Source organism: Mastacembelus armatus, chromosome 21 (genome assembly GCF_900324485.2).
Source record: "Mastacembelus armatus chromosome 21, fMasArm1.2, whole genome shotgun sequence".
Classification (NCBI taxonomy): Eukaryota; Metazoa; Chordata; class Actinopteri; order Synbranchiformes; family Mastacembelidae; genus Mastacembelus; species Mastacembelus armatus.
The window spans coordinates 28,323,530-28,732,325 of record NC_046653.1 but is presented as its reverse complement, the minus strand read 5'-3'; the positions used below and the strand labels follow the sequence as shown (position 1 = coordinate 28,732,325).

At 44.0% G+C, this 408,796-nt stretch overlaps 5 protein-coding genes and 1 pseudogene across 27 annotated transcripts; all 6 read right to left on the bottom strand.

Annotated features, from left to right (window-relative positions):
* Nucleotides 1-8,000: 8,000 nt before the first annotated feature.
* On the bottom strand, nt 8,001-226,002 carry LOC113123841 (titin-like). Of its 9 annotated transcripts, none has more exons than XM_026296157.2 (220): nt 225,784-226,002; nt 221,736-221,839; nt 220,896-221,099; nt 219,450-219,737; nt 219,194-219,276; nt 218,527-218,741; nt 218,112-218,187; nt 217,775-217,930; nt 215,448-215,507; nt 214,916-215,174; nt 213,405-213,471; nt 213,104-213,310; nt 212,113-212,255; nt 211,846-211,994; nt 211,503-211,730; nt 211,105-211,346; nt 210,541-210,773; nt 210,289-210,453; nt 210,022-210,190; nt 208,218-209,914; nt 207,843-208,124; nt 207,481-207,747; nt 206,894-207,166; nt 206,521-206,784; nt 206,178-206,438; nt 205,534-205,794; nt 205,061-205,324; nt 204,649-204,909; nt 203,999-204,259; nt 203,188-203,448; nt 202,770-202,914; nt 202,461-202,629; nt 201,943-202,174; nt 200,548-200,832; nt 200,331-200,456; nt 199,752-199,940; nt 196,867-196,917; nt 179,658-183,485; nt 178,638-178,916; nt 166,861-167,139; nt 166,158-166,445; nt 165,792-166,070; nt 165,303-165,584; nt 164,069-164,347; nt 163,509-163,796; nt 162,816-163,103; nt 162,405-162,695; nt 160,101-160,388; nt 159,309-159,419; nt 158,520-158,805; nt 158,170-158,353; nt 157,998-158,081; nt 157,449-157,716; nt 156,764-157,024; nt 156,167-156,376; nt 155,980-156,057; nt 155,851-155,877; nt 155,601-155,657; nt 155,381-155,425; nt 155,085-155,138; nt 154,412-154,456; nt 153,794-153,865; nt 153,484-153,552; nt 153,232-153,309; nt 152,998-153,060; nt 151,808-152,764; nt 151,312-151,614; nt 150,949-151,062; nt 150,621-150,710; nt 149,833-150,315; nt 148,468-148,539; nt 140,009-140,080; nt 139,619-139,729; nt 139,414-139,515; nt 138,943-138,987; nt 136,840-138,486; nt 136,301-136,351; nt 135,773-136,171; nt 135,415-135,693; nt 132,428-132,697; nt 132,171-132,310; nt 131,958-132,084; nt 125,680-125,819; nt 125,339-125,465; nt 124,257-124,399; nt 122,595-122,718; nt 121,982-122,248; nt 121,725-121,822; nt 121,438-121,606; nt 121,064-121,333; nt 120,306-120,572; nt 119,827-120,105; nt 118,878-119,286; nt 118,363-118,487; nt 118,000-118,266; nt 117,120-117,389; nt 116,619-116,918; nt 115,689-115,991; nt 115,235-115,422; nt 115,005-115,119; nt 114,375-114,662; nt 114,112-114,263; nt 113,636-113,783; nt 112,896-113,195; nt 112,144-112,431; nt 111,742-112,038; nt 111,269-111,455; nt 111,070-111,185; nt 110,265-110,564; nt 109,702-110,001; nt 109,480-109,585; nt 108,841-109,037; nt 108,348-108,653; nt 108,101-108,254; nt 107,405-107,529; nt 107,198-107,316; nt 106,886-107,066; nt 106,362-106,664; nt 105,585-106,037; nt 104,762-105,064; nt 104,061-104,217; nt 103,789-103,931; nt 101,844-101,962; nt 101,506-101,683; nt 101,099-101,383; nt 100,656-100,949; nt 100,277-100,576; nt 99,598-99,906; nt 99,283-99,476; nt 98,855-99,169; nt 98,135-98,249; nt 97,674-97,982; nt 97,399-97,580; nt 97,060-97,189; nt 96,715-96,866; nt 94,933-95,080; nt 94,625-94,845; nt 94,278-94,374; nt 93,723-94,019; nt 93,022-93,321; nt 89,011-89,325; nt 88,158-88,381; nt 87,439-87,589; nt 87,053-87,334; nt 86,252-86,554; nt 85,655-85,960; nt 85,171-85,452; nt 80,025-80,212; nt 79,077-79,188; nt 78,847-78,985; nt 78,087-78,250; nt 77,851-78,002; nt 77,516-77,672; nt 77,035-77,316; nt 75,955-76,254; nt 74,916-75,209; nt 72,631-74,635; nt 71,828-72,515; nt 71,463-71,727; nt 71,013-71,339; nt 70,606-70,890; nt 70,190-70,489; nt 69,791-70,093; nt 69,383-69,658; nt 68,959-69,258; nt 68,559-68,861; nt 67,836-68,135; nt 67,466-67,753; nt 67,051-67,353; nt 66,255-66,557; nt 65,828-66,133; nt 65,296-65,583; nt 64,671-64,961; nt 63,888-64,175; nt 63,218-63,805; nt 62,480-62,584; nt 62,197-62,394; nt 61,753-62,049; nt 61,034-61,621; nt 60,504-60,806; nt 43,288-60,381; nt 42,900-43,196; nt 42,150-42,737; nt 41,750-42,052; nt 41,362-41,658; nt 40,179-40,466; nt 39,770-40,069; nt 39,515-39,666; nt 39,126-39,276; nt 38,733-39,032; nt 36,772-38,538; nt 36,103-36,396; nt 35,724-36,011; nt 35,284-35,583; nt 34,819-35,153; nt 32,446-34,177; nt 32,049-32,351; nt 31,592-31,903; nt 31,193-31,483; nt 30,785-31,084; nt 30,122-30,263; nt 29,862-30,025; nt 29,379-29,681; nt 25,230-25,511; nt 24,456-25,049; nt 24,052-24,342; nt 23,645-23,944; nt 22,713-23,015; nt 22,263-22,565; nt 21,889-22,157; nt 21,405-21,720; nt 20,904-21,209; nt 20,479-20,778; nt 18,203-18,778; nt 17,759-18,064; nt 17,254-17,636; nt 16,713-16,923; nt 10,899-16,577; nt 10,495-10,773; nt 8,001-9,326 (listed from the first exon to the last, which is right to left on the bottom strand). In XM_026296157.2, exons 2-220 carry the CDS (start codon nt 221,824-221,826, stop codon nt 9,034-9,036), a joined length of 85,677 nt encoding a protein of 28,558 aa, XP_026151942.1. In that variant the 5' UTR covers nt 221,827-221,839; nt 225,784-226,002; the 3' UTR covers nt 8,001-9,033. The 9 variants fall into 9 exon arrangements, with proteins under 9 accessions (XP_026151942.1, XP_026151944.1, XP_026151949.1 ...); XM_026296159.2 differs by having other exon boundaries at nt 156,989-157,024; XM_026296164.2 differs by lacking the exon at nt 136,840-138,486.
* Nucleotides 226,003-228,113: 2,111 nt separating this feature from the next.
* Nucleotides 228,114-255,247, bottom strand: ccdc141 (coiled-coil domain containing 141). Of its 11 annotated transcripts, none has more exons than XR_003294973.1 (27): nt 255,163-255,247; nt 254,899-255,055; nt 253,161-253,377; nt 251,476-251,598; nt 250,870-251,097; nt 248,149-248,245; nt 247,176-247,300; nt 246,643-246,807; nt 246,092-246,571; nt 245,708-245,787; nt 244,969-245,098; nt 244,299-244,415; nt 242,913-243,248; nt 242,038-242,244; nt 241,005-241,181; nt 240,663-240,785; nt 239,591-239,794; nt 237,853-238,026; nt 237,548-237,697; nt 234,737-234,877; nt 234,140-234,328; nt 233,836-234,019; nt 232,154-232,266; nt 231,278-231,445; nt 230,867-231,165; nt 229,287-230,268; nt 228,114-228,773 (listed from the first exon to the last, which is right to left on the bottom strand). XR_003294973.1 is itself a non-coding variant. In XM_026295874.1 (27 exons), exons 4-27 carry the CDS (start codon nt 253,275-253,277, stop codon nt 229,362-229,364), a joined length of 5,034 nt encoding a protein of 1,677 aa, XP_026151659.1. In that variant the 5' UTR covers nt 253,278-253,342; nt 253,418-253,568; nt 254,899-255,055; nt 255,163-255,247; the 3' UTR covers nt 228,114-229,361. The 11 variants fall into 11 exon arrangements, 10 of the variants coding, with proteins under 10 accessions (XP_026151659.1, XP_026151656.1, XP_026151655.1 ...); XM_026295874.1 differs by adding an exon at nt 253,418-253,568 and having other exon boundaries at nt 228,114-230,268; nt 253,161-253,342; XM_026295871.1 differs by having other exon boundaries at nt 228,114-230,268; nt 253,161-253,568.
* A 10,199-nt stretch (nt 255,248-265,446) lies between these two features.
* Nucleotides 265,447-267,270, bottom strand: LOC113123239 (trace amine-associated receptor 7e-like). Its single transcript, XM_026295056.1, has 2 exons — nt 267,107-267,270; nt 265,447-266,254 (listed from the first exon to the last, which is right to left on the bottom strand). Exons 1-2 carry the CDS (start codon nt 267,268-267,270, stop codon nt 265,447-265,449), a joined length of 972 nt encoding a protein of 323 aa, XP_026150841.1.
* A 71,717-nt stretch (nt 267,271-338,987) lies between these two features.
* On the bottom strand, nt 338,988-340,534 carry LOC113123238 (uncharacterized; annotated as a pseudogene).
* A 41,294-nt stretch (nt 340,535-381,828) lies between these two features.
* Nucleotides 381,829-386,140, bottom strand: LOC113123264 (trace amine-associated receptor 4-like). 2 transcript variants are annotated; one of them, XM_026295118.1, is made up of 2 exons: nt 384,067-384,234; nt 381,829-383,177 (listed from the first exon to the last, which is right to left on the bottom strand). In XM_026295118.1, the coding sequence occupies exons 1-2, from the start codon at nt 384,231-384,233 to the stop codon at nt 382,370-382,372; spliced, it is 975 nt and encodes a 324-aa protein (XP_026150903.1). In that variant the 5' UTR covers nt 384,234; the 3' UTR covers nt 381,829-382,369. The 2 variants fall into 2 exon arrangements, 1 of the variants encoding a protein (XP_026150903.1); XR_003294945.1 differs by lacking the exon at nt 384,067-384,234 and adding an exon at nt 385,185-386,140 and having other exon boundaries at nt 383,086-383,177.
* A 3,246-nt stretch (nt 386,141-389,386) lies between these two features.
* On the bottom strand, nt 389,387-407,328 carry LOC113123262 (trichohyalin). Of its 4 annotated transcripts, none has more exons than XM_026295114.1 (28): nt 407,176-407,328; nt 404,587-404,756; nt 404,377-404,505; nt 403,660-403,737; nt 403,488-403,558; nt 403,051-403,216; nt 402,656-402,762; nt 401,839-402,177; nt 401,600-401,726; nt 400,727-400,864; nt 400,496-400,644; nt 399,170-399,319; nt 398,842-398,920; nt 398,502-398,579; nt 398,132-398,278; nt 397,918-398,027; nt 396,810-396,951; nt 396,530-396,723; nt 396,332-396,459; nt 393,161-395,919; nt 392,943-393,008; nt 392,239-392,796; nt 392,049-392,153; nt 391,658-391,810; nt 391,396-391,545; nt 391,251-391,304; nt 391,097-391,156; nt 389,387-391,014 (listed from the first exon to the last, which is right to left on the bottom strand). In XM_026295114.1, exons 2-28 carry the CDS (start codon nt 404,725-404,727, stop codon nt 390,787-390,789), a joined length of 6,606 nt encoding a protein of 2,201 aa, XP_026150899.1. In that variant the 5' UTR covers nt 404,728-404,756; nt 407,176-407,328; the 3' UTR covers nt 389,387-390,786. The 4 variants fall into 4 exon arrangements, with proteins under 4 accessions (XP_026150899.1, XP_026150901.1, XP_026150902.1 ...); XM_026295116.1 differs by having other exon boundaries at nt 391,097-391,153; XM_026295117.1 differs by having other exon boundaries at nt 392,049-392,147.
* Nucleotides 407,329-408,796: the final 1,468 nt, after the last annotated feature.

Here is a 408,796-nt window from a genome sequence, read left to right as displayed (position 1 = left end):
CAGCACCTAAACAGGACACACCTTTTTATATAACATCCTGGCACCACCCCTTGCTCTTCCACCTTACCAAAACTCTCAGGATTGGCGTCTCAACCGACCGTTGGACCTGTCTGTGGGAGAGGAATGAGAGCGGAGCAAAGAGAAAAATGTGGGCAGAGAAGAGAGCGGAGAACAGAAAAGAAAGAGAACGAAAGAACTTGGAGAAGAAAATGCTGGAGGATGGATTGGATTGGATACGGAAAACGGGGCCCCATAACGGCAAAAGGGTCTAATTTGAGGGTCCAGACCCTAAAATATTAACAAACAACCTCTCCCTCCTGGGCTGGACCTCCTCATTATCCTTGCTCCATTAAATTTCCCAACCCCTCCCCTCTCTTCGCTTTTTCTTGTCTTTTGTCTTTTATTTTGTAACTAACAGCGGCCCGATGATCAGGTTGCTCCTAAAAAATCCCTTATCTTTTTAGCGTGTTGATGGGGAGGGGAGAGGTGGTACCCCCGAGTAAGTGAAAAGGAAAGGAGGGGGGACGAAGAGATGAGGTGAAGGTTGTTTTTTATTTTTCTCGTTTTAACTGGAGGGACGCAGGGGAGTGGGGAGAAGAGAGTGTGAAGGAACTGGACAGCACCAGGACCATATAAAAGGCAAAGGAAAAAACATAAATCGACACAGAAAGGCCACCAAAAACAAAAAAAAAAACAAAATAAAACACAAACCCAACAAAAAACCAAAACAATGTTTTTTGTGTTTGTTGGTGTGGTGTGTGCCCCCACCCAAATCCATAATTTACCTGGAGTAACTTTAATTTAAACCCCACCTTGGACTTATTCCCCTATCTCCTCCCCCCCCTTTTTTACTTTTCTACCCCAATCTTCCCCATCCTTTTAATATTGACCCATCCCTTTTTCTAACCCTAACCTACCCCCACCTTTCCCAATTCTATCCGACCTTGGGTTTCCAATATTCCCTAAATCCTTTTAACACCAACCCCCCTCTTTTTCCTAATCCTAACCTATCCTTTACTGTTCTAATCCTAACCGATCCCGGATTGGCTCTAACCCTAACCACCCTGGTACTCTCCCCATCCTTTTATTATTGACCCATCAATTTTCGAACCCTAACCCTAACCCTAACCTTTCCTAATCCTAACCGATCCTGGGTCTCCAATATTCTCTAAATCCTTTTAATACCAATTCCTCTCTTTCCTAACCCCAAATTATTCTTTACTTTTCTAATCCTAACCGATCCCAGATCTGCTCTAACCCTAACCACCCTGGTACTTCCCCCATTTTTTAATATTGACCCATCCCTTTTTCTAACCCTAACCTACCCCCACCTTTCCTAATCCTAACCGATTCTGGGGCTCCAATGTCCCCTAAAACTTTTTAACACCAACTCCTCCTTTTCCTAACCCTAACCTATCCCTAACCCTGGCACTTTCATATGTTCTATTAGATCTTTCCAACTCCCCCTAGCCTCTTAACTTTACCCACCCCATTTTTCCTAACCCTAATTTAACCTTTGTATCTACTTAAAAACCTCTACTCCATGTATTCTCTCATTTTTACCTATCCCCCCTCGTTTTTTTTTCTCTACATGATCCCATCATTTCCTCAGGGCAGGTCCCCCTGCATAGACTTCCCAGATTCCAGGACAGGTGCTTCCAGTGGTTCAGTTCCCTTATCATCTAGGAACAGATTTCTACCCCCATTTTGATTTGGCCCATTAGAAGTCTATGTACTTTCATTTTTATTTTAATCTTCTTATGTTGTAAATAATCTCATTTCTTTTATTGGATATATTTCATAGGAATGAATAAAAGATTTTTACTAACCCTGTCTTTTTTATAACTTTACATGACGTTTTTTTACATGTATGTATTTTTGTGTTTGTATGCATGTATGTATGTATGTATGTATGTATGTGTATGTATACATATATATATCCCTATTGACAGTTGTCTTCTAGCATGCGATTGAATTATGCACTTAATTAGAAGGGACCTCCTCTCGGGGGGCTCTCCCTATACAAGATTTTAAAACAGCACTTATGTTGATGGATTTTTCCATTTTTCTAAGCACTTACTCTTTAACCTTTATACTTTTAGCACTTTTTTACTTTTATTCATTCCTTCATGGATCTTAAATTAAATTCTATATAGTATCCCACTTTTAATAATTTTCAAAAATAATTTGTTGTTTAAATATCCCTCTCCTGGAATGGACCCAGATTTCAAAATTATAAATGTTCCCACTGGACAACAAAAATGGGACTGTCTCTCTGTAGCCTAAGGGATACAAAGCCTACCCTGTATGTAAAAGGTCCAGGTTCATATCCCGCTCTTTACACATATAAGTTTTCACACACCATGGTAAAGGAATACAAATAAAAAGAAACTTTAATTTTCATTTTTTCAACTTTAATCAGATTACAACATTGCTTTAAACAGATTCAGAAAGAACAAAATATCATCGGTCACCATATCTTCCTCATGACACTTCATTTTTTTCAAGAGCCTCGATGTAGCTCACCAGCTATCACACATACCCAGCAAATAAAAGCACCGGGTTCACCTCCCACCTGAATCAATTATTGTCCCCGGACAAAATTTGTTCTCGTAAAAATCTCTTAACCTCACTTCAACGGAATATATGGTCTGGAAATATTTATTTCCCAATTTTCCTTAACCCTTTTTTTTTTTTTTTTTTTTTTTTTTTTTCATATTGGTGACCTCTTTCATGGGACTTATGGTGGACTCCTACACACACATAAGTATATGCCTATGCATATATTGTGGGGGGGGCATACATGTGATTGTGAGAATATCTATGTACAAATGTATACATAATTATTTCTCCAGCAGCTCTCCATAGGCCTGTGCATCCAATATCTAATCAGATATTTTTTAACTCTAACCCAAACCCTAACCTAACCCTAACCCTAACCCTAACCCTAACCCTATTCCTAACCCTAAACCCTAACCCTAACCCTAACCCTAAACCCTAACCCTAAACCCTAACCCTAACCCCCCTCTTCCCCAAGAAAATCCCCCTTCTGCCCCTTTTAGCTTTTACCAGGCCCTAACCTTAACCTTGGGAGTAGCCGAAGAAATTCTAACCAGAATTTACTTTGGATTGAAATCTCCCCACCCCTCGTACTTCACTTCCTGTCCTTTTTAGTTTTCATCAGGCCCCAACCTTAATTTGGGTTTGGATCCAAAGAAATTCTAACCTGAATCTACTGTGGATCAAAATTTCCCCATTTTCCCACACCCCCTTCCCTTTCCCCTTTTTCTTCTCTCTCACTTCATCCCCTATCCCCTGTGTTTTTTTATTAGGTCTTAATTCTAACCTTAAATCTGGAGCCAAAGAAATTCGAACCTGAATGTACTTTGGATAGATGGACCTTTTATCTTACGTTTTATTTCCTATTCAGTGAACTTCTCATTTTTGCACTATTTAGTTTTGTTTAAAAGAATTTCCTTTCATTAATTGGGATTGCAGGGACAATCATACAGTGAATAACCCTGGGGTTTAGTCCATTAGAGACACAAAAAAAACTTCTTTTACTTTGGGCTTATATATTTAAGTAAATGTTTGTTAGTTTAGATGGATTTCTATGATTTGCATTAGGGGCTCCCTGACTACCTGTTTATTATTTTACACACTAATGGTTTTTCTGATTATATTAAAAATCATTTTGCATGGACTATGTTTGGATTTTTTTCAGTTTTTGTTTTTTTTTTTTTTTTTTTTCTGTGGCACTTACTAACATATAGCACTTAAGTACTCAAGGGGCCTCCTAGAATTGTAAGTTTAATCAGAATAAATAATAAATAAAGCAATAAATATTAAAAGGATATAATCTATATTATTATTTAATTTAGCCCTTAGTAGGATTTTGCTCTGGACTTACCCCTGACAAGTTACACATTGGTATTGTTCCTCCATATTGTTTTGCTTTTGGGGCTAGTATTTGATCTCTCCCCTTTTCTTCCCCCCCCACCTCCCTCTCTCCCTTCCCCCTTCCCAAGAACCCCCCCCTTTCTTCCTCCCCCCCCTTTTCAGTATAATTATAATGGGATTGCAATGGCTCTTCCCTTCCATAGTTAAGACCCCAAAAGAAACCTACACAAAATAATTACACAATCATCTTTAATTGAAGATTTTTATTTATAAACAATAAATCTGGTTTGTTCTTCTTTCCTCTGCTCGGGTCCATGTTCCTGGGAGGAGGCTGGTGCCGGGTTCTGGGTTCGAACCCGGTTCTCTTGGTTGGAGGACGCAGCTCTTTTCCCCTCAACTATCCTGCTTTCTTGGCAGTAGGCCCGTGCACTTAAGCTTTAACAAAAGCAAATTGAACCCCAACCCTAATCTTAAACCTAACCCTAACCCTGACCGTGACCCTGACCCTGACCCTGACCCTAACCCTAACCCTAACCCTAACCCTTCTCACACATTCTTTCCATTATTCCTTCCCCTCCCCCCCCCCCCCTCCCCCCCCTCTTTAATAAGGATGTTTCTTTATCTCCCTACCTAAATATTATCCTAACCCTAACCTTTTCCTTCTCCGGCCCTAACCCTAACCTCCCTCTCTTTTCCAAACCCCCCCCCCCTTCCCCCTCCCCCTTATTAGTTTTCACCTGGCCCTAACCCTAACCTTGGGAATGGACCCGAAGAAATTCTAACCAGAATTTGCTTTGGACTTGAATTTCTCCATTCCCTTGTATTTCACCACTCGTCCCCCTCAGTTTTCATCAGGCCTTAACCCTAATTTTGGGATGGGTGCCAAAGAAACTCTAATCTGAGTTTACTTTGGACCTTGGGCCTTTGAAATCCCTTTTGTTGCCTCCTGGTCTTCCTTACTCATTTATCAGGTTTCAACATTAGTACTGGTACCAAGGAAACTTTAATCGGAAGTTACCTTGGACCAACATCCCCTACTCCTTTGAAAAAATTTTTTCCTTTCCTTATCTTCACCCCCCCCCCCCCCCCCCCCCCCCTCCCTCCACTCCACCCCTTGGTAGTTTTAGTTTTTGTTTAGTTTTAATTTTGGAATTGGAGAAATTCTAACCAGAATCTACTTTGAACCAAAAATTTCCCCATTTCTCGGACCCCCCCTTCCCCTCCCCTTTCTCCCTTTTACTCCACTTCCTATTCTCCGTTTTTTATTTTGTAATTAACCAAAGAAATTCTATTTTGAATCTACCTTGGACACATTGACCCTTGTCCTAAGATTTATTTTCTATTGCAGAGATTGCAGAGAACATTATATAGTGAATGACTTCTGGGTTTAGTCCATTAATCATAATCTTGCTTACTTTGGGCTTATATAATTAACTGTTTGTCATTATGGATGGATTTATATGAACTTTATTAGGGGCTCCCTGACTACTTGGTTATTTCATAGATTGTAGGTTTCTTTTGATTATATTAAAAACATTTTGCATGATTTTGTTTGTACTTCATGATTTTGAGAGTTTTTCTTGTGGCACTTACTAACACTCAGCACTTAGGTACTCAAGGGGCATCCTATAATAGTAAATTTAATAAGAATAAATAATAAATAAATAAATAAATTAAAAATTATAAATCTTAGAATATTATTGAATTTAGCCCCTAGCAAGATCTTGCTTGGGATTTCTCCCTGGTTAGTCATACACTGGTTTTGTTTGGTCATATCATTTTGCTCTTTGTTGATAGTATTAGACCCCCTCTCCTTCCCTTTCACCAACCCCCCCCCCCCCCCCCTTATTTTTCCTTCCTTTTTCATGATTCCCCGTTCCCCCTGTTTCCCCTTCCCCTTCTCCCCCTTCCTTTTTGTTTGATTATAGCGGGATTGCAATGGCTCCCCTCTTTTACAGCCAAGTCAAATAAAACTTATACAAAATAAACAACCATACATTTTGATTATTTTGATTTGGAAGTTTTTATTTATAATTTATTTAAGTTTATCCATAGCCTCTGCTCGGTTCCATGTTCCTTGGAGGTGGCTGGCGCTGGGCCCTGGGTTCGAACCCGGTTCTTCTGGGTGGAGGATGCAGTTCTCTTTCCCCTGTACTATCCGGTTCTTGACAGTAGGCCCGTGCACATGAGTTTTAACAAAAACCAATTGAACCCCAACCCTAACTCTAAACCTAACCCTAACCCTAACCCTAACCCTGCTCTAACCCTGACCTGATTGTCTTCTCTTGCTCTAAACCTAACCTGATTGCTCTCTCCTTTCCTTTACCCTAACCGAATCATTTTATTCTTGCCCTAACCCTAATTTCCGTTTTAATTTATTTTTTCTATTTTTATACCTTATTCATACATAAAATTCAGCCTGAAAATTTCATTCTGGATCATCCTGTCACTTATCCTCTATTCTGTTCTCTCTTTCCCTTCTTGACCCTTTTCTTGACCCCTCCTCCGAACCCCCTCCCCCCTCCCTCCAAAAAAAACAACACACGTAGGATGCAATATCATTTTTTATTGTTATTTTCAGCTCTAAATGTGGACCCGGATCTCCCATGGCCGGGAATGCAATCACTTTTTCGATGATTAAAATGGTCTTTATTTCCATTGTTGTATATATGTAAATAAATAAAAATTAAAAAATGGTTTGTTATCTTATGAATTTTCCTTACAAAATACTAATGCATGCTGGACTCACACTTTTTAAAAAAGTTTTAATAATTTAACTTATTTTCTTGTGTTTTTTTGTGTGATTGGTTTATGCACTAAGGCATGGGAACCTGTCAGCTTGTACTCCAGCTTCCCTGTCAAATTCTCTATAGCACTTAATTACTATTTATTCGCATATAATATTTAATTTGATTATATATTTAAATAATAATGGTCTAATTGTTTGTCTATTATTGATACCGAATTGGAGTGGTGGTTGCATCCGGATTCTATGTTCTTCCACTCAACATATATATCAATACTGAGTGGGAAATGCCATGCTTTGGAAGTGGGAGCTCTGGGTCCACCTTCTCTTCCCAACCCCCCCCGATCCACTTAACACTTACCCTTACCTTTGGGTGGGATGTAGCCTGAAGAAATTTTCTTTCATATACATCTCATATTAGATCCAGGGACAGGCTCAAGTTATATCGGGTATGGTACGGTGGCAACGGCACTTACCTGTAATCTGGGAGGACAAGGTTCGATCCCTGTTGAGGCAGGATCTGGTTTAGGGACATATTGGTTTATATACATGGAACCTAACTTCCACTATTTTTAATTCATATTCTTAACAATTCATTTTCATTATATTTTATATATTTTTTTTATTTATCTTATAGACTCATTATTTTAACTGTTGGACATTTGGGAGTAAAAACAAATATACAGCTTGGTCCAGCGATCTTTTATAGGCCTGTGCAACTAGACCTAAATGAGGTATCAGGAACCCCAACCCCAACCCCAAACCTAACCCTAACCTTAACCCTGAGGGGTTGCTGAAGGGGTTCTCCAAACTGCATTTGGGACTCAAACGTCGTATCAAAGTGGTACCAGTCGATTCGCAGCCTATACTTCCGGGGCAGTAGACACCAAAATCATCACTCTATGACCTTCCTATCAAAAGCTATACGCAAATGACATTTTCCTGAATAAGCCACATCCACTTTTTCAAATTTTTGCACTTAAAACGCTATAATTTTTGATCTAAACGAGTAAAACCATTAAAATTATATGTCACTTGATCATTAACGACCTCTACGATCCATTGGCATCATAAAGAAATTTTTTTTAAAATCTGCACCATGACTGACATTTCTCTTTCCCCACAGGGGTATAAATACCATATAGCAACTAAGACTGTGTGTAATGTCCTTTCCAAAGGATTATCATGGATATGTTCCTATAAGTCTAACCCCAGCCCAGTGTTAAATACATCACTAAACCATGGGCATGGGACCCTGAATATCACCAACAAAAATAAAACCTAGATTTAAACTTGATTTAATTAGAACAGAAGCTCAGGAAATACATGGACAAGAAACCACAACAGAGATGTCTTGTAGTGCTGATAATCATGCTTTATTAAATCAATAACTGGAGAAAAACTCATGGAGGTTGCAAAAACAGTAAATACTACACCTCTAACTTCAACCAAACCAAAGAGCAGGGCGACACACGTGACCACGTTTCATCCTTGGTGATATCGGCTGCAAACGTGTTTAGCAGCGCCCAGCATGACTGACAGGTGAACTACACACTAACACACAAACACACTGCAGACCTCCAGGAGACAGCTCTGCCTCTGCAAACAAGCACAGGGTGGACTCCGATGGGACTGGCCAGGTTGATGGTATGACTGAGGAGCCTGAGCCAGTGGTCATCTGCCAGAAGCAGAGCACAAAACAGAAACACCTGTGCTCAGGGAGTGCAGGCCGCTCGCACTGTGAGCACGTCTTCAATGGCATCATGACATCATCAGTCCGAGTGTGAGGTCCGGTTGTCCTGCTTACATGAGGGTAGATGCAAACAGCACTCAGGACCTCACGCTCTTGTTCCAATGCAACCGCACTGCTCTTATTCTCAGCAGTGCTTTCCTAGTTTTGTCTCTGACAGAGTGAACGTCAGCAGGGAGCCTCTCCACCTGCTGAGGCAATCTTAAGACTTCAACGTAGCGTTGAGGCACAGAGTTTCGTTTCTCACTTTAACAGGGTATTCGTTTCAGGTGAAACTTTCTCCTGTTAATCCACATTTTGTTTCATTTTGTTTCAGTTAATATTATTGTCATAAATAACAATGCATACATTTCCCATAACCGTTAAATTCGGCTATATACATTATGTACATGTCACAGAACAGTGGTTTAAAAATGCTAAGTCATAGTTATCCAATATGGCACATTTTATAACAACTTTAGACTTTAGTCTAGTTTGGCAAAAATTGTCAATATTGTCAATGTCAATATTGGTACAAAAACAGTTCATATTTACAAGAACAGAAACCCAGATCTTTATCAAGTAGGTTATTTTGCTCAATTAAAAAAAAAGGCATTGAGTAGGGAAAGGGGAGCCTGAAAAATTCTTTTTTTTCTTTTTACAGTGATCGAATGCTAATGTGAACAGTTGCTGTGTCGGACCCAAGCTCACTGGACAGTTTAAGGGTGTAGGTTCCAGCATCTTCCTCCTTCACACCAGTGATGATGAGGGTGGTCAGGTCTTCTGTGGTCTCTATGTGGAAGCGCCCACCAGCAGTCACCTTGATGGGTCTTCCTCCACGGGACCACTCAATAACTCTGGCATTGCCAGAGAAGGCACAGGCAACTGTCAGGACTTTGCCGGACTCAATGCTAATGTCTTCTGGCAGAGCCTCGATCCTGGGAGCAGAACCTGGAAACCACAGCAAATAAACATCAGTTTTTGTGAAAGATTAGTGGACACTTTTGACAAAAGAACAGAGTTCAGCTTTTGAAATTCAGATATAACAGTATAATAATATATATATAATAATGTTAATTTTGCTGCATGAACTTTCCCCAGGAAGTTGTTCATCTGGCTCCCTGTAAAATATAGAATAGAATTTAAAATCCTTCTTCTCACATACAAATCCCTTCATAATCAAGCTCCTTCATACCTTAAAGACCTCATAGTACCATATTATCCCAATAGACCACTTCGCTCTCAGAGTGCAGGCCTACTTGTGGTTCCCAGAGTTCTCAAAAGCAGAATGGGAGGCAGAGCCTTTAGCTATCAAGCTCCTCTCCTGTGGAACCAGCTCTCAGCCTGGGTTCAGGAGGCAGACACTCTCTGTACTTTTAAGGCTAGACTTAAAACCTTCCTCTTTGACAAAGCATATAGTTAGGGCTGGCTTCAGGCAACCCTGAACCATCCCTTAGTTAGTTATGCTGCTATAGGCCTAGACTGCCCGAGGACCATCGGTGCACTGAGCTCCCCTACCCTAACCCCCCCCCCCCCTCCCACCTCATGTATATTCCACCATTGAATGTTACTAACCTTGTGCTCTCTCTCTCCCCTAGTTTGTGCTCTCTCCCTCCCTCTCTCTCTCTCTCTCTCTCTCTGTACCTTCTGCAGGTGTCCCTGGTCCTGGAGCTGTTTATCGCTGATGTGCAGTTACTGGCCCCACCAACTTGCAGTGTCTATTTGTTGTTTATTGTTGCTGTTCTTTTCTCTCTGCTCTATCCACTCACCCCAACCGGTCGAGGCAGATGGCCGCCCAAACTGAGCCCGGTTCTGCTGGAGGTTTTTTTCTTCCGTTAAAGGGAGTTTTTTCCTCTCCACTGTCGCCAAGTGCTTGCTCATAAGGGAATTGTTGGGTTTTTAGTTTTAGTTTTTGTAAAGTGCCTTGAGATGATTTGTATTGTGATTTGGCGCTATACAAATAAAATTGAATTGAATTGAATTGAATTGAACTATTCTTTTTAAGTGAACATCCTTGGAACTGAAGCCTTTGAAAGTGTGAGGAAGATAAAACAGAGCTTCCTTTGAACTCACACAGAATACAAAACCCATGAACATTTTATTACAAACAGCATATTACCGACAGCTCGGAATGAGGAGCCTCCCATGTGAGAGGCCACCTCAGTGAGGCTGCTGGAACTGGAATATGCCTCAGACGTCATAGAAGACGCGGACATGGTCTCAAACTTCATCTCAGCTGCCATACTGCTGAAGGAGCTGGACTCCATCACGGATGACATCACTGCCTGCTGGGTGGAGGAAGAGAAGGAAGATGACTCTGCCATTGTGTGGATTTCTTTCTTTGTCATCATGGATGAGCTCATGGATGATGAAGACTCCTTGTGACTCATCATTGAACCTATTGAGGACATAGAAACACAAAAGAATGCAAATCTTCAGTTAGGTCAGAAAAGCTATTTCAGAGGTTCTTATAATAGGTCTAAAACTAACTGAATCTCCTTTTTTACTGCGACAGGTGCTCACCTTTAAGTGCCAGTTGCTTCTCACGGTAGGCTGTGATCTTCATGCGAATGGACTGGAACACCTGTCCGCTGAATGAGAAAGTGGATTTGGACACCCCTCCCTCCGATGTCATCTCACAGGTGTACTCTCCCTGATCACTATCTGTTAAGTCATGGATTAAGAGGCTGCAAGAGCCGTCAGAGTATTGCATCTCAAAATGGCTGCTCTGAGAAATCCTCCTCCCACTGACATACCACACCACCTCCCTGACGCTGCTTTCGCAGACACAGGACATCTTCACTAACCCCTCACAGGCTTCGGCTCTTAGCTGGCTCAGGATACTGGGAGGTTTCAGAGTTGGAGACTTGACAGTGGGTGGAGACGCAACCCTCTTCGGGGACAGAATGGGCGGAGGAGATTTCATCCTAGGGGGTGATTTAATTCCCTCAGGCTCAGGGGACTTCATGGCTCTTGGTGATTTGATGCCTGAAGGTTCTGGGGACCTGATGCCTTTTGGTGATTTGACTCCTGCAGGTTCAGGTGACTTCACTCTCTCTGGAGACTTGACTGGTGGTGGTGACTTTAGTCTGGGTTCAGGAGATTTTATACTCTGTGGTGACTTAAATCCCTCAGGTTCAGGAGATCTGACACTTGGAGTTTGTGATTTTAAGCTTTGTGCTGGAGAGGATGCAGATGGTTCAGGAGACTTGACACTTCTAGGCGATTTGATTCCCACTGGTTCTGGGGACTTGACACTTGGAGCAGGTGATTTACCTGCGGGCTCAGGGGACTTGGGTTCTGGTGACTTTACACTGGGAACAGGGGAAGTTATGGAAGGAGCAGGTGACTTTACACTGGGAGTGGATGATTTCACAGATGGCACAGGAGATTTGATGGCCTTGATCTCCTTTTTGGGGACTGGCCTGCATATAGTCAGAGTGAAGTGAGCCTCCTGTCGGCCTGCTGAGTTCTCTACTATGACTGTGTACCTGCCTTCATCAGATCCCGTCACAGAGGTGATGCCCAAGCTGGACTTGTACTGGGTGGTGGTGACCTGGATGCGGTGAGATGAGGTGATGGTTCTGCTCTCATGCATCCATGTTACAGTGGGCGCAGGCTCCCCATCAATATCACAGGAGAATCTGGCTGTCTCTCCCTCTGCCACGGTCAGAGACTCTGGCTTGGTGAGGATTCTGGCAGGAACAGAAGGCTTTATCTTGTGGACAGCCACATCCTCAGCAACAGCAAAAGATGACTTCACTTTAGCATCAGATGTAGTGTGTTTCTCCATTAGCAAAAACTTGTCTGATGAGTAGGAAGAATCAGATGATAGGTATTCAGCAGAGGCATACTTGATGGATGAGTCATACCCCTCAGCAGAGGAGTACCTCTCAGAAGAGGCAGCATATTTTTCACGTGTGACAACCTCGTGTGTCTCAGTCAGCTTTGACTTGCTCTCTTCCACCTCAAAGTGTGTTTCGGAAGCATAGCCAGTTTTGAAGTGGGTAGTATGGTAATGGTCAATTCGATTAACTTCAGGGACAAAGGCTTTAGGAACTTCCTCATCCCTGCGGCGAGAGGACAAAGTGGTGTAGCCACCACCTGACACCTCCAGGGTGGCATAATCTGAAGCCTCTCCCCTGGCATTGGAACACACACAGCGGTATGTGCCACTGTCCTCTTCCTGGCAGTTCAGAATAGTGATGGACAAAACACCACTCATGTTGGTGAAGACATATTTCTCACTGCTTTCAGAGATTGCGGATCCATTGTGGAACCACCTGATCTCAGCCTCTGGCTTGGCTTGGATGTTGAGGGTGAATTTGGTGTCTTGCCCAATTGGAATGCGATGAGAGCGCATCCTGACAGTCACCCGGGGAGCATGGTCAAGGCTGAAAGGTGTCTGGGTAACCACCTGATACTTCCGTTCAGACTTCAGAGCAGCCTTTCTGGCTTCATAGCGGGACATGATGTCAAAACGGGCGGAACGCTCAAACCTGGATGATGAGCGTGACACCCTCTCAATTGACCTGATGGGGCTTGGAGAACGGGGACGGGTCCTTTCTGGAGTAGGGGATCTTCTCTCCACAGTATCTCCCTCTACTTCCACAGCAGGCCTGGCACGTGGTGGTCTGATCAGCTCTGAGACTGGACGCATCAGCTCTATGTATGTTGGAGACAGTGACCTTCTCCTTCTCATAAACTGAGAAATAGTGCGTATCTTCTTTGTTTCAGGAACCTCAACAGCGTCATGCTTCACCTCGTGCCTCCGCTCTTGGCACACCAAACAATGGGCACAGGGCACAGGGCTTCCTGGAGGAGAGGCAGAAAAGCCAAGCTCCAGTTCATCATCTAGCATCATTTTCTCCTCCTCTCTCCTCCTCATGGAAAGGTAGTCATCCACAGGCATAAGTAGCTCCTCATCACTAAGGTCTCCCAGAGATCTCCTCCTGGATCTGAAGGAGACCTCTGATTCAGGACAGGGTGAACGGCATACACAGGGTGAACGACATACACAGGGTGAACGGCATACACAGGGTGAACGGCATGCAGGTCTGACAGTCTCCAGATCATCCAGAGTAAGTTTTGGAATACGCCATCTTGGCCTGTACTGGTCGGTTATTCTAGGGAGGGGGACAACATAGAACTGCTCCCACCGAGATAGGCGAATACGTCTTTGCCTCTTCTGCACAATCCTCTCCATCCTTTCTGAAATCTCATACTGGTCTCTCAGCTTTCTGTACCACTTCATTTCAGAAAGAGGCACAAACTGTTTGATAGCTTTGTCCTCAGCCAGAACTTTGGGATCATGAACCATAGGCTCAGGTATCTCATATGGCATGAAAATCCTCCTTTCCTCCTCCAGCTTTTTGGTCTCTGACTTCTCCACTGTGATGTCAAACTCACCCTCAACATTCTTGGTGCTCACTGCAGGCTTATACATTTCTGCAGCAAATTTGAGAGCCTCCTGGGCTGTAGGGTTGAGCGGGACAAGCTCCTCAGTGGCAACAATTTGCTGAGCCATTTTGTTGGTCTTTTCAATTTGTTTTTGTATGTGACTGTATTTCTCCTCCTCACTCTTATACTCTCTTCTCGTGTAGGTAAGGCGATCCACCTTTAGTGTAGCCTGGCAGCTTGCAGAGCCAGCAGAGTTGCTTGCAGTAACCTTGTATACGCCAGAGTCCTCGAGCAGAGTCTCTCTGATGTGCAGGACATGGTGGTCAATGTTCTCCTGTATGACAACAATCTTAGGACCAAACTGTAGTGGATGGCCATCCTTCTCCCATGTCAGGGTAGGAGTTGGGATTCCTGAGACTTTGAGCTCAAAGTGGGCACTATGTCCCTCAAGGCACTCAACATTAGCCAGGAGACGTTTGAACATGGGCCTCATAGTGTCCTCCATCACAGGATGAGGTGTCACAGTGAGACGGGCATTGCAGCTGTCTTCTCCAAACTTGTTGTGTGCCATGACACTGTATTCAGCATCATCATTCATGTCCAGGTTGTGGATTATGAGCTGGTACAAACCCTTATCACTGGTGAATGTGTACTTGCTGTCATCATCACCTGGCTTGATTCTTTCGCCATTTTTAAACCATGTTACATGGGGCTCTGGGTGCACAGTAATAGTTACACCAAATCGCACATTTTCTCCAATGTAGGCAGTGCAGTTATAGAGAGGCAAAGTGAACTCTGGTGGTCTCTGCAGGAGTTTAGTCTTGTCAACTCTCTTCCTGAGTTTCTTGATGGTGCGGCTCATGTAGTATTCTCTGATGCTCCTCACAGTCTCAACAAAGAGTTCTCCGTAAGCGCTGTCTTCTCCATCTTCACTCACCACCTTGCATCTATACGTGCCATCATCACTGTCTTCAATGTCCTTCACATAGATACTGGCAAAACCATTACTGTAAGTAATCTCATACTTAGGGCTTGGGTGTAGCTGACGCTTACCAAAGTACCACAACACCTGTGTGCTCTTGTCGTAGTGGGCAATGCTACAAGTGAATCTGACATGGCCACCTTCCTCCGCCGAGCCATGCATGACTGGACCAGCTCGGAGCCCATGGTACTCCATTCCAATCTTCACTCTACCCACCTCCAGTCCTCTCTGATTCTTGAAGGCACCCCCATACGCCATACGAGCTGCAGATACAACAGTATCTATCCTCTTTACCAGAGTCTGGTAGTACCTTCTATGTCTCAGTGTCCTAATGATCTTGTTGCTAACATGTTCAAACTTCATCTTGAGCCATGGATGCTCCAGAGCCTCATGTGCTGTCATACGGAGCTTGCTGTCCTTGACTAGAAGTCTGTCCACAAAGTCCATAGCCTCTGAACTGATTTCTTTAAATGCTTCACTGTCAAAGACGTACTCACAGTTAGAGATATTCTCAATCATCTTTGTGGTGGACTCTGCTGCAAATGGATTGAGGCCACTGAGCAGAACATAGGCCATAACACCAACAGACCACATATCAGTGGCTGTTGTGACTAGGTCGTGGCGGTGAACCTCAGGGGCACAATACTCTGGAGCTGAGAACAGGATTCGAATGTTTTCTCCTGGTGCCAGAAGCCTAGCCTGTCCCATCTCAATAATCTTAATGTCAGTGCTTCTCCTCGTGGTGTAGATAATATTGTCTGGACGGATATCAAAGTGACCAAAGTTGTGGCTGTGCATGAATTTGAGGGCAGAACAAACCTGTCTCAGGTAGCGGACAATCTCCTGCTCTGTAAGCTCAAAGTTACTGGTTCCAAGGCGCTCAAAGATGTCAACTCCAGAAATGAATTCATAGATCAGGATGATTTCTTCCATGCTCTCAAAGTATTCGTGCAGGTATATGATGTTCTTGTGCCTTGATACATTGAGTGCCTCAATTTCCCTGAGAACCAGTTCACGGTCAGTTCCTTTGACCTTGATAAACTTGGCCATGAAAGTCTTCTTCGTGGCAATCTCCACACAGCGGTGGACTGCTCCAAACTGGCAGCGAGCCAGCTCCTCAGAGATGATGTACTTAGAGGATAGCTCCTTCACCTTGTAAAAGAGAGCCTCCCCCTTGGTGATCTCTCTGGATTCATCCACTTCTTCATCATAGTTCCTAATCACAGACTTGTCTTCCTTTGTGGTGATGGGCTCAGTTGGCTGAGAAGGAGGGCTCAGGCCAAACTGGTTCTCAGCAGTGACACGGAACTGGTATTTGGTCTTTCCAAAAATGTTGATAATGGTCATGCTGCACTCAGTCGTCTGTCCAGCATGGATCCACCTGTCAGATGTGGTGGGGCACTTCTCCACAATGTAGCTAAGGATGTTGCTTCCACCATCACTGGCAGGGGGCTCCCAGGTCAGAGTGATTGAGTCCCGTGCAATGTCAGTGACCATAAGTCCTTTTGGAGCTTCAGGTATATCAGCTACATTCACCTCAATGGTTTGCTTGTCCATTCCAAACCTGTTCTTTGCAGTAATGCTGTAATATCCAGTATCCCTCCTCTGCACTCCCTTCTGGAAGACCAGAGATGTGAAAGACCTGGTGGTGATGACTTGGTAATAAGGCGAGTTTGTGAGGATCTCCAGGCCCTTCTGCCATGTGACTGCTGGCTCAGGTTTGCCAGAAATGGGAATCTTGATGGTAATGTGATCACCACAGACAGCCTGCACTGCTCCCATTCCCTGGAGGTCTTTGGGAAGGTGGATTTTGGCAGGAACTGAAATTAAAATGAAAAACATGACGACATTCATTAAGATTTCTTTTTGACAAGTTGCAGCTACAGAGGATATAATTTAATGTATTGTAGGAAAAATGAACAATAACTGTAACTTAGCCAAAACTGAAGCATTACCTTCCACCTCCAGGGTGGCTGTTGTTGAGATTGATCCTGAGGAGTTGGTTGCTCTGACTTGGTAAACCATGGCATCATTCCCATCAGCGGCAGTGATGACTAACTGGTAGTAGCCTCCCTTGAACTCCAGGGCTTTTATCTTGGTTCCATCTGCCAAAATCTCCTTTCCACTGCGGTACCATTTCACCACAGGCTTGGGATGTCCCATCACCTTGTATTGGAAAAATTAATCAAACAATTTGTTAACTTAAAAAAAATGCCATACTTACAAATTATTTTCTGAAAGTAATATGTTTAATATGCAATAACGTTTATATATGTTTAAGATAGTTTTATATTATTATTTTATTTTTTTTTTTTCCAAGTGTGAGAATTAGAGAGAAACTCCTATTCTTGATCGAATGAAACTGATGTCAATCTGTGACGCAGGGTGCTCCTTTAACATTTACACTAAATTGCTTGATGCTTTTATGTGTTTTGGAAATGTATACAAAGCATCTGTATTCTTCAAAGGAAGTGCAATGTAGTTTGAATGAAGTACCTTTGTGACAAAGGTGGCATTGGCATGGTATTTCACAGTCATGTCCCTGATCTCCTCTCTGAATGTGGGAGCACGAGGAGTTTGGTCAGACTTGGGGATGACAGGCTCAGAGATTTCACTCCAGTCACTCTCACCACCCATGTTCTCACACTTGACACGGAACTCATACTCAAAGCCCTCGATCAAGCCTGTGACCTCGTAGCTGGTCTCTACAATCTTCTTAGTAGTTACTGACATCCACTTGTTTTGCTTTTTCTCACGTTTCTCCAGATAATAGTTTGTGATTTTAGCGCCTCCATCTGTGCTGGGTGGCTTCCAGCAGACAACACAAGACTCCTTGGTGGAGCTGATGATGAAGGGCTGCTGTGGGATGCCAGGTTTTTCTGAGAAACAAACAGGGCAAATTACTGAGATGTTCTATATTTATGTAGACCTGTCCCTCCGCAATTTACTGTAGCTGTACACCCCAAACGTAACAAAAAAAATAATATATTAACAGATTTACCAAATGGACTCTTGATGATGACGACTGATGGGATCTCAAGAGGCTCACTGACTCCATACTGGTTCTGAGCTGAGACTCTGAAGTAGTACCCAGCATTCTCTATCAAGTTGGGGACACGGCAGGTGGTACCAGGGATGGAGGAGGACACCAGGTGCCACTGTTCGCCTTCTTTTGCCTCACGCTTCTCCACAATATAGTTGGTAATCATGGAGCCTCCGTCATCCTTTGGAGCCTTCCAGCTGATGACAACCAAGTTCTTCAGCAAGGCCTCAACAACCACAGGCCCCTCAGGGATGCATGGTTTATCTGAAAAAAAAAAAATAGAATGAATAGCTCTTTCATTATGTGTATTTACATACCTCTTAATATTAGAACCAGCATGTCTAAGATGTCTTTACAGGAAGGCAAAATTATTTGATAATCTTCTCAGTAGTCTGGAGTTACCTTGGATTTCAACACGTAACACAGTGTCGATGGTTCCGAACACATTGCTGAGCTGCACCTTGTAGCGACCAGCATTGGTCTTTCTTTGGACGTTCCTCACTACCAGGTGGGTGTAGCTTTCAGTGTTTTCAATAATCACGTTCTCAGATGCTTTCAGAGGCTTCTTTCCATAGAACCACATGATCTGTGGGATGGGACGCCCGATGTAGACAACATGAAGACGAAGGCTGGTGCCAGCCCCAGCGAAGTACTTTTCCTTCAGAGGGAAGCCAGGGTGGAACTGGGGAGGTGCCTGCAGGCGCAGTTTGCCACTGGTCTCAATCTCCCCAGCCTCATTGATAGCCCTGCAGATGTAGAGACCCTCGTCTTCCTGCTCGTCCGTGAAGATACTGAGGGAATGGTTACGCCCGTCTGAGCTCATCTTGTACTTGCGGCTCTGGATCAGTTCTTTGCCATAGCGGTACCACTTGATGTCAGGCAAAGGTCTGCCAATGATGCCACAAGTCAGGGTGCCAGACTGGCCAAGTTTGGTGGTTACATCTTGGATTTCTTCTTTCAAAGCTGGGGCCTCACCAACTGAAGAAACATCAGCAACATTGGATTAAAATCAAACATTTGTACTAGTTTTCTTTTTTTTTTCCTTTGAAACATGTGTAACATTTTTTGCAAATACTGCCTGGCCCTCTGAATATATCCTCTGTATGTACAGTGCATTCAGACCCCCTTCACTTTTTCAATTTTGTTGTGTTAAGAGCCTGATACTACAGCTGTTTAAATTCATTTTTTTTCAATAATCTACATTCAGTGCCACAGAATGACATAGTGAAAACAGTTTTAGAAATGTCTGTAAATGTATTAAAAAGTAAAAACTGAAATGTCACATTTACATAAGTATTCAGACCTTTTGCAACAACATAAAAAGCAGCTCAGGTGCCTCCCACTTCCCTTGATCATTGCTGAGATGATTCTACACCTTGGCTGGAGTCCACCTGTGGTAAATTAAATTGACTGGACATGATTTGGAAAGGCACACACCTCTTTATAGAAGGCCTCATAGCTGGCAATGCATATCGGAGCAAAACCCAAGCCAAGAGGTCAAAGGAACTGCCTGCAGAGCGCAAAAATCGGACTGTTGATTGGCACAGAGCTGGGGAAGGCTGCAAAAAAAATGCTGCTGCACTGAAGGTTCCCAGGAGCATAGTGGCCTCAATAATACTCAATATGAAGAGGTTTGGCACCTTACTAAGAGGTGACCAAGAACCAATGGTCACCCTGACTGAGCTCCAGAGATCCTGTGTGGAAATGGGACAAAGTTCCATAAGGACAACCATCACTGAAGCCCTCCACCGATCTAGGATTTACAGCAGAGTGGCTAGACAGAAGCCTCTTAGTGCAAAAGCTGCTTGTACTTTGCAAAAAAGCACCTGAGGGACTCTCAGACTGTGAGGAACAAGATTTTCTGGTTTTCTGGTCTGATGAAATCAAGACTGAACTGTTTGGCCTCAATTCTAAATATTATGTCTGGAAGAAACCAGTCACCTCTCATCAGCTGACCAATACCTTCCCAACAGTGAAGCATAGTGGTGGCAGCAACGTGCTGTGGGGGTGTTTTTCAGCAGCAGGGACTGGGAGAATGGTCAGGGTTGAGGAAAAGCTGGATAGGGCAAAGTACATGATATCCTCAATGAAAACCTGTTCCCCATTACTCAGGACTTACACTGGGCCGAAGGCTCACCTTCCAACATGATGACTACCCTAAGCCCACAGCCAAGAAAACACAGAAGTGTCTCAGGGACAACTCTGTGAATGTCCTAGAGTGGCCCAGCCAGAGCCCTGTCCAACATCTCTGCAGCGACCTGAAAATGGTTGTCCACCAACGGTACCCATCCAATCTCCAATCCAGGTGTGCAAAGGTCATTGCGTCATACTCAAATATATTTGAGGCTGTAATTGCTGCCAAAGGTGCTTCAACTAAGTACTGAGTAAAGGGTCTGAAAACTTATGTAAATGTCATATTTCAGTTTTTCTTTTTAATAAATTTATCAACATTCCTAAAATTCTGTTTTAACTTTGTCATTATGGGGTGCTGAGTGTAGGTTAATGAGAAAAAATTTGTTTAAAGAATTGTAGGGCTGCAACATAAAATTAAAAAAGGTAAAGGGAGTCTGAGTACTTTCTGAATGCACTGTATATGTACTGTTATAGCCAGGTAAATGCCACCATGATGATACCCATCATCATCTCTGTTTGCAGGAATATACTCTCCAGCAGCTCACCGCTCAGTTTGGTCTTGATGCCCATGGGCGTACGGCGAGGTCGGCTCATTCCAGTCTCATTCTCAGCAAAGACTCTGAATTCATACTCAGTCGCCTCCATCAAGCCACCCATAGTGAACTGACGATCCTTGGAGCGCTCCTTGTTACATTTCTTCCAGGCACTCTCTCCAGCTTGCCTGAACTCAATCCAGTAGCCCAGAATCTCTTTGCCTCCATCGTGTTCAGGCCTGAGCCAGTGGATTGTTATGGAGTCTTTGGTGATGGAGACGATGTCAATCTCTCCTGGTTGGCTGGGTTTGTCTATAAGGACACAAACAGGAGGAAATTAATATCGATATTCTTTCAAATTCAACTTAAAAAGTCTCCAGCATCATGTCTACAGAATTTATGTCTGCTGAAATAGGCATCAGGTAACATTAACTTACCAAATGGATCTTTGCACACCACAGACTCTGATACAGGTCCAGGCTCACTCTGCCCAACATCATTTTGAGCCAGAACCCTAAACATGTACTCTGCATCAGGGATGAGACCAGTGACATTGTACATGGTGGTGGTGATTTGAGTCTTGTTGTGGCGGACCCACTTCTCTGTAGACACTTCCCTCCTTTCCACATAGTATCCGGTGACACGGGAGCCTCCATCATCACGGGGACGGGCCCAGGACAGAGACACTGTGGACTTAGTGACATCCATAATCTCTGGTGGGTTACTGGGAGGTTCTGGTGGGCCTGAAAGTAAGCATGTTGATAATGGAATTAGTATTTAATCAAAACCTTCTGAGAGCAGAAGTACACATGTAGAGTCTATAATATCTATTTTTAATCAGAACAAAGGAATTTGTCTATTACATAAATTATTTTGGCCACAGTGCAACTTTGGACAAACAGGTCAGGTCTGACAACTATTAAAAAAGTATAACTCACACAGTGGTGTCTTCGGTGTGACAGACTCATCAGACTTGAGGGATCTGCTGATACCGAACTGATTCTCGGCAGAAACTTTAAAATGATACTGCACATTCTCTTTCAGGCCTTTAACTACCAGAGAGTTCTCAGTTACATGGGCATCCACTGTATACCAGGCGGCTTTAGGCACCTCCCGCCTTTCCACGATGTACCCGAAGATGTCGGAGCCGCCGTCATCTGATGGTGACCTCCAGCTGACCCTCACTGATCTGGCCTGTATATCATCAAACTCCAGAGGACCTTCAGGAATATCTGGCCGACCAATTACCTTCACCTGGACAAGGAGGGCAACCATAAAGTTATGTTTCAAACGTTCTAATCAATGATTTTTTTTAACTTACTGCCAATATTTAATGTTTTTTGGTTTTAATGAAGTCATGTTTTAACATGACACAAGACTTGGTGGAGCTGATGATGAATATGTGTGAGATGTGCCACTCACCTTTATGTACACGGCCTTTCTGCCACATTTGTTCTCCAGCACCAGGTCATATGTACCAGTGTCATCTCTGTGTGCTTCTTTGATGACTAGCTCGGTGATATCATCATGGACAGCGATCATGGCGCGGTGGGAGATGTCACGACCGTCTTTGGTCCATTTACATGTTGGGATGGGTTTACCCTTGATGGGCACAGACAGACGAATGACTCCACCCTGCCGCACCACGTAGCCCTCCTCATATTTAGGATCAAGCTCATAGTCAGGATAATCTGAAAACAAAGATCAGATTTTTGTCAGTTAAGTTACAGATTCAGGTCAAAGACTAAAAATTAGTAATGTTACGTTTGGCTGTAAATGATGGAGCTTTAGCCTACCGAGCATTTCCTGGACTTTAACCACTTGAGGTATCTCAGCAGGGTCTCCAGAGCCTCCAGCATTGCAGGCAATGATCCTGAACCTGTACTCAGCGCCCTGGGGCATGTGGGTGAGGGTGTACTCGCACATCTTGGTTGGCGTGGTGTTGCACAGTGTCCATTCTACCTGGTCAACCTTCTGCATCTCGATGAAGTAACCAGTAATGACAGAGCCACCTTCCTCTTCAGGTGGAAGCCATGCCAAAGAGACTGAAGTCCTGGTGGTGTCAGTGATTCTGGGCTGGACTGGAGGACCTGGAGGTGCTGTACACCAACACAGACAGACGCCTAGTAAATATACTGAGTCCACACTACTAAGATTAATCTAAAATAGATGTTAGGAAATTCATGAATTAAGCTTAAGTGTAATTGTAGTAGTAGAGGAGTTACATTAAGTTTTGAGTCACATACCAATGGGATCCATGGCGATGGTGATGGCAGAGCTCTCACTGGGTTTTCCCTCTCCTCTAGAGTTGACAGCAGTGATACGGTATTCATACTCCAGGCCCTCAATCAGGCCGGAAGAGCGATACCTGGTCATTGTGACAAGGTTTTTGTTGATCCTTAGCCACCTGTCAGAACGAGCCTCCTTACGTTCAATAATGTAGCCGGCAATTGTGGAGCCACCGTTGTCCTCAGGTGGTTGCCAGGTCAGTGTCATGCCCTCATGGGTGACGTCAAGCACCTCGGGTCTTCTTGGAGGTCCAGGGATGGCTACACAGGTAGGATGCAGATTAAAAGATGAATTACAGACAAGTAGAAGAATTATGCAGAGAAGTAGAAGATAACTGTCCACAAATTACAGAAAGGACAGTTTGAATGGTTAGTGCTTATACATTAAATGTGAACCTTTTCTGTACAAGCCCACTATATTTCTGCATCATAATCAGCCTACACCGTTTCTGGGCATGTTTTTCAATGTAATATTTCAGTGATAACTTTTTTTGTATTTACTGAAAGATGTAAAACTAAACATATGAAGGAAGCAGAGAATTTCGGTTCAACAAATTCGTTAATGAATTTCAGAAAATTTAATCTGCTGACTAAGTAAGAATGGTTGCTGTAATGTCACTCTTGATGCTACTGCTCTTTGGTTGCAGAACAGCTAAGAAGGTATTAGCAGCAGTACACTTCGTAAATGGTACTGTGGTGTTCTGGCTAGGTATCTTTGTGTTATGGGGCTCCTAGCATATGTAGGGAATATTTCAGAGCAGATGTCTACAAAAGTGACACCAACAGATTCTGAGTTAGTTGGACAAAAAGGAAAAAGAAGAATATAATGTCCCCAAAATAAAACATAGAAAGAACATAATTTTTACCCCTTGGCCAAAAAGAGAACTTACTCTTGGCACTCTTACACTCCACCACCTCAGACTGCAGGAAGCCCCCAATGCCAAATCGGTTCATGGCAGCAACACGGAACACATACTCGGTTCCCTCAGAGAGTCGGGTGAACTTGAAGCACGTTCGGGTCACTGATTCTGAGATGGTGGCCCAGCCAGGCCGATGAGCATCACGCTGTTCCACCACATAGCCGCTGACATTAGCACCACCATCCTTCTCTGGAGGTTCCCAGCGGACTGTCACAGACATACCGTCAACCTCATCGATCTTCATTGGACCAACTGGGATGCCAGGTTTGTCTGGACAGACACAAGATGGCAGCTGGTTATTTTCTGAACACATTATTGGATACAACAAAAATGCTGTGTGTGGTCAGAGAACCTTCATTTACACAAAATCTACTTACCAAGGATGATGACCTTGACGACCTCAGTTGCCATGCCGATGGCGTTCTTCACCTCCAGTGAGTAATCCCCTGTGTCATTGATGGTTGTCTCACGGATGACCAGATAGCTGTATTTGCCATTGCTATCAATCTTGATACGTTCTAGGGTGTCTTTCAGCTTGATACCACCAAAGAACCAAGAGCAGACTGGTGGTGGTTTGGCTTGTATTGGGATCTTTAGGTCAATGGGTTTGCCACGGGGCACATACACAGTCTTCTGAGGGATGCTGGTCATGTCAATCTTGGGCATCACTGGAGTACATAAAAGAGTTGGTATGAGTTCATTCCATTTCTGCGAAACCTTTGACTTTTAGGGACAGCAAAAATTAATGGAATGATTAGTGCATATATTTGTGTCACCTTACCCTTGACCTCCTCAATTGTGACAGGAGCGACGATGTCCATGGGCTCACTGGATCCCCTGCTGTTGGCAGCTCGGATCCTGAACAGGTACTGGTCGTTCTCCATCAGAGACTGGATGGTGTGCTGAGACACTGAGGCCTTGACTGTTGCCACAGCGCTCCACCTGTCTGAGCCAACTTTGCACGCCTCAATAATGTAGCCAGTTAACCTGCTGCCACCATCATGCAATGGCTTCTCCCAGTGCAGCGTGACAGAAGACTTGGTGACATCGACTATGCAGAGGTTCAGAGGCACAGATGGAACTTCACACACTAGCACAGGCTCAGCTGTCTCACAGGGCTCACCAACACCATATATGTTCTCAGGTAGGACTCTAAAGAAGTAGTGCACGCCCTCATCCAGGCCAGTAATCCTGAACAGGGTCTTCCTACACTCTGTGGTGACAGTCTTGTACGACTTCATGTTGGCTTCACGCTTCTCTATAATGTAATTGCTAACATGAGCTCCACCATCAATGCCTGGGACATCCCAGGTGATTACAACAGACTCCTTGGTGTAGTCCTTCACCTTCACAGAACCTGGAGGACCAGGAGTGTCTGTGGAAGAAGGGGAGATGACAGTGTGTTTACAGCTGATTTTAAAAATAATCACACTGAAATGGCAAAACAAATTAATCTTAAAGAAACGTGACAATATTTAACTTTTATGGTGTGCACCTTTTCATACAAATTTTCCCAAAATATGGCACAAGGTATTTGGTATTTTTGGAAACATACCATAGACTTTAACCAAGATGGTGGCAGTCTTCTTGCCAGATGGGTTCTCTGCCTCCACAACATATTTTCCAGAGTCATAGCGACCAACCTTCTCGACCAGTAAGAAGGTGTAACTATCAGTGGTTTCAATGTATCCACGGCTCTGGAGCTCCACACCCGCCTTCCTCCAAGCCACCACTGGTGTCGGCCGGCCGGTGAAAGATACAAACAGACGCAAGGTTCCTCCAGCACGCAGGCAGACTGTTTTCTTCAAGTCATCAGCTAGCTCCAGGTCGGGCATTTCTGAGCAGGTGGAGCATAATGAGAGATGTGTGCAATGCTGCTCTGACTGACATGTAAGCAGATACAGGTCTATCACTGGGAAGGGCTTTGTGTGGAAAGCAATGTTGATAAAACACGTGCTCATGAAGCCTTTTTTACAGCAGTCCAAATCAAATGAACTGCAATCTTTACATTTCATGACTAAAAAATACCTCTGAAACCTGAAAGCAGATATTTTTAAATGACACAGTAAAGAGAAAAAACACAATGTCAGTAATAAATTTGAGATTGACTTTCTCACTTAAGATAATTTCAGAAATTAGATTAGATAGATTGCCTGGGTTCAGGAGGCAGACACTCTCTGTACTTTTAAGGCTAGACTTAAAACCTTCCTCTTTGACAAAGCATATAGTTAGGGCTGGCTTCAGGCAACCCTGAACCATCCCTTAGTTAGTTATGCTGCTATAGGCCTAGACTGCCCGAGGACCATCGGTGCACTGAGCTTCCCCTACCCTAACCCCCCCCCCCCCCCCCCTCTGCTCTATCCACTCACCCCAACCGGTCGAGGCAGATGGCCGCCCAAACTGAGCCCGGTTCTGCTGGAGGTTTTTTTCTTCCGTTAAAGGGAGTTTTTTCCTCTCCACTGTCGCCAAGTGCTTGCTCATAAGGGAATTGTTGGGTTTTTAGTTTTAGTTTTTGTAAAGTGCCTTGAGATGATTTGTATTGTGATTTGGCGCTATACAAATAAAATTGAATTGAATTGAATTGAGATTAAAAAAATCTTACAACAATTTTTCATTATCTACTTTAAAGACCTAACTTGTCCTATACTTTATACTTTTTCACTTGTAGAAAAGTATTTTTACCTAAAATGACCTAGAAATTATTACTTTGATAGGGTGAGCTATTCTGCAAGGTCCTCTTATTTTTCTCACCTTATTGACAATAATCTTCATACCACTAGGTAGCTCTTTCACATCATTAGTCTATTGAAAGTAGACAGTGCAAATACTCAAAATACATCAGTTCAGTTATGGAATGATTTTAAAGTTTTTTTCAGTTCAAAAACTGACAACATTCACATATCTTCTTAGTTCTTAGTCTTCATGCTTCTGCAGCTAACCCACCACGCTTTTCCAGTACATCTTTCTCTAATTTTTCTTTAGTCACCTCTGAGTAGCTTTGTGCACAGGTATCTCGTATGAAAGAAATATCTGTACCTGAGGTACCTAGACTTCAAGCCTAATTAAATCATGTTTTGGCTACTTGTGCCCTGCTGTTCCTACAATAATAAATGATGCCCTGTCCACTGGTGCTGTGCTAACAGCACTTAAAGCTGCTGCTCCCATTTAAAAAAAAAAACAAAATAGTGTTTTCAATCATTTTTGGAACTTTCATCCAATTTCACATCTTCTGTTTATTGCTAAATGATGTTGTTTCATCTCAATTACATTATCATTTAATGGTCAATAATCTGTTTGAGCCCTTTCATTCTGGGTTCTGGAAGTTGCATAGTACTGAAACAGCTTTGGTTAAAGCTGTCAATCACTTACTGTTAGCTTCTCATTCTGGCTCTCACTCGATTCTCATCTTACTTGATCTTAGTTCAGCCTTCGACACTGTTGACCACATGCTTTTACTTAATCGTTTGGAAATTGTTGAGGTTTCTGGGACTGTCCTAAATTGGTTTAGGTCATATTTTATGGGTTGCAGTCAATTTGTTTTCATGGATGGTTTCAGATCAGATGTGAATCCTGTTTCAACTGGCATTCCACAGGGCTCAGTTCCTGGTCCCCTGCTTTTCAGTATCTATATCCTTCCTCTTGGTCAGCTATTAAGAACCCTTAACCTTAATTATCTCTTTTATGCTGATAATACTCAGATTTATACACACTCTCAACCTGGTCAACTCATGGATGTTTCTTATCTTTCCAAATGTATTACTGAGATTAAGCTGTGGATGTCTGACAATTTTCTGTCTGTATAGCTCTAAAACTGAAGTTATGCTTCTTGGCTTTCCCCACCAACTGCAAAATGCTGCTTCTATAGACCTGTCAGTTGATGGTATTACCCCAGAAGTACAAAGTAAATACTGTACCTCTAGGATAATACCCTAGAAGTACAGTATAGAAGTTCTGTTGCTGAAAGACTAATTAACTCCTTTGTTTTCTCATGAATAGATTATTGCAATGCTCTCCTTATTGGAGCATCTAAATCCTCCCTTAACAAAGTGCAATATTTGCAGAATTCAGCAGCTAGAATTCTAACCAGGGCCAGGGATGGTGATCATATAATTTCTGTTTTGGAGACGTTACACTGGCTCCCTGTCAAATACCATGTAGACTTTAAAGTTTTAATGCTTGCATATAAGGTTCTACACGATCTTGCTCCACAGTACTTGGCAGATCTTCTAACATCTTACACGTCTACTTGCAAGTTACGATCGTCTCACCATGGTCACTTAGTTCTTCCCAAAACATGGCTGCCATCTAGGGGTGACAGGGCATTCTCAATCTATGTTCCAAAACTGTGGAATTCTTTCCCAGCTGCCATTAAGGATGCTAGTTTGTAGAACTGTTTTTAAAATTTAAAATATTCTTTTTTAGAAACGCTTTTTGTGATTAGTTTGTATTGTTTTTATTGTATTGTATCATATTTTCTTTGTGATATATTTTTGTTGACTTTTTTAATTTTCAGTTTTATATTGTTGTGCTGTTTATTATGTATCCCTTTATGTACAGCGCTTTGAGAACTTCTTTTAAAGGAACTATACAAATAAATTGTATTATTATTAGGTCTGAGCCCATTGGAAGGGGCTCTTACAATCACTCAGTGGCCCAGGAATGAGAGTGGGGAGAGGGGGTCTGCCAGGTAGCATGGAAAATTTGACGTGGGGCTGTGCGAGAGCTTTCCAAAAATGTATATATTGTGATTGACAGGTGGACGTTAGTTAGGATTATTAGGCCCAAGCCCACTGAAAGTGAAGGCAAGGGCCTATTATAATCGCTCAATGAGCCAGGAGTGCAAAACTGCCAGAGGTCCCCCCAGATAGCATAGGGCACTGACCCACACCCCATCATGACATGGGGCTGTGTGAGACCTTTCCAAAAATGTATATATTATGATTGACAAGTGGTTGTGGGCCTGGAAATCGTTAGGAATATTCTTATTTTACTTTTTTTGCAAAAAAAAACTTTAATTTCCCTACACATTCCATACATATTCAAAAACTCACAAAAATTTACACACAAGTGAGAATTGTGTGAAAATTTAGTTTTTTAAAGGTTTCATCCGACTTCAAAACAATGGCTCTATAGTGCCCCAGACAATAGTCAAAATACATTGGGCCTATGGGAGGCCAACCAACATTTTTTTTCATCGCACAGTCACCAAACTCGGGCACGCCTCTTCTTCCTTTCGAAGCAAGATAAAAAGTTATCATGTTGACGTAGTACGACCAACAAGAAGTCTACCAATGTGGATTTTTATTGGAGGTCATTGAGTTTGCCGTTTTGCTCACCTCGTACCCTTTTGAACTCATCCTAGGACTTTTGACCAAATGAGGCAAGGGCTGTTCATTGCCGCTTGCGGTTATATTTATTATTATTATTATTATTATTATTATTATTATAAATACTTGTTTAATGAGACGAAAAAATTCTGGACAACTAACTTTGACTCTATTTTTTTTTTTATCTGTATGTTCCAGACCAGTGTTTAGCCTTTGCTTCCAGTCTGTTTTGATAAATGTGTTTTCCAGCATGTTGTTGGGTCCAATTCTCAGTGCATGATGTAAAGTGAACTGATCCTGCTGTTTCTTCTCAAGTAGTATGATAGTAACATATCAAAAAAATATCATTTTCATCATAGATATATGCACTAACTTACCGACTCTGTCCAGTGGTTCAACTTCTGCGCTCGGTTCACTGAATTCCCCGGTCCCATTGTTGTTGATGGCAGCTACCCTAAATCTGTACTTCTTATTGGCTGTGAGGCCAGCAGCCACATACTCGTTGGTCTTAAGTGCTTTGGTGGTGGCACGATACCACTGCTCAGTGCCCTCTTCTAGAATCTCCACCACATAGCCAGTGATGTCTGAGCCACCGTCGTACATGGGCCTAGTCCAGGTCATGCTGATGCTGTGCTTGGTTGTGTCAGTGATGCGAGGCATTGATGGAGGAGCCGGAGTATCTGAGAGCAAATAAAGAAAAATATTGTATATCTGCTTCGAATGTCATTCTATCAAAAAGAAAATAATCCGGATATTTTTAATGGATCACTTTGAAATTTAGGAAAACCAACAAGAATTTTAATAACAGCTTTAAGTGTAGAGTATTAAGTGTATTTTTTAACTGAAGTTCAGTTTCTTACATGTGGGCTCTTTGCAAAGTATGTATTGGGAGGCATCGCTTGGCTGGCTGTATCCTGCAGCATTGACAGCAGTCACTCTGAACTGATACTCGCTGCCCTCCAGCAGGGCTGTGATCTTCAGACGAGTGTCATAGATGGTATAAGTCTTATTGACTCGAGTCCACCTGTTTCCAAGAAGAAATAAAGGGATGAGAGGCATCAATACTTTAGCAAGAGAAAACTAAAATCCATCTATTATGTTCTTTAGAAGTCATTCCCACCTGGTGCTGTTCTTCTCTCGTTTATCTACTATGTAATTTCGGAGCTCACTTCCTCCATCGCTCTCAGGCTTCAGCCACTCAATGATGACATGCTCCTTACCCACCGCAGTCGCTTCTGGTGTGCCTGGCTGGGAGGGGATGGCTGGAACAGAGGAGGAGGACACGTTATACTCAAGGAGGCAAATCTATATCCTGTTTATCTGATACAGTAATGTAAAAACAAATCACTCCCATTTTTAAATGAAAAATATAGATAATTAAATCAAAACTTTTAAATGTTTTCTGAAAATTCATGAAATTTTTTTTTTATAGTTTTCTTCTGTAGTGGCGTTTAACAAAATTCCAGCCATTCCAGCCATTTTTATGAGAACATCTAAAACAACTCTGGTAAATTTCATGCTAAAGGGATGTAATTTAACAACCCTTCAACCAAACATCCTGTGTCTGCAACACATTTAACAAAAAGGTTTGAAAGTTTTGCTTCAAATATAAAATGACAAACTTTCCACCATGCTGCAAATAAATGTCCTTATATTCCCACATTTTAATCATAACTGTAAAGCTGTGTGACTAATTAAGTCGAAGAATTTCCTTTGACTTTGTGTGGTTGCTACTCCACCACCATCAGCAAATGGACAAGTTCAGGGAAATGCTGCAGCTTACTGTAGGCGTTCCTGGCGATGATGGGCTCAGACTCCAGAGGAACCCCAGGCCCAAACTTGTTTACCCCTCTGACTCTAAATATGTACTCATTGTTCTTGATTAGTCTTGTGCTGACACATGACAGAGCCTTGCATTCAGTCTCCATGACAACCCAGTTGAGGCGGCTGGTCTCGCGACGCTCGACTATATAATGGGTGATCCTGTCGCCACCATCCTCCAGGGGAATCTTCCAAGACACTGTACACTTCTCCTCGGTCACTCTGCTGATTAGGATCTTATCAGCTGGAGGTCCAGGAGTATCTGAAAGAGGGAAACAAAAAGTTGGATTAGATGGTTCATACAGTCTACTGACAGTGTCTCAGTGTCTGAAATTATGTGATTACAGCTGAAGTTTTTTTGCCTGCTCACCTAGAACTTTAACATTGACAGCAGCAGTCTTGACACCGCTGGCATTCTTCACAGTTAAGACGTATCTGCCTGTGTCGTATCTGTCACAGTTCTTGATGACAGCCATAGCTCTGCGAGCAGTGTAGGTTAATGAGTATTTCTCTCCGAGATCTAAAATTTTGTCTCCCTTTGACCAGTACACCATAGGCTCTGGTTTACCACCTACAGTGCCGTCCAGGACAAGATCAGAGCCAGCAGAGACGATGACAGTCTCACCCACCAGTTTGCTATCAAGCTCTGCTTTTGGAGGAGCTGCAGCATGAAAGAAATTTTTTTTTTACTACAACAAATAAAGGTTGAACTCTTTGTAAGACTGCTACAATAAATAATCCTCTTTGTACTGACTTTACTCCAACTTACAGTATTCGTCCTTGCACGTGACTGGTCCGGTGGACTCTGAAGGGCAGCTTTGGACACCAGCAGCATTCTTAGCAATGACACGGTACTCATAGGTCTCTCCCTCTCCCAGGTTGGTTACAGTGAAGTAGTTCTCTGTGATGGTGGTGTAATTGCACTTGAGCCAACGGTTGTCATCCCACTCATCTGTGGTGTAGATTTTCCTTTCCACCACATAACCAACGATCTTGCTGCCACCATCATTGGACGGCACAGTCCAGCACAATGACACAGAGGAGCGACTGATGTCCGTCACTTCTAACTTACCAGGAGAATCTGAACAGTAAGGGAGAGAATGTTAACGTTTGGGTTGAGCTGAGTGAACAGTAAATAACTGTTTTGTAATTAGATGAAGGCACTAATTAGAAAAAAGTCATTACATTCCAACTGTCTGCAGTAACGATATGAATGTTTCCCTTACCAACAGGGTTGAGTGCCATCACAGGCCTTGAGGCCTCACTGGCTTTGCTGAGTCCTGCAATGTTCATGGCGTACACCCTGAACTGGTACTCCAAGCCCTCTATCAGGTTGGACACCTTGTAATGACACTCCAGGCAGGGTAACTTGTTCTCTCTCACCCACAGAATCGTGTTCCTCTCCTTCTTCTCGATCCAGTAGCCTGTCACCTCGCTGCCACCATCTGCATATGGCACATCCCATTTGATGCTGATGGCATTGGCAGACACAGACGCCACATCTGGACGAGTTGGAGGACTTGGTGGTACTGAGAAAGTGAAGTAGATGGGAGAATATGGATTCCTTATTTGACCTGTGCCTCAATACATTCACAAAATACATTCAAGTTGTTTTTCACTTACCAAATGGATGCTCAATGACGACAGCAGCAGACTCAGTGGACTTGCTGACTCCGAACTTATTCTCAGCACACACTCTGAACGTGTACTCCATGTACTTGGTAAGATGAGTCACTTTTATTGTAGTTCTCTTCACACTGGAGTTTACCACTTGCCAAGAGGCAGATCCAGACTCTCGTTTTTCCACAATGTAGTTGGTGATGTCTGAGCCACCATCATCAGCTGGCTCAGACCAAGACAGGGTGCAGGACTCTGAAGAGACTCCACTAATTTCCACAGGGCCTGTGGGTGGACTGGGTCTGCCAATGACAATCACAGTCACTGTGAAAGTCTTCACTCCAGCAGTGTTCTCTAGGATCAGGTAGTACTTGCCGCTGTCACTTCTCTTGCTGTCTTTCACTACCAGAGTGGTTCTGTCCTTGGTGGTCTTGATGGAGACTCTATCAGTCTCCTTCAGCTTCATCTCCTCCAGCATCCAGGCGACCTTCGGTGCAGGCCTGCCACTGATAGGGATGTCAATAGTAAAAGTGTTGGAGGTCTTGCAGGTGATGAGCTGGTTGGTGATGCTGCTGAGGTCAGCAGTTGGTTCGATGCGAGGTTCCTTAATAACTACAGAGCTGAGTGTGCCCTGAGGCTCGCTAAGTCCAGTATCATTCTTGGCCTTGACTCTGAAGTCATACTCTGTGTTCTCAATCAGACCCTCTACCACCATCTTCTGGGACTTGGTCTCTCCACCAATAAACCATCGGTCAGTTCCTTTAGCTTTGAATTCAACAAAATAGCCTGTGATGCGGCTGCCTCCATCATGTTCAGGCTTCAGCCACACCAGGGAGGCTGTGGAATTGGTGGTGTCAACAACATCTAATCTCTTGGGTGGTGCCGGTTCTTCTGTGGCAGTGATGGGCTCCATCATCTCATGAGGTTCCCCCTGGCCATACTGGTTAACAGCAATCACCCTGAACACATATGGCACACCCATATCCAGACCAGTTACCCTAATCATCTGGCGAGAACACTTGGTGCTGACCTCCTGCCAGGCCAAGCGACTCGCCTCACGCTTGTCCACAATGTAATGGTGGATTCGAGATCCACCATCATTTGTGGGGGCATCCCACATCAGTGTCAAGGCTCCACGTGTCACGTCTTTAAAAGTGATGGCTCCTGGAGGTCCGGGTGTATCCAGCACTTTGACAGTGAATGTAATGGACTTTCGCCCACTGTTGTTCTCCAGGGACAATGTGTATTTACCAGCCTCATACCTAGTGCAACCCTCAATGGTCAGAGTAGAGAATGAATCTGTGGTGTTGACATCAGCCATGATAGGCAGCTCACCATCTACCTTAGACCAGGTGGCAAGAGGAGCTGGTTTGCCACGGAAAGCAATGTGGAGAGTCACAGTGCCACCATTTTTCACAGTGTGCATCTGCTTGAAGTTGGCATCAATGTCGATCTCAGGAGATGTAAGTCTGTCCAAAGCCTGAACAGGGTTGGGCATCACTGAGGCTTCGCCTTCTCCCGATCCATTTACAGCACTTACCCTGAATTTGTAGAGCTCTCCAGGAACCAGGCCATTAGCAGTGTACCTGGTGTGGATACAAATCTGTTTGTTGACCCTGTGCCACTCCCCCAGACTGGCCTTACACATGTCGATATTGTAACCAATGATTTCCATGCCACCATCAAAGACTGGCTTGGTCCATTCCAGCGTGACAGAAGACTTGGTGGAGTCAATGGCCTGACCAACGACAAAAGACCATAGTTGATACAGTAATATCAAATTAATATTTTTCTTTGTTCCCTTTTCTATATATTGTTTTTTACATTTATTTTAATTTTTTCCTGTAATAAAACATCAATTACTGTGTGAAGTATCCCAACATCAAACGATAAAATAAGAGAAAAACCTAAACACTTGTCCCCTGGGGCAGTTTGCTGGCATGGATTGGATCCAATTGTACCTTACAGTATGATCATTGCAAATCAACACAACTTTGTTCTGAGTGATCGTTGATACTCTGTGATGAAACACTTATGTTATAATTGGAATGGTCTCCTCCAAGATGACAATGCCCTAATCCATGGGGCACATGGGGTGACTATAGGGTTTGATGAATTAGAACTGGAAAGGTGTTTTATTGGTCCTGCGGTGTCCCACGGACTTGTAGAATCCGTGCCTAGATACAATGAAGTTGTTCTAGTGGCACATGGTGACCCAACACTTTATTAAGACACTTTGTAACTTATTAGTTCTTCCTTTAATTTGTTACCGATCTGTGTATCTCCCTGTCAATTTGTGTTGTGTATTGGGACTGAAACTAAAGAAAATCACCTGCCTTGTGATTGTTACAATGTTATATAGTGCTGCTACAGGCATACCTTAATCACTGTTGGGGCACTTGGGGCACTCGTTGGTTCTCTGCACTTGAAGAGTCTGGAGGTACTGCTGGCTGGTCCAACACCAGCACCATTTTCAGCCATGACGCGGAACTCGTATTCATAGCCTTCAGTGAGGTTGGTGACGCGGTGCCTTAGCTCTGTGATGGGCCTCTTCGAGGAGACTTTCACCCAGTGCAGACTCTTCTTCTCTCTCCTCTCCAAGATGTACTGTTTGATCTCATTGCCTCCATCTGACCTAGGCCTTGTCCAGCACAGGGTGATGCTGTCTCCAGTCACATGGGTAGCATCAGGGGTACCGGGGGCATCAGGAACAGCTGAGGATAACATTTTGAATACGATGGCAGTTTTATGTAATTTTTATGTATGTGCAAGAGGCGAGGTGGCAAGGTGCAAGGTGCAAGGCATTTCAGCTAACGTAAACAATACTTGAGGTACTTTACTTACTGTATTGCATCTGTGCAATGATTGCGTCAGAGTCCAGTGGTTTGCCAACACCAAATTTGTTGACAGCAGAGATTCTGAACTGGTATTCATTGCCCTTGATGAGTTTGGTGGCATTGTAAGAACAGGCTTCACACTTGGAAGTGACTAAGGCCCAGGAGATCCTGGATGTCGCCCTCTTCTCTACAACATAGTGAGTAATGGCGGCACATCCATCATTTTCTGGTGGGTTCCACCACACGGTGCACTTTTCAGCTGTGATGCCAGTGAAACGGATAGGACCCTCAACAGGTCCAGGCGTATCTGGAGGGGAAAAGGGTGTAGAGGAATAACTTACAAAATGATCAGAAACTGCAATATTATCTAGTACACTTTTTCATCCAGTGTCAGTAGAAAAAGATTTGAAAATGTTTTACATACATACATAATCAGTTTTTACCAACCTTGCACTCTGACATTGACTTCAGCCCTCTTGGTACCAGAGCTGTTCTTGGCCTCTACAGTGTAGATTCCACGGTGGTTCCTGTCAGCATCACGGATAAACACACTGCTGGTGCCAATGCCAGTTGTAATCTCAATGTCAGTCATGGTCCTCTTGTCAATCTCTTTGCCATCCTTGTACCAGACAACCTGGGGGATGGGACGTCCGGTGATGCTGCAGCTGAGCTTAACGTTTTCTCCAGCTCTCAGGGTGAGCACCTGGTCTGGAGACCATGTAATCTCAGGAGCAACTGGAGAATGAACAAGTGATTAATTTAGATAATCAAAAGATGTGACAAAGATATTTTATGAAAAGATTTTTTTCAAGCTGAAAATACTTACTGCTCTCATCCTTGGTCATGAAATATCCAGAGGAATTAGATGGTGGACTGACTGTGCCCACAGCATTCCTGGCAATCACTCTGAACTCAAATCTGTCTCCAGGGGACAGACCGGTCACAGTGAACTGGGTTTCACTGATATCAGTGAAGTTGCAGCGTAGCCATTTGCCTCTACCTTGGCGCCTCTCCACACTGTAAGCCACAATTTTGCTGCCACCATCTCTCTTGGGGATGTCCCACTGCAGAGTGACTGAGTCTCTGGTTACATCGATGCAGACGGGGGTGCCAGGTGGGTCTAATTGACAACAGAAATAAGCAATTTATCTGTACTCCTGCCTAAACACATTGAAGCATGCTTACATTACAGTGTGTCTTTAAAGATAAAATCAAATGTTATAAGTGTTGTTACAAGTGACAATGATGCCTGGCTGCTATCTGACAGATTTGATGGCGTTAGAAGGCATTCTTCCTATTTCATGATGCTGGACTAGGCTTTTTCTTTGTCACAAACACATCCTATTTTTTAGTGGATAAACAAAAATGAAACAAATATTTACATTATTGTCTGAATCTGAATAACACAGCAAAGAAAGACTATTTCCCAAAAGGTTATAGTGATTCTGTATGTTTTCCTCAACACAGACAGATGTAGGAATCAGTGTGCACTTACCAACAGGGGAGATAGCTAGTGCATGTTTGCTCTGTTCACTAACAGGGCTAAGTCCAGCATTGTTCTCAGCGTAGACTCTAAAAGAGTATTCCAGACCCTCCATGAGACCAATGATTCTGTACTCTCTGTTGGAGATGATGGTAGAATTCACCTTCTGCCACAATAAACTATTTCTGTCCTTTTTCTCAACATGATAGCCCAAAATGGGGGATCCTCCATCAAAGTCTGGGGCCTCCCACCTGATGGTCATACCATCACTAGTGATGTTGTAGGCCACAGGCTTTCCTGGGGGGGCTGGAGGTTTGTACTGGTGCTGGGCAACAATGGCCGAGGAATTGAGTGGTTCACTGACACCATACTTGTTCTCTGCACGGACTCTGAACTGGTACTCAGTTCCCTTGACCAGGTTGGGAATCTTGAAGGTGGTCCTGACAACACTTGAGCAGACCATCTTCCAGTTAGCCTGGGAGGTCTCACGCTTCTCCACACTGTAGCAGGTGATTTCACTTCCTCCGTCATCCTTCGGCTCATCCCAAGAAATGATAATACTCTGGGCTTTAATCTCATCAAAGCGAATGGGACCAACGGGCACTGAAGGGGGCCCCAGAGTGATCACATTTATATCAAAATAGTTCTTGACAATTCTGTTGTCCAGAACTAAGGTGTACTGGCCTGCATGCTCCTTCTTGACTCCTCTGACTGTGACTGAGGTCTTCTTGTCAGTGGTCCTGAAGCGTATCTTCTCACTTTCCTTTAGAGGCAAATTATCCTTAAGCCAACTGATTGCAGGTCTTGGTTTACCCTTGAAGGGCAGCTCAATGTGAATTTTCTGACCAATACGTACAGCAAGCTCTCCATTGGGGTAGTCACTGAGGCTGGCCTCAGGTGGAATGATAAAGTCCATTACAATGATCGGACCAATCTGGGAGAAGTCACTCATGCCCTTTTCATTCTTGGCAAATACTCTGAAGTCCATGATAGTATTATCCTTCAGTCCTGTCACCTCACAGCTGCAGCGCTTGCATGTAGCACCCAAAATCCAGGGAGCATCTTCATCAGTTCTCTTCTCAACAATGTATTCAGTGATGTGGCTTCCTCCATCGTGGTCAGGTCTGGTCCACTGCAGTGTAACAGAATTCTTTGTGGAGTCCACCATCACCAGGTCTTTAACTGGTCCTGGAGTTTCTGTGGCTCTGACAGGCTCAGCGGTTTCACAGGGGTCACCCACACCATACTCGTTTTCAGCGGACACACAGAAGAAGTAAGCTACATCTTCCTCCAGGCCTGACACCTTGTAAGTTGTGTTAGCACACTCAGCAGTGATCACCTGGTAAGCCTTCATTGTGGAGGCCTTCTTCTCAACAATGTAATTAGTGACAGGAGAACTGCCATCAATGAGAGGAGCCTCCCAGCTGAGGGTCAACTTTCCTCTTGTCACATTCTTGACCATCAGTTTCTGGCAGGCAGATGGACTGTCCAAAACCTTAAGGGAAATTGTGATTATCTTGGGTTCTCCAACACCATTCTCGATCTCCAGCAGGTACTTGCCACAGTCATCACGGGTGACCTTGGGAATAAGGAGTGTTGTGGCTCTCTCAGTGCTGGTGATGGTGTAGCGGCTGTCACCAGCCATGTTGCGATCGCTACGGCGCCAGGTGACATTGGGGATGGGACGTCCCTTCAGGGGGATAAACACTTGCACATCATGGCCAGATCTAGCCGTGTACTGAGTTGTCATGGGAACATCCAAATCCAAATCAGCCTCCTCTGTTGGAGAGAGGGGAAAGAGTAAGTATAAATGCCAGTAATAATAATATCATTATAAGCAAGCAGAAAATAACAGGTTTACTTATTATAGCAATTAGTGGCATGGCATTGATTTGAAGCACTTAATTTCATAAAAAAAATGACAAAAGACTTATGTCCTCAATAACATGGTGGAGGGGGGTTATGATACAAACCCAAGATATCTTTGGCCTGCACAGGCTGGTACATTTTGATGGCATCTCCTTTGCCTTTGCAGTTGACAGCAGAGACTCTGAAGTAGTAGTAGGTTCCAGGTTTGAGGTGGGGCACCACATACTCGCAGGTCTTAACCTGGGGATTGATGGTCACCCATTCTTTGTCCTCTGCATTCATTTGGTCCAAAATGTAGTGTGTAATTTCACTGCCACCATCATACACAGGTTTCTCCCAGCCAATGGTGATTGAGGTCTTCGTGGAGTCAACCACACGCAACTTGGATGGCTCCCCGGGCAGATCTGGAGAGGACAAAAATTCCATGTAAAGACAATAAAGAAATATTGAGAACAAATTCCTGACATGTTGATGCTAAACAGTAATTAAAAGCATACCAATGGGGTCATGGGCCTTGTAGAGGTCAGAAGGCTCAGAATAATTTCCTGCTCCAGCCTTGTTAACAGCGCAAACTCTGTACTGGTACTCGTTGTTCTCTACTAGGTTAGTGACTTTCTGTCTGGTGTCCCTGATAGTGCCCTTCACCACCTGGACACAGAGTGGATGTTTTAATGCATTGTAATATAAACATTTAACAACAAATCTTTAAATAAAGATCAAGGCCAAGATCAAAGATTTTTTATTGTCAATTCCTCTATATGTACGGGACAACCAGGGGCATTGAAATGCTGTTTCTGCTCTCTCACATTGGTGTTGAACGTGTAATAAAGTTGAGACTAAAAATAGATATAAAATAAGTAGTATAAAAAAAGCTGACAAAACAAACCTTAAACCACTGCAGGCTCTTCTTCTCCCTCTTCTCCAGGTAATAGCCATCAATGTCACTGCCTCCATCCAATGCTGGCCTTTCCCATATCACTGTCATGGTAGACTTGGTAATCATGGCCACTTTAGGTTTGGATGGCTCACTAGGAGGGACTGTTTGAAATAAAAAGATCAGGTTAGATGTAATAATCCAGCCAATAATCCACTCTAGATTGAAAAGTAGCTGTGGGGAATGACGAGTTAATTGTTCATTTACCAAAAGCGTTCTTGGCAATTACTGGCTGAGACTCCAGCGGGTCTCCGATGCCGTATTTGTTGACTCCACGAACTCTGAAGATGTACTCATTTCCATGAATGAGCCTGGGTACATTAACAATGCAGTCGACCAGTTTTTCTGAGACAACAGACCACATGACCCTGCTGGTCTCTCTCTTCTCCACAATGTAATGAGTTACCATGGCACCACCCTCATCAGCAGGTGGGGACCACATGATGGTGATGTTGTCAGCTGTCACTTTCTTAAACTGAATCTCTCCAGCAGGGGGCCCTGGCTTGTCTGGATAGAGAAGGGATATGTTCATGTAGGGTTTATGCTGTATTTAACATTATTTTCATGCAAGGCAAAAATGATTGTTAATAATACATTTTAAGCAAAAACTGAATACCTTGAATGAGCAGCCTGACAACACCACATGCAGATCCCAGAGAGTTTTTCACCTTCACCTCATAGGTTCCAGAATTTAAACGAGTGGTATCCCTCAAGAATATACTGGTGGACTCAAATGTATGTTTGAAAGAGATCTGGGCGTTGGGTGTAAGCTCCTTGTTATCCTTAAACCATTCGATTGTTGGCGCAGGTTTAGCTGTGATATTGAATTTGAGTTCCACATCAGACCCTGCCATGTGTTTGACCTCACTGAGGTACTCCTGGGGTATTTCAACTTCTGGAGCACCTGGGAAATAAATGAGAGAAGAATAACCAGGTGAGTTCATATTGTAATGGAAATATGCATCATACATGATAAAACATAATGTGAGGAGCCAGCTGCCTGAGAAATTGAAAAAGGGAACAGCAAATATCGTATGAAAATTTCGTTCCATCCATCCATCCTGGATTGCAGGGACAGTGGTTTAAGCAGAGATGCCCAGACTTTCTTCTCCCTAGACACTTCTTCCAGCTCTTCTGGGGGGGGGATACCAAGGCATTCACAGGCCAGCCGAGAGACATAGTCCCTCCAGTGTGTTCTGGGTCTTCCCCGGGGCCTTCTCCTGGTTGGGCATGCCCAGAACACCTCCCCAGCAAGGCGTCCAAGGGGCATCCAGAACAGATGCCCGAGCCACCTCAGCTGGCTCCGCTCAATGTGGATGAGCAGCAGCTCTACTCCAAGGTCCTCCTGGGTGAACTCATTTCCTGTGGAGGAAATTCATTTCGGCTGCTGGTACCTGTGATCTTGTCCTTTCGGTCATGACCTAAAGCTCATGACCATAGGTGAGGGTAGGAACGTAGATTGACTGGTAAATAGAAAACTTTGCCTTTTGACTCAGCTCCTTCATCACCATAACAGGCGGGTACATCAAGTGCATTGCTGCTGCCACTGCACGGACCCATCTGTCAATTTTACATTCCATTCTTGCCTCACTCCGGAACAAGACCCCAAGATACTTAAACTCCTCCACTTGAGGCAGGATCATTCCTGCCTCACACATAATTTTCAAAATGTGATGTCCAGTTTTATTAAAAAATACACACAAGAGTGTCCAAATGATATGAGTTCATTCTCTGATGGGAATGATTGTACTCAATTTTATGGCATTTCACAATTTAGAACAAATACATAAGTGACCTACCATAGGTGTCCACACATGTGGCTGGTCCAGCAGTCATGGATGGGTTGCTCACTGAGCCAACAGCATTTTTGGCCATAACTCTGAACTCATACGTCTCGTCCTGGGTGAGGCCAGTCACAGTGAAGTGGGTGTCTCTGACATTGGTGAGGTTGGCTTTGGACCACCTAGTATTAACACCCTCTCTCTTTTCAATGATATAGCCTGTGATTGGAGATCCACCCTCATAGTTGGGTTTCTGCCAGACTAGGCTAATGGAGTTCTTGGTAATGTCACTGATACGCAAGTTGATGGGTGGCTCTGCAGGGCAGTGGGAACTTGTTATAAGATGACTGCAGCACCAAATCTGATTTCCTTTAAAGTTATAGAAGGTTTTTAACATTCTACTCACCACATGCATCAATAGCCAGCACTGCATCAGAAACCTTGCTGAAGTCACCAATTCCAGCAGCATTCTCTGCTGCCACCTTGAACTCATAAATTAGTCCAGCATTTATGTTGGTCACCTTGAAGTGATTAGCACGGATCACCATTTTGTTAACTCTCTGCCAAAGGATGCTGTTCCTGTCTTTCATCTGGAGATGGTAGCCAAATACATGGCTGCCGCCATCTGACATGGGTGCTTTCCAGGCCACTGTGATGCTCTCCCTGCTTACAGCAGTGACCTCAGGAGCCAATGGAGCACCAGGAATAGCTAGCAGATAAGGATCAAAGATGAAGGGATTACATGTTCACCATGAACACAGAGTAGAAAAATATGTGAACAAAAAAGCAAAACAAAAACCACTTACTGTAAGGTAGGCTGACAGTGACAGTTGGTGAGTCAAGGTGCTCACTGATTCCATAACGGTTCTCAGCCCTGATTCTGAATTGGTATTCAAGACCAGTGGTTAACTTCATGACCTTCATAGTGCACCGAGCCACAGCAGAAGAGACATCCACCCAGTTGGCTGTAGTTGTCTCTCTCTTCTGAATAATGTAGTTTGTGATAGGACTACCACCTTCATAGGCTGGTGGGAGCCACTTCAGGCTCACACTGTCTTCTGTGATGTCAAATAGCTCCACAGGTCCAAGTGGGGCACTGGGGCGATCCAGAACCACAACGTTTATGAAAGACTTGGTGGTTCCACTGGAGTTGGAGGCAGTGATGTCATAGCGACCTGTGTCTCCAGCAGTGCTTTCGCGTAAAGTGATCTTGATGCTATCAGGGGTGACTTCAGAATTGAACCTCATAGTTGACTTAAGCAGCACGTTATCTTTTGACAGGGTGACTTTAGGCAAAGGCCGACCTGTCAGTGGGATCTCACACTTGAGGGTGGACCCAGCTCTAACATACACTGTGTGGTGAGGGAAGTCCTTCATGATGATCTCAGGAGATTCTGGATAACAGTAACAAAAAGAATTTAAACACTGTGAATTTGCTGTAATGTGAACTTTCATTTGGCTGTTTCCTGGTGATACAATTCTAGGTAATAATTATTGTATTTTTATAGCCATTTTTCACCAACTAAATTGTTAAATCTGATCAGTCAGTAACTTACCAAGCTGGTCTTTGACCACTACAGGAATGACCATTTCCTTAGCATCACTAAGTCCAGCATGGTTCTCTGCTCTGACCCTGAAGAAGTACTCCGTATTCTCCCTCAGACCAGACACTGTGAAGTGAATAAACTTTGTTACACCACACTTAACCCACTTCTCCTGGCCTTTCTCCAAAGCTTCCACCATGTAGCCAGTAATTCTGCTGCCTCCATCTTGTTCTGGTTTGGCCCAGGCCAGGGATACACTTTCCTTGGTCACATCTGTCACACCCAGCTTTGGTGGTGGGCTTGGTTTTTCTGGAGAAAGAATAAATATTGTGATTTACTGGAATAATTGAGTATTATGTTTTGTTTATAAATTCACTATAATGCTATGAATTTAAAATACCTGAGATCTTTGTTCCCTCTTTTGTCTCAGCAGGAACACCAACACCATACTCATTCTCGCCTGTCACTCTAAAATAGTAGACACTTCCCTCCTGCAGGTCTGTCACTTTGTATGTCAGTCGGGGGCATGTGTCAGTCAACCTAGTCCAGCCTTTCTTGCTGGCCTCACGTATATCAACAAGGTAATTCTTGACTGGTCCCCCTCCCTCATTCTCAGGAGTATCCCAGGTTACAGTAGCAGAGGTCTTGGTCACTTCTTTGATCTCTATTTGTGCAGGAGGTCCAGGTGAGTCTAGGACTCGGACATTGAGAGTCAAGGAGGAGGTTCCAGCTATGTTGGACAAGGTGAGAGTGTATTTGCCAGAGTCATTGCGTGTTGCTTTCTCTAAAGTGATGGATGTAAAAGTGTCTGTGGTATCAATCACAGCACGGACTCTAAGGTCAACATCAGTTTTAGTCCACGTAACACTGGGGATGGGTTTGCCTCTGAAGGGTACTGTTATGGTGAATGAACTCCCATCCTTCACAATAAGAGTCTTCCTCATCTCATTGCTGATGTCAAAGGTAGGCTCTTCCTCTCTTTCTTTGGCAACCTGTTTGTCTGACTCAGGACTGGGATCACTGACACCAATCTTGTTAATGGACTTGACCACAAAAACATATTCAACCCCAGGTGTCAATCCTACCACTGTAAACTCTGTGTTCTTGGTCTTCTGGACTCCAACAATCCATTCATCATCTAAGGTGTTTCTGTATTCTACTTTGTAACCAATCACTGGTGCGCCACCATCAAATAGAGGCTTATTCCATGACAGCGTGACTGTGGTCTTTGTAGAGTCAACAATTTTAGGCTTAGCAGGAGGTGAAGGCAGGAACTGTGGGTCTTCAGCCTTAGTGAGTGGACAAGGGATGCTAGGAGCACTAAGGCCAGCAGCATTCTCTGCAAACACTCTGTATTCATACTCAAAGCCCTCACGAAGGTGTGAAGCTTTGACTCTGAGATCATAAACCGGTTTCTTATTAACACGACACCAGCGAAGGCCAGTCTTCTCACGCTTTTCAATCACATAGCCAGAGATACTGCTGCCACCATCAGAAACTGGCCTTTCCCAACAGATGGTCATTGCCTCACTAGTAACTGAGGTCACCTGGACATTAGTGGGAGCTGCAGGCACAGTGAATGGATCCATGGCCTTTGTTGGCTCACTCTCCAGGGCCTCACCTTCACCATATTTGTTGACTCCCCTGACTCTGAAGATGTACTCATTTCCTTTGAGCAACTTGGTTACTTTACAGGTGGTTGCTTTCATGTCTCCGTAGACAAGAGTCCAGGCAAGGCGACTTGTCTCACGTTTTTCCACAATGTAGTGCATGATTTCAGCACCACCATTCTCTTGAGGGGGTCCCCATGTTATGGTGCATTTCTCTGCTGTAAGACCCGACACTGCCAAAGGCCCTGAAGCAGGCCCAGGTCTATCTAGAACCTTGCAGTTAATAGCAATAGACCTTGTTCCTGCAACATTGTGAAGGGTCAGGACATACTGCCCAGAGTCCCTCCTAATAGCATCTCTGACAATCAGGGTTGTTGTGAAATTGGTGGACACGATTTCACATCTAGCCTTGGCCTCAATCTCCTTTCCATCCTTGGACCATGTGACAACTGGGAGTGGACGGCCAGTTATTTCAGCATCAATTCTTATGATCTCCCCAGCCTTAATAACAACTAGCTGTCTAAATCTATCTTCCAGGATTATGGTGGGAGGGTCTACATCATCCTTGACTATGACAGGACCAGTGGTCTCTGATGGAACACTGAGCATTTCTGCAGAATTTTTAGCGATAACACGGAAATCATATTGGACATCTTCTGTGAGGCCGGTAACATCAAAGTAGGTGTCCTGTAGGTTGGTGAAGTTGCATTTCAGCCAACGACCATTGGGAAGTTCTTTACGCTCAACAATGTAACCAATAATCTTCACTCCACCATCATACTCTGGCCTCTCCCAGAAGAGGGAGACTGAGGTCCTAGTAATGTTGGTGACTCTAAGGTTACGTGGAGGTTCACATGGATCTCTGGCTGCCACAGGCTCACTTGGCTTAGTGCATGGGCCAATGCCAGCAATATTTTCAGCATAGACCCTAAACTGATAGAGCAGACCTTCTTCGATGCCTGTCATCTTAAATTGGTTTTCTGTAAGCAGACCTCTGTTGACCTTGGTCCACAGAATGCTGCTGTGTTCTTTGCATTCAATGTGATAACCAATAACAGTACTCCCACCATCACTGGCAGGTCTGCCCCACACCACAAGCATGCCAATCTTGGTGGCATGGGAAACATGAAGGTTGGTTGGAGGACCAGGACGCTCAAAGGGATACTGAGCAACAATAGGAGCAGAGTCAATGGCATGACTCTTGCCATAACGGTTTTCAGCTGCAATACGGAACTGGTACTCTGTTCCCTGAGTAAGATGACACACCTTTATTGATGTCCTGGCTACTGTGGCTGAAACAATCTGCCATGTTGTGGTGGTAGTGTCCCTTTTCTCTACCACATAGTTGTTTATCTGGCACCCACCATCGTACGCTGGGGGATCCCAAGACAGAGAGATGAAGTCAGCACTCACCTCATCTACCTTAATGTTGCTGGGTGGGCCAGGTTTGTCCAGAATTATAACAAAGATTTCAGCTGTCTTGGTGCCAACTGAATTAGTAAGAGCTATCTCATACTTTCCTACATCTTCCCTGGTTGCATCTTTGATGATAATTTTAGATGATGTCTGACATGTTAGAACATTGACTCTGGTTGTCTGCTTAAGCACCTGGCCATCTTTCTTCCAGGACACCTCAGGCTGAGGTCTGCCTTTGAAGGGGACATCAATCTTCAGGTCATCTCCTGCTTTGACACTGTACGTATTGAACAACAGATTGATGATGGGCTCCATTGTTATGTCCTTCACCATCACAGGTGTTACCAGAGGCTTGGCATCACTCTTGCCCTTATCATTTACAGCAATCACCCTGAAGGAATATTCCTCTTCAGTTGTGAGTCCTTCAATAGTAGCTTCAAGTGCTTTGACTTCACTGCACACACTCCATTTGTCATCTCCCTTGGGCTGCATCTCTACAATATAATTTATAATCTTGCTGCCTCCATCATGATCAGGTTTCTCCCAAGAAAGGGTGACACTATGACGAGTCACATCCACCAGTACAACCTTACCAGGAGGCAGAGGAGCCTCAGACACCTTAACTTGATCTGTGGAGGCAGGCAGACCTACCCCCATCTCATTCACAGCCATCACACGGAAATAATATCGGCCTCCTTCTTGCAAATCAGAAATAATGTATGAGTTTCTTACACAGTTGTTGCAAACATTGGTGAAAGCCATTCTCTTCTGCTCTCTCTTTTCTACTATATAATGAGATATTTTAGCTCCGCCATCAATTAGAGGAGGCTCCCAGGAGAGGGAAACTGAATTTCTCTTCACATCCTTCACCTCTAGGTTGGTGGGAGCACTGGGGGAATCCAGAACTCTGACACTGATGAAGGCTGATTTAGAACCACTAAGGTTCTCAAGGGTCAGTACATATTTACCAGTATCGAATCTGTCCACATTCTCAATCACCAGCATTGTGTAGGAGCTTGTAACTTCAATCAGGGCACGCTCATTCAGAGTGCCATCAGCCTTTGACCATCTGACCTCAGGCTCCGGCCTTCCCCTTATTGTCACAAACAGACGTAGGGTAGCTGTTGCACGAACAGTGACCATCTTTCTCAGGTCAGCATCCAGTTCAATTTCAGGAGCTTCCAGCTTCTCTGCAGCAATCACAGACACAGGTAAGTCTACAGGCTCTCCGACTCCTTCACTGTTAACGGCACAGATGCGGAAGTTGTACTCTGCATTCTCCTTCAGTTTTTTTACAGTGTAGTGTGTACTCTGCACGCCAGTGGGTGGTGTGCAAACAACCCATTCATCATCTGCTGCCTCTTTCATTTCAACAACATATCCACTGATTTGTGCTCCACCATCATAGATAGGCCTGGACCAGGAAAGGGAGACTGTGGTGCTCGAATGATCTGTGACTTTGGGGTTATTTGGTGGTCCTGGTGGGTAAGTGGCATCACAGGCCTTGATGTATTGAGTGGGTGCACTAGGTTTTCCAACACCAGCAGCATTTTCAGCTGAGACTCTGAATTCATAGGAGTGACCCTCGGTGAGTCCAGTGCATCTGAATCTCAGGTCAGTCAGCCTCTTCTTGTTGCATTTGGTCCATCTGATACCATCCTTATCACGTTTTTCAAGGATATATCCTTCAATCTCTGCTCCCCCATTATCTTCTGGCCTCTCCCAGGTAAGCACTATGGTGTCCCTAGTTACAGCACTGGCCTCTGGGGTCGAGGGGGCACTGGGAGTGGTGAAAGGGTTACGAGCAGTAACAGGTTCCGATTCCAAAGGCTCGCCAACACCATATTTATTTACAGCAGTGACTCTGAAGATGTATTCATTGCCAGGCAGCAATTTTGTAACTTTGTAGCTGATGGCTTGGATCTTGGGTTCAACCATAGTCCATGACAATCGACTAGTCTCTCTCTTCTCAATAATGTAGTGAGAAATTCCAGCTCCACCATCATGTAAAGGATGGCTCCAGTGCAGATAACATTTCTCAGCTGTAACCCCTTTGACTTCGAGTGGGCCATCTGGAGGACCAGGTCGATCCAGAACTTTAACATTAACTGGGATCATCTTGACTCCTCCCACATTGACAAGTTTGAGAACAAAGTGGCCACCATCCACTCTGATACAATCCTTGACTGTCAGGATTGTATGTGTGAGTGTGGTTTTGACCTCCATTCTTGGTGTGGCTTTATCAATCTCTTTTCCATCCTTTAACCAAATTACCTCGGGCAGAGGTTTGCCAGTGTAGTCAGCATCAATAACAAATGTTTCACCGGCATGAACAACAGTCAGATCCTTGAACCTAGAATCCATGGTGGCTCCTGGAGCCTCAATTTCATCTTTGGCAGTAATTTCTCCCGTGCTCTGAGAAGGACGGCTGGAAATGCTAGCAGCATTCCTGGCTATGACTCTGAACTCATAAACACAACCCTCAGTCAGGCCAGTCAGTGTGAACTGGGTATCAATGATGTTGGTGAAACTGGCCTTCATCCAGCGCTTATCTGGATGCTTTCTCCTCTCAATCATATATCCAGTTATAGCACTGCCTCCATCATACTGAGGCCTGGTCCACTGAAGTGTTACATGGTTTCTGGTAATTTCAATAGCCTCAGGAGTGCCTGGTGGGTCACAGGGGTCCCTGGCAACTGTGCTTTCAGAGACCTTGCTAGCTGGGCTGACACCAGCAATGTTTTCAGCATAAACTCTGAATTCATACTCAATACCTTCTTCTAGCTCTGTAGTCTTGAAATGTGTGTCTGTGATTAAAAGCTTGTTGAGTTTAGTCCACAAAAGGCTGTTCTTCTCCTTTCTCTCAAGGTGATAACCCAGGATGGGGCTGCCTCCGTTGTTAGTGGGAGGTTTCCATTCAACAACCATGTTATCCCTGGTTGCAGCAAAAACAATTGGTGCTCCTGGGGCAGCAGGTTCACTGAATGGATACTGAGCAATGACAGCTGGAGAGATAATGGCAGAACTTTTTCCATATCTATTTTCAGCAGACACTCTGAATTGATATTCAACTCCAGTCTTCAGCTTGGTGACTTTGATGGTTGTCCTCGCAATAGTAGCAGACACAATATGCCATGCTGTTGTGGTAGTGTCTCTCTTCTCCACAATGTAGTTGTTGATCTGACAGCCTCCAGTATACTCAGGTGGCTCCCAGGAGATAGTGACATAATTAGAGCTCACCTCCTCAATCTTCACAGGGCCTGTGGGTGGGCCAGGCTTATCAAGAATAACAACAGTAATCTCTTCAGTAGCAGTTCCAGCACTGCTAGTGGCTGTGACAATATATTTACCAGAATCTTCCTTATTTGCATCTTTGATAAATAATTTAGTAGATGATGCTGTGCTGGATACATTTAGTCTGGTTGTTTCCTTTAGAGCTTGTCCATCTTTCTTCCATTCAACCTTGGGAACAGGGCGACCTATCACTGGAATTTCAATTTTCACATCCTCACCATGCTGTAAACTGTAAGTGTTGAATGTCAGCTTGAAACTGGGCACAATGGTTACATCTTTAGCAGTCACTGTTGCAGCTAGAGGCCTAGGGTCACTCTTGCCCTTCTCATTGAAAGCTATCACTCTAAATAGGTACTCATGTCCTGCGCTGAGGCCTGTGACAGTGCCCTCACAAGTTTTGGTTGTGGCAGCCACCACCCATTCCTCTGAACCTACAGGCTGCATCTCAATGTAGTAACCCATGATCCTGCTACCTCCATCATGGTCTGGCTTTTCCCAGGAGAGTGAGGCAGTGGTTTTGGTCACTTCACTCAAGATGACCTTTCCCACAGACAGAGGAGGCTCAGAGGTCTTAACTGATTCTTCAGTCTCAGCTGGCTGTCCCACACCAAACTCGTTCTCAGCCAAGACTCTGAAATAATAGATAGTTCCCTCTGTGAGGCCAGTGATCCGATAGCTTGTCTTTGTGCACTTGTTGTCCACATTAGAGTAAACCTTCCTGGTGGACTCACGTTTTTCAACAAGGTAATTCTTGATTCTTGCACCACCATCAATAAGAGGAGGTTCCCAGGTCAGAGTGATACTTTCCCTCTTAACGTCTTTTACTGTTAGATTTAGAGGAGCTCCTGGAGTGTCCAAAACTTTAACAGAGACAAATGCTGACTTGGTGCCAGCACTATTTTCCAAGTTCAGGATGTATTTTCCAGCATCATATTTGTCACAGATGTCAATGGAAAGCTGTGTGTAATCTTCCCCAGTTTCTATTTGAACTTTACTGGGTAGTTCTCCATCCTCCTTGGCCCAAGAGACCTCAGGAGTAGGACGACCCTTGAATGGAATGCCGATTCTCATTGAGCCTCCTGCACGTACCACTACTCCTTTCCTAAGCTCTGAATGCAGAATCATCTCTGGAGGATCAATCTTATCTATAGGTATCACAACTCCCTGAATCTCAATAGGCTCACCAACTCCCAGTTTATTGATGGCACAGATGCGAACCTTGTATTCCTGGTGCTCTGTCAACTTTGTTATGGTAAACTTGGTAGCATTAACTCCAGAGGGTGGGGTGCATGTGGTCCACTCTTCCTCATCTGCCTTAGTAATTTCTATAGCATATCCTTGAATCTCACAACCACCATCATAAATAGGCCTGTGCCATGCCAGGCTGATAGAGTCTTTAGTTGTGTCAACCACATGGGCATTAGTGGGACGACCTGGTTCAAAGGTGGGATCGCAGGCTTTTAGGTAGGGTGTGGGTTGGCTTGGCAGACCCACTCCAGCTGCATTCTCTGCAGAAACCCTGAATTCATATTCATGGTCCTCAGTTAGTCCTGTTACTCTGAAACGTAAGTCTGTTACTCTGCGTTTGTTGCATTTGGTCCACCTCACTCCTGCTCTGTCTCTTTTTTCAACAATGTAACTAACAATCTCACTGCCTCCTGTACTTTCAGGGCGGTTCCAGCAAACAGTCATGGAGTCTCTGGTAATGTTGGTGATCTCAAGCTCCTGAGGTGAGCCAGGAGGAACAAATGGATTTCTCATAACTACTGGGGCTGATTCAAGAGTCTCTCCCACACCATATTTGTTGATGGCCATTACTCTAAAGATGTACTCATTACCTTTCAAAAGTTTGGTAACCTTGAACATAGTAGCTACACAGTCACTGGAGACCACAGTCCATGCCAGGCGGCTGGTTTCTCGCTTCTGAATGATGTAGTGAGAAATGCTAGCTCCTCCATCATGCCTGGGGGGCAGCCATGATAGGGAGCACTTCTCTTCAGTGACATTGCTGACAGTAAGAGGACCCTCTGAGGGGCCTGGCCTGTCCAGTACCTTAACACTGAATGGGACAGTCTTAGTTCCAGCCACATTAGTCAGAACCAGAGTATACTGCCCACCATCCACTCTGATGGCATCCTTCACAGCAAGCAAAGCTTTAAAATCTGAGTTTTTGATCTCAGCTCTTGCTGAGTTTTCAACTTCGACATCTCCCTTGAACCACTGAGCTGCTGGGACAGGCTTTCCTCCGACACTAGCCTCCAGACTGAAAGTTTCTCCAGCACTGATAATAAGGGTCTGGTTGTACATAGGATCTGTCTCACACTTAGGTGGGTCAACTTCATCCTTAGCCGTGATGGCTCCTGTGCTATCAGAGGGTTTGCTGATAGCACCACCAGCGTTCCTTGCAATTACCCTGAAGTCATATTTACAGTCTTCTGTCAGGCCAGTGACTGTGAATTCATGTTCAATTATGTTTGCAAAACTAGCCTTCATCCATTTTCCTTCAGGAAGGTCACGTTTCTCCACTACATAGCCAGTAACTAAACTTCCACCATCATACGCTGGAGGAGTCCACCTCAGCTTCACTGAGTGCCTGGTTACAATCACAGCCTCAGGATGGCCAGGAGGATCACATGGGTCACGGGCTACATAAACCTCAGACACTTTGCTACATTTTCCAATGCCAACAATATTCTCAGCATAGACTCTGTACTCATACTCAATTCCTTCCTCAAGAGGAGTAGATTTGAACTTGCAGTCCTGGATAAGCATTTTGTTGATCTTGGTCCATAGGATACTGTTCTTCTCTTTTCTCTCCAGATGGTAACCCAAGATGGCACTGCCTCCATCTGATGGGGGTTTGTGCCACTCAACCATCATGTAGTCTTTAGTGTATGAAGAGACAAATGGTGTTCCTGGTGGACCAGGCTCCTGGAATGGATACTGTGCCATAATGGGCTCTGAATCAATTGCATAACTCTTTCCATATCTGTTCTCAGCATAGACTCTGAATTGGTATTCAGCACCTGTCTTCAAATTAGTCACTTTTAGTGTGGTTCTGGCCACAGTGGCAGATACCACCACCCAGTTGGTTGTGGTTGTGTCTCTCTTCTCTACCACATAGTTAGAGATTGGGCAGCCTCCTGTGTATGTAGGAGGTTCCCAGATAAGAGTGATACTCTCAGCACTGATGTCCTCTAACTTGATAGGGCCTGTTGGTGGGCCTGGTTTGTCCAGGGTGATCACCTCAATAGTAGCATCCTTGGAACCCAGGGCATTGGAAACATTAATGGTGTACATACCCCCATCCTCTCTGGTGGCATCCTTTATAGTTAGGGTGGTGTGAAGAGCGGAATCAGTAACATTGACTCTGGTGGTCTGCTTAAGGGCAGCTCCATCCTTGGTCCAAGTTATTGTTGGTTTAGGGTGACCAGCAATTGGGACCTCGATCTTGAGGTCATACCCCACCTGCACATTGTACGTTTTCAGTTTGGGTCTAACAGCAGGCTCAATCACAAGGTCTTTTGCTACCACTGACTGAGCTAATTGCCTGGGGTCACTTCTGCCCTTGTCATTTACAGCAACAACTCTAAACTGATACTCCTCTCCCTTGAGCAGGTTTGCCACTACAGTCTCCAGTGCTTTCACACTAGCACACACAGACCAGGCTTCACTATTCTTAGGTGCCAGTTCTACCTCATAGTGACTGATCCTACTTCCACCATCATGTTCAGGCTTCTCCCAGGTGAGAGTTGCAGTGCTATGAGTAACGTCAACAACACTGACTTTGCCAGGTGGCTGAGGTTTCTCTGATATCTTTATTGGTTCTGTAGTCTTAGCTGGGAGCCCTACACCATATTCATTCTCAGCCAGAACTCTGAAGAAGAAAATTCCACCCTCTGGAAGATGCTCAACCTTACATGACATCTTATTGCAAGTGATGACAGGAGAGTAGACTTTCCTGGTGCTCTCACGTTTCTCAACAATATAATTCTTAATTTTAGACCCACCATCCAGAAGTGGAGGCTCCCATGTGAGAGTGATAGAATTCTTGGTAATCTCCTTCACCATGAGGTTAGTTGGTGGACTAGGTGAGTCCAGGACTCTGACACTGATGAAGACTGACTTCACTCCACTTGGATTCTCTGCAGTCAGGGTGTATTTGCCACTGTCATATCTGTCCACATTCTCAATAACAAGCGAAGCATAGTTGCCTGTATTGTCAATCTGGGCAGTCTCCTTAATTTCCCCCTCAGCCTTGCCCCATTTTAACTCAGGAGCTGGACGACCTCTCACAGGAACAAATAGCCTAAGAGTGTTTGCTGCTCTAATGTTGATCATCTTTCTCATATCTGCATCCAAGTCAAGATCAGGAGCCTCAAGCTTCTCCTCCAGAAGAATTTTTCCTGGGACATTAGCATGCTCACCAACACCAACTTTGTTGATGGCACACACTCTAAACAGGTACTCATGCTTCTCCAGAAGTTTTATCACTGTAAACCTAGTGTCTGCGATTCCAGTGGGAGGAGTGCACATAAACCACTCATCAGATGCTCCATTGCAGGCCTCAACAATGTACACCTGAATCTCACAGCCACCATCATAGATGGGTTTGCCCCATGCCAGAGAAACAGTAGACCTAGATGTGTCAATCACCTTGGGGTTGTTTGGTGGGCCTGGTTTGAAGACAGGATCCAATGCTTTGTAGTACACTGTTGGCGCACTAGGTGTGCCAACACCTGCAGCATTCTCAGCAGCAACTCTGAATTCATAGCTATGGTTTTCCAGGAGCCCAGTCACTCTGAAGCGTAGCTCACTAACTGTGCGCTTGTTGCATTTGGTCCATCTCACTCCATCTTTGTCACGTTTCTCAACAATGTATCCCTGGATGGGGCTGCCACCATCATTTGTTGGCCTATCCCAGGTCACCACCATGGAGTCTTTGGTGATGGTGGATACTTCTACCTCTGTTGGTGGGCTGGGAGTAACAAATGGGTTTCTGGCAATCATTGGGTCAGATTCCAGAGGCTCACCAACTCCATATTTGTTGACTGGAATCACTCTGAAGATGTACTCATTACCAGGAAGAAGTTTGGTGATTTTCAGGTTCAGTGTCTGAACTTTTGGTTCAACTACAGTCCAAACCAGTCTGCTGGTTTCCCTCCTCTCAACAACATAATGGGAAACATCACTACCTCCATCTTGCAAGGGAGGTTTCCAGGCAATAGAGCATTTCTCATTGGTGACCCCATAAATGGAGATAGGACCCTCAGGTGGACCTGGTCGATCCAGGACTTTTACATTAATGTTGACAGATTTCTGTCCTCCCACATTCTTTACTAGCAATGTGTACTGACCTCCATCAACACGAATGGCTTCTTTAACAACTAGACAAGCTGTAAAGTCTGTGTTCTTAAGCTCTATACGAGCTGCTTCAGTAATCTCTTGGCCTTCCTTCAGCCAGTGTATTGTGGGTACAGGCTTACCAATGATAGCAGCCTCAAGCCTGAATGTCTCTCCAGCATTTACCACCACACCCTGGGAGTACTTAGCGTCCAAGTCAATCTTGGGTGGATCCACCTCATCCTTGGCAGTGATTGCTCCAGTAGAATCGGAGGGCTGACTAAAGACACCTGCTGCATTTTTGGCAATGACCCGGAACTCATAAATCTGATCTTCAGTAAGTCCTGTGACAACAAATTCAGTCTCAATGATGTTGGTGAAACTGGCCTTCATCCAGCGGCCAGCTCCCTCCTTCTTTTCCACCACATAGCCTGTGATCTTCATACCACCATCATACTCGGGCTTGGTCCATCTGAGGGTCACCTGGTTTCTTGTCACAATAATAGCCTCTGGTTTACCTGGCCTGTCACAAGGATCTCTGGCCACATGGAGTTCACTTACTTTGCTGGCTTTGCTAAGGCCAACAATGTTCTCAGCATAGACTCTGAATTCATACTCAATACCCTCTTCAAGGCCAACAACCTTGAATCTGGTCTCTGGGATCAGTTGTTTGTTCTGTTTCACCCACAGTATACTATTTCTCTCTTTGAGATCCAAGTGATAACCCAGAATTTTGCTTCCACCATCATTGCTGGGTTTCTCCCATACAACCACCATGCTCTCTTTTGTGGCTGACTGGACAACAACGGAATGTGGCTGGCTTGGCACTTCAAATGGATATTGAGCAACAATTGTATCTGAGACTATGGCTGAGGACTTGCCATATCTATTTTCTGCAGCAATCCTAAACTGATACTCTGATCCAGTCTTCAGACGGGCTGCCTTGATAGTGGTTCTGGCCACTGTAGCTGACACAATTTGCCAGTTAGTAGTAGATGTGTCTCTTTTCTCAACAATATAATTGTTGATGGTGCAACCACCATCATACTCTGGTGCATTCCAGGACAGGACCACACTGTCAGCAGTGACCTCATCCAGCCTAACAGGCCCAGTCGGAGGACCAGGCTTATCTAGAACAACAACACTGATATCTGTAGATGCCTCTCCAGCAGTGTTGGTCAGTTTGATGGTGTATGTCCCCACATCTTCTCTGCAAGCGTCCTTAATGACCAGGAGAAGGTTTTTGTCTGTGGCTTCAACATTAACCCTTGTTGTTTCTTTAAGAAGAACACCATCTTTAAACCAAACTGCAGTAGCCTTGGGACAGGCAACATATGGCACATCTATCTTCAGATCATCTCCTGCTAGAACACTGAAAGTGCTAAAAAGCAGTTTGAACGTTGGTGAGATGACAAGGTCTTTTGCCACCACGGGCACACTGAGAGAACGTGGGTCGCTAACTCCCTTTTCATTGGCGGCTGAGATACGGAACATGTACTCTTCTCCCTGTGTAAGGCCAGTTACAAATGCCTCATTGGTTTTTACCACCATGACCTGGCTCCACTTGTCACTGCCTTTACTCTGCATCTCAACAATATATCCTGTGATTCTACTGCCACCATCATGGTCAGGCTTTTCCCAAGTGAGTGTCACACTGGTTCCAGTAACTTCACAGACGGACACTTTGCCTGGTGGTAGAGGTCTCTCTGACACTTTGATTGGTTCAATACTCTCTAATGGGAGGCCAATGCCATATTCATTTTCAGCCAGAATTCTAAAGAAGTACATCTTTCCTTCCTCCAGGTCTCCAACTTTCCAGCTTGATTTATGGCAGCTGGCACAGACAGTTGAATAGGCCTTTCTGGTTGACTCACGCTTCTCCACGATGTAGTTGCGGACTCTGGAACCACCATCAATGAGAGGTGCATCCCAAACAAGGGAAACTGAATCTCTAGTGACCTCTTTGATTATCAGATTCTGAGGTGCTCCAGGAGTATCTAGCACCCTGACATTAACAAACGCTGTCTTGCTTGCTGAGGAATTCTCTACCGTCACCATGTATTTACCTGCATCAAACCTGTTCACATTGTCTACCTGAAGAGTGGTGAATGATGGGGTGATTTCAATGTTAGCTTTGTCCAGTGATTCACCATGCTCTCTTGACCATTTAACTTCAGGTGCTGGTCTGCCCTTTATAGGGACAAAGAGTCTAAGTGTGCTGCATGCTCTGATGCAGACGACTTTACGGAGTTCAGCTCCAAGTTCAATTTCTGGAGGAAGCAGTCTTTCTTCAGCCTTAGGGGTTCCAGGGACAGCAGCAGGCTCTCCCACTCCTTCACAGTTTGTGGCACAGATGTTGATTTTATACTCTTGATTTTCCTTCAGGTTGGTGATAGTGAAGGACGTGGCTGTCCACCCTTTCTTGGGAGTGTGAATTGTCCACTCATCCTCTTCAGGCAGACAGGTCTCCACGATATAACCAGTGATTTCAGAGCCACCATCGTAGACAGGCTTGTTCCAAGCAAGTGTGATAGAGGACTTGGTGGTATCTAGCACCCTGGGGTTGCCTGGGGGCCCAGGCTTGAAGATAGTATCTATGGCTTTGTAGAAAGGACTGGCAGGACTAGGCTGGCTTAGACCAGCATTGTTTTCTGCAGAAATTCTGAATTCATACTCATGTCCTGGTGTGAGGCCAGAGACCTTGAATCGCAAGTCAGTTACAGTCCTTTTGTTGCACTTCACCCAGCGCAAGCCAGTCTTATCCCTTCTCTCAATTATATAGGTGTTTATTGCACTGCCTCCATCATGTTCAGGACGCTCCCAGCAAACAACCATTGAGTCCTTGGTAATGGTGGTGACTTCAGGCTGATGTGGTGGATCACTGGGTACATAGGGGTTGGCACATATGACAGGTTCAGACTCTAGGGGCTCACCTACACCGTACTTGTTAACAGCCATGACTCTGAATATGTACTCATTGCCTTTCAAGAGCTTGGTGACCTTAAACCTGTTCGCCTGAAGGTCTGTGGCCACATTTGTCCATGCCAACCTGCTAGTTTCACGTCTCTGAATGATAAAGTACTCAATCTTGGCACCACCATCATGTGTTGGATGCAGCCAGTTCAGGACACATTTCTCAGCAGTGACATCGGTAACAGTGAGGGAGTCTGGTGGTCCAGGTCTGTCAAGCACCTTGACATTGAATGTGAACTTAGCAAAGCCACCTGGATTGCTGGCAGTCAGGGTATAAGCACCACCATCCCTCCTCAGAGAATCTTTATTTATTAGAATTGTGTGGAAGTCAGATGTCTTTATCTCTAGCTTGCCTGTATCCTCAAGCTCCTTTCCTTCTTTGGTCCACTTGACAGATGGGAGTGGCCTGCCAGTCACATTGGCCTCCAGCTTGAAGACATCTCCTGCCATGACAACAACATTACTACTATATAATGTGTCTACATCAAGCCTGGGCTCTTCAATGTCATCTCTGCATGTGATTGCCTCTGATGGGTGGGATGGAGCGCTAACAGCACCAGCTGAGTTTCTAGCAAGCACACGGAATTCGTAAGTCGCATCTTCTGTGAGACCACTGACTGTGTAGATGGTTTCTAGAATGTTGTTGAAGTTGGCCTTGAGCCAGCGTCCATTGGGCATCTCTCTCCTCTCAACTGTGTATCCTGTGATGGAAAATCCACCATCTCCTTCGGGTTTGGTCCATGACAGTGTCACTTCATGTCTGGTTACATTCAATGCCACAGGTTTGCCTGGTGGATCAACTGGATCCAAAGCATATGTAGGCTCAGAGGGTTTGCTTGGTTTGCTGAGACCGGCCATGTTTTCAGCAGTAACACGGTATTCATAAGCAATTCCATCAACAAGTCCTGTTGATTTGAAGATATTTCCAACAACAAGAGCTTTGCTAATCCTCTGCCATAGAATACTGTTTTTCTCTTTTCTGTCCACATGATAGCCCAGAATGGCACTACCTCCATCAGAGGATGGTTCATTCCAACTCAGAGTCATAGCATCCCTGCTAAAAGATGTAACCACAGGAATGCCTGGCTGGCCTGGCACATCAAATGGATAGGCAGCCACCACTGGATCAGAAATAATGCATGGTCCAATACCATATCTATTTTGGGCCTTAACACGGAACTGATACTGGGTTCCAGTGTTGAGTCGGGCAGCTTTGAATGTGGTGCGGATGACTGTAGCTGCCAACTCTAACCACGAAGTGCCAGTAGTCTCCCGCATCTCAACAATATAGTTATTGATAGGAACACCGCCGTCATTCTCTGGTGCCTCCCATGACATAAGAATATAATCACATGAGACCTCTTCCATCTTGATGGGACCAGTAGGAGGACCTGGAATATCATGGACCAGGACTGTGATTGTCTCAGTTACTGTACCCAGCATGTTCTTTCCAGTCATGGAATACTGGCCCCCATCAGTCCTCCTGATTTCATTTATGTTGAGGATTGTTGATGTTGGTGTGGTTTCAGTGTTGATTCTTTGTGTCTCCTTGAGCACTGTGTCATCTTTCTTCCAAGAAACCACCGGCCATGGTTTGCCAAGCACTGGAATCTCTACCCTGACACGGTCTCCGGCCTTGGCGATAACCGTCTTCTGGTAGACTCCTCGCAGGTCAAAGGAAGGAGCAGAAGTCTGTTCTTTAATAATAACAGGCCTGCTGTCACGGGGGTCACTCCTGCCTGATGCATTGACAGCCATTATGCGGAAGGTATATTCTGCTCCCTCAACTAGATCTGTGACAGTGTAATCTAGAGCCTTGATGGTGACCACATGGACCCATTGGTCAGTGTCCTTCTTCTGGGCCTCAATGACATATCCAGTAATTAAGCTGCCACCATCATGCAGGGGTTTTGGCCATGCAAGGTTAGCACTATCAGCTGTCACATCTGTGACATACAAATTCTCAGGTGCAGACGGGGCCTGGGACACTCTGATAGGCTCAGGGGTTTCAGCAGGTTCACCTATGCCCAGGTCATTCTCAGCAGAGACACGAAAGTAGTAATAGGCTCCCTCCTCAAGGTCTGGAATTTTGAAAGTACACTTCTGCCATGTTGTGCTAAGCACAGTGTAGGCCTTCTTGGTGGCCTCTCTCTTTTCAATAATGTAGTTGTGAATCTTAGAACCACCATCAATTATTGGGATTTCCCACTGGAGAGTAATGCTGTTTTTAGTGATTTCCCTAGGTTTGAGGTTGGCCGGTGGTCCTGGTGTGTCCAGAACTTTCACATTTACAAAGCCGGTCTTTTTTCCAGCAACGTTCTCCAGACAGAGGTGGTACTTTCCTGCATCATATCTGGTGCAGTCAGGAATAACCAGCAGAGTGTAGGATTCTGTGGTGTCTATGTGTGCACGTGCTTTTAGGTTGGTATCATCTTTGCTCCAATTTACTTCAGGATTAGGACGACCCCTGATGGGAACAAACAAACGGATTGAAGCACGGGACCTGACCACCAGGGTTCTCCTGAGCTCAGCATCCAGCTCAAAGTCTGGCATCATCTCCTGGTCAACGAGTTCAGTCACTTTTTCAACTTCTGCAGGTTCACCAACTCCCTCGGTGTTTACAGCACTGACTCTAAAGTTGTATCTGCCTCCTTTTTGAAGTTTACCAATAACATATTCATTAGCTTTCACTGGATAGTGCGTCTCTGTCTCCCAGTCATCATGCCCCTCTTTTTTGTATTCAATAATATACCCGACTACTTCAAGACCACCATCATAGTGGGGTCGGCCCCAGGTGAAAGTTGCAGTGGTTTTTGTGGTGTCTGTAATCCTGGGGTTGGATGGAGGACCAGGTGGATCTATAAAGAAAACAGCAAATTAATTTAATCTGGGCCTTTTTACAAAAAAGCTGATACATATTCTAACTTTACTATTTTTAAAACATAATTTACAATCAAGGGTGAAGTCCAGTTTTACTTACATGCAATGTCCTTGGTGAGCACAGGGCGTGATGGCTCACTTGGTTCCCCGAATCCAGCCTTGTTTTCAGCAGTGACTCTAAACTCATACTCTACTCCCTCACTCAGGCCTTGCACCTTAAAGCGCAGGTCAGGGATCGTCCTCTTAGAGGCTCTGACCCATCGCATGCCTTTTCTCTCTTTTCTCTCTACACAGTATCCTCTGATGTCACTTCCTCCATCCTGTACTGGTCTCTTCCATGAAATAGTGACAGCATTTCTGGTGACGTTATCAATCTCTGGGATTGATGGTGGACCTGGTGGGCCTGGAAAAACAAAATATGCAAGAAAATTTTCATCAGCCGTAGTTTGAAAATCACAGCTTCAGTTTTTTGTTTTTTTTTAAGTAAATAAATTGTTTACAGTTGACAGTTACAATGATTTTTATAATGCCACAATTATCTGAAAGTTTGCATTCATATTCTTAGAATTTAATTTGTTTTCAAATAATACAAATTATAATCATATATAAACTATGTATGATTCAACTTACCAAAGCCGTCAGCCATTTTGACTGGACCAGACTGGCTTGAATCGCCAGTGCCATACTGGTTTACAGCAAAGACCCTGAAAATATATTCATTGCCTTTGATCAATTTGCCGGCTACATGTCTGCAGTCCATGATATTTTCAGCTAGCTTCGTCCACTGCAGGCGGCTGGTTTCTCTCTTCTCGATGGTGTAGGACTTGATAGAGCAACCTCCATCCTCCTCTGGCGGAAGCCAGGTCAAAGTACACTTCTCAGCTGAAATATTACTGACTTCAACGGGGCCTGGAGGACCAGGCACATCCAGGACCTTCACCTTTACATGTTCTTCCTTAATGCCAAAGAGATTGCTGGCAGTGATGGTGTACTCTCCTGTATTCTTTCGGCTAGCATACTTAATAGCCAGAGTGGAGGAGGTGGGGGCACTTGTTATGGTGATGACTTCAGAATTCTTGAGCTCACGGCCTCCCTTGGACCAGACAGCAGTAGGGAGAGGTTTACCCACAATCTTGGAAGCTGAGATAACAATGGTGTCTCCTGCCCTGACTGATATACCATCCTTCATGTCTGGGTCAATAGTGATGGTTGGGGGCTCTGCCAAGAGCATGAGACAAAGTTGTATGATAATTGTCTATGAACGTGATAAATTCAACTTCATGTCAACATAGTTAATTCAAGGATGTACAGTCTGCCAAACTGCCCAAATCAGTTTACTTTGAGCTTACCATACTCGTCCTTGCAGGTCAGAAGCTCAGTGGCCTCTGAAGGAACACTGATAGCACCAGCAGAATTCTTGGCCCTGATTCTGAACTGATACTGAGATCCCTCTATCAGGTCAGTGACAGTGAAAGCGCAGCCCTGAATGTTAACATGATTAGCCTTCATCCAGGTCTTGCCTCCAGCCTCCAGCTTCTCTACCACATAGCCAGTCAGCTTGTAACCGCCATCATATTTGGGAGCGGACCAAATCAGCGTGACCATGCTCCTGGTCACATTAATAACTTCAGGCTTTCCAGGAGGATCTAACAGAAAACAAAGTAAAACATACAACACAGGATATACTTTTAAAAGCAGCATTTCCAATTTCCCTTTTAGTATTGTAATCAGACCTGGAAGTTACAAAAGAAGAATTTGTGTCTTTAGATTAGGGAAAAAAGCAGTAGACTCACCAATAGGATCCAGCGCGACCACAGCCTCAGTGGCCTTGCTTGCCTTTCCTAAGCCAGCCATGTTCATGGCCAGTACCCTGAACTCGTACTCTAGTCCCTCTATCAGGCCAGTGACTCTGCACTCCTTCACTCTCAGAGGAGTTTTACTCGCCCGTTTCCACATCAGACTGTTCTTCTCCTTAAACTCTACATGATATCCTACAGAAAACAGGTGGTCAGGATAATTGCTGTTTGCCATTTGCTCATGCTTAAATAGACACTGATATTTATCACAGCCTGTTACCAGTAATTGGGGAGCCACCAGTATCCTTTGGATCAGCCCAAGTCAAAATGGCTGCCTCATGACGGATGCTCACGATTTGTGGAGGATCAGGTGCCTGGGGCACATCTAGAAGGAGCAAAGAATGGCAGAAGGATGAAGGGATTTGGAAAAAAGATAAATGAAAATACATTCAACAAACTACAGTGAGTCCTAAGAGCCTTCACACTGCCACAAATGCTTTGTCATAATGAATGACATTCCATAACATGTTAGTATACACTGAAAATAAATCTTGTCCCATAACATAAAAGTGAATTTCTCAAATGTTCTTCTAACTTGTGCACTGCAATATGTTTATAGGAAAAAAAAACATCTACTGCCAGTTTGGTCACTATTTTAAAATGGCCGTTAAGTGATTATACTGAATAAAGGTTCAGACATTCAGACATCTTCTATGCAGGACCATCTTCACATGGCTGCGGTTTATAATATGAATTCCAATCTGCAATAAAAAATGACCTGGTTTCATATTCAGGACTTAAGCAGGTGACAAAATGTTTAATCAAAAATATTTCATGAAATGATTTAGTACCCTCGAACACAACAAAACAGGGAAGATCACTATGGTAAAATATAACAATTACATTTTATCAGCAGCTGGTTATTTAAGGCTGAAGGTTTTACTTCAGTGAAAAGGGACTGAGATTCTATTTTACTAGAATGTAATTAACTAATTAGGATTATGAATGTGATACTCACTGAATGGATGCTGGGCAATGACTGGGTCAGACCTCAGATACTCTCCAATTCCATACTTGTTCTCAGCGAACACTCTGAAGATGTACTCTGTTCCCTCATGGAGCCTGATCACCCTCAGCGTAGTCTTCTGGATGGCTGAAGCCACGGTGGCCCACTTGTTGTCTGTCGTTGTCCTTCTCTCCACAATGTAGTTAGACACCTCTGCGCCGCCATCATCTTTGGGTGGTCCCCACTCCAGGGTGATGCCATCGGCTGTGATTTCATCAAACCTAATTGGTCCAGTACAGAGTCCAGGCTTGCCAACCACCTTCAGCTGGAACTTGCACTCCTTGGAGCCAGCACTATTCCTGACAATGATGGTGTAGGTGTCAGCATCTCCTCTTTGGCAATCTCTGATCAGCAGGGTGGTGACGCCCTGAGAGGCCTCAACACACATCCGGCCAGTGTCACCAAGTACCACATCACCTTTCTTCCAGATGGCAGTGGGGTTGGGAACTCCAATGACAGGGATGTTGATACGTGTGGTACTACCCTCCTTCACAACGTAGCAACCATCATGCAGACAGCTCAAGTTGCAGTCAGGCAGCACTGAAATGCAAAGAAAATATTTTATCAGAAAATAGATGTACACAACATCTGGCATGACAGCTGAGTCAAGCTAATTTCATACCAAACTGGTCCTTGGCGACAACAGCGAGCTCAGTGGGCAGCCCCTCTCCAGACTCGTTGAGTGCTTTGACTCTGAACAGGTACTCCTTGCCCTCACTCAGGTTGCCAACAGTGTGTGATGTGTTCTTGCCCTTCATTATCTGCTTCCATTTGTCCTCGCCTTCACTCTGCTCTAGGACGTATGCAGTAATGTGGCTTCCACCATCGCTGATTGGCTTCTTCCAGCCCAGGGTGACTGATTCTTTGGTGGTTTTCTGGGCTTTGAAGTCTGTCACAGGACCAGGTTGTTCTGAAAGAGGAGAGGCAGGTTAAGAATGAGCACATCCCTTATGTGTAATGTAGATGGGGTTGTAGGACTCAAGTTCTTCCATTTCATATTAGATGAGCTCGACTAGTAGTCCACAAATATACACAAATAAGTATTTCAGCATTTCTCCATCATACTGTGTTTTTTTTCCTGCTGGTGTGAAGAAGACTTTAAAACACCATTTAGACTGATGTTAGGAATTAAAATGTAAAATATATAAAGACTTCAAATGACCTATTACAGGTGTTTCATTTTGACTTTATGTTGAATTGGTAATTCAAGTTTTCCAATGACATGTAGCACAGTGTTAAATGCATAAGTAACTGCAATAATCTGGTTGAGGTGTAAATGATCTGAACAAAGTTTTGGTATATGCTGGCTCTACTACTTTACACTACTTTACTAACACTTAACGGGTCTCTGTTGTATGAGAAAGTTATTGTGTTTATGAAAACAGCAAGAATGAATTGTAGCTACCTGATGCTCGGACACTGCCGGCAGTCTCACAACCTTCTCCAATGCCATAGGCATTTTCAGCCAGCACTCTAAAGCAGTAGGCCTGTCCACCCTCCAAGTTGGTGATCCGGAAGGAGGTCTTAGGACACTCTGCTGACACACAGGTCCAAGCCTTTCTCTCAGCCAGGTGTTTCTCTACTATGTAGCTCTTGACAGGGCTACCTCCATCAATCAGGGGGGCGTCCCAGGTAATCCAGGCATGGCTTCTGGAGGTTTCCTTCACAATCAGGTTCACAGGCGGTCCAGGAGAATCTGAAGGGTAGGAGAAGCAGCGGAGTTGTGGAAAATTTTAAGATTCCTAAAGTTCAGCAGATTTTTTTCTAGCTTTGTGGTAGAGATTATTTCTCACATTCCTGCTAATGTAACTCATACTTTTATACAATTTTTTTGCATAACCTTATATGGCCTTTCACAATTGTGTTCACTACAGCTGGTGTGAAAAGAGCACTGTTAAAAATGGACTGCATTGTCTTAAAAACATTTACACACCTCTATAATACTCATAAACTGTTCAACCAAATTCAGCCAGGTTTTGCTCTACATGTCTGGATTTCTATTCACCTTGAAATACATCAAACCCACTTACCAAGAACCTTAACCACAATGGTGTAGCTCTTTGAGCCACTGCTGTTCTCTAGCGTCAGGATGTATTTGCCAGCATCATATCTGTTGATGTCCTCAATCATTAGGAAGGTGTCCCAGTCTGATGTGTTAATCAGCAGGCCCTGTCTCTCCTTCAGGTTGGCATCCACCTTGATCCATGTCACCTTTGGTGCTGGACGTCCTCTCAGTGGAACATACAGCCTCATGGTGACGCCGGCTCGAAGAACTAATGCCTTTCTCAGATCGGCATCCAGCTCACCTTCAGGAGGGACTGTAGGAAAGAAAAAAAACTTGCTCACTAGTCATACATTTACATTGTTACACATTGTCTTACATTAATTAGATTACTTAATGATGCCATGGGGATTCCCAGCAAAACCAATTATGTATGCATCAAATATTTCATTGGGTACTACATTGGTTATTATTCAGTGATGTGAACCGTAAAATGGTTGATCAGAACAACTTAAAGCTTATAAAATTGATGTGATACAATAAAAAGCAGGGAAATGTACTTAGGATTTCCTTGGGCATGTGGTTTCCAGGGACCTCACTGGGCTCACTGTAGCCAATCTTGTTAACAGCAGTGACCCTGAACTGGTACTCAGTGTTGTCCATCAAGCTTGTCACCAAGAATTTGGTGGCTTGGAGTTTTTTCGGGACATTACACTTGGTCCAGTCCTCTGCAGTAGCCTGTTTACACTCCACTAAGTACCCAATGATCTCACAGCCACCATCGTATGCCGGCTTGGTCCAGCTAAGGCTGATGGAGCGCTTGGTGGAGTCGACTACCTTAGGGAAGGCAGGTGGGCCAGGAGGGTCTGGAGAATTATTAACACATTTATTGCTTTTACATTTGATGGATACTTTAATATCAAGAGATAATGTCAAAAATACAATTTATTTTGTTTTTTGAAAGTGCATTTTATAGCAGATACTCACAGACAGGGTCGATGGCCAGTGCAGCACTGGATGCGTCGCTGGGTTTGCCCAGACCGGCCTTGTTCATAGCAATGACTCTGAACTCATACTCAGAGCCCTCAGTCAGCTGAGCAGCCTTGATGGTTCTGTCGATCACTGGCCGGCGGTTGACCTTAGCCCATGTGAGTTCAGTGGCATCACGTTTTTCCACCATGTAGCCCAGGATGGGAGCCCTGCCATCATTGGCTGGGGCCTTCCAGCTGACTGTCATGGAGTCCTTCGTAATGTTGGTGATGACTGGTGGTTCACAAGGACCAGGAACATCTAAAGGAAAAGATAAGATCTAGATTATCTCCCATCAATGTTTCAATTTATCTCATCAGGCCAAAGATAAATAAATCAAACAGATGAATGTAGTCAGTCAGGAGGGAACAAACTCAGACACGTCATTATTAAAATCAGATGCATTGACCAGGCCATGAAATTTAAAGGCCCACGCAAAAATGGTGGATGACAAAAGAAAAGACTGACGGTGATGTTAATTAAATATATTTTTACATATTTAAGCCATTTTAATAATGTTTGACTCAATGTTTTGAGTCAGACCAGCTGAAATTATGCAACTGAATGTGTATTTACAAAAACATGTTAATGTTTTGTCAGTAATACCATTAAAGTAAGAATTTTTTCTATTTTTACTATATTTGGTTCTTTTGCTGTTAGAAGGTCCACTGAAAATTTTCTAAAGAGGTCGCATCAAGTGGCTGCTAAATAAACTGCAGCTTAGGGTACTCCAAATAAAGTGGTCAGAACCTACCATATGGGTTCTTGACCACGACAGCATCTGTCACAGTGGGGTCTCCCACACCATACTGGTTCTCAGCACTGACTCTGAACTGGTACTCATGTCCTTCAATGAGTTTCTCCACTGAGCAGTCCGTGATGTGTCCATGGATGTTGGAGGTGACGAGTGCCCAGTTGGCTCTGCTGGTCTCACGCTTCTCAATGATATAATTGGTAATATCAGAGCCGCCATCTGAGAGTGGGGGTTCCCATCGCAGCTTAATGCGGTCTGCAAAAACCTTGGTAATTTTCACGGAAGCTGGAGGGCCTGGTTTGTCTGCAGGGGAAAACATTTTAAGGTTATCTTTGTTTATTTGTGTGAGCAACAACAAGCAAAGATATTTGCCAGAACAAAATATGACAATAAAACAATATTAACTCTAACTTACCAAGTACCTTGACCTTGATGGTGGCATACTTAGTGCCGTTGACGTTCTCAGCGGTGATAGTGTAGTCTCCAGACTCCTTTCTAGTTACAGAGTACAGCTCCAGCAGATGGAGGTGTTTCCTCTGGGTCATCTTCATTCCCTCAGCAAGAATCAGAGGCACACCATCTTTTTTCCAGCTCACCTTGGGCAGAGGTTTGCCATACACCTCAGCGTCCAGGAAGATGTTCTCTCCAGCCTTCACCACAATCAGGTTCTTCATGTCAACACCTAGCTCCACTCGAGGGGCAACTACACAACGAGTAGACAAAAAAATTATTATTTGCCAGTAAATTAATTTATCCATCACAGTTTGCCTCAAAATGATACGTACCATTTTCTGCAATGACAGCGATTGGATCAGACAGCTCCGATGGCAGGCTGATGTTGATGGCAGTCTTGGCAATGACTCTAAACTGGTACTGTGCAGCCTCCTCCAGGCCAGTCACCACATAGTTCTCCAGCTGAATGTCCATGCAGTTGGCATTGCATCTTGTCCACTTCTCCTCTGGAAGCTTTGTGTACTCCATGTAATAGCCAATCAGCTTGCTGCCACCATCATGTTTGGGACGGCTCCACACCAGTGAGACAGAATTCTTGGTTACATCCATGGGCTCGGGTTTGCCTGGAGGGTCTGGATGGAACGAACAAAAGGGTTGTAGACTTAGTTATGTTTGAACTAGGAAGTGGGTTAAGGGTTGAACTTGAATAAAAAATGGTGTGAACCTGGTTTGTACCTCTTGCCTCAGAACTAGATTTCCCTTGCAGTAATATGGTTTCAAGCAACCAACTAAAGACTTTGTCTAGTTGTGTAAAGATTGTGCCTTAGTTGTTTCAACAACAAATTCTGCTCATATGTTTTTGTCTTGAAAAGAATTTAGAATAAAAAATTGTGAAATTTTTTGTGTAACTTTTAACAAACTAACAGGGAAAATGAGAAAGTTCGGAATTATATTTTTTCTAAAATAAAAACATATTCTCTTGATCTTGCCAAAGTTAATAATTAATTTTTAACTTCCTTTAACAAAACATGATCAACTGAGGGACACTGTCATACCAACAGCAGTCCTGGCAGTAATGAAGTCCGTCTGTTTGCAAGGTTTGCCTTGTCCAGCCTGGTTGACTGCCGACACCCTAAATGTGTACTCCAGGCCCTCGATCAAGCCAGTGCAGGTGCAGTGAGTGGCTTTGACCACAGACTCACTGGCCTTCACCCATAGAAGGCTGTTCCGCTCCTTCTTTTCAATACAATATCCATTGATGGGGCTGCCGCCGTCGCTGCTGGGACGCTCCCATGACAAGATGACAAAATCTTTGTTGACCTTGTTTACCTGCAAGTTTCTAGGCTCACTGGGAGGATCTTTGGGGAAAACAGAACAGTTAGTACTTAGTGTCAAAGGTGTAATATTGGTTATCACTAATAACACCAAAAATATAAAGTTTGGGCTCAGACTCACCAAATGGATATCTGGCAATCATCTTGTCAGAGTAGATGGGCTCAGAGATGCCGAACCTGTTCTCTGCACGCACTCTAAAGCCATACTCTTTGCCAGGTGTCAGTTTGGTCATTCTGAAGCTAGTTTTAGTGCAGGATGCAGATACAGTGACCCAGTCGCCCTGGCTGACATCACACCTCTCCACAATGTAGTTAGTGATGTTACTTCCACCGTCCTCCTGTGGGGAGTTCCAGAGCAGCGTGCAGGCATCGATGTCAAGTTCAGTGATCTCTAGAGGACCTTCAGGGGGTCCAGGGATGTCTACACATACACAAAGAATCATTAATAATGGTACTGATTAATAATTATTTGTTTTTGTTTAATTGTATTTATATGTTTTTAGTTTAGATCTAGCAGCTTCAGCAGTGTCTGTTCTCCGACTGACCCATAATGGTGACTCTTAGGATCTGGTTGACCTTGCCAGTGCTGTTCTCAGCAGAAAGACTATAGTAGCCACTGTCCTTTCTCGTCACATTCTTGATGATAAGTGAGCAGGTTGTGAGCGTCTTTACAATGGACAGTCGGTCAGAAGTCAACACATCCTCATTGCCCTGCTTCCACTTGCACACAGGATTGGGTTTACCTGCCACAATAGCCTCAATCACCATCTTGGATCCAGCTCTGAAGGTTACAATATCTGGCAGGATGATCTTGGGAGCCACTATTGAGAAAGGAAACCCCCAAAGTTTAATTAGATGATTTTGACTTCACATTTTATTTTCTGGCTTTTAACTAAACTATTTCAGCCTATCAGTATCAAATGTGTGGGAAAGTTTTAGACACAACTACTCACGCAGCTGCTCTTTGACTTCAAACACCCCCTCTGCCTCTCGAGCCAGACTAACTCCCACTGAGTTCCTGGCTGCCACTCTAAACTTGTACTTCTTTCCTTCCTTCAGACCAACCACCACAATGGTCAGATCTTTAACCACAGAATAAGGTGTCCATTTGTCCACAGGCATGCCCTCCTCCTGATAGTCTACCACATAACCATTAATCTTGGCTCCTCCGTCTCTGAGGGGCTTCAGCCAGCCAAGTGTGGCGCTGTTCTTGGTGATCTCTAACACGTCCATCTTCTTTGGAGGATCCGGTTCACCTGGATGCAACACACAGCAAATGTTATGAAAAACAAACAAAAAAATAAACCAATTCACATGCAAGAACTTATTCACACATCCACGGTGACACTCACTGATCGGATCAACGGCCAGATAGGACTTGGGTGAGTCCTGAGGAACTCCAATGCCATATTTATTGCAGGCTGTGACTCTGAAGTAGTACTCAATGCCAGGTGTCATGTTGGTCACCTTGAAGCTGGTTTTCTTCAGGTCCTCTGTGCACTTGGTCCATGTCTTCCTATCTACTTCTCGTTTCTCCACAATGTAATTGAGGATTGGGCTGCCACCATCATTCTCAGGTGGTAACCAGGACAGCTGAGCCGTGGTCTTGGTGACATTGGTTGCCTCCAGGCCACCAACAGGACCAGGAGTGTCTGCAGAATCAATTCCAGAATCAGTTTGATTGTACTGTTGCTTCATCCATGAATGTTTTTGTAAGTGAAATAAAAGGTATGTGCTATAATAATGTATTTTTTTTACTGTTTCTCACCTAGGACTTTGACACGGACAAACACAGCCTTCTCTCCAGCTGAGTTGGACAGAGTTAGCGAGTATCTTCCTGAATCCTCTCTGGTGCTCTCAGGGATGACCAGGAAGGACATAGTGTCAACCTGGTCCACATGACCCCGACGGACTACATTGTCCACACCCACGCGTCTCCAAGTAACCTTGGGAGCAGGTCTTCCTCTGATCACAGCAAAAAGCCTGATTGGACAGCCAGCCCTGACTGCAAGGCCTTTCCTTAGACTGGCATCCAGTTCTATCTCTGGAGCCTCTGTTGCCATGAAAACACATTAATGTTGAAATCATTAGTGTTAACATTTATCATGCCAAAATACAACAGATTTATTAAGGCACAGTCAGTGTTAGTCAGCTCTGTTAATAGTTCATTCTTACCCACAATATCCTTGGGGGAAACAGCCTCCTTCAAATAGGCGTGGCGTCCCCAGCCCACCTGGTTTTGAGCAGACACCTTGAACTCGTACTCCTGTTTCTCATCAAGCTGCTGGATGGTGAATTCTGTGAGCACCAATGGGCCACGAGTATCAATTCTCTTCCAGCCTTCTGTGGGTTTCTCAGGGTCTGCCTCACTTTTAAGCCTCATGTCCAGGCTGTAGCCAATGATGGGAGCACCACCATCATATACGGGTTTAGACCAGGAGAGGGTGATAGAGGTCTTGGTGCTGTCAGCCACCTTCAGGCCTGCAGGGGGACCAGGGGGCTCTGCAAGTGCAGATAGCAATCAACAGTCAATAAAATTACAGGATAATTGTAAGTAGCATCACAAATCTGAGTACATTTTTGAAAATGTAAAGCTGTGAGCTGTGACAAAAACTGTAAACTCACCAATGGGATCTTTGGCTTCAACGGGCCTGCAGGGTTTGCTGGGCTCTCCCAGGCCAACCTCATTCTCAGCCTTCACCCTAAACTGGTACTCGTGGTTGGGAATTAAATTGGTGACTTTCAGGCGTCTCTCAGAGATGGGGCTCTTGGTGCAAGGCACCCAGCGCACTGCCCTCTTCTCCTTCCTCTCCAGGATGTAGCCAGTGATTGACTTTCCTCCATCATTCTCCGGAGGAGCCCAGACCACTGTCATCTCATCTTTACTCACCTGCATCATGATAACATTAACCATGTGCACATCAAACTAGTTTTTGTAACTCATTTCTACACTGATAGAAAAACAAAAAAATGGCAGGTCTTCTACTTACCTTGGTGACTTCTGGGGCATCAGGAGGCCCAGGTCTGTTGAACTGAGTCTGAACAGTGACAGGCTTGCTCTCTGTGGCAGGGCCAGTTCCCATCTTGTTCTCAGCTCTCACTCTGAATATGTATTCATTGCCCTCCACCAGACGAGTGACATTGCAGTATGGTGTGACAACAGAGTCTGAGTATGTGGACCATACCATCCTCCTGGTCTCACATTTCTCCAGGATGTAGCTGTCTACCTCACAGCCTCCATCGTCCTCTGGAGCATCCCACACCACTCTGCATCTATCAGCTCCGATGCCAGTAACTCTGAGGTTTCTCACTGGCCCAGGGACGTCTAGGACATTAACGTTGGCATATGCTGTGAAGGTGCCAACTGAATTGGTGGCAGTGATGATGTACTTTCCAGTGTCACTGCGTTTCGACTTGGTCATAAGAAATTTGGAATAGTCAGGACCAGTCTCACAACTGATTCTAGGGTTGTCTCCAACAGCCTTGTCTTTTGTCCATTTAACCTCAGGCTGGGGCTTTCCCCTTAGGGAAGCCTCCATCCTTACTGACTCTCCAGCCTTCACTGTCAGAGTTCCAGCCAGCTTCAGATCAATGACAGGTTTCTGAATCTCATCCTTCACCAGAATATCAGGAAGTCTCACCCAGGCACTCTCACCTCCTTCATTAACTGTTTGCACCCTGTACAGCAAATGATAAGGATTATTTTAAAGTTATATTAGACTGGAATACATCTGAGTGTCGAAACAACCTGCAAAAGCAGCAGTGTTTTAAAAGAAAGGATATAGTGACTTACCTGAATGTGTATATCTGGTTCTCCACACACTTGTCAGCCAGGAAGAAGGTGTTTGTGAGAGTTCCAGTGTTGAGCTTCTGCCACTCCTCAGCATCTTTGGCTTTGCATTCCAGGTTGTAGGAAAGGTTAGGGCTGCCACCATCATAGTCAGGCTTCCTCCATCTTAGATAGACATGGTTCTTACCAATGTCAGTGGCTCTGAAGTTCTCAGGCTCACCAGGTTTCTCAATGCGGTCAATGGCCAACACAGGGGTCTTGGTCTCCACAGAAGGCCCAGGTCCTATCTTATTCTCAGCACAGACACGGAACAGATACTCATGGCCCTCCATCAGCTTGGCCTTGATCTTGCGATTGGTACAGTTGGACGTGATCATAGACCACATGGGAATACTGGGCTCACGACACTCTACAATGTAGTTGGTGATCTCAGACCCACCGTTGTCTTTAGGGGCCTCCCAGTTGATCATGCATGAGTCCTTGGTGACATAGTTCACATGCAGGTTCTGGCACTGGCTTGGTCTGTCTAAGACATTAACTGTGATTGTGCAGGAAGCTTCACCACCCTCATTTGAAGCTTTCAGGACATATTTGCCATGGTCTTCTCTTGTGGCCTCCTTGATCCTCAGGTGGACCACAGGGACGTTCTGAATGATGGAGACACGTTTGTTGTTCTCCAGAACTGTCTCCTCCTTTAACCAAAGCACCTCAGGGTCAGGACGGGCTTTGATGTAGCCAATGATGTTGATGTTGTGTCCAACACGCACAGTGACACGCTCACGACAGGTGGCATCCATCTCAATCTCTGGGGGGATGAGGATGTCCCGGGCAGTGATGGACTCTGGGATTTCTCTTGGCTCTCCATCTCCAATTATGTTTGAGGCACGGACTCTGAATCTGTAGGTCACACCCTCATCTAGCCCCTTCACCCTGTAGGCGCACTGTTTGATGAAGTCATCCATGTTCACCTTTTTCCAATCTTCTGTATCAGCCTTCTTCATTTCCACAGTGTAGCCTAGGATGGGGCTGCCTCCATCTTTAGTTGGTTTGGTCCAGACAAGGTCAGCTGTGGCCTTGCTGTAATCTTTAACTTTGGGGTTGACAGGGGAGCTGGGGACAGTGATAGGCCTGCAGGGTTTGCAAGGGTCAGAGATGGGAGAGGGGCCACTATAGCCAGCGATATTCTCAGCAAACACTCTGAACTCGTACTCATTGCCTTCAAACAGACCCAGGACTCTGTACCTCAGGTCTCTGCAGGGTATCTTATTGACACGGATCCACTTTCCTCCCCTGTGTCTTCGCTCAATAATGTAGCCTGTAATCTGACTTCCACCATCAGACAGGGGCATGGTCCAGCCGACTGTAACAGCATCGTCTGAGATATCTGAGATTTGTGGTTTACCAGGCGGGCTGGGTGGCATGAAGGAGTGCTGAGCAATGGTAGGCTTGCTCTCTAGAGGAGCACCAATACCCATCTTGTTTTCAGCACGAATGCGAACTACATATTCTGCTCCCTTCTGCAGGCGTGTAATCCGGAGCTGGGTGGCAAGGCTACCAGAGCTTACACCTCCCCAGGTCTCCTTGTTGGATTCTCTCTTCTCCACAATGTAGTTGGTAACAGGGCTGCCACCATCATCCTTGGGAGGACGCCATTCAATCACCATGGAGTCAGGAGTAACCTCCAGGATATTTACAGGCCCAATGGGGGCAGCAGGAACATCCAGGACAGTGACATTCAAGGCCGCTGTTTTGGTTCCAGCAGGATTGGACACAGTAAGCAGGTAGGTGCCAGTGTGGTTCCTAGTGCACTCATTAATGCTGAGTACAGTAGAGAAACTGTCAGTGTCAATCTTGACATTTCCCTTGCTAGTGATCTCCTCTCCTTCGATAGACCACTTGGCAGTGGGTACAGGGATCCCCCTCATGATAGCTGGTAACCTGATGGTAGTGCCGGCCTTCACTATGATGCCCTCGGTGAGCTTAACATCCACCTCAATGATTGGAGGCACTGTGGACATGCAGACAAGGGAGGTTACTCATGCAACTGAAAAAAACAGTTAACCAGCCAGCAGTTTACCACATAGCAGTGCCCCACATTTCTTTTTACAATTAACATTAAGTGGATCTGCTGATGCTCAGTACCATTTCAAAGCCCATTAGATTGCTGACTATAATAACAGCTACATCATTTGAAAACAAAAACTTTCTCCATTCTTAAATAAAGGATTATGATATTGTGTGAAATTCCTCTGATAAAAGAGATCTTGAGATTTCATCCTGAATCTCACCTAGTTTTTCCTGGCAGAGAATGGGCACTGTGGTGTCAGGTCTGCTGAGGCCAATGGCATTTTCAGCTCTCACTCTGAAGCGGTAGGTCTTTCCTTCCTCCAGGCCAGTCACATGACTCTCGGGGATGCTGACAGTTTTCCATTCATCCCACTCCTTACCCCCCTCTTCCTGATACTCTACCAGGAAACCTGTGATCTCACTTCCTCCATTGCGGTCTGGCCAGTTCCAGACCAGCCACACCTCAGTCTTGTCCACATCAACATGGTGCAGGTCTTTGGGAGGACCAGGAGGGACTTGAGGGATGGAAGAAAAGATATTTAGGTTTGAACTAGCAAGTCTGAGCATTCACAACATAGACTCAGTTCTCACTTGGTTTGTTTTCTTAAAAAGTATGTTTGAGAGTGATAGTACACAAACAATACTAACACAAAATCTGAAAGCACGACACAGTGTCACAATCAATCATTCATTCATCCAGCCATCATCTACAACCATTTATTCCTTTTTAGAGTTACAGGGATCTGCTGGAGCATATCCCAGCTCTCTTTGGGTGAAAGGCAAGGGTACACCCTGGACAGGTCACCAGTCCATCACAGGGCCACACCTAGAGACAAACAACCTCACACACTCACACTCACTCCTATGGGCCATTTAGAGTCACCAATCAACCTGACATACATGTTTTTGGACTGTGGGAGGAAACCAGAGTACCTGGAGAAAACCCACGCAAGCACAAGGAGAACATGCAAACTCCACACAGAAAGGCCCCTGATGGGTTTCAAACCAGGAACCTTCTTGCTGTGAGACAACAGTGCTAACCACTTATCCACCGTGCTGCCCATAATCAATCATATCTACTTAAATATCCATTTGGTTCTGTTGTGGTACTCGAAAAACAATCAAAAGCAAGCAGCATTTTCCTGGTAGTAGCACTTTCTGTGTTCTAAGACCTATTGTGCATATAACCCAGGACACAATATTCCTCTGATTATTTGTTGGCTGTGCTGTTACTCACACAGTGGGTTCATTGCTACTCACACAGTGGGTTCATTGCTTTGATGGCCTTTGGCGTCTCGACAAACTCGCTGCGGCCGCACCGGTTCTCAGCAGCAACTCTGAACGTATAGGATCTCCCCTCCATCAGATGTTTCAGCGTCATGCTGCGCTTTTTGGATGTGGAACTGACAGGGACCCACTGAGTGGATGCTGTGTCTTTTTTCTCCACAACAAAGTTAGTGATGCGAGTACCACCGCTGTCCTCTGGGTCCTTCCAGGAGAGGTACGCAGAGTCACTCCTGACATCAGACACCCGGAGTTGCTGAATGGGACCAGGTTTATCTGAAGAAAACACAAGGAATGGCACATAATTGTTGAGCTTGAATTTTCAGAAGTAGCAGTATTTCATCACTAGGTCTGTCCCGAGTCAGGGGCTGCATCCTTTTAAGGTTGCATTTGTAGGCTGATTGTGTCACAGTGTCATGACAAGGCTGTCCCATTTTGAAGGCTCCTTCAAATGCGGTCTTCTTTCCTCGGGAAATGAAGGCTGCATCTGATGTATCCTTCACAGCCAAACATATCCCAAGATTCTTTGCGAAAGTTGACAAAAACCGAACATATCGCATACAAGTGGCGAGACAGTGACCGTGAAAATACAATTACCCAAGTTAAAAGTGCAATTACTGTAGTAAACTAACATACTAACATTAGCTAAAGTTTACATTGTTGGTCAAAAGTAACTTCACACAATGAGATACATCGCTCGCCGACGCTCAAGGCGAAGCATCTCATTTTCTACCAAAATTATATAAATCAAGAAAAAAAAACATTTCTATTGATTTAGGACAGCTGTGAAAGTTGCTAGGCAAGAGAAGCGGAGCTTTGCAACTCAGTGGTAGGGGCAGGAACAGTTGGTGATGCAATTAGAAAGCCCTCCATAGAGAAGCCTGAGCCCTCAGTGTCATCTCGGCTCAGCCCTTTGGCTCAGCCTTTGTAGACCGCGTCCTTTGAAGGATGCAGCCCCTGAATTGTTAGTCAGCGAGACGACTGATCATCCTCACCAAACATATACAAAAGTGCCATTCATGTATTTAGTGTGTAAACTATTTATGCAGTTTTTACCGAGGACCAGCACAGTGCAGGTGACAGTCTTTGATCCTACTGGGTTCTCCACAGTTAGGGTGTAGTCTCCACAGTCGCCACGGTTACAGAACCTCATCTCCAGCTTGGTGCCTGCCTGGTTGGTCTCAATATCGGCCCTGGTGGGCACCTCAGTGTCATTCTTCTTCCAGGTGACCGTGGGAAACGGGACACCTTTGATGGCAGCCATTAGTGTGATGTGAGTGCCAGCCATGGCTTTCACTTCTCGGGTCATTCCAGCATCCAGAATCAGTTCTGGGGGTTCTGAGGGGGTGACAATGTTTTAAAAGTGCATAAGAGACATAAGCGGGAAATACATGGGAAATAGGGAAATTTCTCATCATTAATACCCTGTTTCATACACAGCACTTCTTTCTTGACAATTGGTAATCATCTTGGTGACAAGATGGTAACTTTACTTATCTGGAGGTCATAATGCTGTACACCTGGCAGGATGACTCACCAAATCTGTCTTGCACTCTGATAGGTTCCATCACGTTAGCTGGGTCAGACTCTCCGGCAGCATTGACAGCCATCACTCTGAAGCGGTATAAAGCACCTTCATCCAGGTTTATCACCTTAAATTTGGTCTCCTGGCAGGAGTCAGGAGTGTGGTTCACCTGAGAACACCATAAGGACAAGAGTTCAGCAACACTAAACTTTAAGTTTAATCAGATGCAGTGCAAATGTCATGAGGTTCTTAAAATCAAATGCCTTGGGGAGCAAATTTCACAGTACTTCACAGTAGTAGTAGATTCCACAGTAGTAGATTTCATGGCAATTGGATACCAGCCTCACCTTGTGCCACTCTGCCTCTCCAGCCTTCTGGAACTCCAGCAGATATCCAAAGATCTTTCCTCTGCCAGTATCAGTAGGTGGCTCCCATGACAAGGTCACTGAATCCTTCGTGAAGTCAACAGCCTGCAGATTCACTGGTGGACTGGGTTTCACTGTGGCAAGGCACAGAGAGGAATTCCTGTTAGTGGTCAATCCAGTAATAGTAATAAAATAAGTTGTTCATGAGCTGAACCTACCAATGGGATCTTTAGCAAAGACGGGTTTGGATGGTGGGCTTGGGTCTCCAGCTCCCACTTCATTCTCAGCACTGACTCTGAACTCGTACTCACAGCCTTTCAGCAGCTCGGTAACCCAGTACTCCACCTTCGGATGGATTCTCTCTGTGTTGCAGCGAACCCACCTGGAGGCACGAAGGTTACAGCTAATCTATTGACCACCGACAAACATCCTGTATTGAACATTTTAGCCACATTATGTCAATGTATTGACTGCATGTGGACAAAAAAAATAAAGCTCAGTATTTAAAGAAACAACCTTGTTTTCATATGATACTTACTTATACTGTTCTATGCAGACCAACCAAAGAATTAGTCAGTTAAGTCATAAATCAACAATATTGATCATTTGTTTAGGTAATTAATAAAAAAAATTGTCATTAAGGTGTCCTGATTTTCTATTTTGTATTACTGAATATCTTTGGGTCAGGCATCTCAGGAAATCACTTTGGGATTATTTTTCCACAATTCTGGACAATTGCCGAATGATTTATGTAATTAAATTTGAATGTCCTAACTTTGTAGTTTCAGAGGCAACATTTTTAAGCAGAGGCCTTTTTCTCAAAATAAGGCAAACCTTCAGAATTTAAATTTCTCTGAAACTCGCTTATTTTTTTTTTACATATTGTACATTTGCTGTAGAAGGAGATAAACTAAAACTGCAGGCATACTTTCACCCTGCAAACCATAGACATTTCAAGAGCTGTGTGTATTTTTGCACCTGTTTGCCATGGTCTCCTTCCTCTCCACAATGTAGCCTGTGATTGGTTTCCCTCCATCAGCAGGTGGCTCCCAGCTGATCAGGGCAGAGTCGTGGTAAACCTCCTTCACAATGGGCTGTTTAGGAGCATCAGGCGCCTCTGCAATGGACACAGCGTAACATGGTCACACTCATCAGACAGCAGGCATACACCTAGGTACAGACTATAGTCAGTGTTTGCCAGGACTTACTGAAGATGTCTCTAGCCTTGGTCTCTTTAGACAGGAGAGGGTCGCTGATGCCATAGATGTTCTGAGCCATGATCCTAATGATGTAGTCACGACCCTCAATCAACTTCGGTACCTGAAGCAACAGATAGTGGGAGGATGACATCAGTCCTCAAGTCCTAATTTTACTGACTGATTCTTTGATCACATAGTTCCTAATGCAAATCAAACGTTCAGCTGCTTGTGCTGAGCATCCCGTATTGGATCAGCACTGGCATGACTACAGTTTTTGACACCCAGTTCTAATCACATTCATCATCCACGACCTGTGTGTATTACAGTTCATTTGGTCTTATTGTATGTTCATTACATACAAAAAACAAAAACGGTCCAGTGGATTTGTCCATCCAGCCATCCATCATCTGTATCCTTCTTATTACTATTTAGGGTCATAGAAATCTGCTGGAGCCTATCCCAGCTCTTCTTGGGCTAAAGGCAGGGGTACACCCTAAACAGATCACCAGTAGTCTTTTTCCATTTTCAATATTATTGTAATACAATTTCTTTTCTGAGAGGTGACAGAGAGAGATGAGGGGTACGAACAATCTAGGCTCAGAATCACTTTGCTCGTATCATTTGGCTACCAGTGCACTACTGATTTTTATACCTTAAATCAGTTTCTGGACGTTCTGTGTATATTTTTATGGTTAAATATTCGACAAATAGAAAAATAAATTATTGTTACACCCTTCAGCTCTCTGTGTGTCTGTTTGTATATATGCATGTAAAAGTAACTGTAAAGCCAGAAAATAAAACATCTTTATTATCTTTATCTTTCTGTGTTTTATATGAAAATGAATACAATAAAGAATTATGAAAATTCAATCATCTTAAAATTCCACTTTTTACGTATAGGTTTTAGTTGTGGATAAACTCTGTCCACCAGCAGAGTATCCATAGTTTTGTCCTCACCCTGCAGGTGGTCCTGGTGCAGGATGAAGTGACAGGCATCCACAGGTCTCTGTTGGTGTCTCTCTTCTCAACAATGTAGTTGGAGACAGCGCAGCCTCCATCATCCAGAGGAGGTTTCCAGGAAATCACCATGTAGTTCCTGTAGATCTCGTCAAACACCACAGGACCCTCTGGAGGCTGAGGACGGTCTGACAGGAGGAAGCATTCACATAAGTGACTCCCTGGTTTATTTGATACCAAGAATAAAATGGCTTTATTTTCTTTCACATACTTTCTTTTTTATTGGATTAAAAAAGTGTGGAAAAAAAATTGTGAAAGGGAGGAAAAATGTTTTTTCCTGGGTCTGTTCTCTTTTGTCTATAATCTTTGCCTTGAGGGAAAAAAAATACATTATTGCTGCAGCAGATGGAATCTCTATTGTCCAGCCATGTTTACTGTGTGCAGGACAGAAAACCAGAGTCTGGGTTCTTATTTCACACACCCCTTCATTCCTTACACAGGAATGAACTATTTGAAGATTTTCAATCAGGATTTAGAGCACATCATAGTACAGAAACAGCACTGTTGAAAGTTACCAATGATCTTCTCTTAGCCTCAGATAATGGACTTGTTTCTATACTTGTCCTCCTAGACCTTAGTGCTGCATTTGACACCATTGACCACAACATCTTATTACAGAGACTGGAGCATGTGATTGGTATCAGAGGAACAGCGTTAAAGTGGTTCCAATCCTATTTATCGGACAGATTCCAGTTTGTTCATGTCCATGATGAACCTTCCACACGAACAAAAGTTAGTTATGGAGTTCCACAAAGCTCCGTGCTAGGACCAATTCTGTTCACCCTGTACATGCTTCCTTTAGGATATGTCATTAGGAAGCACTCTATTAATTACCACTGCTATGCAGATGACACTCAGTTATATCTATCTATTAAACCTGTTAACACAAACTAGTTAACCAGACTTCAAGCCTGTCTAACTGACATCAAGGCCTGGATGACCAGTAACCTTTTACTTTTAAACTCAGAGAAAACAGAAGTCATTATATTTGGGCCAAAAAATCTCAGAAATAACTTTTCTAAAATTATAGCTACTCTAGATGGCATAGCCCTGGTCTCCAGCACTACTGTAAAAAACCTTGGAGTTATTTTTGACCAGGAAATGTCCTTTAACTCACACATAAAACAAATCTCTAGAACTGCATTCTTTCACCTGCGCAACATTTCCAAAATTAGGAACATCCTGTCTCAAAATGATGCAGAAAAACTAGTCCATGCATTTGTTACCTCAAGGCTAGATTACTGTAACTCATTACTATCTGGATGTCCCAATATCTCCATAAAAAGCCTCCAATTAATCCAGAATGCCGCAGACAGAGTCCTCACAAGAACTAGCAAGAGAGATCATATTTCTCCTATATTGGCTTATCTTCATTGGCTCCCTGTAAAATATAGAATAGAATTTAAAATCCTTCTTCTCACATACAAATCCCTTCATAATCAAGCTCCTTCATACCTTAAAGACCTCATAGTACCATATTATCCCAATAGACCACTTCGCTCTCAGAGTGCAGGTCTACTTGTGGTTCCCAGAGTTTCCAAAAGCAGACTGGGAGGTAGAGCGTTTAGTTATCAAGCTCCTCTCCTGTGGAACCAGCTCCCAGCCTGGGTTCAAGAGGCAGACACTCTCTGTACTTTTAAGGCTAGACTTAAAACCTTCCTCTTTGACAAAGCATATAGTTAGGGCTGGCTTCAGGCAACCCTGAACCATCCCTTAGTTATGCTGCTATAGGCCTAGACTGCCCGAGGACCATCGGTGCACTGAGCTCCCCTACCCTAACCCCCCCCCCTCCTCACACCTCATGTATATTCCACCATTGAATGTCACTAACCTTGTGCTCTCTCTCTCCCCTAGTTTGTGCTCTCTCCCTCTCTCTGTTCTCTCTCTGTACCTTCTGCAGGTGTCCCTCGTCCTGGGGCTGTATATCGCTGATGTGCAGTTACTGGCCCCACCAACCTGCAGTGTCTATTTGTTGTTTATTGTTGCTGTTCTTTTCTCTCTGCTCTATCCACTCACCCCAACCGGTCGAGGCAGATGGCCGCCCAAACTGAGCCTGGTTCTGCTGGAAGTTTTTTCTTCCGTTAAAGGGAGTTTTTCCTCTCCACTGTCGCCAAGGGAATTGTTGGGTTTTTAGTTCTAGTTTTTGTAAAGTGCCTTGAGATGATTTGTATTGTGATTTGGCGCTATACAAATAAAATTGAATTGAAATTGAATTGAATTGAAGTGTTGTTTCACCCTCATTATATATGTTCTGAATATGCAGCGTCTCCTCCTCCTCTCTCAGTCTGAATGTCAACACTCACTGCAAACAGTGTTTTAGCTGCAGACTTCATTACCTGCACTTTGGATTATTCATTCATCCATCCATCATCTATATCTGTTGATTCCTAATTGGGACAGGTCACCAGTCCATCACAGAGAGGATTAATATTTTAGGTGATTTTAATTTGGACATAGATAATCCATTTGACACCTGTGCCCTGGAGTTTTTCAGTGTTTCAAACTGTATAAACTTTATCCAACATGTCACTATGCCTAATCACAACAGAGGCCACACCTAGAGACAAACAACCTCACACCCTCATACTCACTCCTATGGGCAATTTAGAGTCACCAATCAACCTAACATGCATGTTTTTGGATTGTGGGAGGAAACCGGAGTACCTGGAGAAAACCCACGCAAGCACAAGGAGAACATGCAAACTCCACACAGAAAGGCCCCTGATGGGTTTCAAACCAGGAACCTTCTTGTTGTAAGGCACCAGTGCTAACCCCTAAGCCACCATGCTGCCCTGTTTTAAATCAGTTGGTTAATTTTTTTAATTCTCTTAGTATATTTGAAGCACTTCAATCAGGATTTAGGACAAATCACAGCACTGAGACGGCACTGGTTAAGGTCGTCAGGTCTATTACTGGCATGAAGAATCTTTCAGTCTTAGTATTACTTGATTTAAGTGCCTTTGATACAGTAGATCACTCAACTCTTTTAAACAGACTCCACGACATGGTTGCTCTCACTGGCACTGTTCTAAATTAGCTCTGATACTAGCTTAAAGAATTCTCTATTAGTCTGGGAGAATGTTCCTCCAAAAGCTATAGAATGATTTGTGGTGTACCACAAGGTTCTATTTTAGGCCCCACTCTCTTTAATCTTTATATGTTACCTTTCGGAAACATCATCAGAAAGCATGGCATATATTTCCATAGATATGCAGATGACACACAGTTTTATGTCACTGTGTCTCCAGAGGACTCGGGGCCCATTGCTGCACTCTTTAAATGCATCTCAGATATCAAGATTTGGATGGCAGAAAACTTTTTGCAGCTAAACCAGGACAAAACTGAAAAAGAACTTGCATCCATTACAACTCCTCCAGAGCTTAGCTGCACATCTTCTGACCAAGATCAGAAGGAGAGATCACATCAGTCTTATTTTAAGGTCTCTGCACTATCTTACCAATAAGCGTTAGAATAGATTTTAAGGTTCTTTTATTGGTTTTTAAAGCTCTGAAAGGTCTTGGTCCTTCTTATTTACTAGAATTGCTTTCACCTTATGATCCCTCCCGGTCTCTCAGGTCTACTCTGGCCTCTTAACTGTCCTCACTGTTAGGACAAAAACCCATGGTGAGGCATCATTTTATCACTGTGCCCCTTGTCTGTGGAACAGCCTCCCTGAAGACCTGAGGACGGCTGCAACTGTGGACATTTTTGAGAACAGATTCAAGAACTACCTTTTGCACTGGCTTGTAATTAACTAGTATTTATATTACTATTTGACAATTTAATCACCAACATATTTACACTTATACAATTTCATTCTGTTCTACTCATTTATACAGCATAGTCATGTATGTGTATTTAGAAATATATAAATGTATGTATTTGTTTCTGTACAAAGCAGTTAATTTAAAGCCGGAGATTAAAAGGTAGGTCTTGAATCTGTTCTTAAAAATGTCCACAGTTGCAGCCATCCTCGGTCCTCAGATATATCAGTCTCTGAGTAATGAATCTATATATGAGTTTCACTTTTTGAATTCAATTACTGAAGTAAATCAACTTTTGATATGTTAATTTACTAAGATGCACCTGTATGTATGTTGATAATTGTATCTGTTTATGTATATATAAAATATGTGTATGTACATTTTTGTAAAGCACTTTGTGTTACAGACTTATGTTGTATGAAAAGTGCTATACAAAGTTTTGATTGACTGATCAAATCAACTGAGAACTGTGTTGCAGCATTTTTACATCAAACTACACAACCAATGTTTTTAATGACAATGAACTGCAATCAAACAAAAAGGCATATGGTAACATTACATGCATGTTACTTCCTGAATTTCACATCATGTTTGATTGGTTTGGTGGTTTCCTTAGGGGAACCAATGTCATCAAAAAACCATGAATCAGTTATGAAACATGTAGGGAATTACACTGCGGTGACAGACCAAGTGTAGTACGCAGACTGGCAATGGTGTTGTCTGTACATTCTAGGAACTTTGCATTTTGAGCCAGGTTAGCTTCCTTCTCTCTTGAGTTGGTGTTTCTTAACTTTCATATCTCATGTATGTTAGAGAAATTAAAATGTTTAACCTCCTGTGACCTAATCCACCTTACTTTAGTATAACTGAAACACTTCTGAATAGGGCCTATTGTGTATTGTGGAAATATAATTGTTGCTCTCAGTGAGCACAGTTTGCTCTGACCTTGACTATTTGATAAGGGCCCAGACGTCTTTCTGTGAGAAATCCCCTCCCTTTTGTATTTCCATGAAAACTGATGTGTTGGGCTGCAAGCAGCCAGTGATCCTCATGCTGTACCAAGGTGCTGTGTGACTGTTACTCCTTGCAAGTAAAACTTCTATATAATCTTACCGAAGTTCGTCCTCTGAGTCTATTTGTTAAAAGAATTTACCTAACAATGTATTTCTAATCAGTGGATCCAGTATAAGCCCTTTTTTCAGCCCTTCATAATTGCTGATATTAGGTAAACGCTATAAAAATCAACTCTCTCATTGTACTTTTTAAACCTGCACAAGTCCAAGTAGCTGAGAATTTTCAGTTGTAGCTGAGCAGTGACTCACCGACCACAGTGATGGTGCAGATTCCTTTGCGAGTCCCAGCGGCGTTCTCCACACCGACGCAGTAGCGGCCACTGTTTTCTCTCTTGGCCTTGCTGATGTTGAGGCTGAGGTGGCGGGCGGTGCTGTGGAGGACGATCCCCTCATCTGCCTTCAGCTCCTCATCATTCTTTATCCAGGTGATCACTGGCGGTGGTTTTCCACTGTATCGTCCTGACAGCATGCAGCTATCTCCCACCTTCACCATTATTTTGTCCCTGAAGTCCAGGTCCAGAGTGGGTGGTTCTGAGAGTGGCAAACAATTCAAAAGTTTGAAGATTTTGTTTTACTTTACTGGGATTGATTTGTATGTGCTGTTGTATTACTGACTGATAAAGCAGACAATAAAATTACTGAAATAACAGTTTGTACAGCCAGCAGAATTATTGCCAATAACTATAACTTGGCATGAACAGAACAGTGATCATGCTGTTGTGCTGTCACTCACCAAGCTCATCCTTGCACTGCACAGGTTTGGTGGCAAAAGATGGTTTGCCCTGTCCCACCTGGTTGACGGCAGAGGCTCTGAACTCGTGGCTTGAGCCTTCTTTCAGTCCTGTCAGTGTGAACGTTCTGTCCATCAGTTTGTCCTGTCCACCTACTCGAGTGAAGTTGTCCTTCCCGATCACCCGAGACTCGAGGATGTACTGGGTGACTTCTGCTCCGCCGTCGTATTTTGGTGGTCTCCAGGCAACAGAAATGGAGTCCTTGGTAATGGCAGTGACGATGAGGTCCTCTGGACGTCCAGGCACAGCTGGTGATGACATGGACACAAACGTGACGAGATACATTCCTGCTTAACTCGCTTTTTAGGGCTTTATGTGCTTGACTGTTACTCAGTGAATATTCTGAATGATGTATTGATGTAATGAATTTAAGTGAGAGGACAGACAAAAAAAATTATCAATGACATCTCCTCACTGAAAAATCTTGAATCTCTGAATGTACAAGAAGAAAAAAAAAGTTCTATGCAGACATTTTCACAGCTGATTCTTGTGTTAGTTTTTTTTTTTTTTTAATATTTCAAGTTCTGTGTCTGACTTACAGATGGGGTCCTGGATGAGAACCATCTTATCAGTCTCAATGAAAGGCCCCATGCCGATGATATTCTCAGCCGCAATCCTGAAGAAGTAGCCTTTGCCATCATTGAGCCCCTGCACCACGGCATTGTTCCGTGTCACTGTGTAGGTCACTGCTGTCCAGCCCCTGCGGTCTGACTCCCTCTTTTCAATGATGTAGTTGGTGATGGCTGAACCGCCATCGTCCTCGGGGGTGTACCAGGTCAACTTACAGGAGTCGGTGGTCAGGTTCTCTCCGGCAAAGGGAAGACCAACTGGTCCGGGGACATCTTGGGGAGGAGAAAGAGAAGACTGAAAAACTGGATCTTAAATGCAGTATCTTACAAAAAGACAATGAATCTGGGAGATCTCATTTTAAAGATGTACATTTTGTGTTTTATTTTAGGTCCTTGCTGTAGGCTGCTGTGTAAGAGATCCAACAGGACCTTTTAAATGCTGAAGATATAGTCATCAAGTGGCATTAAATGTAACAATTTAAACCTCTCTATGAAACTGGATCCAGTTTTAACAAAAAGCTGGATGAAAAAAATGGAAAGTTCAGGATGCAACTAATTTATTTAGAACAAGAACTAAACAGAAGACATGGAGTCAAAGCAGAAAATGTTGAAAGTTTGAGAAATGTGAAGTATATTAAAGGTATGTGTGGACATAATGTATGCACAGATATATGTGCATGTGCACAGCAGTCCTGCATGCAGTCTGATCTTTTAACCTAATTTGAGCCACTGATAAGAGGCCAACTTTTCAGAAGAACTTTGTGGACTCACCCAGGACCTCAACAATTACAGCCTTCTTCCTCTCTCCTCCCTCATTCTTGGCGCTCAGTGTGTAGATGCCCTGGTGTTGACGTTTGCAGTTCTTGATGACCAGCGAATTGGAGATACCTGTTGTCTCCACCACGGCTTCTTTGGGCACCTCGCCGTCATCTCTGCACCAAGTGATCTGTGGGGCAGGTTTACCGGACACGTACGCAATGATGCGGATGGTGCCACCAGCATGGACCACAATCCTCTCCTTCACTGAGGCATCCAGGTCCATCTCAGGAGGAACTGGATGACAAGGTGACATTTGTTTTTAATAAAATACACTTAACATCTCATTGCCAGAAAGACTTTCTGCTGAGTTGACAGTTATGGATGGCTCAAAGCCGTACTCGTTCTGTCTTTGACCTCGATCAGCTCAGACACTAGTCCTGGGGCACCCACTCCGGCAGCATTCACAGCTCGGACTCGGAAGCGGTATAGACCACCCTCCTTCAGGCCAGCCACTACAAACTTGTTTCCTCTGATCTCTGTATCTTTGGCCTGGACAGAGATGAAGAAAAATCATTAACAACTCAGGGGCTTGTGGACTTTGAACAACTTTTGGACTATGTTCATTTTTTTAAGGAATACTTAAGACAGCAATGGAAAAACTACAAACCTTATCAAATGAGAAATGTAAGGTGAAAGACAAAGCCTAAAGGCTTTAATGTACTTTTAATGCATTTTTTGTCAGTCAAAGCAGTTCATCTCAGTGTACCTTCAGCCAACACATGTACTAGGAATCTGCTTTGACTAATATCTAACTATTCTTTAATCTACACCAATTTCCAGCTTTTCATCAGATGAGTTGCCTCGGGTGTGCTTATGTTCATGCTCTAAGAATTATATTTCACTCTGCACTTTTTTTTTCACTGTTACCTTTCCACCAACTGAGCACTGCCCAGAAAGACCAGAAACAGCACAACAGACCTGGCTAGAAAAACCTCTACGAAATAGCCATTATTCCATTTTAATGAACGTTGATGTCATATACAAAAATCATGTTGTACGGTTAAGATAAAAGAAAGAAGTCTTATTTCTTCTCATGCCATGACAACATTTTTTTTACCTTCTTCCAGCCCTCCTCGCTCTCGGGCTCCTTCTCCTCCTCAGCACCGCTCAGCAGCAGCCTCCTTTGAGCCTTCTTCTCTTCCTCCTCTTTATTCACCTCTTTGATCTCCACGATGTAGCCGGTGACCTTCGACCCTCCGTCCACCATAGGAGGGATCCACTCCAGATCCACCGTCGACTTGGTCCAGTCTGTGACCTTAGGAGTGGGCGGCCCGGGCGGCTCTGCACACACACAGGTACAGGTAGAATGTTTGGTACCAGTGTTATTACAGAAACATGGAAAAGTAGCAGTAAAATAGTAGTAGCCATTAGTAAATCATTTTAAAAATAAGGCATGTTTTACTACCTGCATTTTCATTAAACATATTCATTGATGACCTTGGAAATTTTTGTACAACAAATCAGACTCCATCCACTGAAAAAGCTCAGGACATGTGGCTGAAAGTTTCAGAAGGATTGTTTTTTGTTGGTTTATCCCAGTTTTAACAACAGCAACAGGAATGATCTAAATCTTCATTCAATCCAAGGTATGATTTATGAATTACTTTTTACTTTATATTTACAATGTTTTTTACTTCATGTCATAATCTGCCATTCATAGTTTTTTTCTTTTATTTTTATTATTTTTCCTTTCTTTTAAAATTTGAAGTCAAATCTTTTAAAATTTGTATTTTAGCTTTTATTCATTCTTCATTTATTGTTAGTATATTTCAATGAGTTGTGTTTTCTTTTACAATCTAACTCAGCCTTATTGAGTCTAGTGCTACTGGTCTGATCTGATGTGAGTGATGTTTGCTCTGCAACAGACAGGCATGTCTAAGCTTAAAGACTCAATGAACTAAAATTCTTACTGATGGGGTCTCTGCAGAGTATGGGGTCAGACGGCATGCTGGGCAGGCCACAGCCAGCGGCATTGACAGCAATGACCCTGAACTGGTACATGGCACTCTCCAGCAGGCCAGTAACATCCCAGTTGTTGCCCAGTGGCAGTGCTCGAATCGGGTCACGGGTGACGCGGGTCCAGCGCTTGCTGGTAGTCTCCTTCTTCTCAACGAAATAGCCAGTGATGGGGGAGCCGCCGTCATACTTGGGTTCCTCCCAGTTCACGGTCATCGACTCCAGACAGACGTTAGTAACAGTCGGTTTGTCACACTGACCAGGGACGGCTGCAACAGCACAGAAATCAATAATCAATACATCAGCTGTAGAGATCAGATATGATGGATTATTGAGCTTGAAAGGTGTTTTACTTTGGCTGTTTAACTGAACTCAGTACAGTACTCAGTAGTATGGTACTATGTGTACCATAATACCATCATAATATCACTAAAAATTTTAACATAATATAACACACATTAGCATAACATACAAGTTACTTAGCTGACGTTCTCGCAACACTGAACACATGCTTCACCTATTTCTGCCAGTGTATTACATATAACATATGAGAGAGAGATATGACAGCAGTAACCCATCCATCCATCCATCTTCTTCTGCTTATCCGGGGCGAGGTCACGGGGGCAGTAGCCGAATCAGGGATACCCAGACTTCCTTCTCCCTGGACACTCGCTCCAGCTCTTCCGGGGAGACACCGAGGCGTTCCCAGGCCAGCCGGGAGACATAGTCCCTCCAGCGTGTCCAGGGTCTTCCCCGGGGCCACCTCCCGGTGGGACATGCCCGGAACACCTCCCCAGGGAGGCGCCCAGGACGCATCCGAAACAGATGCCCGAGCCACCTTAACTGACTCCACTCGATGTGGAGGAGCAGTGGCTCTACTCCGAGCTCCTCCCGGGTGGCCGAGCTCCTCACCCTATCTCTAAAGGGAGCGCCCGGCCACCCTGCAGAGGAAGCTCATTTCAGCCGCTTGTATCTGCGATCTTGTCCTTTCGGTCATGACCCAAAGCTCATGATCGAAAGTAGTAGGCATGTAGATTGACCGGTAAATCGAGAGCTTCGCTTTCCGGCTTAGGTCCTTCTTCACCACAATGGACCGGTACACCGACCGCATTACTGCTGCCGATGCCCCGATCCGTCTGTCAATCTCACGTTCCGTCCTTCCCTCACTCATGAACAAGACCCCGAGATACTTAAACTCCTCCACCTGAGGCAGGATCTCTCCCCTGGCCTGGAGATGGCAAGCCACCTTTTTCCGGTTGAGTACCATGGCCTCGGACTTGGAGGTGCTGATTTTCATCCCAGCCACTTCACACTCGGTTGCAAACTGCCCCAGCACACACTGGAGATCCTGGCTCGATGGAGCTAACAGGACAACATCATCCGCAAAAAGCAGAGATGAAATCCTGTGGTCCCCAAACTGGACTCCCTCCAGCCCCTGGCTGCGCCTAGAAATTCTGTCCATAAAAGTAATGAACAGTACTGTTGACAAAGGGCAGCCCTGCCGGAGTCCAACGCACACTGGGAACAGGTCTGACTTACCACCAGCAATGCGAACCAAGCTCCTGCTCTGTTTGTACTTTCTGACTAAATACTTTCCATCAGGCTCAGCTGCTCAGACCGGATAGCCCTCAGCAAAAGGGCCCCGGACCCCATACTCCTGGAGCACCTACCACAGGATGTCACGAGGGACCCGGTTGAATGCCTTCTACAAGTCCACAAAACACTGGTGTGAACTGGTTGGGCAAACTCCCATGAACCCTCAAGAACCCTCGAGAGGGTGTAGAGCTGGTCCAGTGTTCCACGGCCGGGACGGAAACCGCATTGTTCCTCCTGGATCCGAGGTTTGACCACAGGTCAGATCCTCCTCTCCAGCACCCTGGCATAGACCTTCCCTGGGGGGCTGAGGAGTGTGCTCCCTCTGTAGTTGGAACACACCCTCCGGTCCCCCTTCTTAAACAGAGAAACCACCACCCCAGTTTGCCATTCCAGGGGTACCGTCCCCGAACGCTATGCGATGTTGCGTTTCAGCCATGACAGCCCAACAACATCCAGAGACTTGAGGTACTCGGGGCGGATCTCAATCCACCCCCAGTGCTTTGCCACTGAGGAGCTGCCGAACTACCTCAGTGACTTCGGCTTGGGTGATGGATGGCTCAGCTTCCAAAATCCCCAGCCCCTGCTTCCCTTATGGAAGACATGTTGACAGGATTGAGGAGATCCTCGAAGTATTCCTTTCACCGTCCGACAATATCCCCAGTCGAGGTCAGCAGCTCCCCACTTTCACTGTAAACAGTGTTGGTAGAGCACTGTTTCCCCCTCCTGAGGCACCGGACGGTTTGCCAGAATCTCTTCGGGGCCGACCAGTAGCCGACCAAACTCCTCCCATACCCGGGTTTTTGCCGCCATCACCGCCTAGGCTACAGCACGCTTGGCCCGGCGGCACCCGTCAGCTGCTTCGGGAGTCAGACAAGCCAACCAGGCTCGGTAGGACTCCTTCTTCAGCTTGACGGCATCCCTTACCTCCGGTGTCCACCACCGGGTTCGGGGATTGCCGCCACGACAGGCACCCGAAACCTTACGGCCACAGCTCCTAGCCGCCGCGTCGATAATGGAGGTGGAAAACATGGTCCATTCACACTCAATGTCCCCAGCCTCCCCCGGGATCTGGTAGAAGATCTCTCGGAGGTGTGAATTAAAGACCCCTCTGACAGCGGGTTCGGCCAAACATTCCCAACAGACCCTCACAGTACGTTTGGGCCTGCCAAGTCTGTCCCGCTTCCTCCTCCGCCAGCGGATCCAACTCACCACCAGGTGGTGATCAGTTGACAGCTCTGCCCCTCTCTTCACCCGAGTGTCCAAGACATACGGCCGAAAGTCAGATGACACGACTACAAAGTCGACCATCGACCTCCGGCCTAGGGTGTCCTGGTGCGATGTGCACTGATGGAAACCCTTATGCTTGAACATGGTGTTCGTTATGGACAGACTGTGACTAGCACAGAAGTCCAGCAACAGAACACCACTTGGGTTTGTATCGAGGAGGCCGTTCCTCCCAGTCACGCCCTCCAGGTTTCACTGTCGCTGCCCACATGAGCGTTGCAGTCCCCAACAGAATTATGGAGTCCCCAGTAGGAGCACCTTTCAGCACCCCCCTGAGAGACTCCAAAAAGGCCGGGTACTCTGCACTCAGCCCATAGGCCGAAACAACAGTGAGAGACCTATCCCCGCCCAAAGGTGCAGGGAAACAACCCTTTCACTCTGGGGGGAAAACTCCAACGCGTAGCGGCTGAGCTGGGGAGCTATGAGCAAGCCCACACCAGCTTGCCGCCTCTCACCGCAAGCAACTCCAGAGTAGAAGAGAGTCCAGCCCCTCTCAAGGAGCTGGGTTCCAGAGCCCAGGCTGTGCGTGGATGTGAGCCCGACTATCTGTAGTTGGTACCGCTCGACCTCCTGCACAAGCTCAGGCTCCTTCCCCCCCAGTGAGGTGACATTCCATGTCCCTAGAGCCAATTTCAGCATCCAGGAATTGGGTCGCCGAGGTCCCCATCCTCGACCACTGCCCGATCCACTATGCACCAGCCCCTTATGGATCCTCCTGCGGGTGGTGGGTCCACAGCAGGGCAGCCCCACGTCACTCTTTCGGGCTTTGCCCGGCTGGGCCCCATGGGGGGAGACCCAGCCACCAGGCACTCGCCAACGGGCCCCAACCCCAGGCCTGGCTCCAGGGTGGGGCCCCGGCTTCGCCATGCCGGGCGACGTCACGGTCCTCGATTTTCGCTTCATAAGAGGTCAATGAACAGCAGTAATATATGTATTTAAAGGGAAGCTTTAGGAGAAAGCCTGGGTGTCAGACAATACATTGTCTAACAGTTACAACTCACCGAACTAATCTACGCTAAAATATGAGTTTGTGATGATGTGCAGATGATAAAACTGCTGACAGGACACAGATACTCTGTACTCACTGAAGAGGTTTCTGGCTTTCTCCGGCTCGCTGACCAGTGGAGGCCCGACTCCAAACTTGTTCTGGGCCATAACTCTGAACTCGTACTCGTGGTTCTCTGTCAGCCGGGTCACCACATAAACGCACTCCTTGGGGTCGTTGGACACGTGAACCCATGTCTTCCTGTTGTCCTCGCGCTTCTCAACCACATAGTTGGTGATCTTTGACCCACCATCGTCTGTGGGAGGGTGCCAGGCCAGTCCAATTCTCTCCGCAAACACCTCTGTAAATTTTATTGGTCCGACAGGTGGGCCAGGAGGTCCTGTAGGAGAAAGGACGGAGGGTGAGTCACCTATGTTTTACAACTACGTCAGTAACTGAAATCTCAGTCTGTAAATAATTAAAATGGTAAGTATTCACTAAGAACCTTTCCCTTCTTTATAGCAGTGACGAACTATGACACAAACAGCTCAGGATTTTGGGCATTTACATTTGCTTCCTTCTACCTTTGCTGTTTCTGATTGCAGGACAGAATCTGACAGTCAGTGTGGAGAAATACAGACACTGTCACACCTCCTGTGAATAGTTACTCTTGTTGAACTGTGGCTGGGCAATTACCATTTGGCAACTGCTATTAGTGTTAGCAACAAAACTACAGTTTCCTAACCCCATTATAACCTAATTTGACGACACGCCTTTAAAGTTATGGATTGCGTTTCTCACCCAGCACATATAGTTTGACATCCTTGGTGACGGTGCCCAGGCTGTTTCTGGCTGTTAGGCTGTAGACGGCACTGTCGTGCCGGCTGGCCTGCTGGATCAGCAGCGTGCACCTGTCGTGGTTCACGATTTTGTTGATATGCTGGTCGTAGTGGACGGCAGCTTTCTCGTCAGGTTTGGCCAGACTGGCCTTCTTCCAGGTCAGGGTGGGGAATGGACAGCCGCTCACCTTTGCCACAATGCTGATATCACAGCCCTCCTCTCCCTCCATGATCTCACGCAGCATGATAGTGGGAGCACCTGCAAAAAAAAAAGGAGATGAAAATGGCCTGTAGCAACAAACAAAACAAAACTCACCAACAGGTGATAGTTAGATGCAGTATCCTCCAAGTTGTTGTTGAAAATGTTTCTGGGGCTCTTGTGTGTTGGAAACGTTAATGCCAAATTTTCATCAGTGAAACAATGGAGGTATATGTATAATAAATAATAATACATAATTGCATTAAGTGCACTAGGTCTGTGACCAGCCTGCTGTTGGCTGAAGCACCAATCACTCACATGTCTGGTCCTTGATGACCATGGGTCCAATGGTGGCAGAGGGTCGGCTGGGTCCAGCAACATTTACAGCTTTTACTCGGAACTCGTATTCTCCTCCCTGCAGATCAGCAACAAGGCATTCAACATTAAAGGTCTGCAACAAACTCAACTTCATCGTCTTCCTCATTTATCACAAATTAAAATACATGTATGAATAACCTGAAAAATGCACAGCGATGAAACAGCTGAAAAAGATGTAATTATGATCTATGAGCCTAACTCTTTGCTAGTAATTGTTACTAAGAATGAGTGAAGGTTGGCAGTGGTAAAGAGAGGGAAATGGGATTCTCTTAAGGACTCAGACTGACCTGCTTTAGGTCCTCCACTACAAACGTGAGTTCCTCCACGTCTCTTTTGTTGCACTGTTTCCACGTCTCCTTCTCTTTGCCGCTGGTGTCCCAGCTCAAACGCTCGATGATGTAATGCTTCACTGGAGAACCACCGTTGTTTTTGGGAGGCTCCCAAGTCAGAGTGACGGTGTTCTGTGTCACTAGGTTGATTTTCAGCTTCGTTGGGGGGTCGGGTGGGTCTGAGGAGGAAAATCATTATTTGAACAAGTCCAATAAGGTTCTGTTTGTACTGTATTTGTGTAGTTGGATTGTCTGTGTATCCTCACAGATGGGGTCCTGAGCCCGGACGGGTTCAGTAGTCATGATGAATGGACCAAATCCTATTCTGTTCTCAGCTCGGACTCTGAACAGGTACTCCTGACCCTCAAGCAGACCTGGCACCACATAGGCCTGGAGGGCACAGGCTGCATTCACCTGAAAATATATCAACCATTCATCAGTTAATCAATTGCCAGGGCCAAAATTATGTTTAACTTGACTGACTGGTAATGGGATCTTGTTAACCCTCTGGGGTCGACGAACGCGCCGGCGCGTTTTGACACATTTTCTCCTGATAACGCCGAAACAAACAAATTCCTCCGTCAATTCTGATTGTACAGATAAAAGAAATATATCATTCAAAACTGTAAAGGGTCTAGTTTTAGTTGTATACCATCATAATAATCATAACAAAACGCTGTGATTTTTTTAAAATAAAGAAAACCGACAGGGTGCGCTGTCTGTCTTTTCTGTCTGTTATTTCTCTTCACAGACGCGTAAATAAAACAACCAGAATCTCAGCGAATACTTGGCTCATAAAAATAAGAATAATATGGCTAGAAAGCTTGAAATGTTTTCTTTTAAATGAAACAATTCAAGTCGAAAACAAATCATCACTTTTTATTTAATCCATATGAACGTAAGGAGAAGTCCGTTTTTTCCTCTTACCTCATTACAGGTAATGCGGTCCCGCCTTGTACACTGCCCACTGTTCACATGTAAATAATCTCAGGTGAACCAGGTAAATATGTGCACACCCCCGAGAAATGACTAAAACGTCAAACTTCATCATAGAATTTACTCACTTTTCTGCGCGTTTGGATGATGGCGTGTCACGGACGTGAAGAAGCGCTTCTTATATTCCACATAGAGACAAATAGTTTAGCTTGTCCTCAGAGTAAAAACACTGATTTTAACTCAAACGAGGATCGTTTGCTCCTCATTGTTTTGTATTGTACTGCACTAATCTGTCCCATCTACATTGACTGAAAGGCTCATTATGCGCGTCTTTGTCTGGTCGTTCAGTGCGTCTTTTGTGTTCTCAGGTAAATCACATGACTATTCATCCTCAGGCACACCCTCTTGCATATGGCCTTTCTGGACAAAAAGTGTCTTAGAAAATTTAAATCAGTGTATTGTTTACTGTGAATGTGTGAACAAGATGACATTCACAGCACTCTGAAGTAAACACTTTAGCCTACAACATGCAGGTCTCCAAAGTCTTGTGAACCAATGTTCTGTTTGTGTTTTATGGTCTTATTTCAGTGAGTAAAAAATTGTAGTTTTTCACTAACCATGCATAAACACTTTTTTCTCAAAAACACAATCATAAACTTGCTGCTCAAATATTATTGTAGCCGATTTTGTGCTAATTACAGTGTTATTAGACTTTAGACATTAATATGTTTAAAAGACACTGAAAAAAGCACAAATGTTAGGACATGTCAAAATTTGTCCAGGTCCCCAAAACCCCCTCAGACCCCAGAGGGTTAATGTGGCCCCTCTGACAATGGCTCTGGCTAACTGCTCAGCTAGAGAAGTGCTATATATAAAACACTACGCAGCAAGAGCCTGTCATTACTGCAGATGTTGAAGATGTCTGCTAGCTGCTGAACCAAACAGACTGGTTCACTATATTTTATTCTTTCTACTGGAGTCAGGAAAAAACAAACATATGTACAAAAGAAAGAGTAAAAAAAAATCTAAATGAGAGTTTGATATAGTAGTGGTAGGAACTGACTGAGTTGTCTTAACATGGACAACTGACTAATGGGCTGAACAATGTTTACCTTGGTCCATGCCTTGTCTGTGCCAGATTTCTTCTCAATGAAATAGCTCTTGATTCTCTCTCCTCCATCATTGTCTGGAAGTTTCCAGGTCAGCCTCATGGTTGACCGAGTGATGTCAGTCACCTTCAGCTCCTTTGGAGGTCCAGGAACATCTGTACTCAAGACAAACACGGAGTCACAGAGTCACAGATTCAAGAGCAATGACACCAACATATGGACACTGTTATACTGCAGAACCTTTGACACTCTGGTATTTATTCAGAGAAAAACATGGCCAGGCATGTAAGAAAAACGTTTATGATTGAATGCAGAATCATGATCTATATTCAAACACCACAGACGTACCAAGGACGTTGACTCTGACATTGACGTGTTTCTGTCCAGACTTGTTCTTTGCAGTGATGGTGTAGCGTCCAGAGTGGCTCCTTTGACTCACGGGAATGGTCACTATGGACGTGGTTTCTGTGGATTCAACCTGAATAACAACAATCCAAAATCCATAAAAACTATTAAATAAATATATCTACTTATATATCTACCAATAAGGAACAGCAATAACGTAATTCAATTAGATGTGTATTTTGTTTTTCAGTTTTCAGCCTGAAATGTTAAATTCAAAATGACTTCACAAATAGCTTCATCATCAAGAAAAAGAGAAAATCTAAGTTACTGTGGCAGGCTTACCTCAGAGTCCACAGGCAGTGTGTGCACTTTGTTCTTCAGGTGCGTCTTGGCTTTGCCATCAAAATCCCAGGTTACTTTGGGAACAGGGCGGCCCCTGATGGTGGCAGGGATTCTGATTGGATCTCCAGCATGAATGTACAGCAGGTCATCAGCTAGCACATCAATGGTGATGGAAGGTGGAACTGTAAAGTAAGATAGAGCAACACAAACGGTGAAACAGTGCAGGCTATACAGACAATCTATGATTACTGCAGTGGGACTCAAGTAATACATACGTTGAACATCCTCCACCAGAACCTCGCTGGTGCGGGGACTGGGGTCAGACTCGCCAGTATCATTGACAGCGATGATCCTGAAGCGATAACGTTTCAGCTCGCGGAGGCCGGGAACAGTGAACTCAGTGGTGGGGTGCAGCGTGTTGGGATCATTCACCCTCACCCACTCTGAAGTGCCCTCATCCTGCATCTGGATGATGTAGCCCTTGATGGGGGTTCCTCCATCGCTCTCTGGTGGCTTCCAGGACAGTGTCACACTGTGCTTCGTCTTATCAGCCACCTCAGGAGCAGCAGGCATGCTGGGAGGAGCTGGGGGAAGCATCATTGTATAAAAATAACATCCACTTTAGAAAACTCAAACTCATCAGTTATCATTTCTTAAAAAACAAAGAAACTGGTCTGTTTCAGATGACGTGTAGTCATTTTGTCCACACTAGATCTTGAAAATGTTTTCTACTCACTAAGTCGATCGATAGCGAAGGCAGAGTCAGATGGTTCACTAAATGGTCCAGTTCCTGCAGAATTGAAGGCAGCAACCCTGAATTCGTACTCTGTTCCTTCAAACAGACGATTCGCCTGAGAGACACAAAAAGGAAAATACTGCTGCTTACTGTCTCCTGTGGCTTGCAGCCCTACTACACCTTTCTAAAGAACTGTGACCTTGTGAACTTTGTGTCTATGAAGAATCTGCTAATGATCTGGGATAGATAATCATGAAGGTCTGCCTTCTTAAAGGTCTTTGAAATGCTATTGTTAAGATTTTCCAAAATTTCTTCAAAAAGTCTGCAACAGCCCATCCCAGGAGTCTTTGATGGCTAAAGCTAACGGTTTGTGGCAGCCAATTGGGATTTGAACCCACTCTAAAGTTCTAAGACTGACCATCCTACATGTTGGTGACAAAGCATCCTATAGGTCTGTGGCAGTTAACTCTGTAAAGTGCTTTCCGTACAGACTGACAGAACAGATCTGAAATTTCTGTGACACATCTTCCTTAAGGTCAATGATGAGTTATTTTGGTATGTATGATTTGGATAAAAACTGCATTCAAACACAGATCCTACCTTAATAAGACGGGAAGCTTCTTCCAACAATGTACCCAGAGGTACACACACTGAGGTAGGAATTTACATTCAACGTGTCAGATGTGTTCTGTGTTAACCCAGAAACCCCTGGCCACTCACCTGGTACTCCCAGCCTTTCAAGCCTCTCTTGGTGACTGGCATCTTGTTGGCTTTGGCCCAGTAGTCAGTGCCTTTCTCCCTCTTCTCCAGCCAATAACCAATAATCATAGAACCGCCACTGTCTCTAGGAGGTTCCCAGGTCACAGTCATCAAGCTCTTGGAATACTCTGTGATGGTTGGCTTCTCTGGTGGGCCAGGCAGGCCAAAGGGATCTATAATCTGGACTTCCTCTGTTGTGCAGGGTTCAGATTTACCGTACCTGTTTTCGGCTCGGACCCGGAACATATAAGTCTTGTTTTTCTCCAGGTTCCACACCTGCAGGAGAGGGTGGTGGTATTACGATTTAAGTTAACTTTTAAACTTTAAAGGCCCATGAGAACAGAGTTGTTATTGTTAAGATTATAATTGTTGTTGTTATCAGGACAAACCCCATATCTTCTGTCGATGATGCTGCTGTTAACCTCCTCCCACTGTGGTTCCTGTTCCTCTTCCACAGCTTTCTTCTCGACAATATAATTTGTCAGCTCGCTGCCACCATCATCCAATGGTGCATCCCACTGGAGGTAGCAAGACTGAGCCCTGATGTTGGACACAGTCAGATTCCTAGGTGGAAGTGGTCGGTCTGAGGAGATAGCATGAGCAGAGTTAGGATGCTGTTAAAGATTATTTGCAAAGATGTGGATCATGTATTGAGCAACACATCCTGTCTTTTCTGCCTCTGAGTCAGTCATGTTTCAACTCACCCAGCACCATCACATCAATAGTGTGCTTGGCTGTGCCCATGTTGTTGGAGGCAGTCACAGTGTAGCTACCGCGGTCCCCCCTATTGGCTGATGGGATGGACAACTTGGTCTTGCAGTTCATTCTGCCAGTCACCTGTGTCTCCATCAGCAGTGTCTCAGTAGGCTTCGCTATCAACACATCGTCCTTGGTCCATTCGATCTTAGGGATAGGGAGGCCCAGGACATCGGCAGGAATCTCGATGGGTTCACCCTTTTTCACCGTAAGAGAGTCGCCCTTGAAGTGCTTCAGCATGTGGACCTCAGGAGCCACTGGAAGAAACAGGACAGAATCTTATCAAATCAGCATGCACAGATGAACAATAGAGTAGTATTCAGAGCGTTTGACTCCCATACATTATGAGGTCATCTGTGGTTCAGGAAGTAGAATCATCAGCTAAACCTGGTAAATGCTAACAACATGGCTACTGGTTCACTCTGTTCCTTCCGTTGAAAAGCCCTGGGCAAGATACTGATTACTACAGATGGTTTGCATGGTATCTTGCATAGTCATTCTCTGCTATCAGTGTGTGTGTATATGGGTGTCACCACTTTTAGTAAATTCAATTGAAAACTGCCTTGATCTCTTAAGTGCACCCATTTAATTATGGGTGTTAAAAGGTTTCCAAATAGTCAGACTTACCTTCATCATCTTTGATAATCACACCAAATGGGATGGATGGCTCACTCTCTCCTATTGAGTTGACGCACTTGATCCTGAACTCATACATCCAGTCCTCATCCAGGCCCTCCACAGTCATGGTCAGATCAGGGCAGAGTTCTGTGTTGCAGGGCTCAAAAGCCTGCTTGTCCTGCCTCTTCTTCTCCACAATGTAGCCAAGGATGGGGCTGCCGCCGTCATTACGAGGTGGCTTCCAGGTGAATGTGATGGAGTCTTTAGTGCGCTCAGTGTAGTGGAACTTCTCGGGGTATGATGGTGGGCCTGCAGAACCACCAAAGCAATGATTAATTTTAAGTACAAAATTTGTGAATCAAAATCAAGACCTAATTTTAAGACCTACACTGTGGATCCACAGCTTTAAAGGGTCCTATCTCAACAGGCGGGCCCACGCCATACTTGTTCTTAGCCATAACACGGAAGTAGTACTCCTGTCCTTCTGAGATCCCCACACATTCACACTTGGATGAAATGGTTTCAACTGGTTGCCTCCATATATTCTTGTTAGCGTCTCTCCTCTCCACAAGGAAGCCTGTCAGCTCACTGCCTCCATCATCCTTGGGGTCGTCCCAATTCAGGAAGATCATTTTGCGAGTGATGACAACAGGCTTTAGATCTGTGACTAGTCCAGGGACATCTGAAAGCACAACATTACCCCTCTGTGTTTACTGATAACTAACAGTGATGATTACTTATAAATGAGTGAGTTTTAGTGAAAGTGAAAGTGAAAGTCATGACTTATAGCTTATATCAAGTCATGCCTGGATTTCCCCAATTTCCACTCACCCACAACCTCCACTCTGGACCAGGCATTCTTGACACCACTGGGGTTGCAAGCACTGATCTGGTACTTGCCGCAGTCCTTTCTCTGGACATTATTGATTGAAAGAATGCTTTCTTCACCCTCTGTGAGGATCTCCACGCGGTCTTTGTCGGGTCTGCCATCATCCTTTGTCCAGGTAATGGCTGGGTACGGTTTACCAGTTACCTTAGCCGGAATACGAAGTGTCTCTCCAGCTCTGATAACCATGCCAGCCCTGATGGATAGGTCCATTTCAATTACTGGTATCTCTGTGGAGAGCAATCAGCAAGCATAGAAAGAAGTGAACAATGAAGCACACTATGGAATTAGCATCAGCACCAACATTTGTTTTCATTAAATCCCAATGTCATGTTTGCTCATTCTGGCTGACCTGCAGGATTCCTGACAAAGACAGCTTCTGTGAATCCCGGTGTTCCCTCTCCAGCATCATTGCACGCTATGACTCTAACTTGGTACTTGGCCCCTTCACGTACTCCATAGACAGTGAAGGCCCGGGTCCTCCAGGGACGCTCTGTAGACCTGGACCAGTCTTTGGTACCAGCCATGAGCTGTGGAGCACCACAAGACAAAGAAACATTACTTTGAACTGAAATCAAGACAGTTTGAGTTAAGAACATCTGATTTAACAAATGTGAAACTGCACCAGTGACAAGACAGGATAATGGGAGTAAGGCTGAAAACATATTAAGGGGGACCTGATGATCTGACCTTATCCACGTGGTATCCGAGAATCTCTCCTCCACCAGTGTCAACGGGTGGGTCCCACTCCACTTCGATACAGGAACTGGTGGTTGCCACCACTCGGGCGACTGGAGGTCCAGGAGGTACTACAGTGTCACAAATACACACGGGGGAGAGCTGTTAACTCTGAGACTGACTATACAGTTCTCAGCATAAATGAGTACACCCCAATAGATTTGTCAGAAAACTTTTCCTTTCCTTTTGGAATCAACATTTTCTATGGGACACTATACAACAAAATACTTCCACAAATCCAGGCCGTTGATTGCAAACAAGATTTGTTAATTTGCACAAACAAAAAAATATTTTTCCTAGACCATGTTGCAAAAATGAATAGACCCCGATGAAAGTCTTAGGTGCAAAACTAAGTTTTTAAGACAACAAAATCCTAATTAACACGAATTAAACCACAGGTGAGTCTAATTATTCATTAAACAGGTGTAGAGCGGACAGTTGACTATAAAAGGGCATTACTTAAAGAAAAGCCCTTCCCATTTCACGCTGTCAGCAATGGCACCACATGGAAGAGAAATGTCAGAAGATCTGAGAAAGAAAATAATTTCTTTACAAAACAAAGATGAAGGCTACAAAAAGATCTGCAAAGCTTCACTTATCAGTCAGAATACTGTAGCAGACGGAACTGCAACAATCTTGCAGAGACGTCCACGCCCTCCATGGAAGTTAACACCTCAAATGGAGCTTCTTTGGATGAGAAGGGTTGAAGAAAATCGCAATGCAAGTTCACTGCAGTTGGCTAAAGAAGTAGAAAGCCAAACTGGGGTGTCTGCTTCCTGTGACACAATATGGGGAACACTGCAGAGGAATGGAACGCATGAGTGTTGCCCACATAGGAAGCCTCTCCTAAAGCCCATAAACAAAAGAAAAGCCTGTCTAGAACTTGCCAGGTCCTTTGCTGAAAAAAGATTAAGACTACGGGGACTCTGTACTCTAGAGTGAGGAGACCAAGATAAATGTTTTTGGAACTGATGGCTTTAAAACTGTATGGTGTTGCAAATATGAGGAGTACAACGAAAAATGGATGGTGCCTACAGTGGTAGTGGTGGTGTCCTTCTCTGGGGCTGTATGAGTGCTGCTGGTGTTGGGGTGCTGCATTTCACTGGTGCTATCATGAATTCACATATGCGCTGCCCTATATTGAAAGAGAAGATACTACTATCACTCTGTGCCCTTGGTCATCATGCACTTTTCCAACGTGACAATGATCCAAAACACATCTAAGGCCACTGTCGCCTTTCTGAAGAAGATCAGGGTGAAAGCATGTTTCCTGATCTGGACCCAATCAAGCACCTACGGGGAATTCTGAAGAGACAAGTTGAGCATCACTCTCCATCCAGCATCCAGGCTCTAAAAGAGGTCATTCTTTAAGAATGGAAAAAGATAGATGTTGCAATATGTCGCCAGCTTGTTCATTCCATGCCCACAAAGACTTGGTGCTGTCCTTAAAAATCACAAAGGTCATACAAAATAGTAGATGTAGTAGTTTTTGTTGTGGGGTGTATTCACTTTTGCATCAACTTATTGTAGTAAAACTGAAGATTTTGTAATCTAAGTTATATTATTAACCTTACTTAACCTTATTAAACCTACTTTCATGTAATGAGCTAAAAATGTTCTATAAAACTCAGTTTTGTCATTGATATATTGATTAAAATCTTACTTTTCAAAGGGTTGTACTCATTTATGCTGAGCGCAGTATGTCCAACAACCTAAGTATCCCTTCAGGATGATCCTGTTCACATGTAGCAGCATTTCAACAGTTCTAAATATTTTAAAGCTATTTTAGAGACAACATGAAAATGACTAGTTATGATAACCAAGTATTAGTTGGAATTATATTCCAAAAATATAGAAATATTGAAGACAGAACCAGAGTTTAGAAAGATCTACGTACAGATTGGACACTGGGCTGTCCTGGGCTCAGATGGGACACTAAACTTTCCAAGGCCGGCCTGGTTTTCAGCTGCCACCCTGAAGATGTAAGTCATCCCCTCCAGAAGACCTTCAACATCCAGCTTAGTGTTGGGGACAATGCTCCTGAGGACCAGGCAAGAAAAGGGACATCATACAAACAAAATTATTTCTGCCAAAACAGCTGCAATATGCTTTGATTTCCCCCACACATTATGAGTTTTTCAGATACAAAGTTTTGTTGTGTTTCCTCACCTGTTGACACGTGTCCAGTGTGAGCTGTTGATCTCACGGCGCTCCACCCAGTATCCCACGATAGGGCTGCCATTGTCACTGGGCTCGTTCCAGGTGACCTGCATGCTCTGGGCTGTGAGGTCAGTGGCCTGTGGCTGATCAGGAGCTTCAGGAGGGTCTAGGGTGGATGAAGGGACAGAACAGGATATGAAAAAAACCTGAACGTGACATCAAAGCAATTATATTTGATTACATAGCTTGTTAAAGACAGTGTTTAGCATGTTGGTAATTGATGTCAGTTATTAATTATATAAATTACTATAGACTCATTTAAAACACAGTTTGAACTCCTGCCCTCTGGACGGCAGTAAACCGTACCAAAACCAACAGGATAAGGAGAGTTTCTCAGTTCAGTTCAGATTAACAGTTAATCATGACTGTCATCTTTGTCTGGACAACAGACAGCAGTTACCTACAGAGCCACTGTACTCAAACTCAAACATATTTGGCCACTAAAGCTGATGGTGAGAACGACTAAATGAGCAACTACAATGAACACAGTGTGTGTGTGTGTCCCCACCACCACCTCCCCCGTGTCTTCTTAATGCCATGCAATATTTTATTCCACTTCTGTATCACTGAAAGCAAAAACAAGCAACAACAACAAATACATATAAACCCAGTCCAGTGCACACAGGGAGGAATAATTAAAAATATCCTACCAAAAGGATTCTTGGCAATGAGTGGTTTGGAGACAACTGGAGGACCGGCACCATATTTGTTCTCTGCCATGACCCTGAAAAGGTACTCCTTCTTCTCAACGAGTTTGGGCACCAAGTAGCGGCATCCTCTCAGGGTGGAGGTGACACAGCTCCAGCCGATCTCCAGCTTCGAGTTGTCCTTCTTCTCCAGAATGTAGTTGAGGATCTCACTGCCACCATCATCCAATGGAGGATCCCACATGCAGATCACAGAGTTCTTCCGTACTTCCTCAAATCTGAAGTTCACCGGTGGGCCAGGTGTATCTGCACACACGAAGGGGTTGTCGTTTTAATAATAACCTTATGACAAATATAAATTCCCAGCAACAAAGTTATCATTCAAATATGGCTTTTGTCAATTAACAAATTTTTTTCTTTTTCTTCTGAATCTTTAATTATGGTTTGTGTAAGGAATTCTGCTTCTGCTATATTAATTCTTTAGGATTACAACATTTGTATTATTGTTGTTTAACCTCATTTTATTAATTTATAGTCTTTAAAGATAAAAATGGGTGAAAAATTAAAGATAAACCTGGATGTCGACCCTGACAGTGATCTTGGGACTGTTATACTGTGTAGGGGTTAGAGTCCATTTGTGCCGTTAGACTGAAGAGTCACTGGATATCGGTATGAGGGCTCACTCAATGGTTCCATGAGTATAAAAATAATAGGAATCATACACTCTACACTAATGTCATAGTCACCAGATCTCAACACAGCTGAACCTACTTCAGTCTCTCACCTATCTGTGTACATATACCAGAAAACAGAACATAGTTCTCACCAAGCACGTTGACCTCACAGGTTGCTGAGGAGATACCATGGTCATTCTCCACCTTCACCATGTAGACGCCATGGTCGGCGCGGAAGGAGTCTTTGATGACAACACAGGACATGCCCTTGTGGCTGTTGTCAATGGACAGACGCTCATTTATCGTTGGGTAGTCGACCTCCTCCACCTCCACCTCTGGCACCTCCTCCTTGTCCTCCTCTTTCTTCTCCTCTCCTGCCTTCACCTCCTTCTTCTCTGCCTCTGCCTCTTTCTTCTCCACCTTCTTCCTCAGGGGTCTTTCGGGCCTCTTGCGGAGAGGCTCAGGACGGATCACCTGGTTGTTCCAGTACCAGGTGATCTCAGGGTATGGTGAGCCAGAAATGTTAGCATCCAGGCAGATGTGGTAGCCTCGCTTCACGCTGAGACCGGACTGTAGACTGCCACTTAGGAAGACCTTTGGAGGATCTGAAAGAGTGTGTGAAGAAAGGTAACAGTCAAAAACAGGACGGTTACAGAGTAAAAAGTAAATGAAAGAAAAAATTGAATTTTTATATGTATTTTGTATCAAGTAAAGACTGATTCTGTCTATCTAAGTGCCCTTAGATTCTCTACAAATCATCTGCTTTCTGTAGAGGGAGAACTTTACCAAGAGCCACATAGCCTGTAAACCTTTTTTTTATAGCAGAATTGCTTCCAAATGTTTATAGATTTTTCTACTTTTTCTCAGGAAATTCTAGTATCATCCCTGGCAATCTATTTTATTCTATTGTAAAGAGCTGACATCCTTACCAATGACGTCTGAGGCCTTGACGAATGGTGTGTTGCGTGACGGCTCACTGACTCCTGCAGCGTTTTCGGCTTTGACTCTGAAAGTGTAGCTCTTGCCCTCCGTCAGCCCTTTGACAGTGTAGGACGTGACGGGCACCAAAAAGTCATTGCACCTCTCCCACTTGTCTGTACCCTTCTGTTGCTTCTCCAGGATGTAGCCCATAATCTTGGAGCCGCCATCGTACATTGGAGGCTTCCAGGTCAGAGTAACACTGCCAGATGTTGGGCTGTGGGTTTCCACGTCCACTGGAGGGTCAGGAGCATCTGGGAAGAGAGGTGGATTTCAGTCACAATTATTCTTAAAAATCTCTGTTTTTCATTCATCAGAGAAATGATATTATAAAGGCTTCCAAGACATAACAGATTCAATACTTTCCAAATAAAGACATCCACCTCAGGACAAATTTTCATAATAGATTTTCCATAACCACTAAGTAAACTGATCGGCTGGCATTAAATCAAACAGGAAGTGTGAAGATCCCTACGTTTCTGGTCCTCAGCAATAACTGGGTTGCGGAGCTCAATGAACTCTCCTCCTCCGACTTTGTTGACGGCCTGGACTCTGAAGTAGTACTCTCCATTGGGGATGAGATCTTTTATGGTCCAGCTCACCTTGTTCTCTCCAGACATCACATTTATGTACGTCCTTCTGCCAGCCTCACGCCGCTGCACATGCAAAAACAAATGAACCAGTAAAATATCAGTTTTCTCCAGCACAGTGGAGACTCATAGGCTCTGACGTCAGATTTAAAGGCATAGTTGCAGCTGAGAACTAACAACATGCTGCCATCTCAGACCTGCAGGATGTAGTGAAGAATCGGTGTCCCGCCATCATAGTCAGGAGGATCCCAGGATACTTTACAGGAACTCTTTGTGATCTCAGAGGCCACAATTTCCTTACAGGGTCCAGGAAGACCTGAAGACATAAAAACAGAGATGGGTTAAAAAATAACCGGCTGCTCATTTCTACATGATATAAAACGTGGATGTATGTGACTGAGTACCGATGACTTTGACGTTAATGGTGGCGCTGGCGGCTCCCAGGTTGTTCTCCAGAGTCACCTTATACACTCCAGCATCAGCATGAACGCTGCTCTCAACCTCCAGATGACAGGACGTATACTCCTTCCTGTGGAACACAAACATTCTCACATTTGAAATTTGATGACACCACACCACACTCTGGGACAAGGTGATGGTTAATATTCCAATTTGTCACCAACAGACTGGACAGGCTCTGTGCACAGGTGAAAGTCTTTGATCTATCTAAGTTGGTTAAATGATGTTTACAGACAATAAACAACCAACCTCAGTGGAAGAATTAGTGAAACTGCTGGCTTCCCGTTAGTCAAAGGATAGATTTTAAAATCTTATTGCTAGTTTATAAAGTGGTTGTAGACCAAAATATATTCAAGATGTATTAGTTCCCTATGAGGTTTCAAGACCCCTCAGGTCATCTGGGACAGGTCTACTGTGTGTTCCCAGAACCAGAACATTTCATGCCTTGTAAAGCACTTTGAATTGCGTAGTGTATGAATGATGCTATACAAATAAATTTGCCTTGCCTTGCCTTGCCTTGCCTAAAAGAATAGTTGGTGCATCCAGTTTGATTGTGATCTTCAGTCTGAGTGGAAACACTTTTATTTCTCTTCCTGAATTCAGATCCAGATGGAAAATAAACATTTGGACTAATGACTGACCTGAAGGCAAAGTGTTCGTCAGCCTTCAGCTCCTTGCCATCTTTGTGCCAGGTGACTTTGGGTGAGGGGACAGCTCTGAAGGGAACTGGAATATGCAGCTTCTCTGTTTCCACAACAACCAGGTCCAAAGTATGGAAGTCCAGCGCTGGATTACCTAGGTACAGGCACCATCATGCTCACATAACCGTCCAGTGATTTACAGAAGGCTGAAACAAGACACTTTAAGGACAGGATTAGACATTCTTACAGTCAGGGTCTTTGGCAACAACATTCTCTGAGATGTCAGAGGGCTCGCTGACCCCGACGGTGTTGATGGCCCTCACTCTCAGGATGTATTCCTTCTCAGGGACCAAACCCTCCTGCACACGATACTTCAGCTCCTTCACTGGGCGGGAATTGACCCTCATCCACTTCTCTGTCCCAGCTTCACACATCTCGATGTGGTAGCCGGTGATGGGGCAGCCACCATCCCTCTGTGGAGGTTTCCAGGCGATAGACAGGAAGTCACGGCTGGCTCCAGTCACATGCAATTCCATGGGAGGTGATGGGACACCTTAAGAACAGAGTACAGATGCAATCAAACTCTAAATTCAATTTAATTTCAGTTTGATTCAGTTTTATCTGTATAGCGCCAAATTACAATAACATCATCTCAAGTCAGTTTACATAGCAACCCAACAAATCCCTCACTAAATCCCTAAATGATTTACACTTCACATGATTTCTGATAATAGGCTAACCTGTTGGATCTTCGATGGTGAGGAGCTCTGTGGGTTCACTCGGGTGCCCAATACCAGCCTCGTTCTCAGCACAGACCTGGAACTGAACCTCTGTTCCCTCAATGACATCTGTCACTCTGTACTTACAGTCTGGACCTGAGGTCTTCCCACATTTCACCCAGCGAGTTCCAAGCCTCTCTTTCTTCTCAATGGAATACCTGCAGGGTGAATGTACTGGTAAACACACCTTCATACTTGACCTGCTGCCAATACATTTGAAACTTTCAATACAGAAGAATGCATGCAGTGGAAAATGAATCCTGAACTGCTACAGTGAGGTATATTTTACTTCATTTAGATAATTTTACTAATATTTTGTTGACACACAGTTTGCAGCATTTAGAAAAGTTCTTTTAAGGAAGTAGCGAAAAGTATTGCTACTGCAGGGTTCGGAATTGCTGTGACCACATCGTCCTTATGCAGAAATAGGTAATGGGAGAAATGAGAGACTGAAAAATGGCCACAGAGCTCCAAATGATTCCATCAAGAGGAGGGCACAAACAAATGGAAGAGTTGGTAACAAATGGAAGAGTTGTTTTTTCCTTTTGTTTGATGTTGAACTATCTTGCCAGCAAAGACTTAGCTAAAAAAGAAGACAACCTGAGGATGGGCCTGCCTCCATCATTTTTAGGTGCTTCCCACTGCAGGTCCACGTATCTCTTGGTCACAGCATTGACAGTAAGGGCATACGGCGGTCCAGGAGTAGCTGAAATAACACAAAACGTTTGACATTGACCAAGAGACAATTCAGCAATAAAATCATCTTTAATGTACAAAATTTTCATCTACACTGTAAATAACTAGGACTACCCTCCTACTTACTAAAGGTGTCTTTGGCCAGCACGGAGTCCTCCAGCTCGCAGAACGGACCAACGCCCACGGCATTCTCTGCAGCGACGCGAAACACGTACAGGGATCCTTCGTTGAGTGGCGACACAGTGCACTTGAGCTCCTTCACTGTGGTGTCCACGGCCTGCCAGCCTTTACGCCTAACGTCACGCTTCTCCACCACGTAGTTGGTGATAGGTGAGCCTCCATCACGCTCGGGGACTGTCCACTTCAAGTCGGCACTGTTCCTACAGATGCTGACCACATCCAACCAGCGAGGAGCTGAGGGAGGGTCTGTGGAGATGCAGAGTGTTATTTTAGTTTCAGTATTCAGTTTAGTTTCAGTATTCAGTTTTTATTTTTTAATAAATTTGCAAAAATTTCTACATTTCTGTTTTTTTCTGTCAAGATGGGGTGCTGAGTGTACATTAATGAGAAATAAAATGAACTTTTTTGATTTTGGCAAATGGCTGCAATGACACAAAGAGTGAAAAATTTAAAGGGGTCTGAATACTTTCCGTACCCACTGTATTTGACTAAGTATCAACTTTTCTTACTGAGTCTCTCCTTGCAGAGCACTGGGTCACTGGGCTCACTCGGTTCGCTCTCTCCAGCCACGTTGAAGGCTCGGACCCTGAATGAGTACTCCTGTTTCTCCATCAGGCCCTTCAGGAAGTACTCCAAGAGGCTGACATTCTCTGCCACACGAATCCAATCCATGGTACCACTCTTCAGCATCTCAATGACGTAGCCATCGATCTTTGCGCCACCATCGTGCTCTGGTTTGGTCCACATGAGAAAGCAGGAAGTCTTAGCCACGTCTTTCACAGTCGGTTTACCAGGAGGCCATGGAGGATCTGGAAGAGCAACGACCATTATATTTTACCATGGAAAGGATTTTAGGTGGTCACACTCAACTAAAGTGAGAGGGTGTTGGAGAAATCCTTAACAAATAGACAAACTTCAGAGTTTAGATCAATTTTACTTGCACAAGGAGTAAACTCTCACTAAGCACATTGAGTGCAGAGTGAGAGGTCACTGGCTAGACACACCCAGACTGAACATTTTATAGCTTAGTTGGTATGAAGAAAGGCTTCCTGGGTTGATGGCAGTTTCAACCATCTGTCAAAATAAGTCACCAAATGGGGTTAGACAATGGTCAGCCATCAGCCAAGTCACAGAACAGTTTTAAACAGTGGTTAACCATTTGACAAACACAGATGGGGAAAAGCTGCCTGCAGCAATGTTCTCAGAAGACACACTAATAGGAAAATAAGTATAGGATTATATGTAAACAATTGTATCATAATGAAAAGAAAAAGAATAAAACATTTTTCTAACACAGGGCTAATGATTTTGTACCGATAGGATCTTTGACGAGGATTGGATCTGTCTCCTTGCTGGGTTTTCCAGTTCCAGCCAGATTCTCAGCCAGGACTCTGAATTTGTACTTCTTCCTGGTGGGAAGACCTTTGACTCTGCAAAAGGAAAATCCGTCAAATCAACTCAGTGAAATCTAGACAAGAAGCACTAGTGTATAACAGTGGCATGGTAGACTCACCTGTAGTTGGTGTCTTTGATGGGCACCTTGTTGCACCTGATCCATCTGTCATGGTCAGGTTCATATCTCTCCACCCAATAGCCAGTGATGGGGCTTCCACCATCTTCATCAGGTTCGAACCATGTTAGAGTCAGCGAGTCCTTGGCAATGTCTGAAGGCTCTAGCTTGTATGGAGCTCCAGGAGTGTCTGAGGACAAGATGGGGGGGGGGGTTAGTTACAGCTACCCTGACCGTAGTCTGATCCAAAACACTGTACCTGACAGAGAAAACACTTATTTATCTGAACCTGGGAAGAAGCATGCATGAACAGGAAACTGGCTACTTCCCATCTTTATGCTAAGCTAGCTGGCTCTTTCATTGGTATTTATTTAATCTAACTTTCGAAAAGAAAGTAAAGAAGCATGATTTTCCTTCCAAAATGTCAGGTAGAAAGGTAGAATGGGCATGGGCAGTCCTATGGGCATGTGACCTACCGAAGGGGTATTTAGCAGTGATGGGTGGGTGTTCAGCCGGTGGGCCAACACCAAACTGGTTCTCAGCAAACACTCTGAAGATATAGTCCTTGAACTTCACCAGGCCCACTGCTTTGTACGTGGTCTGTTTGATGGTTGTGGATAGCCGGTGCCAGATCTCGCTGTCGGCAGCACGACGCTCAACAATGTAATTGGTGATTCTGGAGCCTCCGTCATCACGTGGTGGGTTCCAGGCCAGGAAGCAGGATTCATTGGTGATTTCAGAGATGTCAAAGGCAGCCGGAGGACCAGGCTTATCTGTGTGAGGAAAATATTTGTAGGATTAAATGACCAGATATGAAAAGAAAATGACCACAAACCCTATTTTATTCAGCTTTTTTCTCCGTTGTCAACTTGTCTTACCGAGGATGTTGACCTCCACAGTTGCAGTGGCACGGCCACTGCTGTTGGTGGCCTCAATGATGTAGGTGGAGCTGTCATCTCTCTTGGTCTTGGAGATTGTGACAGTTGAGTGTCCTGGCTTGGTGTCTATAGAAACTCTGTCATCTGGTTTGAGGACCAGGTCGGCCTTGGTCCACTTCACCCTGGGCTCAGGCTTACCCGTCACCTCGGCAGGGAGTTCGATCTTGCTTCCAGCCTTGGCGGTCAGGCCAGCCAGCAGCTTGGCATCCAGCCGGATCTCTGGAGGTTCTAAATGGACAGTAAAGATGAGGTTTGGTCAGAAAGTTGAAGTTTAGAAGATAATTAACAGGAGGTTTGGGGACAGTTGACTTTATTAGAGATGCCGTCAACTACTGTTTATTTAATCTTCTTAATTACAGCAAAAACATTAATAGAACACATTACACACATTTCCCAGCCACTATGTGTTGTCCACAGTGTGTTGTTTCTGGCCCTGTTGATTATTTCTGGCGATCAGGTTTGAGTTTTGATTATTTGGACAGGTTAAGATAAACACAAGTTAGGGCTGCAACTAAGACATAGTTAGCTAATATAGTTTGAATATTACGTGAAATAGACGGATTATTTCAGATTATTATTATTTAATTTTTTTATGATAGTCAAAATAATTATGATTAAAGTCCCACTCTATCATACCTGCTGTATGTGACAGAACTAGACCAAAGTGGAAAAGGAATTTCAAGTCTGGGTACCTTTAGGATCAACAGCCTGGATCTCATCAGTGGCCCTGCAGGGCCCGCTGGCTCCCAGACGGTTCAGGGCTCTGACTCTGTAGGAGTACCACTGGCCCTCAGTCAACCCCGTCACCTGGCACTTCAGCTCGGGCACTAAGTCAGCACAGGGCTCCCACTTATCAGTTCCCCTCTGGCAGCGCTCCACGTTGTAGCCCCGGATGCCGCTGCCGCCGTCGTACCTTGGTGGATCCCAAGTCAGGTAGATGCCACTGGCTGACTTGTCTCTCCACCTCAGGTTCTCTGGAGGATCAGGGACAGCTGAAGGGAAATGATACAGAGTGGTCAGAAAGTTCCTCAGGCCTGTTTCAAACTAATAGAAAGTCTGGGTTTGCAAAGGACACCAGCCTACAATCTAGAGCTCTTTGTAAGCCTGTGGAGAAATACAAATTGAGTCAATGTCTTTACATCTCCATTAACCCATACTTCAACATTCAAAACAGATAAATAAAAACAAAAGATGGAAAAACAAAATAAAAACAAAACATTCCATTAATAATTTTAACAAATCTAACAAATAAAAGAAAACAAACAGACATGAAATTTTTTATTCTCCACCCCAACCTTTTTTACTATGTTTAGTCAAAATGTGCAGACACAGTGAAACAACTCACAATTTTTAGCACTTTTTGGACTTGAATGATTTGGTTTTTAAGTTTCATTTGAGTTACTTTAATCATTTCATTCATGGTCTGACTCACTGGCAGGAGAGGAGACATTGACGGGCTCGTCAATGTATGCCGGCTCTCCTGGGCCACACTTGTTGCAGGCAGTGACGCGGAACAGATACTCCTTGCCTTCGATCACGTCAGTGATGGTGAACTCCTGATCCTGGATACCTGCAACCACCTGAGAGTCCAAACACAAAGATAAAGATTAAATGATCAGATATCAAAGAGTTCCTTCCGGTTGATTCACCTACTGTGGCTTCACTCCTGTGTAGTCCAACTGATGTTAACATTACTTTAAATGTAAACAGTCAAAATATGCCAATATTACCACGAAATTTCCAAGAATGTATAACCACAATGCACAGGTGAACAGAAGAAGTTTAAGTTTATTTCAACTGCGTCACTTAATAGAAGAAAAATTGGGTTCCAGCCCAGGTTTAATTCTCACATGAACTGTAATTACCATGTGATAAGCACAACATGGCAAGGAGATATTTGTGTGGTACCTTAACCCAGGTCTTGCGGGACACATCCCGTTTTTCCACCTGGTAGCCAGTCAAAGGACTTCCACCGTCGTGCTCCGGAGCCTCCCAGCTGAGGTGGACATGCTGTCGGGTCACCTCAAGGACCTTGAAGTCCTTTGGTGCACTGGGTGCCGCTGGAGGTGACAAACAGAAATACAATGATACAGAAGATTTAAGAAAAGATAAAATGTTTGTCTCTCTATCGGCTCCTTAACTTGTAGCTAATAACAAACTGTTGGGCATACCGATGACGTTGACGTCAATCTCTCCAGAGACAGATGAGACGTCGTTCTCCAGATGTAGGGTGTAGGTGCCTTTGTCGGGACGGACGCTCGGCGTGACCGTCAGCTCCGTGTATGTAGGCTTCGTCACCATGGAGACCCGCTCATCAGCTGGGTTCAGCTCTTTCTCTCCGAAGAACCACTTGGCAACGGGGGTCGGGTATCCAGTGATGGGGACTCTGATGGTGAGAGGCTGAGGGACGATCACCTCCAGGCCATCTTTGAAAGCGTTTAGGTCAAAGGTCGGACCAACTGGAGAGGAGACAGAGACCGTCATTCACCCCATCATTTTTTTTCTTTCAAACCACCTGCTCTTACTGTAAAGCAGAGGAAACATTTTGCTAAAAAGAAGCTGTAGGTGTTTAACTGTAAATTCATATCCTCATCTACAGTTTCAGTTACTGTTTTCTTCTCCTCAAAAATATCAGTGTAAAACTAACTATCCTCTGTAGAAGATCAAGACCAGTTATTTTGTTTTACATGATTAACTATTTCAAAATGGTGCCACATAATTACCACCACATAAAGTAAGTAGTATAAACATATTTAATATTCAGTTCTAATCCAACACATTTGAGAAATCATCTGTGTCACCATGTGGGTCATCAGCTAGCAGAGGTCCGATGATGTTTGAGGGGTCAGAGAGTCCAGCGGCATTTTCAGCAAACACTCTGTAGTTGTACTTGGTTCCGTACTTCAGTCCAGACACCTGAAATAAAAAGTGTTAAAATAGCTGTGTTAAAATATTTTCTAAACAGCTGCACAACATGCACAAAAGGCTTTGGGGTAATCTAAAATGCAAATTTTCTGCTGAAATTTTGTACCTTGTAGAAAAGGTCAGGGCAGAGGCGGGCATTACAGCGGAGCCACTTGTCTGTGCCCTCCTCACAGCGTTCGATGATGTATCCAGTGATCATGCTGCCGCCATTACTGAGAGGAGTCTCCCAGGTGAGCTGCACCGAGCTCTTGTTCTGGTCCTGCCAGGACAGGTTCTGAGGTGGACTGGGAGGCTCTGCAGGACATAATTACAAAAAATCAATCAAAGAACTACTATCAGGAGGCTCAGACGATGGGGAGATGGTGATATTTTTTAAGTTTCTTATTTTGATAAAGATGGCTGGATTTGCTCCAGATTTTGTGTTAGATTAAGTGACAGCATTAATAACTTCATTACATGTATATCAAAGCTGTTTTCCAGAGCAAGAAAGAACCTCTGACCCTGTTTAAAATTCTCTAAGAACTTTAAGGTTGGACCATCACCACCACTACCCGGCATACCGATAGGATCCATGATCTTGACAGGCTGTGAGGCGGCGCTGGGTTTGCCGACACCGGCTCTGTTTTCTGCTTTGACTCTGAAGATGTACTCTTTGTTTTCAATGACATCGTTGATGACGGCGCTGAGCTCGCTGGCTTTGGTCACCTGGACAGGCGACCACTTTACCGACGTCCTGTCACGCAACTCGATGATGTAAGAGGTGATGGGAGAGCCTCCGTCTGACTCAGGAGGCTCCCAGGAGACGGTGCAGCCGAACTTGGTGACATTTCCCACAATCACATTCAGGGGAGCATCAGGAACATCTGAAATGCAGCAGCTAGGTAAATGTACTCTTCTGCAGTTTGTTTAACCAGTATAATTTATAATACAGTGGTTTAGTCAACAAGAGAGAGAGGCATAGGGATGGCATTATCTTAACTGCTCAAATCAAATTTATTGTAGCTCAGGGATCAAGACTTATTTTTGTTCTCATCAACATCAACTCTCTAAAATCTAAATCTTCTGTCAATGCTCAGTAGTGCTTTTAAAAAGACAAAAAGATATATTCAGAATTAAAGAAGCTGACATTCTATCATTGTCTCATTAGGTTTTCACCAACACAGGATTATAAGCCATTGGAAATACAAATAGACTGACTGAAGTAGTTTACTTCTACAAATTTGAGGGACAGTAAGAAATCCCTTTTTTCACGTTGAATTTTTCAAACATAATCTCATATTTGTGCCTCCCAAATTAGAATTTCTGCCTTTATTTTCAAAGCTAAAAACAAATATCTGAGTTATATCTTGCTTTTTCTGTTGTTTACTATTGTTGGTGAGAGATCAGCTATGATCTCCTGAGAGGTGAGATCTGCTGGCTAGTTGCTGGCTGTCTTTCCAACTCCACCTTTGCTGACAGTCACAAAGAAATGGATGTCAAGTCATTCTTACCAAACTTGTTCTTGGCCTGCACAGGTTTGTCGGTCTCTATGCTGGGTCCGCTGCCAACCCGGTTTCGGGCGCAGACTCTAAATAGGTACATGGAGTCCTTCTGGAGACCGGTCACAGTGTACTCTGGGCTCTCAGCATGGTCGGTGGCCAGCGTCCAGGTCTTACGCTTCACATCGCGTCTCTCCACAACGTAACCAATGATCTTGCTGCCACCGTCGCTCTCAGGCTCCTCCCATGACAGGCTGACCTCACCATCAGCGGTGTCGATCACCTGCAAGTTCTTCACAGGTCCTGGAACATCTGGGACAAAAAAGAAAAATGATCATGAGCAGGTCTGAGCAATAATGAGCATATTTAACATCTTATGGATGTAATTGTCAAAATTTAGCATCCTGCTTTTTTCAGTTAGCTTCAAAGTCAACAGGACTAATCTTTATAACAAAGGTGCTGTGCCTGGACAGAGCTGGTGAACAATTTTAACTTGATGTTCAGAGAACTCACCAATGACGTCCAGGTTGATAAAGGCTTCTCCCTCTCCATGTTTGTTCTTGATGATGATCTTGTAGCGGCCTTCGTCTGACTTTTTGGGGTCCCTTAGCCGGTACTCTGTGCGGTCAGCAGAGGTGTGGATGTTGTCTTTGGGCACACTCTGGTTGTCATACAGCCAGTCAGCCTTGGCTTGTGGGTAGGCACTGTACGGAACGGTCATGACAATGGGCTTCCCGACATCTGTGACGTAGCTCTGGTCTGTGGTCTTTATTACGGGCACAGCTAGGGGAGGAAGGAAAGGCTGTTTTCATGCTGTCACCCTGTTTTTATTCTGGCATATTGTCACAATTGAAGCTAATATGTTGAACTTTGGTCACACAGAAACATAATCATTCATTGGACATGATGCTCTGTGTGGGCAGTAGTTTCTTTAAACTACCAATCTTAACTCCTGATTCTTTGGGGCTTCTAATAATGAACATGGTTCAATTTAAATTCTCCAAATATATTACACAATGCATTATTAACAAAAAAGTATTTTATAACAAAAAACAATCTCAGATAGACATAATTTTCTAGACAATTTGACATGGACCAGAGTGTCCATAGTGGCTTAAACTCATGAGCAAGGCTGCTGCTTCTGAAAGTCATCACCCTTCCCGCAGCCTGTTTCCCTCCTGCCATGTGGGATATCTGCTCCAAATCCAGTACCCCCCCCCCCCTTTTTGTAAGTGCACTGAGTGAATTGAATTGAAATTTGATCATCAAAGCCCAATGCTAAAAAACCTAACCTGGCATCATTTCCTGACATACTGTTGATCACAGATGCAACATATGAGAAAACATGTTTTAGTGGGTTGCTCCTGCCTGTGGGTGCAGCCTGAGCTCCTACCTGCCAGCTCCAGCTTGGCTTTGGCGTCTTTGTCCTTGGCCACGACCCTGTACTCTCCCTGGTCCCGGGGTCTGATCTCACAGACTTGCAGCCTGTGGACTTTACCCTCGCTCATCATCTGGTATTTGTCTCCCTGGACGACTGTCATATTGTTCCTCAACCACTTAACTTCCACTCTGTCTTTGTTCAGCTCCACCTCGAAGACAACGTCTGAGCCTGGAGGTTCAAACACATCCTGAGGTGGTCTGATGATCTCCACCGGGATCTCTGCAGGACACAAAGAGATGAAGGAGCAGGAAAACTATAGAGAACAGATTAGAGACAAAAAAATAGTTTATCAAGGATTAATTCTGAGAACCTCACCTTCAACAAAGAGTCTGGCTCTGGATCTCTTCTCATCCACACCACAGGCATATTCACACTCGTCATCTGGTCTGCACTCCTTGATACGCAAGATGCACATTTTTTCATCTTTTTCAAATGTGTATCTGAGACAACAAACAGGGTGTTATTTAGAACAAAATAATAATCAGGAAACATTAGCATGTTGACCATGGTGGGAAATGATTTGAGTGTAAAGGCAGCAGCAGGACAGATAATAATTAATAGCTCTAATGTCCTCGGAGTAACACTTCATTGTTGGATGGTTTGTTATTTTGTGCTGCATTTTTTTGCAACTAGCATTAATAACTCAGGGAGCATATAATGATTTCAGGTTTGTGGCCTGATGGGGCAATCACACCTGTAGCCAGTCTTTGGGAACATTACCACTGTGCAGCCATTGCCTCTTTCAGTCTGATCACACTGTTTTGAGAGCTATAACCCAATGTGCAGACACGCTGCTTCTGAACAAATGAAATGGGTCTATCCTGACGTACCTCGGACCTTCTCTGATCTCTCGTCCATCTCTATACCACTTGACGTCAGCTTTTTCTTTGGTCAGTTTGCATGTGAACTCTGCGTCATCAAACTCTGTGATGGTCTGGTCCTTCAGGTTCATGCTGAAGTCTGCCGGCGCCTCGCTGATGATCAGCTCTGCCGTGGACTTGTTGGCTTCAGCCACAGCAGTGTACTCCCCCTCGTCAGCCAGCATGCAATCTTTGATGGTCAGAGTGTGCTTGTCTTTATCCACTCTGTAGACAATGCGTTTGCTGAAGGTGATTTCTTCACCTGCTTTCAGCCACTTCAGAGTGGCGTTGGGCCTGTTGACTTTACAGGAAAAGCTGATGGTCTTATTCTCCTGAGTGTCAATGTCCTCCAGAGGAACCACGATTCTCAGACTTTCCTCTGAACAACACGAAACATTGAAACAGACACATTCATTACAAACGTAAACTGGATTCATCCATCCATCATCTATACCCTCTTATTCCTAACCAGGGTCATAGAGATCTGCTGGGGCCTATCCCAGCTCTCTTTGGGTGAAAGGCAGGGGTACACCCTGGACAGGTCACCAATCAAATACAGGGCCACACCATGTGCTAACCACTGTGCTGTCAAAACTGGATTCAGCGTTACTGAAAGTTCAGAAACTGTAACATCTCAAATGAATGAATGAATCTAATGAATAATGTGTTTTTTTCATCTAACAAGATCTCATACAGTGTTCACACTTCACTGAGTCTAACTGATGTAGAAACTATGTGATTGAAAATAGTGTTTGGTAAGTACTTTAGACACAACTCCCTTTAGCTATTAGAGTGAGCCATGCAGAAACCTAGAAAGACATAACTGCAACTGTTCATGTCATCGTTTTCTTTTCTTTAAGCGTGTCAATAAAATGTTAGTAAAATTCATGAAATGAACCAGTCACTATGTAGCACTAACCTTTGACAGTGAGGCTGCAGGAGCTCTTGACCTGTTCTCCTCTCTGATTGGTCAGGTTGATGCTGTAGTTGGCTTTGTCTCCTGTCTGGGCATCTCTGATCCTCAGGGAGAAGACATTGTCTCTCTGGACCATTACATATTTGCTGCTCTCAAATATTGTCTCCTCGTTTTTCAGCCACTTGGCCTTCGCTCCCTCTGTATTCACCTCGCAATTCATGACGACCTCCTGACCTTCTTTGGCCTCTGAGTCCTTCAGAGGTGTGATAATCTTCAACCTCTCTGCAGGAAGTTAGTACCAGAAACACTCATGAGTGACTAGCTCAAAAAAGTGAACAAGTGAGCAAAAATCAAACTGCAAACTCTAAACTAACAAAATAAAACAAAGCAAAATTATGTTTGTTAAAATCAGAATTTTAGTGTTAAATCTTTTATTTTTATTTTTTTAATGCACTGATAAAACAGTGGTGAGGCAGGTTTACCGAGCACAGTGAGGTCAGCGCTGGCACTGGTCGCTCCAATCACCACCACATATCCACCCTCATCTTTGAGCTCACAGTTCTTAATGACCAAAGTTCGTCTCTTGCCATCACAGACCATCTGGTATTTGTCTCCAGCCTCCAGCTCCTCGCTGTCCTTCATCCATTTGACATCATAGGTTTCTTTGGAGATGGAGCAGGTGAACTCGGCCTTCTCGCCCTCCACCACCTCCTGGCTCTGAGGCTTGGTGATGAACTCAGCAGCCAGTTCTGCAAAAACAAGAAGCACCAGGACACACCAGAGGTGAGAGAAAGTTTTGGATTGTACTCAGATTATTTACACATAAGCACAATACAAACAAAACAAAAACAAAGATATATATTTTTACTGGGAAAAGGAGCCGCAGGAGTATCTAAGCTTTATGATTCTGAGCTAAGACATTAAAACCAAATGATAACTGACCAAACCTGTTGATATAACTGATTTTGTGGTTTAGGAATACTTCAAGGATCCATCCTTGGTCCTTTACTATTCTCTAAGTGCACGACTGAAATCCATTACAATGGTCTGCTTCACAGTGGACGATCTAAATCTAAAACCTAAATTAGAGGTTAATATTGTAGCTACAAGTCAAATTATTAGGGTAGATCCTATATTATTTTCTAATCCCGAGACCTGGTCCTTAAAATGGTTGTTTTGATTAACTGTAGTATCAGACTTCCAATATTTCATTTTACAAGCTGACATTTTCCTTTCATACCATTAATCTTAAGGTTTCCAGAGGTTTTGATGCTGGGACTCAACCTGCAGTTGTACTCTCCAGCATCAGCCATCTTGAGGTCCTGGATGAGTAGGATCCTCCTCTTCCCATCCACAATCTGGTCATATCGTCCGCCCTCTGGCAGCTCCTCTTCTCCCTTGTACCAGGTGACGTCCACACCAGGTTTGGAGACCTCGCAGATGAGCTTGACGCTGTCCATCTCTGTTCCCTCCACATTGGACAGGTTTTTGGTAAACCTCGCCTCCTCCTCTACACCAAAAGAAACAAGACACAGTGATGAGAAACCAGTCTTAGACTCGAAGAGGGAAAGGGAAGTTCTGAACTCAATCTTTTTATAACATTTTCCTTCTTACCAATAACAGTGAGCATGCCGGAGGATTTGGAGGTCTTTGCGTCACATTCGTATTCAGCCTCATCATCAAACACAGACTTATGTATGATGAGGATGTGTTGGCGACCTTGAGCGATAATTTCATACTTCTTCCCCTTTCTGATTTCACTTCCATCCTTAAACCAGTGGACCTGTGAGACAATAATGAAGTGCAGGTCTCAGAAAAGTACTCCAAAAGTGACTTTTATTCAGTTTATGTGGTCAAGCAGAAGTCAAGGTGAAGTCAAAGGTCAAGTCAGGTGTGCTCACTTTGACGTTCTCTCTAGAGACTTCACATTCAAACCTGGCAGATTCCTTCTCTCTGACCTCGATATCATGGAGCGGCTTCGTGAACTCGATATGTGGAGCTGTCAATATAAAGCAAGAAATCTCTTAGATCTAATGACAGGTTGACTCTCATGTCTTTCTTTAGTTTTGTAAAGGGTTACTTAGCTTATAGTGGCTATTTTAGCCTAATAACTTCTATAAACTTAGATTTTCATTTTCTCTTTTACAGCTGCACTCACGTTCCACACTGAGGAAGCAGGAGGTTTTGAAGTCTTTAGCATCACAAGTGTACGTCCTTGAGTCGTCCAGAGTGCAGTCATGGATGAGTAGTGTTCTCTTGCGGCCCTCGACAATCATCTCATACTTCTTAGTCTTGTGGATTTCCTGTCCATCCCTGAACCATCGGACCTCCGCATTTTCTCTGGAAACTTCACACTCGAGTGTGGCAGTGGCTTCCTCCTCCACTGTCTGGTCCTCCAGAGGCTTTGTGAACTCCACCGCCGGCTCTGAACACACACACACACACACACACACAGAAACACAGGACACAGCTGTCTGGTTTCTACTCAAGTAAACTGCAGCAGCATCAACACACTGATGGTTTTGTTATTAAAAAGACTTTAGTAGCATCTCCATGCCTACAGATAGTTAATATTAGAGAGTGGTCTCATTCCAACTAATGTCTGTTAGAGAATACGAGGCTATTTTCTTGATGCTGTTGTGACACATAGAGAATATAGTTTGAAAAGGTTAAAGTTATCAACACTGATGCAGAAAACATATTTTGAACCACACAAGCTAACTTCCAGGGAGGATTACTGCTCGAACCAGAACCAGCAGGTGTGGTCTTACCTTTGACAACGAGGTTGGCCTCAGTCTGGAAGTCTTTGGCAGTAAGTTTGACTTGTCCAGCTTCATTCAGCTGGACATCTCGTAGAGTCAGGCTGTGGACATTACCCTCTGCCTTCAACACCACCTGTCAAATTCAGTACAGTCCGTTAGCCAGAAGGGTCTTTACAGAATTTGTTAGTCTGAGTTTTTGTGCTCTAAGCATCATGTGTGCAGAACCATGCCTGTCAGGACTACATCTTTGATTCCTGTCAGGTCCACAGATTATGCTAAGAGTGTTCTGTGAGGCTTTCCGGACTCACACTTGAACTGGAAGTGAAAGTTCCAGCAAGGACAGACTCAGTCAGCTGAGGTTTGACAGCTAAAACGGATCCAGGCAGCTGCTTTCTGTCCCCCATTAAACCGCGTGACCTCTGATCCCTGACGACTGATTTTACCACACATCCACTGACTGTATATCACACGGAGCTGTCACATTCCTCACTGAAGATCCTAAAGCCTTGGTATATCTAATTGTACAGCTGGATCTCCTTGTTTTCTTAAGAATTATAATTCTCACTCTTTTTAGTGCTGTGAGGTTAAAAAACATAGTAATATCACATGTAATACAGTGTTTCAGTGTTTTATAATACTAAAAGATAATTTTTCATTTTTCATTATTCAATCTTAAAATTTCAATCTAACAAGCTCTGTAAGCGGGTGACAAGTAGAGTTGGTATCTGTTCACTCCTCATTTTTTATGTTGCTGCATCTTCCAACCATTACCATTCAGATTAGTATTGGTCATATGTGGATAAATTAACTGCTGTGTTTTGTAGCTTCAATTCCAAACAAGCTTTTAACCTTTGAATTCTGGTTTCAATGCTTCACACTGGCAGGAAATGGGCTTTAATGAGACTCAGCTCAGGCAGGTATTTTCTTAGTAATAATCTATTTAAATTTTAAACTTTTTTGTTCATGTAATTAAATTCAAAATTTAAGACCTAATTTCTGTTAAACATTTATGGGATTTATTACTCACTTTTTCCATAAATGCTATGCTACCACACAGCCAAACAATGACCAAACCAAAAGAGATCTGTAGCATGTGAATCCCTGACCTCTCAGATGTCTTCTCGTAATTGAACTAACCCCGCAGTATATGTGGAAATCACTTCATGGCCTGGCAGTACACTGTACTTGATTCAGCTCTTGCTTTAGCGCAAACATGATCATTTCAACACAATCAAAAATATTTACAGCATTGATTTTAGAGTGGAAGTTGTGGAATTGCTCCTGTTGCCCCCTCCCATACCCCTCCAGCTCCCACCGCTGTTAAAAATAACCCTGCAGAAACGCTGGCAGTGCAGAAAAGCTTCCCTGCCTATGTTACCTCAAAACCTCAGGATCGAATGCTCAGCTGGAATCCTGAACCTCCAGCAACAGGTCCTTATATGAAGCCCAGATGACGCTGGGGCAGATTTCTGCTAAAAAAACTGAACACTGTGTACAAATGGAGATGGAAACAGTAAACCTGATTCTGGACCAGAACCACATGGCCTCAGAGGGCCTGGACTATGCAGTCACTGAAGTGACTTTGTGAAGGAATGTCAGTTGGTCTAGTGTTTCAGGAACTGACTTCCTGTTTGTACAGAAATACTGAGGACTCACTGTGTTGGGACTTACTCTGTCATTTGGTTCCAACTTTGTACCCCCCAGGAACCACTCAACAGCGATGCCTTCGTATGACAGCTCGCACTCGAAGGAGGCAGTCTCCCCAGCAGTCACGGTGACATCCTTCAGAGGCCTCTGCAGGCTGATCACTCGGGCTTTGGATTGGGGAGAAAACATGGTTAGTCCCCCTTAAAACAGGACAACAGATCCAAAAAATCCTCAGAGAGAAACAGCTAATTCTCAGGGCCTAATCCTCATGGTGTGGTTGAGCTGAAGGCAGGCCGCTCAAAGCCCAACTGAAGCCAGTCACTCTGAGACTTGGCACTGGGGGGATGAGCTCATTACCATATGACCTGCTGTGAGATGTATATGGCCGGCAGAAAGCACTGACAGTTGGGGTCACATCCTCCCCCTGCCAACTACTGCAAACGTGCTCTAGATAAGGCATGTGGCTTCTAAAATAACCACGGGGTCTGAGTGGCTGAGAGCCCACGTCCACAAACCCATCAGGGAGAGCCAATCTGCTCCTGTCAATCAGCAGCCTGACATTTTTCCTGGAAAAGGAGAATGTAGAGCTCCTCATAGGAGATACCCAGCGCTGCAGAAATGCTGACATCCTGGTTCAGCACTAGCCTGTTGTAAGGCTCACATGCAACCAGTGTTGTGGAAGCCCCAATATGAATCCAGGATGTCAGTTTGTATTAACAAACTGCATCAACTATTTACAACATGCCTGAGTTAAAGGCCTCTAACGCCCAGCTGAAGGGCATCTGGCAGAGTTGGTGAAAGTGTTCTAAGAGCTGGACTCAGTGAGCAGTTTGTTTGAAGACAACTACTTCCTGAAGTTTCATTAAGACACGTAAAACAGTTTAAGCTTTTTCTCAGTCAAAATCCATATTTTCCTTTTCCAGAAGAGCATTAAGTGTTATCTGCTCAAAGTTGGATTTTTTGTTTCTCACCACAACAGATATGCATGACCAAATCAAGTTATCTGCGATCTAAACAGAAATAAGAGTGTCATCTATGAATAGGAGTAGATTTTTTTTTCACATTTTTTTCATGCCTGTGATTTCTGTCACTGTTATTTCTGTCACCTTTGACCCTGAGCTGAGCTGAAGATTTCGCATTCGCTGCCGCAAAGTCGACGGTTCCAGCCATGTCCATTCTGCAATTGATGAGAATCAGCATGTGTCGTGGTCCCTCCTCCTTGATCTCCACATCCTGAAAACAGTCATTCACGGTTCAAAACAGTCTTTAAGAGAATCTCTTCATTTCACCACTGGGACATACTGACAGGGCAACATGCTTTTACAAAACAAACCAAAGCCTGGGCATTGGTGACTAAAGGTGCACTGAATTTAACTGAGCCAAGAATTTCTGAAACAAAAGAAAATGTGTTTTAGGAGCAGTGGCTTTTTTCAGTGTTCAGTCTTACAGAAGATGGGTGGAGTGTCTCTCCCTTCAGTTTCCAGGTGGCTTGAAGCTCCTCCTCAGAAATCTCTGTCTCAAACTTGGCCGTCTCAGTCTCTGTCACCTCAACGCTATACAGCGGGCGAATAAACTTGATGTCACGCTCTGCAGAGATTTAAAAAGACGTCAGAGACAATCAAGCAGAAGGTGAAGCTGACTGACAACATTCATTTGTACAGTGAAACAGACGGTCTGTGTCTGATGTGACAGCGTCTGACAGTGTGGACGAGCAGCTGTCGCTCTCATTCAGAGCAACTTACAGTTTGTGCAAAAGCAGAACATCTTGACTCAAGAATAACCCAACCCTATAAACCATCTGTACACTGAAGAGAGAGATTTTATACACCTTGGAAATTACTCTAGTTAGTTAATTATTAACAGAGATGAGGACACTTAGGAAACAGTTTAATCAAAACAATGTTGCTGGGAGAGACACTGGTTCCAAATGCTTTTGTGGTCAGGTGTCAACTGGAACACTATAATTAATATTAGGATTGTCCTATTTCTACTATTGTTAGTAGTAGCAGTTGTAATGAACAAATCAACAACTTGTAAATAGATTTGAAATTGTTAGGATGAGGTTATAACCAATGTTAAAAAAAGCTAAAATGGATTAAAAACATTAGTGTTTTAACTTAAAGGTTAAAGGTGTGGTGATCGATGTTCTTATAGTTTGAACATATATGACTGCTAATATGTGCATGTGAGAGAAGAAACATTAACGAGAGCATGATAACTAAGACTTCGTTTCTTCAACAGTCATAAAGGTGATTCTGTGGACAGTGAAATATGTGGTTGGATTATCCCCACGTTCTAACAAAACACCAACATTATAAACATCCAGAATGAACAGACAGGTCATGGTAATGAAGAATGGGGGGGGGGGGGGGGGGGGACGGTGGCCCAGACAGGGGTGGGGTTTTGGTGTTTTGGTGAATGGTGGTAGGCGAGGGCATATTCTGCAGTCCTGACCAGTGTCTGGAGAGCAATCGGATTGCCACGAGCATTACCTTCGATGTTCAGGTCGGCTGTGGTTTTGTCGGTGCCACAGTCACAGGTGTATGTTCCCATGTTGATCTTTGCCGCCCTCCTGATGACCAACATGCGCTTCTGGCCGTCTGATTGGAAAAGAATGTTCTTGGAGGGAAAGATTTCGTTACCGTCTTTGAACCATCTGACCTCGCCGGCAGCCTTGCTCAACTCACAGGACAAAATGACATCGTCCTTCTCTACAGCGGTATAATTCTGGAGCTTCACTGAAAAGTAGAGGTCGCCCTCTGCAAGAAGCCACCAGTAGTCACCAGTTTAAAACAATGACACAATGTGTGGAACCACACTAAACCAGTTAAAGAATAACACAGCGAGAAATTTCGAGAAAATGGCACTGACCAAGCACGGTGAGCATGGCCTCTGACGTCTTGTCCATGGCCTCGACTTTGATCATGGAGGTGTCATCAATGGTGACCTCCTTGAAAGCTAGTATGTGAACTTTTCCATTCTCTGTCATGTGGACCACTTTGCTGGGGTGCAGACGGACGTCGTTTTTGTACCAGACCACCGGAATCTTGTCATGCGAGAGTTCAACGCTAAACTCTGCAGTTTCTCGTTCCTTCACAGTCACATCTTTAATTGGCTTAATAAATTCTAGACGAATACCTGACAAAAAATGGTATATATTTATATAATGTATGGAAAAAATTACGTTTAAAATCGTTTGGAAGAGAGCTGAGATTATTTTGGTGACGTGTTCAAAAGGGCATGCAAAAAAAGTAAGATTTGCACACCCTCTGTTACCAAAATATAACATCGACTGGCTCAGGAGTATTAAATGAGTATTTGCCAAAAGTCTTCTTTCAAGTGACATGACCAGTAAAGCTGAGTTTGACTCATTGAACAGTAACTGGGTTTATCTGTCCTACAGGCTGCAGTGTGAAAGTGTAGGACACAACAAAGCACATGCTGATGACCTGGCTAGTGTAAATTGTGTCCTGAGTGTAGCCCTACAGGACAGAGACATCCTGCATCTTAGCTTCAAAAATTTCTTTCATACTAGTGTTGGTCTGATGGCAGCTGTAGAGAAAGTTGGAGTAATCACAATATAATTAGGAATAAAGGTCAGGTGTTGACTGACTATTCTGCTTCATGCCAAAAGTGTTGCAAGGTCTTGAGGGGAGGGCTCCACTCAGACGCACCGAGTTCTTTTTCAACAACCTGGCTTAAATTATTGTTTAAAAAGCTACAGTAAGGTCCGGACCAAACCATGAAAAACAGACTGAAGTAGAGTAAAGTGTGTCAGCAGGGTATCTGCGTAATCCTGGCCATGTAGTGCTTGTTGTTGACATATTGTGTCAGTTACCGAAAGGCTCCTGGCAAACACTGTTTACAGACCACACACAGTTTGCTCATACTTATATGCCCTGATGTGCACATCACACCATTCCTATCTAACCCCACTGAAGTGCTTTGGCTCTATTTACCTTTAATAATTAACTTTCCAGACGTTCTCTTATCTTCAGTCTCAAACATATATTTGGCCTCATCTTCATATCTGGCAGATTTTACAATAAGAGTGTGTCTCTTTCCAACCACAGAGAGTTCAAACTTGTCATCGTTTGACAACTCATGAGATCCCTTTAGCCAACGGAAGCTTTTAGGCTCTCGAGAAATTTCCAGCTCAAACTTTGCCTCATCTTTTTCGTACACCTGCACATCAGCCAGCGGTGTAATGAACGAGATTGGGAGCTCTGTTGATTCAGACAAATACAATTAATATCAAGGCGCAGGTGGGGTACTTCATAAAAACTTGGGAGCAATTGTACTTGTGTAAGGTAAGGTCAGATGGCAGTGACTTGCCCACCTTACAAAAACAATACAAAAATAATAAATGTATGTAGGCTCAATGGTACAAGAAAATTCAACCTAGTGTAAAAGGTTGATCTTTGTATACACAATGTAATAGCATTTACCCCGTTTTCACGGAATGTAAACTATTACATTTTATTTATTCCCATAATTTTTTGAGTTGCAGTGCCAAAAAGTAAGAAGACAAGAATCAATGGCAAAGTTACGTTAAGAACTTGAAAATGAAGCAGAAAGATACTGGGTGCTGTGTTAAGATTTTATAGAGAAAGCATGTTTGAAAAGTGAAACCTCACCCTTCACTTTCAGGTTAGCAGAACACTTGGCGTTAGCGGCGGTAAACACCACCTCGCCTGTCTGAGGCACTTTGCAATTGTACAAGACCAGAGTATGTTTGGCACCATCTTCCACGATCTCAACCTCCTGCAGATAGCCGACAAACTTTAGTGCTTCAGCAAAAACATGACATGAGGAATCAAAGAAAGTGATCAGAGCAAGGCCCTGGTCAATTCACTTTCATTTGCTAGCTACAGGAGATCAAACTTCATGGCATAACCTTGATAGGTTAGATGTGCGAAGCACAAAGTTTCAATTATTAATTCTTGACTAAATTCACACCTGAAGTCAAAATGAAAGTGAACGGAACTATGGGTAAAAGAATATTTGCTGAGATGTATTTTAATGAGACATACACCAGTTGGACTGAGGACCTCTCCATTCAGTGTCCATTGGCCATGGACATCATCCTCACTGAGCTCGACCTCAAATCGAGCTGTCTCTCCATCAAACACTTCGACGCCATACATTGGTCGAATCACCTTGACGGGGCGAGCTGACGTTCAAGAGAGGGAACAAAATTCTTACTGAAGGCGTTCAGACATTGAAATATACAACCAAATTAACATAAAACACACACACAGCACATATATACAGGTACATACCATACAAACAGCAGACAGACACACATACAGTAGCACTGTAGACAGTTGATGAAAGCAAATAAAAGCATTTAGGTGAAAAAAAAACTGGGTGATGGCACGAGGTGGTTGGAAGGAGAATATGAAGATTTGCATCAAGGAATAAGTTGCTTCAGTGAAGGTGAGCACCATAAATCAAAAGAAATTACCTTCGATGTGAAGTGACGCTGCTGTCTTGTCTGTTCCACAGTCACATACGTACTGTCCTTTGTCTTTGTCCGCAACTCTGTGGATGATGAGGGTTCTGCGTTTGCCCTCGGCCCTAATGGCCACCAGCTTAGAAACTTTGATCTCAGCCTCATTGTGGTACCACATGACATCAACGTCTTTGTTGAGCTCACAATCTAGAATAACTTTGTCTTTCTCCACTGCAGTATAGTCTTGAAGCTTAACGGTGAAATACGCGTCTCCCTCTGGAATGCGGAAAGTTTGGTGTGACTTTACATTGCACATGTATACCACACATATGCAGCATATAGTACAGCACAGGACAAGACACTAAAAATGGCAAGGAACGCATAGCAAGACAGAAAAATAGAACACAGACAATGTCTTACGTATGCAAATGATGGAATTTTGTGGACATGCACAGACATGGACGAACATTCTACGGGAAGAAGAGACATTGGGGGAGGGCAACAGAGAGAGGACAGGCTGCTAGTTTCAGTTTACCTATGACTGTCAGGTTGGCCATGGAAGGAATTCCTTTGGCCTCAGCCTTAATTTGACAAGTATCATCTAGTGTCACTTCCTTTATTTCTAGAATATGCTTCTTTCCATCCACATGGGTGACCACTGTTCTGCTTGGATGAATTTTAATGTCATTCTTGTACCAGGTAACTGGGATGTTCTCATGAGAGAGCTCCAGCTCAAACCGAGCCGTTTGGCCTTCCTTCACAGTTTGGTCCTTTAATGGCGAGATAAATTTGAGCCTGATACCTATAATTGTATTAGTAAAGCATATTCATAAGAGTTTAAAGATGAAGCAACCAAATCACTAAATATATATGTGTATATCAAGAAAACTATTCTGCCAGGTTCATGTCTAGCAATGGGTAGCCTGCACTTACCCTCCACTGTGAGCCTAGCTGTTGATGTTTTGCCCAACACCTCAATGGTATATTCGTCCTCGTCATCAAACTCACAGCAATTTATGACCAGCATATGCTTCTTTCCATCATCAATGATGTCATACTTTTGGTCAGAGGTGATGATGTCAGTCCCTCTGTACCACATGACCTTCGAGACATCCTTCGTGATTGTGCATTCAAACTTAGCCTGTTTCTTTTCAGGCACAGAAACATCCTTCAGAGGGACAACAAAGTCCATTTCGATTTCTGGGATGAAAAGGCAACACAGGTGACGTACATCAACAATACAACAAAACACGTGGACAGCAGTCTACAGCTAGTGACCAGTTTACCATGTACGCTCTTGTTAGCAGTACATGACCATTCTATAACAATAGGAGTTTCTGGTATCACACCGGAGGGATATCAGGGGGTAAACCTCATGCCATTGCTTCCTATCAACGAGACAGCTATACACAGCCTCTTCCACCCTATCCTAGAGAACGCCTATTTAAGACATCGTCAGGCTGTGCAGCTCATCTGTGCAAAATGACATCACTTTTCATTCCTGGGATTGTTTAAATGTCTGGCCTGGCTTTTTTCATGGTGTTGAAGGACCCCATGATAGGCTAAAAGCCTAAAACAATAAAAATCAACAAACAGCGGTCTTGTTGTTAGCAAAGGCTTTTTATGTCTGAAACATCCAGCAGTCCTCCATCTTTTTCAGTTTTATCAGAACTGGAACAGAAATTTTCGTTCTTGAAGCTGTTCTTCTTGGTGTGAACCAGGCTCTTACCACTTTGTGACCACTAAAGAAAATCAATCATCTGCTGCTAAACTGAAGAAATGTGATTTATTGTCTGGTGGTGTGACCCATCCATGAATGTAGTGCTGGTGTAACTGATAAACTGGCCACTGTACATAAAACATTTAACCACAGACAGTACAAATATAGTGTAGACTGACATTACTGCAGACATTTTTGCACAAATCAGACACAGAAGTTAACTTTTTCCACTGAATAGACTGTACAACAAATAGAAAAACAAATAGCAAAGAGCTTTTTCCAGCTACTTCAACCACTTGTGATAGCTGGGATCGCACATTGGAATTCTGTGTTGCCTGCACAGGCTCCATAAAGGTTCAAAGATTGGCACAAAAATGAAACTGACTCATTAAACCTGTTTAATAAAGATCTAAGGTCCGTTCTCACATGCCATAAAAGCTTTATTATATTGCCCATAGACCTTATGCCTTTATTTTTACAGCTAATATCGTATTAATCAATATCATGGTAGATAGTAATTCTGAGTTTGGAGTCCAGGAATACTTCTTACCTTTGACGTTGAGCATTGCGGTGGTTATCGCGTTCAAAGCCTGGTAGGACACTTCTCCGGCTTGATCCAACTGGCAATTTTTAAGTGTGAGCCTACGCACTGCACCCTCCATTTGGATGTCACATGTCTAATAAACACGAGTGAGTTTATATATAAAAAGTATGAAATAACAACAACTATGTAGAATTACGTTTAAAGACTGTCCAGACTTACCGGGGACCTAGTCAAAACCTCTCCTTTGAGCTTCCATTCCCCTGGAACATCCTCCTCAGAGATCTCTGTCTCAAACATGGCATCTTCCTTCTCTGTCACCTCTACGCTGGCCAGGGGCTTCAAGATCTCAGCTTCCCGCTCTGAGAAAGACATTGTATTAGTACTAGTAAATATCACTAGTAAATATCAACAGAAATGCAGGTAAAGTATTTGAGGGGCTGAAGTCAAACGGAAGGAAAGTAAGCAGACTGATAAACCTCCTAGCGTTAGCTTGGCAGTGTATATGCGTCCTTCCACCTCCATGGCATATTCTGCTACATCGTCAGGCTGACAATTCTTGATGGTAAGCGTCAACTCATTTCCGTCCCTCTTGATCTCAATCTTGTCTGAAGGAGTGATCTCATTCTCTCCTTTGAGCCACTTCCAGTTGGGAGTATCCTTAAAGAGCTCACATTTAAATGTAGCAGTGGTCTTTGGTTTCACATGCTGGTCTCTCAGCGGTTTCACAATCCAGTCTTTGATGATTTCTGAAGGAGTTAAACATTTCTGAATCAGTGCACCATTAACACAGTAAATACTTTATATCTGTATTTCTTCTTTTCCTTTCGGCTGCTCCCCTCAGGGGTCGCCACAGCGAATCATCTGCCTCCATTTAACCCTATCCTCTGTGTTCTCCTCTCCCACACCAACTATCCTCATGTCCTAATTCACTACAGAACCTCCTCTGGTCTTCCTCTAGGCCTCCGTCCTGGCAGCTCTAACCTCAGCATCCTTTTACCAATATATTCACTGTCCCTCCTCTGAACATGTCCAAACCATCTCAATCTGGCTTCCCTGGCTTTTTCTCCAAAACATCTAACATGAGCTGTCCCTCTGATGTACTCATTCCTGATCCTATCCATCCTCGTCACTCCCAGAGAGAACCTCTACATCTTTATCTCTGCTACCTTCAGCTCTGCCTCCTGTCTTTTTCTCAGTGCCACTGTCTCTAAACCAGACAACATTGCTGGTCTCACCACTGTCTTGTTCACCTTTCCTTTCATTCTTGCTGACACTCTTTTGTCACACATCACACCTGACACTTTCCTCCACCCGTTCCAACCTGCTTGCACACGTCTCTTCACTTCTTTTCCACACTCTCCGTTGCTCTGGACTGTTGACCCAAGATCCTTAAAATCCTCCACCTTCTTCACCTCTACTCCCTGTAACCTCACTGTTCTACTTGAGTTCCTCTCATTTACACACATGTACTCTGTTCACGGAGATTCCTGTCTAACCTCATGCCAGCCTGTCCATCACCACAGCAAACAAGAAGGGGCTCAAAGCTGATCCTTGGTGCAGTCCCAACTCCACCTTGAACTCCTCTGTCACCCCTACAGAACACCTCACCACTGTCTTACAGCTCTCAGACATGTCCTGCACCACTCGAACATACTTCTCTGCCACTCCAGACTTCCTCATACAAAACCACAGCTCCTCTCTCGGCACCCTGTCATACGCTTTTTCCAAATCTACAAAGACACAATGCAGCTCCTTCTGGCCTTCTCTGTACTTCTCCATCAGCATTCTCAAAGCAAATATTGCATCTGTGGTTCTCTTTCTTGTCATGAAACCATACTGCTGCTCACAAATGCTCACTTCTGACCTCAGCCTAGCCTCCACTACTCTTTCCTATAACTTCATTGAGAGACTCATCAGCTTTATTCCTCTGTAGTTTCCACAGCTCTGCACGTCTCCTTTGTTCTTAAAGATGGGCACCAGTACACTTCTCCTCCATTCCTCAGGCATCCTCTCACTCTCCAAGATCTTGTTAAGTAGCCCAGTCAAAAACTCAACTGCCACCGCTCCGAAACACTTCCATACCGCCACAGGTATGTCATCAGGACCAACTGCCTTTCCACTCTTCATCCTCTTCAACACCTTCCTCACTTCATCCTTACTGATCTTTGCTACTTCCTGCTCCACAACAGTCACCTCTTCTACTCTGTGCTCTCTGACATTTTCCTTTCATCAACTCTTCAAAGTATTCCTTCAATCACATTTGTGGCACCTGTCAACACATTTCCATCCCTGTCCTTAATCACCCTAACCTGCTGCACATCCTTGCCATCTCTGTCTCTCTGCCTCACCAACCTGTACAAATCCACCTCTCCCTCCTTAGAGTCCAACCTATCATACAAATCCTCATATGCCCTTTGTTTGGCCTTTGCCACCTCTACCTTCACCTTACGCTGCATCTCCCTGTGCTCCTGTCTGTTCTCTTCTGTCCTCTCAATGTCCCACTTCTTCTTAGCTAACCTTTTCCTCTTAACACACTCCTGAACTTCCTCATTCCACCACCAAGTCTCCTTATCCGCTTTCCTCTTTCCAGATGACACACCAAGTACCTTCCTACCTGTCTCCCTGATCACTTTAGATGTAGCTGTCCAGTCATCTGGAAGAACCTCCTGACCTCCCAGAGCCTGTTTCAGCTCCTCCCTCAAAGCCACACAACACTCTTCCTTTTTCAACTTCCACCACTTGGTCCTCTGCTCTGCCCTTGTCCTCTTCATCTTCCTCACCACCAGAGTCATCCTACACACCACCATCCTATGCTGTCTGGCTACACTCTCCCCAGCCACTACTTTACTCTTTCAGGTTGGAACGTATGCACAAGATGTAATCAACTTGTGTGCTCCTGCCTCCACGCTTATATGTCACCCTATGCTCCTCCCTTTTCTGGAAAAATGTGTTCACTACAGCCATTTCCATCCTTTTTGAGAAGTCTACCACCAGCTTCCAGCTTCAGACTCATCACCCTATCTGACACTCTCTAAACCTCCAGAACATTCCTATCAAAATCCTCCTTCAGGATAACTCCTACTCCATTCCTCTTTCCATGCACTCCATGATAAAACAGCTTGAACCCTGCTCCTAAACTATAGGCCTTGCTACCTTTATACCTGGTCTCCTGAACACACAAGATATCCACCTTTCTTCTCTCCATCATATCAGCCAACTCTCTAGTTTTCCCTGACAAAGTCCCTACATTCAAAGTCCCTACTCTAAGTCCTACACTCCTGCCCTTCCTCTTCTCTCTTTGCCTACGTACACCATCCTCCTCTCCTTCTTCGACCAAAAGTAGTCCAATTTCCACTGGCACCCTCTAGGTCAACAGCACCAGTGGCGGTCGTTGTTAACCTGGGCCGTGACCGATCCGATACGTGTGTTACTGTGTTTAGGGACAATATCCTCTTCTACTTACCAGTCACTTTGACATTTGTTGTAGTCTTGACCTCCTCCAGGCCATCTACTTCACATGAGTAGGAACCAGCATCCTCCTCTGTGGTGTTCTGGATGGTCACACCATGCTGCATACCAATGATATTGATCTGAATCTTGTTCTCTTTTTGCTTCAGGACCTCACCATTCTTCTTCCATATCACATCTCTCTCTTTGTTCAGCTCACAAGTAACATACAGAGGCTGACCCTTCATGGCTGTAGTCTCAGCCTCCAACTCTTTGATCCATTTCACAGGCAGCTCTGTGAGAAGATAAAATGCAATGGGTAGTTAGAGTAACTATGTAAGATCATGAGAGATTAATGTTTAAGATATATATACCTTCAACAACGAGCTTGGCTGTGCATGATATTTCCCTTCCAGCATTCCTGGCCACACACGTATATTCACCACTGTCTGACAGCTGGACATCAATGATGCTCAACTTGCGATCTTTGCCATCAGCGGTGAACTTGTGCTTGGGACCTTCTCTGAGGTTACTGCCATCTTTCATCCATGAAGCAACTGCAGTGGAAGGCGAGATCTCACACTCAAATACAGCAGACGAACCAATCGACTCAGCTTCCAGCAACACAATGTCCTGAATCTTCTTGATGAACTTCAGAGGGACCGCTTTGAGCTTGAATCCTCCGAATGGCTCCTCTGGTGGTGGCGGAGGACCTCTTCCACCAGGTTTCAGGCCACGACCCCGGCCTTCTCCTGGGGATGGGGTCTGTCTTGCTGAAATACAAAATTAATTCAATTCACAATTGAATTTCAAAAAAGGTTCTGTGGCATCATCACAAAATAACAAACAATATGGTTTTCTTACAGGTACAGTTTATGGGCTTATTGAGACAAAAGACTTACGTTTCAGGCCTCTACCTCGGCCTCTTCCGGCTTCCTCTGCTGGTTGTCCCTCTGTTTAGAAAGAATTCATTCATGCACAGTCATTGTGTCAGTCAAACATGCTATGACCAGGAGATATGTAATGTCCACTCAATTGTATAGAGAGGCATCAAATGAAAGTATATTTATTCAATAGTGGCACTGAAATGAAGTGAAAGCAGACACCAATGAATCATGTATGATTCAGTTTACACTGATCTAGCTAGAGTAACAGAAATGTAATGATGGCACAAACAGGCAGAACATGTTGGACTGATGAGCAGGGCATGATATTGAAATGGAAGACACACAAATGACATGACAAAGGACAAAAAGTAATGAATATGACCAGGATGAACACAAAAAAGTGATGGCAGTAAGTGCATCACATTTAAGATATTATGAGGCAAAGATGACTGTGATGGAGGCATGATGGCAGGAATGGGTAGAGGTTATTCTGGGCATGAACGGAGGGTTTATCTTGGTCATCACCCAACAAGTTGGGGCCACCACCATCTCACCTCTCCTTGTCACCCCTGGAACCTCCAGTGCACCTTCTTCTCCTTCACCCTCCCAGTCCTCTGAGCCATAACTTTCCCGAGGAACTAGTTCCCAGCCCCAGGCCTCTTCTTCCTCCTGCGCTGCCTCTTCCTCAGTTTCAAACTCCTCTTCAAATATCTCCTCCTCTGTCTGGGTGTCAACCTTCTTCATCTGCACAGCTCCAGGAGAAACCTCTTTCAACAGGGGTACCTTCCCTTTACCAGGTTTTGCTGCTTCTGCAGCCTTTTCTGCCTCTGGTGATGGCTTCTTTGGGACTTTTTTAAGAGTCACACCTTCAATAGTGTCTTTTGGTGAAACAGTTTTAGGAACTCTTTTAAGTTTATCAACACTTGGCTTCCTCTCAACAGGTATTGCCTCTACTTCTTTGAGCTTCTCAACTTTAGGAGAAGGTGTCTTTTTTAGCTCAACCTTCTTGAGCTGCTCCACAGGCTTCAGGACCACTTCTCCCTTCTCCTCTTTCACTTTTGGTGTAACTCCCTTCTTCAGATGCAGAGGTTTGGCCTCCTCAGGAGCTTTCTCTGGTTTTTTAACAGAGGTTGGAACAGGAGACACAATTTCCTCCACTAGAACTGTTTCTGCCTCCTTCTGCTTCTCTGGCTTCTCCCCTGGAGCCTCCAGGATCTCAGGTTTCTTCGGGCCAACCTCTCGTTCTCGTACTGTTTTTTTATCTGGACTTGTGTGGTGATAGTGCTGGTCATCAGTTGTCATCTTCTCTTTCCCCTCTGCTGGTTTCTTCTCAGGCTCTGCTGTCTTTTTGGAAGGCCTTAAGAAAGGCTTCAGCTTGACATGTTCTACTTCTTGTTCTTGTGTCGGGATTATCTTCACCTTGGTGGGTGCCTTGACCTCCTCAGGCTCTTTTTCAGGAGTTTTCTTTTTATCTAATGGTTTTGGTACCTTGGCTGCTAGTTCCTTTGCTTCTGGAGGAGCATTTTCAGCTATCTTAGGAGCTTCTTGGGTTTCTACCTCTCTGGGGGTTATTTCATCCTTCTGAAAAGGCACAGTGTTCCTGTCTGGCCTCTCCTTTTTAACCTTCTCTGGCTTTTCTGTATGTTTAACAGGCTTCTCAAATGGTTTTAATTTGACTACTTCTGGTTCCACTTCATCTAAAGGCAATTTTTTCACTTTCTTCAAGGCTGCACTAGATGGGACAGGTTCCTCTTCCTTTGGTTCTTTGGGAGTTTTCTTCAGAGAAATCTTATCTTCCGGTTTCTCATCTTTAGTGATAGGTTTCTGGCGGATCCATGTGCCTTTACGGGTCTCTTTTCGGTCTTCTTCTTTGGGTTTAATAACTTCAGGCTTTTTCAACACATCTGCTTTCTCTTGTGGCTTATTCTCTTCTACAGGTACCTTGGTGGCAACTGACCTCTCAGCAGCCTCTTCTCTATCCACCATCTCCTCAATATGAAAGACCGTGGTCTTGGTGACCTTTAGAAGTTTTTCCTCCTCTTCAGCCTCTTTAGGTAAAACCAAAGGAATCTTCTTCAGTTTGATAATCTCCTTCTCTTCTTCCAATTCTCTCTTAACTCTGGTTGTTTTCCTCAAAGAGGGAATCTCAAAAGTCCCATCCTCTTCCAACTGAATTATACCTTTTTTGTGCAGAACCGTTTCTGAGGCAGCAAAGGTTTGACATTATTTACTGGCACTTAACTAACATCACAATGTGTACAAACATACATATACTCTAAACCCACAAATGAGTAAAATAAATACAGAAACATAAATAAAAAAACAATTTTATTATAAAGCTAATTCAGAACATAGATGCACAAAAGGACAAAGACAAGACAACTTTCACAGAACAGAGCTACTACAGAACAACATATGTGTATAATCATTTAAACTGGTAATTTTTAAACTGTGGTGATGGTAAAAGTTTTGAACCAAAAATGGTGAACACATTGATTTGACGTAGAATACTACAGTGTCCCAGCATGCTGAACTGATTGTTTGGAAAAAGTCTGTGAATTTGGGATTTGAGAACATAGCTATTTTGTTTTGATTTAATGCCGCAAGTTGCTGTGCCATGTATTGACATAATTTCAAGTTGCAGTTGATGTTCCTACCTTTCTTGACTCCTCCTGGTGCTTGAACGGGTCCCTTGGTTTCATCTAATACAGGGGTGTAGTTCAGACAATTGTTAATTAGGTAATGAAATTGTCATGAAAAGCAGCTTCAGTGGTTTAAAAACTAGGAAGACTACAAAACAGTGAGAATTTCCCATCAAACACATTCAAAAATAATAAAGGTTCTAATGCAGAAGACACATGATAAAGTTTTTGATTTGTAAAACAGTGTAGTCCAGTAATACATTATTTTGTTGCCATGTGTTAGGATGTAGACCTAAAATAAAACTGTGGACAAGACAAAACGGGCATACTGTGTTCAACGTTAAGGAAGTAATGACCAAACAAAACATAGGAAGACCAACAATGTAACACGACAGACAGTACTGCTGCTAGTGATCATCCTGAGTGGACCACAAGACAAAACAAATACAGATGATGCTTCCTTCTCAGACTTTAAAATGTCTCTACCTGTCTCAGGAATGACAGTTTCTACCACATCTGGCTTTTCTTCTTCTGTAGTCGTCATTTTGGTTGCTTCTTCAGCGGTCAGAGCAGGCTGTGTCTTGGTCACTTCAAGAATAAAAAAGAGGGAGGTGTATGACCGAAACACACTGCTCTTCTAAAAGCACTCCAAGGTTTGGCTTTAATTGTGTAAGAATTACTGTCTGGATACCTGGCAGAGTTTCGTCTTTTGGAGGAACTTTCTTCTCCAACTTAGTTTTTGCAGTGATTTCAGGCCTCTCTGCAGGTTCTAGGCCCTTCTCAGCAACCTGTGACTTCCGCTCTTAAAAGTACAAGGAAGAAAAGTAAAACCAATTGAAAGAAAAGTTCTCACTTCACTGTAGCTCTGAGAGCTTGACACCAAAAGAACCATAATTGTATGTTCATAACCATTTTGTATGATTTCTTTTTTTCCCAAAATATTTCATTTTGTTTTTTCATTTTGTTTTTTGCATGATACAATGACTTTCTTCAGGATCAAGACTGACATTCATTTATGAATGTCATCCACAGAGCAACAGACAGACATAAACACCAAATATGTTTAATAGACATTAGGTACCTTCTTGAGGAGCACCTGGCTTTACCGGTAGTTCTTTGACTTGTGGTGGTGGCTCCTTCTCCTTCACAGGAACTTGAAAATAAAATGATATGACAGTCATAATCTTGACACAGACAAGACAAGAAACTCTGTAGTGAGAACATGCAAAGCTGGAAGACTGAGTTCAAAGATGGAAGTAGTTATCGAACAACAAAGAGAATTAGCAAAAAAAAAAACAAAAAAAAAAAATCTAGGTTGATGGTTTCTGATAGTAAGCAAGAAGACAGCTTGTGCCCAAACAAAATGGGTGACATGACATGGATATCTTCTTGAAGTGGTCATGACAAAGAGGTATGAGTTTCGGAAATTCTTAAGAGGATACCAAGGGAGTGCACAAGAATGTCTGGTGCTCAGATCAAAAACACGTGCTCTGTGACATAGAAAAATGTCCCTATATACCTCTGGAAGATTCCTGAAGGGAGACAAAAGACAAAAGCCTCATTTCTAAGATGGACTCAAGCCCTGGAGCTTCTCCTTGTTTTCTGATTGTGGTTTCATCTTCCCGAGGAGGCATGTATCGATCATCTGCATCCAGACTGGACTGTTCAGGTCCTGATTCCCATTTCCTGAAGAAACCTTCCCCACATTCTGGGGTTTCTGTTTTGTGCTTTTTCACCATCTTTGGCTTGTTTTTATCTGTTACTGACAGTTCTCTGACTGTGGCCTCATGCCACCCTGCCAAATCTCTATCACTTCCAAAGGTACCCTGCTCAATCAATGACTCTTTCGGTTTTGCCTCAAATAAGAATGGAACAGTGACCTGTCTGTGAACTTCCTGTCTCGCTTTCATTCCTTCTTCAGCATTAACTTTGACAGCTCGATCCTCAACCTGTTTGGTATTTGGCCATTGTTCGTGGCTTTTACTGTCTAATTTACCTGACACAATTTCTAGAATGTCTCTGTTTTCTACCCTTTTCAGATCTATCACCGCATCTGCAAACATTACTGTGGCTTTGCTATCTGTGTCTTCCATATTCAGTTTTGTTTTTTCATGCCTTTGTGGAGTATCTAATATAACTTCTTTCACTGGTTTTTCATATACAACATCTATTGCCTGTGTCTTTGAAGCTCTTTTTTCCTGCTTCATGTCTTCACTTAGAGAAACACACAAAAAATTCTCTTTGACTGTGTCTATTTTGGACCCAGTATACTCATCTGTAACCTGATCATCTTTGAAAGAGACTGGTTTCTTTGGTGCTGTGTTATCATATTTACCTTCCTCGTGCCATACCAATGTTTCTTCAATAATCTGAGGAGTAACAGCTCCGACCTCTGCCTCCTGTTGGGTTTGTTTCTCTTTTATTAGTTTTATGTTTGTGTCTTTTTTTTCAGAATAAATGCCCATGCTTTCCTTGCCAGTCTCTGGGCTTTGTGAATGTCTTATAAGAGGAACTTCACCGGACTCATGTACATCGACTTTCCTTGAGGCAACATTTTTTACAAGTTTGTCAGGAACAATAAATTGTTCCAGCATGTTAGATTTAAAATCTCCAACTTTAACTACGAGATAATTTTCAGATGGCACATCCATTACAGGTGGAACAAAAATTGTTCTCTCAAACTGTTCCTGTTTTGGTTCTGTTACTTCAAATGGAGTAACATGACCATATTCACCTTTTACTACAACTGTTCTGGACTGCACTTCATCAAGAGCCATTTTTGTGCTTTTGCCCAAACTTTGCCGTTTGTCTTTTGGAGACTCTGGTTTCTTTGTCTGGACGTCTTCAGTCTCCTGCTCCTCTGTTCTGTTTTTTTCTTTGTTTTGAGAAACATGTTCTGAATCATCTATCACCTCGAGGGTTTCTTGTTTCATCTGTATTGCTGTTTTTAGTACTTGTTGATGAATTGTGTTTGACTTAACTGCTCCTGAACCTGTTCTTTTGACATCAGTTTTCTCCGCTTCATTTTTAACAATGTCTTCTTTGGAGTTGGCTTTTACAACAGAGTTGTGTTTAGACATGTCTAATACTGACTGTCCAACTTCTGCAATGTGAAATTTTCTAGGTGCAACTTCCATCACAGGTGCCATTGGGCACTTTCTCTGAAGTTGCTGTAGTTTTGTTTCTGTCACTTCAGAAGTAACACTACCATATTCATCTGTTACTGAGATGGTCTTGGATTGGAGCTCTTCAGCAGCCTGTTGTTCAGATAATTTGCCTTGCACACTTCTGACTGAACTCTTTCCTCCAGTTTGTTCTTGCTTCGTTGGTTTTGGTGCTACAGTTGGAGGGATTTTATCAGTTTCATCTTTATTTGCTTCTGCTGTAATCTTTTCAGTTTCAACTAACTGCTGTTGAGAAATGCCATTGAGCTCTTCTTTTATTTTCACATAACCCTGTGTAAGTGCAACTGTTCTGGCCTGGACTGCTTCAACCATAGTCTTTTTAGATTTGACTGAATCTGGCCTTTCACATTTTTGAGCTTCGTCTTTCTTCTGAGAAACAAGTTCAGTGATATCCCCAGGAGCCACTTTTAAAATGTCATCTCTGATAATCTCATGTGAGAATGGTATATCTTCAGCCTCCTGAGTTCTGACTGTCTTTAGGTGTCTCCACTTCAGGGATATTGATGGCTTTTGAGGAATAATGTCTTCTTCATCAACTGCAAATCCAGTTTCTTTACTTTCTGTACATTCTTCTAAAGCAGCTTTCCCCATCCTTGATGAAACTAAAGCATTTGTTTCAGTTTGTTCCTGTGTTGTATTTACCTCCTTAAGAGTACTAATTAGCTGTCCTTGTTCAACTACAATCTGTTTAGGTGTGGTAAGGTTCTGTTTTTCTTCTGGATGCTGGTTAGTTTCCTTGATTTCTACATGTTTTTCAGGGCCAGCAGTTTTCTCCAGTAAAGCTGCAATGGAACTTTGTCTTTCCATTTGTGCCTCTGCTGTTTTCATCTCTGCTTCTGCAAAAGTACCTTCAAATGGCTTATCATTACCTACACAAACCTTGAGCTGGTCTTGCTCAACAATGATCTCTTGAGGTTTAGTAGGTTTCTGTTGTGCTGCCTGTGGAGATATTGCTTTGCTTTTTACATGTTTTTCATTTGTACCAATTTTATTTGTAACTTTTTCAGTTTTATCATTAATGGTGCTGAAGTTTGCCTGGATTTGTTCCCCTGCAGTGTCGTTAATTTTGGCTAACACCTGTTCTCTCTCGTTCACAGACGCCATTTTCTCTGCGATATCTGTTACCTTTGCTGCTGCATTTTCACTTTGTTTGGTCTCTGCAGTTTTTTCAGGAGCTTGTTCATTTTCTTTAGAAGTTTCTTCTACATTTCTTTCCATTTGGTCCTGTTCTGTTTTTGTGTCTTTCAGATGAAGGACTTTCAAAGTTTTGTCTTTAACTAAGCTGACCTTAAGCTGCTCTTGCTCCCCTATAATCATTTGAGGTTTGGTGAGTTTCTGCTGTGGTTCTTGTGTAGATATTAGAACCTTCTCTGGCTCTGTGACAAATTCTTTAGTGATTGTAGTTTGAGGTGTCCCACCTTCAGCAGGAGCCTCTTTTTTAGTTTTAAAAGTTATACATTTTGATGGGATTTGCTTGTCTGCAGTCGCTTTGGTTTTGACAATCGTTTGTTCTTCTGCCATCAGGGATACGGGCTCCTCTGGAGTTACAAGCTCTGCAATTTCAATTACCCTATTACCTGATGCAACATCAGTGTCTTTGGTAACTCCAAGAGTTTCAGAACCTAGCTCCAGTTCTAGACACAGTTCCTCCATTAAGGGTGTAACTGAAACCTTTCTTTCAACTTGTTCCTTTCTTGCTGGCTTCTGCTCTTCAATAAGAGTATATGTGACAGCTTTGTCAGTTGTATGTAACGTCTGGTATCTTACTTTTGTTGTTTCCTTTTTATCAGGAGAAATGGACTCTGGCTCTGTAATCTCTTCCTTACTTGATGCAGATTCCTTTGCTTGTAATTTTTTGGAAATATTTTCTGTTAACAGTGATTCTTCTCGTTCTACCTCACCTGTACCTCCTATGAGTGGCTTTCTTTGGGTTTGTACCAGCCGTAGCTGTGTCTCTTTGTCTAGTGTTGCTTTTGAATATTTGTTTTGAACTGTGGTAATCTTTGGCTGTAGGGGCTCATCAGGAGTGTCCTCAGCTCTGGCTAGCTTTTCTGTTGTTACTGTCCCCGATTTTTTTCCTGATGTCTTTCTTTCTGCTGCTTCCTGCTCTTTTGTTTTGGTTTCTGTGTGTTTCTGGTTTGTGTCACTGGGGACTTTTTTGTCTGTCACTGTCTGCTGCATGCCTTCCAGGGGTATGGATCTGGTTGCTGATTTGCCAGTAGCACATTGTTTTATAAATACACCAGATTCAACTTGTTCCACATTTCTGTTCGGCTCATCAGTGGGAGTAATTTTAGTATATTTGTCATTAGCTGGGGTCATCTCTGATTGAACAGGCTCGTTGATGGTAGCAGTTTTTCCTGGCTTGAGTTCTTCTGGAGCAAAAGTTTTTGAAGTGAACTGTTTAGAAACCTCAGCACCACTTGTCTTTCTTTTAGCTTGATCCAGTTTTGTTGGTTTTTGAACTTTGATGATGTTTTCGCTCATGTCTAACTGGACTTCTGAGGACATCTGTGGTCTTTTTGTTGGCGGTGGCTTTATGTCTGCAGAAGTTAAATCTGTAATGAATTCCTTTGTTTCTACTGTGGTTGTGGGGACAGAGGACGTCCATTCAGTGCTTTCCATTTTTGTTGTTTCCTTTCCAATAGTGGGAGTGGTTTCAGAAGTTTCACCTTTAATGCCGACGCCCTTAGCTACACCTTTTTCCTGAGGAACTGCATCGGGCTTTTGTTTCTCCTCAGTTGAAAATGTTCTAAAAATTTTCATCTTTGTCTTCTGCTTTTCAGTGGGAAAAATTTTGTCTATGTCACCCTCTCTGATCTCTGACTGAACCTTAACTACTTCTTGTCTTTTTTCAGTTTGAAATGATTGATCATTACTCAGGGCTTTTTTAACTGGTGTCTCTTCTGTTTTGACCAACATTTGTCCCTTTTCCATTGTCGGAGGTGCTTTTCTTTCACTGTGTTCCTGCTTTGTTTTTGACCCTTTGGTTGTGGAGGCTTCATGTGGCTTATCTTCAGTCGTAAACATCTTGGATTCATTTAACATTTGTTCTCCATCCTTTGAAGGTATCAGTCTTGTTGGGGGAATGTCTTCCACTGTGAGTAATGTTTGTTTTGGTGCACCCTCTATCTCAGACTTAATGGTGAGGGTAGTCCTTCTTTTCATTCCCTGTTCTGTTTGTTTCATATCGTCATTTTTTCCTGTTACTCTCTTCGACTTAATGCTATCAAATTTAATGTCTCTTTTTCGTCCAGCCTGTTCCTTTGGGTTTTTTTCTGTGTGTATTTTCTTTGCATGAATCTGTTCTGTTTTTTGTAATTCCTCAGTTAGTCCTTCACCTTCTTTGAAGTCCTCCTCAGTTCTAGTGAATTTTTCAAGAGTGTCTTCCTCAAGTAATTCTGTATCTGTGACATCTTTTTCCTGGGGTGGTTCAAGTACATCCAAAGGTTTTTTCTCTTTCTGAGCCAATCCATTTTTTGTGGACTGACAGTTTGCTAATTGTGCCTCTTGTCTGACTAGTTTATTAGCTTCCTCAGATTGAACTATCACAGGTTTGGGAAACATCAATTCTATTGGTACAACAGATTTTGAAAAAACACTTTCTTGTGTCTTCAAGGTCATTTCATTTTCAGCCTCTGAAGGTTTCTGGAGACAGGCTTTATCTAAAGGCTTGTTCTGTGTCATACTGGGTAACTGGGGTTTATAAACTGTAGGTTTATCTTTGAGCACCTGTGTCATAAGGCCTCCTTCCTTTTCAGCCTCAACAGTTTCCTTCTGCAGTTCTATTAATGGTTTCTGATTAGAAAAAAGTTTAACTGACATTTCGGGACTCTCTGCTTTTCTTTCAGTCCATACAATAGTTGTCTTATGTTGTTTTGTATCTTTTTTACTCACCGTTATTAGTTCACTTATCATGTCCATATTTTGTCTGGTAAGTTCATTCTGAATTGCCACAACATTTTGGCTGTTTTTTTGTTCAACTTTTTCTTTATTTTTTGAGATGGGGCCCTCTGTCTTTAAACCATCAGTAACAGATATATCACCACTTCTCATGGACACTTTTTCAGAATCCTGCATTGTATCTAGGATTCCTTCTTCCAGCAAAGATTTAATTCTGACACCAAGAGTATCTTCTTCATCATCCTGATGCTGCTTGGCTTTTTCATCTACAGCTTCTCTTCTCATGACCTTCTCTGAGACATGCGTTTCCTCTGACATGAAATCTTTCAGAATCTTCTGCTCTCCTGTTCCTTTCTCAGCCTTTAAAAGGCTCATGGTGCCTGCTTGAAATGAAGAATTAAGGAAATATGAAGACATAGCACCATGAAGTGGTGCCAAGAGATATTATGGAAAAAACACAGACAGACACACAACATTTGGAGTTAAGGCAGATAAACTGAGATAATAAAAAATAAAATTTTGTAGGAGGTGACAAGTAAGGACAGGACAATGTGCTGTCATTGTACCTGTGTCATGTCTTTTTCTTTTTATCTCAACTTGTTTTTCAGGAGACATAGGGGCAGGAACCGTCTCAGCCTCGATTTCTGTTCCTTTAAAGAAGAATCAGTTTTTGTTGAATCCATGATCATTTGAAAGAGAACAAAAAAAAACAGGAAAAAAGACTTAAAGCCCTTTAAAAACCTACAAAACAAAATGATATAAGAGCAATGTCATTTGAAGAGCACGTGCAACCATGAACACAAGACTTTTGAAAACAGACAAAGAGGCGTGGATGGGAAATGGTGACTCCTGGTGGTTGTGGATAAAAAAGAAAAAACACTGCAACCAGACATGGAGTCTTATGAACGAGTTAAAAATTAAAATGATTGTTCTTATAGATTTTCTCTCTGTACCTCTGGAAGTTGCTTGTGGTGACATCTTTTTCTCCTCTGAAGGAACTCTATCTTTGATTGCGAGACTTCCTTTTTTGGTGTCTTCTGTTTCAGTCCTCTGAACAGGGACATCTTCGGTTTCCTGGTTTTTCTTATATTTTGCTTGAGGTTTTTGTACAACTGACTTAGACTCAGTTTTCTGTTCAATGGCTTTTGACGTCTCAAGGTTGACATCTGTTACTGAGTCTTTAGGTTTTAGCTTCGGGGTCACGTCCACTTTAGGTTTAAGTTTCTCCTTTTTTATCTCATCAGATTTAAATGTCTCTTGATTCTTTTCAGCTAGATTGTGTTTCTTTACTGACACTTGTTCTAATGTACTAGTTTTTTCTTTTTTAGAGTCAGAAATGTCTGTTGGTTTTAGCAGAGTTTGGTCTTTTCTACTTGTTTCCTCGTCCCACTTTTTCACTTCAGGGAGCATAACTTTGGGTGATTTCTGTTCAACTGTCAGTTCTCTCAGCTGCACTGTAATTTCCCCAGTTCTGCTGTATTTTTCTCTTGGAACAGTTGAAATTATCTCACCACCATCAGCTGATTCCTGATGAGTGACCTCAGTCAAAGCCTTTCCTCCAGTTTCCAGTCTTCCAGTTTGTTTGCTTGTGCTGATAAGAACTGGGGAAGGTTTAGTTTTGACTGCTTCTGTCACCAGTGACCATTCACCGTCTCCTAACTCTATTTCTTTGACTGAAGTAGCTTCCTTGCTTTGTTCTTTCTTGCTCTCTGTTTTAATAGTTACCTCTCCTGCCTTTGTGACTGTAACATTAGCTTTCTGGTATGGCAGTTGTCTGACTGATGTGCTGTCTTTCCTCTCAACTGTAATTGCCTCTGTTGGCAACTTGACTGTCCTGACAAAATACTGCTCTTCAGTTTTGCCTTGTGGGGGTTTAACCTGCAGTGCAGTGACCTCTCTGTCTTTGCCAAGTTCAGTTTCGTCCACATCCTGTGTTTTCAGGACGGCCTTGTGTTTGCTTGCCATGGTCTCTTTTGAGTTTGAAGTGTCAGTAACAGATATTGCACCTCTCAATTCAGACATTTGATCTTTTTGGCTCAGTTTTTCTGTAGTTCTTACAACATCTACTTCTACTTCTGATAACAACATTAGTTTCTTGTCCAGAGAAGCAACTTCTTCGCCATACAGCACTTTAGCATGTTCTTCCACCACTTTGTGTTCCCTAACTTCTTCTGCTGGTGACCCTTTCTCTGTCACATAATAAGCATTCCATATTTTGGCGGCTCCCTTCCTTTGCTCTATCTTGACTTGACTCCTAATTGCTGGAGTTTTTAAGAGGTGATGAAGAAGAGGCGTCATTTGGTGGCGCCAAGAAATCATGACAAAACACAAAGACAAGTATTAGTGTTAGAAAGGGACAGCACAGCGATTAAAAGGTTGAGGTGATAATCCACGTAGTGTGCATTATCATCAAGATGTGGTTAAAGAACTCATGTTTTCAGATGATTGGTACCTTGTTCAGGAAGATGGAGTTTTTTGTCCTGTTCGACCTCTGGGGTCTTCTCAATCTTCGGAGTTTCTATTTCTTTTAAAGAATCAATCATTTTTTTAATCCAAGGTGGTTTAAAAAGAAGAGAATTGAGACAGTTAAACAAAAGCAGCACATGCCGAATAACACCAGTCACAGCAGGCAGGAAGACATCAAGTTGATAAATAAGATAATGCTGAAGTAGCAACAGTTCAGTTTGGTGTTTTCCATACACATATGAATATGTGGCAAAGCACTGTCAGAGATAACATCTGCTGTAGGCTCAAAAATAAGTGGCAAAGTAAGATCAGGAATATAGTCATAAAGCACAACTTTAATGAGATTAGAGGCGGGCCCTGCTCTCTGCCAAATGTCTTTTTTAATCTTATTTTCAGTTAAAAAAAAAACCTGGATTGGATTATTTGATCTGTTTTGCTGTATCGCAGAGACCCTGGATGTTCACCAAGTGGAACTTTGTAGGACAATTTAATATCACAGATAATAACCACCTGATGATGATACCAATGAAAACCATCTGAATATAAATTTTTTTTAAATACTACCAAAAAGTAATACTTCTGAATAACATCATTATTGAAACTGACCTTGATAAGCAATAGAAAATGGATGAACAGATTGAGCAATCAACAAAAGGCTAATTAGTCTAAGTTTTGCATGAATTTTGAATAATGCCGACTATCTAAAATAATTAGTAATGGATGCTTTAAGCCATCTTTTGATAAAATCACATGCAACAATTTTATAATTAATGTTCAGACTACAGAAAAAAAAAATACTTATGTCTTTTGAAAATTAAATGCAAGACATTTTAATATGCTTGAAGGTGGATTTCTTTGAGGAAATTGACTTGAGGTGACTAAATATGCAGTAAAAAAAAAAGATATAAAATTTGTTGAGTTAAAGAAAAGTTCAAGGTGCTTTATTATTCTTACATTTGGTACTTTTTTGATATTTGCACAGATTCAAGCCCCAAATTTGTGACTGAATGGCAAGAGAGTACAAAGTTTACAGGTTTTACAAGTTTAATGCTTCTATGAGCATATGAATTGAATTTATACAGTTTTGACATCTTTCTGATTGGTTTTGTGACACTTACACTGACATGACAATGCAAATTCTTTTGTCAGTTCAAGTCTTGGGCTAAATTTAATTATAAATGTTGAACAGTGACTCAATGTGACAACATTTCAAGGTAAAGCCAATATTTCATTTGATGATGCAAACCACATCATGCCATACAGCAGCTGGTCAAACGCAGTAACTGAACTGGTACCACTAACATGAACACAACCCAAAGAAAGAAAGCGGTAATGTCTGTCTCAGCTGTACCTTTACAAAGAGTTTCTTCCACCGTTCTCTCAGGTTTAGCTTCAGGTGTCTCGTCAGGTATGTGATCAGAGGTCTTTGTAGAAACTTTTTCCTCTACAAAGACCTTCTCCATTTCTATCTTGGACACCTTGGCACGTGGCTTCTCCTCAGGACTTCTCTCATCTTCAGTCACTTTCTGAGGAACCTTTATAGGCCTCGTCTCAAGAGGAGCTTGTTCCAGAACTTTATTTTCCGGGGTTTTTTCTGGCACCAGCTTTGGAATCTCCTCCATTTTTCGATCAGGTGCCAGTACTTTCTCTGTGACTCTCTCAGGGAGTTTTTCCTTCACCTCAGCGCTCTGCAAAAGTGGTCTCTCAAGTACTGTTTCTGGGATTTTATCATGCAGCCTCTGATGTTCAGTCTCCTCATCAAACACCTTCTGAGGTACTTTTTCAGGCATGAGTTTAGGTTTGGGCTTTGAAGCTTTAGGAAGGTTTGTTTTGTCTATAGTGGATGTAAAAATGTAAAGAGCATGAATGTTATGGGCATTTTATGATAATCTCCACATTAAATTTTTATCATTTTGTCTACACGTGGAAATTTTGGTCAGATGACGGTGTCAGAGGAAAGGTCATGGAGTAGCCAAATCACTGAAATCACCCTCTGGAACATGTGTTACACTTAAAAAATATATAATTAAATGTGTGATGGTAAATAACCCTACTTCCTTAGACTCAAGACAAAGAAGAAGAAGCTACCAAAGCCTGGGCTCGTTATTGAGGAAAGATCCTAGAGAGACTTTGATGTACCTTTCACTGGTTCTTCTTTTGGAGGAAGGACAGCACGTTCTGGTTTTCTGGCTGCTTTTGGAGGCTTGGAGGTTTTTTCTTCGACACAAACTTGAAAGAATACCATTGACCAACATTAGAAGATTTACAATCAACTCTAGAAGAGTGTTGTTAGAGATGGACAAAACCTGCCACTCTATCGAGTGCCAAAACAAGAGACGTGAAGTAAACCTGACAAATGTTCAGTAACTCTGAGGCAGAGGTTAGACAGACAAACACACTGCAGAAGGGTTTAGGGGTTAATGTGTGGAGGTTTGGAATGACAACTGGCCAACTGAGCTTCAGGTACCTTTAACTTCCACAGGCGGCTTCTGTGCTACTCCTTCCTCTCTATCCACCTTTTGTGGGACTGTAGGTGGCGCTGGAGGTGCAATCACCTCCTTCTTTGGTGGTGTTTCTGGTACTTTAAAAGAACAAGTAAAGAAATGTGTTCCTGCTGTTCTCTGACTCACAGGAGAAATACAATTTCATGTCACAAAGTGAGACATAGACAAATCGACACACAATAAAACCCAGTGAGCTACAGGTTTTCTAAAGATTAAAGAATTAAGAAGTTTGCTTGCACAAACATCTGAAGTAAAAAACAAGTAACGGGTCAATAAGCAGATAAAAAAAACTTTAGTACTGTTTCTCAGCCAGAGATGTTGTATACCTTTCTTTGGAGGTTCCTTTGTGGTGGGCTCTGTTCTGGACTCTGGAGGTTCTTGTTTTCTCACTACAGCTTCAGCTTTTTTCACTACTGGTTCAGGTTTGGGAATCACTGCAGGTTCTGGTTTTGGAACTGGAGGTTCTGGCCTGGCAATGGCAGATTCTGGCTTCTGTACAGGAGGTTCAGGTCTCTGGACGTCTGGTTTTGGTTTTTCTGGTACTGCTTTCGGTTTTTGGGCTTCTGGCTTCACTGCTGCTAGTTTTGGCTTGATCTTTTCTGGCTCTGGTTTTGCAGCCTCTTCAGGCACTTAAAGCAACATTTAGATGGTTTTAGGTATAGGTAAAGAACATGAGGACAGTCAAAGATTCGCTTCAGTTCATGAAGCTAAGCAAATGCAGAAAATATGTATGAATACTGAAGACAGATATGGACACGGTTAGACCAAACATTCTCAACGGGTGTCAAATACAACGCACACATCCAAGCATACAGGAAATACCTTTAGATGGGGGCGTCACTGGTGCTGGCTGAGCTTCGGGCTGTGGCTCGACTACTGCTGCAGGTTTGGCTTCAGGTTCTGCTTTGGAAGCCAGTGTAGGCTTAGGCTTCGGTTCAGGTTCTGCTTTGGGAGCCGGTGCGACCTTAGGCTTCGGTTCAGGTTCTGATTCGGGAGCTGGTGCGACCTTACGTTTCGGTTCAGGTTCTGCTTTGGCAGCCGGTGCGACTTTAGGCTTCGGCTCAGGTTCTGATTTGGGAGCTGGTGCGACCTTACGTTTTGGTTCAGGTTCTGCTTTGGGAGCCGGTGCGACCTTAGGCTTCGGTTCAGGTTCTGATTTGGGAGCAGGTGCGACCTTACGTTTCGGTTCAGGTTCTGCTTTGGGAGCAGGTGCGACCTTAGGCTTCGGTTCAGGTTCTGCTTTGGGAGCAGGTGCGACCTTAGGCTTCGGTTCAGGTTCTGCTTTGAGAGCAGGTGCGATCTTAGGCTTCGGTTCAGGTTCTGCTTTGGGAGCAGGTGCGACCTTAGGCTTCGGTTCAGGTTCTGATTTGGGAGCTGGTGCGACCTTACGTTTCGGTTCGGGTTCTGCTTTCTGAGGCGGTGCGACCTTAGGCTTCGGTTCAGGTTCTGCTTTGGGAGCAGGTGCGACCTTAGGCTTCGGTTCAGGTTCTGCTTTGGGAGCCAGTGCGACCTTAGGCTTCGGTTCAGGTTCTGCTTTTGGACCCGGTGCGACCTTGGGCTTCGGTTCAGGTTCTGCTTTTGGAGCTGGTGTGACCTTAGGCTTCGGTTCAGGTTCTGCTTTTGGAGCCGGTGCGACCTTAGGCTTCGGTTCAGGTTCTGCTTTTGAAGCCAGTGTGACCTTAGGCTTCGGTTCAGGTTCTGCCTTTCGTCTGGGCTCGGGCTCAGTCTTTGGTACAGGCGACACTTTGGGCTCCACTGGCACCTGAGGTTTGGGCTCATCTTCATGTAGGTAACACAGACATTAGCTGAAGTTAGCATGGAAGAGTTCTCTAGAGTTCGAAGGAGTGAGATGACACTCCGCAGCAAGGAGTAGTGAAATTAGAGACAGTGTTATATGTAAAAGCAAGAGAAAATTAAAGTACAAAGACTAGTCATAATAAAATCAAGACAAATGTTAAGAGGTAAGAGGCTATGTAGCTGTGCGAGACAAGCTGTCAAACAGCAGGAGGTACCTGTCTTTGGCTTGTCAGCAGGGGGAGAAGGAGCAGCTGCATGCTTCTTAACCATCTCTGGTTCTTTGAAGAAACATTCAAAGATACCGTAAACCAGACCATCAACGGAAGCAAGACGATGAAAGGAAGAGAAGTGAATGTGAATACACACATCAGTCAAATAACAGAAGACAGTGTCATTAGCAAAGATGGCAGCTGTTCAGTAGAGAGATGTCAGAACACTTTCACCTCTACCTTTGGAAGAAGGAGCCTCCTTCTTCTCTGGGACTGAAACTACAGGAACCTTTTCCTCCACTGGCCTTTTGGCTTCTGCTACTCTCAGTAAAATAAGTGAAATTTCATAGAAACATTAAAGGAGGTTATACATCACACCTACGAAATTATACTAAATGCACAAGAACTAGTTTAACGGTGTGGACAACATGGAAAGCCATGAGTGAAGTTTGACTCAAATGGGACCATTCCAACAGCAATGGTATGTGGTACCTTTGGGTGGGGACGGTTCCTTCGCTGTTGGTGTCCGCTTCTCTTCAGGCTTTATCTCAGTTTTGGGAACTTAAAAGACACCAACTGTGTTAGCATCACAACAGAGATTCTTTGTATTTGCAGGTGAAGCAGAGCAGAAGATGACAGACAGAAGAAAGAAACAGCTAATGCAGTAACAATTCCATCCGTAACAAAACAAGACAGAATACAGGAAGAACAAACAGGAGTGAACAACACAAATCAATCAAAGGTGTTAGCAGTAGAGTACAGACCAAAAGCTGCAGCAGGAGAATGTTCAGCTTTGTACTACCTTCTGATGGGATTTCCTCTCTCAATTCCATTTTCTTGGTCTCCACTGTCTCCTCGATAGGAACTCTGGCAGCTAGTGGGGAAAGATGCTCAATATCATCATCAGTGTCAGCACATTTCCACTTTCTCAAGCCCATGATACTGCAGTAAAACCTTTAAAATAGGAATACCTGTTCACAACAAACATATTCAGATCTACAAAAATGCTGCTTTTGTCCTGTCAAGCTTAAATTACCTTAAATAATATGTAAAGAATCTGTTACTAGAGCAGACTCCAAACGTAATATGCATAGCAGACCAATTAGACATAAAGCTTTATGTTAAGTAAAATAATAACCATGAGTGCTTATCTGCATCCATGCATTTAAGGAAAGAAATGAAAAGTTTTTAGGAGGTCGGCAGAAAACAAAAACAATCTGGTGTGAGACTAATGTAGGAAGCAAAACAGGTCATTGTGATTAAACCCAAAAAAGAAGAAGGGTTATGGGACAAAGATAAAAAGAAGGGTGAGAGACATCAGAAGCAACTGACAGACTAGACATAAAGACAAACTAAGCAAGAGCCAAGGTGAAGAGCAGTTCAAACAAACATTTGATTTGTCACTGTCCGATCCTGATACCTTTGGTTGTGGACACTGTCTCTTCTGTCCAGCTCTGATACTCGACTGAAGGTGGCGACCACAAACGTGACAGAAGACAAACATGAGCAAAACAGTTTGTGCTCAGGGACAGAAACTCATGTCATTTCATAGTTCAACAAAGTGTAGTGGTCTCGGAGAAGCTTTAGTTCACCAATCAGTGAGACAGAACTGAAGAAGCTAAAGCTTTTAGTGAGCCGTCATTCCCTGACAAAGCATCAGTCACTTTACCACATTGGCTAAACACTACTGACAGTGAAATGATGACACAACTAAAAGTTAGTGAGTGTATGATGGGGAGGTTGAGGATGGGATGAAAGAAATGTCACAAACAAATAAATTAACAAGAATAACACGTTGTGTAGCGATGCAAGGATGTGAGAAACACATCTGGGGAAATTCACACTTTCAACTTTACTTCATGTTTTGATAAAGAATAGAAATAAATACATTAATTTTCAAATTTAACAAAATATATTATATTGTAGGTGGATAAATACTTTATGTGGATTTTTAAATGGTTCCCTGTATAGAATTCATCAAAATTAGGCCTGTCTCCTTTTAAAACTGAGAATTATGTCCCATTTTCCCCAGATCTGCTGCAGGTGGTTGTAAAGATGGAAAGAATGAGGTTTGAGTGAAAAAAAAGGAATACCTCTCTGCTCGATCTCCACCTCTTCTTCATATTGATACGAATATTCAGCTGATGCTTGAAAAAGAAGAAAAGGTTTGTTTCCATTGTTGACAACAAAAAGACAAAATGCAACATATGAACTAATATGATGGTCAGGGAGGTGAATGGTTACAGCAGTAAAAATAAGTAAGTTCTTTCTGTTAACTATAAATGATGAATTTAATGTGTAATTGAATTTCTCTGTGGCAAAAGTGACCAGTTCATTCCAGTAAAATCTGGCCAGGGTGTAAACAGATAACACACAAGAAAGTTAATACCTCTCTCTTCAGTCTTTTCTTCATAGTGATAGATTTCAGCAGATTCTTTAAAAAATAAAAACATGTCGGTCATAATGTTGTCAGCCAGAAAACACTGCCTTTAAAAGCATCACTTAGGCAGACTGATAAAAACTGACAGGCACATCTCTGATAGTCTAAATGGTAAAATGTGTTTTTGAATCTAAGTAGAAACCTTCCAAAATGAAGTGCCCCATCTTACCTTGAATTGCCACTGATGATGGCACTTCAGGTCTTTGAACTGAGGAGTCTGGGACATCTACAGAATATGGAAAACTAACTTAGCATAATTTATTCAAAAGTATTCAAAAGAACCAGGGTTGCATATATACAGTCATACTAGGACAAACATTCTATTTGCTATTCACTGACATTTTGGAAAATCCACATGCTTTCCTAAAATGCTCCTAATAGATTAAAGGTGTTGACAGAGATGAAAATTAAATACTTACCCATGGGTACCATCGCTAATTCAATGTCTTTGGAAAAAAAAGAGAGAGAAAATTGAACCATGTGTTAAATAATAAAATGGAAAAAAGCTGAGCAGAAGCTTAATAGGTGCCACCTGACTGGAACTGTACCTTTGCCAGACAAATAAAGCTCAGCTGTGCTCTTAGCCTCTCCTCTGGGCTCCAACCTCACAATCACTGAGTACACGCCTACATGGGATTAGTAATGAATGTTTAACACTCAAGGCATAAAAACAGTGAGAAAAAAATCTGTAGGGCTTTGTGATGGGCCATTGGGGCTGGATGCCACTCTACACACCTTCGTCTTCAATGGTCACGTTTCGGATGACCATAAAATGTCTTCGGCCCTCGCTTTTGAAGTTGTACTTAGGGCTCTCTTTCAGTTCCCAGGTGTCTTTGTACCATGACACGATTGCGTTGTCAAAGGACACCTCACACTCAAAGGTGGCCGACTGGCGCTCGTTGACTTCGACGTTGTGGATGCGTTTGGTGAAATGAATTTGTTCAGCTAAAAGAAATAAAGATGTGAATGTGTAAGTTCGTGTGCCATCACAACTGGGAGCGAATGACAATAGCTGCATAGTAGTTGACACAGCATCCACATGGTTAGAAATGATCACAGGGACGTTTAGGTCATGGTTAAAATGACTAGCTGTGATGATGATGGATTTGAGACGGTGTAAGGAGACAATGAATGAGATGGCGGGATGTTTTTGCAGAATAGTCCAGGAGAGGAGAAGCAGGAAGAATGTTAAGACAGAGGATGGCAAATCCCAGAAGAAAGAGAAAAAAGAGGATTAGTCTCAGAGTATGGTGGGAGAGTCTAAAGAGATTAGTAAATGGGGAGAACATCCACCACATCTACAAGGTTCCAGGAAGGTTTCCAGGTACAAACCTTCCACCCAGAGGTCAGCCGAGGACTCCAAATGCTGATACTTGCAGGTGTATCGGCCCTGGTCTTCTGGCTTCAGGTCTCTGATCAGAAGCTTCTGAACTTTGTGTTTCATTTCAGATGTGTACCTGCCCTTCATCTCTAATTGCTTGCCATTTTTAAACCACTGAGCCTCTACATTAGGGATGGACAACTGACAAGACAGAGTACACGACTGGCCTTCCTTACCCAAAGTGTCCTGCAGATGCTTCTCAACCTCTGCATCTGGAAGACAGAACACACAACAGCAACTGTCAGGAGGATTTACAAGTCACTGAGCATCACAAAAGAAGTTTCATGTAGAGTAATGAAAAGGTTTGGAAGCTGTTTACAAAGTGAAATTAGCCATACTGGTGATTTGCGGTAGGTGTGTTCAAAGTAGAAATCATTCATCTATTTTCTACTTTAAAGATAGGCTGCCTCACTTGTAATAGTAGGTTTCAGTGTTACGTTTCTTCAGAACACACAAGTCTAATATTTAGTATTAGACTTTAGTCTAAGTATTTCAAGCTTTCAACAGCCACATAGTAGAGTACTCGCATGTCGGCAGCAACTGGCATTTGTGGTCCATCTGTACTGATGGCATGTGAATAAAACAATGTGACTAGCAAATGTTGTAGAGCTACAGGCATATAATATGAGCACCAACCCATGACGTTGAGCTTGGCGCTGGAGATGTGTGGCCCACAGACTACCCGGTAGTTGCCCTGGTCGGATAACTCGCACTTCTTGACCTTCAGCAGGTGGCAATCACCACTGATACTGATGTCGTACTTCCTGTTAGTGTCCAGCTTCTGCGTGCCCTTGTACCAGGACAGGGTGATCTCTGGATAGTTGATCTTGATGGCACACTCAAACACTGCCTCCTCTCCAGTGAATACAGACTGATCAGCGATGTCCCTCACCACAGTGACGGGCTGCAGAAGCAACAGGAGAATGAACTCTCGGCAGTCCATTTCACCAACACTGAAGTTAGGCTGCTTTCTCAGTTTTATGGTGAAAAACACTTTATTCCACAGGAAATTAGCAGGAAAATACAGGACATCACCAGCAGAGCTGCTTATAGTCTGTTCTAGCACATAACTATAGTTCCAGTTGCAAATTTACAGGGTTATAGATTAACTGGGAAATGTGGTTTCTGCAGATTGTTCATACCCAGCACCTGCATAAATGTATGGATGTGTATACATGTACTGACCTCTGTCCGCTCCATTCTCTTCTGCAGGTCGGCCACCAGTCGGGCCATGTCCTCATCAGGCTCTCTGTCTCCACGTTCCAGTTCCTGTCAACAACTACCAGTTAGCAACTAATCAATACAACACACACACACACACACACACACACACACACAGACACAGGCCAATTGTTACCGGTCTTCCACTTTCTTCAGCCTTCTCCTTCTTCAGCTGCTCGATGGCCTGCAGCAGACCTCGGTAGTCTGTAATGCCGTACATTCGGGCATATTTCTCGTACTCTTTGGGGTCCACATTCCTCAGCAACTCGATAATGTCAATGTCCTTCTCCTCCTGTGGACTCTTCTGTTTTGATGGTGTCCTGGGAGTATAACAAAGGAGATAAACTCAGAGATTAAAACTATGTTCAAAACTAAGTTACAGAATATTTTTCTTATAAGATATTTCAGTAGATGTCTAAAGAATGGATGGTTCTTTGCTGTCAGATTATTTCATGAAGGTAAATTTTTTTTCTCCAATGAACTCACTTCTTCAGTTTAGCTCGGAGATCTCCCTCGAGCACCACTGCCTCTTTCTTTTCGTCCACATGCATGTCGGCACTACATTCGATCTCCCCGTGCTTGTTAGAGGCGACACATCTATACTGACCCGAGTCTGACTTGGTCACCTCTCTGATCTGCAGCTTGGTCTCCTGGCCCTTCTGCTCGATGGAGATTCGACCACCATGTGTGATCTGCCTCCATTTCCCTTTCATCCACTTCACACTGGGGATGGGGTCACCACCCACCTTGGCAATGAAGGTGGCAGTGCCCTCTGTGGATGGAAAGTTACAACAACGTTACTGACATCAACTTTCACAGCATCATCTGAAATGGGTTTGTTGCTAAATTCAGATGCAGAACATTTCCCCAGTAGTGAGGTAGGTAGGTAGATAGATTTTTTTGGTCCACAAGGGAAATTCCTTGTCCTACCACTGTAGATTACTGCATCAGGCGTGTTCCACCAATCAGAAGTTGGAAGGTACCAATTTAGTTGTCTTTCTCCACTCTACCCTCATCTGAGATGGTATCTTGTGGCTTCTGATTGACTGAACGTGCCTAATCCAGTTAATCAGCAGTGGTAGGGCAGGGATAGCTGAAAATCAAGCAGGGCAGCGGCCCTCTGGGACCATGGATTGCCTCTGTCTGCATAAGAGCTAGGGCACAGCCAGCATGAACAAAAAAGCTGGTCACTAATAAAGACAACACTGATCACATGATAAATTCATTCCAGCTCCACAGCACTAATTCACCAGTTGTTTAGATGCGGTGTCTTACTCTCAGTGACGTGTGCACTTTTGGGCTCCTCAATGAAGAATAGGTTGTCCAGTTTTTTGATCAGACCAGCAGCTGGAGCTTCAGCATGGGGTGGAGCTGATCCTGGTTTGTCTACAACACAACAACATGGTCCAATGTTACACCGCCTATATCAAGGCATTTAGCCATTCGCAAACAACAGACACTAAAGTACTGTTCTCCAGTAGGATTTAGGTATTATTTCCTGAGCAATTAGCACTACAGTAAGACTGCCCTCTGTTTCATTCAAGTCTCCCCTCAGTTTTCCCAATCTTAATATACCGTCACCCCTCTGCATTTTTTCAGCTAAAAAGAGCAGCAGAACAAAACAAGATTTACATTATTATTTACATTGTTATTCTATTAGTGAAACTAAACTACACACAGCATGTGACAGATATTTCCTTGCAAGTAGTTTGTGCATGAAGCCCAGTTTCAGATGGAGCTGTTTCTGACGAGGAAGAAGCAAATCAGTAGCAAAATTTTACCTGACTTCTGATATCTTCCATCAGCAGTAAGATGGGATAGTACAGCACAAATATTGATGATTGTCAGTCAGGAGTGATTAGTTCTTTTGTCTCTGAATGCTCCCCAACAGCACACACAACTATAGTTTGACAGTACCAGTGCACCCTGCCCTGCCTTACATTAGCCTTGAGATCAGCTTTAAGATCTGTGGTACAGCTAAAGAATGCTAATGAGAAAAGTGAAAAGGGAAGAAATTGAATTATGATTTAAAAAGTAGTGAAAAGAAAAGAGTTTTCACAGTTTTACCTTTGACGGTGACTTTAGCCTTGCAGAACTCACTGCCGGCCTCATTTGTGGCCTTGCAAAGGTAATCGCCAGCGTCGTGTCTGGAGGCCGAGCTGATCTCAAGGCAGGCTGTCCCATCAGAGAAGGAGATTCTGGTGCTACCAGCCGAAGTCAGATCTTTCCTGTCTTTCATCCACTGGATCTTCAGAGGAGGAGACCCACATACGTGACACCTAAGACTCAACTTATCGCCCTCATCCACAGTCACTGGTTTGAGAGGGATGTCAAACACCGGAGCCTTCTTGGCCTCTGTCGAAAAAAAAAAAACATATTTCAGTGGAAAGTGCTTGTGTCAGTGTTGAGGTTACTAAACTGGCAATGTTTTCCTCCTCTTCAGTGTGTTCTGTGTCTAACCCAGGATCTAATTCTATAATTCTAGTTGAACATTTATAGCTTCTCTGACTCCTCTCTCAAACCACAGATCTTCTCTGTCCAAAGTATGTACATCAAGGGAGGACACTCACTTGAAGACAGCCCTCAAAACCTGTCGCTACCCTAAGATGGCTTTCAACAAGGCAATATCCACATCAGGCAAAACAAGAGACACAGCTGAGCCTCAAGATCCACAGAGGAAAAACCTGGTCATTCCCTATGTAGCAGGTGCTTCAGAGAGGCTTAAACACATTTTTGGGAAACACCAGACACCAGTTCACTTCAAACCCACCAACACACTGAGACAGAGACTTGTTCACCCTAAAGACCGGACACCAAAACAAAAGAGGAGCAATGTAGTATTTGCCGTCCAGTATGAAGAAGAATGCTCAGAGAAAGCAAACAACCACTTAACAGGACGATGACCCAGCACAGGAGGAGTTGCTCCTCAGGACCACAGTCAGCTGTGCACCTCCATTTAAAGGAGACAGGACATTCATTTGAAGACAGTGATGGACATATTTTGGACAGAGAAGATAGGTGGTTTGAGAGAGGGGTCAGGGAATCTATCTATGTCCAAGTGAAAAACCCTCCCTTAACAGGGGTGGAGGGCTCAGACATAACCTGTCTTCAATCTACCAGGCTGCCTTATCATCTGTTCCCAGAAAATTAAGGAACAAATCAGATGTTTTTCAGGGAGGACACACTCTTGGTGAATCAGAGGGGTCACATGAGTTCACCATTAGATCCTAATGACCCTCACCTGAGCTCACTTCTATTGTTCACCTAGTGAGCCTATTCAGGCCAGGTGTGAAGTGAAACCAACTCAGGAGTGTGGGTCTAACGATCTCACCTGATTTACATAGCTCACCTAATGAGCCTGTTTGGACTAGTGGTGGAGTGTAGTGAAACATTTCGACCTAAAAACTAAAAGTCCAGTTGCCATGACTAAACCTCTAGATAACTTCACCTGGACCAAGGGTCGGCAACCTTAAAGACTCAAAGAGCCATTTGGACCCATTTTCCACAGAAAAGAAAACACCGGGAGCTGCAAAACACTTTTGAAATATAAAATAAAATAACACCGGATAAAACGTTTCTTGCCTTTATTTTTTTAAAGTCCGAGAATAGGTGTTCAGAAATCTTAATGAAAGATTCTTTTAAGTGTTTGAAATGTGCCTGGCCATTTCAAACTAGCTTATGTGGTTGAATTTGCAGACTTCATCCACTTCTTAAAAACATTTTTTGCTCATATCAACCTTCCGCATCAGTTCTGAAACGATATTTTTCTCGTCTCCATCCGGATATTTTTGAGCAAAGGCTGCGTGTTTATTCTGGAAATGTCTTGCAACATTTGACTTTTTGTTGTTTGCTAGTTTCTCATCACATATTAAGCAGACTGGTAAACCAGTCTCGTCAGCAGTGAAAGCAAATGAATCTGCCCACGTAGCATTAAACGTTCTGTTTTCTTGAGATACTTTTCTTTTCTTAGAATTCTCCATAGTTGCTTAGCTGGGGTCAAAAAATTGTAGAAATCACGCGCAGGCAGCTGTTAAGAGCGACAACAATTTTTTATCATGTTTTATTTAGATTTTACAAGATCTCCATAATTTTCAAATTTGGAATTACATTTTAAAAACTAACTAAACTAAAATACATTTGAATTAAATACTCATTGTTTATTTTCCAAGGCCGTAGGGAGCCGCAGCAGAGGGATAAAAGAGCCACAGGTTGCCGACCCCTGACCTGGACGATTGAAAATCTCCACACACATATTTGTACTGTTTTGTGTGCATGACCAAGCTTGTTTTGCTTCCAAGTTGCACTAGCAAATGGGACTTCCCTGGTTAAAAAAAGCTACATAATGGTTAAAAAAAAGACAAAAAAAATCACCTGAGATGCCCACAGTGACGTCGCAGGAGATTCTTCCAGCTTCGTTGGAAGCCTGGCAGGAGTACGTGCCACTGTCGGTCACCAGACTGCTCTTAATGCACAGCACGGCCACATTACTCTTAAAGCTGATATCAAATTTGTCAGAGCTGTGGATCTCCATGTTGTTTTTAAACCATCTGACAGACATGGGCTGTGAGCCCGAGACTCTGCCCTCAATCTTCACCAGTTTACCTTCTGTGTCCTGAATGTGTTCTGAGGGCTTTTTGGTGAACACTGGAGGGTTTTTACGCTCTGAAAGCAAGAGGAGGAAGTGATTGTCAGGGGGGTTGTTTAGTTACAGTAAGAAATGCCTTCAAAGGGGCAGTGAGTGTTTTGGAAAAGAGGGTCAAAATGTGATTCAGGTTAAAATACCTTTGACAGTGACATCAGATGAACAAGCATCCTTTCCCACATCATTAGAGACATGGCAGAAATATCTTCCTGTGTCACCTTTATCTGCCTTCAGAATGGTCAGGTGGGGCGTGTTGTCCACACAGCTAATCTTATAATTCCCTCCAGTGCGAATATCCTTATGGTCTTTGGACCACTTAACTTTAATGGGGCCAGAGCCAGTCATGTGACATTCCAGCTCAATGCTGTCACCCACCGTTACTTCCTGTGGCATCAACTTCCTATCAAAGACCGGAGGATATCTTGGTTCTGCAGATCCATGATAGAAAGGGAGGAAGGAAAGACAACAGTAAATCTTTAGCTTGAAACACGTCAACAGTTTGGGCCTGATGCTGTCTCACAAAAGTTAAGGTCAGGGTGTGTCTAATGTGGGTTTGGGTCATTATACACACATACATCTGTTTTATTTCATAGCATTTAAGCAATAAACTAAAAAACACATCACTCCCCTCCCACAAAACTCTCACTGTGAATTTATGATAAAATAAGAGTAGTGTTTCTCAAGTCCAAATCCCATTGCTCCTGAATGATGTAACCATCATGCAGGTTTATGTTTTGTCCATGGGTTTGCCATCCCATGTGGGCCCCATAAGGGTTAAGCTTTCATGCACTTGGCGTCTGGTAAATCGCAGCTTTTTGTTGTGCTTCACAGACCTTGTAGTGTGAGCTTGGCTCTGCAGGAGGCTGTGCCCACACTGTTGGTGGCCACGCATGTGTACTCCCCGGAGTGCCTCATCTCAGAACGGCTGATCTGCAGCAGGGCTGTGTTGTCATCATACAGCATGGAGAACTCGGCTTCCTGCCCCAGGGGCTCACCGTCTTTCAGCCATGATACCTCAATGGGTGATGAGCCGGCAACACGACACTCGAATTTTACTGGCTGCCCCTCCGTCTGCTGGAGGCTGGTGATTTTTTTGGGGAAGGATGGTGGCGTCTTGGCCTCTGGAAAAAGTGACAACAAACAGCGAATGGTTGAATTGGCTAAAAGAGTAGTGGGTAACTATAACTGTCAGATAACTGAAAGGGGTAAAAAATTACTTTTACTTTTGAATTGTAGAGGGGTAGAGGAAACAACAGCCTAAAATAAAAGTACTTCTTTACATAACTACAGTACATCAATAAATGTGCTTTTTTTACCACTGTTTTGGAGATAAATAATTGACTTTTAAAGATGTAAAGGGCAGTGTTCTGGACAACAGAAAACAGATACTCACCTAGCACATTAAGTCTGCAGGTTGAGGAGGCAGAGCCAATCCTGTTCTCTGCTTTGCAGGTGTACTCTCCTATGTCGGCCTTGCTGACTTTGCTGAGCTTCAGACAGGCGACGCCTTTCATGTACTCCAACTTACAGGTGGTGCTGGACCTGACTTTCCCATCGGCCTTGAACCAGGACACCTTGATCTCAGGTGTGCCTGCCACTTGACATTTCAGAGACACACTGTCTCCTGCTGTCACCTCCATGGGCTCCAGAGACTCGACAAAGTATGGGGGCTCTGAAGTTAAAGACACAGACTGTCTGTTTTTAAAACAGTTTGGGTGAATTTTCTGTGCTTCCCTGGTCCTGCAGGGGATTTCTGCTTCTTACATTGTTGTCTTAGACACTGTCCCATGTGGGCCCCATAAGGGTTAAGTTTGGGCTGCAAAAATGGGTCCCAAGCAGGTTATGACTGGACTTGTGGGGCTCAACTGGGCTAAACTTAACCCTTATGGTGCCCGCATGGATGTACTGGCTGGGTATGTTGGTATTTTATTACATTTCAGATACTGTAAACAATTTATAGTTGTATCAGTTTTTTCTTAAAAATTTTTTGCCTTTATTGATAGGACAGTGGAGAGAGAGACAGGAAATCAGGGAGAGAGCTAGGGAAGACATGCAGGTCATCTTATGACCTTTTTCTTAAAATTTGAACTGACCCTAACCCTCAAACTGAGTTTTTTTAATGACTCAGTCGCAAGTGAGCTCTGACTACCTATAATTATGGAGCCAGTATTGGATTAAAGTCAAACAGATGTTTTCGTTTTTTTGTTTTTTTTAAAGTATTATTTTTCTGGGCAGTTGACGGCCGGCTCAGGAGTCGAACCGCCGTCACCTGCATATATGGACAGGCACAAAGCCCCTTGATGTTTTTGTTTTTTATAACTTATCCGTTAATAGCAACTTCAGAGAAAAATTGTTTTAGGGCAGATATCGTTAAAGTATCTGCAGCCAAATTCAAATGGCATCCATAAGTTCATCTCTAAACAGTCCTTTAACCCTCTAACCCTAACCCTAACCCTCTAACCCTAACCCTAAAAAGCACAAATGTCAGGACATGTCAAAATTTGTCCAGGCCCCAAAAACCCCCTCAGACCCCAGAGGGTTAAAGTAATCTTATTTAAATCAACTATCTGAAATATAAACAAAACCAATCAGTTCAACGTGTATCATCCACTAGAAGACAAACTAACCAAGAATGGACACAGCTGCGTCACATGTGTCTTTTCCAGCATCGTTGGACACTTGACAGGAGTATTTTCCTGCAGCTTCCTTGTCATCAGTGCTGAGACACTGCAGGATGCAGGAGCTTTCAGTTGTGGTGATGTTGTACTTGTAGGAAGCAAAGATCTGCTGGCCATCTTTGTACCAGTTCACTGTGATCGTAGGAGTCCCGGTGTATATACACTCCAGGGTTAAGGGTTTGCCCTTCTCCACTGAAACATCCTTCAACTTCTTTGAGAAGGCTGCTGGCTCTGAGCAACACAATGACAAAGAATTAGAAAGCACAGCGACACAAAACTTCAGGTAGTGCTTCCTGGCAAATCATTCAACCAACTAATCAGTTCATCATTCTGCATCACTAGATGTTCCACTGCAATTTGTGGATCTACATAATGGTAAAAAAACAAAGACACTTTATGCTGTAATCGAGGAAAAATATAATTTTGTGTCAAACTTACCTTTGACAGTGAGATTAACTGGGCAACTTTCCTTTCCTGCATCATTAATGATCTGACAGGTGTACTCTCCAGTGTGGGACCTGTCCACATTAAAAAGCTCTAAAATAACTTGGTTATCCTTGAGGGAGAAATCACAGCCCTCTCCGGCCTGGACCTCCTTTGTTCCTCTGAACCACTTCAGTTTGAGGGGGGCACTGCCTTTCACCATGGCTGAGAATGTCACATTAGAGCCTGGCATGGCCTCCACAGGCTGTGGTGGCACCACAAAAGATGGTGGTTCTGAATAAAAACAGGCAATAAAAGAGATGATACATGGCGCAATCTTTATATTATGAGAGCTTTTATTTATTTTAATCTCATTCTGACCTTTGACGACCAAGGACGCTGTGGTTTCAGTGGAACCTGCCTTGTTGACAGCTTTACATTTATACACTCCAGAGTCCAACAGCTTCAGCGTGGGCACTCTGAGTGTGCAGCTATTCTCACTGAATGAAATTTCATAATTTGGCCCACTCTGTATCTCCTCCCCATCATGGTACCAGGAGATGTTAAAAGGTGGTGAGCCAGACACTTTGCACTCCAACTCTCCAGCTTTTCCGACAACTGTGTTGCAATCCTTCAACTTCCTCGAGAATGTTGGAGGTATGGTCTTTTCTGTTGGGAAGGGAAACTATCAGAAGTGCATCAGAAAAACATGTCTAGTTATTAATAGGGCTGGGCATGAATCCTATGTGTTTTTGTTGGTTCAGCTGAAAACTAAATGTCTGCTCACAATAGCCATTGATTAACTGACTGTCTCCAATGACAAATTACCTGAAGTTCTCTTGCCTAGCTCATCTCATCTCATTAAAATGGATTTTATTTGTCGACCTCTTTTTAACAGCTTTGGCTCCTGTTACTATATTTGAAAACATCTGATTCTACATGTAAAATGTACATTATATTACTACAAAAATAAGGTACCAACAAAAGGATTTCCATATAACTCATATATCAGGTAACAAACTGGCACTCATTCAAAATTTGAAATTACCCAGCCCTTGTCATCAAACTCCAAGAAGAGACCAACCTAGGACAGTGAGATTGATTTTACTCAGGTCCTTTCCAACCTTGTTCATAACCTCAAATGTATATTCTCCAGAGTCCATTTTCTCAGCAGAGAGAACATTCAGGCTGGAAATCATCTGAGAAAATGAGATTTTATATTTCCTCCCAGAGGCCAGCTCAGTACCATCCTTGAACCACTTAGGTGTAAGCTCTGGGGTTCCACACACTGTAACCTCTAGGGCAGCCATATCTCCGGCCGTCACACTCAGAGCATCAGGCTTGTCCAGTATCTTAGCAGGTTCTAGAATCAAAGAAGGAGCAGAACATACTTTAATCAAACCTGCAGGGGAAGGATGAGAAAAGACTGCAAGAGAAAGAGAGAATTATATGGTGACAAACCTAGAACAGTCAAGTTAGCGAAACACTCCACACTCCCAGCATCATTTCTGAGTTGGCAGGTGTATCTGCCTGCTGTGGATGCATCAGCTTTAAAAACTTTAAGAGTGACCTGGTTGTTTTCACAGGTTATTTTCCTGTTGTCACCGTCCCTGAGAATGTGGTCCTTGTCCTGAACCCAGGACACAGTAATGGGTTCAGAGCCTTTAACAGTGGCCACAAGGGTCACCTCCTCTCCCATTATCACTGTCGTGTTTGAGATTTTCTTCACAAACGACGGTGGCTCTGAGTAGAGGAGAAAAACAGCGCAAAAAGGAAAGTCAGCAAAGTGACAAAGTCATAAAAAATCGAGTACTTAGGATTTTTATCATTTCTACTGACCTCTGAGTTTAACTGATGTCTGGGAGGTGTCACTTCCTACACTGTTTGACACTTTGCACTCATATTCGCCAGCATCCGAAGGCTCTATCTCAATAACATGCAGTGTAGCGGAGCTGCCTTCACTCACCATCTTATACTTCCTGCTCTCAATCAATGGTTTCCTGTCTTTGAACCAGGTGATCTGGAACGGAGCTGTACCGCTCATCTCACAGTACAGACTCACGTCCTTACCTTTCAGCCCTTCAATGGGCTGAGGTACTTTGACAAAAGATGGGGGTTCTACAGAAAGATCAGGAAACTGTTTAAGAGGTATACACAGGAAAACCATATGTTAAAGCTGAAGCCCACAACATTTCATATGTTGGCAAACAGCTCACAGCTAAGATGGCAGAGTTGCTTAGGAAGCTTCCTGGAACTGCAGTTAAGGTGCTGGAAGTTTTTTGAGATACAGTCTACATGGCCAAATTGCGAATGTTTGTGTAAGTACAGCCATAGGGTGGGATTTGGTACAACAGCTAAGATGGAATAGTACATATAGCTGGTTGGAACAGGAGAAATTGCTGGTGGAGCTATTTAATGGACAAGCTGCTGTGGACAAGCTGCTGTGGAAGATTGGTGTTATTGGATTTAATAAAGAACTGCAACAAAATGATAACCTAATCTGAGCATGTGATATAACTCCACCACACCAGACTGATACCTGGAGAGCTTACAAAAATGTTACGGACGCCAGCTTTAAGCAGTACAATCAAACTTTAACAACACACTGAATAGCCAGTGCATCAGAGTCCAATTATAAATAATGCATGATAACAAAGGAAGTCAGAGAGAGGCTGACCTTTAATGGTAAGCGTGGTGCTGCAGCTCACACTGCCAGCATCATTTTGAACGTCACAGGTGTAAACTCCATCATCATCAAAGCTGGTTGAGAGCAGTTCCAGGACTGCTAATGAGTCAACAAATGATATCCTGTAGTTGCCCCCATCCGTGACCTTGGTGTCATGTTTGTACCAAGTCACTTTCAAAGGGGCTGTACCACTGACTTTGCACTCCAGGCGGAGTGACTCCCCCTGCTTCGCAAACTTAGTAGCAGGGAGTTTCAGCACAAACTCGGGTGGTTCTGGAAAGTCAAAATACAGATATGTTAGCTGCTGGAAGTATCCGGGGAAATGTATGACAGATGGTCACAACAGGCAAGAAGTGAGGCAGATTAGATAAGCTGAGGAGATGAGCTGACAATGATGGGTTAGCACCAGAGGCAGAGTGACTGTTGAAAATGCAACAGGTCTTGATGGGAAGCTGCAGCCATGAAAAAGCCTTGAGTAATATAATTAAAAGTGCTGCAAAGTTGGTATAATGTGACAGAGAGCCATGAGTTTTAGCCAGTAATACATATGAGAGATAAGTAGTGACACAAGAGTTGATCTAAAAGATGTAAATCCAACCTTTGACCATCAAGTCTGCACTGCAGCGTACAGAGCCAGCATCATTGCTGACTTGGCAGGAGTAAACTCCATTCTGGGTAACATCCACTGAGTAGAGCTCTAAGAAGCAAGACAGACCCTCCAGTCCAGTGAAACAAGTGGGCCCACTCATGAGCTCTGTGTCGTCCTTGAACCATTTGACCATGAAGGGAGGTGTTCCCCTAAATGTGCCTTTGAAGCGTACAGTAGCATTTGGTATAACTGTCTGGGACTCAGGAACCAGAACAAAGCTGGGAGGTTCTGAAGAGAACAAGATGGAGCAGGTTAAAGAGGAACTTACCTTTGGTTTAGGTTTACATGACCAACAATAAAGAGCACTGTCTGACCTTTGACCATGACGGATCCGCTGCACTCACAACTTCCAGCTGCATTGGTCAGTTTACAAGAGTATAATCCTGCATCTGATCTTTCTAGCTGTTCAATTTCTACAGACACAGAATTGTCCTGCTGAATGAGTTTGTGTTTTATGCCACTAGAGATTTTGGTCCCATCTTTCTGCCATTCCACAGAGATCGGGAGGGAACCAGAGATTTTGCAACATATCTGAATAAAGGAGCCCAGTATCTCTTGCATGTCTACCAGGGGTTTGATGAAGCTTGGGGCAATTACTTGTTCTGTCATCAAAAGAATAATAAGAATGTAATTAGTTTCAAACATGTCAACATGTATCACAGCACTTCTTTGTTTTTTACACAAACCTAGTACGATCACTTTGACTTTGCAGCTGCAGCTACTGATGTGGTTTGCCACCTCAAAGACATATTCTCCTTCATCATCTCCCTGTGCAGACTGAATCTTCAGGTTACTGATGTTGTTCTCAAAGATCAGCTTGTGCTGTCTGATGGACTTAAGCTCCCTGCCATCTTTCATCCATTTCACTTTGAGGTCAGGGGAACCTGTCACCTTACAGTCCAGACTGACTGGATCTCCGACTGTAACCTTTATCACCTCAGGTTTCTCTGTGATCTGAGGAGGCTCTACAATACAGAGTGAAGCCAACACATCAGAACATTTTGAACCAACTTGGTACCATAGAAAGATCTGATTGCTACCAATATAAGCGTAAGTATACCTTGCACAGTCAGGGTGGCAAAGCACTTATCCTGTCCAGCTTCATTTATAACCTGGCAGGCATATTTCCCACTGTGTGTTACCTCACAGGCAGGAATCCTGAGGGTGGCCACATTGTTCTCAAATGTCCTCTCAACCTTTGGGTCGTCTAAAATCCAGAGCTCATCTTTTTGCCACTGAATGGAGAGTGTGGGAGAGCCCTTCACAGAACATTTAAATTCAGCCATTTTACCCAAAACAGTGACGGTGTTCTCAATCTTGCTGGTAAATGTTGGTGGTTCTAAAAGATAAAGCCAATAAAATGTTAAATAGTCAGTTATCATCTAAAAAGATAAAAATATGGATTTGTATTTCTCAGACCAACAATAGACTAACCTTTGAGGCGCAAAGTAGTTTTACAAGTACAGCTTCCCACCTCATTGGCAACAGTACACTGGTATTCACCAACATCTACAGCATCACATTTGTGCACCTCTAGACCTACGGTGCCATTTATCTGGGAGAAGCCATGTTTAGCACTGGTTTTGATCTCCTTTGCATCTTTATGCCACATTATGTCAAACGGGCCTGTCCCACCAACGAGACACTCAAAGCAGGCATTGGAGCCCTTCACAACATCAGCTGGAGCCAGTTCTCTAATTAACAACGGTGGTTCTGTGAGGAGAGAAAACATACTCTATACCTCTATGCCAGGAGGTCTTTCTTTTCTAAGCATTTTAAGGCATGGGTCCAGGCTCTGCCAGGATTTTCTATGCAAAACAGAGTTTCCCATAAACTAAGTATTCTTGCTAATCTAAAACAGATTGAATAAGGTCCATTAAGCAACCTGTTAGTTAGTGGAAGATGCAGTTTTTAAAACAGTAATTGTTAATTTGAAATACTGAAATCAGTGCCAGTGCATCCAAAGTGGCAGCTAATCTAAGAAGAACTTTGTGACTGGTGAAACCCCTACCTCCAGTCCTGTATTCTTAAAACACCTGCACAATCAGATTTATGTTTTCTGAAGCAACTAACCTTTGACCTTGAGCTCCATGCTGCAGCTCTCACTGCCAGCCTCATTGCGAGCCTCACAGTAGTAGAGCCCACTGTCTTTGGTATCAGCCCCACAGACTTCCAGAGTGGCCACAGAGTTAACAAAGGCCATCTTATATCGGTCGCTGGGGCTGATTTCTGAGCCTTCTCTGAACCAGTAGATGTCTATCTCAGGTGTGCCGGTCACATGGCACTCAAACATTTTCTTGTGACCAGGACGCACCACAGACACACAGGATGGTGTCTGTGTAAACTTAGGAGGCTCTAAGAAATAAAACCATACATGTAACTATCAGAGAGATGATAAAGGGAAAACTTGATTTGTATAAAGCTGAAATCACATTTGTTTCCATCCATGTACTGATCGTGATTTAAGCAAATTTTAATTTTACATTTTAATGTTTCCGGCATTTCTGCTTGTCTGTTACTGGTCATTTTTTTGCCTGTGTCATTTGCACAAGAAGACAGGGAAGTATTACTCTCTATTAGGAAAACTTCTGAATGAAGTTCCAAGTGCATGTTCTATCAGAACGTGAAGGGTCAACAGGAAAGAAGAGAAACTAATTCAAATTCTGACTTAAAAATGTCTAGACGGATGGAGACATGCTTATTAACCAACTTTTATATAAAAAACAGTAACCTTTGACAAAGAGTGTTGACTGGCATGAAGTGGAGCCCACGTCGTTCTGTATTTCACAGACATAGTCTCCAGAATCAGACGACTTGGCAAAGAAGAGCTCCAGTGAGCTTGACGTGTTGTCTTTAATCACAGAGCAGTCAGCACTGGATAAAATCTCTTTCTTGTTTTTAAACCATTTGATGTTTAGAGGCGGCGTGCCAGACACCAGAACATTAAACTGGACTTTCGATCCAGGCAAAACATTCATGGATTCAGGCTTTTCAAGAATGCAGGGGGGTTCTGTAAGAGAGGAACAAATGAATGCTTTCGACAAAGATCCTTTTAGTACCTGTACTTTGATTAGGCACATTCACCAACTAATAAACATTACAAAAACAAATGGTGTTCAAACCTTTAACAAATAAAATTCCAGAGCACTGGACACTTCCCGCTTTGTTTTTAGCAATGCAGGTATAGCTTCCACTGTCTTTACTCTTAAGGTTAGAGATCTCCAGGAAAGCAACATTTTCAAAGAAAGTGCATTTGTGTTTTTCATCAGCCTGGATCTTTTTCTCATCTTTGTACCATTGGATGGTTATCGGCAGAGAGCCAGATACAAGACACTCCAGATGAGCAAATGACCCTTTGATACCTTCTTTCTGTTTAAGTTTTCTTGTAAAGGACGGTGGAATTATTTGATCTACCATAGACAGAAGAAAAAAGAGGTCAGAAGCAGTGTTTGAAGTAAGAAGAATTTCCAACAAAAAGTTCTAAAGTACACACTGAGAACTGACCGAGCACAGTTAGTATGGCTTCACAAGAACTTTGACCGACATCATTTGAAACCTCAAAGGTGTATTCACCACCATCACTTTTCTCTGTTTTAATAATCTTAAGCACAGATTTTACATCTGTGCTGTGTACTTTACATCTCTGGCCTGAGGTCAGCTCCCTGCCAGCCTTGAGCCATCTGGCCTTCAGTGGTTTTGTGCCTGAGAACCTGGCCTCCAGGGTGGTCGGATCACCCTGAGTCACACTGATAGACTTAGCCTCCTCCGTCACCTTAGCTGGCTCTGAGATGACAAACAAAAGAATCAGCCAAGAATCTCCCAGAGGATGTACAGCAACATACTCATTAATGAAGAACTGAAATCAACAACAAAGGGAAGATTCTAGGATACATTCGGTCCTCATTGCAGTGTTAAGTGTCACATCGCCAGTTGATAAGGACCTCCTAAGCATATAACTGCATTGATGCAAGTTAGGGTACAGAGTAAGTTCTCAAGTATCTTAACTAACCTTTGACTGTCAACACAGAAGAGCATGTCTGGTTCCCGGCTGGATTCTGCACCTGGCAAGAGTATTTGCCGCCATTTTTGCTCTGTAGGTTGGTAATATGCAGCAGAGCATTCCTGTTCTCATATGTAATCTGAATGTTTTCAGCCTCTTTGAGCTCATGATTGTCTTTCAGCCATGACACAGTCATGGGTTCTGAGCCCTTCACAGTGCACTGCAGAGTAGCTTCACTGCTCACCAGCGAACTTAAGTTCTCCAGCTTTCGCACAAATGATGGTGGTTCTACAAGAAAATTTTAGATAAATTAATAAATTAATACGTGTCTCTACTAAATAATAGCCTCGCAAAGCCAGCCTTCAGCCAGTCTTTGCTATAAGAATTAGGCCAGCAAACAATCCTGTGAGGATCAAATGACTGACATTTTGGACCAATCAAGGGGGTTTGTTGAGTGTTTTGGTGGTGAATGGCTGCCAAACTCCTGATCCTAGACACAAACTTGAAATTATGTATAGAATAGTAAAATAACTTGGAAAATAACCTGCCTGTATATTCCTATCCTCACTATTAAGAAACATATTTTGCTGGAGTGTTTGGTAGAAGTCTGGCGCACCACACAGATTTTTCCATCAGAAGCAAAAACCAAAAACCATCTGTAGGTTGAGCATGTTTGACGAGTCAAATCTAGGACAGCTAGTGTCTCTCTGTTTTCTGTTCAAAGGAATTTCTTCACCCACACTGAGTATATACAGGAAGAGGCTGCTCTGTGCAGCAAAGACCTCTGAAACAAATTTGTTATTCCCAGCTATATAAGGAACTAACCAGACATCACAGTACTGGTGATTTGTGTAGATTTGTGAGATCTACTATACTATAAAGGTGCCTCATGCAAAAGCCCGATGAGGGCTGCCATATAAAAATAGGCACAGAGGGAACTGTGCACTAGCGTTGCGAGGCTACTGTAAACACATATGGGTAGGGAGGATATTAAAAATGTTGGTTTTGAAAATGTCACAAGAAAAGATTTACAGCCAAGTTTATAGTCCATCTAAACAAACCTTTTAGCGTTACTGTACAATCGCAGGAGGCCCTCCCAACTTCATTTTCAACAGTACACTGATACAAACCAGTGTCTCCTGCCTCTACTGCCAGCACTTGCAGGGCTACCAGGTCATCCTTCACAGTGATCCTGTGCCGCTTATCATTTCTGATCAGCTTTGAGTTTTTAGAAAATGACACTGTGAAAGGGGCAGAACCAGAGACCTGGCCCTCGAGAATCATCTCTGAGCCTTTCACCACATCCTTGGGCTCAAAGCTACGAACAAACAGTGGCGGGTCTAGAAGAGGACAAGAGGTGTGTCAGTGTATTACAATGAAGCTACCAAAGGAGGATTCAAAAAGGCCAAAAATAAAAATAAAAGAATCTTTATTGTCAGGATGAAGATGTTTTTTTAATGACATCCTCAGTGTTTACCCTATGGAGAGACAACACCCCATTTAACTATGTTCAGTGGTGGATAGTTATGCTTTTGTCCACCCGGGGGTGTGGCATCTCAACAGATTACATGCTGATGATTTGTCGTTTAAACTGAAGAAAAGCAAAGCATCCTCAACATCACAATAAAGGTCTTTTATTATTGGAAAGGCAATGAAATCTTTAATAGAAGTATGAAATGTTTAAATGAACACAGAAACATCTGTAAATCTGAGCTAAACCAACCTTTGACTGTAACTGTACTGCTGCATCGATCACTACCAGCATCGCTGGATGCCATGCAGACATAATCTCCACTATCCTGGACTGTACAGTTGACTATTTCCAGAGATGCCAGTAAGTCACACAAGGCTATCATGTATTTAGGACTGGAGCTGATCTCCATCTCATCCTTGAACCACTTTAAACTAATGACAGGGCTGCCTGTCACTCTGCACTCCAGCCTGGTGGAGTCACTGCTGGTGACGAGCTTGGTCGCCTCAAGCTTCCTCACAAACTCAGGAGGTTCTGAGAGAAGAGGTTAAATTTTACAGACAGAAGACGTTACATTAGTATCAAAAGACATACTGATGTCAAGCAAGAATTTCAAGACATTTTCATGCAGCTGCACACAAAGCTGAAGAAAAGCACCTTTCACAAAGAGGACTGTGGTGCAATCCACCTTCCCAGCATCATTGGATACTTGGCATGTGTATTTAGCAGAATCACTGGGTTTGACAGAATGAAGCTCCAAAGAGCTTGAAGAGGCATCTTTCTTTATAAAACATGTGCCTCCAGTTACAATCTCCTTTTCCTCTCTGAACCATTTAACAGCCAAAGGAGCTGTTCCAGTGAAGGCTGCTCTGAAGGAAACACTGCTTCCTGGTATCACATTCTGCCTCTCTGGTTTCACTGTAAACACTGGGGGCTCTGGAGGCCATTAACAAAACAAAATTCAAATTCCATGTTAGCATGATATCATTAAACAATTGTACACAACAAACAGGAGCACAACATAAGCCAAGCATTCATAACCTTTGACATAGAGCGTGCCGTTGGTTTCTTTAAAGCCGGCTGAATTGGTGGCTCTGCATTTATAAACTCCAGAGTCAGCCTTCTCCAGCTGAAGAATTCTCAGGGTTGCTGAGTTATCTTTGAATTCTGGCTGGAATTTGGCTCCAGAAGCAATTTTATGGTCATCTTTGAACCAAGCTATGGTCATGGGTTGGGACCCAGACACCTTACAATCCATGGAGATGTCATTGCCAATATTACCATCAACTCTTTTCAGGGACTTGGTGAAAGTTGGAGGCATTATCCGATCTGGTTTTTGAAAAAAAAACATAAGGTTTTCATACTGTTAAAAAAAATCCAATCTGAAATCCAAAACCCCGCACACTATCTTTACGTGAATGCAAGAGTTTGTCAGTAGGTCATTCTTGTCGTGTATCATTTGTAAAACACCAATGTGTTTTCTAATGCTAAAGAGTCAGAAAGCAGGAACTAACCTAACACAGTGACTGAGCAGGTGCACTGGGCTTTTCCAACTTTATTGGATACCTCCATCTTGTACTCTGAAGTGTCTCCTTTATCTGCTGCAAGAATCTTCATGGAGGCAATATTGTCTTTAACAGTCATTTTATATTTACGGCCACTGATCATCTCCTTCCCATCTTTAAACCACTTCACTTTGAGCTCAGGGCTCCCAGAAATCGTGCACTCCAATGTGGCTGAATCCCCTGCAGTCACACTGATGGATTCTGCAGGTTCCATAAGTCTGGCAGGTTCTGGGATAAGACAGACCCATTACTTATTAAGATATAAGAAACATAGGACCTAAACCTAAAGACAAGAACCTAAAATCTGTACATATATGTCTGCATCAAAGACATTATCTGACCTTGCACAGTCAAGGTGGCTTCAGATTTTTGTTGCCCAGCATCGTTCTCAGCTTGGCACAAATACCTGCCACCATGGGTGATGGCCACTACTGTTATCAACAAGCTAGCGACATTGTTCTCAAACACCATCTTGATATTTGGATCATCATCTCTCAGGAGTTCAGAGCCTTTCATCCATTTAACAGTGATGGGAGCTGAACCCTTAATGGTTCCCTGTAGTTTTACTGCATTTCCCAACACTGCTGTAGCACTCTCAACCCTCTTTGAGAAAGTTGGTGGCTCTAAAAAATGATTAGAGGTAAAATTTGAATTTAAAGCATATAACACCTCAATCAACAACAGTTTTGTCAGGCTTATGTCTACTAACCTTTAAGTTTAGCTAGGGCTTTAGTGGTGACTTTCCCCACATCATTGGAAATGACACACTGATAATCTCCAACATCTGCACTGTCAAACGACTGAATCTCCAGCCTTGACAAGAAATCATGGGAGATTATTTGATATTTCCGATCACTTGTAATAGTCTTCTTATTTTTTAACCAGCTGATCACAAAAGGAGCTGTTCCTGTGATCTCACACTCCAGCTGAGCTGCTGCTCCCTTCACCACCTCTACTGTTTGCAGCTCCTTTCTAATGGATGGAGGCTCTGGGTGTTAAAAGGGTAAGTAAATTGTATGTAGTTAATACCAGTGGCTTTCAAAATTGAAGCATGAGTGTAAATAAAATGCAAGATTTGGCAAACCTTTTACAGCTATATGGGTGTTGCAGCTCTCACTGCCAGCATTATTTGACACCTCACAGGTGTAACTCCCACTGTCTGTCACCAGGAGGTTCATTATCTCCAAAGTGGCAACTCCATTTTTGAAAGAGATTTTATATTTTTCTCCTTCGCTTAGCTCTCTGTCATTCAGGAACCAGTGGATGTGAAGTTCAGGGGATCCTTTAACAGTGCATTGTAAACATGAAGCTACCCCCTGTTTCCAAGTGACCTTAGGTTCCAGTTTCTTGACAAAAATAGGGGGCTCTGAAAGGAGCGTTTAATGCCAAAACACCAAGTTTTAAGCATTGTCAAAAGAGAGAGAAACAAAACAACCAAGACAGAAGATTATGACAATTACATGTAAATAAGACGCACGAAGATGCAAGCATCAGGGAGCAGCTGGCTCAAAAAAGTTGTCAGCAATAATCCACCAGCTTGTTTCAAGAGATATGTGTTTTCATTAATTAATGCAAAGACCATCTTTAAGATCTTACCTTGAACTGTTACTATAGCCTCACAGGATGAGCTCCCAGCCTCATTTGTGGCTGTGCACACATATTTCCCAGAGTCCTTCAGTTTGGACTTGGGTACCTCAAGAATGGCAACCTTGTCCTCAAAGGACAATTTACATTCCATAGTCTGGTGGATTTTTTTGCCATCCCTTGTCCAGGTGACGGTCACACCAGTGTCCTCATCAACCTGGCACTCCAGCTTCAGTGGGTCATTGACAGCGGCTGACGCTGACTCAATGGTCTTAATAAAGCTGGGTTTGCTGATAACTTTAAGCTCTGTGGTAAAGGTTGCAGTGCCAACACTGTTGGAGGCCTTGCAAAGGTACACTCCCTGGTCACTCAGCTCAAGACTTTTAATTTGAAGGGAATACTTGTTCTTTTCACATTTCATGACACATTTCCCTTCAGAAGCGATGGCTATGTTGTCCTTGTGCCAGACAACTTCCATGGGTGAGGATCCAGTGAGTGAACACTGAAATACAGCTTGCTTGCCCACATATAAAGTCATTGAGTCTGGTTTTGATACAAATACTGGCGGGTACATTTCTATGGAGAGCAGGTAGAACATACAAAAAAGTTCAACAAAATTTAAAAAGTGAAGAAATACACCAACTTCAAAAAATTAACCAACATGAACAATCTCAACTTGGTAATTAATGTAGGTGTAAACATGAGAAAATCATTTGAAGTTGGAGACATTATCCTCACTATCTTATGTCTTGCCAAATGTGAAACCAGAGTCAGTTTATAGACAAATCAACAAAAATCCACACTGCACCGTACACACAATGTACACAATGAACTACGTATATAATTCTCTCTCTCTCAAACACATACATTAAATGATCATTAAAAAAGTTCCCACTGGGGTCTTACCAGTGACGATGAGTGAGGCAGTGCAATTTGCGGTACCATACTGATTTGAAGCCTTGCAAGTGTATTCACCACTGTCAGTTCTGGCTGGGTTGAGGAGCTCCAGAGAGGAAGTGGTGTGGCGGCTGAGGATCCGATACTTCTCACTCTGTCTGATCTCAATGCCAGACTTGTACCATCTGAAGGTCACACTTGGAGCATCCTCAATCTCACATTCGAACCTGGCGTGGTTGCCGACATTTATCTCCACAGGGGCGATTTTCTGCCTAAAAACCGGTGGCACTGAGGCACACGCAGACAAATTAAAAAGTAAATATTAGTAATGGAATCTATGAAACTTCCGTATAAAACTAAGAAATCATGATCAAGAGGGATGGAATGTACAACAATGATGGAAGGCAAGTCCGGACTGACTGTGGAGGAGAAAAATAGCAAGAACATTAGCCCCATGGTTTTGCAAAACTGCCTGAAAGAAGATGCTACTACTGCACATGATTCCCATGGGGCTAGGGTTCCAGCTAAAACAAAGTAAAAAAAAGTGTTTGTGAAAGATGAAGCAGTGCCAGGTTGAAGCCCTCAAAACATGCTGAGAGGCCCTGGAGATATGGAGACAATGGCTGTAAAGGAAAGTGACAGACCATGGGTTTAAGCAAAACCGAGATGGAAAGTGTCCTTGGACAGACCATGAAAGTTGCCTGAAGGCCAGAATCATGACAACTAGTATAGCAAGATGCTTAGTGACTAGAGACCTTTAAGCCTAACTTGCATGACTGTGATGGTTCTGGCCTTTAGTCAGTTCTTGACCATACAGTGATGTGGAACAAACAACACGTGGTGAGTTAGTACCATACAGCGCCTTGCTGAGAGTGCTCATGCTGAGCTATGAAATGAATACAAAAACCCATTGACAAACACATAACAAAGGTCTTACATGAACCAATTTATGTGAATTAGTAGTTTTCAGAGAAAATGAATGAATGAGTGAATGAATAAATGATACACTGAATTTTCCTGTTCTCAAACCTCTTGTGACCACAGTGAGTCTTGAAGATGTTGTAGTCCTGCCAGCTTCATTCTCAGCCTCACAGACATACTCTCCTTGATGCCTCTCCTTGACAACTTTGTTGATAACCAGTGTGTATGTGTCGTGGTCTTTGGAACACTTGAACTCTGCACCAGTTTTCACCAGCTGCCCATTGAAAAACCAGTTTACCTTTGTGACGTAGTTAATGGTGGTGCTCAGGGTTACTTTACTATCTTCTTCAATGGAAATGTCTTCCAGGGAGGTGACAATTACAGGATATTCTCTCTGCTCTGTCCTGGATACTGTGATCTCCTCTTTGAAGATCTCTTCTTTGAAGATCTCCTCTCTCTGTACCTTCTGGATACTTACATCAACCATGTGTTCAGTGGGAAACGTAGTTGAAGGCAGAACAGCTGTAACAATGGTTGCATCTTTTCCTTGGCTTTTTACTACTGATCTCTCCTCCTGCATCAACACCTGCACAGACTGCTCTAAAGCCATGTGAGCCTTGGTGGAAATTTTGATCTGACTGATGGACTGTTCTGTCTTTGCTGCCTTAGATTGCTGTACCACAACCTGGTTCTCAGCTGCTGTGTATTCAGCTGCCATTTTAGACTCACTCTTAAGTGCAGCAGCCTGAGATTTAACAGCAGTGATATCCACTGTACTCTCTCCCACGTTCACAGTCTCTACCACTGATGACAGCATTTTCTTAGAGTGAGCTGAGGTAACCTGAGCCCTCTGGGGTTTGTCTAGGTGCATGGTGCCTGGATGTTCTGAAGTAAGAACATGGGCTTCCTGGCACACTATGGAGTGGAAAGCTGCATGGAGCTCGGTCCTGAGATCAGCTGTCTGAGGGTATTTACCCTCCAAAGCCAAAGTAACCTCCATAGGAGCACCTGTTGTTGTAACTAGGTATGTAAAGGTAGCCCGCTTGGGTTCCCTTTGAACCCTGACTTCCTGTACCTCTGCAGCCTGTAACCTTTCTACAACATCAGCAAGTAACACTGGCTGGTCACTGGCTACAGCAGACTGAAGAGCATCCCTGAGCTGTCGCCGAATGGTCAGAGTAGATGGCTTAGGCATCTGAATCACAAATGTCAACTCTTTGGGAAGAGCTGTGCTGTCTTTGGATTCTGATGCCATTAAAGACAGTGTCGGCTGTGTGGTGACAACAACTTTAGCGGACTCAGACTTGGTGATCTCCTGAGACAGTTCACCTATCAGCACTTGTTTCTCATCCATCACTACCGACTGCCTGACCGACTGACCCTCCTGAATCTGGACAGCGAAGTCCTGTTCTGCTGCCTCCAGAAAGACACTACTCTCAGTGGAGAGCTCTTTCTCCTCAACCTGGATTGGCCTGGAGGGAACTTTTGGCTCTATGGCCACCTGGCAGGTAAATTTATCTACTCTTCTAAGACTCTCAGTGTGACCTTCCTCTAAGGCCTGACTATCTGTCACACTGGAGACCTGCATTTCATTCCAGCGATCCTCTTTCTGAACCAAAGCTCGCTGCTGCTTGACATCAGTAGTAACTGGTGTCTCTTTTGGCAGCTGCATAGGCAGGTAGGAGAGCTGGAGGATGTTCTGGGGTCTGGGCTCAGTTTGAAGCTGAGAACGAACTCCGGTCACTGACAAATCCAGCTCTGTGTGATAATCTGCTGTTAATTCCCTTGTCTCTTCTGACATGGCTGCATGGCTCCGTGTCTTTTCTTGTTTCTGTGTTGCCACCTGCTGATCATGCTTCTCAATTATGAGAATACCCTCTTTGGGTAAAGTCTCCACAGGCTGGGTTGACTGGAGATGCAGAAGAGTAGGAGCCTGTCTTTGAGGCTGGATGTTCATGGTGCTGACCTTGGCCTCAAACTCTGATGTGTCCTCACAGACTACTGTCCTTTGTTCATCTTGGCAAACGGTGTGCAGTAGAGTTGGACTCTTCTTGGTTCCAGCCTGTGCTAATGCTGGTTTCTCACAGACAAAGCTCCTCTCAGATGGCAGAAGGTCCTGATCTGTTATAACCTGCAGGTGCAACAACTGCTCTTTTTCTACCTGTGAATGAATTGACATGGCACTGTCTGCACTTGGCAGCTGCTGAGACAGCTCAGCGTGCAGCGTTTGCTTCTCTTCAGCAGTTAGAGCCACTTTCATCATTTTATCCTTACAGAGATGAGCTCTCTCCTCAGTGGATATTTGCATGGAGAACTCAGTCTCCTTGGAAAGAGTCTGTTTAGACTCACTGACCAAAGCCAAGACTGGTCGGTGTTGTTCTTTCTGAGCATAAGACTTCATAGCAGAATCTGCAGTTACTAGTTCAGCTGTATGATCCTCTGCAAGCACCTGTTTCTCCTCAGACTGGGCTGTATATAAAATCTTAACACCTTCCTTAACCTTATATCCCTTTTCTTCCTCTGGTTTGGGGATATCATGTGACTGCTCTTTCAGGATGGACAGCTGTGATTCGACTTGGTGCCCATTAACTAGATGCTTGGGCTCTGAAGTTGCTCTAACACTAACAGACTTCCTGTCCGCCATAGGCTCTGTGCTAACAGTACAAAGAGGAGTAAGCTCTTCAGCAACAGCTGACGTCACCTTTGACCTCTTTTCTCTAGCAGCCTGAAGCTCAGTGAGCTCAGGGCTCTGAATACAATCACAATGCTGCTCCATGATGTCCTGACTCTCTTCAACAGATGATGTAAATGCTGCCATGTGAAGCTGTTTTGAAGGAACAGCTGAAATTTGAGGTGGGTGGGTAGGCACCACGGACACTCTCTCTTCAGTCTCATGAGACTGAAGCACTGCTGCCTGATGGGTTAATTGCTCACGATGAATGCTGGCAGAAGAGATATCTACTTCCCTAAGAGAACCCACTTGCTCACTAGGAATTACCTGCCAGTCTTCAGTGCCAATGGTGTAAACCATCTGATCTGACCGAGCTCTCTCTTGGCCTGGGAGACTAACTTGGTACAAGCGAGACTCAGTTGCCTGTTCTGTCACTGAAACTTTATAGCCTTTCTTCTGAACCACTGTCAGCTGTTCCTGTGTATGAGAAACAGAGACTGATTCTTTGAACACAACAAGCTCAGCACTACAAGAAGCCTCTCCAAACGGATTGAAGGCCTTACATGTATACAGGCCACTGTCCTCTTGTTTGACACTCTTAATACTGATGAAGCCAGATCCATCTGTGTTGGCTGTAATAATACAGTTTCTACTTGGTTGGATCTGGAAAGCTCCCTTGAACCATTTGACATCAGGGAGTGGATCACCACTTGCTTTGTAATTAAAAGAAACCTCTACGCCTTCTGAGCATCTCAGAGGTTGGATCTGAACTGTGAAAGTAGGAGGTTGACCTGTGACCTTAAACATCTTTTCAACCCATTTCTCAGCCTGGCTGACATCAGGCTTTTTCACTTCAAGGTATGTGGTGGATGTTGTCTGACCAAATCTGTTCGTGGCAGTGCAAGAGTACTCGCCCTCATACTCAGAAGTTACCCGGGTGATTACTAATGTGTATTCTTCCTTCTCTTCTATCAGCTTGTACACAGAGGAGCTCTTTATGACATTTCCATTGTGAGACCACTGAACAGTGGGTTTTGGAAAGCCAGACACCTTAACAGTAAACCTGGCTGTCTCCCCAGTGGTTACAGCTGCTGAAGAGAGCTGACTAAGGAAAACTGGCTTTTCTTTTTTCTTCTCTAAAACAGAGGAGTAGCGTTTTGATTCTGGCTTGAGTTCAAGTGTTTTTGTGGTCTGTGGTAACTGGACATCAGTATAGAAGGTTTCCTCATGTTCTTCCACTGTGGTGAAGGTGGTGCTACAACGTTCTGTCAGGAAATATTGAGGGAGACTGATAACAATATCCACAACACAAAAACTGACATCAATAAATTCATAAAAGAAAATACTAGGGCTGTCCTTTACTACCAACTAATTTTGAGTCAACTAATAGTCACAGGATTTTACTTAAACCATTTGTCAAGTTAACAAATATAAAGCTGGCCGACTACCCTTACAAAAAAGAAGATAACGGTGGAACTAGTATCTATAACTAGTACCTTATATGTATAAGTTCCCTTTTAGTATACTACAGTATTTCTGCATGTTGAAGAGCTGCACTGGTGAGATGTCCCAGGATGCCCCAAGGACAGAAACTGCATTTGACCACTATTATTGTTTGTGTTCACAGTGTTTTGGTATGTTTCTTATTGTTGTGTGTGTTTGTAGCAGAAAATATGATTATTATTTCAGCCTGTGTGGTAGTTAATTAGTGTGGTCAGTTATTTCTACCTATACCCTAAGTGTACTAGCTGTTGGGACTCATGCGCTGCCCTTTGTTGTGTAGTGGAGCTGTCTTTGTGATTTAGCTGAGTTTTCTGTGGACTTGTCAAAATAAAAGGCAGCTGCAGAAAGTGCAAAACTGCCCCATTTATTCTGTCAAGGCCAGTATTTCCTACAGTATTGCTGTAGTCCAAATTACAGCTTCAAAGCAATGTAGTTGCATACTCAATATTATACCTTAAAAAATACACTTGAAGTATACTTTTATAAACTAAACAGGGGATGAGTAAGTATATAACTAGCACTTTACTTCAATAGACAGTGGGGTTTCAGTACAAATACACTGTATATATAATCTATTTGAGTACTACTCATACACCTCAAGTATATTTTTATAAGTGAGCCAGTTGAGTGAACTACTATACTTAAGTACACTGATATTAGTGTACCACCTACATATAATTGGGAAATACATTTGTAATTTACTTAAATTTACTTACAAAAACCTTAAGTATACTTCATTTAGTAAGGGTAGTGTTATACCTCTGCAGGAGTCAGATCCTCTTAAAATCTGGTGGTCTCGAGCACCATCTGAAAACAGACTGAGATTTTTGACTTTACAGTCATTACCAAACACCAGCTCTTCCCTCCCCACATTAAAAACACATTATCAACATGAAACCCTAACCCTTGTTCAGAGGTTAAGAGGACAGCCCTAGTATATTCTAAAATAGGACCATCTTTTTAACAGTGAATCAATTTATGTGAGAAGACACAAAAAAGCAGCAAAAGAAAAAAAAAATCTAAATATGACCCAAATACTGCTACACCTCAAAAGAATAGATGCTTATTTTACCTTTTTTCACAGGTGGAGAAAAGATTTATTCCTTATAGTTAAAAAATTATCATTATTATTATTATTATAGTTAAGTAATTTTCAAAATTCAAGAATTATGTTTTCTCTTTTTTTCTCAAACTTCCAGAACGGCGAGCAGGATAAAGGTTATTGTTTAGTATCTGTTCAAAAATCCAGTAATATAATTTAAACTGAAGGTATCAGATGGACCATGAACACCGGCTCATATTAAAACCCAATGTTGTTAAAATCACGCAAACATACACAAATTCAGACATCAAATATTTTATTATACAAACTCAGAAACAAACTAACATTACATCTGTACAAATAAATCACAGATAGTTATCACTGCCAGATTTTCCTACACTGCTAATATTTTTCCAAAAATTACACATATTTACAAAGCCATAAAACTTTAATTTTAATTTTAAAAAATTTCACAGTATCATCCACCATTTTTAGTCAACTTACACTACTAAAAATTATCAACTTGCAATAAAATTCCCAAACAAGCAACAAGCAGAAAAAACCTGCTTGCACACACAAAAATCCAAAATAAATTATGGCAACAGATTTCCTAAATCATACAAACAGCTGAATAATTTCTAGTCTGCCTTTAATGCGATCATTATTTAAATGATTAAGGCAGAGAACAGCATCAATAATGCTGTGGTGCATATTTATTTAGAGTCTGTTTTTGAGGAGAAAGAGATCTCCACTGAGAGTAGTATCTTTCTGGAGGCAGCAATACTGAAACACTGCAGTAAAAGAACTGAAACCACACTTTTGTTAAGCTTTCAGGGGTATTTCTACTACATTTTTGTTTTTTGCTTTCAAGCTTCCAGCAAAGTATTTAATAAGGTGTCGATGTGAAATGATGTGTCACCACAGTGACATTTTCATCTGTGCTACCAAAACAATCTCGTAAGTTTATGATTTGTTGATTCCAGTCCTGCTGTTAATGTATGTGTATATGAATTTTGAAATCTACTTAATTTTCTATTGGTACCATTTTAAAAATGTAGCACATGTCACAGAAAATGACTTAATGTCATTGACGTGCCTTTTCTGATTCTCATTATGAAAACACCACACTGTAGAAACACACTGGCCATCGCTCTTCAAGCTGTTTGCCTCAAACTACAATAGATGCAATTTGGTGTTTGTTCAAGTTCAAAGCAAACATAAGCCCTGATTTTTCTACAAAAATTCTAATTACAACTGTTTATTGTTTAACACCACCCAGTTCACAATTTTTTAAATCAGTAACACACTACGTGAAGTGTGTAATTGCTGATACATTTACACACTTGACATGACATGACAGTCAGCTGGTTGCCTAAAGCCTAAATGAAAGTTTAAAAATAGTTATTTTTATTCTAAGACAAATCTCTCGTAAATGTTAGTTTTACAAATGTAAACACAAATTTAAGCCAGGAATCAGCCCCTCGTGACTTCAAGGGCATATGACTGGGAAAACATTTTTGGTGTAATTTAGGCTTGTCTTTCCTTAAAGCAGACTACAGAGTTTTGTTGAGCCCTAAACACTGCCATGAAAACAACCTAGTTAAAATTTTTGCTATATACAACAAAACTATTCTGATGTAAACTGCACCTTTGCACAGATGACCTCAAACTCTTTAACCTCTAAAACACCTTCAGCAGCGCTGTAGTTTCAGTGCACCCGGCATTGTTTTGGATTATGCACTTATATTCCCCAGCATCACTCTGGGTTACATTAGTAATGAGCAGATTAAAATGGCCAGCGGTTTTCTCCTGGATTATACACCTGCTGTCTGTGACACGCTCTCCGTCTTTGTACCATTCAGCAGATGGGTTCGGCTTACCAGTAACCAGACACTGGAGGACAACCGGTGTCCCTACTGCTGCTGTAACACTAGTCAATGGGATGACACATTTAGGGGGTGTCTCAGTCACCTGAAACTGGAAGCTACACATGTCAGAGGATTTCCCTTTGAATTCTATCTTGTCATCTTTTGCTGGTTCAGCAAACACATCAAAGTTAATGCTAACGTATTTCTGTCCCCCTTCACTCAGTTCATTGTCAGTGTTAGCCACCAGCCTGACTGCCCGCTGCGACTCATCTGCCTCTTGCTCAAACTCAAACTCCAGCTCAATTTCTGACACCTGTTGACCATCAAATGACGTGTTTCCAACCATCAAGTCAAACTTCTGTGGTTGGATTTTGGCACTTCCAAGAGACACGGCAGTCAGCTCTCTGCCTCTGGTCTTGCCTGAGAAAGCCTTGGCATTTAATACAACCAGTGCTGCCCTACACAGAGTCTCGCCAACAACATTAATAGCCCTGCAGGTATACACTCCACTATCCAGTGTTGTAACTTTACAGATTTTCAGGAAGTGGTTGTCTCCATCAGATGAGTGTAAGTATTTTTTGTTACTGTGAGGAATTTTTTTGTCACCTTTGAACCAGGACACGATGGGAGATGGAATTCCCATTAGAGAGCACTCAAACATTACAGTGGTCCCCTCTGGGGTTTCCATGTCACAGATGGGATTGATGAACCTTGGAGGCATCTCAGTGACCTCAAAAGCTATCTTCAAATCATCATGTTCCTGGGTGACGAAATCCACAGCGCCCTCCTCATAAATACTTGGTAACACATCCAAAGATATGACCATACTCTTGTTGTCAGCTGTGTACTCAGGAATAGTGATGATCTTCACCTGTTTCTCAAACTCTTTCACTTCATTTTCATCCAATTCTACTTCAAGCAAAATCTCCTGAGGGGATGGAGAACGAGAAGAGTCACCTTCTTCCACATCAAACTCCATCACGTGCTGATGTGTGACAGTAGGTGGGACAGGCATAAACCTCACTTCCTGTGATACAACTACCACTAAAGCAACACTTTTGGCTTCCCCAACATAGTTCACAGCCTCACAGATGTACTCTCCCTGGTCGGCTTTAGTGATGTTGTGAATAATCAGTGAGATCCTATCACCTTCTCGCTCCATTTTAACTCTGTTGTCTGCCAGTAGTTGGGTTTTGTTGCAGAACCACTTCACCTCAGGGGAAGGTAGACCAAACACCTCAGCAAAAAAAGTTAGTGAGTCATTTTCAAACACTCGTTTCTTCATGAGAGGTTTGAGGAAAGCAGGAGGGATTCCCTGCACTTTTTCCTGAAGGGTTGTCAGCCCTAACGACCCAATGCCTCTGGACACAAATCTCAACTCATCCCCACTTAGTCCAGGAGGCACTGTTTCAATGCCCTCTTCAGCAGCAGAGGTCAGGAACTGAACTGGTGAGTAGAACCTCTCACTGGAGTCTCCTGTGGAAGATCTCTTATGTTCTACAGGAGAGAAGGGAAACTCCTGTGGAGTCATAAACCTGCCAGGTTCATCAGAACTGGGAGTATGGAAGGACATGGGAGACTTTGGGGTGTGGAGGAATGCTGCAGTAGGTTGTGAGACCTCGGTAGATGAGCCTGGCGTGTAGAACCGTTCACCAACATCGGCTACTTCGTCACTCACAGTGCTGCCAATCTCTATGGACATCTCAGACTCGGGGGACAGTGGCCTTGCCCAGTCTGCTGGAGGGTTGTAGTAGTCATACACAGCACCAAAAGTCACCTCCTCTTCTTCAATGGTACCAACTGCTGCTGCTTCCCCACCGTCAGCCGCTGAGGCTCTGTCCAAACTACCTCTTTCCTCTCCTAGGGAAGCACTATCCACTGGAAGACCAAGTGATTGAATGCTGTCCACTGTAGCCTTGACAAAAAGCTCTTTAGTTTCTGGCTTCACGTGGACATCAATCCTCTGATCTTCACTTTTGATTTGTGTATGAGGTTCAAGAAGATTAACTCCAACTGTTTTGTCTACTCCATGTGTCACTTTGTCCTGGGAGTCCAGCCTACTAAGGAAGACACCACTGTCCACAGAGGGCTCCAGGATGGAAACCGGTTTCTCACTGACATGTTTGTCCATAAAGGGCTCCAGGATGGAAACCAGATCCTCCCTGACATGTTTGCCTGTAGAATGTTCTGGGACTGAAATCAGGTTCTCCTTGGCAAGATTAGCCATAGAGGGCTCCGGGATAGAAATTGGGTCCTCACTAACGTGTTTGTTCATAGAGGGTTCTAGGATGGAACTCAGGCCCTCCCTGTCACGTTTGTCTGTAGAGGACTCTAGGACGAAAATTGGGTTCTCCCTGAAACGAGTATCTATAGGTGGCACCGGGATAGAAACCAGGGCCTCCCTGACACATGTGTCCGTAGAGGGCTCTAGGATGGAAATCAGGTCCTCCCTGACACATGTGTCTGTAGAGTGTTCTGGGAGTGAAATTAGGTCTTCCTTGACACGTGTGTCCATAGTGGTCTCTGGGATGGAAATCAAGTCCTCCCTGACATGTTTGTCAGTTGAGGTCTTCGAGATGGAAATCTTCTCCACACCAGAAAATTGAGGCTTCTCACTCACATGATCCATACTGGGACCCTCACTAATCCCTACCTCCTCTTTTTTCACATGTTTTTCCACTTCTGTCCCCTTCTCTACTGCACAAGTCTTTGTGACTACTTCAGCCTTGCTGTGAATAGGAGATAATCTTGCAGCTGGCCTAACAGCCTCATGGGCTGGAGCTGAAATCTTGACAGAGCGTTTTACTCCAGGGACTTTTTCAGACTGGAAAGGAATGAAGCTGCTAGTTCTGTCAAATGTACACACAGCACCCTCCCTCACTATCTCCACTTGATCTGCCTCAACATGAAAATGAGCAATTTTCTGTGGCTTAGGTTTGACCAACTCTGGAGACTCTGGCACTTGCTCTACAAACTGTTTAACTGGAGCATGGCTTTCTGTTGAAAGTGCACCCTTCTCACCATCACCACACATCACGGATTTCTCACTGACTTTTTCCACAGAGGAGGTGGATTGGGAGGTCATGGCAGAGACAGGTTTCGGTGCAACAAGAATAGTTTGAGTGAAATCTGATTCTGGTCCAACATGTACAGCTTTGGGAGAACCTGGGTTTCCTTTTGTAGTAGTAGCAAGTCTACCACCACCTTCTGTGTGCGTGCGTTCCTGCTGGTCAAGGGATGTAGACACTGCAGGGATAAATTCCTCAGGGAAAAGAGTTTCCTTGTTCTGGTGCTCAGGTGAGGGGGAAGCCATTAAAGCAGATGGTGAGTCTGATTCAAAAACTTGTTTAATCTGAGAAACATTTATGACAGCAGCAGAACCCTGGAGACCACAGCCAGATATAAGTGGAGGCTGTTTAGAGATACCAGACCTAGACTTAAAGGCTGTGGCGGCCACCTCTGGAGAAGTCTGTGAACTGAGTTTATCTTTTGCCTGAATGATGCTATCCTTTGTATGAGGGATGATAGTTTCGGGGAATACAGCAGGTTTCTTGACTGTGTCAGTGAAGCCAACAGCAGATGTCTTGTTTCTCCCAGACTGAGGCAAACCATCATCCCCGACAGCACCACCACCCCCTGAAAATTCAACAGGCTCTGTAACTTGAAACAACACATCAGAGAAACTTGTAACCTCTCCCATCTTATTTCTAGCAACACATTTGTACACTCCAGCATCAGTCTGTATGAATTTGTTGATATACAGCCTGTACGTTTTATCATGTGCCTCAACTCTGTATTTTCCAGATATGGGTTTGAGGCAAATGTCATTATGAAACCATACGACTTCTGGGGCTGGTTCCCCTGTGATTTCACACTCTAACACAGCAGTGCTACCCTCAGAACAGGTGAAATACTTTAATTCTCTGATGACACAGGGAGCTTCACCAGCCACATCAAAGGAGAAAGTAAATTTGTGTCTGATAGTCTGAGAGGTTCCATCATCACTCAGTACATCTGAATCTTTCTTTGTAAGTGCTTGAGGTTTGTTGTCACTGCTTTCGTCTGGCATCTCAGGGACAGGAGTGGGAGCAGTGATTCTGATTTCCACAGGTGAGGAGCTAAAAGATCCATCCGAGCAGCGGTGTCTATGAATCACTGGTGGAGGCACCTGTAGTGTTATCTTTCCTGAATCTACGTAGGACTGAAGTTCCTCCTCTATCATGCTCTTCTGGTTTTCCTCGTCCTTCTCAACCTCCTCTGTAACTACCACTTCCTGCGTGACCCCTGACTCCTTTGACAGCTTTTTGTCGACGATCTCCAGAGAGGAGCTGCAGATACATTTTCCATGTTTATTAGTTATGACACAGTCATATGTCCCCACGTGGTCTGTGGTTGGATAGAAGACAGTGAGCTTTGATTCATTAGATTTACTTGTGATGTCATAGTCAGAGTTGTGTGCTATAGGATGGGCATCTTTGAGCCAAGTGACTGTGGGCAGAGGATCACCCTGGAACTGGCAGGTAAACTCTGTCATCTCACCAATTTTTACTTTAAGTGAAGACATTTCTTTCACAAATACTGGAAGAGGGCCTACAACACTTGCATCCTCTTTCATCTTTTTGGTGTGGTACATTCCCTCTTTTAAATTTGTCTCCTTTTGGATTCTCTCCTCCTTTATAGCTCCAGGTACAAGGCTTTCTGCACTGTTTTCAGCATCCTGTTGTGACCTTACTGAATCTCCAGCTTTTTCCTCTCTCCACACACCTGCAAAATCCTTCTGTAGTCTCCATTTGCTGCTCTCTTTCGTAGTTCCTTTCTCTTGTCTCCAGTCTATCTCTTCTCTTAGCTCTGACTGAAGCTGCTGTTTGCTGGATTTATCAGCAGTCATAGCATACTCTTCCCTGCTTCCCCTCCTTTCTGCCTCTCTTCCCTCTGCATCTCCCCCAAAAGCAAGTGAGGAAAACTCTCTGGAAAGCTTATGAGGGCGCTCACTGTGAGAGTCAAATCGAGAGGCATGTTCAAATCCCTCCAAAGGCATACTGGCATGTTGGGTGGATGAGTATCTCTCAACTGGTGAAGCTTCATGACCTGTTTTATCTTTTACAGTAGATTTTAAATCATATGAAGTGTCAATGGGGTCATGCACAAGATGTGGTAAACCAGCATGGGGTGGAAACTGTCTTGATGAGGAAGGAGGAGTTGGTTTGTAATCTGAGACATGTTGAAGAAGTGAAGGTTTTGTTTTTGGTAAGGCCCCACCTTCATGTAACGTATGTCGGGGAGAAAGGCCACTCAGATCGGTTTCATGAGAAATGCCACCATGATTGAGTTCACTATCAAACGTTGGCATATGGGACTCATTTTCAGATTGTTTGCACTGACTGTCCAAAGCCCATTCAGGTTCCACTTCAGCCACTTCCTCCTGTTCAACAAAATCTTTTTGCCATTTCAGGATGCGCTGAGCCAGTGCTTCCTCCTCGCTTACAAGGTACTCACTGTCCCTCTGCAACCTGGTCTCACAACCCTCTGTCCTCAGCTCACCTGCTGGTGGCCACTGCAGGCCACCACCCTGCTGATGCTGGAAAACAGCAGGAGCTGATTGGCTCAAAAGGAATTTCTGTTTGGTCATTTTTCCGGGGGAAGTCTTCCTGCTGCGGACCACTTCAGGGTGTGGAAGTGATTCTAAAGCAGAAGCATCTGCATAATTTCTTCCAGCTTCAATGGTCTTCTCCTGCTGGAACGAAGAATAAGCCTTGACCCAGTCTGACTCTAGCTTTGGAGTTTGCTCCTGCTGCATCAGGACATCCTCTTGCCATTTCATTATCCGCTGAGTCAAGGCCTCTTCTTCACTGACAAATTCCTCACTCTCATTCTTCAGCTCAGAGATATTTTCTCTTGACAGCTGGAGCTCCTGTCCTGCCTTCTCAAACAACATTTTCTGTGTTCTGGCTTTTGTTCGAGGTGATGACTCTGCTTCCACTTCTATTGCTTTAGCTTCTATTTTGGATGACTTTTGTGCCCTCGTGACTGATGTCTCACTTTCCACTTTTCCTGGTCTGGCTTTCATTCCAGCACTAACCAAAGGGGCAGAAGCTTTATTCTGTTCTAATCCACCTTTTGCTTTTGGTGACTTTGATAGTAACATGGCAGCATAGTCGACAGTTTCTGAGTCTACAATCTCAGGTTCCAGGTAATGTGTGTCTGCTGGCATGGGCACATCAGTTTCAGGATGAAATGTATCCTCTTTTGACATTTGCATGCCCTTCTGCCATTTCCTGATTCGTAGGGCAAGAAGTTTTTCCTCACACTCCATCTGTTCTGTTTCCAGACTCTTCTCATACTGAACCTTCAAAGATTCCCCTTCACCTGGCTCAGCTGTTTCTCTTGTTACAGCCTCACTCAGAAATCTCTCTGGCCTTGACCTAGGTGAATCTCTACGTCTGTCCTCTGGTCTGACGTTCAATATGGGTGAGAACTCTGCTGCTCTAGCTTTTATTCTGGGTGATCTCTGTACTACTGTGGCTGACAGTTCCGTTTCCGGTCTTCCTGGTCTGGCTGTCATTCCAACATTTATTGAGTGGGCAAAAGTTTTGTTCTCTTCAACTCTATCTTTTACTTTAGTTGCCTGCGGTGGCACTGACATGGCAGTGTTGCTGACAGTTGCTCTTTTCTCTGCCACCTCCTGCTGGGTATAACTCTCAGGCTCCATGAAATGTGTGTCAGGGGAAGAGAACTCTTCTTCTAACATTTGTGGGTCTTGCTGCCATTTCCTGATGTGGAGTTTTTCTTCAGACTCCACATGTTCTGCTTCTAGACTCTTCTCATTCTTAGTCCTCAAAGACTCCTCTTCATATGGCTCAGCTATTTCTCTTTCAGTGTCATCTTGTGTTACAGCTTCACTCACAAACTTCTCTGTGAAGGACTTGAATGGTTTTGACCTGGGTGACCCTCTGACTCTGTCCTCTTCTTTGGGTGTTCTTGACACCACCACCCCAGCTTTGACTTCTGTTGCACTAGTTTTTGTTCTGGGTGATGTTTGTGCCCATGTGAGTAGTGCCTCACCTTTCATTTCGTCTAGTCTGTCTTCCACTGTGGCTGTCTTTGGAAGCAAGGAGGTGGATGTTTCCACTTCTTCTTGTCTGGCCTCTACTTTAGGTAATTTAGGTGTTGCAGCTTCAGGAACTATCAAGTTTTCCTTCATTCTAGGTGATGTATGGAATGAGGAGGGCATGGCCTCAGTTTTTACAACTGCTCTTTCTACACCCTGCTGGGTGTAGATGCACTGTATCTCTGCTGCCATGGGCAGATCAGTTTCAGGGTGACATGTCTCCTCTACAGATATCCTTCTCCCTTGCTGCCATTGCCTCATGTGCAAGCCATGGAGATTCTCCTCACACTCAATCTGTTCAGCTTCCACACTCTTCTCATACGGACTCCTGATAGACTCTTCTTTATAGGGCTCAGCCGCTTCCGCTGTTGATTTGTCTTCTGGTGTGACTGCTGCACTGAGGAACTTCTCTCTGACAGATGTGACTGGCCCAGGTCTGGGTGACTCCACATTTGATACACCCTGTTTAGCAGGCACAATTCTAAGAGATTCTCTACTTTCTGGATGTGCTGTGCTTCCTGGGTCTGTTAATGTTCCAGAGTATGGGACTTCAGAGCGATGTAACTTGGCCTCTACCGTTGTCACCGTCACCTTGTGGTTAGCAGCTGCACCGTGATGTTCACTTACCATCTGCTTGAACGTAACATCTGTCTCAGATTCAACAAAACTCTCAACTTCTTTATCCTCACCTGTCTTTAAACATTTTTCACCAGATTTGCTCACTGTGTCGACCAGTTCCCCTCTCATGATCTGAATAGCCCTGGTTCTGGACTGAGGCTCAAACAAATGCCTTGTACGAGGCTGAGAGGACTCCCCGCTTTTATCCTGAAACTCTCTATGACTCTCCACTACATCATCTCTCCAGCATTTTATGTGGACATCAGGGAGAGAGGTTGGCTTGCCTCTGAGCCTCTCCACATATTCTGCATAGCTTGACTCACTTGCAACTGACTCTAACTCAAACTCAGAGGATGACAAGGTAGAAATAGAAAGTCTCTTCTTCTGTTTCACGGCTTTTTGGAGCGTGTTAAGTTTTGTTCTGACCTCATTGTGAAGGCTGTCAGTGTCACTGAACCTTTCGCTGTACCTGTCGCTGTACCTGTCACTGAACCTGGCACCAGTGCGCCGGTCACAGTAAATATCACTGAATCTGTCATTAAAGCGCTCTGACCGGTCAAACATGGGGGGAGGAGATGGGGCTCGCTCTGAGGCAGTCTCCAATTGTTTAGACTCTTTCTCTGACTCTTTTCCTCTTGAATGAGAACTGGACCTAAAGTACACGGTACGCACCAGAACATTCTTTGATCGAGATTTTCCCCGATGGACTTTGGACATTTTGTCAAATGGAGACCCTACACACCTAAGGTCGACCCTGAACTTCCTGTCTTTCCTCTGTTCTGCCATGCTATCTATGCTTTCATGGGCCATGGCAGAGCGTCTAGCAAAGCCCAGGTAGTTAGCGGACTGCTCTTCCCTCAGCGACACTAAAAGTGACGCTGTTGACTCAGCAGAACCTTCTGTATTTATTGCCATTACCTTATAACTGCCTGAGTCCTTCTCTTTGATACTATCAATAACCAGGCTGGTAGTGTGCATGTGCATTCTGCAGTCTGTGCAGATCCTGCGTCTACGCTCTTTAGGAACAGATCTGTTATTATGAAACCAAAGGATTGTTGGTGTAGGGCAGGCAACCAGTTTACACTTTAACTCAACAGGATCCCCCTCCAGGACTGACTGGAACTTCAGTTTTTTGGTGAAAGAAGGTTTGATGTTCTCTGTCCACGAGGTGATGGAGGAAGTTCTGCTGGAGCAGCGATTGGCTGACACCAGGCCATGCTCAAAGAAGTCGTCTGTGTCAGAGAAGGCTCCTCTCAGCTGTCGAGTGCCGGTGAGTTCTGGGCTGCTGTGCGATGCTGCTTCTTTGCCTTCACCACAACAAAGCTCTGTGAACAAAAATGGAACTGTCAGAACAACACAGCCTCTTGGGGTAAAAAGGGGAAAGGATTTGAATGAATCATTAATGGAAATATTATATGCATGCTGGGAGTCACAATGCCATAAGAAATAATTTCACTCACCATATTTGTTCGAATAAACGCAAGACTTGATTCTTTTTATTAGAAACCTGCGGGAGGTTTTGATCCTTCGTCTGTGGAAATTTCTTCAAAACATAAATTATTTTATTAATATTAAAAAGCATATTTCCAAGATGGGCTGCTAACATTCGCGTGTTTTTCTTTCTGATAATGGTTTTGTCTTTAGACTCCAATATTCCTTACCTGACTTGCAGACAGGAGAATAAACGCCCTTTCTAATCCTTAAGCGTAAGAGGAAATAAATGAGGCACAAGTATCAATGAGAACCAAAGCTCTCCAAACATGTCTAATGTTCCAGATCTTAATAAAATAGAGCTGTAAGACTGAGTGAGAAGGCGTTTATTCGAACTAATATAGTTTACTGGTGTTATTTAGAATGCAAACCACAGGAATCTGCAAGCCAGGCTAAGAAATATATTGCAGGAGGAAGGTGTCAGGTCCAGATGCAGTAAACCTCCATATCTTTTAAAGGGCATTTCAAATCTGGAAGCTTTAAAAGATACATAACCCTGTGCCGTTTCTGGATAAAGATCAGAATAACCTTCATGCCATTATGGATGCAAATCGCAAAAACTGTCAAAAACTGGTACAAGCAAATTTGATCAGTCCCTGTCTGGGGGAACCATGGAATATATCAAAGAGCAGATAGAGTAATATAGACAAAATGAATTTTCTTTCAAAACACACGAAGATGACATGCAGTGGTGGAAATTCAAAATCATTTAAAAGAACAGTTCAAAATGATCACATATAACTCTGAAAGCAGTCTGTAGATGCACACCAGCAATAATCCAAAGAATACATAATTCATGCACCCCAACATTTTTTCTCCACTTTCTCATATCTTCAATGAGCCAACGCTTTGATCGAAGCTTATGCTTCCCAAAGACTACTTTTAAAATGAAAAATCATTCACATATCAGTCAGTCACATCTGGTCAAACTGGCCCTTTTCCACTGTGCTTGCTTCTTGTGTGTGACAATGATCTGCTTCTGATATGTGATGGTCAGAAATCAGATGTGACCTTACCTCTGACTTCTTGCTCAACCTTGGCTTCAGTCTGCTCTGTCACATGAGGCGCTGTGAAGGAAAAGAGAGAACATCAAATCAGATTTCATCAGCACACCGTGAGCACTCTGAGGATGGCCTAGATAGGGGTGTCTTCAAACCTTCGCACACTAAAATTGAACTTCTTTCAATTTCTCTTCACTGGACTCCAAAGTATTTACCTTCTGTGTTTCATCAGAGGTGATCCATGAATTGAGGAAAATTAGGAATCACTTTTCCAAAAACTTCTTTTAACAAGATGTGCACATAAAGAAGAACTCTATCAATTTTATTTATTACAGCAGAGCCAAGGCCATGGCCATGTTTACATACAATATTTGGTAAAATCAGTGTCATTCTTGAGTCAAATTCTACTTTTGCCCCATCCTAAAACTGAATCTCAGTCTTCCTGCCTCAGGTGTCATCATGTTGTGTAGGTCACATGACAACAGATAATCAACAGTAGAAGCTGCCATCATTATCACATTATTTAACTGAAGTTCTAGCTCAGACACACTAACCTCTTTAACAGGTTCTGTAACTCATAGACTTCAACCAACAAAAAATAAGTCAATGCCAGGTTGGCGTGATGCTTCCTTTCACTCAGTTAATGGACCAAATTCATTTGCACAAGACAAATAATCCAATTTGTGACTCATACAGGTTTTTTTTTTAAGAAGCAAGATTTTGAGGTGAGAAATGCAAACTCACACCTGCAAGAACAAGGTGAAAAATGGTGACTAGAACAAAAAGAGGCAGTGTCACAGCACAGTGTCACCAAATGGCCTGTGTTTCCTGCAGGATGGAGCTTATGTAGGTTTGTAAGGGAGGTTCATGCATTTTCCAGAGTTTTCTCTTCCAGAGTGGATGGAGAGGACAGGGACAATGGAGGAGGGTGAAGAGATGAGTTTGTTTCTGTGGGTAATGACGAGGAAAGTGAGTATCCCAAGATTAAAACAAACTGGTGCATTAAGGAACAAAGTAGTTAGTTCTTCTTGAACCTTAACGTTAGTCTGGGCTGGAGAAGGACTGAGGGATGTCCTGATCAAATTCTGCTATGTCACCAAGTCATGACCATAACTGACATAATATAATGGGATGTGATGGACAGAGGCTGCTAAAACCTGGACTGCTGCAGCGCCCTGGCATACAGTGGACATGACGCTGGCAGTTTAGGTCCAGCTGCCGACCTGGGTTGACGATCTCCCCGTTTTCTCAGCCATGCAGCAGTCATGTTCCTTTTAGAGCCCAAATGAGTACAAGGGTGAATGTCAAAATGTTAATGTGCTTATTCCGATCTTTGAATTTTCACTTATTAGTGTTTTCATTATTTACAAAAACAAACATCTCTTTTGAATCTCGTGTGATTTGTCTGTTACAGTGCAGGAGTAGTCTGTCTTTCTGCAGGTGCTCTAGCACTCAGATCAAATCTGTTCTGTATGTTTTGGGCTCTTGTCAGCCATTCATCGTACTGCTGTCTCTCGTGGCTATGACTGTCTTTCTAAAGATATTTTAAAGATAATTTTTCTGGTCTGATGGTTGAAAAAGGGACCACCAACTCTATTGGATGTGAAACAGATTTTGCAGGTTGGTACGGGACATCCCTTGAAGTGTTTTGTCTGAAGACAAGGACGTGCTTGAGGAAGGTGAATAAATCTTGCAGGCAGAGGAACAGGTGGTGTTTCAGAGGAAACGTTACCTTCTTCTTCTATGGTAATGGTGAGGGTGGCCGAGCACGTGGCCTCTCCAGCGTTATTAGCTGCCCTGCAGGTGTACTGCCCCGTGTGCTCAGAGAAAGCATCGACTATGATGAGCGTGGCGGTGTTCGTCACCTCATCGAAATGAAACACCACATTCTTGGTGGCCTGAACTGGCTGCTGGTTGTGGAACCAGCTTATCTCTGGCTTCGGCATACCGGACACACGTGCGTGAAAGCGGGCCACATCCCCGTGTGGCACCGTGCAGCTTGTGATTGGCTGGATAAAGACTGGCTTTTGGCCAATGGAAAGTTTCTTTAGGCTGGTGGTGCTGGTGGAGACATGTCGCTGAGTCTCAGCAGGAATGTCTACTGTTTGTCCATGCCCTGAAAGGAAGCATGTTCATTTTATACGCTTCATTCGATGTGAACCGATCCCAGTCAACATCCCAGATTCTCTTTGTCTGGTGAAAAGATTCAGTTACTAAGAAACAAAATGGGGCCTGCTGCCTCATCTATCACTGACCTCAGGATATTTGGAGTTAAAAGGAGCAGCTATTGAATTTGTTTAATATTAGAACAATAAAAAAATCAGTTTATGTCATGATTCTACCATTTATAACATACAAGAACTGACAAGAACCAGGACTGTGAATGTGAGTCTAAACACATTTTTACTCATTTACCAATTTGCCCCAACAATGACTAGTACACTATTACCACACATAAAATTGCTGTTTAATTTTAGCGTCTTTTCATCTTCAAAGTGTTGAACTGGTGCTGACAGGAACACGTGATCATGAAAACTAGAATAGCACTTTGATCAGGGTCCTAACAACAACATTACACTCAGGTCTCTAATGACAAATTTGGTATTTTGGTGAAGCTCATTGAGTTTAGTACTAATGGGCTAATGGGTACTAATAGTTTAATTGGTTGATGCTTCACTGGCACAGGCACTGAACGATGTCCCGAAATCTGCAGCTGACCTGCCCACTCCATTGTGATCTCACAGTTACAGGCTTAAAAATAAGCATTTGCACTGTTCTTTATCTTCAGATCCCACAAAGGTGATTGATAATGACTGACAACGTAATAAAATGTAACCATGGCTGCGGCTGGACTTTCCCATGATACTTTCTTGTGTTTTAAAGCTGACATTAAAACTTACCCTCCAGTTTGAGAGTGGCTGAGCAGGATGCGGTCCCGGCGTTGTTTGTTGCCATGCAGGTGTACTCGCCCTCATCCTCCGAGTAAACCCTGGAGATCTCCAGCTGACAGCTGTCATCAAACTGAGACATCCTGAAGAAGTCTGACTGCTTGATCTCCTTCTCTTTGTGGAACCAGCTGATCTTCACATCTGGACAGAAGGCAAAAGAAAAAAGATTGGTGACGGCAGTATGGAGTTTTCGATGAAAATGTAATTGCTTACCAGAGAGCAGTTCTGGATACACCTGGTCTCAACATGCCATGTAGACAACATGTTGAATTGACTTTCTCTAACACAGTTTTTTGTCTCTTGCTCCAATGATTCATTGATTCATTCACTCATTCATTCATGAGCCATTAGACTTTACTGTCACTGGCTGTCTTTAAGAAAACATTCTGAAATAACTCCTCCAACTTCACAGCTCTGTCACAGTTCTGTCTCAAACCTAAAACTGATCCACACTGAATTCGATGCCCTGCCATCATGACATCCTGACACTGAACAAGGAGCTGAAACTATGTTAGGTTGTTGTTTTCTTACCGTCTCCACGAACTCTGCACTGGAACCAAGCTGGCTCTCCCTCATGCACTGAGGTGCTGGCGATGGGAGAGATGATGACAGGAGGAGCGACGATAGCTGCAGAGTCCGGGGAAACCACCTCTGACACTACAAGACAGACACACAGACCTGAATCTATACATGTTGGAGTGCTGGAGTTGAAATATTTGCCTTGTCTCCACAGCATGTCCGGTTGTACCTTCCACATTGAGCGTTGTGGTGCTGGTGGCGGTGCCGTAGTTGTTCTTGGCCTCACAGTTGTAGATGGCGGCATCCTCTGGGAAGACCTCGATCAGTAGCAGTGTGTGCTCATTTCCATCATGGAGAAACTTGCACTTGAATCCTGGAGACAGAGCCTGGGAGTTTTTGTACCAGGAGACCTGAGGCTGAGGGACGCCACTCACCTGCACAGAGAAGCGTGCCGGTTTTCCAGCTTCCACCGACTGGGGCTCCATGTGGCGAAGGATCTGAGGAGGCTCTGGGACTGAATGAGACAGAAAAATAAGGCATTGGTGAGCCAGGACATTGAAATATATATGAAGTATATAATACTATGATGCAAAGGGATTTATCTGTGTTCACTTTAATGCTCCAACTAAGAATTATTGTTTTTATCACTTATATCAATCCCTGAGCAATCGCTCAATAAGCCCACAGAGAAGTCTTCAAATACCTTGTTTTGTTAGACTCAATCAAAAACCCCAAAATAGAAAAATGTGCACGTACGGGACCAGTAAGGTTTTGTATTTATGACTTTAAAAATGGCAAAAATATATCATTGTTGTGTCATGTCATTGTTGCATATTTTCTTTGTAATCAACTAATTGATTAACTTATCACTGGACTATTTAACACATGTACCAGAGACCACAATGGATATCAATCTGTCTCTAATTTAATTTAAAAGCAGACATTTTAAAGTGCTTTCTAAATAAATAAATAAATAAAGAAAGAAAATAAAAATTGAAAACAAAAAAAGTTTCCCTCTGATCTCAGGTCTAATCTAAAAAAGAATAAATATAATACCACAGACTGACCAGCAGATGCTGCTGTTTCGGACCAAACGCCTGGGTTTACTGTCAAGAGCTTATAAACGAAGGTTTTAATGAATTGAATTGTGATTTAATTTTTAACTGCCACTTTATTCTTATTGTTGCTTATTTATTCTTCATGTTGTTCATTTATTCTTTTTACTCTGGGTGTGTTTGAAAGTGTGAGTTACAGGGGCACTTGAATTTTTCTTCCGGGATGAATAAAGTACCTTCATATTCATATATATAAAAACTTTGTCTGACAAAACAAATCGTCATTCCCATTTTTTGTAGATTGATAATGAATATAAATAATTGATAATCAAATGAATGAATTGTTATTTGCAGCCCTAATTCATCTTTATTCACTAATTCAAATGGGCAGTATATAGTAAATATCTAAACGTATAAACGTGCTGTCTATAAACGGTATAATGTGTACACATATATTTAAGGATCAGTTATGACATCTGGTGTTTTAAAGCTCCGTCCAAACATGGAAACATGATTCCAGTATTAAATTTTCCGCCTCTCTGAGATAATCTTCTTTCTGTGGGACCTACTGTTGACCCGGAGCTGCACGGTGCTTCTGTTTTTGCCAGCAATGAAGGTGTACTCCCCGGCGTCGCTCCTGTAGGTCTCAGAAATGGTGAGGCGGTGCAGCTTCCTGATGGTCACATAGTTGAACCTCTCCTCCACCGAGAACTGGATCTCCACACCGTTCCTCATCCAGCGACCCTCCACGTCATCCTCGTTCACCTCAAACTCAAAGGCTGCCCTGTGTTTCTCCAGAACCTACAGGGGAGGACAACAAAATTTCGAGTTCTGGCTTGGGCTTCATGTGACACCTGACCACTCATCAGAACTCTGTCTATGAATTCCTATTAGAAAACACACTTATCCTCTTTCTTTCTGAATGGCAGATGTTCAAATGATGATCTTTAATTTATTGACCAAGGCCAAATGCCAAACATGAGGATCTGCTGCTTCGCCCTGTCACTGAAAACTTCATAGGATGTGTTCTGGACTGTTAGTGTGAAAGACAATATTATTTAAGGACTTTTTGTGATGATGGCCTCACCGTGATTTCCCTCTCAGAAGGTTCCGAGATCCGGATGTCACGACCCTCCACAGTCAGGTGGGCCTTGGAGACGCTTGATCCAGCCACCACTGAATACTCTCCGGCATCAGACATGCGCACTGTCTGAATCAGCAGCCGGTGAACGTACTTCTCTGCTGTCACGGTGTATCTACAAACCCAACAGGAGGTGACTTTCAGCTCATATGTAACTTTTTGAAATGCCGATGAAAAAAACAACCACAGAAAGTGGGGGAGAAGTTAATTACAATTGTTTTAAGACTAATGATATTTCAAAGGATGCTGACGAACCTTTCCTCTGACAGGTCGAGCTCCTGGCCATCCTTCATCCATGTCACCTGAATGTTTGGCTCAGAAACTTCACATTCAAAAATTGCCTTCTTCTTCTCTGTGATCTTTATGTCCTTGATTTTCTTGGTGAATTCAATCATACGAGCTGCAAAAAAAAAAGTTGCAGTGAAAAATCCTTTCAATTGAGCAGTAATACCTGGGGAAAATGTGCAGGTAAAAGCATGTATGAACACATTCATTTTGCCAACAGCTTCTTCACAGGCTGGATTTCAGGCTATTTATCAGTTCTGGGTCTATACACTGAATGTATATGCCTGAAAACCTTTTCTGATAAAAGGGTTATTCACCAGGATTTCTGAATCACATTCACAACTTTGGTGTTGCAGATTTCTATTTCTTAATTTATTGCCTGAATTACCTTCTACAAACAGGTTAGCGCTGGTGGCGGCAGAGCCGGCCGCAAACTGGTACTCTCCTCCGTCTCCAAAGTGCACATTTCGAATGGTGAGTGAGTGCGTGAGCTGCCGGCTGCGGACCTGACATCTTTCTGATGATTTCACTTCCACGCCATTCTTCAGCCATTTGTAGGTGATGCCCTCATAGTTGACAGTGACCTCGAAGGTGATGCTGTCTCTCTCCTGAGCATTCAGGTCCTTCAGCATGGAGGTGATGAGGACAGCTGGAGATGAAAGAACAGTTCAGGTGAAATGCCAAAATACTATAAATGCTTCTGAAACATTTACCTGACTGAGAAAGTTTTATTCAAAGTTAAACTAAAGCGTTCACGTGACATTCACACTGTCTTTGTGTACTTCAGCTTTCTACTGGTTCTCTGGTTTGACTTTTCTTTATGAATTTTATTTTAAATATTGTTAATAAAAATTGTGTGAACTAGTTTAGACGTAAAAGATCACAGCTCCTGTTATGGAAGCCGAGAGCAGCAGCATTGCATACATTTTTTCTCTTGAAAAAGTAAAGCTTGTTTTTTAGGTAAGGGGTTAATTTGCCTTGAGATAAAATTAACTGTGTCGTTGTACTTGAGCAGGCCATTACAGGACTCATCAACAACAATAGGATCTGAAATTTTACACTAGGCCAGTTTTAACAATGATGCTGATTGTGTATGGTGGCTTTTCTTATAATTGACTGTTGTTCATTCTATTTAGACTTCATGCTGTAATACTTCAAATATACAAATAGTGTCAACTCTTTGGATGCTGTAGTCTTACGGCTGACTGTGAGCGTCGCAGACACGCGGTCGTTCCCACAGACGAAGGTGTACTCTGCAGAGTCCTCCCTGCTGGTGTTCATGATCTTCAGCTGGTGGAGTTTTCCCTGCACCACGATCCTGAACTTCTCACTCATCTCGATCTCCACACCGTCCTTCAGCCAGGTAGACGGCACGTTGAAGTGGGAAACTTCGCACTCGAACGTGGCCACCTGTGTCTCTGCAACGGCCACGCTCTTCATGGGTTTGGTGACCCGTAGAGCTGCAACACACAAACCCAAGACCATAGCCAGAGGAAATTAAACAGAGCACAAATTTGTACTATTCTCAATTCACATTATTTTTAGAAATCTGAAAGTAAGTGTATTTTCTACAAAAGATTTTTAATAGAAAAAATATTAAAATATATGAATGAATGAGAGTAAGTGTAAACATTTCTAATTCCAGTCAATTTGTATGTTTGATTTGATGTATATATACTTTTGTAGAAAAATATTACAAATCACAAAATATAGTAAATCACAATTTCTGGTCATGTTTCCATGTGCATACACTGGTAAAGTTTAATTGCAAAAAGACTTACAAAATTTGAACAAAATTTCAAAATGAATGCTTTACTGTAATGATGCTAGATAATGAAGTGGTACGTACCCTCCACAGTTAGCACAGCGCTGCACTGCAAGTGTCCCACCACAGCCGTATACTCTCCAGCATGGCTGCTGTCAACGTTCTGCAAGATCAGTTTGTGAGCTTTCCAATCTGACAGAATCTTGCATTTGTCACTTGACTTCAGCTCCACACCTTTGAACATCCACCTGACGGGGATGTTGTCATGTGACAGGCTCATCTCAAAGGAGGCAGTGCTGTCCAACAGTGATGTCATGTCTTTTATCTTCTTCACAATCTTGATAGCTGCGGAAACAAAGGGGCAGGTAAAGGATTCACATTTTAATGTAGTAAAGCCCAAACAGTAAACATTTAGATGACACCAGACATGTAAGGTTAGGACAGATTCTAGAGTCTAGGAGTTTTTGTAACTTTCCAGGAAATCACTGATACTCACTCTCTACGTTGAGTCTGGAGTTGGCGGACAGTTTTCCCAGTTTGAAGGAATAAACGGACTCATCCTGTGTGTTGCAGTTCTTGACCTTCAGCGTATGGACCATGCCTTCTGATGTGATCTCATACTTGTTACTGTTCTGCAGCTCCACACCGTTTTTAATCCACTGGGATCCTTTCACATCAGGGTGAGTAAGCTCTAGCGTGAACACTGCATCCTGGGTCTCTGTCACAGTTTGGTTCCTCAGAGTTTTCTTGATCTTCACCGCTGCATGTTGCAAACAAAGGAATGAGAAAACCATGAGACAGCAGCTAAATTTTAGAGCCCTGACTGGAGTAAAGATAATGATGTCCAATATATCCTGATGGTGGCACTAGAGGAATTGTCAGTGACCTCTTAAAATGGCATTAACCTGTTAAACTCTGCCAGGATGTCCTTGTCCTCTGCCTTTGTTGTTTGTGTGATGAAAAACTTACCCTCCACCCTGAGGTTTGCAGTAGTTTTGGAGTTGGCCACCTGGTAGGTGTACTCTCCGACATCCTGTGGTCTGGTGATGACAATGACGAGGCGCCTGATGGCTCCCTTCACCTCGCTCACCACATTCTCACTGAAGTTCACAGGCCGACCCTCCTTCAGCCACTTGCCCTCAGCATTGGCATTGGCAACTTCACACTCCAACTCAGCGGTCTGAGACTCTGCCACCGTCACATCCTGCAGGGGTTGTGTAATGGCTCCACCTGGTGGCAGCACAAGGAAGTAGTCTTATTTCTGATACTGGGGCACCAGAACTGCTCATTCCACATCTGTCCAGGTATCATGACACAAAAACTGTGAATTTTGCAAACCATCCAAAATTTGTACATTTTATTCTCAACCTGACAACTAAATTAACTTTTTTCCCAAATGCACATCCAGGCTTCTAAGATGGACCCAGTCATGCACCCAACAGTGGTCTGATATTAAATTACAGAACCTAGTATACAAAAAGACACAAAAGACAAAAACAACTATTCAGAGTAATGTCGATGTTTTACAGACATAATACAGACAAAAACCTGCCCTGGAAAAAATCTTGGATTGGATGTACAACTCAAAAACCTTTCACAGATTTTAGACGCACCAGAGACAGTGAGATTGGCACTGGATCTCTTTTCACCAGCGTGGAACGTGTACTCGCCCTCCTCATCCTTCATAGTGTCAATAACAGTCAAAGAGTGAATCTTGCCCATGGACTCAATCTTGTATTTGGGTCCAAGTTTGAGCTGCTGCTTCTTAAATGTCCACACCGGGTCGATACCGGGGTGAGAAACTTCAACATTAAAGCTGACATTCTGGGACTCTGAGCACACTCTGTCCTGCATGTGGTTCACAATGTGTACCTCTGTAAAACAACTATATGGTTAGAAGACAGTAGTGGAACTGGGGTCTGAAACCAGAATCATGTGAAAACAAAACAGCCTTACTTTCAACAGTCAGGGTGCAGCTGGTGTCAATCTTGCCAACCACCAGTTTGTAGTGCCCTTCATCAGAAGCATAGGTCCTGCTGAAGACCAGACGCTGCTTGGCTCCCTTTGACACCATCTGGATTCTGTCACTGGGTGTTAGGAGTTTATCGTTGTGATACCATTTGACCGAGCTGACGTCCTGAGCAGAGATCTTGGCCTCCAGAACAGCCTTGGTGCCTTCAGTGGCTGACACATCCTTCAGTGGCACCACAATGTCAATAGCTGTAAAAAAGGACATCAAAATTACCATCAAAGATGTAAGGTCCCAAAGTGTTGGACTGATAGTTAGAGCTGGACATCACTTAGATGTAACACTTCTTCTGTCTCTTACTTTGAACACTGAGTTTGCCTGAGGTGGAGATGTACTGAGCAGGGACCGTGAATGAGTAAGAAGCAGCATCTTCTCTGCTGACGTTCTCCAGCAGCAGTTTGTGAATCTGTTTGTCGATTACAATGTGGATGCGGTCTGAGGAGGAGATAGCCTGGTCGTTCTTCATCCAGGTTCCCTCAACATTCTCCTGAGAGAACCTAACCTCGAGCTGAGCAATGTCACCTTCACAAACCGTGAGGTCTGTCAGGGGCTGGATGAGGGCCACTGGACGTACTAAAGGTAAAAAAACCCAATTTTTACTACAATCCACTACTGCTACACTACCAATGACTGCAACACAACAGAATGCAAAAGAACTATTCCCAGACTGGTACACTGATTAAGTGTTTACCAAATGTCATTTACTAGTCCCAGAAAGCACTAAGGTAAGAAGCACTTAAAATACTTAAAATATAAGAAAAACTTAAAATACTGCGGCCATACAACATACAGCATGATAAAGTCAGTGTGTGTCCTTTGTGGGTTATAGAGGAGGAAACTACTTTGAAACCAACAGCAACCCAGGTTTTACCACATTTCATGCTTACATTTCATCTTGAGAGAGGCGCTGGTACTCAGGTCTCCACATACAAAAGTATATTTCCCTTGATCTTCTTTCCTGACATCCTTGACAGACAGAGTGTGTCTTCCTCGACGAGAGGACATGATGTATTTACTACTGGGAGAAAGCTGCTTATCTTTGAAAAACCAGTTGCCCTCAGCATCCTCACGAGACAGCTGAACCTCAAATTCTCCAGCATAGGTCTCTGGTACTTCAATGTTCTCCATGTGGTTAATGAGTTCCAGAGCAGCACCTGGATATTTAAAAGCATATCAAAAAACCATAACAACCAATCTGCCCAAAAATAACTAAAGAAAACAGATGGATTAATGTGAGTGTAAAGATTACCTTCTACGTGGAGCCGTGCACTAGTCCTCACATTCTCATCATCTGCAATCACGCAGGTATATTCAGCATCATCCCCCATTTCAATCATCAGCACAGACAGAAAGTGGACTTTTCTGTCTGAATGCATTCTGTATTTGTCCCCAGAAAAGATCTCCATGTTGTTTTTGAGCCATTTGACTTTGATGAAGGGTTCGTTGGTTTCACACTCAAACGTTACCATGGTGTCCTTCTCAACAGCACTGGCATCCTCCAGGTTTTGGGTAAAGCTAACTGCTGCCTTGGCTGCAATGAGAAAGATGACAGGAGACTTTAAAATAAATGAGAACACAGACAATGAGCACGTTACCTGAGAAGCCTTGTGTAAAGTGACAATACCTTGCACAAGCAAGAAGGCATGGCTTGATGACTCCCCAGCAGCATTCACAGCTTTAACCATGATGCTAGCAGAATCCTCCACTGTCACATCTCTGATCACCAGTTCACATACGTGGTCCTCAGGCCAGTACCAGTAAATACGGTCAGATTTCTCCAGCTGAATGCCATTCTTGAACCACTGGCACTCAGGTTCTGGCCTACCGACAACTCTTATTCGGAAACGAACTTCATCCATTGGAGCAACAGTCTTGCTGGTGATGCGTTCGAAGATTTTGGGCGCTTCCATGCTGGGGGAGAGCTGGATCCTCTCTGGTTTTATTATGGGGATGGTAACTTTGCCCTGCTCCTCCAACTTCTTTTTCTCCTCCTCTTCTTTCTCTTTCATGTGATGAAGCAGCTCCTCCTTAGTCTTCCGTAGCAGATCCTCATATGAGTCGTCCCTCTTGCGCGATTTGAACTCTACAGCAGAGATGGACTCATAGAAACCTTCTTCTGTCCTTCGCTTGAACTTACTCTTGAGTTCTTCTGACTCCTCTGAGGTTTTCTCATGAACAATTCTCTGTGTCTTACGCAGTTTTACGACTTCCCTGTCCTGTGTGTCATCGCCAGGTCGGTCAACTTTGACAACACTGAATCCAATTCTGCCAGGTTCAGGTGCAGCCTCTGCAGCCTTCGATTCTGGAGCACGACGCAGGACTGATCTAAAGTCCTCTTTCTGTTGGATCTCTAGCTTCACAGTGTGCTCAGCTGTGCCTAAAGGGTTGTCTGCGACCACTCTAACCTCTCCAGAGTCATAGGACTTGATGTCCACAATCTCTAAATAGTAAATGCCATCATACCTAAGTCTGTATCTCTTGCTTTTGCGGATTAGTTGTCCATTGAGATACCAGTTAACCTTAGGTGCTGGATAACCGGTTACTCTGCAGCGGAATCGTGCAATGTCACCTTCCAGTACTCTGGCTGGTTCGGGAACAAGGACGATCTCAGGTTTTGTTTTCTCCATTTCATCTTCAGGGCTGACTCCTGCAGGTCCTCCCTCGTGAGACAAACGCTCAATCTCTTCGATTCTGTGTGCTCCCTTTCTGCCTTCGGGAAGCTGAGATTCCTCAACAAGGCCTTTTTCATCCTTGACAATGAGGGTAGCTGAGGTCTGGTCAACTCCAAACTTGTTTGTGGCTCTGCAAGTGACGACGCCACTGTCTCTAGCATAAGCAACTTCATAGTCAAGGCTGCAATAGCCAAACTCATTGACCATGCGCAACCTGTTTGCAGCTTCAAGAGGTTTACCATCATGCAGCCATTCCACTACCATGGTGGGGTCACCAATAGGGGTCAGTCTGCACTCAAAATGAGCTGGACCAAAGCGCTTCATTCTGATAGAAGTCAGCTTCTTCTTGAACAGTGGTTTCTGCTGCTTTTCCTTGTCATAGAGGTCTCCCTCCTCCCACTGCTCTTGACCATAACGCAGATGAAGGGGCTCCAACTCAGGAGCTGCGATCTCTTTGGCCTTGTAGGTTCCTTTTGGAATAATGAGCTTCCTCTCAGCTTGAGGGGCAGTGAAGTCCACTTCAACATTGACTCTACAGCGAGTGGTGTCTCTACCGGCCTTGTTAATGGCTGTAGCTGTGTACCAGGCGCTGTCTGAACTGGCTGCTGAGGGAATCTGGAATTTGGCTTCTCCTTTGGTACCATCGATCCTAAAAAAACATAACCATCAAATAGATTGACTAGAACATTAAACTTACCCAGAAGTTTTAACATACCTGCTTCAAAGCATTATTTATAGTTAATAAAGCAAACATACTTGATGTTCGGGTGCTTGTGTTGAGTGACAATGTCACTGTTTTTCAGCCAAACAATGTCAGGCAGGGGGTTTCCAATGGCTTTGACAGCTAACTCCACCAGAGTGCCCTGTTTTACGCTGATGTTCTTCAGCTTCTCAATAAACTGGGGTTGTGCCAGGCTTTCTCGAGCTTTGGATAGTGAAATACAATAAAGAACATGATCCTTTTTCTCAAATATGAAAGAAAGTCATCTGATCCAGGACAATAAATGTTTGACACTGTCTTACCGTCAACATTAAGATTTATAGACACAGAAGTCCGTCCAGCTCTGTTCTGAGCGACCACTGTCCACTCTCCAGAGTCTTGTGGCATGGCTGGGACGATGATCAGGGACTGAGTACCGTCCTCTTTAATCACTATCTTGTGGGTGTAGTCATTGAGCACTTGTTGACCTGAGAAAAAGACAAATGACCTTACAACTGGCAGAAGGAACTGATGAAGGAGCATTTCTAGAATTAGTTGAACCATGTTTTTCTTACCGTTGTGGAACCAGTATGTGTCGGGCATGGGTCTGCCAACCACCTTCAAGTCAAATCTTGCAGTTTGTCCCTCTGAACATTTACATGAGGAAGGCTTCATGACAAACACAGGCTTATAAAGTCTTTCCAGCTGAGCCTCATCTGTCTCATCAAGCCTGCGTGCAGGAGAACGTCCAGGAGAACGGCTGGGAGACCGGCCAGGTGAACAGCTCAGAGAACGAGGAGATGTGGACCTGTGAAAAGAACACAAATGGCAATAAAAACATTAGGGTGGTCACCAACATCATTGTTTGATGCTAAGTAGTCAATGTATGTGTCTGTCTTAGTGCACAGCAGTTTTATTCCTAGGCCTTTTTCACTGTCATGAGATCAGTGATGCGACGTTAGTGGTAGGGACACTGTCAATCAAATCAAACAGATGAAAGAAGTTTCCGAAACTGCAGAGTGTGGTGATAACTGCAGTGGATCAATTCAAGCAACCCTGAACTTATTCTTCTGCCTCCGGGAATCAGCACTTATGGCCTACACTAGAGATCTTGAAGTGGTTCAGTCACTAAACCTTACCCAATCCTCTGCACTGCTGGCTGTGGTGTATATCTCTGAGGTGTTACAACTCCAGACGGCTCCACATAGAGCTTCCCAGAGCTGACTGTATTTCCCTTCATGTTGGTGGCGAAGGCGGTGTACACGCCCTCATCCTCCGGAAGCACCACAGGCAGACGAAGGCTGGATCGTCCATCCTGAAGAACCTCCATCTGGTAATGATCACCATGCCTGATGCGCTGGCCGTCTTTGAACCAGGCAATCTGGGAGAAGATAGAAATAGATTATCTAATAAAAATCTCTCTACTATATAGTCCTGTTATTACTTGATAAAAGTGTAAAACTTTGGTTTGCTCTATTTTCAGTGAGATTTTATATTTAGATGATATTTTGCCATGACTTTAATGTAAATAAAATGCCTTTGGCAGTGGATTTCCGGCCATCTTGCAGTGGAAAGTGACACCCATTCCTTCCATAATCCTGTAGTTTTTGACTGGCGTGTCAAAGGCTGGCTGCACAGCATCCTCATCTGCTGCTGTCACCATCAGCTCTCCGTCCTCCGTCACCAGCTCTCTGTAGGTAATCCTCATGATACGGAGCTCAATCTCCTGGATGATCCTTTCTTCAAAGGCTGAAATGAGGAATTCCTGGAAAAACATTTGGAATGTTTAACCATAAATACCAACTGGGATTGCTGAGACTTATATATATAATATACATAATCTGGTGATCAGAAAACTATGGATTTTTACAAGAAAGTACCGTTTCTGAGACAAAGCTCATGGGGGTCATCACCCTCCTTTGTTCTAGTTCATACTGACTCATGACCACAGAGGGCTCCTGAACCACCGTCTTTATCAATTCAGTTTTATATGTCACATCGTGCTGCTTCATGTACGCTTCATATTCCCCTGTAAACAGAGATGGAGAAACACCGTGAACCCCTCATCCATGGCCTGGTGACAGAAGACGCTGTCAGCAGACGCTTCTCTGAAATGGAGCATGGGAGAAATAAAACAAAGCAGCTACCTTCCTCCAGCAGACTGGCAGAAGCCGAGGCTTCTCCATGTGGATTCTTGGCAACGATAGAGTATTCTCCAGCATCATCAGCAAAGGTCATGGAGATCTCCAGTCTGCATTCTCCTGTCTCCTTCTTGTAGGCGACTTTGTACCTGATAGCAAAAAATTACTATCTGCCAGTTTCTATTCACACTTAGGCATCTTCACAATGAAGGAGCTAAAACTACTGAACATCCAGAATTTTTGCTAAAACGTTATTTAATGAATGAACCAGTTAATTGAACGTTAATTGATTAAAGGTAGGGTAAATAATCCTTGAAAAACCAGCAAGAGGACATTCGATATTGAAAGTAGACAACCAAAAAAATCCCACCCTTTGGTCCTGACCCGTCTCCAAAGCTGCTCCTCCATAACAAATGAACGCACACTGCTTGAAGACTGATGACATCATGGCTCATTCAGATGTAACTTACCATCAGGCTAATATATTTATAACATTTTATAATTTTTTTACTCCTTTGGCTTTCCCTGAGACTCATGTATCGAAGCAACTTATATGTGTATATTTACAGTCATTTTGTCAAGTAGTCAGAAGACATATATATATATATATATATATATATATATATATATATATATATATATATAATTGCCTGTAACCGTTAAGTGACTAGTTGTTGCAGCTATAGTTGAGGCTGCAAAATAAACAAAAAAAAAGTAACTGAGTGACTGATTTTTGTTTGAGTGCATGTGTTCACCTGTAGTTTAATGCAATACAGTCTGTACATCATTCAGCTTAGATGATCCCAAAAGGACCTAATAGATAAATATGGTTTTGCTAAGTGTGACCTCCACTGGCTGGGAAACACCAGACCCTATGTCACAAAACCAAACCAGAACCATGAGCCAGAGGGCCAGGAACCTCGCTGTGAAAACCTTTTAAGATGCCAAAACTCAATAAATGTAGTTTGAACAGAAATGAAGGAAGACGTAATTGTACCTGTATCCAGTTGTGAGGGGCATCCCGCTCTTCTTCCACATGATGTGAGGTTTCGGGGTTCCACCAATCTGGCATTCAAAGACAACACTTCCTCCCTCCAACAGTTTCTGAACGGTCGGTTTCTTAATGAAGAAGGGTCCATCAGACTCTCCTGTACGCACTGTACTCAGCTCTGCCACCATCTGCTGCTTAGTGTCAATTGCAACCCTGGAGGGAACCAAAAGCTCCATCAAAACACACATCTGTGGAAACTGCCATGGAAGATTACATGGCTGATTAAGACTAATGGGTAGCAACTCACATTTTTTCTTGTGTGATTCCACTTTCAGTGACAATCATCTCTTCTCTGCTTTCAATTTCGTCTGACACTACAAGAGAAGGAGGAAGCTGGACTGATTCTATCACACATGCCTACAGACTGTTTTCATACATTCCAAAAAACCATTAGTTTCAGTTGGCTTCTAAAATTATTTATCACATTCAGCTTTAAGAACATGCAAACAATGACAACAATAATATGACCTTCACTATGAGCACTGCTCTCAAATCGTATAATAAAACTAAGTTACAAAGATTCCAGATTTCAAAACTTTGCTTTTTAAAATAGCTACTAAATTGTTATTGTTAATAAAGTTAAGAAATGTTTTCTCATCTAAAGGTAGAAGGCACATTACAGTTTTAACCTCTTAGTCACCCCGCCCCCTTTTTTTGCAAATGGCCGACAACACGTAGATAAATAAAACTAGCTGTTGTTCTTACATTTTTAGAGTTATATTGACGGCCTTGGTGCCGTTTGAAGCAAAAGCGTCCCAGTTTTCTATCGGCGCGCTGTAGAATGTGAAACATGACTCCTCCCCCTCTAGCGTCGAGCGCTGCCTGCCCAGTGTTGTCATGGCTACATTTACAGTAGGAGTGGGGGCTGCGTTAAAGCCCACTGTTGCGTCATCTGGCTCTACTTCCCGTATGTCGATTTACAGGCATACTGTACAATATTACGTCTTTTTGGACTAAAACATGGGTGCACTTTGTTCTATGGATTCTAACGAACAGAACGATATGCGACACTCCATATTTGAGTACACATATGAACTAATGCGACAGAAAGGTAAGGAACAGCGTATTTTACTGTATTTGTACTTTTGTTAAATATTAAGAAACTGTAGTCGCTGTGATTATTCAATCCAAAATTGCTTTATGTCATTTGAATCGTGAGACTCTAAGGTTTTATTAGACATAAAATTTATTAGACTGTATCCACATTTTCCGACGATCTTTTTGAGACATATCTGGAAATACAAATATCGGCTCGGGTCCGATTCGGGGGTGACCACTATCAGTCCCTGCACAAAAATTATACTATTTAATATTTTTGTCAATCTTTTTACATGGAACTAGAAGACCATTAAAAAATGATTTGTTCCTGTAAAAAAGCTGCATCTTGCCTTTGATTAATGTCCTGTCAGTAATGTTTGCTAAGGTGCTTGGTGCTTAAGGTTCTTGGAAGGGAAAAGGGCCTGAGATTTATGCACTATATTTATCTGAATTCCCACTGGAAATACCTGCTACAATATCCACGCCAACACAACAACATTTAAAGGAAGGCAAAGCAATATTGCTTTTCAGCTGCCAGTAAATGTGCGTATTAAGGTTGGTGACAAGTACAGCCCCAGAATGCTTTGGAGACATATGAAACAAGCTAAAACTAACATCAAGCATCTTTTGCCTAAACTAAAGTGCAAAAGTTAACATGTCACATATTTACTGTGGTTTCTATGATTCAAAGGGTCTTTCTTCTTTTCGGACAACTACTACCTTTGACGAGAAGGTAGCAGGAGGTGCTGATGGTTCCCGCCTCACTGGTGGCAGTGCAGGTGAAGCGGCCACTGTCTTCAGCGAACGCCTCACGGATCACCAGTCGTGCAATGCAGTTCTCATAGCTGATCTTGAAGTCGACGGAGCTCTCAATCTTATAGTCTTCTCTGAACCACATGATGACGGGAGTGGGGTGACCGCTGATTTGGCACTCCAGGGTCACGGACTCGCCCTCTGTCACTGTTAGGTTCTTTAAGCCCTGAAGAGAAGCATTTACAGCTTCATTGTAGTTAAAGTCATAGCAGTAAAAATCCTGAGGGGACTCAAAATCGGTTACAATCCACTCAGCAGTTTTATTGACAGGTCACTCAGAAAGACTCATGTTAACCACACGGTGGCACTGGAGGACTGACCAGCCACAAAGCTACACCTCTAACTAAAAACACCCTGCATGGAAACCACTACTGATTTCTTACTACAGTGGTTATATTTGGCTTCAGGGAAGCAGGACATGGACAGGAAGTGTACTCACAGAAATAAGAGTTGGGGGAACAACAGGCTCCTGGGCTCTCATGGGCATTGCAGCCGCCTCCTGAAGAAGAACAACCAACAAGATGAGTGAAACATCAACCTGAGCAGTGGCACTGTGTGAGGATGGAGGGGTGGAACCAGTTAGGACAGACAAAATCCTGCAGAAAAGATGGAGGGACCAGCAGGAGGAAGAGGAGGATTGTTCATGAGCTGGGGGAGGGGCAGAGTGTGGCTGGCTGCGCCATTACAGTGGAAAGGGGGAACTGAGGGGTTAAATTGAAAGAAGTGAATAGAAGACCCGCAAGGGGGTCAGACCAACCTGAGGCTCCCAGTCCTCAAACTCCTCCTCACTAATCGCACACGGCCCTCCCGATTGTAACTCAACCTGACTCTGAAATCTGACATCTCTAAGCGGTGGGGGAAGGGGCTCCAGCACCACCCGCGTCTCCACCGTCCCCGCCCTGCGTGAAGGACTGGGAGACTTGACGGGCTTGATGATGTTTCTGGCAGTGGAGGTGGAGGATAACTCTTTCTTCAGGGTGGCGATGGCAGAGCCAACGATGGACACCTGACCGAGCCAACAAGATCGGTGTTAATCGTAGTCGCCAACAAAAAAAAGTGTTGATGTTCAGCGGGTGCTTAGAGGGTTGTTTGTGATAGCATAGGTGCTGAAATATTTTAGGATGGATGATGCAGTGAGGAAAAAAAATCGCAGTGAAGCACACTACATCACGAACCAGTGAAGATGTGTGGCTGTTAAGGATGAAATGGAGAACTGTGGAAGATGACGGCGGGCTTACAGCTACTCTCCTTACCTCATGGCTAGGTTCATGTTTAGGAACAGAAACTTTAGAAACTGTGAAATGTGGAACTGGGGATGGGGTGACACCAGTGTCCACATGGGAGATTTCTGTTCTTCTCTGAATCTGGAGCAACCAACAGAGTTTATCGAACAGTTAAAAACTGAGACTATTAGAATCTGAAACATATCAAGAGTTATATCAAGTCTAATATGAATTCAGCAAACTCCTCCGACCTGGGAGACCTGAACTTTGTGCTGTTCTGAGGCCAGAGCAACAGTAGCTGGAGGTTCTGCAGGAAGAGTTTTTACTGAAACAACGTGCTTCTCTGTAGTGGTTGCTGCCTGCTGCCTCATCTCCACCTCTACAGCTCCGTCCTCTTCAGCTCCACCACCCTCCACATGCACAGGCTGGCGGACACGAGCCAGGTCAACAGCGGCCACCACGGTGGCCACCGCCTCAGCCTTTTTCCCTCCCTCACCCTGGAAACACAACAGGCAGCACACAGCTCTCAGGACATCCATGGCAGAAAGCCAGGAGGAAGATACGTGATCAAAAACCCAGAAGAGTGGAAAAAACCCTCATATATCACACCCACAAGAGGAGAATATTTAAACTGAAGCCATGAAGCCATGCAACATGCAACACTGGAGTTGGGCTTCAGCCAGTGATTTTATGAAGAACAGGAGCAGTGGGAAACAGTTAAGGAAGAGAAGTGATGGCAGATCCTACGCTTGCTCCATGAAAGGTGAAAGACATCCACCTTCCAAAATTCTGGTATTATAGTTCCTATTTAGAGTGAAAGGGTTGTTGTGAGTTTCCAGTGTAGAGTCCAGGGACAGACTGTGTTGAATGTTCAACAGATCATGAAGCTGTTTATGGCAAACTTGGGCTAAATAAACAAACCACAGTGTGGTTAAATGTGTTGGTGTCCTGAAGTTAGAGCAGTCAGTGGGCTGTTACAGGTTCATCCTCCTGTGAGCTGTAAAAATTGACATTAGGTGTTTCTAACTGATACACAGAGACTGAAGTGACACAAAACACAAAGCCAGCAAAGAGGAGTTAAAGAAAGATTAAGGAAGTGGCAGGTTGAGCAGCAGCTGGTGTGATGGCAGCAGACAATGGGAGTCTACCTGCTCTATGGGCACAGTAGCCTCAGGCGGCCCCCTGCTACGAGCGTGATCCACAGCCGCCATCACGGTAGCCACCGCCACGCTCTTATCGTCCTGTGACACACGCCCGTCCTGGTAAAATATCAGCGCGTGTTCACTAAGTCCAACAAACAGGCAGAGCTGGGCCAAGGCACTACTTCACTTTATAACACTCAGTTAGTGCAGTAGATCTGATTCAATATGCATTCACTTAACCAGCTGCAGTCGCATTAATAGAGTTTAAGGAGAATTATGAGCTGCAGAACAGCAGAAAAACAGGAAGTTCTCTGTCTAATCTGCAGGCACAAGTCAAGCTTCCAAACATTCATGTACTAACATGAACGTCTGCTTTTTCAGGGTTAGTCCACAGTGCTCACCTCTCTGGTGGCGGTGATCTGCTGCTCCCAGTGCTTTTCCATATGAAGCTGGGCAGCACTGCTCACACTAGTCATGCTGCTCATACTGGTGTAGCTGGTTTCAGCCACATAGTCTCCCTGCTTCCATGGTGGTAGGACCTCCGCTGAGACAGATATCTACAAGAGGAAAGTACATCATGATGGTGGCATCATTAAGTCCCAAAATTTCAAAATTAAGGTTAGGACCGCCAAAATACACTTTAGTATGTTATCACTAAGAGTACTTCAAGATGCCTAAAGGAACTGACAGTGTCACAGCAGATGGACAGTGCTGCCAAATTCTGATAAACCTTCGCACCTGTTTCCTGGTCATGACAGGAGACTTGACCGGCCTGATGGGAGAGACAGACAGTCTTGTGGAGGGAGAAACAGGTCTGCAGACACAACAGACAAGGCACATTGACAATAGAGTAACGCAGTAATACATAGTGCACCGTCAGGGAGTTCATGCATGCAGAAGACGCGAAAACGCACTTGTCATTTTTTAGTTGATCCTGGAAGATTGGTTATGAAACATTGATGATCATTTTGAATCACAGCTTTAGGGGCAGATGTTATGAATCACTATCTTACTTTATGGATTCAATTCAGTCACTGCCTGGTTTGCAAATTCCACCCATTGATCTAAAAACTAGCCTGCCACGTGTTACGGCTAACTGTCTCATTCTGAAAGGGAATTAGTGTGGATCCTCAATGTGCGGCAGTGGTAGTACCTGACAGGTGTGGGTGTTGGCCCTTTCACGTGTCTGACGGGTGAAGGCGACTGCTGCCGTCCTCCTGTCACCTTGGAAATGAAGGACGGTGGGGACTTGGAAGTTGCTTTTGGGGGAACCCGTGGAGGGGTTTTGTGAGCCAAATGCTGAGTCATCATTCCTCCTTCTACATGCATCTCCATCATACTGGCGGCCTGGAAACCCGCCTCCACCGTCTGAGGATGAAAGATGACACATTGAGCCCAGCTATGAGGACAGGAATTGTTATGGTTTCAGAGATTTGAGTTCCTGTAGGGACTTTTATTTTGGTTTCGGGGGTTCCTGTTGCACCTAGTGAGGTCGTAGGTAGCTTTATGTTGATATTAGTAGAACTGGATTAACCTGTGTTAAATTGTGTGGGAGCATCACCTAGTGTAACGTTTGTTCACGTCGTGCTTGAGAAGAGGATAAGATTTTTGTATGCTGAATGGTGATAACTGTGTCTGCCTGTCCACGCTGAGTGGTGCTTTGTTTTTGGACAGGGTGTGTTTTTATGTGCCTGGGCCCTGGTGGATCCAGGGTAAATAAAAACTGTGTGTGTCCTGCATTTGGGTCCTACGCTCCTTTACCACCTCATCTCGTAACAGGAATACTGCTTCCTGGAACATATATTTTGAGTGTGTCTCACCCTCTGCACTCTGGTCTGGGAAGTGGCCATCTGGGATGTGGACACAATAGTCTTGGTTTTCTTAGTAGGTACAGCTTCCTCACCTGCAGTGAAAATACAGGAGGTTCAGGTTGATCTGGGCACAATACTAAACAACCAAAAACTCAACACAGTATTTTTTCATTTTATAACTGAGTGGATCTTCAATTTGCCACAGCTGAAAGAAAGCAGCAGAAAAAAGTGGAAAGCATTGCTAAGGGTTGTTTGAGCTCCTCACCTTGAACCAGCAGCTCAGCCGTGGACGTGGCTCGTCCAGTGCTGTTGGTAGCGGTCACAGAATATGTCCCAGAATCCTCTGGGAAAGCCTCGGCAATCAGCAGACTGTACAGATCTCCCTCGTGGAGGATCTTAAAGTCAGCCGAGCTCTGGATCTCAGCTCCCTCTCTGTAGAACTTCACCACTGGTGTGGGGATACCTGCGACACGGACGTCCAGCCTTACCTGGCTGCCCTGTCTCACCGTGGAGGTCTGCAGTCTCTGAAGGAAGTTTGGAGGCGCCGTCTCCGCTGTACAGACATTAATAATGTTTTAATGATGACGCTTGCTTTGTCCAACTGGGGTCAAGACATGTTTTACAAAACAACAGAGAAGAGTTCTGAAGTAGTTTGGAAGAAAGTCCTGATTTCAACAGAAAAACTCAGTCAAAACCTAATCAAAACCAACCCTAATGAGTCATTTGTGCAAACTAACAATAAGGAATCTCTGATATGGGTACAATCCATCACAGTATGACTGGGGACACATGCAGCTGTAGAAATATTTATATTCATGTCATTAGACCTATCTGCATTTAAATGAAGTCTGATTAATAAGTCATTAATGTAAAGCATCAAAGCCAGACTAACGATGAGAAAGCCGAATCTGAAGTAGAACCAGGCCAGGATGACTTCTTCCAAATTCCCGGAGATTCAGTTTTACAGTAACATCCATTTACACAAAATCTCACACACATGGATTGAAAATGAAGGCCAGAGGATGAAGCTAAAGGACTTTCATGTTCAAGCTGTTAATCACTTAATAAACTTGAGATTCCTGTTATGGAAAGATATGCTGAAGCCGCTGCATCTATATTTGTTTTATCCCTGGATGAAGTAACACGACATGCCCCTCAGCTCTGAGCAGGATAAATTTAGACTGAGGTGCAAAACAACAGTCACCGTTTCCAGACGTGATTTTTTTTTAATAACGTTTTACTTTTAGACAGAGACTGTAGCTAGAGCTAACACCAACACCTGTGGTCTCACCTGTACTAAAAGTCCACCAATGGTCTCACCTGTACAGAAGTCTACCTGCCGTCTCACCTGTACTGGAGTCTACCTGCGGTCTTACCTGCGCAAAGGTCCACCTTCGCGCTCACCTGTAATGCAGTCTACCTGCAGTCTCACCTGTACTGTAGTCTACCTGCGGTCTCACCCGTACTGTGGTCCACCTGCGGTCTCACCTGTACTAAAGTCCACCTTTGGCTCACCTGTACTGTAGTCCTCCAGTGGTCTCACCTGTACTGTAGTCCACCTGCCGTCTCACCTGTACTAAAGTCCACCTACGGTCTCACCTGTACTGTAGTCCATCTGTGGTCTCAACTGTACTAAAGTCCACTTTCGGGCTCACCTGTACTGTAGTCCACCTGCCGTCTCACCTATACTAAAGTCCACCTTCGGGCTCACCTGTAACAAGAAGTTCAGCGGTGCTTGTGGCTTGTCCAGCACCGTTGGTGGCTCTGATAGAATATCTTCCACTGTGTGTGGCGGTCACAGCAGGGATTCTCAGAACAGCGCGGCCGTCGCTGAACGAGATCTGAACGCCGGGCAAAGCGTCAGCAGAAAGAACCTGGCCATCACGAAACCAGCTCACCTCAGGAACTGGAGAACCTGCAGAGGAGACAAAAACCAGACCTATATGCTTTCTCACAGATACCTCAACATATCAGTAAACTCTCTTCTTCACAATCTTCCCCAGAGTCACATTTTCAGATATCAGTTCCATCTCTACGTGTCTAATCCAAAGGTAGATCCTAGATTTATTCTTGAATGCTATCCCCAAAGCATTGGCATCCTATAGTCAGGTGAGTTGACAGCAGAGACAACTGACAACAGATCTCAAACTAACCACCTGACTTTGAATCCAGGACTTCAGCTCCAGTGTGACCGATGTTTAAACCACAGAGTCAGACTCTGATAGGAGGATTTCATTTTGTTTTGATGGAGCCAGACTAACAGTTTCCTCAGCTTCAGTCTTTGTGCTGAGCTAGTTACTAACAAAGCTTCACAGCTGTGTACACGTAGGGCAAAGCTTTTGAAGAAGACAATAACACTAAAGGCAGAATTAAGTTTATTTACTTCGTGTGTTATTTGAAGCAGCTTGCATGTTAATCCTGACTTTTGAAGATCTGTTATAATATGACAATTCAAGTAATAATAACAAGAACAATAACAAAATGCAATTTCAGTGCTCAGGCTCAGAAGCAAAGACTAAGACAAAGATCTGAAATAAGAAAGCTCCCTTACCACTAACTTGAGCCTCGAACATCGCGGCACTACCCTCCAGTGCCACGATGCTCTGCAGCGGCTGCGTGAACGTCGGCGCTTGTGTTGCCATGTTGGTTGGCACCCTGAAACACAGAAATAAAGACATCAGAACAGAGAGTCAGAGAGCATCACAAAACAGGAAGTCGGGATCAACCAAGACCTCTGAAGGTAGGAGCAATAACAAATAACTGAAGACACAAAATTCACTTCCCTACAGCTCCTCAGCAAACAGTGGAATAAGAAGAGTTACATATCTTACTGGGAATCACACATTACCAATGAAGAAGGTGATGAAAGATTGAGAAGAAAAGACAGCTGATGCCAATAATCAGTTTCACCTGAGAAATGTAGCTGCCAAATACATTTGAAAGTATTTTAGAATTTTATAGGTCAAGATTGCAAAAGTTTGGTTTGAAACTGACCCAAACCGATGAACTGATATGTTCAGGCCTGGAGCCCAGAACATGCAGTGTTCTTGTATATTTTCCCATCCAGAGGACTTCTGTCCCACAACATGCTATGTGCTAATACTCAGGTGTCGCATATCAGCACAAACAACATCGAGTCCAACTGTAGTGTACAATATAAATCTCCGGTTCACTATGCTTTACGAGGTGCACAGGACTGTGGAAGGAGCTAAGTTGAGAGGGCAGGAGAAGCCCCACTGCATCCTAATCTCATCATCATGGATTCACCCTCACATGGCAAGACAGAAGATACTGACACAGCCAGAAACCACGGGACCAATCTGAGATGTTGGAACAACTTACCTGCTCTGGAATACAAGCTACAGTGCCCCCGTCTCCTAACCATCCCCTACCACCAGTCAAATGTGCCTTGGGTCAACTATGATGAGGATGCATACTATGATGAAGATTTTTCTTAAAGAACATAATATTTATTCATTAATGTATATTCATATTTACACAAGGCCCTGAAAATCTAGTTATTGGTTGGACTCCAGTGTCTACAATACGTACAAAAAAAAAACAACAACACACACAACAGCCCTTTGAGATTCCCAGAAGAAATTTAAAAGCTAAACTTGAAGTTTTTCCTCTCCACTGTAACCAAGTGCTGCTCATAAGGGATTTGTTGGGTTTCTATGTAAAGAGGCTTGAAATGACAAGGCTTGGTCAATAAAGCAGCAGGTTTATTTTTAGGAGCCCTGTCCCTGGAAGGGGTCTGGACACTGAGGGCTCTGGCAGATAAGCCAACAGCTGATCCACCGCAGGGCTCAGAGCAGATTAAAACACCTGCTGACTCCTGGGGAACTGGTCTTAGGTTTCAATTCCAGTCTAGTTTTAGGTTAAGCTTCATCCGCATTTAGTTCTGTGGGTTAGATATAATGAAAACGAGTCTCACTATAGTTTTTGTTTGCACCATTTTAAAATCTGCTTTCAATTATGAATATCCTGGAACTAAAACAATAAGTCAATTTTTTAGGCACAAATGCCAACTTTTATATGACCAGCTTCTTTGGCCTTCGCTGCAACATAGTTTAGTTTGAGTGTTTGAAATTATTAATATGCTGCTTTTCACTAATATCGATCATTTTATCCACTGAATAATCGTTTAATTAACCAAATATAATTGTCAGTTATAGCGTTAATGACAATAATTGTTGGCAACTGAAATCAAACAGCCCATTTCACACTATGTAAAAAACCAGCTGCATGAGCTGGAACTGTACCCAGCCATTATTATTATTTTTACTGTAGATCTGCTGATTATTTTTTTCATCGATTTTTGGATCATCCCTAACAATCTAACCCTAACCCAAAAATTTTGAACCACACTAACACCAAGTCCAGTACGTTCTGTAAGCAGGTCCCAGCTTCACTGGGGTGATTCACTCAGATTGGCAATTTTTGACCCTTGATGAACTTTTAACTCATTTTGCCCTGGTCGGACCTGCTTTAGCCTACCTGGACCCATGTGGCTTTGGTCCATACAAGCTGGCCCAGAATGTTACTAGTTACTAGTTGGCCTAGTTATATACTAACGCTGGGTGACCCATTTGGCCTAGTACTGGACCAGGTTGACTTTGATTTCTCCTGGTTGACCTTGATTGTTTGATTGTCATTTTATTGTCATAATTGGTTTGGGGTTTGATGCAACGAGATTGACCCTCAGTGGATCTGGTTGGTTCTGACTGGCCCCAAATGTTCCTGTTTATGCTCTGATTGCCCCTGGTATCTGGCAGCAGTCCTGGTCCTTAAGCCTTAACCCTTAACACCAGCACCAACACAAACACACACATTACAGCTTCAAATGTCACAAGGCCATTAGCAAAGACATAAGACATCCTAGATCTCACCAGGCTTTTATGGTTTTAAAGCTCCTTGACCTCTTGTTGTTACACCTGTCACTTTTTTCAGGGTTACGGCTGGCTAAGTCGTGTGTGTCCTGGGCAGCTCTGACCTGAATTCAGTCTTATATCAGAAACTGTACTGACTGCTATTTTCATGCTCCACTAACAGTTTATGTGAAAATATTCTCAGGCTACAGGATCTGAAGTCCACTTTTATGATTCAAAAATCATAGCCAAATAGTGTATTTTAATTGATAACTGTGCAATTCTTTACATGTTGAATGAAATGGATAAATTGTCCTCTTAGCACCATTACATTAAAAATCTGATGTTTGAATTGCAACCTAAATCATATATTATGATCTGATTATTTACTAATTAAATATTTCAGCTGAATCTCTGAAGTTGTTTTTACTTATTGTTTTAATAATCTCTTCATAAATAAATCAGGTCTCGGTGAATCCCAGAATTTGACACAGAGCAAATCTAATGTCAGTTAAACTTAATCTGATGACTCAACCACATGTTCATGTTCATCAGCACTATCATCATCATCAGGTCTTCCCCTGTGGATCAGTAAAGTTTATCAAATTTAATTTAATGCCATGTCTCCTCCCAGGTTAAAGGTGCTAGAAGTGGCTGGTTTAAGTACATTTACCACAAATATTACAATTATTGTTTTCACTTTCTGCTACTTTATACTTCTCCACTTTCATAGTGGAATATTGTATTTTATTGCCCTATGTTAATCTGTAGAGTGATTTCTTTTTAATACAAAACACCTTTCTCCCATGTTTCCTGTCTGTCACACACCATGAATCAATGAATGGCTGCATATTAAACAACTGGATTGTATATAAATTAAAGTAAGCTCTAGCTTACACATTTCTAATGAAATATATACAGTATAAAATAATGTAGCATTGGGTGCTTTTATTTTCCATAATTAATTATACTTACGTATATTTTTAAAAAGCCCTGACGCTGAACCTATAATTTTCATAAACGCAGGAATTGTCACAATCATGCAGAAAATATACATTTTGTGGTTGACAGTTGACTTTGAAATTCTCAGCCTGGAAACATTTCCAAGAGTAATGAGGCAACAGGATAAAAAACAACCAGCACAACTTTCTTCTCTTTAAAATAAAACAAAAATAAAAGCTGCAGGATTTTTAAGTTTGCTCCCTACATTCTCATTATATCAGTCAAGTAATACACCTAAAAATAGGACAGCAGCTGTTTTCCAAAATAAAAGCTTCACTGAGGTGTCCTGCGCTTAGTCAGACACAGAACTGTGGGTAATGTAACGGGTGGGGGTGGGGGGTTACCTAACACATGGCACCAAACACTAAAAATAACACCACCCCCCACCACCACCACACCTCTGTTTGATTGACAGGCACCATGTGGCACATAGCTGGAGGTGAACTGATAGCTCTGCTGCTGATTCCCTTAAAAAGCCATAAGCCCAGCAGAGAGTCCACTCAGATGCTATCAGCAGCTATTCTGGGACATCCCATTATAACCTTCATCATGGAAAAGCAGCAAAATCCTCCGAAGCGTCAGTGTGGCTTTCTGAAAAGTGACTAGAAAATGAGTCTGGTGCCTATCAGAAGACCAGTGTCTAGGTGTTAAGGAGTAAAACCAGCAGGTATCAGTCAGCTGCTGCCTGTCACTCACAGCACTCAGAACAAGTCTAAAGACACTTACTTGTGTGCACAAGGATGCCTGGAATGCCCAGAGAAGGGCTGTCTGCAGAAAACCTCTTTATCCAGAAAATGAAGTCAGAAAATCCCAAAGGAGAACAGCTGAGCCTCAAAGGAACCCCACGAAAAAAACAAAACTACCGGCTGTCTCTGCCGCGTAGTTTTGTTTTTCCTCCTGACAGCAGTCCCTCCAGCCGAGGCGTCCAGGCCGGGAACGCTGACTCTGCTCAGAGGAGGCAACTGGGCAGCGAGGGCTTTATACCGCTGTGACATCACACAGGACAGGCTCTGCCATTGGTTAGCCCACACAGCGCTGCAGAGAATCATGGGAGGACACAGGAGCCACTTTATACAACTTTTCACACCTGCCAGCTTATTGACTTTAAACACAGACTGAGTCACAGATACTACAGACTTCATCTGAAAACTGAAGAAATCTTCTTTGTGTGGAGACAGGTTTATGCTCTTACAGCTTTCTAAAACCCAAAGACAGCGGCAAACTGGCCATCATTTCTACCTAAGAGGAGGAAGAAGACTCACTTTCAGAGTTATGTTTGCAGAACGGAACCGAACAGTCGACTGAAATAAAAGTAATCAATTCTGAAAAATATTTGGCATATTGTCAGTAAATCCTCCATTATTATTGTCTCTGGTGACCTGACCTTCTGTTCTGTCAGTTTTGCTTTTATCATATTCTACTTGAAACATTTGGTCAGTATTTTACCAACACGCCCAAAGAATTCAGCTGCAGAAAACTGTACTACTACTACTATTAGTACAACTACTACTAGTACTACTACAACTATTGCAGGCCTCTGCTGTGGTGCATTGTAATTGTAATGTCACAGGTAGAGCCTGCTGTTTTCCGATGAGGACGTTGGGTAGACTGCTACAATAAGGAGCTCATTGGAGATGGATTTAAAAGTCTTTTTGTTATTAAATAAATAAACAATAAAAGCTGCTGCCTGTAGTAACAGATTAAACATTGTTTGTTTTACATATCATAGTAAATATCATTATTTCTCTTCCATAGCAGCTGGGTGAGCTTTGAGCAATAAAATGCTCCTCAGGGTGCTGACACTTTTCAGTCAAAACAAACACCTGATCAGCTTCATCCATCACTGTCCATGAAAGTGTTCCCTTAAAACATTATTAGATTAGTCAATAATGAAACTAGCTCCATAGTGATTAGCTGCTGTTCGCAATGGATCATTGCACACAAACATAAATGCCATTGTTCCAGTCCAGTTGGACTGAAAATGTTCATTCAAGGACAAAAACAAAAATCCACAGGTGAAACAGGTTTTTCTCTGAGTTCAGCGAAAAGGACTTGATGAGCAAACACCTGTGTTTAGCTGAGTCTTACCTGTTAGCCTGTCTGCTAAGAGACGCCTGGCTTAGCCGCACCTGCGGTTACTGCAGTAATTGCATCTGGAGATACTGCAGCAACACCACCACCACAAAGTTGTTGCATCCGGAGATTCTGCAGCAACACCACAAAGTTGTTGCATCTGGAGATACTGCAGCAACACCACCACCACAAAGTTGTTGCATCCGGAGATTCTGCAGCAACACCATAAAGTTGTTGCATCTGGAGATACTGCAGCAACACCACCACCACAAAGCTGTTGCATCCGGAGATTCTGCAGCAACACCACAAAGTTGTTGCATCTGGAGATACTGCAGCAACACCACCACCACAAAGCTGTTGCATCCGGAGATTCTGCAGCAACACCACAAAGTTGTTGCATCCGGAGGTACTGCAGTAACACCACCACCACAAAGTTGTTGAACGTTTTAATCAAGTGATTTCAAGTGACTAATTTTTATTTTTCTAATTTGACATCTATTTTTGAAAAGGGTCCAGAAACATTCACTGAAAATTCACTAAAACCACAGAGATGAGATACATTAATGTTAGTTAGCTAACAGAGAGTACACCCAACCAAACTTAAATAACTCAAACTGAAGGCGACTTTTCCAAACACCATGTTATTTGGGTAAATTTTCATTTCAGTAAATGAACCCTTCACCTTCAAATGAGTGAACTTTCAACACAACAGACCTGACAGACAGCATATTAAAATATCAGTGGATTAAAGGGTTTTAAAAAGAACATTAAAACCCTTTAATTCTTAAAGAAAAACCTATCTGGCTTCTCCAAGGGTTTTCTATTGCCAAAAAGAAGTTTTCGTTAATCTAATTAATGAATCTAACACTAATAATATTGACTATCAAAAGGTTTGATTATTATACTGAAGCTGGGGATTAAACCCAGACAATGTCAGAGCTAAAATGTGTTGTACTTTGCTGGTTCATTGATAACAAATCATACAGAGCACAAACTTTATTCAACATCTGCATATTTCAAACTACATTACAATATTTATCAGCTGACACAGAGAAAAGAGGGGGGAAAAAAATGTATGTTTTTGTCAATGCCTGCCAGTTATCAGGATTCATCATCTACTTTACTCAGATCTGTAGTACAGATCCATTCATAACTGACTGTACTGAAGCAAGTGAGAAAACCTCAAGAGGAAGGAATCATGAGAACTGGCTCTCAGCTTTGAAACAACTCATCAAAATTACGTGTCCTGGTGTGGACTTTTAATGGTGGATATCCACCACATTCTGGTTTGTAACAGAGCGAGAATGCAAGGCCAAGCCTAGGACCAGAACCCGATAGAGCTGCAGGTTAGAGGCGGTCGAGATCCTGTTGGGGAAAAGACTTCTTACAGTAGAATCAGGTAGAGCAGCCACAGCAGAACACAGAGCATGCCAAACCAGGTGTGCCAGTCCACAGCGATGGTGTCCCACACTTCGACCACGAGCCACTTATCTCCACCGTTGCTGCTCTGACCTGCTGCCAACCATGGGCCGTCATGGCTGGCCTTGTATAACCCACCATCAGGGATGAGGGAGAAGTATTTACTGTCCTTGCCGTCCAGCACTCGACCTGGGCCAATGGCAGATACTTCTCCATCTTTAAACCTGGAGTGACCATGATGACATGTCAGACAGCACAGAGCCTCATTCTGAGCCCGGGGGGGGGCCCATAACACCTCTGACTGCATCAGCACACAGTCACGCTAAACACTTGGGCATTAAAACCATACAGAAATGTGGATGATGTGATTTAGTCTGACTTACTCCTGCAGTGGTCAAGAAGTGTATTTCACTGTCTGCAACAATAACAAACTGTTCATGCGCAAAGTTGTGTTAATTACTAAGCAATAAGCAAACAACTTAGAATGGGAAAATATTATCAAACGACAATGTAACCACAAAAATGTAATTTCATTGCCATGCCACAGTTGAATTCCCTTTCTTTGTTGTGTATGTGTTGAGTGGCACAGGACACACCGTAATGCGTAAATGTAATAAAGTGTAAATATGATCTGATTCAGACACGATACAAGCACAGGGCACATGTTAATGTAAGTGTAGTGCAGTTAATCTCGTAAAGCATGTGTGTTATTGTGAAGCAGGTTGTATGCTACCCACCAGGTCAGTGTGGGCTCTGGTTGTGTCGTCACCTCCACCTCCAGCATCACTGGAGATCCCTCCATGAGGGTTGCTCTAGACAGAGGCCTGGTCAAGCAGGGGGGGGGCAGGTTTAGAGGCTTTTCCCTTGGGAGGAGACTCTGCCTGGGCTTTGGGAAGAGGGGGAGCGGGAAAGGAAGGCCCTTGGATCTGAGGAGTAAGCCTGATCTTCTCACAGATGGCCATGGGCTGGCAAATATCTGGGTCTTGGTCTGGAGTTAGTAGATGAGATGGAAGGCAAGGGGGGGTGACATGCAGGTTAGCCTGCTGAGCCAAAGCTGGGGTCTGTGGCTTGGGCTGAAGGGGAGCAGCAGGTTTTGCAGAGCTACTGGGGGTCATGCCAGCGTCATGCACACACTCCTGGGTATGAGTGGAGGTCAGGGACTCATGGAGGGAGGAGACTGTGTGATGGTTCTGCTTGCTGCTGAGTCTGTCAGTGCTGGATATACTGATGTTGCTGATGCTGCTTGGCCCTGGAAGAATGGCTGTATGGGCATCCGGTAGAGCCTGGGAGAAGGGGCTTTCCTTCTGTGAGATGAGAGAGCGGCGAACCTCTGCCACATTGCAGGGACTGTCTGAAGGCAAGGGCTTGCAGTGAACAATTTGTTGGGACTTGGAGAGGGGATCAGCCAGCGGCAAAGTCTCACGTTTAAATGTGACATTTTGGGTGTTCTTACTCTGAGTAGCTGTACTGCTCTGAGGGTGGTTGTACTGAATATTGTGCTGTGTTAATTCGGGGCAAAGTTTAGAGGGGCTTTTATTCTCAGGGACATTGCTGTTCTTGTTGTACCAACTGTCTGGAGTGTTGCTTGAATGGCCCAGGTTAGGTCCACTCTGGGAGAAGTTAGCTGTGCTGGACTCAGAGGTCCTGGGGATGGTGACCAGGCCTGGATCAGGAAATGTTGAAGGACTCTGGACAAACGAACTGGATTTTGATCTGATCCTAGAAGACATACAACAGGAACAAAATGTGGGTGGAGTTTTTGTTGCATACCCTCAATGGTTGTGTCCTGTTTCTTGTCTTACTCCAACACTGAAACAATGCATTATGTTAAATCATTTTAAGTATCAGTCAGTCAATCAGATTTATTTAAATAGATGATGGCCAAAATGATTTACAGAATCACAAGTAGAACAGCAAAATGAAAAATAGGACATGACACCATGAAGTTTAAAACAGACCTGTAGAGAGCTGTCAAACCAGGCTAATACATTTTAGTAACATCATAATGTTTCATAACACTTTTACGTTCACATATTTTAAACTTGGAGTCTGTGTTTCAAGTAACAGCCTTTTTTTTGCTGGAGGACGATTTTTCTTGTTTGATCAAACTTGGTCTATGAGGTAATTGGTGAGGAAAAACCTTGAACATCATTAACCTTGAGCCCATCCAACCAGGACACTAACTGTGCCAGCCCTTAGTGCCCACTATCAGTGTTGGACCAGGTTCAAGATCTGGTGGAGAGTGTGACACCACGGGAGGGGAGACTGTTGCAGCAGCACATTGATGGTGTTACATATAGAGGCAATGTTCACATACCTGGTGCTGGTGGGAGGCGTTGGACAAGCCTGTCTGGACGCCCTGTGTTGCCGAACTGCACCCATAGGAGAACCAGTCCCACTGTGCTCTGACTGGGCATGGAACTGGTGGCTGAAGTGACTGATGTGGGAGCTGAAACTAAAACCCTCCTCAACGTCTGATTGGACTGTGTTGGACTCTGGCGTCTCTGCCAGCGGAGGCAGGGAAATGTCATCAGGTGACGGACACTCATATTCATCAATGGACAGAGAGTCGTCCACCAGGTCGGTGAGCTCGAGGGGGGACCCACTCTCCTTCAGCTCGGACAGCACCGGACAGATTCAGATCAGTGTCAGTTTCACAAAATTTCTATTCCTAAATAATCAATAAACATTTTATAGTGGTTTGTGTGATTTTTTTTTTTTTTTTTACCAGGTCAGCTGCGGTCTGTGTGCTGCTGGGATGTGTCTGCTCCTTTTTCATCTTCGTGTTTTCCTCCAGGTTCTCCCACTTCTCTTCATCTTTCTCTTGGGTTTCACTCTCTCTGCTCCACTTTGTCTCTCCCTCTTCCTCCTTCACCTTCCCTCCACCATTCTGCTGCTGTTGGATACACCAGTGATATTAGTGTGCATTTAAACATCAGGTAAGGTCAGTCATCTGCAGATTATGTTATGTGACATCAGTTTGTAATGGCAACAGATAGATGTTGACCTGTTTTAAATAGCTATAGCAGCTGACCCTCTGATGTCAGAGTAAAACTAGATCTAAATGACTCCTTTAACTTTATTACAAATTCAAAATACTCTCCAGCATGAAAAAAAGCAACCCTCAAGCAGCGTAGTGAAAAGGAAGTTTAAAAACCTGAGTCAGATGACAGATACAAGTTACAGGAGCCCAGCTCTATGAACCCCTATGGACCGGAAAGATGGATCTGTACCTGTGGTTGCAGCAGGACATCCTCAAAAACTGGGTGAGATTTCAAGAGAGTGATTAGTGAGGAAGATCCTCTGGACGCCCGTGTCCTAAGCTGCTTGTTAATTTGATTACCGATAACACATCGCGTTGCTGTTTGTGTTCTGTCTCACACTGTCAGCTGGGTCTGCTTGGGTTAGGTCTGGTTGACCTAAGATAAGGTTTCTGCTTTTTGAAGATTCAGTTATACTTGGGTTGTGTTTTGCATGTAGTGAATGTCCTGGATTGAGGTGTCCTGGAGGTCTGAGTCCAGACATTAGAGGGTCTTCATCTAGTGATCAGTAATAAAAAAAAAAAAAACATTGGACATACTGTGATTCATCGCTGCTGTGTTACCTTCAGCTTGGCCTCCAGCTCCAGCAGTCCGTCACTCAGCTCTCGGATGGACGTCACCATCTCCGAGTGTTTGCTGACCGTCTTTTCCATGTACCGCTGCCCCTCCTCAACCCCTGAAAAATACACAGTCTGGTTTGGATCAAATTCAGGCTGGTGATGAACGGAAGAGAAAAGAAGGAAAAACGTTCTGACTCACAGTAGTTTCCATTTTTAAGTTTTTCTCACATCTTTGATTTTGCTGAAATACTGGACAATATTCAATTCAATTCAGTTTTAAATGTATAGCGCCAAATCACAATACAAATCATCTCAAGGCACTTTACAAAAACTAAAACTAAAAACCCAACAAATCCCTTATGAGCAGCACTTGGCGACAGTGGAGAGGAAAAAACTCCCTTTAACGGAAGAAAAAAACCTCCAGCAGAACCGGGCTCAGTTTGGCCGGCCATCTGCCTCGACCGGTTGGGGTGAGTGGATAGAGCAGAGAGAAAAGAACAGCAACAATAAACAACAAATAGACACTGCAGGTTGGTGGGACCAGTAACTGCACATCAGCGATATACAGCTCCAGGACCAGGGACACCTGCAGAAGGTACAGAGAGAACAGAGAGAGAGGGAGAGAGCACAAACTAGGGGAGAGAGAGAGCACAAGGTTAGTGACATTCAATGGTGGAATATATATGTGAGGGGGGAGGAGAGGAAGAGAGAGGAAGGGAAGGGGGGGGTTCGGGTAGGGGAGCTCAGTGCACCGATGGTCCTTGGGCAGTCTAGGCCTATAGCAGCATAACTAAGGGATGGTTCAGGGTTGCCTGAAGCCAGCCCTAACTATACACTTTGTCAAAGAGGAAGGTTTTAAGTCCAGCCTTAAACGTACAGAGAGTGTCTGCCTCCTGAACCCAGGCTGGGAGCTGGTTCCACAGGAGAGGAGCTTGATAGCTAAAGGCTCTGCCTCCCATTCCCTCATGAATGTAATCATTTGAGGAGTCTCTTAGGGAAAAGCTTGTTTGGTAGCTGACTTATGACAAGACTCACAGATATACACCTGGCTGAAAGGTTGGGAACCTCTGACTGAATCCTCAGCTATGCATGGTGGCTCAATTACAAGAGTCGAGGCATTGTATGAAAACTAGTAAATAAAAATAAATGTAAACATAAAAATATTTAAGTCATGTGCTTGTACTTCAAAGTTAAACATAAGTACAGCTTTGTTCAAATGTACTTAGTGCTGACTGTCTGAGGTCCAGTCAGGCAAAAAGTCAGCAGAGAAGTGTAAACATCAATAATGTTTAAAACACTTGTTCTTTTCCTTCTGGAAAAACAAAACTCACTGTAACATCCACTGATACATAATAATCCAGCTGAAGTGAGTACAGTTTTTTAAATTAGTTTTTGGGCAGTTTTTTGCATTTATTTGATAGGACAGTGGAGAGAGACAGGAAATTAGGGAAGACATGCAGGTTATATGACAGCCGGCTCAGGGGTCGAGCCGGCGTCCCCTGCATATATGGATAGGTGCACTACCGCTACACCACCAGCGGCCCCCAGTCAGAGTACAGTTGAAAGAAGATTGCACAGGTTCTTTCCTTCTGAGGGGACAGGGGGCGCTGGACAGACACAGGGTGGAAACCACAGCTGTCTGGAGAATAAAAGCAGCTGTTTGGTGTTGTACTGGTGTTCCTCACCGTGCAGTCTGAGCGCCAGTTCACTGATCTGACTGATCCTCTCTTCCTGCTGAGGAACCGTCGGCCAGATGAACCTCTCGAACTGCTGGTAAAGAACAGAGACAGCTTCTGTGCTGCAACACGCTGAAGAAATCTTCCCAACACGTGCGATGGTCACACTTGCCTCCTCACACCAGAGCTGAAACTGGTAAAGCAAGCCGATCGTTTTTTTATATTTGACAGGTGTGTAAACTCCTCAACAGTTCTCCTGTAGATCTGACCTACCACTAACCACACAATAAAACAGTGAACCAGTTTTTATCACCTCTTCCATGGCTTGCTGCAGTCTGGAGGTCATGTCCAGGGTTTTGAGGTGTTCACTAACGCTTTGTTCAAACTCTCCCATCTGTCTCTGCAGTTCGTTAACAGTGTGCTCCCTCTCCCTGGCAATGCCCCCATCCTTGACCTCTGACCCCAGCCGGGATGTCACACTCTGCAGACGTTTCCTGAGCACCTGCAGGATCAGGCGGAGCAGAGCATGATAGGTTGTCTTTCTGAGCTCCACAGGTGAGACTGTTGACTGATACAGACTGTTGTAATTCTGGCAGTAAAGACATAAGAGATGCTGTGATCCAGCAACTTTCAGAAATTGCTGCAGGTTAAACTGGACCAAACACTTCAAGGGCTGACTGGCTCTGACACACTCAAAACAATCAACCTGTAATGCAACACTGTGCAGTAGACTGTGCTACTGTCTCCAGTGAAAAATAACAACTGATGTATTTATCAAAATCCCACCATTTTAGGTGTTGTCTGGGCGAAGCCTTTTGTAATGAACACAGAGGGAACAAACCGATGCCAGATGTGACTGCTGCCATGCTGCTGTTTAATTTTCGGGTCATACCTGATAATTAGGTCATACCTGCAGCTTCTCCTCGCACAGCTCCACCTGGTGCAGCTGGTTCCTGATGGCCTTCGTGTTCCTGCTCCTGTCGTTTCTCTTCATGTAGTTAAATTTCAGGTTGCTGAAGCGCTTCTTCAGCTCCTTGAAGGAGTCATGAAGCTGAAAAACAACACATTAGAAGAGCTCATCACATGGTGTTACCTAGAGAACGTCGTGTAATCAGATGTGTGCTGCAACTAGTAAATACTAATGGATTATGTTTCCAATGAAAAAACAACAAAACATCAATCTGTATGTATGGTAATGCAAGGGGGTCAGTCCACTTTGGTCCGAACTGTCTTAACAACTTTGGGCAGAACTCCTGGCTGCCATTTGGTCAGCTTGGTCTTACATGTAACTGCATGAAGGTGCAGCTTCGATAACATTATTTTTAGAGTCTAAATGCAGTGTGACATTTCTGCCTGTGCTGGAGGAACAGCAGTGTCAGATGTCGGCGCTGTCAGCTGAGGACAGCTGAGAGACAGTCACCACATGAAGCCGCTGAAATCAGGGCTGAAGGTGGAGGGGGAATAAGGCTGTTGCTTCACAGGTTGCCTGGGGATATTAAGGAAGAGTGAAATAGCAAGTTTCATTGAAGCTTACCCACTATAAATAGGTACAGGTGTAGCAGTATCACACAAGGTAACAAGAAAAGCAGCTACTAATAAGGCCCATGAAGATCTGCAAAGAAAGTTGAAAAGTACCATGAATCAAAAACTTTCAGTTCAATGAGTGGACTCTGTGATGAAGTCCTGTTCCACTGAGGTTCCTTTCCTTTAGAACCAGAAATATTCTGAATGGCTCTGATGAGAATAAACATCAACACAAGCAGAATCAGTACTCAACAACAACTCAACAATCAGTACTCATGTTTTACTAGAAAACATCTCATTGTGTTCCAGCAACATCTCACTTCACGTGGCTCAGCAGTGTGGCTCATAGTCATGCTGGGCCTCGGTTCTCCTCAATGCAGTGTTCAGGCGTCCCATTCCTGGACTGTGCTCTGAAAAGTGACTGCTGACACCTAGTCTGTCTCTGTCCAGATGGAGAATTTTCACCCCTCTTGTCATCAAAGGCTTCCCATTACACCTGGGCCTTAACAGCTCACACACATCATGGCAAGTTTGCAAGGGCGCAGGTCAAATATGCTATTAGACAGGACTGCAGACCCATTGGGAGGATTCGGGACTCCTGATTCCTGACTGTTTTTCAGCTCATCAGCTCCCTGATTTGAGTGTGCAGTGTTAAACCTCACTCATGAGGACACTTGAGTGGATCCATTTTTGAACAAAGTCTACACTACCACTTTTCCTAAGGTGTTATGCAAAACCTTCAATGTAGCAGAGGAGGACAGTTAGCCGATGCAAAGGTGAATGTAAGTGAAGCAGGTCTGAAATAGAAGTGTTAGGACACAATTCAATTTTCTAGCCGCTCCACAACAGAAAACCTGCATGCAACTTCAAAAATCTACACAAATGTCAGTGACAGCGTTAGAATAAGGTGGAATACTTTCTGAAATATCTGTAATTGGACTTGATTTACTCTGACAGTACACGGAGTAACTGATGTGGTACTTTGTGAATCTCTGATGGGCACCCCAGCTGCTAGTGACACGCAGAACCATGTGCATGATGGGAAATACCCGCTGGCTGACATGGTTTGTATTTCTGATCTGTCCAGCTGACACCCTCCCTCTGTCACTCCCGCAGCAGCTGCTGGGCCAGTACCACCAGTGAAACCAGTAAAACCTTTATAGATTTTACTCACCACAATCTTTAATGGACCAAGAAAATTCTAATTTCAGCAAATACAGGCAAAACTGGTCTTGCTGACAAGCACAAACCACGACAGCTACCACTCTGCGAACAGACTTGTCAAAAGCCAGAGGGCCGGGTCACACTAGGAAGTAGGACAGCCCCTCTCTAAGGTTGATCTGTGCTCGTTTCATGTCACGTTGTAGTTCTGGATCTCCCAAACATCAGTAACACTTTTCAGGAAGTTAACTGTAGAACAAGGGACCCACAAATTTTCCCAAAATCCATAACGGAAATAATATGGTTAAAAAGGATTAATTAGTCTGACTGGTCTGAGTGTCCTGACTGCGCAACCAAGGGCTCAGAATCAGACTGGGTGAAGTATGGATATTTATAGAGTGAGTGAAACAGCCCCCTCTGCTCCTCATACTGCTGAACAACAACCTCTGCCAACAGCTCAACCCCTGACCAACCATTATTCCTACATGAGCCTGACAGGGACAAAAGAGCTTACAATAAAGTGCCAAGTAATCTAGAGCAATAGATATTTTTAGAGATCATCAAATTGTTTTCTGTATCATTTTAAACTGGAACATCTAACTAAGAGAGGTAGAGATTCAGACTAAGAGAAACTGATCAGAACTCTAACCCTGAACTTATTCTAAACTAAACTTGTTAAGCTCTGTATTCTTTTCTAGTTATATTATCATATTGTTTCTATTTCACGTTCAGATTTCAGTACATTTTACAAGTGAAACTAACAATACAATACAAAGTTACACAAAGAAACAGTGACAGGCTTAAGTTTAAAAATTCCTTCAAATCAATACATGAGTAGTAACAGATAGAAACCACAAACAGTTAATCATTGAAGTTCCAACAAAGCAGCCCTGAAAGGTTCTGGGACATCCAGCAGCAGTTTTCAGAATGTGCAGCTGAATGTCAGTGAAAAATAGTAAAAATGAATATTTAATGGTCTGATAATCAGAACCAAATAAAAAGTATAGTCGTAAGGCAGAGCAACCTGTGGGCTCACCTGGATGATGTCATCGCTGAGCTGTCGGGCCAGCAGCTCTCTGCAGAGTCTCTCCTTAAGTGGTTCTGCTTCCTCCAGCCACGAGGTGCAGAGAGAGTCCAGGGAGAGAAGACGATCCTCCAGCTGCTCCACTCTGAAACATGTGCTACCCTGAGAGAGGTGGAGAAAGAATTCAAATACTTACCTGAGTACACAAGTATTCTCAGCTTCCTGGAGTCAAAGGACAACAGGAAAGGTGAAGCTGGATTTAACTAATCTCAGCCTGATGGTGAGAAGGAACGGAAAGCAACTGTTGTGTGTCGTACACTGTTCTGGAGGGTGATGCAGATGTCAGTCGTCAGTGCTGAAATCATTTGAAACAGACTCTGGATCTGCTGCTGCTCCTCTCTGTGCCACCTCATCTCAGCCTCACTTGATGCACAGAAACCAGTTGATCCAGTTAAAGGGCTTCTGGGGTCTGACTGGAGCAGCACCTCAAGCTGGATACAGAAAACAACACTGAGATGAAAAATTATTCACTTACACCACTGCCACAGTTCTATAATGTCACTGGGAACTGGCATCTTTTAGATTCCTAAAGTTTTCACTACATGTCCACAGAGTGAAGCAGTGAAGGTTTGGAATCCTGGGCCCGTATTCAGAAAGCTTCCTGAGCCTAAAAGTTGCTCCTTGTGACGAAACCCTAAAAAAAATTCTTAGAATTATGACGTTTTCTTAGAATTTCCCCTTAAATTTAGAACTAAATCTTAGTAAAGATAAAAATGATTCACGAAACATCTGAGCCCTAAAAACAGATCCTAAGATAAAAACTGTTAAGAGCAGAGAGGAGGACTTTTAAGAGGCTTAAGAGTTTCTTTAGCAAAGGACAAAATGGCTGAAAGAAGTCATTGTCTCCAAACTCTGAACTTGAGCTTCCTGAGCCTAAAAGTTGCTCCTGGTGACCAAACTCTGAACCATTGTGAGTTAATTAAACTCTACAGGTTGGTTCACGATGGGATAATGTTTGTGGTTGAACTTATTAGAGATGTGCTCACATCCTCCACCCAACGTAGTAATGATAATAATAATGAACACGATCACAGCCCTGAGGTAAAAATACAACAGCAGTGATGACTTGTGTCTGTCACAACCTCCCATCAGCAGAGTGATCACACAAACTGCTGAAACATTTTCACAGCCTCATGTAGTGACACAGAAACCTCCTGGTTTCAGTCTCTTCTGTCCAGTTTGGTTTTCTTCTTCTTTTACTTCCTTCCATCTGTCTTGGATTGTTGACTACATGCCATCCAACAGTGCAGCTTAGACAGACAGTCCTGCAGTCATGTTAATTGGTAAAAGCTGAGCCATGTTGCTCCCATCAATCTCAAATGGATTATAAGTAATAAAACCAGTTTGGTAAATAAATGTAAACACTTAAATATAATAACTACTGTGGAAACTGGTAAATACATTTTTAACATTTGTCTGTTTTAATTAACTTTAAGATATTTGGCCTATAACAGGAACTTTATATAAAGTAGCCTGTGTTCATGATTATACAGTTTCTTTCTACAGACATTTTATGATTTCACTGTTCATCCTATTATCATTTATTCTATTTTCACTAAGAGACACTTTAAGACCTTTACAGATAGTTTTTCATCAACCAATCACAGTCCTGAAATACTGCCTCATCCCTAGCAACAGGATCAACCACACCTCACTAAGATAAAGGTCTTTGTACTTTCCTTACACAGAGCTCGTCTGAGACGTTTGCTAAACCACTTTTAGTCCAGGACTCCCAGCTAGGACCTTTTAGGCTGAGACAGGAGCTCTCTAAGAATTCTAAGAAGCTTTGTGAATACAGGCCCTGGTCTCTGCTGTGGAGCAGCTTATACTCTCATTATTAAAGGTATAGCAGACACGTCCCGACTGTCCCCTGAAATTTTCTGCAGCATTTCACCATTTTAAACGTTGGCACAAACTGGTTTAGTGATCATCCTTGAACTAATTCAGGATCAAGACCTGACAAACTTTTCAAAAATTCATCCCTGCTCCAGTGACCTGTTTGGCTGTGAGGTGAAACCTGCTGGTCAGATCCAGGATCAGTTTGGTCTGCTGGATCTTTTTCTTCACACTCCTCTGGAGCTTTAACAGCTCTGACAGATCCTCCTGTTTCACTGCTCCTCCTTTCACCTCTAGCCTGTCCTGGACTCCTCTCAGAGTCTCCCAGCTCTTCACCATGTACTCCACCTCAGCTTCCAGTTGCTGAAGGCAAGAAGAGAGTGAAGTGAGTCAGTTATCAGCTTCAAAGGTTTCACTAGTCCCAAGGGTCACAGTGCCAAGAACTCCCATTTCCACCAAAATCACACAGTGAAGTCATCACAGTCCCCACAGTTGAAACAACCTCGATTTTGAAGTCCCATTAGTCTATTCCAAGCAGTCCAAGTTATTCTGATGGTCCAGACTACTACTACTGGATTCCTGTACTATCAGTCATGCCTGTAGTTGAATGGCTCTAAAAATCTCCAAATTGTCCAAAGGTCCCAGTAATCCCATCCCAAATCTTACACGAAGCAAAGTTCCCACAGTAAAAAAGGGAAAATTACCTCAAGAGGTCCATCCTCTGACTGTTTTCCCAGCATGCAATGGAGAACCAGGGCCTGTATTCCCAAAGCTTCTTAGAATCCTCTGAGAGCTCCCGTCTCAGCCTAAAAGGTCCTAGCTGGGAGTCCTGGACTAAAAGTGGTTTAGCAAACTTCTCAGACCAGCTGCTGTTGTATTTTTACCTCAGTGCTGTGATCGTGTTCATTACTATTATCATTACTACATTGGGTGGGAGATGTGAGCACATCTCTAATAAGTTCAACCACAAACATTATCCCATCGTGAACCAACCTGTAGAGTTTAATTAACTCACAATGGTTCAGAGTTTGGTCACCAGGAGCAACTTTTAGGCTCAGGAAGCTTTGTGAATACGGACCCAGGACCCCAAAGGTTCAAAGGCCCCAAAAGGTTTAGCAGACCCCTAAGAAAAGAAAACTGTCCCGAGCAGATGCAGCCACCCAGTCCAGAACTTTAAAAGTCACACACCCAGTCCCAGTCCCCCCCCCCTCGACAAAATCACAGTACTCACAGCAAAATGGGGTCTGGCCTGGTTAAACTGCTCCAGCAGCCTGGAGGTGAGCAGGTCTGAACCCAGATCCATCAGAGTGCAGGAGTCCAGCAGCTCAGAAACACAGTTCAGGTCCTGCTGGGTCTGAAAACAAACAGCAGTCCATTAGTACATGCAGTTTACTTGAGTAGCCTACATTATTTTGTTGCTGGATACAACTGATGAACTAGATATTAAAGGAAAATACACTTTTTATTTTGTGATGTTTAACCTTTATTTATCATTTAACTATAGTTACTTTTTCATACAAAACGACTGGATTTCCAACCAGTCATGTCTTCAGGTTTTTAGACTTTACCACACCTTGAAAAGTCTCTCCCGGTATTTCATGCAGTACTTGAAGTCCTTCTGCTGCGTCTGGATCTGGATCTGCTGGTGTCTGCGTAGCTCATTCACTTCCTGTTTGGTTCTGCCGAGTCGATCCACAGTCTGCTGCACCACCGACATCATGGCCTGCGGGTTTAAGCCTGATCCTGAGACCTGACACACACACAGTACACTAATTAATGTCTGATGTTATATCACACATTAATTTTTTAATTTTCATGACTCATAGAAATTTACTTATAAATCGTCCTTTTGTATGTTTGTAACTGTAACAACATCTCACTCTGATGTCTTGTAATGGCAGTTCATCTCACAAAGGTCAGTTAGTTTCGTGACATTTTCTGGTCAAATGCAAAAAGGGAGGAAAGGATGTGAGGAACAAGTAATAAAGGAAGAGAAATAAGAAGCAAGACAAAACAAGTAATAAAGGAAGAGAAATAGGAAGCAAGACAAACAGAAGCAAGGACATATGTATGGAAAGGAAGTAAAGAGGGAAGGAATTAAGGTTATCTGGGAACAAAGTCAATAAAACAGGATGGTAAGGAGATTAAGCTCAACATAATATGTTAATGTTTCATGTGATCTGGCTTCATGTCGTCAGTTTAATCTCATTTGACCTTACCCCATGTTGTGCAGGCAGTACGGACTGTACGTCATCTCATATGATTTCATGTCACCTCATCAGATCTCAGTTCAGGTCATCTAAACTAATCTCTGCCTAAAGAAATCTCATTTCATTTCCTCTAACCCAGGGGTCTCCAACCCTGGTCCTCGAGCGCTACCGTCCTGCTTGTTTTCCAGATATCCCTGCCCTACCTACTGCTGATTACCTGGATCAGGTGTGTTCAGCCAATCAGAAGCTGGAAGGACAGGGATAGCTGGAAAACCTGCAGCACAGCTGGAGACCCCTGCTCTAATCTCATGTCAAGTCACCTGATCTAACCTCATGTCTTTGATTTCATGCTGTGTCGTTTCAACAATGGTTAATCTGAACTGACATGGCAGTTACCATGGTAACATTATGGACATAGTTGTTTCCCAGTTTCTGAACAGCGAAGAAGCTCTGGAGCATTTGCTGCCAGCAGGTGTCCTCCTGCTTCTGCTTCACTGCAGCCCTGGAACTGGTGCCACTCCTGATGTGACTGTGACCATTGTCTTCGTCGTCCATGGATCTCCTCCTGTAGAGCTCTCTCAGTTTTTCCAGCTTGTCCTCCACCTGAAGAGGGGAACACCGTCAGCTAACACCACAGTTATGGTGTGCTCTGCTGAAGTTACAAAAAAAAGAAAAAGAACTTGGCCCTGCCTACTTCTGGTAATGATCAATAAGGTCTGTGAACACACCATTCATGGACGAGAGATGTTGAAATGCCACTACAATGGTAGACCCAGTGAGAGGGGACACAGGAAAGGTATGGGGAACTACAGATGCAGAGAAAACCAGTGGACAGCTGGGAAACAAGCAGGACAGTGGCCCTCCAGGACCAGGTCTGAGCACCCCTACATTAAAGCATCTTTATGTAGTGTAGTGGAAAATCTATTTTACGAACTTTACGGAGATGTCCTTAGCACAAATGATTGTTATGGCACCGGTTTGCTGTTGTTTTGTATTTCTGTCTTCTGTCCACCCTGATAATACTATCTAAAACTCATTATGCCCTTTGCTTCTCTCTGGCAGCTGTTGTAGCACTCTATCATGACTCTTTGCAAAGACATTAAAATACCTAAAAGACATTTAAGTCTCAGTTCATTCAGATTCTCCATAGAATATCGATGCTTCTCAAAATGTTGGACCTTCTGATAGACAGTGAAGTGGAGACAGTCATTGACTGAACCCAAGTAAAACCAGAAAGCGGAGTTGAACTTCACTGTTTGTATAACTCTGACCTGCTGTGCCGTCCTGAGGAAGACCACGTACGGTTGTAGCAGCTGCAGGTTTGAGTCAATCTTCCTGTTCAAATTCTGCAGCTCCTTCAGGACCAGATCAACTCGACCAATAAATTCAGGACTCAGTGAACCAGATAATACAGCATGTCCGGTACTGGTCCTGGTCTGCCTGCTGGAGCTGCCCCTTTTCAGTTGCTCTGTCAGGGCCTTCAGAGGGGACCGCAGTCTGCTGGGGCCACTGGGAGACTGGGCACAGGTTGTGATGCTCGGATCTGTGTGCAGTGTTCGGATCTGGTCCAGGATCTGCTTCATGATTGCTGCATCACAATCTGCAGACTAGAGACAAACAAGGGCATTATTGTCCCAGCAGTGAAAACACAGCCACCAGACTTCAAAATGCACTGGACCTGTGACCAAAACAAGATCCAAACTAATCCAGAACTCACAGGGAACTGGCTGAGCTGCTGGTTGTATTGTTTACTTCATCCCAGCATAAGCTGTAGGGATTTTAGCCTCTGTGACAGGATGATCCTATTCAGGGGAGTCACAATGAACTTCAACACACACACCTTCCAACACTATGTACTTGGAAAAACTACATAGGACTTTTACTGCTGCGAGGAATGTGGGACACTCTATAGAGAAATCGTTAGACAAAGGCAGTCTGTGTGAATGTAGAAGTTTTTCAGTAGCATCCAACTTTCTTTTTTTTTTTAAAGTTACTTTTTTGGGCAATTTTTGCCTTTATTGTTGATAGAACAGTGGAGAGATAGACAGGAAAGCGGGAGAGAGGGTTCGGGGAGATGCAGCAAACACAACAGCTGGTCTGGGAGTCAAACAGGCATCTCCATGTTTATGGATGGATGCGCTAACCGCTAAACCACCAGCATCCACCTTCCAATCCAGAAATTCAACATTCTCATCACAACATTGAGGCTGAGACATGCGACACCGTAATGGTGGAATTTTTGGCCAGAAAGCATAAATAGCTCAACAAGCTGAATGTTTGACATATGTACGTGGAAAATGTGAATTTAAAAGTAAAAAGGTTTTTTTAATAGAGCAGAGGCTTATGGCTTTCACTGTACTTTCAGTTTTTCCCCAAAGTATTTTCATAGGTTTTGTAACTTTTACTTTATTGGCTTTCAGTCACTGCATTTTTCAAATTTAACCGGTTCTACAGAATTTCTAAGCAGAAACGTTTACAGCCCTTTACATAGATCACAGGGTCAGAGGTGGGATCCCACAAAATTAAGAGCAACTTCTCTCCTTCTGTTCAAATGTGCTGAGCAAAAACACTTGGATTATTGAGATTTGACACAGCTGCAGAAATTTGACTGCACTTGTTTTCCTGCACAGTCTGTCAATAAAAAAAGTTGTGTGTACCTCAGTCTGTTTGCGCAGTTGCAGATGTGTGTTCAGAGCATCTTCAGCGTCACAGAGCCACTGTCCCTCCGAGCAGTGAGACAACACACTGCTGCCCTGCTCCACCCAGCTACACACCTGCAGCATACAGTCACGTTTCACTACAGGCCACACCGACTTCCATTCTTTGTCCAAACACCAGTGTAAGAGTTTACAGTACGGAGAGCTGCTTTTCAAACTCAAAAAGTATGTGAATACCAGTTGAAAATCTTTTGGTCAGCCTTTCCTTTTTTAATAATGGCACACACACACAGTCATGTCTCACTTCAGATGACTTCACATTGACCTTCATTTCCTAGAGATGACCCCTAACCTAACTCAGACTTTCAAGTCATAAAAGGAAATATGATAACTTTTGATTACTTGATTATTCATCCATAAACATCTAAGTGAGCTGCCCAGGTGCTGGATGAGCTTGGTTTAGCATCATGAGGTATGTCCAGTAGGAACAGTAGGGAGCCTCTAGGTCTGTGGCGTCTTGCTGGTATGAACCTGTGTCTGTGTAAATACACTCATGACTGATTTATGTTCTGAGGACACAGCGTCACTGTGAATGCAGATGAATGTCTCCACAACATGACACAAACAACCGCTGCTTAAAAAATGAAATGAAGCAGCAGGAAAACATCACCTTGCACATGAGCTGGTCACATAATGACAGCAGCTGTTGCCTCTGATTGGCCAGGATGGTTTGGTGGGCGTGGTCTTCTTGAAATTGACTTTCATTTCCCAGCATGCCCTCCAGTCCTACCATCTGCCTGCTGCCAAAGAAGAGGAAGACTTTAATGTAACACAAACACCCACCATAAAGGTTTTCAAACACCAGGCCAACACATTTAAAATTGCTTGTGACACCAGCAAACAATTCAGTGCATGAAAACAGAAATATCTATTTAATTAATATACAGCACCAAATCACAGTTATCAAGGTCAAAACTGACCAAAATGGTTGAAATGGTCACCACTGCACATCAGATTCAGGAAAGATGGGAGATGAGATGAGAGAAACTATTCACCCCCAAAGGGAAATTCAAAAGCTGCAGCATCAATGTCAGCGACTCCTTATAATCATGCTGTTTTAACTCACTCTTACAAAGTTGAATGGGCAAAAGTCAAAATGTGAGTTACTGCAGCTATGGAAACAGGGACAGTTACTGGATTTCTAAATTCTCCCACAGTTAAGGAGCTGTTAGCAACCTGATACAGGGCCCGAGTTGGCAGTTTATCTGAACTGAGTGACCAGATGTTAGAAAGGTCAGGGTCATGATGAATATCAAGATGGATGGGAGCTTCAAAAACTGAAACCAGTTAAAACAGCTCCAACATGAAACATGTTAAACAATAGTGCATTATTAACAGCTCAATGTTACCTGCTGGCAGCTGAAGCAGCTCTGTGCTCTGTGGTCTTGTCCAGTCTCATGCCCGGTACAGACAAGCAGATGTCTTCAACCTGGGGGGAACCACACTGGTGTTAATGCTGTCACTGAAAACTATGGTGAACAGTTTTCACCACAAATGTGAACAACAATCAACCCTTGACAAAGACCTATAAAACAATAATTAACAAATTACTGTTTTAATACAAGTCTCATCCAGTGACCTGCACAATCACACCCTGTACCTCCAGCAGCCAATCACCATGAATCTGCTCGGGTGTGATGTTCATGTCATTTTCAGTTTCTGTGAAGTCCTGGACCAGTAAGACTGAATCTGATTGGTGCAAGAGGCCTTCCATTAAACCCTCAGCCACATACCTCTGATGCAGGTCCAGGCTGAAAATCCCTGCTGTCCTCTGATTGGGATCCAGGCTGCAGATTTTTAGTCTCCTCTGAGACTGCCTTTGATCCTGGCTTTACAGGTGATCTGGCACCAAAATGAAGGTCTCTGATTTCCTCTGAGCTTGATCTGGACTGCAGGACTGATCTGGCACCAGACTGAAGGTATTTGGTCTCCTTTGACTGTAAATCTGACTGCAGGTAAAGTCCAGATCCAGGCTCCAGATATTTGATATCTAGTGATGTAGATTCATACTGTGAGTCTCTGGTTTCTGATCTGGATCCAGGCTTCAAATTGAATCTGGTACTTGACTGCAGGTCTGCAGTTGAAAGATGCAGCTCTCTGGCCTCTGATCTTGATCCAGGATGAGGATCTATGGGTTCCTTTGACCCAGCCTGCAGGTCTGTGGTCTCTGCTGAAGTGGATCCGCACTGTAGGTTCTGCAACAGATTCCAATCCTGTAATGACGAGAGTTGATAGCTTTGACTTTTAGGAAACAACAGAAATTTTTATGAGATCTGTCTCTTACTTCAGAACCAGCAAGTCTGAACTCTTCTTTCTTGTGGACTGTAATGCCATTCTCCACCTGTTGGAGCTGCAGCTTGACCACCTGGTCCACCCTCCTCCTCCGGGCCTGCAGCATCTCCACTAGTTCCTCCAACCTAAACACTATCCCCCTGCTGCACTGGGAACTCTGGGGAAAGGCACAGCAAAGTGAAATGTTAAACCACTACAAGTTTGCTTGGTCACTCTATAACCAGGAGAGGGCCTCACTGAGTGAGCAGCCAATGCTACTGTATGTCCTACTGTGTCTTAGTGTCTTACACAGCAAATGAATGCTTTGTACCAGTTTCATCAAACTGACTGTCTTAAAACTGAACAGTGGAAAGTCCTGATTAACCGTAACCAGGGTCTGATGAAGGCTCAGTCCAGGAGCCGACTGCTGGGTTAGTAGACTGGGCACTGAATACATGAAAATGGTGCAATGGAATGAAGAAAAACAACAACATAAACTAAATCTGGGAATGTTCAATAATGTGCAGCTCAGACACTTTCACTTTCCTCCTGCTCTTCATCCTGCAGAACTGCTCCTGTCCTCTGGAGGGCCTCGGTTCTCTGCAGCTGCCTGAGTCTCTGCAGCAAAGTGCTGCTGCTGCTTAAAACTTGCAGCGACTTCTGCAGAAGATCTGGAGGCAAAGCACAAACATACACTACTCACAAAAAGTTAGGGATATTTTACTTTTTCAGAATTTCAGAATGCACCTAAAATGCACTATAACCTTTACAGCTAAACTTAATTTGACCTTCTCTAAACTTTTGAATGCACATGTCCAACTGTTCAATGTTTCGGTATTTATTGCATAACATGGTGTTCTCTAACAAGGTGATTAACCACAAAAATCACAAGTGTCTGATCCATGACCATCGACCACTAAATGTTCTGGTTCAATGACATTTCGTATTTAAACATTCACATTTTTACATCATGAGACCAAGACGACACCTAACAATTGACAAGTTATTGAGACATTGAAATTTTTTGTTGTGGTATACCCACCACTGTTATTAGCTTTTGTTTCAATAAATTGTTTGAGATGAAGAAATTACCATTGCATACTTCTACTTAAATGCCCTATTTTTATGATATAATATCACTGTAGTATGAACTTTTTACATTTTCCATAAATTTCACCTGAAAGTCGAATATCCCTAACTTTTTGTGAGTAGTGTACTTCTATGGTGCCCAAAGTCAAGAGTGATTAATGAGAAACTACATTTGATGATCTTTTTCTCAACCACAACCTTCAACAATCAAGTTAGACTAGTTTGTTGGTGGTTTGAACCAGTGTGGAAGGTTTACATCAGCCCTTCAGACATGATAAATAAGTTTAAACTGGTGCATCAATAGTTTAAACCTATTGGTCTTATGTTTAAACTGTGGTATATCCCGGTTTAAAACCAGTTTGTGAAGTCAAGGTGCTTTTAATGCAACCAGTTTAAAATCAGTTACATTCCAACATGTAGCACTGGTTACCTCTTCTCATGGAGGCATACGTGAGCTTCACCTCCGTCAGTCTGTCATCATCAGCTTTGATATGTAAATCCTCTGCTCTGTCCATACTGACACCAAACTGCAGACAGACAGACAGGTTTTGGTGGTTTTTCTCAAATTGCATTGTGGACACAAACTAGAGTACAGAGAGTGCAAAAAAAAAAAAACAAAGGTCAGAGGCTAAAATTCTTCATGCAGGCCACTGATTCAGTGTTGCGCTTCCACAGTCACTCAACTTCCTGAATCTCCATTTCCTTCTTCCTGTCTGAACTCGCACTGCAGCCTCCCTTTGGATTTACACATTCAAGCAGGATATTACATAACCTGGCCTAGAACACCACAGCAGGTTAGACCTTTTCTGCTGCATGTTGCCAATACTTTCTCATAAAATACTGATGCTTTGTCTCGTAGCCTTTGACATTTCACCCTGACACCACAGGTACTTTAATAATATTAATAATAATAATACTTTTATTTATAAGGCGCTTTAAGAACAGCAAGAGCTGACACAAAGTGCCGTACACCAAACAAACAGACAAACAAATATACAGTGGGTATGGAAAGTATTTAGACCCCTTTAAATTTTTCACTCTTTGTAATGTACACTCAGCACCCCATCTTGACAGAAAAACACACCTGTCTCTATAAGACCTTACAGCTCACAGTGCATGTCAGAGCAAATGAGAATCATGAGGTCGAAGGAACTGCCCAAGGAGCTCAAAGACAGAATTGTGGCAAGGCACAGATCTGGCCAAGGTTACAAAAGAATTTCTGCAGCACTCAAGGTTCCTAAGAGCGCAGTGGCCTCCATAATCCTCAAATGGAAAAAGTTTGGGACGACCAGAACTCTTCCTAGACCTGGCCGTCCAGCCAAACTGAGCAATCGTGGGAGAAGAGCCTTGGTGAGAGAGGTAAAGAAGAACCCAAAGATCACTGTGGCTGAGCTCCAGAGATGCAGTAGGGAGATGGGAGAAAGTTCCACAAAGTCAACTATCACTGCAGCCCTCCACCAGTCGGGGCTTTAGGGCAGAGTGGCCCGAAGGAAGCCTCTCCTCAGCGCAAGACACATGAAAGCCTGCATAGAGTTTGCCAAAAAACACATGAAGGACTCCCAGACTATGAGAAATAAGATTCTCTGGTCTGATGAGACCAGGATTGAACTTTTTGGCGTTAATTCTAAGCGGTATGTGTGGAGAAAACCAGGCACTGCTCATCACCTGCCCAATACAATCCCTACAGTGAAACATGGTGGTGGGAGCATCATGTTGTGGGGGTGTTTTTCAGCTGCAGGGACAGGACGACTGGTTGCAATTGAAGGAAAGATGAATGTGGCCAAGTACAGAGATATCCTGGAAGAAAACCTCTTCCAGAGTGCTCAGGACCTCAGACTGGGCCGAAGGTTCACCTTTCAACAGGACAATGACCCTAAGCACACAGCTAAAATAACAAAGGAGTGGCTTCGGAACAATTCTGTGACCGTTCTTGACTGGCCCAGCCAGAGCCCTGACCTAAACCCAATTGAGCATTGCTGGAGAGACCTGAAAATGGCTGTCCACCAACGTTCACCATCCAACCTGACAGAACTGGAGAGGATCTGCAAGGAAGAATGGCAGAGGATCCCCAAATCCAGGTGTGAAAAACTTGTTGCATCATTCCCAAGAAGACTCATGGCTGTACTAGCTCAAAAGGGTGCTTCTACTCAATACTGAGCACAGGGTCTGAATACTTATGACCATGTGATATTTCAATTATAACTTTTTTGATTTTGGCAAATGGCTGCAATGACACAAAGAGTGAAAAATTTAAGGGGGTCTGAATACTTTCCGTACCCACTGTACATAAAATGAATAAGTAAAAATTAACAGTAAAAACAGTCCATAATCAATCCATCACGACGGTCCAAAGGCTTGAGTATACAAATAAGTTTTAAGTTGTACTTTGAACAAGGGTAATGTAGGGGCTTGTCTTATGTGCAAAAGCAAATTGTTCCATGGCCTCGGGGCAGCAATAGAGAAAGCTCTATCTCCACGGAGCAAGGATGTTGATGGTGGGGCTGGAAAACCCCACCTCAAACAAAACTGGCATATGGTCGGAAAATACTGGGTCACCAATCTCCAAGTTGAGCATGGGCAGGTCAAATGAAAAAACAAGGTCCAACGTATGGCCTTGTTTGTGAGTAGGGCCAATAACAGACTGCCCCAAATGAAAAGAATCAACAATATTTAAGAAGTCCTTCACCAAGGGTTTATCAGGGCAACACACATGAATATTAAAATATTAAAAAAAGAATGAGGACACAGTCGTAATTCGGCATAATCTCAGACAAGAAGTCAGAAAAGTCATTAATAAAATCCTTGTTATATCTAGCAGGCCAATAGATGACAGCACACAACACAGGATTAGACCGACCGATTTCAATAACGGCCAGTTCAAAACTGTGAAGTACATAAAAAGGAAGGCTGCTTGCATTTAAAATCCTCCACCCCCTCCTTAAAAACAACTGACATACCTCCTCCTCTGCCAGAAGTTTATTCATCTTTTTCTAGAAATTATACTTGTTAGTCACAAAGACCTGTTTCATTCCCTACATTTAAGAAGCAGGAGGAATTTGTCATCTGATTTATACAGTAGATTTATACTGGAAACCACAAGTTGGATTATGAAGTGTTACCCACGTTTCCCATATTTCTAGAAGCTTCCTACCTCCAGCACTTGGTGGTAAAAGTCTGAAGCCAGTGTCAGGACTTCCTGACGTCTTTCAAGAAGGCGGAGGAGCAGTGACCATCCCTCTCTCAGAGATGCCGCCATGGCCTTGTACAGTTTCTCGTCTTCGTGGTTTTCATTGTTCTTCTTCTGCTCCATAATCCTCCTCCTTCTCAGCTCTGTCTGTCGCTTGTTTTCCACCACAGCCAGCACTTCCCCCTCATGCTTCTGCATTAACAATAGTGGGGAAAACAAGGTTTATGTTGGTATTACAGGACAAATGGATTTTTATTGTGATATGGCACAACATAAATCCCTAATAAAACTGAACTGGTACATGCCTTGGTGATTATAAATCACGCAAAGTCATCAGTGTTTTAGATGTAGCATAGCCTTTATAAAAGTGGGATTTGTTTAACAGGCTGTCTTGATTAATCTCATTTTCTCTGATGACACACATGACAGACGGCATTGAGTTATAGAAATGAAACTTTGGCTCTTTATTTCTGTCTGCATGCAGTGTGTGCTGTTTGCTGCATACACTGGATGATGATGCATGATATGATGCAGCATGATGCCTGCACATCTTTCTGCCTGTGTGTTTACCTTGAGTTTCTCCATCAGCCGCTGATGTTCCAGGATCAGTGTCTGGTTTTCATCAATGTTTGATCCAATTTCACAAAGTCCTGGATGGACCTGGATCAGTTGGAGATGAACCAGAGACCCACTCTGTACACACAGACACACACACACAAACACAAACACAAATACACACACGAGGTGAAAAACCACAGCATTGCCACCTTGGCCACTTTTTGGATTTAGCTATTGTTAAGCTTTTTCTTAGGAAAAGCTTGGGATGTATCCCAGAGAAAAATGTTTGCATATGACTTTAGTGTCTCAGTTATATTCCTCGGTGAATATGCAGCTGCTGGTTACAAGCCATCACAACCTCATTATGACAAGGTTCCGGGGAATGAACTAGTCCAGCACAACAGTAAGATGCCTGGACTACATGGGAGCACGCCGTGGAGAGCAAGATCTCATGGACTGATCTCTGGCAGTCACAGCCACACTGTACTGTATCAGGTTCTTGGTCCCAGCCAGTCCATTCTCCACTGCCGTGAAGCAGAGGTTCTGGGGAAGGCTGATACAACTGGTGGCACAACTGGTGATGCTCAAGAGCTTTGCAGAGAGCATCTGTTGTACTGTCACCAGCTGCCAGAGGTCAAAACCCTTCAAGCAAACCATCAGCTCTGTCAGAGTTGAAGAGAAGCTAAGAAAAACACTTAGTGCAACATCAAGGCTTCTCAGCATGGACTGGGACTGCGACTTAAAAAACATGTCACCAATGCCACCCTGAGACCTGACACCACGATAGTGCCAGAGGCAACAAAGACGGTTCTTATGTTTGAGCTCTCTGTGCCATTAGTGAAGCCATTGCAGGAGGCTTCATTTGACAGAGATAATTTTGTCACTTTATTATTTTTGTTGTTTATATTGTTGTCTGTATTTCACTCTGTTCTGTTATGTTTTAGTTTTCCTGATCTTACCTGCATGTGTGTGAATGTGTGTCTGAACATGTGTCTGCTGGAGCATTCCTCACGATGATACAGTATCTCTGGCACGCTCCATGTGACACGTATAAAATATTTCAAAAAGACTGAGAATAGTTCCAGAAATTATACTTACCCACATCTGAGCACAGTGCAAAAAACACACTCACTTTCAAAACACTGACACACAACAGCTATTAGACTCTCACACAAACACACTGCTGACCTCCCCTTACAGCAGCATCAGTAAATAGTCTGTGCTATAAGAGGAAACAGCACATGGACAGAATAGCAACTGACTCGTATCTCCCAAAAGGGCCTCCAAAGGGAGAGGCTTATTTAAAAACCCGCTCAACAGTTTATCAGCTAAATGCATTTAAGGTAAACATTATAATATACTGTGATATATAATGTGATTTAATTTAATGTAGTATAAACTGTCTAACGGCTCACTGAAATTGAAGCTAACAAAATAAAATTGCTCAAACACTGGTGCTTAAAGCCAAAGCTCAGAGGTATCAAAACTAAGAATCTGCAAATTAGGCTCAAGCTGCAGCTGAAACTTAGCAAAGACTAAATTCCAATTACTGAGCCTGGGCCTTTATTTTCACACTGTGTAATAACTGCTGTTTAATATCCTGCTAAGAAGAACCTTAGGTTTTAGCAGCAGAGAGTTTGTAGCATGTCTTTAAGGCTTTGTTATTTCCTTAGAGTCAGAGCTGGTCACTTACATACCTTCAGGACATTAATGACAACTTGTGAGTGGGTGGCCTGGATAGCAATGGTGCTGAGGGTGGTGAAAGACCAAGAAGGCTTCATGTTCTCTTCCCTTCCTCCTCCTCCGATGAGCATCCTTCCTGCCTCTTGTCGTCCACACGTCACCAGTTGTGAAGTCTCCCTGGTCTTTGTAGAAAAGACTAAATCCGCCGTCAGACGTTTAGGGGTGGTAGTGCTTTAAAGATGATCATAGCCATGAACGAGTTTTCTCATACCTTGATACTGTTTTACTCATCAAAACGCTCTTCCCCACTTTCCTGAGCTAGTTTTTCTTGTAGTGCCAATGCTTTGACCTGAAGCTAAAACCAGTTTGTGTCTCCTTCCCACTCTGGTTCCCAATTCTTTAAATGCTGAGGGTTAAATCTTCTGCAAAACACAGAGGACTAGAAGTGAAGAGAACAGCAGAGGAAGTGTTTCCGAAGCATTGTAGGTCAAGATGGAACTAATTTTTAACAATTTTATTTACAGGTGGAACTAGTATTTGTTTTCATTACAGATTCAGCTGATGTATCAACACTTTCATATCAGTAGGAAAGTTATTTAAGGTGAGAAGCAAAGTGGTAACAGCAAATGCTAAGAAATGGTGGAAGTTAAAGAAAATGATCAAAAATCTGTCCAGTAACTAGATGAAGCACATCAGTCTTGATTTCATCACATAACATTTTCATCACTGTCATACAAAAGTACAGATATGAAACAACAAATGATAAACAATGTATTAAACTCAACCTTTTGTTCAGTCATCCGGTTACTGCAACTTTTAGAAAAATTACCGTATTGTCTGGACTATAAGTCAAATTTTTAACGCTCTAGCTCGTTGTGCGATTTAAATACGTTGTTTTCTGTTCAACAAGGCCATAATTTGCTAGACGCAACAAATATTTGTGTGCGACTTATAGACTGGAAAACATTTTTAAGGGGATGTTCCCTTTATTTTCCATTGGGTTGTGGAGAAGCAGACAGGAAAGGGGTGGGGGACACCGGTAACAAACCCTAACCCTAACCTGGACTCGAATAACTAACGCCATGCACGCACTATGGTTCATGTACATGGTGCGGCGCTTAAATTCATTTTAAAACATAAACTGGATTTTGTTCATGTCCAGCATATTATCATTCATAATGTTCAACAACACATAGTTGAACACTCAGCCAGGTGTTCATGTTTATTGATGTCTCTCACTGGTGCTCTCACTGGACCTAACATACCCAAGAGCTTCTTTGAACTCCTACCCTAACCCAGGCAAAGAGAAAATACGACCGAGTCTTGTACCTGCCCTGTATCTGTCTATGTTAAGCTGCCATGGCTGACCCCACAGGGTTACTGGGTAACTTTGTCAAAGAGCCAGGCCCACAGTCTCATCCACAGCTGCTGAATATCTGCTCCTCTGAATGAAATGAACTACATTAGCATAAGGGTGCTGGTGTAACACTGTTGGATTGAGTTCAGCACATGACACCAAGAAGGTTCAGTGTCCCGGCCCCCTGCCACCCCACTCAACAAACTGACTAGACCCAGCTAATGTCAAGTAATCTGCACTGCCTGCTGCTACCATGCTGCTCAAATCACCAAAGAAGAGCTGAATGTTTACTCAAAGCTACCTTATCTTAGCCCACTTCCATCCACATAACTACGGTAATTAGCATGTTAACTATGAGGGAACATTATACATTTGGATTCGCCCCAGTCACTCACCTTTGTTCGCAGCTGCAGAGTTGGCCATGTTTTTCACTGCCTGCTTAATGCATTGCCCTCTTATACCCATACAAGACTGATGTGCCAGCAGAGCCCCTCAGGCAACCTCCACTGCCTTTTCCTGCAATGTCCTCCTGTGGCTTCACTATACTGTGTTCTGTCCACAACACAAGATCTGGTTTAGATGAGTGGTAGCTAAGACCTGTTTTCTAAACTGCTACATACCTAACAAGCTTGTGCAGAAAGATGAGTCCAACACCGTACCTGAGCCACGATTGTGGGGATGAGGACGTTTCCCTGCTTCTGCTGCTCAGACTGTGGAGCCACAGACACACTAACGGGACAGCTGAGAAAAAGGGAGGTGGTAAAAATAGATGTGGTTTCCAGTTGGATTATCATGCCGCAGAATGATGGAGAGACACAAACAAACACTCCTCTCTCTCTCTCTGGGTGACAAGAAGCATAACAGTGAAGCTATACAAATACAGAAAAAAATATAATGTCATTGGTGAGCTATGATACTATATATATTCTATATGTTAGCACTGACAACAAATTACTAAGCAAATATGGAATATACTGCCAAAGGTGATGATGTGTAATGATATGAATTTTGTGTTCCGGCCTGGGACTTTTATTTTGATTAGTTTCCCGTTTTCTCCTGTGTGATCTTGGTTAACTTTATTTCTTGTTAGTTCATAGTTTTCACCTGTTAATTAGTCGTCGGTTCTGTCTATATATACCCCCTGTGTTTCTTTGTTCTTGGTCAGAGTATTGCATTATATGTATCACAACACGTTTGTGGAGTATTTTCCGTCCGTGCTAGTTTCTGTTTGTTTTTTGTCCGAAACGCTGAGTGGCGTTAAAGTTTTGCCTGCCTGCCCGCCAAGTGGCGGAGATTACTTGTATAATTTGTGCCTGAGCCCTGGATGATCCAGGGGAATAAAGCCTTGTTTGTGTCCTGCACTTGGGTCCTACCTCTCCTCCTTCATCATCACACCACCACTTCTTAACAATTACAAACAGTGTCCAGTCACATTTCATCACAATCCGGCCAAAGGTGGCTGAGAGAATTCAGTCAGTCCTACAGATCTGGACTTCAAAAGTCAGTGGACTACTGAAGCTACTAGGATTTATAATCTGGGGGCCATGAAGCCCCCACATTTTGTGCCAAATCCATCTAAAAGTGGTAGAAAAGTCACAACTTTAACCTCATGGTGGAGAAAGACACGGTATTTATATTTCAAACAGGACCCAACAGGCTAAGAGCCACTGACAAATCAGGGCGGTCAAAGTGTGAACATGACAAAGTGTTGATTTTGGTCTTTCCATGAGATGTGAAGTTGGCACAAATTCAATTCTTCTAATAAGTCAGCATGTATTGATAGACAGGCATTTGTGATGATAGGCCTATAAGACATTTAACTTGTACTGCACTAACTTGAACATGAACATGACCATGGTGAAGTTGGATGGGTGGGTCGTAAAACACTGGACAATAGGGCAATGAGATTTTTCCAAATCAAAGCAAATTCTCTGATTGAAAATTCAATTATTTTTTTTATTACATTTCCCATTATGGTCATATTTCATTTCCCTGTTTGATATCGTTGTCATGCCAATGTTGACAGTAGGTACAGTGGGTACGGAAAGTATTCAGACCCCTTTAAATTTTTCACTCTTTGTGTCATTGCAGCCATTTGCCAAAATCAAAAAAGTTCATTTTATTTCTCATTAATGTACACTCAGCACCCCATCTTGACAGAAAAAAAAAACAGAAATGTAGAAATTTTTGCAAATTTATTAAAAAAGAAAAACTGAAATATCACATGGTCATAAGTATTCAGACCCTTTGCAGTGACACTCATATTTAACTCACATGCTGTCCATTTCTTCTGATCCTCCTTGAGATGGTTCTGCTCCTTCATTGGAGTCCAGCTGCGTTTAATTAAACTGATTGGACTTGACTAGGAAAGGCACACACCTGTCTATATAAGACCTTACAGCTCACAGTGCATGTTAGAGAAAATGAGAATCATGAGGTCGAAGGAACTGCCCAAGGAGCTCAGAGACAGAATCGTGGCAAGGCACAGATCTGGCCAAGGTTACAAAAGAATTTCTGCAGCACTCAAGGTTCCTAAGAGCGCAGTGGCCTCCATAATCCTCAAATGGAAAAAGTTTGGGACGACCAGAACTCTTCCTAGACCTGGCCGTCCAGCCAAACTGAGCAATCGTGGGAGAAGAGCCTTGGTGAGAGAGGTAAAGAAGAACCCAAAGATCACTGTGGCTGAGCTCCAGAGATGCAGTAGGGAGATGGGAGAAAGTTCCACAAAGTCAACTATCACTGCAGCCTCCACCAGTTCGGGCTTTATGGCAGAGTGGCCCGACGGAAGCCTCTCCTCAGTGCAAGACACATGAAAGCCCGCATAAAGTTTGCCAAAAAACACATGAAGGACTCCCAGACTATGAGAAATGAGATTCTCTGGTCTGATGAGACCAAGATTGAACGTTAATTCTAAGCGGTATGTGTGGAGAAAACCAGGCACTGCTCATCACCTGTCCAATACAATCCCTACAGTGAAACATGGTGGTGGGAGCATCATGTTGTGGGGGTGTTTTTCAGCTGCAGGGACAGAGATATCCTGGAAGAAAACCTCTTCCAGAGTGCTCAGGACCTCAGACTGGGCCGAAGGTTCACCTTTCAACAGGACAATGACCCTAAGCACACAGCTAAAATAACAAAGGAGTGGCTTCGGAACAACTCTGTGACTGTTCTTGACTGGCCCAGCCAGAGCCCTGACCTAAACCCTATTGAGCATCTCTGGAGAGACCTGAAAATGGCTGTCCACCAACGTTCACCATCCAACCTGACAGAACTGGAGAGGATCTGCAAGGAAGAATGGCAGAGGATCCCCAAATCCAGGTGTGAAACACTTGTTGCATCATTCCCAAGAAGACTCATGGCTGTACTAGCTCAAAAGGGTGCTTCTACTCAATACTGAGCACAGGGTCTGAATACTTATGACCATGTGATATTTCAGTTTTTCTTTTTTAATAAATTTGCAAAAATTTCTACATTTCTGTTTTTTTCTGTCAAGATGGGGTGCTGAGTGTACATTAATGAGAAATAAAATGAATTTTTTTGATTTTGGCAAATGGCTGCAATGACACAAAGAGTGAAAAATTTAAAGGGGTCTGAATACTTTCCGTACCCACTGTACGTGCTGTATTGCAGCAGTGAAAAGAGAAGTCTTAGTTTCGTGTCCGAAACGCCGAGTGGCAGAGATATTTCATGTATTTTGCCTGAGTCTGGGCAAGCCAGGTTTAATAAAGCTTGCTTGTGTCTGCATTTGGGTCGTACCTCTCCTTCTTCATCACCACCACCACTTTGTAACAAAAACATTACATTTAATATAAAGATAAAACTCAATAGTTGCTCATTTGTTGACAAAGAAGTATAATTGCAATGCTTTATAATACTGCATGTTTCATCTCCACTCACAATAAAATAAGTGCATTACTTAGCTGGTTAGCTCCCATGTGCCGAGCTAAGTCAGCTAACATTATTTCAAACCGCCTACTTTCTAAGCTACAGTAATAAGGACCAGTTTAAGCCAGAGTGCACAGGCAGAGCAGTGAACAACTGCCGAACAACTAGACCAATGTCAAACCAGAGGCCGCAAAAACACACGGTGAAAAGTACAGACCTGCACATTTTAACAGTTTGCGAAAGCAAATGTTAAATTCGCACACACAGAATGAACAGCTGCACATATGTTTATCACAATATCATGCTCAAACTGTGTTTCCCTTCTCAAATGTTTTGTTTCTCTCCATTTGATAGTTGACTGTGCTCGACTGATATGTTTGTGCACGACCAAACATGAGCGGTGGTTCTGACAGTTTCGGGGCGAACTCAGGGGCGTTTCTGTCAGTAAATGCTGTTGGTTGATTTGTGATTGACTGGACATTGAATGATTGACAACTTCTGCTCTGTGCTTTACCTATATTATGGTAATGTTAATTATTTATTAGCCAAACATTTCTTCTAAAGGTGTGTACGATGTGTCGATTCTTTAAGCGAACGATAATGTTATCAGAACGACCTGGGATGTAGACGTTGGCTACTCTGAACCTGGACGATACAGTGTCTTTCCCAAAACTTTCAACAGTGGGAATTGATCAAAATGAAGCCACCTGGCATAAACTTGGTGCCAAGTCAAAGCGTCACAGAATTAGAAAGAAGAATGGTGGCACCCCAGGACCACATGTAGCATCAACAAACATACAGCTCAGTAACAGGTTTCAACCACTGTCTGAACTAAAATCTATTGAGCAGGAGATGTCTGCTGTGCCTGAAAACCAAAAAAGCAATAACTTTAAAAACCGGAGCCATGGAGCCAGTCAGAGAAACAGAGACAAAGAATCTGTGACAAATGTGAAGGACAGAGATATCCTTCTGCTTGGAGACGGTGCTATCAGTGACATAAACAACAGCAGAATTATTACATGCAGCTACCCAAGTGCCATGGTCACTGATACAGCAGCTCTCCTCCCCCAGGTCATCTCAAAACACCAAGGAGTCCAACAGCTGATCCTGCATGTGGGTGCAGTGGACACCAGAAAAGGAGAATCAGAGGTTTTAAAACAGGACGTCTCTAAATTATTAGAGAAACTTGACAAACTGAAAATCCAGTCATTTGTCAGTGGACCTCTCCCAAACATCGACAGGAGGATTAACAAATTCAGCCGGCTGCTTGCATTGAACACATGGCTGTCCAAGGCCTGTGAGATAAGAGGAGTGCACTTCATTGATAACTTCAACCTGTTTTGGCAACGCGACGACCTGTTCAAGGGAAAGGGCCCGTATTTGAGCAGGAGTGGAGTGAGACGGTTAACGGATAACCTCCTCTGCTCTCTGAGACACCACACTGGGTCTGGATGGCCGTCTGAACAGCTAAAGGCTCCTCTGAGAGAAGAGAGGAGTGAAGTAAACACTCACACCACACCAGCAATGGACCCCTCATCAGCCTAGGATCCCCCCTCAACAGCACCTTCAATGGTGCCCCCTCCACTGCCCTGGGCCCCCCCAGCTGCATCCACATCCTCTGCAGACTCATCATTGATCATCCCATCCCCGGCTTCACCAATGGGATTTCCAAATCATTTGGAAACCTTGGTGAAATCAGGAATTAAAATGGTGCCTCTTACCCCTAACATGGCAAGGTCACGGGTATTATCATCAACGCCAGTGAATTCATCCCCCCAGCAAACACCACCCCCTTTGCCACCCAGGAGCATGACCTCTGTCCCTCAATCAATTAAAACTCCACCAGCTCGACCACCCTGGCCAACACCTACACCTGTCTTTCCTCAGAGCACCCCTGTCAGACCCCCCCCCACCTGCTCCCGGACCAAAGATCCTGACTAGCATCAATGCTGCTATCAGTAACTAGGACACCCAGGGCCTCTGCTGTTCTAGGACTTATAGCCATAATAAACCACTTATCGACCTGAGGCCCAGGGAGAGAACACTCTCCCCTAGTGCTATAGCTCCAGTCAAAACACGCAGAGTGGCTAAAAGAGTGACAGTTAGACTGTCCAATCAGAGGAATCTAATTCAAATCTTTTGCAGACAGATAGTTTCAGGTCCTACTCAAACTAATTTGAAAGTTGCAGTGCTCAATGTCAGATCTCTATGTAACAAATCATTTTTAATCAATAATTTTATCTCCTCTTATAATCTTGATTTTATGTTTTTAACAGAAACATGGTTAGATAGCAGGACAGCAAATGCAGTTCTTATTGAATCCACCCACCTAATTTTACATTTCTATCAGAAACACGAGAAAACAAAAAGAGTGGTGGCGTCTGTGCCTTTTTTAGGGATAATATGGTTACCCGCAGGCTGTCATTTGGGGAGTTCTTATCATTTGAGTATGTATCTTTTAAAATGGAGCAAAAATTATCTCCCTCTGTACTTTTTATTATCATTTACAAACCTCCCCAATGCTGTCAAAATTTTATTGATGAATTTACTGAGATGCTTTCAGTTGATTTTACAGAGTTTGACTGTTTGGTTATTGCAGGTGATTTTAATGTTCACATGGATAAGGCCTGTGACAGATATGCCAAAGAACTTTCTGCCATCCTTGAAACATATGGCCTTAGCCAGCACGTTACGGAGCCGACCCATACCAGAGGTCACACTCTGGACCTTGTCATTACTAAGGGTGTTAACGCTTCTAATGTCACTGTGATTGATGTTGCTTTGTCTGACCATTTATGTGTCTTTTTTGATTTGTCCATAATTCCCAAAGATGCAACTGGACCTACACTTGTTCATAAAAGACACATAAATGGTAACACCAGGAAACTGTTTATGGAGATGATTAGGTTTGAAAATACCACTTTCTCTCATGTTGAAGATTTGTTGAATTCATATACTTCTAGTGTTCTAAATGTCATAGATGTGATTGCTCCTGTTAAGGTTAAATTAATCAGGAACAGGCAAAAGCCACCGTGGAGAAATGATGACTCGGTCAGGGCACAAAAAAGGGAGTGCCGGAAGGCCGAACGAAGATGGCGTACATTAAAGCTCCAGGTTCATTATGACATTTATAAGCAGATGTGTGTGTTCAATGAAACTCTACGTAGAAAGAGAGAAATGTATTTTTCTGAAATCATCAACAACAGCAGTAACAACTCACGTGTCCTGTTTGCTACAGTGAGTAGGTTAACAAACCATCTCCATTGCCACTGGAACTAATTTCAACATCTAAATGTAATGAATTTGCATTATTTTTTAATGACAAGATTCAGCATATTAAACAAACAATAAATTGCACAAGGCAGACACCAACTCTGCAGCCATCCAGGAAACACTTGGTAGAACTGACACACTTTACACCAGTAAATGACATAACAGTTGAAGAGACCATCTCAAGTCTGAGCTCATCCACCTGTTGCCTTCATGTTTTACCCACTAAATTTCTGAAATCAGTACTAAGCAGTTTGTTACCACAACTCACTCAATTAGTTAATAACTCATTACAGTCTGGAACATTTCCAAGGTCCTTGAAAATTGCTGTCATCAAGCCTCTCCTGAAGAAGAGCAGTCTTGATGCCATGGTACTGAACAACTACCGGCACATATGAAACCTGCCGTTTTTAGGCAAAATCATGTTTAAAAAATCATGTTTATCAACAACTTACTGACTTTCTCATGCTAAAGAACTGCTTTAATGATTTTCAGTCAGGATTTAGGCCCCATCACAGCACTGAGAGTGTGCTCATCAAAGTGACAAATGACATTCGTCTGAACACCAACGCTGGCAGAGTCTGTCTTAGTACTGCTGGATCTAAGTGCTGCTTCTGACACAGTGGACCATGTGACCATGTGATCCTGTTACAAAGGTTAGAGGACTGGATAGGCATCTCTGGTACTGCCCTTAAAGGGTTTAAATCCTATCTTGAAGACAGGAAGTATTTCATTGAAGTTGGTAACTGTGTCTCAGACCAAATGGTGTTGACATGTGGGGTCCCCCAGGGGTCCATCTTGGGACCCCTTTTGTTCAATCTTTACATGTTTCCTTTAGGCCAGTCAATACGCAGCAATAATGTGTCCTACCATAACTATGCAGATGACACTCAGATTTACATTTCACTTACAGCAAGTGAATATGGACCAGTCGATTCACTGTGTCACTGTATTGAACAGCTCACTGTGTGGATGCAAAACAACTCTCTCCAAATAAACAGTGACAAGACTGAAATAATCATCTTTGGGTCTCAGAAACAAAGAGAAAGTGTCAGCAGTCACCTCGAGTCTCTTTCTCTAAAATTTAAAAATCAAGTTAGAACTCTAGGGGTAATCATGGACTCAGACTTGAATTTTAACAGCCACATTAAATCGATAACATCGTCAGCATTTTACCATCTCAAAAACATTGCCAGAATCAAAGGGATCATGTCTAAAATCTAAACCAGACTTGGAAAGACTCATCCATGCTTTTATCTCTAGCAGGTTAGATTACTGTAACGGCCTGTTCACGGGGCTCTCAAAACGAGCTGTAAGGCAGCTATAGTACATTCAGAACGCTGCTGCTCAGGTCCTGACTAGAACCAGGAAGTACAACCACATTACTCCTGTTCTCAGATCTCTGCACTGGCTTCCTGTCCCTCAGAGAATAGACTTTAAAACAGCACTGCTTGTGTATAAGTCTCTTCATGGCTCAGCACCACATTACATCTCTGACATGCTGATGCCATATGAACCATCTCGGACTCTGAGAACATCAGGGACAGGCCTTTTGCTCGTGCCCAGAGTCAGGACTAAACAGGGAGAAGCAGCGTTTCAGTTCTATGCAGCTAAAACCTGGAATAGTCTTCCTGATGATGTTAGACAAGCCTCATCTCTGGCAATGTTTAATGACATTGATTAGTTAAACTGGATAAGCAGATGTCGACATGAAAATATAACAATCACATAGTGGTTCATTTAAAGACACAGCAGTTAAGCGTGAGCGTAAATCAGAAAAGGCGCATTAATAAAAAAGAAAGGCCTCTTGAATGAAAACAATCTCCATATATATTGTATTTGTAAAGTGGTTTTCACAGGACATATCTACTAGTAATATGCACTGCAGGACTATGGGAAACTAAATAGTTTGGGTCAAAGATGGGGAACAGACCTTAGCAGTTCGCTGTAATGTTACCCCAGGACATCTTGTGTTTGTTTTGTATACTCAGATGTGTAAACTAATGCTGTTTAAGGTGTGTATAGCATCAGTTCTGGTTTCCCTGAGCTAACGTTAGTGATAGCAAAATTAGCACTGCGTCATCTCAGGACAGAAATTAGTGCCATAGGTCCATCAGGAGGCTGTGAGGCCGCTACAGGAACTTCTTCCTTGGTGTGTTGACTCAGTAAAATCATTCATGCTGCTGACTGCTCCAAATAAATGTGATTTCAGTCAGATTGTTTCCACCTTAATCATCACATCTAAACGTAAAGGTGCTCCATCTCCTTCTCTGGTTAAGAAAACACTGAGCTAATGTTAGCACTGTTGTTTTAGCTAATATAATACATAATACATCTATATCCGAGGGAGTGATAACACTGTCATTAGCTGGTAGAGGCACCATATCATACACACTGTTAGAAGAAATACTGCCTAATGAACCATACTACATTAGTTGGTTGGGGAACATATTCGGGGCACTGCTGAGGCCTTGACAGTAATATTTCCTACTGCTGATGGGACTGTCCAAACCAGCAGCAATATTTATTTTATTTACTAGATTTGCTGCACGAGGCAAGCTTGAACCAAACTAGGTTAGTATGCTGATAATAGCTTTGCCGTGTGCATTGTCTCCTATTTTGTCTACTACTTATCTGTGGCTTGATTTAGACCCTGACAGTGGTCTTGCAGACTGCTGTTCTGCATGGTCTGTTTTAAATCCTCTTCTACATGTCCTGTGAAACCTGGCACTGGTGATTATACTAGTCCAGCATACTGAGATGAAAACTAGTTTGCAAAAAGTATCAGTGTCTGTTTGTTTGAAGAAAATTTTAATGTCTAATCCAAGAATATGGCCAAGATTTGTACCTTTATATGTAGTAGTGCCAAAAAAATCTTCTCAAAATGGATCCACACACTTGAGATATTCTACACATCTGTAGTCCATAGTAATATATAGAATTTTATCACAGAAATCCATCGCTGAAGACTTGGACAGTCAAAATGATTTCTGCTAATTTTAAAAGTTCCTTGTCTGGTATGTTAAGCTTTTAAACAGTTTCTTATGGCTTGACTGACTTATATATGATCCATATGTGAATATAGACTATAAAATTTTAGGTTCAGATTAGGGTTAGGTGTCATAAGACACATCTGGTTAGGGTCAGGGTGAAGGTGAGGTTTAAAATAAAGTGAACAGAACTCACTTCCCTCAGAATCTACTCCTGAACCTTGGGATAATTTAGTCGATAGTGTGTTACACAAAACAAATGTGAGGAAAAAAGATGCTTGTGAACAGCTGACACAGATTTAAAGTTGTGTGGAACATTTAAGTGACAAATATGAATCATGTCCCTGATTTTACCACTGAAATCTTGGACTTGGAGCTTGAATGTGAAACATTTGATAATAAATGTACAAAACATTGTTAAGTGATGTTTAACTGATGCAGGACTCTTGAAAACTGCTGCTTCACATGTTCTGCTTTCAGATGTTGGTCAGATGGTACTGGAACCAGTTCATGTATGAAGTAACTGTGATGTTTATTAAACTGCTCACATGGAGTTCACCTGCAGGAAAACTTTGGATGACTTGGTTATCAATGCGCTGTCATCATAAAGATTAATGAGTACGTTCTAATGTGGATCCTGAAGCCTTTGAATTGTGTAACAATGAAACATCTTGTTATGAATCTGCAGCAGCTGTTCACACTCCTTTTCTCCTGAAAACACACATTCTACTTCTTACTGATACAAAAAGCCTCAATTATCCAAAAGGAAAATGGCTCATTTTAATTACATCACAGTGTCTACAGCATGTTGGCCTCACGGGAGCCAGGCTTCAGTATCTGAAGAGTGACTATGTGTTTCATAGCTTTTCTAAACCAGGGGTAGAACAGGGCATAGATCAGAGGGTTCAGACCAGAGTTACTAAACATTAGGAAGCTCAGAAAGGCCTCAATTGCAGAACCGATCATGATGCTGCTTCCTGACAGACAGACACAATAATATGGAGAGTAGCAGAGCACAAACACAGCTACAACAATACCCAGAGTCCTGGCTGCTTTCAACTCAGACTTATTTATCATCTGAGTTCCTGAAACCTGGAGTTTGGCTGCAACATGAGAGCGCATGGCACGAGCCTGAGACACCGCCACTATAAACACTCTCATATACAGAATTATGATGACTGTAACTGGAAGAATAAAGAGGAAAACAAGATCCACATCTCCTGCAAGCCTAATCACACACTCGCCATGACAAGATTTATATCTCCCTGGATGTTTCAGGTTGTCATATAAAATAAAAATAGTGTAGAGAAGGGAACAAGTCCAACACAAACAAATACCAATAGTAATTCTTCTTTCAGTGATTCTGGTCGGGTAATGCAGGGGGTCACAAATTGCCACATAACGGTCAATTGATATCAGCACCACATTTCCTATAGTAGCACAGATAAGAGTAATAGGGAGCAAGAAGTACAGAGAGCACATGAGGTCTCCCAGGACCCAGCAGGTCCACATTATGACGATTTCAATCGGCATCACCAGGAAACCCATGATGAAGTCTGACACGGCCAGAGACAGAACGATGAGGTTTGTGGGGGAGTGGAGCTGCCTGCAACAAGAGGACATCATCTCTGTGTATCATCAACAGTATCATCAAAAACAGCAGCTGCTGTGCAACAAGAGCAGGAAGAATCATTCAAAACCTCAGTCTATCAAAATACAAGGAGACTGAAGCCACTGCTGTGTGCTCAGATCAGGCTGGGAGTTTGGGAAATGATGTTCAGAAACTATTTCAAAGCCTGTGGGTTAGAGCAGCCTCTGTTCACCTGAGAAACAAGGAGACATTCAAGTCTGCACTTTGTCGTTCCACAAAAACACCTGTGAGAAAAATGGAATATCAAAGTACAGATTCAAAGTAGAAAACTACTTCCCACACTGTGTGGACACTGAAGTTACACATCCAAGCTTCACAAACAAATACTGGTCCAGATTTCAGCTGTAAAAACAGGGACATCATTCATACTTGTAACTTCAAGGTTTCACACAGCTCTGAGCTCGTTCTCAGATGGTTAGAAAATCACTTTTGTCTTTGTGTAACTGGACCATCAACATATTTCTATAAACATTTGGACATAACCAACAGTAATTCAGTATTTCAAAGCCTGTGGGTTAGAGCAGCCTCTGTTCACCTGAGAAACAAGGAGAAATCCAAGTTTGCAGATGTGGAGAAAAGATTTGTAGTTCTAAAAAAGAACTGAGAATGTCAAACACAATTTGTGCACAAATTAGATTTGACAGACTGTGAGAAATGTTGACATTCTCAGCTACTACAAGTCTTTTCCAACTGTATTTTTTACCAAAGCTCACACACAACACAAGCTCTGAAATGAATCCTGAACATCATTTCCCATGATCTGACTGATCAATCACAACATGAAATAATGCAGAGGTTTGTCAGTGCCTGTAGTGGGAGATGGAGATAATGACCAGCAGATTGAGAACGGCAGTGAGCAGCGAGAAGAGGAACATCAGGCTGTAAACCAACACCTCCTCCGACTGAGGAAGTGGTGGCCTCCTGCAGGAGGTGTTGAGGAGCTCTGGGAAGCAGAGTTCAGCTTCTTCCATCATCAGAGGAGAAGCTGCAGAGCTCAGACAGCTTTCTGACCACAGCTCTGTCTGACAGCTCCTTTATCTCCTCTCCTGCCTTTCTCTCTGGTGGACACCAACTCCCTCGCTCTCTGAAACAACTCTTCATTGGCCAGAAGTTTGTTCCTCTTGTGTACCACCAGACTCTGCTGTGTCTAACAGTCCATCTGAGTTAAACCACTGACATTGGTAAATGTGTTTTCCTCTTCTTTTAGTTCTGTGTGCAGCCCAATACTCAGCTTTACCAAACCTCTGTCCACAGAGGTTAACTAAGCAGAGATGGAGCTGCTCAGTCTGGGTAAAGCCAACAAGACTAACTTCAGTCACCTTTAACTAAAAGTGAAAACTAACTTCAACTTCATGGAAGCAGTCGCTTGGCCAATTAACTCACCAGAGCTTCCTATTTCTCATGTTTCCTGAATATCTTCTGTTCTGCTAAAGACTCCTGATTCCTTCCATCACCTGCCTGTGTTCCTTGTTGTTGCCTACAGAGTCCCTCATCTCTTCAGCCTGTGCTGACTGCTCTCCTCACTCTCGTCACAGCCACCACGCTAGACGCCAGCCAGCCCACTCACCTCGGCTGCCAGTCTACAACTGTCATCCTGTTCCCTGCTCATCGTTTAAGATTACACCAATTGAGGTTTCTCTTCTCAGTGTATGAATAAAGACTAAACCTCTGAACCTGCTAACTCAGGGCAGCATATCATTATAGAAACATGACAATGCTGAACGTGACAATGTGCTTAAATGACTGCTACTCATTTAGGAAGTAAGACAGGGAAAAGCATGACTTCAGGAAGCAAACATTTCAGCCATGACAATGTTTCCTACTTCAAACTCCATGTTTACTGGCATGTCAGGATATTACCAAAGTTTCTGCAGTAATTTCTCCACCGTCTCCACCACTAGAGGGTGCAAAAACACGGTGAAAAATACAGAACTGCACATAATCCGTGAGCACAAATATTAAATTCACAAACACTGAAAAACGAGCTCTGGGTATGTCTGTCATAATACAGACTGGGAGAGGATAGAGTGTTTCTGTTTATCTGAGGACTGAGTGTATAAAATAGGACGTTGGCATTATTCACACATTAGTTAGCAATAATACAACCTGAGGATGCCATCTGATTGGGTGATTGACCGGGTGCTGGATGTGGTTCTCCCAGCCTCACCTGCTGCCTCCTGTCTGTCAGAAAGCTGGTTATCCATTGAGCGGTGGAGGCTGGCACAGTGAACTGGGTCAGTTTGTACCAGAGGAGGTCTGGGATGATGGTTTGGTGCAAGATGTACTGCAGTTCCATGTTGACTGAATTCTCCACTGACCTGTTTGCCCTAACAGACCTCGTCTTTCAGGTGGCTCAGCACGAGTCTCTCAAAGGACTCCATGACCCCATTTGTCAGGGTCAGGGTCTGTATGCGTTTGAAGCAGAGAGGACTGCACACAGTTCCAGTGATGTGTTAGAGATAAGGGGCCAGCAGGTCAGCACAGACTTTCAGACAGGAGGGGGTCACACCATCTGGACCTGGAACTTTTCTGATCTTTAGTCCCTGAAAAACAACATGCACTTCCACTTTACAGACCTCCAGGGGTGAGGGGTGTTGCTTCTCGCACGGTAAAACTTATTCAGATCGTCTGCCAGTCTTTTGTTCTCCTCGGCATTATGGGATGGTCTCCTGTAACCAGTGATGTCCTGTAGGGATCTCTACACTAACACAAGGTCATTGGCTAAAAACAGGATTTTCAGCTTTTTGCTGTAGCTCCTCTTAGCTACCCTGATTTCCTTGTTCAGTGTGTTCCTGACCTGGTTGTAGAGAGTCCTGTCCCCCCTCCTATAGGCCTCCTCCGCAGCACGATGAAGCTGCCTGAGTTTTATGGTGAACCATGGTTTGTTATTGTTGTTTAAAATGTCTTTGTGGGCACACGTTGCTCCACAAAAGTTGATGTTCGATGTCACCGTGTCAGGGTTTTAACCACAGGCTTGGCAGCTTTAAGTTTCTGCCTGTAGGTTGGGATGAGGTGGATCAAACAGTGGTTGGAGAGACCCAGAGAGTGACACTAGGACAGAGCAAGAGGCGTCCCTTATTACTGAGCAGCAGTGGTCCAATGTGTTGTTGTCCCTGGAGGGACAAATGATGTGCAGTTTGTATTTGGGCAGTTCATGGGTGAGGTTTGCTCTGTTAAATCCCCCTAAGACAGGGGTCTCTAACTCCAGTCCTCATGGCCCACCACTGTCCTGATTCTTTTCCAACTCGCCCTGCCCTTGCAGCTTCTGATTGGCTGAAGACACCTGATCCAAGTAATCAGCAGTGGGTAGGGCAGGGCGAGTTGGAAAAGAATCAGGACAGTGGTGGGCTCTGAGGACTGGAGTTAGAGACCCTGCCCTAAGGCAATGAGCAGGGAGTCTGGGAGTTTTTGTTCCACCCATGTCATCTGATAAGCCAGGTGTTGTACTGTTGCACTGACACGGGCCTTGGCAGAATGTACATACATACATTACCCCCCACAGTCTGGCCTCTACATACACCTGACTGTGCTACAACTTTTCCCTGGGGACTGGGACTCAGTCCATCCTGGAGCGAGAAAAAACAGTATCTGTAGTGTAGTGTTGCAGCCACTGAGCCAAGTCTCAATGAAGCAGAGCAGCAAAAAGTGAAAAGTCATATTTGGCACAGAAATGAGCTGCTCCTCCAACCCTCGCTGGTAGAGGTGACGTGAGATGAGTTGCAGAAAAACGAAAGAAAAAAAAACAAAACAGAGAACACACAACTGAGGCAGCCATCAATGCCGCCATCTCAATACTTAACCACAACCAATCAGAGTTCTAGATGAAGCAAATAGGGTTAAGGAAGAGATAAGAAAACAGAAATAAGTAGTTGGCATAGGGGACACCGCCTGTAACTCAAGTGAACTTAGATCTAATAAAAGCACTCACCCTCAGCATCAATAAGCTGAGTTTATTTTTGAAGGGCCAAATGTTTGAAATGCTCCTCGGCTACAGAAAGTATGACTGGACAACACGTGTGACTTCTTAACAGTTTGAGAAAGTGAAATATAATAACTTCTGATTTACATAAATTTAACTGCTTGTTGTGTGTGTGTGTGTGTGTGTCCAAGTTTGCCAAACTGCCCAAAAAACAGGAAAACTCTTTGATGACTCTCTTGTCCCTAATGCACCATGTGTTTATGTTGAAGCTCATTAGCTGTTAATACCTCTGACTGCAGTCGTGTCTTCATGTGACACTAAAGTGAGCAGGTGTTAATGGTCTCCAGTCACAAAGACACCAGCACACAGTCATCAGCAGCAGCTAATGGGCTGTTCAGTGCCCAGAGGAAAACTACGTGTGAACCAGGTCAATCACACTGTGTGTTTATGCACATGAGGTTTGGTGTGGAGCTGTTGATGACTACAGACAAGTTGTTTATCTGAGAAAACAGTTTTGTCTCCGATGAACCGACTGTATCAGACAAGTTGTTTATCTCTGAGAAAACAGTTTTGTCTCCGATGAACCGACTGTATCGGACAAGTTCTTTATCTCTGAGAAAACAGACAGCACCACATAATTAAAACCTTTAGTGTTACTGGACATAGAAAGACTGATGGTCTGACTCAGATTCATTCATTTCGTGCACTGCAACGTTTCACTGCCGTGATGTCAGTGGAAGAGTGAGATAGCACAGGAAAATCCACATTTAGAGATTTAAATAAAAATTCCCCTCTGAAGCTCAGGATTCCTTTGTTCCCACATTCTTCACCCCATAGTCTCTATCACCTCCCAGCATCCCCTTTGTTGATAAAGATTTTTAACTCCTTTGTGACCTCTGAGCTGCAGTAGAAACTGCTGTATGGGACTAACCTGCAGTTCCTCATGTCTCCACTGGAGGGTGCTCTCAGTGTGAGACAGGACCGACAGCAGGAAGGTCAGGTCCAGACTGAGGACGCTGTCTGATGTGACACAGAGACTGACTGCTGTGGCTGCTGCTGCTCAGGACTCTGGACTGAAGAGAAAACACAAAACTCCTTCAGCTCCTTCAGACTGTTTCATTTGTAAACCTACACCTTCCTCTGAGAGTTTCACCCAGATATCAGCTGTTAGCTTCCACTAAGCTGCTTTCCTGACAGAAATGATGGAGAACAGTCTTCTTTTAAAGGTGAACATTACAGCATTACAACAACACAACTACAAACAAAACATCAATGGAACTACAAAAAATAGTGGTTAGCACTGTTGCCTCACAGCACGAAGATTCCTGGTTCAAAATCCAGCAGGAGCCTTTCTGTGTGGATTTTGCATGTTCTCCCTGGTTTTCTCCAGGTATGTAGGCTAGGCATGACAACAAGCAGCAGTGCAGTACTATAATCATTCCTCCATGTCAAGTAAAGAATCAGGGGAAGCTGAAGCAGCGTCTCCTCCTCCTCTCTCAGTCTGAATGTCAACACTCACTGCAAACTGTGTTTCAGCTGCAGACTTTATTACCTGCACTTTGGATGCTGCAGTACAACTCTTTGTTGTGGGTGGTATTTTCACTTGTTACACTAGAAGTTAGAGTTTAACGCTTTTACTTTTTCAGCCATACAATTAACTTCAATTGAGGCCAGAGTCTCATCTAATGCTAATGACTACTGGACAAAATGACTGTAAATATACACATTTAAGTGACTTCGCTGTATAAATTGCAGGACAAGCAAAAAAAAAAGTGCGACTTAATACAAAAACATGTATGTCAGGTTGATTGGTGACTCTAAATTGCTCATAGGAGTGAGTGTGCATGTATGAGGTTGTTTGTCTCTATGTGGCCCAGTGATGGACTGGTGACCTGTCCAGGGTGTACCCCTGCCTTTTACCCGGAGATAGGCTGGGATAGGCCCAGGAGATTCCTAGGACCCTGGTTAGGACTAAGGGGGTACAGATGATGGATGGATGGAACTTAGAAGGACATTATTAACATTATTAACCTCCCTCTGTGTCCCAACATGGTATCTGCTGTTGACCTGCACTGTGTTAGACATAGAGCTGCTTCTGTTATTGAGCCTCATTGATGTAAATGGAGCAGACAAAATAACAAACAAATCTCTGTATAACAGAGAACAGAGTTCAACAGCAGAACAAACTCCATCCTCTAACATGATCATCCAGGTGAATCAGCAGCTCTGAAACAGCCTGAACACAAACTGAACAGCATCACCTTCATGAAGGAGGATTAATTACAGGACTGTTGGATTAGACTGACTTCTTTGTAGCTTGGTGATTTCCCCTCTTAAAATATCTTACCAACAGCACCACCATGTGGCCAGTTTTAATGCTGTCATTCTGTAAACTCCCAGATCTACCCAGTGATAAACACTCTGCCTTTAGTTCATGAATCATGGACCATGAGGTGCAGACTAAAAATCCACAAACACAAGTTCCTCGTGAGCCAGTTACAAATCACTGCCATAAGTCTGAAACGTGTGACTTTAATTACAACTAAATGTTGAGGGGTGTTCACACACTAACACTCAACAGTTCTCCATTTCATCTCTTAGATCCCAAGGCTCAGACGTAGACAGGTTACAGGTGAGGGCTGTAGTCAGGTTAGGTGCCATAAGACAGGTCTGGTTAGGGTCAGGTTGAAGGTGAGGTTCGGATTAAGGTGAGGTGGATGACTTGGTTATCAATGCTCTGTCATCATAAAGATTAATGAGTACATTCTACTGTGGATCCTGAAGCCTTTGAATTGTGTAACAATGAAACATCTTGTTATGAATCTGCAGCAGCTGTTCACACTCCTTTTCTCCTGAAAACACACATTCTACTTCTTACTGATACAAAAAGCCTCAATTATCCAAAAGGAAAAAGGCTCATTTTAATTACATCACAGTGTCTACAGCATGTTGGCCTCACGGGAGCCAGGCTTCAGTATCTGAAGAGTGACTATGTGTTTCATAGCTTTTCTAAACCAGGGGTAGAACAGGGCATAGATCAGAGGGTTCAGACCAGAATTACTAAACATTAGGAAGCTCAGAAAGGCCTCAATTGCAGAACCGATCATGATGTTGATTCCTGACAAACAGACACAATAAAATGGAGAGTAGCAGAGCACAAACACAGCTACAACAATACCCAGAGTCCTGGCTGCTTTCAACTCAGACTTATTTATCATCCGAGTTCCTGAAAGCTGGAGTTTGGCTGCAACATGAGAGCGCATGGCACGAGCCTGAGACACCGCCACTATAAACACTCTCATATACAGAATTATGATGACAGAAATGGGAAAAATAAAAGTGAAAAGAAGTTCCACAACTGCAACTAGGTCAATCATACACTGCCCATGACAGGAATTATACATCCCTGGATGTTTCAGGTTATCGTATACATAGAAAATGGTGTAGAAAAGGGAAGAGACCCAACACACACAAATACTGATGGTAATTGTTTTTTCAGTGATTCTGGTCGGGTAATGCAGGGGGTCACAAATTGCCACATAACGGTCAATTGATATCAGCACCATGTTTCCAACAGTAGCAGAGATAACTGTAATAGGGAGCAAGAAGTACAGAGAGCACATGAGGTCTCCCAGGACCCAGCAGGTCCACATCATGACGATTTCAATCGGCATCACCAAACCCATGATGAAGTCTGACATGGCCAGAGACAGAACGATGAGGTTTGTGGGGGAGTGGAGCTGCCTGCAACAAGAGGACATCATCTCTGTGTATCATCAACAGTATCATCAGAAACAGCAGCTGCTGTGCAACAAGAGCAGGAAGAATCATTCAAAACCTCAGTCTATCAAAATACAAGGAGACTGAAGCCACTGCTGTGTGCTCAGATCAGGCTGGGAGTTTGGGAAATGATGTTCAGAAACTATTTCAAAGCCTGTGGGTTAGAGCAGCCTCTGTTCACCTGAGAAAAAAGGAGACATTCAAGTCTGCACTTTGTCGTTCCACAAAAACACTGTGTCTCTAAACAAATGGGAGGTTCCACAAAAACATCTGTGAGAAAAATGGAATATCAAAGTACAGATTCAAAGTAGAAAACTAGTTCCCACACTGTGTGGACACTGAAGTTACACATCCAAGCTTCACAAACAAATACTGGTCCAGATTTCAGCTGTAAAAACAGGGACCTCATTCATACTTGTAACTTCAAGGTTTCACACAGCTCTGAGCTCGTTCTCAGATGGTTAGAAAATCACTTTTGTCTTTGTGTAACTGGACCATCAACATATTTCTATAAACATTTGGACATAACCAACAGTAATTCAGTATTTCAAAGCCTGTGGGTTAGAGCAGCCTCTGTTCACCTGAGAAACAAGGAGAAATCCAAGTTTGTAGATGTGGAGAAAAGATTTGTAGTTCTAAAAAAGAACTGAGAATGTCAAACACAATTTGTGCACAAATTAGATTTGACAGACTGTGAGAAATGTTGACATTCTCAGCTACTACAAGTCTTTTCCAACTGTATTTTTTACCAAAGCTCACACACAACACAAGCTCTGAAATGAATCCTGAACATCATTTCCCATGATCTGACTGATCAATCACAACATGAAATAATGCAGAGGTTTGTCAGTGCCTGTAGTGGGAGATGGAGATAATGACCAGCAGGTTGAGAACGGCAGTGAGCAGCGAGAAGAGGAACATCAGGCTGTAAACAAACACCTCCTCCGACTGAGGAAGTGGTGGCCTCCTGCCTTTCCTCTCCTGCCTTTCTCTCTGGTGGACACCAACTCCCTCGCTCTCTGAAACAACTCTTCATTGGCCAAAAGTTTTTATATTTCCTACAGGATCCATGTGTGGACACTTCTCCCAGTACAGTTTCAGGTCAGCATTTCTGGTTAAATTCATTTATGCTCAGGGTCAGGTTTGGTCAGTTTTCACTATTAGCTATGTTAATTGTAGGACTCCAGTTCTATTCTTTCCTTTGTATGTTTAGGGTTTGTTGATTCATTTATTTATGCTAAAGTTACATCCGTCAAGCCAACAAGACAATATTCAAATATTTGTATTGAGAAAGTAGATGGTTTGAGAAAGTGATCATAGAACCAATGTTCAAGTGGATAAGCATCCTTTACTATAAGGTGTGGGGCTCAGACACAGCCTGTCTCAGATCTACCAGGTGGCCCTTTCACCCACTGCCAGGAAGTTCAGGAACTCATCACATGTCCCTTCAGGAAGGACACACTCTAGACCCAGTTTGTGAATCAGGGGTTTGACAAGAGTCGATCATTAGATCCTAACAACCTTCACCTGTGCTCACTTCCATTGTTCACCTAACGAGCTTATTCAGGCTAGGGGTGAAGTGAAACCAGCCTGAAAGATGAATTTGAGATTTCTTCCAGCGTCAGCCTTGAACTGAAGAAGCTACTTGATTAGTGGTGAAACAATTCAGCTTAATTACTAGAAGTCCAGTTACCATGATTCAGCTTCTAGGTAATCTTCAGTACTGTTTTTCTTCTTCTTATGGCAGCTGGCGTCCCTTACATTTACTCAGTACTTGTCTCTCATGGAAGCAGAATAAACAAGTACAGAAGCTGCAGATCAGCAGGGAACTGTCCTCTACCAGTTAATTGATCGCATTGCATTGTACTCTTGGACAGATCGTAAAGAATGTTGGGCACATACAGACCTGCCAAATTATACTCTGTGGGAAACACTGTGCCATTGGTGACAGGAGGATCAGTAACCACAGCACAGTATGGGTAGGTATTCTGTATTGTTCTGCTATGGCTTCACATAACTAGTAAGACTACCACTGCCCCTGCGGAGGGATTAACTGCCAGGTCTTGTATGGACAGAATTTGTTTTAATCACCCCTGGTCAATGCAAATAGTTGGTGTGTGTCTGTGAAGATTCACAGATCAACCAGGTGAAGTTATCTAAAAGCTGAGTCATGGCAACTGGATTTCTTGTTGAGTAGAAACATTTCACTACTCAACCAAGAGGCTTCTTCAGTCTGAGAGAAATTGGTCAGAGATCTTATATTTATCCTCCAGGTTGGTTTCACTCCACCCCTAGCCTGAATAGGCTTGTTAGGTGGATTATCATTTGGCCCTCACTTCTTTAACAACAAGAAGTACAGGCGCCATGACTCACCTTCTAGAAATACTTGGTGTGCCACCATCTGTGGCAACCATGGTGCCCTCCAGGTCAGTTTCATGAGGTCCCTTCACAATGCTGATTTTATAGTCTGTCTGGTTACATGTCCTTAGGATATTTCAGTCAGTGTGCTAGATCTTGTTCAGTTCATATTCGTGAGTTTGTGCAACTAAATCACACACCCAAGCTCCTGTTCGAGCAATGCCATGCATCCAAGCTCCAGAACCATGTAGAACTAAATGCCAAGTCATGCATAACAACCAGGAAACCCAGTGCATCCAAACCCAGTCTCAGGCACCACCGACAGCATGCCCAAGCCTCAGACCCAGCCACACCTCATTCCTGACCTACAAACCCAACCATGCAGCACTCCCAACCACAGGTCAAGGCTGGTTCCAGAGCCCCAAGCCCAGTCAAGCCATGCTCGCATACTCCATTACCAACTCTGTAAAACATTAGGATCCCAACCCCAGTAAAACCACAAAACCAAGGTCATGCTACAGAGAAAAGCTCTGTGAGTTCATGCAATGATCTTGAGCATCAACCTCGAGTCCAGCTCTGCCATGTCCTCTGGCGACAGATCCACAGCAGCACACCAGCAGAACACCAGTTCCAGCATCACAGCTCATGCTAGAGCCAGCTCCAAAGCCACAGTCTACTTCTTCATTTGTCTATACAGCTCAACCCTCATGTGAGTCCAGGTCTCAGCTTCAGTTACCTAGATCCTCAGCATGTGTTCTGTCCAATACAAAGCCCAGGTTGGAGCTAGGTCCTGTATTTGTATCAAACTCCATTGCATTCCTGTCTCTGACCAACACCAACCCCTTTTTCTGCTGCTGTAGTGGATTGACCAGGAAACTCAAAACCATGTGTGTCCATGCTCCTGTTCCTGGGTCCAACAAAGCTACTGACAAACATGTTTCCAAGTGTGTCAACACTTCCTGTGGTCCTGTAAGGCTGTATATGCCGAGTTTACGCCAACATCCAACCACAGCTACAAGACCACATGGGTCAGTACATGATCACAGCTCAGAAGGACATTGGAACCAACACCACAGGCTCGAACCAGCAGTTGCTGACAGACAGAGCAGTTACTAGTGATTCAAGAACCAGACAGACCAATATGAAACAGTCTGGATTGAATACTTGCTGCAGTAATTCATGCAAAAGGAGCCCTGAACAAGTACTGACTGTTGTACATGTTCATACTTACTCATACTCAGTAGTCCAACATTTCTGTGTTAAAATTGGTCTTAAGTAATGTTCTAAATTTCTGAGATACTGAATTTTGGGTTTTCATTAGCTGTAAGTTACAATAATCAAAATTAAAAGAAAATCTTGAAATATATCAGTCTGTCTGTATTGAATCTAAATAATATATGAGTTTCACTTTTTGAATTATATTACAGAAATAAATCAAGTGATTTTCTAATATATCGAGATGCACCTGTATATCACCCTATTCCAGCTGATCTGAAGAGGTCTCTCCAAGGATGCTGAGCTGGTGCTAGACTAAAGGCTAAGAGATGAAGATACAAACCTTTCCTACCATCCATCATGTCAACTCCAGTGAGGAGCTGGAGGCACTGGGTAAGACACTTTGTGAGGTTAACCTAATGTGTTTTACTGAGACCTGGTTGGATCGAAACATTGAAGATCCCTGTGTGCTTCTAACTTCACCATGATACATGCAGGCAGAGATGCTGAGGCCAGTGGCAAGACAAAAGGTGGAGGACTGGCCTATTCGTGAACAAGAAATGGTGTAACCCTTGTCATATTACTGTCAAGGAAAGGACTTGTCAAGACATTGAATACTTTTGGCAGCTGGTCTCAAACCATATTATGTTCCCATGGAGTTCAGTCATGTCATGGCCAAGTGTCTGTGAAGATTCTCTGTTGTCCTCTATGAAGGTATCTAGAGGTTGATTCATGGCAATTGGACTTCTAGTTTTTAGGTTGAAACGTTTCATTACTCATCCAAGTAGCCTTATCAGTCTTAGAGAAAGCTGGTATGGAACCTCCAATTTATCCTTCAGGTTGGTTTCACTCCACCCCTAGTCCAAACAGGCTCGTTAGGTGAGCTATGTAAATCAGGTGAGGGTCGTTAGACCCACACTCCTGAGTTGGTTTCACTTCACACATGGCCTGAATAGGTCGTTAGGTGAACAATAGAAGTGAGCTCAGGTGAGGGTCATTAGAATCTAATGGTGGACTCGTGACCCCTCTGATTCACCAAGAGTGTGTCCTCCCTGGAAAACATCTGATTTGTTCCTTAATTTCCTGGGAACAGATGAAAGAGCAGCCTGGTAGATTAAAGACAGGTTATGTCTGAGCCCTCCTGTTATGGTCACATATAGACAGGAACGTAGCGGACGCTGGGAGGGTGTTTTATTCAGTAGAGTGATCAGATCGATACAGAGATAATGCCGGTTAGTTTGAAGATCATATACTACGCTGGAGTAGGGAAGGTAGTCAGGTAGGTTGACACTGATAGCACAGTAGGAAGTTTCTATGTCTCTAACGAGAACGGACAAGCCAGAATGTCAGGAGGGAGACTTTATAGAGCGGTGGAAAACCACCACGCAGGTGAATGGAAATGTCAATTAGAACTCCGGTGAATTGGATCGGCGTGTGTGATTGATGTGCGAGTCCAGCTGATCCGTAACAGTTCCCCCCCCCTCCACGGTCAGCTCCCGATGACCCTCTCCGGCGTCGCGCTGGTCTACCTCGTCCCCGAGGTGCAGGACGATCAGGGTGAGCCCGATGAAACTCAGTGAGGAGAGTCGGATCAAAGACGTCCTCCCAGAACACCCAGGAGCGTTCCTCCGGACCATACCCCTCCCAATCGACCAGGTATTGCAAGCGACCACCACGACGCCGGGAATCCAGGATCTCCTTTACGCTATAAGCCTCTCCGTCCTCCAGTAGTAATGGAGGAGGGGGTTCGTTGGACCGGCTGGACCCTGGAGAAACAGAGGGGGAGAAGGGTTTGAAGCGTGAGACATGAAAAACCGGGTGAATGCGATAATGAGGTGGTAAAAGTAGTTTATAGGTAACCGGATTAATCTGCTCAATAATTGAGAAAGGCCCCAGAAACTTTGGACTTAGCTTTCGGCATGGAAGGCGAAGGTTTATGTCCCGGGCTGACAGCCAAACCCTCTGCCCAACTTGGTAAGAGGGGGAGTCTCGTCTTCGAGCATCGGCCGTCCGCTGTTGACGACCCCGGGCCCGCTGTAGTTGCAGGTGGGCTGCTTCCCAGACCCTCTCGCTCTCCCGGAACCAAAAGTCGACCGCTGGCACATCAGTCACTCTTCCCGACCACGGGAAAAGGGGAGGTTGATAACCGAGTATACATTGAAAGGGAGTGAGTCCAGTGGAACTGTGTATGAGAGAGTTTTGGGCATACTCTGCCCAACCTAGGAAACGTTCCCATCGATCCTGATGGTCGCGGCAGAAGGTCCGTAAGAAGCGACTCACTTCTTGTATCTTCCGCTCCGTCTGACCGTTGGTCTGAGGATGATACCCTGAGGATAAACTAACGGACGTTTGGAGGAGGGAGAAGAAAGATTTCCACACCCTAGATATGAACTGAGGTCCTCTGTCCGAAACGATGTCCTCTGGAAGACCGAAGATCCGGAACACCTGATCGAACAGAAGTTCAGCTGTCTGTAGGGCTGTCGGGAGTGCCACGAGAGGAAGTAGTCGACAGAACTTGGAGAACCGGTCCACTATGACTAAAATACAGGTATTGCCATTGGAGTTGGGTAGGTCAGTGATGAAGTCAACTCCGATGTGAGACCAGGGGCGATTGGGTGTCGGAAGCGGGCATAGTTTCCCAACTGGTAGGTGTCTGGAACTCTTAGATACAGCGCAATCTACACAGCCACGAATGTAACGACGGACATCTGCTCCCATGTTAGGCCACCAGTAACTCCCTTTTAGCAGCCCAAGGGTTGCTATAACTCCGGGGTGCCCCGTACCCACGGAGGAATGTGCGGAGTTTATGAGGGACGTACGTTGGAGACGAGGAACATATTGTAAGCCCCGTGGGCATCCAGGAGGGGTTCGTTGGTCAGCAGGATCGGGCAGAGTCGGAGAAGTCCACTGTATCGGAGCTGCGAAGACGTCAGAAGGAAGGATGTTTTCAGGAAGTTCCGTGTCGCAGTCCTCATCATAGAGGCGAGATAACGTGTCAGCCTTAATATTCTTAGAACCGGGTCGATATTGAATCTGGAAGTTGAATCGTGTGAAGAAAAGAGCCCACCGAGCCTGCCGTGGATTTAGATCCGTAACACCTCCACCCCTGTTAAGGGAGGGTTTTCCACTTGAACATGTATTTCTGCTCAGACCCCTCTCTCAAACCACCTATCTTCTCTGTCCAAAATATATCCATCACTGTCTTCAAATGAGTGTCCTGTCTCCTTTAAATGGAGGTGCACAGCTGACTGTGGTCCTGTGGAGCAAATCCTCCTGTGCTGGGCCATCGTCCTGTTAAGTGGTTGTTTGCTTTCTCTGAGCATTCTTCTTCATACTGGACGGCAAATACCACATTGCTCCTCTTTGGTATTGGTGTCCGGTCTTCAGGGTGAACAAGTCTCTGCCTCAGTGTGTTGGTGGGTTTGAAGTGAACCTGTATCTGGTGTTTCCCAAAAATCTATTTAATCCACTCACTTGAAGACAGCCCTAAAAACCTGTCACTACCCTAAGACGGCTTTCAACAAGGCAATATCCACATCAGGCAAAACAAGAGACACAGCTGAACCTCGAGATCCACAGAGGAAAAACCTGGTCATTCCCTGTGTAGCAGGTGCTTCAGAGAGGCTAAAACAGATTTCTATAGTGACATAGGAACCACAACATAAAGGCAAAGAGAGCAGAAACATCCAAGTCCATTAAAGGCTAAGATGCATAGAGATGAGTCCATGAGTAGAAAAAGATCCAAATCATCAATCCATATGCCCTGCCAGTCAGCAGATACCCTGGTAGCTGTTACATTGAGCTGGACTAACAATGACATGGAGGCCACTGATGGCAAGACCCAGAAACTCCTCACAATGCACGAAGGTTTCCATCCCAAGACCAATATCCGGACACTGTCCTGGCTTAGGACCACAGGAATCAAGAGTAAAGCCATAAGATGAGAACCAGAGACAAGCTCTTGAGAATGTTTAAAGCAGAAAGAGAAAGAATGAAGACCAAGCAGATGAAGTGCCATGACCAGATACCTATGGCAGCACTCTGGCTCTGCTTCAAGGGTTGTCGGAGGAACGTAAGCAAATTCGTCTGATTAACATGCATCAACGAATTGGGCCCCAACAATAACGACCGGTCGTAGACTTAAACTTTCTGACGGACTCACAAACCTTTGAGCTCTGTGACTGACTCTAGCACATTTGAACTGTTCATAAGACATAGAATTACTGTGCATGCAGCACTGAAAGATTGTTTATGGTGTGAACTGAAAGATTTTTGAAAAGGAATGGGATATTATTGTTTTCATTATTCTATTCTGTGGTTCTGGAGGAAACCAAGTAACTTACTTGAACGGGGGTTCTGAATTGACATTTTTCTTCAGTTATAGTATTCTATAAAATAGGAAGAAAGTTAAGACTAAGAAAGAGTGAAATAAGGTGTAAAGAGACAAAACACTTCTGAGACTACAGTAGAGGTTTATACACAGGAAGCAACTCAGTATCAGGAAGAAGCGATTCCCTGTTTTCATTTAAGAGAAAGGGGTTATTGTTGGGTTTTATTTTATTATTATTTTATTTTAAACTTATTTTTAATTATTCAATATTATTTTAAAATATGAAAAATAAATGTTTTTTATTCTATTCTGTTTAGCATTGGTACTTTGATATTTTATTGAGTCTGAGGAGTAAATTTCTGGGGAAATGCGAATAAGAACTGTTTAATTGTTTTTTAGTAAAGGGATTGAGAAAATTGGGGAAGAGGAAAATTTCATTAACAGTTTATTTGGTAACTGCAACACCAAAACAGAATAGAAAAGAAAGTACCGGCCTAATTACCGGGGGGGGGGGGCATTGTTCACACATTGACACTCAATAGTTCTCCAAAAAAGCCATTTCATCTCTTAGATCCCAAGACTCAGACGTAGACAGGTTACAGATGACAGTTGGACCCAGGTTACAACAAAAACAAATGTGAGGAAAAAAAATGTTTGTGAACAGCTGACACAGATTTAAAGTTGTGTGAAACATTTAAGTGACAAATATGAATCATGTCCCTGATTTTACCACTGAAATCTTGGACTTGGAGCTTGAATGTGAAACATTTGATAATAAATGTTAAGTGATGCTTAACTGATGCTGGACTCATGAAAACTGCTGCTTCACATGTTCTGCTTTCAGATGTTGGTCAGATGGTACTGGAACAATGAAACATCTTGTTATGAATCTGCAGCAGCTGTTCACACTCCTTTTCTCCTGAAAACACACATTCTACTTCTTACTGATACAAAAAGCCTCAATTATCCAAAAGGAAAAAGGCTCATTTTAATTACATCACAGTGTCTACAGCATGTTGGCCTCACGGGAGCCAGGCTTCAGTATCTGAAGAGTGACTATGTGTTTCATAGCTTTTCTAAACCAGGGGTAGAACAGGGCATAGATCAGAGGGTTCAGACCAGAATTACTAAACATTAGGAAGCTCAGAAAGGCCTCAATTGCAGAACCGATCATGATGTTGATTCCTGACAAACAGACACAATAAAATGGAGAGTAGCAGAGCACAAACACAGCTACAACAATACCCAGAGTCCTGGCTGCTTTCAACTCAGACTTATTTATCATCCGAGTTCCTGAAAGCTGGAGTTTGGCTGCAACATGAGAGCGCATGGCACGAGCCTGAGACACCGCCACTATAAACACTCTCATATACAGAATTATGATGACAGAAATGGGAAAAATAAAAGTGAAAAGAAGTTCCACAACTGCAACTAGGTCAATCATACACTGCCCATGACAGGAATTATACATCCCTGGATGTTTCAGGTTATCGTATACATAGAAAATGGTGTAGAAAAGGGAAGAGACCCAACACACACAAATACTGATGGTAATTGTTTTTTCAGTGATTCTGGTCGGGTAATGCAGGGGGTCACAAATTGCCACATAACGGTCAATTGATATCAGCACCATGTTTCCAACAGTAGCAGAGATAACTGTAATAGGGAGCAAGAAGTACAGAGAGCACATGAGGTCTCCCAGGACCCAGCAGGTCCACATCATGACGATTTCAATCGGCATCACCAAACCCATGATGAAGTCTGACATGGCCAGAGACAGAACGATGAGGTTTGTGGGGGAGTGGAGCTGCCTGCAACAAGAGGACATCATCTCTGTGTATCATCAACAGTATCATCAGAAACAGCAGCTGCTGTGCAACAAGAGCAGGAAGAATCATTCAAAACCTCAGTCTATCAAAATACAAGGAGACTGAAGCCACTGCTGTGTGCTCAGATCAGGCTGGGAGTTTGGGAAATGATGTTCAGAAACTATTTCAAAGCCTGTGGGTTAGAGCAGCCTCTGTTCACCTGAGAAAAAAGGAGACATTCAAGTCTGCACTTTGTCGTTCCACAAAAACACTGTGTCTCTAAACAAATGGGAGGTTCCACAAAAACATCTGTGAGAAAAATGGAATATCAAAGTACAGATTCAAAGTAGAAAACTAGTTCCCACACTGTGTGGACACTGAAGTTACACATCCAAGCTTCACAAACAAATACTGGTCCAGATTTCAGCTGTAAAAACAGGGACCTCATTCATACTTGTAACTTCAAGGTTTCACACAGCTCTGAGCTCGTTCTCAGATGGTTAGAAAATCACTTTTGTCTTTGTGTAACTGGACCATCAACATATTTCTATAAACATTTGGACATAACCAACAGTAATTCAGTATTTCAAAGCCTGTGGGTTAGAGCAGCCTCTGTTCACCTGAGAAACAAGGAGAAATCCAAGTTTGTAGATGTGGAGAAAAGATTTGTAGTTCTAAAAAAGAACTGAGAATGTCAAACACAATTTGTGCACAAATTAGATTTGACAGACTGTGAGAAATGTTGACATTCTCAGCTACTACAAGTCTTTTCCAACTGTATTTTTTACCAAAGCTCACACACAACACAAGCTCTGAAATGAATCCTGAACATCATTTCCCATGATCTGACTGATCAATCACAACATGAAATAATGCAGAGGTTTGTCAGTGCCTGTAGTGGGAGATGGAGATAATGACCAGCAGGTTGAGAACGGCAGTGAGCAGCGAGAAGAGGAACATCAGGCTGTAAACAAACACCTCCTCCGACTGAGGAAGTGGTGGCCTCCTGCCTTTCCTCTCCTGCCTTTCTCTCTGGTGGACACCAACTCCCTCGCTCTCTGAAACAACTCTTCATTGGCCAAAAGTTTTTATATTTCCTACAGGATCCATGTGTGGACACTTCTCCCAGTACAGTTTCAGGTCAGCATTTCTGGTTAAATTCATTTATGCTCAGGGTCAGGTTTGGTCAGTTTTCACTATTAGCTATGTTAATTGTAGGACTCCAGTTCTATTCTTTCCTTTGTATGTTTAGGGTTTGTTGATTCATTTATTTATGCTAAAGTTACATCCGTCAAGCCAACAAGACAATATTCAAATATTTGTATTGAGAAAGTAGATGGTTTGAGAAAGTGATCATAGAACCAATGTTCAAGTGGATAAGCATCCTTTACTATAAGGTGTGGGGCTCAGACACAGCCTGTCTCAGATCTACCAGGTGGCCCTTTCACCCACTGCCAGGAAGTTCAGGAACTCATCACATGTCCCTTCAGGAAGGACACACTCTAGACCCAGTTTGTGAATCAGGGGTTTGACAAGAGTCGATCATTAGATCCTAACAACCTTCACCTGTGCTCACTTCCATTGTTCACCTAACGAGCTTATTCAGGCTAGGGGTGAAGTGAAACCAGCCTGAAAGATGAATTTGAGATTTCTTCCAGCGTCAGCCTTGAACTGAAGAAGCTACTTGATTAGTGGTGAAACAATTCAGCTTAATTACTAGAAGTCCAGTTACCATGATTCAGCTTCTAGGTAATCTTCAGTACTGTTTTTCTTCTTCTTATGGCAGCTGGCGTCCCTTACATTTACTCAGTACTTGTCTCTCATAGAAGCAGAATAAACAAGTACAGAAGCTGCAGATCAGCAGGGAACTGTCCTCTACCAGTTAATTGATCGCATTGCATTGTACTCTTGGACAGATCGTAAAGAATGTTGGGCACATACAGACCTGCCAAATTATACTCTGTGGGAAACACTGTGCCATTGGTGACAGGAGGATCAGTAACCACAGCACAGTATGGGTAGGTATTCTGTATTGTTCTGCTATGGCTTCACATAACTAGTAAGACTACCACTGCCCCTGCGGAGGGATTAACTGCCAGGTCTTGTATGGACAGAATTTGTTTTAATCACCCCTGGTCAATGCAAATAGTTGGTGTGTGTCTGTGAAGATTCACAGATCAACCAGGTGAAGTTATCTAAAAGCTGAGTCATGGCAACTGGATTTCTTGTTGAGTAGAAACATTTCACTACTCAACCAAGAGGCTTCTTCAGTCTGAGAGAAATTGGTCAGAGATCTTATATTTATCCTCCAGGTTGGTTTCACTCCACCCCTAGCCTGAATAGGCTTGTTAGGTGGATTATCATTTGGCCCTCACTTCTTTAACAACAAGAAGTACAGGCGCCATGACTCACCTTCTAGAAATACTTGGTGTGCCACCATCTGTGGCAACCATGGTGCCCTCCAGGTCAGTTTCATGAGGTCCCTTCACAATGCTGATTTTATAGTCTGTCTGGTTACATGTCCTTAGGATATTTCAGTCAGTGTGCTAGATCTTGTTCAGTTCATATTCGTGAGTTTGTGCAACTAAATCACACACCCAAGCTCCTGTTCGAGCAATGCCATGCATCCAAGCTCCAGAACCATGTAGAACTAAATGCCAAGTCATGCATAACAACCAGGAAACCCAGTGCATCCAAACCCAGTCTCAGGCACCACCGACAGCATGCCCAAGCCTCAGACCCAGCCACACCTCATTCCTGACCTACAAACCCAACCATGCAGCACTCCCAACCACAGGTCAAGGCTGGTTCCAGAGCCCCAAGCCCAGTCAAGCCATGCTCGCATACTCCATTACCAACTCTGTAAAACATTAGGATCCCAACCCCAGTAAAACCACAAAACCAAGGTCATGCTACAGAGAAAAGCTCTGTGAGTTCATGCAATGATCTTGAGCATCAACCTCGAGTCCAGCTCTGCCATGTCCTCTGGCGACAGATCCACAGCAGCACACCAGCAGAACACCAGTTCCAGCATCACAGCTCATGCTAGAGCCAGCTCCAAAGCCACAGTCTACTTCTTCATTTGTCTATACAGCTCAACCCTCATGTGAGTCCAGGTCTCAGCTTCAGTTACCTAGATCCTCAGCATGTGTTCTGTCCAATACAAAGCCCAGGTTGGAGCTAGGTCCTGTATTTGTATCAAACTCCATTGCATTCCTGTCTCTGACCAACACCAACCCCTTTTTCTGCTGCTGTAGTGGATTGACCAGGAAACTCAAAACCATGTGTGTCCATGCTCCTGTTCCTGGGTCCAACAAAGCTACTGACAAACATGTTTCCAAGTGTGTCAACACTTCCTGTGGTCCTGTAAGGCTGTATATGCCGAGTTTACGCCAACATCCAACCACAGCTACAAGACCACATGGGTCAGTACATGATCACAGCTCAGAAGGACATTGGAACCAACACCACAGGCTCGAACCAGCAGTTGCTGACAGACAGAGCAGTTACTAGTGATTCAAGAACCAGACAGACCAATATGAAACAGTCTGGATTGAATACTTGCTGCAGTAATTCATGCAAAAGGAGCCCTGAACAAGTACTGACTGTTGTACATGTTCATACTTACTCATACTCAGTAGTCCAACATTTCTGTGTTAAAATTGGTCTTAAGTAATGTTCTAAATTTCTGAGATACTGAATTTTGGGTTTTCATTAGCTGTAAGTTACAATAATCAAAATTAAAAGAAAATCTTGAAATATATCAGTCTGTCTGTATTGAATCTAAATAATATATGAGTTTCACTTTTTGAATTATATTACAGAAATAAATCAAGTGATTTTCTAATATATCGAGATGCACCTGTATATCACCCTATTCCAGCTGATCTGAAGAGGTCTCTCCAAGGATGCTGAGCTGGTGCTAGACTAAAGGCTAAGAGATGAAGATACAAACCTTTCCTACCATCCATCATGTCAACTCCAGTGAGGAGCTGGAGGCACTGGGTAAGACACTTTGTGAGGTTAACCTAATGTGTTTTACTGAGACCTGGTTGGATCGAAACATTGAAGATCCCTGTGTGCTTCTAACTTCACCATGATACATGCAGGCAGAGATGCTGAGGCCAGTGGCAAGACAAAAGGTGGAGGACTGGCCTATTCGTGAACAAGAAATGGTGTAACCCTTGTCATATTACTGTCAAGGAAAGGACTTGTCAAGACATTGAATACTTTTGGCAGCTGGTCTCAAACCATATTATGTTCCCATGGAGTTCAGTCATGTCATGGCCAAGTGTCTGTGAAGATTCTCTGTTGTCCTCTATGAAGGTATCTAGAGGTTGATTCATGGCAATTGGACTTCTAGTTTTTAGGTTGAAACGTTTCATTACTCATCCAAGTAGCCTTATCAGTCTTAGAGAAAGCTGGTATGGAACCTCCAATTTATCCTTCAGGTTGGTTTCACTCCACCCCTAGTCCAAACAGGCTCGTTAGGTGAGCTATGTAAATCAGGTGAGGGTCGTTAGACCCACACTCCTGAGTTGGTTTCACTTCACACATGGCCTGAATAGGTCGTTAGGTGAACAATAGAAGTGAGCTCAGGTGAGGGTCATTAGAATCTAATGGTGGACTCGTGACCCCTCTGATTCACCAAGAGTGTGTCCTCCCTGGAAAACATCTGATTTGTTCCTTAATTTCCTGGGAACAGATGAAAGAGCAGCCTGGTAGATTAAAGACAGGTTATGTCTGAGCCCTCCTGTTATGGTCACATATAGACAGGAACGTAGCGGACGCTGGGAGGGTGTTTTATTCAGTAGAGTGATCAGATCGATACAGAGATAATGCCGGTTAGTTTGAAGATCATATACTACGCTGGAGTAGGGAAGGTAGTCAGGTAGGTTGACACTGATAGCACAGTAGGAAGTTTCTATGTCTCTAACGAGAACGGACAAGCCAGAATGTCAGGAGGGAGACTTTATAGAGCGGTGGAAAACCACCACGCAGGTGAATGGAAATGTCAATTAGAACTCCGGTGAATTGGATCGGCGTGTGTGATTGATGTGCGAGTCCAGCTGATCCGTAACAGTTCCCCCCCCCTCCACGGTCAGCTCCCGATGACCCTCTCCGGCGTCGCGCTGGTCTACCTCGTCCCCGAGGTGCAGGACGATCAGGGTGAGCCCGATGAAACTCAGTGAGGAGAGTCGGATCAAAGACGTCCTCCCAGAACACCCAGGAGCGTTCCTCCGGACCATACCCCTCCCAATCGACCAGGTATTGCAAGCGACCACCACGACGCCGGGAATCCAGGATCTCCTTTACGCTATAAGCCTCTCCGTCCTCCAGTAGTAATGGAGGAGGGGGTTCGTTGGACCGGCTGGACCCTGGAGAAACAGAGGGGGAGAAGGGTTTGAAGCGTGAGACATGAAAAACCGGGTGAATGCGATAATGAGGTGGTAAAAGTAGTTTATAGGTAACCGGATTAATCTGCTCAATAATTGAGAAAGGCCCCAGAAACTTTGGACTTAGCTTTCGGCATGGAAGGCGAAGGTTTATGTCCCGGGCTGACAGCCAAACCCTCTGCCCAACTTGGTAAGAGGGGGAGTCTCGTCTTCGAGCATCGGCCGTCCGCTGTTGACGACCCCGGGCCCGCTGTAGTTGCAGGTGGGCTGCTTCCCAGACCCTCTCGCTCTCCCGGAACCAAAAGTCGACCGCTGGCACATCAGTCACTCTTCCCGACCACGGGAAAAGGGGAGGTTGATAACCGAGTATACATTGAAAGGGAGTGAGTCCAGTGGAACTGTGTATGAGAGAGTTTTGGGCATACTCTGCCCAACCTAGGAAACGTTCCCATCGATCCTGATGGTCGCGGCAGAAGGTCCGTAAGAAGCGACTCACTTCTTGTATCTTCCGCTCCGTCTGACCGTTGGTCTGAGGATGATACCCTGAGGATAAACTAACGGACGTTTGGAGGAGGGAGAAGAAAGATTTCCACACCCTAGATATGAACTGAGGTCCTCTGTCCGAAACGATGTCCTCTGGAAGACCGAAGATCCGGAACACCTGATCGAACAGAAGTTCAGCTGTCTGTAGGGCTGTCGGGAGTGCCACGAGAGGAAGTAGTCGACAGAACTTGGAGAACCGGTCCACTATGACTAAAATACAGGTATTGCCATTGGAGTTGGGTAGGTCAGTGATGAAGTCAACTCCGATGTGAGACCAGGGGCGATTGGGTGTCGGAAGCGGGCATAGTTTCCCAACTGGTAGGTGTCTGGAACTCTTAGATACAGCGCAATCTACACAGCCACGAATGTAACGACGGACATCTGCTCCCATGTTAGGCCACCAGTAACTCCCTTTTAGCAGCCCAAGGGTTGCTATAACTCCGGGGTGCCCCGTACCCACGGAGGAATGTGCGGAGTTTATGAGGGACGTACGTTGGAGACGAGGAACATATTGTAAGCCCCGTGGGCATCCAGGAGGGGTTCGTTGGTCAGCAGGATCGGGCAGAGTCGGAGAAGTCCACTGTATCGGAGCTGCGAAGACGTCAGAAGGAAGGATGTTTTCAGGAAGTTCCGTGTCGCAGTCCTCATCATAGAGGCGAGATAACGTGTCAGCCTTAATATTCTTAGAACCGGGTCGATATTGAATCTGGAAGTTGAATCGTGTGAAGAAAAGAGCCCACCGAGCCTGCCGTGGATTTAGATCCGTAACACCTCCACCCCTGTTAAGGGAGGGTTTTCCACTTGAACATGTATTTCTGCTCAGACCCCTCTCTCAAACCACCTATCTTCTCTGTCCAAAATATATCCATCACTGTCTTCAAATGAGTGTCCTGTCTCCTTTAAATGGAGGTGCACAGCTGACTGTGGTCCTGTGGAGCAAATCCTCCTGTGCTGGGCCATCGTCCTGTTAAGTGGTTGTTTGCTTTCTCTGAGCATTCTTCTTCATACTGGACGGCAAATACCACATTGCTCCTCTTTGGTATTGGTGTCCGGTCTTCAGGGTGAACAAGTCTCTGCCTCAGTGTGTTGGTGGGTTTGAAGTGAACCTGTATCTGGTGTTTCCCAAAATCTATTTAATCCACTCACTTGAAGACAGCCCTAAAAACCTGTCACTACCTAAGACGGCTTTCAACAAGGCAATATCCACATCAGGCAAAACAAGAGACACAGCTGAACCTCGAGATCCACAGAGGAAAAACCTGGTCATTCCCTGTGTAGCAGGTGCTTCAGAGAGGCTAAAACAGATTTCTATAGTGACATAGGAACCACAACATAAAGGCAAAGAGAGCAGAAACATCCAAGTCCATTAAAGGCTAAGATGCATAGAGATGAGTCCATGAGTAGAAAAAGATCCAAATCATCAATCCATATGCCCTGCCAGTCAGCAGATACCCTGGTAGCTGTTACATTGAGCTGGACTAACAATGACATGGAGGCCACTGATGGCAAGACCCAGAAACTCCTCACAATGCACGAAGGTTTCCATCCCAAGACCAATATCCGGACACTGTCCTGGCTTAGGACCACAGGAATCAAGAGTAAAGCCATAAGATGAGAACCAGAGACAAGCTCTTGAGAATGTTTAAAGCAGAAAGAGAAAGAATGAAGACCAAGCAGATGAAGTGCCATGACCAGATACCTATGGCAGCACTCTGGCTCTGCTTCAAGGGTTGTCGGAGGAACGTAAGCAAATTCGTCTGATTAACATGCATCAACGAATTGGGCCCCAACAATAACGACCGGTCGTAGACTTAAACTTTTTGACGGACTCACAAACCTTTGAGCTCTGTGACTGACTCTAGCACATTTGAACTGTTCATAAGACATAGAATTACTGGTGCATGCAGCACTGAAAGATTGTTTATGGTGTGAACTGAAAGATTTTTGAAAAGGATGGGATATTATTGTTTTCATTATTCTATTCTGTGGTTCTGGAGGAAACCAAGTAACTTACTTGAACGGGGGTTCTGAATTGACATTTTCTTCAGTTATAGTATTCTATAAAATAGGAAGAAAGTTAAGACTAAGAAAGAGTGAAATAAGGTGTAAAGAGACAAAACACTTCTGAGACTACAGTAGAGGTTTATACACAGGAAGCAACTCAGTATCAGGAAGAAGCGATTCCCTTTTTTCATTTAAGAGAAAGGGGTTATTGTTGGGTTTTATTTTATTATTATTTTTATTTTAAACTTATTTTTAATTATTCAATATTATTTTAAATATGAAAAATAAATGTTTTTTATTCTATTCTGTTTAGCATTGGTACTTTGATATTTTATTGAGTCTGAGGAGTAAATTTCTGGGAAATGCGAATAAGAACTGTTTAATTGTTTTTTTAGTAAAGGGATTGAGAAAATTGGGGAAGAGGAAAATTTCATTAACAGTTTTTGGTAACTGCAACACCAAAACAGAATAGAAAAGAAAGTACCGGCCTAATTACCGGGGGGGGGGGGCATTGTTCACACATTGACACTCAATAGTTCTCCAAAAAGCCATTTCATCTCTTAGATCCCAAGACTCAGACGTAGACAGGTTACAGATGACAGTTGGACCCAGGTTACAACAAAAACAAATGTGAGGAAAAAAAATGTTTGTGAACAGCTGACACAGATTTAAAGTTGTGTGAAACATTTAAGTGACAAATATGAATCATGTCCCTGATTTTACCACTGAAATCTTGGACTTGGCTTGAATGTGAAACATTTGATATAAATGTTAAGTGATGCTTAACTGATGCTGGACTCATAAAACTGCTGCTTCACATGTTCTGCTTTCAGTGTTGGTCAGATGGTACTGGAACAATGAAACATCTTGTTATGAATCTGCAGCAGCTGTTCACACTCCTTTTCTCCTGAAAACACACATTCTACTTCTTACTGATACAAAAAGCCTCAATTATCCAAAAGGAAAAAGGCTCATTTTAATTACATCCAGTGTCTACAGCATGTTGGCCTCACGGGCCAGGCTTCAGTATCTGAAGAGTGGACTATGTGTTTCATAGCTTTCTAAACCAGGGGTAGAACAGGGCATAGATCAGAGGGTTCAGACCAGAATTACTAAACATTAGGAAGCTCAGAAAGGCCTCAATTGCAGAACCGATCATGATGTTGATTCCTGACAAACAGACACAATAAAATGGAGAGTAGCAGAGCACAAACACAGCTACAACAATACCCAGAGTCCTGGCTGCTTTCAACTCAGACTTATTTATCATCCGAGTTCCTGAAAGCTGGAGTTTGGCTGCAACATGAGAGCGCATTTGGCACGAGCCTGAGACAAACCGCCACTATAAACACTCTCATATACAGAATTATGATGACCGAAATGGGAAAAATAAAAGGAAAAGAAGTTCCACAACTGCAACTAGGTCAATCATACACTGCCCATGACAGGAATTATCATCCCTGGATGTTTCAGGTTATCGAATACATAGAAAATGGTGTAGAAAAGGGGAAAGACCCAACACACACAAATACTGATGGTAATGTTTTTTCAGTGATTCTGGTCGGGTAATGCAGGGGGTCACAAATTGCCACATAACGGTCAATTGATATCAGCACCATGTTCCTACAGTAGCAGAGATAACTGTAATAGGGAGCAAGAAGTACAGAGAGCACATGAGGTCTCCCAGGACCCAGCAGGTCCACATCATGACGATTTCAATCGGCATCACCAAAACCCATGATGAAGTCTGACATGGCCAGAGACAGAACGATGAGGTTTGTGGGGGAGTGGAGCTGCCTGCAACAAGAGGACATCATCTCTGTGTATCATCAACGTATCATCAGAAACAGCAGCTGCTGTGCAACAAGAGCAGGAAGAATCATTCAAAACCTCAGTCTATCAAAATACAAGGAGACTGAAGCCACTGCTGTGTGCTCAGATCAGGCTGGGAGTTGGGAAATGATGTTCAGAAACTATTTCAAAGCCTGTGGGTTAGAGCAGCCTCTGTTCACCTGAGAAAAAGGAGACATTCAAGTCTGCACTTTGTCGTTCCACAAAAACACTGTGTCTCTAAACAAATGGGAGGTTCCACAAAAACATCCTGTGAGAAAAATGGAATATCAAAGTACAGATTCAAAGTAGAAAACTAGTTCCCACACTGTGTGGACACTGAAGTTACACATCCAAGCTTCACAAACAATACTGGTCCAGATTTCAGCTGTAAAAACAGGGACCTCATTCATACTTGTAACTTCAAGGTTTCACACAGCTCTGAGCTCGTTCTCAGATGGTTAGAAAATCACTTTGTCTTTGTGTAACTGGACCATCAACATATTTCTATAAACATTTGGACATAACCACAGTAATTCAGTATTTCAAAGCCTGTGGGTTAGAGCAGCCTCTGTTCACCTGAGAAACAAGGAGAAATCCAAGTTTGTAGATGTGGAGAACAGATTTGTAGTTCTAAAAAAGAACTGAGAATGTCAAACACAATTTGTGCACAAATTAGATTTGACAGACTGTGAGAAATGTTGACATTCTCAGCTACTACAAGTCTTTTCCAACTGTATTTTTTACCAAAGCTCACACACACACACAGCTCTGAAATGAATCCTGAACATCATTTCCCATGATCTGACTGATCAATCACAACATGAAATAATGCAGAGGTTTGTCAGTGCCTGTAGTGGGAGATGGAGATAATGACCAGCAGTTTGAGAACGGCAGTGAGCAGCGAGAAGAGGAACATCAGGCTGTAAACAAACACCTCCTCCGACTGAGGAAGTGGTGGCCTCCTGCCTTTCCTCTCCTGCCTTTCTCTCTGGTGGACACCAACTCCCTCGCTCTCTGAAACAACTCTTCATTGGCCAAAAGTTTTTATATTTCCTACAGGATCCATGTGTGGACACTTCTCCCAGTACAGTTTCAGGTCAGCATTTCTGGTTAAATTCATTTATGCTCAGGGTCAGGTTTGGTCAGTTTTCACTATTAGCTATGTTAATTGTAGGACTCCAGTTCTATTCTTTCCTTTTGTATGTTTAGGGTTTGTTGATTCATTTATTTATGCTAAAGTTACATCCGTCAAGCCAACAAGACAATATTCAAATATTTGTATTGAGAAAGTAGATGGTTGAGAAAGTGATCATAGAACCAATGTTCAAGTGGATAAGCATCCTTTACTATAAGGTGTGGGGCTCAGACACAGCCTGTCTCAGATCTACCAGGTGGCCCCTTTCACCCACTGCCAGGAAGTTCAGGAACTCATCACATGTCCCTTCAGGAAGGACACACTCTAGACCCAGTTTGTGAATCAGGGGTTTGACAAGAGTCGATCATTAGATCCTAACAACCTTCACCTGTGCTCACTTCCATTGTTCACCTAACGAGCTTATTCAGGCTAGGGGTGAAGTGAAACCAGCCTGAAAGATGAATTTGAGATTTCTTCCAGCGTCAGCCTTGAACTGAAGAAGCTACTTGATTAGTGGTGAAACAATTCAGCTTAATTACTAGAAGTCCAGTTACCATGATTCAGCTTCTAGGTAATCTTCAGTACTGTTTTTTCTTCTTCTTATGGCAGCTGGCGTCCCTTACATTTACTCAGTACTTGTCTCTCATAGAAGCAGAATAAACAAGTACAGAAGCTGCAGATCAGCAGGGAACTGTCCTCTACCAGTTAATTGATCGCATTGCATTGTACTCTTGGACAGATCGTAAAGAATGTTGGGCACATACAGACCTGCCAAATTATACTCTGTGGGAAACACTGTGCCATTGGTGACAGGAGGATCAGTAACCACAGCACAGTATGGGTAGGTATTCTGTATTGTTCTGCTATGGCTTCACATAACTAGTAAGACTACCACTGCCCCTGCGGAGGGATTAACTGCCAGGTCTTGTATGGACAGAATTTGTTTTAATCACCCCTGGTCAATGCAAATAGTTGGTGTGTGTCTGTGAAGATTCACAGATCAACCAGGTGAAGTTATCTAAAAGCTGAGTCATGGCAACTGGATTTCTTGTTGAGTAGAAACATTTCACTACTCAACCAAGAGGCTTCTTCAGTCTGAGAGAAATTGGTCAGAGATCTTATATTTATCCTCCAGGTTGTTTCACTCCACCCCTAGCCTGAATAGGCTTGTTAGGTGGATTATCATTTGGCCCTCACTTCTTTAACAACAAGAAGTACAGGCGCCATGACTCACCTTCTAGAAATACTTGGTGTGCCACCATCTGTGGCAACCATGGTGCCCTCCAGGTCAGTTTTCATGAGGTCCCTTCACAATGCTGATTTTATAGTCTGTCTGGTTACATGTCCTTAGGATATTTCAGTCAGTGTGCTAGATCTTGTTCAGTTCATATTCGTGAGTTTGTGCAACTAAATCACACACCCAAGCTCCTGTTCGAGCAATGCCATGCATCCAAGCTCCAGAACCATGTAGAACTAAATGCCAAGTCATGCATAACAACCAGGAAACCCAGTGCATCCAAACCCAGTCTCAGGCACCACCGACAGCATGCCCAAGCCTCAGACCCAGCCACACCTCATTCCTGACCTACAAACCCAACCATGCAGCACTCCCAACCACAGGTCAAGGCTGTTTCCAGAGCCCAAGCCCAGTCAAGCCATGCTCGCATACTCCATTACCAACTCTGTAAAACATTAGGATCCCAACCCCAGTAAAACCACAAAACCAAGGTCATGCTACAGAGAAAAGCTCTGTGAGTTCATGCAATGATCTTGAGCATCAACCTCGAGTCCAGCTCTGCCATGTCCTCTGGCGACAGATCCACAGCAGCACACCAGCAGAACACCAGTTCCAGCATCACAGCTCATGCTAGAGCCAGCTCCAAAGCCACAGTCTACTTCTTCATTTGTCTATACAGCTCAACCCTCATGTGAGTCCAGGTCTCAGCTTCAGTTACCTAGATCCTCAGCATGTGTTCTGTCCAATACAAAGCCCAGGTTGGAGCTAGGTCCTGTATTTGTATCAAACTCCATTGCATTCCTGTCTCTGACCAACACCAACCCCTTTTTCTGCTGCTGTAGTGGATTGACCAGGAAACTCAAAACCATGTGTGTCCATGCTCCTGTTCCTGGGTCCAACAAAGCTACTGACAAACATGTTTCCAAGTGTGTCAACACTTCCTGTGGTCCTGTAAGGCTGTATATGCCGAGTTTACGCCAACATCCAACCACAGCTACAAGACCACATGGGTCAGTACATGATCACAGCTCAGAAGGACATTGGAACCAACACCACAGGCTCGAACCAGCAGTTGCTGACAGACAGAGCAGTTACTAGTGATTCAAGAACCAGACAGACCAATATGAAACAGTCTGGATTGAATACTTGCTGCAGTAATTCATGCAAAAGGAGCCCTGAACAAGTACTGACTGTTGTACATGTTCATACTTACTCATACTCAGTAGTCCAACATTTCTGTGTTAAAATTGGTCTTAAGTAATGTTCTAAATTTCTGAGATACTGAATTTTGGGTTTTCATTAGCTGTAAGTTACAATAATCAAAATTAAAAGAAAATCTTGAAATATATCAGTCTGTCTGTATTGAATCTAAATAATATATGAGTTTCACTTTTTGAATTATATTACAGAAATAAATCAAGTGATTTTCTAATATATCGAGATGCACCTGTATATCACCCTATTCCAGCTGATCTGAAGAGGTCTCTCCAAGGATGCTGAGCTGGTGCTAGACTAAAGGCTAAGAGATGAAGATACAAACCTTTCCTACCATCCATCATGTCAACTCCAGTGAGGAGCTGGAGGCACTGGGTAAGACACTTTGTGAGGTTAACCTAATGTGTTTTACTGAGACCTGGTTGGATCGAAACATTGAAGATCCCTGTGTGCTTCTAACTTCACCATGATACATGCAGGCAGAGATGCTGAGGCCAGTGGCAAGACAAAAGGTGGAGGACTGGCCTATTCGTGAACAAGAATGGTGTAACCCTTGTCATATTACTGTCAAGGAAAGGACTTGTCAAGACATTGAATACTTTTGGCAGCTGGTCTCAAACCATATTATGTTCCCATGGAGTTCAGTCATGTCATGGCCAAGTGTCTGTGAAGATTCTCTGTTGTCCTCTATGAAGGTATCTAGAGGTTGATTCATGGCAATTGGACTTCTAGTTTTTAGGTTGAAACGTTTCATTACTCATCCAAGTAGCCTTATCAGTCTTAGAGAAAGCTGGTATGGAACCTCCAATTTATCCTTCAGGTTGGTTTCACTCCACCCCTAGTCCAAACAGGCTCGTTAGGTGAGCTATGTAAATCAGGTGAGGGTCGTTAGACCCACACTCCTGAGTTGGTTTCACTTCACACATGGCCTGAATAGGTCGTTAGGTGAACAATAGAAGTGAGCTCAGGTGAGGGTCATTAGAATCTAATGGTGGACTCGTGACCCCTCTGATTCACCAAGAGTGTGTCCTCCCTGGAAAACATCTGATTTGTTCCTTAATTTCCTGGGAACAGATGAAGAGCAGCCTGGTAGATTAAAGACAGGTTATGTCTGAGCCCTCCTGTTATGGTCACATATAGACAGGAACGTAGCGGACGCTGGGAGGGTGTTTTATTCAGTAGAGTGATCAGATCGATACAGAGATAATGCCGGTTAGTTTGAAGATCATATACTACGCTGGAGTAGGGAAGGTAGTCAGGTAGGTTGACACTGATAGCACAGTAGGAAGTTTCTATGTCTCTAACGAGAACGGACAAGCCAGAATGTCAGGAGGGAGACTTTATAGAGCGGTGGAAAACCACCACGCAGGTGAATGGAAATGTCAATTAGAACTCCGGTGAATTGGATCGGCGTGTGTGATTGATGTGCGAGTCCAGCTGATCCGTAACAGTTCCCCCCCCCTCCACGGTCAGCTCCCGATGACCCTCTCCGGCGTCGCGCTGGTCTACCTCGTCCCCGAGGTGCAGGACGATCAGGGTGAGCCCGATGAAACTCAGTGAGGAGAGTCGGATCAAAGACGTCCTCCCAGAACACCCAGGAGCGTTCCTCCGGACCATACCCCTCCCAATCGACCAGGTATTGCAAGCGACCACCACGACGCCGGGAATCCAGGATCTCCTTTACGCTATAAGCCTCTCCGTCCTCCAGTAGTAATGGAGGAGGGGGTTCGTTGGACCGGCTGGACCCTGGAGAAACAGAGGGGGAGAAGGGTTTGAAGCGTGAGACATGAAAAACCGGGTGAATGCGATAATGAGGTGGTAAAAGTAGTTTATAGGTAACCGGATTAATCTGCTCAATAATTGAGAAAGGCCCCAGAAACTTTGGACTTAGCTTTCGGCATGGAAGGCGAAGGTTTATGTCCCGGGCTGACAGCCAAACCCTCTGCCCAACTTGGTAAGAGGGGGAGTCTCGTCTTCGAGCATCGGCCGTCCGCTGTTGACGACCCCGGGCCCGCTGTAGTTGCAGGTGGGCTGCTTCCCAGACCCTCTCGCTCTCCCGGAACCAAAAGTCGACCGCTGGCACATCAGTCACTCTTCCCGACCACGGGAAAAGGGGAGGTTGATAACCGAGTATACATTGAAAGGGAGTGAGTCCAGTGGAACTGTGTATGAGAGAGTTTTGGGCATACTCTGCCCAACCTAGGAAACGTTCCCATCGATCCTGATGGTCGCGGCAGAAGGTCCGTAAGAAGCGACTCACTTCTTGTATCTTCCGCTCCGTCTGACCGTTGGTCTGAGGATGATACCCTGAGGATAAACTAACGGACGTTTGGAGGAGGGAGAAGAAAGATTTCCACACCCTAGATATGAACTGAGGTCCTCTGTCCGAAACGATGTCCTCTGGAAGACCGAAGATCCGGAACACCTGATCGAACAGAAGTTCAGCTGTCTGTAGGGCTGTCGGGAGTGCCACGAGAGGAAGTAGTCGACAGAACTTGGAGAACCGGTCCACTATGACTAAAATACAGGTATTGCCATTGGAGTTGGGTAGGTCAGTGATGAAGTCAACTCCGATGTGAGACCAGGGGCGATTGGGTGTCGGAAGCGGGCATAGTTTCCCAACTGGTAGGTGTCTGGAACTCTTAGATACAGCGCAATCTACACAGCCACGAATGTAACGACGGACATCTGCTCCCATGTTAGGCCACCAGTAACTCCCTTTTAGCAGCCCAAGGGTTGCTATAACTCCGGGGTGCCCCGTACCCACGGAGGAATGTGCGGAGTTTATGAGGGACGTACGTTGGAGACGAGGAACATATTGTAAGCCCCGTGGGCATCCAGGAGGGGTTCGTTGGTCAGCAGGATCGGGCAGAGTCGGAGAAGTCCACTGTATCGGAGCTGCGAAGACGTCAGAAGGAAGGATGTTTTCAGGAAGTTCCGTGTCGCAGTCCTCATCATAGAGGCGAGATAACGTGTCAGCCTTAATATTCTTAGAACCGGGTCGATATTGAATCTGGAAGTTGAATCGTGTGAAGAAAAGAGCCCACCGAGCCTGCCGTGGATTTAGATCCGTAACACCTCCACCCCTGTTAAGGGAGGGTTTTCCACTTGAACATGTATTTCTGCTCAGACCCCTCTCTCAAACCACCTATCTTCTCTGTCCAAAATATATCCATCACTGTCTTCAAATGAGTGTCCTGTCTCCTTTAAATGGAGGTGCACAGCTGACTGTGGTCCTGTGGAGCAAATCCTCCTGTGCTGGGCCATCGTCCTGTTAAGTGGTTGTTTGCTTTCTCTGAGCATTCTTCTTCATACTGGACGGCAAATACCACATTGCTCCTCTTTGGTATTGGTGTCCGGTCTTCAGGGTGAACAAGTCTCTGCCTCAGTGTGTTGGTGGGTTTGAAGTGAACCTGTATCTGGTGTTTCCCAAAAATCTATTTAATCCACTCACTTGAAGACAGCCCTAAAAACCTGTCACTACCCTAAGACGGCTTTCAACAAGGCAATATCCACATCAGGCAAAACAAGAGACACAGCTGAACCTCGAGATCCACAGAGGAAAAACCTGGTCATTCCCTGTGTAGCAGGTGCTTCAGAGAGGCTAAAACAGATTTCTATAGTGACATAGGAACCACAACATAAAGGCAAAGAGAGCAGAAACATCCAAGTCCATTAAAGGCTAAGATGCATAGAGATGAGTCCATGAGTAGAAAAAGATCCAAATCATCAATCCATATGCCCTGCCAGTCAGCAGATACCCTGGTAGCTGTTACATTGAGCTGGACTAACAATGACATGGAGGCCACTGATGGCAAGACCCAGAAACTCCTCACAATGCACGAAGGTTTCCATCCCAAGACCAATATCCGGACACTGTCCTGGCTTAGGACCACAGGAATCAAGAGTAAAGCCATAAGATGAGAACCAGAGACAAGCTCTTGAGAATGTTTAAAGCAGAAAGAGAAAGAATGAAGACCAAGCAGATGAAGTGCCATGACCAGATACCTATGGCAGCACTCTGGCTCTGCTTCAAGGGTTGTCGGAGGAACGTAAGCAAATTCGTCTGATTAACATGCATCAACGAATTGGGCCCCAACAATAACGACCGGTCGTAGACTTAAACTTTCTGACGGACTCACAAACCTTTGAGCTCTGTGACTGACTCTAGCACATTTGAACTGTTCATAAGACATAGAATTACTGTGCATGCAGCACTGAAAGATTGTTTATGGTGTGAACTGAAAGATTTTTGAAAAGGAATGGGATATTATTGTTTTCATTATTCTATTCTGTGGTTCTGGAGGAAACCAAGTAACTTACTTGAACGGGGGTTCTGAATTGACATTTTTCTTCAGTTATAGTATTCTATAAAATAGGAAGAAAGTTAAGACTAAGAAAGAGTGAAATAAGGTGTAAAGAGACAAAACACTTCTGAGACTACAGTAGAGGTTTATACACAGGAAGCAACTCAGTATCAGGAAGAAGCGATTCCCTGTTTTCATTTAAGAGAAAGGGGTTATTGTTGGGTTTTATTTTATTATTATTTTATTTTAAACTTATTTTTAATTATTCAATATTATTTTAAAATATGAAAAATAAATGTTTTTTATTCTATTCTGTTTAGCATTGGTACTTTGATATTTTATTGAGTCTGAGGAGTAAATTTCTGGGGAAATGCGAATAAGAACTGTTTAATTGTTTTTTTAGTAAAGGGATTGAGAAAATTGGGGAAGAGGAAAATTTCATTAACAGTTTATTTGGTAACTGCAACACCAAAACAGAATAGAAAAGAAAGTACCGGCCTAATTACCGGGGGGGGGGGCATTGTTCACACATTGACACTCAATAGTTCTCCAAAAAAGCCATTTCATCTCTTAGATCCCAAGACTCAGACGTAGACAGGTTACAGATGACAGTTGGACCCAGGTTACAACAAAAACAAATGTGAGGAAAAAAAATGTTTGTGAACAGCTGACACAGATTTAAAGTTGTGTGAAACATTTAAGTGACAAATATGAATCATGTCCCTGATTTTACCACTGAAATCTTGGACTTGGAGCTTGAATGTGAAACATTTGATAATAAATGTTAAGTGATGCTTAACTGATGCTGGACTCATGAAAACTGCTGCTTCACATGTTCTGCTTTCAGATGTTGGTCAGATGGTACTGGAACAATGAAACATCTTGTTATGAATCTGCAGCAGCTGTTCACACTCCTTTTCTCCTGAAAACACACATTCTACTTCTTACTGATACAAAAAGCCTCAATTATCCAAAAGGAAAAAGGCTCATTTTAATTACATCACAGTGTCTACAGCATGTTGGCCTCACGGGAGCCAGGCTTCAGTATCTGAAGAGTGACTATGTGTTTCATAGCTTTTCTAAACCAGGGGTAGAACAGGGCATAGATCAGAGGGTTCAGACCAGAGTTACTAAACATTAGGAAGCTCAGAAAGGCCTCAATTGCAGAACCAATCATGATGTTGATTCCTGACAGACAGACACAATAATATGGAGAGTAGCAGAGCACAAACACAGCTACAACAATACCCAGAGTCCTGGCTGCTTTCAACTCAGACTTATTTATCATCCGAGTTCCTGAAACCTGAAGTTTGGCTGCAACATGAGAGCGCATGGCACGAGCATGAGACACCGCCACTATAAACACTCTCGTATACAGAATTATGATGACTGAGAAGGGAATAACAAAGGTGAAAACAAGTTCCACAACCGCAACTAGGTCAATCATACACTGCCCATGACAGGAATTATACATCCCTGGATGTTTCAGGTTATCGAATAAATAGAAAATGGTGTAAAAAAGGGAACAGACCCAACACACACAAATACTGATGGTGATTGTTCTTTCAGTGATTCTGGTCGGGTAATGCAGGGGGTCACAAATTGCCACATAACGGTCGATTGAAATCAGCACCATGTTTCCTACAGTAGCAGAGATAACTGTAATAGGGAGCAAGAAATACAGAGAGCACATAAGGTCTCCCAAGACCCAGCAGGTCCACATCATGAGGATTTCAATCGGCATCACCAGGAAACCCATGATGAAGTCTGACACGGCCAGAGACAGAATGATGAGGTTTGTGGGGGAGTGGAGCTGCCTGCAACAAGAGGACATCATCTCTGTGTATCATCAACAGTATCATCAGAAACAGCAGCTGCTGTGCAACAAGAGCAGGAAGAATCATTCAAAACCTCAGTCTATCAAAATACAAGGAGACTGAAGCCACTGCTGTGTGCTCAGATCAGGCTGGGAGTTTGGGAAATGATGTTCAGAAACTATTTCAAAGCCTGTGGGTTAGAGCAGCCTCTGTTCACCTGAGAAAAAAGGAGACATTCAAGTCTGCACTTTGTCGTTCCACAAAAACACTGTGTCTCTAAACAAATGGGAGGTTCCACAAAAACACCTGTGAGAAAAATGGAATATCAAAGTACAGATTCAAAGTAGAAAACTACTTCCCACACTGTGTGGACACTGAAGTTACACATCCAAGCTTCACAAACAAATACTGGTCCAGATTTCAGCTGTAAAAACAGGGACATCATTCATACTTGTAACTTCAAGGTTTCACACAGCTCTGAGCTCGTTCTCAGATGGTTAGAAAATCACTTTTTTCTTTTGTGTAACTGGACCATCAACATATTTCTATAAACATTTGGACATAACCAACAGTAATTCAGTATTTCAAAGCCTGTGGGTTAGAGCAGCCTCTGTACACCTGAGAAACAAGGAGAAATCCAGGTTTGCAGATGTGGAGAACAGATTTGTAGTTCTAAAAAAGAACTGAGAATGTCAAACACAATTTGTGCACAAATCAGATTTGACAGACTGTGAGAAATGTTGACATTCTCAGCTACTACAAGTCTTTTCCAACTGTATTTTTTACCAAAGCTCACACACAACACAAGCTCTGAAATGAATCCTGAACATCATTTCCCATGATCTGACTGATCAATCACAACATGAAATAATGCAGAGGTTTGTCAGTGCCTGTAGTGGGAGATGGAGATAATGACCAGCAGGTTGAGAACGGCAGTGAGCAGAGAGAAGAGGAACATCAGGCTGTAAACCAACACCTCCTCCGACTGAGGAAGTGGTGGCCTCCTGCAGGAGGTGTTGAGGAGCTCTGGGAAGCAGAGTTCAGCTTCTTCCATCATCAGAGGAGAAGCTGCAGAGCTCAGACAGCTTTCTGACCACAGCTCTGTCTGACAGCTCCTTTATCTCCTCTCCTGCCTTTCTCTCTGGTGGACACCAACTCCCTCGCTCTCTGAAACAACTCTTCATTGGCCAGAAGTTTGTTCCTCTTGTGTACCACCAGACTCTGCTGTGTCTAACAGTCCATCCGAGTTAAACCACTGACATTGGTAAATGTGTTTTCCTCTTCTTTTAGTTCTGTGTGCAGCCCAATACTCAGCTTTACCAAACCTCTGTCCACAGATGTTAACTAAGCAGATGGAGCTGCTCAGTCTGGGTAAAGTCAACAAGACAAACTTCAGTCACCTCAAAACCTTTTATTTTTTCCATATTTGTCACACTTCAGTGATTCAGATCATGAAACAATTTTTAATATTACCCAAAAATAAAAAATAAATTAGGTAAATACTTTTTTACAGCACTGTAGGGACATGCTTTATATTGACTTGTTATAAAATCAGGATTTCTCAGCAGTTGAAGAAAAGGTGCTCCTTTACAAGTCTATGGGATGAAATCCACTGTATCTGTCCACAAATACAGAAAAAGACTGTCAAGAATCAGACTGCAGCAAAAAACCCTGTACATTCGTCATACACTAGATGAATTTCTTCTCTTATACTGCTCATACTTCTTTCACCTCATTCTGATCACTTGCAGGAAAGACTAGCCTGTACCTGGTGTACACCTGATGACCAAGACATTGGCAATGGACAATTGAGAAAAGGGTGCCCCAGCAGGGAGCAGTGGAGCGTGTCAACTGCCCACCGGATTGCCAGGCGTGGAGCAGCAGCTTCCCACAGAGGGTTTCTTTCACCCAATCAACCACCACCCAACCTGCCTCTATCCAATGGACCTCAGATCTGAGGTGCCTTTTATTTTTATTTAACATTTATTTAACCAGGTAAGTCAATTGAGAACCAATTCTCTTTTACAATGACGACCTGGCTAAGGGGCAGCATAAACAGTAGGCAGTACAAAAGACAGAAAAAACATATGCAGCACATACACATTCATCCAGGATCATACACTTCACAGAAAAAATATGATATGTATTGTATAATCGTATGTACTACTCTATGGGGCAGTCATGGCCTAACTCGACTTGTAACCCGAAAGTTGTGGGTTTGAGTCTCAGGACCGGCAAGAATTGTTGGTGGGGTTGAGTGAATAGCCAGCACTATCCTCTTGATCCTCAATACCACGACTGAGGTGAGACCCTTGAGACCTTGCACTTTGGGTGGGTAATGCAATTTCCCTATTGTGGGACTAAAAAGGGTAAATAACTTAAATAAATAGCGACATGTTAAGGTAAGTGGCTAAAAACAGGTGCAAAGATCTTGGACTATTGCTTGTAGTGGATTTTTAAAAGTGGACACTGATTTTTCTAATCGATTCCAGTCACTTAATACAGCATACTGGAAGGAGAAGCGACCGAAGGACATATGGGCTTTAGGTATGACCAAATTAATGAAAGTGCTAGAACGTAAACTATGATTAGAATTATGGATATTATGGATATTTAGTAATGAGCAGAGATATGATGGGAGTGGAGAGACGGCCAGTTCATCAGAGAATACAGGTTGCACTGGTGAGTGTTAAATAGAGCTCCAGTCACAAAACGGATGGCAGAGTTGTAAACAATGTCTAGTTTGTGAAGGAGGGTTTTTAAAGCAGACCTATACACTACATCGCCATAATCTAACATGGGAAGAACTGTCATTGTGACCAGTAGTGGTTTTGCAGAGTGGGTTAGTGAAGATTTATTACGGTAAAGGAAACATTCTGGATTTAACTTTTGTCAGCAAAGCACTGATGTGTGATCCAAATGAGAGTGAGTTGTCTTTAGTAGTAGATGAAGAATGTGAAGATTGTGAAGATTGTCTTTAGTAGTAGATGAAGATTGTGTTCCCCAAGGACCCAATATGGATCCTTGGGGACCCTTAAACAGGGCTAAAGGATTTGACAAAAGGCCACATACCCTCACTGATTGTAGGACCAGTACAGTAACTTCTGAACCAAGCCAGACAACTATCTGAAAGGCCTGTGTTGTCACAGATGGGGGTTAATGATTATTTAGGACCAAAAATACACCCACTCTGGTACTCAAGGTGCAAGGTGGAACTTTATGGAAACTCAAAATCAGATAACAGGAACAAGAATTACGGAAAACGTGAGCACATGGACAAGAGGGGACAAGGCATGGGACCTGGGACACACACACACTGGGGTCACACAGACTACAAGTGAACATGAAACATGAACTAGAGAAGGGACAAGGCATGAGGGTGTGGCTCACACACACTGGGGGGGACTCATCAGACCACAGGGGAACATGGACAGGAGTACAGGGGAAACGACCTGGCAAAGAAACAGTGACTGAACCAAGGTATATAAAGTGAGAGACAAAACAAGGCACAGGTGAGTCAACTCAAAATAATCAGGTCAACGAAAAGAGAAACAGAACGAAACAAAACCAGATCCTGTCATGACCTTTCAAAATAAAAGCAGGAAGTCGCAAAATGCGGACCATAACGTGTTTCTTAGCCTGTCCAGCAATCTACGATGGTCCACAGAACCAAAGACCGTGGGAATGAGTCCATATTACAGTGGGTACGGAAAGTATTCAGACCCCTTTAAATTTTTCACTCTTTGTGTCATTGCAGCCATTTTCCAAAATCAAAAAAGTTCATTTTATTTCTCATTAATGTACACTCAGCACCCCATCTTGACAGAAAAAAACAGAAATGTAGAAATTTTTGCACATTTATTAAAAAAGAAAAACTGAAATATCACATGGTCATAAGTATTCAGACCCTGTGCTCAGTATTGAGTAGAAGCACCCTTTTGAGCTAGTACAGCCATGAGTCTTCTTGGGAATGGTGCAACAAGTTTTTCACACCTGGATTTGGGGATCCTCTGCCATTCTTCCTTGCACATCCTCTCCAGTTTTGTCAGGTTGGATGGTGAACGTTGGTGGACAGCCATTTTCAGGTCTCTCCAGAGATGCTCAATTGGGTTTAGGTCAGGGCTCTGGCTGGGCCAGTCAAGAACGGTCACAGAGTTGTTCCGAAGCCACTCCTTTGTTATTTTAGCTGTGTGCTTAGGGTCATTGTCCCGTTGAAAGGTGAACCTTCGGCCCAGTCTGAGGTCCTGAGCACTCTGGAAGAGGTTTTCTTTCAGGATATTTCTGTACTTGGCCACATTCATCTTTCCTTCAATTGCAACCAGTCGTCCTGTCCCTGCAGCTGAAAAACACCCCCACAACATGATGCTCCCACCACCATGTTTCACTGTAGGGATTGTATTGGGCAGGTGATGAGCAGTGCCTGGTTTTCTCCACACATACCGCTTAGAATTAACGCCAAAAAGTTCAATCCTGGTCTCATCAGACCAGAGAATCTCATTTCTCATAGTCTGGGAGTCCTTCATGTGTTTTTTGGCAAACTCTATGCAGGCTTTCATGTGTCTTTCACTGAGGAGAGGCTTCCGTCGGGCCACTCTGCCATAAAGCCCTGACTGGTGGAGGGCTGCAGTGATAGTTGACTTTGTGGAACTTTCTCCCATCTCCCTACTGCATCTCTGGAGCTCAGCCACAGTGATCTTTGGGTTCTTCTTTTCCTCTCTCACCAAGGCTCTTCTCCCACGATTGCACAGTGTGGCTAGGTGGCCAGGTCTAGGAAGAGTTCTGGTCGTCCCAAACCTTTTCCATTTGAGGATTATGGAGGCCACTGTGCTCTTAGGAACCTTGAGTGCTGCAGAAATTCTTTTGCAACCTTGGCCAGATCTGTGCCTTGCCACAATTCTGTCTTTGAGCTCCTTGGGCAGTTCCTTCGACCTCATGATTCTCATTTGCTCTGACATGCACTGTGAGCTGTAAGGTCTTATATAGACAGGTGTGTGCCTTTCCTAGTCAAGTCCAATCAGTTTAATTAAACACAGCTGGACTCCAATGAAGGAGCAGAACCATCCCAAGAAGGATCAGAAGAAATGGACAGCATGTGAGCTAAATATGAGTGTCACTGCAAAGGGTCTGAATACTTATGACCATGTGATATTTCAGTTTTTCTTTTTTAATAAATTTGCAAAAATTTCTACATTTCTGGTTTTTTCTGTCAAGATGGGGTGCTGAGTGTACATTAATGAGAAATAAAATGAACTTTTTTGATTTTGGAAAATGGCTGCAATGACACAAAGAGTGAAAAATTTAAAGGGGTCTGAATACTTTACGTGCCCACTGTATTTACCAAGAGAATTTTCTTCTGTGGTTTTCATTAGACAGTATGTTCCTCCCTCAGCGGATGAAACGGCAGCTAGTGACATGATCCACACCCTGTTGCTAGGCAACAGTCCAAACACCCGGACGCCCTCATTGTCATCTCTGGAGATTTTAATCATGTCACCCTGGACTCAGTTTTGCCCACCTTTCAACAGTTTGTTCACTGTACAACCCAGGACAATAAAACTCTGGATCTGCTGCATGCTAGTACAAAGGACGTATACACTGCCACTGCCCTGTCCCCCCTGGAAAGGTCTGCTCACAACCTGATGTTGTAAACACCTGAGTATGTCCCTGCGGTGAAGAGGCAGCCTGTCTCCACAAGGACTGTGAGGAGGTGGAGTCAGGAGGCCAGAGAGGGTCTGGAGGACTGCTTTGAGACCACAGACTGGAGTGTGCTCTGCCAGCCCCATGGGAATGACATTGATATTTGACGAACTGCATCACGGATTATATCAACTTCTGTGAGGATACAGCTACCCCAACAAGGACTGTCCACTGTTATCCAAACAACAAGCCCTGTATCACCAGCCAACTGAAGGACCTGCTGAACCAGAAGAAGCGAGCCTTCGGATCTGGAGATATGGACGAGTTGAAGACGATACAGTGGCTACTCAAGGTGAAGCTGCGGGAGTGTAAGGACACCTACAGGAGGAAGCCGGATGACAAGTTCCAGCAGAACAACACCTGGGACTTAGATGAAAGAGACCTGATATTTATTAATCCACATTTGACAGTTCTGTTTTTCTGTTCAATAAGAGGAGTGGTCTTAATTTTTATTACGTTTTTATGAATAATTCCTCTTCTGTTAACTTCTGATTTATTTGATTTATATGTTCGAGGGGCAGACACAGTCTCTATGTGGTTTGATGGGGGCGGCGGCTCTAAGGAAACTGCAGAGAGGCGTTTTAGACTGAGTCTCTGCATCCCGGTCCCCACCCTGGATTGTCAGGCTTTAGGTCGGCTACTAAACTCGGCCAAATTTCTAGAGATGAGAGCTGCGCATCCAAAGTGGGATGGATGCCGTCTCTCGCTACCAGACCGGGTTTTCCCCAGAAAGTGGCCCAATTGTCTATGAAGCCCACATCGTTTGCTGGACACCACCTAGACAGCCAGCGACAGAACGACGACATGCGGCTAAACGTCATCGCTGGTCAGATTGGGGAGGGGTCCAGAGAAAACTAGGGAGTCCGACATTGATTTAGCAAAGTTACACACCGACTCAACATTAATTTTAGTGACCTCCGATTTGTGTAATCGGGTGTCATTGCTGCCGACGTGAATAACAACAACAAGCAGCTTCAAATTTGATTTGATGTCGCCCGCTCTGGCCCCAGGAATACATTTGACTATGGTCGCTGGTGTCTCTATTTTCGCGTTCCTGACTATGGAATCGCCAATTATCAGAGTCGGTTTCTCAGCGGGTGTGTTGCTGAGCAGGGAAAATCTATTAGAAACGTGAACAGGCAGGTGATGAGCCGTGGGCTTCTGCTTAGGAGCATGTTTTCGTCGAACCGTCGCCCAGGCTAATTCTCCGGGCTGCTCCGGAGCTGCCCTTGGACCGCTAACAGACCCTGAGCTCGGTGGCTCCACACCAGCTAACGGGGCTAGGCTAGCTGGCTTTTATTCGAAGGTGCGGAGCCGCGCTTCCAAATCAGTGATCCTCGCCTCCAAGGCTAACAGAACCTTACACTTATTACAGGTATCATTATCGCTAAAGGAGGCAGAGGAATAACTAAACATGTGGCACACCGAGCAAGAAAGAGAGAGAGGGAAAGGCCTTGTTAGCTAAGGTAACTAGCTAGCTAAGCTAACCGGTAGGCTAATGAACGCTAAGTCAGGAAATAGCAATAAATACCGGTCAAAACAGAAAGGTACTTGACTAGTACCAGAATGTAGCAGTTAATGAATTGTTTAGAGTTTAGTTGATTTTTAGGTGTGTTAAATTATAGCTAGTCTGTTGCTAGTCTGTAGACGAACTATACAAAACACACAACACGACACGCTTGCAAGACAAAAGTGATTCGCTTACCCGGAGAGTAACACCAACCCCTACTGTCCTGAAGCCTTTGAATTGTGTAACAATGAAACATCTTGTTATGAATCTGCAGCAGCTGTTCACACTCCTTTTCTCCTGAAAACACACATTCTACTTCTTACTGATACAAAAAGCCTCAATTATCCAAAAGGAAAAAGGCTCATTTTAATTACATCACAGTGTCTACAGCATGTTGGCCTCACGGGAGCCAGGCTTCAGTATCTGAAGAGTGACTATGTGTTTCATAGCTTTTCTAAACCAGGGGTAGAACAGGGCATAGATCAGAGGGTTCAGACCGGAGTTACTAAACTTCAGAAAACTCAGAAAGGCCTCAATCTTAGAACCGACCATGATGTCAATTCCAGTCATACAGACACAATAAAATGGAGAGTAGCAGAGCACAAACACAACTACAACAATACCCAGAGTCCTGGCTGCTTTCAACTCAGACTTGTTTATAATCCGAGTTCCTGAAAGCTGGGGTTTGGCTGTAACGTGAGAGCGCATGGCACGAGCATGAGACACTGCCACTATAAACACTCTCGTATACAGAATTATGATGACTGAGAAGGGAATAATGTAGCGTAAAACAAGTTCCACAACTGCAATAAACTTAATCACACACTCCCCGTGACAGGAATTATAAATGCCTGGTTGTGTGAGGGAATCATATAAATAGAAAACACTGTAGAAAACTGAACAGACCCAACACACACAAATACCGATGGTGATTCTTCTTTCAGTGATTCTGGTCGGGTAATGCAGGGGGTCACAAATTGCCACATAACGGTCGATTGATATCATCACAATGTTTCCAACAGTAGTAGGTATAACTGTAATAGGGAGCAAGAAATACAGAGAGCACATGAGGTCTCCCAGGACCCAGCAGGTCCACATCATGAGGATTTCAATCGGCATCACCAGGAAACCCATGATGAAGTCTGACACGGCCAGAGACAGAACGATGAGGTTTGTGGGGGAGTGGAGCTGCCTGCAACAAGAGGACATCATCTCTGTGTATCATCAACAGTATCATCAAAAACAGCAGCTGCTGTGCAACAAGAGCAGGAAGAATCATTCAAAACCTCAGTCTATCAAAATACAAGGAGACTGAAGCCACTGCTGTGTGCTCAGATCAGGCTGGGAGTTTGGGAAATGATGTTCAGAAACTATTTCAAAGCCTGTGGGTTAGAGCAGCCTCTGTTCACCTGAGAAAAAAGGAGACATTCAAGTCTGCACTTTGTCGTTCCACAAAAACACCTGTGAGAAAAATGGAATATCAAAGTACAGATTCAAAGTAGAAAACTAGTTCCCACACTGTGTGGACACTGAAGTTACACATCCAAGCTTCACAAACAAATACTGGTCCAGATTTCAGCTGTAAAAACAGGGACATCATTCATACTTGTAACTTCAAGGTTTCACACAGCTCTGAGCTCGTTCTCAGATGGTTAGAAAATCACTTTTGTCTTTGTGTAACTGGACCATCAACATATTTCTATAAACATTTGGACATAACCAACAGTAATTCAGTATTTCAAAGCCTGTGGGTTAGAGCAGCCTCTGTTCACCTGAGAAACAAGGAGAAATCCAAGTTTGCAGATGTGGAGAACAGATTTGTAGTTCTAAAAAAGAACTGAGAATGTCAAACACAATTTGTGCACAAATCAGATTTGACAGACTGTGAGAAATGTTGACATTCTCAGCTACTACAAGTCTTTTCCAACTGTATTTTTTACCAAAGCTCACACACAACACAAGCTCTGAAATGAATCCTGAACATCATTTCCCATGATCTGACTGATCAATCACAACATGAAATAATGCAGAGGTTTGTCAGTGCCTGTAGTGGGAGATGGAGATAATGACCAGCAGGTTGAGAACGGCAGTGAGCAGAGAGAAGAGGAACATCAGGCTGTAAACAAACGCCTCCTCCGACTGAGGAAGTGGTGGCCTCCTGCAGGAGGTGTTGAGGAGCTCTGGGAAGCAGAGTTCAGCTTCTTCCATCATCAGAGGAGAAGCTGCAGAGCTCAGACAGCTTTCTGACCACAGCTCTGTCTGACAGCTCCTTTATCTCCTCTCCTGCCTTTCTCTCTGGTGGACACCAACTCCCTCGCTCTCTGAAACAACTCTTCATTGGCCAGAAGTTTGTTCCTCTTGTGTACCACCAGACTCTGCTGTGTCTAACAGTCCATCTGAGTTAAACCACCGACATTGATAAATGTGTTTTCCTCTTCTTTTAGTTCTGTTTGCAGCCCAATACTCAGCTTTGGTTCTCTGCTGAAAAACAGTCAGCTGCTCAGGTTGACAGGGAGTTTATGTACCAAGCAAAGGAATTCAAGTATTTTTATATCTTGTTCAGGCCAGACAGCTGTGGTGAAAAGGCAGCTGAGACAGAAGTCAGAGCTTCCAATTTACCTGTCAACCTATGTCCCAGCCCACAACACTAATATTATGTCTAGACTGAGTTCAGTTCTGGGCATGTCCAACTCGTAGGAGGTCTCAGGGTAGACCCAGAATACACTGGACAGATTATACAAGTAATCTAGCATAGGAGTACGTCAGGGTCCCCCAAAACCAGCTGGAAAATGTTTGGGGAGGAGAACATCTGGACTGCTTTACTGAACCTGCAGCTTCTCATTTCTTAAACAACCAAGTCAGAAGACAAGACCACAGAGTCCTGTGGTCGTGGAGAATAAGTTATTGTGTTTCAGAAGAGTTAAACGATTGGCCTGCATCAACCAAACATGACAACTAAGTACATTGTTGAAAAAATGGATTTAGGTTAAGAAATGTTCTTACATTATTAAAACTCTTGAAGGACAGTGTTGAATCAGCAGCTTCACAAACAAGATATGGTTAGGACAAAAACCTTGAATAATTGGAGACCACTTAACCAGTGTCATCATTGCATTTCCACATGCAAAACCTTACAAGAACTCATAGGACTGGGACTAAATTGCTGTGTGCCCATAAGAAATCTACTTGTTAGTAAGGCTAATCAAATAATAAGCTTCAACTTCCTAAGGGCCTATAAAGACTAGAGACTGTCCACTATATGAGCCTATGGGGGTAGTGTCATGATCTGGGCTGCTTCAGTTGCTCAGCCCTAGAATCAGCAACTACACTATATGTGGCAATAAAATAAAGTCAGCTGAATAAAGGCCAGGTTATCTGTTCCTTGGATGATTCCCTGCTGGCACAGGCATATTCCAGGATGACAACAGCAAGATTCTTTAGGCCAAACTTGTGAGTGCGGAGCAACAGGAATAATTGGCCACAACAAAGTCCTGACATTCACCCCATGAAAAGTGTCTGAGGATGTGCTGGAGAAGACTTTACAGAGTGCTTTGACTCTTTGGTCAAATTTGCACTTTGCACACACACATTTAAATTTGGCAATGTTCAGGGAGGGATGGATGTATAGATAATGTTATCAACAGTGTACAGATGGATATTAGAACTTACTACAGTATAAGCAATGTTATTAATATACTGAATAGTGTAGGACCCAATATGGATCCTTGAGGAACACCCTTAAACAGGGCTAAAGGATTTGAGAAAAGGCCATATACCCTCACTCACTGTAGGACCAGTACAGTAACTTCTGAAACAAGTCAGACAGATATCTGAAAGGCCTGTTTTTCTGTGGTTTTCATCAGACTGTATGTGTCATGAGTTGGGTTTTCCATTTCTGGTTTTGGGCTCTTACTTTGGTTACTTCCTGTTTCAGTTCTGTGTTAATCCTAGGTAGCTTTGTTTCATTAGTAAGATTGTTTTCACCTGTGATTAATTAGTCTTGAGTTCCGTCTATTTATACCCCTGTGTTTCCTTTGTTCGCCGTCGGAGCATTGCCTGAATCCTGGAAATAAACTTGTTGTGTCCTGCACTTGGGTCCTCACCTCTCCTCCTTCAGCACACCAACACCACCATTTCATAACAGAATGCTCCGACCAAGATTGGACCCAGCGGACACCGCGGAGCAGTCGTGGGATTCCGTCGCCGCATTTCGACTGTGTCTCCGACTCTCCTCCAACTACCCAGTAGCCCTCGCCGCATGCCTCCAGCAAGAGGAGCGGCTTCAGCCTCCCCCACCTGGCGTGCCTACGGAGAAGATCAAGGGGTTTGAAGAAATGTTTTCTTCTTCACGCACTTTGCTGGATGTCAGCAGGAGGCTACAACTTCCCTTCCACGAGGCAAAGCAGCGATGCCTCGCGGCACTCCAACCCTCTCCAGTTTCCCAGTTTCCGGCTGACCTGTCAACTGGTCTGCCTGGTGTGACCAGTCTGCCCGAATCCCGGGCCAGTGTGCCAGTACCCCAGTCCCTGGCGTTCCAGCCACCCGAGTCTGCAGTCCGGCTGCCTCAGCCCCGGCGTCGCTGCCGTCCAAAGAGGCAGAGACCAGAACCCCAGGGGTTCAACGAGCTTGCCCCTGCTGAGGTATCCCTCCAGATTGCCTCCTCGATCCTCCACACGTGCTATCTGGCGGAAGCTGAAGGCTAAGCCCCTGGTTCCCTGGAAAATGGGCCCTGTGTCCACTGGCAACACATCTGCTGCCCAGCCGGAGTCCCTCCTGTCTGCCCAGCTGGAGTCCCTCCTGTCTGCCCCGCAATCCCAACCTCAGCGTGCCGACGACATCCCCGCTGAGGTCCTGTCCCAGCAGCATCGACGACGACATAACCGTCACAGTATGAAGAGGCAAATTCAAATGCAGTAGCAGCAGCAGCAACAGCAGCAGCAGCACCCGTCAGAGCTTCCCGAGCTGCCGCCCCAGCAGCAGCAGCACCCGTCAGAGCTTCCCGAGCCGCCGCAGCAGCAGCAGCAGCAGCAACACCCGTCAGAGCTTCCAGAGCAGCTGCCGCCACCAGAGGTTCCAGAGCAGCCGCTGCCGCTACTGCCAGAGCTTCCAGAGTGTCCCAAGCTTCCACAGCCGCCACTGGAACCCGAACCAGGGTCCTGCGCTGCGGAGCCAGACCCAGAACTGGTGCTGCCTCCTGGTCCTGCCTCTTCGGGACAGTCTGGGATCCACATCGGCCTCAGGAGTCGCCCTCCTGAGCGGTCCCAGACCCCCGTCCGCCTCAGGGTTCATCCTCCCGAACGGCTCCAGACCCTCGTCGCCCTCCTGAGCGGTCCCAGACCCCCGTCCACCTCAGGGGTCATCCTCCCGAACGGCTCCAGACCCTCGTCCGTCTCAGGGGTCGTCATCCCGAACGGCCCCGGACCCTCGTCCGCCTCAGGGGTAGTCCTCCTGAACAGCCCCGGACCTTCATCTGCCTCAGGGGTCGCCCTCCCGAATGGCCCTGGACCTCCGTCCGCCAGAGAGGCCGTCCACCCGAACTGCTTCCAATCTGTGTTTGCCCGAGAGGCCGTCCACCTGAATGGCTTCGGACTTTGTTTGCACCAGGGGTTGATCCCCAGAGCAACCCAGAACTGTCAGAGCTTGGGTTTGACTTGGACTCGGCTCCCTCCCGCTCGCTATGGAGCTTGATTTTTTTAACTTTGTCTCAAGGCCGTCTGGAATCTGGCCTTGAGGGTGGGGTTCTGTCATGAGTTGGGTTTTCTGTTTCCAGTTTCAGTCTCTTATTTTGGTTACTTCCTGTTTCAGTTCTGTGTTAATCCTAGGTAGCTTTGTTTCGTTAGTAAGACTGTTTTCACCTGTGTTTAATTAGTCTTGAATTCTGTCTATTTATACCCCTGTGTGTCCTTTGTTCTCCGCCGGAGCATTGTGTGATTATGTAATGCATGTTTTCAGCAGTGAGACACCGACACCACCATTTCATAACAGTATGTTCCTCCCTCAGCGGATGAAATGGCAGCTAGTGACGTGATCCACACCACTGTTGCTAGGCAACAGTCTAAACAGCCGGAGGCCCTCATTGTCATCTCTGGAGATTTTAATCATGTCACCCTGGACTCAGTTTTGCCCACTTTTGATCAGTTTGTTCACTGTACAACCCGGGACAATAAATCTCTGGATCTGCTGTATGCTAGTACAAAGGACGTATACACTGCCACTGCCCTGTCCCCCCTGGAAAGGTCTGCTCACAACCTGATGTTGTAAACACCTGAGTATGTCCCTGCGGTGAAGAGGCAGCCTGTCTCCACAAGGACTGTGAGGAGGTGGAGTCAGGAGGCCAGAGAGGCTCTGCAGGACTGCTTTGAGACCACAGACTGGAGTGTGCTCTGCCAGCCCCATGGGAATGACATTGACAATTTGACGGACTGCATCACGGATTATATCAACTTCTGTGAGGATACAGCTACCCCAACAAGGACTGTCCACTGTTATCCAAACAACAAGCCCTGGATCACCAGCCAACTGAAGGAACTGCTAAAACAGAAGAAGTGAGCCTTCAGATCTGGAGATAAGGACGAGTTGAAGACGATACAGTGGCTACTCAAGGTGAAGCTGCGGGAGTGTAAGGACACCTACAGGAGGAAGCCGGACAACAAGTACCAGCAGAACAACACCTGGGATGTGTGGAAGGGCATGAAGGAGATCACTGGCTTTAACACCAAAGCCCGACAGCTGGAGGCCGACCCAGACAGAACTAACCAGCTGAATGCTTTGTTCAGCTTTCTTCAATAGATTCACCTCTGGACCCCTTGCTGGCCTTTTCCCCACCTCTCCAGTCCTTACACCTCCACAACACTCCAACAACCCCTTTCTGCCGGACACCTCCGCTCCCCCGCCACCTCCCACCCCCACTGGTGAAACCTGCACTGTGACTGTCACACCTGGCCAGGTGAGAAGACAGTTAGAGAGAGTCCACCAAGGCACGGCAGCAGGCCCAGACCGTGTCAACCCTCAGATCCTGAAGACCTGTGCTGCACAGCTGTCTGGGATCCTGCACTTCATCTTCAACCTGAGTCTGAAGCTGGAAAGGATACCGGTGCTATGGAAAACATTCTGCATAATGCCAGTGCCCAAGAGGCCTCAACGACTTCAGACCGGTTGCTCTGATGTCACACGAGATGAAGGTCCTGGAGAGACTCGTCTTGGCCCAACTCAGACTCCTGGTGGCCTCTGCCCTGGACCCTCTTCAGTTTGTGTATCAGCCTCATATGGTGTGGACAATGCTGTCATCTCCCTGCTGCAGTGTGCTCACGCCCACCTGGATGGTGGGAATGCCGCTGTGAGGTTCTTTAATTTCTCCAGTACCTTTAACATCATTCAGCCCTTCCTGATGAGTGAGAAGCTGCTCAGGATGGGTGTCAGCTCCTCCACTGTCTCCTGGATTGCTGATTACTTGTCTGACAGGCCCCAGTTTGTGCGGCTGGGGAGATCCCTGGCTGATACTGTGATCAGTAATGTAGGGGCACCACAGGGGACTGTCCTGTCTCCATTTCTGTTCACCCTATACACCTCAGACTTCGAGTACAGCTCTGGGTTCTGCCACCTGCAAAAGTTCTCCGATGACACTGCAGTGGTTGGGTGTATCAGGGATGGCAGGAGGCGGAGTACAGAACAATGATCAGAAACGTCTTGGAGTGGTCCCAGGCCAACCACCTGCTCCTTAATGTGGATAAGACCAAGGAGCTGGTGGTGGACTTCACGAGGAAGAGGATACCAGTGGAGCCCATCATCATCCAGGGCCAGGAGGTGGAAGTTGTGGATCACTACAAATACCTGGGGGTTCACTTGAACAGCAGGCTGGACTGAAGGGACAACAGTGATGCTGTGGACAAGAGGAGCATAAGTAGACTCTACTTCCTGAGGAAGCTTAGGTCCTTTAATATATGCGGCAGGAAGCTGGAGCTCTTCTACCAGTCTGTGGGTGTGAGTGCCCTCTACTTTGCTGTGGCCAGTTGGGAGAGCAGCACCACCAAGAGGGACATCAGTCGGATCAACAAACTGATCTGGAAAACACACATTATTGGCAGAGACATGTAGACGTTCAAGTCAGTGAGGGACAGGAGGACCATGGACAAACTGCCATTGCATTCATCCGTATGTATAAACTTACAGATCATGAAATTCAAAGTCCTCTGCAGCCCTAGACTGGCCAGCCAGACTAACTCTTTTCCTACAAAGAATTAGTCTGGAATCTCTTCAAATAAGATTGAAGTCAGTGTAAGGATCTGAGGGACTGTGACCAGGGCCAAACTATGATGGCTGGATGAAGGAAGGACAGACAGTAAACTGACAGGTTCATTGATGATCAGTTCAAACTGTAGATTTCATTCATCCTTTTCAAAAAATTTGAATTAGTCAATCTTTGTTGAAATGGTTGAAAATGAGAAGGACTGTAGATTCATCTCCATAAGGTGACATTCAGTGGTTATAGTGGTGCTACAACAACTAGTGGGGAGGCTGTTGAATTTCTCTAAAAAATATCTCTTTAATAAAAAAATATCACTGTTTTTCACTGGAAGGCAGACAGACGTGTACCCAGACACAACGTGTGTCCAGACAGACGTGCGCCCAGACAGACGTGCGCCCAGACAGACGTGCGCCCAGACAGACGTGCGCCCAGACAGACGTGTGCCCAGACAGGACGTGTGCCCAGACAGACGTGTGCCCAGACAGACGTGTGCCCAGACAGACGTGTGCCAAGACAGACGTGTGCCCAGACAGACGTGTGCCCAAACAGGACGTGTGCCCAAACAGACGTGTGCCCAGACAGACGTGTGCCCAGACAAACATGTGCCCAAAAAGGACGTGTGCCCACACAGATGTGTGCCCAGACAGCAGAACTATGGAAGAAGACAGACTCACAGATGATGCACACTGAAGAGTGACAGGACGTGAACATGACACACTGAACTGAAGAGTGACAACTCAGGATCAGGCAGATGCTCGTGATGTTATGGCTGATCAGTGTGTGTGTGAGATTTTATGACCAAAACGGTAAACAAATTAGTTTTGTACATTGCTGAATCAAGGGAAAATTTGGCTGAAGGAGACCACCAGTGGACTAAAGAGCATGGCTTTACAGATCTGTTTTATTTTGGCATCTGCCTGTGGATTTAATTTGTTTTAAGAAAAAAAAAATTATATAGAAAGGATTATCTATGCCATCATCAGTTCGAGTCTCCACTATTGTAATGAGCTCTATGCTTGTATTAATACCTTTTCTTCAGCCCCTCTACAGCTTGTACAAACGCTGCTCATTCTTAACTCATTCTTCTAAACCAACTCATATTAGTCCAGTTTTATTTTCTCTTCATTGGCTTCTGATGGTTTTAAAGTGCTGAATGGCATTTGCTCCTCATATTTAACTGAATTTTTAACAGTTTGCAAGACTCAGAATGCTGCAGTCCTCGGACCAGGGCTTGCCGAAAGTCCAAGAACTCGCTGTAAAAGCTGGGCAAGACCCTAGATTATACAACAGCCTGAAGTTAGAACTGTGTCTACCACTGTATCTTACTATTTATATGTCAATATATACTGAACTCTCTTATTCTTCTGGTTCACAATGTGTGTATTGTGTTTGTTTATTAGGATGATAAATAAAGCACTTTGGTCAACGATGGTTATTGTGCTATATAAATAAAGTTCCACTTGACTTTAAAGTCAAGGCTAAGTCAGACTAGTGTACTGGAACTGCGGGGTGTCAATCAAACACATCGTTAAGTGATGCTTAACTGATGCAGGACTCTTGAAAACTGCTGCTTCACATGTTCTGCTTTCAGCTGTTGGTCAGATGGTACTGGAACCAGTTCATGTATGAAGTAACTGTGACATTTATTAAACTGCTCACATGGAGTTCACCTGCAGGAAAACTTTGGATGACTTGGTTATCAATGCTCTGTCATCATAAAGATTAATGAGTACGTTCTACTGTGGATCCTGAAGCCTTTGAATTGTGGAACAATGAAACATCTTGTTATGAATCTGCAGCAGCATTTCACACTCCTTTTCTCCTGAAAACACACATTCTACTTCTTACTGATACAAAAAGACTCAATTATCCAAAAGGAAAATGGCTCATTTTAATTACATCACAGTGTCTACAGCATGTTGGCCTCACGGGAGCCAGGCTTCAGTATCTGAAGAGTGACTATGTGTTTCATAGCTTTTCTAAACCAGGGGTAGAACAGGGCATAGATCAGAGGGTTCAGACCAGAATGACAAAACATCAAAAAGCTCAGAAAGGCTTCAATCTTAGAACCAATCATGAGCTCACTTCCTGAGAGACAGACACAATAAAATGGAGAGTAGCAGAGCACAAACACAACTACAACAATACCCAGAGTCCTGGCTGCTTTCAACTCAGACTTATTTATCATCCGAGTTCCTGAAAGCTGGAGTTTGGCTGCAACATTAGAGCGCATGGCACGAGCCTGAGACACCGCCACTATAAACACTCTCGTATACAGAATTATGATGACTGAAAAGGGAATAATATAACGGAAAACAAGTTCCACATCTCCAATAAGCTTAATCGCACACTCCCCATGACAGGATTTATAAATGCCTGGATGAGTCAAGTTGTCATATAAAAGGAAAATGGTGTAGAAAAGGGCACAGGCCCAACACACACAAATGCCAATGTTAGCAGTTTTTTCAGTAAATCTGGTCGGGTAACGCAAGGGGTCACAAATTGCCACATAACGGTCGATTGATACCAGCACTAAATTTCCTACAGTTCCACAGATAAGTGTTATAGGGAGCAAAAAGTACAGAGAACACATGAGGTCTCCCAGGACCCAGCAGGTCCACATCATGAGGATTTCAATCGGCATCACCAGGAAACCCATGATGAAGTCTGACACGGCCAGAGACAGAAGGATGAAGTTTGTGGGGGAGTGGAGCTGCCTGCAACAAGAGGACATCATCTCTGTGTATCATCAACAGTATCATCAAAAACAGCAGCTGCTGTGCAACAAGAGCAGGAAGAATCATTCAAAACCTCAGTCTATCAAAATACAAGGAGACTGAAGCCACTGCTGTGTGCTCAGATCAGGCTGGGAGTTTGGGAAATGATGTTCAGAAACTATTTCAAAGCCTGTGGGTTAGAGCAGCCTCTGTTCACCTGAGAAAAAAGGAGACATTCAAGTCTGCACTTTGTCGTTCCACAAAAACACTGTGTCTCTAAACAAATGGGAGGTTCCACAAAAACACCTGTGAGAAAAATGGAATATCAAAGTACAGATTCAAAGTAGAAAACTAGTTCCCACACTGTGTGGACACTGAAGTTACACATCCAAGCTTCACAAACAAATACTGGTCCAGATTTCAGCTGTAAAAACAGGGACATCATTCATACTTGTAACTTCAAGGTTTCACACAGCTCTGAGCTCGTTCTCAGATGGTTAGAAAATCACTTTTGTCTTTGTGTAACTGGACCATCAACATATTTCTATAAACATTTGGACATAACCAACAGTAATTCAGTATTTCAAAGCCTGTGGGTTAGAGCAGCCTCTGTTCACCTGAGAAACAAGGAGAAATCCAAGTTTGTAGATGTGGAGAAAAGATTTGTAGTTCTAAAAAAGAACTGAGAATGTCAAACACAATTTGTGCACAAATTAGATTTGACAGACTGTGAGAAATGTTGACATTCTCAGCTACTACAAGTCTTTTCCAACTGTATTTTTTACCAAAGCTCACACACAACACAAGCTCTGAAATGAATCCTGAACATCATTTCCCATGATCTGACTGATCAATCACAACATGAAATAATGCAGAGGTTTGTCAGTGCCTGTAGTGGGAGATGGAGATAATGACCAGCAGGTTGAGAACGGCAGTGAGCAGAGAGAAGAGGAACATCAGGCTGTAAACAAACGCCTCCTCTGACTGAGGAAGTGGTGGCCTCCTGCAGGAGGTGTTGAGGAGCTCTGGGAAGCAGAGTTCAGCTTCTTCCATCATCAGAGGAGAAGCTGCAGAGCTCAGACAGCTTTCTGACCACAGCTCTGTCTGACAGCTCCTTTATCTCCTCTCCTGCCTTTCTCTCTGGTGGACACCAACTCCCTCGCTCTCTGAAACAACTCTTCATTGGCCAAAAGTTTGTTCCTCTTGTGTACCACCAGACTCTGCTGTGTCTAACAGTCCATCTGAGTTAAACCACTGACATTGGTAAATGTGTTTTCCTCTTCTTTTAGTTCTGTGTGCAGCCCAATACTCAGCTTTACCAAACACATTTTTACAGTTTAGTTCTGATATGAAATTGTTCATTATATATATAATTATTATATAAAAATTTGCTCATTATTATGAAATATTATAAATCAGCTCATATTTTATGGAAAATTAATGCAGAAAATCAGTTCATTCCTCTCAGGTTCATATGCTCTTTCTTGCCTCTGTACCTGGTAATATTCATAAATTTGTAAGAAAAAGTTAAGCAAAAATAGAGGATAGAAATGTGGATGACACCTGAGTGAAGATCAAGACCCGGGAAATTCAAACCTTTCACAAATCACTTAAATGCAGTAGACAAACATCAAGTCAACAGGAAAAATGCTAGAGAGAACAGGAAAGCCTTTCTGGAGTCCGGTCATCATTGGGTCTGAAGCCAACCTGAACATAGAAATCTACAGGAAACCCACACACACAAACCAATACCTATTTGAATCCAACCACCCAGTGCAACACAAACTACAAGTCATCAGGACTCTGCACCACAGAGCGAGAAACCTGCCCACCTCTACTGATGCCAAGAGGAAGGAGGCCCTACACCTAAAGGCAGCTCTTCAAAGTTGCAGATTCCCAAAGTGTTTCTTCCATAAGGCAGCATACAGATCGGGCAGAAAGACAAGGGAACAAGCTGAGACTCAGGATCCATAGAGGAAAAACCTAGACATTCCCTATGTAGCGGCTGTTTCAAAGAGGCTTAAAAGGATCTTTGGGAAACGCTACTAGTCCACCCAAAAGACCAAACACCAAAGTAAGAGATGAGCAATGTAGTGTATGTGATCTTATGTACAGAAGAAAGCTCAGAATTCTACACTGGAGACACCAAACAACCATTTAACAGGAGGATGGCCCAGCACAGGAGGACAACAGCTCCTCAGGACCACAGTCAGCTGTGAACCTCCATTTAAAGAAAAAAGGACACATATGAAGACAAGGATGTACATATTTCGGAGAGAGAAGGTAGCTGGTTTGAGAGAGGGGTCTCAGCAGGAATACATGTTCAAGTGGAAAAGCCTCTCTTAACATGTACGTGGGGATCAGACTCAGCCTGTCTCTGATCTACCAGGTGGCCCTTTCCCCCCATTACCAGGAAGTTAGTGAAGTCTTCATATGTCCTTCAGGACGAACACACTATAGACCCAGTTTGTGAATGTGAATGCCAATGGGATAAAGTCCAGAGAAAGGGTGCCTCTGGGGAGTGTTGGTTTGCCCCTCATTGAACACGCTAAAAGCATAGTACCCACGGCTCCATAAGAGCCGGTAAGTGGCGAGTTAAGGTAAAGGTATAAGAGAATTGTTGTGGCAAAACAACCGTTGTAGGATGAGCAATAAAGAGAGTGCAGACCGACTGTCTTTTATGAATATATTTCTTGCAAGAAAGGAGCACACATAGAACACAATTGATCAGAGTCTTCCCATGTTGTTCCCCAGTTGCTCAGCCCCTACTAGGCTGAGGCCGCTACTTATACAGATATGCAAAGTAAATGCAAATAATTGTTCGCTTAATCAGATAATTAAGTCTGTACTTCCCTATTGTTCTACAAAGTGATTCCTAATAAGGCTGTATTCTAAAACTCCATATTCTCATTCGACAGTTAACCCTCCATCCTGGGTGTGCTCTGTTGTACTTGTCCCTTCCCCACACCTTGTGTCCTAAGGAACCTTTCTCCCAGATACTCTTCACCAACATCCTTGAGAACACTGTGTCCCTTAGTGTCAGACTATACTAGGTCAGGAAGAACATAAACATCAGACATGATTATGAAAAACACAAGTGTTAGTGAACTCTGTGAATCAACCTGTAAATGAAAACCTGTGAAACCTGAAAACCCAAGAATACAGTAAGAAACAATAAAAATCATAATTAGTAAGAATGATCAATCATTAAAATTCATTTTTCCATTACAGAATATAATGATAAAAGCAGGTTTACTTTTTGTTAAGTATAAATAAGTTGTTTTGTTTTCTGGTGTATATGCATATGTACAGCTTGTGTTGTGTACAGTGACAGTGCCCTGAGTACGAAAAGCCACCTGAGATCATTTGTGGAAACCTAATCGTGTTAACGAAGCAGTGGTCTCGTGGTTGAGAGAAGTAGTACTCAGTTGGACCGGTTGCTCGGGTGTACTCCATACAAACCGGTTGGCTGTCACTGCTGTACATAATGGACAATGAGTGTGAGAGAAAATGTGGAGGAGAAGGGGGACGGCCCGTCACTCTTCGGTGGCAATAGGTAGAGGTACGTAATCAATTAATGAGTGGTATTCCTGAACAGGAACGGAAAAAGCAGAAAGGTAAGTATCAGCAGAAATTTGAGGAAGTGATTGGTAAGTATGGATTGCATGACGAGGACAGGGAGGATCTGGCTGCTCTCCTGATGCAGAGGATCAGAAAGCATTGAAGGAAGTGGAAGAAATGAAAAGGAGACCCGTTATTGGGATGATGGTGAAGATGAAGTGGAAGAAGGAAGTGGAGGAAAAAGAAGCACACAGACTGATGATGCATAACATGGCGCTGGCAGTAAGAGCGATGCAGGCCCGGACTCCACTACACGATGAGAAGGATGCAGGTAAGTGTGAGAAGGACAAAAAGAAAATGGAGGTTCGCCAATACCCACCCCTGCCCAGCGCACCCCCTCCTCCTAGTGTGGCAGATAAAGGGAGGAGCATTAGATGTGGAGGAAGAGAAGGGAGACACTGGGGACTTATTGAAAGAATTAGAGCAGTGGAGATAGATGCAGGGAAGCAGACATTCACACCGCTAGGGGCAGAAGGGCGACAAAGAGGGAGCAAGAGTAAGTTAAGTGTAAGGGATGAGGTAAAAGGGAGTCAGACGAATCTGGAGCCATTTCAGGTGAGACAGGACAGGGAACATAAGGAGATACAGGACCAATGGAATAAAGAGGGAGAAACGTTGATTGACCTAGGGATAGATCAGGAAGAGGTAGTGGAGAGTGAGAATGAGAAAGGTGGTGTGGGGGTCACACTGACAGGCCAACTGCAGGTGCATGAGCCACAGCAAGCTCCCAGATATCTGTTGAGAAGCCATGCTCCAGGCCCAGGCACACAAGCGCCCCTTTTGGTGAAAGTGGACAGATACCAGTACAAACCATGGTCATTTGCGGACATGAATGGAATAGTGGAGAAACTCCCACACCCTGCAAAGGGAGGAGGTAAGTGGTTAAATAACAGCGAATTACGGGTACGCAACACGTGGGAGATACAGGGGAGGATATGGGGGAGCGCAAGGAGGATGGTTCATGGGCGGAACAGGACGAGGCAGCGGGATGGTCTGCTACGGCTGTGGACAACCAGGACACATGGTCGGAGACTGTCCTATGTACTACCAACGTCCTCCAGGCGGCCCTCAGAGAGGACACAGGGGCCATGGGCACAGAGGCCCACCCAGAGGTGCACATCGGGCTACCAACCCAACTATGGCACCACCTGGTTCAGCAGGACAATATCCCGTCTTCCAAGAGGAGGGAAACCTGTACTGACAAGGCCCACAGCGAAGACCTGACATTGGGAGGGCAGACCCAGTGATCACAATCCAGGTCAAAAACAAACAGCTGCCCTTTCTGGTGGACACACCTACTCCACCTTGACCACCATGGTGGAGGCTACGGATATGTCATCACAAGCTGTTGAGCTAGTAGGTTTCGCTGGGGTAACAACAAAACTGCCACTCACTGTTCCACTTTGTGTCTCAGTGGCCACACAGACTCTCACACATCAATTTGTCTGTTCTGAACACTCCCCTACTAACCTGCTGGGAAGAGATTTACTCATCAAGATGGGAGCATCAAGTCCTGTGCTCCACGGAGGGAGTGATATTGACCTTTCCTAATTATGATTCGCACAACTGCTCTGTGAACAGACTGATGAGTGATGGACAGTGGTTACTAGCGGAAAACAGGGCCACACAGGCACCGCACCCTGGGGTGAATATATATTGGGGTTTACTACAACCTGAAACTCCCAAAGGGGGTGGACTGTTCTCCCTGTTCTCGTCCTGGAAGCCCTGGATCTCTCTGATTGCGCCCTACAGTCCTCCAGCGGATCCCCTGCATGTCAGTCTTTTCTATGACAGAAATCAGACGGATTGGTATTAGTCCGCTTTTGACTCCAACTTGGAGGGTGAAACCTGGGACATTAGAACCCCCTCAATTCTAATGGGAACAGAGGTTGCGGTAGGAGTGGTGGAGCTCACTGAGGACCAAAAGGTATGGTATGAAATGGGGCAGGAGGCCTGCCCACATGTGTCTCTTCTGCTGCATCCCAAACATCAGGCTAAAGACTTGGGCCCAATGACCAAAACCCTGCTGTCGGCCATGGACTGGACCCCCACCCAGCTGCCTGACGTGTCGTTCTCTTCATCTCACAAAGCTTACACAATTAATTGTGAAGCCAGAGATCAGGTCCTATTGGAGCATCTTTTCCTGATAAGGCCGAAACAAACTTAAATTACTCCGTCAATTCTGATCGTACAGATAAAAGAAATATATCATTCAAATCTTTAAAGGGTCTAGTTTTAGTGGTATACCATCATAATAACAACAAAACGTTGTGCTTTTTTTAAATAAAGAAATCCGACAGGGTGCGCTCTCGGCCTTTTCTGTCTCTGCCATTTCTCTTCACAGACGCATAAATAAAACAACCAGAATCCTTTTTTTCCTGTCTCACCTCATTACAGGTAAGACAGGAGAAAACGGACTTCTCCTTACGTTCATACAGATTAAATAAAAAGTGATGATTTGTTTTCGACTTGAATTGTTTCATTTAAAAGAAAACAGTTCAAGCTTTCTAGCCATATAATTCTTATTTTTATGAGGCAAGTGTTCGTTGAGATTCTGGTTGTTTTATTTACGTGTCTGTGAAGACAGATGACAGAGACAGAGATGACCGAGAGCGCACCCTGTCTCTTTTTTTTATTTAACAAAAGCACAGCATTTTGTTGTTATTATGATGGTATACAACTAAAACTGGACCCTGGCGTTATCAGGAGAAGATGCATCAAAATGCGCCGGCGCGTTCGTCGACCCCAGAGGGTTAAACGCACATTCCCCATCTGGAAACCACAGTATCCACACAAACCTATTACTGAGGAGGGCATAGCCGAGACGATCGACGGTTTGAAGCGCGCTGGAGTATTGCAGCCTTCCAGTGCGACCTGGAACACCCCAATACTTCCGGTAGAAAAACAGGGGACAGGTAAGTTTCGGATGGCACGACCTGAGGCGAATTAATGCGATAGTGACAACACCAACTATCCCCGTTCCAAATCCTTATACTGCATTGGTATCACTCTTGCCCGACTATCAGTGGAGTGGTTCTCATGTATTGATTTGGCAAACTCCTACTTCTGCTTGCCACTGGCAGAAGAATGCCGTGACATCTGCTCATTCGTGGCGAATGGCTACGATACACCCGAGTCCCACAGGGTTTTCTCTGGCCTTCACCTGGCCTTTTCAACCATGCACTGTGTCAGCTTATGGAAGGTCTCCAGCTTCCATCTAATGTTGTTTTGGTTCAATATGTAGATGATTTGCGTTTGGCCGCTGCCACTCCTGAAGATTGCTTTTGTTGTTGTACTCTGTCTTGCAGGACAGGTTGACCTCTGCCAGGAGGCATAGCAACAGTGATACATCAGGTCATCCCACCGTTCTCAACCTATGGGAGAGGAACACGCCAACTTCCTAAAGATTGCACATTTCATTCTGTAATATTATCACTGGGTCGAGGGAAGAATAGCCAGTCAGACTTCATGCCCTGACAGAGAGTGTGTTATTGGCTAGGGGAAGTTTGACCCAGAGCTCTGTAACTGCTTTATTCAGAGTGTTTTAATGAACGGACTATTTGAGACCATATTTATTGCCTCCGCTTCATCGATCAAACGAACACGCAGAACTGATGGAGAAAATTCCAGTTCCAACACAGTCTTAGTCTCTTTTCCAACGTCTTTTACAGCAGCGATGCACAGTGACTGCAGGACTCATGGTCCACCAGCGCTGCTTCAGCGTGTTTAGCAACAACGCAAGAGATGCACATCAAGTGAGGGTCCCTGCCCAAGATTAAGATTAGGCACTGGCTGGATACAACCTCTCTGAACTTCAGGTCCAGTTACTGAATTCTCTGCTAGGTGCACCGTGAGGCATAACCTGGCAAGGCAAACTGACACTTGGGGGATTAGCCTGCACTAGGTCACTTCAACCAGTCCTGCTCACCGTGACCAGTTAGCAAAGCATTGTCCAAAAGCCAGGTCAGCTAACTAATCAATGTTAACTGACCTAACAGGGATCACCGTGACACGGTAGCCTGACAATTAGTTACACAGACACCAGTGCAGTAAATAAACTAATACAGAGCAGCCGGGAATAGCAGCTCGCCTTGACATGGACGCTGCTACTAATGAGCTAATAGCTAAAAAGGTAGCTATAAGGTTATGAAAACTAACTCAGTGAATCCAAGCTGAAGCCATGCTGCTGCATTTGGCAACGATATTCTTAACAGTTCGTCTGTGAACAGTTCAACAGTCAGCTAGCTTGCTAGCCTGGAGCGCTGAGGGAGCTTTATGTAGTTCAACACGGGAAGAAAGCGAGAATGATTTAAGGAGGAGTTGGCCAATGTATCAGCAAAAGGGGCGGGCCTGAGGTACAGTCGACCCGACTGTCACAGACAGACGTGGTGCCATTGGAACTTCAGTATGTGGTCACACCCAAGGCGATTCCCATAGTAAACCACTGAACGAAGATAGAAAAAGAACCAACCTGGAGGATCATTTTGTGATCTCTAAGCAATTTCCCTCAGACTGAAGAAGCCACTTGGATGACTGGTGAAAACGTTTTTACTCAACAAGAAGGCCAGCTGCCAAACCTCAGCTTCAACATAACAGGTGCAGAATTTCAGTGACAGGGTTAGGTTCCTACGGTAGTAAAGTCCTCCCCAAACCCCTCTCAGACCAAGGCTGTTGCTTCACCAACCACTGTCCATCGTCCACTGCTATAGGAGACCTGCAGACCAACCAGGACCAGAAGACCCAAACACCACAGGTGACGATACGAGCACAAAGTCGACCGTCGAGCTCTTGAGTCAGGGGCCACATTTCAGTCCCTCTGTGTTCTGACATGGTATCTGCTGTTGACCTGCACTGTGTTAGACAGAGAGCTGCTTCTGTTATTGAGCCTCATTGATGTAAATGGGGCAGACAAAATAACAAACAAATCTCTGTATAACAGAGAACAGAGTTCAACAGCAGAACAAACTCCATCCTCTAACATGATCATCCAGGTGAATCAGCAGCTCAGAAACAGCCTGAACACAAACTGAACAGCATCACCTTCATGAAGGAGGATTAATTACAAGACTGTTGGATTAGACTGACTTCTTTGTAGCTTGGTGATTTCCCTTATTAAAATATCTTACCAACAGCACCACCATGTGGCCAGTCATAACGCTGTCATTCTGTAAACTCCCAGATCCACCCAGTGATAAACACTCTGCCTTTTGTTTATGAATCATGGACCATGAGGTACAGACAAAATCCACAAACACAAGTTTCTCGTGAGCCAGTTACAAATCACTGCCATAAGTCTGAAACGTGTGACTTTAATTACAACTAAATGTTGAGGGGTGTTCACACACTAACACTCAACAGTTCTCCAAAACTGAAAGCCATTTCATCTCTAAGATCCCAAGACTCAGATGTAGACAGGTTACAGGTGAGGGCTGTAGTCAGGTTAGGTGCCATAAGACACATCTGGTTAGGGTCAGGGTGAAGGTGAGGTTTAAAATAAAGTGAACAGAACTCACTTCCCTCAGAATCTACTCCTGAACCTTGGGATAATTTAGACGATAGTGTGTTAAACAAAACAAATGTGAGGAAAAAAGATGTTTGTGAACAGCTGACACAGATTTAAAGTTGTGAGGAACATTGAAGTGACAAATATGAATCATGTCCCTGATTTTACCACTGAAATCTTGGACTTGGAGCTTGAATGTGAAACATTTGATAATAAATGTACAAAACATCGTTAAGTGATGTTTAATTGATGCAGGACTCATGAAAACTGCTGCTTCACATGTTCTGCTTTCAGATGTTGGTCAGATGGTACTGGAACCAGTTCATGTATGAAGTAACTGTGATGTTTATTAAACTGCTCACATGGAGTTCACCTGCGGGAAAACTTTGGATGACTTGGTTATCAATGCTCTGTCATCATAAAGATTAATGAGTATGTTCTACTGTGGATCCTGAAGCCTTTGAATTGTGTAACAATGAAACATCTTGTTATGAATCTGCAGCAGCTGTTCACACTCCTTTTCTCCTGAAAACACACATTCTACTTCTTACTGATACAAAAAGCCTCAATTATCCAAAAGGAAAAAGGCTCATTTTAATTACATCACAGTGTCTACAGCATGTTGGCCTCACGGGAGCCAGGCTTCAGTATCTGAAGAGTGACTATGTGTTTCATAGCTTTTCTAAACCAGGGGTAGAACAGGGCATAGATCAGAGGGTTCAGACCAGAGTTACTGAATATTAGGAAGCTCAGAAAGGCCTCAATTGCAGAACCGATCATGATGCTGCTTCCTGACAAACAGACACAATAAAATGGAGAGTAGCAGAGCACAAACACAGCTACAACAATACCCAGAGTCCTGGCTGCTTTCAACTCAGACTTATTTATCATCCGAGTTCCTGAAAGCTGGAGTTTGGCTGCAACATGAGAGCGCATGGCACGAGCATGAGACACCGCCACTATAAACACTCTCGTATACAGAATTATGATGACTGAGAAGGGAATAATAAAAGCAACAACAAGGTCCACGTCTGCTGCTGTGATGTTAATCACACACTCCCCACGGCAAGAATTATAAATGCCTGGTTGTTTCAGGTTATCGTATAAAAGAAAAATGGTGTAGAAAACTGAACAGACCCAACACACACAAATACTGATGGTGATTGTTCTTTCAGTGAATCTTGTCGGGTAATGCAGGGGGTCACAAATTGCCACAAAACGGTCAATTGATATCAGCACAATGTTTCCTATAGTAGCAGAGATAACTGTAATAGGGAGCAAGAAGTACAGAGAGCACATGAGGTCTCCCAGGACCCAGCAGGTCCACATCATGAGGATTTCATTTGGCATCACCAGGAAACCCATGATGAAGTCTGACACGGCCAGAGACAGAACGATGAGGTTTGTGGGGGAGTGGAGCTGCCTGCAACAAGAGGACATCATCTCTGTGTATCATCAACAGTATCATCAAAAACAGCAGCTGCTGTGCAACAAGAGCAGGAAGAATCATTCAAAACCTCAGTCTATCAAAATACAAGGAGACTGAAGCCACTGCTGTGTGCTCAGATCAGGCTGGGAGTTTGGGAAATGATGTTCAGAAACTATTTCAAAGCCTGTGGGTTAGAGCAGCCTCTGTTCACCTGAGAAAAAAGGAGACATTCAAGTCTGCACTTTGTCGTTCCACAAAAACACTGTGTCTAAACAAATGGGAGGTTCCACAAAAACACCTGTGAGAAAAATGGAATATCAAAGTACAGATTCAAAGTAGAAAACTAGTTCCCACACTGTGTGGACACTGAAGTTACACATCCAAGCTTCACAAACAAATACTGGTCCAGATTTCAGCTGTAAAAACAGGGACCTCATTCATACTTGTAACTTCAAGGTTTCACACAGCTCTGAGCTCGTTCTCAGATGGTTAGAAAATCACTTTTGTCTTTTGTGTAACTGGACCATCAACATATTTCTATAAACATTTGGACATAACCAACAGTAATTCAGTATTTCAAAGCCTGTGGGTTAGAGCAGCCTCTGTTCACCTGAGAAACAAGGAGAAATCCAAGTTTGTAGATGTGGAGAAAAGATTTGTAGTTCTAAAAAAGAACTGAGAATGTCAAACACAATTTGTGCACAAATTAGATTTGACAGACTGTGAGAAATGTTGACATTCTCAGCTACTACAAGTCTTTTCCAACTGTATTTTTTACCAAAGCTCACACACAACACAAGCTCTGAAATGAATCCTGAACATCATTTCCCATGATCTGACTGATCAATCACAACATGAAATAATGCAGAGGTTTGTCAGTGCCTGTAGTGGGAGATGGAGATAATGACCAGCAGGTTGAGAACGGCAGTGAGCAGAGAGAAGAGGAACATCAGGCTGTAAACCAACACCTCCTCCGACTGAGGAAGTGGTGGCCTCCTGCAGGAGGTGTTGAGGAGCTCTGGGAAGCAGAGTTCAGCTTCTTCCATCATCAGAGGAGAAGCTGCAGAGCTCAGACAGCTTTCTGACCACAGCTCTGTCTGACAGCTCCTTTATCTCCTCTCCTGCCTTTCTCTCTGGTGGACACCAACTCCCTCGCTCTCTGAAACAACTCTTCATTGGCCAGAAGTTTGTTCCTCTTGTGTACCACCAGACTCTGCTGTGTCTAACAGTCCATCTGAGTTAAACCACTGACATTGGTAAATGTGTTTTCCTCTTCTTTTAGTTCTGTGTGCAGCCCAATACTCAGCTTTACCAAACCTCTGTCCACAGAGGTTAACTAAGCAGAGATGGAGCTGCTCAGTCTGGGTAAAGCCAACAAGACTAACTTCAGTCACCTTTAACTAAAAGTGAAAACTAACTTCAACTTCATGGAAGCAGTCGCTTGGCCAATTAACTCACCAGAGCTTCCTATTTCTCATGTTTCCTGAATATCTTCTGTTCTGCTAAAGACTCCTGATTCCTTCCATCACCTGCCTGTGTTCCTTGTTGTTGCCTACAGAGTCCCTCATCTCTTCAGCCTGTGCTGACTGCTCTCCTCACTCTCGTCACAGCCACCACGCTAGACGCCAGCCAGCCCACTCACCTCGGCTGCCAGTCTACAACTGTCATCCTGTTCCCTGCTCATCGTTTAAGATTACACCAATTGAGGTTTCTCTTCTCAGTGTATGAATAAAGACTAAACCTCTGAACCTGCTAACTCAGGGCAGCATATCATTATAGAAACATGACAATGCTGAACGTGACAATGTGCTTAAATGACTGCTACTCATTTAGGAAGTAAGACAGGGAAAAGCATGACTTCAGGAAGCAAACATTTCAGCCATGACAATGTTTCCTACTTCAAACTCCATGTTTACTGGCATGTCAGGATATTACCAAAGTTTCTGCAGTAATTTCTCCACCGTCTCCACCACTAGAGGGTGCAAAAACACGGTGAAAAATACAGAACTGCACATAATCCGTGAGCACAAATATTAAATTCACAAACACTGAAAAACGAGCTCTGGGTATGTCTGTCATAATACAGACTGGGAGAGGATAGAGTGTTTCTGTTTATCTGAGGACTGAGTGTATAAAATAGGACGTTGGCATTATTCACACATTAGTTAGCAATAATACAACCTGAGGATGCCATCTGATTGGGTGATTGACCGGGTGCTGGATGTGGTTCTCCCAGCCTCACCTGCTGCCTCCTGTCTGTCAGAAAGCTGGTTATCCATTGAGCGGTGGAGGCTGGCACAGTGAACTGGGTCAGTTTGTACCAGAGGAGGTCTGGGATGATGGTTTGGTGCAAGATGTACTGCAGTTCCATGTTGACTGAATTCTCCACTGACCTGTTTGCCCTAACAGACCTCGTCTTTCAGGTGGCTCAGCACGAGTCTCTCAAAGGACTCCATGACCCCATTTGTCAGGGTCAGGGTCTGTATGCGTTTGAAGCAGAGAGGACTGCACACAGTTCCAGTGATGTGTTAGAGATAAGGGGCCAGCAGGTCAGCACAGACTTTCAGACAGGAGGGGGTCACACCATCTGGACCTGGAACTTTTCTGATCTTTAGTCCCTGAAAAACAACATGCACTTCCACTTTACAGACCTCCAGGGGTGAGGGGTGTTGCTTCTCGCACGGTAAAACTTATTCAGATCGTCTGCCAGTCTTTTGTTCTCCTCGGCATTATGGGATGGTCTCCTGTAACCAGTGATGTCCTGTAGGGATCTCTACACTAACACAAGGTCATTGGCTAAAAACAGGATTTTCAGCTTTTTGCTGTAGCTCCTCTTAGCTACCCTGATTTCCTTGTTCAGTGTGTTCCTGACCTGGTTGTAGAGAGTCCTGTCCCCCCTCCTATAGGCCTCCTCCGCAGCACGATGAAGCTGCCTGAGTTTTATGGTGAACCATGGTTTGTTATTGTTGTTTAAAATGTCTTTGTGGGCACACGTTGCTCCACAAAAGTTGATGTTCGATGTCACCGTGTCAGGGTTTTAACCACAGGCTTGGCAGCTTTAAGTTTCTGCCTGTAGGTTGGTATCAGGTGGATCAAACAGTGGTCGGAGAGACCCAGAGAGTGACACTAGGACAGAGCAAGAGGCGTCCCTTATTACTGAGCAGCAGTGGTCCAATGTGTTGTTGTCCCTGGAGGGACAAATGATGTGCAGTTTGTATTTGGGCAGTTCATGGGTGAGGTTTGCTCTGTTAAATCCCCCTAAGACAGGGGTCTCTAACTCCAGTCCTCATGGCCCACCACTATCCTGATTCTTTTCCAACTCGCCCTGCCCTTGCAGCTTCTGATTGGCTGAAGACACCTGATCCAAGTAATCAGCAGTGGGTAGGGCAGGGCGAGTTGGAAAAGAATCAGGACAGTGGTGGGCCCTGAGGACTGGAGTTAGAGACCCTGCCCTAAGGCAATGAGCAGGGAGTCTGGGAGTTTTTGTTCCACCCATGTCATCTGATAAGCCAGGTGTTGTACTGCTGCACTGACACGGGCCTTGGCAGAATGTACATACATACATTACCCCCCACAGTCTGGCCTCTACATACACCTGACTGTGCTACAACTTTTCCTTGGGGACTGGGACTCAGTCCATCCTGGAGCGAGAAAAAACAGTATCTGTAGTGTAGTGTTGGAGCCACTGAGCCAAGTCTCAATGAAGCAGAGCAGCAAAAAGTGAAAAGTCATATTTGGCACAGAAATGAGCTGCTCCTCCAACCCTCGCTGGTAGAGGTGACGTGAGATGAGTTGCAGAAAAACGAAAGAAAAAAAAACAAAACAGAGAACACACAACTGAGGCAGCCATCAATGCCGCCATCTCAATACTTAACCACAACCAATCAGAGTTCTAGATGAAGCAAATAGGGTTAAGGAAGAGATAAGAAAACAGAAATAAGTAGTTGGCATAGGGGACACCGCCTGTAACTCAAGTGAACTTAGATCTAATAAAAGCACTCACCCTCAGCATCAATAAGCTGAGTTTATTTTTGAAGGGCCAAATGTTTGAAATGCTCCTCGGCTACAGAAAGTATGACTGGACAACACGTGTGACTTCTTAACAGTTTGAGAAAGTGAAATATAATAACTTCTGATTTACATAAATTTAACTGCTTGTTGTGTGTGTGTGTCCAAGTTTGCCAAACTGCCCAAAAAACAGGAAAACTCTTTGATGACTCTCTTGTCCCTAATGCACCATGTGTTTATGTTGAAGCTCATTAGCTGTTAACACCTCTGACTGCAGTCGTGTCTTCATGTGACACTAAAGTGAGCAGGTGTTAATGGACTCCAGTCACAAAGACACCAGCACACAGTCATCAGCAGCAGCTAATGGGCTGTTCAGTGCCCAGAGGAAAACTACGTGTGAACCAGGTCAATCACACTGTGTGTTTATGCACATGAGGTTTGGTGTGGAGCTGTTGATGACTACAGACAAGTTGTTTATCTGAGAAAACAGTTTTGTCTCCGATGAACCGACTGTATCAGACAAGTTGTTCATCTGAGAAAACAGTTTTGTCTCCGATGAACCGACTGTATCAGACAAGTTGTTTATCTCTGAGAAAACAGTTTTGTCTCCGATGAACCGACTGTATCAGACAAGTTTTTTATCACTGAGAAAACAGACAGCACCACATAATTAAAACCTTTAGTGTTACTGGACATAGAAAGACTGATGGTCTGACTCAGATTCATTAATTTCCTGCACTGCAATGTTTCACTGCCGTGATGTCAGTGGAAGAGTGAGATAGCACAGGAAAATCCACATTTAGAGATTTAAATAAAAATTCCCCTCTGAAGCTCAGGATTCCTTTGTTCCCACATTCTTCACCCCATAGTCTCTATCACCTCCCAGCATCCCCTTTGTTGATAAAGATTTTTAACTCCTTTGTGACCTCTGAGCTGCAGTAGAAACTGCTGTATGGGACTAACCTGCAGTTCCTCATGTCTCCACTGAAGGGTGCTCTCAGTGTGAGACAGGACCGACAGCAGGAAGGTCAGGTCCAGACTGAGGACGCTGTCTGATGTGACACAGAGACTGACTGCTGTGGCTGCTGCTGCTCAGGACTCTGGACTGAAGAGAAAACACAAAACTCCTTCAGCTCCTTCAGACTGTTTCATTTGTAAACCTACACCTTCCTCTGAGAGTTTCACCCAGATATCAGCTGTTAGCTTCCACTAAGCTGCTTTCCTGACAGAAATGATGGAGAACAGTCTTCTTTTAAAGGTGAACATTACAGCATTACAACAACACAACTACAAACAAAACATCAATGGAACTACAAAAATAGTGGTTAGCACTGTTGCCTCACAGCACGAAGATTCCTGGTTCAAAATCCAGCAGGAGCCTTTCTGTGTGGATTTTGCATGTTCTCCCTGGTTTTCTCCAGGTATGTAGGCTAGGCATGACAACAAGCAGCAGTGCAGTACTATAATCATTCCTCCATGTCAAGTAAAGAATCAGGGGAAGCTGAAGCAGCGTCTCCTCCTCCTCTCTCAGTCTGAATGTCAACACTCACTGCAAACTGTGTTTCAGCTGCAGACTTTATTACCTGCACTTTGGATGCTGCAGTACAACTCTTTGTTGTGGGTGGTATTTTCACTTGTTACACTAGAAGTTAGAGTTTAACGCTTTTACTTTTTCAGCCATACAATTAACTTCAATTGAGGCCAGAGTCTCATCTAATGCTAATGACTACTGGACAAAATGACTGTAAATACCAATACCACTACGTCAGCCTGGGGGCTGGCACTAGTGACGACTATGTCACGAGGGGTGGGGACCCTCCCCCTATATAATAGGCTGAAATAGCATCAGTCGTCATTCAAACAAGCTCACCTCTTCCTCACTTCCATCGCAAGGAGGGTGGTCTGGTGAGACACTCACTCATGCTAATCAGAGAACTGGGGTTATAGCCATAACCTCAAGTTCTCTTTCATTTCATGTCTCATTATGGGAGATATACCAACTCCCAGATTGCCAGATGCCTGTAAGAAAGACAACTGTCCCTAGTGGTGCATCACATGGAGGGGGCTGCACTCTGTGAAGTCCCCACACCAAGGACAGAGTGTGCTAGGGTAGGAGCTGTAACATCCAATTTATAAAACCGCGCAAAAGTGTGGGGCGAAGCCCAACATGCAGCGGCACACAGTTCCTGAATAGAGATTCCTTTAAAAAGAGTCCAGGAGGTCGCCAGACCCCTGGTGGAGTGAGCCCGTAGACCAGGGGGAGGCTGGAGACCTTTGCTAGTGTAAGCTAGAGCTATAGCACCCACAATCCAGTGGGAAAGACGCTGTTTTGAGACAGGCTTCCCCACATGTGGCTTTGCCCAGGACACAAACAACTGATCACTTCGCCTGAAACCCAGAGTCCTGTCCATATAGATCCGCAGGGCACGGACTACACACAGAGAATGCAGACACCGGTGCTCCTCCGAGGAGAAAGGCGGTGGATGGAAGGCCACCAAATCTATTGGAGAGCATGACCCCACAACCTTAGGGACAAAGCCTGGGTTAGGTTGCATGCTGAAACTTATATCCCCTGGAGAGAATTGGATACACCCCTGATGCACAGACAACGCGTGAATTTCACTCACGCGCTTGGCTGAAACCAGAGCCAATAGCAGGGCTGTATTTAATGACAGCACCTTTAGTTCCATCTGACCCAAGGGTTCAAAAGGTGGACATGAAAGAGCCTCTAATACAGTGGGAAGGTCCCAAAGCGGGGTTAGAGGCCTAGACACTGGCAACTTACAACGTGCACCCCTCATGAACTGGCGCACTAGAGGATGTTGGCCTACTGTCTTCCCAGCAAACCCAACATGGCAGGCAGAAATTGCGGCCAGGTACACCTTAATGGTTGAGGAGGATTTTCCTTTCTCAATCAGATTATGCGGAAATGATAGGACAATTGCCACAGAACACTGAACGGGAATGGCCCATGATTCCGAGCACCAGCTCTCAAACACCTGCCACTTAAGCCCGTACAACGTCCTAGTTGAAGAGGCTCTAGCATACTGCATAGTTTCAATTACGCTGCTAGGGAGTCCCACCGTGTCCAGGTTGAGCCGCTCACAGGCCAGGCCCATAGACCTAGCCTTCCTGGGTGGGGGTGAAACACTTCCCCCCGCGCCTGGGATAAAAGGTCCCTGCGTAATGGCAGTCGCCAAGGAGGGTCCACCAGCAGCTGAAAAATCTCTGCCATCCAGTGTTTCCCTGGCCAATACGGTGCCACTAGGATCATGGATAGAACCTTCTCCCTCACTCTGGCCAGAGTTGGGGGGATGAGAGCTAAAGGGGGAAATGCATAGAGGAGGGTGAATGGCCACTCGTGAGCCAGAGCATCCACTCCCAGTGGGGCCCTCTGATCGTGCAGGGAGAAGAACAGAGGACATTGGGCATTCTCCACTGACGCATAGACGTCCACTGTTGCCCATTCGAACTGCTGCCAAATCTGCTCCACCACTCCTGGATGGAGCTTCCAGTCTGCATGGAGTGGGTTTCCCCTGGACAGCAGGTCCGCCCTGTAGTTCAGTACACCTGGCACATGAGTAGCTCTCATGACTTGAGAGTGACTTGAAGTGTACACTGCTCCTGACTATCAGTCTGTGTGCTAGTGTGTGCAACCTTGGGGATCTCAGCCCCCCTTGTCTGTTGATATAAGCCACCACAGTGGAGTTGTCAGTTCTCTCTAAAATGTGATGACCTCGCAGCCAGGGAAGGAAATGTCTCAGAGCTAGGTGGACAGCCATCAGCTCCAGACAGTTTAAATGGATGTGGCTCATATGAGGGCCCCACCTCCCATTCACTTTCCTCCCTTCATGTGTGGCACCCCGGCCTACAAGGGAGGCATCTGTAGAGATCACCTTCCTGGTTAAGATGGGACCCATGGATCTTTTCTATATTCAGCTTGAAACCCAGGCTCACTAGATGTTTTACAAGAACATGTGTGTGACGGGCCACTTCTTCGCAGGTGGGGGCCGCGACTAGCCAGTCGTCGATGTACGTGGCTACTCGAATACCCCTATCTCTGAGCGGGGCTACTGCTGCCTCGGTGCATTTCACAAATACCCTCGGGCTCAGAGACAGCCCAAAAGACAGCACCACGAACTCGTACACTGTCCCTTGGAAAGCGAACCGAAGATATTTCCAGTGTGGGGGATACACCAGAATGTGGAAGTAGGCATCCTTCAAATCTAATGAAGTGAACCAGTCGCCTGCTCGAAGAAATCGTAGCAGAAAGGCATGAGTCAGCATCCTGAAACTGTATTTCCTTAGATGGTGGTTCAGGGCATGGAGGTCCAGAATGGCTCTCATCCCTTTCCCCCCTTTTTTTGGAACCAGGAAATACCTCGAGTAGAAACCGCTGCGGGTCTGCTCAGGAGGAACTACTCTTATAGCCCCTTTCTGTCTCAAAGAGGAAATTTCCTCCAAGAGAATGTTTGCGGACTCGCCCTGAGCATGGGAGTAGATTAAGCCTTTGAAACGAGGCCGAACGACTTTGAACTGCCGTCTGTAGCCCTTTTCTATTGTTCTTAGCACCCATTTCGATCGAGTGCAGGCAGTCCAGTTCCCCATTTGCAGGGAGAGCAGACTGACCGGTCCCCCTGTCAGGCGGTGTGTACAGCGCACCTCAACCGGAGGGTGCCGTCACACCACCTATGCACCTTGGCATCTCCGGCACATGGCGCGGACACACCCGGGCTGTGTGTGCCACAGCCCGCGGGGATAGTGACCTCCGCGGGCTGTGTTATAGCAGAAAGGATTGATTTGTCTTTCAACATATCTTTTTTGATAAACTTTTTAATTTTTGATACACTGAGAACATTGTCTGAGTGTCCCTCTGGCGGGCATCCGAACATGAATGCCGGCTCGGGGACTGCACTCTGTGTGGAACCGGTCTCGCCAAACTCGCTCTGGAACGAAACCATTGGGCAGAGCGGCCCGCGGGGGGGGGGCTCGCTCGGTGGGGAAGCTGTCAGGCCTGCCACTTCTTCTTCCTCACCGTCGCGGTGGCAGGGGGGAGGCGGTGGAGCGGTGTGAGGCCTGGTCTGTGGAGGCTGCTTCTTTGCCCACGGGTTAGCTGCACCTCTGGGGGCTTGTGGGGCTCCCTGTGTTTTGGACACTTTGGCTGCGCATATGACTGGCGTGATGTGCCTGGAACGATGGGAGCCTTCCTCGGCAGACAGAGCTTCAGCGCCTCGTCATCTCTCTTTTTCTCCTCACATCTCTTCTGCATGGAGGCGAGAGCCGCTCCTAAGAGACCACTGGGAACGACCGGAGTGTCGAGGATTTCCTCTTTCTCCTTGGTCGTGAGGTTGGTGAGCCCGAGCCAGCGCGCCCTTTCCTGGAGAACCACCTTATAGAGGCGGAGGACATGGTCTGTTATGACGCAGATTTCCTCACACAGGGCTTTTCTAGTTTAGCCGTCATGTCTTCTTCTAACTCCGCTTGGTAAGCCATCAACATCGAAGAAACATTTAGGGCTCTTGCCGACAGAGTGGCCGCCTTGTAGCACTTTTCAGTGAGGCTGGACTGAAAGCGGTCTGCCCTGTGAGGGAGAGATGGAGCCGAGGACGACAGAGACGTCTTTGGCTGAAGGTGGGTCCCGGGGAGTGTACGGGACCCTCCACCTCAGACACGACCCACTCGCCTCGCAGCGGGGCTACCTCCGACAGCATAGGATCGCCGCCGCCCAGGCTACCTGGTGGGCTAGCTGAAGGTGGAGCAGCTTGCGTGGGAGGGCAGCGCAATGGATACATCCGTCGGTGGAGGATAAAGCGGCCTGAGTGTGGGGTAAGCCCAGACACGCTGCAGACACCGGGTGAGTGTCCCAGCAAGATATCTTATTGCCGCAGGGGCAGAGCTTCGGGCTTTTCCCAGTTTCACCGGGTTTGTTAGCCATGGCCATGACTAGCAGAGGGGACACTAGCAGCTCCATGAGTTAGCCGAGCAGCTTGTGCAGCTGTCGGGGCCAGGGAAAATGCTTTTCTCACGGCTAGTGTAGGGAAAGTAGAGCTACTTCCCTTAGGTATTGCTACCTTGTGTGGGGTGTTGTTAGCGTGTGGTTATTGCTACCAGCAGATACCGCTAACACCACCGGTGGTGGTCAAAGTATTTCCACTTCGGCTATTCTTGAAGTATCGCTACTACAAGTGGTGGAAGTATTGAAGTATTGCTACTGTCACCGGTCAGCTGTCGAATAGTGTCGATACTGCTCGTCAGCTACAGAACAACCGTACTGTAGAGCACAAAGCACCCGGTGACTGAGTTTTCACTCGAATTTGTGGACAGTTTAGCTTTAGTGCCGATAGCACAGTTGTCTGCAGGCTTCTGTGAGAAGCGAGAAGAGGTTTTTGAATGACGACTGACGCTATGTCGGCCTATTATACAGGGGGAGACACAGTTGTCACTAGTGCCAGCCCCCAGGCTGGCGTAGTGGTATTGAAGCTTCTGATGAGGTCACGCTGGAGGCGTTCCCATAGTGAGACACGAAACGAATGCTATGAAGGGGAACCTCCAAATATATTACCCAGGTTCGTTTCACTCCACCTTGGGCCCAAAAGGCTCACTAAGTGATCTAAGCAAAACAGGTGAGAGTCGTTAGTCCATGCCCCTGAGTTGGTTTCACTTCACACCTGGTCTGACTAGGTTCATTAAGTGAACAAAGGGGGAGCTCAGAAGAGGGTCGTTAAGGTCTCATTCTGATTCCCCAACAGTCTGTAGAACCTGCAGAGTCTGACATTCCTGAGAAACATTGGGTTTGTTCCTTTATTTCCTGGGAACAGTTGAAAGAGCAGCCTGGTAGATTGAAGACAGATTATGTCTGAGTCCTCCACCTCTGTTGAGAGAGGGTTTCTCCACTTGGACTTGGATAGCTTTTCTGACTCCTCTTTCAAACGATCTATCTTCTCTGTCCAAAATGTGTACTTCACTGTCTTCAAAAGAGTGTCCTGATTCCTCTAAATGGAGGTGCACAGCTGACTGTGGTCCTGAGGAGCTGCTCCTCCTGTGCTGGGTCATCCTCCTGCTGAGTGGTTGTTTGGTTTCTCCAATGTAGAGTTCTGAACATTCTTCCTTATACTGGACAGCATACACCACATTGCTCCTCTTTTGTTATGGAATCTGGTCTTTCGGGTGAACCAGTCTCTGTCTCAGTGAGTTGGTGGGTTTGAAGTGGACTGGTATCTGATGTTTGCTAAAGATCTGTTTAAGCCTTTCAGAAACCCCTGCTACATATGGGATGACCAGGTTCTTCCTCTGTGGGTCCTGAGGCTCAGTTGTGTCTCTTGTTTTTCTGCCTGATGTGGATGTTGCCTTGTTAAAAGCCCACTTGAGGTAGCGACAGGTTTTGAGGGCTGTCTTCAAGTGAGTGTCCTCCTTTCTCTTGGCCTCCATAGAGGTAGGGATGTTGTTAGCTCTGTGGTGTAAGGTCTTGATGACTCCCAGTTTGTGTTGCAGTGGGTGATGGGAGTCAAACAGAAGGTATTGGTCTGTGTGAGTGGGTTTCCTGTATACTTCTATCTCTAAGTTCCCATCAGACCCAGTGATGACCTCACAGTCCAAGAAGGCTAGTCTGTTCTCTTTGCTGTCCTCTCTGGTGAATTTGATGTTTGCGTCTACTGCATTGATGTGATCAGTGAAGGTTTGGACTTCCTGGGTTTTGATTTTAACAGAGTATAACAGAGAACAGAGTTCAACAGCAGCACAAACTCCATCCTCTGACATGATCCTCCAGGTGAATCAGCAGCTCTGAAACAGCCTGAACACAAACTGAACAGCATCACCTTCATGGAGGGTGATTAATTACAGGACTGTTGGATTAGACTGAGGTTACAGGGGAGGTATGTAGTCAGGTTAGGTGCCATAAGACATGTCTGGTTAGGGTCAGGGTGAAGGTGAGGTTCAAATTAACTGCTGCTTCACATGTTCTGCTTTCAGATGTTGGTCAGATGGTACTGGAACCAGTTCATGTATGAAGTAACTGTGATGTTTATTAAACTGTTCACATGGAGTTCACCTGCAGGAAAACTTTGGATGACTTGGTTATCAATGCTCTGTCATCATAAAGATTAATGAGTACGTTCTAATGTGGATCCTGAAGCCTTTGAATTGTGTAACAATGAAACATCTTGTTATGAATCTGCAGCAGCTGTTCACACTCCTTTTCTCCTGAAAACACACATTCTACTTCTTACTGATACAAAAAGCCTCAATTATCCAAAAGGAAAAAGGCTCATTTTAATTACATCACAGTGTCTACAGCATGTTGGCCTCACGGGAGCCAGGCTTCAGTATCTGAAGAGTGATTATGTGTTTCATAGCTTTTCTAAACCAGGGGTAGAACAGGGCATAGATCAGAGGGTTCAGACCAGAGTTAATGAATATTAGGAAGCTCAGAAAGGCCTCAATCTTAGAACCGACCATGATGTCAGTTCCAGTCATACAAACACAATAAAATGGAGAGTAGCAGAGCACAAACACAACTACAACAATACCCAGAGTCCTGGCTGCTTTCAACTCAGACTTATTTATCATCCGAGTTCCTGAAACCTGGAGTTTAGCTGCAACATGAGAGCGCATGGCACGAGCCTGAGACACCGCCACTATAAACACTCTCGTATACAGAATTATGATGACTGAGAAGGGAATAACAAAGGTGAAAACAAGTTCCACAACAGCAACAAACTTAATCGCACAATCCCCATGACAGGAATTATAAATGCCTGGTTGTGTGAGAGAATCATATAAATAGAAAACACTGAAGAAAACTGAACAGACCCAACACACACAAATACCGATGGTGATTGTTCTTTCAGTGATTCTGGTCGGGTAATGCAGGGGGTCACAAATTGCCACATAACGGTCGATTGATATCAGCACAATGTTTTCAACAGTAGCAGATGTAACTGTAACAGGGAGCAAGAAGTACAGAGAGCACATGAGGTCTCCCAAGACCCAGCAGGTCCACATCATGAGGATTTCAATCGGCATCACCAGGAAACCCATGATGAAGTCTGACATGGCCAGAGACAGAATGATGAGGTTTGTGGGGGAGTGGAGCTGCCTGCAACAAGAGGACATCATCTCTGTGTATCATCAACAGTATAATCAGAAACAGCAGCTGCTGTGCAACAAGAGCAGGAAGAATCATTCAAAACCTCAGTCTATCAAAATACAAGGAGACTGAAGCCACTGCTGTGTGCTCAGATCAGGCTGGGAGTTTGGGAAATGATGTTCAGAAACTACAACTATTTCAAATGGGAGGTTCCACAAAAACACCTGTGAGAAAAATGGAATATCAAAGTACAGATTCAAAGTAGAAAACTAGTTCCGTGTTCCCACACTGTGTGGACACTGAAGTTACACATCCAAGCTTCACAAACAAATACTGGTCCAGATTTCAGCTGTAAAAACAGGGACATCATTCATACTTGTAACTTCAAGGTTTCACACAGCTCTGAGCTCGTTCTCAGATGGTTAGAAAATCACTTTTGTCTTTGTGTAACTGGACCATCAACATATTTCTATAAACATTTGGACATAACCAACAGTAATTCAGTATTTCAAAGCCTGTGGGTTAGAGCAGCCTCTGTTCACCTGAGAAACAAGGAGAAATCCAAGTTTGTAGATGTGGAGAAAAGATTTGTAGTTCTAAAAAAGAACTGAGAATGTCAAACACAATTTGTGCACAAATTAGATTTGACAGACTGTGAGAAATGTTGACATTCTCAGCTACTACAAGTCTTTTCCAACTGTATTTTTTACCAAAGCTCACACACAACACAAGCTCTGAAATGAATCCTGAACATCATTTCCCATGATCTGACTGATCAATCACAACATGAAATAATGCAGAGGTTTGTCAGTGCCTGTAGTGGGAGATGGAGATAATGACCAGCAGGTTGAGAACGGCAGTGAGCAGAGAGAAGAGGAACATCAGGCTGTAAACCAACACCTCCTCCGACTGAGGAAGTGGTGGCCTCCTGCAGGAGGTGTTGAGGAGCTCTGGGAAGCAGAGTTCAGCTTCTTCCATCATCAGAGGAGAAGCTGCAGAGCTCAGACAGCTTTCTGACCACAGCTCTGTCTGACAGCTCCTTTATCTCCTCTCCTGCCTTTCTCTCTGGTGGACACCAACTCCCTCGCTCTCTGAAACAACTCTTCATTGGCCAAAAGTTTATATAATTCCTACAGGATCCATGTGTGGACACTTCTCCCAGTACAGTTTCAGGTCAGCATTTCTGGTTAAATTCATTTATGCTCAGGGTCAGGTTTGGTCAGTTTTCACTATTAGCTATGTTAATTGTAGGACTCCAGTTCTATTCTTTCCTTTGTATGTTTAGGGTTTGTTGATTCATTTATTTATGCTAAAGTTACATCCGTCAAGCCAACAAGACAATATTCAAATATTTGTATTGAGAAAGTAGATGGTTTGAGAAGGTGATCATAGAACCAATGTTCAAGTGGATAAGCATCCTTTACTATAAGGTGTGGGGCTCAGACACAGCCTGATCTACCAGGTGGCCCTTTCACCCATTGCCAGGAAGTTCAGGAACTCATCACATGTCCCTTCAGGAAGGACACACTCTAGACCCAGTTTGTGAATCAGGGGTTTGACAAGAGTCGATCATTAGATCCTAACAACCTTCACCTGTGCTCACTTCCATTGTTCACCTAACGAGCTTATTCAGGCTAGGGGTGAAGTGAAATCAGCCTGAAAGATGAATTTGAGATTTCTTCCAGCGTCAGCCTTGAACTGAAGAAGCTACTTGATTAGTGGTGAAACAATTCAGCTTAATTACTAGAAGTCCAGTTACCATGATTCAGCTTCTAGGTAACCTTCAGTACTGTTTTTCTTCTTCTTATGGCAGCTGGCGTCCCTTACATTTACTCAGTACTTGTCTCTCGTGGAAGCAGAATAAACAAGTACAGAAGCTGCAGATCAGCAGGGAACTGTCCTCTACCAGTTAATTGATCGCATTGCATTGTACTCTTGGACAGATCGTAAAGAATGTTGGGCACATACAGACCTGCCAAATTATACTCTGTGGGAAACACTGTGCCATTGGTGACAGGAGGATCAGTAACCACAGCACAGTATGGGTAGGTATTCTGTATTGTTCTGCTATGGCTTCACATAACTAGTAAGACTACCACTGCCCCAGCTGAGGGATTAACTGCCAGGTCTTGTATGGACAGACTTTGTTTTAATCACCCCTGGTCAATGCAAATAGTTGGTGTGTGTCTGTGAAGATTCACAGATCAACCAGGTGAAGTTATCTAAAAGCTGAGTCATGGCAACTGGATTTCTTGTTGAGTAGAAACATTTCACTACTCAACCAAGAGGCTTCTTCAGTCTGAGAGAAATTGGTCAGAGATCTTATATTTATCCTCCAGGTTGGTTTCACTCCACCCCTAGCCTGAATAGGCTTGTTAGGTGGATTATCATTTGGCCCTCACTTCTTTAACAACAAGAAGTACAGGCGCCATGACTCACCTTCTAGAAATACTTGGTGTGCCACCATCTGTGGCAACCATGGTGCCCTCCAGGTCAGTTTCATGAGGTCTCTTCACAATGCTGATTTTATAGAGTCTGTCTGGTTACATGTCCTTAGAATATTCCAGTCAATGTGCTAGTTCAGTTCGTGAGTTTGTGCAACTAAATCACACACCCAAGCTCCGGTTCAAGTAATGCCATGCATCCAAGCTCCTGAACCATGTAGAACTAAATGCCAAGCCATGCATAACAACCAGGAAACCCAGTGCATCCAAACCCAGTCTCAGGCACCACCGAGAGCAGGACCCAGCCACACCTCACTCCTGACCTCCAAACCCAGCAATGCAGCACTCCCAAGCCATAGGTCAAGGCTGGTTCCAGAGCCCCAAGCCCAGTCAAGCCATGCTCGCATACTCCATTACCAACTCTGTAAAACATTAGGATCCCAACCCCAGTAACACCACAAAACCAAGGTCATGCTACAGAGAAAAGCTCTGTGAGTTCATGCAATGATGATCTTGAGCATCAACCTCGAGTCCAGCTCTGCCATGTCCTCTGGCGACAGATCCACAGCAGCACACCAGCAGAACACCAGTTCCAGCATCACAGCTCATGCTAGAGCCAGCTCCAAAGCCACAGTCTACTTCTTCATTTGTCTATACAGCTCAACCCTCATGTGAGTCCAGGTCTCAGCTTCAGTTACCTAGATCCTCAGCATGTGTTCTGTCCAATACAAAACCCAGGTTGGAGCTAGGTCCTGTATTTGTATCAGACTCCATTGCATTCCTGTCTCTGACCACCACCAACCCCTTTTTCTGCTGCTGTAGTGGATTGACCAGGAAACTCAAAACCATGTGTGTCCATGCTCCTGTTCCTGGATCCAACAAAGCTACTGACAAACATGTTTCCAAGTGTGTCAACACTTCCTGTGGTCCTGTAAGGCTGTATATGCCGAGTTCACGCTAACATCCAACCACAGCTACAAGGCCACATCGGTCAGTACATGATCACAGCTCAGAAAGACATTGGAACCAACATCACAGGTTCAAACCAGCAGTTGCTGACAGACAGAGCAGTTACTAGTGATTCAAGAACCAGACAGACCAATATGAAACAGTCTGGATTGAATACTTGCTACAGTAATTCATGCAAAAGGAGACCTGAACAAGTACTGACTGTTGTACATGTTCATACTTCTCAGTAGTCCAACATTTCTGAGCTCCAACATTTCGTGTTAAAAATCCTTTGTTTAAAATTGGTCTTAATTAATGTTCTAAATTTCTGAGATACTGAATTTTGGGTTTTCATTAGCTGTAAGTTATAATATTCAAAATTAGAAGAAAATCTTGAAATATATCAGTCTGTCTGTATTGAATCTAAATAATATATGAGTTTCACTTTTTGAATTATATTACAGAAATAAATCAACTGATTTTCTAATATATTGAGATGCACCTGTATATCACCCTATTCCAGCTGATCTGAAGAGGTCTCTCCAAGGATGCTGAGCTGGTGCTAGACTAAAGGCTAAGAGATGAAGATACAAACCTTTCCTACCATCCATCATGTCAACTCCAGTGAGGAGCTGGAGGCACTGGGTAAGACACTTTGTGAGGTTAACCTAATGTGTTTTACTGAGACCTGGTTGGATCGAAACATTGAAGATCCCTGTGTGCTTCTAACTTCACCATGATACATGCAGGCAGAGATGCTGAGGCCAGTGGCAAGACAAAAGGTGGAGGACTGGCCTATTCGTGAACAAGAAATGGTGTAACCCTTGTCATATTACTGTCAAGGAAAGGACTTGTCAAGACACTGAATACTTTTGGCAGCTGGTCTCAAACCATATTATGTTCCCATGGAGTTCAGTCATGTCATGGCCAAGTGTTTGTGAAAATTCTCTGTCGTCCTCTATGAAGGTATCTAGAGGTTGAGTTATGGCAACTGGACTTCCAGTTTTTAGTTGGAAACGTTTCATTACTCATCCAAATAGTTTCATCAGTCTGAGAGAAAGCTGGTATTGCACCTCCAAATTTATCATTCAGGTTGGTTTCACTCCACACCTAGTCCAAACAGGCTCATTAGGTGAGCTATGTAAATCAGGTGAGGGTCGTTAGACCCACACTCCTGAGTTGGTTTCACTTCACACATGGCCTGAATAGGTCGTTAGGTGAACAATAGAAGTGAGCTCAGGTGAGGGTCATTAGGATCTAATGGCAAGGTAAGGCAAGTTTATTTATATAGCACAATTCATACACAGAGTAATTCAAAGTGCTTTACAGAAATAAAAGACAGGTTAAAAATACATAAGCAAGAATAAAAATGAAAGGCATGCCACCACTTTGTCACCATATTTGACCTTTATTATATCGACTATCAGACCACGCTGACCCATATTTGTGGGTTCCCTTTTCAGTTTGTCCCATCCTTGATGGACTAAAAGTACCTCAACACAGACTATCTGCGGAGACGATCCTGAGTTCCAGACTCTTACATCTAGGATCGGCTAGACTAAAGCTGAAGGTTCCAAACCCCTTATTTAAGTCTACAGCTGTTTAGACCCGTATTCTAAGGATAACACTAAAGCGCCTAACCCCTGAGTCCCTGACCCAATTGGCTTTAGATCAAAGGTTCCTAACCTTCCTAATGGTGGACTCATGTGACCCCTCTGATTCAACAACTGTCTGCAGAGTGTGTCCTCCCTGGGAAATATTTGATTTGTTCCTTAATTTCTTGGGAGCAGATGAAAGAGCAGCCTGGTAGATTGAAGACACGTTATGTCTGAGTCCTCCACCTCTGTTAAGGGAGGGTTTTTCTACTTGGACAAAGATAGCTTTTCTGACCCCTCTTTCAAACCATCTTTCTTCTCTGTCCAAAGTATGTCCATCACTGTCTTCAAATGAGTGTCCTGTTTCCTTTAAACGGAGATGCACAGCTGACTGTGGTCCTGAAGAGCGGCTCCTTCTGTGCTGGACCATCCTCCTGTTAAGTGGCTGTTTGATTTCTCCAATGTAGAGTTCTGAGCATTCTACCTTACACTGGACAGCATACACCACATTGCTCCTCTTTTGTTTTGGTATCTGGTCTTTAGGGTGAACCAGTCTCTGTCTCAGTGTGTTGGTGGGTTTGAAGTGAACCAGTATCTGATGTTTCCCAAAAATCCATTTAAGCCTCTCAGAAACCCCTGCTACATATGGGATGACCAGGTTCTTCCTCTGTGGGTCTTGAGGCTCAGTTGTGTCTCTTGTTTTTCTGCCTGATGTGGATGTTGCCTTGTTGAAAGCCGTCCTAGGGTAGCAACAGGTTTTGAGGGCTGTCTTCAAGTGAGTTCTCCTTTCTCTTGGCCTCCATAGAGGTAGGGATGTTGTTAGCTCTGTGGTGTAAGGTCTTGATGACTCCCAGTTTGTGTTGCAGTGGTTGATGGGAGTCAAAAAGAAGGTATTGGTCTGTGTGTGTGAGTTTCCTGTATACTTCGATCTCTAGGTTACCATCAGACACAATGATGACCTCACAGTCCAAAAAGGCTAGCCTGTCCTCTCTGGTGAATTTGATGTTTGCGTCTACTGCATTGATGTAATCTGTGAAGGCTTGAAATTCCTAGGTTTTGGTTTTTACCCAGGTGTCATCCACATATCTGAACCAATGGTCTGGTGCTGTTCCTGTGAAGCAGCTGAGAGCTTTCTTTTCTACTTCTTCCATGTACAAAATGGCGACGATGGGTGACACAGGGGAGCCCATGGAGCAACCATGTTTCTGTCTGTAAAATTCACCTCTGTATGAGAAGACACAGGTCCAATAGTAGGCAGATTTGGTCTGGGTTTAGGCTGCTCCTGATAAAGAGGGTGCTGTCCTCTTTTAGTCTCCTCCTAACTGATGTTAAAGCATCGGTGGTGGGGATGCTGATGAAGAAGGATGTAACATCAAAGGACACCATAGTTTCATCTCTCTCCAGTTTCAGATGTCTGTCTCCAGAGGCAAATTCCTCAGAATTCCAGATGTGGTGGTCTGTGTGGCCTACCAGTGGCGCTAAGATGGGCAGGGGGTGGTCTCCCCTGTATACAGTATGTAGTACGTGGTTCTGTCCATGGCTTTCTTCATTTCTAGTTGTTTAAAACAGTCAATCACCTTTTTATTGTAGGTGCTGGTGGGGTCCCTTTTTAGCTTTTCGTATGTCTGTTGGTCTTCCAAGAGAGAGGTTACTTTTCCATGATAGTCTGTTGTGTTTACAACCACTGTGCATCTCCCTTTGTCTGCCGGCAGGATGGTGATAGTCTCATCCTTAGGGATGACAGGGCCCTGCTCTCCTCAGATGCAGACAACAGGGCATCTTCCCAACCAGCCTATGCCTACGGTCCACAGTCAAGAGTCACAGAGCCAACAAAATCCTTTAGAAGGCACAATAACAGATCCTAAATGAAAGGATTCGGCAGATCACCTTCACAATTGACATCTTGAAACAATTCACAGGCCACCTTCTCCAAGAACTTTCCTTGGGCTTGCCCAAACCGGTCTGGAACGCAGTCTTGCAGTTTGTTCAGCAGGCATAGCTGGCTCAACATCAGAAAGTCAAAGAGAGCCAGAGTAAGAAGTTTGATATCCTCCTCTGTCGAGACAAGAAAAGAACCCACTAGAAAGAGGTCTTACTAAAATGGGAACACCACAGGGCCCACAAAGGACAAATGGGTTAAGAACCTTTGAGGCAGGGAACTCTCACAAGCAGAGAGAGACTGATGAAGCCACTCGGATGGGTGGCGAAACATTTCAGCTCTAAAGAACGAAAAGTCCAGTTGCCATGACTCAGCCTCTAGATAACCTCCCCTGGACGACTGAGAATCTATACAGACATTTTCATGATTCTATTCTGTGGTTCTGGAAGAAACCAAGTAACTTATTTGAATGGGGGTTCTGAATTGACATTTGTTATTTTTCTTCAGCTATAGTATTAATGGGGAAATGCGAATAAGAACTGTTTGAATTTTTTTTAGTAAAGGGATTGACACAAACACAAGTTCCTCCTGAGCCAGTTACAAATCACTGCCATAAGTCTGAAACGTGTGACTTTAATTACAACCAAATGTGGAGGGGTGTTCACACACTAACACTCAACAGTTCTCCAAAACTGAAAGCCATTTCATCTCTAAGATCCCAAGACTCAGACGTGGACAGGTTGCAGGTGAGGGCTGTAGTCAGGTTAGGTGCCATAAGACAGGTCTGGTTAGGGTCAGGGTGAAGGTGAGGTTCGGATTAAGGTGAGGTGGATGACTTGATTATCAATGCTCTGTCATCATAAAGATTAATGAGTACGTTCTACTGCGGATCCTGAAGCCTTTGAATTGTGTAACAATGAAACATCTTGTTATGAATCTGCAGCAGCTGTTCACACTCCTTTTCTCCTGAAAACACACATTCTACTTCTTACTGATACAAAAAGCCTCAATTATCCAAAAGGAAAAAGGCTCATTTTAATTACATCACAGTGTCTACAGCATGTTGGCCTCACGGGAGCCAGGCTTCAGTATCTGAAGAGTGACTATGTGTTTCATAGCTTTTCTAAACCAGGGGTAGAACAGGGCATAGATCAGAGGGTTCAGACCAGAGTTACTAAACATTAGGAAGCTCACAAAGGCCTCAATCTTAGAACCGACCATGATGTCAGTTCCAGTCATACAAACACAATAAAATGGAGAGTAGCAGAGCACAAACACAACTACAACAATACCCAGAGTCCTGGCTGCTTTCAACTCAGACTTATTTATCATCCGAGTTCCTGAAAGCTGGAGTTTGGCTGCAACGTGAGAGCGCATGGCACGAGCCTGAGACACCGCCACTATAAACACTCTCATATACAGAATTATGATGACTGATATGGGAATAACAAAGACAACAACAAGTTCCACAACTGCAACAAACTTAATCACACACTCCCCGTGACAGGAATTATAAATGCCTGGTTGTGTGAGGGAATCATATAAATAGAAAACACTGTAGAAAACTGAACAGACCCAACACAGACAAATACTGATTGTGATTGTTTTTTCAGTGATTCTGGTTGGGTAATGCAGGGGGTCACAAATTGCCACATAACGGTCGATTGATATCAGCACAATGTTTCCAACAGTAGTAGATATAATTGTAATAGGGAGCAAGAAGTACAGAGAGCACATGAGGTCTCCCAGGACCCAGCAGGTCCACATCATGAGGATTTCAATCGGCATCACCAAACCCATGATGAAGTCTGACACGGCCAGAGACAGAACGATGAGGTTTGTGGGGGAGTGGAGCTGCCTGCAACAAGAGGACATCATCTCTGTGTATCATCAACAGTATCATCAAAAGCAGCAGCTGCTGTGCAACAAGAGCAGGAAGAATCATTCAAAACCTCAGTCTATCAAAATACAAGGAGACTGAAGCCACTGCTGTGTGCTCAGATCAGGCTGGGAGTTTGGGAAATGATGTTCAGAAACTACAACTATTTCAAATGGGAGGTTCCACAAAAACACCTGTGAGAAAAATGGAATATCAAAGTACAGATTCAAAGTAGAAAACTAGTTCCGTGTTCCCACACTGTGTGGACACTGAAGTTACACATCCAAGCTTCACAAACAAATACTGGTCCAGATTTCAGCTGTAAAAACAGGGACATCATTCATACTTGTAACTTCAAGGTTTCACACAGCTCTGAGCTCGTTCTCAGATGGTTAGAAAATCACTTTTGTCTTTGTGTAACTGGACCATCAACATATTTCTATAAACATTTGGACATAACCAACAGTGATTCAGTATTTCAAAGCCTGTGGGTTAGAGCAGCCTCTGTTCACCTGAGAAACAAGGAGAAATCCAGGTTTGCAGATGTGGAGAAAAGATTTGTAGTTCTAAAAAAGAACTGAGAATGTCAAACACAATTTGTGCACAAATTAGATTTGACAGACTGTGAGAAATGTTGACATTCTCAGCTACTACAAGTCTTTTCCAACTGTATTTTTTACCAAAGCTCACACACAACACAAGCTCTGAAATGAATCCTGAACATCATTTCCCATGATCTGACTGATCAATCACAACATGAAATAATGCAGAGGTTTGTCAGTGCCTGTAGTGGGAGATGGAGATAATGACCAGCAGGTTGAGAACGGCAGTGAGCAGAGAGAAGAGGAACATCAGGCTGTAAACCAACACCTCCTCCGACTGAGGAAGTGGTGGCCTCCTGCAGGAGGTGTTGAGGAGCTCTGGGAAGCAGAGTTCAGCTTCTTCCATCATCAGAGGAGAAGCTGCAGAGCTCAGACAGCTTTCTGACCACAGCTCTGTCTGACAGCTCCTTTATCTCCTCTCCTGCCTTTCTCTCTGGTGGACACCAACTCCCTCGCTCTCTGAAACAACTCTTCATTGGCCAAAAGTTTGTTCCTCTTGTGTACCACCAGACTCTGCTGTGTCTAACAGTCCATCTGAGTTAAACCACTGACATTGGTAAATGTGTTTTCCTCTTCTTTTAGTCCTGTGTGCAGCCCAATACTCAGCTTTACCAAACCTCTGTCCACAGAGGTTAACTACGCAGAGATGGAGCTGCTCAGTCTGAGTAAAGCCAACAAGACAAACTTCAGTCACCTCAAACTGTCCCTGTTATTTATTTTACATGTCAGTTTACCTGATTGTGTGAACCTGATGTATATTGACTTGGTTATAATTTCTGGAATTCAGGAATTGTCATGGACAGGATCTCAAGGCGTTACTGTGCAGAGGAGTGTGTCAAAATTGGGGCCCTCAGAATCCCTTCCTTTTTTCAGGTGACGTGGTTCTGATACCATGGTTCTCTGCTGAAAAACAGTCAGCTGCTCAGGTTGACAGGGAGTTTATGTACCAAGCAATGGAATTCAAGTATTTTTATATCTTGTTCAGGCCAGACAACTGTGGTGAAAAGGGAGCTGAGCCAGAAGTCAGAGCTTTCAATTTACCTGTCAACCCATGTCCCAGCCCACAACACTAATATTATGTCTAGACTGAGTTCAGTTCTGGACATGTCCAACTCGTAGGAGGTCTCAGGGTAGACCCAGAATACACTGGACAGATTATACAAGTAATCTAGCATAGGAGTACGTCAGGGTCCCCCAAAACCAGCTGGAAAATGTTTGGGGAGGAGAACATCTGGACTGCTTTACTGAACCTGCAGCTTCTCATTTCTTAAACAACCAAGTCAGAAGACAAATCCTGTGGTCATGGAGAATAAGTTACTGTGTTTCAGAAGAGTTAATAGATTGGCCTGCATCAACCAAACAAGACAATTAAGTACATTGTTGAAAAAATGGATTTAGGTTAAGAAATGTTCTTACGTTATTAAAACCCTTGAAGGACAGTGTTGAACCAGCAGCTTCACAAACAAGATATGGTTAGGACAAAAACCCTGAATAATCGGAGATCACTTAATCAGTGTCATCATTGCAGGTCCACATGCAAAACGTTACAAGAACTCATACGACTGGGACTAAATTGCTGTGTGCCCATAAGAAATCTACTTGTTAGTAAGGCTAATCAAATAATAAGCTTCAACTTCCTAAGGGCCTATAAAGACTAGAGACTGCAGTAAAAGAAATAGGTCAGGTGGTTTGTTGAGGCCAGATTTACCCTGAAGGGAACTGCAGGAAGCGACTCACACATCACACGTACTGTCCACTATATGAGCCTATGGGGGTAGTGTCATGATCTAGGTTCGTTCAGTTGCTCAGCCCTAGAATCAGCAACTATACTGTATGTGGCAATAAAATAAAGTCAGCTGAATAAAGGCCAGGTTATCTGTTCCTTGGATGATTCCCTGCTGGCACAGGCATATTCCAGGATTACAACAGCAAGATTCTTTAGGCCAAACTTGTGAGTGAGGAGCAACAGGAATAATTGGCCACAACAAAGTCCTGACATTCACCCCATGAAAAGTGGCTGAGGATGTGCTGGAGAAGACTTTACAGAGTGCTTTGACTCTTTGGTCAAATTTGCACTTTGCACACACACACACATGCACATAAACTAAACACACATCTGCCTTGTCTCTGTTATAATAGAGGCTGTACAGTTGATGCTGGTAATCAATCTTGATTATTGATTATTGTGGTTTTTGAGTCACTCTCGGCTGAGTGACTCAAACTAACGTTACTGCATTACTCTAGTGTTACACTGGTGTTATAAACCTAGTTGAAAAACAATTATTACACTTAACGCTGAGACTTGTCACTAATAATGAACATTACCAAAGCCTAACCCTAACCCTAACCCTAACCCTAACCAAAAATAGTTAGTCAGACTTCGTGCCCTGACAGAGACTGTTATTGGCTAGGGAAAGTTTGATCCGGAGCTCTGTAACTGCTTTATTCAGTGTGTTTTATTAAACGGCTTATTTGAGACCATATTCATCTCCTCCGTTTCATCAATCAAACGAACACGCGGAACTGAGAGAGAAAATACCAGTTCCAACAAATCCCACAGGCAAATGGGAACCAAGAAGAAGCCGCAAGGAAAGCAGCCACAGCCAAATACCTACAAAGAGTAAGGCAAGTCCTAAGAAGTCAGCTAAATGGGAAGAACAAGGTCCAAGCCATCAACACCTACGCCTTGCCGGTCATCAGATACCCCGCTGGCATAATAAGCTGGCCAAAAGAGGACATAGAAGCCACTGATGTCAAGACAAGGAAGCTCTCCACAATGCATGGAGGACTTCACCCCAAATCCAGCATCCTGAGACTGTACACTAAGAGGAAGGAAGGAGGCCAGGGACTGGTGAGCGTCAGAGCCACCATCCAGGATGAAACAGCCAAGATCCATGAGTACATCAGGAAGATGGCCCCAAGCGATGGAATACTTAGTGAATATCTCAGGCAACAGAAAACCGATGCAGAGGAAGAAGAGCAAGAACCATCATGGCAGGACAAACCCCTGCACGGCATGTACCACCGACAGATACAAGAAGTGGCTGATATCGAGTCCTACCGGTGGCTGGAAAAAGCTGGACTGAAAGACAGCACAGAGGCACTAATCGTAGAAGCACAAGAACAGGCCCTGACCACAAGATCGATAGAGGCCGGGGTCTACCACACCAGGCAGGACCCCAGGTGCAGGCTGTGCAAAGATGCCCCTGAGACAATCCAGCACATAACAGCAGGTTGTAAGATGCTAGCAGGCAGAGCGTACATGGAACGCCATAACCAAGTGGCCGGCATAGTGTACAGGAACATCTGTGCCGAGTATGGGCTGGAGGTCCCAAGGTCAAAATGGGACACACCTCCAAAGGTGAGGGAGAATGACCGAGCTAAGATCCTGTGGGACTTCCAGATACAGACCGACAAACAGGTGATGGCTAACCAACCGGACATAGTAGTGGTGGACAAACAACAGAAGAAAGTCGTAGTGGTAGATATAGCGATCCCAAGTGACAGCAACATCAGAAAGAAGGAACATGAGAAGCTGGAGAAATACCAAGGGCTGAATGAAGAGCTAGAAAAGATGTGGAAGGTGAAGGCAACAGTGGTCCTCATGGTAATCAGCACCCTGGGGGCTGTGACCCCCAAACTGGGAGAGTGGCTCCAACAGATCCCAGGAACAACATCAGAGATCTCAGTCCAGAAGAGCGCAGTGCTAGGAACAGCTAAGATACTGCGAAGAACCCTCAAACTCCCAGGCCTCTGGTAGAGGACCCGAGATTGAGGAAGACACACACCACCCATAGGGGTGAGAAGGGAAATTTTTTTTTATGTAGATCTTTTTAGATCATATATATATAATTATCTAATTATGACAATGAAGGAGCACAGTTATTTAGAAACTGCACTTCAGTAACAATATGGTGACCTAAAATCAATAATAAGGTCATATCAGTGTAATATTTTTCAATAGAAAACGTCAGTGACATAACATAATAAAAACAATATACAGTAACAGTAGGTTAATGATTTCAAAATGTTGTCTATTCCCACCCTCCTACTACCTTCAGATCAAACCATATAAAAATTGGTAATTAACAGATTATGATGTGGAAATTCCTGATCCTCATGTTGTAAACACCCCATTCTGTTTTAAAGAGAACAATGTAAAACATGTTTTAATACTGTGACTTATTACCTGCAAACACCTGTAGTAGCTCCTGATTAATGAACTGTAACTGGAAAATGCAATACTACCTGTTTGTACTGAATGTCATGGTAAGGTCACCCTTAGAAAAAGCACCATGGTATTATAAAATGGTACAATTTGGCTGTAATACTATGGTACTGTACTGTCATGGTAGTGACCAAATTACTATGCCTTTGTACATCCATTGTACAACTATACCATGGCACTGTCCTATTATGGCCTTGATCACTTCAACCTAACATTATCCAACGATACAATGAGTTAGCATTAGATTAATAGCTATAAACATAAAAATCAGAATAAAGAAGCCACATTAAGCTAAAATGCAACCATAACATTATCTAACAGCATAGCTACAGGAGCAATTAAAACATTTTAACAGAAATACAACACCATTTGATTGCAAATTGCACTGAATAATTCTCTCCTTATTTCTGAGCTTCTGTCATAATGCTTCTCTTACTTCAGCCTCCCTTCGAGCCAGTATGGGATTTGTGTGGTTTAAGTAAAAAGACCACATGTAACATGTTGTTACAGTTTAGATTAGAATAAAAAAACTAAACTAAACAAAGGTGAGTCAGTAAGATGTCAGCATCAATGGTGTCAGTCTGCAGCCAAACATGAATGAACAGTAATATCGCAACTTAAAATGAAGACATCTATGCATGTGTTATGTTACATATATCTCTACAAGAAATGCAGCCTCTTAAAGATAAGACACGTTTTCCTGTGGGAAAATAACAAATATCTAAAGAGGATTCCTGTCAAACACACAAAAGTGGATTCAAACTTATTTCCATTACAATTATGTCCCGACTGAAGCAGGTACAGGATAACATGGGGAAGGTGCACACAGCACAAGAAATGGTTTTTAAGTAAAGGTGTGGGAACACAGCATGTACATTTTGTCTGTATGATGCAAATAAATAATGCCTGTCTCAATAAGTTTACACCCTCAGTGAACTATGTGCTAAACAAGTTGGATGTTTATGTAACAAGCTAGCTAAATAAACAGTGGCTGGTAGCTGGCCGCCTTTTCTTTAGCTAACTAGATAATGAACAGCTAAGTAGCTGAATAAACTTTTTAAAGTTACTCAGCGAAATGAACAGCGGGCCAGTGAGCTAAATAAACTGCATCTGTACTGTAGTGAAGGAGGACATGAGGATAGTTGGTGTGGGTGAGGAGGATAGGGTTAAATGGAGGCAGATGATTCGCTGTGGCGACCCCTGAAGGGAGCAGCCCAAAGGAAAAGAAGAAGTTAGCTAGCTAGCTAAATAGATCAGATTTGTGTTTAGCTAGTTAGCTAAACAGCAGAAACTCTTATTTACCTAGCTAGTGTTGGAACTGGAATGTCCTCCCTCAGTTCCGTGTATTCATTTGATTGATAAAACGGAGGAGATAAATGTGGTCTCAAATTAGCTGTTTAATAAAACACACTGAATAAAGCAGTTACAGAGCTCTGGGTCAAACTTTCCCTAGCCAATAACAGTCTTTGTCAGGGCACGAAGTCTGACTGACTATTCTTCCCTTGACCCAGTGATAATATTACAGAATGAAATATGCAATCTTTAGGAAGCTGGCGTGTTCTTCTCCCATAGGTTGAGAACGATGGGATGTCCTGAGATATCACTGTTGCTATGCCTCCAGGCAGAGGTCAACCTGCCCTGTACGACAGAGTACAACAACAAAAGCAACAGGCACATCCTATCTGATGTTATGTCTAGTTCACTTCTTGCCCTGTAAGAAACCTTGCAATTACTGAAAAACAAGTTCATGTCTAAACTGCTACTGTTTCACATGTACCAAAATGCTTCATGATTATACTGTAATAATGCATTAAAGTTTAATCTATATTATGATAAAAGTAATCTAATACTGCCTTATACCTTAAGCTGTAATGTAATAAAAGTAATAATTCCCACACTAGTTAAGCAAATAATGAATAATTTAGCTAAATAAAAAGGAAGCTAGCTGGCTGGCTGCTTTTTCTTGGACTAGTGTGCTAAATAAAATCTGCTTTAATAACTGCTGAAAGTTTTCCCACAGTGCTACAGCTAATATTTTCTCTGAGGACAGGACCACAAAGTGGATGGATATAAACAAATGATGATGATACATAACCATGAATGTTAATCAATTAGGTCTTACCAGTGCGTTAATGGGTGTCCTTTTAGCTGCACTGGTAGTTAGCTCCCAGAATGGACTGGGACCTGATTCTGGGCCGTCTGGGCAGGTGTCTTATGAGGACACTGCTGGGGATGCAGAAACGCAGATAGTTAAAAATCACTGCAATAAGCGCTATAGTTGGACAACTGCACTGAAGTAGCTTCACTGCGTCCATACAAATGGTTTTAACCACAGTGACGTCCCCATAAAATGTGTGGTGTATAATTTGGTTTGTATGGAGGTGTATTCCCATCCTTATTCAAGAGTTGGAGAGCATAATGTGTTGAAGGTGCTCAGACCTGTCCGCCTGCTCTCAGGTATGAAGCTGCTGGGACAAGAACCTTTTCCAGACTCATAGATCTCAATTACTTTCTTTCTCATTTGTTTTCTGAATTTCTTTGGATCTCGGCATGATGTTTAGCTTTTGAGGATCTTTTGGTCTACTTCACTTTGACAGGCAGGTGATTTCTTGATTGCAAACTGGTGTGGCAGTAATCAGGCCTGGGTGTGGCTAGAGGAATTGAACTGAGGTGAGATAAACCACAGTTATGTTTTAACGGGGGGGGGGGGGGGGGGCAAACTCTTTTTAACACAGGGCCATGTAGTTTTGTATTTTGTTTTCCCTTAATAATAAAAACCTTCATTTAAAAACTGCATGATGTGTTTACTTGTGTTATCTTTGACTAATATTTAAATTTAAAATAAAATATAAGAAATCAGGAAGGGGGCCAACACTTTTTCACACCACTGTAATTAACCTCCATTTCAGAACCAGGCCCTTATTTCAAACCCAGAACAAAGTGCAGAATTTTACTAACAGGTCAATAAGTTCCTACAGTAGAAAAGTCCTCCCCAAACCCCTCTCAGACCAAGGCTGTTGCTTCACCAACCACTGTCCATCGTCCACTGCTACAGGAGACCTGCAGACCAACCAGGACCAGAAGAACCAAACACCACAGGTGACGATATGAGCACAAAGTCGACTGTCGAGCTCTTGAGTCAGGGGCCACGTTTCAGTCCCTCTGTGTTCTGACATGGTATCTGCTGTTGACCTGCACTGTGTTAGACAGAGAGCTGCTTCTGTTATTGAGCCTCATCGATGTAACTGGGGCAGACAAAATAAACAAATCTCTATATAACAGAGAACAGAGTTCAACAGCAGAAAAAACTCCATCCTCTAACATGATCCTCCAGGTGAATCAGCAGCTCAGAAACAGCCTGAACACAAACTGAACAGCATCACCTTCATGAAGGAGGATTAATTACAGGACTGTTGGATTAAACTGACTTCTTTGTAGCTTGGTGATTTCCCTTATTAAAATATCTTACCAACAGCACCACCATGTGGCCAGTCATAACGCTGCCATTCTGTAAACTCCCAGATCTACCCAGTGATAAACACTCTGCCTTTGGTTCATGAATCATGGACCATGAGGTACAGACTAAAAATCCACAAACAAGTTCCTCCTGAGCCAGTTACAAATCACTGCCATAAGTCTGAAACGTGTGACTTTAATTACAACTAAATGTTGAGGGGTGTTCACACACTAACACTCAACAGTTCTCCAAAACTGAAAGCCATTTCATCTCTTAGATCCCAAGGCTCAGATGTAGACAGGTTACAGGTGAGGGCTGTAGTCAGGTTAGGTGCCATAAGACAGGTCTGGTTAGGGTCAGGGTGAAGGTGAGGTTTAAAATAAAGTGAACAGAACTCACTTCCCTCAGAATCTACTCCTGAGCCTTGGGATAATTTAGACGATAGTGTGTTAAACAAAACAAATATGAGGAAAAAAGATGTTTGTGAACAGCTGACACAGATTTAAAGTTGTGAGGAACATTGAAGTGACAAATATGAATCATGTCCCTGATTTTACCACTGAAATCTTGGACTTGGAGCTTGAATGTGAAACATTTGATAATAAATGTACAAAACATCGTTAAGTGATGTTTAACTGATGCAGGACTCATGAAAACTGCTGCTTCACATGTTCTGCTTTCAGATGTTGGTCAGATGGTACTGGAACCAGTTCATGTATGAAGTAACTGTGATGTTTATTAAACTGCTCACATGGAGTTCACCTGCGGGAAAACTTTGGATGACTTGGTTATCAATGCTCTGTCATCATTAAAGATTAATGAGTATGTTCTACTGTGGATCCTGAAGCCTTTGAATTGTGTAACAATGAAACATCTTGTTATGAATCTGCAGCAGCTGCTCACACTCCTTTTCTCCTGAAAACACACATTCTACTTCTTACTGATACAAAAAGCCTCAATTATCCAAAAGGAAAATGGCTCATTTTAATTACATCACAGTGTCTACAGCATGTTGGCCTCACGGGAGCCAGGCTTCAGTATCTGAAGAGTGACTATGTGTTTCATAGCTTTTCTAAACCAGGGGTAGAACAGGGCATAGATCAGAGGGTTCAGACCAGAGTTACTGAATATCAGAAAACTCACAAAGGCCTCAATCTTAGAACCGACCATGATGTTGCTTCCAGTCATACAAACACAATAAAATGGAGAGTAGCAGAGCACAAACACAACTACAACAATACCCAGAGTCCTGGCTGCTTTCAACTCAGACTTATTTATCATCTGAGTTCCTGAAAGCTGGAGTTTGGCTGCAACATGAGAGCGCATGGCACGAGCCTGAGACACCGCCACTATAAACACTCTCGTATACAGAATTATGATGACTGATATGGGAATAACAAAGCGTAAAACAAGTTCCACAACTGCAACAAACTTAATCACACACTCTCCATGACAGGAATTATAAATGCCTGGTTGTGTGAGGGAATCATATAAATAGAAAACACTGTAGAAAACTGAACAGACCCAACACACACAAATACTGATGGTGATTGTTTTTTCAGTGATTCTGGTCGGGTAATGCAGGGGGTCACAAATTGCCACATAACGGTCAATTGATATGAGTATGATGTTTCCTACAGTAGCAGATGTAACTGTAACAGGGAGCAAGAAGTACAGAGAGCACATGAGGTCTCCCAGGACCCAGCAGGTCCACATCATGAGGATTTCCATTGGCATCACCAAACCCATGACGAAGTCTGACACGGCCAGAGACAGAACGATGAGGTTTGTGGGGGAGTGGAGCTGCCTGCAACAAGAGGACATCATCTCTGTGTATCACCAACAGTATCATCAAAAACAGCAGCTGCTGTGCAACAAGAGCAGGAAGAATCATTCAAAACCTCAGTCTATCAAAATACAAGGAGACTGAAGCCACTGCTGTGTGCTCAGATCAGGCTGGGAGTTTGGGAAATGATGTTCAGAAACTATTTCAAAGCCTGTGGGTTAGAGCAGCCTCTGTTCACCTGAGAAAAAAGGAGACATTCAAGTCTGCACTTTGTCGTTCCACAAAAACACTGTGTCTCTAAACAAATGGGAGGTTCCACAAAAACACCTGTGAGAAAAATGGAATATCAAAGTACAGATTCAAAGTAGAAAACTAGTTCCCACACTGTGTGGACACTGAAGTTACACATCCAAGCTTCACAAACAAATACTGGTCCAGATTTCAGCTGTAAAAACAGGGACATCATTCATACTTGTAACTTCAAGGTTTCACACAGCTCTGAGCTCGTTCTCAGATGGTTAGAAAATCACTTTTGTCTTTGTGTAACTGGACCATCAACATATTTCTATAAACATTTGGACATAACCAACAGTAATTCAGTATTTCAAAGCCTGTGGGTTAGAGCAGCCTCTGTTCACCTGAGAAACAAGGAGAAATCCAAGTTTGTAGATGTGGAGAAAAGATTTGTAGTTCTAAAAAAGAACTGAGAATGTCAAACACAATTTGTGCACAAATTAGATTTGACAGACTGTGAGAAATGTTGACATTCTCAGCTACTACAAGTCTTTTCCAACTGTATTTTTTACCAAAGCTCACACACAACACAAGCTCTGAAATGAATCCTGAACATCATTTCCCATGATCTGACTGATCAATCACAACATGAAATAATGCAGAGGTTTGTCAGTGCCTGTAGTGGGAGATGGAGATAATGACCAGCAGGTTGAGAACGGCAGTGAGCAGAGAGAAGAGGAACATCAGGCTGTAAACCAACACCTCCTCCGACTGAGGAAGTGGTGGCCTCCTGCAGGAGGTGTTGAGGAGCTCTGGGAAGCAGAGTTCAGCTTCTTCCATCATCAGAGGAGAAGCTGCAGAGCTCAGACAGCTTTCTGACCACAGCTCTGTCTGACAGCTCCTTTATCTCCTCTCCTGCCTTTCTCTCTGGTGGACACCAACTCCCTCGCTCTCTGAAACAACTCTTCATTGGCCAAAAGTTTGTTCCTCTTGTGTACCACCAGACTCTGCTGTGTCTAACAGTCCATCTGAGTTAAACCACTGACATTGGTAAATGTGTTTTCCTCTTCTTTTAGTTCTGTTTGCAGCCCAATACTCAGCTTTGGTTCTCTGCTGAAAAACAGTCAGCTGCTCAGGTTGACAGGGAGTTTATGTACCAAGCAATGGAATTCAAGTATTTTTATATCTTGTTCAGGCCAGACAACTGTGGTGAAAAGGGAGCTGAGCCAGAAGTCAGAGCTTTCAATTTACCTGTCAACCCATGTCCCAGCCCACAACACTAATATTATGTCTAGACTGAGTTCAGTTCTGGGCATGTCCAACTCGTAGGAGGTCTCAGGGTAGACCCAGAATACACTGGACAGATTATACAAGTAATCTAGCATAGGAGTACGTCAGGGTCCCCCAAAACCAGCTGGAAAATGTTTGGGGAGGAGAACATCTGGACTGCTTTACTGAACCTGCAGCTTCTCATTTCTTAAACAACCAAGTCAGAAGACAAGACCACAGAGTCCTGTGGTCGTGGAGAATAAGTTACTGTGTTTCAGAAGAGTTAATAGATTGGCCTGCATCAACCAAACATGACAATTAAGTACATTGTTGAAAAAATGGATTTAGGTTAAGAAATGTTCTTACGTTATTAAAACCCTTGAAGGACAGTGTTGAACCAGCAGCTTCACAAACAAGATATGGTTAGGACAAAAACCTTGAATAATCGGAGATCACTTAATCAGTGTCATCATTGCAGGTCCACATGCAAAACGTTACAAGAACTCATACGACTGGGACTAAATTGCTGTGTGCCCATAAGAAATCTACTTGTTAGTAAGACTAATCAAATAATAAGCTTCAACTTCCTAAGGGCCTATAAAGACTAGAGACTGCAGTAAAAGAAATAGGTCAGGTGGTTTGTTGAGGCCAGAATTACCCTGAAGGGAACTGCAGGAAGCGACGCACATGTCACACGTACTGTCCACTATATGAGCCTATGGGGGTAGTGTCATGATCTAGGTTCGTTCAGTTGCTCAGCCCTAGAATCAGCAACTATACTGTATGTGGCAATAAAATAAAGTCAGCTGAATAAAGGCCAGGTTATCTGTTCCTTGGATGATTCCCTGCTGGCACAGGCATATTCCAGGATTACAACAGCAAGATTCTTTAGGCCAAACTTGTGAGTGAGGAGCAACAGGAATAATTGGCCACAACAAAGTCCTGACATTCACCCCATGAAAAGTGGCTGAGGATGTGCTGGAGAAGACTTTACAGAGTGCTTTGACTCTTTGGTCAAATTTGCACTTTGCACACACACACACGCACATAAACTAAACACACATCTGCCTTGTCTTTGCTATAATAGAGGCTGTACAGTTGATGCTGGTAATCAATCTTGATTATTGAGGTTTTTGAGTCACCCTCGTCTGAGTGACTCAAACTAACGTTACTGCATTACTCTAGTGTTACACTGGTGTTATAAACCTAGTTGAAAAACAATTATTACACTTAAAGCTGAGACTTGTCACTAATAATGAACATTAGCAAAGTAAATGTGAAATCTGAGGAAATTCTTAAAGTGTATTTTACACTGCCCTACCTTCATTGGTGATCCGAGGCTGAAGGCGAGGACACGCTGGTTGAAACCTTCTTAGACTGGAGAGGCCACACTAAACCACTGTTTCCACCTGAACCAAACTGTGGTTTATCACCTTCAGAGTGTGGATCTGCATACGATGGAGAGTTTCTCTCTCTGTCAGCTGGACCTTCTCCAACAGCTCAGTCTCAACTCTAAAACCAAACAGCAGTTCAGCAGAATTCAGCACGTTTGTTAACAACTACTGATCCAGGCAGACAAACTCACTCAGGACACAGAAAGACGATGAATAAACGGTTGTGGACACACTGAACATCATTCACAACTAGTTTTAAAACAAGCGGGTAGCACCTTACATTACCTTGGTGATAAGTTAGTAGTAAGGGGGTAATATATTAATAAGAATGCAATAATAATGTAATACAATGCTAGCCTAATTACCACAGTAATGACTAGGTAACATCTTGGGAGGGTCAGTGGGCTTATCTAGATAATATCAAAGATCAAATTTTTTTTAAACCAGGGGCCAAAAATACGAGTGATAATATGCTCTAATATAATATAGATATCCATCCATCCATCTCCTATACTCGCTTATTCCTTAACAGGGTCCCACAGATCAGCTGGAGCCTACTCCAGCTCTCTTTCAGGTGGAAGGCAGGGGTACACCCTGGACAGGTATTATATATATATATCAGTGTAATATTTTTCAATAGAAAATGTCAGTGACATAATAAACACAATATACAGTAATAGTAGGTTAAAGATTTCAAAATGTTGTCTACTCCCACCCTCCTACTACCTTCAGATCAAACCATATAAAAATTGGTAATTAACAGATTATGATGTGGAAATTCCTGATCCTCATGTTGTAAACACCCCATTCTGTTTTAAAGGGAACAATGTAAAACATGTTTTAATACTGCTATGATATCGGGTGGTGTTGGTGTGATGAAGGATAGGTAGGACCCGGCTCCCAGATGGCTCAAACGGTCCCATCACAACATCCAGGGAGGGTGGGAGGGAGCTGAGTTCACAAAAGGGCTGTGATAGGGCACAGCTCCGGGCTACTCCGGGGATTACCCCGGGGGCGAACAAAGTCCGAGGCCATTCGGGCGGACGGCCTCTTCGGCAGACGTGGTTCCAAAGTCATTCGGGAGGACGGCCTCTTCGGCAGACGTGGTTCCGAAGTCGTTTTGGCGGACGGCCTCGCAGGCAGGTGTGGGTCCACTGTGGCATTTCTCCAAGGTGACTTTTCAAAGATGGAAAAAGGTTTTTAACTCCTTCGTGACCTCTCAGCTGCAGTAGAAACTGCTGTGTGGGACTGATCTGCAGTTCCTCATGTCTCCACTGGAGGTTGCTCTCGGTGTGAGACAGGACTGACAGCAGGAAGGTCAGGTCCAGACTGAGGACACTGTCTGATGAGACACAGAGACTGACTGCTACTGATGCTGCTGCTGCTGCTGCTCAGGACTCTGGACTGAAGAGAAAACACAAAACTGTTTCAGCTCTGACTGTTTCATCCGTAATCCTACACCTTCCTCAGAGTTTCACCCAGATACAGTGGTGTGAAAAAGTGTTGCCCCCCTTCTTGATTTCCTATTTTTTTGCATGTTTGTCACACTTTAATGTTTCAGATCATCAAACAAATTTAAATATTAGTCAAAGATAACACAAGTAAACACATCATGCAGTTTTTAAATTAAGGTTTTTATTATTAAGGGAAATCAAAATCCAAAATTACATGGTCCTGTGTGAAAAAGTGTTTGCCCCTGCTGTTAAAACATAACTTAACTGTGGTTTATCACACCTCAGTTCAATTCCTCTAGCCACACCCAGGCCTGATTACTGCCACACCTGTTTGCAATCAAGAAATCACTTAAATGGGACCTGTGTGACAAAGTGAAGTAGACCAAAAGATCCTCAAAAGCTAAACATCATGCCGAGATCCAAAGAAATTCAAAAACAAATGAGAAAGAAAGTAATTGAGATCTATCAGTCTGGAAAAGGTTATAAAGCCATTTTTAAAGCTTTGGGACTGCAGCGAACCACAGTGAGAGCCATTATCTACAAATGGCGAAAACATGGAACAGTGGAGAACCTTCCCAGGAGTGGCCGGCCGACCAAAATTACCCCAAGCGCACAGCGACAACTCATCCAGAGGTCACAAAAGACCCCACAACAACTCCAAAGAACTGCAGGCCTCACTTGCCTCAGTTAAGGTCACTGTTCATGACTTCACCATAAGAAAGAGACTGGGCAAAAATGGTCGGCATGGCGGAGTTCCAAGATGAAAACCGCTGCTGAGCAAAAAGAATATAAAGGCTCGTCTCAGTTTTGACAGAAAACATCTTGATTATCCCCAAGACTTTTGAGAAAATACTCTGTGGAATGACGAGACAAAAGTTGGACTTTTTGGAAGGTGTGTGCCCCATTACGTCTGATGTAAAAATAACACTGCATTTCAGAAAAAGATCATCATACCAACAGTAAAATACTGTATGTTGGTGGTAGTGTGATGGTCTGGAGCTGTTTTGCTGCTTCAAGTACTGGAAGATTGCTGTGATAAATGGAACCATGAATTCTGCTGTCTACCAAAAAATCCCGAAGGAGAATGTCCTTGACCTCTTAGCTACCCACCCCCCCTTTTCGGCACACGGCTGAAAAACACATACCCAAATTAAACTAGCTGTTGTTCTTACATTTTAAGAGTTATATTGATGACCTTGGTGTCGTTTGAAGCAAGAACTTCCCAGTTTTCTATCGGAGCGCTGTAAAATGTGAAACATGACTCCCCTCCCCCTCCAGCGTTGAGCGCAGCTTGCCCAGCGTTGTCAAGGCAACATTTACAGTAAGGGGAGGGGGCCATTTAAAGCCCACTGTTGCGTCATTAAACATAACGAGTCATATACTGTTGGAAAGGCCTCATCATTGGCTACAAGATGCGTCAGTCATCATTGACGAACAATGCGACTGGCTGATTCTACTGTCAATCGAAGTTAGTTTATGCCCCCTGACTGGGATTTTCTCTGAGGGTGTGAATTCTATTGGTTTTACCGTTACTTACGCTGTGAAACGTAACAATCATGTTTGATTGAGGCCTCATGTGGTTCACAGAAGCTTGCTATGTCAAACTTTATTGAATAAAGGGCGAAATCAACCATAAAAGTGGATTACAGCTTTTTCTGAGGAGATAGTTTATGGATTTACTGTATAATATTAAGTCTTTTGGACTAAAACATGGGTGCACTTTGTTCTATGGATTCTAACAAACAAAATGATAAGCGACACTTTATGTTTGAGTACACATTTGAAGTAACGCGACAGAAAGGTAAGAAGCAGCGTACTATACTGTACTTGTACTGTTGTTAAATATTAAGAAACTGTAGTCGCTGTGATTATTCAATCCTAAATTGCTTTATACCATTTGAATCGTGAGACTTTAAGCTTTTATTAGATATAAAAATTGTTAGACTGTTTTCAAATTTATCCGACGATCTTTAGTGATATATCTGGACATACAATTTTCGGATCGGGTCCGCTCAAGTTAGGGTTCTACAGCAGGACAATGATCCAAAACACACCAGCAAGTCCACCTATGAATGGATGAAGAAAAACAAAATGAAGACCATGGAGTGGCCTAGTCAAATTTCTGACCTGAATCTGATTGAGATGCTGTGGCATGACCTTAAAAAGGTGGTTCATGCTCGAAAACCCTCCAATGTGGCTGAATTACAACAATTCTGCAAAGATGAGTGGGTCAAAATTCCTCCACAGCGCTGGAACAGACTCATTGTAAGTTATCGCAAATGCTTGATTGCAGTTGTTGCTGCTAAGGGTGGCCCAACCAGTTATTAGGTTTAGGGGGCAAACACTTTTTCACTCAGGGCCATGTAGTTTTGGATTTTGTTTTCCCTTAATAATAAAAACCTTTATTTAAAAACTGCATGATGTGTTTACTTGTGTTATCTTTGACTAATATTTAAATTTGTTTGATGATCTGAAACATTAAAGTGACAAACATGCAAAAAAATAAGAAATCAGGAAGGGGGCCAACATTTTTTCACACCACTGTAATTAACCTTCATTTCAGAACCAGGCCCTTATTTCAAACCCAGAACAAGGTGCAGAATTTTACTAACAGGTCAATAAGTTCCTACAGTAGAAAAGTCCTCCCCAAACCCCTCTCAGACCAAGGCTGTTGCTTCACCAAACACTGTCCATCGTCCACTGCCACAGGAGACCTGCAGACCAACCAGGACCAGAAGAACCAAACACCACAGCTGACGATATGAGCACAAAGTCGACTGTCGAGCTCTTGAGTCAGGGGCCACGTTTCAGTCCCTCTGTGTTCTGACATGGTATCTGCTGTTGACCTGCACTGTGTTAGACAGAGAGCTGCTTCTGTTATTGAGCCTCATCGATGTAACTGGGGCAGACAAAATAACAAACAAATCTCTGTATAAGAGAGAACAGAGTTCAACAGCAGCACAAACTCCATCCTCTAACATGATCCTCCAGGTGAATCAGCAGCTCTGAAACAGCCTGAACACAAACTGAACAGCATCACCTTCATGAAGGAGGATTAATTACAGGACTGTTGGATTAAACTGACTTCTTTGTAGCTTGGTGATTTCCCCTCTTAAAATATCTTACCAACAGCACCACCATGTGGCCAGTTATAACGCTGTCATTCTGTAAACTCCCAGATCCACCAAGTGATAAACACTCTGCCTTTGGTTTATGAATCATGGACCATGAGGTACAGACTAAAAATCCAAAAACACAAGTTCCTCCTGAGCCAGTTACAAATCACTGCCATAAGTCTGAAACGTGTGACTTTAATTACAACCAAATGTTGAGGGATGTTCACACACTAACACTCAACAGTTCTCCAAAACTGAAAGCCATTTCATCTCTAAGATCCCAAGACTCAGATGTAGCCAGGTTACAGGTGAGGGCTGTAGTCAGGTTAGGTGACATAAGACAGGTCTGGCTAGGGTCAGGGTGAAGGTGAGGTTCAGATTCAGGTGAGGTGGATGACTTGGTTATCAATGCTCTGTCATCATAAAGATTAATGAGTATGTTCTACTGTGGATCCTGAAGCCTTTGAATTGTGTAACAATGAAACATCTTGTTATGAATCTGCAGCAGCTGTTCACACTCCTTTTCTCCTGAAAACACACATTCTACTTCTTACTGATACAAAAAGCCTCAATTATCCAAAAGGAAAATGGCTCATTTTAATTACATCACAGTGTCTACAGCATGTTGGCCTCACGGGAGCCAGGCTTCAGTATCTGAAGAGTGACTATGTGTTTCATAGCTTTTCTAAACCAGGGGTAGAACAGGGCATAGATCAGAGGGTTCAGACCAGAGTTACTAAACATTAGGAAGCTCAGAAAGGCCTCAATCTTAGAACCGATAATGATGTTGATTCCTGAGAGACAGACACAATAAAATGGAGAGTAGCAGAGCACAAACACAGCTACAACAATACCCAGAGTCCTGGCTGCTTTCAACTCAGACTTATTTATCATCCGAGTTCCTGAAACCTGGAGTTTGGCTGCAACGTGAGAGTGCATGGCACGAGCCTGAGACACCGCCACTATAAACACTCTCATATACAGAATTATGATGACTGAGAAGGGAATAACAAAGTTGAAAAGAAGTTCCACAACCGCAACTAGATTAAATACACACTCTCCATGACAGGAATTGTACATCCCTGGTTGTGTGAGGGAATCATATAAAAGAAAAATGGTGTAGAAAACTGAAAAGACCCAACACACACAAATACTGATGGTGATTGTTCTTTCAGTGATTCTGGTCGGGTAATGCAGGGGGTCACAAATTGCCACAAAACGGTCGATTGAAATCAGCACAATGTTTCCAACAGTAGTAGACATGATTGTAGTAGGGAGCAAGAAGTACAGAGAGCACATGAGGTCTCCCAGGACCCAGCAGGTCCACATCATGACGATTTCAATCGGCATCACCAAACCCATGATGAAGTCTGACACGGCCAGAGACAGAATGATGAGGTTTGTGGGGGAGTGGAGCTGCCTGCAACAAGAGGACATCATCTCTGTGTATCATCAACAGTATCATCAAAAACAGCAGCTGCTGTGCAACAAGAGCAGGAAGAATCATTCAAAACCTCAGTCTATCAAAATACAAGGAGACTGAAGCCACTGCTGTGTGCTCAGATCAGGCTGGGAGTTTGGGAAATGATGTTCAGAAACTATTTCAAAGCCTGTGGGTTAGAGCAGCCTCTGTTCACCTGAGAAACAAGGAGACATTCAAGTCTGCACTTTGTCGTTCCACAAAAACACTGTGTGTCTAAACAAATGGGAGGTTCCACAAAAACACCTGTGAGAAAAATGGAATATCAAAGTACAGATTCAAAGTAGAAAACTAGTTCCCACACTGTGTGGACACTGAAGTTACACATCCAAGCTTCACAAACAAATACTGGTCCAGATTTCAGCTGTAAAAACAGGGACATCATTCATACTTGTAACTTCAAGGTTTCACACAGCTCTGAGCTCGTTCTCAGATGGTTAGAAAATCACTTTTGTCTTTGTGTAACTGGACCATCAACATATTTCTATAAACATTTGGACATAACCAACAGTAATTCAGTATTTCAAAGCCTGTGGGTTAGAGCAGCCTCTGTTCACCTGAGAAACAAGGAGAAATCCAAGTTTGCAGATGTGGAGAAAAGATTTGTAGTTCTAAAAAAGAACTGAGAATGTCAAACACAATTTGTGCACAAATTAGATTTGACAGACTGTGAGAAATGTTGACATTCTCAGCTACTACAAGTCTTTTCCAACTGTATTTTTTACCAAAGCTCACACACAACACAAGCTCTGAAATGAATCCTGAACATCATTTCCCATGATCTGACTGATCAATCACAACATGAAATAATGCAGAGGTTTGTCAGTGCCTGTAGTGGGAGATGGAGATAATGACCAGCAGGTTGAGAACGGCAGTGAGCAGAGAGAAGAGGAACATCAGGCTGTAAACCAACACCTCCTCCGACTGAGGAAGTGGTGGCCTCCTGCAGGAGGTGTTGAGGAGCTCTGGGAAGCAGAGTTCAGCTTCTTCCATCATCAGAGGAGAAGCTGCAGAGCTCACACAGCTTTCTGACCACAGCTCTGTCTGACAGCTCCTTTATCTCCTCTCCTGCCTTTCTCTCTGGTGGACACCAACTCCCTCGCTCTCTGAAACAACTCTTCATTGGCCAAAAGTTTGTTCCTCTTGTGTACCACCAGACTCTGCTGTGTCTAACAGTCCATCTGAGTTAAACCACTGACATTGGTAAATGTGTTTTCCTCTTCTTTTAGTTCTGTGTGCAGCCCAATACTCAGCTTTACCAAACACATTTTTACAGTTTAGGTCTGATATGAAATTGCTCATTATATTTTAAATCTTTGCTCATTATTATGAAATATTATAAATCAGCTCATATTTTATGGCAGATTAATGCAGAAAATCAGTTCATTCCTCTCAGGTTCATATGCTCTTTCTTGCCTCTGTACCTGGTAATATTCATAGATTTGTAAGAAAAGGTTTAACCCTCTGGGGTCTGAGGGGGTTTTTGGGGCCTGGACAAGTTTTGACAGGTCCTGACATTTGTGCTTTTTTCGGTGTCTTTTAAACATATTAATGTCTAAAGTCTAATAACACTGTAATCAGCACAAAATTGGCTACAATAATATGTGAGCAGCAAGTTTATACATTATTGTGTTTTTGAAAAAAAAGTGTTTATGCATGGTTAGTGCAAAACTACAATTTTTTACTCACTGAAATAGACCATAAAACACAAACAGAACATTGGTTCACAAGACTTTGGAGACCAGCATGTTGTAGGCTAAAGTGTTTACTTCAGAGTGCTGTGAATGTCATCTTGTTCACACATTCACAGTAAACAATACACTGATTTAAATTTTCTAAGACACTTTTTGTCCAGAAAGGCCATATGCAAGAGGGTGTGTCTGAGGATGAATAGTCATGTGATTTACCTGAGAACACAAAAGACGCACTGAACGACCAGACAAAGACGCGCATAATGAGCCTTTCAGTCAATGTAGATGGGACGGATTAGTGCAGCACAATACAAAACAATGAGGAGCCAAACGATCCTCATTTGAGTTAAAATCAGTGTTTTTACTCTGAGGACAAACTAAACTATTTGTCTCAAACGCACAGAAAAGGTGAGTATATTCTATGATGAAGTTTGATATTTTGTGTCATTTCTCGGGGGTGTGCACATATTTACCTGGTTCACCTGAGATTATTTACATGTGAACAGAGTACAAGGCGGGATCGCATTACCTGTAATGAGGTGAGACAGGAGAAAACGTACTTCTCCTTACGTTCATACGGATTAAATAAAAAGTGATGATTTGTTTTTGACTTGAATTGTTTCATTTAGAATAAAACATTTCAAGCTTTCTAGCCATATAATTCTTATTTTTATGAGCCAAGTATTCGCTGAGATTCTGGTTGTTTTATTTACGTGTCTGCAGAGAAATGACAGAGACAGAAAAGACCTAGAGCGCACCCTGTCGGCTTTCTTTATTTAAAAAAAGCACAGCGTTAGCAGGAGAAGATGCATCAAAACGCGCCGGCGCGTTCGTTGACCCCAGAGGGTTAAACGCACATTCCCCATCTAGCAACCACAGTATCCACACAAACCTATTACTGAGGAGGGCATAGCCGAGATGATCAATGGTTTGTGTGCGCTGGAGTATTGGAGCCTTCCAGTGCAACCTGGAACACCCCAATACTCCCAGTAGAAAAACAGGGGACAGGTAAGTTTTGGATGACACGACCTGAGGCGAATTAATGCGATAGTGACAACACCAACTATCCCCATTCCAAACCCTTATACTGTATTGGCATAACTCTTGCCCGACTATCAGTGGTTCTCATGTATTGATTTGGCAAACGCTTTCTTCTGCTTGCCACTGGCAGAAGAATGCCGTGACATCTTCTCATTCACATTCCGTGGCGAGTCCCACAGGGTTTTCTCTTGTCACCTGGCCTTTTCAACCATGCACTGCGTCAGCTTATGGAAAAGTCTCCAGCTTCCATCTAATGTTGTTTTGGTTCAATATGTAGATGACTTGCTTTTGGCCGCTGCCACTCCTGAAGATTGTCTTGAAGGCACGCGACACGTACTGCTTAAGCTGCATGACATGGGCTTCAAGGTCAGCAAATCCAAACTGCAGGTGTGCAGACGACAGGTCTCTTTTCTGGGCTGCCTGATATCTGCGGCCGGTTCGGGGTTGTCTCCCCAGCATCGGGCTTCCATTCTTCATCACCATAAGCCCACCACCGTCAAACAAATGCTATCTTTTCTGGGCCTCACGGGGTTCAGCCGTCACTTTGTCCCAGAGTACAGTGAACGCACAGCTCCATTGTGTGCCCTAGTCCAACAAGCAGGGCCGAAAAACTTGACAGCACCCCTCAATTGGGTTGAATCTGCCGATCGCTCCTTCATTGACCTCAAGGGAGCTTTGTCCCGCGCCACTGATTTGGCTATTCCAGACTACTCCCAGCCGTTCTTTCTCGATGTTTCTGAAACTGAACACACAGTAAACAGTGTCCTGTTTCAGAAACAAAGGGGGAGTAGGAAAGTACTTATGTACATCAGTATTCTGCTTGACAACATGGAAAAACAACATCCACCGTGCACGAGGCATGCAGCCGGAGTGGCAAAGGTCATTCAAAAAACTGCACACATCGTAATGGGACATCCGCTCATCGTCTTGATGCACAGTGTGGTCTCATTCATTAAGTCAGCCGCCTTCACTATGACATCTTTGAGACAGAATAGGATACCAATAATTTTAGTCAGCCCACACATCACATACACACACGAAGGCATCAACATGGCAGAGCAGATGATGGAGGGTGAGCCACACAGGTGTGAAGAGAGGATAAGTATGGACACTAAGACCAGGCCAGATCTTAGCAGTGTAGAGCTAGAGGTTTTTACAGTTTTTACAGATGAATACAGTTACAGGCATCCCACCAAAGGACTGAAGGCAGGATATGCAGTGATCAGGGAAACAGAAGAGGGATTTGAGGTGCTTAAGGCAGAAAGGCTCAGGGAGAAACCATCGGCTCAGTTAGCTGAGCTGCAAGCAGTGATAGAAGCACTTAAATGGGGAAAAGGATTAACATCTACACAGACTCAGCCTATGTGGTGGTAGGAGCAGCTCAGACAGAATTTAGGCAGTGGGTCGGAGCAGGATTTCAGACAGCCTCCCAACAGCCCATCAACATGAAGAAGAAATGAGAGAATTGGCAGAAGTACTGATGGGACCACAAGCGGTGGCCATCATCAAATGTAAGGGACATGACAGCGCTGAAACTAGAGTGGATCTGGGGAATCAAAGAGCAGATGACGAGGTTAAGAGAGTGGCAGGCTATCAGGCACACATGATGGTCCTCACTTCAGGGATGGGGTAACGGAGATCCTACCACCACTTACAAGTGCCTTGATTGAAGAAGCACAACAGAAAGCCTCTCCACTCGAAAAATCTGTGTGGAAACAAAGGGGAGCAACAGAAACTGGAGGACTATGGAGAGCACCAGATGGGAGACTGGTTCTGCCACCAGAACTGAAAGACAGCATCTTGGCTGAGGCACATGGATTGACTCACCTTGGACACAAGCAGATGGATGGATACCTCTCTCATTGGTGGCATCCGTTTCTTCCAGACATGACTCGGCATCATGTCCAAGCTTGTGATGTCTGCCGAGGCCTTAATGTGAAGCCCACAGTAAAAACATATGAAGGTACTTTTCCCATTAACACAGAACCAGGAGACGAAGTAATTACTGATTTCACTGGTATGGGAGAACAAGTGGAAGGTAAGAGATATCTGTTGGTCCTGGTGGATGCATACACAGGCTGGCCAGAGGCATGGCCGGCAAAGAATGAAGACAGCAAAACTGTCATAAAATGTTTGACTAACCATTACAGTCCACAGCATGGGTTTCCCAGAAAGGTCAGGTCTGACAATGGAACCCACTTCAAAAATGAGTCCCTGAGAAGAGTAGAAGCGATGCTAGGGTTAAAGCATGCATTTGGTACCGTATATCATCCACAATCTCAGGGAAAAGTGGAGCACATGAACCAAAATCTGAAAACCAAATTGGCTAAGATCTGTGCACAGACAAAACTCAATTGGATACAAGCGCTTCCTATAGCCTTATTAGGCATAGGAGGGGGGGTGTAAATCGGGTTACAGGGTTCACTCCATATGAATTGTTGACAGGGCACCAGCTCCCAGGACCGGGGGCTGGACTAATGTTTGAGGAGCCTCCTAGGAGAGGCTATAAGCCGTATTATGATCAACTAAAGGCTCTTGTCTCAGCTTTTTCCACACAGATCACAGAAGCAGCAAGGGGACCAGGAGGAGCAGGGACAGGACACCACATGGCTGAGTGGGTGTTGCTGAAGACTATCAAACGCAAGTGGTCGGAACTGCACTGGACGGGACCGTTCAGAGTGGTGGAGAGGACATCTCAAGCAGTGAGACTGAAAGGGAAAGGTGATGTATGGTATCACTGGAGCATGTGCACACCAGCAGAGGAGCCAGGTAAACGGTTAAGTGACATTAAAGAGGCTCTTGCTGCTGAGGCAAACACAGAGGGGGACTCAAAATAAATAGGTGAGAAGGTTTGAAGTTCGTTGTTCCAACGGCGGACAGACACACGGAGTGAAATAAGACTTGGGCTCCAAAAAGACTTTTGCTAAGCTTTCTAGTATACCACCAGTATTTTTATTGTACTTTTATATTTTTATATCTTTATACTTTTATATTTTTTGCTACACTTGTATTGCTTCCTTTTGCTATTGTTGAATTAGTCTTAGAGTAGGGCAGCATGGATCGGCCACATTGTGTGGCATGCTCTGCAGCTAGACCACTCCTTTTTACAGAACCGGCACCCCTGTACCCCGACGCTGATCAGTGGGGCTTTCACTGTATGTTGGCACTCACTAAAGAGGCCTCACCCACTAATTGCAATACCCTAGCAGTAATCTTTCCACCCATCCTGAATGACACCACAGCACCGACTTTCACTCCAAAAGCAGGTAATTACAGATGCTTTGTTTCTGGTGAATCAGGAACTGCATTGGGCCATTTGCCAGTCTCATTGTGTGGTAGGAATATCACTGTTAATGCTAAACTGCTGGGGTCATGGGCCCGCTGTGACCTGTACTGGTTCTGTGGCGGAGGTAAGTTGCACATACATCTGCCCTCATCCTGGCAGGGCACCTGTGCTATGGTTCGTTTAGGGGTTCCAGTAGCGCTGATTGGGTATGCTAATAATGTTTCTATGTTTCCCCTAGGTCTCACACAGTCAGTTCCAGCGAAACTCACCCAGAGACGACGCCGCCACATTCTCCTCTCTGGGAGACGTACGCCTAACTTTGACCTCACACAGGGCAGTCCCACATACATTGATGAAATTGTGGTTCCGAGATGGGTACCTGATGAATACAAATTGGCAGACCAGGTGGCAACGGGGTTTGAAAATTTACCTATAATTTCGACATTCTTCCCAGTCACCCCCAACAAAAATGTGGATCGTATGAATTACGTACATTACAACCTGATAAGAGTGACTAATCTCACTACAGACCCGATTGAGGGCTTCTCAGAGCAATTGGGTCCCACTTCCCTAATGACGGTACAGAATAGAATGGGGTTACACATGTTATTCGCTGAAAAAGGGGGTGTGTGTTCCATGTTTGGGAATCAGTGTTGTACTTCCATCCCTAACAACACAGCTCCAGATGGATCCATCACCAAAGTTCTGGAGGGCCCACAGACCCTGTCCAGGGAGATGCATGAACACTCAGGTATTAATAACCCTTTGGATGACTGGTTCAGTCGCACATTTGGCAAAGGGAAGACGGCAATTATCTCTGTTCTCGTTTCTCTCACTGGTATGGTCACTGCTCTGGTATTGTGTGGCTGTTGTTGTATTCCGTGTATTACATCTGTTTGTCACAAACTCATCGTGACTAGCATTGAGGGCCAGCAGGTGGCTCACCAAATGCCTCTGCTCACTCCAAAGAGGAAGGCAGCGGAGGTTGAGGAGGAGGAAGACGTCACGATGGCTGTGCAATAAAAGTTTTCCTATTTTTGGGTTAGTCAAAAGGGGGAATTGTGGAAAATATTACCTTTATTTCATTATAGCTTAAGGCATAAGGCATTATTACAGTTATACTTATGAAGCATTTGGTATGAGCAAAACAGTAGCAGCTTAGAGATGAACATGTTTTTCAGTAATTGCAAGGCTTCTCACAGTGCAAGAAGTGAACTAGACATAACATCAGATAGGATGTGCCTGTTGCTTGTGTTGTTGTACTGTCTTGCAGGACAGGTTGACCTCTGCCAGGAGGCATAGCAACAGTGATACATCAGGTCATCCCACCGTTCTCAACCTATGGGAGAAGAACACGCCAACTTCCTAAAGATTGCACATTTCATTCTGTAATATTATCACTGGGTCGAGGGAAGAATAGTCAGTCAGACTTCGTGCCCTGACAGAGAGTGTTATTGGTTAGGGAAAGTTTGACCCAGAGCTCTGTAACTGCTTTATTCAGAGTATTTTAATAAACGGACTATTTGAGACCATACTTATCGCCTCCGCTTCATCGATCAAACGAACACGTGAAACTGATGGAGAAACTTCCAGTTCCAACACAGTCTTAGTCTCTTTTCCAACGTCTTTTACAGCAGCGATGCACAGTGACTGCAGGACTCATGGTCCACCAGCGCTGCTTCAGCGTGTTTAGCGCCCACGCAAGAGATGCACATCAGGTGAGGGTCCCTGCCCAAGATTAAGATTAGGCACAGGCTGGATACAACCTCTCTGAACTTCAGGTCCAGTTACTGAATTCTCTGCTAGGTGCACCGTGAGGCATAACCTGGCAAGGCAAACTGACACTTGGGGGATTAGCCTGCACTAGCTCACTTCAACCAGTCCTGTTCGCCGTGACCAGTTAGCAGAGCATTGTCCTAAAGCAAGGTCAGCTAACTAATCAATGTTAACTGACCTAACAGGGATCACCGTGACACGGTAGCCTGAATTAGTTACTTACTGCACTGGTGTCTGTGTAAACTAATACAGAGCAGCCGGGAATAGCAGCTCGCCTTGACATGGACGCTGCTACTAATGAGCTAATAGCTAAAAAGGTAGCTATAAGGTTATGAAAACTAACTCAGTGAATCCAAGCTGAAGCCATGCTGCTGCATTTGGCAACGATATTCTTAACAGTTCGTCTGTGAACAGTTCAACAGTCAGCTAGCTTGCTAGCCTGGAGCGCTGAGGGAGCTTTATGTAGTTCAACACGGGAAGAAAGCGAGAATGATTTAAGGAGGAGTTGGCCAATGTATCAGCAAAAGGGGCGGGCCTGAGGTACAGTCGACCCGACTGTGACAGACAGACGTGGTGCCATTGGAACTTCAGTATGTGGTCACACCCAAGGCGATTCCCATAGTAAACCACTGAACGAAGATAGAAAAAGAACCAACCTGGAGGATCATTTTGTGATCTCTAAGCAATTTCCCTCAGACTGAAGAAGCCACTTGGATGACTGGTGAAAACGTTTTTACTCAACAAGAAGGCCAGCTGCCAAACCTCAGCTTCAACATAACAGGTGCAGAATTTCAGTGACAGGGTTAGGTTCCTACGGTAGTAAAGTCCTCCCCAAACCCCTCTCAGACCAAGGCTGTTGCTTCACCAACCACTGTCTATCGTCCACTGCTACAGGAGACCTGCAGACCAACCAGGACCGGAAGACCCAAACACTACAGCTGACGATACAAGCACAAAGTCGACCGTCGAGATCTTGAGTCAGGGGCCACGTTTCAGTCCCTCTGTGTTCTGACATGGTATCTGCTGTTGACCTGCACTGTGTAAAACACAGAGCTGCTTCTGTTATTGAGCCTCATCGATGTAAATGGAGCAGACAAAATAAACAAATCTCTGTATAAGAGAGAACAGAGTTCAACAGCAGAACAAACTCCATCCTCTGACATGATCCTCCAGGTGAATCAGCAGCTCAGAAACAGCCTGAACACAAACTGAACAGCATCACCTTCATGAAGGAGGATTAATTACAGGACTGTTGGATTAGACTGACTTCTTTGTAGCTTGGTGATTTCCCCTCTTAAAATATCTTACCAACAGCACCACCATGTGGCCAGTCATAACGCTGTCATTCTGTAAACTCCCAGATCTACCCAGTGATAAACACTCTGCCTTTGGTTCATGAATCATGGACCATGAGGTACAGACTAAAAATCCACAAACAAGTTCCTCCTTAGCCAGTTACAAATCACTGCCATAAGTCTGAAACATATGACTTTAATTACAACCAAATGTGGAGGGGTCCAGACAGGTCTGGTTAGGGTCAGGGTGAAGGTGAGGTTCAGATTAAGGTGAGGTGGATGACTTGGTTGTCAATGCTCTGTCATCATAAAGATTAATGAGTACATTCTACTGTGGATCCTGAAGCCTTTGAATTGTGTAACAATGAAACATCTTGTTATGAATCTGCAGCAGCTGTTCACACTCCTTTTCTCCTGAAAACACACATTCTACTTCTTACTGATACAAAAAGCCTCAATTATCCAAAAGGAAAATGGCTCATTTTAATTACATCACAGTGTCTACAGCATGTTGGCCTCACGGGAGCCAGGCTTCAGTATCTGAAGAGTGACTATGTGTTTCATAGCTTTTCTAAACCAGGGGTAGAACAGGGCATAGATCAGAGGGTTCAGACAGGAGTTAAAATACATCACAAATGTGGTAAAGGCCTCAATCGGCGAACCGACCATGATGCTGCTTCCAGTCATACAGACACAATAATATGGCGAGTAGCAGAGCACAAACACAACTACAACAATACCCAGAGTCCTGGCTGCTTTCAACTCAGACTTATTTATCATCTGAGTTCCTGAAACTTGGAGTTTGGCTGCAACATGAGAGCGCATGGCACGAGCCTGAGACACCGCCACTATAAACACTCTCGTATGCAGAATCATGATGACTGAGAAGGGAATAACAAAGACAACAACAAGGTCCACATCTCCTGCTATGTTAACCATACAATCTCCATCACAAGAATTATACCTGCCTGGTTGTTTCAGGTTATCGTATAAAAGAAAAATGGTGTAGAAAACTGAACAGACCCAACACAGACAAATACCAATGTTAGCAGTTCTTTCAGTGATTCTGATCGGGTAATGCAGGGGGTCACAAATTGCCACATAACGATCGATTGATATCAGCACCATGTTTCCTACAGAAGCAGATATAAGAATGACAGGTAGCATGAAATACAGAGAGCACATGAGGTCTCCCAGGACCCAGCAGGTCCACATCATGATGATTTCAATCGGCATCACCAGGAAACCCATGATGAAGTCTGACACGGCCAGAGACAGAATGATGAGGTTTGTGGGGGAGTGGAGCTGCCTGCAACAAGAGGACATCATCTCTGTGTATCATCAACAGTATCATCAAAAACAGCAGCTGCTGTGCAACAAGAGCAGGAAGAATCATTCAACACCTCAGTCTATCAAAATACAAGGAGACTGAAGCCACTGCTGTGTGCTCAGATCAGGCTGGGAGTTTGGGAAATGATGTTCAGAAACTATTTCAAAGCCTGTGGGTTAGAGCAGCCTCTGTTCACCTGAGAAACAAGGAGACATTCAAGTCTGCACTTTGTCGTTCCACAAAAACACTGTGTCTCTAAGCAAATGGGAGGTTCCACAAAAACACCTGTGAGAAAAATGGAATATCAAAGTACAGATTCAAAGTAGAAAACTAGTTCCCACACTGTGTGGACACTGAAGTTACACATCCAAGCTTCACAAACAAATACTGGTCCAGATTTCAGCTGTAAAAACAGGGACATCATTCATACTTGTAACTTCAAGGTTTCACACAGCTCTGAGCTCGTTCTCAGATGGTTAGAAAATCACTTTTGTCTTTGTGTAACTGGACCATCAACATATTTCTATAAACATTTGGACATAACCAACAGTAATTCAGTATTTCAAAGCCTGTGGGTTAGAGCAGCCTCTGTTCACCTGAGAAACAAGGAGAAATCCAAGTTTGTAGATGTGGAGAAAAGATTTGTAGTTCTAAAAAAGAACTGAGAATGTCAAACACAATTTGTGCACAAATTAGATTTGACAGACTGTGAGAAATGTTGACATTCTCAGCTACTACAAGTCTTTTCCAACTGTATTTTTTACCAAAGCTCACACACAACACAAGCTCTGAAATGAATCCTGAACATCATTTCCCATGATCTGACTGATCAATCACAACATGAAATAATGCAGAGGTTTGTCAGTGCCTGTAGTGGGAGATGGAGATAATGACCAGCAGGTTGAGAACGGCAGTGAGCAGAGAGAAGAGGAACATCAGGCTGTAAACCAACACCTCCTCCGACTGAGGAAGTGGTGGCCTCCTGCAGGAGGTGTTGAGGAGCTCTGGGAAGCAGAGTTCAGCTTCTTCCATCATCAGAGGAGAAGCTGCAGAGCTCACACAGCTTTCTGACCACAGCTCTGTCTGACAGCTCCTTTATCTCCTCTCCTGCCTTTCTCTCTGGTGGACACCAACTCCCTCGCTCTCTGAAACAACTCTTCACTGGCCAAAAGTTTGTTCCTCTTGTGTACCACCAGACTCTGCTGTGTCTAACAGTCCATCTGAGTTAAACCACTGACATTGGTAAATGTATGTGTGTTTGAATACGATGATTCTTCATCCATTTGGGGAGCAGAGCAACATTCATATAAAAAAATGTATTCAAAAGTAATTGAAACAATATATTTTGGAATATGCATATTCCATTTTTATTCTATTAAATGATCTTCATAGTCATGTTGATAATTGACATTGTCAGCGTTAGTCTAATTTGTAGCCTGTTGTTAAAGGAAGCCAAGATTGTTTTAATGCTTGGATTGACACAGAGTAGATCACTTTTATCTATTTGATCATTTCTATGTAATTTCAGCAGTGGAAAATATTACAGTCTTGGTGGCAGATGCCAGTGGATCCTCTAGGGATCTGTTGGAGGGTCAAACCTGTGTTGGCCACCTACACAATATTAGGCAGGTGGTATTAATGTTGAGGCTGCTCAGTTTATGTTTTTTATGTCTGGGATTGTTTTCTTCTTCTTCTTTTGGTTGAAGAGGCTTTACATAAAATGTGAATTGACTTGTGTTTTAAGCTTTAAGGAAGGCATGATGGTGCTGAAACATCAGTTTGTGGAATAAAGATGGCGCTTCAGAGCTGCCACAGTCTTTTTTACAGTTTTTTTTTTTTCTTGCAAATTGTTTGAGTATGTCTTGACACTTTCACCAAACTGTGACAGACACATCAACTCTCAGTGTGCTCAATGTCAAAGTGAAACCAGCTGATTATGTTTCCAGTGTGGACACAAAGTCTACTTAAGGAAGAGCAGCCACCTACCTCTGAGGAATGACTACAGCTCCTCTGATCCCCACCAGACAGGTGGAGGCCTGAAAATCCACATTTACTCATTTGATCTTGGATCTGTTTAGAGATGTAGAAACAGCAAATGAAAGTTATTATTACTATTAGAAGGTTAATTTGTGATTGGTCAAAACCTAAAAGTAATAACATAGCTATAACATGTTTTACATGGAAAATTCAAGATAAAACCCATTCAGCATAATAAGTCATGGCATTAAAAGTCTAAAGAACAAATTAAACCAACCAGAGACAAATAATAAAATTCTAAATACATGAGGTGGCATAATCAGCTAGGGAGTTCCAGACTAAAGGGGTCTGGACTGAGAAAATCCAGTCCCCTTTAAACTTCAAGCCTGGTCTTACAAAAGGCCAGAAGAGTCCTGCCTGCGGACCAGAGGCTGTGATCTGACTCACAGGCTTTTTTTTTCAGTATGATAAGTAAAATCTTCAATTCCAAGACTAGCTGGTAACCAGTCAAGGGAAGCTAGAACAGCACTGATGTGCACTTGTCTTTTACAAATTGTATTAAAACGAAAGACTTAAACTTTGGATGCTGAAATATAATGACTTCTGATTTACATTTTGTGTGTACTGAACCTTTAAACACCAATTACATCATGTGTTGTATCACCAAAGTTCAAAGTTTGCCGAACTGCCCAAAAACAGGAAAACTCTTTGATGACTCTCTTGTCCCTAATGCACCATGTGTTTATGTTGAAGCTCATTAGCTGTTAACACCTCTGACTGCAGTCGTGTCTTCATGTGACACTAAAGTGAGCAGGTGTTAATGGTCTCCAGTCACAAAGACACCAGCACACAGTCATCAGCAGCAGCTAATGGGCTGTTCAGTGCCCAGAGGAAAACTACGTGTGAACCAGGTCAATCACACTGTGTGTTTATGCACATGAGGTTTGGTGTGGAGCTGTTGATGACCACAGACAAGTTGTTTATCTGAGAAAACAGTTTTGTCTCCGATGAACCGACTGTATCGGACAAGTTGTTTATCACTGAGAAAACAGACAGCACCACATAATTAAAACCTTTAGTGTTACTGGACATAGAAAGACTGATGGTCTGACTCAGTTTCACTCATTTCAACTTAGTTTCTGAGAAGTGAGTTGTGGTCTGTAATCTTGGGAGACAAATCCAAATACCACAGGCACTGTTGCCTGCAGAAAAGCAAGTGTTTGTGCAGTATTTATCAAAACACACGATGGCACTGCACTAAACTTTGGAGTCCGCCCTATCCTAAACCTGGTCATATACAGTGGGCACGGAAAGTACTCAGGCAAGGCACAGATCTGGCCAAGGTGACAAAAGAATTTCTGCAGCACTCAAGAGTCCTAAGAGCACACTGGCCTCCATAATCCTCAAATGGAAAAAGTTTGGGACGACCAGAACTCTTCCTAGACCTGGCCGTCCAGCCAAACTGAGCAATCGTGGGAGAAGAGCCTTGGTGAGAGAGGTAAAGAAGAACCCAAAGATCACTGTGGCTGAGCTCCAGAGATGCAGTAGGGAGATGGGAGAAAGTTCCACAAAGTCAACTATCACTGCAGCCCTCCACCAGTCGGGGCTTTATGGCAGAGTGGCCCGAAGGAAGCCTCTCCTCAGTGCAAGACACATGAAAGCCCGCATAGAGTTTGCCAAAAAACACATGAAGGACTCCCAGACTATGAGAAATGAGATTCTCTGGTCTGATGAGACCAAGATTGAACGTTAATTCTAAGCGGTATGTGTGGAGAAAACCAGGCACTGCTCATCACCTGTCCAATACAATCCCTACAGTGAAACATGGTGGTGGGAGCATCATGTTGTGGGGGTGTTTTTCAGCTGCAGGGACAGAGATATCCTGGAAGAAAACCTCTTCCAGAGTGCTCAGGACCTCAGACTGGGCCGAAGGTTCACCTTTCAACAGGACAATGACCCTAAGCACACAGCTAAAATAACAAAGGAGTGGCTTCGGAACAACTCTGTGACTGTTCTTGACTGGCCCAGCCAGAGCCCTGACCTAAACCCTATTGAGCATCTCTGGAGAGACCTGAAAATGGCTGTCCACCAACGTTCACCATCCAACCTGACAGAACTGGAGAGGATCTGCAAGGAAGAATGGCAGAGGATCCCCAAATCCAGGTGTGAAACACTTGTTGCATCATTCCCAAGAAGACTCATGGCTGTACTAGCTCAAAAGGGTGCTTCTACTCAATACTGAGCACAGGGTCTGAATACTTATGACCATGTGATATTTCAGTTTTTCTTTTTTAATAAATTTGCAAAAATTTCTACATTTCAGTTTTTTTCTGTCAAGATGGGGTGCTGAGTGTACATTAATGAGAAATAAAATGAACTTTTTTGATTTTGGCAAATGGCTGCAATGACACAAAGAGTGAAAAATTTAAAGGGGTCTGAATACTTTCCGTACCCACTGTATATCCTTTGTTGCTTTCCGCCCTCTCCTCACTAACCTACTAATGCCATCACCTTCATTACTTTAAAATAGGACCTCGGTGTGGGTGTGAGAGCAGGCAAGCCTACAGGGTCGTCAGGTGGGCACCCTCTCAATAATGGTGTTTCGTTGAGTTGTAACCATGACACCGAGAAGGCGCAACAGTGTGTTCCAGTGTCCCAGAACCATCCCCCCTCTTTGCCTGCACCCACACCCCCAAACCAGTCCAGTAGACCCTAAGTCTTCCTTAGAGCAACTAAGATAAAGGACACTAGCTTTGTATAACCTGGTACTATTAAATAAACATTGCTCACACCCCACTGACACCCCTCACCCTGACAGACACCCTAATATCTACTGTGGATTCCTTCCGCTTCCTGGGCACCACCAACACCCAGGATCTCAAGTGGGAGCCGACCATCAGCTCCCTCATCAATAAAGCCCAGCAGAGGATGCTCTTCCTGCGGCAGCTGAGGACACTGAAGGCGCCAGCCAAGATGATGATTCAGTTCTACACGGTCATCATTGAGTCCATTCTCACCTCCTCCATCACCGTGTGGTATGCTGGGGGCAGTACTAGGGACAGGTACAGACTGCAGCGTGTTGTGCGCTCTGCTGAGAAGGTGATCGGCTGCAACCTACCACCTATTGATGATCTGTACATCTCCAGAACTCTGCGGTGTGCAGGCACGATCACAGCTGATCCTTCCCACCCTGGACACGGACCCTTTGTGCCACTTCCCTCAGGCAGGAGGTTATGGTCCATTCGGACTAGAACCTCACGCCACAAAAATAGCTTCTTCCCATCTGCCATCAGACTCGCTAACACCAAACAACACTGCTCTGCTCTGTCACTTTAGCACAGTCACTGTACCTTGTTCCGTCATCCACCTGATGACTTTTGCACTGTTTATCCCACTGCACTACTTAGTCATATTGTGTTGCTCTTTCTGTAAATTAACCTTGTAAATAAGAAAAGTATACATACAGTATTTATTTCACTGCACCTTACTTATTTTATCTATGCTGCTTATTTAGGACACTAAACATAAGTAACTCATGTCTGTGCTCTATGTATGCACCACCTCACCAAAACAAATTCCTTATAATGTGAACCCCTCACTTATTTGGCAATAAACCTGATTCTGATTCTCCGCAGCAGAAACTAGGCTGCTAGCAGTAAGCGAAGGTGTTATTGGTCCACACCTATACTAGTAGCCAACTAACCACAAAGCCACAGACCTGACTGGGTCACAGAGCACACAAGTAAATACCAGCTTAGACATCCTGCTCAGCAGCAGAACAAACTAATCTAGAAGCAGAAGCTAGCCTAACACGCCTCAGGCCTGTATTATGCACCAAACTTTGCTAGCCCCAAGCATTGCTGCCAAACACTTGCTAAAACTAAAATTCACCAAACACTGGTGGGACTCGGTGCTGCTGGATGGAGACAGACTCCTCAACGGCCCAGAAAGAAGACATGCCCACAACCAGACCTTGCCTATCCTTATCTATCCCACTGGCACACTTTCCTTCTCTTCCAGACTCTTTTACTGGAGCTTGCTGTTTGCCATATTTCTGATTGCCTGCTTTATGCTCTACTACAGTAGCACTGGAACCATCTGTAAGACCTGCTATGTTTACACTGCTTCTAGACTTGGTAAATGTATCTCTGGTATCAGGGTACATACCTCAGGCTTGTGAGACTGTAGCAATCAAACCCCTTCTCAAAAAGCCTAGTTAAGAGAGTTTTTTTATTTGTCATTCAAACAACATTCATTGATACAGTACACAGCAAAACGTCATAACACCATAAGACGGCACAAGACTACTACCATACAGGAGTCCTGGGTAATTATAGACCAGTATCTTCTCTCTTCTCCTCTATACACTCACCCCAACCAGTGGCTGTCCAAACTGAACCTAGTTCTGCTGGGTGGATTTGTTGGGTTTCAATGTAAAGTGGCTTAGATGATAGATGATCTTTACTGTGATTTGGTGCTATACAAATAAGATGAACTGAACTGAAAACTGAATAAAGATGAGGACCAACACCTAGTCTGCCATCCCACTGTTCCCATCGCACAGTACAAGCAACATTGAAGAGGCATGTTGAAACTAGCCCCATAAACATCTTTCAGCATCTCAGAGCGAATCTCATCCAAACCTGGTGCCTTGCCACCAAGAAGCTTCTAGTCTACGTCAGTCTCTGCCAGAAATATGGGTGACTCTTCCCTCAAGTCTTTAGAGAACACTATCCTTCAACCGTCCAACAACATCCCCACCACCAAGACTGGGCCAAGCTTTGCTTCCTCTTCCAGAGTCCTCTAATGGTTTAAAAGGCCAAGGCCAAGGTCAGAAATGATTTGGGGTGGGTGACAAGGTTGGTTGCAGCCTGCTTTGATTGACAGCTTTCACAGCAGCCAAAACTAACCCAACTAAACAGCCTCAGGATGAAAATGTCCATAGGAAGAACCTCCCAATTTCAAACCCAATGAGAAGGTCCAAAATGAACTTTGTACTAAACATTGTTACCAATCAACAAAAGGAAGGAAAACCATGGGACAGTGTTGAAAATTAAAGTCAGTGCCCCAGTAACATCACTGTGGAGGCCTGTGTCAGAGCCATGCAGGTGCCCTGAGGGTACTTTCACATCTTTCTAGGTTTGGTTCTTTCAGGACTTTTGAAACAGCTGGATCATTTGCTGAGACAAAATAATTTATTATTTGTTGAGTATTGGCTGAGTATGTGATGTTTCTGTGACCACTCCATTAACTCAGCTGGGATAAAGAATATTTGGAGCTTTTATTAGACAGATATATGAATCAAACTAAGTTTGAGATAATCACCAGTTGGAGAGGCATTTAATCTGTGATTACCAATAAAGTGATCAGTTCAGAGGTCTCAAATATCTTCCTGTTTGTACTGACTCTCCTGGTGGTTCTTAAAAGCATCCTACATCAGGTTTTGGTCTGACATGCTGGCAGGACTCCCAGACTGCAAACATCCAATCCACAAACAGCTCGAAAATGTCCATGTCTTTAAAGAAAATGAGGGTATGTCCACATTGACAGTACACAGATTGTCTGAGCTTGTTAAGGTTCAAAGTTTTTTTTCAATTCTGAGTTTTGTGTGTTACGACTGGCTGAGGGACATCCTAAGCTCCTCCTCCCTAAGACTCTGGTCCAATCGCTGTGTTTCAGACTCCAAAACCGATGGGACCGGATGACGCGTGACAGCTGCCAGTGAATCGTTGAGGTCGTGTCTCAGAGAGAGCAACCATTGGCTGTTTCTGGAGGACTGCTGGATAAACTCTGCTCTTTCCTGCTGGTCCTCAGCCAGTAAGAGGCGGAGCTGACTCACCTGAAGTGAAGGAAGGAGACAACATCAGCATCCACTGCACAAACTCAAAACACCAGACACTTTTCTTCACTGCTGTGTTCACCTGGTCCTCCAGCTCCTGCACCCTGCTCCTCAGTCGTTCTTCTGTGGTGTCGACAGGCTGCTAAACAAACAACAGCTTTACAAACAAACACACACACACACACACACACACACACACAAACTAAGCACACCGTAACTGTGTGTGTGTGCCTCACCTGAGACCTGTGTCTGTCAAACACCTGCTGTCTGAATCTTGACCGCTCCTCAACCTGAAACACCAAAAACAACAGCAAAGGCGCCAGATCAGACCCAGAAGAACAAATGTACATTGACAAACAACAAGTGTCCATGTGTGCACACCTGTCTCAGTGTATCTCTCAGGATGTTCTTCTCTCTCTTCAGGTTTTCCTTCTGATTTTCCAGGTGAGAGTTTTTCTTGTTTAGACGTTTCTGTTCCAGTTCCAGTTCAGCCACAAGATGCTGCAGGGCCACCAGTCTGTCCACCCCCCTCTGCACACACATTGGTTTCTCCTTTATTTTAACATTTAGCTCCACCTCAGACAGGTGTGCAAGACAACCACATGTGAAAAATAAACAGCCATAACATGGTCACTAAACTGACCTGGTCTTGGTTGGACCCTATCCTGGAGCCGTGATCCTGTTGGTGGGCTCTCTCCCTATAGTCAATCATCGCCGCCTCTGTTTGCTCCAGAGCCAGTCGGACCCGATCCCTGTCTTTCTCCAGCTGCTCTGTCCTCTGGGTCAGTGTGTACACCTACACCCAGCAACCCAGTTTCCACACATGAACACATGACAGCAAAGTGAACCATTGAAAGGGCTTCAGAAACAAACCACGTACAGGTGCAAACAACAAGAACGCCATTCTGTCTGTACGCAGCATGTTCTGTCTGCACACAACCAGTCTGGATCTTGCAGTTCACTTGGTTTGCTGGGAAGTGATGGGGGAAAATAACCAGCCTTAGCAGGATCACTAGGAACATTTTGTGTTTTACCTCAGCTTCTCTCTGCCTGAGCAGCCTCCAGGTCTCCTCTTTCTCCTGCAGCAAGGAGGAGATGTGCTCCTTCAGAGAGGAGAACTGCTGCTGGTCTTTCTGCTCCTTAGAAAAGAATAAGTGATTCAGCGTTTAGAGAAATCATGAATTATCTCCTGAATTCTTAAGTGTTTTTCTCTGAAGTGCTCACCTCTGCTCCGCCTTTCTCCCTGTCATCTGTCTCACCCTCATTCGTCCTCCTGCACCTTTGTCCATCAGTCTCCTCCCCAATTCTCTCTGCAGGCAGTGAGGAGATCTGTACTTTCTGCTCCTCCAACATGGCTGCTATGGCTATGAGCTGGTCCAGCTCAGCCCGGACCTCCCCCAACTCCCTGTCTCTGTCCTCCACTCTGGACCTCCACTCCTTTTCCACATCCTCCTCTCTCTCCTTCAACTTCTGGATTTCTCTCAACAGATTGTTGAGCTTCTCCCCCTGCTCCTTCTCTACCTCCTCCACTCTGATTCTCCACCGCTCCTCTGCCTCTTTTCTCTCCTGCTCTGCCTTTTTCTTTGCCTGCTGAGCCTCCTCGAGCTCCTCCATCATCTCCCTCCTCCTCCTCTCGAGGGCCTTGGCTCTGGCTCTCAGTTCCTCCACCTCTCCTCTCTCGTTCTCCACCTCCTCCCCGGTGGTGTTTAGGTTCTCCATTCTGATCCTCTCTGCCTCCTCCTTCAGGGAACTCCCCCAATGCTCCCCCTCTCTGTGGCTCCCCTAAACAAAGTGGAAAAACAGGCAAAGTCAATGAAAGCCCCGGACTGGTCTTAGTCCTCAGTATGGCCAGTAGGTGTTTGAAAGTGGAACTTGAGGCAGACGGATGTTGTGTTTAGATGAACGTAAACCTGCAGGAGCTTGCTCACCTCCTCGTCCTTCTCCTTCCCCTCCTTCCTCGCTCGTTCAAAGCTCAGGTTGAGAACAGACACCTGCTGAGAGGGAAGTGGGTGAAACTGGTTTCACTGGTTTCCAGTATAAAACAGCAGAGTGTGCAGGAGGCTGAGAGGAGATAGTGTTGCTATGGAAAACAGAGGATGTACCACAGGCTTTTGTACCTGGACTAAAGGCTCCAGTGCCAACCTACCTGACTCTCCAGGGGACTCAGATTCTCCTCCGCACTCTCCCGTACTTCTCTCAGCTGCACCTCCTCTCTGAGAGCTGCCGCCTCCTTCTCTGTCCTCTTTAACTCCTCCTGAACCTGCTCCTTCTCATGCTGTTCCTTTCGCAGCCCCTCAGTGATGACCGTCAACTCACACTTGGTCTTCTTTAGCTGATCCTGCACCTCCTCCCTCTGCCTATACCCCTCCTTCACCTCCTCTCTGAGAGCTGTCAGCTCCTCCTGCACCATCTCCTTTTCCTCTAGTTCCTTTTTCATTTCCTCTCTAAGTACAGAAACCTCCCTCTCAGTCCTCCTCATCTCCTCCTGGACCTCCTCCTTCCACCTGCGCTCCCTTTCTACCTCATTCATCAGCTCCTCGTGCACCTCCCTTCTCTCCCTTTGCTCCTTTTTGATCTCCTCTCTGAGTACAGAAACCTCATGCTCACTCCTCCTCAGCTCCATCTGTACCTCTTCCCTTTGCTTCCACTGCTCTGTCTGGGCTTCTTCTCTCCTCCTCTGGTCCTTCTGGACCTCCTCTTTAAGGGCAAGCATCTCCTCCTGCAAATCCTTCTTTTCCCTTTCTATCTTTTTCACCTCCTCTCTGAGAGCTGTCACGTCATTCTCAGTCTGCTCTAGCTTTTCCTGTTTCATTTGTTCTACTCTGACCTCCTCCCTAAGTACAGACACCTCCTCCTTTCTCCTCCTCAGCTCCTGCTGTGCCTTGTCCTGCTCCCTTTGTACGTCCTCTCTGAGGGTTGTTACCTCCCTCTGCCTCCTCATCAGCTCTGTTGACAATCCTTCCTTCTCTTCCTCCAGCTCTCTTACTCTGAACCTCCCTCTCTCTTCTACCAGGAGGCATTGATGTCTTTCAGCCTCCAACAGCTTCCCTTGCTCCTCTTTTGTCTCCCTTAGTTCCTCCTCCAGTCTCCTCTTCTCCTCCCCTTTATTTCTCAGAATATCTCTCTGTCTTTCCATTTCTGTCTCCCTCGCCATCAGTTTCTCTTCCAGTGCTATCTTCTCCTCCCTCACTCTCCTCAGCTCTTCCTCCTCTCCATTTCTCCCCTCCTGCACCTCCTTCAGCTTCATCTCCAGCCTCCTCTTCTCCTCGTCTGTCTTCCTCAGCTCCTCTCTTTGTTTTTTCACCTCATTTTTCATCTCCTCCCATCTGTCCCCCAACTGTCTCCTCTCCTCCCTGGCTCTCTGAACTGCCTCCCTTTCCTCCTCTCGCTCCTCCTCCACCTCTCTCAATTTTTCTTCCAGCCTCCTCCTCTTGTCTTCCTCCATTTTCCTCAACACCTCAATCTCTCTCCCTTCCTCCTCTCTATCTTCCAGGGTGGCTTTTAAGAGCTGCACCTCCTCCTCTTGCTCCTTCAGCATACGTTTGAGCTTTGCCATCTCCCTACTGCTACACTCTGCCTTTTCCTGCCACTCCTTCACCTCCTCCTCCAGCCGGCCATGGGCATCCTCCCTCTCCCTGGCTCTCCTCCTCATTTTCCCGTTCTCAGCTTGAGCCTCCTTCAGCTCCCTGGTTTGGAGTAAGATCCTGTCATTTTTTTCTCCTCCCTGCCTCCTCTCTTTCTGCAGCAGTGCCTGGGTTTCTCTCAGCAGCGCCTCAAGGTGCTCCTCCCTTGCCTCCTTCTGCTTCAGTTTCTCGTTCGTTTCCTGGAGCTCCCTCATTTTCTCCTTTTCCCATTGCTCCACTAGCTTCAGCTGCAGGTTCTTCAACTTCTCTGCTTCCTCCTCCTGCTCCCTCATGGTACTCATCTGCCTCTCCAGTCTGTGCTCCCTCCGCTGCACCTCCTCCTTCATCTCCTCACACTCCTCTTTGGCCACATTCAGCATGACCTTCAGCAGCTCCATCTCCTTCAGTTTCTCCAACAGTCCCCTCACTTCCTCCTCCTTTTCATCTTGCAGTCTTTCCCTCTTCATCTTCTCCTGCTCTCTCTCCTTCTCTACCTCTTCCACCCATCCCCTCGACCTCTCCACCTCTTCCTCAGCTCTCCTCATTTCACTTTTCAGTCGCTCCACCTCCTCCTCCTTCCTCTTTGTCTCCTCTTCTTTGTCTTGTAGTCTCTCTAACGTTTTCATCTCTTCCTTCTCTTGTTGGTAAATTGCTTTTGTCAGTCTGGTAATCTCCTTCTCCACCTCCTCCAACTTCATCCTCCATCGCTGCACCTCCTCCTCTGCTTCACTCCTCATTCTCCCCATCTCTGCCTCACTCTCCTCCTTCTCCCTTTCTAATTTCTCCATCTGCTCACACAGTGCCTTGATCTCTGTGTTCCTCTGCATCTCCTCCTCCTTGATCTTCTGCTCCTCCTCTTTCAATTGAAACTCTGTTCTCTTCACCTCCTCCTCCAGTCTGTCCCTCCTTTCCTCCAGCTGCTGTATCTTCTCCATCATGTGGCCGATTTGTGCCTCCCTCTCCGTCAGCGCTTCCTTCAGTCTCCCCACTTCTCTTTGTCTTTCCTCCATCAGTCCCTCAATTCTCCTCCGCAGCACCTCCACCTCTCCATCCCTCGTCCCCAGCTCCTCACTCAGAGCCTCCCTCTCTCTCTGCCAGGCTTCTCTCTCCTGTCTTCTCTCCTCTTCATCATCTTTTCTCGTCTTCCTCAGCTCCTCCATCAGCCTCTCCGTCTGCTCCTGCAGTGCCTCCTTCTCCTTCTTGTTGCACTCTGACCTTTGTCTCTCATCTCGTTCCCTGGTCACTTCTCGCTCCAGTTCTCGTCTCAGACACTCGATCTCCCCTTCAAACAAAAACAGCTTCTTGAACACAATGTGAGCTCACAGTGACAACAGTCTACAGCACATTCCAGCTGAGCCCTGCCACACAAACCTTTTATTCTTATTACAGAAGAGGTACTGATAAAAGATGCAAGTAGGGCTGCAACAAACAACTACTGGACTCTGTCCATTATGTTAACCCATTAATCGGATTTATTTATTAACCCTAATGAAGCTGCATGGTTTTACACATGCACTTGAACATTTGGTGAGGTTCATGTAAAATGGGCGAACTGTAAACATTTCACTGACTGATTATTCTCACCACAAGAAAAACTAGAAGAAGCACCAACTATTTTAATAATCCAATAATGACTTTATCGATTAGTTGTTGCAGCCGTAGACGAATAAAGGCTTAATGTCACACACACTGACCATGTAAGGTTTCTTTGGCCTGCTGCAGAGTGTCGATGTGAGTCTGCAGCTGACATCTGTCCACATCAGACTGCGACAGCTGCTTCTGCTGTTGACTGAGCTGCTGGTGGAGAGACACTGACAGAGACCTGCAGCAGGAGAGAGAGAGTGAGTACTCCATGTGTGAACATACTGCGCATGTGCAGGTGTGCTCAGGACCTGAGCTCCTGTAGCTCGCCCTCCAGCTGCTCCCTGTGTCTCTGCAGACTCTCCTGCTCCTGCTGCAGCCTCCTGTTCTCTCTCTGCTGCTCCTCCTGCTGTCGCTCTTTATTCCTCGCCTCCTCGCCCACCTGCCGCAGCTGCTCCTGAACCTCCTTCAGCTCCCCACACAGTGAGGCATGCTGGGAGGAAAGCTAAGGACCACACAAATTGCACACATCTCAAGTATTATTGTGTCATATGACAACAGCGCATGCCTCCTCCACCTTCTCCACTCTACCTCGTCCAGCTGTCGTTCATCCTGCTCTCTCTCCTCCATCAGCAAGACTAACTGCGTCTCCTTCTCCTCCATTATTCTCGCCATCGCCGTCTCTCTGTCTCTCAGCTGTCGGACAGTGTCAGCCTCCACCTCTCTCTGAGCTCTGAACAAGACAAGATAGACAGCTCATGATTAAACATTTTTACTGAGGATTAAAAGCTCCAGACTGAGGATCAAAGGTTATTATTCAGGATTGTTGGGCTCAGATTGAGGTTCAAAGGTTGTAATTCAGAATTGTTGGGCTCAGATTGAGGTTCAAAGGTTGTAATTCAGGATTGTAGGGCTCAGATTGAGGATCAAAGGTTGTAATTCAGGATTGTAGGGCTCAGAATGAGGTTCAAAGGTTGTAATTCAGGATTGTAGGGCTCAGATTGAGGATCAAAGGTTGTAATTCAGAATTGTTGGGCTCAGATTGAGGTTCAAAGGTTGTAATTCAGGATTGTAGGGCTCAGATTGAGGATCAAAGGTTCTAATTCAGGATTGTAGGGCTCAGATTGAGGATCAAAGGTTGTAATTCAGGATTGTAGGGTTCAGATTGAGGTTCAAAGGTTGTAATTCAGGATTGTAGGGCTCAGATTGAGGATCAAAGGTTGTAATTCAGGATTGTTGGGCTCAGATTGAGGATCAAAGGTTGTAATTCAGGATTGTTGGGCTCAGATTGAGGATCAAAGGTAATTCACGATTGCTGGGCTCAGACTGAGGATCAACGGTTGTAAATCAGGATTATAGGTTTACACTCAGGATTAAGGGACTGTCCACATGTTCAGCTGGAGCGCTTTCTCCTCCTTTTGCTCCTGTTGCACAAGCCAACAACCATGAGCTGCACATGACATGATGACAGAAGTATATAATATAAATATAAATGAATAAATATGGATTTTTAGCAGAACAAATCCTTTGCACCAGCTCCGATACTAGATTTTAAAAAATTGGTTGGTTTTTGTCATATGGCTTGTAGTGTGCAGTATTAAGAGTTCACATTCAGGATCAAGGGTTCAAGGTTAAAATTCATAAAGTGCTGACACTTATATTCAGCACAAAGTGCAATCACTTTTTGGAGGAAACTCACCTGAGTTGGTTGCAGTCCACTGTGAGGCTTTTGAATTCTCTCTCCACACAGCTCATCTCTGACCTCAGAGCCAGCAGCTGGGATTGGCCGTCAGACAGCTCACCCTCCACCTGGAAACACACACGGATACAACCAGATGGTTGTGGTGAGGGTACGCTGCTCAGGGGCCTCTGGGCCGAGCAGTGTCAGACAGAGGCCCAGCGAGCAGTCGTACCTGTAGCAGCTGTTTGTTCAGCTCTCTCTTGTCTGAGGCCAGAGCTGAATTCAGGGCGACCATCTTGTCCAGAGCATCCCGTCCCTCCTCCACCTGCCGCTTCAACGCACACTCGGAGGACGAGAGACGCAGCACGCACTCCCTGGACTGAAGTGGGAGATAATAACTTACAGACAAGGACTAGGTAACAGCTGATGGTGCCACTGTGAAGGGTGTTTTCCAGTTTGTGGTGGTCTGTGCTGTCAGGCTTTCATGTGGTTCAGGTGTTCCAATGTGGCCTGAGATCCCTGCCAAAACCACCTGGAGACACCACCGCTCAGATAACCAGAGAGTTTTAAAGTGTAAACACTCAATAAAAACCAGCTTGTACCTGCTGCAAGGCATCTCTGGCAGCAGCTGCCTCTTCTTCTGCTCTCCGTTTGTCTAGCTGTTCTCTCTCCAACGCCCCCTATGGGAAGACAGGACAACAACCACCTTCTCAGGTGGATGAAAGAAACAGAAACAAGCCCTGATGGAAGACGACGCGGAACAGGCAGTACGCCTTTGACTCCTCTCAAAACATACACAAACAGGAATGACGTTAAGTAGCAGATTAAAATGATCAGTTTCACCTGGACACGGTCAATACTTTAAGGCCTATAAAGAAATAAGGAAATAATCTTTCAGTCAGTGAATGACAAGAAACCAGAACTGTAACTGATCAGTATCACCTTCAGAGTGTGGATCTCCATACGATGGAGAGTTTCTCTCTCTGTCAGCTGGACCTTCTCCAACAGCTCAGTCTCAACTCTAAAACCAAACAGCAGTTCAGCAGAATTCAGCACATGTCTGTTAACAACTACTGATCCAGGCAGACAAACTCACTCAGGACACAGAAAGACGATGAATTTACATACTGAACATCATTAACAACTAGTTTTATAAAAAACAGTTTGGAGGTTTTGGTTTATTATAAAAACTTGTTTAAGGTTGAAAAGGTCTTGCACACAGAAGCAGCTTAGACAGTAGGCTTATGAGACAGAGACTTGTATAAAATACCGTCTGTGGTTTTCTGTCTGCAGCTGTCTGCTCCTCTCCTCCTGCCTGTCTCTTTCTCTCCTCAGTCTGTCGATGTCTCTCTTCACCTCCTCCTCCCTCCTCTGCATCTCCTCCACTTGCAGACGCAGTGAGGACGCTGCCTCACGTTCCCTGAGACACACACATTAAACATTGTGCAGATACTGCTTTACCTGAATGTGGGAGCTGTTCAGGGTTTAGAGGCCGAGGGGCCAACGCCCAGCGTTTCTGCGTTCACTGAAGCAGTTTGACAGCTTTTATTAAATAGTCATAGGAAAACAGTCTTACAGTCGTTTCTTCCTTCATAGTGTCAATCTAATTTTATTAGTCAAAATGCAATTTTCTTCCAAGCGGCTCCTGCAGGTGTAGAACCAGGTAACTCTCCTCTGCTTGCAGCTTTGGCATTAACTGTAACATCAACTTCCTGAGATTCCATCTGCACGTACACTTATCTGATCCAACGAAACAAATGCACTGCTTCAGTGCAGCAATCGTGAATGTCCGACATCTGGCAAATCAGACTCTAGTCCCATCTCATCAATGAAGAGAAAAAAACATTTGATCATAGTTTCTAACATCAGATGTTGGTTGTAGTTGAGTCCAAGTCATTGAAAAGATTGATAAACATTTTTTGTCATTGTTAAACTCAACAGTGCACGAACCTCAGCGTGACGACAGGGCTTCTCTAAGCTCACCCTAAACCTCACTATAACACCTGGACATACCTGCAGGAATCTGTGATACCACAACTAGTTCAGAAGGAGCACTCTCCATTAACAAGATTACCAAACTGGCACAATCATCCTAGTAACAAGAGATTCAAATTATTTCTATATTATCTGAAAGTGTCGATGGATCTTCAGACATTTAAAGGCTTCGGCTGTTTTAAATGATGGTTAAAACACATGACAGAAAAAGAACCAAAGTATAATGTATAAAGAATGAATGTAGTATCAATAACCGACAATAACACTGCAGAAACTACATACTATAATTTTCCTGTTACTGCTGCCTTTTATGACATAAATATTTGTAGAAATTGGGGACTGTAAGACAGGAAAGCAATGTATGCTTTTCAGCACAAACTACATGCCTGTTTGAGGCTATGTGAATATCTACATGTGCTGCAGTCATGTCACACCAATAAACAGTGTAAAACATCTCAAGAAAATTTAGAAAAAGGTTGATTTTATTCATTTCTCAACACTGTTTAAGTCTCCCGTTTTTAAAGCTGCAACCCAAAGCCTCAGGGAATAAGTAAGGACTTGTATTGTTTATATTCACTCACTACTTGTATAGTGTGTGTACCTGCTCAGAATGTCCAAAGTCTGTGTGAGCTCCAGCTGTGTGTGTTGTGTGTGTGTTTGCAGCTGTTGATTGTCATCCTCCAACTGTTTCAAGCGGAGCTGCAGAGCAGTGTTCTCCTCGCCAAGCCGCCGCAGGGATAGCTCCGCCCCCTGACACACACAAACACCCCAGAGTAATCAACCCATATGACCTCTGAGCTGCAGTAGAAACTGTTCCTGCTGTGGGACTGACCTGCAGTTCCTCATGTCTCCACTGGAGGGTGCTCTCGGTGTGAGACAGGACCGACAGCAGGAAGGTCAGGTCCAGACTGAGGACGCTGTCTGACGTGACACACAGAGACTGACTGCTGCTGCTGCTCAGGACTCTGGACTGAAGAGAAAACAAAACTCCTTCAGCTCTGACTGTTTCATCTGTAAACCATCTGTACACCTTCCTCAGTTTCACCCAGATACCAGCTGTTAGCTTCAACTAAGCTGCTTTCCTGACAGAAATGATGGAGAACAGTCTTCTTTTAAAGGTGAACATACTTTACAGCATTACAACAACACAACAATAGGAATATAAAAGTTAAATGATTCCTGGTGGAAAATTCACCTGTTACAGCAGCACACAGACAAAGTGAGAGGTGACTGAAGAATTTCAATGAATACAAACAAATAATGAAATGAGAAAGATTAGAATAAAGATAGAAATAGAAAGTACATCACAAAGATAAATCAAATCTCTCTATATAGGGGCTTTTATTTATATTTTCATTATTTTGTGTTAATACAAACTCCAGGCTTCCTCCATGCTGACCTGTTGCCTTGATAAACTCAGTCCATCAGCACTTGGCATGAACTTTCACATTAGAGGTTTGACAGCCATCCCTCCATAGCCAGGCTTTTAATGCAAAATAAAGCATTGTGAAGTGACCCAGCATCAATCAGAGTAAGATAAAGAGGGAACAACTAGAAATAATCCGAGGATTTGTGCTGAAAAGCTTGAAGCTTGATTTGAAAAGCTCAGCAGGACTGTGGACATAAACAGGCTTTCTCTCTGTACAGACTGCCTGACCTTTGACTGAGCCGGGCAAATGTGATGTTCTCCGTTTCTGGGACTCACCAGTCTGACCACAGCCTGTCGGACTGACTGCAGGCTTCTCTCTGTTTCTCTGAGTCTCTCCACCTCCCTCTCTCTCTCCTCCTTGTCACTGTGCTCACCCTGCAGATGGCGAGAGAGCTCCACAATCCTCATGAAGAGAGAGAGAGAGAGAGAGAGAGAGAGAGACAGAAAGGTTTGCAGTCTGAACCCACTGAGGACAAATGTAGGAACATGAAGAACAGAGGACAAGAAGGACTCACTGTTCTTTCAGCTGAGAAACTTCAGTCTCATGGAGGAGCTTCAGCTCCTCTGCCTGTCTGTGCTCCAGCTCTCCTAAGGACAAGCTCCCCAGGGTAGAGGAGGACATGAGAGCAGGCGCAGAGGGTGAGGAATCTGGAGTAGGGAGGTCGAGTGTGGAGGAGACGGGAGGAGACAGAGAGGAAGCTGGGAGGTCAGAGGGGGGTCGAGGGGGAGGCTGAGAGGAGGGGAAGGGTTTGATGTGAGGAGCACTGAGTTGCAGGGAGGGGGAGATGGAGTCACATTTCAAGAGGAGCGAGGACGACAGGCGAGAAAACTCGGCCCTCAGCTGCCACAGGTCCCTGCAGACATGAAGAGGCTGTCAACGGGAGATTCAGGTGGTGACGGGTTACTGAACAACAGGCGGACGATTTACTCCAGGCGGGTCAACTAGAACCAACTTAAAAGAAGTTGGTAAATTCGTCCTGGGCTTTTAAAACGTGTTGACCAACCTGCAGCTGGTTCATCACTTCATGACAGTCAACTTTGAAAAGGTTCCTCAACTTATACACAGTTGGTGAACTAACAGAACACTAGTCAGTTTTCTCTGGGTTTCTCAGCTAATGTGCTGACCAGTTTAAGGAAGTTGGTCAACACACTGCTCCACCTACAGTTTGGCAGCAACAACTTTCAGCACATCAGCAACATGTTGGTCTATTAACAATATGATGGCTCAACTAACACTTTGCAGCGCTGTGAATACGGGCCAATAAAACCCACTGACTGGAAACAATATGTTGGGTGAACTGAGCCTTTAAAGATGTCATTACAGACACGTACCTGTCGGCAGCCGTTTTAACAGAGTGACAGTGTCGCCTCAGAGCAACCACAGATCTCCACACTGACAGCAGCCGAGTCTGCTGCTGCACGGCATGAGCCGACCGACACTACAGACAGACAGACAGAATTTCAGCCTATGACTCGTTTAATCTGAATATCACCTCAGAATTACTAAAGCCAAAGTATATACAGTACATAAACTGTAAAGTACTTGCTTTACTGACTACAGTATTTGCAGAAACAACGTATATATATTTTATTACTTTTAGACCACTGAATACAAGTGTTAAAGGAACAATATTATATTTAATATATTGACACCAAGTGTTTCAAATGGGTATTGCAGCCCAAATTCAAAATGCTGTATTAAATACAAGAAATAAAACCAAACAGACCTCCGTCTCTCTCTGCCAGTCACACTCTCTCTGCTTTGCCTCTTCCATGGCTCTTGTCCAATCAGCTGTCAGCTTCTGAAGATCCTCCGTTAGAGCCTGGTTGACCTGCTCTGATTGGCTGAGCTGGTCACAGAGAACAGCATTGCTCTCAGCCATACCGACAGACCTGAGGGAACACGAAGACACACACACGGGGACACACACACACGGCGACACACACACAGGGACACACACAAACAAGTGAGACAGAAAGACACACAATCTGTTCCTCAATATATTCAGCACCAGACCCCGTGCTGGCCCTTCTCCCAGTGCCCCAGTCTTCACACCACTGCAGACGGGCAATCCACATCACACCACTGACCCCTTCCTGCTTAACAACACCCCCTCCCCAGTCGGTCTATCAAACAGACAGACAGAGATACAGAGACAGTCACCTCTGTTGTTCCTCCTCCAGTCTGATGAGGGCACTCTCCAGACAGTCACTGTGTTCGTCTCTGATCCTCCGCTACACAACAAACACACAAGACAGTTGAGGGTAGCAGCATCTGGACTATGGCAGTTAGTGCAATACTGCAGTGAATTGGTGTAGTAGTATTTTAGTCTGACCTCAGTGTTGAGCAGCTGTTTGTGTTCATCCTGCAGCTGAAGCTCCACAAGCTGACAACGATTTCTATACTCCAACACCTGCAGTAACAATACTGTCAGTACAAAAACAAACCAGTAACAATATTAATGATACTCTGATCTCTGTTCTCATGTAAATCCAGCTCTGACTTCACTTTCAAAGATCCTCTGTGCAGTAAGGAGCTCCACTGTATAGTGATGTTGCACAACCGAGAAGCCACCATACCGTTCCTGCTTTTTGTCACTCATCAGAGACAGAAAATGCAGGAATCCCTCAAATATGACTTTACATCTGCAGGAGCCCCAGCCATCACTTATTACCAAACTCAAGGTAACTGTCTTGAAATTAATGTTTGCAAACGGCTACAAGAGCTGACTGACACTAAATTAAGTACTACAAGCTTGGTATGAAGGCAGATGGCTAGTTAACTAGCTGCAGGGTCTGTTTGCATGCCAGTAATGCTGTTGCTTGCAATTAATTAGGAAAATCATACAAGTACTATTGTGTTATTTTGGTTCCTAACACAACCCTACTTTCTGTAGGGCCACCTACACTATGATTTCTGGGTCCGCTATTGCTTGTACCATCAGCATCTCATACTGGCCCATTCCTTCAAACCTTTCCTGGATCCGTATGTGACTCGTGTTTGAAGCATAGTGCTACTCTCAAAAACAAACCCACCCAGTGTGTGGCCTCACCTTGTTCTGCAGTCGGTGGATGAGCAGAGCCTGCCTGGCCTCCCTCTCTCTCCCCTCCCTTACCCTCTTCCTCCACTCAGCCTCCACTTGCACAGAGAGGGCGAGTGAGGGAGACACTGCCTGGTTCAGCTAGAGAGAGAGCGAGAGAGAGAGAGTTATAATGGGTTGCAATGCACAGTGACAATCACGTGACGCCCCCCACCTCTTCACCCTGTCCTTCAGAGCGCTGCTCCTGGACTCTAGCTCCTCTCTCTCTGCTCGGCTCTCTGCTAGCTCCTCTTGGAGACGGGACACTTCCTGTCTAAGGTCCGCCTTTTCCTGCTGCCAGCCAATCAGCAGGTCAGACTCCATGCTGGCAGGTCAACCTGGCCTCTGCAATTCTGGATGAAGACAGACAACATTATCAGTGTGCTGGTCCATTCTGTTTACTGAAGGAACAACTGATGAAATAAACAAATGTGAAAAGTCAGACCTGTAAATAATAAACATGTCAGACGAGCTTACACTATTTGAAACAGGCAGAGTACAAAATAATATATAATAAAATATTGGTGTCGCCAAGGACGATGCAATACGACAGGCACCTCGACACTGCGGTACAATACGATATAGTGGTTTATAGATTGTGCAAAGTTTGCTGGTATACATGTCAGCAGCATCAGCGCAAACACTTGGAGAGAAAACACAGGTCCTGTCTGTGTATTGAGTTATAATAAGCAGAGAGCTTTTTTGATTTTCATTTTTTCATCCAGTAGTTGCTATTTTTAATCAAAACCAAAATCAAACCTTAGAATTTCCAAGACTAAATGTTTGTGAATTGGGAGAAGACGGACAGCGTACTGGTTTTGTGTGAATAATTATTTATAAACCTGCAAAGATTGACACTCCTCAGCCTCCTGGGGAAGGTCTATGCCAGGCTGCTGGAGAGGAAGATCCAGTCAATGGTAGAACCTGTTCATTATTTTTATGGACAGCATTTCTAGGTGCAGCCAGGGGTCGGAGGGAGTCCACTTCAGGGACCACAGGATTTCATCTCTGCTTTTTGTAGATGACGTTGTCCTGCTGGCTCCATTGAGCCAGGACTTTCAGCGTGCACCGGGCGATTTGCAACCGAGTGCAAAGCGGCAGGGATGAGAATCGGCACCTCCAAGTCCAAGGCCATGTTCCTCAACCGGAAAAAGGTGGTCTGCCATCTCCTGGTCAGGTGGGAAGAGCCTGCCTCAGGTGGAAGAGTTTCAAGAAACAAGTGGCTGAAATGAGCTTCCTTTGCAGGGTGGCCGGGCGCTCCCTTAGTGATAGGGTGAAGAGCTCGGAGTAGAGCCACTGCTCCTCTATATCGAGAGGAGCCAGCTGAGGTGTCCCGGGCATCTGTACCGGATGCCTCCTGGGCGCCTCCCTGGGGAGGTGCTACGGGCATGTCCCATCGGGAGGAGACCCTGGCGAAGACCCAGGACACACTGGAGGGACTATGTCTCTCGGCTGGACTGGGAACGCCTCGGTGTTCCCCCAGATGAGCTGGAGGAAGTGTCCGGGGAGAGGGAAGTTCGGATTATTAAATGTATATCTCAGAGGGAAATTAAATGATTAGTTCAAGCAGGACAATATAAGTGAATGAATTAGTAGATAAGTACGGCAGCGTCAGACGTTGACAAAAAAGAGAACTTTAGATACGTTATGAAAATGGGAAAAAAGACGATTTGGCAACAGATTTAATGTGAGGAACCAGAGTTGTTGAAGTTTACCCCAAATAAGCGTACTGGATGACGTGTCAGGGAGTTGTTTGGTGGGGGGAAGGTTAGAGGAATCCCAGATAGATTATGCACAGATTCAGTTTATATAACAAAGTTGTGATAACATGTAAACAAGAAAGACAGTAGGTAGCTATGTCTATTTGTAATCGCAGTATAAATAACATGACAAGGAACTGAGCGAGTGTTATCAGGATTGATTTAACAAAATACAGGATAGTCCAGAACAAGTCTTGAACAAATGTTCAAGGTCAGAAGGCCTGAACCCAAATATTTGAGCTGAAAGCTGTTACAAGCAAAATGGGTGGGAAACTTGTGGAAAAGAAAAACTTGCTGATTTAGGGCATCCCTGAGAAACAGCAGTAGCTCTCGGGCCAAAACTGCAGCTGTGTGGTTCTACTGAAACCAGTCTCACTCAAACGGGCCGAAAATCACACAACACTTTCCTGACCCGAACAGGACGCTGAATAGGCAGAGAAAATCTTTTTGGATACTGAATCATGATGAATAGTTGGAAAACAAGCAGTGATGCTGTTATAGAGAACAGATTTATTATAATGATATAATTGTAGAATAACAGCGTTATCACAGCCATTTCAGACTGACGTGAGAAACTACACCTAAACATATACAACCAGACATGGTCTGCCATGTTTATTAAGGCGCATATTATTTGACAGAAACGTTTCTGTGAGTGTGGTGATAATCTGCTGTCCCTCCTGTCTGTGTCTGAGGTCTAAGACCATGGTCCGCCTCAAACTAACTCAATGAACCAGGTAAAAACCCACGTGACAAAATAACCGCAGGTGTGTCGGATTATAATCCGCTTTCACAGAGACAGGCCATCTCAAACAACCGGCCCCCAAACGGCTTTTAAACCGACACGGTCCAGTTCTAAGCACTGCCGGTGACGCTGTCGTGCTGTTAGAGCAAAGCCGAACATTATAACCCGGGATAAACTAACGCTAGTCCGCTTTCCGACGAGCTCACGGACTGCAGCTAGCCTGTTAGCATGCTAACGGAAGGAAAACAAAGTGGATTAGACTCGTACCTTTGGCCCGAAGAGCTGCGTTCACACGGTAACTGTCACAGAAAAACATTTGAAACTCATAAACCGACGTTATCCGCCACGAACCGGCAGACATAAGGCGAATATCCGCCGCCGTTACACCGATTCAAACCGAGAAACAGACGGTCACATGACCGGAAGCTGTTCGTGATGTGACGATCTTCTTCTTCGGTGTTTCACAGCAGGTGGGACCCAAACATTTGCATCATTGCCCCCTTCTGGTCTGAGTCCAAATCCTTGGAACAGGCCCGAGACCACTTGACTCTACTGCTGCCACACTTTTCAGTGTTTCAACCACTCCGGTCTTTGTCCGGTGTAATTGCTGAAAGAGCCACTGTGGTGTTACCTAAAATATACCACTGAGGAGCGTCTCTAACGTCTTCCTCTTCCAAAACGCTTTACTGAATCTGTCCCTTCCTGGAGAATGAAAACAAAATACAAATAAAAAAATAAATATAAATAAATGCCTTCCTTTGCTCTCACGGACGATGCAGATTAAAAGCACAGACATACGATCATAGACATATAAAATACATTAAAATATTTAAAATAATAATTAGATCAAATTAAATAATATTTAAAATAATAATTACAATACATTAAAATACAATACATCTTAACCAAGAACTTAAAAAAACGAAAAATATAAATGACAAGTGTGAGCTTAATTCCTTATTGAATAGTTAATTAAATAATATGAAATAAATTTCTTACTATCGAGAAGTAACTAGAGATTTTCTTGTACACCACGTAGATCATAAACTACTGATATCAGTTGATAAAATGAAATTATTTTACTTTTAGCTCTCCGGTTTAGTAGCATTTGATAGCGAACCCTTGCCCGGACCAATATGGCGGACGCATTGACGTATCGCAGCAACGGACCCAAGCGGCCAATGAGGCGTCTATGTATGACGCCACAGACTGCGGGCCACGAATTGGACGTGAAGTGACGTCACTAGAGGAGTCATGAGCGAGATACCGCTTGTTTCCGTTTTTCTCGTGTTTGGTGGGCCGAAGGCCATAACAGCACCGGGTCCTAAAGGAGGTGCGGACGGTGACCCGCTGCCGTGTACTTGACGGAAAACGACCGGAACCGAGTCGAGCCGAGTATTGCCAAAATTTTGTAATGGAAACGGGCCATTAGTGTTTTCCTGTTTTCTACAAATAACCAGTCTGAAACCTCAGGGTTGAGATCCAATGGACGCAAAATCAACCAATCAGAGGCTTGTTTAAATCTGGTTGGACGACTGGAACGTAACGACCGCCCCTTTGCAGATAAGCAGCTGTGATTGGCCCGGCTCATTTGAAGCCAGGAATAGAGACTCCCATGGACTGGACTGCAGCAAGAGACTCTCTAAGGCCTTTCTTAGCAAAAGTACGTGGGTCTGGCTGGCCAGGGTAGGATAACAGAGCAGCTGGTATTTTTTAAATAGATGTGGGAGAAATATTCAGTATGCAATATTTTCTAGTAAAATCATTAATTAATAAATCATTCATATATTTTGTATGGATTTTAATTATGTTGTTGTTTACGAGGGATTGTTGACTGTACTTGTTTTTTAAAGGAAGGACATAATGTTCAGTGTCAGAGCTGTAGACC

Bases quoted from the DNA above. Each gene is read 5' to 3' on its own strand.
- LOC113123841 (XM_026296157.2), bottom strand. From the start codon at position 221,826: ATGGCAACACAAGCGCCGACGTTCACGCAGCCGCTGCAGAGCATCGTG. The intron at 155,878-155,979 runs GTACAGTTCCAG...TTTTTTCCAAAG, and splicing joins GCTTTATTTGTCTGGCAAAG to ACATTGAATTAGCGATGGTA. The intron at 110,565-111,069 runs GTACAAAATCAT...TTGCTCTTCCAG, and splicing joins CCTCGTCAAAGATCCTATCG to ATCCTCCATGGCCTCCTGGT.
- ccdc141 (XM_026295871.1), bottom strand. From the start codon at position 253,277: ATGCTCATCGGAGGAGGAGGAAGGGAAGAGAACATGAAGCCTTCTTGG. The intron at 241,182-242,037 runs GTAACTGCCATG...TGTGTGTGTCAG, and splicing joins ATGTCCATAATGTTACCATG to GTCTCAGGATCAGGCTTAAA. The intron at 231,166-231,277 runs GTAAAAAAAAAA...GTGCTGTCCGAG, and splicing joins CACAGACCGCAGCTGACCTG to CTGAAGGAGAGTGGGTCCCC.
- LOC113123239 (XM_026295056.1), bottom strand. From the start codon at position 267,270: ATGGAAGAAGCTGAACTCTGCTTCCCAGAGCTCCTCAACACCTCCTGC. The intron at 266,255-267,106 runs GCACTGACAAAC...CTCTTGTTGCAG, and splicing joins ATCTCCATCTCCCACTACAG to GCAGCTCCACTCCCCCACAA.
- LOC113123264 (XM_026295118.1), bottom strand. From the start codon at position 384,233: ATGATGGAAGAAGCTGAACTCTGCTTCCCAGAGCTCCTCAACACCTCC. The intron at 383,178-384,066 runs GCACTGACAAAC...CTCTTGTTGCAG, and splicing joins ATCTCCATCTCCCACTACAG to GCAGCTCCACTCCCCCACAA.
- LOC113123262 (XM_026295114.1), bottom strand. From the start codon at position 404,727: ATGGAGTCTGACCTGCTGATTGGCTGGCAGCAGGAAAAGGCGGACCTT. The intron at 403,738-404,376 runs GTGAGGCCACAC...TTGTTACTGCAG, and splicing joins TCCACCGACTGCAGAACAAG to GTGTTGGAGTATAGAAATCG. The intron at 403,559-403,659 runs GTCAGACTAAAA...TTTGTTGTGTAG, and splicing joins AACAGCTGCTCAACACTGAG to CGGAGGATCAGAGACGAACA.